The 554,649-nt window shown below is 39.9% G+C and overlaps 2 protein-coding genes across 7 annotated transcripts; one reads left to right on the plus strand and one right to left on the minus strand.

The window, feature by feature from the left end:
* Positions 1 to 61,330: 61,330 nt before the first annotated feature.
* On the minus strand, positions 61,331 to 428,778 carry LOC126297438 (SRSF protein kinase 3-like). 6 transcript variants are annotated; one of them, XM_049988286.1, is made up of 13 exons: positions 428,543 to 428,778; positions 428,367 to 428,460; positions 282,920 to 283,023; positions 248,780 to 248,888; positions 237,781 to 237,868; positions 229,242 to 229,436; positions 212,684 to 212,846; positions 187,572 to 188,051; positions 146,819 to 147,031; positions 117,899 to 118,023; positions 103,445 to 103,552; positions 75,029 to 75,191; positions 61,331 to 62,660 (listed from the first exon to the last, which is right to left on the minus strand). In XM_049988286.1, the coding sequence occupies exons 1-13, from the start codon at positions 428,571 to 428,573 to the stop codon at positions 62,476 to 62,478; spliced, it is 2,058 nt and encodes a 685-aa protein (XP_049844243.1). In that variant the 5' UTR covers positions 428,574 to 428,778; the 3' UTR covers positions 61,331 to 62,475. The 6 variants fall into 6 exon arrangements, with proteins under 6 accessions (XP_049844243.1, XP_049844241.1, XP_049844240.1 ...); XM_049988284.1 differs by lacking the exon at positions 428,543 to 428,778 and adding an exon at positions 297,182 to 297,618 and having other exon boundaries at positions 428,367 to 428,382; XM_049988283.1 differs by lacking the exons at positions 428,367 to 428,460; positions 428,543 to 428,778 and adding exons at positions 297,182 to 297,618; positions 334,794 to 334,965.
* A 71,610-nt stretch (positions 428,779 to 500,388) lies between these two features.
* Positions 500,389 to 502,918, plus strand: LOC126298952 (RNA-binding protein squid-like). The gene has a single exon (XM_049990556.1). It carries the CDS (start codon positions 500,519 to 500,521, stop codon positions 501,371 to 501,373), a length of 855 nt encoding a protein of 284 aa, XP_049846513.1. The 5' UTR covers positions 500,389 to 500,518; the 3' UTR covers positions 501,374 to 502,918.
* The last annotated feature ends 51,731 nt before the right edge of the window (positions 502,919 to 554,649 follow it).

The raw sequence follows: 554,649 nt of genomic DNA on the forward strand, positions 1-554,649 counted from the left end.
TACCGAAGCACGACTCACGACAAGTCCTCACTGCTTCAATTCTGCCAGTAGCTCGTTTCCTATCTTCCAGACTTCACCGAAGCTCTTCTGTGAACCTTGCAAGGTTCGCAGAAGAGCTTCTGTGAAGTTTGGAAGGTAGGAGGCGAGGTACTGGCAGAATGGAATCAGTGGGGACGGGTTGTGAGTAGTGCTTGGGTAGCTCAGATGGTATGTACCGGCACGGTAGCTCAGTGTGTTCGATCAGAGCTGCCTGGCCTCTGTAATAAAAAACTGAGTGAGAGGATGAACAACGAACTTCAAAGGATGTCATGTGACGTCCGCTACCACCATATATAACGAACAGAATGCAAAAAAATGGTATAGCACTTTCCCACGAAAGGGAAAGGTCCTGAGTTCGAGTCTTGGTCGGGCACACAGTTTTAATCTGTCAAGAAGTTTCATATCAGCGCACACTTCGCTGCAGAGTGAAAATCTCATTCAAGTTGTAATAATGATGTTTTTGAGTATGTTCCACAATGTGATACCTGTAAAAGGTGAAATAATTTGGGAAGAGCTACGGCACCATTGCAAAAATTGCCAGACTAGTGACCCATTCAAAAGGGTAGGATTCGATGTTGTAGAAACACACCTACGACTTAGGATGGGATTAAATACACATTGACAGTGTTAGGTCATTTTTCCAGATACACACTAATGAACCCAATACCTGGTTAGAGCATTCAGACCTTAGTTAAATATCAGACCATAGTTAAATATTTTGTAAAAGAGTAGATTCTGAAGTTCGGGTCACCGTCAAGCATAGTCAGTGATAAAGGAATGAATTTTACGAGAGATTTGCTTAAACAGACTTGTAACCTGATGCAAATAACTCATTTAAGAACTGAAACAATACACCATGAAGGAAATGGATGCGTTGAGCGAGTCCACAGAACGATGATTAGCCACTACATGGCCAACAAACGTAACAACTTGGAAGTTTGTCTGTTGTATTTTGTAAGTACCTAAAACACAGAAATTCACGTGTCCCCTGGCCTAAGTCGGTACGAAATCGTGTATGGAAGGAAGATGCATTCACCACTGGACTTTGCCTGACCAAGTAAAGGAGACATGGAGGAGAGTGAAACAGCAACATCATCAGTCCTTTCATCACCAAGCAAAACAACATGATCATCAAGCAGTCATGCTGCATTAATTGATTGGAAATCTTTCTGCTTGAGCAACTAAGTGTTAAAGAAGAGCCAGGTCACAAAGTTTAACAAGTTTTGGAAAGGACCACACCCATTCTTGGAGGTGTTGTTATCAATCCCCCTTAGGCCCCGATTGTGTTGTCGTTCGATTCTACTCCATAAGAATCCCGTAAAGGTATTTCTGAGTAGATTGACTGCAGAGCTGCAAGACGACGGCAAGGATTGATTCAGGGGCAGACCAGCTGTTCCTAAATCCAGGAAGGACGCACACCAGACCTCGGTGCTGAGGCATCGCCGCACACCGAGCGAACCTGCCTCAGGCACCTCTATAATCTCCAACAAACCAACCTGCCCCAGACATACCTACAACCTCCGTACACGCGTGTAGTTTTTTTCAGTCATGTGCCTATGTGAATGCGTTGTGCAGATATATCATTGCAACCATTACGTAGCTTCCTGCAAGAGATGCATTTGTATTATGCTGACTGTTTAACTTTAGTGCTCATAACTAATTTACCATATTCAATGTAATTCTAACTTGTGCTAACATAGTATATTCAGTTAACATTTTTTTCTTCTTTAGACCCAGCAGCATAATATATCTCTGATAACTATATGATTATTACACTAGATGCACCAAATAGATGCTTATAATAAGTAATCTTTATTCACGACAGACTGTTTCGGCTTTCGCCATTTTCAAGTACATCTAGATTGACGTGACGTCCATATTACGTCGTTAGTGGGCTGTATTGGAACTGTCACTGTTTTAGTAAAATGGTAAATGTTGCCAGTATCTTGAAAATAAAATGTTAATTACGATGTGATAGTAGTTTGACAATTCCACTCTTACGATGCTTTATGTTTACTTTGCAGTCTGTCGTGAATAAAGATCAGTTTGTGCATCTACTCTAATAATCATGTTGTTATTCCATCAGCGTTGTAGAAACAGTGTCGTAGAAAAGTGGTGTGTTGTTTGAGCCATAAGCACACATCGTAGTTCCAACAAGTAATGTTTTACTTGTACTTAAGTATAATTTAAGTGAAATTCAACAAAAATTCCATTCCGTTATAGAGAAAATTGATATAATTCGTTAAGTTAAGGAAAACGACACAGTTTTGGAAATGGGGACGTCTTGGTAAAACAAGTGGATCACCACCAAAATGCAGGTAGGGCGTACATTTGCTAATTGTGGAAAACAGATTAACTGTTCCTTAAACCATTTGCCACAAAAAAAAACCTCGATCTACATTCATTGCCGGCCGGTGTGGCCGTGCGGTTCTAGGCGCTTCAGTCTGGAATCGCGTGACCGTTCCGGTAGCAGATTCGAATCCTGCCTCGGGCATGGATCTGTGTGATGTCCTTAGGATAGTTAGGTTTAAGTAGTTCTAAGTCCTAGGGGACTGATGACCACAGCAGTTAAGTCCCATAGTGCTCAGAGCCATTTGAACCATTTTTTTCCTACATCTATTGCTAGATATAAGCGTAATTTGGAAATAGATAAGATTCTATTTACCTGTTTGATGTAGCAACAGGGCGCAGTTCAGGTTATGTACCAACCAACGGATTATTTACTTATCATTAGGTTCAAAATGGTTCAAATGTCTCTGAGCACTATGGGACTTAACTTCTGAGGCCGTCAGTCCCCTAGAACTTAGAACTACTTAAACCTAACAAACATAAGGACATCACACACATCCATGCCCGAGGCAGGATTCGAAACTGCGAGCGTAGCGGTCGCGTGGTTCCAGACTGTAGCGCCTGGAACCGCTCGGCCACTCCGGCCGGATTATCATTAGGGATCGAAGATATTTTGTACCTCTGAATGAGCAAGATCGGCGTATGAATAATCGAGGGAACAAATTAATCTGTCCAGAATCGGAAGCTTTCTTAGACAGTAGAGTATAGAAATGTGAGACAGAATTGTTTATGAATAATCCTCCGAGAGATGATCACCCTAGAACGAAATGCATCTTTAGAAGCCATTTCTTAGACGACGTCCCGGCGGTATAATTTACTACTTCAGTTCAACCCCCGGTGTGACTTTTACGGGTAAAAATTTTGATAGATACGAACTACCTTTCACATTCAATGTTAAGTGGTTGTGGACCACTTTTAAATGCTAACGACTTTGAATTGTAATGTGACGTTTTTGATATACCTTATGTATTGCCAACTACTTTTCGTGCAGCTGAAAAGTTTTCATTAATGATAATATCACCCGATTATTACACTGAGTCATAGATATTAACATATGCAAGACATTCTGTGTCTAGGTTCCCCAGGGATAACGGCTTATTTATGGGTATCCTTAAAAATTTAATGGATACTAGCAATCAGTTAAATTTCATCCAAGCCGCAAAACAGTATTTCAGTTACCTTAATCCATATTTAGTTGTTAGTATTGTGTTATTCAAAATGGTTCAAATGGCTCTGAGCACTATGGGACTTAACTTCTGAGGTCATCAGTCCCCTAGAACTTAGACCTACTTAAACCTAACTAATCTAAGGACATCACACACATCCATGCCCGGGGCAGGATTCGAACCTGCGACGTAGAGGTCGCGCGGTTCCACACTGTAGCGCCTAGAACCGGTCGGGCACTGAGGCCGGCTGTGGTATTAACACTTCTATTTACTTGTTTTGTTTCTGTAGCATATGTCACACACTAAGTTGTTACTGTATTTTAAAAGCTCACTCAATAGTACCAACCCTAATATTGTTTGCAAATGAAATAAAGGTTGCAATGCCTCTTGATGCCGCAACAGACTGACGATGCTCAGGTGGTCGTCGTGAGCCACGTGATTGCGAGGGCTACAGGCAGGCGCTCTACCACGCTGACCAGCCCTGAGAGTTAGTGTCTCCACAGACAAGGATCGCACCGAGTACCAGGCATGCTCGACACATTGGTGACTCTCGATAAATCTGTCAGCATTCGATCTAAGGCGGCAAACATTGCGACGGCGGGTTGGCGTAGCGTGCATGTTATTGTAGCCTGCATTTGAGAATAAATTGTTGAAAATAACTTACTCGGTGTTCGCATATTTCTACTCCCCACGGACTTAGTGCCTACTTTTCCTAATAACTAGCACGCGGTGTCTTCAGTCGTACATATTACGTGTATGTACCACGCGTTGAACACTTACCTCTCTTTCTTGGCGTTATTCCTATTTTCGGGGTTCCCACAGAACTGGCACTCAGCCAGTAATTATTTTTATTTCTGTTGCCGGGCGCTTTTCCTGTTGCTCCATTGTCTCGTTAAATAAGGGTGGATGGAATACGTGTAGGCCAACTGTTCGCAAATTGTGTTACTTTTGTTCCGTAAGTTAACTGACTCTGTGTTCTGTTTCTGAGCCGGACATGAGGACTGTTCCAGCTAGTGCTTACATGGGTGTATTCTAGTCACTTGCAGATGTTCAGCTGACTACTTATTTCTAGTCATGTGTGAAAATAGAAGAACGGCTTTCATCTGCGTTTGTTAGACAGAGTCAAGTGAAGTCCCACACGTTGCATAAGATGCAGTCTCTCATGTAACGAGGTACATTCATGTTCAAGTCCAAGTAATGTGTGCTGTTATTTTGCAGCATACCAACAGATAACAGTGTTGTGTAGGCCATAGCTGATCACTCCATGCGCGTTTCCACTTCAGTAGTTACACTTACGTACTTCAGTGTGTTATCTATGTTGGCTTTTTTCCATTTTCACATATCGACGCCACATCTACTACACTTGCGCCCTTACCTATTACAGTTGTGCAAAACTTACTATAGATACCGTTGCTTGTTGCTTACCCCACTCAGTGTCAGATGTGTGAAATACACTCCTGGAAATGGAAAAGAGAACACATTGACACCGGTGTATCACACCCACCATACTTGCTCCGGACACTGCGAGAGGGCTGTACAAGCAATGATCACACGCACGGCACAGCGGACACACCAGGAACCGCGGTGTTGGCCGTCGAATGGCGCTAGCTGCGCAGCATTTGTGCACCGCCGCCATCTGTGTCAGCCAGTTTGCCATGGCATACGGAGCTCCATCGCAGTCTTAAACACTGGTAGCATGCGGCGGCAGCGTGGACGTGAACCGTATGTGCAGTTGACGAACTTTGAGCGAGGGCGTATAGTGGGCATGCGGGAGGCCGGGTGGACGTACCGCCGAATTGCTCAATACGTGGGGCGTGAGGTCTCCACAGTACATCGATGTTGTCGCCAGTGGTCGGCGAAAGGTGCACGTGCCCGTCGACCTGGGACCGGACCGCAGCGACGCACGGATGCACGCCAAGACCGTAGGATCCTACGCAGTGCCGTAGGGGACCGCACCGCCACTTCCCAGCAAATTAGGGACACTGTTGCTCCTGGGAAGCCGTTCCACAAGACTACATACAGCATCTCTACGATCGTCTCCATGGGAGAATAGCAGCCTGCATTGCTGCGAAAGGTGGATATACACTGTACTAGTGCCGACATTGTGCATGCTCTGTTGCCTGTGTCTATGTGCCTGTGGTTCTGTCAGTGTGATCATATGATGTATCTGACCCCAGGAATGTGTCAATATAGTTTCCCCTTCCTGGGACAATGAATTCACGGTGTTCTTATTTCAATTTCCAGGAGTGTAGATCATGCTATAACTATAAAAGTTTTCACTGTGATGTACCTTGTGTATTGTCTATTAAACCGGGGACCTAGAAACGATGGAGAGGCTTCTCTTAGCCGTAGCCCTCAGTGGTTCACAACCCCACAACAGGCCACAGCAGTCCACCCACCCCACCACTGCACCACACCGAACCCAGGATTATTGTGCAGTTCGGCCCCCAGCTCCTAGTGTAACTCCAAATGTTTGCGTCGTAGAGTAATTGTGGCGTACGCGTACGTGGAGACAGTATTTGCGCAGCAATCGCCGACATAGGCGGAATAAGGTGAACCAGCCCGCATTCGCCGAGGTAGATGGAAAACCGCCTTATAACCATCCACAGGTTCGCCAGCACACCGGACCTCGACACTAATCCGCCGGGCGGATTCATAACGGAGATCGGCACGCCTTCCCGCTCGGGAAGCAGCACGTTAGACCACGCGGCTAGCCGGCGGGCTGTGATGTAGCTTGATAATGCCCAAAGAGGCGACATTAGGTAATTGCTAAATTTCAGAATAAAATTCCATCGTCAGTTACAAATATATTTTTAAATCGTTTTACCGGTTTCGACACATTAATTTGTAACCTTCAGAAGTTTAGTATTGTTTTAGCAGATGAAAATATCTTCTTCACAGAAGCTTAATGCCATGACACATCCAAAAATGTGCATATTGTACATGATTATTGTAAACACAGATCAACAATTTACGGTAACTGAATCGCATCTATGTGTAAGTCAAGCTGTTGTGCTAGCAGCAAGGATCATATATCAGACACATGTTGTAATTCAAGAGGGCAGGGATTCTTCTGCTTGCTTGTCGCACAACTTGAGGCATCTGCGCAAAGGCGGAAGTGCAGTATGCACTGAGAGACTATCGGCAGAAGAGAAGGGAGAGCAGCGCCCAGTCTTCAGTCGAAACATGTCAACATCAGATAAACCAGCACTATCACTCCAAATCTTAAGGACTGCAAAATATATCCACCATCAACATTCTCAGGTATCGACGATGGTGAGTTAGATCTTGTAAACAGCGGTACCAAGTGCATGACATTGTGTGGAATAGTGAACAACATGGACACAGCTGATTTCGGAAACAGGCATATGAAGTAATGTAATTGCTTTTTTCTCAATGTGCCTAGCAGAAAATTCTGTATATGAAAATGACAGTTTCTATTCGTCAGATATCACAAAGTTGAACTCTACGAGACATAAATGTTCACGCTCTGAAAGAAGATTATTGTGTGCCTGCGTTTAATTCGGAACTGTTTTAGTTCTCACAGACAAAGTCATAGGTTTTGGTTATGATCTAAATGCTTTTCACAAGTGAACGGTATATTTGTACCATCCGTTTGCGTGAATGATTTCTTAAATGCGAGATTTAAAACTTCGGCTTTCCTTTTGCTATCTTCTATTGCCACACTAGATTAGTCAACGACTAACTGGATAGCGGCGTTCGATCCTTTTAGCAACTTTACGTTGTGCCAGAAAGAAGGATCACTGCAATATGTATCCATTTTAGCCAACACAGTAGCAAAAATTTTTATGGAAAGGTGGAGATAATCCAAAACTTTCGGATCGGAAAAATGAATGAAACGAGCTTGGATATACAAATCAAACTTTTAAAATGTTTAGCTTCGTGATTTGAGCTAAAATTAATCGTTTTGAAGCCCTAGCGATGATCTACGTTATGAAACATCACCTTACAAAACTCTGTCGAGAAGTATTCAACATAGCGATATTAGATCACTTTAAGTATGGCTTGTTCAGTCCCCACCCAATTCATATGCAGAACTTCGCTTCACCGCCCTCATCGCATCCTCCAGCAACCACATATATGTAGCATAACTTGCCCGCACCATAGAGCGACATCTTCCATCGGTGTTTCCCACCTTGGTACTGGTAATGTGCTACGAAACGGTGCCGTGCCCTGTGCCTACGTGGGAGAAGCTTGACCTCTGTAACCTCGCACACAACCTGCTCTACGACCACCGACACAATCGAACATAGCTTACTGTCTCGAGTTGAAACCGTCGTGTGGAACTGGCCCTCACCACCAGGACAACGCCAGCCACACTGGAAATGTTTCCCACCCGCCAAATCCCACAGCTGGGTTTGGCTGGCTGGGCGTTTATTGCGCCATATAGACGACACACTCCGCCCTTGAAGGCTTCGTTGATCGTCTCTCAAATCGTCATTGTTATCTAATGAAGCAGCTGTGAACCTAATACAAACCTAGTTTACATATTTAATTCTCATTGTAGTGTCCACACCATAATCCCCGAGTAGCATGTTTCCCCCACATACCCCTCCTTTCCCGAATCTCCCCCCCCCCCCCCCCACCACCACCACTTATTCTCACATACTACTGAAAAGGGGTATGCTTTTTATATTTTACGTTAAAAACTATTGGGGTCTATGAGACAGTCCGGTGACCTTAGTAGTAATTAGCGTTCAAAGCATATTTAACTTGCACGAGCTGATGAATTCCTTAAAGATATAGTTCACTAAGTTCATGCCAAGTGTTGTCCCAGTTTAGCAGAAGAGTACAGTAAATTTCCTTGAGACAGAAGAGCTCCTGTCCAGAAATTAGCACGGATTTAGAAACCTTCGCTCGTGCGAAACTCAGCTTGTCCTTTTCTCACATGACACAGTGCGAGCCATGGATGAAGGGCAACAGGCAGATTCCATTTTCTTTGATTTCCGAAAAGCATATGAAATAATGCCCCAGTGAAGAACATTAAGGTACGAGCATATGGACTAGATTCTCAGATATGTGAATGGCTCAAAGACTCCTTAAGTAATAAAACCTGATGATGATGGTGATTATGATGAAGTCCCATACTCCGTGACGGAGCGTAGGGAACGATGCGGGAGACCCGCGCCGCTTTACTAGGCAAGGTCCTAGTGGAGGTGGTTTGCCATTGCCTTCCTCTGACCGTGATGGGGATGAATGATGATGATGAAGACGACACAACAACACCCAGTCATCTCGAGGCAGAAAAAATCCCTGACCCCGCTGGGAATCGAACACGGGACCCCGTGCTTGGGAAGCGAGAACGCTACCGCGAGACCACGAGCAGCGAAAAAAAGTAACTACCCATATGTGGTAACATCTTATGAGACGAAACTGCTTAGGTCATCGGTCCCTAAGCCTACACACTACTTAATCTAACTTAAAGTAACTTACGCTACGGACAACAAACACACCCATACCCGAGGGAGGACTCGAACCTCCGACGGGGGGAGCCGCGCGGACCGTGACAAGACGCCTGAGACCGCGCAGCTACACCGCGCGGCAATAAAACCTAGTAAGTTGTCCTCAAAGGCGAGAGTTCGCAGAGGCAAGGGTATCGTCAGGAGTGCCCCAGGGTTGTGTGACATCATCTCTGTTATTCTCTACATACATAAATGATCTGACGGACAGGGACGGAGGCAATCTACGGGTTTTTGCTGATAATGCTGTGGTGTACGGGAAGCTGTCGTCGTTAAGTGACTGTAAGAGGCTACAAGACAATTTAGACAAAATTTCGAGTTGTTTTCATGAATGGCAGTTTGCTCTAAATCCAAAAAAAGTAAGTTTATACAGATGAGTAGGAATAATAATCCAATAATGTTCGAATACAGTATTAGTAGCATTCTGCTTGACACAGTCACATCGATTAAATTTCTAGACGTCTAGATATAATGTTGCTAAGCGATCTGAACTGGAACGAGCACGTAAGGACGGTAGTAGGGAACGCAAAAGGTCGATTCCGGTTTATTGGAGATTTTACGAAAGTGTGGTTCATCTGTAAAGGAGGCCGCCTATAGGACACTAGTACAAGACCCATTCTTGAGTACTACTCGAGTACTTGGTGCCCCTACTAGGTCGGATAAAGGAGGACATCGAAGCAATTCAGAAGTGAATGAGATTTTCACTCTGTAGCGGAGTGTGTGCCAATATGAAACTTCCTGACAGATTAAAACTGTGTGCCGGACCGAGACTCAAACTCGGGACCTTTGCCTTTCGCGGGAAACTGCTCTACCATCTGAGCTATCCAAGCACGACTCCCACTCCGTCCTCACAGCTTTAATACTGCCAGTAACTCGTCTCCTACCTTCCAAACTTTACAGAAGGTGTCCTGCGAACCGTGCGGTTCTAGGCGCTACAGTCTGGAACCGAGCGACCGCTACGGTCACAGGTTCGAATCCTGCCTCGGGCATGGATGTGTGTGATGTCCTTAGGTTAGTTAGGGTTAATTAGTTCTAAGTTCTAGGCGACTGATGACCTCAGAAGTTAAGTCGCATTGTGCTCAGAGCCATTTGAACCATTTTTTCTCCTGCGAACGTTGCAGAACTAGCTCTCCTGAAAGAATGGATATTGCGGAGACATGGCTTAGCCACAGCCTGAGGGACGTTTCCAGAATGAGGGTTTCACTCTGCAGCGGAGTGTGCGCTGATATGAAACTTCAGGAGTGCTAGTTATGCAAGGTTCGCAGGAGAGCTTCCGTAAAGTTTGGAAGGTAGGAGACGAGGTACCGGCAGAAGTAAAGCTGTGAGGACGGGGCGTGAGTCGAGCTTGGGTAGCTCAGTTGGTAGAACACTTTCCCGCGAAAGGCAAAGGTCCCGAGCTGGAGTCTCGGTCCGGCACACAGTTTTAATCTGCCAAGAAGTTTAAATTCAGAAGTGTTTTGCTAGATTTGTTACTCGTAGGTTTGATGAACACGTGAGAACTACGGAGATGCTCCGTGAACTCAGCTGGGAATCATGGAAGGAATACGAAGTTCTTTTCGCGGAACACTGTTTTGAGTGTTAAGAGAACCGGCACTGGAAGCTGACTGCAAAACGACTCTATTGCCGCCGTCCCGTAACGACCACGAAGATAAGAGAAATTAGAGCTCGTACGGAGACGTACAGGCAGTCGTTTTTTCTTCGCTTTATTTTCGAGTGGAACAAAAAAGGACGTGACGTAGTGGTACAAGGTACCCTCCGCCACGAGCCACACGGTGGCTTGCGTAGTATGTAGATGCGTATGTAATTAAAATTTCTTTTTTTCGTTTCCTGTCCTTCTTTAGTTGCTTCAAAATTCATGGAGGTATCTTCCGTCTTTGCAACTACATAAAAGGCAGTGTGTTTTTTTTCATATGCGTTTCGCTTCTTTTACTTATGAATCATCTTCATTGACCCGTGAGAAATTAATAATAAATGCATTATGTAGTAGTTACAAGTACGTTTTACGTTACTATGTTACGTTTTCTAATGTTATTATCTTGTTTTTCAGGATAGAAAGAATACAGTGTAGGCACACATACGTTCAACACAGTGAAAATTGCAAATGTCGCTGAGAAATGTCGAAAATCGGCCATCTTGAGTATGAAGACCGTATCAACACATCTCCAGGACGACACACATGGACTAGCAACATTGGAAATTTTAACACCAAACGATAATTTAACCTCACGAAACTTGTGCTGGAAAAGTTATTCCTAAGCTGGAAAACAAGAGAATAACATTAGAAAAAGTAAAAGAGTAACGCACTTGTAACTACTACATAATGCATGTATTAAAAACATAAAAAAACATGTATTACAGGCCGCTGATCATGCTTCATAAAAAAAAAGCGAAACATGTGCGGCAAAAGCAAACTGCCTTTCAATTATTTGCAATGACGGAACATACCTCCATGAAAATTTCTTTGGTCTGGCAATAGCGCTTATCCGAAGACATTCCTAGATCTCTAATTATATCAGCCTTAAAGCTTGGATTGGTTGGCTGATTTGGGGGATGAGACCAAACAGCGAGGTCATCGGTCACATCGGATTAGGGAAGGATGGGGAAGGAAGTCGACCGTGCCCTTTCAAAGAAACCATCCCGGCATTTGCCTGAAGCGATTTAGGGAAATCACGGAAAACCTAAATCATGATGGTCGGTCGCGGGTTTGAACCTCGTCCTCCCGAATACGAGTGCAGTGCGCTAACCACTCTGCCACCTCGCTCGGTTTAAAGCTTGCAAATGAACGATGTTGCTCACAGGTCCAGTCGCCACATTCTTTGCACGTCATTGTACGTAAAAATGAAGAAAGATAAGCGTGTCACGAAATGTTCATTGCGATGTTTGTTTCACACCTATTTTGGCCTCGTGTAGGTTCCTCTGAATGAGTTCAGTGTAATGCCTCCACGATTTCCCCAAGAAAACTGCTGGCGTACATTCTCCCATACTTCTACATCTGAGTTTGTAGTCTGCGTCCAAAGATCGCTGCTAGACATTTAACTCCAACCTCTATTCGGAAGTCAGAAGCTAAATGAAATGAAAGAGGTTTCTGTATTACGGGACGTACTGGAAGATATGTGCTCTATGCTCAACGACCTCACCCAATACAAATAGATAACCAATTAAAAAGTCAATTAATTCATACCTACAGCCATATTACACGACAGGCATACGCGACAAGGGTATATATATAATTATGTTGCGCAATAATGTTATCTTATATCGAATAATCTAAGAAAATGCGGTACACTGTTTATTCGCGTTATTTTACTGCTCACTGCACACACACACACACACACACACACACACACACACACACACACACACACACGTCCATGATGATCCTCCTGTTTTTGTGTTACGGTCTTCGTGTTTTCCTGTCTGTTTGCTTGGAAAAGTTAGTCAGCATCCTTCCACATTTGATGTTGACCTTAGGAAAATGGAAGGAGGTTAGTATATTATACGTTAGAGATCTTGAGACTTCATAGTAAGATGCAGTATATTTTGTCTGTGTTCTATTGGATTACAAAGCTAGTTGTCATTACTTTATATTAATTTGTTAACAATCACTACTCTATGTTCTCTAAACAATCCTTAACTTCCTTGTATGTATTTTTTAAGTGGTATGCTTCACCGAACTTTTTAAATATCTTTATTTTATTTATCTCTTTAATTTATTGTACGATTTCATTTTCTCCCACGAAATTGTATTTTGTGGTTTGCTGAACACCGGGAAGATGTTCGTGATGTTACCGAAGATGTACACCCGCTTGAAGCCTTAACTTAGCGCTTCGGAGAACAACTCGTACAAAAATAAAAGAGAATAACAGGTCAGGACGGAACGTCTCATCTCATTATTTGTACTTTCTTGCCACGGACACCCGCGGTACACTTCCAGAAAATCAATTTCCATTCCTCCCTGCAGATGGAATTAGAAGGAAATGTCTTCTGAAGCATTTCCATTAGTCCCGCAAGAGAGGGACAGGTCGAACACCGACGGAGAAGCGTGTATAAATGAATTTACATAGCAAATCTTCTATCAATACTGGTGGCCTCCGTGTAGAGAAAGAGAATTCGCTCGCGAATGCTTATAACAATGGAAAAAAATACGCACATAGTCTTCTGCTGTTATTTAACACAGAGACACGGCTACGCGATGAAAACGAAAATCTGACATTGTAGCAAAGGACCCACATCGTCCACTAATAATCAAGACACAATCATACGGAGTATCTTCGCAGATATGCTACTGACTCGACGAATGGAACATTTGTAAAATTGAAAAGATGCTACAAAAAACTTGAACACAATTTCCGCTTGATTTAATGAATATTAGGTCTCTTTAAATGTGAATAAATATAAAATAATGCGTGTAACACAATTGGTACTATCCGACTACAAGGTTGGTGGTCAACATCTAGACAGCATTGCATTCTTTTAAAATTTTTAGAGGTGATAGTAAGAAGCGATATGAAAACTGACGTACGCGTAAGGACAGTAGTCGAGGACGCTTATATTTGTTGGAGCTGTTCCAGAAAGGTCCACTGCATCTGCAAAGGAACTTGCCAACAAAGCTAATACTAGGGTAGGTCTCTGTTATTTTGTGTTCTTATCAAGTAGACATGGGAGCAGACATCGAACGATTTCAGAGATAAACTGCAGGAATCGTAAAAAGCATATCTGGGACCGTAACAGGTTAGTACAGCGCATATAAAAGCACAGACGAGGTGCTGAACCGGTTTTCAAGGAATACTGCGATTATGAGAGAGTGGGGTGCATACGGAGACACATAGACTCTCGTATTCCCTCGCTCAGTACTCTAACGGAACAGGAGAGACCACGGCTAATATTGATACAATGTACTGTCCACCGTCAACTCTACTGTGGCTTGCACAGGACACATGTAGATGTACAAGTTAATAAGGACATACGAGAAATTGCTGTCTTCTAATTCACAGCAACAGAGCAGCAGGAAACATTTAGATTAATAAATATATATAATTAACGTATTGAGTCTCACTGTTTTTGTAATTGTTCGCCCAAACGCTCAACTTCATTATTACCGAAAACTCCGAACGGGAGCTTACGCTAAGGTAAAAAACACCACTCGACTTTAGGCAATAATATTTTCGTTTGTAGGTAAGGCTGTGAGCCCGGAGCGTTGTGAACAAGCGGCTGACGAGCCGGCAAGCAAGCCCGCTCCTGTTTTAATTTTCCCTTTGATACATCGTTCGCGTTTGCCGGCGCGCAACATTAAACGCCCTGAAGTCGCTGTGACAGCGGCCACGAGAGATGTTCTTTTTAAGGGCATAGGAAGCAAAATAAAGCGGGCCCAGGTCCACTACAAAAGGTGGCAGCATTCGTCTGACGACAGAATCAAGGTAGACATTTATTTTCGCTGCTCTTGTCTGTTGTCAGTTTGTGGGACGGCCAAGAGAGACAGCGGAACCTCTTCTTTCGCAGTTCAGCCTTACTGTCATGTGCAATGTACATGAAATCGAATCGACTTACTAAAATGCTAAGAAGAGCTAGACGTAACAAAATCAGCTCTAAAATAATATTAATCGCGCTCGTATAATTAGAGTAAAGATGTCAAAATTACATAGAAACCGAATCGCACAAAATGATAACAGGGAATCTGGTGTAATATAGCGTGCTGCAAAAACTTTTTGTTTGAAAATCGTAACTGTAATCTTTAATCTCATACCATCACAAAATTTTGTACACCCAAAGATAGAATTTCCGTTTATTTTCAACAGGGAAAGAGTTCTATAACACGAAAATAAATTTTTACCTCCTTGTAACTAGTGAACAAGAATTTAAATACAAGGTTTTCTCGGTTCATTACCCCATAGCATAATTAATTTTGGATTGTCGCTCACAATAAATTCGTTCTCTATTAGCAAAGTACCACGACTAGCTGATTTTATCGGTGTGTAATAGCAGCCACCAAGGAGAGTTGCGCAATTATTTCCCATCATGTCTGACGTTTGTGTGATTCAGAGGCGGGCGTTAAATTGGGTACACGAGTGCTTCCAAAATAACAGTGAATGTATCCCAGTGCAAGCTGTGTAGCCTCGCCTTACTAATGTACTTCGCGTTGCAAGTTGTTCTGTCTTCTCACGTTCATCTACATTTCATAGACTCCTCTTTAGCCGGTCAGTAACTCTTTTTAATTCAGTACCCAACTTTCTGAGAGTTTTACTCCATCTGTAGAAACGTGTCTTCCATTTATGATGTAATCCATTTTTCCTATTTTTTTCCTTCTTTACTTCTTAAACATTTCGTTCTAAAGTTTTCAAAATGATAATCGTATTCCATTCGTCTCTCCTGAATTTTCCAGTTTCTATTGAGTAGTCTATTCTGGTTGGAGACTGAGATCCAGGAAAAGTCAGCGAACACGCTGTACTCAGTAAAAATATCGAAATGACAGCTTGCATTTAAGAGAACAACAGATATGGAAGAAGTATGTTGGCAAATTAAATGAAGCCCAAGAACATTATACACGACGAAAACTGGAGCATGAATTGGAACGTGACAAAACACCGTGGACCAAAGATGGTGAAATGGGAAGCCGAGAAAGCTATTCAGGACTTCAGAGGAAAGAAAGCAATAGACTGTGATAAAATACCAGTTACAACACTAGAATCCTTGGATAAGGGAACAGCTTACTGAATGATCAACGTTGTCTATAGGAAATATGGCGAAGGCTTTTGGTTTGAAGTTTTAGCTAAAACCATTCTAGCCCCTTAATCTAAGAAATAGAACGCCAGAGAATATAATGATTAGTGAACAATAAGTGTCATATTCCTCATTAGAAAGGCCCTTTTTAGGTTCTTACCCAGAAGCTTTGAAAGAAAACTTGATGAAAATATGAGGGAGGATCAATTTGAATTCAGGACAGGAAAAAAATCACAATATGACGTTGGATGTTTGAAGATGATACGCCGTAGACTGTTGGAATTTAACAAGGATATGCACATCTGTTTTGAAATGTGTTTGACACAGTTGATTGGAACATTCTTCTGAAGTCTTGACAGATGTTGGTGTAGACTGGAAGGACAGGAGGCTGATAAAGGAGCCACACACAAGACAAAAAGTTGGAGTTGAGGGAACAGACGAGACGGGTACTAGAAGAGGTGGTAGACAAATGTGTTGTGTCTCACCAGCATGTGGTGGAACAGGCGCTGCATCATTGTGAAAGATACAGCGCCAAGCGAGTGTGCCGCATCATAGCATAGCACACAAAGTACTTGAAAATGAAATAAAAAATTCAGGTAACTTTTCCAGACTTTGTCAGTATATGCTTCAGTAGATTAATGTTAAAGGTGTAAAATCGTAGAATGATCAAATGAATAAGTTTTACTAAATATTTTATTTTTAGGAAAAAAATAAATGGCGCTAAATAATGCAGCTAGAAAGCTAAAAATTCTCCAGAATGTGAAAATTATGTCACAATCAGAAGTTACAAGTCTCATTTTGATCGGTGCTATATTTTGGTCAAAATCGGCGTTTTTACGAAAATTTGAATACTAGACTCAGAAAGACGAAAATTCCTATGTAGCCTGAGTTTAACATAAAAACATTAACAATTGACTCCGTTAAGCTACCTCCCATAGTTTTCAATTAATTTCCTAAAAACTAAATTTTGAACAAAAACGTCCTTTTCGTAATAGATTAGGTATCATTTGTAATTGTTATATGAAGTTCTAATTACAACACTCGGTTACATTAAGGAAATCATACATCTGTACCAAGTTTCAAGACTTTAGTGTGAATAACAATCAAGACAAGGACTCTTAAAGAGACAGTTCAGAGGTCATGTTCAACTGTCAGTTCCGTTCTAAAAATTCTAGCCGGCAAAGCTTAAGTGCAATCGAGCTGAAGCTTTTCAGTTACGAAAACCAACTTAACTTCATTCATATAATAACTATGAAGATTTTAAACTGTTACACAACGGAGTTGTTAAGTAATAAGTGTCCGAGAAAACGGTCATTTACATGCTGCTGACCGTCCCTAGAGAGGTTGACAGCAGATGTTCCGTTCGGCGGTCCGCTGCACACAGATACAGGGTGTTTCAAAAATGACCGGTATATTTGAAACGGCAATAAAAACTAAACGAGCAGCGATAGAAATACACCGTTTGTTGCAATATGCTTGGGACAACAGTACATTTTCAGGCGGACAAACTTTCGAAATTACAGTAGTTACAATTTTCAACAACAGATGGCGCTGCAAGTGATGTGAAAGATATAGAAGACAATGCAGCCTGTGGGTGCGCCATTCTGTACGTCGTCTTTCTGCTGTAAGCGTGTGCTGTTCACAACGTGCAAGTGTGCTGTGGACAACATGGTTTATTCCTTAGAACAGAGGATTTTTCTGGTGTCGGAATTCCACCGCCTAGAACACAGTGTTGTTGCAACAAGACGAAGGTTAATTTAACCAAAGGACCGAAAAGCGATACAATAAAGGATCTGTTTGAGAAATTTCAACGGACTGGGAACGTGACGGATGAACGTGCTGGAAAGGTAGGGCGACCGTGTACGGCAACCACAGAGGGCAACGCGCAGCTAGTGCAGCAGCTGATCCAACAGCGGCCCCGGGTTTCCGTTCGCCGTGTTGCAGCTGCGGTCCAAATGACGCCAACGTCCACGTATCGTCTCATGCGCCAGAGTTTACACCTCTATCCATACAAAATTCAAACGCGGCAACCCCTCAGCGCCGCTACCATTGCTGCACGAGAGACATTCGCTAACGATATAGTGCACAGGATTGATGACGGCGATATGCATGTGGGCAGCATTTGGTTTACTGACGAAGCTTAATATTACCTGGACGGCTTCGTCAATAAACAGAACTGGCGCATATGGGGAACCGAAAAGCCCCATGTTGCAGTCCCATCGTCCCTGCATCCTCAAAAAGTACTGGTCTGGGCCGCCATTTCTTCCAAAGGAATCATTGGCCCATTTTTCAGATCCGAAACGATTACTGCATCACGCTGTCTGGACATTCTTTGTGAATTTGTGGCGGTACAAACTGCCTTAGACGACACTGCGAACCCCTCGTGGTTTATGCAAGATGGTGCCCGGCTACATCACACGGCCGACGTCTTTAATTTCCTGAATGAATATTTCGATGATCGTGTGATTGCTTTGGGCTATCCGAAACATACAGGAGGCGGCGTGGATTGGCCTCCCTATTCGCCAGACATGAACCCCTGTGACTTCTTTCTGTGGGGACACTTGAAAGACCAGGTGTACCGCCAGAATCCAGAAACAATTGAACAGCTGAAGCAGTACATCTCATCTGCATGTGAAGCCATTCCGCCAGACACGTTGTCAAAGGTTTCGGGTAATTTCATTCAGAGACTACGCCATATTATTGTTACGCATGGTGGATATGTGGAAAATATCGTACTATAGAGTTTCCCAGACCGCAGCGCCATCTGTTGTTGACAATTGTAACTACTGTAATTTCGAAAGTTTGTCTGCATGAAAATGTACTGTTGTCCCAAGCATATTGCAACAAACGGTGTATTTCTATCGCTGCTGGTTCAGTTTGTATTGCCGTTTCAAATATACCGGTCATTTTTGAAACACCCTGTATAAACATGACCAGAGAGGACATTGTCAAACTGACCGTGTCAGTCAAATGCCGACATACGCTGTCTCTCGAATGACGTCTTAGCTAGGCAACTACCAAACGTGTTCGGTAAAAGTAGGGCTGTACACCATACTGGATCGCTTAGATTTCACGGAAATAACTATTAGTGTGCCGCCGATAACGTTGAGAAAACCGCGTGGCAAATGGTGAGTTTATTTTCCACTTTTGTGGCGAGCACCTAACTATGATGATTACAAGACAGGGCGACAGGGCGACAGCTCATTTTACTTGGGACTTACAGTATAGGTCGCCTCTCAAATGCTAACAGTACTGTTTCTGATAGTGACATTATTATTATTATTATTATTATCAGGAGTTTTATTATGTTTGTGCATGTTAACTTTTACTGAATACATTAATCAGTTAGGTTGGTTTGGTTCTCTGGGGAAGGAGACCAGACAGCGAGGTCATCGGTCTCATCGGATTAGGGTAGGACGGGGAAGGAAGTCGGCCGTCCCAGCATTTGCCTGGAGCGATTTAGGGAAATCACGGAAAACCTAAATCAGGATGGCCGGACGCGGGATTGAACCGTCGTCCTCCCGAAAGCAAGTCCAGTGTCTAACCACTGCGCCACCTCACTCGGTTTAATCAGTTAGGATTCAAAACTTTTATTTATAATTATAGTTCCTGATCCTACTAAGCAAATAGCGAGCACAAGAAGAACATGGACTTTCAGATTGGAAATTATGGTCAGTATGTTCTCCGTCGCTTTCTGGCTGACCGCAAAAATAGGTTTCAGGCTCTCGTAAAAATGGAGACAAATATTTATTTAAAATTCACCCACAGCCCCACAAACGCTTTTCAACGTTTATGCTGAGGAACTGACAAACAAAACATCAGAAATGTAAGAGGTGTAATAGTAGGATAAGAAAAGATAATTGACAGAATCAGAGAAAAACTACAATTTATGATGCAGAAAATGGTTCAAATGGCTCTAAGCACTATGGGACTTAACATCTGAGGCCATCAGTCCCCTAGAATTAGAAGGCGTTGAACCTAACTAACCTAAGGGCATCACACACATCCATGCCCGAGACAGGATTCGAACCTGCGACCGTAGCAGCAGCGCGGTTGCGAACTGAAGCGCCTAGAACCGCTCGGTCACATAGGCCGGCTTATGAAGCAGAGGATCATTAAACGTAATGAGGGTATGACCAAAGCGATGAAACTCAGCAAACGTGAGCATTCCGTCAATGTATCAATGGGAGGAAAGGTTCTGCAACAAGTAAAATATTTAAGATACTTAGGAAGTTTGTTGCCAAAAAATGGAAGCTGTAGGAAGGAAATAAGAAACAGAATACATATTGGTAAAGGAGCTTCAAAAAGGTAAAAGGTTTGTCAACGGAATTCCGATAGAATTACGAAAGAAAGATGCCAAGTGTTCCGTATAGAGTGTAGTATTCTTTAACAGCGAGTTACGGACAGTCAAAAGGTAAAAAAAAATAAAAAAAAATACTTGGATAGATTTGAAATGTGGCAATGCAGATGTATATGTAAAGTGGAATTAACTGACAAAATGAGGAATGAAGAAGTGCTTCTAAGAATACGAGAGCAAAGAAAACTGGTGAAAATGATAGGAAAGGGGAAAACATCTTGACGGGGATATACGATGCAAAAAAATTGGATGAAACGAAAAGTCACCGAAGGAAAAATGGCAGCAAAGGGAGGGAGAGGGCACTAAGTCTTGGAATGCTGGATAACATTAGAAATGACAAACTACCTGAGCCAGAGGATACGTTAAACTGGAGAACGCTCTGTAGAAAAGAAAATGGCTTCATTCAGATGTCTAGTACCAATCTGTCCACAGGCAGCTATTTAGATCCCTAGCCTGGACAGACAAAGGCCAGTAATTTCATTACCTCATTCTCGTACAGCATTAAGTATTCTACATTTCGGAGGACATTTTGAACATTTCCTGTAACAAAGTGTTTGAAGTCACGCTGGTGCATTCTGTTACTGTGTGTTTCCATTCCATGATTAATGTGATTTGCAGAGAAGTAATAAAATGAGCTCTAACATGGAAATTAAGCGTTTCCAGACACATGTCCACGGAACATCTTTTCTTTATTTGTGTGTGAGGAATGTTTCCTGAAAGTTTGCCCGTACCTTTTTGTAACACCCTGTATATAGGACAGAAGCAACAATGGACGATCGGACGTAGTAAGCGTCGTTCAAGATGTCTATAGGTTTGGTTGGAGAGGATGGGTTCGAGAACCTTGCTGAAGGCAGATGCTTGGCTAAGGGGTCAGTACGAAGAGGTTTTCCAGGAGTGGTGGTGGCGGTAAGTTCCTATGGGACCAAACTACTGGGGTCATAGGTCCCTAGGCGTACACACTTCTTAATCTAACTTAAACTAACTGACGCTGAGAACAACACACATCACTCATGCCAGAGGGAGGACTCGAACCTCCGACGGGAAAGCCACGCGAACCGTGGCAAGGCCCTTAGACCACGCGGCATCCTCTAAAAAGATTGGTGTCAAAGTGGTAATACATGACGAAGTTGTGACAGTAGGCTGTGTTGAATTTCTATGCAAGTACCATTCTAAAGTCTTGGACTGTGATTGGTAAGTTAAAGTCTATTTGTGGTGTGTCCTCTGACAACTGGAAGCTACAGGCAAAAGGTGGGTTGGTTCAAATGGCTTTGAGAACTATGGGACTTAACACCTGAGGTCATCAGTCCCCTAGAACTTAGAACTACTTAAACCTAACTAAGCTAAGGACATCACACATATCCATGCCCGAGGCAGGATTCGAACCTGAGACCGTAGCGGTCGCGTGATTCCGGACTGAAGCGCCTAGAACCGCAAAAGGTGGGTCAATCACGTAGGCACATTAACATGATGTTAGGATGTCTGGAGCGACGATAAGATCAAATTCGGAGTTGTCGGGGATGGTGGAAATATCTGCAAGAAAAGAAGCAAGGAGTTTAGCCTGACAGATTGTCACGAAGCCGTTAATCATTGTGAAATAGAAGGTAACAGGGGAGAGATTTTATGCCTGTGCATTGGCGAAATGCTTTCCGGTACTTTGGTGCTTTTCTCAGTAGACTAGTATTGAGTTTTGTACACATCTATAATTGATCCTGGAGTTTATTTCCGCAAAGTAAAAGTATTTCCACAGTTGTTGGTGCAATGTAAAAATATATTGGGAGGCTGCTATTTTGAGACTACATCAAGTTTCAGAAGGCGTCCCTGTTGGTGTGGAAGTAGTTTTGTATGATTTTGGAGGGACATTTTAGGTCAGAATTTGTCCGGTACGTATGGTGTACAGAATTTTGAGAAGATCTGGGTGGCGATCACTTCCAGTAAGATCGAAGACATTCAATAATGTGGCCAAGGAAGTTTGATAATACAATGATTGCATTTAAGATATAACAACTCCAGGTTGAGGACATTAAGAAAGAGGAATTAGTCCACCTTGTAAGGAGTTTGTAAACTGGAGCAGCCACTTTAATTCGGTCTGGGATCAATTAAAATTACTGGAGGCGGTGGCAGTAACATAGGTAAAGAAGGTATGGTCGATGTTGACACTGAGAATTAGGCTGACCCAGGAGACATGCTTAGATAGACTAATGATAATGCGACAACTCACTAAAATCAGGAAATCCACGTTCGAATCCTGGTCCTGGTATAGATTTTTCAACTGACGCTCCTGACAGATAGCAATGTTACTGCAGCGAATGGCTAGTGTTACATAATACTTTGATTTCGTTTTTCATGAACATGAAATGGATGATGTGCATGGAGAGATGTAGGGGTGGGGAGACAGTTATCGAGATGAAGGGGTTTGCCGACGGGAGAGAAGATGGGGATGAGGATGTCACTTCAGGGTGGTGGCCTTGCTTTACATTTACGGGAATATGTGAGGTGGGCGTAGTTGATGGTGCTGCAGGTGAGTGGTGATCATGAACTCCAACACTGTTTACGGAGTTGTTTGTTTTTCTGTAGAGTGAGAAGAGTTTGGGAAGGTTTCTGCTTTCCTGAGTGGCTAATGGTTGTGCTGTAGGAATTTTTGGCATCTGTAGGATCAGTGTTGGGAATTTGATGGTTCGATATGCTGTTGGCCATAGTAAATTGTAGCTCCGATGCTGATGAGATTATCTATTGTGATGGTGCCCATTCGACTTCCTGCACTGCGATATCAGTGTGTACACCTGTGAGTTTACAAACTTGATTTGGTCTTAGCTGGAATGCGGCAAAATCACACGGCGGCAAGGCAGCCCGAGACGGTGAAGAACTTAGGGCGCCGCACAGAGGGATTAGGCGACAGGAAACGATGGAAAATCCAGAGCAATGGGAGATGCGCACGCCTGTGACCAAGTGACACTACAAACTACTGAATATGACTTGGAAGCATATGACAAATGCAGAAAATGAATCTTATGGAGTCTCGAAGAATATATGGATATCAATCTGTCCGTCGTAATGTCATGAATTCATAGCTACATAATGTGATCAAAAGTATCCGGACACCTGGCTGAAAATGACTTACAAGTTCGTGGCGCCCTCCATCTGTAATGTTGGAATTCAGTATGGTGTTGGCCCACCATTAGCCTCAACTTCCATTCAATCAGTTGCTGGAAGGTTGTTTGGGGAATCGCAGCCCATTCTTCACGGAGTGCTGCGCTGAGGAGAGGTATGGATGTCGGTCGGTGAGACATGGCACGAAGTCGGCGTTCCAAAACATCCCACACGTGTTCATAGTATTCAGGTCAGGACTCTGTGCAGGCCAGTCCATTACAGGGATGTTATTGTCACGTAACCACTCCGCCACAAGCCGTGCATTATGAACAGGTGCTCGATCGTGTTGAAGGATGCAGTCGCCATCCCCGAATTGCTCTTTGACAGTGGGAAGCAAGAAGGTGCTTGAAACATCAATGTAGGCCTGTGCTGTGATAGTGCCACGCAAAACAACAAGGGGTGCAAGCCCCCTCCATGAAAAACACGTCCACACCATAACACCACCGCCTCCGAATTTTACTTTTGGCACTACACACGCTGGCACATGGCGTTCACCGGCCATTCGCCACACCCACACCCTGCCATCGGATCGCCACATTGTGTACCGTGACTCGTCACTCCACACAACGTTTTTCCGCTTTTCAATCGTCCAATGTTTAAGCTCCTTACACAAAGCGAGGCGTCGTTTGGCATTTAGCGGTGTGGTGTGTGGCTTATGAGCACCCGCTCGACTATGAAATCCAAGTTTTTCCGGCTCCCGTCTAACTGTCATAGTACTTGCAGTGGATCCCGACGCAGGTTGTAATTCCTGTGTGACAGTCTTGATAGATGTCTGCCTATTACACTTTACGGCGATCTTCAACTGTCGGCGGCCTTTGTCAGTCAACAGACGAGGTCGCCCTGTACGCTTTTGTGCTGCTTTTGTGCCTTCACGTTTCCACTTCGCTATCACATCGGAAACAGTGGACCTACCGATGTTTATGAGTGTAGACACAGACATATGACACAAGTGACACCCAATAACTTGACCACGTTCGAAGTCCGTGAGTTCCGCAGAGCGCCCCCATTCTGCTCTCTCACGATGTCTGATGCCTACTGAGGTCGCTGATATGGAGTACATGGCAGTAGGTGGCAGCACAATACTTCTAATATGAAAAACGTATGTTTTGGGGGCTTTTAGGATACTTTTGATCATAAAGTATACATTGCACTTCGTTGCATGACATACATTTCAGTAATAACACACCTTTTTGTAAACTGTGATTTAACAAACATTTAAAATTGAACTATAGGCAAACCAATGCAGATGCGATCATCGTCGACACGTCAAATGGTTCAAATGGCTCTGAGCACTATGGGACTTAACATTTGAGGTCATCAGCCCCGTAGGCTTAGAACTACTTAAACCTAACTAACCCAAGGACATCACACACATCCATGCCTGAGGCAGGATTCGAACCTGCGACTGTAAAAGCAGCGTGGTTCCGGACTAAAGCGCCTAGAATCGCTCGGCCACAACGGCCGGCCGATATGTCGAATTGAAGCTTACATATACAGTAAACACATAATAACTTGGTTTACCTGAGACTCATATGATACTAGACTACCGACGACTTTAATTAACATATTTGAATCAAATGCAGCAGAGCACAATGTAATCCACAGAAACTCGTAACATGACAGCAGCTTGTGTCCCCTTGAACGTTTAGCCTTTCAGAAATATGATTAACATTAGTTCTAAATAACGTTTTTGTTCCAAATTATCTATTATGTTGGTAGATTAACTCAGGTCATTATTTAAATCAGTCGCAGTCCCTTAAGTGTGAAGTGAGCCACAAGTAAGAATAGAAATTTGTGTACGTTTCCATATGGTACAGTCATTCACATATGTATGTTATTTAATGTTTTATTCATCTTAATGTACTGCATGACGACACCACTGAATGTTTTAATTGATAATTGCCATTATATTCATGTCAGAATGATTTTGAATATAGGAGAGTAAAAAGCGTGATAAGATGCTTAATGGCTCTAAGCTTAACGTCTGAGGTCATCAGTCGATAAGATGCTTATTTTGATACGTTCTGTGGTAATGAAATCAGTGTGTTTGTAATGATGGCCTTATTGACGAGAATTCTGTAACAAGAAGGAAGTTCTGTACGTGGTCCGATTTCCGAGGTGTGAAACAGGCGGCGCGGTAGCATCTCGCGGTCTTTTGCAGGAGGCGCTTGGTTGAGAGAGGGCCGAGGAAGTCTGGTCGCAGTCGATGGAGGGAGAAGTTGGACTCAGAAAATTCACAGCGACTGCAATCGAGCAGCCGCGTGGATATAAGTCGTTGCAACACTGCTCTTGAGGGTTATGTTTCATCTCTCTACGGGAGGACATAGGCTTGGCACGAGTGCTTGTATATCGTGATGAGTGGTAGTGTAGCATAGTTGAGGAAATTTCACGGCACTATTTCCTTAGGATTTGGACTTTGATTTTACAAGTGGATTAGAAGAATGTGTTGGGAACACGATTAAATAGTTCGCTGCTTTACGCCTCTTAACTGCACTCGCTACAGTTTTTATTATTCTACTTGAGGCGGAACAGGCACGCTTTTAATTACCTTTTGTAAGGCGATCATCAAATCTGAGTGAGTTTTACTGACTATACAATATTACATTTTTAAATCAAATTCGTCATTGTGTTGACTATATTATTTAATCTTCTATTCCATTCACTTACTCTATATTATTTAATGTGTTTTACCAGTCCGCCTGCTAAGGTAGGTGGTTACGTGCTTGCCTCCCATGCAGCGAGCCCGGATTCGATTCCCGACCAGGTTGTGGATTTTCTCCGCTCGTGGACTGGGTGTTGTGTTGTTCACATCATAATTCCTTCCTCATCAGCGGCACGCAAGTCGCCCAGTGTGGCGTCGAGTGAAATAAGACTTGCACTTGGTGGCCGAACTTGCCCGGATGGGGCCTCCCGGCCAACAATGCCATACGCTCATTTCATTTCACTACATTTTATTTATGTGCACTATTTGCTGATTTTATTTATAAATGATCGGTGCTTGTGTAAAATCTTTCGATTAAGCAGCGGGTGCCGTTACTGGATATATAAGGGTAATAGTGTTCACCCACCCCTCAGACACCGAGCCAAACGAATTTACAAGGGGAAGGTCTGCTCGCATTCGGGATCAATGGTACGGGATTAGGTTATCACACAGCGCAGCAACGATTAATAAAAGTCATTTAGGCAATGAGTTGGGGGCTCGCGAACAGTAGCGAATAGCGCAGCTGTTGCGCAGGGAGACGCAGAAAGTTGTGAGCTGGTAGTCTGACGAAAAAGCAGCGTGTCAGTCACAGACACAGCGAGCGCCGCCACTGCCCTCAAGCCGGAGGCGACTGAATAGGTCCTGCCTGCCTCTGCCGTCTCCTACTTCCCGCCATAGTCCTGTAATCGGGCTACTACAAGCTGCGGCCTCGCGCGCATGTGTGACCTCACTGACGTTATCCCCGGAATTCCGGGCGTCCCAGTTCACGGCAATGCGCTACCGTTCATCGGAAAGAATCAGACCGTCAGCCGCCGAAACAGCAACCGTGCTTTAGCCAGCAGCGGCCGGTATCAGTACGAGAGCAGCCGTCGAAGTCTCGGCCAGCCGCGCAAGTACTCGCCTGCTCCGAGAAAGCAACAATGACACTACGCGGAGCAGCCGAGATAAATTACACTACTGGCCATTAAAGTTGCTACACCACGAAGGTGACGTGCTACAGACGCGAAATTTAACCGACAGGAAGAAGAAGCTGTGATAGGCAAATGATTAGCTTTTCAGAGCATTCACACTAGGTGGCGACACCTACAACGTGCTGACGTGAGGGAAGTTTCCAACCGATTTCTCATACACAAACAGCAGTTGACCGGCGTTGCTTGGTGAAACGTTGTGATGTCTCGTGTAAGGAGGAGAAATGCGTACCATCGCGTTTCCGACTTTGATTAAGGTCGGATTGTAGCCTATCGCGATTGCGGTTTATCGTATCGCGACACTGCTGCTCGCGTTGGTCGAGATCCAATTACTGTTAGCAGAATATGGAATCGGTGGGTTCAGGAGGGTAGTACGGAACGCCGCGCTGGATTCCAACGGCCTCGTATCACCAGCAGTCGATATGACAGGCATCTTATCCGCATGGCTGAGTCAACAGATGGGGACGTTTGCAAGACAACCGCCATCTGCACGAACAGTTCGACGACGTTTGCAGCAGCATGGACTATCAGCTGGGAGACCATGGCTGCAGTTACCCTTGGCGCTGCATCACAGACAGAAGCGCCTGCGATGGTGTACTTAACGACGAACCTGGGTGCACGAATGGCAAAACGTCGTTTTTTCGGACGAATCCAGGCTCTGGTTACAGCATCATGATAGTCGCATTCGTGTTTCGCGGCATCGCGGTGAACGCACTTTGGAAGCGTGTATTCGTCATCGCCATACTGGCGTATCACCAGGCGTGATGGCACGAGGTGCGATTGGTTACACGTCACGGTCACCTCTTGTTCGCACTGACGGCACTTTGAACAGTGGACGTTACATTTCAGATGTGTTACGGCCCGTGGCTCTACCCTTCATACTATCCCTGCTAAACCCTACATTTCAGCAGGATAATGCACGACCGCATGTTGCACGTCCTGTACGGGCCTTTCTGGATACAGAAAATGTTCGACTGCTGCCCTGGCCAGCACACTCCAGATCTCTCATCAATTGAAAACGTTTGGTCAATGGTGGCCGAGCAACTGGCTCGTCACAATATGCCAGGTACTACTCTTGATGAACTGTGGTATCGTGTTGAAGCTGCATGGGGAGCTGTAGCTGTACGCACCATCCAAACTCTGTTTGACGCAATGCCCAGGCGTATCAAGGCCGTTATTACAGCCAGAGGTGTTTGTTTTGGGTAATGATTTCTCAGGATCTATGGTCCCTAACTGCGTGAAAATGTAATCACATGTCAGTTATAGTAATATATTTGTCCAATGAATACCTGTTTATCATCTGCATTTGTTCTTGGTGTAACAATTTTAATGGCCAGTAGAGTACAAAGCACACCAAATACGAGATTAACGAACTCCAATATGGCCTGACGGTGTGTGGCGGAGGGTATTGTTCGTGGAAAGAAAGATTGTCGGTATGCCTCTGTGTGGGCTCTAATTTCTCCGATTTTATCCTTATGGTCTATTCGCGAGATATACGTAGGAGGGAGCAATATACTGCTTGACTCCTTGTATTTTTTCAAAACCTTTCTCCGTGTGTTCTTCAGGGAAAGGTTTTGACTGATGCCAAATTTTGTGGATTTGCATCTAGCATGTTAGGGAATGAGCTTTTGGTTTGTCATATTTGCAATGCGAATTAAAATCATTTGTTAATACAGCTTACACAAATGGCATAGGCGTGCTATTGGGCAGTAGTTCTTTGGATGGCCTGCCATCTTTCCCAGGTTTCAATAGTGCAACTCTTTTGTTCTCTTCCACATCTTTGGGATCTTGGACTCTTTAGGAAGTGGCTAAGGAATTGTAAAATCCATTGACACTAAGGCCAAGGTGTTTGATCTGTTCCACACATATACTGTTGGCTTCTGCTGTTTTTCCCATTTTTCGTTGAATTCAGTCCATGATTAAGTTGTTTTACAGTAAATGAACTATCTCCCTAGAGAGAGGTGGAGAATGTCATGCTCTTAAGACAAGTTGCAGCATTTCACTGAAATCTAAGCAAATTAGTCCTCATAATGACTTAAGTCTGTGGCGTGACGTATCCGCTGAAACATTTCAGGATCACGTTTTCTAAACATTATCACAACATGGCTCATCAAAGTGTGAGATCTGCAGTAAAGCTGTCTGACCAAACTTGAAGGAATATGTGCAACAATAAAATAAGGTATGTACAGTCTCCCATAAGTGCAAAATCACACAGCATACCATATTAAATCGCCCATGGTGCTGGAACATTGACTACAGTTGTTGAACGTATTCAGGTAGTACACATTTACCTAGTGGGTTCTCTACTATCATCCAGTGGATTTACTTGCTGTTTAACTTACATAGGTAGATTCACCAGATAGACAGAAGTTGTGTCCCTTCGAAAAACTGAAGCACACTCTGTAGCAACAGCATTTTAATACCTGGAATACCAGACCTGGAAAACCACAGAATATTCTGAGTCTTAGCAAAGATTTGTGGCTGTAAACTGATCAGAACATCTGTGTACCAGTATAACCCACAGACTGAAGGAAGAAACAGGAAGAGTGACCATACACTGAAGAGTGCCACATAAGCCTCTGATAAATGGAGCAGTATATTACCAACCATGTTACTTGTCTCCCATTGCTCCTTCTGCAGTGAAAGCAATATATAACAGAAATGTTGTATTGTACTATGTTGAAGTTATCTGGAGACTTATGTACCTCATATCACAATGGACATTGGCCTTGCAACCTGTATGAAGCTGTTCAACATCTACCCAAGTTCTTTATTGTCAACATTAAAGTTAAACTAATCAATATTTCTGTTGATTAACTGAAGTCGGCATTTTTTCTTCCTGATGATACTGCACATAACCATCCCAAATCATCAAATTAGCTGTCACTTGGCCAGACACCAAGTGTTTCCAAGTGCCTCAGGAAGTGACAAGATCAGGACATGTGGTGAAATTCCCTGCACGGTTCACAGACATCACTAAGTGACACCCACACTCAGGAGGGGGGGGGGGGGGAGGGGAGGGGAGGGGGGGAGGGGAGGGGAGGGGGGGGGCAGTGAACAGTGAAATGGAAACACATAAAAATGTAAACAATGACAAAGAGTAAATTTTTTTTGCAAAACTGTTAAGCTCTCTACCTGTGCCTGTTACTGCTCCTTCATTTTTTTTAAGAGCAAAGTGTTAAGAAATGTGTGTGAAATAAAAAGTGTTGCCATCAAAAACAGTGATTGTTTTAATTAAAAAATTTTACTGAAAGAAAACAGGTAAACAAAAGGAATAAGCTCTCCAATCGTAACAGATTTATAGAAATGCCCACGTAATGCAGTCAGAATCATTAACTATTTGAACAGATGTTTACAGTAAACCAAATAACTGTTTCCAATTATTATTCATATGATACTTTTCAGTAGTTGAATACAGTGTTCATATACTTGTACATTTGATGACCAAAATGATACTATAGCTAAAGATTGTGTGTACATAAGAATAATGTGCAACTGTTGGGTAGTGGAATTTTACATACTGATACCAGCACACAAGAGGCAACATGCTAATGACGGTCTTCTTTTCTAATATCTTCAGGTTTCATAATGTTCATTCCTCTCATCTTCAAACTTATGAAGAAAACCTTGTGCGCAGTTTTTGAATTTCTTTTAATTTTTTTAAAAAATTCATTGAGTTCTGTGAGGTAGTATGAGCCAAAGCTCCACAAGCATGGAATAAGTCCCTACATAATTGACAGAGTGTGTCACAAAATTAAAAAAGAACACTACAAAAATAATAAAAAAGATTTAGAATAAATAATACAGTATGCAACAGTGCAAGCCTCTAAATTACTGCAAGAAAATCATATAACGAATAAAAGGAGTGGGGAACAAGGAAACCTTTAAACTGATATCTGTAAACCTGGGGTTTGTCTCTCAAATGGTTCAGTTCTGATGGAAGCCTGCAATATTGAAAATTAAGTCTGTAGAATAGTGACCAACCTTCAGTGCAATGGTTAGAAAAGTGTGATCCCAGTGCAGAGTATTTCCAATCTCGTGGTCACTGAGTGAATGTAGCAGTTCCTTTTGAATGTATCTTTTTTTTTAATGAGAGCTCTCATATTTCACACATGGCTCAGTTAGAGTTCTAAGATGCTTGAACAACAGTCTGCACGATGTTTGCTGATTGACACCACAGATCATTCTGAATACCTATTTTTGGCTAAGAATACTCTTTTTGAATGCACAAAGGTGAACCAAGTAATGATACCATAAGATGTAGCACATTGAAAGTATTCAAAGTAGACAAGCTTTCATGTTTCAGTGTCAAAATAGCAGAGATTATTCTAATAGCAACAATAGCAGAATTTTAGTGTCTGCGGAAGATGCTGACTGTGATACTTCCAAGAGACCTGCCTTCAAAGAATTTAAAAAAGGTCAACTTCACTGATTAGCCTATTATCCTGTCACAATAAAATATCATTTGTACAAGAGTTCTGGTAGGGAAATAGATGCACTGTGTAGTATCATTTGCTAAAAGCATTTGACACAGTGCCCCACTGCAGACTGTTAACAAAGGTACGAGTGTATGGAATAGGTTACCAGATTTGTGAGTTTCTCCACGACTTCTTAAGTAATAGAACACATTATGTTTTCCTCGATGGTGGGTGTTCATAAGAGACAAGGGTATGGTCAGAAGTGCCCTAGGGAAGTGCAATAGGACTGCTATTATGTTCTACATACATGGATTATCTGGCAAACGGGGTGGGCAACAATCTGTGATTGTTTGCTAATGATGCTGCATTCTGGTGTATGTGAAGGGGTCAAAGTTGAGTGACTGTAGGAGGATACAAGATGACTCAGACAAAAACTCTAGTTGACACGGTGTATGGCAGCTAGCTCTAAATGTAGAAAAATTTAAGTTACTGCAGATGGGTAGGAAAAACAATCATGTAATCTTCAGGTACAGAATTAGTGGTGTGGTATGTGACACAGTCAGGTCAATTAAATATCTAGATATAATGAGGCAAAGTGATTTGAAATGGAACACACGTTCTGGAGGAATGCAGTGATGAAGGCGAATGTTCGATTTTGGTTTATTGGAAGAATTTTAGGAAGGTGTAGATCATCTGTGAAGCAGACCCTGTATTAGTGCAATGCATTCTTAACTACTGCTCAAGAGTCTGGGATCCACATCAGATCGGTTAAAAGGTTCACATCGTAGCAGTTCAGAGGTGGGCTGCTGCGTTTGTTACCAATAGGTTCAATCAACATGCAAGTTTTGTAGAGGTGCTTCAGGAACACAAATGTGAATCCCTGTAAGGAAGGTGACATCCTTTTTGCGGAACATTGTTGAGAAAATTTGGAGAACAAGCATTTGAAACTAACTGTAGAAGAATTCTTCTGCTCCCAACATATGTTTCTGTAAGGATGATGAAGATAAAAGACAAGAAATCGGGGCTCAAATGGAGGCATTTAGATAGTAATTTTTCTGTCGTTCTGAGAGGAAAAGACTATTAGTGGTACAGGCTACCCTCTGCTACACACTCTACTGTGGTCTGTGGTTGGTGTGTGTGTGTGTGTGTGTGTGTGTGTGTGTGTGTGTGTAATCTTATGGGACTTAACTGCTAAGGTCATTATTCCCTAAGCTTACACACTACTTAACCTACATTATCTTAAGGACAAACACACACACACACACACACACACACACACACACACACACACACACACACACACACACACACACACCCATGCCCGAGGGAGGATTCAAACCTCTGCCGGGACGAGCCGCACAGTCCATAACTGCAGTGCCTTAGACCGCTTGGCTAATCCCGCGCGGCTGGTGTATCTAGATGTAGATTCTACCGTCGATAGGCCATGTGTTAATATTATCCACCACAGTATTTACCAAATCACTTACTTTGCATTCCACATCTATCACAATTGCTCCTTTTTAATTTATGTATATATTGGCTGGCATCTGCCATGTTCAGTAAATGATCATTGATACATACAGTAGTGTGCACATTTATTACTATAAGTTTAGCACAGTTAGTAGCTTACTGAATATTAATAACTAAGATTACCTCCTTTCGCTTTAATGGACTTCTGAACACATTGTGGCATACATTAAACCTGGTTAGAGCAAATGTTTCATAGTTTGTCTTCATGAAGCCACACTTTTGTCTCATTTAGTAACAGGCATTCTTTTGTTGAACAGTCCATTTTACCAAGGCACCTAGTGTATGAGATTTATGCCTGGTGAATTACCAGGCTACTGAAGCACATGATCGTTATTTTCTTCCATGAGCATGCTTCAGAATTTTGACACAGAACACATCATGTTGAAATGTTCCTTCACCATCTGCAAAGGTATGTAGGAATGGCACAATCCTGGGCATAAGGATTTCCGTGTATTTGCTTGGATTCATCATGCCATCAACTGTAGAAGGATGTGGCTCAGTCACTCCAGTCCCGGGTGTTACTGGGTGACAAGGGGGGTCGCTTCGTTGTTGGGATGGATGTGAGGATCAGGTGTGTGTGTGTGTGTGTGTGTGTGTGTGTGTGTGTGTGTGTGTGTGTGTGGAGATATGATAGGTGGTCTGGCCTTGGGTCTACATTATAAAGATGTCATCAATAAGCCTGAACCAGACCAGTGGTTTGGGGAAGCTAGGTGGCCTATGAAGAGTTTAGCATAGAAGGGTGTCATGCGGGTTTCCCTGGCAGTGCCACAAATTTATTTGTACGCCTTCCCTTCAGAGGTGAAGTAGTTATGGGTGAAGATGTAGTTGGTTAATTTATGAGGAATGAAGTGGTGGATTTGGAATCTGCAGAGCGTTGGGAGAGGTAGTGTTCAATCACGTCAAGGTCATGAGCATGAGGGATGTTGGTGTATAAGGAGGTTGTATCAACAGTGACGAGTAGGGACCCAGGTGGTAAGAGCATGAGGATGGTGGAGAGCTGGTGCAGGAAGTAGTTGGTACCTTTAATGTGGGAGGCTAGGTTTTGGACAATTTATTGCAGATGTTGGTGAACAGGGGCCAAGATTCTTTCAGTGGGAGCAGTGTAACCAGACACAATGGGGTGCCCTGGAGTGTTAGGTTTGTGGATTTTTGGGATCAGGTACAAGGTGAGTGTGTGGCTGTTGTTGGGGTGAGTAAGGAGATGTATTGAGCAGAGAGGTTCTGGGAAGGGGCTAAGGATTTCAGCAGGGATTGGAGCTTATGTTGGACTTCTGGGATGGAGTATACTAGTTTTTAGGAATAAACGTTAGTAAGATTGACTCTACCTGGCAGTTTAAAACTGTGCACCAGTCCAATACTCGAATCTGAAGTTTCCGATTGGCACACTCTCCACTGCAGAGTACAAATTAATTCTGGTTTGGCAGTATTCTTTATATTCACCTCCATAAATGATTCTTAGAGCCTATTTGAGTTACACTCGTTTCTTGCAGCCCTTATTTCTATTCCATAACTAATGTTTGATGAAAATAATGGAAGGTGTGTAGTCTTCACAATAATAGTGTCTTCGAAGTCTTTCTTTAACATATTTATTACAAAAATGCTCTTCTTCAATTTTTTTCCTCGGGAAATCTATGTAAAGGTCCTATTTCAAGCTGTCTTGGTTGGTTATACCCAGATATTTCACATTTGGTTTCTTTTTTTACAATTTCATTGTGTCTGTATACTTCTACCCAGCATTGTTTTGCTGTTTTATAAATTCCTTGATTGATGTTCTGCTGGTCCTTACATTGAGAGGGCTTTCATTAAATTAGCACACTATTTCATTGAAAATACTCTTTTAGCACATCTTTCATTGAGTGTAGCCTTTCTGTTTGAAAACATTAGTTTATCACCTCCATTCATGACAATTTTACAACTGAGAAGCTGTCTTTAATGTCATTAATACATACAAGTAATAGATGTGGCTCCTGCACAGAGCCTTAATGCACACTACATTTAATGATGGTGGTTTCAGAGCTACACTTGCCACTTGCTGTCTTCTGTTAGATAATATTTGACCAAGTTACCATATTAAAGGTACCTTTAATTCTAATATACCCCAATTTTATAGAATGATATAACAACACTGACACAGTCAAAAGCTTTTGCAAGAGTGAGGAATGTATGTGTGACATGGTCCTTGCTATCCTTATCACCTCTCCAAGAAATTGAGCAGCTGCTGTCACCTACATTGCCAGCTGCTGCAAACAGAGATTCACAGACACTTTTTATGTACAGTTATATGAGGTGTCTTTATCTGACTGTACTCTGCAGAAAAATTAAATGAACTAATGAAGATGCTTATTTCTCTGCTGTCAGTGGAATCAAGAAATTTTCCTTGAAACTGTGCTGAAAAGCTTCACGTTTATCATTGATAGTTTTAACAATTGAGGAGAAAAATCATAATTGAAAATGTTTGCAGTTACATACTGGTGAATTGCACATTTCCTTTTACGATTAATGGTGATGTCATTTATTGCTACATACCTACTAATACATCGCATATGCCAACAGCTAAGATGTTTACATTTTGGAACTTGCTATCTGTATAAACGCTTTCAGTTTCATAATACAAACCTTTATAATACTCATGGTAGTTGCAGAAGGCAGCTTTTAGTGTAAGATTTTTATTATATTTTAGCATCTCCAGCATAAATATTTCTTATGTAAATCCCACTGCATTGTTTTACTTGACACTTGCTCTCTCTCTCTCTCTCTATAGAAACTCAGAAGTCACATTCATGGTAAAGGTCTTCTTGAATGAGGTTAAAATCAATTTCAGTAAACTTCTGCCTCATTTAGTGAGTTTTACTTTCATTGTTGTGATAAGAAACCTACATTCTCTAATGAACTGTGCATGGTGCCATGACGTTATATACAGCAACTTTAGACATGTGGTAAATTTGTGACTTTTCTCACAGATACACCAACTAACTGGGTACTGATAATTTACGTTTGCTGGAAGTTTGTGATGTCCGACATGAAGGCAGCGTAACAACAACCAGACATTCTGTGGTCTATAATGACCACAATTCTGCAGACAGTCATTCTTTACAGCCCACATTCCTAATCCTTTGATTTATCTTATTAATGATGCAATGATGTCAGCCATTGTAGCGGAGTCTCTTGTCCTTCCACTACTTACAAAATCTATCAGTTCAGTTTTCAGAGGAGTAAAAATATAGTAATATCAGTATGTTGATAATCTCCCAAACCAAATTACTCTATCATTATTGATGATTAGCCAGAATCAGCAGTTGATTTCTTCTTATTATAACATGTAAAGGATGAAACTGGATGTACCTAACAGAATTCACTCACAATATTTTTGGATCTGTGTAAAGAATTATAATGACCTAAAATGGATTACTGAAGGAGGTTGTCAAGCATTAGACCATTCTGTGATGCCTGGTAAACTATTTGTAAAACACTGCCTGTAATATTCAATACAGAAAAAATAATAATGTGGATACATCGTGCAGTAAATATACTTGACTCAATACTAACAACGTGCCTACATTTCCCTGCTCATTAGTTAATCCCAAACAATATAACCCATTCAAGGGTATTTGAGGGACACATGGCTTCTGACACAGTACTACTATCTTCAATGAAGTGGAAGATCACCATTAACACTTTGCTGCCTGTACATCTCGTACCAATTTATTCGCTTGGCGCCGGCACTGATAATTCGGATTGTTTGGCTAGTCGCTGGCCGTTCTTGACATTATCAGGAGATTATAAATTGTTAAGTTTTACTAATCTCATTGTTAGTTCTCATAAGTTCTGAACGCTGTTCCCCTATTTTATGAAATTTACAAAATTTATTTGTTTCATATATTTGTTTATTTGCATTGTCTTTGGTACTTAGTATTTCCCTTGCATATGAAATACAGCAGAAGAGTCTCCAAGATGTAACGCAACTCCACAAGACTTGTACACTAAGTTTGATGTTTTTCTTTCTTTGTTTTTGGAACATACATGGCAGTTTCTTTGTTTTCGTTTATTCGTTTTGGAAATAAGTATTAGTTGGTGTTGCTTTATGTGACTGGAAAGCCTCTCAGCTGGATGATGATGAGATGTAGACGATGTAGTGGCAACCTTCAAGTTTTGCTCAGAAGCAGGTACATCCTCTTTTATCCACGGATCGAACACTTTCAGTAAAAAATCATGAAATCAGAGACCTCTTGTGTTCTGTATTGAAATATTGACATGTACGGAATGTATTAAATAATGTGCAATTAAAGACGTACTTGCAAACCTTTTTTGACAACTTCATAGTTTTTCTGTATATAGGGTAATAACTCAAATATTGGGCTGCCTGAGCCACTCCTTTCATGCATTTGTTGTAGTCTAATACACTTTCAGTTTTTTTTATTGTGTAATTAGTTTTTCTACATTTTCTTTGAGTGTCAGTCAAAGTGGCATTACATATTGTAGAGATCATTCATACTGTTTTAGTTTTCAAAGCTCTCCATACCTGTGCGAGTATCGGTACTTCACCTATCCATTGATGACAAGCTTCAAACACATTGACTTTTGTGGACTTTAATTTTTCTGGAAATCTTCTATTTTGCCATATCGTTCCACAAACTAGAATTTTATTTTCCAGTAACTTCTCAGCAACTTCTACATTGTTATAATAATTATCCATCTACAGGTGATGCCACTTTCCATAAGAAGGTGTCAACAGTTCTATCACTGTTTTTGCTACAGGCTGTCCAGTGCCGTAATATATTTTGAATGAGGAAATGTATCTCGTATTCGAATTACACAGCATCCGAGTGAGTGTGCCATATTTCGTAATTTTCGATGGATTGTAATCTTTAAAATTTAAGATTCCATTAACGGTATCATGCCTTCATCACTTGAGATGTTTTGACTTAGATTAAAAGTTTCTTTAAACTTTTTTGGAAAAATAATCAGTTACGAATTGCACTTTGAAACACTGGTCGGCATTATCCGGTTTATTGTTGTTGTCGGAAAAGTTTATTATTGTTGTCGGAAAAATGTATTCACATGACACCACTGTGGTGTCGCTGGCCATTGACCACTATTTCACGCACGACACCACTTTCATGTTGCCAGCCATTGACCACTGTTTTGTGCACGACACCAGTGTGGTGTCACCGGACGGCATAGTGTTAATAAAGTTACATGCCCTCACTCCATCAGACACTGTGGAGAGAACTTTTATTTAACCCAGAACACTTTGATGGTCACTGTACACTGGGGATGGCATTGTTAAGTTGATAAAATAGTCAGGTACACAGTTCCACAATCTGTATGAAATGCTGGTAACATTACCTGATTAATAGCTTTGACATTCTATTTTAGTTGGCTGCAGTGTTGTGTGTGGCAATGGGAAAATTATTTACTTTCACTTTTTGTTCAAATGGTTGTCTCCAAGTGGCTGCACTCATAAATTATTTATTAGAGCTTTGTATTTTCAACAACATTCCTGGCCACAGGTCACTCCATGAAGGCCAACTACATCCTCTCATATATACCTAGGGTTCACTTGTCACCTTTCATTGTTGCATGTGCTTTCAGAAACAGCTGCTCATATTTTACTGACCTTTGTTGCGCCTTCACACTGTCATAGTACCACATATAGGGAAATTTCTTTTAATTTGACTTTCTTACACACTCACCTATGTCAAGAGGTGTCTAAAATGTTGTGGATATGTTCCAAACATTTTAGGTAATCTACGAGTCATATGTCTGAGTTCAGTCTTGCAGGTGTATATACTGGTACTTGCATTACCTGTTTGCACTTACACACAGATCAAGGTCTCTACGGAATGCTTTGGTGATTACAACGACCAATACTGCACTGAATTTTGGTTGCAGCATTGTCTCCAATCTAATTCTTGGTTAAGAAAAAGGTGTATGCCTCCTTATATTAAATCACTGAATAATCTCCCCTCTATCAGATTCTGAGAGCTGCTAACTCAAAGCTAAATTGTTGCCTGAGAAACTGTTACATGCCTGTAGGAATGCAGAAGTCAGTTCCAATTAACAATTGGCCTTAGTATATTTTGTGCATGGCAACCTTTGCGTGTCAGGTGGTCTGACATAACCTCAGGTACCAAATATATACAAAAAGGTCTGGATGAAACCAACAGTAAGGTTCTCCGACATCAACTATGTATTAAGTGTGAATAGGGGGGAGGGGGAGGGAGAGAAGGAGAGAAACAGGAGGGTCAACTGTTGAGAGAGAGAGAGAGAGAGAGAGAGAGAGAGAGAGAGAGAGAGAGAGAGAGAATAAGCGAAAGCAATAGGAATATAGCACCAGCACGAGTAGTGTGTCATACTTTGTGATACATGGCATGGGAGGCAAATGAAAAGAGAGACCACAAAAAGAACAATGTGCAGAAATATTCATAGGCATGCAAATAAAGTGAGATGGCCAGAAAGAAGAAGTGGGTAGTAGTAGGCTGATGGGGAGGAAAGGAGGGAAAAGGGGTAACAGGAGTGGTGATGGGTCTAGTGGAGACTGAGGCCAAAGAGAACATGGGACCATAGGATGTGACATCGAACAATTACCACCTATACAAGTAAGGGAAGTTGTTTGTTTATGGGGTGAGGATGGGAGAAGGATTGAAATGAGGGGGTAGCCAAAAGGTTTGTGTTGGCAGGAAGGATCCGAAGAAACTGAGGCCAACTTGAAGGTGAGCAATTCCTGTAGGGTTACCAGGAGTGGCTGGACGGATGAGGACAATGATGGCTGGAAGGAGCAATAAACTGGGAGAGTTGAGGCCAACAGGAGTATTTCCACTCTACAGGACGTGTGAAAGAGAGCAGATCTTTGACTAGTTCAGCAAGATTGACATATGGCAATAGACTCAAGGTGAGGAGTATTGATAGAGCTGAAATATCTCACAAAATAGGTTAACAACATATTTTGGTTCATTCAAATTCTGTGGGACATCAGGAAGGTGGTTCTTGAGTCATCACAGGGAAGTACAGTGACGAAGCAGGGCAGGGCGCTACAAGAGACAGCAGGGATGGTGTCCTTCTGTGGGGTTGCAGTGGTGTTGATGAGAAATGATATTTAAAGGTGGGAATAGGAACTTAGTAGTACTCCTATCAAAATAAAAAGGTTATAAATAGTTAAGCAGGGAATGGGGTGATATCCATTAATGTGCAGTCGTGTATTTGCTTAGACAGTCAGTTCCTTATCACTTTTCTGCACACATTTGTAATTCACTTTGGAGATCCTGTCACATAAAATTAACGTGAAGCATCATATGTAACTTACTGTGACAATTGGCACTCGAGATAACAGTGCAAAATCTCGACAACTGAAGACTGAGATCTTTCCCTACATAAGTGGAGCTACAGTTACTACTTCATTATTCTGATACAAGTTATAGGATGTACAAATTTTAAGAGGCAGTGAATGAGGACTTCAATCTGAAGACGTGGAGATCATCATTAACAGAAATGTGGTATCAGAAAACAGACATTTTTAATGTCATGCCATTGGCAAGGATCCCATGGGCTAAGCACAATTTCAGGAATAGTATGTGTGACTGGAGTGTAGCCAACTTTCTCAAATTAAAGTAAATAGATGAAGAAAAATACAACAGTCATTGTGAATGTTGTTATTGAATCTACTATTAATTCAGTCCAAACATCTAGAGTAGCATCTTTGGTAGTTGTCCACAATATATATGTATATGCTTTGCTGAAGGATGTGGCACAGAAGCAGAAAGATGTATGGGTTTGTGAGCACCATCTGGAGGCTGCTGCATACAGCTGAGAGGCACTAGGCACGTGGTTGAGCCCGTGTTGTTGTGACCTCTTGTGGTATTTATTGTGTACCTCTTGCTTGGTATGTGACAGTTACAAGAGCAAAGGCATTAAAGTACAGGGAGAGTAACCGAATCTGAATGGGATGGTGATAAACACTATGCAAGAGTACTAGAACTTAACTCACAAGGTAAACATAGGTAGTAAACTTGGGAAATAAAAACAAGAAATAATTGTAGAAAGTAAGCCTAGAAACTAACAGTTTCAAAAAGTGTATTAACTATGCTGCAGATCATTCTGAGTTGAAGCTGATGGTTCTGAATGCTCCCTTCATCCTCAATCCCAAAGTGGATAAATATTGAACAAATTTCATCAAAGAATACTTATGCTGAAAGGCTGTTATCAGTTTACCTCTGTACTTAAATAAATAACTGGAAGATGTGTGCTTCTTAATTCCACAAATATTCTTAATTATTCATGATGAATAAACCTCTTTCAGTTGTCCTTGATTAATCATTTATTTGGATAAAGTTGTACACATATCAGGGTTTCACGATTTAAATTCCATCTTCAGGTGCTGCAAAAAAGAAGGAAAACTAATAGGGATTCTTCATAAAATTGATTTACATTAAAAGGGCCCATAAAAATGTGAACATCAGGAACAACTAGACATGTGGCATGGACTTAAGAAATTAAAATGAAGGTATATTAACCATAGAATACCAATTTGTGAACCTCAAAGGTAGTTTACCATATAACCATGCAGCCTGCCGCATATCATGGAAGCACGACAAGACTGGTCAACAGGCTGCCATGCAAACTGCAATGAGACTCCTGTGTACACATATACTGGAACTAATACTGAGGGATGGAAGGACCACTGATAAAAGTATAGCTAACAACACGGCCACATCCCAATGTTTTTCCCTAATCCCATCCACTTATACATGGCACTACCTAAGATAGGCCTAGTGCAGAGCAAACAATAAAAGCAAGACATGCAATGTATAATGCAACAGTTAAGAAATAAAAATAATAAAAAGGTATAGTGAAATTGTCAAAAAATAAAATTAATGAAACCATAGCATAAAATATAAAAGGGACCAAACTCCCATACCACGAATAAAACATTATACTGGAAGATACGTCTATATATAGATAATGTCATATTATGACTGCAAGGCTGTGGATGCAGATAGTGCAACACCACATATAGGGTAACCCACATAATCACAGCTCATAAAATCTTCGGTAATGGAGAAGCTAGCATGACCCCAAATAATACTAAATATATAGATAGCTGCAGAGTTACACATTAGGTACTAAGGTGAGGAACAATACTTTACATACAACTACCTTAAAATAAACCTTGAAAATACTAAATATATATACATAGCTGCAGCATTACACATTAGGTATTAGCCAAGAAACTATATATTAAAGGAAAACTTGAACCTAGTTTTGGAAACATTATGCAACGCCATACAGTTGAGATTACACGCAACCTCCAAGAGGGTTTTACTAATTTTATTTCTTGATAATTTGATTATACTTTTCTGTTATATTTATTTCTTGAAAATTGCATTGTACATTGCATGTCTTACTTTTATTGTTTGCTCTGCACTAGGCCTATCTTAGCTACTGCCATGCATAAGTAGGTGGCATTAGGGCTCCTTGTAGCAGGTGGCATTTGGAGAAACCTGGGGAGACAGCTTCCTGCTATGTGTATCTGTGTACAGGAGTCTCACTGCTGTTAGCACAGCAGTCTGGTGGGCTAGGCACTTATATTGTAAACTACCTTTGCGGTTCACAAATTGGCATTCTATGGCTTATATACTTTCGTTTTAATTTCTTAAGTCCATGCCACATGTCTAGTCATTCACAGTTGGTTCACAGGTTACCCACTGTGGTACCAGTTGACTCAAGAGAACCTTTTCATGCCTCACACACACAGGATCTCGCATGCTACTTGATAAATTCGCTGGAATTTTTTTTTTTTTTTACATGGCTGGTACGACTTTCTCATACATAATCAAGATATAACCTGATTTTCACATTTTTATGGACCCTTTTAATGTAAGTTAATTTTACGAAGAATCCTTTTTTTGTGCCAGACGATGGGATTTACACCCTGAGACTTGGGACATGTGTAAAATTTTAGCCAAATAAAAGATTAATAAAGTACAACTGGAGCAGATTTATTCATCACAAAAAATTTTAGCAACAGTTGTGGATTTGTGGCAAGGACTACATTATTCCTCATTACTTTATTTACTTTAGAAGCATTGCATCAAGATACAATGGTCAGAATAATAAGTGGATCAGTGTGCCAGACACTTCCATGCTTGAGGACAGCAAACACCTGTTTACTGGTGCAAGAATTGTAACGATCACATAGACATGACCATCCACTTCAAAGGCAACATCTGAGCAGTGCTGAGGCACTGGCACCATGATGACAGGTTGAACTTGTAGGGCCATAAATCACAGGTGCAACATAAATCATGTTCACGTTTTCACTGCATACTTTTCACCAGTGGCCACTGTTCTTGAAGACCTAATGGACGACAGATCAAACGCAGTGACATGCCACATGCTCTTTGCATATGCACAGGTTGCCAGCTGTGGGAACGTACTACCTATACCCCAAAAGATCCTTTTGTGCACAGTAGGTCAGGTGACATATCAGTCACTGCTGGTATTGTGGCAGAGGTGATGGCCTCCTGTAAGTTTCCCAGAAATTAACCACTGGTACTGCATGAAACCTTTTTTTGGTTATCTTCTAAGAAATCCTTCCTTTGTTTGCTGCTCTGCTTCATGTGTCATCACCCAATTTGCACTAGAGTTACCTGTAATGTCATAGATCTGTGTGTTCATTTTTAGGATGTGAACTGAGAACTACTCTGTAACTTCTCCAGGCCTCATACTAAGGCTACTCAACTTCTCCCAATAACACCAATTGACATTCTCAGACTGTTAACATGATAATAAACACTCTTATAATTAAACAAAATCGTGGGTGCGTCAAAGCTGCTTGTGACCTGTGGTAAACATGCAAACTTCGTAAGTCAGATATGTTGGGTCATCATCCCAATGTCCTAACTGAATACTCTCCATAAATACCATGTCTTCCCTAGCTTCCCAGAAAATGGGAAACTAATGTGGACATGAAAACATACATTGTTAAGTTTGATGGGGCACAATTAGGTGTGTATTTTCTAATTCCCTCATGCATCCTCTCTACTTTCCTGCACAATTCCACATTATACACACACAGCTGTGCCACCTACTGCAATAGGTGGTGTATTGCTTCCTGTGTTGTCACCTACATGACTACTCTGCAATTCACATTCAAGTGCTTGGCAGAGGGTTCATCGAACCACAATCATACTATCTCTCAACTATTCCACTCCCGAACAGCGAGCGGAAAAAACGAACACCTGAACCTTTCTGTTCGAGCTCTGATTTCTCTTATTTTATTTTGATGATCATTCCTACCTATGTAGGTTGGGGTCAACAAAATATTTTCGCATTCGGAAGAGAAAGTTGGTGACTGAAATTTCGTAAAAAGGTCTCGCCGCGACGAAAAACGTCTATGCTGTAATGACTTCCATCCCAACTCGTGTATCACCCATTCCCAGCATTCTCACCATATCCACTGGAAAATAGGTATAAAGCAACATGTGGTAGGTTAATTGGAAACACCAGAGGGTTAAAAGAAAGCAGGAGTGCTACAGTCTCATGCATCTGGCAACTGGTGAACAGTGAGCAATAACAGTGGTGGATATATGTTTAATCATTACATTTGGTGGAAGGGGAGGGGGGGGGGGGGGGGGAATAGTAAATTTACTTCTGAACACATATTAACAAGAGTTCGTTACTAGCAGATGGTTATTTGAGTTGAGTAGTATGAGCTGTAAGCTAAGTTTTCATGTCAGAACAAAACCATCTTAAAATGGTATATAAAGAGGCTATATGAAAAATCATTTCACCAACTGGAACATCAAACTGTCACAGGGCACCTACAGCTATGGAAGACCACCTAAAGTGAAAACAAGGGCATTTTGATTAGAGTCATATTATAAGATCTCAAAAGGGTTAGAGAAATTGGGTAAGCAATGGGAAAGAGCTTGCCAACAAACATATTGTTCAAATATCTCTGAGCACTATGCGACTTAACTTCTGCGGTCATCAGTCGCCTAGAACTTAGAACTAATTAAACCTAACTAACCTAAGGACATCACACACATCCATGCCTGAGGCAGGATTCGAACCTGCGACCTTAGCGGTCACTCAGCTCCAGACTGCAGCGCCTCGAACCGCACGGCCACTCCGGCCGGCAAACATATTGTAGCTTCCATTGTGATGGTAGCAGTGAAGACGTAAGGTGCTAACATTTTTACAACTTAAAATAAATACTATTTATTATTCACATAATGTTCTTTTTCAGATCATAATGCAGGACTCAATGCGCAATACATATACAAATATAGAACCTGAACATGAGCAGTTCACCCACACATCAACCCCTATGAAGTCACCCCATCAACTTACAGGTCTAACTAAAAATCATTTTTATTTGGACCTGTCAGTGTGCTTCATAACTGCAAGAGGGCAGGTTTGATGCCCCATGTCCTGGTTCTCTTTGCAGAATTCACTGTAGATACATTCCATCCCAAGAGACTGGAAACAAGATGTAACAACTGACTTCCGCAATATGTATTCATGATTCGCCTTGCCCTCTCTGAATATATTGTCATGAAATTACATCATGCGATACACAAATAGTGCTTGCTTCCTAATACTGTGGCTCACCAGTTTTCACCTTACCACTGTCGTCCGTCACAGATTCCATTACACTGTATTACAAGGATATTTTCCCTGGCCACCTCAGATCAATATGAACATTAACATCAAACATTGATGATTGCTTTAGCAATATATGTAGACTTTTGATAAAACTTAAAAAGTATATCCGTAAATTTAGTTTTGAATTCACAGGTATATGATAAATTTAACAAAAAAATCTGCAAATACTCTTACGTCACACTGTGTATACATACCACAATTTTGCATATTGCCATTACAAATGTATCGTTCTGACAAAGACTGGCCGAAAATTAATATGTAGTGTCTTTTAATTGTGCCTATAGGTAACTTAATGTGTCCTCTTTACTGTAAATAGCAATCATGTCTTTTCCTTACATTGTTGAATAGCGAATATATAAATGACATAACTACAAAAATGAGTGTTTAGTGTCCTAGACAGGCTAACAGAATTCATCTTGTGTGAGCTGGAGCTTTATTCGTCAAGCTCATTATGCAAAAGAATGGTTGTTACAGAAAGTTAACACACAAATGAATGTTCATATAAACTCAAGACTACGCAAGCAGGATTCTGGGAAAGTGCAAGTAGTCTCTTTCTCTCTTAAATAAAAATGTTACAGAACACTCGTGCAACTCATCCTGAAATACTGCTCAAGAGTGTGGGGAGCCGATACTAAATTGGACCAAAAGGGATACTGAACATATAAAAAGAAGAGCATCATCAGTTGTCACAGGTTTGTTTGACCCACTAGTGCACATCATGGGGATGCTGAAAAACCTGAAATTGCACCCTCTCTAAGCTAGATGCCAACCATCCCACAAAATATTGCTTACAAAGTTCCAAGAAAAAGTATTAATCCTCTAAGTATGTGTTTTGTGTATGGCTCAAGAGGTACATGACAATAACACAAGAGGCCACCATCACACAGGCATAAACACTCACCAGGCACCTTCTCAGTTCCGAACAGCCACCTCCAGATGGCACTCATTAGTCAGGATTACACTCCACTTCCATGTCATGTCCATCAGCACATCATATTTGGACATCGATGGTATTGCCAGCAACCAGAGAAAGCGTTGTCAACAGTGCACTATTTTGCTTCCACCAAGCAATGGCACATATGGAGATCCCTCCACAAACAGGAATAAAACACAATGTGCAGCCAACTCACTCTTCTGCGGCACAAGCAGTACCTACAGGTTGCCTAGTTTCGACAGTGCTTAAGTTTCCATGGATGTGTGGACAACATCCCAACACTGGCAACGAGGCAATCTGGAAATTGTTGATTACAATTTTTTTTCCAGTTACCAACACTGGCGACATAGATTTGCTGAAAATTTTGACTAGTATTCAACACTGGTGATGAAACGAAGTCAAGATTAAAGATATTTTTGTCGGTTCCCAACACTGGCAATGAGGCAGTGGGAACTTGCAGAAATATTGAAATATTCATGTCAGTGATGCCAAGAAGCAAAAAGAACCAGTAGTGGAAACAACATCAAGGAACTAAGCAGACATCTTTATTTTCAATTTTTCCTTTGACTGTATGTTTTAGTCACTGCATGGCCTAGAATTATTCTATGCCAAACAGATTCCATGACTGCTAAACAGTTTTCTTTCCAATAAGATTTTTGATAATTCTGTAAGCTGTTCTGAGCACATTTTTCTGACATGCCCAAAATTGTACTGGCTATCCTTCAACCCCTACTCCAGTTACTACATCAACTGTCAGCAGTCCAGGCACTCATGACGTGCCTTGCCAGACTTGAAGATGGTGGTGGTGGTTAGTGTTTAACGTCCCGTCGACAACGAGGTCATTAGAGACGGAGCGCAAGCTCGGTGTAGGGAAGGATTGGGAAGGAAATCGGCCGTGCCCTTTCAAAGGACCCATCCCGGCATTTGCCTGAAACGATTTAGGGAAATCACGGAAAACCTAAATCAGGATGGCCGGAGACGGGATTGAACCGTCGTCCTCCCGAATGCGAGTCCAGTGTGCTAACCACTGCGCCACCTCGCTCGGTCAGACTTGAAGAAATCAAGGATGATGGTCATAAGTAACTACAATCAAGATGCTGTCACCACCCTTTCTAGTGAACAACCAGAAGCTTGAGTCCTCGAGCAACTATATACGAAGTTTGGAGTAGCATTTCCTCATACATCAGATATCACGTGATGTGGAACGAAAATCCTTTTTACTTGCCTATTTGGGTCCCACTGTATTTCAACCCCTCTGGCGATTGTGAACATGTGATTTTGTCTTATTATGCCATTAAAGATATTCTTGAGAAATGTTTTGAGTCAGAAGTCTATGTTGCCACTCATGGAGATTTTTTTCAAGTTTTCAAGAAGTAAAATCAAAGTTATAAAGAGGGGATTACTCAATTACTGCCCCAGAGTAGGGAATGTAAATCTCATTGTAAAATGACCAATGTAAGGAATCTGATGCGAATTGATTAATGTGATACACTTATCATGCACTCCCCTGACAATAAATTAGAGGACATTCTTAGTCAAACAAACCTGTCTTTACATGATCCGTCTGCCACTGATTTGGGTAAATGAACACACACACTTATCTGCTGAAGCATTACTGAGCATGGAGGCTGACGTGTTCACTAGGTATCAACAACTGGCACTGCTAAGTGAGCAGTGTGGCCAAACTCAGAAAACACAGGGTGAGCATGCTACTTGACTGAAACAGTCATGTCAACTTTAGAAACATTAAATTACAATCTTGTCCATGGTGTGGCATTAACCACAAAAAAGGTAACTGTTTCCATCTGAATGCATGTTGTAATTATCACAAAAAGATTGGAAATGGGCCAAGTTGTACAAAATGAAGAACAAACGACAGAGAGAGAGAGAGAGAGAGAGAGAGAGAGAGAGAGAGAGAGAGAGAGAGAGAGAGAAGGAACAGAAGTCAGACACTCATGCATATGGCAAAGGTTTATAAGAAAATTAAGTCTAGTAGTTTTATAATGAAAATGTGCAAATTCAAACATTTTCATGTATGAAAAGTCACATGAACGTCATCTTTTCAGTCAATAACAGGTTGTCATCTGCAACTTTTCCACGAGGGCTGTTCAATAAAGAATGGTCATAGTTTTTTTTGGCAACACACCTTTACTCATCCTCATAATTTTGATGGTCCTCAAAGTAGTCTTCAATTAATGTGATGCACTTGTCCCAGTATTTCTGCCAGTCTTCAAATACATGCTGGAAACCATTTTTTGAGAGGTCCTTCAAAATTGTCTCTGCAGCCTTCACCACTACTTCTGATTATTGATAACGCCACCCACGGAGGCATTTCTTCATGTTAGGGAATAGAAAAAAGTCACATGGGGCTAAATTCAGACTATAGGAAGGGTGAGGGATGTACGTCACATTGATTTCTGCAAGATATTCAGCAACAACATTGTCAATATGTGGCTGCACATTATCGTGGTGGAGCATCCAGCCCGCTTCACGGAAATGTGGTCTTTTACGCTTGATACGGACTTGCAATGTTTTCAGGACATCCCTGTAGTATTGTCTGGTTACTGGTGTGTGTGTGTGTGTGTGTGTGTGTGTGTGTGTGTGTGTGTGTGTGTGTGCAGGTACAACATGCTGATAAACCATTCCATGGATATCAAAGAATGAGAGGACCACAACTTTCCCAGCAGAAGCAACCACTTTTGCTTTTTTGGGGGTTAAATTTGAAAGAAACTTCAGATCTTCCTCTAACATCAACTTTAACTGTATGCAGACCTGCACGCGAATGTCCTCTTGTTCAGGAATCAACAGTCTTGGAACCCATTGCACACAAACATGTGTCATGTGTAATTTTTCTGTCGCCAATGTGTGGGTGGCACCCAATGAAATAATCAGTATTTCAGAAAGTGATCTTAGGGTAATTTGTCGATCCTCTCTCACAATGACAACAGCAGTGTTGAAGTTTTCTTCTGTAAGAACAGTAACTGGAGCACCAGGTCCACCTTCCTTTGAAATTGATTGTTTCCCCTCTTTTACCATTTTAAACCACCTTTGAGCTGTGCTGCAGGGAAGAACTGACTCTCCTAGGCCTCCTGTAATACTGTATAGGCCTCAGTTGAAGATTCGTTGAGACGAAAGCAGAATTTTAAAGCCGCACATTGTTCCTCACGTGTTACCTCCACCGCAGCAGTAGGCGATACTGAACGTGTCTGACCTTGCCTGCCTCTTACAGGCGGGATCCCAGAGTCCCAACAATGAAACAACTAAGGCGAGTTTGTTGCACATTAAGGTAACAGAATATGATTAGATTAAATTTTAGCACTAGAAATTATGACCATAAAAAATTATGATTATTCTTTACTGAACAGCCCTTGTAGTTAACAAAGTGCCAATCATTTTTTAAACTGATGTAGGGTTGTCAATTTCAATCATTAATCTACAGGTGTACTGAAAATTAGGATTGTCAAAATTAACAGGTTGTCTAAAATCACTGTTCAGTCATATCCACCATGAGACTCCAGTAAAAGGACAATTTTCAGTAGATATTATATTACAGAAACGCTACATTCATAGTTGTAAATTGAGATAAAGCAACTAATTTACTAGGACTGTATCTCTTCAATGCTTTGGGTTTAATAATTCACTAAGGAATGAATCAAGTTCAAACTGGCACTCTGAACATAGAGTTAAATCAGCTGTTGCAAAAATCTGATTTTTTTTGTTCGCTGAAGCAAGAAACAGTGTCAAAGGTTACACGGCACAAATTATGCTGAAGCCAAATGCGGCACCAAGATGTTGCAAAGCGCACAACATCCCTTTCACATTAAAAGATGAAGTAAAGGAGGAACTCGATCATATTGAACAGAATGAAGTTACAGAAGCCATATCCAGAAGCAAATGAGCAATGCTGAACATACAGATCGTGCTGTCACCGAATAGCTCTCTATGCATCTGTGGAGATTTCAAAGCGACAATTAGTCGTCACTATATTATTGACTCATATCCTATTCCAAAGCTAGAAGAACTGATGACAAAATTAGCTGGTGTGTGTACTTTGCCAAACTAGATCTTAAAGAAGCACATTTGCAAATCTCATTGGACAAGAACACAGACATGTATGGTGACAAATACTCCAGTTGTTCTCTATCATTACAAACTGTAGCCCTTCAGAATAACCATAAACTGAGAACTATCTTGATGGAATTATTGTCTAAGGAACAACTCCGGAGGAACTGTGTCTGTTTTCCGAATTCTCTAAGTGGCAAGCTTGCAATGCAACAAAGAAATGATCATCTTCCAATGCGAACTACAATACTAAGGACACACAATGCCTGCACACAGCATCAAATTGCTGCTGTAACATATCCACACCATTAAAAGTCTTTTGGCTCCCCAGGACATAGAGCAAATTACTTGCTACATTACGACAAATAAATTATCATCCAAAGTTTTTTCTTCATACAACTTCCATTGAAAACCACTGCACAAATTGTTACATAAAGGCAAAAACTGTAACTTGAACAGTGACAGCAATGCCTGTTTAACAAATGAAAACAGTGTTTGCTTGATGCCAAACGTCTCATGACACACGATCGGATGTTTCGAACAATGGCACAGGTGCCATTTTGTCACATCGACATCGGGGGTTTGAATGGCCAACTGCATTCACTTTCAAAGACTCTGAGTGGAACATGTATTATATGCATTGATCTGCAGTTAAAATCTACTATGCGAGATATATTCACATATGCAGAAATCAGCCCACTAATTATTATTTCTTGCAGATGTCAGAACTGCTAGAATATTTCTAGGTTGCATCTGTTTTATCATACCTGCCACCAGCAATAATCATCTAATTTACAGCAATGACAATTTCACCTCAACTGTGGGAAATAACTGCACTTAGACATATATGAGGAATGTGTTTCATGTGAACAGTGACAAGCATCACAGAGCCAAAAAAATCTCTCTTGGAGGGTGTGAAAAAACCTGGTTTTGAACATGTGACACTTTCCACCAACAACTTCAATTATGTTCTTCCAGGTATAGAGACCATGGTACAAATGTTTTGCTAATCACTAACTAAGAAATGTATCTTTCAATAATTACAATTTTCAGAGGGTCTTTTTGTTTCTAGTGGCACCGATCTAGAATCCTGACAGGACTACTTTTGCATGATTTTTCAAGTACTATCTTCCCTTAAAGGCACCCCAACAGATGTTACTAAAAAGCTGACATGACACATTTCATTTGCAATAGGACCATTCAGGATCTATTCTGCCCACAATTTCTGTTGTTAAGTGTACATACTGGCCAGTCCAACTGTCTTTCTCAATTGGATTTCCCTTTGCACGAAGTTACTTACCATTTAAAAATTAAGACGTCGTAACTAATTTGTCTTTCTACCACTCCCACTTGCTTGTAAAAATACAAAGAGCCCACTGTATTCTCATGTTTTTCCTAATTTCTCCACACAGAGAAATTTTGTTTCAGTATATTGCAAGCACTTAAGTTCAAGTACAAGCATGTTCAAAATTTTAGTTTGTCTACACATTTGTAAAGTGAAATTTTTTGAAACAACTGTCAAGCACAAAATTTTTTTAATGGGGAATTAAGTTGGCAGTGCCAGTGACATTTAAAAACACATCAGTCAAAACAAAAGTGAGATCAGAAATATGACAGGTAATGGGACAGTACAATGAATGGCAGACATCTTCACACTGTGTTGTGTGGGTCCTGTTTCCAACAAATTTTGTTAGTTAATCCATGTTAGGAACTTTTACCTGGATTTTCCTACAAAAAGAAGAGCACTGTTTAGGCAGGAACTGTTTGAGATTCCACTCCTAAGGGGGGTGAAATAGGGGATGAGAGGCTTTTTGAAAATATGTCACTATTGCGACAATTTTGAAGGTAGAAATACAAAAATTGGTATTTGGCTTCCCCCTTTCCTGAAAATTTGATCACTAAAGGGGCAAAATAATGGTGAATGTTTTTTTTTAATAAATCATTTTTATAGACCTAATAAAGCATTTTTAAAGCCACATCTATGAAATTTGTTTTTGACTTCTCAATAAGAAATAAAAAAGTATGTATTTCTGTGTTTTTAATAATTCAAGCCCCCCCAAGGGAGTGGAATAGTGGATGAAAAGTTTTATGACATTATTTCATTATGGAAGCATTTTTAAAGCTGAATATATGAAAATGTGTGTTTGGTTTCTCTTTTTGAAACAAAAAAATATTTGTTTCACTATTTTTGGAAATTCAACACCTCAGGAGGTGCAACAGGATGACAGTTTTTCATATTTCTTTATTTTTAATATTTTGTTACATTTAAATAATTTTAAAGCTTAATTTATGAACACTGATATTTCATTTCTCAGGTAGATATAAGGAACTGTGTGTTAGAGAATGTAAGTTCCTATGGAAATAACACCACAAGAACACGAAAGGCATAATTATCAAAAACCTTGGATTGCAGCTACAAGTATCACTTTTTGGTCGGAAGTACATTTAGAGAAGGCCATATTTCTAAGGCATTAATTAGCCTGAAAAGTTTAGAAGATTTTGCAATTTATGAACAACATAAAAAAATCAATTAAAGAACAAAAAAAAAAACATCTATGTAGACCATGAGGTCTATGCGAGTGAAACAGCGAGCCCTAAGCTAGAAGTTGAGGTGAGGAATTACGGACACACAACACAAAAACGCATATCAATGAATAAACAATATCTCCACATTTCAGAGCACATAGAGACTTCAGAAAATAAGTTACACATGTCATCCCGCACCAAGACCATTGTACAACAACATTGGTGCATTGTCAGAATACAGTGCATGTTCTGGGATTTCAGTGGACACAGTTCTGCTGCAGTACAGATAGCAGCGGCATCATAGTGTGCAACTGAAATAGCATGGCAACTGGAAAAGTACTCCAAAATTGATGAGAGACAGAGTGTGTGGAATGGAGACATACCTCCTCCCCTCCACAGAAGAAATGCAGTGCTGCGCCATCAGCAAGGAAGGTTATGCCAATCGTTTTCTCTAACTGTGTAGGACTTGTAAAAGGAAGGGAGGAACAAAGGAAGATTAAGGTTTAACATCCCACTGACACCAAGGTCATTAGAGACAGAGCACAAGCTCATAATGTTTCAAGGATGGGGAAGGAAACTGGCCGTGCCCTTTCAAAAGAACCATCCTGATATTTGCCTGGAACAATTTACAGAAATCACAAAAAACCTAAATCTGAATGGCCAGATGCAGATTTGAAGCATCATTCTGGCAAATGCAAGTCCAGTGGGCCTACCACTGTGCCACCTCACTCTGTGAAGGAGTTTTGTACATAGTGTTTATGGCAAAGGGCACAACCATTAATGCCAGTTTATACTGTGCAGCACTGACATCATTGTTCAATGCCATAAAGAATAAGAGGTGTGGAAAATTAAGCAAAGGCCTTGTTCTCCTGTACAATACAACACCTTAGGTGGTATGCACAACATGAGATTTGATTCTGTGGTTTCAATGGAAAGTTTGGAAGCATCCACCTTACAATTCAGATCTTGCACCATGCTATTTCCATCTTTTCGGTAAGCTGAAAGAAGATCTGGTGGAAAGAGATTTTCCAACAATGAAGACGTTCACACAGTGGTTCTTGAATGGTTCCATGACCAAGGAGCAGATTCCTATTATCAAGGAACTGAACAATTGGCAGAATGTTCTGAAAATTTTTTCAGAGAATTAGTGACTGCTGAAAATTAGTATCATGTATCTATGTCAGTTTGATGTGTATTGCAGCATTTAATAAAGTCGCCTATCCTGCCATAATTATGTGTAGCTTACTGTTTGAAGTCACTTCATATGTATATACTTTTTCTTTGCATTTCAGCTCCTTAGCCACAAATCGGCAGTAACAGAGAAAGTTTGGGGGGGGGGGAATCAGCCCGATATTGCCATCATATTCAGTTAAACTTTCAGGTATGGCATGAACAGTGGGTTGGCTTTCATTTGGCGAACATTTCCAAATTTTATTTTAGGGTACTCCTAGTTTGGCTCCATTCCATGAAGAAATGAGCTGTGTGAAATTTGTGGTCAGTAGGATAAGTGGAAGTGCCCCTGGGCCTCCAAAACCTGAAAATTCATAAAAATAAAACCAACAACTTTTTCGGCATAACAAGTTTATTCATTACCCAATGAGAGCGGCTTGTGTACCTCAATATCCTTAACTGTAAGCATTTTTCTCTGTCACAGATAGCGTTGATCGGTTGTCATGATGTCTCGGTCACTGCAAGAGACATAGACAGAGGGCAAAGTGAGCTGAGCCCTTTTTCAAACCATCCTGGACCACGCAAGCTAACTTTCACCATTGAGGGAAGATAGGAGGCTTCATTAGTGTGATGCTTCACCTCTACTTTGTTTACACAAGAAAATTTATTTTCATTGATATTACTCTCATGAAATAACTAAGCAAATTTCCATCTATTAAACCACATAAAATGCTCCTTTAATAATTTCTTTGCAAGTATATATATAAACTGTGCATCAAAGTGCATTCTAGATATACACTAAGTGACAATTTATTGGGCTAAGCACAAATTCGGACACAATAGCTAGAAAACTGAATTCTAAAACTGTAAGCTTTGTATAAACAATGGAGGCAGTTTCATAACATTTTTAATAGAGCACAGTCACAACCAAGCGTTTACTCCAAATCTAGTACAAGTTTCTCCACTTTGGGCCTGAAGTTGGCTGCACCAGCAACCTGTCAGTTCACTGATGTTCCCAGATTCACTGTCTGTGACCCATCCAATGGACCCCATCTCTCTGCATTATCTGTAGCAACCACACTACCTCTGACCAGCTAGGAGCTTCCATCTCTCCTCAACTGTCCTTGAGCTCTACCGCTCTCCACCAATACAGCAGCACTATCACCACCCTCGTAAGAACTCTCACAGTGCATCAGTTACTATTGGTGGATTGGAACCCTTTAGTGTTGATCCAAGTACAAATGACTGTTTTGTTGTATTCCATTTATAAGTGTAAATAAAATTCTGTTACACATCAAGAAAGTAAAGGAATGGAAGAAAGAAATTTTGTAAGTTCAAATGGAACAACACTGCTCACGCACACAGAAGTACCAACATGAGCCAGCCACTATGTGTAAAGATTACAACACGATTAGTTGGTCACCACGAGTGTGAGCAAGTTCAATGGAAATGGGCTAGAAAAATGCAGACCAAAATGCCTCTATTACTCTCATAACATTATGCAAGAAGTGCTAAAGAGGATGTAACAACACCCATCAGGGTTTGACGAAGCATTAAGACACTGAAACAAATTGGTTAAGCAAATGTAGCAAGACAGTAGCCTGCTGACAACTCATAAAGAGCAGAACTGATTTGGTCATGATGAATGACATAAAAAAACAGAGCCTCTCTTCGATGCCATAAATACTCGACTTCACTATGCTAAAGTCAGTTGATCAGTAGGATTGATGGTGTTCACATTGTTCACACACAATTCTCAGATTCCAGAATGAGATTTTCACTCTGCAGCGGAATGTGTACTGATATGAAACTTCCTGATAGACTAAACCTGTGTGCCGGACCGAGACTCGAACTCGGGACCTTTGCCCTTGGCGGGCAAGTGCTCTACCAACTGAGCTACCCAAGCACGACTCACGCCCAGTCCTTACAGCTTTACTTCTGCCAGTACCTCGTCTCCTACCTTCCAAACTTTACAGAAGCTCTCCTGTGAACCTTGCAGAACTAGCACTCCTGAAAGAAAGGTTATTGCGGAGACATGGCTTAGCCACAGCCTAGGGGATGTTTCCAGAATGATATTTTCACCCTGCAGCAGAGTGTCGGCTGATATGAAACTTGGTAGAGCACTTGCCCGCGAAAGGCAAAGGTCTCGAGTTCGAGTCTCGGTCTGGTACACAGCTTTAATCTGCCAGGAAGTTTCAATTCTGTGATTCTTGTATTTTAACATCCTGCGAACAAGATTGTTCCAGTACTGGTCATACTCCTGCCACATTAGGAGACGATCACCGATCCATATCCATGGATGACAGAAGCCAGCCTCCAGTACAAGGTGCTACTGATGGGCAGTCCACAAGCCTATAAACACTGTTCCAACTTGAGGCACAAACTGCTCTAAACTACAGCATCACTTGTGTCAGAGGGCCTATCGAACTGGAAGGCCAGGATCAGCATTCAACATTACCTCACAGCATCTTACAGTACTGTCCATCTGATGGAGTAACACACACAGGGACCTGGGAGGGGTAAAGTACTCCCAGAATAGCACGCAACACACAACACACATGCGCCATGGTCACCGCCATCTCCGAGCAAAGCTTCTGAAGGGGCACACCTTTCACACTATGGGTAACAAACCACTTACTAGAATTCACCAGTCTGAGCACAGGGCTGATACAGTGAGATTGGCAGCCTAAGCCAGCCATTGGGTTCAGCAGCTTCCTTGCCAGCTCGCTAAGCCACCAGTTGCTGCCGCCAAAGATACGGTGACGAGATGTGTTCAGAGAACGAAATTAAGTTAAAATTAGTTCTGTTTTATTGCAGCTGGTAACTTCACAGAGGTTGCTTGGCTTACATCTTCATGAACAGTAGGGGTTTCCAACTGAGGAATGGGCAACCTCTACAGTTCACCTATTCTTTCTAACTGGGGTACTTTAATTGGCATGGCTGTCTCGGCCATGACACAAAAAAAGTTCAAGCAATGTTAAACCAGAGTTAACTCTGATTAAAGGAACCTTACTCAACATCAACTGGTTACAGTGTCAAAAAAAGTCCACTGTAACAAAGAGAAGAGGATGTCGAGAAGCAATGGCTGCCCTGAATGCTGCCGCTCTGGATAATTGTGAGATCAGTGACAGCTCGACCAGCACTAATAGATAACAATATGGCAGAAAGACTACCTGTGAATCTTTCAAACTGTGGTACTAAGCAACATCTTTGAGTCTCTTCGTTGGTTTATGACTAAAAGAGAGCAGACTTTAGCTGTGCATGAAAACTCTCATTCAATGGGGCTTTCAGTCCTATGTTAAATCATTAGTTGTTGACACAAAAGCATCACATATGGAAACCCAAAGTATTTGTACTGGAGGAAAGTCAAAGAAAACTTTTATTAAATCACTGTGCCCTGAAGATTTTTTTTTGGCCCCAAATATTTTTTTTTTAATGCTTCGAGAGAACAGCAACCTAAGGAGGATCGCATAGAATTTTTAGAGTCAACTGTGATCTTCCTTGGTGAAGCATCATCTAGTGGAGCTTCTCTCTGTGCTCTAGGGGATATCCATTAAGCACAGAGCATGATGAAAGCCATTTATTAATTGAAAATGTGTGGTTCCATGATGATTTTGAATTATTGCCACACACAGATAATGTAAAACGTATTTTCATTTTCAGTGTGTTTGTCAAAGCATGACCCTCTGCCAAAGCACAATATATGGATTTCAGCATTGTTACATCCCTCATGTTGCTTTACAAAACCTGAAAATTCATGTATGATACCTGTTCTCCTGTATCTGTCACTTTTGAATTCTTTGGTCGTTTTTATGATCAAATCCCAGCAATCACAAGTAATGAGAGCTAACAGTTTGTTTATAATAAAATGACAATTTTTTTACCAGATTTGACTTTTGAGACGAGTGCCTTTTCCCACAAGCATGAATGTTGGGACCTATGGGTACAGCTTCTCCTTTTCCTACGGACTCCATATTACATACTACTTACTTTTTGTGCAAGTATGTGGCAGCACAGGGAAAAAAAAGCGGTACCTGAAAAATAAGAGTTGTTCTAATGAACAGCCACAATGACTGTTGAAATGCAGCTCAATAAATGGAACATAGCATTCAAGCACTTTATGTGTGAGTTGGTAATTTAGCAGTTACTGGTCCATAGCATCCATCAGCCTCAGTTCTCTGTTGGAAAAACAATTTCTTCTCCAACTACACCACACATTTAAATGTACAGCAACTCTATATGTTGGGTAATCAATGGTAAACTTCCCACAGCCCAACTGTGTGCCATGTAGCTTGCCTCCTCCACTCCCTGCTGACATCCCCATAGAAAGGATAGCAAAAAAGAAAAATAACTCGAGTATAAAATAACCACTAGAGCTCCAAGTGACACCCTACTATGTCACCAACACTGCCAATATCATCTTGCAATTGAGTTAAGTGTCTAGGAGATTTTGGCAGAGTCCAGTCCCAGCTAGCTATGATGGTCCCGAGGCTTTCGGCAACACCCTTACCCCTCCATATTGCTGGTTGTAGTCTTTTCATGATGTATTGAGATATATCCAGCCTATTCCTTTCCTTCAGATCCTTCACACCGACTTCAATTTTGTAACATCCAAGTACCAAACTCAACTTAGATGAATGCTGCACTCTCTGTTTAGCACATTATCTGCAATTTAAACTAAAATCGGTGTTTCGATTAGTGTATGTCGTAGCTGGTTATCAGTGTTATAAATATGTATCTTCACATAAAGTCAGTAGTCATTTACTAATGCATTATCTGCCACAGTGTTTTTACCATGGTAACTTCTACAAAAAGTAGTAGGAATTTCTATGCACTACTACAAAAATTTCAAAACGATAATTCTACATTGTTCCTAGGCATCCTCATAAGCTGTAAATCTAACAAAAGGTTCAGTCTCAAAATGTATATGAATACAACTCATGTGGATCTACAGCTGTATGTCCTCAGCTATCACCAAGATCAGAAAAGAGTTGCTGCATGGCTGAGATGCCTATTGAGGTATCATCAAAAGTAACTATGTTACATGAGATGTAAGGTATTATCCCCTGCATCTAGAAGTAACTAAGCACAGGACAAAAAACTGGACAAGTGTAAGTAAGATTTGGGCTCTGATGGTTCCATACAAACTTAATTATGTATACAGACAGTTCATCTATAGGTTTCAGTAAGTGAATTTACCAGTACCAAAATATGTGACATAAGTGGCCATATCTTTTGATTGCACTGACTTTTAAGTTTAATTTTTTTACACCACCAGGGGACCGTAGACCTTAGTATTTGACTTACATTACAACTTGATACCTCTACCTGCTTTTGAGAAAAGGATGGACAAATGGACAGACAGACAGACAACAAAGTTATCCTATAAGGGTTATGTTTTCACCAACTGAGGTATGGAACATTGAAAAGTAAAACTTGATTATGAACCTTTTGTTTTCTTGTTTGTAATACTTATAGTTCAAATGTTAGATAAGGGCACTGAAGAAAACTGGAAAAAGAGCTCTAACTCAAATATGATAAGCTATATGAAGTGTCACAATAAACTAATATTTACCATTTGTGTACCTTTCTATGAAGGGGGGAAAAAGAAGTGCCTATGGAGTACCCTTTTCTTCTCAAGCAACTCTGATAGCATTTATACAGATTTTCCAACAATATTTTTCCTGGTCATTTACTTTCCTTTGGCTCAAGTTGTCAAGAATGGGTATCAGCTGTCTTTACTTCCACAGCAATGCATTCTAAAACAATTGAGGTCTCAGTTGGTGTTCTGCTATTATTACAACAATGCATCCTAAAACAACTGAGGTCTCAGTTGGTGTTCTGCTATTATTACAAAGATGTCAGCTGCAGAAAAATAATTTTAAGTGTTTGTTGTGATTCCTTTGGAAATTCTACAGGAAAACCTCTGGCACTAGCAGGGGAGCTACTCTTCAAAGCCAAGCATCAATCTATTTGTAGAGTATGCATAATGTAATTTGACCTTTAACTGTGCAGACAGTTGGACAGTGGTTAGTGGTGAAGGCTCTATTGCATGTGATTACTGCTCAACAGAGGAAGTGCTATTACTTCCTCACTTGCCTCTTCTGAAAAAGGTTAATGACATTACACACAATTTCATATGCCTGACAAAGAACTACTGTCCCTTTTCTGTCGGATCCTGATACAAAAGCTTAATCAGTAAGCAAAGACAAGTTCAAAATAATTGCAATGTATCATCTATTTTTCAGTCCCCAGTGCACGTTTATACAGAGTGACTAGTTTCCATCTCCCTGGATCATCTTCAGATCCATGTAGTTGCATCAGCAACCCATCATATCTGATCTGAGCTACACATCAGAACACAGATGTTGAGGCTTCTGACCTATAGTTCCGATACACACGTGATGGGTTGCTGACACAAGTACACAGATCTGAAGATAATCCACAGAGATTGAACCTTGTCATACCATACAAATCAGGTGCAACCAGGATTGAAAACTAAATGATACATTAAAATTGTTTTAAAAAATATCAATATAGCTGCTGATTTCTCTCATGACAAATATGTTGGCTATAGTTGAAGCAAAGTATGTTGACAGTGGAACTGAATGAAAGAAAATAATGAGAACAAGTTCAGGTACAATGAAGGGTTGAAATCCAATAAGCAGAATGTTATGATGGATAGTAGCTCACACAGCAGCATGTACAAGACAGAATCACAGCTGCCTGCCTGGCCCTGTTGCTGCGAGAGTCTCGGCTCACGTGACATGCCACGCATGCTCCTGGTGGCAACCTTCAACAACAGTCTGTAGCGTCTCTTAGCTGCTACTTCTGTTGGCCAGTGGCAGGGATATTAAAGTCCCTGTACCTGCCATGCTTGGAGACTGAGCCAGAAGTAAAAATTACAGTTGAATGTCTGGTGTGGCAGCAATGCAACACACTGAACAACAAAGTGGGATGCTTATAATCAAAGCATGTCGAAAAAATAAACAATACTTATATTTAACAATTATTTTCTTCAATTGTCAAAGTTGGAGAATCCAAAACTACACAGATAATCAATAACAAAAGGTGTGGGTGTAACAAAGCAAGTGGTTAAATGATTACTTATTTCCTTTTTTTATTGACACTTGCAATGCATTTACCTGCAACTTTACAGTGAAATAAACAATGTATCTGTTGCAAAATTGGTAGTCATATGTACACTGAATTGCCATTGAACACCACTTGAACTTTACACACACTATTTACCTCATCCACAAATAACTGTGTGTTGGAAAAGTCCACAATCTATGGCTGTCCAAAACATTTATTTTGTGATGGGGGTTATCATTCCCTCTTTTTAAGCATACTTACTCATAATCCGGTTTGTGTGTGTGTGTGTGTGAACACTTTCTGGGAGTAATAACAGCAAAAATTGTTTAGTTCTCCTCAAATTGTGTGTTTTATGTTGAAGTGTGTTAAAACGTCAGAAAATGTAACTGAAACTGAGCATAAACTTATTTTATAAAATGTTGTTTTCTTTCCAATGAGTTGCAGTGGGTAAGAAATGTGACAAAATTAAATACACAGTCAAATTGTGGACTTTCCATTATGTTAATGTAATTTGTAACAAATTTAATTTTGGAGCAGTGATGGGCCTTCAAATGAACAAGTCTTCAGTTGTTGCACTGCAAGTGGCTGCAAGTAACTGAGAACAAACAAAAATTTAAGAAAAATGAAAAGGGCAAAATGACTGACTCATTAATGCTTACTTTCCAGTTAGGTCCCTTTATCTTGATTAAACATTTCCTACAAAAATAATGTACTCCTTAGCAGGTAATCAACCATATCTTTTAAGACAGACAAAGCCTGACACTTAATCTAATAGTGTCAGTACAAGTCATTGGGTTTCTAAATTTCCAGATTTCAGCAGTAAAAATCATGTGCAAAACTATGTTCCAATCTTCACTAAGCAGCTTAGTTTATGGGAATTCCTAAAGCTGCAGACAGTCAACTAACATTTCCAACACAATGTCAGGTGTATATGTTTTCGTTCTAAAAACATCAAATCTCAGAATTTATCGAATGTCATTACAAAAGAACCGTGCACATCATGATTATGCAGATACATAAATATGGTAATACACATTTCTGAAGTAAGATCAAAATATGTAGAAAAATCAAAACATAATTACATGGAGATCTCAGTTTACAATCTGAAAAGTACCAGTTTTCTTTAATGCTATGGACGGAATTCCACGACTTATGAATTCAGCCACGGATGTTGTAAACAATCAGCTGCAGTTGCTCGTTCAAGCGGGTCGTATGCTAACATCGGTGTAAGGAAATCTGCAAATGCTTTTGCCTTCTTGTGATCCCAAGAATATTTTTCAGTCAGTACTTCAACAAGACCCCAAGGCTTCAGTTTTGTAATTCGGCGTAGCTCACCTAAAAAATTTACATTAATAAATATAACATACAGAGCTACTGTCAACGTGTATTACAAACGAGTTTTTTTTTTCAGCAAATTGTAGAATAACTGAACATGCAGAATAATGAAGAAAATTTGCATATAAGTCAGTTTTTATGTTTATGTCCATATAATGTGTAACACTAGCAAAATGCTAAGGCACAGTTTTACTTTTATTAATAAGTTAGTACAGTGAAGACGGCAAAATTTTTTCTCTATCAGCTGAACTGAATTTGACAGCATAACTGCTAAAACGATCACTGCCTCTTATAGAGATCTCATGTCTTCCTTCACCATGTACAGCAAAGTGGGAATTATATCAAATCATTAGTGATAATAACAATCAAGCGTCAATAGTCCATTACAAGCAGTACTGTATGGTGCTTAAAAATGTTATAAGGGAGGCAAAAAGCAAGTGCTATGCAAATAGAATAGCTACTTATCAGGATAAAATTAAAACCATATCATTAGTGGAGAAGGAAGTGTCTGGATTACAGCAAAGGTCGAGACACACACACCTCCAAGATACTGACAAGGGTGAGGTTGAGTCAATATTTAAGGTTGCTGAAGACAAAGAACTGTCATGTATATGATGATGTACATGGCAGAATACTAAAGGACTTTGCTGCATATGATGGCCTGGTAATTAGCCACATTTATAATTTTTTCCTTTAGGAATTGTTAGCTCCCTCAATGAGTAAAGTACTCAATAATGATATCACTTTATAAAAAAGGAGAAAGGGATAATGTAGAAAATTTTAGACCTATTTCTACATCATTGGCGCTTGCAAAAATAAGGTTACACCTAGAAAAAGTGGAGTTTCTTTTCATCTGCTGACTGCAACTGTGACGGTAGCATGGAGGAACTAAGAATACAACACATATTTTTAGGAATGTCCACTGCAAGAGCTTGACAGTGATTTGAGAACTCTACACGAAGCGACTCCAAATGCTCTGGACTGGTTGACACGTTTGGTCATTTCTATTTGATTAATATTTGTGTACTTGTAAAACCATATGATTGATAAATAAATAAATACATAAATAAATGTAAAATTTATTGAAAAGGCTGTATAGATAAGGGTATTTGATTATTTCAGTTCACACAATTTGGTTTCATAAGAGGGTTAATAATCAAAAGCACTACATTCTCTTTTCTCTTTGCACAGGATGGCTTAAAGAATAAGCTGCAAACACTAGGTGTTGTCTCTGATTTAACTAAGGCATTTGTGTTGATCACAAAATATTACTGCAAAAGTTGGTCCAGTATGGAATACGACAAACAGCTCATAACTGGTCCCTCTCATGCAAGAACAGACAGCAAGAGATCATTCTCCACAGTAATGAGAACGGCTGTGAGGTGGCACCTGACTGGAGCAGAATTGAGTGGGGAGGGGGATGGGGCGGGCAGTGTCTCAAGGGTCAGTGCTGGAACCACTACCATTCTAGTATTATAGGTGTTTCTAGAATATTTCTGTTTGCTAATGACACTAGCTTGGTAGTGAAAGGTGCTGAGTGCAACATAAGCAGTGTGTCAAATAGCACAGTTCATGACAATTTTAGGGCTTAAAGAAAATATATTGATGTTAAATAAACTAATTCAACTAAAACTGACATTTTCATTACACAGAACGGGCATATGATTGTTCAGATAGTTCATCCTCCCCTTGGAAGCTTTTGGATAATGGCAATGTACAAAGTGACAACAACTGAGTTAGTTAATTAGTGAGTAAGTTAGCTACATGTTCCACAAATAATTTGAACAGTTCTCTTATGAAAATGATGTGGAACAAGTCAGTTTACACCATATGTATAAAGATTAGTGTTAACATTAATGAACAGATTATCATTATATTCCTACTCATGCAACTACACTTAAAAACAAAGTAATTTTTTTTTTCTGGATACCAGTTTCTAAGCAGAAATCTATCAATAGTATAGAAAGAGCTGCCCAGGAGAAATGATTTTAAATTAGATTTAAAACTTGTTTCACTACCTGTCAAACATTTTATGTTATTGCATAAATGATCAAAAATTTTTATTACTGTATACTGAACTCATCTCTGAGCCAATGACACCTTTAACAATAAGTAATAAAAGTCATTTTTCCCTGTACTGTTATAGGTATGTACATCACTGTTGTTATCAAATTGTAATGGACAATTTTCGACAAATTTCATTAGCGAAAATATGTATTGTGATGACTAGCTTCTTGATGAGATACCTATGTGACATCTGTGGGTGAACACTATATATTATTCTTACTGCTCACTTTTGTGCAACCAATACTTTCTTTCTAAGTAATGAGTTACCCCAGAAAATCATTTTTTACAGCATTAATGAGTGGAAATATGTAAAATACATGAGGAGGTTGATACATTTGGTTTCTAAGAGTAGCAATTATACAAATAAAAAGAGCAACAGTATCTGAACTTAATTGTTTGAGAAGCTCAGTAATACGCTTCTTCCACTTCAAGTTTTCATCAATATGTATGCCGAAAAATCTGGATCATTCTACCCTAGAACTGAATGTAGCTTCCCCGTCCCCTTTCAAAATTCAGGAAAAGTCCATTTTCATAGAACCACTTATTAATTCTTTGGAAAATATCACTGACTAACTTCTGTTGCTTACTTGTTCTAATAGGATTTATTATAACACTAGTATTATCGTCAAAAACTACCAATTTTGCTTGCTAAATGTTAAGTGGAAGGTAATTCACATATATAAGGAACATGAGTGGACCTAAAACTGAACCCTGTGGGACTCGCTTTGTGATTTTATCCCAGTCACTACAATTTTCTACCTTTCTGACATTGTCTTAAATATTCTGCACAACCTTTTGCATTCTGTCTGTCAAGTAAGATTCAACCCAGCAGTGTGGAAAGAAATCGGTTCCATAAAACTTAAGTTTTTCTAAGAGAGTACCTTGATCTACACAATCAAAAGTCTTAGTGAGATCACAGAAAATACCAACAGGTGATATACTATTATTTAAGGCCTGCTCTATCTACGCAATGAGTGACTGTTTAAATTGCATTCTCAGTCAAGCAACATTTTAGAAAAAATGATGACCCCTAATTGACTGGTTCATCACCGTCGCCGAAAACTCTGCATCAATGGACAGTTGCACCTTCTCCAGCTCTTAATTATGGTAGCACTCTCCACTTTTATTCCATGCTTCTGCTGTTTGGAAAACAACATTTAATTTGATTGCTTTCAACACCTTCAACATAACCTCGGTAGAGCCCTTTAACATTCAGTCAGCAAGTAGACAAAAAGTGCATATTAATAATGATGTTTAATTATTTCCAAAATTCCCTGGTCTGCGAGCTAAATTGAGACTGTCACACAAGGGGAAGAATGAGTGTTTGTACACCATTGTTCTTCTGAGAGACATCAGTAGCATGAGTGGGAACACTGTAAGGATAGCTTTCAGTGGAAGCTTTTTCTTCTTCTGCTCTTTTATCACAGCTGTTATATATGTTTCATGGAACCACTGAGAGAATATTTCTCTGCCCATCCACACTTTCTTCTGGGCAGACTATTGCACTGATAATGTATTTCTGATGCTGTGTTGAAAACAGAGTGGATGTTGAGATTTCTCAGTCACCATGAGTGGAATATGACAACTGCGATTTGAAGTACAATACAAAATAAGTTAATGCACAGTTTTTGTTGTTTGTACCCAATAGCTTACTTCCCATTCTTGACAGATAATATTTTTGAAGGAAGCATCTTGTAAAAGAGGCTGCTTCCATTAGCAATGTACAAAGCACCAGCAGTTAAATCTCCTTCTTCTGTTACCTCCTGTACCTTCTTTGCAAACTCTTCTGCATCTTTTTCGTTAGTCGAGTTACTTTCCCCAGTGACTGTTGACTGCCACATCCCATGTCAGATGTTCCAGTTTGGTAGCCAACCAACACTTGCAGCAAACAAGTTACTGCCATTTGTCAAGTGCAACTGTGTTTTTCTTTTATTATAGGGCAACTTACTGGAAGTCCTTTACTGCATAGGCGTATGAATGATCTATAAACAGCTTCGTCCAGTTCTTCATCATCACAGCTTTCCATTTTCCCAGCTCACTCTCCATTTGCATTAAGGAAGAGGAGATTAGTGTTTAACGTCCCGTCGACAACTAGGTCATTAGAGACTGAGCGCAAGCTTGGGTGAGGGAAGGAAATCGGCCGTGCCCTTTCAAAGGAACCATCCCGGCATTTGCCTGAAGCGATTTAGGGAAATCACGGAAAACCTAAATCAGGATGGCTGGAGACGGGATTGAACCGTCGTCCTCCCGAATGAGAGTCCAGTGTCATTTGCATTAAGTACTGTCAAATAACAACTTTCTTTCTGATGTCACAAACAGTTGTTCTTTGAACATTGTACTCAGCAGCAATCACTTTCTGTGAAGAACCTTGGTTCTATTTACCTAAAATAGTGAATTTATGCTTGAGGTCTAGCATAATGTGTTTCCGTTAACGGTATGGTGCTGAATTTTAAAGAAATCCACAATGTCAAAACACGTATACCGCTGTTTAACCCTGTAATTAATTAACAACATTTTTGAGCTTGGTCATTTTCCACTTGAGCAACTGTGGAATGGATTACTGAGACAATGGATTACTGAGGTCCAGATTAGTTAAAGTTTAGTGTATACATGGTTGATATTAGCATTGACGTAACCATATGGTTGAAAATCCTTTAATAAGAGAAATGAATTGTTACCAGAATCAAACAGTAGAAAGTCAAGGATGCAGTAACAAACACAATTATGAAAAGTATAAATTGCTATTTACCATATAGAGGCAATATTGAGGCACAAAGAAAAGCCTGCTATACTTTTAAGGCCTGCTATACTTTTAAGCTTTCAGACAAAAGGCCTTCACTGAGGCACTATGCTTTCAGTTGCCAGTGACAGCAACAGCGACCATGGTCAACTGTGAGAGTAGTGCTCGTGTGAAGGCGTGTGTCTTTTCTACTTCTGAAGAAGGCCTTTTGGCTGAAAGCTTAAAAATATAGCAGTCTTTGCTTTATGTCTGCCTGCGACTCAACATTTCCTCTACATGGTGAATTTCACTGTCTATCCTTTTCATTATATATTTGTAACCTGATGTATTTAACTTCAGATGGAACTGAGTGTAAGTACATCTGCATGCTTGGCACATATTTTCAGACGCTTTTTGCCAACTGTAGATCATTTCACGAGTTTCTTTGCAATCTCGAACTCATTTTAATACATTCAAAATGAGGCACAATTTTTACATTTCTGGAGATTAGCTGCTACTTCTTCCTATAAATACCCCTTGGGCCTTGTCTTTACTTCTATGTCTTGCATGTATGTATCATGTTTATCTGTTCTCTTTCCCAGTTATCAAACTGTATAAATATCTTCAAGATTTTCCTTCCCAGTACTAACACCTAATCCTCCAGCATGTCCACCTATGATGCTTGCTTTCTTCTTATTTATGTGAATATCTCAAGGTACAGGTAGCCCGTGTTCCATTACATTTAGCACAAAATGTAATTCCTGTTCACTTTCAGCTACCACTACTGCATTATCAATTAATCATACTGTGCTAATTTTCTGCCCCTGATAAACAATAACAGTTCTTTACTTCCCTCATTCCCTTTTCAAAGAAATCTGTCAGTACAAATTATTCTAACTCACTCTGAATGGACAGATCTTTGGGAAATCTAAGAAGTGGTACTTCCAGATTGCATTTTTGATCACGGCTACAACTTACAGTGCAACAATAAACTCTGAAATATGACCTCATTTGCGTTTTGAATGTGCTCTTACATTTCATTTACACTATTGTTTTGCAGTGTGTTTACACATGTCTCTCACTTGGCAGCACTGCAGTAGTGAAGTTACATAAGAAATGTAGGAATTTATTTACTCATTATCTTGGACCCCAGTAAAACCTGAAAAATAACCAGTACTTCAGCAGCAATGAGCAATGCTGGCGCATAGCAGTAGCAGTCAATGCAGGCCACGATGCTGCTTTTGTTGCTGGAGTACTAGTTATTCCTCATGGTTTAATGTACCTGTTAATACATACTGATAAAACAGATCTTCCGTGAGAGTAATCTTGGACAGTTCTATTGAATAGGCTTGTAACATTCCTCTTAAAAATCATTTTCTTCATAACAGGAAATGAACTGAAGCTTTCTGTTGACAATGGGCATTACATGAAACATGATGAAAAGTGAAAGATGTGGTCACTCCAGCTACATGCCGAAAAATGAAATTGAAAATATCTGCTGAAACACCAGAGGAAATGCCCCTGACAAATCACTAATGCTCTGGAAATGTTGCTTCATAAAACATGTACATATAAAGGTAACAGAGGAATTAATAATTGTGCCTTACACCCCTCCAATGAAAAAATAGAGTACTGAACTAAATTTGCTAAATATAATCATTAACTCAAAGGTTGATCTGAACACTCCAGTGTTTTGCTTGGAATGGTTATATTGGAGGCAGTATACACTTGCCAAAACTGTCAAGGATACTGGCTCACCCAATCAGCTACAATAAGACCAACAGTTTTATGCAGATTCATATGACGGAGTGAGTACTGGCATTTTTCATATACACTAAGTATTGCCAAGAACACTGTTATCCGCTCATCATTACATAGGCTGTTTCAAAAATAATTTTACAGGCTTTGAGGACAGGTCCCTTATACCAAAACAAGGAAAAAAGTTCACATACATACCGCTGAAAACCCTATGTTCTCAAGTTATTAACTAAATTTTACAATTTAGGTGACTGGAGCTCAACACACACTCATAATACATGCTTGAAATGCTCTCCTCTTGGTTTGAAACATACATGCACTCACTGAATCACAGACTGTTGCACACTCCCAAATACTCCCTGATGGATTCGAACGGTTTTGCTGGCTTCCATGACACACCAATGAAAAGTTTCTGTATTCATGTGGTCTACTGCATAAACTAATTGGTTAAGGTGCCCCAGAGATAAAATTAAAAGGACTGAGGCTGGGGGTTTGTGCAGGCCATGGAACTGGTCTTCCTCTACCCTTCCATCTGTCATGGCAGGTACCAGCCAGTGCATCTCCAATACTGAGACTGAAATGTATTGGAGCTCCATGATGCATAAACCATATTTTTCTTCTTATTTGCAATGGCACCTCTTCTAGTAGGTATCTGAGGGTGTTCTAAATAAAGTAGCTGTAGATAGCACCCTTAAGACATGTTGGGAGAAAGTCACCTACAATTCCAGTCAACACAGTCTTAAACTGATAGTGATGTCTAGCCTGTAGCATAAGGACTATGACCAGATCATACGAGTATGTGTTGGTACTGGAAATTTGTTACACCTTCTCTTCCTAACTTTGTCTTGTCTGTAAACACAACTGAAGTGACAAACCAATAGATTGAGAGTTTGTGCAACAAACCATCAGCAAAGGTTCTCCAATGGTGGGTGATCGGCACTTAAAAGGTCCTGCACATGGCTCTACATAAAAAGCATGTCTGCCTGCTCCAAAAATGTATGTAATGGACAAATTGGAAACAGATGAATAACAAATATAAACAAGTCTCCCTGGCAACATGCCATCCACGACACAATGCATTCAGTGGGTGCGTATGTAAATGAAGTAGTTGGGTTGTACCTGGGAAGTCATTGAATGTCAACTTTCATTAATAACTTGAAAACAAAAGATTTTGGACATATACACTCCTGGAAATGGAAAAAAGAACACATTGACACCGGTGTGTCAGACCCACCATACTTGCTCCGAACACTGCGAGGGGGCTGTACAAGCAATGATAACACGCACGGCACTGCGGACACACCAGGAACTGCGGTGTTGGCCGTCGAATGGCGCTAGCTGCGCAGCATTTGTGCACCGCCGCCGTCAGTGTCAGCCAGTTTGCCGTGGCATACGGAGCTCCATCGCAGTCTTTAACACTGGTAGCATGCCGCGACAGCATGGACGTGAACCGTATGTGCAGTTGACGGACTTTGAGCGAGGGCGTATAGTGGGCATGCGGGAGGCCGGGTGGACGTACCGCCGAATTGCTCAACACGTGGAGCGTGAGGTCTTCACAGTACATCGATGTTGTCGCCAGTGGTCGGCGGAAGGTGCACGTGCCCGTCGACCTGGGACCGGATCGCAGCGACGCACGGATGCACGCCAAGACAGTAGGATCCTACACAGTGCCGTAGGGGACCGCACCGCCACTTCCCAGCAAATTGGGGACACTGTTGCTCCTGGGGTATCGGCGAGGACCATTCGCAACCGTCTCCATGACGCTGGGCTACGGTCCCGCACACCGTTAGGCCGTCTTCCGCTCACGCCCCAACATCGTGCAGCCCGCCTCCAGTGGTGTCGCGACAGGCGTGAATGGAGGGACGAATGGAGACGTGTCGTCTTCAGCGATGAGAGTCGCTTCTGCCTTGGTGCCAATAATGGTCGTATGCGTGTTTGGCGCCGTGCAGGTGAGCGCCACAATCAGGACTGCATACGACCGAGGCACACAGGGCCAACACCCGGCATCATGGTGTGGGGAGCGATCTCCTACGCTGGCCGTACACCTCTGGTGATCGTCGAGGGGACACTGAATAGTGCACGGTACATCCAAACCGTCATCGAACCCATCGTTCTACCATTCCTAGACCGGCAAGGGAACTTGCTGTTCCAACAGGACTATGCACGTCCGCATGTATCCCGTGCCACCCAACGTGCTCTAGAAGGTGTAAGTCAACTACCCTGGCCAGCAAGATCTCCGGATCTGTCCCCCATTGAGCATGTTTGGGACTGGATGAAGCGTCGTCTCACGCGGTTTGGACGTCCAGCACGAATGCTGGTCCAACTGAGGCGCCAGGTGGAAATGGCATGGCAAGCCGTTCCACAGGACTACATCCAGCATCTCTACAATCGTTTCCACGGGAGAATAGCAGCCTGCATTGCTGCGAAAGGTGGATATACACTGTACTAGTGGCGACATTGTGCATGCTCTGTTGCCTGTGTCTGTGTGCCTGTGGTTCTGTCAGTGTGATCATGTGATGTATCTGACCCCAGGAATGTGTCAATAAAGTTTCCCCTTCCTGGAACAATGAATTCACGGTGTTCTTATTTCAATTTCCAGGAGTGTATTTATATGATTATTTTTCTTGTTTTGGTGGAAGAAACCTGTCCCAAATAACAATGTCTTCAAAGTTTCTAAATCACATGTAAATGTTTCACCACTACTGACACGAAAACCTGTGGGCACCCATGGAAGCAAGAGTATTCCACCTTTCTCTCTATTCTCATGCGATGAATTGGAAGTATCTGTCAATTTAATTTCCCTGAATACTGTGTGTCTGAATTCTAAATCTGATGTATAACCAGTGCCTCACCTGACTGCAATAACCAGTGGTGGACTCCTTATGTTTTCTGCTGACAGATTTCGTGACTTGATGAGAAATGTGTCACAATTTCGGTACAGCAGCTACTTGAACAGTACCAATATGAGATTTTGCATTCATATGAAGGAGCCACCATGTCTACTTATTTACTAGCAAAAAGAGATGAAGTATTTCTTCCTCGCATTGTTTTGTCGCACCCTGGATTTCTATGCGTCTGTATGAGCCGCCGCCTCCTCTGTTTCTTGCAGCAAGATAAATCTATTACTTAAGTGAATTTTGAATTTTCTAACAAAATGTTCCCCTATCTGCTCCTTGCTTGTCACGGTTTCCTAGGAAGTCTATCTGTTTTTCCCCCTTCAAACGCCATAATTCAAACTTGGCATTTAGTAAAGCTGCCTGAAGGGCAAAAATCTTTGTCTCTCATTCCTTTATTTTCCTGCCATACTCTACAATTCCATGTAAAAGCTTCATTGAGCACCCTGTTTTCTTCTCACTGAAATTGCCCCAGTGAAAACCACAACCTACATTTTTTGTAAAATGCACCCTCTTTAAGTTATCTGCAGCAACATCTACACTTTTCACATACGCCTCATTGATTTTATAAAACTTAAGCACTAGATACCACGTAAGAAAAACAACAGGTGTAATGAAATAAAAATTTATGTTGCTCTTTTTGTAAGATTCTCCCACATAAAATTAGGTCTAAATTTACTTTCTACATTGATTTACCTTATTTAAGACAATACTAAAATTTACACTAATGTAACTACACTTACATTCTATTTGTAACAACAAGTAAAGTTTGAAAGTACCATCTAATCTTTTATTTATCTATTCATGTCAGTAGAATTCATAGCAATCTAATGCACATAGAGATGCCAACACTCGATTTCAGTGTTTGATAAGTTAATGACGGACAACTCTTCAGGCTGTATTTCTACCATTTTCATAATACAAAGCGGTAACACCAAAGTGAACACGCAAATAGTTAAATGTTATATTCAGTTAAAATTTTTATGAAGATAACTATGAAAGTGTAAGAAATAAAGAAAAATATTCGCCTTTGTTTACAATGGTTAACTAAACAAGCACAATTAGTACGAGGGTCAGTCAAAAAGTAATGCCTCCTATTTTTTTTTCTACGTTTAATTGTCAGGAAATTTAAATGCAATTACATAGGTTGAAAACCACAACATTGAGGATCATTTTGTCATTTTTCAATGTAATCTCCGCCCATCTCTACAGTTTTGGTCCATCTTTGAACAAGGGCATGTATCCCAGCAAGGTAAAAATCACAGCTCTGCTTCCTAAGCCATTGACGCACGGATGTTTTGACGGCCTCCTCATCTTCAAAATGAATCCCACGATGAGCTTCTTTTAGTGGCCCGAAAAAGTGGAAGTCTGATGGTGCCAGGTCAGGGCTGTATGGGGGATGAGGCAAAACTTCCCTTCCAATTTTGACAATCTCGTCAGAGGTGTGACGACTGGTGTGTGGTCTTGCATTGTCATGCAAAAGAAGAACATCTGCCATTGATTTTGTTGGGCGAACTCGCTGAAGACGTGCTTTAAGTTTTTTGAGGGTTGTGACGTATTGAACAGAATTTATTGTGCATCCCTGCTCCAAAAAATCAACCAGAATCACACCCTCTGTATCCCAGAAAACTGTTGCCATAACTTTCCCTGCCGATCGCACAGTTTTGAATTTTTTCTTCCTCGGCGAGCTTGTGTGACGCCACTCCATTGACTGCCTCTTTGATTCGGGTTCAAAAAAATGCACCCATGTTTCGTCCCCAGTCACAATTTTTTTCAGAAACTCATCTCCCTCCAAACGGAAGCGCTGCAAGTGTTGGGAGGCTATTGTTTTCCTTGCCTCTTTATTCTGATCGGTTAACATTCTTGGAACCCACCGTGCACAAACTTTTGAGTACCCCAATTGTTTAATAATCGTGATCACACTGCCTTTACTAAGAGAAATAATGCGACACACTTCATCTGCAGTCACCCGACGGTCACCACGAATGATGTCATCAACTTGCTGAATGTTGTGTGGAGTCACTGCACTCACCGGCCTGCCGCTCCGCTTTTCGTCAGTCAACGGTGTTTGCCCTTCAGCTTCCTTACAACGACGAACCCATCGTCTAACAGTGCTGACATCCACTGTCACAACACCATACACCTTCTTCAGTCTTTCATGAATGCGTATGGGCGTTTCACCTTCTGCATTCAAGAATTCAGTCACACAACGCTGTCTCAAACGAACATCGATGTCGGCCATCTTACAAACTTCTGCTGTGCTGCCACTTGTTGACACAGAAAGTTACTACTGCAGTGGATTGCAGAAGAAGGTTTTAGGAATGGCGCCAAATTCAAATTTTTCACTTAACTTAATTTTTTTAAGTAGAAAAAAATGGGAGGCATTACTTTTTGACCGACCCTCGTATGTTTCTTTTCCTGTGACTGCTCTGCAAATGTTGCTCTCTAAGACATCTACATATTGTGGCAAAGTAGGAATTAATAATTGTCCCTATACATCCATCTAATGAAAAAAATACAGTATTTAACTAAATTTGTCAAATGTAAAGTAATCACCAGCTCTAAGGCTGGTTTGAACACTCCATTGTTTTGCTAGGGATGGTCATGGTGGAGGCAGTATGCATTAACTTTCTCTGTCTAGGAGACCAGCTCACCCAATCAGCTACAATAGGACCCATAGTTTTATGTATATTTGTATAATGGCTTGACTGCTTGCATTTTTCATATACACGAAGCTATACACGAAGCACTGCCACATTTGTAAGCAACATTAAGAACCCAAGAAAATCATACAACCTATGTTGGACTTAAAATTAAAACCTCTACATCAGTAATTTAACACTTACTAAGATACTGAGTCACAGAATAGCTGTGCCAACACTGGAAAAGTTACAGTAATTAGATAATGATTGCTAAAACAATTAAGGTACCTTTCCGGCTGAAGAATTCACGAGAATGTTTGCCAGAGAAGATTATACGCCTTGGAATCGGTCCCAAAAGCTCTATAATATGTGCCAGGTGGTCTTCATCACGGGTATAGTCATCTCCAGAGTGCGGCTCGAACAAATAATCCCCTGTTGCTAACTCAAATGCCTGAAAAATATTAAGCAGTAACTCATTAGTTTCCCAACTATTTGGGACACAAGAGAAAAATTGTCAGTATCTGCCCAACAACAGACTTTAAACAGAATGAGTTTGCTTTGGCAGCAAAGACAAGACCTGTTACAATTCTGCCACACTTGATTAAAATTTTTTCAAGGGTAAGTCAAATAGGTCACAAAACAGGATAGAGGCAACAATAATCAATGTTAACTTCCTGAAATTTCTTTCTTTCTTCTACACATTCGCCCTGTATATTCAGACACTTATTCTGTCTCTTTACAAGTCCTTCATAGCCAGTCCATGTATAACCTCTTCGGCTATGACATCATCATTTTCAAAATGTTGACCAACCAAATGATATTTTAGGCACCAAACAGATGAAAGTCACTGGGGCCTAAGTTGGGACTGTAAGGTGGATGTTACAAGCATTCCCAATAAAATGTATGTAACAGCTCGTGCATTTGTTTTGCTGTGCAAAGGAGGGCATAATCATACAGAGGAATTACTCTAGCCAGGTCATTTGCAGTGAATGGCCTGTCAGAGTTCTCGTGGAATGGTGCAATATGACACAGCAATCACGGTCTTATCATGAAGCTGAAATGTAATCGGTATGAGCCCTTGTATGTCTCCAAACACTTTGAGCATAAACTTGCAGCCTGGTGGAATGGACTTTAACTTTTTTTTTAGTGTTGGAGAGATGGAATGTTTCCATTCCATGGATGATCATAGGGTTTCTAGTTGAAGTGATGAAACCAAGACTCATTTTCTGTAATAATTTGTGCCATGAAGTCCTCTTCCTCCTCAACATACTGAACAAGATGCTCCAAAGACAGACCCATTCTATTCATTTTGTGTTTCTCAGTCAACATGCAGAGCACCATTACAAATTATCTGTTCCACACAGGCACTGTAGTTCAAGTTCGCACAACTGCAGAACAACCAGGATGCTCCCACTCTCTTATACATAATTTAAACACAGTATAAGGTAAACTGACATTTGTGACTTATTTATTGACTTACCTCATACCTACCAATTTGATTTCAATTTAATTCAATTTGTTAGGTTCAGTGGTATCATATGAGTCATATGTATTTGGTCATGGAAAAGTTACTATGTAAATCACAGAAAGCCAATAAGAAAGTTTAAAAACATAAAATATTTACAACAGTGTGTAAAACAAATAGTATGTTACAGAACAAGATTCTAAAGTGCTCTAAGTGTTGTACATAATAAAAGGTGTACGGCACAAAGGAGGCTTTTGACTTAGATTTCAAAATCTAGGTTTTAGCAATCAAATACTTCAGTTCTGCCGCAAGCCTACTGACAACAAAACCTGCTGGATAGTGTACACCTAATGTCTGTGGAATGGTTCAAAAGTGTTATCAAAGAGGGAACCTCTCTTCCAACTAGTGAGTGGTGACTGCGGCAGTTTCCTTTGAATGAGTCCATATTAACCAAGCGAAGGAAACACGTTTACAGTGATGGCAAAGTTGGCATTCCCAATTCCACATAGCCTGAGCCAAGTTCCCTAACTAGTAGGGCAAGATTGTTATACTGTCCTTTAGGCACAAAAACATAGCTTTGAGATGTGCCCCCCCCCCCCACCCCCTCCACACACCCATCAAGTGCTGAATGAGATTTTTCCCAAAAGAGTTCTGTACATTGTAAGAATTTAAAATGTTCAACTTCAATAATTAATTGGTCATTTTATGATGACAAAATATCACTTGTGCATGAGTTGTGTGTTGGAAACAATGTGCACTATATTTTATTCCATTAAAACATCAACCTGTTTCTGTAAGCCATGTCCTGATTATTCCAGTATCTTATTTCCTAAATAATTTACATAACATTACCTGTATTTGCCAGTGATGTGTGTCATTTATATTTAGGAAATTTGTAGTGAGGACTATGGGACCAAACTGCTAAGGTCATCAGTCCCTAGGCTTACGCACTACTTAATCTAACTTAAAGTAACTTATGCTAAGGACAACACACACACCCATGCCCAAGGGAGGACTCGAACCTCCAACAGGGGAAGTCGTGTGAACCGTAACACGACGCCTCAGATCGCACGGCTACCAAGAGCGGCTTTATATATATATAACGCTTTTGAATCACCTGCCTTGTCCGGTAGTAGTTCATAAATACACACATTCTGTCAAAAAAAGTGAAACATTTAATCAGTATACACAGTCTGGCAAAAAAAAAAAAAAAAAAAAAAAAAAAAAAAAAAAAAAAAAAAAGCGAAGCACCAACAAGATATGGGTAGAATAAATGAACTTAGTATGCATGTGCACCATTAGCATGCATGTAAGTGATTAAAGTTGAAATTCTCTGCAACACTTAGAACAACCACCAGAGTGCATTAGTGTTGTTTATGTTCAGCATGGGTCTGGTAGGGTAAATAAGGGGCGTGAACAGTGTCAAATGATGAGCGATCACTATGCACAATACAGAGACGCCGTTGACTAAAGCAAGACAGCGTTATCAGCACCTGACAGTTTGAAAGTGGTCTCATAGTGGGTTTTGCCTGGCTGGGCAAATCGTCCAATACACAGATATGGCAGACATTCATATGTGACAGTAGCCCATTGTTCGGCTGCACAGGATCACAAGGCCAGCCATACTCACTGTTGAGATTCCTGTCGACCGCATCTGAGTGCCACAAGGGAGGATCACCACACTTTGCACCACGGACATTGTAACCGTTTCACATATTTACCTGCCATTTCAGAACTAGCAATTGATATCTGCAACTTTTCGTGTCATCCCACAAATTTGCTCAAAGACTAGCAACAGTGGACCAGGGAATTACAGATTAACACCACAACACAAATGGCTATTTGGAGTGGTGCCATGACTAGGACACATGGACTCCTGACAAATGGTGTTGCACTGTGTTCAGTGATGAATTGCAGTTCTGCATTACCCTGGACAACAGTCATCACTGACTATAGTGACAACCTGCGGAGAGGTCCCATTCTTCCAATGTTTTGGAGAGGCACCGTGGTATTACTTTGGGTGCCAGTGCAGGGAGCCATCAGGTAGGACTTCAGGTCACAGCTGGTAGTGATCTCGGGAACACTGATAGCATATTGTTACATCTTGATGTTTCTGAGTCCTTACGGAATACCTTGTATGATGGCACAGTTTTGTTTTGTTTTAGGGTGCAAAAACAGCTGGGGTCATATGCACCCAAGTCAAAAGAACATGAAGACAGAGATGAGTTAAAAAACGACTATAAATCAATCCCAATTGGTGTAAGAGAAAACAGCTAAAAACAGGGACGTGGAGAAAGGACTTCAAAAGACACCAGACAGAAACGGAGGTCCAAAACCAAAAATTAAATGGCCTTTGGCATATTGCTTTGTCCGATAAAATATAAAACGTGGTCAACAGCCCATGCATCATTTGCTAAAATGGCTGGTAACTCAGATAGCAAATCCAAGCGGGAACATAAACGGTTAAAAAAAAAATGGGAATTCCGTCAGGAAGTGGCAGACAGTTAAAACTTGGGTGCAATGCATACAAAGTGGTAGGAGGAGTGCCACTTATCAAATGACAATGGCTAAAAAGGCACTCCCCAAAATGCAACCAAGTTAAAATGACTTCATCCCAGGGGGAGGGCCGAGAGGAGGTCGTCCGAGCCACTGGGAGAGGCTTAATAGTCCAGAGCTTATTCTCAGAAAGGGAGGACCTATATCAAAAGGCATGGGCATCAATGAAGAAGGTACACACGACACCACAGTCCGAGAGCCATCAGTGTTCACAAAGGTACTATCGCGAAGTTCCATGTGAAGGTCGTGAAACTGAAGGCGATACAGCGAGGCTGGAGTAGTTTCCTTAGGAAGCGAATCAAGGCCAAAGGTAACACGGGTCGCTTCATGCAACCAATGTGGCGAAGGGTTCACATCCACCAGGAAAGTTGCACTAGCATGAAGTTAAGCCACGGCAGCAAGTGCTGAAAGTGGATTCCAGGAGGTAACAGAAAAGAGGGACACACACAGGACTCATCGAAGGAGGAGGCATAGGATGGGTGGCCACACATGGCAGACAAACGGAATGCATACCTGCTGATGAGGAAGTCACGGCGGTAGGACAGTGGGAGTTCAGCAGCTTCAGCATACAGGCTTTCAACGGGGCTAGTGTAAAAGGCTGCAGTGGCCAAACGGGTGGCACGATGGTGGATAGTGTTGAGACGGTGTAAGGACGGATGTGCAGACTCATAAACAAAGCACCTATAGTCTAGTTTCGAACAGACGAGGGACCGGTACAAACGGAGGAGGGTGGTTTGATCTGTACCCCAGGAAGTATCATTGAGGGCACGTAGGACATTGAGGAGCTGCGTACAGCGGGCTGCCAGGTAGGACACTTGGGAGGGCCAAGAGAGTTTCCTATCAGCATGAGCCCCAGGAATTTCATAGTTTCAACAGATGGAAGACCAACAGGCCCAAGACGTAAAGATGGTGGGAGAAACCAATTGTGCCACCAGAAATTCATACAGATGGTTTTGTCAGTGGACAAATGAAAGCCATTGTCGATGCTCCAGGAGTAAAGACGATCAAAGACACTGCTGAAGACGTCTCTAAGTGAGACAGGTCCATGGAGAACTGCAATAGGTGGCAAAATTGTCAACAAAAAGGGAGCTAGAGATGCCTGGCAGGAGACAGGCCATTATAGGGTTAATGGTGATAGCAAAGAGGATGATACTCATGACAGACCCCTGAGGCACACCAGTTTCCTGCATAAAGGTGTCCGACAAGGCAGAACCTACACACATCCTTAAAACTTGGTCATTTAAAAAGTAGTGAAGGAAACGGTAGGCGGCCACGGAAGCCCCATGTGTAAAGAGTTCGGAGGATGCCAGTTCTCCAGCAGGTGTCGTACGCCTTCTCCAAATCGAAAAACACGACCACAGTCTGGAATTTCTGCAGAAAACCATTCATGACATGGGTGGACAAAGTAATTAGATGCTCAACTACAGAATGGCACACTTGAAATCCTCACTGTGCTGTCGTTAGTAAATTGTGAGACTCTAGCCACCATACCATGATGACACTGTGGTCCCAATTTTCAATAGGAAAATGATCATCCACACACAGCATCGGTCTCCTCAAACTGTCTGCACGACAATGAGGTATTTCCACAGTGAGCAAGAGCTTGAGATCTGTCCCCGATAGAATACTGAGAGACCAGCTCAGATGTCGATTCCATCCCAGAGCCGACATTCAGGATACTGAGGACCATTTACAACAGCTGTGGGCCAGCTTCCGCATTCAGGATACTGAGGGCCATTTACAACAGCTGTGATCCAGCTTCCATCAGGAGAGGAACAATGGCTTTACAATGCCATTTCCAACCAAATTTGTGCACACAGGCATGCCAGAAGGGGTGCAATGCCATGCTGATAAGTGTCTCACATACTGTCAAGTGATTTGTAAAGTAACATTACGTACCCTTTCAACTGGTGAAGTTTCATTTCATTTCTTTTACATGCTTCATATTTCTTATCAAGCAATGTATATTAAGAAGAGCAAAGGATCCAGAACTGAATCATGTTAGATTCAAAATTCTTCATCCACAGATTTCTGCAATTCTCCACACTTACCAGCTGAGATGTTACGACTGGCACTCTACTGTCAAAATGAGCACACGTAGATTTTGATAATGGTGTGATGTGATGGACCCTCCCAGGAACCACCTTATCGTAGGCACCTTCAGTGCCAGGTGGGAAGGTTTGCACACTCTGACGAAGACGAGAGCTGTGCCGGTGGTAGCGTAGCTACTGGAAAGGTCACTTAAGTCAAATTGGTCTCGATGCAGGAGTCAGACAAAGTGTCTGTCCCACAACGTAGAGAGAGAGAGAGAGAGAGAGAGAGAGAGAGAGAGAGAGAGAGAGAGAGAGAGAGAGAGAGAGAGAGGGGGGGGGGGGGGGTGTCTCTATACGTGGATGGAAGCCAACCCTCATAGAAGGGATACTGGGAGACTATCAGGCTGGATTTAGGAGGAACAGATCCACAGTGGATCAGATATTTTTATTAAGAAGAGAAGTTTTATGAGTGTGACAAGCAACTACATCAGTTGTACACTGATTTTAAGCAAGCGTATGACAGCCTACACAGGAACAAAATTATACAGATCATGAGAGAATTTAGAATCCCACTAAAACTGGTCAATTTAACAGAAATGACAATGAAAGCAACAGTGTCTAAAGTAAGAATAGAGCAAGAAGTGTCTGGTGAATTCCAAGTACAGAGAGGGCTACGACAGGGAGATGTGATCTCTACAATGCTATTTAATTTAGTTTTAGAAAAGGTGATGCGGCACATGCCAATAAACACAAGAGGAACAATATTTAATAAGTAAATTCTAGTGGTTCCATATGCGGATGACATAGCATTAATGGCAAGGAATGTAAGGGCACTAAAGGGGAACTATGACACATTAGAGAAAGCAGCAAGAGAAGTAGGTTTAGAAAAAAACATAAACAAAACAAAGTGTATGGCGATGGCCAAAAGAATTCAACAGTAATAAATGGGAAAGAATATGAAAGAGTGAAAACATGTAAATATTTAGGTACTGTAATAACGGAGGACAATAAAGTAGCAATAGAAATTCAAGAAAGGATAGCGAGTGGAAATCGTTGCTATTTTGCAGCACTTTTTGGACAGATGGATATTGTTGTTAAAATTAAGCAGGGAAGAATAAGATGGGCAGGACATGTACAGAGAATGACAGAAACTCAGAGCGTCAAGAAAGTTTTCATGGGAAAACCAGACAGGAGAAGGAGAAGAGGTAGACTCAGGAAAAGGTGGCTGGACGATATGGAAGAAGATCTAATGGCGATGGGAATAAGAAATTAGAGGAGAAAGGGGGGGGGGGGGGGCAATGGACAGAGAAGAATGGAGGCATGTGATACAAGACGCCAAGGTTCTTCAAGAACCAACCAAGAAGAAGGAGAAGAAGAAGAAGAAAAAATGATGTGATAGAAATAGTGTGTGTGAGATGCATGGGATAAAGAGAAGCTATTTGTGAACTGAGTGTCCAGAGACTGGTGAAAACTGCTGATTCAAACAAGTGTAACAAAGGGAACTTTTTGACGTCTGTGGCCTAGAAACAATTAACATACAGTTAGCGAGACTTGTTTAATTTTAGTGAGCAGTTGTCATTAGTCTCTCTCAGAAATGGAGAAATTCAGTTAAACGGCTAGTGAACATGTGAGTAATGCACAGCGTGGATGTGGTCATCCTAAGCAATACATTGTGCAACTAACAACTGTAGCAGTGACTACTACTACTACTACTACTACTACTACTACTACTACTACCACCACCACCACCACACCACCACCACCACCACCACCACCGAGTGACGTGGCACAGTTGTTAGCACACTGGACTCTAATTCGGGAGGATGATGGTTCAAATTCATGTCCAGCCATCTTGATTTAGGTTTTCCATGATTTCCCTAAATCTCTTCAGCCAAATGCCACAATGGTTCCTTTGAAAGGACACGGCCAACTTCCTTCCCCATCCTTCCCTAATTTGATGGGACCGATGACCTTGCTGTTTAGTCCCCTTCCCCAAATCCACCAACCAATCCACCCATCTACCCACCATCACCAGTAATAGTAGTAGTATTCAGCTGTGGATCATGTCACGGTTTGACATGGTGAAAAAATGCTTACACACTTACAGCTCAAATTTGACAAAGATGGGACAATTGGAACATTCCCTGGAATTCATCATCATGATCTTCAAATGCTGAGCTCCTTGGGGATGACACCACAGTAACAGAATAAAAATGGTCTGCAGTAACAGTGACACACTCCACAACTTTCATGATGCACTCTATAGGTGTCACAAGTCTTAGGAGGTCATTGCTTTATAGTAGGAGTAACCCTGGCATTTGCCTGAAGTAATTTAGGAGGAACACACAAATCTAAATCAGGATGAGCAGGTGGAGATTACAGTCCCTATCCTGATAAATAAAACAGCCAGTCCTTTTAAAAGAGTACAACCTCATTCGGTTTACCCCTAGTCTACAATACAGTTTTGCAAAGAATAATAAACCTTGCATTACAATGTCCATTCATTTCTCAATACTAATTACCACATAAAATACACACATTATATTCCACAACGTATCTCTACACCCATTATCAGCTGACATCAGGATTATGGCAACAATGTTTGGTTTCCATTTTTTGCACCGCAGTTTCCCACTTGCTTGCCTGTAAAATTGAGTCTGCACCCGATCATGGGGTTCAATGCTGAAGAAGATGCAAGTGTTTCAGAGTATATTGCATAATATATTGTACAATTCTGTAAATCTGGCTCTTCAGCACACAATCCATGTACTTGTCATTTCAGAGCTAATCGTCGTCGTCATCGTCATCATGATACTGTAGTGAGCATAGAATATTTTGACAGGGGCGCACATAACAACAGAAATTAGTTGTGTGATCAAGTCATAACACAGGTTGTTTCATCACCTTCAAAATAGTGTCAAAATAATGTGTCCTCCAAGAGAATATTTACTTGACTGCACTGTGGGACTTATAGGAAGCAGCATTTTGTTCTACGAATTTGCAAGACTTGTGACACCTATAGAGTGCTTCATGAAAGTTGTGGACTGTGTCACTATTACTGCAGACCATCTGTACTCTGTTACTGTGGTGTCATATTCAAGGAACTCAGCATTTGAAGATCGTGATGATGAATTGCAGGGGATGATCCACCTCAGCACATACTAACCCTATCAAAACATCTAGTATGTGTATATCAGTTCCATGTTATCTAACAAACTGTGTGGCATCTGCAAAAGCAACCAGTGCCATCTACTTCAGGTGAAATATTGGTGGCATTTAAAACCTTCGCTAAGCCAAAACCTCAAAGCCTTGCACACAAGTGATGGACCAAAAAGCTTTTAGGAGAACAGCTGATATTCTGGCTGATCTGCACACACACACACACACACACACACACACACACACACACACACACACACACGGGTTAAGAAGGTAGCCACAGTTATTTTACATTCACTCAATCTTTTCATCACTCACAGCCGTAAGTAATTATCATCGCGCAACTCTCTCTCTCTCTCTCTCTCTCTCTCTCTCCCCCCCTCCCTCCTTCCTTCCTCCCCCCCCCCCTCCCTACCCCTTCTCCCTCTCCATCATCAGCTACCCTCTGGCAAGTGAGTATCTTTACTGACCACAACCACAACCACACACACAGGAGCTTTTCATGTACGAAAAGTCAACCAACATTCTTTCAGCAAAGAACATTATGCAGGCAATATTATATGGGACAGGATCACAACAGAACAGAGGATCCTCAAGGACTCTGATGCCCGTTGCAAATGAAGGTCAGTTCTATTAAATTTTTGACAGATGTACTGGAGCACTGTTATGATGGAAGAAGCAACTACTGGGCCTTTATTGTAAATACAGCTGCTACACAAGGCCAGACTTGTCCCATGCATCACCTCTCAGTGACTTTTGCTCTGAGAGAGTCTAGCACCATGTATTCAATACACAGTGAAATAACCCAGGTTACCACCATTCTTTTCATGAAATGCGAGGATTTTCACACTGGAGGAGATGAACCAACCTTTTTAAACACCCTCTTCTTGTTTTACGAACCTGTCTGGAACATCACAACAACAAAGCAAGTTTCATAAACATTAAAAATGTGAGTGATGTACACCACCATGTTTAGCTATTATCAATTTCTTTTTCAATGGCACAAGACACAATGCATTACCAAAATTGCTCTTCAGGAGTGTGATAGCAACAAAGAACATAGGTTCGTCATTTTGATGTCATGTTATGGGACAGAGTCAGCTGCAATTTTCCTAAATGCACCAAAATTCATCTCCAGTTTGACATTACTCCTCTGAAACTGCCTAAGACATCTGAGTATGGTATACTGATGTGGCTAGCATTCTCTGACCACTTTATCATCATTTACTCATTCACTACCATTCCCAAGAAAAGCTTTATTGCAGAACTTCTTACTGCTCTTCTCTGTTCAACTACAATTAACAGCTACAGCATATCTGACATCAGGAGTTCAGGCTCTTTGCTATAGCACATCTATAGGCAAAGCTACGAATATTCAGAAGCTGGCTCTAACAAGGAGAGGACGCCTACTCGTCATCGCAGAAATTCAACCAAATTCATGGTACATTTAGGGCGTGGTGAGACATGAAAGACCCCAAATAGGAACTTCAAATGGCCAAGCATTTACGAAATAAAAGAAACTCTGATACCAATCAATCATCATGTGCACCTCATCAATTGTCCCTGTGACAATGTGTTTAGGAAGCGGTGTTTGGCTCAGAGGTAAGAGAACAGATTCGTACAGAAAGGGTCACAGGTTTGACTCTGTCCAGCAGCAAATATTTTTGTGCTCCTTGGCAATGCATACACTACTGACATCACAATTAACCGTAATATTATATGGGTTATGTTGTCATGGGATGTCAGTCTTTAAAACAAGCACATTTTCTTACAAACTTGGAGTTGTGAACGATCCATAAGGTGCAAACACAAATGATCATATACAGTGAGTTTAATTTGACCTCAGTGATGCTGTCGGCACAAACAACACTAGCCCCAACGATGCCAGCCTGAATGGTGGGCAGCTATATAAAGGCCACTACCAGACAATAGATCATCCGTTACCATGCATTCAGGTTCCGTGTACATACTGTACTACTGATTCTACACTGTTCTACGAGTACTGAACTCCCTCTCATAGATACTCACTCTGGATATGGTTATTTTCACACTTATTTTGACCGTACTTAGAATTGGTATGACTGTCCGTGTTGTGAACTTTGCTGTTGATGTGTGCCTTAATCGTCAGACAATGTCTTGTTGTACTGATTTACAACAGTTAATAGACAGTTCTAGCCAGGTAACTCATTCATCTGCTTACTTTTGACCGGGTAACATGAATATTGAGAGATAAGTGTGCGAATGTTCTGGGAAATATCGCAATCATTGCAGACAAAACAAATCAAATATGTTGGACAAAAGTGAAAATTTTAACATGCCTGGAATGTGTGTAGATAAAGAACAGGAGCCACATGGTAATAGCCTCCACAGCGATGCATCGAAGCGACAATTGAAGAAGGCACTGGATTTATGTTTACAGCATTTGAAAGAAGAGAATCTGATCACATCAGATAGTTCCACAGTAATAACCAAAGAACACATTCAAATAGCAAATAAAATACATCAGAAAATACTAGACATTTTATTCGAATATACATTTGTGTGTGATAAGGAGTTGATTCGGTTTGATGACGTTGCTGAAGAATGTGAATATGCAGGCATGAAGGGTGGCATTTCGACAGGTGATGACAACAAATCCGATGACAAAAAAAATGAAAGAAGATCCAGAATCCGCTCCACTGGATTACAAAATAATGGCAGTTAATCTTACAAAAACACATACAAAGTGGAAGTGAAAGAGTCTACAAATAAAATGTGCATCTCGCTTGAAGCATATGTAGGATTTGAAAATTTGGGAAGAACATATTAAACACAGTGGAGCTCAGAATGACAAATATTACACAACTGATTCTTGGGTGTATGATAGCTTCATAGAAGCATGGAGCTGTAACCAGCAAGTCACAACTAGAAACTTGCAACAATGGGCACTTGCTGCTGTGAGACACTTTCCAGATTTGGAATTCAAAGCTTCAGCAACGAGGGTCAAAGGGCTTAAAGAAAGGCATAAAATCCATCAGAGAAAGTTACAAAATTTGTACTGGAAAGAGCGGCTGCTACTACTGAGGAAACCTTTGGTGTGGCAGAGAATTTTTGTCACGAGTCTCAAGCTATTATCCCCAACTATGACAAGAACTTTGTTATCAACACCGATCAGACAGGTAAGTCAACATTTTATTTGTCTACGGCAATCGCCATACACTTTGCACTGTCACATATACTAGGTTTACATCTGTATCATCTCTTTCCAGGCTGCCATTATCAGCTGACATATGACTGAACCCTAGAACACACAGGGTCAAAAGTGGCATGCATGAAACGAAAGGATATGAATAAAGTAACACCAGGAAAACTATTGCCACATGTTTACATATCGCTACAGGAGATTACTGATTCTTTTGGACCAAAGGTTAAAAAATCAGTAGGTGCGTATGCAAATACACAAATGTTATCATCACTTCTTCAAAATCTGGTAAACTGACAACAGACTTGTAAAAATATATATATATATATAATGACGATGTAAATAAAACAGAAAGAAACTTCCACATGAGAAAAATATATTAAAAATAAAGATTCCAAGACTTACCAAGCGGGAAAGCGCCGGCAGACAGGCACATGAACAAAACACACAAACACACACACAAAATTACGAGCTTTCGCAACTGGCAGTTCCTGACGAAGCAACTGCCAGTTGCGAAAGCTCGTAATTTTGTGTGTGTGTTTGTGTGTTTTGTTCATGTGCCTGTCTGCCGGCGCTTTCCCGCTTGGTAAGTCTTGGAATCTTTATTTTTAATATATATATATATATATATATATATATATATATATATATATATATATATATAACTGGTGTGATGAAGACCTACATGCAAGAGAATAAATGTTTTCTATTGACTGACTTGTGGGAAGGACAAACAAAGCCACAATAATACATCGAACTGTTCCAAGATGAAGACGGATTGCCAACGTGCAGTATCAAACTAATTCCCCCAAATGTATGCCACTAGTGCAACCCTGTGATGTATATTTTTATCATCAGGTGAAAAATCTAATTAAGAAATGTCAAAACTGCACTTACCTCATCTAGACAGAAGAAGAAATAACTTTCTGAGAAGCTTGCATCAAGCTACATTCCATTATACATCACAAGCTATCCTCGCACGTATTCAGCGACATGCTGCTATAGGCGTGGTTCGCTGCTGTACTACGCGATGAAAGAAGCTGTTTTCAGAATGTCAATCAAGTTTGTTTTTCTATGGAGACATTAAAAAACCCATATCAGTGTAAAAAGACGGCACTTATAATGAGCGCAAGATGTGGTCAAAATTACTGCTTCCCCTGTTTCTTTGATGAATATCACCCCAGTACATGTAATTGATCAATTGCAGAAGAATGGAAGTATTGATTTACATAGACAACATTCCAGTGTACATATTAACTACAATCCCTTTTTAAATGCTTACAGTACTGCAATTCATTCTATGCCTATACTTTTTGTACTTATACAAATTAATAAAATAACTTATATGATGTTGCAGTTAATTCTGATGTCAGTAGTGTATGCATTGCCAAGCAGCACAAAAATATTTGCCACTGGGTGGAGTTGAACCTACGATCCTTTCAATGCAAATCCGATATTTTACCATTGAGCCAAACACCGCTTCTGAAACACACTGTCACAGGGATAATTGATACGGTGCACATGGTGATAGATCCGTATCAAAATTCATTTTATTTCCTAAACACTTGGCCATCTACTGTTACCACTTGGGGCACTTTCTTGTCTCACCACGCCCTACACGTACCATAAAGTTGGATAAATTAGGCGATGATGGGTAGACGTCCTCTCCTTGTCAGTTGCCCACACGGAGCCTCGCAATACGAAAGCTCCCTAGCACACCTTGAATATGCCTGATTACAGAAAAACTATAGCTCGGAGAGTGTGTTTCTAAAATAAGAGTTACTGCGCTGAAGCTGTATAGAACTAGGCAGTTTATTCATATATGAAGGTCAACTTGATTTTTGGATATCAAGCAACTGCACAGCAATTCCAAATCTCTTTCTAGCCAGTGTTGAGATGGAATCAGGTGGAAGGAAAATACAAAAGGTGTTAATGACAGGCTCAAATATGATACAATAGTTGGGGATCACGTGAAGGTAATTACACCTACGCAGACTGAAAGAAAAGTGAACTCAGCAAAGGAGTCTTTCACACACATACTCCACATCTATGCACGGACAAGCGTTACACTTGCCACTAAACCTGACACTTCAAATTACCCCCTGAAATTTCGGACCTCTGTTTCACCAAACTCAAGGTGTGGCACGATGTGTCAGCATTTTCACAATCCATTCAACTGTTATCTGCTGCAGAGGCTTACAGCTTATGTGAAAGAATGACTGCAAAGATACAGAATACACAAGCAGGCAGAAAAACAGTCATTAAAAGCAGAAGCCACCAGACAAAAGACATTACAACCAGCCACACAAAGAAAGTCCCCACCAGAGACAAGAAGCAACGCAGCAACAAGGCAAGTCTCATACACAAAGAATACAAAAGGTGGGACTAATATCTAACTGAATATGGTCACAATCCAGAACTCAAATTGTTGGAAATGATGAGAGTGAGCTGTGGTAGAAGAAGAAAATCACACCAGTGACTCAAATTAGGGATCAGGGACAAACATAGAATTGGGGCCAATTAGCTTATGTAATTAATAAGTCCTTATGAAGTTGTCACAGAAATTGCATGTCGAATATGGACCTACTACCTCTAACAACTTCACCTATTACCAACACCATTCAGCAACACACCTTGAGCTAATAATACACGAATCATCTAGAAATACCTGACAAATACATGTGATGCCCTAGTATTCTGGTTTCAGTGCCAAATATCCCACTATCTAACAATATCAGCAATTGGTAAAGCTCTTCTGAACAGCTGGGGCAAACAAAGAAAAAATGTGCTGTGTTCTCACACACACTGAACTGATAATCAGTTTCTATCTTTTAGTGCAAATAAGGAAACAATATTATGGTGAACAACAGGATCATTAGAGATTGAGAACAAGAAATCAGCTGTGTCCTTCTAGAAAAAAAAAGTACAGATGATGTTTCTCAGGAAACTGCAAAATGCGAAGGAGGATGGAATTGTATACATAAAGGAAAATGTTAGAGAAACAAGATGTGCTGCATTGCCTAACTATGGTATCATATCCCACAAAATTAAACATAATTTTCAAAACTGTAACAGTCAAACAGGTTTTTATGACAGTAAATTTACTGGGAAGAAGCATATGGCATGAAGCTCTATAGTATACATACTCTGCAGTTTACAAAATTGATAAATGTGATGTGATACACATTAGAAGAATGCTGACTGCAGTGAAGTACTACATGTATATTTGTGTGTATGTTATTTCGCCCTATTTTCTGTTTATCAAGAATGAAACATGCCATGTACTTTTGAAGTAACAATAAAAAAGCTGCAGCAAGGTGTATAGTGACCTCATAAGAGTGGGGCCGCTACAGTGTAAAGGTGATGGACTGGTTGGTTGTGCAGATAGTGGTGCTAGACAAGGGTGGCTAGGAAAACTCTGCTGCAAGACATCACATTCTTATTTACATTAGTTTTGAGCTATAATGTTGAAGTGCTGTGATGCCCCCGGAGACACCGTCAGTGCCATTAACATTGAAAGATTGTGGTAGTGGGATGGCCGTTTGATATCCGCATCCTGCTCTACTGAAACTATTGAACCCACTCAAAATTGTGTGCACGAGTTAGCACTATGTGGCCTTGAGGGTGCCGTGCCAGTGACATGAGAGCCCCCTGATTTCTCATTGGTGTCCAGCGCTATACGATTAGGAGCTGACCATGGCACAAGTGGTTGGCAGCAGTACCATTCTGGGTGCAAACTGCTGTCCTCCATGGCAGGAGTCTGAGCGCTACCCTGGAGCCTGCAGACAGCATTTCCGCTATGTCATTTAACCCAATGTCATGGAGCGTGCTGCCAGACTGCGCATAACTGTGCTAGAATCAGAGTGTATTTACATTACTTAATAGCATGCTTGTTGTGCCAATACTTTGCTTCCAGGCACATACAGTCAGTCATGTCTCGATGGGTTGGAAATACCGCATAGGTCAATCTGAAGACATATGGCCTTTTTGCAATGTCACCACAATTGCATCCCTCGGCCCAACCACCTTGTGTTGTACGCTTGCCAAATTACTAATCAGTGCCTCCGCACCTACCTGCCTCACATATGACTTCAATGAAGCTTCTTTTCACCCAGTAACTCCAAAAATTAGTGATGGTGTTACATATCTCCCCTCTTTGGAATGACTCAAGACACTGGGTCTGAACCCATGACCAGTCTGCAACAGAAGACTTCACACATATAGTTATTATGTAGGTTATTTACAATATTCTCATATTCTCTTACCTTAAGCAACAAAGCTTAAAAGCCCCACATTCCCTCCATAATTCTTAGCCAATCAGTTTGTCCACCTGTTCTTACATTATTACATAAAACCTCCATTCTCATTTGAGCTACCTATTGAGCATTAATCCTTCCAAATCATTAAACAACTGTTTACATGAATTATCCACTCATTGTTCCCTTGTAGTGTCTTTTATTGTAAGCAACAATGCATATTTTAACAGCACTCAAGGTTCCTTGGCTTCTGAACCACATACAGTTAATACTACAAGACAACTCTCTTATTACTAGATCCAGTTTCTTGCACCACTTGTACCTTCTTATGTACAAATGGTTAACGAGTGCAATAGTATCTGATGTACTGGAGGATTGCATTGATGAGCGGCCCTCTGTCTACCAGGGTAGACGAAGGCTGTGCAAACAGAGACAACACCAACATGGTGCCTGTGGCTGTGACACTTAAGGTCTTGATTGTGTGCTACTACTCTTCCTGATATTGCTGTACATGAAAGCATTTGCTCTAATGAAACCCATCCTCCTTGTGTGTCTGTTAGCCAGTTTAAGTATAGGTTTATGTTAAGACACAATCTTTTAGTCAGGTAGGTCAGATTTCTCACCAAAAGGACAGCTAGTGGCTCCTCTGGCCAGTACAAATGTGGCTGCATTATGTTCAACTTGTTTTCCCCTGTAACAGAGGTTGACAGATGAAAGGTCTGCTCTGAGACCATCACATTAATAATTACTACACACACGCACACACACACACACACACACACACACACACAGTTTCAAATTTTAGCTTCTGTGAGTCTACCTTGCTCATAGTAGTTTGCTACTATAACTTCAGTAATGTTTACAAAATAAACCCACTGAAGACCAGTTTGCTGGAAATCAGGTAGCAGTTCCAGGATGTCACATGGACAGTCCAGATCTCCAGTTTTCCCTAAGTACAATGCATCTGAACATGCCAGTGCACATATTCGCCACCTGGGTCAGGCAGATGGTAACCCTCAGTCTCTGACAGTGAGTTCAGTTAGAGACGTCACCACATCATTGTCCCCATCATCTGCAATTAGCAGTACCTCCTATGTGTTAAGTCCCTCAAGGTTCCTCACTTTAATAGATATGCATGTATGGTGTAACATTTGACCCTGGCTTGCTTGCTGCTAATAGGAAATTGTATTAACACATGTAAGTGTGCTAGATCCGTCCTAGTCTCAGCCATTGCTATGTGGTAATACAATGATAGATTTGACTTTTCTGGTCAGTTCCAGCAGCAATTCCTTCTGGACTTTCCACATACTTACCACACACTGATCTGATATTAACAGAGCTGTACTCAGATGCCCGTGTGCCACATGTAATACTGCTTCCTGTAACTCAGTTGCCATTAACCAAGCACCCCACAAGCTATCAACCAAAGACTGCAGCAATCTCACTACTGCCATTCTCTTATTTAAAGTATCTACCTGGGCCTGTATGACTCCTAGGTCCTTGTTCACAGTATTTACTGTCATCTTCACCAGGTGCATAACCTCCATTGCTAACCTTTGTAATGCTCATTTGTTGTTCAATACCCTTGTTTTAACTGGTTAACCATTTAGTGTGCCATTCTACGGTGGTCTTATTCCTCCCTGCTACATCAGCCACTCCCTCTGTTGTACCATTTAGTTCCTGGATGTCACTGACATGCACAGTCCTGTAAACTGTTTTCAATAGCCTATCTTTTGTGTCTAAGCATCATCACTTGTGTCACCATACTATGTGTGGCACTACTTCCACTACCTGCTGCATTTGCCCTCGCAATTGTTCATACAACTGCTGCACGTTACAGTACTTGCTCTCTACTTCCTTCAGGCCATCTCTCTCTTCCATCTCCTGCCATAACTCCATAAACATACGTTCTTAGTGTCTCACCTCACTGAACATTTCTGAATTGTTCAAGGTCAGCTTCAGTGCCCAAAGATGGCTTGTGAGTACTAAATCCTCTTCATATGTGGTATGTACTACAGTTTCCAATTGTAGTATCTATAGTACCTCAGCGCAACTCCTGATGAATAGGTACAACATTGCCAAGATAAGGGCTCCCCTGATCTTTATTTCAACCTGTGACAACCTGGGGACAGGGAACTCCCATCACTCCCTTACCCCCTTTGGAAGGTCTGCCATCTCAGATACACAGAAGAAAGCCCAACCCTAAAATACACAGCTTACACAAAAATGAATAGAGGAAGTACAGCAATACATATAACATTCCCTCCCATCCTCAACCTCAACTGAAAAGTTGATCACTTATGCATCTAAATAATATGACATCCAACTTAACTTTCAACCACACACATTCAAACACGAAACGTTAACAATTCTCTCCTACTTTTTTGGCCTTAATGCATACAGAATCTCCCGTGAAAGTTGTGCACGGTTTCCACACTCCCCCTTTTTCCTACTGTTGATAGTTTTACCCTCAATTGATTATGACACTTGCATCAGGGATGATAATCCTCTAGCAGAATGAACTTTTGAATTATATGTGCTTACAATGAAAATAAATATATTAATAAATACATTAGTTCACATAACGACTCAATATCCTTTTGACTGTGTGATATACTCTTTCCATCCTACGATTAGCCTGAGGGTGCATTGGACTTGTCCTTAACTTTCTGACCTTTAGTAAATTACACAGCTGTGTTAACAAATTTGACAATGTCTGTCCCTTGTTCAGTAATCATAGTTTCTGACATTTCAAATTTGATCACCCAGCTGTTGACCAATGCTTATGTTACCATTGCTGCCTGTTGGTTAGGGACTGCAACAATTTCCACATATCTAGAAAAATGATCAATAATAGTAAACACAAATCGATTTCTGACTGGAGTGCTGTTGAATGGTCCAAAGGACATCCAACCCCATAATTTTAAATGGTTCCATAACTTTTGGTAACCTCTGCACAGGTATTATCTTATGGCTCATATCTGCCTTCCGTGCACATTGTACACAACTCCTCACATTCTGTACCACATCATCTTTCCTAAATTTCCACCAGCTTGCCTATTCATTGTTCTACAATCCCCATGTCCTGACAATGAGTGGTTGTATGCTTCTTTCACCACATCCTCCTTCAGCCTCACTGACACTAATACCCTTGGCCCCAACCTCATTGTCAAACACAACAACCTGTCACACACATTTAACTGTAGCTGCAATACATACCATCTACATTCTACATCAGCCTGTTGCACTGCTTGCCATTGTGCAAGGTTGGGACACAGCATTTCTAACACCACTACTTTTTGGCTTAATCATAATTTGCAGTTTCTTCCCAGGTTTGTGTATGACATCGTACTCAAACTCACTTAACCTTAATGTCCATCTAGTCAGTTTATTAGAAAGATCCTTAAGCCCTAACAACCACTTACAAGCTGCAGTTATCACCTGAAATTTCTTCTCATACAAAGAACATTGGAAATGCAAAATTACATACTTCACACTAAGCATTTCTTTCTGCTGTGTAGCAGTTCTTCTCCGCCCTGTTCAACTGCTTAGACCCATGGTTCTCTCAATTTACTACTTAACAGAGAATACATCCTACAAATTGATTGGAAACAATGGTTGACAATATAAACCCTTTCTCATAGTCTGGAAAAATTAGTACTGGATTTAATGCTCTCTCTCATTCTTTGAATGCCTCTTGGCATTCCTTCACCCATTCAAACTTTACACACTTTTTAACAGTCACACAAGTGCTCCCACAACATTTGCAAACCCTTTTGTGAGTTTTTTTATAATAAATCCCTAACCCCAAAAAAGATCGCAACTCCTTAGTATTGCTAGAAACTGGAAATTGCCATACTTCTTGTATCAACCCTCAATGCTAATAACATACCCTAAATACATAATTTATTCCAATGAAAGGAACATTTTTCCATGCGTTATGTTAAATTTTTTCTCATAATCTTCTAAAAACTTCTGAAAACTGTTACATATGCTCTGCCATATCCTTTGCAAAAAAAAAAAAAAAAAAAAAAAAAAAAAAAAAAAAAAAAAAAAAAAAAAAAAAAAAAGGTTATACCATTTAAGAACACCATATGCCAACGGGGTTTCAGTCCTCTCCCCACTCCGTCCAGCAAATCATAAAACATTCTCAGATAATTTTTTAACCCAAACTGTATCCGATGATACTGAAAATGGCCCCAGGGGACCGAGGATGCTGTTTTCGTATGCTCCTTCAGGTGCACCTCTTTCTCATGGTACCCACTTCTCAGATGTAAGGTAAAGAAGTACTTGCACTGCCCCAAAGCCACAAACTGTTAACAGTTTCAGTGATGTTCAGAATTAGATATGCATTGGTTACAATTTTGTTGTTATGATGTCCATAGTCACTAAAGAATCTATATATTTTTGTCCCATCTGGTGACTTCTTTGGTACAACCACCACTACTGCACTCCATGGGCTAGTGATTTCCTGTATTACCCCACCCACTAGCTGTTCATCAATGAATTCTTCTAATACTGGTTGCAAATATCTCGGTATATACTGGTGACTCAGTTCCTGTAGAGATACAATGCTGTGTTATAGGTGTTGCTGGTAAATGAACTCAAGAGAAAAAGAAATTCTCTCCAATTCAAACAATAATGTCTTCATCTGCAATCCATCCGTACCTCTATGATCCTTCACTTACTACACAATGCAGTTTTCTCAGTGGTTTGCATACTAATCTGGTGGAAACTGAGTTGCTACTCACATCATTCAGGACTTCCATATTAACTATCAGCATTCCTTTGATCAGCTCTACTCCATTAGCACCAAGATTATCCAAATTCATGGGCATTACTTTCCCATCCAATTCCTCCACCCATGTGTGTACAATGCTGCTCCTTCCAAAGCAATGTGACATGTCTAATACATTACTTTCTGCCAGTTGTTCTATCAAGCACAAAGCATTAACAGGCCATTCCGGTCCAACATTTACTGAGACCAACTTCCCAGTGCCTTATGGCACAATAATGTGTGAGTTAATCCTTTCTGTTTTGACCAAGTTCAGGTGGTTCACCTCTCTAGATTGATGTACGTCACATCAGTATTTCACTGGGGACTGTCTTCTATAGCTGGAACAGTGTCCCTTCAAGTTCACCTACATGTTGTCTAAGGACAATTTTGGCATGCTGTGTTATCAAAACGTCTAACCCTAAGATCATGCAATAACCATCATTTACCCAAGGCACAACTTCTACGTGCTGTTTAAAACACTGTGTCCGAACCACAAAATCTACCACTGCTGATCCCAAAGACACCACATCAATATCTCAAACTCCATGTAAATTACACTGTTGAGGGTTTAATCGCCTCTGACCCGTAAGATCCATGCTTGTTCCTGAAACATGCCCCTGTGTCCAATAAAAACGTGCTTTCTACCTTTCCCTTTTTCCACTATACAACATTCTGCCTCTGCATACATATTAGCTGCATCAAAATTTATCGCGAACTCCATGTAGCAGACCTGAGGTTCGCTTTTGCGTCTAAACTTGCTGATTCATTCCCAATTTCCCCTTACCCAAGCTACAATCTCTGTGGTAGTGCCCAGTCACACCACATATATCTCACTGAGGTTGACAACATTGCCTCTGCACATCTCTAACACCTCACATTAGCAGAGAATTCTCTCCTCTTATGCTGCATTCCTGTTACTACATTAATTTCTTCAAACTCTGATTGTAGAGTATAAATCCTTTTTTGAGGTACCTGTTGTCACACTCTTTGATATATAAGGTGACATGCCCCTTAGGAATGCATCCAACATCCTCTGTTCCACTTCATGGAGTATGACAATTTGCATTAAAACTTGACTATATCTGTGAATAAGACAAAGACAATAGCTTTCAAGGGAAAGAATGCACTCAGATTGAAAATAATAATAAATAAGAAAATTTTTGAACAAGTATTCCACTTCAATTATCTAGCGTGTGGCACTAGTTTTATCTAAGACAAAGACATTGAGAATAAGGTTAATAAATATCAGCTGTCTGTGGAACAACAGGAAGAACTCTGGGAAGAAAAGAAATAAAAATGAAATTCTATGAAGTTATGGCTGTACTCACTCTTGTATACAGCTCTAAATAACAGTAGTTCATGAGATATGTAAGAGGCTGTAACAAAAATGTATAAAATAAGGAATGAAACAACAAGGTCAGATTCAAAAATCTTTTTCCGTTAATAACAGGATAGAAGACAAGAGAATGAAATGAAACAGTCATGTTGACAGAATGACAGGAAACAGACTGCCAAAAAAGATACTTCATTATCGGCCAATAGGAAAGAGAGAACTAGTTAGATCTCATAAGAGATGGTTGATAGAGACCAGAACAGGTGATTAAAACACCTAATCCTTGGAAGATGATGACTCTCCTCTAATCCACATGTCAGCACATTCATCTTCTGTATTATGTCTGCAAAATTGTCTACAGACTCATTATGCTTCTCTGACAGACTATCCAACCACTTGCCAAAAAACACTCATGCTGTTCTGCTTCCTGTACCTTTGTAGCAGGCCTTCTTTCAGTTCATCAAATGTCTGCATGCCTCTTTGTCTGTATATCTGACATACATCTTGGCTTCCCCTACCACGCATAACTTCGTCACCTGTAATTAATGATCCTATGACCATACCCCAATATTAGCAGCTACTGGCAGGCCATCCAACATTACGTTGTCCATTGACTTTCTGATGAAAGGTGTGATCACAGTGATTGTGGCTGGATCTAATAAAGGAGTAGGTTGTTCAGCTAATTCCAACTCTTCATCCCTAGCTGCAAGCCTATTATGCAAGTCCATGTTGTCTGCTCACAACTGCATCTTTTCATTAACCAATACTTGAACTGCCTCCCAACTAGTGACACCCTGCATTTGAAAATCTGCCGTTGCAGAACCTTAATCTCCAATACATACTAAGGATCACAAAATACACTCACAATAAGCCACACTTACATCTTACTTCTTATCATCAGCCATCTGACTAGCCACAAACCCATATCGACAACATTTAATAAAAAGTACTGGTACTGACTCTTTACAATGTGTAGAATGTACTGGCAAATAACAATGACCACACCTCAAAGACCATAATTTGTATGGAATTGCGAAAGATCAATTGGTTCCCATGACTGCATAAATGTAACCATTAAATTACTGTGCTTTACTTGCTTAGACCTTTACACATTAAACATGGAAAACAATAAGAAAAATCAATAGTCTGCTCATTCACCCCACTATCAAAATAGTGTGCCGTGGTTGCAAAGATGTGCTGCGTGGAGGCTGACTGAGCTGGAACCAATGCCAAACGAGGCTCACTGACACCAAAATACTTCTGACACAACTCTATAGCGACCCAGAGTGATTGGGGTCGCTATGGTGTAGAGGTGGTGGAGTGTTAAGTTGTGAAGGTGGGGTGGTGCTGGGCAGGGCTGGCTAGGACAATTCTGCTGCAAGATATAGCATCCTGTATTTAGTTTTGAGCTACAATGTTGAATTGTTGCAATACCCCCCCCAAGCCCCCCCCCCCCCCCCCCCCCCCCCCAGATATGCCCTCTGCAGCCTCGTGGTATATCAGCATTGCCGTGGACATTGGAAGGTTGTGTCAGTGGAATGGCTAGCTGATGTCCACGTCCTGCTTTGACACACTTTACCCCACTCGGAAACGTGTGCCTGAGTTAGCATTATGTGACCCTGAGTGAGAAGTAGCCGTGACATGAACGTCCACTGAATTCTTGCAAGCAGCCATTGCTACTGGATTAGAAGCTTTTCCTGGTGTTGATGGATGACAGCAGGACCGGCCTGACTGTGAAATGCTGTCCTCCAAGGCAGGAGTTTGGTTGCTACTATGGAGCCTGCAAATGGCTCATCCGTCATGTCATTCTAAACCCACAGTTGCAGGTTCGAACTGTGAACTGATCTGGTGGACATGGCTGCCCAGACAGGCATCAGCTGCTGGCTGGACAATAACATGATGGAGACTTCTGTGGACTTGATCTCACGAGGGGCCTGCCAGACTGTTCATAACTGTGCTAGAATCAGGGGGTATTTATAGTCATAGTACCCAAAATTAGCAGCGGCACTAACAGGTGCAAGGATGGAGATGTTCAATAAATATTTTATTTCTATGAGTACATGTCTTCGAATATGCAAGGCAGTTAACATTATCTTCTGTCCAGTTCATTTTAAATCACTACCACCGAGTATACTTCTGTAACACACAGTTTACATTACACTTATAAAATATGAAAAGATGTCATGTGCACTAGCAGTGTCTTTTACTGACTAGTTTTGATTCAACAGTTCGTTGATAGGTGCATTATTTGTACCACATGTATTCTGAAATCATCATTCATTAGACTGATAAAGCTTATATTGTATTATGCTGTTTGATGTATGTATTATGAAATTGTCATACACAATGCATTAACACCTTACAATATGCATGTAAATACCCAATACAATTTACTAACTTCTGGTTATTCCACAGTGGGACTATAGATATTGCATTTCTCTTTGTTATCTATGATTTTATATTCTATGCTGAAGATGATACATTACTAAAAACAGCCAATACCACATTGCAATCAATTTTTTACAGCTAGACATGGTCATTCATTTGTTCTAGGGAAGTTATGACAATTGTCCATCCACATTTCAATAAACCGTTTTTAGGAGGAGGATCCTGGCATACACCTGAATCAATTTAGGGAAACCACAGAGAACCTAAATCATAGCGATGAAATGAGAATTTGAACACAGCTCCTCCCAAATATAAATCTACCTACTGTGCCAACCACATACATTCCAAGTGACAATTCTTTGTAACAAATATGATTCATTTCATACAAGCATGGCCCATTATGACAGGATTACCAAAAGATTCAGCATTATGTCACATTCTGTAAACAGAATGATGTCAGTATCAACATTATTTTGCGTAGAGAACACTTTAATCTACCAAGATTTGCAGAATCTTTTATTCACACGCCAAAAACTTCAGCAGTAGTTGGTTAAAATTACCCAATGATGCAACATTTGGAAGATCAGAGTGAATCAAAGTATATGCCCAACCATCAATTTCATGAAATGCATTTAAGAGTAAAGAATCTGTAAGACAGAGATTGTTGGTGGTTATGAAATACCAGAACATTCTGAAACATTTTAACACTTTTGGTTGTGATATTACATATAAATACGATAAGAATACTGACAACAAAAAAATAAAATTCACCAATATGTAAGCCAATAAATAATAGCAAAAATACAAAACATGGACAAACAAGACTGAAATTTACAATGCTGGCCCTGTACCTACATTACTGAGCAGATGTGAGCCATGAGAGACAAGTAAAAGACATTCAAATGTAAGCAGCAGAGAAGATGAAGTAGACTGTACAGAACCACAAATCAAAATATGAGAAACAAACTGAAAATCTGAATCAACTAGCACACTAATTTAAATAACTAACTGGCAGTGCCTTGCACAAGAACCATTAGTAATTTTCTCTCTTTAAATATGGTCTCCAAAATTTCGATGGCCTCTCTAACAACGCTGTCCCAGTATCTTGACGTCTGTACCAGAATCCTCGTACGTTCATACTCCATTGCGTGATTTTCTGACAGACAATGTTCAGTGACCGCCGACTTGCTTGGGTACATCAGTCGAGTGTGCCTCTGGTGTTCACGGCATCAATCCTCGACGGTAAGCATCGTCTGACCAATATACGACTTAACACATTGATACGGAATCTGGTACACGCCAGCCTTCCTCAAACCGAGGTTGTCTTTGGCGCTCCCCACCAGTGCAAGAGTTTTATTTGGAGGACGAAACACAGTTTCGACCCGGTGTTTCTTCAAAAGGCGGGCGATTTTCTCCGAGAGTGCGCCTGTATATGGAATAAACGCAGTGCCTACCTCCTCCCTCGTGATTTCATCCATCTCCACAGGTTGTACTGTAGTGCTTGGGCAGAGGTATGCCACTCTGAGTACCCATTTTTTCGAAATACAGTTGTCAGATGTTCCATTTCCTGGGGTAGACTCTCTGCGTCAGATAATAGTGCGTGCCCTATGTACCCCAGGAATTGGAACATCTGAGAACTGTGTTTCGAAAAAATGGGTACTCAGAGTGGCAGATTCAATGTGCTCTCCACCCAACCACTCCTAAATTAGTCTAGTTTGATATTTGTTTTATCAATGTGCATTAACAGGGAAAGTAAAACACAAGGAATAAACAGCAATGCAGCAATGACTCAGCAGCGCTGCATGCGTGGCGGTAGCAGTCAGTGCGGGCCATGGCAGTGCTGCCACTGCTGGAGTACTGGTTATTCATAAAGTTTTCCTGTCCTTGTAAATACATGCCAATAAAATGAATACCAGGCTAAACTAATTTGGGAGTGCTCTATAGAATGGGTACATGAAATTCCACTTTGAAATCATTTTGTGTGTAACAAGAAACAAACTAATTCTTTCTGTCAATACCGGGTGACACATGGAAGGTGTGATGAGCATTATTTGTTTGGACTGACTCCACTTACATGATGCAAAAATGAAATTGCAAGTATCTGTTAAACACCAGAGAAAATGAAAATTTGCCTGTCAACTCCTAGGAGAGAGACCACATGTGTCAACAGCAGAATCCATCCAGAGAGATAAGCGACACGTTTTGGTATCTTTAATTTGCAGCTTTACTTAACCTTTACTTCTGATGTTGTCACATGTGACTATTTTCACCAGGTAAAATTTGATCCCAATTTCAGCACAGAAAATTTTATGCAATGGGAATACTGAGAATACCAGGTTTTGTTGCTTATGATACTTTTCATCAAAGTGAAAACACATTTTTCATCTGCCCAAATTTTCTGTAATTCATTTCTTCCTTTCCAGTGCCTTTTATCCAGCCACTGCCAGACTGGAACTGCTATGCAACTTCTCCAGTTTTATGGAGAACCTACCACACCTGTATACAGGCTATCATCATCTTGGGGTCACAGCTGTCAATGACATATTAAAGCTACAGCTACCAATATAAAGGCTGACCCAAAATTCCGTAAACATTTGATAATACATTATTCACAGAATAATGCAGGTAGAGAGGTAAAATTTGACACACATGCCTGAAATAACACAGGTTTTATTGAAACCAAAAACAAGTGCAAAAACTGGCCAACAGGTAGCGCTTTCTTTGAGGGAAAGTGGGGCCCTTGTTATCAGACTGTCGGCATGATGGGCGAGAGGTATGTTGATGTTTCACAGAATCACATCATCACTACTCTGGCTCATGAAAACCTGCTGCAAGGTACAACTTTTATACAGAATGGCATTCCACCCTGTTTTACGGCATGTGTTAAAAGATCTCTTGTGCACATTGTTTCATGAGGATCACATGCTAACTGCCACTGCCATCATGCTTGGCCTCCCAGGTCTCCAGACCTCAATCTGTGCGATTATTGGTTGGGTGGTTACCTGAAGCTGCATGTCTACTGCAATCACCCAACCTCATTAGGGATGCTAAAAAAACATCCGTCAGCAATCTCTCACCATACCTACTGATAGGCTGTTCAGTGCTGTACCTCAACTGTGGGTATTGCTGATGAATGATAGCTGAAATGTTCAACGTTTGTTATAAAGAACATCGTCTATACTAAAATTCAACTGTTGTGTTAATTATTGCTTTTGTATCATATGAAGCATCATCTATTGGTCATTTTATGCACACACTTTTGTTTCAGTGAAGCTCCATGTCATTTCAAGTGTGCATGTCAATTTTCACTCTTCTCCTTACATTATTATGTGAAGTTTTGAATTTTCAAATATCAATTAATTTTTGGGACTTCGGGGGAAGCATAGTTCTCTATTCATATATTCGATGCGCAGGTCACCGAAGTGACGTCAAATCGAAAGACCTGCACCAGGCGAACGGTCTACCTGACGGGAGGCCACACGACATTTCATTTCATTTATTCATGTATGGGAACCCAATTATATAGTCATATGCATTAAAATCCAAACCAACATACCATACATGCGGTGCTCCATATATCAGCAGGAGTTCCATATCCCGCACCCAGGAGAACTTCTAAACAGCGGTACTGTCTAGTTTGAATATCTTCTGTAAAATGATGGTACTGCAAAAATAACAAAACTAACAGTCAAAGCCCCTACTACCAACACCTCAATCATTAAACTAACATGGAAACAAAAATGATTGTAACTCAAGTAGACAAATATGAGAAACTGCAGAAAATGCTTGTTCATAATATTTGTTGAGAATTAATTAATTAAAACAAGTAAAATTAACAGTTCACATATAGATCAGTAACAATCTGAACCAAACTAAGTTCAAAGACATTTGTTAACAGGCCCAACTACTTTAACATTTTCAAACAACTAATTCCTTTAACAGTCCCAAAGAAATCATGCACAACAATATTATTATTATTATTATTATTATTATTATTATCCTTTTCTCAGACGTTATTTCTGGTTAAAAATGGAAAGTGACGGGGACCTTGATCAAGCGTGACTTCCTTTTAACTGTACAGTATATGTTACATTGCATTTAGGAACTTTTGGGTAATTGAACATGTATCAATAATTACTGATTTCTGTAGCTGTATATATAAGTTTGGATGTAGCTGTATTGCGTTGATGTACTGGTGGATATTGCGTGGTATGACTCCTGTAGTTGAAAGTATAATTGGTATAATGTCAACTTTATCCTGATGCCACATGTCCTTGACTTCCTTAGCCAGTTGGATGTATTTTTCAATTTTTTCACCTGTTTTCTTCTGTATATTTTCTGTATTGGGTATGGATATTTCGATTAGTTGTGTTAATTTCTTCTTTTTATTGGTGAGTATGATGTCAGGTTTGTTATGTGATGGTGTTTTATCTGTTATAATGATTCTGTTCCAGTATAATTTGTATTCATCATTCTCCAATACATTTTGTGGTGCATACTTGTATGTGGGAACGTGTTGTTTTATTAGTTTATGTTGTATGGCAAGTTGTTGTTGTATTATTTTTGCTACATTGTCATGTCTTCTGGTGTATTCTGTATGTGCTAGTATTGTACATCCGCTTGCGATGTGATCTACTGTTTCTATTTGTTGTTTGCAAAGTCTGCATTTATCTGTTGTGGTATTGGGATCTTTAATAATATGCTTTCTGTAATATCTGGTGTTTATTGTTTGATCCTGTATTGCAATCATGAATCCTCCTGTCTCACTGTATATATTGCCCTTTCTTAGCCAAGTGTTGGATGCGTCTTGATCGATGCGGGGCTGTGCTATATGATAGGGGTGATTGCCATGTAGTGTTTCCTTTTTCCAATTTACTTTGTTCATATCTGTTGATGTTATGTGATTTAAAGGGTTGTAGAAGTGGTTATGAAATTGCAGTGGTGTAGCAGATGTATTTATATGAGCGATTGCTTTGTGTATTTTGTTAGTTTCTGCTCGTTCTATAAAGAATTTTCTTAAATTGTCTACCTGTCCATAATGTAGGTTTTTTTATGTCGATAAATCCCCTTCTTCCTTCCTTTCTGCTTAATGTGAATCTTTCTGTTACTGAATGAATGTGATGTATTCTATATTTGTGGCATTTTGATCGTGTAAGTGTATTGAGTGCTTCTAGGTCTGTGTTACTCCATTTCACTACTCCAAATGAGTAGGTCAATATTGGTATAGCATTAGTATTTATAGCTTTTGTCTTGTTTCTTGCTGTCAATTCTGTTTTCAGTATTTTTGTTAGTCTTTGTCTATATTTTTCTTTTAGTTCTTCTTTAATATTTGTATTATCTATTCCTATTTTTAGTCTGTATCCTAGATATTTATAGGCAGCTGTTTTTTCCATCGCTTCTATGAAGTCGCTGTGGTTATCCAATATGTAATCATCTTGTTTGGTGTGTTTTCCCTTGACTATGCTTTTTTTCTTACATTTGTCTGTTCCAAAAGCCATTTTTATATCATTGCTGAATACTTCTGTTATCTTTAGTAATTGGTTGAGTTGTTGATGTGTTGCTGCCAGTAGTTTTAGATCATCCATGTATAGTAAATGTATGATTTTATGTGGGTATTTTCCAGTAATATTATGTCCATAATTAGTATTAGTTAGCATGTTGGATAGTGGGTTCAGAGCAAGGCAGAACCAGAAAGGACTTAATGAGTCTCCTTGGTATATTCCACGCTTAATCTGTATTGGCTGTGAGGTGATACTATTTGAATTTGTTTGGATATTAAGTGTGGTTTTTCAATTTTTCATTACTATGTTTAGAAACTGTATTAATTTAGGATCTACTTTGTATATTTCCAATATTTGTAGTAACCGTGAGTGGGGTACACTATCAAAAGCTTTTTGGTAATCAATGTATGCGTAGTGTAGCGACCATTGTTTAGTTTTAGCTTGATATTTCACCTCTGCATCTATTATCATTTGCACTTTGCATCCTCGTGCTCCTTTGCAGCAGCCTTTTTGTTCTTCCTTTATAATTTTGCTCTGTGTTGTATGTGTCATTAATTTATGTGTAATGACTGAAGTTAATATTTTGTATATTGTTGGTAGGCATGTTATTGGGTGATATTTTTCTGGGTTTGCTGTGTCTGCTTGATTTTTAGGTTTCAGATAAGTTATTCCTTGTGTAAGTGTATCAGGGACTGTGTATGGGTCTGCAACGTAATTGTTAAATAATTTAGTTAGATGTGAATGTGTTGAGGTGAACTACTTTAGCCAGAAATTTGCTATTTTATCATTTCCAGGGGCTTTCCAATTGTGTGTAGAATTAATTGCTTGGGTGACTTCATGTTGCAAAATTATCACTTCAGGCATTTGTGGTAGCATCTTGTATGTGTCTGTTTCTGCTTGTACCCATCGCGCGTGTCTGTTATGTTGTACCGGGTTTGACCATATGTTGCTCCAGAAGTGTTCCATGTCTGTTATGTTTGGTGGGTTGTCTACTTTAATGTGTGCGTTATCTATTGTCTGGTAAAATTTCTTTTGGTTTGTGTTGAATGTTTGGTTTTGTTACCTTCTATTTTCACTTTTTTCGTATCTTCTAAGTCGCTTGGCCAATGCTTGTAATTTCTGCTTCTTTTTATCTAATTGCTCTATCGCTTCTTGTTGTGAGATTTTACCTAACCTTTCTCGTTTTTGTCTGATATTTCATTTCTTATAAACTGTGTTAGCTGTCTGATGTCTTTTCTCAGTTTTTCTATTCTGATCTGTAGCCTGTGTTGCCATGCTGGTTTTGTGGGTTTCTTCTGTGTGTTGGTTGGTTCGGATCTCTGCCCAGTGTGTATATTTAGTGCATTGAGTACTCCTACATAAACCAGTAGTTGTAACTCTTCCATAGTTGTATTTTCATTTATTTTGTTGTGTATGATTGTGTTGATAGTTGTTCTTGTTGTTTCGACTTGTGGGTTATTTGGTGGTCTATGCAAGAATGGTCTAATGTCTGTATTTGTGTCTTTCTGTATTATTATTATTATTATTATTATTATTATTATTATTATTATTATTATTATTATTATTACTACTACTACTACTACTAATAAGGAAATGTGTTCTTGGGCTCTGAAATTTGTGTTGGGCATGTACTGCCATGTTGGAACAAGATACTTTTGGATTCATTTCTGATAAAATACATCAGAAACAGTTCTTGAGTTTGTTCAGAGTCTTCACATATGACTCTGAATTAATGATTAACCCTAACAGCAACACATCAAATGTATTCACAGTTGTGAATATGGATAACCACCAATTGTATAATGGAATGACAACAATGAAAATTTGTGCTGGACCAGGTCTCTAACCCAGATTTCCTGCTTATCGCGAGCAGTCATCTTACCATTTGGCTATCCAAGCATAGCTCACAGCCAGACCCTGACTTCCGTTAAGACATCAACCATGTGACTATATAATTTGTATTATTCGAAAATCACTTGCCCAGTGTTGTCAGATAAATACAATTTTTTAATGCCTGTGTTATCCACCAACACCAGGCAAGGGAGTTTCAAGGGAAATGTCTCCCTTTTACAGGAATATACATAATGGGTGTACAGGTACAGGTTGTATACACATGGCTGACGACTTATGGAAGTTTGGGTCTGGCTGTGAGTCATGCTTAAATAGCCATATGGTAGGGCCACTATTTGCAGTAAGTGGAAAATTTAGGTTCAAGTCCTGGTCCAGCACATACATGCATGTACAATGGAACATTGCTTCATTATTCGGAATAACACAGGCATTGCAATATCGTACTAATGGCAACACACCCATGTGACTGACAACAGCAATATTCCAAAGACTGTCATAATGATGTTGCCATCAGAGGAAGGAGTGTCCTACCTTGAATTTCTTATTTTTTTGATGGCTGTGGTCAGTGCCACTCCAGTGATTGCACTTAGTTGTTGTTACTTGTTATGATTCATAACAGAAAGAGCTCTCCATTGGGCTCAAACTGCTCCAATAGTTCAGATGAATTGGCTTTTCTTTGAATCTTGTGAACTGTGGTAAGCATTCAGAGAATCCGCCTTGATCACACCTTTGAATATGAAAGTCTTAATGACTGCACATGCACTTACAATGCTCACTGACAGCTGGAGCCAACTGTTGAGTTGTGATGTGCCAGTTTCCACACATTTCATCGTGTTCGGAGCAGTGGTTGTGACGGGACATTCCAAATGTGGCCAATTCTAGAGATCAGTTTCTGCACTTCCTGAAACTTTAACTCTCTTTTCTCCATCACCAACAGTACTCTTATCAACTGCATCATCGCCATACACTGCACTCAAGGGTTTATGGATATCGCCATAGTTTCTTTTTCCACAAACTAAAATTCAGTTACAACATATAGCTTGTAATGAGTGTCTTGCATAGATACCATTTTGAAGGTTCATTATGGCTCTACCACCTGTCGGCAATGTTCGAAACTTCACACACATGCAGAATAAACATTCAAATTTAAAGTACCCTATATAGTGGCACAGTCAGTATTGACAACTCAGCTGATTTTTGAGTAATTCTGGCAGATTAGTAGTCCATAAAGCCAGACAATATTTTCTCTGCCAGCAGCCAAAAGTCTGGCAGATTTCTTGTATTACTATATTTTTAAAAATTAAAACACAGCTAAATAATTGGATTAATTTTATTAACTTAATTCATGTTGTTACTGAAATGTTACTGTTCAAACAAGAAATTCCAATATGTTAATAATGGGATTAATATTTTGTATGGACTTATAGAAGAGATGGTTTCACAAACTGTTTAACAATCACTATTCTCATTATTACTGCCTACTGCATGGCATCTGATCCAATAACAGACTGCAGCGGGACTACAATATGTTGCTGGGTTGAACAGTCACACTCGCTACAATAGTGTCTGCATCGCTATTACTGGCATTCTTATTAACAATTGTATGCTGGCGGCAGCCTCTGTTTACAGTACATTTATTAAACTCTTTCCATTTTGAATGTTTTGAATAAGAAGACAGTTTTCTTTGATGTGTAAATGTTTTGTTAAAAAATTCCATATTCACAATTTAGAGAAGAATGGTTAAAAGATGAAGAGTTAAAAAATTGGTTTCAAAAGATTCTTACAGATAAAACAAAGGTGCGATGTCATTTTTGATGATGCCTTCTCAGCTGCAAGTATTCGGGACAGAGATTGTTCTAAATCCGACAAGTATGTGAAAGTGGTTAAACCATTTTCTTGTGCTAGACAGTCTAAACTGAATTTTCAGCCTGAAGTTACATCAGTCACAATAATCACAGCCCAGGGTGGAATGGTATTATTTGAGAGTATGCATTATGGTGTCCAGTGTGTTGATCATCTCAATGAGCTGAAAAAACTGTTTTTCCAAATAAGTGATCTGAAAATACATCACATAAAATGCAGCGAAGTGATAAAAAATGTAATACCTGTATATCCACACTTTAAAGGGCTGTTGAAAACTATGTTGTTGTTAGTTTGTATAGCATGCTTGTAGACAAGAGCACTGACATTACTGACAAGAAACAGCTAGGTGTTTGAATTTTATACTTCCCCGAAACAAAGGGGGGATAGCTTCAACATTTTTGAAACTACAATAAACTGACTCAGGTGATACAAAAACAACAGTTGAAGATGTGAAAGCTATATTAACTGTTGAACTGAATCTGCAGATAATGCATGGTATAGGCACAGATAACACATCTGTTGTGGTTGTCGAAGACAATGGAGGTTATGCTCACTTTAGAGTTTAATGTCCCGTCAGCATCGAAGTCATTAGAGACAGAGCACAAGCTTGGATTGTGTTAAAAGGTGGGAAAGGAAATCGGCCCTACCCTTTCAAAGGAACCATACTGGCATGTGCTTGGAGTGATTTAGGGATATCTGGTTGTGCCGGATGTGTATTTGAAATGTCGTCTTCCCAAATGCGAGTCATGTGTGTCAACAACTGTGCCCATGTTGCCAGCTCTGTCACACATACTTTGACTTACCAACTTTCAAAATCTACTACAAATACACCAGGAAAAAAGAAAAACAAAAGTATGAGAAGCATGCTTTATTTTACACACACAATCTTTCTTTCTTCAGATTAAAACCAGACTAAACTAAACACTGTCTGAACAGGCCACGAAAGCCCAATGTTACTGACCACCTGCTGAGTCACCCTCAGCCCACAGGCATCACTGGATGCGGAGGGACATTTGGTCAGCACACCGCTCTCCCTGTCGTATGTCAGTTTACGAAACTGGAGCCACTACTTCTCAATCAAGTAGCTCCTCAGTTTGTTTTGCAAGGGCTGCGTGCAATCCACTTGTCAACAGCGCTCAACAGACCGAATGGTCACCCATCCAGCCCGACAGTACTTAACTTTGGTGATCTGATGGGAACTGGCATTACCACTGTGGCAAGGCCATTGACTTTCTTCAGACTGCTGAACATTAAGATTCTCATATCACAATACACTCCATATGAAAAACAGGTATTTCAGAGTCATTCACTTCTTCCATGAATTGTGTTGATGTTGAGGGTCCTGGGTTGTCACTGCTAATACTACTACTCTCGCCATAGGCTTGGCTAGCACCTATGAAACAAACTGCTGGATCAGTCAGAAGTGGGTGCCAAGATTCCTTGGTGCTTAGGCAGGAAGCAGAAATGATTATAATCACATGCAATCTGAACAGTGCAATAACTTCATTTAACTTGAACAGCAAGTCAGATAGAGAGAGAGAGAGAGAGAGAGAGAGAGAGAGAGAGAGAGAGAGAGAGAGAGAGAGAGACTGACTCTTATCATAAATTTTCACAATACAGAATGCTACTATGAACTAAAAGTCCCACACCTAATCCTCATAACACATTCTTGTCGCTCCATCCAGTTGGCCCTTTCTCATTCTTGTAAAGAAGAATTACTAGCCCACTTTGAATTCACTTTTCAGAAACAAGCAATTGGTTTCACCACTCCTCAACATGGTAAAAGGCCTACTATAGTTTGTATAATACATTTTATGATAAGGATCCCTTGAAGTTATTACAAATCATTGGAAGACAATGGATCTCCATTTGGTGCTATACTGCTCAGACACTTTATAAAATGTATGAAGACAATAGAAAAAAATCTTATTTCTAGGACAAATTCTGCGAGAGTACAACATAGTTAATATGGCACTCCAGTTTAGATCTTCTAATCCTATCAAGCTGTTGCATGATCTCATTATTTTAATCTGGACTTTTGTACAAATAGTAATTGAAAAAGGGGGGTCAAGAGGCCCTGTTTTTTCCCAAATGTTAAAAATTTTCTTCATCCCAAGCTATATTTGGGTTCCACTTTTGAAAAGCAAATAGGAATTTCTGTACAATCAGTGGAATGACTGAATATTGAAATGGGAATTCAGAAAATTAGCACTAACATTATTGTACACGTCATCAGTGAGCTCTAATCCAGTCTCCCAAAAAATGTTGAAGTGCTACATAACGTATCATCTAAAGCATCAGGAAACTGTTTAAGAAGAGTAAAGGACAATACCACATCACTAACTTTGGAAACAGGCACCAGATCACACATCCTGTCTGACGTAGAACTCCAGTGGCAGAAAATCAATTTTGTGATGTGGGAGAATGTGACATATAGGGTTGTATTTTGGTCTGAAGTATCAAAATGTGAGAATGCAAGTAAATACAAGCCTTTCTGTGAAATCTGCAATTTGGCTAAGATACTTCTAGTGCTGCCTTGGTCAAATGCAGAGGGAGAGAGGTGCTTTAGTGAAATGAATATTCCAAAAACTTATATGGGAACAGGATGCTCAGTTCTATACTGACAATTCGTGCTACCCTTCAGCACCTCAAATTCTGCTGTCACAATTTCAATTTGAAGATGCAGTTCTGAAACAAATAGGTAAAATCTGAAATGACTGAATAACTGCATAAATTTATCAATGTTTAGAGTTTTCTACATTACCATCCTTTATAAAATAAATATTTCTTTTTGTGGTGCTGTACAGTATCAATACCACACCACACACAATGCATCCTGAGGTTGGTGGTAAACCATGTTACAGCCTCACCAATCCACGGCCAGCTTGATGACACACTACCTACATGCATGAAGTGCCCCCACTGAGCTGCCATAATAAGACATCGCAACGAGGCCAGCCCAATCTACTCGCAGAGTCAGCTCAAGTCTCAGCAGTTTATAGTAGCATTTTTTACTGTAATCATTTATTACAGGTAGGCTTTGATTAACGTATTCACTCTTGAACTTGCTGTTCAAGTTAAGTTAATTCATTGTGTCATTCAGATTACATGTCTTTGTAATCATTTCTACTTTTGTCCAAGCATGTGCCTATTTGTGACCATCCACCTTTGGCGTGGATCGAATGGTTTATTTTGTACATACCATTCAAGCCCTTGGCAAGAATAGTGGCATTAGCAGTGACAATCAAGGACCCATATTAACACAATTCATGGAAGTAGTAGTGGATGACTCTAAAATACCCATTTTTCATATGGAGTCAATTGTTCCATTCCAAATTCATGTGTTATACTTACAAAAAATAGTATCATGATATGGAAATGTTAATGTTCAGAAGTCTGAAGAAAGAAAGATTATGTGCATAAAAGACAGCATGTTCCTCAAACAAATACTTTTTTCTGGCCGATTTCTAGCAGGTTTCAAAAGCTGGTCAGCTGAAATATGTGCCACAGAGTTGACAACACTGGGCGTAGTGGTTAGCACACTGGATTTGCATTCAGAAGAACAACACTTCAAATATGCGCCTGATCATCCAGATTTACATTTTCAACTACTTCCCTAATTCACTCCAGGTAAATGTTGGTATGGTTCCTTTAAAAGGACACAGCCAATTTCCTTTCCCATTTTTGAAACACTCCAAGCTTGTGCTCTGTCTCTAATGACTTCGATGTTAACAAGACATTAAACCCTAATCTTTCTTCCTTCTTCCCTTCTTGAAGTAACTAAAAGACATTTACCTACATATGGTACAAGCTGTAAAATAATAATAATAATAATAATAATAATAATAATAATAATAATAATAATATGGGACATTATTTATTGAATGGCCCTCACGTATACCAGCTTGTCAGTTACATCACATAACATTTTATAATTATAATAACAAAAACAATCATGTAACTGGATAGATAGATGTTGACAGTTGTCAGCCTTTCCATGTCAAATGTTTCCTCCCACACAGCCTTGGCGTTTGAGGCAAATGTATTTGTTCAGATGCAGGCTCTTTACAGCGGCACACCACCACTCACCCAAGCCTTCACTGGACGTAATTATCCCACCAGCCTAGTTCAAAAGCAGATTTCCCAGGCCATCATATCCAATCCTGGTACTGCTGATCCCTCCAAAAAACAACTTTGGAGCACACCACTAGTCACTCAGTATTATATTGGTCTAGAATGTATTAATCAGTTAATTCGACAAGGCCATGACGTCCTAAAATCATGCCCTGAAATGAATCCATTCTGTCTGAGATTTTGCCCATCACACCTAGAATAGCTTTTCGTCACCTTCTCAATCTCTGCAAAATTCTTGTCAGACCCTATGCTCCTGCACCCATCTCCCTACCCTATGGCTCCTACCCCAGTGACTGTCCCAGCTGAAAGACTTGCCTCATGCCCTCTCCTACCACCAGCCCTGTAACTGGCAAAACGTATACTGTCAATGGGAAAGCCACCTGTGAAACGACACATCATATACCAGCTGTTATGTAAACACTGTTGGGCCTTTTACATCAGCATGACTACCCTCCAATTATCAGTTAGGATGAATGGGCACAGACGGAGGGTGTATACTGGCAACATGCAATATCCTGTTGCAGAGCATGCTCTACAATGCTACAGTAGTGACCTTTGTGCCTGTTTCATCACACAGGCCATCTGGATTCTTCCCAGAGACACCAGTTACTCAGAACTCCATAGGTGGGGACTATCGCTACCAACATGTCCTTGGTTCTCGCCACCCTTCTGGCCTTAATTTATATTAATTTCATCCGTCTAAGAATTTCTTCACAGTAACTACTACTTTCTTCACTCAGTTTCAGTTTTCTACAGCCTTTATTTTATTACCTGTCATTTTTCGCCGCCCTTCTCCCCCCTCTGTTACATACAAAGCACTTAGCTTTTCACTCTTAATAACTCATGCATGATGTTTAAGCAGTAATATCTGTCTTGCATATTAGCCTGTCTTCCACTTTTAAGCTCTCAAGTTTTCAAATCTCATCCAGTGCATTCCCCAACAATCAGTCTTCCTTCTCATCCTGTCTAGGAAGTCCTCCCTGACCCACAGTTCTAGGTGACTTTTTGCAAAATCTACCTGTTTTCTTAGACCTCTCCAGTACTTTTCCTTCACCCATCTTCCTTCCCCTTCAACCCTTCTGTCTGAAGAAGGACCCACTGGCTCTGAAAGCTTTCCTAATTATAACCTCCTTTTATGTGCATGTTCTGCTGCCACTTTATCTGTCCAGTTACGTTAAATTATATAATTAGCTCCATGAACAAGGATTTTTCTAGCATATTAACCCTTCTCGAGACAGTTCATTCAGATGAAGAGTAAAGAATTTTTTGGTTATAGTATTTTAATTAGATCTCTATCACAAGGCTGGCTATACAAAATGATAGTAATACTGTTTATCTATTCAAAGTAATGCCCATTGAGCAGCAAGTGCATCGAAACAGTGAAGAATATTAGGATTTAATGTCTATCTACAATGATATTTTTTGAAATGGAGTAAAAACTCTAACAGGACAAGGATGTGGAGGAACATTTGCCACTTCCATTACAAAGAAACAGTCCTGCCATTTGTTTTCATCAATTTACAGAGAGCACAGGAAACCTAGATATGGATGGTCAGAAACGAATTTCATGATCACCGTCCATTAATCCTTTCATCCTAACTGAAGTACACAGAGGTTAACAAGTATTTTACGAGTATTCATTCCATTCCATTGTTGGCTGACTGATACAGCAACTGGTTTTTATGGTTATATTAAAAATACAACAGTCAGACAGTTGCACAGTTATTTTTATTAAAAATAATCCATTTCACCATGGTTAGGCATCATCAAATCACGCAGAACTGTCAAGTGAAGTACACTGTGCTGACTGCCAAAGTCCTATGTCAGTCACATACACACAAAACCATCTGCATCAAAATCAAGAGGGGCACGATAACTACTTTGCTCTACTTGTTGATATAACAATTTAAATGACTGGATTTTCACACGTATTGCCTTGTGTGTACGTGGCTGACATAGGGCTTTGGTAAAAATAGCATTGCAATTGTGACTCTCTCTCTCTCTCTCTCTCTCTCTCTCTCTCTCTCTCTCTCTCTCCTTTACTGCAAACAGGCCATCTGAGGACCACATTCCAATTTCCCAATTTCAGTTCTTTGTTCTTTACTTTTCTTCCAGTATGCCTTCATCTTTTCTTCTTTCTGTCTTCAGACTATTTTGAACCAGTCTTTTTAGCAACCCTGCCTTGGAATCCTTCCATTTTTAATATTTTTTCCTGAAAGGCTTCTCTGTTGTTTATATCTTCTATTTTTATATTGTTTCTTTCTAAATCCATTTTTTACTTCTTTGAGCCAGCTTCTTGTGGATTTCTTACCCAACAAATATTTGAAAATTTTATTAGTTAATCGACTGTCTTGAATTCCAAATATACATCCAAAAAGCATGAGTATTCTTTTTCTCATTACATTTGAAATATTTTCTACATTTTGGTATATTTCTGCACTACTTCGTAATTTCCAACTTTCTGCTGCATTTCGTGGTCCTAATATTCACCTTATAATTTGCCTTTCTAGTACTTCTAATTTATCTAACTTACCGTTTAGTGCCAGGCATTCGCTTGCATATAAGCATTCTGGCTTCACTACTGTGTTGTAATTTCTTATTTTTGCATTTTTGGACAGACACTTTTACTGTAGAGGTCTTTGGTGATACCATATGCTCTCCCCATTTTATGCAAACTTTCCTCTATTGCACATTTTTCCAAAGCATCTTATTGTAGTATCTCCCCAGCATATTTGAAGCTTCTTATCCTCTCTATTTGGCCAACACCTATTTCAATTCCTTACTTTGAATGTAATACAATTTCTACTGCAGTATGGAAAGTCCATGAAAGTTTTATTTTTAATATATTTTATGAGTTTCCTCATGTCAGCAACTAACTTCTCATCAATAAGTTGCATCTTCTTTGTCATCTACAATATTCCACCGCAGAGCAAGATAATGCATTGGGCAAAATACTGTAACATGCAGTTACCTGCACTGCTCCAAGGCAATTATCTCAGTTCTACTGAGAACACCTGGAAACCTGTCGAGTGATTCATGCACCTTTGACCTTGTTCTAATCAATCTCAACAAACTTTTTTTTATTTATTTTTTAAAATCCACCTTTCTTTTGTGTTCAGTTAGCTGTATTTACAAATGATATATGTTTGAACTATCCCCCTTAGATGTCTTTATTTATGAAGTCCATATTTACATAAAGTTATTGATTTAGGATTATCATCAAGATCAGTTGGTCAAAAAGTATACTGAACAACTGAAACAGTGTACACAAAGAAGAAACAGATGATTCACGAAGGCACCAGCTATAATCGAACTAATGTCGAGAAATATAAACCTGCCTTTATACAAATTCACAACAGGCATTTTGTCTCCATGTCAGTGTAACTGTTACTAGTACTTCTTGAATCATCTGCTTCTGAAATTCACTTGCAAAGTAGGTCTTCTATGTGTTCAGTATCTGATTTGCTCTATGGTGGATTGATTCAGACAGCCATATGAAACTGTGAGGATGGAATTACACCATGTGATCAAAAGTATCCGGACAGATGGCTGAAAATGACTTACAAGTTCATGGCAACCTCCATTGGTAAAGCCAGAACTCAATATGGTGTTGGCCCACCATTAACCTTGATGACAGCTTCCACTCTCACAGGCATACGTTCAATCAGGTGTTGGAAGGTTTCTTGGTGAATGGCAGCCCATTATTCATGGAGCGCTGCACTGAGAAGAGCTATCGATGATGGTTGGCGAGGCCTGGCCTGAAGTCGGCATTCCAAAACACACTAATGGTGTGCTATATGATTCAGGCCAGGACTCTGTGCAGGCCAGTCCATTACAGGAATGTCATTGTTGTGTGACCACTCCGCCACAGGCCGTGCATTATGAACAGGTGCTCAATCATGTTGAAAGATGCAATTACCACCTGCAAATTGTTCTTCAACAGTGGGAAGCAAGAATGTGCTTGAAACATCAATGTAGGCCTGTGCTGTGATAGTGCCACACTAAACAACTATGTCAGTCAACAGACAAGGTCAGCCTGTATGCTTTTGTGCTGTACGTGTCCCTTCACATTTCCACTTCACTAGCACATCAGAAACAGTGGACCTAGGGATGTTTAGAGTTGTGGAAATCTCGCATACACAAGAATGACAGAAGTGACACCCAATCACCTGACCACGTTTGAAGTTCATGAGTTCCGCAGAGCACCCCATTCTGCACTCTCACGACGTCTAATGACTACTGAGGTCACTGATATGGAGTACCTGGTAGTAGGTGGCAGCACAATGTACCTGAAACATATGTTTTTTGGGGTGTCTGGATACTTTTCATCACATAATGTATAAATATCCAAAATCAGTAACAGACTGTAGATGTGATAATCAAAACTGAGAAGAACATTTTGAAAATATATCATCACTCTCCAAAAGTTGTTGCCAACCATCAAGTACATCTCTGTGATGCTTTCAGTGAACTGGGAAAGGACCACGCCATTATTATTATTATTATTATTATTATTATTATTATTATTACTATTACTATTACTACTACTACTAGTAGTAGTAGTATGGTCACTATTAGTCATTGCTTCAAATACTTTAAAAAAAGTGTATATTACTGCTCTACTGTTATATTATATGTCTTTTGAAGACACAAATACTTACACACCAACAGGCATTGCCCAAATCAGCAATCTTCACTTTAATATCACATACTTCATGAACAGGGTCAGGTGTTCTTGCCAGATTTTTTGTATCGGGACAGGATGCAACACGCCGGAATGCTTTGTCTGTGAGAAGAAGAGTCAATGTCATCATAAGTTACAGGAAGATATTTGGAAAATGTACCGTGCTTGACTAAAATGGTGCAAAAATGAAATATACATATTAAGGCAACCCAGTTAACTTACATTCTAACTTATGTAAAGTGCATTATAAAATAATAATCCCCATACTACTACAATGATTTAAAGCTTCCAAATATTTCAAAAAAACTCATAATTCAGCACAAAAGCAGTATGTAACTTTTGGGCCAAATCATGTTTTTAAGTAGTCACGTAGTCACCACCCATCTCAGTCTGTAAAATGTTAGTTATTTAAATAATTATTTTCTGCTTTTTAGTCTTGTGTGTGTGTGTGTGTGTGTGTGTGTGTGTGTGTGTGTGTGTGTGTGTGTGTGTGTTTGAAATTTATCAATCAATTTCAAACATTTTGCCGAGATTACGATGAAAACAAAGGGTAAATTTCAGGTTTATTTCCATTTCCCTTCACTTGATTTAAGCGATATATTTCTTCCTCATATGTATAACTCATAAAAAGACCATGAAAATAAAAATTATGGAGATTTGAGCTCACATCGAGGCATCCCAGCAACTGTTTTCCTATGATTCAGTCATGATTGGAACAGGAAAAGGGAGAAATGGCAGCTGTACACAAAGTACCCTGCACTACACACCAGAAAAGCACGCAAGTTAATAATGCATTGTCATCCAGTTCCAAGCCTTGTTATACACAATCTGGACAGCAACTTTTTTAAAGAACACTCTCTTTCCTTTGAAGTAAGTATAATACAAATAACATTTATTTATAGACATTCACAGAACAAAGTAGATTTTTCCTAATTTGCCTTTCCACAAATGGGGTTTCAGTATCCTGAATTTTATACTTATAAATAAATTGCACACTAAAAGCTTACAATGATCTGCATATCTGAAAACTTGTGCAGACAGGAAATGAAATGAAAAGAAAGCTGTAAGAAGGGGAAATCTTAGGTGTGGAATAAGAATTAATAGCCAAAATAAAGACATACTGCTCAAAAGTGTACAACCTTGTATATTTTTGAAAGCAAAATCTGCTGCTGGTTAACGTTCAACACCATGATGCTCCTCCCACTGCATTATAACAAGCTTGGATACTCCTTGGCATTTTGCCAACAACTTGGTCAAGACATTGCTGTTCAAACCAATCTCATTCTTCGATGTTGTTCATAAGGTAGACACAGTTTTCTCATGCATTATCATCTTGAAAAATAAAACCACAACTGAAATAATGACTGTGGAACTGGGCAATAAATTGGATGAGCCTGCCTTACTGCAAAGTCTTTAAATTACTTGTGACTGTGACGAGAGGCATCTGGCACCCATATACAATGTGACAATGTCACAACCTGCACCTAAATATAATAAGTAGCTACATATGAGGTCAGAGGTATACTTTACATTGTATTGGTGTAGTGAACACACCCTCTCGATGTGATGTCAGACAAGGACTATGGGAAGGGGTGCTGACAGCAAGGAACTGGCACTCTTGCTGGTGGCATTATAGTAACATGTTTATATAGTGTGAGACTGGCCAACTTGTTTAATAAATGTGTTCTGCCTCATCGAAATCACAGGCAAATCAAAAGTTGTGATTTAGATGATGAAAGAAGTCTGAATAGAACATAGAAAATGATAAATCTAGAAGCCTAAATGAGTTAGGAACAAACATCATAGAACATCAGAAGCCATTGAAGGTTTGGTGAGGGTAAACCACCAGCATAACCACATAGTGCCAAGCAGTGGCAGCATTCCACACCCGATACTGGGAAAACTATCAAGTGGCAGCAGTCTGCACCAGGTAGCGGAAAAACTACCAAGTGGGCAGCAGTCCACACAACATGGTGGGAGAGCTATCAAAAGCGTCAGCAGTCTGCACAAGGTCGCGAGAAACCTAGCAAGTGGCAGTAGTACATACCAGGTAGTGGGTAATCTACTGAATGGCAGCAGTATTTGCCAGGTAGCAGGAAATCTGGCAAGCAGCCACAGCAGTGGGGATAGTGATGGGGGTGAGGGAGGTGGTGGCAATAGCAGAGGACTGTAACTCCTCCATACATTTCATGGGAAGCAGCAAGGCTCCGAAAAATAAGTACAAATTGCAAAAAGTGAACTGTCCTGTATAGCCTTCAGTTGAAACTCCTGGGCTGAGAGGCTGTGGTTGATGTATAAAATTTTCACCTAACATTATTTTGTCTCCATCTGTGGGAGACATCTTCTGAGGTGTCATCATTCTCGATGAAGAGTAATTGACTGTCATTCTGCTGGTGCAACGTCGACATCCATATTTTGTCTAACCTTAAAACTCTCTCTCTCTCTCTCTCTCTCTCTCTCTCTCTCTCTCTCTCTCTCTCTCTTAAAAAAAAAAGAGAAACCACACACATTGACCATGGCCTCTCAGCCCAGAAGTTTCAACTGAAGACAACACCGGCCATGAAAGCCTACATTGTATGTCCTGTGTAGCGTTGTGGTTTTAAGATCTGTTGGGTTCATAAAATTGAGTAATTCAGATTGTACCATGTGGCTACAAGCAGCCTGACAGTGTTCCGAGTGCTGCAGTGGGGGCTGTACACATAGCAGGACACTGAAACATCATAGGTGTGTCTTAGATTAGATTAGATTAATACTTGTTTCATAGATCATGAATACGACACTTCGTAATGATGTGGAACGTGTCAGGTTAATGAAAGATGTCTGTACAAGATATTGCATTACACAAAATATTGCACGACACTAATGTTTAAGTTAGTTTTTTTTCCTTCCCTTAATTTATATCTAAAAATTCAGCCAATGAGTAGAAGGAGTTGTCATCTAGAAATTCTTTTAATTTTTTTAAAATGTTGGTTGACTATCTGTCAGGCTTTTGATGCTGTTTGGTAGGTGACCAAAGACTTTTGTGGCAGCATAATTTACCTCTTTCTGTGGCAAAGTCAGATTTAACCCTGCATAGTGAAGATCATCCTTTCTCCTGGTGTTATAGCTATGCACACTGCTATTACTTTTGAACTGGGTTGGATTATTAACAACAAATTTCATAAGTGAATATATATACTGTGAGGTTACTGTGAGGATCCCTAGATCCTTAAATAGATGTCTGCAGGATGACCGTGGGTGGGCTCCAGCAATTATTCTGATTACACATTTTTGAGCAATGAATACTTTTCTACTCAATGATGTATCACCCCAGAATATGATGCCATACGAAAGCAGTGAATGAAAGTAGGCATAGTAAGCTAATTTACTGAGATTCTTATCACCAAAATTAATGCACATGTGGAGTATACTGAAAAATTTGATAGTTCCACTTTCTGCCACCAAGTGAAAAGTTGGTACTGTAAGCTGTCAGTATATGAACTGTTTCCTGTTTTGACTTCAGTACGCAGTTTATCGCTCAGCGACGTGTATCAATTTCTTTTGTGAAGTGGCTGTTGGTGTGCAAGGTTTAGAAGGTTGAAGTTTTCCAAATGAACCACAATGGCTATTGAGAAGAAAGCCTTTGCAGTGCTGGTAAAAGTTGTTTTATCAGAACAGCAGCATTGGTAGGGCTGCATTATAGGAGTATCACTGACAAAAACAGCTGCAAAGAGGCCCAATCTCAATAAATGGGTGAAAGAATATGATCAGGAAATTTGAAGACACAGGGAGGCAGCCCATTTCCATAGCAGTAGTTGTTGAAGTTGCTGCAGCTATAGCTGACCATGCAAAACACTCTGCAGCCAGTGCTTGAGTTGCGTGCCAGAACTCCCCCCCCCCCCCCCCCCCCCAATCAACATTTCAAAAGATTTGACAGCACATTTTACAATGGTATATGTATAAGATTCAGAATGAGCACCAAATGAAGCCCCAAGACATGCTACAATGCAGTGACTTTGCCCTTTGTTTTTTGGTATGCATGGAAATTGATTATATGGCTGGGGAATGTTCTCTGTATGGATGAGGAGTATTTTACTTTACGCAGTGGTGTGAATGCACAGAACTGTCACGTATGGGGTTCTACACTGCCACATGTGCAGGAACATCCACTGAACTCAACCTATGTGACTGTGCGGCGTGATTCCAAAGCTCCTTCATTCTTGGTCCAATTTTCTTAGAGGAGATGACACCTCACAGGCCTGTTAGGCGTACAGTAACATCTGCATGTTATAAGGACCTCCTTGTGCAACATGCGATTCCAGCCTTGCTGGAACACAACTGTGCCCACACATCCATTTTCACGCAAGATAGTGTGACACCACATCACTTGCTGGGTGACAGATTTGCTTCAAGAAACCTTTGATAATGACTGCATCATCTCTAGACAATTTTAAGATATGTGGTCTTCCAGATCCCTCAACCTAAATCTATGGCAATTCCTGGTTACGGGTACATCTGAAAGATCATATCTATCAGGAATGTATCCAGACTCTTCCTGATGAAACCGAATATGCTGCATGCAACTGTATAACATGCCATGTTAAAGATTCAGCATATTCCTGGCTTGTGAACATTCCTGATACATGTGCCAGAACCACCATTACCATGTGTTTGATCACACCTCCCTTTTTCCTGCACTTGCACCACATTCTGACTGCTTACAGTGCCATATTTTCAGTTGGTGGCAGAAATCGGTATTATTATTATTATTTTTTAGCATATTCCGTGAGCACAATAATTAATGAACATACCTATTATATTTAAGTGTCCTGTTATAAAACAGCCCGCACTGCAGCACGGGGAACATAATCGGTTTAATAATAACCATCCTGTGTTTGTAGTAACAGAGTTGCCTGATGACAAATCTTCAGGCAATGAGATAGATTATTTTAGGTCAACCTAGTAGCTGTGACATGAATGTGGATCCTGTAGATTTAATATTGCAAGCTCTAGAGAAAGTGAATAGCCAATTAGGTGAAATTAAACAGTGTATAAAGGATTAAGGAGCTGAAGTTAAGAAAAGTATCTAATCAAAGGGAAATAATTTATGTAAGGGAGAAACTGACATTGAAAACAAGATGAAGTTGTAGATAAAAAGTAACTCAAGTTCATGCATAGAACTGAATGGTGATGTATGGGGTGAGGTCAACAGTGTAGATGGCAAGTTACAAGCTGAATGTTCCAGGTTAGCAGAATGGAGAGTTGAATACTTTCAGCAGTAAAATGATTAGAACAGATGTGAGAGAGTGAAGGTAGCAGTATGTAATGTGCATAATGATGTGGTTTCCCACTTAAGTGTGATGCAAGAATATTTTATTTGTGTTAACAATGAAGTGGATGGTAATGAAGTTGAGTGGACAGTGATTCAGATAAACATGCATTCAATATTTCTGATAATGTAGTAAGTGTCCATGGGGCAGAAGTCTTTCTATTAGTGAAATCAGAACCAACAGTTGTCAAAAAAAAGAAAGTACATTACACTGTGGAACCATAGGATTAATAACAGACACATATCTATCATTAAACTGTTACACAATATCAGACAGGTAAGGTTGCTGCTGCTGTACTGATGGAAATAGGTAATTTTTATGAAGTGATTAAGAGATTGCAGGAATGAGCTGACACCAAACTGGGGGATAATCCATGGCATTGATATGTGAAGTAAATGAAAACAGGCCATGGAAGGAGTAATATAAAAAAAATTATTTGAAGGTAAACTGGCAGCTGAATCATTGGAAGTGTAGAGCCACTATTATTTTACAGTCAATTTGTGGGAAAAAGTGGTAAGGTATTGTGGCAGCTGCTGGACAAAGGCAAGCACAAGGAGCTTGCCAGCACATCTACATCTACATCTACATCTACATGACTACTCTGCAATTCACATTTAAGTGCTTGGCAGAGGGTTCATCGAACCACAATCATACTATCTCTCTACTATTCCACTCCCGAACAGCGCGCGGGAAAAACGAACACCTAAACCTTTCTGTTCGAGCTCTGATTTCTCTTATTTTATTTTGATGATCATTCCTACCTATGTAGGTTGGGCTCAACAAAATATTTTCGCATTCGGAAGAGAAAGTTGGTGACTGAAATTTCGTAAAAAGGTCTCGCCGCGACGAAAAACGTCTATGCTGTAATGACTTCCATCCCAACTCGTGTATCATATCTGCCACACTCTCTCCCCTATAACGCGATAATACAAAACGAGCTGCCCTTCTTTGCACCCTCTCGATGTCCTCCGTCAATCCCACCTGGTAAGGATCCCACACCGCGCAGCAATATTCTAACAGAGGACGAACGAGTGTAGTGTAAGCTGTCTCTTTAGTGGACTTGTTGCATCTTCTAAGTGTCCTGCCAATGAAACGCAACCTTTGGCTCGCCTTCCCGACAATATTATCTATGTGGTCCTTCCAACTGAAGTTGTTTGTAATTTTAACACCCAGGTACTTAGTTGAATTGACAGCCTTGAGAATTGTACTATTTATCGAGTAATCGAATTCCAACGGATTTCTTTTGGAACTCATGTGGATCATCTCACACTTTTCGTTATTTAGCGTCAACTGCCACCTGACACACCATACAGCAATCTTTTCTAAATCGCTTTGCAGCTGATACTGGTCTTCGGATGACCTTACTAGACGGTAAATTACAGCATCATCTGCGAACAACCTAAGAGAACTGCTCAGATTGTCACCCAGGTCATTTATATAGATCAGGAACAGTAGAGGTCCCAGGACGCTTCCCTGGGGAACACCTGATATCACTTCAGTTTTACTCGATGATTTGCCGTCTATTACTACGAACTGCGACCTTCCTGACAGGAAATCACGAATCCAGTCGCACAACTGAGACGATACCCCATAGCTCCGCAGCTTGATTAGAAGTCGCTTGTGAGGAACGGTGTCAAAAGCTTTCCGGAAATCTAGAAATACGGAATCAACTTGAGATCCCCTGTCGATAGCGGCACAGCGGTAAAGCACAGTTCTTTGAAGGTATGGCCCTTGCAGTACAGGCAAGGGAATTTTTCCACTAATGGGTTCAGTAGTGCTGTTGAAAACGTGACTAGAAGTGTCACATTGGTGTAATGGGTGTGCTGCTGGCCTGTATTATTGGGTGTGCTGCTAGTCTGTATCAATAGTTGCCACTTTGGTATCAGATTCATTTGCTACCCACAAGTTTCACTAGGATGTGGTGGCTACACTATGTGACGGTACAATGCGGAGCCACCAGCAGCAGTCACGAGTCTGGGCCTCTGTCGTGATAACTGCCTCCTGCACTGCATACAACTTCCACACTCAATGCCACGGCTCAATAGAGTTGTCCCAGGCCCACTATTAGTGAGCAGTGGATGCTTGTGGCACAACTCATGTAACTAGGTCGCCTGCTGCATACTGAGCACTGTAGTCAACAAACTGGCATGTGTGTGTTACAACCAGCCACCTGGCTGTCATCTTGCTGGGCATATGGCCACACTACATGGGGTGGGGTCATGTGGTTGTTACTCCATGCTGGCATAGATGTTTGAATGAATAAATAGTTATTTTTATAATAGAGTTTCACTGGGCCACCACCTGCCTCAACTCTCCACTGCCAGCCATCTTCCACAATAGCCACTCCACCACCTCCGGGGTCAGTTATGCATGGAATCACTAAGTTATGGCACCTTAAGTAGGCAGTACATGCTTCATTATCTATGCAGCACAATGTCTAGAACACAGCCTGCAGTGTGGTCACAGTGGGGAAGTGAGAAAGCTTTGAGTTATTTTGGCATGTGTGACAGACACTGGATTCAGGCAGGAATGTCTCCATGACTATAAGGTTACTTTAATCAGCCAGAGAAACCAGCTGATCTGTCCGAGATTCGTGGCAACTGGAGGGAGCAGAACTTGGAGACTGTTAGATGTTCACAGTGCAGTGTGCTTGGGCATACTGCACCGGTGTAGAACCAGTGTCGTTAAGTACGTTAGGTGCCATCGTTATGAGTACGCTGTGAGGTAATGCAGAAATGGTTAATGAGAAGGTGCAATTTGTTGGTAATTTTCAGTGAGTGAGGGTTGAGGATGTGTATTATATATAAATGAATGATAAAGATTTTGCAATGACAGACTAGAGGCATGTGGGGTATTTTGGATCCAGAGACAGTACGTTTATTGATGGAAAAGATGGCGTAGCTGTCAGCAGAAAATGCATAGTTTTGAGGACAAATAGCAGTTAAAGATGAGTACATATCTTTGTTCCAGCCACCAGAGAATGAGGTGGATTCAGAGGCCACCAGTCTAAGAACTCTCTTTTCTGGGATGTGATCTGAGGCTGCGATATCATTCGTGGAGGAGCTGACAACATCAGTGGGTATAGCTAGTTGAACTGATGGTCAGTTGTTACAGGTGATGAAATTGCATTTAGTGGGACAGACAAAACTTGTATAAGCTATACAGAGGTGGTGAGGAATGCAGAGACATTCACACGCAGCTGAAGCAGGGGCTTCTGCAAAAGTACAAGAAGCAGACCAGTGCAAGGTTCTTTCAGAAACAATTGAGTATCATTACTAAGAGGCACAGGAGAGCCTTAGAGGATTTTGATGATAGGGTACAGAAGATAAATGTGCAGACATATACACTGGGGGAAAATAATGATATGAATGAATTTTTGCTGTTGGAAGCTCAGCAAAGGGTGCTCGATGCTTCCCTGAGAGACTTATCACCTGATATGTCTGGAAGGGTACTCACACATGCTCCAAAGCATCTATAGCTACTGTCAGGTAAGCAATGGAATGTGAGGAGATGGATGAGTCAATGGGCATAGGCGATAGGCGTGGAGTGTTCTCCACAAATTTAAGATGTCACAGATGTGAATGGAGAGGGCGCACGTAGAGGCAGTGCCTCCAGCCTTGGTGGGGTATAAGTGATAGGTTTCAGCAAAGGAATTTTATTAGCAGTAATAGGGGTAGACTTCTTGTATCAAGATCATGCCAAAATTGACCTCTGGTGATGTGTAGTGGAGGTTAGTGGGAAAACATTCGAGCTAGGGGAAACTTTTGCCAGTGTGGAGCTAGTGGGAGATGCATCTTTCATATTGGGCAACCAGATTAAACTGCATACAAATCATTAAGGCTTGATTCCCATGAAAATGTGTCAGGTGGCACTGTGAAGTCCCTCAGAGAGTGAGGAGTTGGACTTACCTGTCAATATGTTATGTGTAATACAGCCACTGAAATGAATGTTAAATTCAGCAAGGCATTTTGTTAAAAGGAGTACTGTATGTGTAAGGGAGAGAGATGTCAGGAAGGTGGTACACGATAATCTGGATAATTTTAGTGCTGAAGAGGTTAAGTTGACAATGGGGATCTTAGTAGCAAATTTGGACATTTTGGAGAAGTATGACTGATGCACAGTGTGTGAACCGTGGGAAGCCACAGGCCGCTGGCAAGACTGCATTATGTAATAAGGTGAAGCGTCCTAAGGGATTAGAAAAAGAGTACAAATGGAGGAGTTATTGTTGGAGTTTGAAAACTTGATTTTTTGTCAGGGTCTGTTGCCAACAACACACATTACACAGCACAGCATTCCGACAGGAACTGAAACATCAGTGTACCGGAAGCCTTATCGGATGCCTCGATATATACAACAGCACCAGTGTGGGGGATCTGGTGTGGTGGTTGTTCCAAAGAAGTCTACAGATGGTTCTCAGAAGTACAGGTACTATTGTGACTACCATCATCTTAATGATAAGACACTGACAGATACACACCCCATATCCATGTCATGAAGATGATCATCAACTTGCAGCACTGCCAGTATTTCTCTACCACAGATTTGAGGAGTTAGTATCATAATTTTGAAGTGGTTTCAGAGAATTGACTGAAGACAGCATTCATGGTAGCATGGGGGTTATTATCAGTATCAAATGTTGCCCTGTGGATTGAAGAACAGTCCTGCAATGTTTCAGTGATTGTTGGATGGACTATTAAGGGAGTATAAGACTAATTAATCTCTAATCTACCTGGATGATATAACTTCGTTCTCGAAAGAGGAGGAAAAACATAGGCAGCAACTGAGGGAATATTTACAAGATTGTGGGCTGCACATCTGACATTAAGCATGGAAAAGTGTCATTTTGCTTTGGAGGAAGTAGGTTACTCATTTTTGGGACTCTTGAACTAGTACAGGAAATCTGTAAGGGGTTCACTGATACAGCATGACCACTCACATAGCTGATGAAGAAAGAAACAAAATTTATTTAGATGGAGGACTACCAGGACGTGTTTAATGGGTTGACGAAAGCTTTAATGTCAAGTCCAGTTTTAATTTTTCCATATTTTTAGAAGGAGTTTATATTACCATGTGATGGATCTAACTAGGCTTTGGGGTGTGTCCCGAGTCAAGAGGTCAACAGTGAGGAGTATTGTGTGGCTTATGCATCGAGCCAAGTGACTAGAGCAGTGAAAAGCTATTCTGTTATGGAAACAGAGTTTCTTAGCCTCATGTATGGGATCACATGGTTTCAGTGTTACTTGTGTGGGAAGAAATTTAAAGTAGTGACTGAACATCCTGCTCTGAAATGGTTATTAGGGTTAAAGGACTCATCCAGCAGATTAATATGGTGGGCATTACAACTCAGTGAGTTTGATTATCAAGTAGTCCGTAAGTCAAGGAACAAACAACAAAATGCAGACACTATGAAAGGAGCGAAGGGAGATTATGATTTAATGTCCCGCTGACACTGAGGCCACTACAGAGACAGCACAAGCTCAGAAAATTTCAAGGATGAGGAAGGAAACTGACCATGCTCTTTAAAAGGAACCATGCCAGCATTGACCACCCCAGCATTTTGCTGGTTCATCTAAATCTGGATGGCCAGCTACTGATTTGAACCATCATCATCCTGAGTGAGAGTCCAATGCGCTAATCATAGCACCACCTCACTCAGTTCAAATGCTGTAAGCAGGATGGTAGTGTAGTGAGAGACTGTGTTGGGAAGTAATTCTTCCGAGTCATGTATGTGAAAACTCTTGAAGCTTTTTTAAGTAATACAAATGTTATTAACATTCTACATCTTTATTCTTCATGTCTACATATTTGCAACCCTCTGCCACTAGAGGTCTTCATGGAAAAGGAATCACTTAGAAAGCAGTAGAGAAAAAGAAAGTGATGTCAGTCAACTTAGCTCTGGCATTTTTTATCATTTTTCATTCCAAAAAATTTGGGCTGTAGATTAAGGAACCATGAAGTCTTCAAAAAGGATCCTTTCTCCTACCCCAGAGTGTATCATATTGTGTGTGATAAAAGCCACTTGTGTAAGAGCAGATACACTATCCAGACAGGCAGAAATTTTGGTAAGAGATTTAAAGAACAAAGACCTGGACTATACCAGGCCATCAATAACTTAACTGTCTTACGCACTGCAGAGAAAGGTAAGATAATTGATGCTCTGGAAGAAATCGAAATCTTAAGAAGTCATTATTCCCATCCTCTCAATAAAATTAATGAATGAACAGACCTGTATCACAAAAAATTTTAATTAATTATGACATTATCTAGGCAGATTAGCATGTCCATATAACACAACATTTCCCCTTGTTTTTTTAAACGTACATGTCCTCTTCCTTCTTTATGTTGTGATGGTTCCAACACCTTTCTGCTGTTACTCCTGTGCTTGGGTTGTGTGCAGCTTCAGTACTCATGACTAGTATGTGCTATTACACAGTTTTCCTGTTTGTGTTCCTGGACGCACAGCACAGGGAAACAGTTGTTATGGAATTTTTGTAATTTCACACAATCTGTGATTCCATTATTTCGGTAAATTTTGGTATCCAGTCATTATGTCTTTTTTAAGTCCCTTTTACTCTTCTGCCACGAAACCATTGGCTCAACAACAACATTGGGATGAGGGTGACCTCAGATGATTAAGTGATTTTATTTGTAAGTAACATCATGGTCTCTCTTCATCATGGTTTCTCTTTTAATTTAGAAATTTTGGCCACATTGTTCCTTATCTGATATTTCAACCCTGAGGATCCCCTCCCATTCATGTGTAACAGAATATTTTTATTATTAAAGTTTACACTAGACGATGAAACAAAGTGTTCCGAAACTGGTCATGAACACAATATAAGATTGTGCATTAAGTAACTGTCCTGCAGTTTCTTTCAAAACAAACATTCTACAACGATGGTATCATCAAACTGGTCTCTCGCTGGGAGAAATTTGTTCATCACCAGGGTGACTATATTGTTGTTGTGGTCTTCAGTCCAGAGACTGGTTTGATGCAGCTCTTCATGCTACTCTATCCTGTGCAAGCTGCTTCATCTCCCAGTACCCACTGCAACCCACATCCTTCTGAATCTGTTTAGTGTATTCATCTCTTGGTCTCCCACTAAGTATTTTACCCTCCGCACTGCCCTCCAATACTAAATTGGTGATCCCTTGATGCCTCAGAATATGTCCTACCAACTGATCCCTTCTTCTAGTCAAATTGTGCCACAAACTCCTCTTCTCCCCAATTCTAGTCAATACCTCTTCATTAGTTATGTGATCTACCCATCTAATCTTCAGCATCCTTCTGTAGCACCCCATTTTGAAAGCTTCTATTCTCTTTTTCTCTAAACTATTTATTGTCCACGTTTCACTTCCCTACATGGCTACACTCCACGCAAATACCTTCAGAAGAGACTTCCTGATGCCTGAATCTGTACTCGACGTTAACAAATTTCTTTTCTCCAGAAATGCCTTCCTTGCCATTGCCAGTCTACATTTTATATCCTCACTACTTCGACCATCATCAGTTATTTTGCTCCCCAAATAGCAAAACTCATTTACTACTTTAAGCGTCTTATTTCCTCAGCACCATTCAATTTAATTTGACTACATTCCATTATCCTCGTTTTGCTGTTGTTGATGTTCATCTTATATTCTCGTTTCAAGACACTGCCCATTCTGTTCAGCTGCTCTTCTAGGTCCTTTGCTCTCTCTGACAGAATTATAATGTCATCAGTAAAACTCAACTCTTCACACAGTATCATATCTCCCATTTCATCTTCATCTACATCCTCTTCCATTTCCATAATATTGTCCTCAAGAGCATCTCCCTTGTATAGACCCTCTATACACTCCTTCCACCTTTCTGCTTTCCCTTCTTTGCCTAGAACTGGGTTTCCATCCGAGTTCTTGACATTCATACAAGTGCTTCTCTTTTCTCCAAAAAAGTCTCTCTAATTTTCCTGTAGGCAGTATCTATCTTACCCCTAGTGATATACGTCTCTACATCCTTACATTTGTTCTCTAGCCATTTTGCACTTCCTGTCCATCTCATTTTTGAGACATTTGTATTGTCTTTTGCCTGCTTCATTTACTGCATTTTTGTATTTTCTCCTTTCATCAATTAAATGCAGTATCTCTTCTGTTACCCAAGGATTTATATTAGCCCTCGTCGTTTTACCTACTTGATCCTCTGCTGCCTTCTCTATTTCATCTCTCAAAGCTACCCATTCTTCTTCTACTGTATTTCTTTCCTCCATTCTTGTCAATTGTTCCCTAATGCTCTCCCTGAAACTCTCTACCACATCTGGTTCTGTAAGTTTATCCAGGTCCCATCTCCTTAAATTCCCACCTTTTTCCAGTTTCTTTAGTTTTAATCTACAGTTCATAACCAATAGATTGCGGTCAGAGTCCACATCTGCCCCTGTAAATGTCTTACAATTTAAAACCTGGTTCCTAAATCACTGTCTTATCATTATATAATCTATCTAAACCTGCCAGTATCTCCAGGCTTCTTCCATGTATACAACCTTCTTTTATGATTCTTGAACCAAGTGGTGACTATATTGAGAAATAAATATGTACACATGAATAATAAAGATGTAGAATATTAATAATGTTTGTTTTATTTAAAAGCTTCAGGAGTTTTCACATTAAAATTTCAGAGGCACCACTTTTCAGCATTCCCTCATACTAGGTCACACACTTGCTGAATGGAAAGCAGTACAGAACACTGACAGTGATTGCCAGCTGTACAGGACGCAACTGTAACCTAGTTACCTTACACAACAGACCGGCACACACGCTGAACTACAGTTGTGGGTGGTGGTGCTGGCTAAGTTGGAGGAGGATATACTAAGAGAGGCACATTATCACATATTGCCTGGTCATAGAGGGTGAAGAGCAACAAACTGAAGGTTGGTTGGAAGATATGGTGGAACAGAAGAAAGGGAGATATATATCAGTATGTGAGAAATTATGTGTAGTGCACACAGCATGCAGACTTGTGCCGTAAGCAAATACCATTACAGAGGCTGACAGAAGTGTCAAAGTTGTTTGTAATGATTGGCTTGGATGGGTTAGGACCATTTAATTGCACTTGGACAGAGAATCGTTTTGTGTTGACAATGACAGATCACTTTTCATGGTATGTAGAGATCATCACTATGTCTAACCGGCATACAGCTACAGTCAGAGAGCAACAGATGGATGCCTAATTTTGGGGTGCCAGAGATGTCAATTGCAAACCAAGGGACAAATAATGTCCCAAACTTAATGAAGTAATTATGTTGCATGTTATCTACATAGAATCTGAGAACTAGTCTGCTTCAACCTCAGACAAATTGTAGAATGGAACGAGTGCAACATACAATTGTAGGGATGTTGAATTAATAGTTAAACTTGTATTATGATGACTGGGACACAAATCTAATATTTGTTGTGGCTGTGTTCAATTCGAAGGTCCACATTAATATGAATACAAAGTAGTATATAGCAGGAAAATGCTGTCACCACTTGATATGATTAATGCAAGAAGGAGCAAGGACAGAGAGTCAGTCTGTACTTTTGCTATAACAGTAAGAGAAGTATGGAAACAGGTGCAGGAAGCAAACATGAGGGCACTGCAAAGGCAAGAGGCAGAGGTGAAATGCACAGGGTGCTTACCACATTACAGGGTAGGGCAGTGGATAATGTTATCCACCTCTTACATGTCAAAGGGTAAGATTAAGAAATTCGTTGTGAGGTACAAGGGACCTCTTACCAAGTGCTCAAGACTACATCACCATTCAATGTTAAGCTGCAGTTGCCCACAAGGTTGATAACAGTGGTCGTTCAATGCCTGTGACCATTCTGAGGCCCTCTAGAGTCGGTCCCAGGAGTACTATAGTCCGTTTAAAATTACTTGATAGTTGACATCTGTCACCCGGCACTACAGTATTGCCACATTCGGTACTAAATCGTGGTTTGAGCAAAAGAATCCAGCATTCTTTGGCTAGTGGTATGTACAAAATGAGCATATTTCATTACCATCACTGTGTGTGTGTGTGTGTGTGTGTGTGTGTGTGTGTGTGTGTGTGTGTGTGTGTGTGTGTGAGAGAGAGAGAGAGAGAGAGAGAGAGAGAGAGAGAGAGAGAGAGAGAGAGAGAAAAGGGCCGGATCCAAAATTCATGATCCAAACACAACATGAAAAAAAGCCAGACACAGAATTGGAAGTTAACTGACCATTTGCTGTGGACGTTTGGCAACATTGAACAGTCCTGGCATGACTCTGATTGGAGGAAGACACCTCCTTCACATGAAGTGTCAACTATCAAGTTATTTTAATCAACTATAGGTCCAAAGCCAGAGGAGGACACAAAGAGGAAGAAGCACAGGAGTGAACATGAGAATATGGACTGACTAATGCAAAAGGTCTCCACACCGAGGTCAAGGAAGTGACAGGTATTTTGCTGTGTTTATTGGTAATTGTTTAGGGTATTATGTGCTGGATGTTGGGTTGTAACACATTGGAGGGGGGTAAGGAATGAACTTGGTGTTAGAATAAGGGTTCTTTTAATTCTCTTTGTATAAGAGTAATAGCTGGTGGCAGCAGGCCTTTTGAGGAGGGGGATGGTAGTTCCTGCCGCCAGGTTGCTGTACATAGAGGGCAAGGATAGGAGGGATGCTAATCGTCGGGCTAGCCTGGAGCAGAGTGAGGATGCTGCAGAATCAGCACCTGGAGGGAGTAGTTCTTCACACCAAAGAAGAGGATGTAGTGAAAACCAGCCATCAATGTACAATAAATTTAGTTTTTAATGTGTGAGAGTTAAGGAATGATGTGAGGAGGCCAGAGGGGGTGTTTTCTGGGCTTCAACAGAGAGCCTAGAGCAGGATTGTGCTTAGGAAAGTTTTGGGGGAATGTAAGAAGTTGAGTAAGTCTTATGAATGACTACAGGAACAGAGGCAGCAAGCAGTGGAGGTGGTGCACTGTTCGTTTTGTCAACAAAAGAGGGGTTGGATAGATGCTGGAGGGAGAATTTTCAAGCTGGTGTTCAAAACAGTATATGCCACTTACATGAAAGTGTTAAACAAGACTGTGGAGGTGGCAAAGAAGTTATCAGACAGTACGAAGTCGGTGGTGTAGTGGCATACCACACAGACAACAGGGTTGGGGAGTGAATTGTTGAACGATATACATATGCTATGGGAGCTGAAAAGTGAGGTGATGAAATATGCACAAGCATCAGAGGATACTGTGAATCAAGATCTGAGAATTACGCAAGCATGGGTGGAAGAGTTGGCTGCAAGATTCACCATGACAAGGCTGTTACAATCAATAGCACACAAAGTATGGGATACTTGGGTGGCGATGGTGAGCTTACAGGAAGCTATTCATCATGTACTGCATGAGTCCTATCCTGTTATGACCAGAGCAATACTTACAGGCATGTGAGGGGAACTACACCCAGAGTTGAGACTGATTACATAGCCCAGTAGGCAGAGTTCACAGTTCTACTGGTACAGCATTGGTAAACGTAAAAACTGACCAGGCACGTTTATATGAACTGGTTCGGTTCCTGGTAGCAAGTAAACAGGCACAATTTAAATGTTATACCATTCATTCTTATCTGTTGAGGTGAAAATTTGTACGAGTAAGGACAGATGGTGTGTCGTTGATCTCGGAAGAAGGAGACAGACATTTAGTAATGATAGAGAGTAACTCAGCATGATCGAAGGGAGAAGTTTACAGTGTGCCTGATCTTGGAGATTCAAACTAGTGAAAATGCACGTGTGATGCAGCTATTCCTGGGCAGAAAGTATGGGTGGGATCATCCTAGGGACATTGAGGAACCTAAACTGTATTTCCAGCAAGCAGGGTTATACTGGATTTATTCCGTGTATGACAAGATGGTAGTGTTGATGAGCTGCTTCGAGCAGGGAAGGCTCAATGAGATAAGATGAGTGGATGTGAGAAGTGGTGGGTTGTCGATCAACGGGACAGGACGTGACATAACAGGGCCAACATTCCATCTACCAGCTAGAATTGCAGACAATATCATGTTGACCCTAAGACAGTCAAAGTTGTACTGCCCAAATGAACCAATAGAAGTACTTTCAATGCAGAATCTAACCTTCTCGAATAACATAATGAAACCAAACCTAATCCATTCCCTGAACCAACTAATAAGCCACGCAAGAGGGACAGATTTTGGCAGACCACTTGATGCAGCACGTATAGCAGTACTCTGCTGTGCACAACCTTCATCTATTTTAGGTGGCGAGCTGCCCATTAACTTGTTCCCCCAGCACTGGAAATGCCAGTAGACTGGATCCCTAGAGCAAGAAAATGAGTGTGGAATACTGTAGGGTGAATGTGTCTGAGAAATTTATTCTTTAGAGTTTAAGGTGGGATGTAACAGAAAATGTAAACATTTATTTAAAAAGTCATTACAGCCATATTTATTAATGCACGAATCTAAAATTTTGCATGTGTAAAGCAAAAGAGCTGTGTTTTAAAGGAAAATATAATAAAATATGCAGGATCAATATTTTGCCAGAAAGTTGAATTTTTAATTTTTTTATTGTCTTTTTATAAAAAGCCCTAACTCAAATTCTAATCATGCAATTAATCTGAAAATTTTACTGTAGTGTCCTGACAAGGTTATATGACCACTGAACAACAGTTATTAATTTGTGGTAAAAATTGTAGCATTAACATAAGTTTAAATTTTGCATATGCAAAATTAACTTATTTTCTACATAAAATCATCTAAAAATGAGAATGTAATTGCAGGAGCTCATAATTTTCAGTTCCAGGGAGACAGGAACATGTTGCGAACAGTTCCTGAAAATTTCTTAGCTTTAGCACATATAATTTTTGAGAAAAGGCTTCTAATAAAGTAAAAAATGTAAAACAGAGAAAATGAGGTTCAAAGATTTTCTTCTCATACTTCTACATGTAATAAGCTTACCTCAATTTTAAAATCCTCCATACTGATACTCCTCACCCTCCAGGTTTCTCTTCTCTCCTCTGTGAATCTGCCTAGCCTGTATTTGCAGCTAAGACACTGATCTGTTAGCTTTCTTAACCCTGCTCTCATCAATGGTGTAAAATACTTTTGTTGTAAACACACCAGCATCCATACGAACTCTCTTCAGCAGTACAATTCAGCATTCTGGAGCTTTTCATTAAGACACTTCCTCAATAAATAAGGGTTTGAAAGAAACCAGAATGTGGGCTTAATTACATTCATAACAAGTGGGTGTTTATGTGAATATGTCTCATTTCTGTTGATGAACTTACACCAATCGTCTTTCGGACTCAGGTTGTGCTTTGATGTTTGGTCAGTGGATAGTTTGCGAAAAGAAGTCGTCCAGACAGCATGCCTCATTGCCTCTAAGTTTTATATGTTTCTCCTTATAGCTCTCCCATAAAATAACTGAAGAGAATAAATTTCTTTCAGAGTAAGTCTGCCTTTTCCTCCTAGTGGTTTTCCACCCTCAAGCACTTCATCTTTCTTCTCTTTCAGCAAGCGACGAAGCCTAGCACCAAGGCTCTTTTGGATGTGGCCAACACATTCCAACTTTTCTATTGTTGTACTGTACATATTTTTATCTGTTATAGCTTTGAATGAAGAGGGGTCCACATCACCAAGGTACCATACTGGTCCTCAGACCTGGAGAACATCCAGAACATCCTCACAACTGCAGCAGCCTCCATGCCCCCACTTGAGCCACTATAAGTTTTAGAGGATGCTACTGCATGCTTTTCTTGCCACAGTTTCTCACTGTCTTCATTGTTGGACATTTTCCTTGTTGCACACTGGTGGCAGTATTTAGACATAATTTCTACTTCTAGAACTTACCTGAGTCAATACCAATAACAGATGCAACTCCATACACAGATGTGTGACCCCTTTTCATCCAGGTCTACACACACACACACACACACACACACACACACACACACACACACACACACAGGTTAGTAACATTTGTAGAAGATTCACTGTCATGAATATCTACCCCAGGATCTATTTCTTTTTGGTTTTTCCACCAATTCCTCCACTGCTTTCTTCATACTAACTTTGGTAGTATCGCACACAGCATCAGACATTTCTTTATTTATTTTTTCAAACCTTGCACAAGGTGGAGGCATGTTCAGAAACCCACTCAATAAATTACCTCCTTCCCTGCCCTGTCCAAGGAATACCAGAGCATATGCCACCCTAAAATTGCTTTCATAGGTACCAGTGTCAGATTTGTTGGAAGAGGAAAATGAGAATTCATGGCCACATGAATTATAAATTAATTTAAAATCACGAACTATTTCCACTCTTCTTTCTTCAACAACAATCATGCATTCTGTATTTTTACAGCTAAAACTTTATAGCCTGGCAGAAAAGTTCTAAACCAGTAAGTCTGAATCCAGTGGAATCCATATCAACATCATTCATGCACCTGTACAATTCTCCTGTTCCAAGTTTCAATGCTGAAGGTGAGAGCTTATGTCCTTCATTTTGAGCTGCTTCCTCTTTTTTGTTGGTATACCGATTTCCATGAAACCTCCATTTCCTAAACACAGTCTTTCCACCACCCATAATGCATAAATCTTGACTTCCACATAAAGGTTTGCAAATTCAACCTTCCACCTACTAATATTTGTTAGTATTGTCAAAATGTAAATAAAACACATGCACGGAAGTTTTCAGGGAAAGATAATAGATGTCAGCCAGAGATATAGAGGTCAGACAAAGATATTTGAAGAAAACTGCCCTCATACTGACAAAAATTTCGCTGAAGCAAGCAGTTTCCCAAATGTCGGAAAAGGAGGGAGTGACCGCCAGTGCAGAGTTAATCAGTTTAACACTTTACAGGCATTTCTAAAGCTGCTATCATGATAAAATTCACATAAACATAGATTAAACTGAATAGATCAAGAAAATGATATTTTTGAAAAATCGATTTTTTGGACCAAAATCCATTACATCTTCCCTTAAGAGGATATGAGGTCATGGAACAGGCTGTGAAAGTATGAAGAGAGAATTGCCAAGGTTATACAACTACTAGGATAAAGAAGTGCAGAGGCACGATGTGATATGATGTGATGTGACGTGACGTGATATGTTCCAAGGCAATTCATGGACTACTAAATGGATTAATGACAAGCAACTTAGTACCTTAAGTGGATGTCTAATGAATAAGCTTTGTACCGTAAGTGCGGTATCTGAATTTTGGGGGTTAAGCCGCCAGATACTCTTGTGGTTGAAACCTGTTCTGAAAATGTGGCATGACATTCACTTAACTCAGGAATCTGCTCTAGATCAGTCTCAAGTGGGAACATGGAGGGCCAGGTCTTTCCAGGAAAAGTAAAACTGCTATTTTATGGCTGGATTTGTGGGAAAATAACGGTGAAGTATTGTGGCAGCCACTAGCCACCAGTGAGTGTGAGTTGTTCACATTATGATTATAGTAATATAGCTGTTGATTTACTGTGAGACAGGTATGTCTTGGCTTGGTGAAACTTGCTAGCAAAGTCATAAGGCATGGATGTTGCAGTACAGTTATGGGGATTTCTCCACCAATAGGTTTCAGTAGCGCCACTGAAAACGTGACTAAAGGTGACACACTGGCGTAACAGGTGTGCTGCTATCCTGTATAAATAGTTGCCCTTTTGGCAGTGGATTCATTCACAGCCCATCATTCCCAAGATATGGGGGGTCATGCCAGGTGAAGGTACAATATGGAGCCACCAGCAGCAGTCACAAGTTTGGATTTCTCTCGCAGTAACTGCTTCTTGCCGTAAGTCTAGCTTCTGGACTCAATACCGTGGCACAGCAGGGTTGACAAGGCCCACTCCATCAGCAAGCAAGACTTTTGCACAGGGAGCAGTAGGTCGCATCCCTGGTACAGCGGACACCTTTTGCGATTGTGGGAAGGGCATCACTACGCCACTGGCATTTGAGACACGGTCACCCTCCAAAGAGCTGGCTACTGCTGCAGTAATCCTGACTATATAGGGTGATGTCTGGCATGACTCATATAACCGGGTCATCTGCTGCATACTGAGCACTGTCATAATCAAACTAGGGTGTGCATGTTGTAGAGGGCTGGCTGGCTGCAACCTCACTAGCCACAAGGCTCCAGATGCAAGCATAGAGCAAATGTTTGACTGAATAAAGTGATAATTTTTGATAGCTGGGATTCACTGGGCCACCACTAGCCTGAAATCCTGCCTCAGCTCTCTGCCTCCAGCCATCCTGCACCACAGCCACCCCACCACCCCTGGGGTTAGCTACAGAAGACTAATATGTAGAACAGCATACAGCCATTTGCTTGTACTTATACCTTACTAAGAAATTTTCTATTAACTGTCAATGGAAAGAAATGGGCTGTAGGAAGGAACAATAAGGATGTAAAACAGATGAAGTTTGACACTGAGACCAAGTTTAATCAGAAATATAGTAAGTCATGTGTGTCTTAAGGTTTATCAAAGTCATGTGAATTGGATAGGAAAAGAAGAAATTTTTTTAACTACATCATAGACCTTTACAGATAGTGGAGATACCCTATGCCAATGCCCGTAGATTACTATCTCAGTATAAAAAATTGTTAGGTTTAAGAACAATTTTTACTTGAAGATATAAAAAAGCTGAGTCTGTGATGAAGTGCCTGAATATGGATTGAGTGGTGTGAATTATCATTGTCAGCATTTTATATTTTACGTGTGTGTTTACCTAATTTTACATAGGGGAAATGCTGTTACCAAAAATCTTGACAAGCTCTTGACTGATTTACTTCGAAAACTGACATAGGCTACATATTTCTGAAATGACAAAGTACAGTTCTTCTGTTAAAACTGACTGTGCGGGGATGTGCAAAACAGTGTAATCATTGTTGTAATGCGAAAAAGCAGTGATTTTTCTGGCGTCCTAAAGGGCATGATCACTGGCTTTCAGACCAAGGGTGGAAGCAGTTCTGAAACAGCACAGTTTGTTAAGTGTTCTTGTGCTGCTGTGGTTACAGTATATTGTTGATGACAAAATGGCACCACATAAAACTGACACTGAGGCTGTGGCAATCTATGAAGAGAGGGCTGACCAACAGCTGTGGAGATGTGTATAGGTGAATAGACACACAACTGCTGAGTAACTGACCACCCAGATGAACACAGGGGCTACTGACAGTGTCTCCTCAAGGACAGTTCAGTAAATGATGTTGCGTTTGGTACTTCATAACAGGACCTGGTTCATGCATCCATGCTGACTGCTGTTCATCAGCAATGAAGGTAGGAATTGGACATCCACTATGTGACAAAAGATGGCCTTTTCATATGAATAACATTTTATGCTCCATCAGAAAGATCACTTTTGGTGTGTACAGTGTGTAATGTCTGAAAGCGAACACACTGCAGCTATCATCAGAAGGGTCCCGGCGGGAAGTAATTCTCTGGGTGATCTCCTCATTGTGGAAGGTGCAGTGGATGGTTGCAAGTATGTGAGGATTATGTCCACTCCTACATGCAGCTTATTTTTTTCCTGGGAATGATGCCATCTACCAGCACGGCAATGCAATGTATTACACAGCTCACAAAGTGCTCGAGCGTGGTTTGAAGAGCACCAGGATGAGTTTACCGTACTGCTCTGTCCACCAAACTCATTGGATTTAAACGCAATCAAGAATCTGTTTGACCATCTTGATCGGGCCATTCGCACCATGGATCCTCAGCAGAGAAACCTAGCCCAGCTGGCCACGGATCTGAAACTGGCATACTCGACACGCCCACTGGTATCTTGCAGAATCTCATTGACACCCTTCCTGCATGTCTTGTAGTGGTCTACGCTGCAAAAGGTGGTTACTCAGGCTTTAAACAAGTGGTCACACAAACAACAATGTCTTGTTTTGTTTTATTACATGCCGTCAGTTTTAGAGAAAACAGGAAAGTTGTATTTATGGCTTATTGGTTTATGGTTAGACTACTACTATGAACCTGAATCATCTGAAAATTCATAATCCTATCCATCTACAGAATAAAACTATGTGAAATACTGTCATTGGAGCTACTATCCTCACAGATCCAGCAACTGGAGAGGTCTCTCATAACCTGTATACCAACGATCCCAACCATTTTACCCATTCATTTTAAGCAACTTCAATTCCCAATCAAGATTCCATTTGCAATAACAATAAACAAGCCTCAAGATGAGACAGACTGGTATGAGGAAAGATGTTGGGGGAGAGGAATGAACGTAGACACAGGGGGTGAGGAGATAAGACATAGAGAGAGAGAGAGAGGACGCAATGGACAGAAAAAGGGGGAGCAGGAGAAGATGGACAAAGAAAGAGGGAGGGAGGAAGTGATGGGCAGACAGAAAGAGGAGGATTTAAGATGCACACCCATATCCCATACATATGTAGGAACTGCAAAACATTGTCTGGTTCACTAGTTAATTAATATTGCTGCACTCCATTTGGGTAGAATTTTGGGTGTAGCATTTATTGTTTCATAAAATTAAGAGCGCTGATCATTTGTTTGAATATAGATGTACAGAATATTCTGCAGTAACATGAAATTAATGGGAAGTGAGAATAAAATACAAGATATTTGTGTGATGACTGATGATATATGGAGGGGTATGATATGTGTGGGTCACATATCTACAAAATTGTTTGCTGCCATGTAGAAAAGGTAATGTTAAGTTTTATGGCAGGTAGCATTTTATCACCTGAATATTTCTGGCTATATTAATGACTCTATAGTGTTTAACTGCAAGTGCTTGATTAAATTACAATATATTTCTGAATATTGGTCACAATATAAACCGGATAACTTAGATATATCACCACTTGCATCATCATTAATACAAAATTCTGAACTAAGGCATTCAATGGAGCGTTCAGTTTTACAACTTTAGTTTTCTTTTTTTAATAATGCCAATATATTTTTCAAGTTCAATTGAAATTGGCAGCTTCTTTTCAATTTTATGTTAAAGTGAATGTTACAGATTACTCTGATTAATGAGAGAGTATTAGACTGGATTTAATTTGGGCTCATTTGTGTGTCCAGAAAACTGAAGCTGTCTCATGACAGAACACCATAGATCACAGAAGAGGTTCATTCCTGGTGCTGTGTAGCGAGGCAAGAAACAGTTATGACTGTATATCCAAAGACAGGAGAAAAAGTTAAGTGAGTGTAGTGTAAGTGGTAAAAATTTAATAGTGAAGTTGTTTCTTATGAATCTTTGTTCCTGTGATGAATATTTTATGACTTGAATCTGTGCTCCTCTGAAGAATTTCTTTTATCATTCTTTCAACCAGAAGAAACTTTCCTTGTAAAATTTATTCATGTAGGATGAAACATTTATCCCCATTAAAAATGTTTAGAATACTAAACATTAAGTTACACATACATTAATGCAAATGTACATGAAAATGTGATTTATTTGATATTCCATAAAATTCTCAAATAATTTTTATTAAAATTGCTTTTACATGTCATTTTAATTGACATGTGTCTTTAAATACTAGCTTTGTTGGACAGCATACTTAACTAGGTCCATAAGCTAAAACTAATGGTATAAAACTAATGCTAATCAAATGGACACACACATTTCATGAACGTTTGTAAATAGTTGTAAAAATGAATTTTTGCTATGACAGTTTAGTAGTTTAGTGCATTCTGCATATTATTATTTATTATAATGTAGGTTTCAATTTTTTCCATTTAAATACTGTTGAAATTTTATTTGGTCTTTTGTTTCAACATTACTTACACAGTGGGCAGCAACCACTCTTTTTTTTTTTTTTTTTTAAAAAAAAAGAAGGCTTTTCATATTGTTCATACTTTTTGGGGGTGGGGGTGTATTGTGACAATACAAGTCATAGCCTCAACTAAATACCGTAAGTAGTTATGCATACGGTCAGAGATATGTTTTACACTTTATTCATGTAGTGCATGTACCCTCTGCAGCTGGCGGATGTGATGTCAGACAAAGGGTGCAGGAAAGGGTGCTGAGAGCACACAGCAGACACACTGTTGTTGGCAGCTACAAGGGTAACACATCTGAATAGTGTGATACTAGCCAATGTGTTTAATGAATGTGTGCTGCTCAAGTCGAACCTTTATTCAACACACTGCGACTAATACACAAACATTTAAGAGTGATTTTAAAACTTTACAAGAACTTCATAATGATACCAGCCGAAACATGACAGGACTGACTCCTCCTGGAACCTGTGGGAATGCATGCCTGAGACGCACTATGGTACTGGGCTGTGTCTTCATTCTTTTATAATGATCCATCAAATGACTGACAAATAATGTCATCACTGGTGAAGAGAATGTGACACCACTGTTTCAAGTTCCATCCCAAGTGTTCCCTTGTAAACCTGCTTCATATCCCACAGTACTGGAAGGCTAGTAGTGTTGCTAGGGAACAAATTCATCACATGGAGTCAGTTTTAAACTGTTTGGGTCAACACATTCCTCTCACTTGCCTCCAAAAAGGCAGTGCAATGCATTCTCCTCAGGGAAACTACCAGCTAGAATTTGAGGCAGCTGTCAGTGGCAGGTGCTGTTGTCCACGAATGACCATTACACAGCAGATCTCCAATGTCTGGTGTCTCATGATAGCCATTAAATCTTCAAGTCACTTGGCTGCAGTTTATGACAATAATGCTGGCAACTTCATGTGATGATAACTCTTCTTGATAATGCATACACAATCTAAGCTTCAAAGGACTCTTCAAGGGATGTTGACTGAATGAACAGTGTTGATAAACCAGAGCAAAAGCTACAATGGGGCAAGAAATCATCTGAACACTCACTGAACAAACAATCACAACATACCACTAAAGATATTTAGGAGAACCTTTAATTAGGATGACTGGATATGAATTTGAAAACTGCTCCTAAGTGTGTGTCCATTTTCTTAAACATTGTCTCACTTCATCATTAACCAGATTTTAAACTGCTTATGATGAATCTATTTTAAACTGCTAGTGATGGATCTAAAAACTGCACATAAACATCCTCTATTTCTGTTTTTCCTCTATGGATTGTTCTTTCCATGTGGGTGATGCAGTTTACAGGAGAATGAGGGAAAACTAGTTGTAGTTTGAAATTAAAATGCTGATCTGGTATTCATCTAAAGGAAGCCTGGAAAATCACAAGAAAACTAAATTACACTACCCTACAACTTTGTTGTCATAGCAACTGTAGCAAGATCTTGCTGGATGACCATTGTGTATCAATGAATAGCCACATGGTATGAAGTGCAAAGATTACAGTTGCTTGCTATTCAGTCACTATTGTCTTATGCAGGTTCAAAAATATATGGAGTATGTGATATCTGGCAGGTTAATGTTCTAATAAATACTACAGCAATGTTTTATCTAAGTGTACTGAGTGTCTCTCCTAAGAGTCATCAGGTGCATTTTGTCTAATGTTTTGGCAGATATTTGTAGTTCCATTTTTGCAATGTGTAGCTGGAGTCAGCCCAAACAAACACTGCAAATCATTTCTTTTATGTCATGTCCAGCATTGATGGAAAGTGTCGGTTTGTTTCTCATTATGAACAATGTGATTTTTATAGTGGAATTTTCATGTTCATTTGACATAGTGGTTCCAGATTAGCCTAGTGTAATATTCGTTTCGTCTGTATGTATCAATCTGAGAGAGTAAAACATGAATGATAACCAGTATTCCAGCAGCATGACTGTAAATGTAATGCAGTAATGCTACTAAGTCACTGCTTAAGTACTGTTTATTCTCCATTTTTACTGTCCACGTTATAAGATATCAATAAAACGAATATTGCACTGGACTAGTTTGGGACTGCTATATCGAATGGACATGTAAATTTCCATTTTAAGAATCTTATTGTTTGTAACAAGAAACAAGCTGACACTTTCCATCAATTCTGAGCGTAACATGAAAGACGTGATGAGCAGTATTTGTTTGGGCTGACCCTAGCTACATATTGAAAAAATTAAATTGCAAGTATCTGCCAACACATCAGACAAAAAGCACCTGACAACTCTTTGGAGAGACACCATGTTGGGCATCTGAGACTGACAGGTAGTGAAGTGGTAAGGAAAGAAACAATGAATGAGCAAAGATGCATTTGTCACAATGACAAAAAATTGACATGATTACAAAAAATATCATCTATATTATATGATAAATATAACTGCCCACTGCTGCATAACTTTAGAAGCTTAGAATACAAAAAGAAATGAATTCTGGAACTGATGTATGTATTGTTACTTTTCTATGGTTAAGTTTCTCCCAACAGTCAAATGCTACATGACTAGACCTGTACAATACAGGACACTGCAAATCATCATAACGAAAGACAACACATCATTCAAAGCAATCGATTAACAACAGACTAATAATTGTTACAGTACAATGTGCTCACTTTATCTTCTTCACTGAGACGGAGTATGTGCTAATATTAATCTTGAACAACACAGGTAGCAAGGGTAACAGACAAGAAGCTATTTACAACTTGTACAGAAACCAGACTGCAATTGTAAGAGTCTATGGACGTGAAAGGGGAGCAGTCACTGATAAAGGAATGAGACAGAGTTTTACCCTATCCACAATGTTATTTGATCTGTACACAAAGCAAGCAGTAAAGGAAACCAAAGAAAAATTTGGAGACAGAATCAAAGTTTTGGGAGAACAAAATGGACAGCATCTTGGAAGGAGGATATAATATAAGATAAACACTAACAAAAGCAAAACATGGATAATGGAATGTAGTCAAATTAGATCAGGTGGCGATGAGGGAATTGGATAAGGAAATGATACACTGATCGTAGTAGATGAGTTTCACTATTTGGGCAGCAAAATAACTGATGATGGTCGAAGTAGAAAGGATCTAAAATGTATACTGCCAATGGTAAGAAAAGAAATTTGTTAACATGAAATATAGACACAGATTTTACAAAGTCTTTTCTTAAAGTATTTTTCTGGAATGTAGCCTTGCATGAAAGTGAAACGAGGACAATAAACACTTCATAGAAGAATAGAACGGAGGCTTTTGAAATCTGGTGCTACAAAATATTGCTGAAGATTAGATGGGTAGATCATGTAACTAATAAGGAAGTACTAAATAGAACTGAAGAGACAAGTGGCCCAACTTGACGAAAAGAACAGATCGGTTGATAGGACGCATTCTGAGATAATAAGGGATCACCAATTTAGTATTAAAGGGCAGTGTGGGGAAGGTAAAAATCACAGAGTGAGATCAAGAGATGAATACAGTAAGCAGGTTCAAAAGGATGTAGGTTGCAGTAGTTATTCGGAGATGAAGGGCCTTGCACAGCATAGAGTAGCACAGAGAACTGCATCAAACCAGTCTTCAGACTGAAGACAATGACGACGACAACAACAACAACAAAAACAAAATGTTCAAGCAAGTGGTTGGTTTTTATCTTCCAACTAAAAGTGATATAAAATCAACTAGCGTGTTGGCTTGTAATTTCAAATTTGCTAACAACAAAAAATTGTTTCATTGGACATTCCAAAAAAACATAGCCACAATGTGCGTCAATGCATTTTAAGTTTAGCACATCATTAAGAGTAACTCTATATATGTAAAAAAATAAGGTCTTACCCTCTTCTTTCTCTTGTCGAGTATCAGATTCGTCCGAGCTTCCACTGTTTCTATTCCATCTAAGCGTAGGTTTCTTCTTACCATTGTCCGAGTCCTGAGATTCAGTATTGTGGCCATTACACACACTACGTGTTTCAGTTTCAACCTCAGGGGAAACTTCCACATGAGGAACTTCACTTTTCTCATTTGGATCGATTTTATTACTCTCGAAATCTGGAAATTTGTCGAAGTATTAAGTATGAAAATGAGTCACCTTATGAGTTGCTTGCTAGCGCATATTATGGGTTAAATATAATAATAAAAAGCCCTAGTGGAATGCAAATAATTTAATAAGTAAAGGTAACAACTCACTGAATAATAGTGTCACTGAGTTGTCAAAAGGTTCATAAGTAGGACTGAAACCCCCCCCCCCCCCCCCCCATTAAAGATTGAGGTAATAAAAAAAATCAGGATTTAATTTAAAGAAAACCACATTTTGCAGAACATACATTACTAACATACATTATCAATGAATGGTAGGATTATATTACAGGATGTGTCTGACTTCATTGTTTGTAGCAGCTACTTCCAAGGACTGTACACAAATTAATTTAATGATGACCTACACAATAATCTGCCTTATGCAAGAGATTTCATTTATTCTTATTTTCCCCTATATTTCAGCATTTTGTGTACTATCTTCAGTGTTTTTCTTATCATCATCGTTGTTATCATCATCATCATCATCATCATCATCATCATCTCAAATGCAAATCTAACAGTTTTTGGGTTGGTAGTGTCATATGACACAGACAGCTTGCAGTAGTATTTGGCCTTACTGAAGAAATTGGTTCTTTTCCTTTAAAACCTATATAATAGTGACTTCTGATAAAGTGCCCCTAGTTCTGTAAGTTCTGGTTTAGAAACCACAATGTAACAGATTTGCTGCCTCCAAGTACACATCTGTATCATTTATAACCAGATTTATACAATCTCAAAACCCCCCGTTTTTTAGGTTCTGCTTTAGAAACCAGCATGTAATAGATTTGCTGCCTACAAGCACACATCTGTATGCTTTATTGCCAGATTTATACACTCACATGTGTTACTTGTATGACGCACTTTTGTCCTACTGCTGCACTATTAAACAAGTTTACTAAACTGCTGTTGCTCTGCATCCCCACATTCATAATATCTTCCAAGGAAATTTCTTTAGTTGTGAGAAACTTTCTAATTTTTAAAATTTCTGTTGTGGAAATGATTTTAAATATTCTCAAAGCGCACATAGCTAATATAAATTTTAGTTTTAAAATTTTGCTAAAATTGCTAATAATTTTCCCATGGAAAAAGAAATATCATGATTTATAGAGGTATAACTTAATTCTCTCAGGGCTACTCATGTGAGAACAAACTAATGTCATTTTGTGAGAGAAGATATGAACAGTCATGCTATGACAAATAAAGAAATGTATGCATATATATTATAGAACCAAAAGCATTTCAGATCGCACAGTGGAAGAGAGATGTATCTGGTAAGATCATTCACAGACTTTACAGTGACATCAACAGACCAAACATACCTAAATGTTTTACAAGAAGTACGATTATTGTGACAAAGAAAAAGACAAATGAAACCAAACTGTTTGCGAGCATCCTGTATGCTTCAGTAAAAGGAACCAATAATTGTTACAGTTTATTTACATTTACTCATACCTTATATTAACTGGGGGAGGGGTCAACTAATAATCATAACTGGCCATACTCTGAGATTTGATAATGTGCACACAAACACTTCATAAATTCCATTTGCACAATGTACCTACAGCTTTTCTTGAATACAACAGTTTCAGTTCTGCTTATTCTATTTACCACGTCTTTCAACACTGAAGGTATATTTAACTCAAAAACTGTCTGCCTTGTCTGTCCATGACTAAGGAGAAAGTAGGATTAGAATGCAGTGGGGACGGGGTAGGGAGTTTCCTGTTGAGACAGAGATGGAAGGATGGTTACTGTGTTTGAACTATGTTGGTAAAGAAGCTATAACTTTCCTGACAAGAAGCACTTGGATTCTGGTGCAAAGATGTACCACAATCAGAAGGTGTTCCACTTACTCCACTCCCTTCTTTCTGTGCAGCTACATGAAACAAAAATCTTGTCCCATATATTAACCTACTGGGAGATAGTTCTCAACGAGGCTATGGAGATTAGAATGTACGAAGACTATAATGGGGAGGGCAGTGATCATCTTAGTCATGCATGAAATGGACTCGTGACATCGTGACAACAGCTAAATTTGACAAGTTGTTTATTTTCCTGACAGATGTCGCTAGCATTGCAAACACAGAAACAATCTTGAGCAGCATGCTGAGTGTCAATTGCTACTGACGAAGATTCTGGAGCTTATGGTTAAAAGCTGTGTTTTTATTACAATTTGATACAGCACAAATACATAGAATATTTTGTACAAGAGTGCTGCTACCAGAAACTTTGTTCCCATATTTCAGTACACAGTATTTACACCCACACCAACTCATCGAGATGAAAAATTACGAGTATAATGTGGGTTTGGATTATAAAAGAAAAAAAGAACGAACTGGACAATGAAAGGTGCTTTGGCAATGAGAAAACAATGGCTTTGATTTGTTTAATCATCCACTCTCTTTATGTGATTCTGCGCCCTCTGACCACCCACTCCCACATGTAAGAAATTGTTGGGTGGAAACACTATGCGTCCGATGACACTGGCATGTCAGCCACAGGTTGGGCTTTTGCAGGCCTTCTAAAAGTGTATTTCATGGATGAAACATGTTCATTGGGACAATGTTGGAAAAATGCACTACCAGACAGAACAGGACTACATCACTGAAAATAAGATTTTTTTTCCCCCAATTCTCAAATTAAGATACCGTCAGGCAAACGTTATACCGGACCTCCAAGCACAATAAAGGACTTCGCATGGTTAACGTGATACAACTGTGGGTAAAATAAATGAAATCACACGAAAATTCTTTATTTCACAATAGCTGGACTACTGAAATGCATATACCAGTGAGAATATTACCATCAATGAAAACACAAGCAATTTGATGCCTAACGAATGTCCAAGTCAAAATACTTTACAGCATTCAGGCTTCAAAGTCTTTACAGACATTTGAAAGCACATGTAATAGCAAATGATACGCAAATGGTCTCTGTGCTTTTGAGTCACTAGGCAATCAACTTAAAACTGACTCTTTATCTAGCCTTAATAACATTGAAAGCCTGTTACACCGATTCTTAGTATAATATTTTATACGTTATGAATGAGACACAGACAACAGTCCTGTAATACTCTACAATACTTATTATTTGTCACACAAACTGATTTTCGGCTGTTAGGCCATCGTCAGGCAAAAAAGAAAAGGACGTGGTGTAGTGAAATTTTGTTGCTCAAAGATTTTAGTCTAGCGCGTTTACAGATTATCTCCCTTTCCAGAGGCGAAAAATGTTAATGTTAGAATTATGAATAAAACAAGAGGTATTATTTCAGTGTAAATGCTATATCAGATTATTTAAGAAAGATAAAGTGTGTGACTCATTAACGAATGAACTATAGACAAATTACAATGACTGTACATAGAAGAAAATAATTGAACAATAAACTTTGGGACTTATTCCAAAGATGTTGCTGAACAAAATAGTCTTGTCCTCAATAGTTTCTAAATTACACTACTCCCCATTAAAATTGCTACACCAAGAAGAAATGCAGATGATAAACGGGCATTCATTGGACAAATATATTATACTAGAACTGATATGTGATTACATTTTCATACAATTTGGGTGCATAGATCCTGAGAAATCAGTACCCAGAACAACCACCTCTGGCCATAATAACGGCCTCGATACGCCTGGGCATTGAGTCAAACAGAGCTTGGATGGTGTGTACAGGTACAGCTACCCATGCAGATTCAACACGATACCACAGTTCATCAAGAGTAGTGACCGGCATATTGTGACGAGCCAGTTGCTCGGGCACCACTGACCAGACGTTTTCAATTGGTGAGAGATTCGAAGAATGTGCTAGCCAGGGCAGCAGTCGAACATTTTCTGTGTCCAGAAAGGCCCGTACAGGACCTGCAACATGCGGTCATGCATTATCCTGCTGAAATGTAGGGTTTCGCAGGGATAGAATGAAGGGTAGAGCCACGGGTCGTAACACATCTGAAATGTGACGTCCAATGTTCAAAGTGTCGTCAATGCCAACAAGAGGTGACAGAGATGTGTAACCAATAGCACGCCATATCATCACGCCAGGTGATACACCAGTATGGCGATGACGAATACACACTTCCAATGTGCATTCACTGCGATGTCGCTAAACACAGATGCGACCATCATGATGCTGTAAACAGAACCTGGATTCATCCGAAAAAATGATGTTTTGCCATTCGTGCACCCAGGTTCGTCGTTTAGTACACCATCGTAGGCGCTCCTGTCTGTGATGCAGCATCAAGGGTAACCACAGCCATGGTCTCCCAGCTGATAGTCCATGCCGCTGCAAACGTCATCGAACTATTTGTGCAGATGGTTGTTGTCTTGCAAACGTCCCCATCTGTTGAGGTGGCTGCACGATCCATTACAGCCATGCGGATAAGATGCCTCTCATCTGGACCGCTAGTGATACGAGGCCGTTGGGATCCAGCACGGCATTCTGTATTACCCTCCTGAACCCACTGATTCCATATTCTGCTAACAGTCATTGGATCTCGACTAACGCGAGCAGCAATGTTGCGATACAATAAACTGAAATCACGATAGGCTACAATCTGACCTTTATTAAAGTCGGAAATGTGATGGTACACATTTCTCCTCCTTACACGAGGCATCACAACAATGTTTCACCAGGCAATGCCGGTCAACTGTTGTGTGTGTATGAGAAATCGGTTGGAAATGTTCCTCATGTCAGCAAGTTGTAGGTGTTGCCACCAGTGCCATCCATGTGTAAATGCTCTGAAAAGCTAATCACTTGCATATCACAGCATCTTCTTCCTGTCGGTTTAATTTCGGGTCTGTAGCATGTCATCTTCATGGTGTAGCAATTTTAATGGCCATTAGTGTACAAACAAATGAGATATACGAGGGTTGTACCAAGAGTAAAGTTCCCAATGAGATACGGCCTCGAGGGAAGGTGCTAGGCTAAGTCCGACAACAGTGCCGTGCGCAGTGGTTCCCCCACTCTCGAGCCCGCCCATCCGTGATTCGCTTGGCAGCCATCAGAAATAGAAGTGTTGATCGCCACTCCCGCCAAGTGCGAGGTTTGGGCAATAATCCGGTTTCTCCACACAAGGAAGTTATCGCCCATGGAGATTCATCGGCAACTGACTGAGGTTTATGGTGGAGAGTACATGTCCATTCAGCACGTCCAAAAATGGTGCAGGGCTTTTACTGAGGGTTGCATGGACGTTCATAATGAAGAATGGAGTGGAAGACTGCCGGTTTTGGATGTGATTGTTCAGGAGATCAACAGTGAGCTGCTCAAAGACTGGAGGGTCACTGTCCGTGAACTTGTTGAATGCATTCCTGAAGCTTCCCATGGCACAATTGAAACGTTGGGTTATCACAAGGTGTGTGTGATCGCTGAGTCCCCCAGATGCTGACTGATGGACACAAGGAGCGATGCCTTGACTGTGCGCGCAAGTTTCCTCAACAATGTGAGTGGGGAGGCAACATGCAGAAGTAGTTGGACTCTGTTATCATGGGAGATGAAACGTGGGTGTTTCATTACACTCCGGTTCACTGCCACCACATCAATTCAAACAAATGCAGTCAGCAGGAAAGGTTATGGCGACTTTGTTTTCGGAACAGAAGGGGGTACTCCTCATCAATTTCATGCAACCTGGGATGACAATAGACTCAGACAGATATTGTGAAACATTGACCAAACTCCAGCGAGCAATCCAGAATTGCCAGACAGGACAACTGAAGGACAGAATGGTGCTATTTCACGACAACACTTACCCTTTCACGACAACACTTTACCCCACATCGCTAGTTAAACACGGAGCTTTTGAAGAAATTTTGGGTGGATTGTTACGCCCCATCCCTCGTACAGTCTGGACTTAGACCCCAGTGATTATCACCTCTTCCCCAAGCTAAAGGAACACGTAGTTGGCCAACACTTCAAGAGCGATGATGAAGTTCGAGCAGAGGTCACACACTTCCTCAACGGGTTGGTGGGAGACTTCTTTGACTCAGGAATAAAAACGCTGGAGCACCGTATTCAAAAGTGTGTTGAAAAGTGTGGAGACTATACTGGAAAATAGAAAGAAGTGTAAGCTGTTCAATGATGTTTAAATAAATAACAATAAACAACGTTTTCTATTTGTAAAAGATATGGGAACCTTGCTTTTGCTATAAACCTCATAATGGTGATATTATGCAGATGAGTGCAGCAGCTGTGATTACACAAAGCAAATTTTTTTAACACAATGCAAGAAATCATAGTAACTGAAATAAAGGAAAATGGGGAATGTGAGTAAGAGGGGTAGTTTACAACATGGTCTGGATGTGATTATGAGTGTCATCTGCAGTTAGAAGTGGTGAGTAAGGGAACTGTGTGATCATTCAGTATTAAGCTTGGGTTTATTGACATGGTTTATTGATTTTCACAGCTAGACGATTCAACTGTTTGTATATCCTGCCACTGAAATGGAAATAATTTTGTGTAAGACAACTTTCTATAGCTAACCTTATTTCATCTGTGACAACTGGAGTAACTCCCATTTTATGTAGTAACTGTGTCAGAATGTTTAGGCACTTCTGAACAGGTATATTAGTGAATAAGTTGCTAACATCAAAAGAAATCAGATGGCACTAGGGGGATTTGCATCTATTCTAACTTGCTCACTAAGTCAACTGGATTAAGGATACCATGACCATGTCTGAACTTGGTTTTAACCTTGAGCAGGTCATTTAACACACTGGCTAATTTAATTTGTAACATGGAGATGAGAATGAAGACACCCCAGGATGGATTGGGATGTTTTCTTTAACTATAGGATTCATGTTCGTTAGGAAGTAATCATCAGTGTAATATTATACTTTCACATAGTTTGATAACACTTTTAATTTTATTATTATACAATTGTGCGGCATCTTTCTGTATCTGTTGGAAGTTGGGGACAATTAAGAAATTTTCCACTTTGTTAATATCGTCACATTTGCTCATTAAGACAACAGCATTTCCCCCCCCCCCCCCTCCCCCCCTCCCTTCCCTGAACAGATTGCTATGACATCATTGTCTTTCATTTTCTCCTTGAAACTGTTTAATATCTTCTGTTTTTTAGCTGGTGGAGCACCAGAAATGACGTTAGATATTTCCGGTTTGTGGGATACAAGATGTTTGGAAGAGATGTCCTTATCTGATGCACATTCTAGGTCTACTTGTTACTTTGTTACTTGTTACTTTGTTAATATCGTCACATTTGCTCATTAAGACAACAGCATTTCCCCCCCCCCCCCCCCCCCTCCCCCCCTCCCTTCCCTGAACAGATTGCTATGACATCATTGTCTTTCATTTTCTCCTTGAAACTGTTTAATATCTTCTGTTTTTTAGCTGGTGGAGCACCAGAAATGACGTTAGATATTTCCGGTTTGTGGGATACAAGATGTTTGGAAGAGATGTCCTTATCTGATGCACATTCTAGGTCTACTTGTATTATTTCCAGTTTTTTTTTTTTTTTTTTTTTTCCCCTCTCTGGAGAATATTTTAAGCCTTTTCCCAGTACATTCAGTTTCTCGTTGGTCGTTTTTAGGTCCAAAAGGTAAGTTACATGACTTTCACTCTTTAACTTTTGAATTGGGTTTGAAAGTTGTTTAGTCCTGAATAGTTATTACATTTAGATTTCTGTTTTTTGTACATGGTACGCACAACATCATTAACTTCCTCTCTCACCTCACTGTCCAATATATCTAACTCCACTGGGTGTAACAGGGCCAAAATTCATATTATGTTAATTCTAGGTGCGTACTCACTTGATCATGAATTCTGTACCCCCATTTCATTTCTTCTTTGATCAATGTTTTTTGCACAATGACTTCTGCCTGTTTAGAAGCAGCAGTCTTTGATTTTAGTCTTATTAAGACTGCTGCTTCTAAAAAGGCAGGGGATATTGTACAAAAAAACATGGATCAAATAAGAAATAAAATGGTGGTATACTATTCATGGTCATGTGAGTACACACCTAGAATTCACACACACATGAATTTTGGCCACTCTACTTTCAGTGGAAGTCAATATACTGGACAGGGAAAAGAGAGAGAGAGAGAGAGAGAGAGAGAGAGAGAGAGAGAGAGAGAGAGAGAGAGAGAGGAGGTTAATGACATCATCATGTGTACTGTGTATGATAAACAGAAAGCTAAAAGTGCCAAACTATTCAGGACTAAACTACTTTCAAAATCAATTCCAAAATTAAAGGGTGCAGATCATGTAATTTATCATTTGAACTCCTCTCAGTCTAGTCCTTGCTTAAATGTTTATAGACAATTTTGAAACCAACTTTTGGAAAATAATCCACTCTCTTCCAAAGTTGGATACTGGTTTTGGTATGTTGATGACATGTTGTGCTTATGGACAGTTATTACCAGGCTACTAAAAGAATTCCTCGAGCAATTAAATTCTAAACACAACAATATAAAATTCAAAATTGAGTTTGGGGGTAACTGTATAAATTATTTAGATTTAACCATTAACATCAGTGACCATATTCATACTTTCAAGATTTATAGGAAACCTACCACTGTAGATAACCACCATAGATACGGCAATAGTGGCCAGTTCTCAACACCCAGAGACGAATAAACATACTGCCTTTTATTCAATGATACATCACTTAATTCCATCATCCATGGGTGAAGACAACTTCAAAATGGAATTAAATGCAATCATTCAAATAGCATCAAACAATGGCTATCCTTCTACCTCAGTGGAATCCATAACTCTCAAAAGGCTGAAGCAACAGGTGTACTCCCTTCTTCACCCTGTCCTTACTGAGCAAGGGGGTGTAGTGGTTAGCACAGTGGCCTCGCATTTGGGAGGACTATGGTTCAAATAGGTTCATCTGACCATCCTGATTTACGTTTTCTACGTTTTCTCTAAATCGCTTCAGGCAGATACTGATATGGTTTCTTTGAAAGGACCCAGCCTACTTCCTTCCCTAATCAGATAGGACCAATGACCTCACTGTTTGGTCCCTCCACCAAATCAACCAACCAACCAACCAACCCTGTCCTTGATCCACCACCTAAAGAACGCAATAAATGGTGCACAATTTCATTCTTAGGAGAAGTCTCACTTAATGTAGCGAGAAAGCTTAAATCCAGGAATGCATAAACTTAATTTTATGTGCAAAACACCACTGGACACTTTTTGCCCAATGGTAAATACTGCATTCCAGCTTTGGAAAATATTGGAATGTATAAAATTACTTGCAATATTGGAATATTCCATATGGGTGTCTGGCAGAGCAGTATGTACCCACTTCAAGTAACACCACAGAAGTTGGAAACTTAGAAAAGGAGACTAGTTTTGCAGACCATCTGCTTAAAGCAGGCCATAGTTACAAGGTGAAACATGAAGTATTACATCACATCCAAAAAGGGAGGAGGATGAACTACCTTGAAATAATGGAAATTATTAAACCATGTCCATCAACCCAAACTTAATACTGAATGACCACGCACAGTTCCCTTACACGCCACTTCTAGCTACAGATACTACTCATAATCCCATCCAGGCCTTGTAGTAAATTCCCCCTCCCCCCCCCCCCCTCAAAAGCCCCATTTTTATTCATTTCAGTTACTACAATTTCTCTCATTGTGTTAAAAAATTTTGCTTTGTATAGTCACGGCTGCTCCACTCATCTGCTTAAAATTGTGATTATATCTTATTTATGTGTGATTTAGAAATTATTAAATACAAGATTACTTTGTTCAGACACGTCTTTGGAATACATCACCTAAGTTTATTGTTCAGTTATTCTTATTCTTAATTCTAACATTAACATTTTTCATCTCTTGAAAAGGAAATACTCTGTAAATGCACTAGTCTAAAATCTTTGATCAATAAAATTTCACTGCATCACATACTTATCTTTGTACCTAATGATGGACTAACAGCCGAAAACAGATTGTGTAACAAATAATTAATATTGCAGAATATTGTAGGGGTGCTGCCTGTGTTTCATTACTACTAAATAAGTTTTTCCAAAGTGAAATAACATACTATCACTAGAGTCCACCATTATACAAAAGTGTCACAAAATGTCAACCAGATATTTATTTAGATTAACAGCAGTAAGTTGTAACAGGAAGACACTCAAATAAGGAAACTTAATTTCAGACAACCATACAAATAAAACTAAAATAGTTATCTATATATATGCAATAAAATTAAAAATACTACTTTGAGTAAGCAAACAGTATTTCAAAAACATACTGAAAATTTCATCAGCAGGAGTAAACGATAGTTCAAAAATAGCCCCTAAATTTGTGATGTCATATCTGTAAATACCCATAGAAAAGTTGAACTCTAACATTTCATCAATGGTGAGGATGTTAGAGGCTGAGCATGTGACAGGAAATCAGTAATGGCCACTTCAAAGAAACCAATGCAAAATTTTAACTTCTTTAGTAAACCGAGTCATGGTCACATATAACTTGTTAATTTTTATTTTTAGAGGACAGGTTTTGACCTTCTACAGAGATAATCATCAGACCTACATTCCTTTATGAGAGCAGGAATTGCTGGGGGGAGTAGTGCTCATATAGCAGTATTAACCACATCAGTACATACAGGTCTGCTGCATGCCAGCGATTCCTACTGTCATGCAGGAATGTAGATCTGATGATGACCTCTGTAGAAGACCAAAACTGGTCATTTAAAAATAAAAATTAAGAACTTGTATGCAACTGCAACTGTGTTTACTACAGAGTTTATAATATTAATACAGTGCGGATTTCCTTGAAGTATGTTCCACTTACATAATTCACCTGATTCATACATCATCCTGTTACAGTCTGTACACCAAGCATTAAAAGAAAAGCAACAAATATTTCAGGTAGAAGGTCAACTACATAAACATCATTACAAAACACTTTAAAAGGTTTCTAAATCTAATACTTCGAAATTAAGAATTTCTCTCACGGTATCACTATCATTTGCACAGCTACTGCTAACCATTTTTTCACACACACACACACACACACACACACACACACACACACACAGGGATGCAACAGGCATACAATGCAATATATCGTATAGTTTATGGTTTCTGTTGAATGGAATTGTTCCTATATGAAGAAACATATTTTGCCTGCCTCCTGTAGCAGAGCAGAGAGAGGGTTGGAGGAGAGGGGGGGAATTACTAAGTGAAAAGGGTTAATACCTACAACTCCTTCAACTGGGAGTTCAGATGATTGTTGAATAATTCAGTTCCGGCTGTATGAGGATTAAAATGGAGCACATCCTACAACATTTCTTTCAGCGAATCAACATGGCATACAATTCACTTATCAACCTACGGTACCCATTGTTTGAAGTCAAGGATCCTAATCAAACAATATTTGTTATTTCCATGTACGTACAGGAGATAGAACACATTCAAATGCACCGAAGCATCACATGCCAGTCGTTGCACCAAGAATTCACTACTTGCATGACTCCTTGCATTTAATAATTTTTTAGTGAACTAGAACATCAGCTCACTGTTATGTTGACAATACTTGTGGTATGACAAGAGGTTGTTTTCACCAAACACAGTTCAGAATACAGATGAAGTTTCAGATCACTGAAAAAATTAAAAATAGATTAGAGTTCAATGAAGCCATCAGGGATGGAGTTCACAGAGAAGGTGACAACAATATTCGCCTGAAATGAATTTCGATACTACCAACATATTAAAGAACACACTTCCAGTCTCACTACAAACATATAATTTTTTTTCTTTCTCAGAATGCAAACCAACTTCATACCAATTTTTTTTTTTTTTAATAGTGCAATCATGCAAAATATGTGGGTGGTGTTGAAATGGAAAGGTGCTTGATTGTCAGGCCAAAATTAAAGTCCAGACTCTACACATACATCTACCTCTATCTTTTCATGACATTTATTACTGTCCTTATCCACCCGCCAGGTTAGCCGAGAGCACTAATGCGCTGCTTCCTGGACTAGGGTAGGCGCACCGGCCCCGGACTGAATCTGCCCGGCCGATTAACGATGAGGGCCAGTGTGCCGGCCAGCCTGGATGTGGGTTTTAGGCAGTTTTCCACATCCTACCAGGTGAATATCGGGCTGGTCCCCAAGTCCTACCCTATTTACACACCTCAAAGACATTTGAAAAAGTTTGCACTATTTCATAGTTTACACTATGACACAGACAGCTGCAGAGCACTCATTCCTTCCCGGTGGGGGATGGGGTTGGGGGTGGGGGGGTATGGGGTGGTGACAGGAAGGGCATCTGGCCACACCTTAGATTAACCACGCCTAATCTGACTTAACCATGCTGTTCCTGTGCACAAATGTGGAATAAACACACTAGCTAAAGAAGAAGAAGAAGAAGAAAAAAGAAGAAGAAAAAGAATTACTGTCCTTATCCATTTCAATAGATATGTTTGTATTTAGAGGAATAGAAAGTGACATTACAAACCAGGCTGTTTTTAAAACAAAATTGATAAAGCAATAGCAACAAGTCACTTTTATACATGAAATGTTATTAATTAATAACAACTTTCTCTTTCATATGTATTCCAATGAATATTTATTTAGCTTATCTGTTTGGGTAGAGTTGAGTTGTTTGGGGGAAGAGACCAAACTGCGAGGTCATCGGTCTCATCGAAATGGGGAAGGAAGTCGGCCGTGTCCTTTCAAAGGAACCATCCCGGCATTTGCCTGGAGTGATTTAGGGAAATCACGGAAAGCCTAAATCAGGATGGCCGGATGAGGGCTTGAACCGTCGTCCTCCCAAATGCGAGTCCAGTGTGCTAGCCACTCCGCCACCTTGCTCGGTTTATCTGTTTGCATCTATTGAAATATGCACTGCCATCTGAAGTATACGAATCCACAGACAGCCTATGTTTGAACACCCTAATTACGTACCAAGCATTGAAGTGACTGGTAACTGTCCCTCTCTTTATTTCATAGCAGTTAATTTCAAACTGTCATGGAACTTGTGAAGATTCACAAGGGATGAAATACCGTCAGGAACTATTTTCTTCCACTGTAACTTTTATTCTTAATTACAAAAACTGGAAATGAGGCAAGCTTTATTTCATGTGGGTTCATACTTACATAAGATATACTTATATTTGAACACTATTATATGCTCCACACCATTGTTACAATGCATACAATGCAAGTAGAAATAAACTACATGCACATTTGACAAGCCTTTCTGATTCACATTCAGTTTAACTCCTCTAATATTTTGCCTTTTCAGTGGTATGTAAACAGACGCTGAGAGCGGGAGCAATATATGTACAGCAGCTGCAATCCTAGGGCTTGCAGTAAACACACCACTTTCATATGGTCGTAAGTACTCTACCAGCAATAAACAATCAGTGTGGCGGGTGGATCAATCAGTTTGTATTTCACTGTTGAAGCCACAGTTACACTGTCTCTCAAATACAGTTATTACCTCACTCTCTGGACTTGGACTTTGATTTGGAACTCTGATGGACTGTGTGTGGTTGCACAGTATGATTCTGATCAACCTTTGGATCAATAATGTGGCACTTACTGAGCCACCAAGAGACACACGTAATGAGATAAATTTATTTCAAATATACTGGATGTACTTCAAGATAATTATTAAAATGTCCCACTTAAACTTTTATCTGAACCATGCATATGCACTTGAATTCATCACTTGTTAACAATTAAAAATCTCTCAAATAACATTATTTGAAGTACAACAGGAGAAAGAACCCTAACAATTGTTCAACAAGATAATACAGATATATGTGGCTTCTTGGCCAGTCAAAATATACAGCAAAAATGAACCACTCTGAATCGCATTTTAACCTCTGTCTGGTCCTATTGGAGATACGCCTGACACTATATGCATATGATGTGCATTTCTCTCGATACTGAACAAGAAAACTTCCTCCCATAAATATATATTATACACTCATTCACAAACCTGGTTCAGAATGCCATAAGTTCATCTTACGTTCACTATACAACAGCACACAATGTTATCAAACATGTTCCAGAACTCAAGAAAGATATCATTAGCCCACATTTTTTAATCTTTTATGCAGAGTGTCCAGAGTTTCACCTGTCCACTGCTCACAGAAATCATGTTAAGTCTTACGGAGATTATTTTGGGTCTACAAGGTTTATCATAACACAAGGATGTAAAATGTCTGTCAGTCATTCTCCAATTTGGTGGATGCAATGAAACAGTAATCTCATCTCATTCTATATAACTACTTTCAAGTGCAACAGTTTTTTTTTTCTTCAGTTTCCTGCTCCATTAACACAGGAGTAGAGCCAGTATAATTTTTCCAGACGTATTTTTAATGTATTTTCACCCAGTTACTCCACTTAAGCATCTTTGTACCATTTTTTTTTTCTTATGCACACGTATTACCACCTCTCACAAGTGTGGTCATGCTGTACTTTGGACGAAGTAGTCTGTCAGAAATATGTTGAGCACACATGTGCATACGTCAACAACTCGAGACCTCAACTATATGGTAAGTGGCTACCTTCACTCTGTTTATTAGGTGTATTCCATACAAGGATTTCCAGTGTCACAACTGCGTAAATGAAATCTTAAAAGAGAACTGCAAGAAATTAGACATGAAAATACTCCAAGGAAGTGTGTCTGCATACTTTCATGATCTGGCATTGCTATGTTGGTACTGTAAACAATACAGCAATGGGGAAAACTATTGCTGTTGTGTTTCCCTAGGGCATGTAGCTCTACTGTATGGTTTAATGATAACGGCATCCTCCTGGGTAAGACAGTACTCCATTTGGATCTCTGAGTGGGGAATAGTCTGGAGGACGATGTCATCAGAAAAACAAATGTGGCATTCTATGGGTCATAATGTATAGTATTAGCTCCCTCAATGAATTGGTTAAGTTAGATAATTTACAGAAACAGAAATGGATAGGATGAAGTTAGATATCATGGTACATGGTGAGGTGCAGTGATGAACAGAATTTTTGGTCAGTTGAGTATATGACTATCAACAAAAGTTCAGATACAGGTAAGGCAGAAGAGAATCTAATAATGAATATGAAAATAAGAATGTGGGTGAACTACTATGAACAGGCTAGTGAATACATTATCATTGCTGAGGTCCATATAAAGTCAACACCCATCATTGTCATTCAAGTTTATATGCCTACTACTTCCGCAGGTGAAAAGATTGAAAGAATGTACAACAAGTTAAAATAAATTATTTAGATTGTTAAGGGAGACAAAAATTTAATTGTTATGAATGACTGGAATTGAATTTGAGGGAAAGGAAGAGAAGGAAAAAATAGTAGAAGAACATAGATCAAGGGCAAGGAATGAAAGGGGAATCTGTCTGGTAGAATTTTGCACAGAGCACTATTTGATCATTGCTAATAGCACTTGGTATAACAATCACAACTGAAAGTTGGTTACACGGAAGAAACCTGGTGACACTGGAAGATTTCAGATATCTTATTTAACGATCATACAGACCTTTAAAAAACAAAATTTTAAATTACAAAACATTTTTAGGGTCAAATATGGACTCAGAACATTATTTAAATGATGAAACTGTTCCAGTTTTAGCAAATTTTAATAGTGTGTGGTCCTGATCTGGATTTATGAGTTCAAATGCAGTATTGCAGTGAAATTAATTTGAACTGTGACTCTTGCATCTCATAGTCATCACACAAAACACACTCTCTCATGCAGCACATACGCTAATCTGTTCCTCTCATCGTGTGTATTCTTGCTGTTTCTGCTGAGTGCGAACTGTCGTTAATCATTGTGCTACTGTTTGTTGCTGTTGTTGATGTGTGTTGAAATGTAAGTGAATGGCTAGTCAGATATCACAGCACAACTCACCGATTCATGTGTGCTCTCTAGTAAAAAAAAAAAAAAAAAGAGTACATTACTATGCACATCCAATGTTTGAGAGTCAGCAAGAATGTGGAGAAAGCGTAGCACAGTGAGGGTCATGGGTGGATGCAATACAGCATCACTTTAGTGAAACCATCTGAGGTACACTGAGCATGTCAGAGTCAGAAAGTAATCTTGTGCTCATCTGGAAGTTAAGTAGAGTGGTGTTCATCCAAGGGACATCTGACGATAAGATAAATGCTACAGTATGTGCATACGGAGAACATCTAGTCGAAGCGACAGAGGTTGCTTTGATGGAGGAGAGCAGGACTGCCTCGCTGGACAGATGATGAGCAAGTGTAGCACCATAAAATGAAAAGAAAACAATAAAGTGTTGAGTCACAGAACAAGGCCCACTACTGTTGTGCTGATAAAAGAGTAAGAAACGTGGGGCCATTTGTATGGGGAAATGGAGGTGACAATACAAAAGCTTTGACAAGAATAGCAGATATTGATCTCACCATGTTCTACAAAAATTTCACAGAAATGGATACAATACAGGTACTGAGTTGCTCACAGCATAATTTTTCAGTGCACAGAGACCCACGTACACAGTTGAAGCCTGTGACATGTTTTAAATGCAAATGGACTGGTCACTGCATGAGAAACTGCACAGAATGTTTATGCTATGCCATGCCAGAGAAAGAGCGAAATGCAGGGAAACTAAGTAAGGGCATGAGAAAGCAGTCACCATACACCTTACCTGGAAAAATACTGATACTGAATATGTATACGTGAAGTATCAAGACAGCATAGAATGATACATGAGATTTCTTGTGGATAGCGGGGTGCAAATAGCTTGAGGGATGGTGGAAGGTATCATCAAAAAATGGTTCTGAGCACTATGGGACTTAACTTCTGAGGTCATCACTCCCCTAGAACTTAGAAATATTTAAACCTAACCAACCTAAGGACATCACACTCATCCATGCCCAAGGTAGGATTTGAACCTGCGACCGTAGTGGTCGCGCGGTTCCAGACTGTAGCGCCTAGATCCGCTCGACCACATCGGCCGGCAGGTATCATCCAGTCAAAGGAATTAGAATTTGGGGAATTGCTAATGCAGTTGCAAAGACACAGGGAACTTTAACCCTCGGGTTGAGAATGAAAAGCAGAATGCTATTTTGTCGAAAACTGACATTCTGAGCCCATGGCTGTGCCCAAAATATAGGTTGACTCTTACACAGGAGACAACAGCAACCAGCCACTTTTTACAATGCTATTTATTTATTTAAATATTTGCCACGAGAAAATCAGAATACATGTGAGTTATTGCTTCCACGTAATCAGGAATGGTGCATTTTCTCTTTAATGGGCTAGTGGGTAAAGACTTCTTTAAGGAAAATGGAGTCTTAATTATGCCACCAAAAATCTGTGAATCCACAGAGAATGGACGGAAATTAAGATTGAGCAATAGTGTGAGCTCCGTACAGTGCAGATACACATGAAAGACAAGGCTTTGGCACCTCGCAAAACTTGTAGATAAATGCAAGGGTTAATGGGGACAGGAAGTGAACTGTCGACCTACAGCAGAAACAGACAACAGAGGTTGCTGGTGAGAAGTTAAAGAAACACAAACAAGTCAAAAGAAGACTAATTGTAGGGCCTTGAGAGGAATGTGTGTGCAAATTGAGCATAGAGAGGTGTGTGTGTGTGTGTGTGTGTGTGTGTGTGTGTGTGTGTGTGTGTGTGGTTTGAGGTTTTCAGGCGCTAAACAGCGTGGTCATCAGCACCCAAGCATAGAGGCAAACAGAATGATAGAGACCAAGGGCATGTACCTGTGTGTTGCAATGGTAAACGTGCAATCAGGAGAGTGCATAACGAGCATACTAACACTACACAAGAGACTGTGTCAGTAGAATTTCTGCAGCTGATAGCAAATGCAGCACCAATGCAAGACTCATCGTTCAGAGTGAGCCACATCAGTAAAAACAAGCCACAACTGAAACAGTGAATATGAAAGCTGAAACAAAATTCCAATGTCAATCATTTAAAAGAGGAAGAAAAAGCAGCCATTGCCAAGCTATGTACCATATATAGTGATATTTTTCATTTTACGGGAAAGAAGTTATCTTATACAGATAGTACAGCATCACACATGAAATCTAACTGGTGCCGGACATAACAAAATACCAGAAGCATAAAAGGAGGTGCTACAACAAGAAATATGAAAAATGTTAGAGAATGATATCACAGTACCAAGAAAAAAATAGATGGAATTTTCCATTAATAATGATTCTCAAAAAGGTGGATGCCTGTAAGAGTCAACCTATATTTTGTACAGAGCCACTGGATCACAATGTCAGTTTTTGACAAAATCACATTCTGCATATAGTCACTACAGGCTCCTGGATGAAATCCCCTTGAATGAAGTTTATCCACTGTCAAGGATAGATGAAATACTTGACAGCCTCAGAACAGCAAAATACTCATCGACCCTAGATTTAGCAAAAAGCTATTACCAAGCCTTTTAGACGAAGAGGATCACAAAAGTTAGTAGTTAGATGTTCCATAGATCATCTGAATGATTCTTTTATAGAAATGATGTGGAATGGGTCAGTTTATAGGATATGTATACATGAGTAGTGTTAACATTAATGAACACGCAATCATTTCATTCCTACTCAAGCAACAAAACAAACTACTACTTCAGTAGTTAAAACTTCCGGGCTGAGAGGCCGTGGTCGAACAGTAGAACTTCTTCTCCCTGACGTTTCGTTGCCAGCTGCGGACAACATCTTCCGAGGCGAGTCTACGACTGGCTACCAAGCCACGGAGGTCCTGTATATATAGAGCGGGTAGAGGGCACCACCACTCGTCACGTGATGTCAACAGTAAAAACTATCTCTGACTGGCGTCATTACTCTCGATCGAAGGTAAAAAAAGTTTGATAATCTACAGAGGAATAGACAGGAAACGCCGGTAATAGACAACTCCCGAACGGTTGTAAATTTGTCCGGAAAAGAATTATCGAGGGATGAAATTTCTGTTCTCTCAAAAGGAGGAAACTTTGCAATTACTCCAATGAAGGTTCCAACGGAAGATATTGTAGCTAATATAGAGGCGGGGATTCGGTTGTTACCATCACACATTGCGGATGAAGTTAGGATGGAGACAGCAAGGATATTACGTAAAGCTAAGCCACCTAGCAGTAATTTGTCCCAAGGAGAAAAGAAGGCATTATGGGAGATTAATAAGGACAGGAGTATTATTGTACTTTCCGCTGACAAGGGAAACGCTACAGTGTTGATGAAGAATGAGGATTACCACAGGAAGATCGACGATCTTTTGGATCCTACCATTTACAGGAAGCTGAACAAAGATCCTACAACAAAAGTGTTGACAGCTACTAACCAACTAATAAAAAAGTCTTCTATTCCTGCAGCAGATAAAAAAGATCTTTGTAAAACGGAAGCATTCCCTCCTAGATTATATGGGTTACCTAAGGTACATAAACCAAATGTCCCTCTTAGGCCGATTTTGAGTGCTATAGGATCCCCTACTCAAGAGTTGGCTAGATATCTTGCCTCATTGCTACAACCGTTTATCGGAAAGACTGATCATCATATTAAGAACTCCATGCACTTCATCGAAAAACTGAAGGGGATTACTATAAGCCCCAGTGATATCCTTGTTAGCTTTGATGTTGTATCCTTGTTTACTATGGTTCCGGTGAACGAAACTCTGGCTTACATATCTGACATATTTCCTACTGATATAGTAGCCTTGTTCCGGCACTGCCTATCTACGACTTATTTCCAGTATAATAATGAGTTCTATGAACAAATTGATGGAGTGGCTATGGGTAGCCCCCTAAGTCCAGTCGCTGCTAATATTTTTATGGAATTTTTTTGAGCAACAGGCACTTCAGTCAGCCAGAAAAAGTCCTTTGAAGTGGTATCGGTATGTGGACGATACTTTTGTGATATGGAATCACGGAGAAGAGCAACTGAACGAATTTCTGAAGCGTTTGAACAGCATTAATTCAAAAATTCAATTTACCATGGAGACAGAGAGTAATGGACAGATTAATTTTCTGGACGTTTCAGTAATTAAACGAGCAGATGGTACTCTTGGTCACAAAGTATACAGAAAAGATACACATACCGACCGTTATCTTCATAAGAGTTCAAATCATCACCCCAGGCAGAAGAGAGGTGTCATCAAAACACTGGTGGACAGGGCCAATAGAATTTGTGAGCCAGCGTATTTACAAGAGGAACTAAATCATTTGCGGACAGTTTTTCGGAAAAATAGATATACTGATAAGGAGATAGATCGTGCACTCCACCCTAGAAAGAAAATGTCCGAAAACTTGCAAAAACAACAACCTTCAGCAGGGAAAGTTTTTCTTCCTTACATCCATAATATTACGGACCGTATCGGAAAAGTGCTAGCCAAGTTTAGAATTGAAACAATCTACAGACCAACTAAGAAGATTAGTGAATGTTTAAGATCGGCGAAGGATGCACGACACCCTTTAGCTACTCCGGGTGTTTACAAAATTCCGTGTAGTTTGTGGGAAAGTTTACATTGGAACAACTAAAAGAAGTGTCAATACTCGCCTGACTGAACACATGAGGAACTGCCGATTGGGACACACGGATAAGTCAGCTGTAGCAGAACATGTTTTCGAAGACGGAGACCATGAGATAAAATTTAGCGAGACAAGCGTGCTAGCTAAGACATCGCATTATCATGCACGTATGTATAGAGAGGCGATAGAGATTTTTAAACACCACAATAATTTTAACAAGAAAGAAGAAGGTTTGAAGTTAGATAAAATAAGGCGATCAACCTTGCATCAAAGATGTGACAATTGATTACCTTCGATCGAGAGTAATGACGCCAGTCAGAGATAGTTTTACTGTTGACATCACGTGACGAGTGGTGGTGCCCTCTACCCGCTCTATATATACAGGACCTCCGCGGCTTGGTAGCCAGTCGTAGACTCGCCTCGGAAGATGTTGTCCGCAGCTGGCAACGAAACGTCAGGGAGAAGAAGTTCTACTGTTCGACCATGGCCTCTCAGCCCGGAAGTTTTAACTACTGACGATGCCGGCCGTGAAAGCCTACACGCTATGAAACTACTACTTATTTACTGGCTACCAGTTTTTATGCACACATTCATCAGTGGAATAGAAGGAATTGTCCATGAGAAATGGTTTTAAAGTAGATTTAAAACTTGCTTCTTTACCTGTCAGAGTTTTATGTTATTGGACAATTGACCAAAAATTTTTATTGCTGCATATTGAACTACTCTCTGAGCCAGTGACAGCTTTAACAATGGGTAATAAAGGACAATTTTCACTCTAATGTTGTAGGCATGTACATCACTGTTCTTCTCAAATTGTGATGGATTTTTTATGATGAATTTCATTAGTGAAAGTATGTATCGTGGTGGCACAGTTAAAATGCCTAGCTCCTTGAAGAGAAGCCTACAACATGACGTACATGGGTGAACACCACATATTGTTCTTACTGCCCGTTTTTGTGCAATCAATACTTTATTTCTAATTGATGAGTTAACTCAGAAAATTATTCTGTATGATATTACTGACTGAAAATATGCAAAATATGTCAGGAGGTTGATACATTTGTTTCCCAGATCAGCAACTTTATGAAGAGCAAAAGTAGCTGAACTTAATTGTTCGAGACGCTTAGTAATATGCTTCTTCCAGTTCAAGTTTTCGTCAATATGTACACTCAAAAATTTAGAACATTCTACCCTACTTAGAGTGTCCCACTCATGTGCTACATCAATTGTTGGTATGATTCTATTTGTTGCACAGAACTGAATGTTGCATGTGTTTACAAAATTTAGGGAGGGACCATTTTCAGAGAACCACTTAATAATTCTTAAAATTGAACCCTCTGGGACTCCCTTTGTGATTCTACCCCAGTCACTAAAATTTTCTACCTTCCAGACATTGTCTCAACTGTTCAGCATTTTTGCAGTCCGTCTGTGAAGTACGATTCAAACCAGCTTTGAGTAAAGCCATCAGTTTCGTAAAACTTGAATTTTTGTAAGAATGTACCATGAGCTACACAGTCAAAGGCCTGGAGAGGGGGAGAGGAAGGGGGGGAACCAGGCGATATATTATTTAAGGCTTGTACCATTTGATGAGTGAATGTATAAACAGCATTCTCAGTCACACAACGTTTCTGGAAACCAAACTGTGATACGTTAAATAAATTGTTTCTACTTCAGTGTGCATCTACTCGAGTACATTACTTTTTGAATATTTTGGAAAAATATGTCAATAAGGAAACTGGATGATAACTGTTTAAGTCTGTTTGTCATCTTTCTTATGAAGTGGTTTGTCTGGAAAAATTCCCCATGCCAGTGATGCACTGCACATCACTAAGGAAATTACTTATTAAGGTGGAACAACTTTTTAGAGTTTGAAATTACGCTCTACCCTGCAAGAGTTATCGATTTTTAGAATCGTATTAATTTCAGCGAAGGATGTTGGTGTTACTTCTAACTGCCTGAAGTTTTGTAGGATGACATTTTAGTATCTTCTCTTGCCTCTTCAACTGAACCATTTAATCCTGTATTTTCTCCTATGTTTAGAAAGTGTTTGTTCGAAGTACTTGCGACTTGTGAATTATCAGCCACAACATTTCCATTTAGTTTAACTGTTATGGGATCTTGTACACTGACTGGCTGTAATGTCTGACAATGTCCCTTACAGTTTTAATCTTACTATTTGCATTCTTTATTGACCTTCCTTAAAATACTACAGTATTTTTTGTAGTATGCAGGTAATGTTGGATTTGACTTTGGCCTTTACATGGCTTTACCTCTTCCTCTTCCATGAGATTTTAATTCCCTATCCACAGCCCACTTTTTTTAATGTATCTTTTGGATAATTTTACTTTCAAACATTGACCCAGGTTGTAAGGTGCCATAATGTTTATTTCCATTAATTGTGCAACATTCTCAGATAGTCCATTAGCAATTGGGTACACATTCATTGTTTCAGCCTGCGTACGGCCTATACAAATGTTATAAATCAGTGTCCTACTATTTTGTTGGAAAACACCCAAATAATAATTCTAGTTCATTTTTCCTGTCCATATCCTTTAAGGAATATACATTCAAATCTCCACGATCTACTAACTGCCTCTTCTTGTCAGGCAGATAGCTCAACAATGTATCTAGATTTCTCATAAACAGTTGAAAATTTCCTAGAGAAGAGCTGTAGACTGTTGCAATTATCAGAGTAGTATTCGACAGTAACAGCTCACAAGCACATGCTTCTAGATTCTGATCAACACAAAAACTATTTGTTCCAATATTTTTTTTTTTTTTATTACTTTGTGTCCTACTTTCAAATATGTTGCAACTCCTTCATTTTCCATGTTAACTCGACACAGAAAGTCTATAGTTCTCGATACTTAACTTCTTCATCCCTGTGGTAACATGGTGTTGAGAGAGGCACAGAACATCTAACCCTTCAGAATTTACCTAATCTTCTAGACACAGAATAGCTCATCTATCTTGTTTTTCAAACCTCTAATGTTGTGATGAGAGACATTAATTTTATTTTTCTAGAAACTGTTACATGTATTACTGTCTTGCACAGCCCTAATTTCTTACAGTATTGTCTGTAGCCCAATTTGAATATCTTTTTAAGTGCCCCTTGATTCCAGTAATCACTGTGTGCTTGTGGGCCATTTACATTTTCTGCAACATGCTCAGGTAATCTTCCCTTCCCCCTCCTATTTAGGAACTGTTTCAGTACACCTAATAGGCATTACAAATACAAATGAGTGTCAACTAACATTAAAACAGACCCAAGTACATTTCAGAAATTGATGAACTTTGTTTTGTCAGGGCGACAAGGCGTCAAATTGTTCATCTACTTGGATAATGTTATGACATTTGGCTCCTCCTCAGAGGGACACAATGTGTGGCTAAAATAAGTGTTTAAAAGGCTTAGACCCTACAATCTAAAGCAACAGGTTGACAAATGTGAAATGCGAAAAGAAGTGTGCTATTTGGGGCATATCCAACAGGATTTCGAAGCGATAAAGTATCCAAAGCCTAAAACCAAAAAGCAACTGAAGGTTTTCTTAGGTCTAGTCAGATATTGTAAGTGCATCGTAAGTAACTTCAACACAATCGCAAAGTTGGTACATGAATTGTTAAAGAAAGAAGTACCTTATACCTGGAGTGTTGTGCATGAAAATACCTTTCAGCATTTGAAAAGAGAAGCTGGTCAAGTCCACCACTACTGCAGTATCTGGACTTCATAATCACCACCAACACCAGTCAGACTTCTATTGGGACTGCTGTAAGTTGAGGAAAGATCAGAAGCAACCTACATGTCCTATACGCCTTGAAGATGCCAAATAAAGGGGGAAAAGGGTATTACTATTGACAAGGAGATAATAGACATTTGTTTGGCAGTCAAATATTTTACACTATCTTCTTTAGCAGCAAGTTTGTTATGTACCGATCAAAAACTCCTAATCTGGGTAGGTAGCATATGAGGTCCATTGTCCAGATTAATGAAATTTATACTAAAGTTGAGGGAGTATGATTACTAGATAACGTATAAGAGTGACATATGAAATCAAGTGGGTGATGCACTCCTGAGAGTGAAAAGAACCAGGATGGGTGGCGTGTGACCAGAAAGCAATGGTAGCATAGGCCAGGGGGCAGTCGAAGAGGAAACAGATACACATGTCAGGGACCCCACAGACAGGTGATGACAATGTTGCTGATGCATGAGACCGCTGATCAGAGACCAATGGAAGACTTAAGTGAACAATAAAAAGCAGTGGTACTAAAAACGGTATCATGATTCCCAAGTGGAACGTCACCAAGGCATTCGGAGAACATATGAACCCCTAAAAAAGTACTGAGTGTTAAGTGGTATGGAAAGAATACATAAGAATATATGTGGAAATGTGAAAGCTATCAAAAGAAGAAACTCATCAGGCAACACATAAAGATGCCTCTAAGAAATCACTAAGACTCTGAAACATATTGCAGTGGTTGAAATTACCGCTTCAGTTGTAAATTTACAACTGAAGTGGTATTTTCAACCTCTGCTATAATGCTCAGCTGTGGATGTTCTGCCAACAGGATTGATTGTCTGAAACATATATTTGAGAGATGTGATATTGGTTTGGTAGGTCCCTTGAACAAGAGACACTGAAGAAACATGTACAGGATGTTTCAAAAAGAATATTTGTATTTCAAATGGATATATTTATTAAACTGTAAGACATATAACTATGAGACTTGGGACACACATTTACGAATCTCTGAAGTTTAGATTACAGATGTTGAACATGCCCTCCACCAGTGACATGATCAATATCACACCGATGCTCAAATTCTTCCCATTTTTGAAAAACTGTCCCAGTAACAACAGCCACATCAAATGCTCAAGCTCACCAACAGCCAAACTTCGAATTGCAAGCAAGAGATTTCCCGAGTATGCAACCACACAGGGCAACTATGCCCACTCCCACTGCCCACTCTGCGTCTGTGGTACCCCCTCTGACCACGCAGGAGATGAGCCTCCCCCCAGCCCAATCTGCACTTCCCCCCACCCACACTACAGGCTTCACCCGGACCACCAGTTCCAGAACAGGCAACTGTAACAACAAATGATACTGCAGCCCCAGGTGGGGCCAAGCACAGACAGCAATCTCGGAAGTTTTCTGAGGGAACCCGGAGAAGTGGGGAAGCTGTTTGCAAGGCTCAAAATGGGAACAGTAGTACAAAAAGTTAGAGAAACCATAGCGGTGGTCCGAGCCACGAAAGATAGATATGCAAAAATGCTAGTAATCGCTGAAGCAACTAAGACACTCTTCTTTAAAGAACCGTAATGGTACAAAAGAGTTCAAAATGGAATGCCAACAGCATATCCTCAAAGAACCCACAGTTATAATCTTTCCTAGACCGGCACACCATAGATATAGCCTGCATTCAGGAGTCACATCTAACGCCAACCGATCTTTTGAGGGTGCGAAACTATTCTGTGCATGACGTCAACTGGCAAGACCGTGAAGACGGAGGAGTCGCCATCCTTGTGAAGCAGAAGATTTGTCACCAGGCAATCGATACGCTAAACTTGGCCACGGTAGAGGTGGCCGATATAGAGTTAATAGTTGGCAGTCAAATAGTTAAAATATTGTCAGCATATAAACCTGTGCATAGTAATTTCAGCGAGCTGGACCTTCAGAATTTGATAGACATCGGCGAAAGTGTCATAATAGCAGGGGACTTGAACTCTAAAAGTGTGGACTGGGGGTGCAGCACCATAAATGCTGGCAGTTGGAGTTTGAGAAGGTTTGTTGAGAGCAATCCCCAAGTGGGAATAATTGCTCCCGACGAGCGTACTCAAATCCCCCACAACCCTGACCATGCACCAGAAATCCTGGATAACTTCCTGTTCAAGGGCCTGCCTTGGGGGGCTGTGCCAACAGTCCATTACGAGCTGGACTCAGACCACAACGTGGTTATCCTGGGATGTGTCAATGTTGAAGACACAATCCGGAGGATGGCAAACACAATGTATCAAAGTAAATGCAAACAATATACCGCCTTGGTAGGACAACACCTGGTGGATATTCCGCAAATGCGGAACGAAAGGGAGGTGGACACAGCAGTAGAGTATTTCACAAACATCCTCCAGACCTGTGCTCGAGAGACAAGCACCAAGTTAGCCACCGAGCCTGGCGCCAGGGACCTGCCCCCTGATATCTGGGAGCTGATAGTCACTATGTGGCACATAAGTAGGGATTGGCAACACTACTGCAATCCTGTCGATCATCGCTTGCTTAGGCGGGTTGAATCCCAGGTAAAGGAAAGACTGATAGAGCACAGAGGCCTCTACTGGGAAGAGAGACTCAGGAATGCAGAACAGGACATGATCGAAATACGGGAAATCACAAAAGCACAGAAGGCTACACCCAGGGTAGAAAGGCCATTCTGAGGTCCAAATGGGCTAGTATGTGATGACTAGGATAAGGCAGAATTACTGGCAACATCGCTAGAGTCACAATTTCATACTCACGTCATCGAAGAAGACAAGAGTGACAAGCAGGAAGAAGTAATAAATGGACAAGTGGCTCAATTGAGGCAAGAGAGGCCAAATACAGAATTTACTCCTCTTTCCGAGCGACTAGTGTGTGCCTACATCAGACACTTACGGAATAATAAATCCCCCGTGTCCCTACCTGAAACTCCGGCCCCCCAACACAATCACCTACCTCATCAATCTATACAACCAGTGCCTTTCCCTAACCTACTTCCCAAAAGCCTGGAAAACTGCTCAGGTTGTAACTCTACCTAAACCCAATAAGAACCTTATCCTTCCACAAAGCTATCGACCCATCTCCCTCCTGTACTTTCTAGGGAAAGTACTGAAGTGCCTGATCCTCAGTGCCCTATCTGAATTCCTACGAGACAATAACACAATCATACCTGAGGCGTTTGCATTCTGCCCTGGACACAGCACCATCCATCAATCCCTGTGTCTTGTGGAACACACATGCAGGGTGAGAGATTGGAAACACAGCACAGGAGCAGTCTTTCTCGATATCGAGAAAGCATTCAACAAAGTCTGGCATGATGGCTTAGTGTACAAGTTATCCCAGTTAGGCATTCCAGGACATATCATCAGCATGATTGACTCATTTCTGATGGGAAGGCAATATCGTGTCAGATGCGGCAAACATGTAAGCACAATCAGGGACGCTGTGGCAGAAGTTCCGCAGGGCTCAGTTCTTGGCCCCATATTATACTCACTATACACCAATGATGTGCCAAAGTTGGCAGGCAGTGAGATAGCACTGTATGCCGATGATACGGCAGTTACCTCTATTTCATAGCTACAGGAGCACTTGGATGAAATCGTGAAGTGGTGTAATATTTGGAAAATAAAAATCAATTCTGGAAAGTCCATAGCAATTATGTTTATGAGGAACTCCCCCCCCCCCCCCCCCCCCAAAATAGACAGATTTCTGTAGCTGCCAAGGAAACAGAGTGGAGCAACTCAGCTACATATCTCGGCCTTTACCGGACAAATGCTTAACCTTCGCAAGCAGAGAGACAGAACCAGAAGTAAAGGCATGCTGCTTTTATCCAACTATACCCACTCTTAAAAAGGTGGAGGACTTCGCATAGAAATGAAACTAAGACCATACAGGATCGGATCGGAAGTTTGGTCTATGGTAGCAGACTGACATCTACAAAAAATTCAGAAGAATCCTCCTCATAATCGCCAATGCAGACAGCTACACACATACACACACACACACACACACACACACACACATATTAAGGACCTCTTAGAAGAACCATCCATCTACACCTACTTTAAAAGAAAATCAGAAAAACTCTATGAAAGGCACCCACCGCACCCCACCAACTAATTCAACAGTTAGGAACCCATTATCCAGATGCTTCAGAGAAGCGACCAGTCTCAACACTAACCCGAGAATTTAGGGCATAACAGTTACAGACAAAACAGCCATACATGCAAACAAGATTTCGATAAAATACAAAAGCTATTCTTCTAAATATCATTCAGCCATATTAGAAGTCAGATGTGCATAGCCCTGTGGTGCTTTGGTGGAATATAAATATAGATAAGCTATCCTCCTACTACATCACATGTGATGAACTGCTCCTATGATGTTCAACAAAACAACTTCATACAGGGGGAAGAGACTGCCACCCTGAAGTCCAAACACCGTTTCACAAGAAGGCGTGTACAGAATGAAAGAGCACATATTCAAGAAGCTGACCCATCAGGAAAAGCTAGCTAGCACTTCTGAAGGGTGAAGTTGTGTAACATTATAGCTCCAACTAGCTTCCTGCAGGGACTGACTCAACAAGAAAATCAGAATAAATGAAGTCAGCAACACCCAGTGGTGACACCCAGCTGCTACAGCCAGTTATCCCTTCTGGGGTTGCGGTACTGCTGTTGGATGAATACTGGATAGCAGACACTCATCAATTCCCGCATCACTCTTAGATGTTCTAAGATGCTTACTGAAGTTCTCTATATGTAATCGTATCACAGTGTGTACATGGTGCTGAGCACCACCATCTTCAGCAACTGTTAACTTTGAAGTGAAGACCATTGCCATGACAGAAGAAACATCTATTCACCTCCCAAAGACTTCATCTCCAGTAACTGCAGGCATCTGACTGAACTCGGGACTACGTGATGACAACTTGGTGCCTTTGCACAGCTGGGTCACCTGCCAAGCGACTATCTTCTGCTGGTGACCTCCTCCCTCGTGGGTTGCACATTTCAGACTGGACTGGGGCTGCACACTACTTCTGTTGCTGTTCACTGGTTTCTGAGGATCTTCATTGTTGCTGATCTCCATCTAGTGGCCAGCTGCACCTGACACACATACATGGCAGCTTCCTTGATGCTCATGCCCGGTGCTGCTACGGCATGCTGTGTCCTGAGCCAGCCATTTACATCACTCAAGGGCAATAGTCACCCACCTACTGCAATCCAGTCCCTCTATCAAAATGGGTAAAGGACTACTGTGAACATGTATATTTCATTAATGGTTTGCAGAGTGGTTGCCATCACCACCACCTTTACAACCCATATCCAGGCAAGTATGTAGCACTTTTTTCTGATCTTCAACCAGCTGATCACTCTTATCAATGTTGGGGGCAACCTCCAGCCCCAACATTCTAGTGTCCGAAGTGTCTGGCACCACAAAAATAAGAGCTGATACACAGCAAAATATGAAAATGGTACCAACAGATTGTGGAAGAGAAAGGCAATTTTTGTCACTGTTAATGAACAACTTAGACAGCTTACAAGTATTTCCAATGAATTAGATTGGGAATAGGGTATGTCAATACTGGCAGTGGTAAGTGGTCAAAAGTGTAATCTATAACCTCATCTGATGAACCCAGTTCAGATTGTGAAGTTCTTAGAACTGATCAAAAACAGCATTAAGGACAAGACATTCCCTGTAGTCCTTACATTACCAACTGATCAGAAGTACTGACCTGGATGTTTTCACTATGGAGAACCTCTTAAGCTGTGTGTTTAAACATCCTTTTAGTAGAAGATAAGGTATTTAACTTGTACAGAATACCATCACTGCCCTTGAAAGTTGACATAACAAAGCATTTGTTTATGTACATTGCGCCAGAAAAGAGGCTACTACTAATCGATGATGCAAAATGGCAGTATTCAAAACTAGATTAGTGAGTAACTACAGTGCAAAATAGATCTGACTCTCAGGATCTTTTATCAAGTATTTATACTTTTACTCATGTATGACCATGAGATGTGTGAGGCCAAGACACTGTAACCAGTCTGAGAAGTTCCAATGGATTTTGTGCAGAAGGTAATTGTATTAAACAATAGTCTGTAGACACCACCAAGCAATACTGAATGGCTGTTTGTTGCCCTGATGGATGAAGGCATTACTATCATCTGTCATGGAGCTAAGTCCACCGATATCGTGCTTCGAGGCATAGTGCTGCATTAGTAAAGATACATGCATCAACCTAACATCGCATTGGTCTAGGATGTGCTGATTTATCCCAGGAAAATCATGTCATGAATAAAGATTTTCTGTTGATGTTTGCGCTGGTGTTGTTGGTGACTGTTTGTCAGGGCCTTATGTTCTTCCACCCAGGCTGAATGGAGAACTTACCTTGCTTTCTAAGAGAATATTCTATCTATCCTGCTTGAACATGTTCCTTTATGTGCGTGACAAAACATGTACTTCATGCACGATGGAGTGCCTCATTTCACTGCTAATGTTTGTAGGATTCTAAATGAAAGATTCCATAACAGATGGAGAGTTAGAAGTGAACAAATTTCTTGGCCTCTATGCTCTTCAGACCTGAATCAACTAAAACTTTTATTTATGGGGGCATTTGAAAGCTCTTGTGTATGGAATGCCAGTACACAGTATACAGTTTCTACAGGCCCATACTGTGGAAGGCTGTGAAACTGTATGTAATACTCCAAGAATACATCAGAGCATCAGGGATTCTATACAATGGTAGGTTTATGCTTATATCCTTGCTAATGGAGCACAGTTTGAACATTTCATTTAGGAATGTGTTTCACACTGTAAGAAATAGGGTACACTGAACATTTCATATAATGCTGGTACTTCCTGTCTCTGTGTGTTTACCGTGATTAATGCGATTATGAAGAGAAGTAGAAAATAAGCTCTTAACATGGAAACAAAACATTTCTGTACCAATGTTCAGATGACATATTTTCTTCCTCTCTGTGCGATGAACGTTTCCTGAAAGTTTGGGCAGGGTTTCTTGTTACACCCTGTATATCACACAGCAGCCATGTCACCCATTTCATACACCCACATTTAGCCAATTCCCAGTGGCACTGTCTCACATGAGACCACAGTCAAGTATGTGTCTGACCAAAGCCCTTCCTGTGGCATTCTCTTTGTATTCTGTAAGCATAGACTCTGGCTACAGTAATTTTCTTTTAGGTGTTTCATTGTCTTTTAGGTGTTGCATTGTCCACATATGCAACACCTGCCTCCCTCCGCCTCCTGGGGGAAAATTTTTTTACATAAATTTTACACAGGTTCTGTTTCATTTTCTGAAAGGAATACCTAACTGTTTTACAAAGATGAATGCACCCTATCATGATTACTTTACAGTAATTAACACTTCCTACCCTGATTACAGTTCTGGCACCTGAAATGAATAAATGTTAAAAGTAACACTTAGGTGCTGTGCTTAGGAGGCATACAGGATCTATCACAGATTCTCTTCACTGTGTCTCAATTTTCTTTGAGTAGGACGATATCTCACTACATCCCTATCTGGGCACTGATTTATGATAGTTCTCGTAACACATTTCTTCCCCACATCAATTGTCACCCATTGTCTTCAAGACATACACTGATGGAAAAAAAAGTTCACCAAAGTGTAATTAATGTACAATTACAAAACTTCTGAAATACACTTGTCTAGGCAACGTATTTAATTGATTAAAATTGTAAGATCGCACATTGACGTAAGCGCGAAAAAGCCATTGTAAATGTGAAATGCTGGCACATTAAAAACCTGTGAAACCACCAGAATGTTGAACATAAGTATGCAAACGTGCATTCATTGTGTTGCACAGGTGACAGATGTGAGCTTGTGAGATGGAGTTCCATGCCTGTTGCACTCGGTTGGTCTGTACAGGGAAGGTTAATGCCATTTGTGGATGACATTGGAGTCGTCGTCTAATGATATCCCACATGTCAACTGGAGATAGGAGAGCATGCCAAGGCATCATGTAGACACTCTGTGGAGTATATTGGGTTACAAAAGTGGTATGTGAATGTGTGTTATCCCGTTTGAAAACACCCCATAGAATGCTGTTCATGAATCACAGCATGACAGGTAGAATCACTAGATTGACATACAAGTTTGCAGTCAGGGTGCACGAGAGTGCTCCTGCAGTCATATGAAATCACATCCTGGATCAAAACTCCAGGTGTAGATCCAGTGTGTATAGCATGCAGATAGGTTGGTTGCACGCCATCAACTGGCCTACTCCTAACCAACACACAGCAACCACTGGCACCGAGGCAGAACCAGCTTTCATCAGAAAACACAACAGACCTCCACCCTGCCCTCCAACGAGCTCTCACGTGACACCACTGAAGTCACAAATGGTGGTGGTTTGGGGTCAGTGGACTGCACATTACAGGGCATCTGGCACAGAGCAGTCCTTCAAGTAACAGATTTGTAACAGTTCGTTGTGTCACTGTGATGCCACTACTACTGCATATGCAGTATGATGCACAAGTGCCGTACACCACACACGATCACCTTATCTCTCTCTGTGGTGCCACATGACCATCCACAGTCCTATCTTCTTGCAGTATCACAGAAGGAACATCCAGCTTCTCATAGCCCCATTAAATGACCTAGTTAAAACTCAGTGAGGTGTTGATAATGGTTTCTGTTGCATTAAAGACATTCTTGATTAACACCAATTCACCATGTCCATTCTCAAAGGTATAGTTGCGCAACCAGTGTTATTCTTATTCAATTGGTGTGAAATCTTAATAGACATCATCTTTCAGATGTATAAACATACATACCATCTTCTGTTTACGTTGCACAACACCTTCTTGTTGTGATTTTCTTTTTCCGTAAATGTATTTAAAACAGCCTCTATGACACTTACAATATTTACAGAGATAAAATATAATTGTGATTGCTACGGTAGGGCCCATGTAACTGCAGAATGAGAAATGATGTATTCAGAAGTTGCTTAAGGTTCTTCTCTCCTGATACTTAGTTTAGTTTTTCAGTTTACTGAGGTTATATCCTAAGCTGTTAACTCATCAAACTGCCTAACTGCATAATGTTTTGGCAAGTTCAGCTTCAGTTCACCAGTATTCTTTCTTTCATTACTTCCTACACAGCATAGAACATGGCATCTGGCATGACGTCTCCACTTGTCGTTCAGTTCACAATTGTACATCATGTACTATGATCAACATGAATATCTTAACACGCTGCATACACCTGCTTATTTTTGACACGCGGAAATAATGCAGTAATTTAATATGTTTGACAGCGCAAATGGTGGTCAAGCGACAGTCACTGAAACAATGAAATTTTTAAAAGGTTACATAACAAGTTTTGACACACTGAGTTGTCATTTTCAAATGTAATCACAAACATGGAAACTTCATTAATAACTGCAACCACATTTCTTTAAAATATTATGAGAAACACACTAAAACCAGTAAACTGAAGCAAAGGCAGCAGAAACAGGTCACAAGATATCCTGACAATTTTTGGTTGATCAGTCATTTCAGTTTTGGGCTTGCGGCACATTATAAGACTCTGGTGAGGCAATGATAACTAATTATCTCATGGCAGTTTTCACCATGATGTTAGTTAAATGCATGTATTTTTTCATTTTTAAGACATGTGAGCCTTTGTTTGCAAAATGATCGTTGCATCACAGCAGCATGTAATGCAAGAGTATCCAATACCTTTCATACTGATGCAGATTTCATCTACACTGCATTAAGATATGAAATAATGGAGCAACCAAAAATTGTTATGACATCTTGTGACCTGTTTCTGCTGCCTTTGCTTCAGTTTATTGGTTTTGTTGTATTTCTTGTAATATTTGCAACAAGTGTCGTTTCAATTATTAATGCAGTTTTCCAGGTTTGGGATTACATTTGAAAGTGTCAAAAACTAGTTATGTAACCTTTTAAAAATTTCATTGTTTTAGTGACTGTGGCTTGACTAGCACTTATGGTGTCGAATCAACATTTAAAATTTCATTCAGTCACACTCCTTGATGACAGTTATATTGAAATACAAAATGTAGTAATTATAATCTTGCACAGAAGTGCACTAGGTGCCTGAAGCTAGTAAAGAAATAAAATTTCTTTTGTGCAACAGCTTGCTGATTTTTTCAACAAACTTGGCTTTGTGTATAGTCTTTGACAGCAGCTTTGCAAAGTGTACAGACAGAAGTCATGTACTTTCAAGTGTTTCATTCAAACAAGCATTAAAATAATTTGTTGTTCATGGTTTTCTGTCTTCATTTGTTTCTAATTCCTTGACCAAGTTGAATAATTCCTCAAAATATTCGATTATCCATCACCGCAGTTAGCTAACTGAATGGACCCTCCCAAGATGTGTGTGTCTAGACTGCTCCCTGTACGTGACACATTGGCAAGGGATGGGTCAGCGGTCACTCAGCACTGTGTGGTCCTCAGTAGAGTCAGTATACATATCCACTTATTGGTACAGCATAACACTGTTTGTATTTATTCTTTGTTTGTCATAATGATTTTTCATACAATACTGACACAACCATTAAACTGTTCAGAATGAAGCATCTCCAACTAACATTGTGCAGATATTAGATTCAATTTGCACTTCCTGCCTTTATTTATTCGTAAACAAAGACTCCAAGACTTTCCCATTCCTAATACCATACACAGTATGAGACGAGACTCAAGTGTTTATGATGGTCATGAACACTGATGACATGAAATACCAAGTCTTTCCAGAACACATGCATTAATCGTTTGGCCTCTCTCTACATCGAGGTAGGTTTCCCTTCGAGACAGGGACCTGCCACCTCAGGCTACCACCGCAGATGTCAGACAAATGCCACACTTCCAAGCAAGTCACGTACACTCAACTCAACTGCCAAAACAGAATACTTGAGAGAATAACAGACATTTATAAGGCAAGAGGACACAGTGTTAGTGTTTTTAGTAATAGAAGTCTTAGACACGCCATATATATATCTGCAGAGAAGAAAAAGATTGTCTGACAATCCACAAGAAATCAGCTGTCACAGCAGTAACATTCGTGTCAGGAAAGAGAATGTAGGCGACATGCAGGCTGAAGACTGTCCAACAGCCATAACAAAAAAACAAAACACAAATGAAGTGACCAGCTTTAATGGTCTAGTTGGACAGGTGTATCCCTCTCCCCCTTTTTTCTTCCTTGTCTCTCTGAGTTGATTGTGGGTACCACATTTGTATGGGTTTTTCTATCTACTTAATTTATACATTTGTCTTACACTTTTTTTCATGTTCCACTGAACATAAAAATAAATTGTAATACAGTTGTATGGAAATACTGGAATGATTACCGGGACAAATAGAAGTATCTATGGACAACATTTGGCAACATGCTGGAAATCACAAAGAATGGAAAACATGAAGAACCAACTAGAGCCTGTTTTATCCACATGATTGGCAAGGACTACAGTCCTTAGGTGCTTCTGTTATACCAGGATGTATTCATGTCATTTACCAATGGAATTTCTTGCAGGCATTAAAAGCCATTATAGACCATGAAGAAACAAGGGCTCCAGCATCACAAATCAGCTCAACAAGCTCCTGAACAGTGATTGATCTGATCAGTTATTCACCAACAGGGAAACTATATTCCATTTCAATAAATAAGTTTCATTCAATACCACACTTATTTAAAACTGTTCAATAGCCATAAGTATCACAAGTAGCCAAGGTAAAAGTACATGACACATTGACATGGCAGTCATAATTCACTCTTAAGTGTGCAATACTCCAGCACTCCACAGCAAGCAATTATCCATCTATCCGTAAGTACTGGTGTGACAAAGATGAAGTACTGGCTTTTCTGTGTCAGCTTTTGGATGACTACAAATATGGAGTGAAGATAAAGCAAACTACATGAAGCAAAGTGGAACACTGCATTCACAGTACAGATCACACAGAATGTCTCAATTGAGTGACAAGGTCGTGGACACGATGCGAAATGGAATCATTCAACAATCGGATATGCTCTTGTCCTCTCTTCTCCTCCTCCCGTACAAGAAAGGTGAGTATGGAGTTTCTGAATCACCTACCACAGAACATCTTCACTAAAACCAATGTCTGTCTATTGCACTGAAACAATGACAACTTTGATTGTTTGAAAAGAGTAAATATTTTTGGAATACAGATACAGAATACTTACTGGCAAATTTAAGTTGAGAAACCTGACCAGAAAAATACTGATTTCAAGACTTGATAGCATTATTGAATCCGAACTTGTGCAAGTTGGTTTATGCAAGACTCCAGCCCTCTCAAAACATGAAGGACGATCTGCTTTGACACCTCAGACAGCCAATGTATCTTCTATCTAGATAAAAATTCCCATTTTTTCCCTAAAAAATTTGAAGAGCATCTAACAAGAGGAGGGTCTGACTTGTGGGTCACATATTTTGATCAAGTTTTGCAAGGATGGTCTATAATGAAAATAAAAAGGTAAGTGTTTTCGCTTTTTGCTAGACACTGCCTAGTTTAAAAAAAAAATCCAAGTTGATGATAGAAAACCTTATTTTCAATGCTACACACACATCGAAAGATTGTCTAAAAACAAAGATTTTTTATTAATAAACGTAATATACAGTCCAAAATCAATAATCTTAAGAGTTAGTAATGTTTCTGTGTTTTCATTCTACATCTACATCTACATCTACATCTACATCCGTACTCCGCAAGCCACCTGACGGTGTGTGGCGGAGGGTACCCTGAGTACCTCTATCGGTTCTCCCTTCTATTCCAGTCTCGTATTGTACGTGGAAAGAAGGATTGTCGGTATGCTTCTGTGTGGGCTCTAATTTCTCTGATTTTATCCTCATGGTCTCTTCGCGAGATATACGTAGGAGGGAGCAATATACTGCTTGACTCTTCGGTGAAGGTATGTTCTCGAAACTTTAACAAAAGCCCGTACCGAGCTACTGAGCGTCTCTCCTGCAGAGTCTTCCACTGGAGTTTATCTATCATCTCCGTAACGCTTTCGCAATTACTAAATGATCCTGTAACGAAGCGCGCTGCTCTCCGTTGGATCTTCTCTATCTCTTCTATCAACCCTACCTGGTGCGGATCCCACACTGCTGAGCAGTATTCAAGCATTGGGCGAACAAGCGTACTGTAACCTACTTCCTTTGTTGTCGGATTGCATTTCCTTAGGATTCTTCCAATGAATCTCAGTCTGGCATCTGCTTTACCGACGATCAACTTCATATGATCATTCCATTTTAAATCACTCCTAATGCGTACTCCCAGATAATTTATGGAATTAACTGCTTCCAGTTGCTGACCTGCTATTTTGTAGCTAAATGATAAGGGACCTATCTTTCTATGTATTCGCATCACATTACACTTCGCTACATTGAGATTCAATTGCCATTCCGTGCACCATGCGTCAATTCGCTGCAGATCCTCCTGCATTTCAGTACAATTTTCCATTGTTGCAACCTTTCTGTAGCTAGAGTACCTGTCATTCTATGAGTCTAGTAGAGTGAGGTCAGTGGTCGGGTTTCCAAGTTTTAGACTACCAAACCGCTGGTCTGTGTTTGATTCTTGGTCATGACTTCTTTTCCATTTAATTTTTTTTAACATATCTGATAATATCCTGATAACGGGAATACCTTTATTTGCCTCTTTTTTAGGTAAAACATTAGGAGGTGTGATTAATAATTTGATTACTTATTTGATAAGTGTATGCAATGTATCAACAGTTATCTTCATCATGATAAATGATGTGCTACGATAGGAATTTCGTAGAGATGATGATGATGATCTGACCTCTGCTGTGAAATCAATGAAATGTGCCTCTTTTTGTCAATTGAGGGATGTTTACTTTTTCTGACACACAAAAAATTTCATTGCACGACTTCAAAATCATGTGACACAGCAGAGAATTACAAGATAGGTTGGACAATATCAAAATTCTGGTGTTGGTCCATAACCAGTATCCACGCCTGTCTTTCAAGATATGCTTTTCTGCCTTAGCACACACCCAAATTGATATCTGATAGATGTGCTTTTAGTAATGTGAATCAGATTTGTTTCCCACGAACAATGTACCAGAAAACATGTCAATGCAGAGAGATTTTGTTCACGTAATATTTTTGTTTTATCTGTTTGTAACAATTATTTTTGGCTTACTTTGTATCTGCATCAATAATTCTATGTCAGTTTGTAGTGTTCCTTATATAGTGTGTCGTATCTAGCAAGGAAATTCTTCTACTATGCTTACATATTTCAGTTACATGAACTTTTGAATGATGATGTTTAAATTGTGCTTGTGAACTTAAATAAGTACTGAAGTGATTGTTATATAATATACTATAAATGGCTTGGTCCATAATTTAGGAACATACGGTTAACTGTAAAAGATGTGGTGAAGCCCTGCAAGGTACAGAAGTAGCATGGCGGAGTGGAAAATGTGTGGCTGGTGCGCAAGTGGCAACTCGTCCTTCGTGATGAGCAAGGAGTCTGGGCTGAGCAGAGCTGTGGTTAACTTCTCGCTAGCAGTAGCAGATCACTGGGCTCATATTCCTGGAGTTTTTAGGCCAGAAGAGCTTAAGGGCAGTAGTTATGGGCCGAGTCCAACAGCATTGCTATGATTGCATCACTGCTAGGTTAATAGCCACTGCAAAATTATGCCACCAGTCCCACCAGCCTTCCACTAAATTGTTTATATTTGGCACTCTGTAAATGGAGCAGGTATTTGCAAAATTTTGTTTATTTTAATAATCATCATGGTGTTACTAGAAAAACTATCTTACACCCATGATTATACCAAATCACAAACGTGGACAGAAATCCTATCATAATGAATTTAATTCCACATGTCCTAATTTATTATGAGAAAGTGGTTAAACTTCAATTTAATGTTATGTTGTCATTTGCTCAGGCAATTACACTTTTGATTAGGTCAAAAGACTGCTTATGAAAGAACATTGTTATTTAAAGAGTTATAGTTTGTTTGCTCACTTAATTAATAATAAGGATACTTACAATTTCTCATACATACTGGTGTAGTTTTCTTAATGAGCATGGTTCTCCAAACCATGAAAGTTTAAGGGTCCTCATGTACTAGGCTACTTAGTTAATGAAGCAATGCAAAAGCTCCTTCAGAACCAGTGTAGTTAGATTTGCATTCTGTTTAATTGCTTCAAATTGAGTTTAGGAAAGAACCGTTTACTGTGTTATCTATTCCAATGCAAGTTGGTTAATGCACAGTGCATAGGCATAGAGACCCTGTGCTAAGCAATGAAGTAACGGAGTATGATCATTAGTAGACCCCTGATTTAAATTCAGAATCATTTCAAGCTTTTCCCTGTTCAGTACTGCTACTAGTTTCATGTGTGTTGGTATTTGGTTTTATAAACTGTTGCATCTACTTCATTTAATGTATGTGTTGTTGAGAGAAATATATTGCTGTTTAATATCTCATTGGCCATTTGCTTATCTGGCTTACTAGTTAGTAGCACATTTATCTGCAAGGTTAGGTAACTGTGCTGCAGTGTGAACAGATATAAGGAAAGAGTTTAGTGGGTGTGACAAGGAAGATTAGGTTAACCTTAGCACTGCCTTCTGCTTTATCATTTTGCTTCACGCAAGAATGCCTAATTAGGGTGGCAACCTGTTTTAATATGTAATGTTACAGCTTGCTTTTATGCAGGTTGTTGGCGACAGCTTCGCATAAAGAAACATGTTCAATAATCAGAGAGCCTTGAGAGGTAGCCCACCTTTGCATTCAAAGGTGATGACATGAGATCTCTGTAGGTACAATGATGTTCAAGGACATCACTACCTAGGACCTTTGACATGATCCAGAGTTTGCATACCATGGTATCTGCTAGAAAATCCTAGAAAATATTGAGCCTCCATTTTTTATGGGAAGGGAGCAGTGTTCATATACCAGGGTATGTGCTCACCTCCAGATTTTATTTTTATCCATATCTAAGGGTTCAAAGAGATACTGGATCTTAAAAGTTAATATGGCCAGAATTATTTATGATGATGATGATGATAAGGATGATGATGATGATGATGATGATGATGATGATGATGATGATAATAATAATAATAATAATAATAGTAATAATAGTAATAATAATAATAATAATAATAACCATAGCCTTTCTGTTAAATATCAGCCTCACATTACATTTTATAACATTATGTAATTTTTTGTATTAAGAACAGTTTAACTTGATTTTTTGCAGCAATGACCTGTTTCTTTCTGCAATAAGTTGCACATTTTTCCAGAGTAGTTGCACAATCTATCATAATGCTGATATCTAGAAGAGAGAACTTACTTGTCTTCTGATCAGCACACCCTTCCACCGGCTTCTCAGCTGTCAAGTTCGAGGGCTCCTCGGGATACGAAGGCTGTTTCACCTGAGGTTCAGGACATGGTACCTCAGTGACAACAGCTCGCCTGGGATCAAGAATAGCACAGTCTTCCACTATCATAATATTTGACCGAGCTGGTGATATCCTATCTTCGAGAGTCAACTGTGACAAACTCTTAATAACATCGTCCACAGATGTCTCCTGAATTGCAGTTAGTTCTTCTTCACATTCATTAGCACTATGCCCATTGCTATCACCCTCAAGTTCAACATATCCAGCACTCTTGTCAACAGACTTGTTTTCTATTAATTCATACTTTTCTATTTCCCTCTCCAATTCTGCCTGCCTTCGAGCTTTTTTCTTCATTTTCTTCCTCTTATTTTTGGAAATTTTCACAGCCGTGTTAGGGCTCTGAGCTTGAAATTCCTTGGGAGCAGCACTCACTGAAAAAAAGTTAAATTTGTGTTAATATCATAAAAGAAGTTAATGTTGCTCCCTCACATTCAGGTTAATCAACAACAATTTACATATTAGTCAAAGTAAAGATTATACACAGTACATGTATGAGATGGTAAAACAAATGAAGCTATTACTAAAATAATGTCTCCCTGTAGGGAAAACACTGTCAGTTGGAATAATGCAGGTGTGTGTGTGTGTGTGGGAGGGGGGGGGGGGCGGCGGGGGAGGGGGGGCATGCACACTAGTTTTCCAAGACATTGTCCAATAGCAAGAGCTCAGTAACCTTTTCAAAGTTGCTTCTGTGCTTGGGTACACCTCAGCGCCTTGACTATACAGCAACTGGTAATCTTTACTCCTGAAACTTACCCAGTACCACGTTATTTATGCTTCATAATTGAGAAATGAGCCCAAAGAACTGCATTTCATTAACACGCCCAATTCTGCTGTGTGCCTTCTCTTCACTGTTTATATTTCAGCAAATACAGTGTCAGTAAAATAAAAAGGTAAAATAAATAAATTTCATCAGATAAAAATTTCTGAAGATCAACAGTAAAATTTTGAAGTGGTCAGATGAGGACAAAATTAACCCTGGTCTATTGTTACAGAACATAAATGGCTATGTCACAATTTATTCAAACTAATACTGTGAAGAAGATAGATTGTTACTCACCATATAGCAGAGATGTTGAGTCGCAGACAGGTACAACCGACAGACTAGTAACACATGAGCATGCAGTGCAGTTTGGAAAGTGGAATGTAGAACACAGGAAAGAAGAGGAGCATTAGAAGACTACATTACCCAGTCTCCATCCTTTTCTCTCTCTCCTTTCCTGCGTTCTACATGTTGCCTTCCAAACCCAGCCATATGCACGTGCCCAGTAATAAGTTTGTTGTGCCTGTTTGAGACTCAACGTTTCCACTATGTGACGGGTAGCAATCTATCCTTTTCACAATACTGTCATTATTACATCCTCTATTTTCCACTATATTATTCAAACCAACTTAAAAATACTGCAGTAATGCCAGAATAATTCACAGTAAAGTAAATTCATCAACTGCTGTGTCTTTAATGATAGAAACTGTTTCACAATCCTCATTCAACCCAAATCAGATGTCATAGTCACATCACAGTTCTGGCAACTGAATGATTTACAGAATTAAGATTCTTTCACTTCATGCCAATGGCCTCATAAAATAGGATAACTGAGATCCAAAAACATGTGAACCCCTAAGGCTAGAATGAGCATATAAGTGCCTTTACCGCAAAGACCATCCATTGAGTGAATCAGAGTGTCCACATCTGAGGAGGTCTGACATAATATAAACCACTGTCTTAAAATTTATAAAATGTACTCAAACCAAATATGGTTTACTCATTTAATGATAGCCTCCTCCTTCACGAAATACTTTGCATTCTGGAGACAGGTCAGTGCATATCCAAGTGACACCTGCATGTCAGTTGTTCATGGCGTACACATCAAAGCATAAGAAATTAATGCCATTATGAGGAGAGACTTACAAGTACTTGCAAAAACAATGAAAGGGAAATACTTTTCAGTGCAAATCATTTTATGATTTCTCAGAACATTTGCCTTCAAAATTTATACATTTCTACACATATTCAAACCAAATCTGGACAATTTTTTCCACTGCAATGTTGATACTGGTACATCAACAAGGCTAGGAGGATTGTACAGCTTCTCATAGTGATGAAAATCACAATCCCTGCATTTTTTTTTTTTTACCACATCCAACGAGGAGGAGTCTTAAGTTGATAAAACAGATTAATCAGGGCAAAAGAGACAATCATTCTGAATTTTTCTCTGTCAAAGAACCAACTTTTTGACATGCCGAATGACAGCTGGCACTGTCACAATAAATAATTACCTGCCTTTCCCTGTTTTTCACAATTTCACTAATGACTCGTAGCAGACAAATTGTCACATACTGTCCAGCATTAACTGTTCCTGCAAGCAATGGTCACAACACGTCCAGTGCAACCACAGAAACAAACGAAAACTTTCTCGGATGTTCTATGTGCAAGAACTAATTTTGTCAGTTTCATTTTCTCTCAGAACATCTGAACAGTTGACTGATACTCATTTCATGATTTGCACAAATAAATCCAAGCTGTTGCACCTGTTAAGGCCGTTGAGCCTTTCCCCAAACAAACTGGTACAACCCAGTTATTACCAAAAGTTGAATAACTCCAGCCACTGTTGTTGAGTTAGGCCTTTGCAAAAATTGGAAAATACAATAAAAACCTTACTTTGACATTTCCATATTTTCACTTAAAAAAAAAAGAATACCAACAAAACATTTTTAAAATGACAGTGATGTCACAGCTCAAGAGCATCCTCTACTGACCATTTATACGAACTTGTCTTCTACAAGTTGAGCAATAGTATGATTATTTCAGATATTCAAAAGAAAAAAAAACATATACTTATTGTCCGATTTAATAAGGAAATTGACCTACAAAAGTTGGATGAATGCAGACTAATGAGCCATCTGAAGTTCAAACAGTTATGAACAAGCAGTGTGCAGAAAACATATGATCCGCATTACAAGAGGATGGACATTAAAGGCAAGAAATAAATATTAAACATGTCTTACAAATTTACATTTACCCCAATACAACAGAACATAAGAAAAGAGAAAGAAACTTTAATATGTCAACAAATTTTGTCAGGAAAAAATAATAGTAAGGGTAAAAACGGAGTGTCACCCTCAGAGACTACAGCTATAAGAATGAAGTAAAATAAATATTTAGCATTTCCGATCTTATCATTATTAACATTAACAAAACTATTTGCAAAATGACCTACAGACAGAAGAAATAGTGCATCCCTAGTGTAGAGAAACAACTGAAAGAGTTGAAAACAAATAAGTCACCAGGTCTGGAAGGAATCCCTGTTCACTTTCACAAAGAGTACTCTATGGCATTGGCCCCTTACTTAGCTCACATTTATCGTGAATCTCTTGCCCAGTGCAAAAGGCATTGGCCCCTTATTTAGCTCACATTTATCGTGAATCTCTTGCCCAGTGCAATGTCCCTAGTGAGTGGAAAAAAGTGCAGGTGACTCCTATATGTAAGAAGGGTAAAAGAACACATCTGAAAAAATTACAGACCAATATCTTTAACACTGGTTTGCTGCAGAATTCTGGAACACGTTCTGAATTTGGATGTAATAAATTTCCTAGAGACCGATGAACTTCTGTCCCTGAATCAGCATGATTTTCGAAAACATAACTCATGTGAAACTCTGCTTGCTGTTGTCTCACATGATAGACTGCAAACTATGGATGAAGGGCAGCATGAAGATTCCACATGTCTAAATTTCTGAAAAGCATTTGACATGGTACACCACTGCAGACTGTCAATGAAGGGACGAGCATATGGAATAGGTTTACAGACATGTGAGTGACTGCAAGATTTCTGAAGTAATAGAACCCATTATGTAGTCCTCAATGGCTAGTGTTCATCAGAGATAAGGATATTGTCAGGAGTGCCCCCAGTGAAGTGTGATAGTAGTCCTATTGTTTTCTATACACATAAATGGTATGGTGGACAGAGGGGCAGCAATCAGCAGTTGTTTGCAGATGATTATATGGTGTATGGGAAGGTGTTAAAGATGAGTGACTGTAGGAGAATACAAAATTACGTCGAGAAAATTTCTAGTTGCATGATGAATGGCAGTAGCTTTAAATGCAGAAAAAATTTAAGTTAATGTGGATGAGTAGGAAAAACAAACCAATAATGTTTGATAACAACATTAGTAGTGTCCTGCTTGACACAGTCACATCATTTAAATATCTGGGTTTAACACTGCAAAGCAATATGAAATGGAATGAGCATGTGAGGAATGAGGATTGTGGTAGGGAAGCCGAATGATTGACTTCAATTTACTGGGAGAATTTTGGGAAAATGTGGTTCACCTAAAACGGAGACCACATATAGGATGCTAGTGCAGTCTATTCTTGAGTATTGATTGAGTGTTTAGGATCCACATCAGGTCAGATTAAAGAAAGACATTACAGCAATTCAGGGGCGGGCTGCTAGATTTGGTACTGATAGATCTTAACAACATGCAGGTGTTACGGAGGTGCTTCAGAAACTCTAATGGGGATCTGTGATGGGCAGGCAACATTCTTTTTCAGGAACACTATTGAAAAAATTTAGAGAAATGGCATCTGAAGCTGACTGCAGAACGATCCTATAGCCGCCAACATACATTCTGCGTGGACAACAAAGACAACACAAGAGAAATTACAGCTCATATGGAGGTATACACTGGTAAGCCAAAACAGTATGACTACTTGCCCATCGTAATTTTGGATGTCACCTGGTAGCACTGTGGGCATGAGACACATTAACAAAACTACATAAGCAGAGTAGACGTGGACAGGGGGTCATCCTAGCAAAGGTATGGGCTGCAAATGGGGATATCCACTGACATAAGTGACTTTGGCAAAGGGCTTATTATTATGCAGAGCTGGCGAACGAGCATTTCTAAAACAGCGAAGCTAGTTGAATGTTAACATACTACCATTGTGAGCATCAAAAAGAGGTAAAAAGACAGTGAAACTACCCCTAGGTGCTAAATGGTTGGACATCCACGACTCTTCACAGAATGTGGGGTTTGGAGGCTCATCTGCTCTGTAAAGTAGGATAGATGATGATCTGTGGCATCTCTGCTGAAAGAGCACACTGCTGGTGCACACCCAAGTGATTCAGAGCACATTGTTCATCCATCATACATTGTTGAACATGGATCTCTGCAGCAAACCATCCCTACATGGCCACATGTTGACCAAACGACATCATCAATTATGATTACAGTGAGCACGGGACCTTCAGAATTCAACTGTCAGTCAGTGGAAACATGTCAGACCTTCAAGTGAATCACATTTTTGCTGCACTAGGTCAATGGTCTTCTCTACAAATGCCATCACAGAGGTGAACAGTGGCTTGAAACATGCAGTGCACCATGGATGCAGGCTGCTGGGAGCAGCAGTATGCTATGGGAGATATTCTCCTGCACTGGCATGGAAACTATGGTAGTAATTGAAGACACACTGAGTTGAAAACCACATGCGTCCCTTCATGCTTGATGTCATCTTTCAGTAGCGTAACTGGCTGTGTCTCAGAGCCAGAACTGTGCTACAGTGGTTTTAGAGACATTATAGTGAACTAATGTTGATGGCTCAGTGACCAAATTTGCCTGATGTAAATCCTATGGAACCCATCTGGGTCACTATCGAGCACTATCACTATATACATAAATCAGCAGTCCATTATTTACACAAATTACACGGTCTGTGTATAGACAATAATACCACATACCTCCATAAACCTACCAACAACCGTACAAACATTTCACATTTGACCATCGGGCAGACTCCTGTATGGACGACATATAAATAAGCATACTTGGCATAGAGAAGCAGCTGAAAGATTTGAAAACAAATAAATCACCAGGTCCGGATGGAATCCCAGTTCTATTTTAGAAAGGCTGCACTTATCGTGAATCTCTCACCCAGCAAAAAGTCCCGAGTGACTGGAAAAAAGTGCAGGTGAATCCAGTATACAAGAAAAGTAAAAGAACGGACCCGCAAAATTACATAACTTCTATTTGCTGCAGAATCCTTGAACACGTTCTCAGATTGAATATAATAAACTTTCTTGAGGCTAAGCAGCTTATGTCCACAAATCAGCACGGTTTTAGAAAGTATCACTCATGCGAAACTCAGCTTGCCCTTTTCTCACATGATATACTGAGAACTATGGATGAAGGGTGAAGAGCAACAGGCAGATTCCATATTTCTATATTTCTGGAAAGCCTTTGAGACGGTACCCCACTGCAGGCTGTTAATAAAGGTATGAGCATATGGAATAAGTTCACAGATAAGTGAGTGGCTCTAAGATTTCTTAAATAATAGAACCCAGTATGTTGTCCTTGATGGCGAGTGATCTTCAGAGACAAGGGTACTGTCAGGAGTGCCCCAGGGAAGCGTGATGGCACCACTGTTGTTCTCTATATACATAAATGATTTGGCGGACAGGGTGGGCAGCAGTCTGCAGCTGTTTGATAATGATGCCACGGTGTACAGTAAGATGTCAAAGTTGAGTGAGTGAAGGAAATTACAAGATGACTTAGAGAAACTTTCCAGTTGGTGTGATGAGTAGGAAGAACAAACCTGTAATGTTCAGATACAGTATTACTAGTATCCAGTTTGATACAGTCAAGCAGTTTAAATATCTGGGTGTTACGTTGCAAAGCAATATGAGGTGGAACGAGCATTGAGAACTGTGGTAGGGAAGGCAAATGGTTGACTTTGGTTTATTGGGAGAATTTTAGGAAAGAGCGGTTCATCTGTAATGGAGGCTGCATATAGGACACTGGTGCAACCTATTCTTGAGTACTGCTCATGTGCTTGGGATCCTTATCAGGTCGGATTGAAAAAACAAGACTTCGAAGCAATTCAGAGATGGGCTGCTGGGTTGTTAACAGTATGTTTGAACAACATGTGAGTGTTACGGAGATGCTTCGGGAACTCAAATGGGAATCCCTGGAGGCAAGGTGGCATTCTTTACAGAAAACACTATTGAGAAAATTTAGAGAACTGGCATTTGAAGGTGACTTCCAAACAATTCTGCTCCCACCAACATACACCACACATACGGGCCAAGCACATGTGATATGAGAATTTAGGGCTAATACGAAGGCGTACAGACAGTCGTCTTACACTTGCTCTATTTGCGAATGGAACAGGAAAGGAAATGACAAGTAGTGGTACAGGGTACCTCCACCATGCACCTTATGGTGGCTTGTGGAGTCTCTATGTGGATGTAGATCTAGAACAAACTGTCGGATCCCCGATATGCAGAATCAGTGATGTATTTTGTTCCAAAGACAGAGGAACAAGTCATTAAGCAGGTGGTCATAATGTTTTGGTTCATCAGTGTATAGACAGTTGTTTTTTCCTTGCTCTATCTATGAGTGGAGCAAGAAAGGAAACAACTAGTAGTGGTGGTACCCTTCGCCACACACTGTGTGGCAGCTTGTGGAATATGTATGTAGCTGTAGATGTAGATATGAACTAGAAAATGTGAGTGGAGGAAAATCAGTAAACTGAACTCTAAAAATGAATTTTCAGACTTCCACAAAAGATAAGCAACAACAGTGTATTACTTATTATACTGTTTCAAGTGTTAACAGTTTACTAATGTCTGCAGTGGTGGAAGAGATAATAGTGTCATGTCTTGCTCTATATTCAGTCACTGTCAACCACAGATCTGAAATGTGGTCAAATCCACAGCCTACTCTAAAATTCCAAGTCATTCTAGATGTCCATCAACAGCTGCTACACACTCACAGAATGTCTGCTGCATTTACCAGTACATTACAGTTAAGAGATCACACCATTAAGCTTTTCCTTAAGTAAAACCACACTAACCTAGAAAGATAGTGTGTTAGAAGTTCTCAATATATACTATTAATTCTGATAGGTGGCAATTAGTATTCAGTATCATTACGTGACAGAACACACCTATGTCAATTTCATTTATAAACAAAGTGTAACGTATTAAGTGTGAGGAGCCTAAACCAAGCATCGTGCACTTTCTCACACTGTAAATGAGTACAAAATTACAGTCACCCTACAATTGGTAGGACAACAACCGAAAATTGGTATGCTGAAGTGAAACTTCCCTAAGAGAAGCTTACAATAAATATTTTTCTAATACAACACACCTGCTCGAGTGGGCAAAACACAAGCTTTCCTTAAGGCTTCTCACAACCAAACATTTATTTATTCACTCTTGGAAATAGATTTATCTGTCTATAAACTGCACCTGAATAACCTCCACAAAAATATGTACCATATTCCCATTCAGTGATTTAACAGGCTGCTTTGATGCAGACCTCTCTCTTTACGAGAAGATCATCAACACAAGAAGACAAGTTTTCAAAAATTGAGTTCATATTATGTTACTTTCTCAAAACTTATGATGTGATCTTCAAAAAGTATTTAAAAAATCGGATTCAGTTTCAAGATGATTAAAAACAGAATGCACCGAAAACGAAACAACAACACAGAGAAAATGAAAGATTTCTATTATCTGCTCTTTGGAGGTTATGTGACGGGTGCTAATTTGGACTTGTCATGGTCTGAATCCATGTATACTTGATGATATGTGGCATATGAGACAAATGACACACAACATTTTACTCCACAAATTTAATTGGTAATGTTTACTGACAGATTCGGGTTAATTGCCTGCACTGCTACATTACCAAATCAATGGCACTAAGAGTTGCCAGCCTCGCTTTGACCCACAAGACAGGGCTAAATTTCACAGGAAATGCTCCAAAGTCTGACCACTGGACTATAGAATGTTCACCATTAACCGTTCAATACATTGTCTTAAACTGGTTATTGACAACTGTCATTAATAGTTACCATAACAACAAAACAAGAATGCAGTTCACAGTCAACATGGAAAATCACTCAAAAACAGCACAAAGTCCAGCACTTATCTACCACCACCTACAGCTCAATGTTCTGATCTAAGGCCTCGTTTAACCAAACAATTCCCTGCTGACTAATCTGCCAGACTTGCTGAGAATGAATACTTTGCAAATTCTCTGTATAGGAATATTAATACTGTTTATCACGGGGCATAATTAACTCCACAACTTGGAAATGATAGACACTTTACAACAATGGCCAAAGGAACTAAGGGCGCACAGATATGACCAGGAAGTGACTTGTTACAAAAGGATAATAAGGAGTGATGCAAACCTGAAGAAATAACACAAATGATGATGATGATGATGATGATGATGATGATGATGATGTGAGACTGAGGGAATACAGAGAACTTTTTTCAGGAACATGGTATAATTGCCCCCCCCCCCCCCCCCCCACACACACACACAAACAAACAAATTAATCCTGAAGTGACCTCTCCCCCTTTCCATTCATCCCCTCCACCAATACTGTTGCCACTCATTCACATGAGCAGTTTTCTGTAACAGTTCTTATATTAAGTGAATCCAGTGTGAAATGATCACTGTAGTGAATATGACACAATATCTAATTGATAGGTCAGAGCAGTCAAATATTGAAGATAATGAGATTAGAGCACTCACAGCACACTCACCAGTGTCCTTGCTGAATATGAGCAAGTGCATTTAGTGTCTCTCTCTCTCTCTCTCTCTCTCTCTCTCTCTCTCTCTCTCTCTCTCTCTCTCCGCCCCCCCCCCCCCCCCCCACACACACACACAAACAAACAAACAAATTAATCCTGAAGTGACCTCTCCCCCTTTCCATTCATCCCCTCCACCAATACTGTCCACGCAAAGCAAACACTGCCTGTCCTAGTCCCGTCCCAGGTTAGGGACAAAAGTGCTAAGGAACTGGCACCACAAAACAATTTTTTCATTCCATTAATTTCATTATTTAGGAGGGTGAGAAAGGTTGTCCCTCTGACCCATAAAACTCCTGCAAATTCTAACCTAATCCATCCTATAGCTGCTAGTGAATGGCCATTCAACAGCATTCCTCACAGTTGCAAACCTAATCATTGGACAAGGAGTGGTTTGTCAGTGGTGATTAACTATTAATTGTAGTATGTTAACAGGAACAGGAAAAATAACAGAACTATGTGACTGAGATGGTGAACAAAGAAATAATCTTTATATAAAAAAACAACTGTTATAATCCTAAAATTATAACATGCAACATTTATAGCCAGTTTATGAAAAAAATCAGATATGTTAATGAGTAGCTGCTCCACATGCTACTGAAACAGCTAATCATGAATTCTGTACACAGCTGTGGAGATGCAGGGAGCAGCATGGAGAAAGTAACAAAAGTCAGACCAGGCAACTTTTAACAATGGGTTTGAATGGCATACTAAACTGTACAAAACTTAAAATATTCATCTCCTTGTTACTAATGTGAATGGCTTATTATATAATTACTGCACCTAGCAGTTAGGTTACTATAAAAATGTATATCGGACAAAAGAGGCTAAATAACAAAAAGTGTTAGGTTACTTGTTAGAACATTAAAATGTTACTCGTGCAAGATATTACTCTCTAACTAAAATAGTCTTTACAAAAAAATTCTACTTCACTACTAAAACATTCTTATCTTTATATGTGTAGGTCGATGATTCAAAAAGAAAAAGGAAAAGGAAAAGGAAAAGGAAAAGAAAAAGGAAAAAGAAAAGAAAAGAAACAAGAAGTCTATCTAACACTGTAAAGGAAACTCATGACACATGGCTGCATTAGAACACTTTATTAATTTGTTACTTGTTTCAGTCAGTGGCCATCATCTGGCACCAGCATCAATGTTAAAAAACAGAAGTGACGACAAAATGCCAATGTGTAAAACACCACAAATACAAAATGTAACTTCGAAAAATTGGCTCATGCAAGTCAGATGTCAATCATGTTGAACCATAAAATTACATGAGCTGTCACATTCATGAGTATTATTACAGAAGAAGAGTAATAATAATGATGGGAAACCATCACAGCAGAGACAAAAACACCTTAACTGCAATAAACCATCAGCCATCACAAAGCAATCCTATTAAGCAGTTTAAGTGTAACATCTCATATTTTTCCAGAGGGTAATGAAGGAGTGATATACCTTATCAATGTGAACCATATATAATGGTATCAGAATAATACATAACATTAAAATTATCAAGAAAACAAAGAGTTACCACACATGCATGATAACACACAAGCCTGAATAATCACAAAGTAATCCTGTTTAATAGTTTACCAGGTGTACTGGTATGATATTAGCGTTTTTTTGCGAAAATGAAACACTAATTTTGAATTGAAAAGTAAAAACATTTTATTCAGAGTACTGACCTTTGCTTTCTATACATTTTGACCACCTTTTTGGCAATTTGTGGACACCACGCCAATAGATATGTTCATCTTTTGAAGCAAACCAATCAGACACCCAATCCTTGACTTCTTCATAGGAATCGAAGTCATCTTCAGCCAGTGTGTGTCCCATTGATGAAAATAAATGGTAGTCGGAAGGGGCCAAGCCTGGTGAATACTGCGGGTGGGGTAGCAGCTCCCAGCCAAGTGTTTTGATTGTATCCTGTTTTGCTTTGTGTGCAGGTGCATTGTTGTGTAAAAAAATTACTTTGCCACATCTTCTGGCCCATTCTGGTCTTTTTCGAACAATGCATGGTTCAAATTGATTATTTGTTGTCTGTAGCAATTAGTATTCACAGTTTCACCGGGTTTTAGAAGCTCATGATACACCACACCTTTCTGATCCCACCAAACACAGAGCATTGTCTTCTTGCTGAATCAATCTGGTTTTGCAGTCGATGTTGATGGTTGTCCCGGATTAACCCATGATTCTTAAAATAAATTCATTTTTCATCGCCAGTAACAATTCAATGCAACATTGATTTTCTTTCATGTCTTTGAAGCAAAATGTGACAAATGGTTTTTCGGTGTTCCATCTGCCTTGCATTCAATTCATGTGGCACCCATTTTCCACACTTTTGGATCTTTCCCATAGCTTTCAAATGGTCAGAAATTGTTTGTTGTGCAACATTTAGCATTGCTGCCATCTGCTTCTGACTCAAAGAATCATCTTCATCCAATATTGCTTGCAATTCGGCGTCTTCAAACTTTTTTGATGGTCTTCTACGATCTTTCAACAGAATCATTATTTCTGAACCATTGAAACCATCTTTTGCATGTTGCTTCTGACAGAGCATGATCACCATATGCCTCGACAATTATTCGATGCGACTCTGCAAAACTTTTTTTTTTAAATGAAAACAAAAAATTAATGCTTTCTGCAAATCATCACTTTCTGGTACAAAATTCGACATTCTTAACACAATGAAAACATATGATGATGTTTGTTCCATGACTTGATGTATACTAAATATCTTTGACAGATGTCATACAAAACAAAAAAAATTAAGGCTCGTTTACAACAAATGTTCTCTATCGACACATTTTTATCTTAACGCTCATTTCATACCGGTACACCTGGTAATACAAAATATCAAATTTTCCCAGTGGGGACAGAAGAGGTAATATACTTTATGAATATGAACCTTATATAATAGTATTGGAGTCAAATCTATAAGTAAGTTGATAAAAATAAATAAATAAATAAATAAATTAAAAATTTTAATGCGTAAAGGGTAACACACACACATGGTAATGGACCAACCTGAATAACACATATCACAATTGACATGCAGTGATCTGTCATAATGATATAAGGTCACAATGCCTTAACAGAAAGGCCAAAAAGTAAACCAATATAAAAACAAAGATAAAAATGACATGAAGAATTATCTTAAAACTTGCACCACCTGTATTATAAGCCAACTGAAGTAAGGAAACTGAGACATGAACAGACCTTGTTGTCAGGGGTGGGGGGTTAAAATGTTCAAGAATGAGGAGTGGGAGGAGAATGGGGGTTTGGAGATGCTGATGAGTAGGAGACAGCTCTGTAATGGATATGCTAATTGGAAAGTAACTAGATCTTCATGATACAAAAAATAAACAGTCAATATAGCCAATTATTAGTGTGGGGGTAAAAATTTTTTATATAACGTACAACACCTAATTATCCCTTTTTTTGAATCGTCAGTCTTCTGTCTGGTTTGATGCAGCCCACCACAAATTCCTCTCCTGTGCCACCCTTTTCATCTTCATGTAGCACTTGCGACCTATGTCCTCAGTTACTTGCTGGCTGTATTCCAATCTCTGACTTCCTCTACAGTTTTAACCCCCTATAGCTCCCTCTAATTATGATGGAAGTTATTCCCTGATGTCTTAACACATTTTGTATCATCTTGTCCCTTCGTCTTGACAGCGTTTTCTATATATTTCTTTCATCTCCGATTCTGGAGAGAGCCTCCTCATTCCTTACTTACCAGTTCACCTAATTTTCAACATTCTTTTGTAGCACCACATCTCAAATGCTTTGATTTTCTTCTGTTCCAGTTTTCCTGCAGTCCATGTTTTACTACTATACAATGCTGTGGTCCAAATGTATATTCTCAGGAATTTCTTCCTTCAATTCTCTTGGCCAGGACTGCTCTTTTTGTCTGTGCTAGTCTGTTTTTTATATACTCCATGCTCCAACCATATTTTACTGCCTAGGTAGCAGAATTCCTTAACTTCATCTACTTCATGATCACCAATTTTGAGGTTAAGTATTTCACTGTTTCTCATTTCTGCTACTTCACATCACTTTTTCTTTCTTTGATTTCCTCTCAATCCATATTCTGCACTACTTAGACTTTTTCTTCCATTAAATAGATCCTGTAATTCCTCTCACTTTCACTGAGGATAGAAACGTCATCAGTGAATCTTCTCGCTGATATCCTTTCACCTTGAATTTTAATTCCATTCTTGAACCTCTCTTTTATTTCCCTTGTTGCTTCTTCAATATATAGACTGAACAGTAGAGGCCAAAGACTACATCCCTGACTTACACCCTTTTTAACGTGAGCACTTTGTACTTGGCCTTACAATCTTATTGTTCCCTCTTGGTTCTAGTAAATATTGTATATCACTCATCTTCCCCTAAAGTTTACCCCTATACCAGGCGTGGCAGTCAGTCACCACTTATTATGGCATGGGTTGTGTGTGCATCATCCACAAATATGCAGAAACATGCTAGATGGCAATGGTGTATTGAACAGCATCACTGGGGACAGGAATGGCATCTGATGTTTTTGGACGAATTTGGGTTCTGTTCATTTGAAAATGGTGGCCGCATTTTTGTTCGCTGCTTGCAGGGATAGCAGCATCACAATGGCTGCATTCACATAAGATATACAGTGCCAACTCATGGTCTTATGGTGTGGAGCACTATTGGGTACAACCACAAATCACATCTGGTGCCTGTTCAGGGAAATGTGACCAGTGTGACCTATGTGAATGACATCCTGTTACCCGTAGTCATACCCTTCCTGCACAACACCCCAGGTTCCATTTTTCATCAAGTCAATGAGCAGCCACATGTTGCTGCACGAACACATGCCTTCCTGATGTTAAAAGAAGTCAGCCTTTTGCCCTGGCCAGCCAGATCACCAGACTTCTTGCCAATCGAAAATGTGTAAGATACGGTGACAAGATAGATACAGCACTGTGACCCAATGTCTACAACAACAGACGAACTTTCGAACCAGGTGAATGCGGCATCGTTGGTTACACCACAGGACGCTATTTGTGCCTTATACACATCGATGCTATCACGCATGGAAAAGTCATCAGAGACAATAGTGGACTGTGTGCTTACAAGGCTACAGGACATATGCTGAACTGAGGTGACTGAAATGCTAATCATTTGTGCAGAACATACTAATGAATATGAACACCCTATCTATAGTCATTCAAAGTGGTTTTTTTTTTTTTTTTACCATGAGTGTATTTAACAGGATTACTTTGTGATTATTCAAGTTAGTGTGTTATCATGTATGCATGGTAACTCAGTTTTCTTGATAATTTTCTTTTTGTTATATATTATTCTGATACCATTATATATGGTTCACATTGATAAGTTATATTACCCCTTCATACGCCTCTGGGAAAATATGAGATGATACGCTTATACTGCTTAATAAGATTAATTTATGATAGCTGTATTGTTTACTGCAGTAAGGTATTTTTGTCTCGGCTGTGATGGTTCCCCATCATTATCATAGCAGAACACTGTCTATTAGTTATTTAAGAGCATTAACAAGTTGTAATGATTGAAATTTATTTTTTATTTTTTAATTTACAGCCACTTCCCAAAAAAATCCACTACTTCAGTTATCCTTTTCCTTGTCATACACTTTACCCCAGTCAGTACAATGTTCATGTACCTAAACCAAATGACCTTAACTTCCATGTTTTTTTGTAACTTTTATAAGCTCATTTGCTGTTTGTCTGCTGTTCCCATTTAATCTCTTACATTTTGACATTGTGTACTGGTCCCTCTTCAGAAATGTATACCATATAATTCATGTTTGACTGTAAACTAGAGGTCATGTGCTATATTATTTTAGCCTCACATATGACATGAAGTAATGCTTTAATTGGCGGGTCTTGTATACACTTTCTCCAAGGTATACCCTTTTTAAGCTACTGAATTTTAACATTGTGTACCCTGTATTGTTTAACCCTGGTTAGTTTCTTCTTATGGTGAAGGTGATGTAGCTTCTCAGTAATATATTAGGAACATTAATCTTTATCATTTGTTCTCGAGTCACCTTCTTGGGATGTGTACTCGCTGTACTCAGAATTTGGCACTTTTGTTTTAATTGTATTTCAACGACTTTTGTCACAGGTTACTTTTTTTTCCATGTTGTCATCACATAATGCCTGTTAAACAGATAGTACATTGTGCTGTCCATATATAAATTGTAAAAATTTTTATGATTGTGATTTTTGTACAAATGTTACTTATGACTGTACTGTAATCACTATAATTATTGTTGTCTGTCATCATAAAATTATTTGTGCGTGTGTGTCATGATTTATATCATTTGCAGTGTTATATTCGATGCTACATACATGCTGGCTACTCATGGGAGGTCCCAACTACATATGCCTAGTTTGATGTTTTGTGTGTGCCTGAGGAAGGTTTCTGACATGGAAGAATTACTCTCTTGTATTACTATTCATGAATTTGACAGATTGTTCAACACGATTGATGCGCGACTTGCATGAGCCAATTTTTCTAAGTTACATTATGTATGTTAATGTAACCTTGTACATTGAGGTTTTGCCATCATTTCTGTTTTTTAATATTGATTTGGGTGCCAGGTGATGGTCACTCATCAAAACTGGTAGCAAATTAATAAAGTGTTCTGATATAGCCAAGTGTCACATGTTTTCTGACACACAGCCGCTGCTGACAATTACTTGAAGAAAACATTTAACACTATAATGTCATTTGACATAGAGAACAAATCACAACATATGTTGAGGGTCATCATCTTGTTGACGCAAATAAAACTGACCTAATTCCAATATATTTGACTGAAAGTCACACTCGACAACTTGGTTGATGACATTGCCAACGGATCAGAGGAAGAAATTGTCTGTTGATAGTTGATGTACTACACTTACTCTTGCAAATATTATTTATTTATTTACTTACTTACTTACTTACTTACTTACAAGAAGTTCGCCACTGCTGGTTTGCCCATTTGACTCTTGTTCGCTACTTGTGAAAGCTTGTTCTTGCCCTGACATATGATCAATCCTTCTACTTTGGCTGTTTCATCAGTTGGATGATTTCCCAGTAGCCCAATGAGTCCTGGTACTCAGTAGAGTGTTCTCTCTCCACCTTGGTTTCATATCTGCTTAATGGCATTTTAAGTGTTCTAAATCTATAATTCGGTCTAGTCTTTCCCATGCAGCTGGTCAGAGTGAAAGTTTTTACACTAAGATCCTAGCTGTGCTTCAATAGGAAAATAATTATTGCCTCCAGCCAAATGATAGGATATTGCTCATGAGATTATTTTATTGAAATAATCAATAGTGCATCTAAAGCAGTTCCATTTCAGAGTAACTATACAGATTTCAGATTTCAAGTAAGAGTCACTCAAAAATTTTGAATGTAAAGTGATTCTCTATCCTACTTTATAGCAAAAACTACATTCTGCAACATTATTACATATCAGTAAGATTTAGAATAACTTCAGGAAATGAATGAGTTAGAGAACAGTCTCTCTTGAGTATTTATGTATTTGTAACCGCCCCCCCCCCCCCCCCCCCACACACACACACACAAATGAGAACTATTTTTTCAGATTTTTGTGGAAATTTCTGTCACCTTTATGAACTGGACAGCTGAAACAAGATTCTCACTGTGCGTTTATGCTCTGCTTTAGTGCGCAATGGGCAGTCACTGAAGCAGGCGCAGTGCTTGCGGTAATAGTGAACTTGCAGCACTTACTCATGACCTGCTCAGGAGCACTGATTTTACCCAACTCTAAGCTACTGATGGCTGGCTGAACTTCCTAAAACATAAGCCTACTACCACTATCCAAGGGCACGTGCAGCTTGTGAACTCTTTGGTCACTAAAACATTACCCCACATATAAAGACGAACTTCCTACGCACTAACTACTAATGGCCAATATTCATTAGAACAGTTCATTCTAGATAAAGAATTTGTGAGAGTTAGGCCCATAGATTGGAACTATCAGCTCTGGGTATTAAGAAGAACTGGAAAAGGAAGCAAGATCAGTTTTTAAAGACCCATCAAAAGCAAGTCAGGGGTATCTCCAGGGGAAATCTAGTGCAACTATGACAGTAATTGGAGACAAGAGGATGAGGACTTTGAGATCTACCCTAAATATTTAGTCAGATGAGACCAGAGATGAAGGTCTGCCTCATACTTCACCACTTAAGTATCTGGCAAGTGTAGCTACATCTAATTACCCTTCCCAAATTTGTTAGCTGTAGGTAGGTGGAAGGAAGGGCAGAAAGATTGAAATTTAACAACCTGCGGACAACAGTCATTATAAATGGCTGTAGTGGGTAGAAATTAGTCTCTCATGTAGATACATGATTTTTACAATTGAAATTGCCTAAGCTGTCAACCTTGCAGTTTCCCATCTGTGCAAATTTTGGTACATACCCACTGTTGAACAGAGCAGCCCCTACCTTGTATTGTTCACCTAAAGTAACATTACTCTGCACAAGCACCCACATTTTCTCATTCAGACAGAAACTGAGGTAATGAGAATACCGGCATGAAGAATATTTGACCAGGAAAATAGTTCCAGGCCCCCAACCCCCTTTTCCCCCCACTTCTTTATTAGTACTACGCAATGTTTTTATGAATATTTTCCTCAGCTGTAAGGCAAATGCCAGAATCATACATAGTATACACATTTTCCCCAATGATGTTTTCTCTGGCACAATAAAAAAAGAAGGTTCCACAGTTTTACCTGTTCGCACACATCTTACACTACTCACGGTGTTTACGTGGGCAAGGAAAACAAGAGCCCCCGGATTTTTCCGAGATTTCCCGGTTAAAAATACATTTTCTCCCAGATGAAAATAACTTTTACAGACACTTAAACATGGAAAAAGTGTATCAATCTTTTGGATGGCTATCGTTTTATACACCAGCATAGAATTTCTCGGCACTTTAGAAAATGAAACTCCAAGGAAAAAATTAAACACATTTTGGGAAGATCTTTAATGTGCACCAACATGTACTCTGTATATTTTTGTATAACGAAAGTATAAATGCGAATTCCACCAAACACCAATTGTTGCTTTCTGAGGCATTGAAATCGGGATTGGGATGTGTTTTTGAAAGACAGTCACAGCTCGTGTCACGTGATCTCGCCTTATGATGACAGTAGATATTCGGAGTATACAACACGTGATGTAGTCAGCCAATAGCTAGTAAGTAGCACACAAATAGGAAAAGTTAATGGTTTAAATTTATATACATAGTGTTACTAAAAGAAAAGCATAGCTTTCACATATAATTTGGTCTCGAAGATTTGTGGGGGCATAGAACCACTGGCTCACCCCCGAATAACGTCGCTACCCTACCACAGCAAGAACAACTGCATCTTTTCAGATCAGTTTTGTGTTGTAAACGCTATCTGCTACACATATTGTGTATACACTGCGGGAATAAAGGTAGTCATAGTAAGTGACAGGAGTACGAAGGATTATTTATTGCTGTAATTACCACGCTCGCTCCCCAAGCTGCAAGAGAAGCTAAGCTTGCACATATAATGTTGATTTTTTTTTTTTTCACATGTTACACTTTAAGATACATCACACAAATGTGCCAGTAAAATGTTCTGCGCTTGAAATTCTTCTAAATGGCTCATTCTCAAAGAGTTAGTTTTTAAATAAGAGTCAAATGCTCTGAGATTTAAGAAATTCATCGTACATTCTCACACATAGTTCATCTTGCGTAAAAGCAAATTTACTTTGGAAGTAAAGCCTAGTTTACATGACAAGACTAGGTTGCAGGCAACTGCGCTACTGGCCACTGCACATGCACGCCGTGCGTTTGCCCAATTCATTGGTGAAACTAAACACTTTCAGCGTGTTCAAACGATCCACGATATTTCCAACCCCCCCCCCCCCCCCCAAATGTTTGAGATAGGATGCCAAAAATTTAAAAAATTGACTTAAAAAAAATTCATTTTGTAGGGCACATCTTTCTGAACAGTCTGATACATAAAACACACATGTAGTGGCATTCTTCTATCACACGTCACTGTATTTCGTTCTGTGGAAATCAAATGTGTATATTTTGTAATGGATGGCATCAAACAATATTCACAACAGTGGAAATTAAAATGTGCTGTGGTGCCTCTCATGGTCCCAGTTGGCCAACTTGACATTTTGCCACTCTTTTCTAAAAACCTTGCAATTTATACTGGATGGGGTTATTTGTAACCAGAAGAACAAGAACTCTTTAGCAAATTTGCACTCTTTATTGCATATTAGCAAATAACTTGCTGTTTTGTGAGACATAAAAGGAAATATAGGATACATAAAACCATAAAGACAAGAGACAAGCAAGACAGTATACATTTCTTGAATCCTTAGGTCTTAGTATTTTTTTCTCTCTAATCTTGCTACAGCTTTACACGGCGTGCTTTCCTTTCTGCAAAAGAATCTATTACCTCATCAAAGTTCATCAAATGTTATGCTACATGAAAAATCAAAATGTCATTGTCTAATACTGAAAAAGCTGTTAATACAATTAGTACCCACGAATGGTGTGATTTTTCGATCTGATTACGTCTATTTTGTCACTGCCTGCTAGATGAAACGAAACAGGCCTGTCTAATATTGCAGGATTTGTAACACACGTCAAATAAACAAGACTGTTCAGACAGAAATGGTCATTTTTATAGCACAACAGAATATAATTCACGAAGTACCAATATCAAATGCCTATTAGGCCTAGTAAAAGCAAAAAGGTTTATGTCAGAAAATAGTTCCACATTTCATTCATACGCTTCAGCTTCTCAAGTATGAGATCGAAAAGCAGTAGTACAAAGTTTTTGTATACATTTGGAATCGTCATATACTTCCATAATCTGTGTGGTGTCCCCGTTTCTTCTCCTCCTCCTCAGTTCTAACAAACAATCTAATCATCACTAATTCTGTAACTATTACTGCCAGTGTAAAGTCTCATTCTCTGGTTGACTTCACTAAATCTGCCACAATCAGCAGTTTAGTTATCCCACATTTATCCTCTGGGTAGGCGTTATTACATGTTCGTACAACGCGTTCCGTGTGCTACTCCCAGAATTGAACTTAAGCGGCTGCTAGCCGCGGACTGTAAACCTGGCCCTTACTAGTGTAGCAATGTGGCCAAAACTTTTGTCAAAATTTCATTTTCTTGGATACACCCGGAAAGTAATTTTTCATATCTATTATTCCTGTTAGTCGTTTATTTCCACTCTGGTAGTCTGAATCTACGGATTTCGATAGTAGTTACAACAAAGCTGATCATTCGCAAACGTAGTCAACCATATAGCACACAGCAATTGGTATTCACCCTTGCAGCTTTATTCTGCTCAGCTCGTATAGTCCCCTTTTGTCTGCAGGAAAGTTTATTTCTAGATGTGACCGGGATTCCTCTGGCAGAGACATCACATACACTACGCACGCATTGAAAAATCAACTTATGATTCATTCAGAAATCAACTTAGAATGTGTTAGAAATGTTAAAAAATGAACTGGGATGCGTTTCAAAATCATATGAATAATCGATAGACCAAAGTGCGCTGGACGCTAGGTGCTTTATGAAACAAGGCTTTTTTCTCAAAAATATGAATTTGGCACCCTCGGCTCCTGAAACTGCCGCTGGGGGCCAACATCACCGGTTTACCCCCTCTCCCTCCACCCGCTCGCTCCTAGAGCCGGGCCTGTTGTGCATGCATGAAGCTGGCAGCTTGGGCGCCCCAGCAAAATTTTTCCGGGTAGCATCTGGCCGTTTGCTGCTGCTGCTTATACACCTAACTGTCACACTTCTGTAGCCAGATGCAGGAGAAGGTACTACTCATACACGACTCAACTACGCATGAGCCCGCTCGCAACTGCTCAAACGAATCTAATGTTAACAGTTCTGACGTCACGATTATCAGAGGCAATTTGTTGTTATGAAGCATTGCATAATCTTCCTAAAGCCTTTGACAAATTTAGCTGTTGGCAGACGCTTGTATGAGCACTGTGTTTTGTTGTTGTACGTAGTGCATTTCCTTTGCAACTGATGTTTTATTTTTGTGTTTTTCTCTCATTCATGTGTTATTGCTGCAGTATTATTCTGCAGTAGCAAGATACAGTAATATCCTTTGTTAGAGCATTGGTTCTTACCAGCCAACATTACAAAAATTTAACTGAAAACTAAAACAATGAAGAATTCCTGGAATTCTAAAAAATTCCCAAGTTTTTTTCCGGTTTTCTCTCGGATGAAAAAATTCCCGGGTTTTCCCCGGATCTCCCAGTTGTCCCTGGTCGTATACACCTTGCTACTGTAGTGTAATATGAAGAATGACAAAGTATACCAATAAAATGATTTTAGTGTCCAGACGCGACAATTAATCAACATATAGGTTTATTGTGGCAGAGAGTAAAACAGTAAAACCTCATTAAAATGTTTCCATATAACGTGCTTTCCCATGTAAAACTAAAACCAACTCTAGTCCCACAAAACCTTTCACAACAGCCTACATAAAGTGTCTCCAATTTATAGGGCTCCACTCCCATCTAAGATACACTACCCCTTTGCCAGCAGTGTGTTTTCATGAAGCTCCAGGATGTCCCTTGTCTTCCTGTGGGGGGAGGGGGAGAAGATTAGTGTTTATTGTCCCATCAACATCAAGGTCATTAGAGACAGAGCACAAGCTCCGATTAGGGATGGATGGAGAAGGAAAGCAGCCATGCCATTTCAAAGGAACTATCCCGGCATTTTCCTTAAGTGATTTAAGGGGGTTGGGTTGTTTGCAGGAGGAGACCAGACAGCGAGGTCATCAGTCTCATCAGATTAGGGAAGGACGGGGAAGAAAGTCAGCCGTGCCCTTTCAAAGGAACCATCCCAGCATTTGACTGGAGCAATTTAGGGAAATCACAGAAAACCTAAATCAGGATGGCCAGACGTGGGATTGAACCATCGTCCTCCCGAATGCGAGTCCAGTGTGCTAATCACTGCACTACTCCACTTGTTGGTGATGGGGGACTACATCAGGTAACACAAGGGAAAAGGTGGGATGCTATGAACTCGACATGGGAAATCTCCCTCCTAGCCACATTCCAGACTTTCAGCTGTCAACCACATTCCACTTTTCCTTATGTGAGTAGTCCACATACAAAAATAATTCATTATGACCAAATAAATTACTGAATTACATATTCAAATGACACTGACATTAAAATTTTGCCTGTGTACAATTACTTCTCCCCTCTGTTCTCTCAACATACCACACCCACATATAATGAAATGCTCTAAAGTTTCCAGCTGGATGGCAATGCTGAGATACCACAACCATTTTGAGAATTGTTGTAGTCATCACACTGGCTGCAAACCTGAGAGCTTTTCATCAGTAACACACCTGGATAGTCTTTATTCATACATAAAGACATCTCACTTTCACTTCCTCTCTACATTTTCTACATCTTCCTCTTCCTTCCGCAAGAAGGCAACTCTGGTTACCAAAACATAAGATTTGTCATTTACTTAAGTAGCCCAATTATAATTTTTGTTTTTGGTTGAAAGACCTACCGTCCCACAGTAAATGAACATTAAAAAATAAATAAGTAAATATAAGAACCACATGAACTCTATACAAACAGCAATTACATTTAGTTATTTATGTAACACCACAGGATTTTCATACAAGATGGCCAAGGAGGAATGGTCAGTCTTCAGGGATATGACAGGAATGAACATTTGAAGCAAAAAACCTTCATATGGACATATCCCCTGTTCTGAATGGTTTCTGAGATATGGCACATTTCATGTACATTGCCAGTAGTTTTCTGTATTATTCAGTACATTGTCAGATTTACACATGTACAACAGATAGTAAACATTACAAAACGTATTTTTCAAAGCATCACCTGAAAAAAAAAAATGCATTTTTAACACATTCAACTGTAATCACTACTACACATCAGATTACAGCTGTTCTACAGTTCACAATAAACAATAAAACAACCCAATGTCAACTCTATGTGTTTCCTAATGAGGACAGCAGCATCCACGATGCAACCAAGCAGTTCATCTCATGTATTCACTTTTAGTTTGTACACCTCAGACTTCATCCAATCCCATAAACAGATCTAATTGTGTAAGGTCTGGCAATCTTGGTGGTCAATTAATTGTACTACCATAACCAATCCAGCAATAGGATAAATGCAGAGGGGCTATGCTGGATGTACATTGCAGTCCATGTGGCCACAGGAACATCCTCGAAGTGTTCAGCAAACGAATTTTCCAAAATAATTCTCTCTCCACATTTGCTTGTCTAAAATGACTGGACCTGTCAAGGAGTTACTGATCATGCTGAACCAAAACGCTGATCGAAAAACTGTCTTGGAAATTGGTATCCACTGTAGCATGTGGATTTTCCACCAATCACAGATGATTATTACATACATTGTTGATTCCATTCCATGTAAATGTGGCATCATCAGTGAATAGTATTAATGGAAGCAAATGACAGCTGTCATTTAATCAGACAAAAAATATTCCAGCTGTGCAGCATTGTTACCGATGTGAATATAGTGGACACACTGTATTTGAATTGTGTCCAAGTTTTCCGCATGTAATATCACCATCACATGTCTGTGGGACATTTATACATGCACAAAGTCACTGTGTGCTGGTAACAGGACTATGCTGCACCATTCAAACAATATGTTACTGTTCTTGCACTGGCTGTTCAACAACATGTTCAGAACAAAAATGAGAACATGCAAGAATACCTGCTTCATGCGATGTGCCGAAAACTCTGATAAGTACCAGACAATCAGGAATTTGATGTGTCCGAAAGTGCCAACAGCATTCTTTGACAGCAGAATTTGTAAACATACACCATATCTGCATATTCTTCATTAGTGTATACATATGGCATTTTAGCTAGTGTGTGCACAAACACAGTTTACCAATGCTTCTCTCTGATATACTCTCAATCCCCACTACTTCACTCAAAACACCCCATAGACAACTGCACATTCACTGAAATAGTTTACTGGCAAAAACACATCTCGAGCAAAGATGTTGCAAACAACAAGGCAGGTTGGGCTAGAATACAACATCAAGGAGTTTGGGTGGGTAAGACAAACACTTAAGAGTAACCAGCCCACAAACAAATGTACATTAACTATGTTCTCTCACAGAAACCATTCGGAATAGATCATATGTCTTCTTCATATGAACATTCCTGTCATATCCCTCAATACTGACCATTCCTCGTGGGACAACCTCTACAAGAAAATTATATAAACTTTTAAAAATTCTAATGTCTTTCTTTGCTATGTCATGATATGAAATTTTCCATCAACAGTCCATCACAATTGTTAAAAATGAATTTTTATCATACCTAATGACCCAGGGAGCTTCAAACCCATTTTATGCCATTGGGTAGCTTCTGCAGCTAGTTTTCGTATGTAACTTTCATCAACACACAGAAGCACATTTTCTGGCTTAATATCTGTGTGTATTATTTTGCACTTGACATGCAAATAATCTAGGCCTTCTAAAACCTATAAATGAGACAGTAATATCTGAATTACTTACTAGCAAGAAATAGACACAAAATTAGTTGCCATGGTTTTTAAATGAATATGAAGTTTATTAAAAAACATCAGTTTTCAAACACATTTATGGAAAAAATTAGAAAAAAAAAACATTTAATGTTTTAGTTATTACACACGCACACACGAACACACACACACACACACACACACACACACACACACACACACACACAATATTTATCATCACATACACAAAATGCAAAACATTAAACTTGTTACAAGAATTTTTTAATTTTAATAGCTTATGTAATGTTAATATACCACAATTCTGTTAAAAGTGTATTGTGTAAATGAAAATTATCAATTAAAATATAGAAAGCAAATTTGCTAAACATCAGGGGATGTATTACAAATGCCTCTGACCAAGAAGAACCCTTGTGCCCTTTTGCATTAACATTCATAAACCACAGAAAGCCAGAATCATGATGTTTATACATTGTACATAGTATGACAATGCTCTCCCTATTAATTTAGCTTATGATTTTTCAGTATTACAATTGCTGAACAAAACAACATGTGGGGGGAAAAAAAATTAATTATGCGTGCTCCAGTCCTGTATTATTTCAGATTTTACTGCACTGTGAAAGGGGCTTAACCTAATATCTGCACTGTACACAATATCAAGTAAATTACTTAAAAAGCAAACTGTAGTCCTAGTCATTCAGTGAACTATCTCTCTCACAGAATTAGGTATAGCACAGTTCCACTTGGAACATAGCATATGTTGTTACCATACATTGGAAGGGTGGAAAATGGCCAGAGATAAACTGCTAATTTCATTGAATTTAAGGAGATAGGAGTGAGTGTGTCCATGGCAAAGATGTCACTGTACTCACTGAATATTAATTTACACTGTAACTTGAGAGACAGAATGCGAAGGACAGTGGGAATCCAGTATTCTGAATTATCTCATTTACGGGTATAAACATGGTGATGGTATCATATTGCCTGAGCATTCAGTTACCTATGCTCATTAATACTTAAACCCAAAGAATCTAAACCAGCAATTATTTTAGCAAAAAAATTATATAGAATATCACCAAAATAACCAACTAGGAATAACATTTTGACACATACCAAAAGAAATAAATTAGTACCCACATAAGAAAAGAAGTAAGTTAATAGAATGCAAAACATTTCTTATGCAATTGAAATCCGATATGTTTTCATACCATGTTGACTCTTGGAGATAAACAACTAACAAAACTTCACTCTTGCATAGTCTCATAAAAGCCTCTACCTACACGAAGCCTACCACCCATCAACAATACATCTAGTCCAATAGTTAACATTCCTTCCGTACTAAAAGGTCTCTTCCTTACAGTCTGGCCACACACAGATGGTGCATCTGCAGTGATGAGGAATCCCTGGCATAGTATGATGAAGGCCTTACTAAGATCTTCACCAAGAGGCACTCTCTCCCCAACATAGATCAGAAATAAATCTCCCTCGCCATATTCCATCCAGTCCCTCTTTCTCCACCATTTCCATTAACCAGCTGTAGAGGAACACGCCTCCAATTACCCAACATAACCCCACACTAGAAAAATTTAAACAAATCCTCATAAATGGCTTCACCTACCTTTACCACCACCTTAAAATAAGGAATACCCATCCCAAAAGCATTCTCAACTTTCCAAAAAAAATGGTATTCCACTGTCCACACAATCTATGACACACACAACTGTCTGCCCAAGATGCCACCAGGCCCCAAATGTGAGCAACTTTTGTTATTTAAATTTTACAAAGAAGTTGCCTTTTTGTCCATCGCCTGTTCCCTCATATGACTACGATTGACTGGTTTATTCTGAAATAGGCCAAATCATCTTCAGCAAAGCTGCCCTGCCAATCAAATCACAACACAGGACTGACTCATGAAACTGAGGGCTCTCGGAGCCGTAGCCAAAAAAATCTTGCTCTCCTGTTCTGAGCCACCGCTTGGAGCGGATGCTAAGCGGCGTAATTTCTTTACCTCTGCATTTCCCTTTTCATTTGAGATGGCTACTGAATTTGCCTTCTCTTGTCCCCTTGGCAATCCTTACCACATAATCTTCATGAGCAAACATTTTTCCTGAGACACTGAAAAACTGTTGTCAAGCCCCTCCATACAAAAGGTATGACCTGTTCCACTGCTGATAAAATTTTCCAAAACTTTTGAGAAGGTGATGAGTTTATAACAGTATCTCACCTGAGCAACAATAATATTCTCTGTTAATCACAGTTTGGATTTCGGAAGAATTGTTCTACGAAGTATCCATTCACATGCTCACTCAACAAATTTTACAAGCATTAAATGACAAAACAGTGCCACTGCTACTTTCTGTGAGCTATATAAGGCATATGACTAAGTGAGTCACAATATTCTCCTAGATAAACATAGATTTTATGGGACACACAATGTAGCAAATCAATGGATAATATTGTATCTAACAAAAAGAACGCAGAACACGTTATACTTTTTTCAACCATAGTTGTCTGTGGTCATTATTCTGAGTGGGGGAGATATCATCTATGGAGGTTCCCAAGGCTTAATCTTAGGTCTGCTGTTGTTCCTCATACACACAAACTATGCTCCATCTAATAAACAACAAACAGAATTAGTTCTTTTTCCAGAAGACACTAGTACAGCAATTATTCCTGGCACACATACAGAAATGGAAGAAATCATAAACAATGTTGTTTATAATGCTGCAATGTAAGAATAAAATGTGATGCTCACTCATGATCATCTTTTAGAGATCTGTTTAATGAGTTAGGCTTTTGATTACTGCTTCACAATATATTTTTTTCCTCATGAGGTCTGTTGTAAATAATCAACTGCAGTTAAAAAAGAACAATGATGTACACAGTTACAATACTAGTACTGGTAACATAAAGACTGTTGTTATTTACATGTGTACAAAGTGCACCTCATGCCTGCTTGTGTTATGAAAATCGGTGCACCCACTCGACAGTTAAAGTTGCCTTAGCACAAAAAGGGGTATACAATGCCGAAAAAAAATTTTTTTGATAACTTACCCACTAATATAAAAGGTCTGACTGACAGCACATTAAAATTTGAAAACAAACTGACCCCACTCTCTATAAGAATTTCTGTTGTTCTAATGTGTAAAATGTGGTGAGTAGGAATTAATAACTCACACCTAAATATTTAATAACATTAGCAGTAGTAGTAGTAAAATTTATAAATGTTCAAGTTGGCATATTTACAATTTAATGCATGAATTGAATGTAAAATGACTCATTCCACATCATTACAATTTATTGTACAGATGATCCATGGAACAGGAAATTAACTAACTAACAAGCAAAAGAACAGCCTGAAAGAACATTTTACATAAATGCCACTTCGGTTAGGCCACCTATAAAAGCAGAAATTGAAAAGAAACTTTAACACCTGTGTAAGGCAGATCAGGATACATTGTACCCTACATTCTAACTGAATTTGTAATTTTGAAGGATAGAAACAACTTCCAGCAACTTCTGTAATGCACCACAAGATTCCTCTGCTTGTGTCTGTGTATGTGCGGATGGATATATATATGTGTGTGTGTGTGTGTGTGTGTGTGTGTGTGTGTGTGTGTGTGCGCGCGCGCGCGCGAGTGTACACCTGTCCTTTTTTTTTCCCCTAAGGGAAGTCTTTCCGCTCCCGGGATTGGAATGACTCCTTACCCTCTCCCTTAAAACCCACATCCTTTCGTCTTTCCCTCTCCTTCCTGAAGAAGCAACCATCGGTTGCGAAAGCTAGTAATTCTGTGTGTGTGTTTGTGTGTTTTGTTCATTGTGCCTGTCTGCTGGCGCTTTCCCGCTTGGTAAGTCTTGGAATCTTTGTTTTTAATATATTTTTCCCATGTGGAAGTTTCTTTCTATTTTATTTAGAACCTTGGTTTAAGATATTCAACACACAGAAATTTTATCAATAAATTAATTCTACTTTTATAACATTGAACATTGCTATAATGCTATCCTTAAAAATATTCTAATTATCAAATAATCCCAGCAATCAGTCATTTTGCCTTGACAGATATACCTTACAGTAGCAAGATCATGTACTCTTCTTCTGTGCCAACAATAGGTCATGAGCAGCTTTATACTCCTGCAGGATTCAGTAAGAGAGAACGAGTCGACAGAAGCGTCACAGCTCTCAGACTTGTCATACTCGCAGAACTACAGGGGGAATGCGGAAAGCCCAGAAGCATTTATATAACAGCAGATTCTTGATTTGTGAAGTATGCAATCCATAACCCAAAACTCATACTCGCTCAATTTCTAATCCCTACTAAGCAGGAATAAAAATAGAGAGAGCAATTTTAAGAATATAGAAGCATATACAACTAGTGTCAGGATAGTTAGTGCCTACAGGAAAATTAAGGAGGCCTTTGGAGGGAAGAGAAGCAGCTGTATTAATATCGAGAGCTCAGATACAAAATTATTACTAAGCAAAGAAGTCGGCACTGGAAAGTGGAAGGAGAATGTAAATGAGCTATAGAAGGGAAATGAACTTGAAGGCAGTGTTATAGAAAGGGAAGAGGATGATGATGATGATGATGATGATGATGATATAGGAGGTATGATACTGCAAGATTAATTAGATGGAGCACGTACATAGCATTTTGTCAGAACTGCTGATATGCTTGGTGTAACAGAGGTATAGGACAAGTGAAATATCCTCAGACTTCAAGAGGAATGTAATAATTCCAGTTCCAAAGAAAGCAGATACTTACAGTTGTGATTATTACCGAATTATCAGTTTAATGAGTCATGGCTGCAAAATGCTAACACAAATTATCTACACACGAGTAGAGAAATTGGTAGAAGCTGACCTCAGGGAAGATCAGTTTCTGTTCTGGAAAAATTTTGGAATACATGAGATAATATTGAGCCTGTGACCAATCTTTGAAGGTAAGTTAGGAAAAGGCAAACCCTTTAAACTTGAGGATAGCTTTTGACAATACTAACTGGAATGCACTCTCATTCTGAAGGCAGCAGGTTTAAAATACGTGGAATGGAAGGCTATTTACAACTCATACAGAGACCAGACAGCAGTTATAAGAGTCCAGGAGAATGAATGGGATGCAGTCGTTGAGAAGGGAGTGAGACCTGGTTGTAGGGGTCCCCAATGTTGGTCAGTCTATAAACTGAGCAGGCAGTAAAGGAAACCAAAGAAAAATTTAGAAATGGAGTAAAGTTCAGAGAGAAGAAATATAAATTTTAAGTTTGCTGATTACACTGTAATTCTCTCAGAGACAGGAAAGGACTTAGAAGAGCAGTTCAGTGGGATGGACAGCATCTTGAAAGGAGGATATAAGATGAAAATCAAGAAAAGCAAAACAAGGTTAATGGAACATAGTTGAATTAAATCAGGTGATGCTGAGGGAAATGAGAAACTTAAAGCAGAAGATGAAATTTGCTATTTGGACATTAAAATAACCGATGATGGCCAAAGTAGAGATGATATAACATTCAGACTGGCAACAGCGAGAAAATCATTTCTGAAGAAGAGAAATTTGATTTCAGTGTTAGTAAGTCCTTTCTTAAGGTATTTGTCTGGAGTGTAGCCATGTATGGAAATGGAACATGAACAATAAACAGTTCATACAAGAAGAGAAAAGGAACTTCTGAAATGTGGTGCTACAGAAGAATGCTGAAGATTATAGTGCATTTAAGTGATACTTTTGATGTTGGGCTCACCAGAGGGGACATGACACCATTGCCCGCGTAACACCAATCGCAAGCTGGCTTTCCCTGCCACTCTGCCAACTGTTTGATTGGTAATGTACCCCTGTTGCCATGCCAGGGATAAACAGTACCATGTGGTGTCATGCTTTAGATGCTTCTGCGTTCATTAGTTCTCTTTGTCAAGTGTTACTTTTTGTCGTTGAAGTGCTCTACATCTACATCTACATCTACATCTACATCCGTACTCCGCAAGCCACCTGACGGTGTGTGGCGGAGGGTACCCTGAGTACCTCTATCGGTTCTCCCTTCTATTCCAGTCTCGTATTGTACGTGGAAAGAAGGATTGTCGGTATGCTTCTGTGTGGGCTCTAATCTCTCTGATTTTATCCTCATGGTCTCTTCGCGAGATATACGTAGGAGGGAGCAATATACTGCTTGACTCTTCGGTGAAGGTATGTTCTCGAAACTTCAACAAAAGCCCGTACCGAGCTACTGAGCGTCTCTCCTGCAGAGTCTTCCACTGGAGTTTATCTATCATCTCCGTAACGCTTTCGCAATTACTAAATGATCCTGTAACGAAGCGCGCTGCTCTCCGTTGGATCTTCTCTATCTCTTCTATCAACCCTACCTGGTGCGGATCCCACACTGCTGAGCAGTATTCAAGCATTGGGCGAACAAGCGTACTGTAACCTACTTCCTTTGTTGTCGGATTGCATTTCCTTAGGATTCTTCCAATTAATCTCAGTCTGGCATCTGCTTTACCGACGATCAAGTTTATATGATCATTCCATTTTAAATCACTCCTAATGCGTACTCCCAGATAATTTATGGAATTAACTGCTTCCAGTTGCTGACCTGCTATTTTGTAGCTAAATGATAAGGGACCTATCTTTCTATGTATTCGCATCACATTACACTTTGCTACATTGAGATTCAATTGCCATTCCGTGCACCATGCGTCAATTCGCTGCAGATCCTCCTGCATTTCAGTACAATTTTCCATTGTTGCAACCTCTCGATACACCACAGCATCATCTGCAAAAAGCCTCAGTGAACTTCCGATGTCATCCACCAGGTCATTTATGTATATTGTGAATAGCAACGGTCCTATGACACTCTCCTGCGGCACACCTGAAATCACTCTTACTTCGGAAGACTTCTCTCCATTGAGAATGACGTGCTGCGTTCTGTTATCTAGGAACTCCTCAATCCAATCACACAATTGATCTGATAGTCCGTATGCTCTTACTTTGTTCATTAAACGACTATGGGGAACTGTGTCAAACGCCTTGCGGAAGTCAAGAAACACGGCATCTACCTGTGAACCCATGTCTAAGGCCCTCTGAGTCTCGTGGACGAATAGCGCGAGCTGGGTTTCACACGATCGTCTTTTTCGAAACCCATGCTGATTCCTACAGAGTAGATTTCTAGTCTCCAGAAAAGACATTATACTCGAACATAATACGTGTTCCAAAATTCTACAACTGATCGACGTTAGAGATATAGGTCTATAGTTCTGCACATCTGTTCGACGTCCCTTCTTGAGAACTGGGATGACCTGTGCCCTTTTCCAATCCTTTGGAACGCTTCGCTCTTCTAGAGACCTACGGTACACCGCTGCAAGAAGGGGGGCAAGTTCCTTCGCGTACTCTGTGTAAAATCGAACTGGTATCCCATCAGGACCAGCGGCCTTTCCTCTTTTGAGTGATTTTAATTGTTTCTCTATCCCTCTGTCGTCTACTTCGATATCTACCATTTTGTCAACTGTGCGACAATCTAGAGAAGGAAGCACAGTGCAGTCTTCCTCTGTGAAACAGCTTTGGAAGAAGACATTTAGTAATTCGGCCTTTAGTCTGTCATCCTCTGTTTCAGTACCATTTTGGTCACAGAGTGTCTGGACATTTTGTTTTGATCCACCTACCGCTTTGACATAGGACCAAAATTTCTTAGGATTTTCTGCCAAGTCAGTACATAGAACGTTACTTTCGAATTCATTGAAAGCCTCTCGCATAGCCCTCCTCACACTACATTTCGCTTCGCGTAATTTTTGTTTGTCTGCAAGGCTTTGGCTATGTTTATGTTTGCTGTGAAGTTCCCTTTGCTTCCGCAGCAGTTTTCTAACTCGGTTGTTGTACCACAGTGGCTCTTTTCCATCTCTTACGATCTTGCTTGGCACATACTCATCTAATGCATATTGTACCATGGTTTTGAACTTTGTCCACTGATCCTCAACACTATCTGCACTTGAGACAAAACTTTTGTGTTGAGCCGTCAGGTACTCTGTAATCTGCTTTTTGTCACTTTTGCTAAACAGAAAAATCTTCCTACCTTTTTTAATATTTCTATTTACGGCTGAAATCATCGACGCAGTAACCGCTTTATGATCGCTGATTCCCTGTTCTGCATTAACTGATTCAAATAGTTCGGGTCTGTTTGTCACCAGAAGGTCTAATATATTATCGCCACGAGTCGGTTTTCTGTTTAACTGCTCAAGGTAGTTTTCAGATAAAGCACTTAAAAATATTTCACTGGATTCTTTGTCCCTGCCACCCGTTATGAACGTTTGAGTCTCCCAGTCTATATCCGGCAAATTAAAATCTCCACCCAGAACTATAACATGGTGGGGAAATCTACTCGAAATATTTTCCAAATTATTCTTCAGGTGCTGAGCCACAACAGCTGCTGAGCCCGGGGGCCTATAGAGACATCCAATTACCATGTTTGAGCCTGCTTTAACCGTGACCTTCACCCAAATCATTTCACAATTCGAATCTCCGTCAATTTCCTTCGATACTATTGCACTTCTTATCTGCAGTGGTCAGGTGTTGTGAACGAGTGTTTTTGTGTTGGCGGTGTGTTGATGATAACAGTGTAGCATGTCTGAACACAAGATTCGCAGTAAGAGAGGTCATCCAAGAACATGTTCACCGGCTATGAAGATATCAAGCATTGGAGGGGAAATTCCAATCCATGGTCAAGGTCACGAATTTGTGCGCTATGTGTGCCCTTATTCTGAACTTGAGTGCAATAATGGCAGTCCGATGTTAAAAAAGTCATGCTGCAAACAACATTCATTGATTTACAGTGATGAGAATTGGCAAGGAGCATGAAAGAAAGGAAGACCCGAGTGAAGAAGCAACACCAGGTCATTCTTTATTAGAAATGCCAGGCAAGAAAAGATGTTACTACAGTTGGGTAATGAAGACGGATGCATTTCAGCAGGACGCAATTTTCAGATGTGTACGCTTATGATCAGTACAAGGAACACCCTACTTTAAGTAAAATACTTTTCAGTCTCAAAGAAGCAGAGCTGTTCAATAGAGTAGGTCGTCACCTTGAAATTGTTTACACGAGCTTGGTTTCTGGCACGAAAAGTTTTCGTCTCGGATATTTATCATCGAGAGAAGTGATATATTGGCCTGGAGAGGCCGATTTCTGCAATCAGTGAGGAACATTTTGTTCGAAGACATTGTGTGGCAGGACGAGACAAGGGTTAATGCATGGCACATGTTGACAAGGGGTGGATAGATCACACAGCACGAGGAACAGTGAAGGCACCTATAGGCAAGAGTGACAGGATAATTGACCTCCACACTGGCTCTGCTTGTAGCTTCATTCATTTATTCATTCATTTATTTATTGCTATTCCGTTCCAGAAAGCAAGTAATTACCATGAGGAAATGAGTGCCATGGTTTTAATGGAGTGGTTTTCCAATGTTCTGCTGCAGAATATTCCTCCCAATGTAACAACAGTAATGGACAATGCGCCATACCGCTCTGTTGTGGTAAAACTCTGATAATGCAGTGAAGAAAAGCACATATTTTGCTCAGGGTGCAAAGAAATGTTCCATCCGATAAAGTTGAACCTGGCATGAACAAGACAGAGTTAATGGAACTTGTAGCGCTTTACAAGCCAAGAGCTCCACACTGTGAGGTTGATGAACCAGCTACCGATAAAGGGCAAAATGTCATCAGACTTCCTTCATATCACGCTCATTTAAATATGATCCAGAACATATGGATCTAGGTGAAAGGTACTGCAGTAAAAAACAAAAAGCACTTTATGCTCAGTGAGGCTGAAACACTAACGAAAGGAGCCACTGCAAGTGTTACCCCGTGGGACTGGTTTCGAGTTGTCAGCCATATGAAGAAAGTAGTTGAGGAGACCTGGATTTGTAAAGGGCTGCTAGAGGAACAGATTGAACAGATGATAATTTCAGTCAGAGCCAGCACCAGTTGCGAGGAAGAGGACGGCAATGGTTCTTCCACTGGGGTTGCACCATTTACACCATAACTGTGAGTATGTATGAATGATTATTGATTTAACTGTTCTGTTCATTATCGTCATTTCTTTACCACAAAAGAATGTTTGCCTGATGGCCACTAATGTTCACAACCTAAAGTAGGCGCGGCTTTATTGCCACATCCTGATGCAATCGGCGCATGCTGTCAACTACACTTACCCCTGCGGAACTGTCTAAAGTCACAACTTATTTTAAACACACTATAGATGGGTATGTCGTGTACTAATGAGGAGGTACTAAATAAAACTTGTGAAGGAAGAAATTTCTGGGTCAACTTGACTAAAAGGAGGGATCTGTTGATAGGACACATTCCGATACATCAAGGAATTGTCAACTTAGTAAATCACAGAGGAAGACCAAGAGATGATTACAGAAAACAGGAGCAAATGGATGTGGGTTGCAGTAGTTATTCGGAGATGAAGAGGCTTGTCCAGGATCGAGTAGCTTGGAGAAACTGTTAAGGAAACAACATCCTTGGTGCTATCTAGTGTCATGGGCATTCACTTATTACTGGAATACGTGAAAAGGATTTGGAGCACTCGGCTGGCAGTACAGTGCGAGCAGAAGCACATTTGTCGTCAATATACACTATTTGTATTGCCTCCTTTTTACTTAGCCAAAGAAGCCTTGAAGCCACTATTAGACAGTGATTTCGAAATCAGCTGTGAAAGTGAATCTGACAATGATTCATTACCATGACCTAGAGCTTCGGCACAATAATCACCTTCTGCTGGCCAATCAATGACTTCAGACATACCCATGTCTTCAGGCACATCACTGTTTACTGGCCTTTCAACGGTGCCAATACCAGGAATATCTGACCACTCATCTGAAGCCAAAGAGGGCAACAAAGAAGAAACCACACCTCCACATATATAACAGAACTTCAAATTCAACTGTGATGGTTTACACATACACTGACAGCACTGCACCGCATTCACCTTGATGGCGCCCGATTTCAGGTGACGGGTGGTGTCTGGCCAGTGGCCAGTACCACAGCAGCACAAGGAAACGCTCGAGCATAAGCTGTTCTGATTGTGACACAGCCACGAACTGTCCAGCGTAATTGTTTCTGGAGGTACTCATTATTACTGGTGGGTAGAATGTGAAGTGAATTATTTTCGATGTTCAATCAGATTCGTAACTTTAGATGAGCAACGAAATGTGGCCTTTTTAAAAAAAAAAAAAAAAAATTAGTTAGTCGCAAACACACAACTACGAGTTTAGAATGCACAATAATTACCACTACACCTAGGGCTCACACAACTCGACGACATCTCGGAAGTAGACAACACTTCCTCCTGACACTTCCACATCTTACAGTGTTGCCATATTGTGCAGATGGCCCGACTTAGCGTTGTCAGGGGCGGTCGGTTTTATTGGCCACCTTAAGTGAATGACTCGGATGTTCATGGTCCTTACACAAAATATACGTTGGTGGCAGTAGGATTGTTCTGTAGTCAGATTCAAATGAAGATTCTCTATGTTTTCTCTATGTTTTCTCAATAGTGTTCCTCGAACAGAACATCGCCTTCCCTCCAAGGATCCCCATTTGAGTTTCTGAAGCATCTCTGTAATACTTGCGTGTTGATCAGACCTAATGGTAACAAATCTAGCGGCCCGCCTCTGAAGTGCTTCAACGTCATCCTTTAATATGACCCAGTGGGAATCCCAGGCACTTGAGAAGTACTCAATAATGGGTCACACTAATGTTTTATACACAGTTTCCTTTACGGGGTGAACCACACTTCCCTAAAACTCTCCCAATAAACCTAAGTCAGCCATTTGCCTTCCCCACTACAATCCTTACATGCTCGTTCCATTCCATGCCTCCTTTTAATATTACATCTAGATATTTAATTGACTTAACTGTGTGAAGTAGCATACTGCTAACATTTTATTTGAAAATTACAGGATTATTTGTCCTACTCACCTACATTAACTCACATTTTTGTACGTTTAGAGCTAGCTGTAATTCATCACACTAATTAGAAATTTTGTACAAGTTGCCTTGTATCCTCCTATAGTCCACACAATGACAACATTTTCTCGTACACCACAGCATCGTTAGCTATCAGCCACAGAAGGAGCCTTCAAGCAACTCACATACATGTGAACCTGTTCCATATTCTCATACTTTTGGTAACAGTATGCATTGAGGCACCATATCAAATACTTTTTGGGAACCCCGAAGTATGGAATCTGCCTGCTGCCCTTCATCCATAGTTCATATAATATCATGTGAAAAGAGGGGCAATATGAGCTTTGCATGGGCAATGCTTTCTAATACCTTGATGATTTGTGGACAGAAGCTTTTCTGTCTCAAGGAACTTTATTATATTTGAACTGAGGATATGTTCAAGAATTCTGCATTAACCCAGTGTTAAGGTTACTGGTCTGTAATAGTGTGTGTCTGTTCTTTTCCCTTCTTTTATACACGTGAGGCAATACTGACCTTACAACTTATCTTAGAAGAAAGATTAAGAAAAGGCAAACCTACATTTCTAGCATTTGTAGACTTACAGAAAGCTTTTGACAATGTTGACTGGAGTACTCTCTTTTAAATTCTAAAGGTGGCAGGGGTAAAATACAGGGAGCGAAAGGCTATTTACAATTTTTACAGAAACCAGATGGCAGTTATAAGAGTCAAGGGACATGAAAGGGAAGCAGTGGTTGGGAAGGGAGTGAGACAGGGTTGTAGCCTATCCCCGATGTTATTCAATCTGTATATTGAGCAAGCAGTAAAGGAAACAAAAGAAAAATTCAGAGTTGGTGTTAAAATCCATGGAGAAGAAATAAAAACTTTGAGGTCCACCGATGACATTGTAATTCTGTCAGAGACAGCAAAGGACTTGGAAGAGCAGTTGAATGGGATAGACAGTGTCTTGAAAGGAGGATATAAGATCAACATCAACAAAAGCAAAACGAAGATAATGGAATGTAGTTGAATTAAATCGGGTGATGATGCGGGAATTAGATTAGGAAATAAGACACTTAAAGTAGTAAAGGAGTTTTGCTATTTGTGAAGCAAAATAACTGATGATGGTCGAAGTAGAGAGGATATAAAATGTAGACTGGCAATGGCAAGAAAAGCGTTTCTGAAGAAGAGAAATTTGTTAGCATCGAGTATAGATTTAAGTGTCAGGAAGTCGTTTCTGAAAGTATTTGTATGGAGTGTAGCCATGTATGGAAGTGAAACGTGGACAATAAATAGTTTGGACAAGACGATAATAGAAGCTTTCGAAATGTGGTGCTACAGAAGAATGATGAAGATTAGATGGGTAGATTACATAACTAATGAGGATGTACTGAATAGAATTGGGGAGAAGTTTGTGGCCCAACTTGACTAGAAGAAGGGACCGGTTGGTAGGACATGTTCTGAGGCATCAAGGGATCACAAATTTAGCCTTGGAGGGCAGTGTGGAAGGTAAAATTACAGAGGGAGACCAAGAGATGAATACACTAAGCAGATTCAGAAGGATGTAGGTTGCAGTAAGTACTGGGAGATGAAGAAGCTTGCACAGGAAAGAGTAGCATGGAGAGCTGCATCAAACCAGTCTCAGGACTGAAGACCACAACAACAACAAACAATATACATGAGTCACCTGTGTTTTTTCCTGCCACTTGGGACTTTGCACTGGGTGGGAGACACACATTATACGCCAGCTAAGTATCTCATCTAACAATGCTAGAGGTCAATAAATCCCTTCTTTTATCAATATTTAAAAACCAAGCTTTAAACATGTACTAATGAATTTTACATTTGGTTCGAATCCTTGTTGTTTAAGTGTTTCAGCTGCTTGTACTCCTTAGAACCACCTCTACAACAATCTTCTTCTACCTTATAGTGCCATCGCCATGACAGTCCATTTCTGCCAACTGTAGCCACCACATGGAGACATATCAATTGTACTCAAGATTTGGATTGTTAAATGGAATTAAAATATTATCATCCCTAGATATAACGCCCAACTGGGATTGTCAAATTCACCTATGGTGAATTCTTTCATGGAGTCAGGAGGAGATGTGTACACCCTAAATGCAAGAAATTTTTAATACTTAAATTTTATCAAGAAGCCACCTTTCCATCCACTGCCTTGCTGCCGATATGACGGCAATCTATTTGTTACAATGGAACAGCCTGAATCATCATCGGTGAAGACGTCCTGTAAATAAAATCACACCACAGAAACACCTGACTTACGAGACATCCGAAAAATATCTCACTCCTGTGTTCCAAACCATCACTTACAGACGGACACTAAATGGCTTACTGTCTTTACCTTGGCATTTCCTTTCTCCTTCGAGATGGGTCTGATGCAACTGGAGTAACCTCAACCCCCACCCCTAGATACTCTCACCCTGTAATCCCTATGAACAAATAAACCAACACAGTTTCTTTTGCTAAACTTGAGTACCACACTCCCACACCACTACCCAATCCTTACTACACTCCCAAGTGGCATGTATCACGCCTGCTCTCAGCCCCTAACCACATGAGCCACACCCCTATGCAAGACTCAGGTGCTAGACCTGTCCTATGAGCTCAACCACCACAACCTGTTCCACTCCCATCACATGTTTATTCTACCTTATTAGAGGAAGGGGCGCATGTAAAGGCAGTCCTGCCATACAGCAACACCCCTGCATCTTCTGCAGAGCCTGAGGAGCAACTAATTGTCCACCTAAATGTCTACTATTAGCCTAATGCTACAGAGCACAACTAATGCCATCTGCATCTTACTTTATCCCCTAAACCATATCAAATAGATGTGATCATCACTGTATGACGTCTTTTGTTTCCACAGTTTTCTTAGTCTCAATTACTGCTGGCCTGTCCAACATCCACCTCCACCCACCCCCATTCCCTCCACCTAACAACATCTTTCTACATCCACATCACACCACCTTTTATCTCACCAACTCTTCAATTCTGTCACAAATTCTACTCAACAACTCCTCACCCCTGTCAGGTTGCAGTGTCGCAGCAATGTAGCCATTGGCTTTGAGCCCCTACCATTGAGCAAAGACATGTCAAATATGTTTATTTTCTTGTCCAACACTCAGCACTTCAACTACATGGTGACTGGTAATCTTGACTCCTTCCACTATCTGTATTCTAACCAGAACTTTCCAGCATCATATTGACATTCAGTATGACAACTGTGATATAATATCTGATATAATAATGCTAATATGGCAGTAAATCACTGCTTTCTGATCATCAGTTCCTCACATTACCACATTTTCTGGACATCAAAGTTCTGGTCTCAGTAAGTGTGATATTAAATAACTGTTTTTATATTGAAACCAAATGCTCTGTTATCACATGTCTTGGCAGGAATGGAAGCAAAACAACACATGCCTAGGTTTCAGACTGAAATGACAATGGTCTTAATAATACGTAGATATATTTTGATACTTCATTCATAACACTTTTGAAGTGCCCATTTTCCAAAACTACCGGCTGGTACATACAATTTTCCAATTTTGTTGAATCTTGCACTAAACAGTTTCCTTCCTCTGTTGCAAGATATAATCCTGAATAGAATGCTTTTCCTTCCTTTGCTGCAAGATAAAAGTCTTGATAAAAAGGTGCCATTCTAGCAACACCGGAGCTCAAAACAACCAGTTTCGGTGAAAAAAAGATAAGAAAAATAGTATGATCATTATGTAAATACCTAGTCAAGGTAAGTCATTAGAATCAAAGTGTAAGCTGACTGACCAAAATGGGTGAAGATTTGTAGAGACATTGTTGAATTATCTATTCTGGTAATTGATTGAAGTGTTATTTTACTCAACAGAACCAAATGAAAAAGATGAGGCAATTTTGAATGAAGCTTTTCACTCACATGGAGGTCACTGGAGATAAAGCACAAGTTCAACTGGAAAAGGATCAGAGAAAAAAATGAGTCAAGTCTAAGGAACAATTCATCTCAGTATTAACCTGTAATGATTTTGAGAAAGAAAATTTAAATGAGGATAGTCAGGCAGGAATTTGAATCTGGATCCTAATAAATATGAATCTAATACCTTAACCATCACACTACACAGTTGATAGTGCTGAATGTACATGAAACTAACAATTAGTTTATCTCCCTTTACTCAAACATTTTTTTTAAAAAAAATTGATGCATCTTGTATCATCTATCAACCCAAATGATAAAAAGAGGGAAAATAAGATTCAAGGTCAAAGCTTTCCTATCTAAACTCATTTACACACACACACACACACACACAAATAAAAGTCAGTTGAATTACACTGTATCTTTGCAATGTCTAAAGACCTCAGAAATTCAGTCTTAGTAACAATCATATCTCCCACTGTCTCATTACAAGTTGATAATGATAGACTTACCTGCCTGATTATTGTTTTTACATTCTGTAATGGAATACCCTGATAATTACTCCTAATTATTAACTTCAGAAGATTATGGCCCAACACTTCAAACACCATACATATGTGTGTTCCATTCACTCCGTGGATTTTGAAATCATCTAACAGCTGAACAGTTTTATCTCGTTTTGGATCATTAACGTCAGTTTCACGAACCTGGAAATAAAAAAAATGAAGAAAAATGAAGTACACACAAATCTCAATAACGCTTATGTTAAATCCCCCCCCCCTTCCACACACACACACACACACACACACACACACACACACACACAGTGTGGTTTCCTCTGGAAAAATAATGTAATAAGAGTGTCATATATTTTAAAAAATCAATATGGTAAGGTATATATGTTAATGGACTACAACTACAGATGATTGCAATATCATGAACTTTACACCAGACATCAATACAAGTAAAAGAAAAAAGTTTACAAGTTTCATATGGACATACTCACAGCATCATCTCCAACTATGTTTTCAGTAACAACTATAACCTGCAATAAGAGCTGCCTTAGATCACAGCTTCTAATGGTAGATAAGTCACTGTTTCTAGAACACAGTTTTCTAAATTACTTCTGTCGACATCAATACTTCACAAGTATAAACTGTTGGAAGACATGTCTGATGGGGCTGAAGACTGGGGAAGAAGCAGTAGCTGTTGTGTTCCCATAAATCATGGTCATTCTCAGCAAAATTAGTACTACAATGTGTGGAATATATCAGAAGACAAATTCACAGTTTGGAGTATGGTATCTGATACCACAAACTATTGCCACAAGAAGGTCAATTTATCTAAAAATGTTCCATTTTGCCTTTGGTGGTCCTGTGGTGAAGGTGGCAGACAAATGTTGCTATTATTTGCAACAGTGTTTGCTGTAATTCTTTACACAGTTTTATAGTAGTACCCACAAAGACTGTTACAGGAGGAGGACTACAAATTTACATGAAGGCAGTTACATAATGGAATCAGTAATGACCCCTTGTAAAAGGCATTGTCATGTTATTCATCTGAGGTACTGAAGTAAATCACATACAGTTGTAGTCAGAATGACCAGATGGGGATAATCCATATAAATATATATTTCCATGCAATTAGCTGCCACCATGGTTCCCAGACAATGAGTGTTCTCAGAACTTTGGTTGACAGAGTGCACACCATTGCTGATGACAGCAGTTGCACGATTAGCAAACGGGTAGCCTTCACAGCAGATACCTGTGACACTATGATGAAAACCTAAGATGACGTAAGTATGCAGAAGAAGACACAGAATGATTTAAATCCACAGCTTTCCTGCCATACATGGGACACCTGTCATTAAAAATAGAACAGATCCACACCAAGCACAAAGTGAGAGCGATTTTTTGCCCTCCACCAAAGACAGCAGCACTTTTGGGTACTGTTAAAAGATGGCTTGATGCTCCACAAGGCTGAGATCTCCTGCAAGTGTGGCCTGTCATACGTCAGACAGAATACCCGTACAGTTCATGAAAGATGCATAAACACTGGCTTTTACAGCCAAATAAATCAGCTTTGCAGAGCACTGTATGGACACAGGCACTCTATGTTGTACAAAAATGTTGTAATTCTAGCACTGACTTCATCTTTTTTGGCATTGGTGGAGGAAGAAGCACTTGAAATTGGCTTGGGATGAGTTAAGTAATAGAGAGCAGTTTCAGCTTGGATGAATCATGGAATTTGTGCTTTCTTTAATAAACTTGCAAAGACATCACCAAAGTGCAGTTCATAATGATACATCGACTTCTCAGTGTGCATAGACTGCATAGTCACTTATTTAATTCGTGTATACCTTTTTCCTGTCAATCAAAGTCTCTGGCACTTATGTATCTGTGGCCATGTGTGCGGTGACACTGTCTGTAGGTTTAGAAGGACAGAGCGACTGCTGCGGTCTAAATGTTTTGGCTCAGTCTGAATATGGCCAAAAGGTATATGGTCGAAATGTTAGGAGGAAGAAGAAATAGAATTTATGCAGTTGCACACCCAAAATTTAACAGTCATTGTATTGTGAAAATATGAATGTGCACAGGAGTAATTTGGTTGGTTGGTTGGTTGGTTGATGATTAAAGGGACCAAACTACTAGGTCAGCAGTTGTTTTTTCCTTGAACAGACAGGTCTATATGACTGCACGGAGATGGCATACAACTCATAACCCAGGGGAAGAAAACCCCTAGGTCTACCAAAGGCTAATGAAGGTGTGATAAGTGACAAAAAGAAGAAAAGGAGGCATAGGAAGAAAGGCAGGCAAGGTGCACCACCTAGGGAACAGCTGGAAGCCCTCAAAAGCAGAGTGCGGTGAGAGGCATACATCTCCCAACCCCTACCACTTACCAGAGGTACTAACCTCAGAAACTGGCTAGGAAACATTAGCAACACAGACAGGGAAAGAGAAACACAGAGTGACAAAAGATGAACATGTTGAACAGACTAATCAAGAGGGGGGAGGAAGAGTAAATGAACAGGTACAGGTAGGGTGAGAACTGGGCTGAACCACAAAGCCAAGACAGCAGCAACCTGGTCTGGGCAGAGGAGGCAATAGTGTTCTGCCAACCTCTCAATAGGCCAATAAGGTTACATGGCTCTCCCTTAAAGAGAGTTGTACAAGCCCCCTTCACAAATAAAATGTGAGGCATCATGTGTAGCAATTCAGGGAGATTAAGAGTCTGCCACAGGGAGTCTAGGTTGGGACAGTCCAGCAAAATGTGGACCACCATCAAATGGGAACAACAACGATGGTGGGGTTGGTCGTCATGATAGAGGACCATGGGTCAGCCAAGTATGACCAATGTGGAGCCAGCAAAGGATGGTAGAGTCGTTGCAAGAGGCCTGCATCGGTGATCTCCACAGATTCGTAGCCTCCTTTATCACCCGTAGTTAGTTTGGTGGAGTCAAACTAAGCCATTCCGTATTCGAGATCCCTAACACTTGACAGTGTAATACGAATCTGAGGTCTGTTTGCAGAATATCGATCTCAAGAGTTGGCTTACTGGTAGCCAGTTGGCCTGGCTAGCAGTGACTCCATTCCCCAGGATCCCGACATGACCTGGGGTCCACATGAAGTTCACTGAATGTCCACATTGTTCAAAGGAATACAGGGAATCCTGGATAGTACTGACAAAGGGATGGTGATGGTAACACTAGTTGAGAGCTTGAAAACTGCTCAAGAAACAAACTGCTGCAGATGAGGAAGGACTCACCGGTGCAGGAACCGATATGCTACTCAGTATGTCCCATATGAGTATAAGCAAAGCCAATAAGAACAGTAACCACTGAGCCATCAGTGTAAACTGTTTCTGAACCCCAGGATGCACCAAGGATGGAGAAAAACTGGTGGCAGGGAGTCTCGGGATGAACCAAGTCTATCAAACTTTGTAATAAGCAAAATAAAGCTGTGAGTGAGGGATGCACCATGGAGGTATACATGAGTGGACCCAGAGGAGAGGTGGTATAGGACACACCTGGTATACAATAATGAGGAACCAGATGCAGACTGCAATTGCAATCCCTGATCTAGGCTATCACTGAGGGAGATAGATATCCATGTTTGGAAAATAGGATGCTTAGGGGAGCTGCAAAGATGTACAGCATAATTGACAAGCTGTTGTTGGCGTATGATCCGCAATGGAGGGACCCCTGCCTCCACTAGTAAGCTGTTCACAGGGCTAGTTCAAAAGGCTCTTGTCACAAGTTGAATCCCACAGTGTTGTATCAGATCCAGTGACAGTGATGCTGAGGGTGATGCCAAATCGTATTCCACACTCCCATAATCAAGATGGGATTGTATCAAAGCTTTGTAAAACTGCAGAAGGGTAGTGCAATCTGCACCCCAGCTGGTATTACGCAGGCAGCACAGTGTATTGGTGTATTAAGGTGAAACCACCACTTTCACTAAACTATCAAAGATGGGGAATCCATGTCAAGCGAGCGTCGAAGACCAGTCCTACCACAATCAGTTGCTGGTTGTCTTGGTAAAGTTCTGGTTATGGGTGAATGGTACGGCATAAACAGAGGTGCATTAAGTGAATCTTGGTGGCTGGAAACCAGAGGCCATAGGTAAGGGCCCCATGCCTGCTGCACCTATCATATGGCACCTTGTAACTGGCGTCTGGCTACACCCACACTAGAAGAGTATTAGTAGAAATGAAAATGATCAGTGTAGAAGGAGGCTGATATTGAGGGCTCCACAGCTGCTTCTAGACCACTGATGGCTACTAGAAAGAGAGAGACACTCAGAACAGAGCCCTACAGGACCCCATTCTCTTGGATATGAAGAGTACCGTGGGAAGCACCAGTGTGAACCCAGAAAGTATAGTATAACAAGAAGTTCTGGATAAAAGCGGGAGCAGAACCAAGAGACCCCACTTGTGGATGGCAGTGATGATATGGTGTCGCCATGTGGTGTGATAAGCCTTTTGCAGGTCAAAGAAGATGGCTTTAAGGTGTTGACTTTGGGCAAAAGCTGTTCAAATGGCACACTGCAGGTAAACCCAATTATCAGTAGTGGCATGTTCTTGCTGAAAACCACCCTAGGATGGAATCAGAAAACCCCAAGACTTAGGGAGACACCACAGCCACCAGCTCAACATGCATTCAAGCAACTTACAAACAATATTGATGAGACTAACTGTGCAATAACTGTTCATCTCTAGAGGGTGGTTACTCAGTTTCAGTACTGGCACGATGAAGCTTTCTTGCCACTGTGATAGGAATTTGCCCTCACTCCAGACGTGGTTAAAGATGGCAAGAATATGACACTGACAGTTCACTGGTAGGTGCTTGATCATTTTATTGTGAATGCAGTCTGGCCATGGGGCTGTCTCAGGGCAGTGGGCTAGGACACTGAGGAATTCCTGAATGGAGTGTTATATGGCTCTAGGTGGCGTATAGTATTATATAACTGCTTTTGGTCCATCTGCTGCTTCAGGACACAAAAGGCAGGTTGATAGTTTTCAGGCGCAGGGGGCTCGAGTATAATACAGAACAAAATCCAGGTCAGTGTAGACAATGCCATTCAAGGTAATACCAGGTACACCTGCAGGTGTCTCGTCTCCGCATAGGTGTCTGATCTTTGCCCAAACCTGCGATGGAGAGGTACATGGTCTGATGGTTGAAACATGTTGTTTCTGTCATTTCATTTTGTGGAAGAACTGGGCACCGAGCTACTTAAAGCCAATGAGGTGCTTCACAGATGGGTGCCACTTATGGCATTGGTGAGCCCACCTATAATCCCTAATGACTTCTGCAATTTCTCATGACCACCAAGGTACTGTCTTCTGTTGGGGCAGACCTGAGGAATGGGGAATCACTAAATCAGCTGCCAAAAAGCGGCTGTAGTTGTTTCCTGGACAGCCTCATTAATATCTCCATGCAGTGGGGAGTCAATGGAGACAGCAGCACCCCAATCAACACTGTTGAGAGCCCATCTGGATAGCATCCAGGGGAGTGACACTAAAAGGGACAGGATGACCAGGAAATGGTCACTACTGCACAGACCACCATGGACTCTCCAGTGGATGGATGGGAAAAGACAAGGGCTGGAAATGGAAAGGTCAATGGCCTAGATAGTTCCGTGCACAACACTGAAGTTTGTGGGGGCAGTAATATTCAAGAGCGTAAGTAAAATTGAGCCAGTAAGTTTTCAAGGTATTCAAAACAGCTAGTAACCCAGGTTCCACCCCACAAAGGGTTATTGGCCTTGAAATCACCCAAGATCATGTGGGGGTAGCTGAGAAACCAATGCAAACAATTTGTTCCGGGGCAGTTCACCGTCAGGAAGGACGTAAGCACTGCAGATCGTAATATCCTGGATTGCTCTTACCCAAACAGCCACAGCCTCCAAAGGTGTATTAACAGGTATAAGTTTGCTATATATAGTGTCCAGGACATATGTGCAAACTACACCCAACACCCTGTCACAGGTACCACAATTCTTGTAATATCCCCGATATCCATGAAGGGCCAATGTCTGCAGTACTGGAAACGAAATCTCTTTAAGGGCAATGCAGAAGGCAGGGGAACTACTTAAAGATTTAGAGTTCCTTTTAAGTATAAGTCCAGTGTTTTCAAATCAAATGTCTAAGAGATATTCGAATTATTCTCTCTCATTCTGTGACCCTTTTTTTCAAAAAAAAAAAAAGTCACAGAAAGCACTAGGAGGTGCACTAATGCATTCAATTCACACAAAAAAACACCCTCATAAAATACACAAACCACAATATGCAATGTGAAATTTACGTGCAAAATATCCCAGTCATTTGAAATGAAAGCGGTGTAAGACAGGGGAATGGATTATCATCTTTATTGTTTAACCATGTTTTATAAGTAAAAAGTTGCAAGGAATATGGAGGTCAATGGCAAAGCAAAGATGGCTTTCCTGGAAATCTCTATGAAATGAAAGACAGGCCAAAGAAATAAACCTTGCTGTATGTTTGAAGAAATTTGCCAACAATAGCTTGGATCACAGAAATACGAAAGGAGCTGGAATGAATAACATCAAAGAATCAGAAACAACAAATTGAAACATTTTCAGAATGAAGTTCTGATGGCTACCAGCACAAAAACAAAAGGAAACATGGACAGCAGCAAGAAACAATGCAAAATAGGGACAAGCTGAACAAAATAAGTACTGGAAACAACAAGCAAATCCAGGATGGGATAACAACAGTATGAAATAGGATAGACTGCTACTCAGCACATAGGAGGAGACACTGAGTGACAGACAGGAACATTGAATTAAACAACAAGTTTTGTTACTAGTCAGTGTTTGTTTACATCCACCTTCCGGTGGATTTAAGTGTGGTAGTATGAAGTGTGTGTTGTGTTACACAACACAACACAAATTTTATGATAGCACATGTAAATTCAACTGAAGGTGGAGGTTTAAACCTTAACATCCTTTAAAGGGCAGACTTACTGGAACTCACTTGGAAATGCAACCTGTTGCCTACTAACACTTAATCTAATACTCTAATGCTCAATACAGCAGGAAGCATGTGTGTTCCATAGTCACAAAAATGTTTACATACAGCCCTACTGAAGAGTACAAAGCTTATCTAATTCTTTGGCAGCAACAGAGGTAAGTACAGAAAATAAGTGTTAGTATGGTCCTTCAGTAATAATCCATAAACTGACAGCTGTAAAAAGCTTCTTTTTTCATGAGAGAGAAATTAAAAAGCCTTAGAGAATGGTTATAGCACACAAATAGTACACACATTTTACTGTATAGCAAGCACACAAAAAAAAAAATTCAATGCATGCCCAAGTATGATGGTGGCAAACAAAGAATGAGAGCATATATATCATAGCAATTATAGATGGGAACAATCACATTCGGGTGTGAAACAATTACTTTCTCTGTACCAAATATTAATATCAGAATCCATTTTTAAAATAATAATAATAACAACTAGGGACAATCTAAGAGCCACTAAAGCCTCTTTACTACTACTACTACTACTACTACAATTACTAAAAATGACAACAACAACAATAATAATAATGGAGACTATCAACAAAGCATGAACTCGCCAAATATTGTTCAGCTTCTGCTAATGATTTTTGTTGGTTATCAACTGAGTCAATCGGCATCATGCTAAACTCCTACTCTGAACTCCATGTCAGCTGTGCTCTCTGTTTTCAGTATTATATGGAATTTCGTATATTACACTGAGAAACTGTGTGTTATTTTATGGTGTTTATTAATAAACGCACCATAATGGCATCCTGAACTATTATTTGAAGTAGGTATGCTATGTGCACATCCAGATATATCCACACAATCAGGTGGGAAAGCTTCCAGTGTGCTATATATTTGGTGCAAGGGACATCAAAAACTGAACAGGTAGGAGGAAGTACAGTGTGTCGAGCCCCTAAGGTAATCCAAGTAAGGTTTATCTTTTCCTTGCAGTCTCAGATGAAAAGGCAAGGTCTTAACTGTACAGCACTTTCTGTCGACTCATGACTATTCTGGAAGAGGCTTATGGAAGTGCACAAAGGGATCTTGTAGGGTATTTTAGCAATAATTTTGTTTCAATCTAGTATCTTGGAGTCAAATAACAGTGTCACTGGTGCTATTATTTGATTTCAAGTAATTAGTACAGTTGTGAACCCTGCACTATTATGTGAACATGCTGGACAGGAAATTCATCTAAACATTGCCAAGATGTGGTTATCATTTGCTGAAATATACTAGAATGTATGGCAAAATTTCTATATATGTTACAGGGATACAGCAGAATGCAATAAACTACTACAATTTTGCTTCATAGGACTGAACGCATTACTACTTCTCCTCAGTCCCTTTTTTTTTTTTTTTTTTGTAACAGGAACCTTTATAGAATTTATCATATGCCTGGTGCCAATCTTCATTATTTTGTGGGCTTATGTTATGAATTAAATAAAATTATGCATCAACAGTGAAAAATTCCCCCCCCCCTCTCTCTCTCTCTGCCCCCCGCCCTCCCATTGAACATAAGTTTACTTACTGCTTTGAGCAACTTTATTTCGTCCAATGCTGTATCCGTATAATGGGCAGCACTCTTCACAACTTTCAAAGCTACAAATCGTTTGGTCCTGGAAAAATTAATGTTGTTTCAAATATCACATTGTTAAGATTTTCCTTATTCTCAAACTTAACTATTACAATACTGTTAACATCTTTCTATCAATGAAATTACACGGAATCTGTTCAAAAATTTCCAGAACTTCGTTCACAAAATTTTTCTACACTTCCTTTTATTTATTGTACATGGTCTCCTTCGAAATACTCTTCTCCACAACTGATACACCACTCCCAACACGGCTTCCACTTCTGGAAGCAGACTTGGTACGCCTCTTGCTGGATCACACCAAGCACCATGAATTTTCTTTTCTCTCATCTATCATTGCAGATCTTCATCCTTTCAGCTGGGTTTTCAACATCAGAAGTTAAAAAAATAAAAAGTAAAAAAAAAAATAATTAAAAGGCAATGAATTGTCTCTCTATGTTTCCGGCTGCTTCCTTCTCACATTTTCTTGCAAGCGTCACAATACATCCTGATAGTACCATCGATTAACAGTTTGTCCCTGTGGCAAAAATTCATGATGACCAAATCCTTCGAAGCCGAAGAAAACTTTCATATCAGATCTGACCTGACCTGACGAGCTTCTTTTCTGGTCTTTCCCGACCCACTGTGAAGACAAACTTGGTTTCATCATCATAACCAGTTATAATTCTCTTGAAGGACATCTCATTAGCATTTGTATGATCCAAAAGCTCTTCACAGATTGCAAGGTGGAGGTCTTTCTGGCTTTCTGGTCTTGACTCATGAGCTGTGATATGAACGTGGCAGCAACATGATGCATTCCAAGATGCTGTGACAGGATTTCATGACAGGGTGCAACTGAAATGTTACATTCTTCTGAAATCTCTTGGACAGTTAGTCTCCTACTGGCAGGCAAAATTTTATTTACATTGCTGACATGGGTGTCATTGGCACACACTGGAGGCTGTCCTGAACAAGGGTCACCTTTAACTCCTGTCAAGCCATTTTTAAATCCTATGAACCATTCGTAATACCACGTATGACTTAAGCACTCATCACCGTAAGCTTCTTGCATTATTTGGTGTGTCCCTGTATGCATTTTCTAGAGTTTTGTGTAAAATTTTATGCAGGCGCATTGCTCCTTTAACTCTGCCATCTCAAAATTTGCATGCTATTTGACACAATGTTCTACTCAATACAACACTGAACAACAATGGACAGACATACAACAATGAAACTTCTGGTATTTATACACTGAGACAGGCCTGTGTAGGGATGCCAACCGCATTTTGCTCCAACATACCATTGGCGCAAAATTACAAATGTTCCGGAATTTCTTGAACAGATCTCGTATAGGTATTATCTGTGATTAACATATAAATATGACACTGCTTTTAGCCTTATAAGCCTTACATGCAACTAGTAAGCTAACCTTGTATAGTTACAGAATTAATGCATCACAGTCACCTGTCAAACTTCAAAGTGACATACAGATATTAAACACACTTACACATAAATGCGCATGTTAATAATAAAGATTTTCTTACTAGTATCTAAAGGCTTCTCATTATACTGAAGTGCAACAAATGGATTTGTCTAATAACATTCATGGTATTACTGACACAGCTAACAGCAAAACAAGAAAACAAATGAAAAGAATGTGTTTTCGTCTTGTTAAGTCATTTTCACCTTAAATTGTAGGTTATAGGCACACCCAAGAGATTCTCAATACACTGGCACTATCATAGCTCAGTAAGTGTATTATCTTTAGTTTCCGAAGTGCAATATTGTCCCCACTTTAGAAAATAAGTCATTTTTTCCAAATTACAAAGGGTGTTCATTAAGTAATGCAACACATTATATTTCCCAGCTAATTTCGGTTTAAAAAGTTTGGAATTTGTTATGGGACATTGTGAAATATTCCTGCTTCAGTCCCCTTACTTTCATGAAGTTTTGATAGGTTGTGGTGCTTTACATACCCTTCAAAATGGTGTCCGTAACTGAAGTGTGTTCCAAACAGTGAGGTGTCAATGAGTTTACTTTGGCGGGAAACCAGAGCATCACAATTATTCATAGGCGCTTGCAGAATGTTTATGGAGACCTGGCAATGAACATAAAAATGGCGAGTTGTTGGGCAAGACATCTGTCATCATCGCAACAAGGTCACGCAAACCTGTCCTACCTCCTGCATGCCGGGCGACCACACAGCTTGACGCCCGCAATGTTGGAATGTGCGGACTCTTATTCAAAGTGATCGACAAATCACAAACATCTCACTGCACAACTGTACGTCTTTTTCAGTAGTCCTGACACATCTGTCCACTAGTTGGGGCACTCAAAGCTGTGTGCCCACCAGGTTCCTCACCTCCTAACAGAAGATCATAAAGAGCAACAAAGGACTATCTGTGCAGAATTGCTCATACGTTACAAGGCCAAACATGACAATTTTTTGTCGTACATTGTCAAGACAAATTCATCAAACAATGTCACAGATGATGAAACATGGGATCATCACATCAAATTTGAAACAAAATGGCAATCCATGGAGTGGTGCCACACCAACTCGGAAGGGAAAGTTCAAAGCTGCACCCTCAGCCGGTGAAGTCATATCAACAGTCGTCTGGGACATTAACAGGGTTATTCCATTTGATGTCCTCCCTCACTGTGCACTGGTCAACTCTGAAGCATATTGTAGTACCCTCAGGAAATTGGAAAGAGACTTCCATGAGTTCATTAAATGTATTTGCAATTGCGAATATGGGCAGCTATCAGCTGTATAATGGAATGGTGACAATGAAAGTTTGTGCTGGACTGGGACTCAAACCCAGATTTCCCGCTTATTGTGAATGGTCACCTTACCATTTGGTTATCCAACCAAGACTCATGGTCAGAGCCAAACTTCCACATGTCATCAACCATGTGTCTACAACTTATATTTGCACATCTATTATATTTATTCCCATACAGAAGAGATATTTTACTTGAAAGTCACTGCCCGGTGTCAGCTGATAAATACAATATTACACTGCCTGTGTTATTCCAAATTACAATGGAAAGTTCCTTTAGACATGCATTGTAATTCACAACACAGGCACTGCAATGCTGTATTTATCTGCTGACACCAGGCAAGCAACATTCATGTGGGAATATACAGAATGGACTTACAAGGTTGTAGACACATGGTTGACAACATACGGAAGTTTGGGTCTGGCCAAGAGTCGTGCTCTGATAGCCAAATGGTAAGGAGACTACTCGCGGTACATGGGAAATCTGGGTTCGAGTCCTAATCTGGCACGAATTTTTACTGTCATCATTCCAATATATAGCTGATGGTTGTTCATATTCCCAACTGCAAATACATTTAAACTATTTCATAATAGTTGTAGTCACTGTAGTGCCTGTTCCTTTGGGCATTCATGCATGTCTGAGGGAACCTTGCATCATAATTCAGTATAACACACGCACTGCAGTGTCATATTGAGCATGTTCATGTTCATTACCACAAAAATGCAAACTGGCTTCTCCTTCTCCATGACAATGCAAGACCTCATCCGAGTCTGCATGCCCGAGAACAGCTCCACCCTACAGCCTGGATCTCACACCTTCTACTTCCATCTGTTAGGTGCAATGAAAGATGCACTTTGTGGGAAGCAGTACACGCACGATGCGGAGGTTATTGATGCCGCAAGATGCTGGCTTTGACATCGACCAGTAGAGCAGTACAATTTGGGCATACATACCCTCCCAGTATGGCGGCGTAAGGCCATCACATTGAATGGAGATTATGTTCATAAATAAGGTTTTGTACCCACAAGAATGGGGCATATATGTTCTACTGGAATCCTGAATAAAACCAACCAGCTTTCAGAAAAAAGTGTTGCATTGGTTACTGAACGTCTCTCTTACCTTTTCTTCCACAAATGGAATTCTTAGTTGAAATGCCTCCACTTACGATAATCCCAATCGTCTCACCACATTGACCCAAATAACAAGATAAATGTAGATAATAACGTCACCAGAAATGAGATTAACACACTGGAGCCTAATGGGTCAGCAATCCAGTTAATACCCAGGTCCTGAGGAAATTTGCTACAATTTACAATTTTTTAATAAATTTACTAATCCAATTACCTCTTTAGGCACTATGTCAGCTTAACTTTCCATCCTTCCTCCTTATGGACATGTATACATTTAGCACAAATAAATTATACAGAAATCTGTAGATATTGTATTGTATTGTGTTGTAATTTATGTTAACCAGGAACCTACAAATGACGGAGAGGCTCCATCCCTGCCGCAGCTGCAGTGGTCCACAACCCCAAGACGACTACTGCAGTCCTCCGCAGCCCCACACCAAACCACTTTTTCAGAGTTATTGTGTGGTTCGGCCCCGGTGGATCCCCCCCAAGAAACGTTTCACACCAGACGAGTGTAAACCCTATGTTTGCGGGGTAGAGTAATGGTGGTGTACGCGTATGTGGAGAACTTGTTTGCACAGCAATCGCCGGCATAGTGTAGCTGAGGTGCAATACGGGGAACCAGCCTGCATTTGCCAAGGCAGATGGAAAACCATCTAAAAACCATTCACAGACTGGCCAGCTCACCAGACCTTGACACAAGTCCGCCAGGCGGATTCATACCGGGGACCAGGCACTCCTTCCCACTCCAGAAAGCCGAGCGTTAGACCGCTCGGCAATCTGTAGATATTACTCTAAAGATATTGTTTCTCATCATTCTTATTTTTCCCCCAAAGTGCACAAAATGTTCATAAGTTGTAGGGAATGGTAGGCCAAAACACTTGGGAACACAAAGGCCTGTGTTACATGGCCTACAGTAGTATCTTGTCTCTTTCCTCACTACCTTTCCTGCAGCTTTTTCTTGTTCCCAACAGACCTTGCATCTTCTAGATGGGTTTGTTTTCTTTTCCATTGGTGGCAGTTTCTCAGGAAAATGACGTGCTGTTAGAGTGTTTGCACTTGCAACTCCAGATGCTGAATGAATGTGTGTCTTTATTTAGTTCCACTCCTCCTTTTGAACCAATTGCTTTGCTAATTTACAGATAAAATCTGCTAATACACACTTTTATGATATTGTGAATAACGTTGGCATTCACAGCTGCACTCATAAAAATATGGAAGAAAATCTTTTTCCACCATTTTACAGTCTTTCACTGGAAGGGATAGTAACTCAGCAGCTGGTCTCCTCTGTCAACACCTCTTTTAGAGAAGCTGTTCTTTAGCACAGTGTCTGGGTTTACTACCTTAACATTTCCACTCCTGGATTTTATACTGACATGCAAAGCAGTCATCTTATGCTGTGTTGGCAACACGTGTATATCACGTTTGTCTTTCCATTTCAAGCAGAAAGGGGTTCTTGGTGATGAAATGTTTTTTCTCCTTTCTTTAGTTTTTAATTATTAGGTCTCTAGGCAAACCAATCCTGTTCATCAGAGTTCCAACTCCCAATTTATTTATTTCCCATAGTTCTTCAAGGACTGCAGGACTTGTATAAAATCTGTGCATGTATACCACATGTCATTTTCCCAAGTAAAAGCAACATAGCCTCAGCAGTAGGGATTCGACAGAACTGTCAACACTTCCTTTTCCTTCAGCATAAACTTCAGTACTGCACATGTAACCTGTTTGAGCATCACTTACAAAGTACAGTTTTATATCATATTTCTCTGGTTTGTCTTTCATATAAACACGGAATCCCATTCTTGCTCAAAAAGGACATACTGCTTCATTCACAGTCAGATTTCGTGATAGGTAAAAGACTTTTCTGCATCTTTCTGTGAAAAGTCCCATGCAGATCTTATTTTATGCAGAGGGTCATGGTCTGGTTCTTGTTGAGGTATCCATAGCACATTATTGTCCACATGCAGCAACCTGAATATGGCAAAAAATCTGTCTCGTGACATTAGCTGAGAAGCAAATTATGAAGCAAGCACATGGTCTTGAGACCAATAATCCGTAGGTTTAGGTATCTTTGCAACACACACACACACACACACACACACACACACACACACACACACACACACACACACACACACACATGCAAAATGACTGCAAAAAATTGATATCCTTCAAGTATCCTCACTGCCCTCCATTTCCTCCATCAAGATTTTGGTTTGATTCTGTTCTGATGGCGAAGTTCAGAAATAGTATCAGTAGCATGTATATTTATCTCCGACTTTACTTTTAGAAATATGCTCTGATCAAAAGATTGCAACAAACAGTCTAGTTCTGTTGCTAATGAATCGACAGGAACCTGAATTCCACTTGTTTCTTCGAACGAGGTAATTCAGGGAGTGCATCAAAATAACACCATTCATTATCAAGGGCAGGCTGTTGACCTGATGACAAACCTGACCAATAGAAACTTGTGCATTAGCTTCTTCATACTCACTACCATCATATCTATCAGCAGTACAGGTTTTGCTCTCCAGCTCACATGAGTCTTCGTCGTCTTTTCAAAAATCACCGATGACATCCGAAATATAGTCAAGTTCTAAGCCATTGTTCAAGAGTTCTTCAATCTCTAAGTTTGACAAGTAATTTCTGTTAGCCATATTCATATTCACTATTTGTGTGTTTTTACACATGGGAAGGATGCACACAATAGCACAAGACGGCAGCTGACATAGAACAAAACAACCTTCAACAATATTTCAAGCATGTGCACAGTTCATGTAACACTGGAACCATTCATGGCAGACTGGCGCACGCTAGCCATCAACAATGCACTTACACCAAGTAAAACAATTAGTCTTGCCACTCACAAACGTAAAACATGGGTTTAAATCACAAAGAAAGAAGTCAAAAGTGAAGAACATGGACCACACAACCATCTGATTTTGTGGTTAAAACATGGTGAACATATGTAGTAGGTCCATCAGCTTCAATCTGTTAAGTCATCCTTTATTCAGTACCCTGTCATAGTAGAGAAATTGCTGTCAGTGGTCTTATTTTGTATAAGCCAAATTTATACACCATTGCAGTTTATATTTGTTGGATCCAAACATTTTCATTTTGGGACACAAAACAAATGCCAAACATTTCTTGGCCTGGAGACAAAGGTCACAGCAAAATATCTTATTTTAAATGGTTCTACATTCACAGAATTGCAGAAAGGATTGACCTGTTGTTTGTTGATGAAGGTGTGTATATAAGCTAACTGAACTGCTAAAGGGATTCTTGGTTTACTGGTACTAGAGGCCATCATGATTTCCTCAAAGTTCCATGAGATGATCTCAGAACAGTAGTAGAACTTAGCATTCTGCCATGAAGGTATATCCACCTTTCATCAATACCAGACATTGGGTTGAAACACAAAAAGTATTATCTAGCTACTAGCAATCTAATTCTCAGTTCCTTTACCAAAAAGGAGGAATAACGATAGCTATTTGCAGAAATTCAGCTAGTTATGGATGACCTAGTTTGAACCTTCACTAACCCAACACCATGTGTGTGTATCCTTTAGTGACAACATCCATACTTTTCCTCCATGAGAGTGGTGTCAGCTGTGGTGTCCACCCACATGCCTTTTGCTGAATTTTTTTCCACCTAAACAATGATTTCATCTGATAATGAATTTTTAAATGATGATGGCATCCTCTTGGGTAAAATATTCCGGAGGTAAAATAGTCCCCCATTCGGATCTCCGGGCGGGGACTACTCAGGAGGATGTCGTTATCAGGAGAAAGAAAACTGGCATTCTACGGATCGGAGCGTGGAATGTCAGATCCCTTAATCGGGCAGGTAGGTTAGAAAATTTAAAAAGGGAAATGGATAGGTTAAAGTTAGATATAGTGGGAATTAGTGAGGTTCGGTGGCAGGAGGAACAAGACTTCTGGTCAGGTGACTACAGGGTTATAAACACAAAATCAAATAGGGGTAATGCAGGAGTAGGTTTAATAATGAATAGGAAAATAGGAATGCGGGTAAGCTACTACAAACAGCATAGTGAACGCATTATTGTGGCCAAGATAGATACGAAGCCCACACCTACTACAATAGTACAAGTTTATATGCCAACCAGCTCTGCAGATGATGAAGAAATTGAAGAAATGTACGATGAAATAAAAGAAATTATTCAGATAGTGAAGGGAGACGAAAATTTAATAGTAATGGGTGACTGGAATTCGAGTGTAGGAAAACGGAGAGAAGGAAACATAGTAGGTGAATATGGATTGGGGCTAAGAAATGAAAGAGGAAGCCGCCTAGTAGAATTTTGCACAGAGCACAACTTGATCATAGCTAACACTTGGTTTAAGAATCATGAAAGAAGGTTGTATACGTGGAAGAACCCTGGAGATACTAAAAGGTATCAGATAGATTATATAATGGTAAGACAGAGATTTAGGAACCAGGTTTTAAGTTGTAAGACATTTCCAGGGGCAGATGCGGACTCTGACCACAATCTATTGGTTATGACCTGTAGATTAAAACTGAAGAAACTGCAAAAATGTGAGAAATTAAGGAGATGGGACCTGGATAAACTGAAAGAACCAGAGGTTGTACAGAGTTTCAGAGAGAGCATAAGGGAACAATTGACAGGAATAGGGGAAAGAAATACAGTAGAAGAAGAATGGGTAGCTCTGAGGGATGTAGTAGTGAAGGCAGCAGAGGATAAAGTAGGTAAAAAGACGAGGGCTGTTAGAAATCCTTGGGTAACAGAAGAAATATTGAATTTAATTGATGAAAGGAGAAAATATAAAAATGCAGTAAATGAAGCAGGCAAAAAGGAATACAAACGTCTCAAAAATGAGATCGACAGGAAGTGCAAAATGGCTAAACAGGGATGGCTAGAGGACAAATGTAAGGATGTAGAAGCTTATCTCACTAGGGGTAAGATAGATACTGCCTACAGGAAAATTAGAGAGACCTTTGGAGAGAAGAGAACCACGTGTATGAATATCAAGAGCTCAGATGGCAGCCCAGTTCTTAGCAAAGAAGGGAAGGCAGAAAGGTGGAAGGAGTATATAGAAGGCTTATACAAGGGCAATGTACTTGAGGACAATGTTATGGAAATAGAAGAGGATGTAGATGAAGACGAAATGGGAGATACGATACTGCGTGAAGAGTTTGACAGAGCACTGAAAGACCTGAGTCGAAACAAGGCCCCCGGAGTAGACAACATTCCATTAGAACTACTGAAGGCCTTGGGAGAGCCAGTCATGACAAAACTCTACCAGCTGGTGAGCAAGATGTATGAGACAGGCGAAATACCCTCAGACTTCAAGAAGAATATAATAATTCCAATCCCAAAGAAAGCAGGTGCTGACAGATGTGAAAATTACCGAACTATCAGTTTAATAAGCCACGGCTGCAAAATACTAACGCGAATTCTTTACAGACGAATGGAAAAACTGGTAGATGCAGACCTCGGGGAGGATCAGTTTGGATTCCGTCGAAATGTTGGAACACGTGAGGCAATACTGACCTTACGACTTATCTTAGAAGAAAGATTAAGAAAAGGCAAACCTACGTTTCTAGCATTTGTAGACTTAGAGAAAGCTTTTGACAATGTTGACTGGAATACTCTTTTTCAAATTCTAAAGGTGGCAGGGGTAAAATACAGGGAGCGAAAGGCTATTTATAATTTGTACAGAAACCAGATGGCAGTAATAAGAGTCGAGGGGCATGAAAGGGAAGCAGTGGTTGGGAAAGGAGTGAGACAGGGTTGTAGCCTCTCCCCGATGTTATTCAATCTGTATATTGAGCAAGCAGTAAAGGAAACAAAAGAAAAATTTGGAGTAGGTATTAAAATTCATGGAGACGAAGTAAAAACTTTGAGGTTCGCCGATGACATTGTAATTCTGTCAGAGACAGCAAAGGACTTGGAAGAGCAGTTGAACGGAATGGACAGTGTCTTGAAAGGAGGATATAAGATGAACATTAACAAAAGCAAAACGAGGATAATGGAATGTAGTCAAATTAAATCGGGTGATGCTGAGGGAATTAGATTAGGAAATGAGACACTTAAAGTAGTAAAGGAGTTTTGCTATTTAGGAAGTAAAATAACTGATGATGGTCGAAGTAGAGAGGATATAAAATGTAGACTGGCAATGGCAAGGAAAGCGTTTCTGAAGAAGAGAAATTTGTTAACATCGAATATAGATTTATGTATCAGGAAGTCGTTTCTGAAAGTATTTGTTTGGAGTGTAGCCATGTATGGAAGTGAAACATGGACGATAACTAGTTTGGACAATAAGAGAATAGAAGCTTTCGAAATGTGGTGCTACAGAAGAATACTGAAGATAAGGTGGATAGATCACGTAACTAATGAGGAGGTATTGAATAGGATTGGGGAGAAGAGAAGTTTGTGGCACAACTTGACCAGAAGAAGGGATCGGTTGGTAGGACATGTTTTGAGGCATCAAGGGATCACAAATTTAGCATTGGAGGGCAGCGTGGAGGGTAAAAATCGTAGAGGGAGACCGAGAGATGAGTACACTAAGCAGATTCAGAAGGATGTAGGTTGCAGTAGGTACTGGGAGATGAAGCAGCTTGCACAGGATAGAGTAGCATGGAGAGCTGCATCAAACCAGTCTCAGGACTGAAGACAACAACAACAACAACAACAATGAATTTGTTACACTGGTTTATCCTAGAGGTACCAGTTCTTTACATCACACCATTTCATCAACCACTGCACCTATCATAATTCACCTGTAAATGATTATATGCACTTGCATCAAAGAAAGGAATAATTTTAGTCGAAAGGAAACAAGGCTGTAATTTCACAACAGAAGGCTCTCAAGTTAGTGCATCCATATAATCCATATAATGAAAGTATAATATAAAATTGATTGTTTTTGTTGTTATTATATAACGGAAAGTGTACCAACAGAAAAAAACACAATTATAAACAGTTACCAAAAGCTCATGTCCAAATATAACTTAATAATAAAACACAAAAATTTTTAACTGACTCATTTCATTATAATACTTACGCTAGATCCCAGCACAGCCATACAGTTGAAAAATGACCCCAGCCCAGTTTCCGAACAACGTGATACCGTACATGAAACAGGTCACCAATTTTCACAGGATGATAACCTCCTGCAAATTTAAGATCAAATTATTAATAAATGATTTCAGAACAGTTCAGAAATTTTGGGAGAATGGTGGTGGAGGGGGGAGGAGGGGGAGATTTACACTACAGTTTGTTTCACATGACAAATAATGGTGCAACACTCATCTTACAGACAACACTCTGGCAAATGCAACAAAGCTGACTGCGGTAGTTGCAGCAGCTGAGAAGTGGTTATTAAACTTGTCCCAGGAAAGCTGTGTAATGTTTTCAAGTAAACTAATTCCTATTTTCTGATATACTTCTTGTTACAGTTACCAGTAATGTAGGACACATCATTTTTCTGATACCTACATCTACATACATACTCCGCTACCCACCACTCGGTTGGTGGCGGAGGGTACCTCGTACCACAACTAGCATCTTCTCTCCCTGTTCCAATCCCAAACAGAACTAGGGAAAAATGACTGCCTATTTGCCTCTGTACGAGCCCTAATCTCTCTTATCTTATCTTTGTGGTCTTTCCGCGAAATGTAAGTTGGCGGCAGTAAAATTGTACTGCAGTCAGCCTCAAATGCTGGTTCTATAAATTACCTCAGTAATGTTTCACGAAAAAAATGACTCCTTTCCTCCAGAGACTCCCACCCGAGTTCCTGAAGCATTTCCGTAACACTCGCATGATGATCAAACCTACCCGTAACAAATCTAGCAGCCCGCCTCTGAATTGCTTCTATGTCCTCCCTCTATACGACCTGATAGGGATCCCAAGCAGTACTCAAGAATAGGTCGTATTAGTGTTTTATAAGCAGTCTCCTTTACAGAGGAACCACATCTTCCCAAAATTCTACCAATGAACCGAAGACGATTATCCGCCTTCCCCACAACTGCCATTACATGCTTGTCCCACTTCATATCGCTCTGCAATGTTACGCCCAAATATTTAATCGACATGACTGTTGTGGTGGTGGTTAGTGTTTAACGTCCCGTCGACAACGAGGTCATTAGAGACGGAGCGCAAGCTCAGGTTAGGAAAGGAGTGGGAAGGAAATCGGCCGTGCCCTTTCAGAGGAACCATCCCGGCATTTGCCTGAAATGATTTAGGGAAATCCTGGAAAACCTAAATCAGGATGGCTGGAGACGGGATTGAACAGTCGTCCTCCCGAATGCGAGTCCGACATGACTGTGTCAAGTGCTACACTACTAATGGAGTATTCAAACATTACAGGATTCCTATTCATCTGCATTAATTTACATTTATCTGTATTTAGAGTTAGCTCCCATTCTTTACACAAATAACAAATCCTGTCCAAGTCATCTTGTATCCTCCTACAGTCACTCAACGACGAGAACTTCCCGTACACCACAGCATCATTAGCAAACAGCCGCACATTGCTATCCACCCTATCCAAAAGATCATTTATGTAGATAGAAAACAACAGCGGACCTACCACACTTTCCTGGGGCACTCCAGATGATACCCTCACCTCCGATGAACACTCACCATCGAGGACAACGTACTGGGTTCTATTACTTAAGAAGTCTTCGAGCCACTCACATACTTGGGAACCAATCCCATATGCTCGTACCTTAGTTAGGAGTCTGCAGTGGGGCACCGAGTCATACGCTTTCCAGAAGTCAAGGAATATGGCATTCGTCTGATACCCTTCATCCATGGTTCGCAAGATATCATGTGAAAAAAGGGCGAGTTGCGTTTTGCAGGAACGATGCTTTCTAAAGTCGTGCTGATGCATGGACAGCAACTTCTATGTATCAAGGAAATTCATTATATTCGAACTGAGAATATGTTCGAGAATCCTGCAACAAACCGATATTAAGGATATTGGTCTGTAATTTTGAGGATCCGTCCTTCTACCCTTCTTATATACAGGCATCACCTGCGCTTTTTTCCAGTCGCTCAGGACTTTACGTTGGGCAAGAGATTCACGATAAATGCAAGTTAAGTAAAGAGCCAATGCAGTAGAGTACTCTCTGTAAAACCGAATTGGAATCCCATGAGGACCTGGCGATTTATTTATTTTCAACCCATTCAGCTGCTTCACAACCTCAGGGATGTCTATCACTATGTCTTCCATACAGGAATCTGTATGAGACTCAAACGGCGATTTGTTTGTATGATCCTCCTGCGTGAAAGATTTCTCAAATGCTAAATTTAAAATTTCAGCTTTCATCTTGCTGTCTTCTGTTGCCAGGCCAGACTGATCAGTGAGTGACTGGATGGAAGCCTTCGACCCGCTTACCAATTTTATGTAAGACCAGAATTTCCTTGGGTTTTCAGCAAGATCTTTTGCTAAGGTATGATGGTGGTAGTGGTTGAATGCTTCGCGCAGCGCTCTTTTTACAACAGTCAAATCTCTACTAACTTTTGCCCGTCCTCATTTTCCCAATCTTTCTTGTACCGCAAGTGCAACTGCCTTGGCTTCCTGAGAATTCTCCAAATTGCGCTGTTAAACCACGGTGGGTCTTTTCTGTCCGTAACCCACTTTTTCGGCACATACTTGCCCAATGCGTGATTTACAATGTGTTCAAAATTTGCCCATATTTCTTCCACGTCCATCATACCGGAAGTAAATAAAGTCGATTCATTTATTAAGTGGGATGCTAACAACTGCTTATCTGCTCTTTCTAGTAAGAATACTCTCCTAGCCTTCTTGACTGACTTTTTAACTTTCGTAACCATAGTTGTAACGACAACATCATGATCTTTAATCCCTTCCTCAACACTGACACCGTCTATGAGGTCTGGTCTGTTCATGGCTACAAGATGTAAAATATTTCCATTACGCATTGGCTGTCGATTTAGCTGCTCAAGACAGTTTTCGAATAATGTGTTCAAAAGTAATTCACACGACGGCTTGTCTGTCACACGACGGCTTGTCTGTACCACCTGTAATGAATCCATAGACATCCCAGTCTATACTAGGTAGGCTGAAGTCGCTTCCAACTAATATAGCATGATCCAGGTACTTCTGCAATACATAATGTAGACTCCCTTTGAATGATTCTAGAACTGTCACAGTGGAACCTGGTGGCTGGTAATAACACCCCACAATTAACTTTATTTCCCCTAGCCCTGTTAAACGTGTACAGATAACTTCACGATCTCACTCTGCTTGAATCACAGTAGAGACAATATTTTTGTCAACAGCAATGAAGACACCACCTCCCATAGTGTCTAATCTGTCTTTCTGATACACGATCCAACCCTCACTAAATATTTCAGAACTTCCTATCTCAGAGTTCAGCCAGGTCTCAGTCCCGAGAATAATTTGCACGCCACACGCTTCCTGGAGGGCAGTAAATTCAGGAACTTTATTCCAAACACTCTGAAAATTTACTGCTAATATCTTGATAGCTGAAGTGTCTTTACACTGAGAGCGTCCCGATTTCCCTGCCTGCACATCATCAGAACACCTCGCACTACTGCCTAGCCTAAAAAACGCCCATATGCACACCACAAGGACTCTGCTACCCGAGTAGCCGCTTCCTTTGTGTAGTGCACCCCTGACCTATCTGGGGGCATCCTACAATTACCCATACAATAGCGCAAGTCTAGAAGTCTGCAGCCAAGACTGTCACAGAGTCGACGAAGCCTCTGGTTGAGACCCTCCACTCGGCTCCAAACCAAAGGACCCTGATCCCTCTGGGATCCGTGTTTCATTTTTGAACATTACCTCAACCACACCGTTAGTTGCCTCCTTCGTGTTCTGTAACATTAATGCTTACAGCATCTCATGAAAAGAGCAGCTGTCAAAAAACTGTACAGAAAAGAAACTCTCAACAGTACTAGACAAACAACATTTTGTCTTCTATGTAAGAGACTTCAGACGTATCATCCCATGCTAAGATCATTGTCTAATGGCATAGTGTCAGAAGAGTGTACACATTCCAAATGCCCTGCAGAGAGAGCTTTGCTGCAGTACTGGTGACAAGTGCATCACAGAGCACATTTGAAATGTCAAGGCAACTGGAAATTTACTCCAAAGTTGAAGTACATGGGACAGTACAAATTTATGTGATGGATGAAACAAGAAAATGTCAGAAAAGGGGTGAAGGTAGTATTTCCCAAATAAATAAAAAGCGAAGAGCTGAGAGAGACCCATATGAGAACAATAAGGAAGTTGCTGTACCTCAAAAACAACCTCCACCTGATGAGGTATATGTATATGATAACTTAAAAGCCTTAGGACTAAGGTTTTAATGAAGAACTTCGCTTGAATATGATATTTCTGTGGCGTTTTAAGCTAACCTATGTTTAGATTATGCAGACCACATTAGGTTATGTTTGACTTCGTTCCTGGACTATAGTAGACCTACTAACTGTGCAGAGTAGCAAACAAACAGTTTATTCCTGGCAGTCAAAAATTATTTAATGCCTCTAATACCCGGGTTTGTTTGTTGTAGGTTTCATGCCGATGCCGCTATCAATGTAGAGACATTGCGTTGGAACACAAATTAAACATATTCAATCAGTTCTACGAATTAGGTGATAACGTTAAGCAAAACTCTTATTGGTGGAAACTTAAGTGAATGCAATGTTAGAAGAAGGTGTCATAGTTCTTAAAAAGAACCTGAGGAGAGTCGCAGACAGGCTAGTGTTTTTTATACAGTTCCTGATGATTAAGGCAGAGTTTGCAAAAAAACTTTCTGGAAATACACAAAATTACCTGTCGAAGAGTGTAAACCTTGATAAAAGCAAAAAAGAGTTATGATGTTACCTACATTGAACATAGGGGAAATAAAAACAAAGAAAGGAAATATGCAGCTCCTGACGTAAAATGCATTGTTGAACACATCAAAAGTTTCCCCAATAATGAAAGCCATCATACAAGGCTAAAAGCTCCCTTCTATTTTTAAGCCAAGATTTAAATTACAGCAGAATGTATCATGCTTTTGTTATGTGTTATCCAGACACAGACATTAAATATTTGTACTACAAAAATGTATTAAATGAACACTTTCCCAAACTGAGATTTCACCACCCAAGGAAATATACTTGTAACACATGTGATCTGCTTCAAAGTAAAATGTTGAATGACTCAACCAATAGAGCTGTACATCGTACTTGACTAGAAATTCATCATAGACAGGCTGAAAAAGCTAGAGATGAGATGAAGTTTGATCATGTATATTCTACCTCTCCTAGAAGTGATGCATGCACAGTATCCATATATTTACAACAGGTTTTCTCTTTGCCAACATAGTCACACTGCCAAATGTATTATTTATGTCAACTTTCTTGTTACAATTTGGCATTGCATATGGCAGATAATAATAAAGGTTTTATATTTCATTGGCACGAGAGCATGAGTGGCAGGGGAGGCAACAAAATAGCGAGCTGTGTGTCTTCCTGTTTAGACCCGTCTATCAAGACAACTACATAGTTGTGGTGCTCATTTAAAATGTCAGAAAATATCACATTAAAAACAGAAACAGGAGGGCAGTCTCTCCTGTACTGCACTGAATCTAAACTTACTCTTAGCCTCTGCAGTAACCAGGGCGGCAGTCAGTTAAAACTCCAGATCTGAGTGTGAACATACCCCACATAAAGGGACTACAGGGCACATTTCGCAAGGATCCCAAATAGCCTTGCTGCCAATGGACAATTGTTAAAGAGGTGTTTCATAGCTCGATCAGCAATAGTACTGTGTGCTGAGTAAGGGAGAGTAGTGAGGAGCTGACAGGCCTGATGCACCATGAAACATGTGAGGGTTCACCAGCTTCAGCACAAACATTGGGTATGAGGCTGGTCCTGTTGGTGCATGTGGACACTGTGATCCCCTGAAGGTACAGAGCATCAATGATTTCCAGATACAAAGACCTCACTGCTCTGTACACTGTGCAATCATAGTCCATCCACAATTGAACAAAAGTCCTATAAAACTGGAGCAGACATGTCCTGTCTGCTCCCAAAGACCAGTGGCTATGAGACTTCAAAATGTTCAGTGCCTTCTGGGCCTTTGCCTTCAGGTGTGGTAACCATGAAAGCTTGAAGTCTAAAATGTGGCCCAAAAACCACACAGAGTCTTTAAAAGGGAGAATGGTGTCCCATATACGCAATTCAGGTAGAGCAAAAATACAATTAAGATGATTAAAATGAAACACACACACACACACACACACACACACACACACACACACACACACACACACACACACACACACACACACACTCTGTCTTCTCTGCAGAAAATGTAAAACCAGTCTTTGCTGCCCCCTTCTCCAGCTTCTTCAATGCAAGTTGCAACTTATGAGTAGCTATTGCAATACTGGAAGAGGAACAGGAAACAGCAAAATCATCCACAAATAAAGAGCACATCGTACAAGACACCTTACTGCAGACGTGATACTGGTTATAGGCATGCCAAAGATGATAACATTTAAAGCACTGCTCTGGGGAACACCATTCTCTTGCTCAAGACTGGCTGGCAATGGCAGTAGTACACACAAAATTCTCTGGCACTGTCTGTGCAGTAACTCATCAATCCACCGAAGCACAGGTGGCCTCCTAGGATGATGAATGGACTTTGGGATGGAGAGGTCAGTGGTATGGTGGATTACTCATGTGATGTGGTCCACCCACTCCTGCATGCTATTGAATTCAAACACAGCCAGCTGAACAAACAGTGTCCAGTTGGCTCTACTGATCATCCATCATGCCTATATCCTTTCAGGAAGAGCTCCATCCAATAGTTGACTACGGAGTGGGAAGTGGTAACTGGAATGAAGCTGGTCAGTGGCTTCCCACTGAAGAGTGTCTGCAAGGGCTGTAGAGCAGAAACAGAGGTCAATGACCATGAATGATGCAGTAACAGCACATAAATGAGTGGGAGTGCCCATATTCAGGCTGCACAGCTCATGAGATGTCAAGAGGCTCTCCAAAATCTGACCCCGAGTGCAAGTAGTGGCTGCACTTGCCAATGGACAAAGTCGATGCCCGGGATGCGTTACCGCACCAGCTTCAGAGTCCTCGGTGTCCGATGCTTTCCCGTGTCCGCTGTCGTTTCCACCCTTTAATGACACTAAAGAGGACTGTGAAACCTACTTACATTGGGTGAAACAACATTCCATGGCTTTTCAAGTCACGGACGACTCCTTGCAGTGGTGGTTGTTTTTGTCTTGGGCCTCTCCAGACACGTTCTTTCTTCTCCGCAAGTTGGCACCGTTGTCCGATCCTGTGGCTCTCTCTTTCAAGGAGATTTGCCTTTTTTTGACAAACTATTATACCCAACGCTACGATGTAGTCACCTCTTGGCTGGAGTTCCACCAGTACCATAAACAGCCTGGTCAATCGTATCGTTCCTGGGTCATGGACTTGCAGAGTCTCAGCCGTCGATGCGATTTTACGTGCACCAATCAGCAGTGTAAGGCTTCGTATGCGGACTCCCTGATGCACGATGTGGTGGTTCAGCTGGCTCACAACCCTGAGGTCCTTACTGCGGCATTGAAACTCGACAACCCCTCCTTGGAGAAGATTCTCCGCATTGCCCACTCCTTTGAAACTGCTCAAGCGGCTAACGAGCGTCTTATGGTGCGACCGCAGGTGGCAGCAATCACAGTGTCACGGCAGGTTCCGCCCTCGCGATGTCGACATGGCCTGACCGACAGGGGCCAGCGCTGTCGGGACTCCTCGTGTTCCGATGTCACTATGGTGTTGGTGCCTTCGGTCACCCCTCGTTGCCCGTGCGCGGCCCACTACCATCTTGCACACAGCGCTTTACTGCCCATTCGCGGGCTGATTGTCTCCACCGCTGGAAAACGTGCACACTGTGTAACAAGGAAGGCCACTTCTGATTGGTTTGTCATAGTCACTTAACGCGATCCAGTCCTGCTCCTCCTGGGCCTCAAGATACCGTCCAAGATCTGCAATCGGTCATCCCACAGGATGACCCACCGGCGCGGAAGCTTTCCCCTCACGCTCCACATTTTCACAGAGGATGTCAGTTTTCAGGTCGACACTGGGGCTACCGTCTCCCTGATTAATATGGCGACACATACACGGCTGGGCTCTCCTGTGTTGTCGCCTCCCTCTCGCCATTTGTCGCCTATGGAGACGGTTCCATTCCCCTTCGTGGACAGTTCGTCGTCCAGGCGACGTACAAACGTGTTCCACGGCTCCTTACCATCTTTGTCATAGACCACCCATTGGCTTAGAATATTTTTGGCCTGGATGCGTTTCAACTGTTTGGCTTTTCAATTTCTGACAAAGTTAAGGTCGTTTCCATGGCTGTTCCCTTTCTGCTGAAGTCCGCCCCTTGCCTTACTCCATTCTCTCCAGACCGCCCCTTGGTTGTGGCAGCTGATTCGTCGGCATACAACATTGGGGCCATCCTCGTGCACCAGGATGCCAATGGCTCCAAACAGCCCATCGCTTATGCCTCTAAGACGTTGACCCCAGCACAACGGAACTACTCCCAGGTTGAAAAGGAGGCCCTGGTGATCGTGTTCACCATCCAAAAATTTCACACCTATCTCTTTGGGGCAAAGTTCACCCTCCTGATGGACCATAAACCCTTGGTTACACTTTTCGGACCCCACTCTCACCTTCCCGAGCGGATGGCTCAACGTCTCTGGTGATGGACATTGTTTTTACGGAATTACGCTTACACCATCCGGTATAAGCCCACCGTCCACCATGCTAATGCAGACGCTTTGTCACGTCTCCCATCAGGCCGACATCCTGACTTTGACCAACAGGAGGTCCTCTGCTTTCACATTGATTCTGCCCACCAGGATGTGCTGGACAGTCTTCCTCTTATGGCTCTGACATTGCTGCGACTACCCGCCGTGACCCTGTCTTACGGCTGGTTCTCAACTATGTGGTCCACGGGTGGCCGTCCTCTATTTCTTGTCAGATGCAGTCCGATTTCAGCCCCTGGCGCCACCTGTCCCACAGGCTCTCTGTGGTCAATTATGTCCTCCTATTGGCCATGGAGTCGGATGCCCACCAGGTGGTCATCCCTCCAGAATTGCGGCTTCAGGTGCTGAGTTTGTTACACTGTGAGCACTGGGGTATGTCCCGTATGAAAGTTTTGGCTCACCAGCATATGTATTGGCCGGCATCGATGGAGATATTGAGCACCTGGTCCGTGGGTGTACTGTCTGTGCACGTCACCAGGAAAGCCCACCTCGTTTGCACCCTGACCTGTGCCTCGCCGGCCCTGGGATCGCATCCGTACCAATTTTGTAGGCCCGTTTGTGGGGTCCATGAGGTTAATCATTGTTGATGCCTACTCCAAATACCCATATGTTGTCCGAATGGCATCCACCCCCATGGAGGCTACACTCATGGCCCTGGCCCAGGTTCTTGCCATTGAAGGCCTGTCCCACACATTGGTCTCTGATAATGGTCCCAATTCACAGCATCCTCCTCCCACGACTTCTGTCAGGCCAACGGTATCAAACATATCCATAGCCTCCATTTCCACCCTTCGTCCAATGGCACGGCGGAGAGGCTTGTCCACACTTTTAAACACCAGTTGACTAAGGCGGTCGACACATCTCTAACCACGTCGGCCCTCACCCTGTTTTTGAGCACCTATTGCACTATGCCAATTGACGGACGCAGTCCAGCTGAGCTCCTTCATGGGCGACAGCCGCAGACCCTGCTCCATTTGCTGATGAAGTCCTCCTCCTGCCCCCACTCCCAGCCCTCACAGGGGTATGCCCCTGGCACGGCCGTGTGGGCCCACGAGTACGGGTGCAAGGTGGGTTGGACATCTGCACAGTCGTCCCGTCCCAAAGGCGGTGTATGACGTCGGTGCAGACGTTGAAAGGGTTGGAGCACTGCCATCATAATCAGCTCTGCCCTTATGCTGCCAAGGGGCTCACACTGCCGTCTCTTTCCCTACCTCCTCCGGGTACGGATGTGGTCCTCGAGTCACCGTCCCAGCCCCCGGTAGCCGTCTCCTCGCGGGCCTGCCGCCAGCCCTCTCCACCTCTGGGTGGATTGGCAGCTCCCTCCCCCGCCCTGGACTCTGGATCGGCTTTCATGGATACCTCGAGCGTCCCTTCCTCGCTGCAAACTGTGGTTAACATGCCCAGTTCCTCTTCCCACTGCCGCCCACCTCAGCACCGTCCGGGGTGTTTCCACCCTACGTGCGAGTTTCAGGGGGGAGGAATCTGGTACTGTGCGCCGCGGAATTTGAATCCGCTCCAGACGTCGAAGACCCGTAGAGGTCTCTGCACCGTCAATCCGTAAGCTGTGGCGGCACACGCCTCCTGACCCACTTTTAGTGTGAGGGCACCACAGTGGAATACGTGGTCCCAGCAGCCAATAGCGGCGCCCCCGATAGCGTACTCAAGCACCTGCCTCACGCTCAGCCAGCCAGTCTAATCTCGCGTACGTCGGTTTACACATCGCTTCGCACTAGACAGCTTACTTCCTTGTTCTGTGTACGAGTGGACGTGTTTGTTTCCTTCTGACTCCACTGTTCGATCTTGTTGTATTCGTTCTGTGCTTCGTTGGTTATGTCCGTTCTCTCCCGTTGTGTTGTTGTTTGCGGGCCTCTCCGCAGTTCCCGCCGCACTTTCTGTCACTGCTACCCCACGACCATCCTGGTCGCAGTTACGACAGTCAATATCTACAATCATGATACGATCATCACCAGATCCATCAGATAGTAACAAGGTCGCATGGACTGATGGCTTTGGAGCGGATCACTGTGGCCATTTAGCCTTCATCTCTCAAACTTGGATTTTGGGGGATGTTGTCAATGCTAATTTAAAAGAAGCACACTGCTGGATCCCTTCTAATGTGTGCCTTGAGGGTTTGCTAACTACATTGACATTACATTCAGCAACTTTCACTGCTTCAGTGATAGGATGACTGGGCTGCAGTACCAGCAGTGCAAGCTGGCAGCTGCATTTACAGGTGCAGGTAGATGTGCCCTGCTCAACCATCTTAGTCTGGGCGCTAAGATGTGACAAAATTTGGTGGCTGAATGGCATAGAATTCCTTCTTCACGTCAGAGTACGAGACTGTTGGGCAACTTTAATTTACTGAACCTTATTTTTTTCGGCAAAGACAAACTGGATGGGCCTGGAATCAATTAACACACCTGGGTGGGGAAGTGCACTGAAGACCTTGCTTGTGTGCCACACTGTCCCATCATCCATACATAGCCTGACAGTTACAACCCATATGGTGTGACTGAAGCACTGGCACTTGAACCAGCACACTGGATTTGGGACATAAGGAATAACCTTATGGCAGAGAAATTCTGCTGCAATATACTCTGGCAACTTCAGCAGAATAAACTATGCTTACTTTTAGAGCTCACCATAAACCCCTTTTATAACATTTTGGACTTCTGTTACCCTTGCACCTTCCCATTCCTATTGCAGTTCTTTTGTGTGCATATCCGTAATGTCGCACCACGTTACAACACTTTTAAAACTATTTAATCCAGTGTTCAGCTCACTGTTGGTGGGATATTCTCCAAGTAGCTTGGCATTCAACAGCTTCTGTACTTGGGGTGCCTTCATAGTCTCCAGCACGAGGCTGCCATTCTGAAGCCTCTTGATCAATCTGAGAAGGATGTCGAATAACAAAGTCCACCTGAGAAGGCTGGGTTCGCGAAGTGTCCACAAAAAGACAGATTACCAAGTACAGACGATTGGACTAGCCTTCTCATGTGGTTTCTGTTATTTGACATCCTGTCATAAATTTGATTGGTAAGGATCTGGACAAAGCTACGTTGTCTGTCTTAAGTAAAGGGCTAAATTTTGCCCCTACTCCAAAGACTTTGCCAATATAGACTTTCAGCAGTGCCATTGAAGAAGCTGTCTGACCACTATTGGAGGGTTCTGCTGAAGAAATCAGATGAGAAACCTGTCGAGCAATTACGAAGCATCATCCACAAAGAAACAATGTTTCCAAGGAAGAAAGATGTGCGATACGAAAGCTGCACGAGGATACTGACTCAGTCGTCCTGCGTGCTGATAACAGTAATGCTACTGTCCTTTTGCCTCAGGAAGTATACAAGGAAAAGATATGTGGTCTACTTAGTTCTGGTGCATACTGGAAGATTAACAAGGTGACAAAAAGGACTGCTGCCTTGCTGAACGCTTCATCACTACTGAAGGAAGTCATAAGAAGTTTAAAAGTATGAGGTGCAGTACCACCGTGATTTTATAGACTACCTAAAGTTCGCAAGATGTGTAAGGAAGAGCATCTAGAGGAATTATCTATGAGACCTATAACGAGCACTATTGGTTCAGCAACAGATTTTTCTGCCAAATATTTAGCTTCCTTATTAAAACCACTGGTAAGAAAATGTAGTCACCACATTTGTAATTCTATGGATTTTATTCAGAGACTTAGAAATGTCAGGCTTAATAGTACAGATGTGCTTGTTAGTTCTGACGTGGTATCATTATACACCAAGGTACCTTTAAATGACTAGTTTCTCTCTTATTGGCCATAATTTTGATAACAACATTACAGCCTTATTTAAACATGTGCTTTTATCATCTTATTTCCAGTTTAATAGTGAATTTTATGAGCTGATTGATGGTGTTGCTATGGGAAGCCCTCTCTACCCTCTGGTAGCTAATTTATTCATAGAAGACTTCGAGGACAAGGCACTGGGTTCGACAAGTTTTAAACCAACAGTCTTCTGGAGATACGTGGATGACACGTTTGTGGTATGGCCACATGGGATGGATGAATTACATCGATTTCTTGAGCATTTGAATTCCATCCATGTTAGCATCAAATTTACTATGGAAATAGAAAAAGATGGCTGCCTCCCCTTTTTCAATGTTGTTGTTCACCATAAAGTTGATGGCACATCAGGACATGCTGTATATCAGAAACTGACACACACAAATCTATATCTTCATGCCAGTAGCTGCCATCACCCTTCACAGACCACAGATGTCCTTAAGACCTTAGTGCATAGTGCACACTGTATATCCGATAAACTCAATTTGCAAGAAGAGCTCACATACCTCAAGAGCATTTTTAAATTGAATGGATTTTCTCCACAACAAATTCGAAGAGCATTCAATGCAAAACCTAGAATGCAAGTATGTGATGGGGAAGAAGATAGTGATTCATTAAGATCTAGTGCGTTTATGCCCAATGTGGGTGCTCTTTCCTTGAAGATAGGCCGTATTCTTGAGAAACACTGTGTGAGGGTGATCTTCTGGCCCCCACGAAGATTGCAGATTTACTTGGCTCTGTGAAGGACAATTTACAGCTTCCTAGAGTGGGTATGTATCAGACTCCTTGTAGAAATCGCGAGAAGTCGTACATCGGTCAAACAACACGCACCATTCATGAGACGTTTGGAGCTTGCTTATTACAGCCAGAAAAGTCAGCTGTGGCTGAACATTCTATTGATACAGGGCATTCCATGAATTACAGTGATGTGAAGATTTTAACAACTGTGCGGCTGATCCCAACGGAGGTTCGAGTCCTCCCTCGGGTGTGTGTGTGTGTGTGTGTGTGTGTGTGTGTGTGTGTGTGTGGTGTCCTTAGGATAATTTAGGTTAAGTAGTGTGTAAGCTTAGGGACTGATGACTTTAGCAGTAAAGTCCCATAAGATTTCACACACATTGGAACATTTTTTTGAAGATTTTAACATCCATGTCTTCCTTTTGGGAATCTGTCTTCAAGGAAGACATAGACAGTAGATTACCTAATAATTTAATAAATAGAGATAATGTTTTTAATTTGGACAAAGCATGGAATCCAGCTCTTGGGGGTAATTAAACTGTAGAGAAGTTGTCATGGTGTCACCGCTGGCGATCATACATTGATAAGTGAATTGAATGTCTGCACCCCTTCGCCACAGGCGGCGCACGTGTAAGCATATTTCTTTGCAACAGACCAGCATCTGTGACCCGCATGCCCAGTACCGCCGCGATGGAGCATATAAGGCCATGCTTTGCACCTTGTCGTCAGTCTTGAGACTCACTCTGAGGATGGTCGGATGATACACAGCCGAAATATGAGTGGGGGAAATTTTATTTGCGCAGCTGCATGCCTGGAATTTAATGGATTATTCATTATGCCGCAAGAAGTTGAAAATGCACACTGCAAACTATGTTTATTAAACAAAATTAACTGGAATAATGCCAATTAAAAATGTGAGAAACATGAACTGTACTTACTTTAAATCCTGTTTAATACACACTAGATGAGCATTAAAGTACACCCATGAAGTTCTTCCAACAGGTAGGAATGTGTTATATGGTACACCACATCAAATAAAAACTGGACAAATGCCATTTCTACTTGGTAAATTTTATGCTCAGTGCTAGCCCTCTGCAACTGCTGTTCACAATGCACAATAGTTTAAAAGTAGTCTGGAGACACAAATATGTGGTATGCAGCAGAGCCATGAAATGAGATTTCAAGTAGTCAAGAGTTCTAGCACTAGGCACTAGGGAGGGACCAGGGGGAGGAGGGTTCAGGAGTGTTTTAAGCACTATGACCTGGAAGTGATCCAGTACATACATCATTACAGATTATATGGAGAGCTGTACCCTAGCTGCCATTTCTCTAGAGCTAGTCCCTTAACACAAATAAAACCTTTATTTTGAGACAAATACATAAGCAAGCCAATCAATCAGTAAACACTAAAAAGTACAAATAAAATGTATAAAAAGGACCACTTTCGAAAAGGATATACACTCAGTGCTTGTCATCAGTCAGAGCTAGGATTTCAAATGGGTTGCTCTATTGAAACTGCTATATGGACTTGCACTGAGCACAAAAAGAAAGATGTGATACAATTTAAGATGGAATTTTTTTGACTTCTCAAAGGCAGTCACTTTGGCAAAGAACGGAGTAAATATACAGGTTTATAAATCTATGGCAATCAAACAAAACTAAAAGTTTGCCATATCATAGTAGTGCTTTCAAATTAAGTTTAAAATTTCTCAGCATCTCGTCTGCAGATAAAGTTTTGATGAAATAAATAGCCCCTACCTGCAAATTCCCAATATTTTGCCATATAAATTTATTTTCAAGCAACTATTGTACAAATGATACATTTCAAATCATAATATTTATCATGAATATGATCTATGGAACACATGATTATATCTACATACATGATCTGCATATCACTGCTAAGAAGATGGCTGAGAGTACTATGTATCAATTTTAACCATTCCATGTCACAAGCAAAAAAGTCTAGTAAACTCATTAAGTCTAGTAAACAGATCTCTTCTACTAAAGAAGAGCTCACAACTCTTAAAGCACACATTTTAGAGCCCATGTTTAAACAATTTTTTGTGGCTTTGGTCGATACTACCTCTTCCCAAAATATGGAAAGTAAAGAGCTTGCTGTAGAAGAGATTTGTTTCACAGTATCAAAGAGTAACAAGTGTTCATAGTTATACACTTCAGAGCCCATGTTTACTACAAATTTTTGCTTCAAATGATCGTTCCTGTCACATCACTGATTACTGTCCATTCCTCCTGAGACACCCTGTATATGATGAAGCCAGAAGGCTTGTTAAACAGTCCCCCTAAACTATTCATTCTCTAAGTTTATATGACAGATTTTGTGAGAACAATGACTCCTTTCTTCCACCAATTCCTATTTAATTCAAGATTCTTCGCCTCAGCTACACTTTTGTGCAAGCTAATCTACATGAAACAAGTCCAGTAAAATGTGTGTGGATTGCTCTACATATATTATTGAGTCTACTTGATAGGGATCCCAAATACCAGAGCATTACTCTTGAATAGGTCACACTAGAGTCTTGTATATGGTCTCCCTAACAAAAGTGCTGCACTTTCCCAGAATCATATCAACAAATTTAAGTGTCTTAATCACCTTCCCTATTACTGATTGTGGCTGTTCTGCTTTGTGTGATTTCATAATGTTACTCCTATATTTTTAAATGATTTGATGGGCTTTTTGAAGTTCACCATTAATCTCAAAGTATTATCGTTTGGTTCTTTCTCTTGCTTGTAAGCATTGTTTTGGATTTATCCCCATTTGAAGAGAGCTGTCTTCCAGTACATCAACCAGAAATACTGTATATGCCATTCTGAATTTCCTTGTGATCATATAGCAATAGTTTCACATTTTCAGAATCATTGAGAGACAATGGCAAGTTGTGTGAATAATGGTGTTTCTATGAGAAAAGTTTCCTTCCCTTGGCAGATGATGTTATGTTTGGGATTATGGTATGCTCTTAGATACCATAACACACAGATGTTGGTCTTTAATTCTGTGTAGGCATGCAGTTACCATTCTTGTACGCTGGAGTGAGCCAAGCTTTCTGCCAATCATATGGGTCTGTTCATTGTGGAAGACATTCTTGATAAATATGACCCATGTAAGTGAAAATTTTCCTCTATCAATTCAATTCAGTATCTAGTAGGAGTTTCAATTCTATATCTAGTAGGAGTTCCACTGAGACCTAGTGTCTTATCTGCTTCAAGTAGTTTCTATTTGACATGTGCATTTCAATGCCATCAAACTGTAAATTAGTATGGTGTTTTTTCTTTTCTTTTTGTCTGTGATCTTTCACCAAGCTTTAATTGCTGGAATTATTATATGGTTCAAATACAGTCTCTCACCTTCTCTTTTGAAGTGACAATACATCAATTTATGTCTTACATATTACCCTGTAAACAGTATCATTTAACCATGGTGGCTGCGTGTCATTTTTTATTATATTACATTGTAATTATTTCTCTCTTTCTGATCACAACCTTTTTAAATTTCTGAAATTTGAATTAAATGTTAGTAAAGACAAATACTTCCCTAGCATTATCAATAAACTTTTTGACTTTGGGAACCACTGTTGCTGCAACATTGAGGCTGCTAATCCCCGACTCTGAAGAGATTAAAAAATGCTGGATCTCCATACAGTCAGCAGTTATAAATATTTCTTTTGCATCTGTCTGGTAAGCTAGCCGTTTGAATCAGGTGACAAACAACAACTGAGGGTTACTTCATGACTTTTTCCACCAGTACAGTACGTTTAGTTTTTCTACTCACTACTAGATAATTAAAGCTGCTATTGGATTACTGTCACCACTGTAAGATCACGGTATTCTCACAGTACTGAATTGTGATTGTCTTTGCAGGAGCATACAACAGGTCTATCAGAATCTATTAACCAGAAGACACATTCAACAATTAATAACAATTCACCTTTTCTACTTAATCCAATTCATATAATGTGTAAATTGAAGGTGGAGGGGAGGGGAGGGGAGGGGAGGGGAAGGAAAGGAAAGGAAAGGAAAGGAAAGGAAAGGAAAGGAAAGGAAGTACTGGTGTCAGCTTCATCGGGACTTAATGCGGAATCAATGGCAATGAGTGAAAATGTGTGTCAGACCAGGATTTGAGCCCGAGATGGTCTACTGACAAGGCACTTGCATTAATAACTCAGCCATCCACTCACACTGTTTATCGCAACTGCACAGACTATCTCGGCATGCCTCCCAGCCAACCCACTTTCCCAATTAGTGCCACCTACCTGCAAGTCCCCTTCCATGTCCTCCATGCTCACTACTTTGAGATTTCCATAGAAGGTCAAATGTATTTGCGCATCCACAATGAAAGCAATGGTTTATTGCCCATAGAGGCAAATCAATTCGTATAATTTCACAGACTCACTCTGGTTCATACCACGTATAATGTTTCCCCTCCTACTGTATGTATATCTTATCTTTTCACTAAAAGCTTCACATTTTCTTGAAAATTTCTAGTTTCTACTTGGGCTTTGAACAATGATTGGTTCCTGTTATTATGTGAGGATGACTGCTTTCTTGGAGAAGGATGATCTAGAGCTGCCTGCATGCTTCAGCAGTTACTAGTGTAATTTGAATACTTATGTATTCTATTTTTTATCTCCAATTTGTTTCAATAAGTGGTTTCTGAGATGGTGAGTTTTCATCTGGGAAACTGACCTTCTCTAACCTTAATGGGGTTTGTGTTGGGAGGGGGGAATGTGAATGACAAATGCCACACATTCGCTACCCAGAACTTTAGTCAAAGGAAGAGCATTGGCATCTGAGAGATACGATAAAAAATGTCATGACCTGGATATGTTCCTGGTGTAGCCCCCTATGTACAGTTTACATGTGAATCCACAAATCAGTAGCAGTAGTTACCAAAATACCACAACAAAGAAATTACAGACCAACAATATCACAGAAATATGCAATTGGTGACACATCAGATGACATTTCTGGTTAAGGAAACAGCAATGCTAGTTGTCCTACAAAGAGAGGTTGCACATTCTGCACCAAATGAGACTTGGAATTGTCCTGCTAAAACACAGCATGTGTTGTCTGAAGGAGGGGCAATATGTAAGTCTCAAAACCTATCAATGTTTATGTCCAGCTTTTAGGAGTTCACATTTGACATTTTTCTGTCAGATGGATCAACAGTGGATGCTCTAGAACTGCTATCACCTTCATAGCTCCTATTCCAAGCCGGGGCATTTCTGTTTTTCAAAAAAGTTTGTTGACAAAATGGCATGCGTGCTGCCAATCAGTCCACCTTCAGTAGACAGCCTCAAGCCACTGATGCAAGCTGATCTGCACTTATTGCAGTGCAGCAGATTTAACTCAAATCTGAAATACGTACAGTCTGGTATTGCTGTGTTGACCAATGTCATGGTCACAACACATGGACCAGAACCTGGTTGTCTTCACATGTAACCTACCTCTCTCCACTGGCCCCATTCAAACTATCATGCTGATATTGTACACTGGAAAATGATGCGGCATATTGGAACTTTTTTTCACATCACACTTCATTCGCTGGCTTTCGACTGACTGATTTTGGAACAACAGAGGCCTTTTTCAGCACGTATATGCCATCACTTTGTGTTATCAATCCTTACTCCTGCAACACTCTTTTCAAAACCCTAAATAATATTAGCTGTCATCATTTTCATAAGTGTTTCTGTATGTTTTAGAATTTCTGACATGTTACTTTTATTTTACTTGTGATAGCTTGCTGAAGTCAATAGCTTACAGGTGTAATTTTACGAAAAATGGAAAATAGTCTCTTGTTGACAAGAATTAAGTAACAACCAAATTTTGTGTTATTAGAGGAGAAAGAAAAATATGTTCAGTACAGCAACATCTGTCTAGAAGTATCTTATGTTAACCTCTCCAATTTCAATATCATATTATTACTTTGTTTCCATTAACCTCCCACACAACTAGATTTAAAATTCCTCGCCTCTATCGTCAGTTCCCCACTAACCATACTTCTCTTTTATCAAACCTAATTGAGTCCTGACTGACTGGTAATGTTAAGGCCTGAGCAACCGTGGAAAATCCAAATACTCAGATGATCGAAAGTTTAAAAATGCATATGTATTTGAGACAGAAAACCTTTACTATTAAAAAGGAAACACTTTCCTAATGGTGTTCAAAAGTATTTTTTATTTGGTCATGAATCAGCTTTTACAGCTTCTTAGGCCATCATTAGGTGACAACTGAATAAGTAGCCAAAAGAGAGTTTGTGACCAAATAACAATAATTTTATGCAGCAGATTTTGAAGTCAGGGAAAAATAATTTTGTAGAACATTAGGAAAGAACTTTCTTTTTAATACTGCTGACGTGCTCTGCCAAGCACCAGCATAAAATTCAGTTAATGCCACAAACCCTTTAATTGCATGTAGAACTGATCAATATTTGTGCAATAATAATAACAAATAATCATTTTACCTTAAAAACATTTTATATTATAACCAAGAGTTACAGAACTTGGCTACTTTTAAAAAAATTTGTAGATTACAAATTAAGTCATTTTCAGTGCATGGTGCCGAGTAGCCATGTAGACCCTCCAATTTTTTAGTACACCTAATAAAGTTAAAGGCTGCTGCTCTACAAATAAGGCAGTCTCAATTGCTCCAAAACCTTTCATTGATTAAACAACTTCCTCTGCAATGATTCTGTCATCACCAGGCTCTCTGCCAATTTATGTTTCACCATGAAGACCTATGACAGCTGTCATTAAGCTCGAATTCTACTGTGTTGTGTCCTCAATCTGATCATTAACGTCTTTCTGAGTAGCCTCTTCAAGTTCAAAAACTATTTAAGCCAAATTTGAAAGGTTAGGTACTACCCATCATCATCACCATCATCATCACCATCATCATAACCTTCATTGTTCAGAAAGCTATTACAAAATATCTTTAGTGCAGTTTTTGAAACTGTGCCTCAAGATTCGGCTGCCCAGCATGTTTGATGTCGTGTGTCGTGTGTGTGTGTGTGTGTGTGTGTGTGTGTGTGTGTGTGTGTGTGTGTACTGTGATTCAGAAGCACTTATTGAAGAGGCAGTTTCTGATTATGTTGTTTAAAGAATTTTTAACTCCTTGATCCACTGGCCAAAATAAGGTTTCTAATGTTTGGTGTGAGAAATATCACACTTATTTCCCCCCTTTGCAAATGTGTACCTGCCAAGGGAACAAACTGTTGTTCAATATGAGAAAATTTTCTTTGGCAAACCATAAGACATGAACTTTTTATCTGTTAGGAGAAACTCATCGTGAGACCAGTAACAAAAGTAATTTGCTGAGATTCTTCATGATGATTTTCAGCAGTACATGCATAGACTTTAAGCAGCAAAAATCCCATCTCCAATCCTTCCTCTCCCCTTACCTCCCCTGGTTAACATTTTAATATTGTAGCTTATCTCTTCAGCTTGATCAAGTGTGAAACACTCTTTCCACTCTTTCTCCAGCAGATCTAGAATTTTTTTCACAAAACCAAACAGCTGTTACATCACCTGCTAACAACCTTTACATGAGAATTTTAATGTGTTTTTCCCTATTCAGCTAACCTTCAACTGACAATAATTTCTTTAATTATCAAACTGTCCATCCCATAATTATGGGATCTATTTATTGTGCCCGACGAAAACACAATCATCTGTATTATGTAAGGTTCTTTACTTGCACCAAAGGAGAAAAAGTAGAAACTATCAAATGTAAAACATTAGCTCACTTTATTACAAGATAGGTGTAAAGATTTACTTAACTTTGGATAATCCATTTCCACAGAAATTTTCTGAGTACTTGCAGCTGTCTCTGAATATTAACGTATCACACGATACATAGAAATTGACAAGACTCTTCACTTGGAGTACACAGACATAATTTTCACAGTTAAAGTTCAGGATAAGATATGAAATGTGCTGCTGCCCTATCTAAAGCAACTCTGTCATCCTAATCATTTATTGCAAACTGGGGCAAGCATTCCTCTGCTTGGTTGTATATCGGCATCTTGGTGCGGTAGCATTGGGAAGTTGACAGAGGGTATGCCTTTGCCAGCACCTCCCATTCGACATTGCAGTATGCAGTGAGACATTGTTATCTTCTGTGGCATCGATGCAAAGTGCTGACTTTGTTATGGCATCATAATCTTTGGATATTAGTAGGACTCAAAATGCAGACGTAGGGGTACTACAGCAATGGTAAGTGTAACACATGGAACAAATAGGGTGGAAACTTTAAAATTCTTAGGTGTCCATCCTGATGAGAATACACAACTTAGTTGAGTCATATTTGTACCCAGGATTATTGCAAATCTTGGGGAGAGACAAATCAGTAAGTTGACATATTTTGCATATTTGTATTCAATGATGTCATATGGAATAATGTTTTGGGGTGACTCATATTTAAGAAAGAAAGTCTTCATTGCACAAAACATGCTGTAAGAATAATATGTGGAGATCACCCACAATACCAGAAGGAAAAATGAAATTCATAATTCCACATTAAGGTTGTCTTTACCACAATGCTGCAACATAATTTTTGATCACTTACCCAGTGATACAAAATATCTGCCAGACAGCAAAGTAAAATTTGAAAACAGACTGGGGAGGTTTCTCCTTGTTAACTCCTTCTATTACATATAAGAATTTTTATTACTGCAAAGTGTAAAAGGTGATGAGTAGTAATTACTAACTCTCATCTGTGTCTCTTTTTACAAACCTTTAGAATGTACCCATATGTAAAAATTAATTTGCGATGCGAATGTAAAACGACTCATTCCACACCATTATGATGTATTTTGCAAAATGATCCATGGAACATGTAACTAACTAACTAACTAACTAACTAACTAACCGCATTACACCACAGTTAGAACAGACATGAAAAAGCTTAATTTGTTCTTGGGGAAGCCAGCAACTTCATAGCTTTCTTATTGACAAGAACAAGCATGGATTGTTCCACAAATTTAACGTTTTTTTCTGTTTCTTCTATCACCACCAACAGTTTGAGCTACATCATATCCACTATCAACTGAACACATTTTCTTGCTGTTATCATATTATCAATGTATTTTGTTGCTTTTAATTTGCTTTCAAGTGGAATCACATTTTAAAGTTGTGATTTTCCCAGGCATATCATCCGTATGGCACAGTTCGAACACTGTCGTCACACAACTAAAACAGAAACATGACACAACAATGATGCTTGTGTTTTTTAAACAAAAATTCCTACCATTGTAGAAACAGCAGCCAGTAGCTTTAAGAGAGTATTTTCTCTTAATGTATGTCTCCTTAATGCTTGTATGTACAGCTGAACTCAAATTATAATGGTAATGGCTCCTTTCATGTCAATAAACTTGCCACACCAGCTCTCATAAATGCTTAATAGCAGGTTGAAATGTAAACATCAGGTAACAAATACAGTGTCAATAAACACCCCCCTAAAAAAATAAAAAAAATAAATAAAATAAATAAAAAATAAATAAATAAATAAAAAAGGGGGGGGGGGGGGCGTCATGCAAGTGAAACCAAAAAACTGCCCTTTCTAACCATGGATACTTAAAAACTCAAATAATTTACATCCAAATAACCAGAGTTCTATTGTAATTTATATTGCCCAGTAGGGAAAGTTCTTCATTTATGGTACTCTCTCTTCTTCGATTCAAAAGTCTGCAGTACTTTATTGTCACTGCTGTAGCTTTCCACACTCTCGCCTTTTGTCTTTTTATAAGAATTTATTCCTTTTAGATAGAGAACTCACTAACTTACTAACTAAATCTTAGGAATATCACAATATGAGCAATGGTAATTTTTGCAGATATTATTTCTACCATGTCCTACAGCCTTTAGCCTGTCATCATATTACAACACTGATAAGATCAGAAAAACTTTTACTAAACACAAGTTTGGAATTGCTTTATAACAATAATTTCAAATTGATTATGCACGGTGGAAACTTACCTAAATATAACTTTGGAATCTGCTGGGAATCTTAACCCCAATAACAAGTTAAAAGCATAAAGGAAGTATTTTTTGGAACATTAAATGCAAACACATTTTTACAACCAGCAAAATTAAAACAACTCATTGAAGTTCTGGAGAAATGCCAAATAAAATTCTTAGCCTTCCAAGAAACTACATTTACGGATGAGAACACAAAGTCAGAGATATATATAGAATTTTTAAGGTTAAAAATGGCTGGAATTCAATGAGAAAATGGATCCTACAGCCAGGAACAGGAGTCATCGTTCACTGCCAAATGGTGATTTCTATTGAACATTTTTATTCACCAAATGAGATCCTTTCAATTAAGCCCTTCAATGCGTGACCAAAACATGTATATTAATAAACTGTCATGGCTCAATGAAGATGATAAAAGAAATGCCAAAAACGTGGAATGCTTCTTGGAAGCTGTACAGCATGAAATGTCAAATTCCAGGGAACAATATGAAAATACTAATGGGTGACTTCAAAGCACAAACAAGAGGAGACAAAAAAATATACAAAAACAGTTGCAGAATGTCCAACTCACAAAAGAATAAATAAGAACAGAGGAAGGCTAATAGAATTCCACAAAAAATTTAACTTCAAGTTACTGTCCACAAATTAAAAATTAAAAAATTAAAAAACAGTGCTCAGGCATCCATTACACAAGAATGGGACAAACCAGATTACCAAGTTATATCTCTCTGTCAAGTGATGTACAAAATCTCATCAAAAGCTTTACAAAACAGATTAGAAAATCAAATGGAGGAACAATTAGGAGAATACCAGGGTGGGTTCAGGAGAGAAAGATCACGTGTCGGACAGTTATTAAACCTAAAGCTCTTAATTAGGTATAAGAAGCTTTGGGCACAAAATACTCACATATTGTTTGTTGATTTTAAAAAGCCTACAATTCAATTGACAGAGATACACTATTTAGTGTCCAAGAACAAATTGGAGCTGACAATAAAACAATGGCACATTATGCACATAATGAGCAATACAATTTCCAAAGAAAAAGTTTTACATGATATATCAAAACTTTCTGACATTAAAACAGGCATTTGCAGATGGACTGCCTCCATTATTATTTAGTTGCGATCTGGAAACAGTAGCACAGAAAAACAACAGAAGAAGAGGGAATAAATACAGTGAAACTTGGAAGAAAGAGAGAAAACCTTGAAACAGACTGTTAGCTTTTGCTGATGATTCAGCTGCCTTAGCAGAGAACCTGCAAGATCCAATGAAACAGGTAAACATTCTGCAACACATGGGGTGCAGTGGGGGAGGGGGGGGGGGGGGGGGGAGAAAGAAGTGAGAGATAAAGAAAGTAAAGAAAGAAAAGGAATTGGATTACAAATTAGGTCTGAAAAAAGTGTATACATTGCCAACGTTAAAGATGCAACACAATGTATGGAGTCATAATATTGCCAAATAAAGTTTCAGAATTTGTACAGTTGACAACAATTATCGACCCAAGTGCTCTGGACAAGGCAGCTAACATGAACAGAACCAGAAAAATGGAAACTGCATTCAGTTAACAAAGAAAATTGGAATAATAAAATCCTCATATATTAATATGAAACCAAAACATTACAATGTGGTGATTAAAACTGGGCACTTTTATACTTCACAATGCCTCAAAATAAACACAGCTGAACACTAATGCTTCCGAATTTTCTATTTGAAAACTCTCAAAGCTTTTTATATAAAAACAAATATTATTAGCATCCTACATCTTTAGTCTTTTGTGTCTAAATATTTGCAGCTCTCTGTCACTAGAGAGCACTGAACTATAGTGTGTAACAAGGCAGTGAGTAACTTAACTACTACGGTCACTCCACAAGTCATGGCAACTATGGTATATCACTTGAACGTGCGGTATCACCATTATCACAATAAATACATTTGTACGCCTGTGGCAAACATTACCAAAATCAAACAGCAGATCGCGACTGCATGTGAGGATGGCTCGGTACCAACACCTGAAACACACAGTGTGAGACCGGCCCTGTTACAAGATGGATCATACCTGACCCAACATACTCACCAGATGTCAGTGCATGCAACTTTTACCTTATTCCACAACTGACGGGACCACTGCATGGGAGGCACTTTGCAAGCAGGGAGAATGTCCTCATGACAATTTGACGACAGGAGGTACACACTGGCATTCAACTCTTTCTCTGTCATTGGCAACACTGTATGTATGCACTCATGGACTATTTTGAAGCACAGTAGTTGATTTTGATTTATTTTTCTTCCATTTTTACTCATGCACAATAAATTTACACAGAGTTCAAATCTGTGTTGTTTCATTTCAACTTTTGCCTGGCCTCCCGGATTGGAACTCTATTTTATCTTGGCATTCAGATACACACTACCATACCAGTTCAATGCGCATTGTGGAATTCTCAAGTTGTCACATAGTTACCATGACTTAGGAATGACCCTCAAATCACTATCATCCTCCATGAAGTCCAGACTTGGTACCACCTGATTTTCATCAGTTTGCAAAACTTACAGAACACCTTTGAGGACTCCACTTTGATGGTGATCAAGCTAAGGTGAAGTTGTGGCTCTGTCAACAAAGTCAAACTCTCTACGATAATAGTATTGACACACACGTCTCTTGTTGGGACAAATATATTTATTGTCAAGAAATAAATAGTTAGACATGTAGAATAAAGATTTAGAATATTAGTAACATCTGTTTTATTTCAAAAATTTTACAAGATTTCACATAAAAAATTCTGAGAGATTATGTTTCAGCGTAACTATGTGATTCGAAGAAGAAAGAAAATGAATAATAAAAAAAATTTGGATTCAAAGTGCGAAAATGGGATTTGAAAATTGAGAAACAACAAAATGGTGTATGGGGAAAAAATAGAATGTAATAAATACCACAAGGGAGCTGAGGATTACATTTTATAGCCTAGTTAAAAAGAATATATAGTAAGAGGCTGATCAAAAAAATATTCAACTTCTTTGATCAAAAAACAAAAACCCATATTTCATGGTTTAAAGATGTTAACAAAACTCTGCAGGAGTTGGGAATAACATACAAAGACCTAGAAGACAGACATAAATTCAGGAAAAAGGTCATGGGTTTCCAGAAGAAACACAAAAGAAGAGAGGAGTGACATGGACAGAAGAAAGAAGAGGACAACAGAGAGCAAGAATGAAGAAGTATTGGAAAGCAAATAAGTAAATAAATAATTAAAATAAATTTTTTAAAAATCATGTCATAAATTAGCTGTATCATGTGGTCCTGAGCTGGCCATATTTAAATAATAATAATAATAATAATAATAATAATAATAATAATAATAACCACGTGATTTTTTTGTATTTGTTGTTGAAGTTCAACACATTTGTGCAGGATGTAGGGGGAAAAAATCAATTCTGCACAAAAAATTCTGGTTTTCTTCATCATCAAATTCTAGTAGCTTATAATTTAACACATTTTAGAACTTAAGCGAGTTTTTAATCGCAGCCAAACACTTCTCTTCCCTTTACAAAGCTTTCTTCTGATTATTTCATTAACTAATCAGTTTATTTATTTATCTACTGAATCATTTTCATGATACAGGACTTTTTATATTGATGCAAATATGAACCAAACATATATCTTAAAGCAAATGATTACATCAGTTTTCAAAGAGTTCCAACATTATAAAAGAGGGAGTAAACATATCATAAGCCTTTTAACCTATGTAGTTACTTAATCTACACTGACTTCCAACACATTAAAAACAATTTTGTTTTAAATTACACTGCTAACTCAAAATTACCCCCATAATATTTCAAGTACTGTAAGTAGAAGCTTCCTGGAGGAGTAGACTGATCTAGATAGTTTATTATTCAACACGGTGCCTGTACACCTCACACTGCCATGGCATATACAATGAGGTGACATAAGTCATGGGATATCTCCTAATATACTGTCAGATCATCTTTTGCCTGGCACAGTGCAACAACTCAAAGTGGCACAGACTAACAAGTTGTTGTAAGCCCCTGCAGAAATACTGAGCCATGCTGTCTCTATAGATAGCCGTAACAGTGGGAGTGTTGCTGAAAATATTCAATGCGGCTCATGTCTGGCGATCTGGGTGGCCAAATAATTAACTTTCATTGCCCAGAATGTTGTTCACACCCATCGCAAACAATTGCAGCCCAGTGTCATGGTAAATTGTCATCCACAAAAATATATTGTTTTTTGGGAATATGAAGCCCTCGCATGGCTGCAACTGGTCTCCAAGTAGCCGAATATAACCATTTCCTATCAAAGATCAGTTCAGTATAGGGGAGGGAAAGGATCCACCTTGGTACAACAAACATATTAGGAAGTTGGTAAGAAAGCAGAGAATTTTGCACAGTCATTTTAAATGTAGTCACTGCCCTGCTGACAAACAGAAATTATGTAAAATGAAAGCAGCTGTCAGAAGGACAAGGAGAGATTCTTTTAACTAATTTGAAAGCAATATTTTATCTGCAGATTCTAAACATAACCATAAAAAATTTTGGTCGTACGTAAAAATCTATCAACGCTCCATATAATTCAATACCTTCTCTTGCTGACAGTACGGGTAATGTAAGTGATGATGATAAACAGAAGGCTGAAATTCTAAACCTAGCCTTCAAAAACTATTTTACGGTAGAGGGCTGCAGCACCATTCCCCCTTTCAATTATCGAACAAACAAAAGGATGGCTGACATAGTGTTTAGTGTATCTGGGATTGTAAAACAGTTAAGATCCTTAGACGCCAGAAAGGCGTCTGGTCCAGATGGCGTCCGGCCCAGATGGCATCCCCGTAAGATTTTATGTTGACTATGCTACAAATATAGCACCATTCTTATCCATCATCTATCAGAGATCATTGGAACAGCGGAAAGTTCCATGGGACTGGAAGAAGGCCCAGGTCATAGCAATCTATAAAAAGGGTAGAAAATTGGATGCACATAATTACCGGCCAATTTCACTGACATCTATTTGTTGTAGAGTCATGGAACATATTTTGTGTTCAGACATAATGACCTTTCTAGACTCTGAGACACTCAATCTGCAGAAACCAGCACGGTTTTAGGAAACAGCGGTCATGCAAGAACAAGCTGGCCCTCGTTGTGCATGATATACAACAGGCTCTAGATACCGGCTCCCAAGTTGATGCCATATTTATCGACTTTCGAAAGGCATTCGACTCAGTTCCGCACTGTCGCTTTCTCCAAAAAGTGCACGCTTACTATAAAAACTGCTACCATCAACGTATCGAATCTAAACGACACTAATAAACGTAAATACTGAGTATTGTACACTGACAGACGCAGGTACAAAATAAAACCTTTAGCTAACAATAAGAGTTCAGAATGTAAAGCACAAATATGAACTCTACTCTATAGGAACCGATGGGCTTATAGTACACGATCATTAAAGCCCACAACAAGCTAAGGAATTTAAGCAGACGGCGAGGTGAGTTTTAGCTTTCTGCTAACTAAACCGTACGTAAGAAGGGCTCAGACGTTGTATTATAAAACATCGTCTGTCGAAGATGTGGCCACAGCACTGCAGGAGGGGTCGAGTGGTGGTGCACAAACATGCATTGCATAGGGAATTGCCCAAATGCTTAACATACCTGTGAGCACAGTGCATAAAATCCCACAAAACATCCTGCATTGCTATCCATATAAAGTGACCCACATTCAGCTATTGCTTCCTGATGACCTACCAGCGAGATAGACATTCACTCAGGAATTGCTTGGACACATGGAAGTGAACAATAAATAGCCACAGAACATTTTGTGGACAGATGAAGCCCATTTCCATCTCCAAGGACATGTCAACATGCAGAATTGCAGATTATGGGCAATGGAAAATCCTCACACACATCTACCCATACCGCTTCATTCGAAAAAGATGACCGCATGATGCAATTTGATGGCATCGTTTATTGTTGAGCTGTATTTTTGTCAGGTGGCAAGTACTGTAGGTCACTTTACCTGTGTCGTAGCTGGTAAACACTATGAGAGTCATTTGCAAACCAACATCATTAGAACCCTTCAACTGTGTAGATGTGTGGGTAGAATCATTTTTATGAATATGAGGCTCCTACACACATTGTGCAGCCAGTATAGTGGCTGCTGCAGAGGCACTTTGGAAATGCTAGGATTATCAGCCATCACTTCCCTACAGTCCAGCCACTACGATCACTTGATTTTAACCCATGCGATTTCTGGCTGTGGGTCTGTCTGAAAGATGATGTGTTTAGTGCTCCAATTACAAATGCAGCCAAATTGAAGGCACACAGTGTGCAGTGTACTCTGAATGTAACAAACGGGACACTCCGATCTGTTGTGGAACATGCTGTTTCTTGATTTTAATTTGTGGCAAAACACAGTGGACAGCATACTAAACATGTCTTGCCCCCAGTTAATTAGAAACCAATATCACTTTGCTTCTTATGCAATTTTTGGCCCCAGGACAATTAGAAACCAATGTCACTTAGCTTTTTATGGTGTGACAACTAAAAACCAATTTTTCCCATCCGATGTGGTATGACCTCGCCATGGTGGATGGGCTTACCTAATTAACAATGCCACAAGTTTTGACTGCCAAACTTGTGCAGTCATGCACATTGAATCAGTAAGGATGGTGTAATGTCCAACTCAGACCATTGCCATCATACTGCCATTCATCTGTCATCTGTAGCCAAACCCATTTATGGTAAGAAGTTTACAGTGCCAACGTTGATAAAATTTTTGTGTCCTTTTCCCTGAATCAGCAATATGCTGTTCAAATTTGATGTCATTCTCAGCAGTGGTTCTCGAAACAGTGTTTTGAAACTAGAACTTTAGTTATGAACACCCTGTACTTCTTGTATTCATCTGAACACAGGGACATACTCAATCACCAACAGATTGTGTAGTGTTCTGATTAGTACACCATATCGTCTCATCATACCACCACCTTCAACTCTTTCTATCATGAAATGATGATAAATCACAGCAGTTACCTCCAACTAGTGCAACCTCAAGCTGTTTTCTCCCAGTAGCTAACCAAGTGTTCTTACCTATCAGTCTGATGGTGTCCCCCTATGTTATCTTTTGTTTCTCAGAATCTACTGTAGCACCAAGTCTGACCATCACTTTTTCGCACTTCTGGCCATGTTGCCAATTCATTGTCACTTCAATGAAACTGTTGTTTCCTGGATGTTGCTGAAATTTGCAACAGATCATGGCACCAAAACTGAAATGTTTCTTTTGCCTTTCAGGAGTTTCCCCATAATTATAGTTTTCATAAGTGCATAAATCATCTTTTTCATTGACAAGCTCTTTCTGAAAGAACCTGACATTTTCAAGCTCATTCCCCTTTCCTTTGCTGGGCTACCTTCTGATTTCCCTTTTTGTGAAGCATCAAACCTTGATGAACTTTGGTATTAGTTCCAAGTTACAATTTGAACCAGCCTGTATATCAGCAAGAGCACTTATGCCCAGTAACAATAGGCCTGAGTTTGTTGAATAAGGGTGACAGTTTGCCTTTTGGGATGAATGTTTTTAATACAAGGGCATGCCGGAAAGTAATGACTCCAATTTTTTAAAAAGGGAAAACACGTAAGATTTCTTAAATATAACAGGCGTTATTAACATTCTAAACCTTTACTCTTTGTATCAACATATTTACTTCTCAACTTAGTCACCCTGGAGATGAATACATTTCTCCCAACGAGCAACCAGCTTGTTGATACTATTACTGTAGAATGTTTGATGATGTTGACGGAGCCACAACCTCATCTCCATTTGCACAGCTTCATAACTATCAAACTGAAGCCCTCAAAGGTGTTATTTAAGTTTTGGAAACAGATGAAAATCAGGTGGGGCCAAGTTGAGATTGTATGGACAATGATCAATGAAGGTCCCCTCCGCCACACACCGTCAGGTGGCTTGCGGAGTACGGATGTAGATGTAGATGTAGATGTAGAAGGTAAACTCAAAAGCGTCTGACTGTTGCAGATGTTGCAGTGCTCCTGTGTTTCCTGGAATTGTCATGCTGAAGGAGAGGCTGCGCCATATGTGGATGAACTCTTCAAATTCAAAATTTGATTACAGCATACTGTTTCCAATGTCCTGACATATACACTACAATAAGGAGCCTCCTAGTGGCAGAGGGCTACAAATGTGTGGACACAAAGAATAAAGATACAGAATGTTAATAATGCTTGTTTTATCTGAAAAGCTTGGACAGTTTTCATATAAAAAATTACGAGGCATTGCTTTTCAGTATAACCTTGTACATGTTCTTGGACAAGTTATGTACACAACTAGTTTCAGCTTATGTGCCACCTTCAAATGTTTACATATTCCAGGGTCAATAATAGCACCATAAACCATGATTAACATTCACACTGAGCTGCTCACTAAATATTATTAAAAAAAAATTTAACAGCATACCCTACAAGGAAATGCCACAGGCACAAAGATTACAGCAAACTCACACAATGTGCTTCTGTTCATGGCACTTTATAAACTGTCAATGCACTTAAAACTGAAATAGCCATGTCCCCAAACAGCTTCAAAACCATGTCAAATGGTAGCACATCTTGTTGAGTTTGCTGATATCTTGCTGTCTTCAGCATCTTGTTGGTGCGTACACTGTTACATACTGTTTCATAACATGTAATTTAGCGAGTGAGCTAACCAGAACTCATGATTCTTAATGCTCATATTGGTACTAGAATACAGGAACACTTGAAAATAATATAATAAGCACACCACAATATAAAATTAAAGATAAGATACAACAAACAACAACCACCACTTTTGTCTCATCTGTAACAATCAAACTTTCCCCTCATCAAAACAAGACATAATCACAGAGTGAACGAGTTTTAGAGAGAGAGAGAGAGAGAGAGAGAGAGAGAGAGAGAGAGAGAGAGTAGACAGGTGTGTAGCATGGACACTCATAATGGTCACAGGAGTTCACTTTGTCACCAAAGTCTTTATTATTGGCAAGAAATATAGAAATATTTTGTAACATCACATTACTTGGGTGTTGGCATTACCTTTTTAACAGGACACTGCTTTACTACGCATGGTCCTGCCGGAGGTGGTATGCCATTACCTTCCTCCAATCTTTTCAAACAACTTACCTATCTAGTTATACGGCGACCTTTAGTTTAATGTGATTTCTGAATCACAGTGCAAACTCTGACAGAGGTGAAAGAAGTCACAAGTGATGGCTAAAAATCTTAGGACTAACTGAGGATCCAACCCGAGCCCTTTAGATTTGTAGTTCTTTATCCCTGACCCACACCTACAACAACGTACTTTACTAGAAAGGTGGAGGAATTTGGTGAAAGAACAATAATATTGTTATTTATCTACACACACATCACCAGTGTTATTTTGCCTTAATGAATGAAAAACTCTGTACTTTGAGGAAGTATCAAAATTATTAGGGTTTACCCTGGAGCTGGTGTATTTTAAACTCTGACATAATAAATCATGGAATGTTAACAGTAACTTCCCTGTTTACAGATGTTACCATCCCAAACTATGAAATTTCTGAATGGTAATTATTCTGTTCTCATGTATCAAAAATATTTTAAAAAATTATTTTGTTTAACGTTAGTAGAGTAAATATCAGCATTCTGTTATTCCTTAATATTTTTATTGCTTTGCATATTTCATGACAGTATACTCATCTAATAAATCAAATTGATTGCAGAATACTATTTTGGATTTTTGTTTTTGGTAGTTTTACAAACAATATGACTTCACTTTTATTGTAGACAATTACCTTGGAGAAGAAAATAAACAAAAATTATTGTGTATTTAATGTACTCTACTCTACTTTTGACTTCTTTCCACACTTCCAATTTGATGATAATTGTTGAATTGGGTAGATTCAACATCTTTGTGAAAACTCTCCAATCCTGTGACAAGAGAGACACGAATTTCCAGTTCTCTTTTTCAAGTTATCTCACATGCCACAAATCAAAATGAACACAGTACTTAAAGTGGTGGAAGAGACTGAAGATTAGTAATGTTGAACTGAAGTCACAACAGAAAGTGCAATAGCACAGAAACCTAAATTTGGATAGCTGGGCATCTGTTTCATACCCCCATGTTGCTTCCATGATAATCAAGTATCTTAATCACTGTGTCACATCACTATGTGAGAACAAAGGAAACATTATAATTTTTTATTGCAAGAAGTTCTGAATTCCATAACTTCAAACCCACAACACAAACCTTGAGCAAAAGTTTAGTACAATTTTTTGAGAATTTTAATACCTGAAAAATCCACCTTTTTCTTTAATTTTCTTTAAGACACTGTATAATATATTAGATGAAATATTTACAGGATATTCTGAACAGTTTATGTATACCCACATCAAATCTACACAATTCTGATGGAGAATACGTCAACAAATAGCCACAAAAGACTCAACAATTTTCAACTGCTCAAATTTCTAAATGTACTGCAAGCACAGGTCATCACACTATCATTCCTTGTGTTTAGCTTAGAAGATTCCAAAGCATCAGTCACCTCAAAACTGCAGTATAGCAGATCATATTAGCCATTTCAAATATATTTTTTTTCCTTTTCTCCTTTCTTATACTCCAATAATCTTAGCTGCTACACATCTTTTTTTGTTGTTATAATTTTAAGACTGTTCTTACCTTCTTAACCTTCATAATAGCAAAACATTCATTATGAGCTTCACACACACATTTATGCAATATCAGCACACACATAAATTCACAACCACTAGCTCTCCAATGCACATGAGCATGCACACATAGTTGATTATGATTATACTGTAAACACAGCATCAATATTTACCTTTGCAGTAATCTTTTGGATCTTCTTGCTCATCATCATCTGAACCTAAAATTTCATCTGGTCCAACGCTAACATCAGTCGTTAATGGGCTTCTCGGCTCTGACCTACAAAGTAAAGAACAAAACTAAAATTAATAAACTGATTTAAATGCAATATAACACCATACAAAGGTATGTGGGCAATTAAAAGCAGTAAGAAAATTTTCATTACTTTAGTAGCCACAATGAACTGAGCAAAAACTTCATCACATGAAACACTGAGGTGTAAAAAGCAAGTTTTGTGCCAAATACATAACCAAAAAATTGGAGAATTTTAATTCACTTTCTTAAAGTAGTGTACAACAACTGTTTACAATGTCTTTCAGGCAGTGAACGTCATAAATTAAAACAAACTGGGATTATTTTCCACATTAACAATAATAGTAATCCTTTCATCTCCCCCCCCCCCTTTCCATTTCCACCTCAGTGAACTAATAATGTTAATAAAAGGACTACTATAATATTGCAACATTACATGCAACTGCTTTACAAGTTTGCCCCCATGTCATGGAAATTTCATCAGATATGGGCACTTATGCAAACCATTATCTATCAGCACACCTCTTAGGAGTCTGTGAGAGTAATTCAGAAGCACAGTGTATCAGTTTTTCTCTAACAATGACAAATCTGAAATAAAATGTCATTCTTCATAAAAACAAACCAAAACTTTTTATATGAGAAATTCTTATCATACTAATTAGAACATTTGACAAAACCCTACCCAACAAACTGGCATGTGACCAGGAAAAATATGTGAGGTAGCATACAAAAATCATCTGAGAAATGGAACTGATCAACAGTAAACTTTGCTAATTGACCCAGGTAGCAGAATACATTACTGATGGTAATGAACAGCCAGATTTCTGAACGAAGTTACTGCAGCCAGTTTCCCACTTACATTTATTAAAACTCAAAGAACTCTGAGAATCCCCCCCCTTATTTCTAAATAACTCAAAAACAGAAAAGGGTGTAACATGCAGTATTGTAATGAAATCCATGCAAGTCCTCTTGGATGCTGTATTGGTTTGGTACGCCAGTTCTATTCAAGGTCCCTCCTCACACACAGTAGAAAACAAATTTAAATGTTAATTTTGAAAATGTACATTTTTATCTTTAATATACTTTGTTAGGTGCACGTCATCTTTTGTATACTTGCTGATGGCCATACCTGTTCAAAAATTTAAAAACCATTTATATTAGCTGGTAATGACAGAACTCCCCATACATTTCAATAATATTTGTCTTACTGTTGCCAAAATTACATGAGGCAAGAGTATCCCTCACTTTTCTTACATGTTTACACTCTAACCAACAGTACAAACATTACTGTTTGCTGAAAAAAAAGCACAAATTTAAAAATTTATTCCACTGCCTTTCTCCAGCCTTCAAACTGGCTGACCCAGCCAAGTATAGACACACCTGTAGATTAAGGTTGATTCCAAATGTTGATGTGAAAAATGCCATGTTGCACAACAACTCTGCATTTTTCCCATCAAGAAACATTGCCAGGGGTAAAAGAAGTGATGAGTGACAAAAAAATCCTATGATTGACCAGAGATTGAATCGGAAACCTTTGGATCTGTAATCTGGCACTTCACCACTTACCCACCAAGTCAACCTACAAATAAACAGCACTTTGGCATTCATTAGTGAATAGCCCTACACATTTTGATGGCATATCATTATTAGGTCTTTTACCTTTATTTTGTTTCCATGGTGGCAGTTACTGTAGCCAAGTGCCACTTATAAAGCATGCAATGTTCTTCTGTAGGGAGAGAAAATAGTTAGAATCACTGCACTTACAGACTGTGGGCAGCCAATGAGACTCCCTTTCAATCTCTGTTAGTGATGGAGTGGCATTAACTGTGAACGATTCTGAAGATCTTCCCAAATTTCCAGAATAGTGTTAATAATATGTTGTACACTGGTCCCATTTCTTGTGAAAAATACTGGGGAAAGTTTTCCTAGGGCCATCTCTAATAGTCATATGCCTTACAGGAATATACCTGCCCTTAGCAAAGGTGTCCAGCAGCAAACACATAGTTAACCATGAACTGAATGGATTGATGGAGATGAAAATGATGAAGTTGCAATGAAATGCAATGGTATCAGTGCAAACCATTCAGATATGCTGAACCTGAAATAAGGTGAATGTGTTTCCTCAGTGGCACTATTCCACATACCTATGAGAGTAGCTTTGATAGTACTATTCAGAAATCATAGGTGGAAACATCACTGACAATGAGGGTCTGTAGCAAGTAGGAAATCTGAGTTCGAGTCCCAGTCTGGCAAAAACTTTCAATTATTACTAGAAATTCACATAATTATAACACGAAAACAACAACTGAAAATGCAATCCAGGTTCACATGCCATTGCAACTTGCCACTTGCAGCAAAGTACTTGATTGTGATTAGTGAAGGTAAACTGTTATATATTTCCATCAACAAGTCATTGAAGTCATTGTTTAGTTCCTTTCCCAATGGCAAGTAGAAATGAGGCATAGTTAAAAAGACCACAACATTAATTTTGTTTTTAACTTTGCAGTTCATTCAACACTAATTAGTTACAATAATAAGGCATCCTCCCATTCCCAAATCAAACAAATGCTCTTGTAATGTTACACAAAGATGCATCAATGGTAGAGATTATGTTACTGAAATAGCCAACTATATCCTGAGTTCTAACAATGGACTCTGATGTAGCTGTAGGGTATCTTAGTAACCCTCTGAAGCAGCTGTTTCAGAGATTTTATCAATCAATAGCCTGGATGAATCCAGACAATAAAGATCTTTTTTGTATCAGTTTCCAGTGTACTGACCACTAGTCGAATGGGAAATTACAAGCAACCGACATCATCTAACAGTATTAGAATATATTAAAAGACACTATCTTCAACGAATATTAGAGTAGCAACTAAAATTTGTGTCACCAGATAACGGTGTTGAAAGGGAATTTGAGAATGTTAAACAAGTGATTGGAAAAACTGCTCTAGAGGTACTGGGGACTAAGAGTGAACATCTATGCATCGTCCCATTCCCCTGTCAAACAAATGGTCTTGTAATGTTACACAAAGATGCATCAATGATAGGGATTACGTTAGTGAAATAGCCAACTATATCCTGAGTCCTACCAATGGACTCTGATGTAGCTGGACGTCAGATGTATTAATGTCACAGAAAGACTGAGACAAGAATGCAGTTTATTACCCATCTCATTCAATTTATACATAAAAGCAGCTCACCAAAGATGGAAGAGCAGTTGTGGAGAAATGGAAACATTGCCACTGATGTCAGATAGCCTCTCATGTTTATTTGGGAAAAGAAAAATTTACACAAAAATGATTATCAATTAAATACTCTCACGATTGACAAAATTACAAGACAATAAATCAGGAGTTAAAAAGAATTAAACCATAAAAGAACAAGATGTGGGAACATATATGCCTCCAAACTGAGTTTATATGGGTGGATCACAAACAACAAAAGTGTGGAGTACAATTACTAATATGAAGAAAACAACTGTAAACAAAGCAGTAGGCAATTTAATTCCTTTAAGGGATGGAACAAATTATATATAGATCTTCTAATGAGAGAGACACCAGTGTACACAAGAGAGGAACAAGGTATGACTGAAGAAACTGTCCCAGTGTGACTATTACAATAGAGAACATTAGCAAAAATGAAGAATAGATGAGCACCTGGACCTGGAAATATTCCTGTGGAGCTAGTGAAAGCTGGAGGACACCATTTTAAGAAAAGAATAATGCAACTTATGAATAACTATTGTTAACAGATTGAAATTTCACCTGGGTGGAAAGGATTATATATGGTTTCCATTTTAAAGAGGAGAACTGCATAATGAGCTGCTTATGTAGCAAGATTACGTATGAAGAAACAGGACAGAATGTTGGCCACCATATCATAGGATGGGTTTAGAGAAGAGATCCTGTACAGAATGTATTGAGGTCACGGAAGGACTGAGACAAGAATGCATTTTATTACCCATCTCATTCAATTTATACAAGGAAGCAGCTCACCAAGGATGGAAGAACAGTTGTGGAGAAATGGGAAACATTGCCACTGATGTATTGGTGTTTTCATTAAATTTTGCTGATAATCAATCCACTCTACCACAAGATGAATATGATCTGGAATTCATTATATGATGTTTATATCAGGGATATGACAAATGGAAACTACAAATGAGTCTACCAAAAACTGAATATCTGATAGTGAACACTGACACTAGATTTGAAGTACACATCAATGCTGGAACAGTGATGAGTAGAAAATTTTAAATATTTAGGTGTATATATTTACAAAAGCCCCCCCCCCCCCCCCCCCAATGAACCATGGACCTTGCCATTGGTAGGGTGGCTTGCGTGCCTCAGCGATACAGACAGCCATACCGTAGGTGCAACCGCAACGGAGGGGTATCTGTTGTTGAAAGGCCAGACAAACGTGTGGCTCCTGAAGAGGGGCAGCAGCCTTTTCAGTAGTCGCACGGGCAACAGTCTGGATGACTGACTGATCTGGCCTTGTAGCACTAACCAAAACGGCCTTGCTGTGCTGGTACTGCAAACAGCTGAAGGCAAACGGAAACTAAAGCCTAATTTTTCCTGAGGGCATGCAGCTCTACGGTATGGTTAAATGATGATTGTGTCCCGTGTCCTCTTGGGTAAAATATTCCGGAGGTAAAATAGTCCCTCATTCAGATCTCTGGGTGGGGACTACTCAGGAGGACGTCATTATCAGGAGAAAGAAAACTGGTGTTCTACAGATCAGTGCATGGAATGTCAGATACCTTCATTGGGCCGGCAGGTTAGATAATTTAAAAAGGGAAATGTATAAGTTACCATTAGATATAGTGGGAATTAGTGAAGTTCGGTGGCAGGAGAAACAAGATCTCTCATCAGGCGAATACAGGCTTATAAATACAAAATCAAATAGGAATAATGCAGCAGTAGGTTTAATAATGAATTAAAAAATAGGAGTGCAGGTAAACTACTACAAACAGCATAGTGAACACATTATTGTGGCCAAGAAAGACACAAAGCCCACATCTATTACAGTAGTACAAGTTTATTTGCCAACTAGCTCTGCAGATGACGAAGAGATTGATGTAATGTATGATGACATAAAAGAAAGTATTCAGATAGTGAAGGGAGACGAAAATTTAATAGTCATGGGTGACTGGAATGCATTATTAGGAAAAGGAAGAGAAGGAAACGTAGTAGGTGAACATGGAATGGGGGTAAGAAATGAAAGACGAAGCCGCCTGGTAGAATTTTGCACAAAGCATAACTTAATCACAGCTAACACTTGGTTCAAGAATCATAAAAGAAGGCTGTACATGTGAAGAGGCCTAGAGATACTGGAAGGTGTCAGACAGATTATACAATGGTAAGACAGAGATTCAGGAACCAGGTTTTAAATTGTAAGACATTTCCAGGGGCAGACGTTGACTGACTACAATCTATTGGTTATGAATCATAGATTAAAACTGAAGAAACTGCAAAAAGGTGAGAATTTAAGGAGATGGGACCTGGATATTGAAAGAACCAGAGGTTGTAGAGAGTTTCAGGGAGAGCATTAGGGAACGAATGACAGGAATGGGGGACAGAAACACAGTAGAAGAAGAATGGGTATCTTCAAGAAATGAAATAGTGAAGGCAGTAAGAGGGTCAAGTAAGTAAAAAGACGAGGGCTAGTAGAAATCCTTGGGTAACAGAAGAAATATTGAATTTAATTGATGAAAGGAGAAAATAAAAAAATGCAGTAACTGAAGCAGGCAAAAAGGAATACAAATGTCTCAAAAATGGGATCAACAGGAAGTGCAAAATGGCTAAGCAGGGATGGCTAGAGGACAAATGTGAGGATGTAGAGCCTTATCTCACTAGGGGTAAGATAGATGCTGCCTACAGGAAAATTAAAGAGACCTTTGGAGAAAAGAGAGCCACTTGTATGAATATCAAGAGCGTTGATGGAAACCCAGTTCTAAGCAAAGAAAGGAAAGCAGAAAGGTGGAAGGAGTATATAGAGGGTCTATACAAGGGCAATTTACTTGAGGACAATATTCTGGAAATGGAAGAGGATGTAGATAAAGATTAAATGGGAGATAGCATACTGTGTAAATTGTTTGACAGAGCACTGAAAGACCTAAGTCGAAAAAAGGCCCAGGGAGTAGACAACATTCCATTAGAACTACTGACAGCCTTTGAAGAGCCAGCCCAGACAAAACTCTACCATCTGGTGAGCAAGATGTACGAGATAGGCAAGATGCCCTCAGACTTCAAGAAGAATATAATTATTCCAATCCCAAAGAAATCAGGTGTTGACAGATGTGAAAATTACCGAACTATCAGTTTAACAAGTCACGGCTGCAAAATACTAACACAAATTTGTTGCAGAAGAATGGAAAAACTGGCAGAAGCTGACCTCAGAGAAGATCAGTTTGGATTCCGTAGAAATGTTGTAACACGTGAAGCAATACTGACCCTACAACTTATCTTAGAAGATAGAGTAAGGAAAGGCAAACCTGCATTTCTAGCATTTGTAGACTTACAGAAAGCTTTTGCCAATGTTGATTGGAATACTCTCTTTCTAATTTTGAAGGTGGCAGGGGTAAAATACAGGGAGCGAAAGGCTATTTACAATTTGTACAGAAAGCAGATGGCAGTTATGAGAGTCGAGGGACAGGAACGGGAAGCAGTGGTTGGGAAGGGAGTGAGAAAGGGTTGTAGCCTATCCCCGATGTTATTCAATCTGTATACTGAGCAAGCAGTAAAGGAAACAAAAGAAAAATTCAGAGTAGGAATTAAAATCCATGGAGAAGAAATAAAAACTTTGAGGTTCACCAATAGAATTTTAATCCTGTCAGAGACAGCAAAGGACCAGGAAGAGCAGTTGAACAAAATGGTCAGTGTCGACAGGAGGATATAAGATGAACAGCAAACAGCAACAAAAGCTAAACGAGGATAATAGAATGTAGTCAAATTAAGTCGGGTGATGCTGATGGAATTAGATCACGAAATGAGACACTTAAAGTAGTAGATGAGTTTTGTTATTTGGGGAGCAAAATAACTGATGATGGTCGAAGTAGAGAGGATGTAAAATGTAGACTGGCAATAGCAAGAAAAGTGTTTCTGAAACTATTTGTACGGAGTGTAGCCATGTATGGAAGTGAAAAATGGAGGACAATAGTTTGACAAGAAAAGAATAGAAGCTTTCGAAATGTGGTGCTACAGAAGAATGCTCAAGATTAGAGGGGTGAACCACATAACCAATGAGGAGGTAGTGAACAGAACAGGAGAGAGGAGTAATTTGTGGGACAACTTGACTAGAAGAAGGGATTGGTTGGTAGGACATGTTCTGAGGCATCAAGGGATCACCAATTCAGTATTGGAGGGTGGTGTGGAGGGTAAAAATCGTAGAGGGAGGCCAAGAGATGAGGGTGTAGGTTGCAGTAGGTACTGGGAGATGAAGAAGCTTGCACAGGACAGAGTATCAAGGAGAGCTGCATCAAACCAGTCTCTGGACTGAAGACAACAACAACAACAACAACAACAACAACAACAACAACACTGACAAAAGTGGGCTGGTTAATACAAAAGTAAAATACAGAATGCTGCAAGGCAGAAACGTAGTAGGCTGTATGAACAAAAGACAATTTCTGATGTGCAATTCCCAACAAGTCCAATAACATGAGGATATACAAAAATCATGCAACAAATTCACATTCTTCTCTTTCCATGCAGAGAGTCAGTAGTTCACTGTGTCCATGAATCATCAACAGCTTCATACACAACTGAATCAGGGCACACAAGAAACCTACTAGTATCAATACTGCAGTAGTACATTTGTACATTAAAAAATATATTTCAGCTCCTTCCAACATGTGAAAAGTGAATGCTGTCTGAAAAGAGAAGGAGGAGATTAGTGTTAAATGTTCTGTCAACAATGAGGTCATTAGACATTGAGCTCACACTCAGATTAGGGAAGGATGGGGAAGGAGACGGGCAGTGCCCTTTCAAAGGAACCATCTCAGCATTTGCCTGAAATGATTTAGGGAAATCAAGGGAAACAAATATCAGGATAGCTGGACACTGGTTTCAACAGTTATCTTCCTGAAAGCAAGCCCAGAGTCTGCAAAGAGAAGCAATCAATTTTTCTTCCCATGTCACTCATCCTGTGGATGCCATCACTTGTTAAATGAAGGTAATCTGAATGACTTGATAACAAATGCAATTGGGAGGAGCATTCCACACAACTCCTAAAGTGCCTAAAGAAATCCTTTATTGCAGTGTTGCTGGAGTCAGACATAGGTGATACAAAAAAAACTAAAAAGCTAGCTAATTTTGCTTACTTTAATTCCATTATGTCATAATGGGTAATTTTTTGGAATAACTCAGAAGTCAAAGTTAAAATTTTCAGAGTTTAGAAGTGCGTAATATGATTTATTTGTAGTGGGAACTTAAGAAGGTCCTGCAGAGGCCTGTTCAAAGAACTGTGGATGCTAACAACTGCTTCTCAACATATTTATTCCATAATGAAATGTTTCTCAAACAAACAGCTTAACTTGTGGAACCAGTACTGGAATAAGAATAACCTTCACAAACTCACTCACTCACTCACTCACTCACTCTGGTCCTGAAAGGTGTCCATTATCCAGAATGCGTGTTTTCAGTAAATTTTCAGCAGCCATAAAGAGCTCAACTACTAAAAACAGTTCAGTTTATGACGAGCCTAAAGGTTTTATTGATGGCCAACTACTCCAACTCCACTGATGAATTTCTGAGTAGAACGAACTGATGTGTAAGTAACATGAGTGTTATCTTTGACGTACTGTAACCTAAGAATTATCGTATACACCTCAGTGTACTGTAAAGTAACACGTATTCTGACAAGTTTGGTATTACCATTTAAATGAAAATGTGTTTCAGAGTTTTTTTACTTGTTCTGATCCATGAGGGGAATTTCAATTGGGATCTGTGGAAGGAAATTAATCACTGGCATTCTTATCTATCTTTCTATCTATCTATCCATCCACACTATATGTCTATGAAACAAAACAAACATCTAATCTACACCAATAAAGACTGATTAAATAGAATGTACTGGCTAGTGAACTATGTTTTTTTTTAACGCATGTTGTGGATTCTTTCTTTCACAATTTTGTGACTTTTACTAATTGTTCCAACATTTACACTGCTGAGAATGAGACTAATAAAGGAGATATAGAAAAATTCAGAATTTAAAAAATGCTTGTAACAAAACAAGATCTAGATTGCAATAAATTATTTCTTTTTAATTCCAGTAAGTGGTTTCAGTCTATATGACAGTCATCAGCCCGGAGGTTCAGAAAATGCAAGGAGAAAGTACATAAAGCTGCTGAGCCCCAACTAGTACCTGTCAACAATTGCAGGTACCAGTAGGTGCTCATAGCAGCTCCATGAACCCGCTCCTCACGTTATCTGAGCCTCTACTCTAAAGGTGGTCATATACGCTGAAATTGGTTAATGTAATTAAAAAAAATCAAAGTATTGCAATCTAGATTGCTATTTTGTTACAAATGTAATGTACATTTGCTGTAGTTTGTAAACAATGGCAAAATTTTTCTACAGCTATTAACTATTTGCCTGCAGGAAATCGGAAGTGGGTCTGCACTAGTCTCTATGTAGAATGAAGTTTGAATAAAGTTCACCAACACAGAAACTGGAAAATAAAAATAAGTGAACATATAGAATACATACTGCCACATTGTTTTAATATAGTTACAAAAGAGTGGTGCTTTAACAGACTGAAGTGTAAGACAATATAGGAGGTAATATAAAAAGAGAAGAATGCAAATAAACTAATCGATAACACAGCCATGTTGAAGTGTATGTGAAAGATCAGCTGACAAAGTGACACATTGGTTTGTGGAGCAAATATCTTTTGATATTGTGGGGAATGAGGAAAAGTGTAAGGCTGGGGGTAAGGATGACATGCAAACTTTACAAAAGTGAATATGTGCAAACTGAATTCCTGGGAAAACTAAAACATGGCAGTTACAGTACAAAAAACAGTACTATATCCATTGACACTTCAGTTACTCCTTACTTGAACAATTATATATTTATGAATGAAGTACTTAACTGGAAATCTGCAACACACTAAAACAATGACAATTATCTTTGAGTATTAGCTGAATTGACACCCCAATCAGGTACAGATTTTGGTATTGACACAAAATCTCCTTTTGTTGTTCTAAGCTTTTTGATATATGATCACGGCAGTAGCCAAATCGTCATAACCCCCAAATTTTAATACACGATCTAGATGGTTTAAATTTATTTCCTTTATTAATAATTTGAGTATTAGTGTTATCAAATAACAACTGTTGATTTCTGATCTCTGTAAGATTCTGTTGAGAGTTAAAAATATCACCAATTCATGGTTTTAGTACAATAACATCACAAGACTTAACGAACGAAAGTCCTGGGTTCCAACATGTTGACAACAGAGAAAATCAGAGTTTATGTAATCAAACCTGGTGGTGCCAAAGAAATGTGACATATTATTTCCTCATGCTGCAAACTCCATGCTTTCCACACATACCTACATTAGTTTCAGAGTAATTTCTTAGCACCATGTCAGCAAGTTCATTACTCTATTGTGTTCCAGGAAAGGAATCTACGAGTAAGACTGTAACATATTACATCAAGACAGCTTACGACATATTACATCAAGACAGCTTATGCATCCCAATCAGTGATAAGAGATGAATGTGATTTCAGTCTTCCAACTTTCAACATCATTCTTGATAATTTCATCTGTGACCCAACACAACAAAAATTCCCAAACTGCACTGAGATAGTTATTCTAGAATGGAACCATAAATTATTAAGTTTTTAAGTTTTATTTCTTTATGTTCATCCATAATTAGCAGCATGATACTTAATGACAAAGTAGTCCCTGGCTGTGTCATATGACACATTGGAAGACATTATAGATGTTCATCTGTCACACTATTCTTCAGAAATTTTTACCTCAGCTGTTCAATTCCAAAGCCTGGGCAAGTCACCCTGTATGAATGAGACATTCGAAGTACATCAAAATGAAAATATGATTATCACAAAATGGGAGGTACACAACACAATTCACTACTCCTAATGAATGACTAAATTTTCCTGTTCTTCATATTACAGCTGCACATCATTAATACTGATCTAGGGAAAAAAATTGCAACTTTTTAATTGTAATAGATACAGCATGTAAGCATTTGTTAATGGAGTGCAATTTATAATAAATTGCACATTCTCCATTACAGCTGGAGATTACAATTTAGTCAATTCCCCAAAATCCATCTGAACACAGTGCACTGGGCCAAGGATGTATAAGTTTGCTGTTTCAAAGACCAACCTGTCAGACCCCCATCTGATATGAAGAACGTCTATTTGCTGTCCCAGCCAGCAACATCAGTTTTCCAATGAAAAATATTTTTGGTATGAACATTAAAATCTCTTTTCAAATCTTATCACAGATGTTTTTAATATAACTAAGCACCACACACTAATGTCTTCAAAAATGAAAGGATTATTGCAAATCTAAGACCACTTGCCAATTTGTTACTTTATGAGTATTTTTCTCAGGGTTTTTGGTGTCGCTGGTTTGAAGGATGTATTATTTGAAGAAACAGACAAGATTAAAAAATTATAGTGTCATGATCATTCATAAACCTAAAACAGTTTTAATGCATACATTTCACATACCTAACTTTCACTCATTTAACAGGAAGCAAAAATTGAAGAACAATAACATAAAGCCATTTTCATAACTATTGTTGACCTTCATTAGTTTTTGTACACTAGAGAATGTAACATTCAAACTAAAATTTGAGAGCCAGAAGTGGAGCTTTATCATTTACTGAGCTGAATGCCATTTCATTTCTTAATAAATTTTGATTTCACACACACACACACACACACACACACACACACACACACACACACACACACACACTCTACAAAATATTGTCTCAGATTTTAGTCCACCAGGGTTTTCCAGACTAATCAAACTAATAATCAATATAATCAAGAATCATCAAGACTTTTGCAAATGCTGAGATGGGAAAGAAATGGTTCAAAACGGTTCAAATGGCTCTGAGCACTATGGGACTTAACTTCTAAGGTCATCAGTCCCCTAGAACTTAGAACTACTTAAACCTAACTAACCTAAGGACATCTCCAGAATGTAACGCCTAGAACCACTCGGCCACCCCGGATCGTGAAAAGAAATGATTATAAAAATGGGGGTCAATTACTAAATGTGAAGGCATGTCCTTTTTCATCATCATATTCATATTCAGTAATTAGTGCAAACTGCTGTTATAATAGTAAAGACAAAGCAATAGTTAATAACACACTCTCAGTTGAGGTTAAGGATAGATCTTAGTGCTGCAAGAGTCTTCATTTGAACATACTCAATGAACTTGTCAGAATTTGCTACATAGATGAAGTACTTAACATCACAAATCTACAGTATAATGTCTTAATGAACAGTTATCCAAATGTTGGCTGCCTTTGCCCTGAGATACATAATCTACCAAGTTTTTATTACCACTGCCACAAACTTTTCCAAAATGTGGACGCTTTTCAGAAAAAACACTACCAAAATTTATAGAACCTTTCATATAAGTACAGTAAGTGATCAGATGCCCGCAAAGAGAATGGATAACATTTAAATTTACTTAAGACACCCCTATAATCAGTTTGGAAGAAAAAAACATGCTATATTAGTGCAACACAAAAATTAAAATCAAACAGGTAACTGACATACTGTTTCTGGTATGTTTGTATAAAATCACAGCATATTACAAGTCCTCCTACCACATTTTATGTTTGTATGTGAAATCTAATCACAGGAACTACAGTAGGGATTTTAATAAAGTTTTCATTAATACATGGACTGATTCTCAGGAAAGGTTTGTTTACATAATTTACAAATATTTTGTGCAAAACGGCTGAACTATGGCAACATTTGTCAATTAAGTCATTTCCCCTGAGAACTTTGCAGGTGTGTACTGCTAAAATATTTTAAATTATGCTAGAATTTGAAGTTAATATTCAATTACCCAAGGTTGCTTTCTGACTTTTAATCATGACTGCATGTAATTGCCGGTAAAAAAATTACCGTACCCCAGATATGATATCCAGCCACATATAATCTGTGCTCTTTGTGTAAAGCCAGGGCAAGTTGCTAATTGCTATATAGATCACACAAATTTATACTGCTGCTAACAAATTAACCTACACAGTGATGACTATGAAATTTGTTTTCAGTGTGCACTTTTCAGATTGTTTATTACATTTAATCTATCAATTTTTAAATTAGTTTTTAAATGAAAAAGCTATTTCATCCCTCATACATTTCACTTCCTCTTCCACAGGCCCTAGGATTATTTCTTGTATTCTACCTATGGTGCAAGATAATTCTTGGCCAGAAGATATGACAAAGAGCAGCTGATTTAAAAGACAACCCAAAATGTAAGTTACCTTTTACCTAATAATAAAACTGAAAGAGTGTAACAAGAACTCTAACTTATCACTTTCTGTTCACATTTAATACACTGAAAAGCAGCATAGTACCTGAAACAATATTCTCCATGTCAGTGAAGCATAACTCAAACACTGAACTCTCTTCAATCTGATTTTTTGAAGAAGTTTCAAAAACCTGAACACAAGAATATAATAAAATTAAACAACAATTCAGATACACATCTTACATGCTATACAAATGCTTCAGGTACACTAACTTTGGCAGCAGATGTCACTAGACAGAAAAAAAAAAATGCTCAGCATTTTTTGGGGAAGGGATGCTTACTGTTCCTAAATAACTGAAGTTTCAGAGCCCTAAATTTACTTCTGAACAGGGAATAGTATACATGCAATTATATTATTATCAAAAGCCACAAAACATGTGCAACAACCTAGGAAAGCTATACAAAACCTACAAAAGGACAACTTGAAACAGCCACAGTATTACCTAATAAACTTTGCTGTGGCCACTAACAGCACCAAGCAATTTCACTGAACATATAAAGCACAAAACGTGCACTACTTGCAAGCTGTTAAGGTGCCACACAATAAATGAGTTTTCATTAGATGATATGATCTGCAGTTGATAAGTTAGAAAATTCTCAGTGTGTGGGGATGATGGTATGAATGTGCACCAGCACACGCACCACTGCAGTCGTGCCGGAGCAGATGCGAATCGTCGTCGCTTAGTGCTTCTCGAGTGTGAAACCACTGCAAGTTCCGGCTGTGCCGTTTCAAGTGTTGCTGTTGCTCTCGGTGATGCCGCTCGGAATGGAACAGCTCGCAATCTTCGAACCGCCACATGTGATAGCAGAAGGACCAGTGTTATTAACAGGCACAGTCCAGCAAAAGAATTCCATGTCCACTCAGCAGTTGACTGCTTACTTGCAGGTTCTTCTACCTCACAAACTGCACGACTGTCCCCTGTATCTGGCCACCACTCAACTCGTACCGAATTGTTGACACGCACTTCACCATCAGTGGCAAGCCATTCGGCACGGAGCCAGTAGCGCAACTGCGCTGCCCGCTCGGCATCGCACTGCATGTCATGCCTACCACGTGTTGGCGAGAGTCGACGACACCACTGTAAAATATAGTCTTTCACTACCTTTCCCTGCAAACGAAATGTGGACACACAAAAATTGCAATACCTTTCCACAGTTATATGTTTCAGGCAGTTCAGTTATCACACTGTACAATTGCACTCCATCACAATTAAGTGCTCCTTATCATTCACTAATGAAATTTAACTTTTTTACAATCGCTACAATTACCATTTCAAGTCCTTGTGGCACATCGAAATAAAATTTAACTTTACATTCCAGGTACAGCACGAGTAGCTGAATGTAAATCACTTCAGTTTCAATATTACAGAAAATGAAGCTACCCAATCCAATTGTTCAATTTAATATGCTGAAAAATTGCCAATAGGTCTGACTTAGAATGTGGTGAGTATTGCATTTTTCAACTGTTTAATTCATAACTGAATATCAGAAAGAATATTAAAGTAAAAAAACACAAATGCCTAAAAATGTCAATTTTCCTGTAGTTCAGCTGTAATATTTCCCACTTAACAAAATTACAGAGATTATGTCTTTAAGTTGGAAAGTGAAATTACTATGCCTGTTAAATTAACATAGTTGGGTAGCAATTCTGAATAAATTTTGTCACTAAAAGCAAGAACTGAAAAATCGCCAGGAATAAGAACCCAAAGCTTCATTCAACACATTGTAATAGAAACATTTGAGTTTTTAGAATCTGCCAGGAAGTTTCATTTGAACTTTTATTTACAATAAAGGTAAAAATCAAGAACGAGAAATCTAACAACCCAACACAGCAGAGGGAAGGAAGAGCAGAAGCACAGCAATTCAATCTAGTCTCCACAGATACCAAGAACATTCACAATGCCTCAGTATCTCATAGTCGAAGTTTTAGTGATGTCTAGAGACTTTTTTCATTCATATAATCCTATTTATGCTTCAACACAAACACAAACACGAGCATTAAGAAATTATTACCATGAAGTACTCATTACTTTATAACAGGTTCTAACATCAAAATCTCACCTGATGGTTTTAATAAACTTTTCTTTCAAACTTGAAGCCTTGTTATTAGCAACAAGCACAAGTAAACAATTTTTTGAAATGTTAACAAAAGACTTCTGTAGGAAATTGGCACATTGTCAATGTAATGGCTTAATGGATTGAATGAAAAAGGCTAATCATTCTATTTGTATTCTTAGGTGACAGGAACTTCAAATACTTCAACACATGCATATCAGTGTTGCAAGATTTATTGTGCAATACCAAATTCTCAAATTTTGGAAGTAGTAATTATAGAAACTCCCCCTTACAATTATATAAAGGCTAATTAGTCTAATAAGAAACATTCCACATTCATTGTCTTAAGCAAGGAAATAAATTCAGAATTGCACACCATCAATGTGCAGAAGATCTCAGCTGAGATGGTTCGCTGAGTCCATATTGAGTAAAGTGACAGTGGAATAGTAAATCAACTAAAATCAGTTCTACAGTTTTTTTTAAACTGAAGATTAAGCTGTCTAGATGACAATATACACACAAATCCTTGCTGATTAAAGACTCAGTTAAAGAATTTACTGCCTTAATTAATACCTAAAGAAAAGACGATAGGTTGGGGGCTACTTGCTAAGATAGTAGCTGATGGGGGAGGAGGATGGAGGAGACGGCAGCACTGAGATGGTCAATATGTGTGGGTGTTTGGAAGTGGGGGGGGGGGGGGGGGGGGGCTGACCAATAGGGAACAGTTAGATAGGAAAAGGGGGAAAGGAGAGTAGGCAGGGCCATGATGCGATGGAGGGGAGGGAAGCAATATATGGGAGAGGAGGGGAGGGAGAGATTGATAGATACAGGAGGGGGAAAGGGAGGAAGGTAAGATGATGGCGAATTGCTGGGAGGTAAGGGGACGGCCAAAGGAAGGCATGTGACTGGGTAGGGAGGGAGTGTGGTTGAGAGGGGAGGGAGGGGGAGAGGTTTAAAGGGTAAGGAGAGGTTGTGGATAGGAGTGAAGGGGCAGAGAGAAAAGTGTAGAGCAAGGGATGAGAACAGTGTAGGGGAAAGAGGAGAGGTTGGAGAGAAGAAAATGTATGTTTCAATGTGCCACTGATTAATTTAACAGTCAGAGAAGCAGTCTGTTACATAAATATCACACTGTTTTACAACCCCGTTTTCAAGAAAAATAATAAGCTTTTGGATATCTTTAAATCTTTCACCATTCTGTTGGTTTTTTTCCTAAGTACAGTACAGTATGTTCAGCTTATACTGCTCAGAAATATGTCAGAACCTAATATTAGAAACTCATAACAAATTTTGATGACAATGATGATCACAAAATTTGATGTGTCATGCTCGTTTATCCCACAAATTCTGCATTAGCCTTTCTTCCCGAAGTTCATGACGAATGTATTCACAGAGCAGTTGCATGCATGCAGTTTGTAAATATGGTTACATGATGAACATTTATAAGTTTTTTGTATTATTATTATTATTATTATTATTATTATTATTATTATTGTCTGCAGCATGTGGTCTTGTGGTATTGTTCTCCCTTCCCGAGCCCGGGTTCAATTAACGGTGGGGTCAAGGATTTTCACCTAACCCGAGACGACTGGGCATCATCATCATCATCATCATCATCATCATCATCATCATCATCATCATCCATACCCATTAGGGTCAGAAGAAGACAACGGTGAACCACCTCCATTAGGACCTTGCCTAGAATGGTGGTGCGGGTCTCGCGCATCATTCCCCTATGCTCTGTCAAGAAGTATGGGACTTATTTCCATTATTATTATTATTATTATTATTATTATTATTATTATTATTATTATTATTATTAACATGCAGATGTAAGTTAGTAATTTCTGCCCACCACCTTTTACACATTACAAAGGAAACACTTCTACATAACAGAAGTTGTCATGGACAAACTTTATCAGTTTGTTTTCAAATTTTACTTTGTTGTCTGTCAGACCTTTTATATCACTGGGTAAACTACCAAAACCAGGAGGTAGTTGGACCAAAACAATGTAGTTTGAAATTAGGAACTAATAGTAAAAAATGAATATTTAATCTTACTTAGTGGGGAGGATGAGTGGGGAGGGCCAGGGGAGGGGGGAGGGGCAGGGGCAGGGGAGGGCCTGGGGAGGAGGGAAGGATGGACAGACAGAGAGGGGAGGAGAGGGAGAGTGTCTCAATCTCTTGTGCGCATATGTGGATATGAGACAAAGTGAGTGGAAGGACATTTTACAAACAGAGTTGAACCTCAGACTGATAATGATGAAATAGGAAATCAACTATGGTCTTTTTTTTTTTAAAAAAAAAAAAGCCATCCTGGCATCTACTTGAAGTGATTTAATGAATCCATGGAATACCCTAAATATGGATGCCCATGTAAGTAATTGAACATTGCTACTAGTGAATTTCAGTCCACTGTGACGAAGTGGAATGGGCAACAAATGGTACATCAGACAAAGTTAAAGCTGTGAAGATATCAGATGAAATAAACTGTCCCCAGTAACACAAACATGACCAGCACCGCAGAGAACAAATTACATCACTTATAGAATATTTCATCATGCAGGTTGATGGTAACATTTCTCTTTGGCAATTCCCAATTTATCTCCTCCACCCCCACACCTCCCACTCTCTCCAACTTACTTGTTACTCTAATTGTAGCCAAAATAATCCTGTGCTAATACTACACAAGTTAAGCAATAATTTCTCAATAATACCGCTATGGCGTAAGTTTGAGATAGCATACAGAGTGTCGCCATTTCCACCACAAACTGTTTTACTGTAGCACAAGAGTTTAATGTAAATATGGTGGCAGTTAGGTGCCAGATGCAACGCAATGTAGTACAGTGAAATAATCTATAACAATTATCACATTTTATACTTTTGTATCTGAAGAACAAGATAATTTCTAGACAGCATAGTTCCTGAAACGATATACTGGAATTGAACAAAAATATGGAAACACCAAAAACACATTACCATGCATAATGTGGTGTAGGAAAACTGTTGGCATTTGAACAACATCCAGTTGTCTCTGAATGCATAAATACAGGTCCTGTACGGTTTTCAGTGGAATCTTATGCCATTCTTCCAGTAAAATCATGGCAAGTGATAATGATGGAGACGGACAGTAATCACACTCCTCTCTCTCCAGAGTACTGCCCAACCACAATATTATTGCACTTGGCCAGTATCGAAAACATGCAGCAATGTTACACTAAACAAGTACAGTTCTGACTAATGAGAATTCTTGGCACAATCAATGTTTTCAGGTCAAGTGTGCATATAATTTCAAGTTCGATCACGTGATGACTCACGATAAGCTGGACGAAGTGCCCTCCTTCCAGGTGCAAAAATATTGTCATCAACTAACAGTCCACAAATGCTCAATAATGTTGAGATCTGATGACTGTGGTGCCCAGGGAAGATACAATAATTCATCGTCGTGCTCACAAAACCACTCCTGGATGATGAAAACTGTATGAACAGAGGTCCTGTCGTCTTGGAACACAGCATCACCATTTGTGAAGCAGCAATATACCATGGGCTGGACCTCATCAGCTAAAATGGTCATATAACAGTTGGCAGTAATGCAACCTTGCAGAGCAACCATGGGGCCCATGGAATACCATGGTATGGATAACCAAAATCATCAACTGACCCGTGCCACATTTTACTCATTGAAACTTAAACTGGGCCAAAAGTTGGAAACAGACTAATGCGACCACATGATTTTCTTCCATTGCTCCACAGTCCATGTTTTATGCCTTCAGCATTACATTTTCCTGTTACAGGCACCAGTGATGTGTGGTTTTGGAATTCCATCTCGCCCTGCAATTACCAGCTCATGGAGATCCTCTGTGTTGTTTTGGTGATGATATTCAGTTCACAGTGACGTTTTCAGCTGTCATCCTCTAATTTTCCTTCACAATCCCCATCAGTGACTGCATCACCGTAACTCAACACACAATTTCGTCTGTGTTGTGACTTTGTAAATGATTTTTCCACTTCCCTTGTATGTTATATAAATCTTGCCTCATGAAACGCCAAACATATCGCTACCTTGGTTATGGAAGTACCCGCCATACTAGCACCAACAACTTGCCCACATACATGTCCACTTTTCTCCGAAAGACACTGATCGTTCAGAACATTACGACTACCTACCTAACAGCCAGTATGTCCACATTTGGCATGGGTAACAGTGGCGACACATCGTGGCACAGAAGCAATGAGGACTCAGTAGGTCGCTGGAGAATTGGCACCACGTCTGCACACACAAGTCGACTAATTACCGTAAATTATGCAGAGACGGCAATGAGCTCTTATGCCGTGTTCAATCAAATCCCAAATGTGTTCGATCGGGTTCATATTTGACAAGCTGGGGGAGGGGGGCAGCATACCAACTGGAACTCGCCACTATGTTCCTCAGACCACTCCATCACACTCCTCCTTTTGTGACATGGTGCATTATATTGTTGAAAATGGCACATCAATCAGGAAACATGATCGTCATCAAAGAATGTACATGGTGTGCAATCAGTGTACAATACTCCATGGCCGTCATGGTGCCTTGCACGTGCTTTACTGGACCCATGGATGCCCACACTGATTATTCCCCAGACAATAATAAAGCCGCCACCAGCTTGCCTCAGTCCCGCCATACAGATGTCTAGCAGCTTTTCACGTGAAAGATGACAGATTCGCACCCTCCCATCGGCATGATGAAGAAGGTACTGGGATTCATCAGATCATGCAGCACTCTGCCAGTGCGCCAACGTCCAGTACCGATGGTCACATGCCCATTTGCTGATTTTGTGGTGTTAACATTGTCACATGCATGGTTTATCAGCTGTGGAGATCGATCGTTAGGAGTGCTCGGTGCACTGTACGGTCACACACACTTGTACTCTGCCCAGCATTAAAGTCCGATGTAGTTTCGCCATGGTTCCCTGCCTGTCCTGTTTTACTAGTCTGCCCAGCCTATGACGTCTGACATCACATGACGAAGACACTTACGACAGCTCTCCTCTAACACCCATCAAGTCGTGCATTTCCGAAATACTCGTCCCGCACCTCCATGGCGTCACAATTTGCCCTCTGTCTATGTCAGATAGACCGCCTTCCCGACACCGCACATGCACAGCACACTCACTGGTACTATACTGATCACCGCACCCTGTACATCGTCCGCCAACTCCATGCACCCCAATCCCTGGTGTTCCCCTTCAAATGGTTCAAATGGCTCTGCGCACTGTGGGACTTCAACTTCTGAGGTCATCAGTCTCCTAGAAATGAGAACTAGTTAAACCTAAGTAACCTAAGGACATCACACACATCCATGCCCGAGGCAGGATTCAAACCTGCGACCGTAGTGGTAGCGCGGTTCCAGACTGAAGCGCCTAGAATCGGCCACAACGGCCAGCCCCCTTCCTCTCCACTCCCAGCCGGTTACCGCACCTTTACTGTTGTGTCCCACCCTCTCTCCACCCTCTCTCCATCTCCACTCCGACCTACTGTCGATATAAACCCAACCAGGCGATAGCAGTGTCACCTGGCGAGGAATGACTGCTAGTCAGACACACGCATGGTGCATGTAGTATCAGCGAGCATGCCAACAGTGTGTAGAATGGGGAAGACGCGCTATCTATCCAAGTTTGACCAAGGACAGATTGTGATGGCCTGGAGGTTCTGCACGAGCACTTCAGTAACTGCACAACTTGTCGGGTGTTCGAGGAGTGCTGTGATAAGTGCCTTCGACACATGGTGAATCCAATCTGAAACCACGTCCAGACGTTGTGGGATTGGGCAGCCACTGCTCATTACAGATAACGGACGTTGTAGGCTGGGCAGACTAGTAAAACATGACAGATGACGAACTGTGACAAAACTAACATCAGACTTTAATGCTGAGCAGATAACATTTGTGTCTGGACGCACAGTGCACCAAACACTCCTAAAGATGGTCCTCCACAGCAAATGACCTATGCGTGTGCCAATGTTAACACCACAACATTAGCAATTATGACTTAAGTGGGCTCGTGACTATCAGCATTGGACGTTGGCGCACTGGCAGAGCGTTGCACGGTCTGATGAATCCCGATACCTCCTTCATCATGCCGATGGAAGGGCCTGAATCAGTCATCTTCCAGGGAAACAGTTCCCTGACACCTGTACTGCGGGACAGAGACAACATGGCAGCGGCTCCATTTCGCTCTTGGAACATTCATGTGGGCGTCCATGAGACCAGTGAAGCTTGTGCAAGGCACCATGAGAACCAAGGGGTATCTTACACTGGTTGCAGACCATGTACTCCACCTTCATGACTATCACGTTTCCCGATTGCAGTGCCAGTTTTGTCAGAAGGCCATTTTTCAGTGTGCTGACAGGTTTCGAGGAACAGTGGTGAGTTCCAATTGTGGTGGCCCCCCAGCTCACCAGATCTGGACCGAATCGAACATATTTGGGATGTGACTGAACGTGGCGTCAGAGCTCACTGCTCTCCTATCCGGAGTTTACGGGACAATGTGACTTGTGTTCTGACTGATCAGTGTACATTCGCCTTGCGCATGCCTTGACTAGCAGTAAATCCTCGCCAGGTCACGCTGCTATCGCCTTGACGAGTTTATATCGATAGTAGGTCGGTGGTCATAACGTTCTGGCTGATCAGAGTAATGCGCTTACAACTACGCACAACACTATTCTTGTCGCGATTGACAATTGCATCGTACTGAGGACATTGCAAAGGTGCCGTTCGTGGTCAAACAGAACAGCGCGCGGAGTTTCCATATTTTTGTGCAACCACTGTATTTACTTTGTTAAGAGGTGTTCTGTTGACAGGGTAATTTTGGGTTTCGCTACTACTAACGACATTTAGATACTATAAAAACTTCATACTGGAGTCTTTCTGAGCATTGCTATTTAATAATTGTACCATAACGGAAGCTTTGGGACCCAGTACGTGCTCTGATCAAAATTTGTAACGAACTGCACGACGGTAAAATATTTACAGACCGTACGAAAGAAATACTTATCATCTATGTCCTGCCACCGCTACTGAAGAAACTTCACCATTCCATTTTACACACGTCTGGGATAATTATTGTTCAAACTAATAGCATTGCGCTCTTGATTTTTAAGTTGATTAATTACTGTTTCCATACACAGTTCCAATTCACAACGTCTCGGCAATTGCCTCAGTTTCTTTACATATGGTTTAAATACAGGTACCGTTCTTAAGAGAAAGTGACAGTAAATTTCTTCAAAGTTTCAGTAAAGCACTACTAAACCCCAGGCCAGACCGTATTTTCTGTGTTATGCCAAGGTGTACTCACAAAACGTTGACAACTTTATGTCTGGAGGACAAAAGCTGTGAAAACAGTTTTGCAAGAATAAGGCCTTGCACAGTAATTGGTGCCTGTGACCACAACGAAAAAAAATTCCAGTACACAGGCAATATTAATAATACTCGGTTACTTCCCGTAATACAAAGAACACGTGCTTTCGAGTAAGTCCGAATCCGGAGAAGAACTGCAAAGTTTTGATAAACAAACATGGGCAGCCAATTTTATAACTAGATTCCTATTCAGCATAAAAGATGATGTCGTTTCCAGAAGTAAAACAAAATATGCTCTCCTCTCTGGATGTTGCTTTAGCGCGAACACACACTTTCGGACACATTTATTGCGCAGATGTTAATCTGAAAATGGTGACGATTAAGCACTCCTGTCACGTCTTCTCTGGTGAGATATACAGAGGGTTTTGCGGTTTGGCGAGATCAAATCCCACAGACGGTTTTCTCGACGGCATGTAATTATTTTCATATATGAAGCATTACTTAAAACCATCAGTGATTCGAGAAAAAATAAAATATATGTAAATTATAATTTTTCTGTTTTTTGTTTGAGATTCGCCTACAAATTGTGTGTTCGTTGTTTCCATTTAAAGCTCTCCAAACTTCTTCATTGTTTGTTTTACGTGTATTTCGATAATCGGGTACAAGTTATTTTAATTTAAGTCGTCCACGCTGGGGCACTGATAATATTATAAATTGCACATTTGACATTTCCAGCATCACCAATGACAGTGATTAAATGCGCGAAAACTAAATCTCTAAAATAACGCTATGTCTTAACAACTGCACCACTTCTCGACATAATCAAAATAAAACATCAAAGCAGTGACACCACAGACGCTGGCACTTAATCTTGCGGGAAAATGAGACGCTGTACAAGCATGCATTTACGAGCAGAACGATAAGTGAAGTGACCCGTATTTTGTAAAACAATTTTCAAGCATTAATTGAGTGCATCGGAACCGTCATATACTTACGAAGATGAGGCTTCATTATATCTGAGCACTCGTGTGCAAGACCACAGCTGATGCGGACCACCGGCACACTGCCAGCCTGGCGGTACGTCGCTGCTGGCTATTAATAAACGGCCAATGTATGACCTACGATAACATGCTGAAAAATTCCATTTTAACACTACGCCCACGTACTTTTACTTCAAACATGCTACAGCTCAACAGCGAGTTTGCTATGACATCGACTTAACGTTTTAATGAAAATTATTGTCCGGTTAGCTCAATGACGAAATACCGATTGGGCTGATCACATTTAAGAAGGAAAAAAAAAAAAGACGCACACACCGTTTAAATTATTTACCCTCTACCAGTCATTCCTGTACGACTATACTCACAAGGTCGTTTACGCCTCATGCGGAGCTATCTCGCATGTACTTACGTAAAGATACTGACTGGCGCGGTGTTTAAAAAACAGCAAGGGGTCTGCGGACGCCCCAAGCCAACCAGGATGTAAACGAAAAAGCGTGTGCCTATTATTCGAAGTTTGCTCTCCTCCGTGCAACTAAGTGTTTAAAGGCTGTGGCAATCATGGAAATAATTGATCTGCAGACGACCCTTGTTCGCAAATCAACACGACTAGCACTCATCTATGTGTACCTTCTATCCACAAATTTGTAAAAGCTTATTAATTTCGTACGTACCTTTATCGTCTGATGCGTCAGTCTCAAAACACTACTGTATTCCACATCCGTGAGTGGAACAAGACGCAGTGCCAGTAGTTTTTACTAAGTTTTACCCATGTAACGTGATGACACTTTATCAAATATAAATTTATTCTAACATACACCAGAAATGCTATTTGAGTACTTGTGCTATTTTAGATTTGCTTTCCCACACTGTCCCCACAAATGTACATTTCAGGATCAACCTCTTACTACAGACACGTTATGATAGATATGGCTACTGCGCAACAATGTTACAGGCAGTGGGTGTAAAATAGTTATAACGAATACGAGAGACCATAAACAGTAAGCTGCGCTACTTTTAAACAATAATGTGTGGTACGTAAAGCATCCAATCAGTGAATCTAGACGGGGCACGGAATTTCAGCGTGGCTATCGTCCGCTACATTGCAGCTATCAGGATGTTTCGACTGGGCTATCCGTAATTAAGAACTACCTACCTCTTTCTCATTAGAAACTTTTGTCACTGGCTGTAACAGCATCAGAAATAGAGCACAAGATAGAAGTACTTTATTATATGACACAAACATAAGCAGGCTAACGGCTTCTTTCGTATCATTTAAGAATTTTATAACATCTTGTCCCCCCCTCCCCCCAAACTCCTACACAAATGTTAACAGAAAATTGTGATTAAATTAATTCAATATCTATAGGCATCCTTCTCCTCTAAACAGACCATGCACAGTATCCAGTAGTGCAGATTATTTTCCTGAAAACCCGACATTTAATGTTATGCTGAGAAAAATACAATGTCAGATATGTTAAGTATAAATAAATGTATTTCGCTTTAGATTGAAAAACATGTGCCCAAGAACATTTTAATATACATTTCTACACGAGGAGTATTGCTTTGTTTATTCGTATGAGTAGTGACATGTCTAAGCGAACTACTTGTCAAATTTGTTCAAAATATCTTTGTTTTTCACGATTTGCACATACTTAAAGATTTGGCTACTATAGTACTTAACGACTTGGCCAGCTTTTCATGTATAGCAATGAAATGAATGAGAACAGTATAAGTCAAAATAAAGCAGAATCAATTTTATAGCCAACCTTTAAATGTACGAGTTTTGAAATGACAAAGACCTGTCACTGTTTCATCACCCGTTTCAAAACAACAACAACAAATCTTGACCATCCGTTGTAATACACTCATATGGGTGCAGTACCAGATGGTATTTTCTCCCGCGTTTCTTGCCTAATTTCCAACGTGCCTATCAGCAAGTATGAGTACCTGTGGCCGGCACAACAGACAGTTGCAGTTAGATATGCGTATTACAGGTCCCAGTGGACACATATACACCATCTACAAGACTTTAGTTCCAAAATACAGCTGTAACACGTCGTCATTGAGTTCTTACATTCAGATACTGTTAATACATCTAATGTTTTCGTTTGTCATCAGAATAGTGTTTTTGTGCTGCGTCGAGATAACTGTGACCTGGCACATCTGATTACGAAGATTAAATGGGAAGACACGGAGCACGCATTTGACAGAGTTATTAAATCTCATTCACATTTTTAAAAATACGTTGACAGCTCCATTATGCATCCAAAGATTTTTTGAAAAAGATGAACTTCATTCCACATCCTCTATTCCCGAACCAAAAGAAAATAATGGACAACAATTTTTGCTATGACTCCGACAGCGCGCATTCGAGAGGTTGCACGAAAAAGAAAGTACATTAGAGGCCACAAGAGTGCTTTACGTATGAGACAACGTATTTCATACTTTGAAAAGGCCGTTTACACGCCACTTAGAACCTACTAGGCAGGGTTAGAGTTCTACAACGCTTTTACGCAGGTGACATGGCAGGCCACCGACTTAGGGCGTCATTTCAAGGACATTTCCATTTTCATTGTAGGCCATTACAAGGTCAACCAACAGTACATAGTGGCCAAAGGTGGTGTAATTGGATCGGTCTTGTCCTCCATGTGGATAAACCATCTTTCAGATAGGGTTGACAGTAATGTAAGACTATTGTCTATTGATGATTCTGTTGCGCAAGGGAATGTTTCATCATCAAGTGACTGCAGGCGTATTCAGTAAAACTTCGGCAAAATGTCTGTCTGATGGGGCGAAAGGTAGCTTGTTTTAATGTGGAAAATTTGAGTCTAATGCGCCTATGTAGGAGAAAAATTTCCTTAGTGTTCGAAGACAGCATTAATGGTATGCATCCTGACTTGGTCACGTCGATGAAATGTTTAGGTGTAACCTTATGAAACGACATGAAATGATTGAAGGATGTAAGATCAGTTGTTGGAAGGGGGGAAATAATGACTATAGTTACTAGGAGAGTTTTGGGAAGGTCTGGAAATCTATGAAGGAGACAGGTACAGATCGCTTATGCAACCTATTCTTGAGTACTGCTCAGCTGTTTGGAGGCTCCGCCAGCTCAGGTTACAGGAGGACATAGAATTTCGATGGGAATCCACGAAGAGAAGAAGACAATCTTTTCGTGACAGACTACAGAACGATTCTATTAACTGTAATGTTCATGCTGCGTAAGGACCGCAAGGACGAAATAGAGATTAGAGCTCATACAGCGGCATATAAGCGATCGTTTTACCCTTACTCTACTGAGCGTGGAACAGGAAATGGAAAGGCAAGTAACAATACAAAGTGCCCTCCGTTATAAACTGTAGGCAGGATGTGGAGAATGTATGTAGATGCAAACGTTAATTAGCCACTAGTTGATCGAGAGTTGCATTTCCTGGAATCATGTGTATCGGCGGTTCAGACTTGTTGATTTGGCATTGTGTGCCCTGGTATCGGCTTTAGAGGCGCTCCCGTTAGTTGTAGAGATTGTATTATGAAGGAATGGATGGGATGTGCGGAAGAAAATGTTAACCCTCATTTTCACAATGATTAGTTTGATTATATAATCTGTTGTGTTTTTGAACGTACCACAAGCTGATAACAAATAGTTCCATTTGTACCGCCAGATAAAATAGAGACTGTTTAACTAATATGTAACATGCAATAACTCAAAACAACACTAATGTGGATAAGAACTTTCTTCTGCCGACGCCTGGAAGAATGTGCTCTTCACGGATTAATTCTTCCGCCACACATTAGTCTGGAGAGAAAGTGCTAGCCAGTATAATCATTCTAACTTTATGGAAGCAGACCACTCTGGTGGTGAACATCCTCATTGCGGACGACCTAACTGCGCTGACAAATGACTTCCTCGCAGTTAAAAATAATTTGGGGGAGGGTGGAATGCAAGGGGATCTCTACAGAGTATGTCTAGAATCCTGTATGCCGACCAACTGCATCTTCTGACCACCAACAAGAACTACTCGAGAACTCCGCATAGTGGTTTCACGGGAACAGGACTGTCAGCAAGGCTGTTAAAACACATCACAAAGATCATGACGTGTCACTGCGAAGCCTGTGCAGAGGCTATACTTCCATTTAAATACGACTGACATTTCAGCAAGTCGAATGATAGGGACTAGTCGCCAGCCAATCGTGGTCGTTATGTGTTAGCTGTGTTGTCTGTTTTCTTGGTACACGCAGAGCCGTATCAAGCGTAGCTGGTTGCACGTTGGTAGCATCGTCGCCTCTCCACCGCACTGTATCAATGTTATTTCATTCGAGCTATACAGGGGTTGGGTAAAAATATAGAAACACCGCGAGAAAAACGTGCCTGAACATAAAGGCAGATGCTAACCAAACTCGCAGATTGCGCTGTTGCATTTGACCACTAACGGTACATGGCGCAATGTCCTCAATACTTTGCCAGTGTCAGTCGTGACAAGAATAGTGTTCCGTCTAGCTGTCAGTGCATTATGTCGGAGCTAAGCGAACGCGAACGTAGGCAATTGTGGGTGCTTCCGTAACCAAGGTCGCCGAAGAGAGTGGTGTTTCAACAGGTGCCATACCGTATCGAAGATTTATGCAGCATACAGGGAAAGCATCATCATCTGTTCAATCACATCGCCGACGAAAGAATGCGTTTAGTAATCGAAGCAGACGGTCATTTAAAAGGATTCTAACGGAAAATAAGAGAACTGAATGCTGCACTCTCGAAGTCCATCAACACCAAGGAATCGCCGTAAGCAGGGAATCGCAGGGCGAGATCGAAAACCACATATCACTGATGCAAACGCCCGTAAACGTGGCGCCGAAGCCATAAAATCTGGGCTATAGAGCAATGGAAGAAAATTTTTTGGTCGGATGAGTCGTGTTGCACACTGTTTACAACTTCTGGCCCAGTTTTACATCCAAAGAGTGAAACATGGCTGGGTTGGGTAATGATTTGGGCATCCACATCGTGGTACTCCATGGGCCCTATAGTTACTCTGCAATCTCGCATTGTTGCCACGGATTTGGTAAATATTATGGCTGATTAGGACCATCCAATGGTACAATATCTGTTCCACGATGGTAATGCTGGGTTCCAAGATGACAGAGCCCCTGTTCACAGAGTTCGCATCGTCCAGGACTGGTTTTGAGTACGAGGACGAACTCTCGTATCTCCCCTGTCCACACATTCAACCAGATCTCAATATTATTGAGCCTTTGTAGTCTGCTTTGGAAAGTAGGGTGTCTGATCGCTATCCATTTCCCTCATCGTTATCTGAAACTGCCACTATTTTGCAGAAATAATGGCATAAGATTCCACTGAACACCATATAGGACCTGTATTTGCCCATTCCGAGACGACTGGAAGCTGTTTCGGATGCCAGCGGGTTTCTTAAACCGTATTGGGTATGGTAATGTGATTTTGGTAGTCCCATACTTTTATTCACTCTCTCTCTGTAGGGGGAACACTATTGTCACCTACTAATACTTTTGCTGTTCAAGATATTTTCGGTTCTGATACTTTGAAAAAGTTTATTTGCGATTTAGGAGCTTCTCAATTTGGCGTACATCTTTGTAGGCCACATACGAAAGCGATTCAATAAATATCGGTGTATATCGACAAGTGACTTCGCAAACGCAAGTTGGTGTTACGATCGTGTGCCGCTCTATGTCGGACTCCGCTGAAACAATGAGACTAACTCAAAAGTAATTTTGGCTTGCCAGCCGTATCAGTAAGTTTTTACGTGGTTTCGTCAAGATGGAAAAAGGTTAGTATCGCTCAATGATTCGCTTTTTGTTTCTGGTTGTGAAAACACGTGACCAAATAAAATCGAAATTGGCTGCTGTTTATAGTGACAACAGTCATATATTGATTCAATGACTTTAAACATTGTAGGTGTTTTTTTTTAATTTTATTTTTTACAAAGAATCGTCTAGGATGTTCACCAGGTGTGGTTACTCCAGTCTCCACTACATTATTCTCGGAGATCGTCGACCGGAAGTACGTGAAGTAGCAGAGGCCACACGCGTGTCACCGGGAACGACAATTCCTAGTTTCTGTTGTAAATCGCTGATGAAAGAATTGTCGGCCCGACGGGTACCGCGACTGCTGACAGACAATGAGCAGGTGTAATTTTCAATTCCGAAACTGTGTTTGGAGAAATTAAAGCGAGATCCGAAGAACTTTTTGCGTCGAGTTATCATCGATGAGACTTACACTGAAGACTATCATGTAGGGCCCCCGCGAGCACGCAGAAGTGCCACAACACGACGTGGCATGGACTCTACTAATGTCTGAAGTAGTGCGGAGGGAAGTGACACCATAAATCCTTCTGGGCTGTCCATAAATCCGTAAGAGTACGAGGGAGTGGAGATCTCTTCTGAACAGCACGTTGCAAGTTATCCCAGATATGCACAATAACGTTCATGTCTGGACCGTTTGGTGGCCAGCAGAAGAGTTTAAACTTGGAAGAGTCGAAAGAGTTTAAACTCGAAAGAATTTGAACTCAGAAGAGTGTTCCTGCAGCCACTCTGTAGCAATTCTGGACGTGTGGGGTGCCGCACGGTCCTGCTGAAAATGCCGAAGTCCGTCGGAATGCACAATGGACATGAATGGATGCATATGATCACACAAGATGCTTACGTACATGTCACCTGTCATAGTAGTATCTAGACGTATTAGGGGTACCATATCACTCCGACCGATACAATGTGAAACGAGACTCGTCCCACCAGACAACATGTTTCCAGTCATCAACAGTCCAATGAAGGTGTTGACGGGCTCAGGCGAGGTGTAAAGCTTCGTGTCGTGCAGTCATCAAGGGTACACGAGTGGGCCTTCGGCTCCGAACGCCCATATCGATGACGTTTCGTGGAGTGATCCGCACGCGGACGCGTTCTGATGGCCCAACATTGAAATCTGCAGCAATTTGCGGTAGGGTTGCACTTCTGTCACGTTCAGCGATTCTCTTCAGTCGTCGTTGGTCCCGTTCTTCCAGAATATTTTTCCGCCCGCAGCGATGTCGGAGATTTGATGAATTAACGGATTTCTAATGTCCACGGCACACTCGTGAAATGGTCGTACGGGAAAATCCACTCTTCAACGCTAACTCGGAGATGCTGTGTCTCATCGCTCGTACGCCGTCTGTAACACCACGTTCAAACTCACTTAAATCTTGGTAACCTGTCATTGTAGCAGCAGTAACCGATCAAAAACTGCGCCAGACTCTTGTCTTATATAGGCGTTGCCGGCCGCAGAGCCGCGTTCTGCCTGTTTACATCTCTCTGTATTTGAATACGCACGCCATACCAGTTTCTTTGGCAATTCGGTGTAGATTCATCGTCGTATACTCGAAACCAAGCAACAATCAAAACAATAGGTTGCTCCCGATGACTGCTTTAAAGAACGCAAAAACCATTCCATCGGCTGTGAAAGTTTTGGCGACGATTCTTTTTTGGGATGCGAAAGGTGTCATGTAGACTTTTTAGGGTAAAGTGAAACGATCAGTGGACAATACTCCAGAGAAGTAGCCTTCGACAAGAAATAAATGGAAATACTGCCCAGTTTGTCGAAGAAGAAATCTTAGTTTTCTTACAACAACGCGCTACTACATTCATTTGGAGCTATCGCCAAAAATCTGTATCAATTGCTGTCACACTCCAGAATTCAGCTTACATGACTCCCTGTGGTTTCTCTCTGTTCCAAAGCACAAAGAAATGGCTCACACGTGAAAAATCTAGTTCTAATGTGGTCATCGGTGAGACATGGGTGCAAATTTTGAAGAGTTGGACAATTATTTTTTTTTATTCTTATGACTTAAAAAATGGTCAGTACGTTGGGAAAGTGACTATCCCTAAGAGGCGACAATGTTGAAATACAAATAATTTGTTTTTGACAACAAATGAAGTTTTCACTCGTAGCACGGATACTTTATTAACTCTCCTTGTATCTTGTAATAAACCTTTACTCCGTCTCATTTTTGGGAAATATGTAATATTCTCTCCAACATTCCTAACCTATGAGACGATAAATCTGCAAGCCTTTGCTGGACTAAAGCCTACAAAGTCACTGTTACGGATAGCAGTAATCGTAAGGAAGAGTTTTTACACAATTTTTCAACGTTACTTTAACTAATTGTGCAAGAAACAGTTGATCCGTTTAAATGCTTAAAACGCCAAAATACAATTTGTTACAATAATCTTAAGGCAAGAACTACCAGGTACAAAGAGACTTACTGGTTACCTTACTGCGTGAAGTATGTTGCAAATTCATTTTTCATAATGACAAGAATCTGTCAAAGATGGTAGTCATTATCTTCTGTGGTTGATCCCGGGACCTCGGGTTGCACTCACACAGGTATTTGCGAAGTAACTAAATAATATACTTTTATTGCATTCTGTCGTGAAAGTGAAAATAATCTTTCTACTAGATTTTACGGTAAGAATTTCACTAAATTTGAAAATAATCTTATACCCACTTCACACATTCCAAATAACACGAGAATATTGGAAATACCTGTGGAGTAAGCGGTAGTCGAAGATATAGCAGAAATCTCAAGATCAGATAAGCTCCTACTCGAAACTTCCTGGCAGATTAAAACTGTGTGCAGGACCGAGACTCGAACTCAGGACCTTTGCCTTTCGCGGGCAAGTGCTCTACTATCTGAGCTACCCAAGCACGACTCACGCCCCATCCTCACAGCTTTACTTCCGCCAGCACTTCGTCTCCTACTTTCTAAACCTCACAAAAGCTCTCCTGCGAACCTTGCAGAACTAGCACTCCTGGAAGAAAGGATATTGCGGTGACATGGCTTAGCCACAGCTTGAGGGATGTTTCCAGAATGAGATTTTCACTCTGCAACGGGGTGTGCGCTGATAAACTTCCTGGCAGATCAAAACTAGGTGCCGGACTGAGACTCTAACTCGGAACCTTTGTCATTCAGGAAACATCCCCCAGGCTGTAACTAAGCCACGTCTCCCGAATATCCTTTCTTCTGGGAGTGCCAGTTCTCCAAGGTTCGCAGGAAGTTTCTTATCCTCGCACACTACGCTGCAGAGTGAAAATCTCATTCCGGGAGCTCCTATTCATTTACTACATCGTAACAGTCTTTTGAACGCTTTGAAGCAGGAAATAATTATTCAGGCACAATATGACGAGGTCACTAAAGAGCAAGCATAATCCCGGATAGTACAAAGATGGAGAAGGAAATCGGCCAAGTGGTTTCCTAACGAGTCATCCTGGGGTCCGCTTTTAGCGATGCAGGGAAACCGGGGAGAAATATAATCTGGGTGAATGGATGAGCATTTGATACCCGCGCCTCGGAATGAGAGTCCAGTGTCTAAACGTCTGCTATTATTTCGTTCGCTCAATACAACCCATCCCTCAAGTTGGCTGCCGATGAAATAACTACGACATGATTGGTTTTTGCTCAGATATTATAGGGTTACCTTTAGAACGATTATTTTTCATACTTTTATTCAATCTGCTTTCACACCTGCCTTAAATAATTATACGAGGGGCATTTGAAAAGTCCGTGAGATGGCACCACCGGCGCATATCGAGGCCATGTTTAGTTAGGAGCATCTTTGGAAAGAACGCACACCAAGTTTCGGCTATATTGGTCTATTTCTTTGCGTTGGCACTCGTGTGAATCAAGGAATTCGAGTGATTGTGAAAAAGTGGACGAAAAATAATTTCGTGTGCTGATTAAACATTACTTTATGAAAGGCAAAACGCCGCAGGAAACTAATAAGAAGCTTCATAAACATTACAGTGACTCTTGCACTTTCGATCAGAACAGTTTATAAGTGGTTTCAAAATTTTCGGAGCGGCCATATGGGCACAAGTGATGCTGAACGTTCTGGACGCCCTGTGGTGGTTACGACTCCAGAAATCATTGATAAAATCCATGATATGGTGATGGATGACAGAAGAGTTATAGTTCGTAAGATTGCTAATGCTGTGGGCATCTCGAATGAACGGGTACATAATATTTTGCATAAACATTTGGACATGAGAAAGCTACCCGCAAGATGGGTTCCGCGATTGCTCACGCTTGACCAAAAGAGGATTCGTGTGAAGTGTTGCTAGGATGGTTTGCAGCTGTTCAGGAAGAATCCGCAGGACTTGTAAGCGTCGTTCCGTCACTGTGGATGAAAGATGAATACATTACTACACTCCTGAGACCAAACAACAATCTAAACAATGGGTTACCAATGGAGAATCTGCACCAAAAAAGGCGAAGACCAGTCCTTCGGCCGGAAAGGTTATGGCGACTGCCTTTTGGGATTCGCGTGAGACAATCCTCATCGACTATCTGCAAAAGGGTAAAACTAGTACAGATGCATATTATTCATCGTTATTGGACAGTCTGAAAACCGAGCTGAAAGACTGGACCGCAAAAAAGTCATTTTCCATCACGACAATGCACCAGAACACAACTCAGCAGTTGTGGTCGGAAAATTAGAAATAGGATTCCAACTCGTTTCACCCCCCCCCCCCCCCTCTCGTATTCTCCAGCCTTGGCTCCCGCGGACTAATATTTGTTCCCCAATTTGAAGAAATGGCTGGCGGGACAAAGATTTTATTCAAACGAGGAGGTGAGTACAGCAACTAATAGCTATTTTGCAGACTTGGAAAATTCCTATTATTCGGAAGGGATCAACAAATTAGAACAGCGTTGGACAAAGTGTGTAAGTGTAAAAGTAGACTATGTCTAAAAATAAAAAGGTTTATCCCAAACACGTAAGTAGTTTTTATTTTTGCACAGACTTTTCAAATGACCCTCGTATGTATATGTCAAATGAACAAATCACGCCGCAATATGTCCATAAGTTTAACTATATCGGGTAAATGTAGCTATTGCACAACACCAGCGTTGAGAATTCAAAGTCTACACGAAAACAAGTACATGATGATCTTTATGGAGCCATCGGAAAGGGCGCTTCGGTACCCGTCGTACACAACACCAGCGTTGAGAATTCAAAGTATACACGAAAAGAATGAGAATTCAAAGTCAACACAAAAACAAGTACATGGTGATCTTTATGGAACCATCGGAAAGGGCGCTTCGGTACCCCTCGTACAGCCGACGCCTGTGTACGATCAATACCACGTGAACCACACATGGCTCGTTTGTTCAGCTTCTACCTGCGTTTTTGCCCTCATTTATGCAGTACTATTCAGCAGACGAAGGTATATTTCACACCGCGACGTCTATGACAGAACGTGCAATCAGTTGTTTCCATAACATCACACGATCAGACAGTACGAGGTACACAGGCAGAACGAAAACATTCTTCATAAATTAAGAAGTGTGTCATATTTTAAATGCACACGTAGCCAAGTGATTTCAAAGCTGGTGGTGATAGAAATAATAACACAGAAAGAAATCCAACTACAAGCAGTATACATTTAACGTGATTTTGTTCCGAGAACTTAGTTGCGCCTATATTTAAGAGACAGCGTTTCGGGAGTTAACTGACGAATAACCATATAAAATAAGACAATTACGTACTATGAATAGTTCACTTAATTTACTCACTCTGTCTCCCTCCCGCGCACCAAATACAGACACCGCAATGCTAAATGCTTAGAGAATAAAATAATTCTATAGTCTAGATGCCCCCGGGCAAGGAAATAATAAGCAAACAATGTTACCTCGAAACTGCAAGCCCACTCGGCTGTAAGTAATGCACACTGTAAGGGTAATAAACTGTTGCGTTGCTTAATACTGTATGGCATTAGTTCTCTGTTCTTCAAAGCTGATTGACAAGAATATGCACCGTTGCTATAGGCTAGTAAACTGAAAGCTGATACTTTCGGCACATATCTAAGAAGATTACTATCTAAGTGTCTCAGAAGGAAGAAATAATTAATCAGTTTCATTATGGTTTATATTGTAACGAAATCGAACAGACGTCCGGTTTTTATCATTACGTGCAATAATTGTATCTGGTGAATTGGGCTCCGCCTGAAACCAAATAAAACAAACAAAAAAGATCAGGGTAATACACGTGTATGTGGCCCACTGAATATAAACCATAGATCCTATCGAGAAATCTTACTGCTAGTAATTACGAATTCCGTAATACGAGAAACATTTTCTTTCCATCACATCGACAGCACAGATATCGGTGCCTCTGTACGCTATCTAGCCCAAAAGTAAATATAGGAAAGAAGAGCAAAGTGGGTCAGTTTTACACGGATTGTCGTGTGCTAAGTTTTTGTATTAATTATCGACGGAGAAACAAACATAATACTCATCACACAGATTTATTTCACTTTAGCCCGTCTCTCTGATGCACTTGCGGACGGACAGAGTGAATGAGTGAGTGTGATCATGAGTGAGTGAATGAATGTAATGATAATGTTCTTCATTCGGAAACAACACAAATTAAGGCCTAAAGAATATAACACTGTTGGGTATAGCCTGTTTCTTCTTTACTACCCTCACATTTAGTTTATTTACAATTTTGTCGTATCACAGATAACCAGCGTCGAGACAAATGGGTGAATGCGACAAGCTTAGGAGTAATACTCGGTGTGGCTGCGTAGCTGGCAGCGAGTCGGGCTGGGAAATCAATGGCTGGGGTCAGCGTCTCGCGATACAGGACGGCGCAGCCGCGGCACCTGCCTAGCCGCAGCCCGTGTGCTCCATTTGTTATCGCCATCATTCCACCAAAACTTTCACAGCTCTGCAGTTAAAAAGGCTTGCTGCTACGTTCTATTATGTAAAGCTCTTATTTCAAAGGTTTGCTATCGAACTTGGTCTCTCAGCCAGCTTTCAGATGAGCCCAAAAACTGAGTCGAAATGACTCCGAATTACGTTACTTACAAGGAACCCCTTTAGTACGAGGTCGAAAGTTCAATCTTTAGTAAAGCTCATTTGAAAGTGTTGTATTAGCAATTATGACAGGAAAAATATTAGCTGCTAATGACTCACCATGCGCATCAGGAGGGTTACAGAAAATGTGTGTCCTGGAGGTACAGAGATCAACCTATGTCCTGTACGTATTACTCATCACAAAAAGGACACCGTCGACAGTCAAAAAAAGTTCAAAACAAACCAACTTGTGCCATTAACACCGAATGAAAATCAGCGCGCCACAGTGATCGCAAAGGTTCGCACCTTCAGGTTCGAAGGCGATCTCCTTGGGAGTTAAACTGTGCAGGATATTCAGCTAGGTACCCAATCTAACAGAATGCATATAGAATCATATTGGAGTGACGGAGTGATGAGAACTGATGGAATGTGATGGCATGCAACCGCATGCGAAACAGTCTGTAGTGGAGCTTATCGTCAAACTGGTTATCCTTTAAGGAGTAGCTGCAGATAGTGCGATAATATGCTTTATAGGCACGGAAAAACAAATATCCAGAGGCTGAATTTGTCCAGTGGTTCCAGGTGGTATGAACAGCAATGTAACACACTTTTCAGGAGGTACAGTTTGCTCTAAAGGAGTACGATTTTTATACGCACACCAGGAATCACGAAAAAGCACGTTACTTTGACTAGGTATTGGCCAAAAGAAGTGCTCGTACCACAGTTGTAGTTATCTTCCGTTCATTTTCCCACTTTTGTTTCCCATGACGTAAATATTCCCGACTGCCCTTGAAAGATCACGTACACGAGAAAGAATCGTGGAAGGGGCAGAGCACCTCCAACTTCTTGCATCACAATAAGTAACTTTCCAAGCAATTTAGCGTCCAGATTAAGTCTGCATAATAGTATACGAACGTGTTAAGGCACTGATGTTAGTTGATCCCCATACAACTCTCTTGGTACCTCTAATTTTCAGGGTTCCTTTCATATGCATTTCCTCTTCAAATCCCGATTAGGCAGAGTTGAAAAACTCCTTACTGAACGATGGGGTAAGTTTTTTTGTCTAACCTACAAAATTTTCGGACCGATTCCGCAGTTTGCTGTTCATCGTTAAGTTGACGATTTGTTTGAAGTTTCGTTGTCTTACGGGCTCCCTGCCCGGCAAGGAGGATGAACTACATGGTTCGACACCTATTTCCGTATCACTTTCGTTTGTTAAGCACGCATCGTCATCATTGCGCTCCCCGGGATATTGTCCGCACAGTTGGGCGTGTACGATACCACACATTCCATTGACTCATTTGCCGGCCGGACCGAGCGATTCTAGGCGCTTCAGTCTGGAACCACGCGACCGCTACGGTCGCAGCATCGAATCCTGCCACGGGCATGGATCTGTGTGATGTCCTTAGGTCTTAGGTTAGTTAGATTTAAGTAGTTCTAAGTTCTAGGGGACTGATGACCTCAGATGTTAATCCCATAGTGCTCAGAACCATTGACTCATTTTCCAGAAACGCTTATATTTCATTTGTCACTTCTTTCTCATTCTGCGATATTCCTTGGGTTCCTTTCCGGCAAAATATCAACTTCGACAACAGTTGCTGGAAATAATGACTGCTTGCTTTGCTTATAGTTGCCATTGTTCTGCTTTGTATCAACACCACTAGCACTCGTCAGCTAAGCAGTTCAGCTACTTTCCGTAGCGTCATACAGTGCCCACCATCACATACGTCCAGTCCAGCCCCCTGTTGCCATTAGCAGCCGTATTGTGGTTGTACTGTAGACAGTATGTTGGGCGTCGAATACCGTAAACATCACTGGCCTTTTGCAACCTCGCACACCCATGTGCGGACGTCTTAGCTTGCCAAGAGACTTAATATTGACATACATCAGTCCTCCAATATGTACTTTTGACATAAATTTATTACATTTCAGGCCAATTTTTGCTTATTATTTAGGACTACAATTTGTTTTATGATTTACGAGTTCTCAGAAGTTTCGAGATGTCGGGTTTCGTCTAGAATAAATGCGAAATTGCTTTCAAATCTATCTCACGAAATGACGGGTAGTTGAACACTTATGTCCCAGTGGTTGCAAAACACCTGACAACTGACTGTTTACATTTTCCAAATTTCTTTTTGTACACGTTGCTCGCTATGACGATAAAGGTAAATTTTGTGATAAATTTTGAAATTAATTTTTTCATATTATTGGGACACAAATACTTATTTCCTCCACTATCAAATTAACTATTCATTGACGCCTCGCTACGTATCACATCAATTGAACCCTTCTTTTACTAAAGTTACCCATAATTATGTTTCTTTTCTACCCGATTCGTTTGTATATATACATCTTCAAAAAAAAAAAAAAAAAAAATGGTCCAAATGGCTCTGAGCACTATGGGACTTAGCATCTGTGGTCATCAGTCCCCTAGAACTTAGAACTACTTAAACCTAACTAACCTAAGGACATCACACACATCCATGCCCGAGACAGGATTCGAACCTGCGACCGTAGCAGTCGCGCGGTTCCGGACTGAGCGCCTAGAACCGCTAGACCACCGCGGCCGGCTATACATCTTCGTTAGTTATCCAATCTTTAGCAGCATTCTGCAGCACCAAATTTGAAGAGCTACTCCTCTCTTCTTTATTGAACTGCTTACTGCCGACGCTTCACTTCCTTACAATGCTAAATTTCAGGCAAATGGTTTTAGAAAATACTTTCTAACACCTCAATTTATATTAGATGTTAACACATTTCTATTTTTCAGTAACGCTTCTCCTGTTACTCGCAGTCTGCACTTTTTCCGTTGTACTTCAGCAGCCGTCGGTAATTTTGCTGCTCAAATAACGAAAGGAGCCTAATGCTTTCCTGATCGTCACTGTTTTGGAAGTCAGTAGTCACGTAAGTCGTGTAAACGTGAGTGGCAAATAATTATACAGAATTGTACTTTTGATTCGGATAAAGCAAGGGATCTGTTTTGTATCTGTTATTAGTAGAGACTTCGCTTATACACATGGCCAATTAAAGCGCTGTGCCTGTCGTTTCGAGCGGCAGCCCGGCCAACAAGCAATCCTTATTGAGCTGCAGTAAGTATCGTAGTACCACTAGCATTTTCCCAGGTTCGTCGTATGCTCGTACTCTGTGATTTACTGCATTATCAGCTGCTTTAACCAATAAATAAGTACGAAGCCATCTCTAATGCGATTCTGACTCATCTCGATAACAATTTAAGTATTTCACAATACTCGAACTTAATTTCAAATCTTGGCCAAATGTGGTACTTCCTGCAGTACATAGCGTGAAGGCAAGCTTTTACATTTCAATGCAAGGACGACGACCTTGAGCTAAACCGAACGCAAGACGTACGCAGCAGACGCTGCATTTCTTTACTTCCAGAAAGCCTTTGATATAGTGCCGCTCAATCTCTTAGTAAATAAATTACATGGATACGAAAAATCCGATTGGACTAAGGACTTCCTAGCAAACAGAACTTAGTACGTCGTTAATAATCGTGAGGCATTCGCAGAACAAAGGGTAGCGTGTGGCATACATCAATGTAGTGTGATGAACACGCGGCTGTTCACGACCTAGCGAACAACACCTGTAGCTCTTTGCGGCTATTTGCAGGCGACGCAGTTCGCTAGAAACTTGCTAAAAAATGCACACACACTTGCTGGTGATAAGCACCTGGAGCAAAGATTGAGCTAAACATAAATTTAATGTAATGCACTTAAACACATGAAAACGTCCGGTATCTTCAGACAACGCGATAGTCAGTCAGTCACTAATTAATCACTACATTCAACGACGTGTAAGTTTCTGTCCCAAGCGACTTAAGGTGCAACGTCAAGAACAAATCTAGCCTAGGGAAAGGAGGGTAACTGTCGAGATCGTCATGATTCAGAACCCTCTAAAATCTCCGATATTTTCCGATATAGAGGAGAAAACTAAACTGCAGATGGAACCCGTGTCCGGAACCGACATCCACCGAGGCCACAGAGCATCGCAGTCATGGAAGACAAGGCCTTTCTACGCACAGCAGCTACTTCTATCTTCTCTACTGGCGATGGTGGTGATCAGTTGCGATCACTGAATAACAAACAACGGTCCGTCAGCATACGAAGTCAGCAGGCGCCGGCGCCTGTAACTTCGACGCTCTCTACCGTCTTTGAATAACGTTTCCGGACAGAGATTCCTATCCTCAGTTTGTTCCTCAAGACACCCTCAACAAATCCTCGAAGACTGTCGCAACATCTGCCTCTGTACATGCCATCGTCTCTCTTGCCTTGTTCTCGTTATTCCCTACATGAGACGTAAGATGGTTACAGAATAATGGTCACGCAGTCTTCTACGGATACGGGTTCTATTAATTTCCCCAACAGAATTTCGCGAGAACTACGTCATATTTCTTCATAGCATTCCCATTAATGTCCCCGATTATTTCTCTTACACTTTCGTATGGCTATACTGATCTGTTACTACCGTAGCAGCAGGGTATTAATTCTGAATTCATTCTATGTTTGTTGTCATGCCTATTTGCTAAGGACTTCAAACCCATTGAACAAAGCTAGAATTTGTTGCCCTAACCTCTTGCATGTGATTTTTATTACAGATGCAGTGCGTTTTCGCAGATCCTTCCCAACAAATATAAATCTTTTCATACGCCTTCCCTATTAGTGACTTACGTATCGTCCCAGTTCATATCACTTTTTAGAATTGCCCCTTCTTAGTAGTACACCTACACTCGATATAACGTGCTCAAGATGTTCACCTCTAATCTTATTGCAGTTAACATCATTTAAAGAGAGCTGCCATTCATTACACCAAGTAGATATTTTCTTAAAAACCTTTCTACATTTCCTTGCGACCATGCAATGATGGCTACTATCGTGTCAATAGCAACATCGAAACATACAAACAGATAGTGCTGCTGATCTTATTTTTTATATATGCTGAGAGCATTAGCGGTTTTATTATGCTTCTACTCCGTTTTAGTTTTGTTTCTATTCAACATTCTCCTCCAGTCTCAACATACAGAGTTCTATTACCCAAATGTGCACCGAACCAACCACGTACCTGCTAATGTACAGTCTCTAAAGCCTTTCGGAAATCTAAGAAGACGGAATTCTAACTATTCGCCTGTATTAATGTTAGCAAGATATCGTGTATGAATACAGCAAGCTGTGTTTCACTCGAAAATTATTGGGTTCATTACAGTTTTGTAAGCGGTGGGCGGAACAAGACGTCCAGAGAAACATTAGTAATTGCTTTCTCTGAAAACTACCTAAGACACATACTTTGCAGGCCCACTCTTGATGGGAAGACACGGCGGGCAAAATGGAACTGGCCCAGAATATATTTCATGCACCTTAAGTTAGGTAACTCAACTTACATCATCCGCCCCAAGTCTATATTGGTTCTAATGGCAACAAATATCTGATCTCTTCGAGGAAGTCCACAACGGAACTTATCTGTGACCATGATGCAGTTGTAGAGCAACAATAACTTTCAAAATGCAAACGACAATAAAAATTAGTTACATTCAGTAAATAGGATAAGACGCGGTAGTGTCACATCTCAACGATTAACTTTAGCCATTTAGCTTTGGGCAGGAGCATACAGAGAAAATGCGGCACAAATTTAGAAGAATAGTTGACCGAGCCATGGAGACTACGCTCTTTAAATTCTTCATTTGTGTCCCATATTGACCGTACTTGCTTCACAATTTTCGTTCCGTCGTTACAACTACAAGAAAATAATTGTTTTCACTCCAGGTGCTTTACTTCAATAAACCGAAACGCGCTTGGTGAGAAAAGTACACATTTTCCTATAATTGAAACGACAAACAAAATTACCCTCAGTAACTCTGTTCTTTGTACAACAGTCCGTCGTAATGGGAGGGAACCTTCGTGGTACAATATCGCTGTAAAGAATTTTCTAAAGAAACAGGAACCACAGCACACTAGGTGTTAGAAACAGCGTATGGCTGTAGATGGAGAAATGTTGAATGAAAAGTTTGGCTGTACGAAGAGCAACATGTGAAGCCTTCAATGACTAGCATGGCAGATTGTTATCGAACGACTACTCACAAACCTCACGAAAATGCTGGTCATGTGTAAAGACTGTCTAATTTCAAAATTAGAGCATGGACGCTCATGCATGAGACAGGAACTGCAATTCACGGCAGCAGTGCAAAAGCAGAGCTGCTGAACTCAGTTCTTTTACAAAGCAAAACGAGGAGTACTGCCCCAATTTAATTTTTTCCACCACTGCAAAAATTAGTGATATGGATATCCGTCAGTAACATTGAGAAACAGATGAGATCGTTAAAATTGAAGTAGGCCCCAGAGGCGAGGGGCTCCGGTCACATTATATACTTGATCTACGACTGCCTTGTAGCCCCCTTTTAATCATAATATACCAGACATCCCACGAACAAAAAAAAAAAAACTTTGCCAAATAGAAGAAATCACAGGTCAAATCCGGCTGCAAAAAGGGTGGCAGACACGACTCACAAAACTACCGTTCATTACCTTTGCCATCCACCTGTTGCAGAGTCCTACGATGTATTTCGAGCTCAAATGTACTGAGATATCTCGAACAAAATGACTTCCTCCATTCCAATCAGCGTGGATTTCGGAAACATCAGTAACGTGAAACCTAATTCGCGCTCTTCTTATATGACATCCTGAAATCCACAGATCAATGAAGTCTGGTAGATGCAGTATTTCTTGGCTTCCGGTAAGCATTGGATTCAGTATCACACCAACGCTAATTAACAAAACTACGATAATATTGGTTATCAAACAAAAGTTTTCATTGAACTGAGAATTTCATGGTAGGACAATACAGCACATTATCTTGGGTGGTGGGGTCATAGACGTATATAGAACTAACTTCAGGCGAGTCACTGAGAAGCGTATTGTGATCCATGCTATTCATGTTGGGGAAAAAAAGCTGCACAGATACTGAGACACATCTTGACAGCCTTAGAAGTGGTACACGGTCTGACAATTTGTTTTAAATGTTCAGACATGTAAATCTGCGCGCTTCACAAAATGAGAAAGTGGTATTCTGTGACTACAATATCAATGAATAACAATTGGAATCAGTCAACTAATACAAATACTTAGGTGAAACAATTTGAAGGGGTATGAAATGGAATGTTAACATAGACTCAGTGGCAGGTGAAGGAAAGGGCAGACTTCGTTTCATTGTCAGGATACCAGGAAAGCGTAATCAAGGCAACATAGGGCATTCCCCACGAAACAGTTGTACGACTCATCCTGGAATACTGCTCAAGTGTGTAGAAGCTATACCAAATAGGGCTGACGAGAGATAATAATGTATACAACGAAGATCAGTGCGATTATGCAGATGTATGTTTAACTCGTGTGAGAGCGTTACGGGGATTCTGAAAAAGCCGAACAGGCAGATGCGTGAAAATACAGGCAAATTATCCCATGATAGTCGTCTTACAAAGTTCCAAAGAACCAATTGAAAGAAAAGAAGCTAGGAATAGAGTACAACCCCGCACGTATAGAATGCCGTGACACCTTCACATGGCTATACATGTACGTTTCACAAGTTGCATAAAAAAATTCCCACACACTACATTATATTTCTGTTTTCAAGTACCTCACAGTTCCTAATATGGTTTTCTTGTGTTTATGTGTGTGTGGGGGGGGGGGGGGGGAGGGGGGAGGTTTCTAGGAGTTCTGGGACTTTGCTGGAAAAATTCCTGCAATTAACAACTAATATTCTAAGAGTCTCACTGCTTACATACATTTATTATCCTGTCTGATGTAATAACTGATTTATCTGACGCTGGTTTTAAGTTTCGTCCAGCCTAAAAACCCTCATCTACATTCCACATATTCATAGTCATCTGAGTGGCCGTTTCTGGGGTATACGTCACTCGCAACCAACCTACGGAAAAATTACAAGTTTTCTTCGTGCAGTGTAGTTCGAGGAATTCGTCAGTGGATCGACAAAGCATCTTGCAACTGAAATACCCTCTGTTAATTCATTACTGGTATGGGACAAACTTTTCAATAATTATCCATATACAGTCTTCGTTGCGAATCAGCTCCAGATCTGGGCACGGCCAACGAACCACCATTTGGTGATCCCTTGGTGCAAATGCATCAACAAGAATAGCTGGCGAGCTCCGCGGTTCGTTCGCTACAGGAGAATGCTGTGGCACTCCATCACCGGCTAAATTCGCAGCGGCTGTAAGACGAGTACGAAGCTGGTCGACAGTTTCCAACGCAGCTCCTCTTCCACGATCCCTAGCCATATCACCACTTGAACCAAGCTCTTTCAAATACAGGAACAAATAGAGGAATTCGCATCCCTGTGCGCTGCAGGATTTTCGTTTTCGTTAGCAGTGCTAATGTCGTTAGGCACTGGTACGTCGACGGAAGGTGGAAACAAGTGTCAGTGTGCATACAGTTGCAGACAGTCAACACGGGTTTGGACAAGGAAAGTGGGGCGCATTAAAGGGACATGGAGAAGTCGTCTTTCCGTACCAGAGTTGAGGGGTATGACTCGGAAGTTCGAATTAACTGGCGATCTGCGAGTGACCAACGGCCAATTGCACCGCAAATTCTTGAAGAAGCTACTATGGGCAAGGCTGCGAATGCTGAACGCAGTGTTGGATCTTCAAGCAGTGCACGAGCTATGACACGACATCTGAACATCCCGTGGTCCATCGTTTGAACACTGCAGCGAACACTTGTGAAATGGAATCACTAATGCGGTTCCAGGCTGTAGCGCATGCAGATGGTCGTCACACTGACCAAGGTTTGTACCCTGGGGCGTAGACATTTTACGCAATTAACACATGTTACCCCCTTATGTGGAAATTACAATGTTTTATTTTCAATGGTTAATTCGTTACTCCTCTTCCGAATGCCGTTATATATATTTCCACGAAGTTTCATTGTCCTACGATCACTCTTTTTTTCATGGGGCTCTCTCAAGTAGCGAAGGTTTAATTATAACCACACTGTATATCCATTTTTATAAAGACAGAGATTTTTACCACCCATCACGGTCATTTATCTGTAACACTCCGAATTTACGTACAATCGATGTTTCCGTGTTAACGAATCTAAAGACTTCAGAAGAGTAAGTCGCTGATGAAACAATGGCATATAACAGACGATTGTGATGGGCAGGTTTGCAAGAATGATCAGTGAGGTATTATTTGGGAAGAAGTTAGGTTTTGTGCAATAGCGTATATTACTTCAAGCACATTTTTGAGGACGAAAATAAGCTACGAATAATCTGTCACTGTCAAGGAACATAGCTCGATGAAACTTGGGCCATACATAGCAAACTGCTACAGTGTAGCCCAGAAGGTAGCAAAGAAATACGCAATTATACGAACAGAAATGACATTTTTATTTAAAGACAGTAATTACACTGTAGTCACTGCAGTTCATGATGGCCTCAGGAACGTTGTTCTTAATAGGATGTGTGATCACCACGGACGTGTTCACATGCTGGCCACGAGGTTGGTACGCATTCCATTCCTCCACAACGGCATGTGAGACGTGCTGCCATACGTCTCCCCTGAAGTGCTCCAAATATCGCTTCGTCACATAGCTCTTCCACCTGAGCTGTTTGATGCGGTAACACAATGTCATGCATAAAACTGAAGCCAGGGCCGTATGCACCCCTGAAAAGACGCGCATGGAGTAGTCCAGTGTCACAATAACGTTGATTGGTGAGTTCACCGTGTCCGCAGATTTGGAGGTCTGTAGGCTACGCCCAGGCAACATTATGCCTCCCCACACCGTAACACGTGGACCACGAAAACGTTCGATAATGTTCGTGGTGTATTACGTGTTCCCACCTCTCGCCATATGAGGGTACGATTATCAGAGTTTTATAAATAAATCTTCACGTGGTGTACAACTACAACTTCTATGTAATAGCATCCTTTTTTTCTCAATACCTGTTTGATATAAACACGGCTAGTGAGACTCGCGACATTCTCCGAGTCCTGTCTTCCTTACCGTTAATTCAACTATGTAAGGATCTGAGACTGCCGAAACACATATAACCTTTTGGAAGGCTTCAAAAATCTCTACGTAGTGACGAAAAATATAGCTAATTCTCAGACAACAGAAAGTAAATAGTGGGCACTAAAACTTAACGAATCTGGTTGTCTCAAAATCTAGAAGACTTTAAAAAGCGCACCGGAATCGGGCATGACTTACGGAAGAGTCAATTTCCACTTCGCTTTTAGTCTCTCGTTTACTACTTTTATGACAACTGCCTGCATTCAAAAGGAATGAGATTTTTGGATATGTGATAATGAAAAAAAATCTTAACTCCATAGACGAATTAAATGACTTTAAATTATTATACCGATTCGTAACACAAATCTTCCATTTCTCTCTCGCTAATTGCCCATATGCTACTGGTGGAAGAGAACTTTAATTCCATCACTGTCCAAGAAAAATAACCTAAAATCATCGAACGATTAAAAGGCAATCAGTTTGTTACTCGCAGTAGAAAAAGCTCTGACATACACTGTTCATAGTCAGCTAACGATTCTCCTAACACTTTTAACAAACTATAAAAACCTTCTGGCTTTGCAAATCACCACACCCTAAATACAGTGTTTACCTACACGACAAACGATTTCACAGGTGTTATGTAGACTCTAAGCGACCTTTTCATCTATGTTTAGTTTCAGCCAGGTATTGTAACACAGTTAACTTGGATATCATTCTTTTGAAAATGAGAAGTTTCTCAAACCGTGCACTTTTATGACTCGAACGCTACCTAGAAATTGAGAAACAATTCATCTGCGGAACAAGGAATTCAATAAGAAACAAATATACCTCAGAAGCCTCTCAGCGTTCAATCTTTGGTCGTTTCCGTTCTTTCCCCTTATATCAATGATACATCATCTGTGTTACGTTCTGGTAAATATCACTTATATGCCGATGATACCCAACTGTTTTCACATGGCACCCTAACAACAACTCTTTTAACATCTCAGGCATTAATATTGACTTTTGTTCATTATCCAGATGTGCACAAAACATGGGTCTCCACCTGAACACCAACAAATCATAGACTCATCTCGTGAGGCTGTTCGTGCCATATTAATTAATAACAACAGCAGTTAAAGAACTACGCAAAAATCATGTAGCAGTACTTATATTGGACAGAACATTCCAACCACTGGAGAGATAAAATATTGTTTTCTCAAATGAAATAAAATAAAAGACAGTAGTTATAGATCTTGCGGAATTTATACTATTCTTATTTTCAATACGAAATATATAGTGAAAACTCCCGATGACTGGAACTATTACACCTGAGTGTTTACGTAAAATGTGTAAATTTAGTTGTTTCCTCCTGTTTTGGGTGGCTACGAGTGGATGAAGAGATGATTTAAAAACTAGTCTGAATTGATATTTCTCTTATAATCTCCTCACGTATCAAATATTATTCAGAATTTCAATACAACATTCGATATGTCCAGTATCTAGTCTATCTTTCCAGAACTATATACAGTTTTACCTTCTCCTCGTTAACTGACCATTTTAGGCCTAGGACAAGCTTACTATACGGACTACGGTATTTTTGTGTTTGGTGGTAATAAAACAACTTTTCGTACATGTTGCAATTCATTCTTCTTGTGTGAACGTAAAACCTAACTGTGAGTTTGAGCTTTGTGTCCGTAATTTTCCCTGTTTTAGAACATTTCTTGTATCGATTTTTTACGTAGACCTCGCTTATTAGAATTTGGATAAAACACACTGTGCAAGACGTTTCTACTTTCTCATTCTAGTTTAATTAGAATTTTTAAGAGGATGAGATACTCACGCATATGGACGCACCTGTTTGATAGCAGATGTGTAATGATGACTTCTGGTATTTCTGGAGAACCCCATTTATTGTAAATGTTTCGTGTTGTTGGGAAAGATGTTTCTAATCTCCTGGTTATTGCTTTCAATACTTCTTCATTCCATTCGCATATGTGTTTTAAAGCTATCCACTCGTTTTGTTATTCTGTATTTGATGTTTAACTTGGATTGTTGAAGGATATCTACAAGCTGGTTTTTTTCTGTTAGTTTCTTCAACACATTAATTTGTCCCGTTTGTACTTCAAAATCTTGTTTCATAATGACTATGTCGTCTGCAAAAGCAGGACATTCAAGATCCACACTAATCTTCTTAGTACCAAAATCTTCAAAGTTACGTTCTATTTGTTTGGGCCATTCTTGTTTTATTTCTTCCAATTGAAAAAGGACGGTCAGTGCGTATCTTTCAGTCAAACACCTGTTTGAATCCCGAAGAATTTTCATAAATACTCTAGTAATTTTATTTTGGACTTGGTGTTAAACCAGGTTGGCCCTACAAAAGCTAATAACAACATATGTAGCAAATAAAAGCAACTGGTTTCGAAAGTGATCTTGCCCCGTTTCTCTATTTCTAATGACTAACGTAATTTAACAGTGTATAAAATGGAGTTTCCCAAAGATGTGTGAACAAGAAAATCCGCTTCGACCCTACATGTTTCACCTGTTCCTCGTTGGAATCTACTTCTTAAAACATGGTTTTGTTCAGAATGTTCATTATATTTAACATATTAAAATAATATACCGCAGAAAGGGCTGTTTGAAAGGTGGTAGGAGGGCTAGTGTAAAGGTATCATTGATGCGCAGCACTTGCTTTACAGGCTCATGTAGATTACTATAGGCTTTCCGGTAATAGCGCAGCGCGTCCCTAATCGACGAATAAAACGCAAGGAATAGGAAAACGAGATCAAAGCTAATAGCGACACATTTGTTCACGCTCCACTAGAACTGCGTGCTGAGCCAGAAGCGGAACGTTGCGCCGCGGCAAGCACCAAGTGCATGACGTCATAAAGACGATCACGCGGCCTGATGCACCCTGGCAGCCACTGCGCGCCTCACTGCTCCCCAAAAAACTGACGTACCATTATCAGCAAGTGTGACGATGACTCCAGTCACTACCTAGTAAACATACTTTAATTCCATAATGTAAGGGCTTAGAGAGACCACTTTTTTCTGCCGTGGATTGAGAAACGCAGCAGACAAAGTAGGGAAGTGTCTTATACAATACGGCACCGACGGATTTACAACACCATGAGTAAGATCTAAGAAGGTTAACAACTTTTCAATCCAGTTTATTTATCTTTTTTATTTCTCAAATACTATTCACCAAATCTATAAATGGAAAGGTACAACGATAACACACGATTCGGTCAAGCCTTCACTAACTTTCATTTCTATACCAGATTCAAACTATCCAGGGCTTTTACAATGACACTTATGGCAGTGACTCCATCTGCGTATCAAAAATCTCGGAACAGGTGGGGTATGTTCCAAGACTAGAACAAACCTTCTGTATTAGAGCATCTGAAAATTATTTTTCGTAACAGTCAGGCTTCGCACAAATCGCTCTAGTCTTTGGACTGTCGTTGAGTTGTCTCGTGGGACAGATACGTGCCTACACTATGGAACCACTTCACGAACGCATTTGTTGCACGAGGAAACTCATTAACGCGTGTCGTGGAACAATCCTGAAGAAATTCAGCTGCTGCTTCCCTGAAATGAATTGAAACTGTAAAATTATTGGAGTGATACTGAGGCAGACTATTACATACTAGGTTATGAAAGAGTGAGTAAGAGAAAGTGCACTATCATAAATCGTTCGTCTCAGACAACCAAAATTACTGCAGAAAGAGATGACTGGACTTCGAGATAATCAAATGGTTCAAATGACTCTGAGTACTATGGGACTTAACGTCAGAGGTCATCCGTCCCCTAGAACTCAGAACTACTTAAACCTAACTAACCTAAGGACATCACACACACCCATGCCCGAGGCAGGATTCGAACCTGCGACCGTAGCGGTCGCTCGTTTCCAGACTGTAGCGCCTAGAACCGCTCTGCCACTCCGGCCGGCCGAGATAATCCGAAACAGATTCGGTATCATCTTGCCACTTCAGATCGCAGGTAACTGTAGTTTCTATACATTTTGTTCAAGAGTACTCAAATTTTATTACGCCAACACGATTAAGAGGTAAGCCAGTTTACGAATGATCTCGTGAAACTGGCGTGTATATTTAGTTACGCGTAAAACTCACTTCCCATACTCTATTCAAAGAATGCTTTTTTTAAAACAATTGTCTCAGAAAATGCTCTGACAGTCATTCAGTTCGTGTCCGGCGATAATGCCATTAGATGCTTTCGATTAGTCGGGTGTAGGAGAAGTTCTGTACGAACTGACTGAAAGGAATGAAGATTAAGGATTAAAGTCCCGTCGATGACGCCTCGATTGATGACGACTCGATTAGTGACGGACCACAAGCTCGGATCGGGGAAGGATGGGGAAAGAAGTTGGCCGTGCCCTTTCAGAGTGCCCATCCCGACAACAGCCGTCAGCGGTTTAGTGAACTCACGGAACGTCGATCGCGGATTTGGATACGAACCCTCGAAGAGATAAGATTCTGTCAGGCTGGCTGTCAATAAACTATCCCTTTATTTTGTCACCAGCACGTTCGGGTAGTGCAATCCATTAAAATGAACATACCGGGTTAGTGTCCAAACACTCGTCAAATCATACAATACTGAAAACTTAAGATTGGTGAGACTTCACAGTTAAAGACGCGGCAAAAATACAAAATTTCCTTTATTTCTGAATACCGCAGCCGCTTACGTAAAATTCCGCTTCGGTTACATATCTTACATTGAATCGGGCAACTACAAGTCCATTTTCAGTTGATATCTGAAGAAAATGCGCAAGCGAAATTAGGGGTCAGGGAGTGGAGAGTTATTTAAAAATACCATCACCACAGTTGGTTTCAAATCAAATGCAGTGGCGTTACTTATATAATGTCAGATACTAAGATTCCGTGAACAGTAGTGGATACACTTAAAGGAGCTAGCATGCGAAAAGAATGTGGAAGTGGCCGGTGTGGGTGTCGCGGTGCTAGATACTTTGCTTGACCTACTCACAGACTGAGGTAGGCGCCGCGCAGAGCGGGCATGCGGCGGCGTCGCTGCGCGGGCGGCGACAGCGAGAGGGACAGGGAGGAGGCTGGGCCGGAGCCGGGCGCCAGGGCTGCGGCTGGCGGGGCGCGCGTCGCGACACTGGCCGCCGGCGCCGAGCCGCCGCACAGCATCGATTGCCACTGCGCTCGCCGGGCCGCCGCGCCAGCCGCCGCCGCCGCCGCCGCTGCCGCCGCCGCGCACGCTCACTGCACTCCTCTTACCGTCTCTCTAATTTTACCTTCGTCGTCTTTTCGCGAGGATATACGCTATGTGGAAGGGAGCAATATGTCGGTCGGGTCTTCTACCAACGTACGTAATCTCACTCGAAGCGTCCGCCACTGGAATCTCCGCGACGAAACGCGCTGTTCTTCTTTTGATCTCTTCTTCTTCTTCTATCTGTCCTGCCCGGCTGCCCGATAGTGGTCGCAGACTGACGAGCGACGTTCGAGTACCCGGCAACCGAGGCGTTCGCAGCTATCTTCCACACGGGGACTACTGTACCTGAGGATCCTTCCGACTCTAGCATCCACATTTGCTTTACGAGGTGGTTCTACTTTACATCTGTGTGTTTTTTTTTTTTGTTATGGTTAGTTCTAATGATGGTCGAAGTAGAGAGGATATCAAATGTAGACTGGCAATGGCAAGGAAAGCGTTTCTGAAGAAGAGAAATTTATTAACATCGAGTATAGATTCAAGTGTCAGGAAGTCGTTTCTGAAAGTATTTGTATGGAGCGTAGCAATGTATGGTAGTGAAACATGGACGATAAATAGTTTGGACAAGAGAATAGAAGCTTTCGAAATGTGGTGCTACAGAAGAACGCTGAAGATTAGATGGGTAGATCACTTAACTAATGAGGAGGTATTGAATAGGATTGGGAGAAAAGAAGTTTGTGGCACAACTTGACTAGAAGAAGGGATCGGTTGGTAGGACAAGTTCTGAGGCATCAAGGTATCACCAGTTTAGTATTGGAGGGCAGCATGGAGGGTAAGAATCGTAGAGGGAGACCAAGAGATGAATAGACTAAGCAAATTCAGAAGGATGTAGGTTGCAGTAGGTACTGGGAGATGATGAAGCTTGCACAGGAGCATAGAGATCTGCATCAAACCAGTCTCTGGAATGAAGACCACAACAACAACAACACATGGTTTTAGGGCGCAAAACTGCTACGGTCATTAGCACCCGGTCCGTGTCTTAGAAAAAAGTAAAAAAAACTGGAAAGCAGCAGCAATGGGAGCGAAACTCAAAAAAGTGGGGAAACTAAAAACAGAAGGAAAGCTTAAAAAACCACTCGAGAACGCGATCGGCTGAGCGCTTATCATCTGCTAAAATGACGTATCAGGCGACAGCTGTAGACTGGCACGTAACGGAGTAAAATAGGGGCACTCGAGTAAAAGGTGTCTCACCGTCCACAGTTGAGAGCAGTGGGGACAAAGCGAGGGAGGATCGGCACTTAAAAGATGTCGATGGCTAAAAAGACAGTGCCCTATCCGGAGTCTAGTTAAAATTACCTCCTCCCGACGACGAGTTCGGGAGCTAGAGGTCCAAGCACAGGGAAGAGCTTTCAAATCCCGCAATTTATTATTGCGAAGTGTCGACCAATGTGCGTGCCATAAAGAGCAACACGACAACATAAAACACTCCGTAGATCGGCGAAGGGAACAGTGCGAACAGCAGGCTGAGGAAGAGAGAGAGAGCAGCCTTGGCCGCTATACCGGCCGCCTCGTTTCCACAGATACCAACATGTCCTGGGATCCAGAGGAACGCCACAGAGACGCCCCCCAAGTGGAGCAAGTGGAGGCAGTCCTGAATTCGGTGGACCAGAGGGAGGACAGGGTAGAGAGCTTGTAGACTGAGGAGAGAGCTAAGCGAATCTGAGAATATAATATACTGTATCCGCTCCGCTGATGGCGACGGATGTATTGGACAGCCTGGAGAACAGCGTAAAGTCCACAGTAAAAACCGAACACAGGTCGGGAAGCCGAAAGCGATTAGCGGTGTCACTAACAATATAGGCACTGCCAACACCAAATGATGTTTTTGAGCCATCAGTGTAAATAAACTTGGCATCCTTTATTTGTGCGCATAGAGCAACAAATGCCCGACGATAAACAAGAGAAGGGGTACCATCTATCTTTACATCGTTCTGTACACACACCCACAGCTGTGACCTGTGATTGTCTCACATCGTGAAATCAACAGATGCCACATTTTTTCCGCTTATTTACTCGCAATACACTGAGGTGAAAGAAGTCAAGGGACACCGTGTCGGACCTCCTTTTATCCGGCGTAGTGCAGCAACTCGACGTGGCACGGACTAGACAAGTCGTCCGAAGTCCCCTGCGGAAACAATGAGCCGTGCTGTCTCGAATAGCTGTCCATCATTACGAAATTGTTGCCGGTGCACGGTGTTGTACACGAACTCGACCTCTCGATTACGTCGCACAAATGTTCGATGGGATTCGTGTCAGGCGATGTGACTCGCTCCAATTATCCAGAGTGTCCTTAAAAGGAATCGCGAACAGCTGTTGCCCGATGACGCGACATCGTCGTGTGGGGACGTGAAGTCCACGAATGGCTGCAATTGTTCTCCCAGTAGCCGAACATTCTTCCAGGGCCAACCGATACGGTCACACGAGCCCAGGTGAGGCGATGTCCTGACGTTGGCAAAGGCACTCGCGTCGGTCGTCTGCTGCCATAGCCCATTAACGCAAAACTTCGACACACTTTCCTATACGGATACGTTCGTCGTACGCCCCACAATGATTTCTGCTTGTCTGTTCGCACTGATAACTTTACGCAAACGCCACTACTCTCCCTCGTTCAAAAACGGGCCGTTGGCCACTGCACTATTCACGGTGAGAGGGAATACCTGAAATTTGATATTCTCGGCACACTTGACACTGTGGATCTCGGAATATTGAATTCTCTAACAATTTTCGAAATAGAATGTCCCATGCGTCTAGCTCCAACTACCGTTTGCGTCCAAAGTCTTAACCCTAGGACGCCCAAGCCTTTTTTTCTGACTTGGATGCCTAAAGGGGGGGGGGGGGGGGGTCAGCGAGCACACAGTTATTAAATAAGATTACTGCTGACGAAAAATTACAACTTTCAAAATGGTTTATGTATTTTAACTAACACATCGGTTTATAAATGTTGTTAATTGTTATAAATATTGGATTGAGTGAATAAAAAATTGACATATTACAATACAAAATACAGACGTGTTCATATAGAATAGACTACTCTGAATCCTCAACTTCAAGGCAAGAGAGACACTTCAGAATTTTTCTGAATGTGTGTTACACACATGTTTATCACACTGTCCACAATACTGTTTTGGTTTACTTAGATTGTTGTACTTCTGCTTCTTTGTTTTAGCTTTTCTTACTCAAATATGGCACCGACCTTTCCCTGCAGGAGGCTAACGTGCTTCTGTTGTCACTTCTTTGATTTTCTTTTGTAGAATAGTCTCCATTGATTGAACAATTTGGTTAGATAACCCTCTTGTATTGGCACTTCTTCCTTCTACCTGCAATTTCACTAGTTCCACCCCATCTTGCAGAAGATAAAGTTTCCGTTTGTTGTGTTTCTTTTCATTCCATCTTGGATGTTGCTGGATGAACATGGTGGTTGGAATGATAGCACAAATGTCGATGAGAGAGTAAAATACAGATACAGGCCATCTCTTTGTTCCCCTCTTGCAGGTGTACATACGCGCCATTTGATCAATGGTATCAATTCCACCTTTAGTGGAATTATAATACACATTTATCTTTCTTTTTATTCTTCTCTCCTCCAACAGTGCCTCTATCTTGGTGCATTGTTGACAACATCAGTAAGGTTTTACTTGGTTTCGTTTTTGCTGTGTAGGACACCAAAGTTACTGGAGGCCTACATGTTGGGACCTGCACTAACTCACTGCAAGTTTACTAGATAAATAACAGCTGACTGACACCAACAATCACTTCCTCTGAAAGTAAACCGATTGTTGTGAATATCAAGAATACCAACCAAAAAGAAACTAACTTGTATTGTTGTAGAGATGAGAAATATAAAATCCTACTAAGGGATTTTCTATAGCATGGAAGCCTAAGGGGGGAGGGGGGGGGGGGGTTTGTTGGACCCATAATAAGTTTGTTTATTTTTCTTTCAAAGCATGAATTTTCTATAAAATATATTGACACTAACGTTTCATAAAATAGCCAACAACAACAAGTCAAAGGGAATATGTAGTATGAAAGTTACTTGGGCAAAAGCAGGGGGCATAACAAATTTGTGGGTTCAACGACCCCCCCCCCCCCTTAGGCGTCCTAGGGTTAATTCCCGTCGTGCGGCCATAAACACGTCGGAAACCTTTTCACATGAATCATCTGCCCACAAATGACAGCTCCGCCAAGGCACTGCTCTTTTATACGTTGCGTACGTGATACAACCACCATCGGCATATGTGGATATCGCTAGCTCCCGACTTTTGTTACCTCAGTGAATGTAACGATTATGCTATGGGTTAACTGTTACACCCCCACCCCCCCCCCCCCACCCCCCCAACGAACATCGATCCTCTGCAGGCCTTCCTGCACTCCGCTAACATTTTTCTACCGTCATCCCCCTCTAGATATACAACAGCATTATCTGCTAACTGCCACATGGAGGAGCTTCCTACATTATCCAGTAGGTCATATACTATGAAGAGGAATGGTCTTTTAACTCTCTCTTCGGATATGCATAAACCTCCTCTTACATCTGAAGATTTCCCTCCGTTAAGAATAACAACATGTGTTTTGTTGGCTAGTAACTCTTCAATCACGAAGTTGGTTTTGATATTCACTACCACCTTACCGTGTTTATTAGGTGACGATGCGGAACTGGGAACTGAATCGGACGCTCTTCCGAAATCACGGCAGGCTGATTTTATAAGCAAATGTATTTCTCCGATGACGACTTTGGCAGGTGACAGGAACGAATCACACAGTAGTGTAAATCATGCAAAGGCATGAATATCAGAAGGAAAAGCACCAGCACATTTGGCAACGGGAGGGGACGTGATTTAGTCAAAGATATGAAATCCGCTGCTCCTCAATACAAGATTAGTGTCTATACCTGTGTATTATTTTTCGCAGTTCAACACAGCAAGATTCAGCTTGCGACCCCAACGTAGCCTTTTATCCCACGTATGCTTCGCGATTCGCAGGCTTGTAGTGACGGCCGATCGCTTTATCAGCTAATTTGTAGGCCGAGTCGTGACAAAAATACAGCTCGTAAATTCCACTGTGTGCTATTGAAGGTGATCGCCGTACCAGGAATAAAGGAAAACTAGTTTGTACTTACTTACAACGACGAGGTCAATATAGACGGAGTAAAAGCCTGCACTGCACAAGAATGAGGCGCAAATCAGCCGTCGCTGTTTTCGAAAGAACCATCAAGACATTACAAGACGTATTACACCTTGGTGTGATGTTTTACCACTGTAAGGTGATACTTAAAGTATTTTTCATCCTGATTTCCAAATCTGATTTGGTTTCTCTGTATCACGTCACATGCTTGTACAAATCACGTCTAAAATTTAAGCTGGAATCCCAATTTCTTCTAGCATAACATTTTTAATTGCAATAAAAATAAATTATTTATTTTGTAACCTTGTCTGGCACCACTACACACTGCATTAGAGTAGACAAAGGCGACTGCCGTATGCGGGCACAGAAGATGGCTCTGTTCGTCGCTGGCGACCTCGAGGCAGTCCGCGTGTTCAAAACGCTAATAATTATCACAAAAACACAAAGTACGACAATTTACTTTGCCTTCGCTGTTTCCACTGCCTCAAATTCTTTCTGACATACGGCGAAACTTCTCTTCTTTGATTGTCTCCCTTCACCACATGCCATCTCTCTTTAGCCTAAAACAATCGGCAGTGTTTGCACTCCACCTTCCCCGTTCTCTCTTTTCCCTCTCCCCGATTTTCTAATGGAACCCTTCTTGTTTTTCACTGACTCGCCAACGATCGCAGAGGAAAAAATCGATATGTAAATGTAGAAAATGATCCTTCACACTTATGTTACATCCCAATTTCATGAAGCTATGCAACATTGTTTTTAGCATGACTTTATAACTTGGACGTTTTCTGTTGTCCAAATACTTGGCCACTACTACTTTTAACGAAACCCAAACCCATCTTCAAATTGATGAACTGTACTTTCCAAAAAATTGTCTTTCATTAAATTTCTGATCTGCGGGCCCACTAAGTTTCTCGTAAGAACTTTTGAAAATCTTGTTACCAAGAACAGGAAACAGTCAATAACTTGGGCAAATGCTTTCGTGAACTGTTTCATTAATTCAAGCTTGATGTTAAGAGGAAGTAATAGTATTTTGCTTGGTTGACCAACTGGTTGCTAGACCATGGGAACTGCAATATGCGACGATTTCCTCTTCCCATTTTTCCACAGTCTCAGTCCCTCAACGTACTGTGCGTACGGCATACTGTATGTGGCGCTCAGCTTTTTGTCTTTATCACCACGCCCTATACCAAAGTCTGCGTCGCAGACATTTTTTACAAGACTATTAATGTCCTGTCTTTGATTGCCAATTACGTAGTTACCACAAATATAACAGAATACGTCTGCGTTATACAAACATTTGCGGGAACTCATTTACGAGAAACAGCAGAACTACATGTTGCAGTATAAATATATCGCAATACTGTAACATGTCAACAAAGAACATAAGTTTTCCGCCAAAGAGCTAGATGGGTGTAACAGGTGTAGCCAACTGCCCCATCTTACTACAGTAAAATTGCCCTTGTTTGCAATAATATTTCTCTCTGTGGAATTCAAATTGAAATGAAAAATAGAAGACAGAAAAAACTAATAAAAGGTCTGAAATCAACGCAAAAAGGTACTTCAGGAACAGCAAAAATTACGCACTCATCAAAAACTATGCCGCATAGTGTAATTAATCCGGATACCCAAGAGCGAAAACAAAGTCCTCGCTTGCATCGAAATGTTTCTTTTCCCACGGAAATAGAGTGGAAACAGTGCGGAATTAAGGGGGAGGGGGATGTAAAGGAAAATGTAAACATTTATTTAAAAATCATTACATTAATGTACAAATCTAAAATTTAGCATGTATTAAGCACAAGAGCTGTGTTTTAACGGCAAAATATAACAAAAAATGCAGGATTGATATTTTGCCAGAAACTCGAATTTTTAATTTTTTATTCTTTTATAAAAAGTCGTAACTCAAATTCTAATCATGCAATTAATGTGGAAATTTTATTGTAGTGTCCTCAGAAGGTTGTGACCACTGAACTACAGTTATTAATTTATGGTAAAAATTGTAGCATTAACAGAAGTTTTAATTTTGAACATCCAAAATTAACTTGTTTTCTATATAAAATCATCTAAAAATCGGAATGTAATTGCGGGATCTCATTTTTTTTAGTTCCAGGGAGACAGCAACATGTTGCAAACAGTTCCTGAAAATTTCTTAGCTTTAGCGCATATAATTTGAGAAAAGTCTTCTAATAAAGCAAAAATTGTAAAACACAGAAAATGAGGTTCAAAGATTTTCTTCTCATACTTCTACATGTAATAAGCTTACCTCAATTTTAAAATCCTCCACACGGATACTCGTCATCCTCCAGGTTTCTCTTCTCTCATCTCCGCTTCGAATCTGCCTGGCCTGTATTTGCAGCTAAGACACTGATCTGTTAGCTTTCTTGACCCTACTCTCGTCGATGGTGTAAAATGCTTTTGTTGTAAACACACCAGGATCTATACCAACTCTCTTCAGCACTTCAATTCTGCCATTATTTCCGTTATTGTAACATAAAATTGCATCATAAACGCCTATTTTAAGTACTTCAAGTCCACAAAGTGTCCTTTTTGAACATATAATCCAAAGTAAACTATTGAGGCTTTCATTTGCATTATATTTCTTTCTGTGGAGACACTTCCTCAATAAATCAGAGTTTGCAAGAAACCTTAATTTGGGCTTAATTGCATTCATAAAAGGTTCTGGTAATTAGTTTTATGTTACAATAACGGAAATAATGGCAGTGCTGAAGAGAGCTGGTATAGATCTTGGAGTGTTTACACAAAAGCATTTTACACCATCGACGAGAACAGGGTCAAGAAAGGTAACAGATCAGTGTCTTACCTGCAAATACAGACCAGACAGATTCGAAGAGAAGAGGAGAGGAGAAAAGACAAGTGAAACCTGGAGGATGACGAATATCAGTATGGAGGAATTTAAAGTTGGGGTAAGCTTATTACATGAAGTATGAGAAGAAAAGTTTTGGACCTCATTTTCTCAGATTTACATTTATTACGTTATTAGAAGCCAGAGACATAGATGTCAGCCAAAGATATCGAAAGAAAACAGCCTTCACCCTGACAAAAATTCCGCTGAAGCAAGCAGTTCCCCAAATGTCGGACAAGGTGGGAGTGGCCGTCAGTGCCAAGTTAATCAGTTTAACAACGTAATCGAATTCCTAAAGCTGCTATCGCGATAAAATTGACGCACAACATAGATCAAACTGTGTAGCTCACGAAAATAATATTTCTGGAAATCGATTTTTTTAGACCAAAATTAACTACATCCCCCCTTAACGATACGCAGTTTTATTCTTTTACTGGCGCCAATAATTTAGCCTGTAAGTACTTTTGGGACGTTAACTCTAACATTTCTTATAGTGCATAATACGAGTTGTAGGCAGAAACGTAGTATAATGACTTGTATGAGAGACTCGCGGCCATCTATACCCACATCAACGTGACTACTCTGAAGTTTACACTTGCGTGCTTGGCACAGTACTGGTAGAGCCGCTTTTCTATTAACTGGGAGGGACAGCTGTCTGTGGATATAGTATTTCAAACAAAAGTTGTACAAATCGTGTCGTCGTACCAATACTTTTAAAATTGTGTGTTACAACAGAACATAATATTATTCAAAAATTAAGAAGTTCAATTTTGGCAGTAGTCAATGAGGTGACAATTCGAAAGAATGAATGAATAAATGAATGCTCGATCCGTAAGACGTTTTCTTTGTGAATCGTCATGAATTCAAATGTCAGTTGAATGTTATCTACTGTTACCCCAAGTTCAAATCCAGTAAAGCGGAACTCACGGCCATTGATGTCGAGGTCGTGTGACAGGTCTCCTGCCAGCATTGATTCTATCCAGTTTTATGTTCGATAAAAGTAACTGCTGCTCCCAGAACTGAAGGCCATGCTAATCGACAGATGATAGCATGAAACAAAGGATATTATTAGGACTCAGTGCGCCTCACGCACAGCACGTTCTTTACACAAAGTGCGGCGTACGAGAAAATAGTGGTCCCTATATTTTACGCAATGAACGTCAGATATATTCATTCTATGAAACAATATTGTGATAACATGTTTCTATATTACCTGGCACTAACTGTTCGCGAAAGGCATGGCTGGATCAAAGGAAAGTGGTATAATACTGACACAGAACTGAAGACTAAATAACTGCAGGTACACACAATGCATACTTCACGGAAGCAAACAAGAGTAGGGAGAGAAAGAATTATGGAGTATTTCATTACACGATTGCTCACAACGATGACTTTTACAGCGAATCATTTTCTGGCATCAATCAATTTCTGAAATCAGATGTGAGCGTTTCGACAAGGAAGCAACAGGCGGAAGATGCTAGTCATATGCGAAACTAGCACCGACATCTACGTAGATAAAAAAAAGGCACGGCTTTTTTTGAAGCGGTGTAAAGTATTTCCAAGCAGCGCAGTTAACATTACAGAATTCTTCCGCACAATACAAATTTAATCAGCTAAAACTGAGAAAACACTGAAGTTAACATACGTCACGATCTCTGGAAAGAAAAAGCAGTTCCATATATTTTAAAAATTTGAAAATAATAGCTGCTACTAATAGAAAGAAGAAACTCATGGCACCGAAATTACTTGTAACTGCCTTACGATATCCATCATATTAACACAAATTTAACTAGTTCAGGTACCACGAAAAGAACGTACAATTTTTACAAAGGCAATTGTAATGATATTTGCGCCATTAAAATGGCTCGGACAGAAATATCTCACAGTAACTGATTCAATATCAGCCACAAGCCTAAAAATTAAATGTTTCAGCTTAGAAGCGGCGTGCCTACGTTCTACACAAATTGTAACGCTTCTCTCTACACTCGTAACTATACGTGTAACATAAGATCGCAAAACGGTACTAAATGAATAGTCTGATTTTTTTTCAGTAAATCAATACACTCATAAACATAAGATCACGTCATTTAGACTTCACTGACGTCCTGTGAGTCTCTTTATAGATTTCATAATTTCACTGTCTTCAAAAGCCTCCTGAGAGTTAGAAATAATTATTTTTCCTAAAATATAACCCCTGTAAAAAGCGATCAACCAGTAACAGATTCGCCACTGCTCAGGGATACAGGACTATTGTCTTATATGTCACGGGTTACGGAAGGGGGAAGAGGGGGGCCAGTTGCCTGAAAGAATCAGCTTCGTATGTCGAACGCACAACACACAACAGACATCGAAAGGGCGACCCTGCGCAAGTGCGTATCGGCCTTCTATGACCTAGTAAAAGGAACAGGAAAATTTCACAATAGTTTCAATATAAGAAATTAGTTCTGTTTAGACAATATATGAACTAAAGATACAGAAAAAAACAGTTGCTACATAGTGCAACAAAAAAATTTTACCTGTTAAAACCAGTATTCACAGTCACTCATCACTGCGATACGAGCCTCTAAGCGTCATGGCGTACAATAAAATCCGCTTTCAAAGTGTGTGACAAATGGCACCCTAGACAGCTGAAATTCAGTTCTATTGGCTACTGGACAGAATCCAAACGGCGCTGCTAATCCATTCAGTGTACTGTTTTTCAACGGCGCCATGTAAGGGATGAAGTACTACAGGGCATACACATTGTTGCTGATCACACATACTTGCTCCAAACGAACACTAGCATTCAAATCGTAAAAAAGAAAAAAAAGTGACGATATGTGCAATGAGTGTCCGTATGTAATGTAGCATGTCCCAGGAAGAAAGGTCAAAATTTAAGGATATGACGGGAACAAGTAAAACGGTCTAGTAAGCGTCGGCTATAAAAATGCGTACCTTACGAACTACGAGCACTACCTTGCCTTCGATACTGTGGAACTTATACAGCAAGCTCCTTGTTTTTCAAATTTTGAGAGGTGGTAGTATAGGCTAGAAAAAAAGTCCAGTAAACATGGGCTCTAAAATGCATACCTTAAGATGTATGAACACTGTCCAGTAGAAGATAAATATTAACTATTCCTCCTGAGACACCCTGCATATCTACGAGGAAAGTAGGACATTCTCTGCAGCATGCATCTCCAATACGGTTCCGCAACAAATGAAAATGGTAAATGACAAGGCGTCTATTTTCTAGCCCACACTGACGAAGTATTTTTCGGCAAACTCTGGTTCACTACGGCAATACCACGGCTCCACTGAAATGTGATTGCTGTTACTGAAACTATCTAAAATGAATTAATGATATATTGTTCTTCCAATGAGGCCTCCAACCATTCTTATTTGGACTATCTTGCTATTGCCAATCATTCCGAGCGCATGGTAGGGTGATTTTTATAACATGGCCATAACCTTCCCCCCTTACTGGCCGCTGTTGGAAATTTCAAACTAACGTCTTTTACAGTCACAAAACCATTAATTTGATGTTTAGTCCGTATAAAACACACACCAAAAACAGTTTTGCATCACCTCGGTTCCGTGAGTTCCGGAACCTGTAAAGAAAATTGGAACAGAGAGCAACATAAACATCATTTCCATCCTTTTTATTGCTCATGAAAACCACACATTACATGTTGTACCGCCATACAGCTAGACATTCAGAGATGGTGGTCCAGATTGTTGTACACACCGGTACCTCTAATACCCAGTAGCACATCCTCTTGCATTGATGCATGCCTCTATTCGGCGTGGCACACTATCCACAAGTTCATCAAGGTACTGTTGGTCCAAACTGTCCCACATCTCAACTGCGATTCAGCCTAGATCCCTCAGAGTGGGTGGTGGGTCACATTGTCCATAAACAGCCCTTTTCAATCTACCCCAGGCATGTTCGGGGGCATGTTCGATAGGGTTCATGTCTGGAGAACATGCTGGCCACTCTAGTCGAGCGATGTCTTTATCCTGAAGGAAGTCATTCACAAGATCTGCACGATGGGAGCGCGAATTATCATCCATGAAGGGGAATGCGTCGCCAATATGGTTGCACTATCGGTCGGAGGATGGCATTCACGTATCGTACAGCCGTTACAGCGCCTTCCATGACCACCAGCGGCGTACATCGGCCCCATATAAAGCGCCAGCCGGAGTGGCCGAGCCGTTCTAGGCACTACAGTCCGGAACCGCGCGACCACTACGGTCGCAGGTTCAAATCCTGCCGCGGGCATGGATGTGTGTGATGTCCTTAGGTTAGTTAGGTTTAAGTAGATCTAAGTTCTAGGGGACTGATGACCTTAGAAGTTAAGTCCCATAGTGCTCAGAGCCATTTGGAGCCCCACATAATGCCACCCAAATCATCAGGGAACCTCTAGCTTGGTGCACTCGCTGCACAGTGTGTCTAAGACGTTCAACCTGGCCGGGTTGGCTCCAAACACGTCTGCGACGATTGTCTGGTTGAAGGCATAAGCGACACTCATCGGTGAAGAGAACGTGACGCCAATCCTGAGCGGGTCACTCGGGATGTTGTTGGGCCCATCTGTACCGTTCTGCATGGGGTCGTGGTTGCAAAGATGGACATACTTACGGACGTCGGGAGTGAGTTTGCGCATCATGTAGCATATTGCACACAGTTTGTGTCGTCACACCAAGTCCTGTGGCTGCACAGAAAGCATCATTCAAAATGGTGACGTTGCTGTCAGAGCGGTATACCTCTTTCCTAGTGGAATGACTGGAACTGATCGGCTGTCGGACCTCCTCCGTCTAATAGGCGCTGCTCAGGCATGCTTATTTACATCTTTGGGCGGGTTTAGTGACATCTCTGAACAGTCAAAGGGACTGTGTCTGTGATACAATATCCACAGTCAACGTGTATCTTCAGGAGTTCTGGGAACCGGGATGATGCAGAACTTTTTTTGATGTGTGTATTACTCGGTAGTTGACGTCTGTCACTTGCGGCTACGCTGTTGCCACATCTGCTGCCGGCTAACGCTCGATTATAGGCAACATACAGACACGGCGGTCACTTCGCAAAAGCTGTTAATGTGTAACGCAGGGCAGCTTTGGAAGCGGCCGCTGCGAGGTATGATGGAAATGGGAGCTGGTCTGTCGACAGCTGATTTTAACTGACCAACGACTGAAATGCTGCAGGTGACGGGTTTTGTAGCCCTAAATATAAACTCTTGTCCTAACCTAACCACTACGTCGTTATGTGCAATGTATACGAGAAAAGGGCGATCGACAACCTGCGGCACTAAAATCACGATCGCTTTGTTCACAGCATTTAATGCTCACCTCTACGAACAAATTCAAGATAGAAAAATTTGATATGTTCGTTCGTATAGGCATCTTCCGCAGCAAAATATCAGTGTTAGCGGTAAAAGCAAACTGTAATTTGTCGTTGTCATCAGTCGCCTGAAGCTATCCTCTTACTGGCTATACCGGATGCCGCGTTACCAACCGATGAGCAGTCCTCGTTGGCACTTGGTTGCAGATAATAGGCGCACAAGCACATTCCAAACGAAATGAGAATTATATAAAGAAAAATATAAGCAAAGAGAAAAGTGAATACTATGATGAACATGACGCGGCAAAGTATTAGGAAACAACTACATTTGAACCAATTAAATGAAGAAAAATGATGAAGTGTTCTGACTGGATTTAGAAAAATAAAAAAAATTGCTGCATTTGACGTCATTCGAACCTCACACCTTCTACAAGTCAGGTTTCTACGCTTAACACTGCGCTGTGCCATTACACTTCAAAAGACTCTTGTATTTACGACTCTCATGTACCAGTGGTAACGACTGACAGCTTTTAAACATTCAGCTTCACACTATGTCGTGCGAAGCTTACCTAACGTGAGCCGATCTCTGCCACTATAATAACTGACGGTGAATCGCATCTTGTGCTGAAGGATATAGTAGTGTTTGGTTTGTGCTGTGTATAAAACGTGCGTATTTCGTTTGTGTGTGTGTGTGTGTGTGTGTGTGTGTGTGTGTGTGTGTGTGTACAACGGCGAACGGTTCGGGCGTGACGAGCGCTCTGATAGGAGTGAAGGAACAATTTAAAGGTCAAACGATAAATAGTGAGGCGTACTGAAAGTGGCGCGCAAGCTGGTTTGTGAGATATTTATTTCTAAAAGCTAACTACTACAAAAAAAATCAGAGAAGGGGGGACATAACATGTGGTTTCGCTGCAGCAACGTCAGAGAAGGATACCGGTTACAATGCATGAAGTGTCAGCTATCAAGTAATTTTAATCAGACTTTTGTGATGTGATAATATGTTACCGTTGCCCTGAGGGGTAACAGTATAATCAACATTCAGTGCAACATGTAGATTAGCAATTTGGTGTTAGAATACAATTCCCGGCACGTGCAGACAGAAACGAACTTTCGAGATGTACCTTTCTTTGTTGGTAATATTAGCAGTTCGTGGCAGTCAGCGCTGCACATAACACACTCACTAGTAACAAAGACTATCATGTGGGACGTTCATTGGTACGACGCTGGAGGTGACATTCACTTCTTTAACTTACACCAACTTTGCACTACTAGAGCTAATGTCATTTCTTGTTGACAGAAATGTAATGACGAGCACTTTGTAGCACCTCAATCTCCACGTACAAACGAGCAAGTGTACGGTGCCCATTCGAGATGAACTATGGGACAAACACTGAAACACCTATTTCGGTGCTCTCACGTAGCGTCCCCCCCCCCCCCCCCCCACCCCTACCCGAACCATGGAATTTGGGTGGTGAGTGGCTTGCATGTCTAAACATTACAGATAACCGCACTGTAGGTGCAACCACGACGGAGGTGTATCTGTGCAAAAGCAAGACAAAATATGTGGTTCCTGAAGTGGAGCAGCGGCCTTTTCAGTAGTTGCAGAGGAAAAAGTTTGGATGATTCACTGATATGACCTCGCAACGTAGCCAACATGACCTTGCTATGCTTGTACTGTGGATGGCTGAAAGCAAGGGGAAACTACTGCTGTTACTTCTTCCGCGGGAATGCGGCTCTACGGTAAGGTTAAATGATAATGGCGTCCTCTTGAGTAAATACTGTGGAGGTAAAATATTCCCCCATGCGACTCTCCGCTCCGGTCCTACCCTCCCCCACCGTTCTGGGGCAGTTGTGTGACTTAAAAATTGCAGGAAATTCGAAACAATGGCGGGAAATTTTAAAAAAAATGGCTTCCTATTGACAGTGGCATCACTTTGACAATTGTGACTTAAAAATGATGATCTATCACTTTTATTAGTAACTTATCTTACGGCTGTAATTTATGTTGTTGTGATCTTCAGTCCTGAGACTGGTTTGATGCAGCTCTCCATGCTACTCTATCCTGTGCAAGCTGCTTCATCTCCCAGTACCTACTGCAACCTACATCCTTCTGAATCTGCTTAGTGTATTCATCTCTTGGTCTCCCTCTACGATTTTTACCCTCCACGCTGCCCTCCAATACTAAATTTGTGATCCCTTGATGCCTCCGAACATGTCCTACCAACCGGTCCCTTCTTCTTGTCAAGTTGTGCCACAAGCTCCTCTTCTCCCCAATTCTATTCAGTACCTCCTCATTAGTTATGTGATCTACCCATCTAATCTTCAGCATTCTTCTGTAGCACCACATTTCGAAAGCTTCTATTCTCTTCTTGTCCAAACTATTTATCGTCCATGTTTCACTTCCATACATGGCTACGCTCCATACAAATACTTTCAGAAACGACTTCCTGACACTTAAATTTATACTCGATGTTAACAAATTTTTCTTCTTAAGAAACGCTTTCCTTGCCATTGCCAGTCTACCTTTTATATCCTCTCTATTTCGACCATCATCAGTTATTTTGCGCCCCAAATAACAAAACTCCTTTACTACTTTAAGTGTCTCGTCTCCTAATCTAATTCCCTCAGCATCACCCGACTTAAGTCGACTACATTACATTATCCTCGTTTTGCTTTTGTTGATGTTCATCTTATACCGTCCTTTAAAGACACTGTCCATTCCATTCAACTGCTCTTCCAAGTCCTTTGCTGTCTATGACAGAATTACAATGTCATCGGCGAACCTCAAAGTTTTTATTTCTTCTCCATGGATTTTAATACCTATTCCGAACTTTCCTTTTGTTTCTTTTATTGCTTCCTCAATATACAGATTGAATAGCATCGGGGATAGGCTACAACCCTGTCTCACTCCCTTCCCAACCACTGCTTCCCGTTCCTGTCCCTAGACTCTCATAACTGCCATCTGCTTTCTGTACAAATTGTAAATAGGCTTTCGCTCCCTGTATTTTACCCCTGCCACCTTCAGAATTTGAAAGAGAGTATTCCAATCAACATTGTCAAAAGCTTTCTCTAAGTCTACAAATGCTAAAAACGTAGGTTTGCCTTTCCTTAATCTATCTTCTAAGACAAGTCGTAGGGTCAGTATTGCCTCACGTGTTACAACATTTCTGCGGAATCCAAACTGATCTTCCCCGAGGTCGGCTTCTATCAGTTTTTCCATTCGTCTGTAAAGAATTCGCGTATTTGCAGCTGTGACTTATTAAACTGATAGTTCGGTAATTTTCACATCTGTCAACACCTGCTTTCTTTGGGATTGGAATTCTTATATTCTTCTTGAAGTCTGAGGGTATTTCGCCTGTCTCGTACATCTTGCTCACCAGATAGTAGAGTTTTGTCTGGGCTGGCTCTTCTAAGGCCAGCAGTATTCTAATGGAATGTTGTCTACTCCCGGGGCCTTGTTTCGATTTAGGTCTTTCAGTGCCCTGTCAAATTCTTCACGCAGTATCGCATCTCCCATTTCACCTTCATCTACATCCTCTTCCATTTCCATAATACTGTCTTCAAGTACATCGCCCTTGTATAGACCCTCTATATACTCATTCCTCCTTTCTGCTTTCCCTTCTTTGCTTAGAACTGGGTTTCCATCAACGCTCTTGATATTCATACAAGTGGCTCTCTTTTCTCCAAAGGTCTCTTTAATTTTCCTGTAGGCAGTATCTATCTTACCCCTAGTGAGATAAGCCTCTACATCCTCACATTTGTCCTCTAGCCATCCCTGCTTAACCAATTTGCACTTCCTGACGATCTCATTTTTGAGACGTTTGTATTCCTTTTTGCCTGCTTCATTTACTGCATTTTTATATTTTCTCCTTTCATCAATTAAATTCAATATTTCTTCTGTTACCCAAGGGTTTCTACTAGCCCTCGTAATTTATACATATCAAAATTATTAACTGCGAAATTATAATTATTTATTACCCTAAAGTAAGAGTTTTCCCCCATCACTGGTAAAAAAAAAATCCGATGCTCCCATGGTCTTACTAATCACCATATGGACTGTTACTTATGTTCTGTGTCTCATTCTTTCTGCACTCTTATACTACACACAAACGTTACAGTTTTGCCGATTTTCTCTCAGTACCCCAAAATACCCACTTTGTGAGATCATATATAAGAGACTTTAATTATTTTAAGAATTATCATGGTAAATTATTGAAACAAATTACACTGATATCCCACATTTAAACAAGCTGACAGCCTATGGTCTTTTGGGAATTAATACCTGACAACAATTGGGTGTACACAAACCTAAAGCTTAGATATGTTAAGAACAATGGCCTACACGCGGTGATGACACTATCAGCTCACCTAAGTGGAGTCTGAAATCACGACATTACTGCACACATGCAAATAATGGTGGGAATTGCGTACTTTTCTACAGTCAAGTCACACATGGCACGCCACATAGATATACATCACCACATTACACTTCTGTTGCCACTACCAACACCAGGATAGGGATCGAGCAGGTATGCACTTTATTTAAATCAAAGTAAAAAACAAAAATTCTTCCGTGACCTGCACTGCAAGTGCACACGATCTCTTCGAGTGAATTTGCTACACTCCTAGCTATGGGCATCTGCATAACCTATCTAATCAAAAGTACTCAGATACCTACAAGTGGCGATTATTTCAAGATCCATCTACTGATCGAATTGCATGCCGTATTTAAAAGGAAAATCATGAAAGGTAAGGTTTAGACATGCGCACGGGATTTGCAATGGATTTGAAGTGTTTTGCCTTGAGGTATTGCAGTGTAATATCTGATCACAATGCAACATTATCATATCAACACTGCTTAGAGTATCATTTCTACATACAAACACTAATCCATTGCACAATATTCATTTAAGGCAGAACAAACCACTAAAATCAGTACCAAACACCCTCAGCCATGTTCAGCAATCTATGGTATATACAGTTTGTAAAGCGTGTAAGTGCAGATATTAGTACTGGCGATTGAGGACGGTGTACTAAACAACATTACACCAGTATTGGTATCATTTGCAGACTAATCATTACAGATATCACAAGCTGAATGTTTTTTGGGTTGGTTAGTACCGTGAAGTGCATCTGGCAAAAGCGTGCCATTAATGCTTATTTTATCCCAGGCAGTATGTCAGGTGTTGAAGTGTGGACTCATGGATGCAAAACGATTAGTCTATATCGATATGCATAGTACACTTAGTGGTGCAGCTATGACCATGCTGAGAGCATCAGGTCATAAAGTTCGTAACGTGTTTGTGAGAAGACTGTTCGATGCAGCGAAAAAACTACCCAAAATACCGATGTGTCCACATACAAATATCTGCATTTATATCTGTTGCAACCTGTAGGAGGGTCGAAAAGTGGATTTACTACTGCAAGGTCTGCATTGCTTAACAATATTATACATCATTTCTTAACAACGTTACACACAGACCAGTACGATATGTACAGATTTTGTGTGTTGTTCATTTCACCCACTTAGTATCTGAGAGTGTAAATCAGTGATATTGGATATAGGGTAGGGGAGCATGTATCTCTTCCATTTGCTGCACTAACCTGGAAGCCTTTTCTGTATATAAAGATTTATCCCACTTCATTTTTTCCAGGTGCTATTCGAGAGTGGGGTGACTTTGATATCAGATTTTGGCAAGTGTTTCGTATATCTTCTCCTAAATGCATGCTCACTTCTGGGTATTTTTTCCTGTTTACTGTTGTCCTTGACAGTCGACTCCATCAGAGATTTTAACCACCATGATGTTATCACAAAACGGCTCTGTAGTCTATGCTAGCAATATCAGTAAGGAGTGTGTGTGTCCAGGTTCTCCAGTAAAAACCACAAACCAAAGCATTCGTCAGTTGGTCTCGTCTTCTTCCCTAATAGCTGAGGTATGTTAAGCATATTAGAAGAAGCCACATCGACACTATCTGCTACCACAGAACGCTGATCAGCTGCAGCTATCGAGCCCTCTCATATATTCTGAGGAGACATAACAGTGGCACTTCCAGTCACGTGATCATGTCCCCACTTGTGGTCATGCCTTCCAAATTTGATTTTCGTTGCAATCCGTTCATAAATTCTTATCCAGGTTCGCTATTTTTTCACACTTACAGGTAGTGGGAGATAATGGTGTACTATTCCCATAGCCACTGTTACCAGATGGCACTGAACTTCAGTCCCATGAAGCTTTTCTCCAACAACGCTAACGTGGGTTGTGCTGGAAACTTGAAGCCGCCATATGATATGTGGTAGAGAGTACTTCTATCATTTACCGCCATCATAATTGTCTATTAAGATACGCAACGCACCACCACTCTCATGTGGGTAGTAAAACTTTTGCAACATCCATTGAGAGTGATAACCAATGCAGGCTGCGAGCGAACAGAGGAAGTTGCTACTTCTGCACCGCATCACCGCATACCAGGCGAAACACGCGCCGTACCCACACTGCAGTACAGTGACTATCATTCCACAGAAGCTGCAGAACAGGCTACATTAATTCTGTGATGTTAGCATACAAATCACAGTGACACGTGGTTATTAATAGTTCCCAGCAACAATCACAAAGTCTACTGTGCTAGACTGAATCAGAAGGTACTGGCTTTTGAACCTACTTCATTCAGTTGCACAATTCGTATTTGTCACTTTCTTCAACTTTATCAATGTTGCTTGTGTTGAGTCAAACACTGTAGCTGTAAGATGAAAATCAATACTTTTTTTTTCTTTAGTCAGGACACTTCATCAAATTGCTTCCCAGTTTCTAGAGGCATATTACGGTGTTCTGTGCACATTACACAATGCAGCTCAAAATAATGCTTCTTAGTATGAAAAACACACACACAGCAGCAGCACACCACCACCACCACCACTAAATTTTAAATCACAGCTTAATCCATGCTGTTTGTCAGGAAGACATGTCTCAAAGTATTGTAGAAGATTGTTACTTAAGATTAACTCTTCATGGACGCCTCTCATACCTGAAGTATCACGTAAACAAATGCACATTGCTATAGAACTCTTAGAAGATGTTGCAAACCTACTAGAGAGAGACTGTATATACTATGCTTACCTCTGCTGTCCCCTGTCGCACTAGTAGCAATATGCGAACCATGTGTATATATCTACTGCTACAGAACAATTAAGTTACAACAGTAGTACATATGTGCTTTTTACCTGAATTTGTTTAGGAGGAACTGGTGCAAGTCTGTTCGACATAATTCTTTTTTCTGAAGACATGTGGAACAACAAAGAACCAATCCCAATTCTGTAATATCTCTATATTTGACAGTATTGTGTCAAACAGTATTCTGGATTAAGAAAAAAAAAGTGTTTCTCTTGCTTTAATATATAACTTCTGTATCACTAGCATCTAATACATTTACACAGTACTCCAAAAGATCAAAATTGAAAACTCCATTCCATAGTTACAAACTGTGCCTTAAAACCATACTCTTTACCTAAGAAAGATGTACAACTTTCTACTAGCTGCGTATCAGGGCGCATTACGAAGTCGATAAGTTAGTTCAAATGGCTCTGAGCACTATGGGACTTAACTTCTGAGGTCATCAGTGCCCTAGAACTTAGAACTACTTAAACCTAACTAACCTAAAGACACCACACACACCCATGCCCGAAGCAGGATTCGAACCTGCGAACGTAGCGGTCTCGCGGTTCCAGACTGTAGCGCCTAGAACCGCTCGGCCACTCCGGCCGGCGATAAGTTAGTTAGCGATAACTTTGTTCACTCCTGGTCTTGTAATATGACATATAAAATTTGTTATACCTCTTTATTCTACAACTGGAGCTCATGCACAATAAACTGCCTTAACCTTGTTTACACTAACATTACCTACAAACAGTTTGGTTATGAACTTCACACAATGTTCTTACTATACGTTTCTGTAGAATAAATCTTTTTCCCCTTGCTTCAAATGATTATGCCGTACGACAGTGCTGAGTGAAATTATGTTAGAAATCCTTTCTAGAGGTCTAACAAATAAGACATTTTTTGACAGTGTGAAGCAGGCCAGTACCTAACAGCAAACTAGTGGACGACCAAAACAATTTTGCTTTTAAAGATTAGCAATTTCCCGATAGCAACTACTGTAAGGAAGACAAACTACCAATAACGACCACCTGTAACAAGTAAAACTGTGCTGTTGTTTAAAAAAAAAAGTATGAGGCGCCAATGCTTAGCTGACCAATACACCTGTGATATATCAAGATATCTGCACAACTGGCTCATCTGTCCTTGACAGAAAGGATTATTCAAAAATATACGTAGATCAAAATACTGGGTTTCAATTTCCGAGGCACAATATTCAGTGGGTATACTCAAAGGCATACAACGCGTTCTCAGGTATCTGTCAACTACAGAATGCCACGTTGTCTATATCATGCTTTTCTAATCTACCTCTATAATCTGTAACACCGCCATACGTTAAAATGTTCCTTGAATGTCTTTTTACAAATTCATTATTTTGCCCTCTTGTTCCCACAGAACTGCTACAAAGAAGACTAAAGTATATGAGTAGATTCCACATGAAAAAGGGATTTTCAGGTTTTTATTAAGAGGCTTTTTCGAGACAGCCGACTTCCATGTTCTAGTGACCCATATTACAGGAATGAACTCAAGAGAATGATATGTGCCTATAACCGTGTATGCTATATTCGATGTCACTCTCAGAGATCAACCTATATCGATTTCTCTATCACTTGAAACACAAGCCTCAAATAAGCAACCTCTTTTGTTCACAGGCAATTCCTACCAATGAGACGAACCCTGACACTTGTTAAACAACTCCATTCTATGTGACTGTTTCAATTGATTTCGGCAGGCATTGTTACTCCAGGTATTTGTATGACACGAATGATTCCAAGTGTGAATCATTCATCGTGTAGTCGTTCACTCCTACATTTTTACATTTCGTGAACTACCTAACTTCAGTGTTTGTCAGCAGCTGAAAAGTTTGCACTTGATTTATGTCAATAATGACCTGACTCGTGGCTGTCGAGGTTATTCGAGACCAAGCAGAAGATCGTCCGGGAAAGGATGGCGGAGGAAATAGTTCGGAGTCTTTACGAAGGAACAACAACGAAATTAATCTGAAGTGATCTGGTAAGTACAGGAGGGAACGTATCTCGCAGTCACTATGTCATAATGTTCGGTGTTGTCCATTCTGTTTGCTACCCATAAGGCCGCTTTGTTAAAGGTACATTTACGAAACAGATGGAGAGGCTGGAGTGAGGGATCACACAGCGTGAATTTATTAAAGGGTGTGCATCTTCTGGGACATAGGCAGCCTCTCTCAGGCAATTTCCCAAATGAAACAAGAGTATCAATTACGAAGACTTAAGTCATGGTGTGAGCACCTACCCCTGTATACACTATATGATCAAAAGTATCAAGACACCTCCAAAAACATACGTTTTTCATATTAAGTTCATTGTGCTGCCACCTACTGCCAGATACACCATATCAGCGACCTCAGTAGTCATTAGACATTGTGAGAGAGCAGAATGGGGCTCTCCACGGAACTCAAGGACTTCGAACGTGGTCAGGTGATTGTCACTTGTGTCATATGTCTGTACGCGACATTTCCACACTCCTAAACATCCCTAGGTCCACTGTTTCCGATGAGATAGTGAAGTGGAAACGTGAAGGGCCACGTACAGCACAAAAGCGTACAGGCCGACCTAATCTGTTGACCGACATAGACCGCCGACAATTGAAGAGAGTCGTAATGTGTAATAGGCAGGTAGTGTAATAGGCGGTGGTGTTATGGTGTGGTCGCGTTTTTCATGGAAGGGGCTAGCATCGCTTGTTGTTTTGCGTGGCACTATCACATAACAGGCCTACATTGATGTTTTAAGCACCTTCTTGCTTCCCACAGCTAAAAAGCAATTCGGAGATGGTGATTGCATCTTTCAACACGATCGAGCACCTGTTCATAATGCACGGCCTGTGGCAGAGTGGTTACACGACAATAACATCCCTGTAACTGACTGGCCTAACAGAGTCCTTACCTGAATCCTACAGAAGACCTCTAGGATGTTTTGGAACGCCGACTTCGTGCCAGGCCTCACAGACCGCCATCGATACCTCTCCTCAGGGCAGCACTCCGTGAAGAACGGGCTGCCATTCCCCAAGAAACCTTCCAGTATATGATGAACGTATGCCTGTGACAGTGGAAGCTGTCATCAAGGCTAGTGGTGGGCAACACCATATTGAACTCCAGCATTACCGATGGAGGGCGCCAAGAAAAAATGGTTCAAATGGCTCTGAGCATTATTGGACTTAACATCTATGGTTATCAGTCCTCTAGAACTTGGAACTACTTAAACCTAACTAACGTAAGGACATCACACAACACCCAGTCATCACGAGGCAGAGAAAATCCCTGACCCCGCCGGGAATCGAACCCAGGCGTGGGAAGCGAGAATGCTACCGCACGACCACGAGCTGCGTTCGCCAAGAACAGGTGTCCTGATACTTTCGATCACATGGTGTATATACACGGCCTGTCAAAGTGTGTGACACGAGAAACTCTACTGTACCGTCTATTACGGTTTCTTCTTGTTACATTTTCCGATGTTGCAAGCGAAGAATAACTGCTTGTACGTCTATGTGAAAGCTTCCCCTCCCCCCTTCTTAATCCTATCTGCGCGATCTCTACGGAATCGATACCCCCGAGGCGGCTGAAGAATGTTAGTAGTTTCTGCCCTGAAGTTTGTAAGTTATCGCGCGAATTACTAGGGGGTCTCTCTCTCTCTCTCTCTCTCTCTCTCTCTCTCTCTCTCTCTCTCTCTCTCTCTCTCTCTCCGCCCCTTTTTTGTCCTTGCTAGTTACGGTTTCAATAACACACCTTCTTCGTACACGGACCGTGTTTTCAGTTAGTTCGACCCGATATGAATCCAGCACAACTGAGCGGTATTCATTTATGGGCCATACAAATGTTTCTAATGCAATCTCTTTTGTAGACAGCTGCAATTTCCCAGTACCATACCAGTGAATCGTAGTTTGCGACCTGCTTTACCTACAACTGAGCCTAGGTGGCCATATCCCCACATACTGTTAATTCCAGATTTTTGCTATCATATGACTGACTAGTTGTGACTCATTAATCCTGTAGGCAAAGGACGCAAATGTTTTACGTTTCGTGAAGTGTACAATCTTCTGAGTTTAATATTTTGTCGGCATGTAACTCGATATTACTGAAATTTTAGTGAATAAAGTTTCCTTACAAATAACTGTATCATATGCAAAAAGCTTGCCATTGCAACTAATACTAACCGCAAAGTCGTTATCGTGTAACACGTGTAAAACCAGCTCTGTTGCACCTTCCTGACCCCAACAACAGTGTGGAACTCAAGTATAAAACTGCACTAGCCTTACACAGAAGCGTCGAACATAAAAAAGCCCTCGCTAATAAGAGCCAGTAAAATTTTTCTCTACAGCTGAAGGGTAGCCTTTCACTAAACATGTACCAAAGAAGTAACCTACATTACTCCAACGAGCATGTGCAATTCGCGGTTTTGTCTATTTTTCAGAGCATGGACAATATTGTTCACGTTAAAATAATATTTGAAAAGACTATTAATAAGATTGCTACCATATCTACTGCAAAATATGAACTTCCTCCTGGCCTTTTATTTCGGAATTGCTGAACATTTCTAAATGCCTTAGCCTCGTTTCGAGCCTCTAAAGGCCCGACTGGCAGAAACAGGTAAGAGCCTCACGAGGGTTGTAGCGGAAAAGCTCTCTGCACTCACTAGAGATTAAGGGACCAACTCGGTGGAAGCACTTACGGGATTCCTTGCAATCTGTTCTCTTGACAAGCAAAACAGAGCTCATAATACTGGTTACGCAGTGCAAACACACAAGTGAAGATGATGTGGAAGCATTCGCTTGCGAACGAGAAGTTGGGTATGTGGATCGACAGTTAACGGCGAGGATACGGACCAAACACACACTATTGGCGTCGGGAAAAGTTACTGTAAACGTCTTGAGTATGAAAGATACTATACCTACGTAAAAGTTAATTTGTATTTTTCGTGAAAAGTCGCATGTTGCAGAGTTCGGGAAACATGAGTATATAATTTTTCAGTTTTACCAACATACTTTCCAACGCAGAAGAGAATTTACATCAACGTCGGGTGTACATGATGTGAGTAGCGATCGAAAATAGCAGCCACTTTTAAGTATTTATGCAGACCCACCGAATACAACGAGATCATGTGCAAGACAAAGACAAAGTAACAGTTACTGAGGAACTCAGTTTGCACCACGATACCACCGCTGTACATATACACACACTTGCGAACATGGCAATGCTTCACAACTGCTAAATATGTATGGAAACTGGATGTACGTCCTAATCTGCAATATCTCTGGGATCTATCAGGGCGCAAATTTCTGTTCCTCGTTGCGACTTCGCCCACTTTGAAGGTATGGAATGCGAAATTATAATAAATCATCTGCAATATGAACTGTTTTAGCCTGTGTTGTTTTTAAGGTTCTTAATTTTTTGTACACAATTACAAAGCTTCACAAGACAAAACATTTTCGATATTTGAATACGGTGGTGGTAAGAAGGGTAATCTGGTTTTCTGAATTCCCAGTTCGTGGCAAGGGAAGATAGAACTGACCACGCGAAAAAGTTGTCTAATTGTTTAAATGTCCTGCTGTCGTAGACAAAACCGAATGCGAAGATGAAAGCAAAACAGCATATTTTCACACCACATCTATACACGCGTACACAAGGTACAAAAGGGCAGTGCACGGGTGAAGCTGTCATTTGTACTCAGGTGATTCAAATGAAAACGTTGCAGATGTGATTGTGGCCGCACGACGGGAATTAACAAATTTGAACGCGGAATGGTAGATGGAGCTAGACGCATGGTACATTCCATTTCGGAAATCACTGGAGAATTCAATATTCCGAGATCCACAGTGTCAAAGAGTTTTCCGAGAACACCAAATTTCAAGCATTACCTCCCACCACGGACAACGCAGTGGCCGACGGCCTTCACTTGACGACTGAGAGTAGCGAAGTTAGCGCAGCTAACAGATAAGCAACACTGTATGAAATAACCACAGAAATCAATGTGGCAAGTACTACGAACGTATCCGTAAAGGAAGTGCGTCGAAATTTGGCGATAATGAGCTATGGCAGCAGACGACCGACGTGAGTGCCTTTGCTACACAGCACATGACCTGCAGCACCTCTCCTGGACTCTTGGCAATATCGGTTGGACCCTAGACCACTGGAGAACCATGGTCTTGTCAGATGAGTTCCGATTTCGGTCGGCAAGAGCTAACGGTAAGGTTCGAGTGAGGCATAGAGCCAACGAACCCATGGACCCAAGCTGTCAATAAAGCACTGTGCAAGCTGATAGTGGCTCGATAATAGTGTGGGCTGCATTTACATAGAATGGACTTGGTCCTCTGGTCCAACTGAACCTATCGTGGACTAGAAATGGTTGTATTCGGCTACTTGGAGACAATTTGCAGCAATTCGTGGATTTCTTGTTCCCAAACATCGATGTAATTTTTACAATGCGCCAAGTCCCTGGGCCACAACTGTTCGTAGTTGGTTTAAAGAACATTTTGGACAATTCGAGCGAATGATTTGGCCACCCAAATCGCCCACCACGAACCCCATCGAAAATTTATGGGACATAATAAAGAGGTCAGTTCGTAAACAAAATCCTGCAGCGGCAATACTTTCGCAATTATGGATGGGTATATAGAGGCAACATGGCTCAATATTTTTCTAGGGGCTTCCAACTACTTGTTGAGCCCATGCCACATTGAGTTGCTGCACTACGTCCGGCGAAAAAAGGTCCGACACGATATTAGGAAGTATCCCATGACTTTTGTCACCTCTGTGTAATATTATACATGTGTCGCTGTGTATCCAATTACTGCGTAAGAATATAAAGTCTACTTTCTACCAGTAATGAGAATAGTTTTAGTTTTCTAGATACTATCTGGTAAGTGTTGCTGAAAGGAAGCACAGAACTGACCACGATAAAAACACTCTGATTGTAAAGCATTTCCAACTTATCTGAATGCCCGACCTTGAGCCATCTTTACTGTTACTTCAAAAGAAAGCTCGGGGTGAGTAAAACGGTCGGGGAAAATGGAGTTCGGCGTATAAGGGAGACTTTTCCAGCTGCTGGACATGTGAGGATACTGGGATCAATGACATTATTTCGCATAGTTTCAATCTGTGGAAGGGTAGCATTACAAAGTTTCGGACAATTCAGATCGTGTAATAGTATTCTAAAAGCCGATACGTTATAAATACAATTCTTCTAATACACCAAGTTTCTATTGAAACCGACTACGAGAAAGAAAATGAAAACCCACAAGTGCACAGCACAGCAGAACGTTTTCTTTCCTGTTTTGTGTGTTAAAATAAATAAATAAATAAATAAATCTATGTCCGTTCGCAAGTTTATCAGAGTATAGTATCTGAAGTAAATCGATTACAAACTATTCGAATTTTTGGAAACAACGTTTCCCCTTTGTATACTAGTATAGATTAGCAAACTGAACTATAGATACCTGTCGCCATGGGCAATATAATAATCCTGTGTGTCGCGTTCCTGATCACGGCCAGATCGATCTGGGCACCCACATCAATGTGACCGTGTGAGATATATATATATCTATGAAATGTTACGAAAAGAGAAGAGAGAGTAGGTGCAGACGACACGGGAGACATGAATAGATGACATACCTTCAGAATTAATTGAGATCCTTGGAAGAGCCAGCCAAGACCAAATCATTACACCTGTTGTGCAAGATATATGAGACGTATGAAATACCCTCAGACTCCACGAAAGTTGTAATAATACCAATTCGACAGAAGGCAGGTGCCGAAAGATGTAAATATGAGGTAACCATAACTTTAGCAAGCCATGGTTGCAACATATTGACACGAATTATTTACAGACGATTGGAAAAACTGGTAGAAGTGGAGTTTGTGTTCCAAAGAAATGTAACAATACCAGAGACAACACTGACCCTACGATTTATCCTGGTAGAAATTTTGAGGAAAGGCAAACCTATGTTTATGGCATTTGTAGATTTATAGAAAGCTTTTGACAGCGTCATTCAATCCGTACGTTGATCAAGGAGTAAAGGAAACCAAGGAAAATGTAGAAAAGAAACTGAAGTTCAGGAAGAAGAAATAAAGCATTTAAGATCTGCCGAAGACACTGTAATTCTGTCTAAGACGGCACAGGACTTGGGAGAGCGGTTGAAAGGATTGGACCGAGTCCTGACAGGAGGATATACGATGATCATCAATAAAAGCAAAACAGGGGTATTGGTATGTAGTGGAATTAAATCAGGCGACGCTTAGGGAATCAGATTTGAAAAAGGGAAACTAAAAGTAAATTTGGATAGTAAAATAGCGCATGAGAGCCTAGGTAGAGAGAATATAAAATTTGACTGGCAATGATAAGAAAAGCGATTCTGAAGAAAAATTTGTTAATATCGAATATAAATTTTAAGTGTTAACTTGTACGGTGGTGAAACGTGTAATATAGGTAGTTAAGACAAGACCACAAGAGAAGCTTCTGAAGTATGATTACGTAGAATAATTCTGAAGATTAGATGGATAGACAGAATAACAAAAGAAGCGATTCTGAATCGAATTCGTGAAAGAAGTAGTTTATGGCACAACTTGACAAAGGAGAGATCAGCTGACAGGGCACACCCTAAGGCGTCGAGGAATTGTCAGTTTGGTAATGGAAGGAAGTGGGGGGCGGGTGGGGTTAAAATTGTAGAGTGACAACAGAGCTTGAGTGCAGTAGGCAGGTTCAAATGTATGTAGAATGTGGTAGTTACGCAGAGATGAAGAGGCATGCACGGGATAGGCTAACACGGAGAGCTGATGTGTTCTTTGTATATAGACTGAAGAGGCGGATGAAAATTTGCACTAAGGCTGGGATCGAACAAGGGTCTCCTATTTACTAGGCAGGTATGACACCAGTGAAGTCTCCGAGACTGCATCATTTCATTTGCATAGAGAGCTGAATCAAACCAGGCACCTATGATATGGCAATCGATACTACGCACCCAGCTATTTCATAACATCGTGTGATGCGTATCGGATGACGCGTGGGAAATCAATCTTTCAGTACTTATTTAGTTAGAACATATATGCAGTATCTATGCAGTGCAGCAGTAAAAACTACACAACATGAGCGGTCTGTAATGAAGATGCCAGATTTCAGCAACATCTATTAGTAACTGAAGTATATACCTGCCACTTTGGGAAAGTGATACTGGTACTCAAATGCATGTGAACTACACGGACGTAAAGGAAGGCGTTAATAATTTAGAAGAAGTGTAATCTCCCAAATTTTCTCTTTTTTTCTCTGAGTTACTTAAGAACAAGATTTATGGTAACCCTTTTCAATGGGCAGCAGATGTGGAATCCCTTCTTCACTAGGGGTATCATGGCAGCTCAGCTCGATGGGAGTCAGAATTTGAGGTTGACGACACACAACACAGAATGGATTGAGCATATGTAAACTCCTTTTTGTTCGGCCACCTCAGTGAGTCTGAACGAGGTATTGTAATAGGACTAAGAGAAGCTGGATGTTCCTATTGCGATATTGCAGAAAGACCTGGCGGGAATGTAATCTATGTAAATGATTGCTGGCAGCGATGTTCACGGGAATGTACGGTCGCAAGAAGACAGGGCTCCCGACGGCCACGTGGCACTACCGAAAGCGAAGACCATCGTGTTCGGCGTAGGACTCTGGCACGTCGTACTGCATCTGCAATAGCAAGTTGACCAGCAACTGGCACCATAGCGACGCGACTAACTGTTACAAATCTGCCACTTCCAGGATAGCTCCGACCCAGACCAACACCGACTCAAAGGAAGGCCTCGGCGAACGCCAGGTCTGCCTCAGGCATACTCATAATGGTGGTGTCTCCCTCTCTGACACAGGAAAATGTGAAACTATTGGCGGTAGTTGACCAACACACATTGTTCTGAGAGATTTCTGCAATCAATTAATTGTGCAATCCATTACACTTCTTAACAAATAGTGTACTCCTGAACTTAAATTTCCACCTGCTTTAAGGATTTACATAAAAAAACAACTTCATGGTCCAGCAGCAACAGAATTCGCGCTTCTTTACCTTATTTGTAAATCTGAGGAAGTTACTTTTGTACGGGGTTGCTTTTACAAGAAACTGTGCACACACTGGTGCTCTTCTTTAGGTATGGACAGAAGAAGAGGCAAAATTTTGTCTTATAAAGTTTCTCCTTTCAGTTGCAAGAGGGTAATATTTATCTTTTCCAATGTGCATGTTTAAAAAAGTTTAAGCTCAGCAATATTTTCGATGTATGAAGCTATTTTGTTTCCTGTTTAGAATTCCTTTTGTTGAAAAGGACTGTAATCTAATGACTGGTAACAGTTGGACTTTTACGCATGTAAATTAGTTCACATTTCCAGTGACGATGTCAAACGAAAATAAATAAATAAATAAAAGAAACGAGTTAATTGTAAGGGGGTTGGGGTAAGTTTCGATAACAAAATGGATCAAGTAAATATAGTTACTTGAATGTAAAATTTCCGAAGCTTGCAATGGGGCAAAGCATCTTCTCATATTGATCTACGTTTGTTTCGACAGGATTCAGTAATACAGATCTATGAACTTCATATGTAGTTTTACGATAGTAAGAAGATCTTTCATCTAAATAAAACTGCATAATCCAAAACAACACCAAACATTATGTCCAAAAATAAGAGATTTATAGTGATAAGCACGCCCAGGCGTTTCTGCCTGCCACAGACCTGGCGTTCGCCGTGCCTCGCTGACGTGACGTACCAACAAGCGCCGGGGCCTTCCTTTGAGCCGGTGCTGCCCAGACTCCCTGTAGCGTGCATTCCACTGACCCCAAACCACCGTCAATTGCGACTTCAGTGGTGTCAAACGACAGCTCACTGGATGGAAATTTGTTGTGTTTTCTGATGAAAGCTGGTTCTGCATCAGTGCTGAGGAGGATGCCAGTTAAGGGCCTGCAACCAGCCAGTCGGCGTGCTATACACACTGGACCAACAACTGGAGTTATTATCTGGGATGCGATTTCGTATGACAGCAGGAGCACTCTCGTTGCTATCTCACGTGCCATGACTACAAATCTGTACGTCGTTCTGGTGATTTAACCTGTTGTGCTGACATTCATGAACAGCATTTCCAGGCGGTGTTTTCCCACAGAACACCGCTCACCTACATACAGCTCTTGTAACTCCACGTGCTCTACAGGGTGTCGACATGTTGCCTTGGCCTGCTCAGTCACGTGATCTGTCTCCAATCGAGCACATATGGAACATCATCGGACGACAACTCCAGCGTCATCCACAACCAGCATTAACAGTCCATGTATTGACCGATCAAGTGTAACAGGAATGGAAATCCATAGCAAAAACTGTCTCCGGCAGCTGCACAACACAATAAATGCACATTTGCATGCTTGCATTCAACATTCTGGCGGTTACACCGATTTCTAATGTACCAGCGCTTCACATTTGCAATGGCTTATCTTGCACTTACACTAACCTGCGATCTTGCAAATGCTGATCACTTAAATATGTTACCTAGACAAATGTAATCCCAAAATTTCATCACTCTACATTAATTATTTACTGGTGTTGCAAGTTTTTCGCCGGCCGCTGTGACCGAGCGGTTCTAGGCGCTTCAGTCTGGAACCGCGCGACCGCTACGGTCGCAGTTTCGAACCCTGCCTCGGGCATGGATGTGTATGATGTCCTTAGGTTAGATAGGTTTAAGTAGTTCTCTAAGTTCTAGGGGACTGATGACCTCAGATGTGAAGTCCCATAGTGCTCAAAGCCATTTTTGGAATTTTTTTCGTCAGTACATGTTCTTGAAATTGTGGTAGTTTACAAAAATTTTTAAATGTGATTTAGTTTGGAAGATTCTTAAGTTTTCTGGTAAATGATACACTTCTAAGTAGTTACCAGACTAACATACTATTTAGTGTTTATCATACATTTCCTCTTTTTTTTAAACAAAAAAACGAACATCTACACATTACCGAAAATCTCGCAGCTGTCAATCGATAGTGGAATCAGTTTCGGAAGAAGATAACAAAATTGAAACTGTTTAAACGACTTTACATACAGTGGCAATACTACAAATTTATTTGTACACTTCAAAAGAAATCAGACAGTGATTTAACTTTCAAGATGCAGGTAAATTCTTAAGCATCTACAGCTCCTCCTCCTGAACCACAACTACCGACGTCTAGTAGCTTCAACGACTGCTCGGTGTACGAAATGGACCGCAAACTATGTTAAATGTTCTGTCTGGAGTGCGTTAGACGAGTTTAAATCACCTACTAGCGACTCTATGTTGAAGACCTCTGCCTATTTGGAGGACTGCACACATGCAAACATCGAGAACAGCTTGTTTTATTCCATCTGTAAGGACACCTCTTTTGAAGTAATTTAAAAGCAAGGTTTCAAAAGTCTTAAGGAAATGGTACCTACTTTTGAATTCCTTCAGTTATGTTTCCTAGCAACAGCTCTCTCTAAAATATGAAGAGGTTTCAGACGAAATTAAAGAGAATACATGAAGCACTATCTTAATTTATTAATACATATTTAAAATTAAGTGATAGTAGGAATGACATTTTTGGACATCACGGGCTATTTTCTTGGAGATACTAATGCCCACTGACATAGCCACCAAACAGACGCCATCAGATTACACTGCAGGCTTATTGTGAAGAATACTGATGGGTGTTCTGAATTGCTGGCATACTGAAAAACAGAAAATCGTTTAATACCGTGAAGGCCAATACTGAGGACCCCATAGCCAATGAGCTCTGGGAAATTACTGTCGCAGCTGTAAAAAGATCACTTCAAAAAGGTCCCATAACTTGCTATCCCCAGACTATAAACTTGGTTTAACTGCTGCTGCGAGCCATGCTGCTGTTTCTGTAAGCACATCGTCGGTTAAAGAAATCATCAAGTACATAAAAAATAGTGTCCATATGTCAGACAAGTAGAGGAAAGTTCAAATGGACAATTGTAGATCAGAAGGGAACGTGAAGAAAGCAATTCTGGATGTAAAGGTGAAATTAAACCAATTGTATGATCGACAAGACTCAGAGACGCGGAAAATTTTAAGCCTGATTTTTCTAGATGATACTTTACGCCTTAAAATGCCATCTGCTGCTGAGATTGAAGAGTTTCGCCAACTTGCTGCATTACCTAAGCCGTATGAAACTTACTGCACAAATACTTTGCGAAAAGTATGCACCAGTGTTGAAAATCATGTCAATAATTACTGTTTGAATGTGCAACTGAACAATTTCAACTCAAACAGTGCCAACGTTTTAGTAATAAAGAACTCTTAGCCGAAATATCGAAGCGGCTTGGCTTTGTAAACGAAAATTACAATAAGTATAGTTCTTGGTCCACAGTTAAAGTACATTTACAGACACACGTGTTAAGTGTCAAAGCAATTAGGAACTTGAAAAACCTTTCGTTTCTCGTAAGCCCTTCCAGAAAATATGAGGAAGACGATGCTGTAAAGCTGCTGATCTTAGGAAGAAACACATAGAGGTTGCTTATGGTCAGAATTCTCAGGAATTAAGTGCTCCAGAAGTATGGCAGAACATGAAACCCATTCTCCTTATATCGAAACTTCTGTGCCATGTGAACGCCGTGTTCTCAGTAACTGGAGTAACTGTCGCACAGCAGAGAAATCAACATCTAAAATGGTAAATGGTTTTTGGGTGGCACTTTGGAAAATGAATGGTTCGAGTAGATAAGACTTTTCACTACGGAAATAGCTTTGCCTATAACAACAGCATTTATATTCAGCATAAATATTATGTTAAGGCCTTTGTATTTTGGAGTATTTGTCCTTTACTACTCAAGGTTGCATTTGTTTTTATACTCAGGTTAGTTTATGCGAACGTGGTATAATTTCCATATTTCGCCATGTCCTGAGTGTTTCAAAACGACTATCGCGGCTTTGTATCATTTGTTACATTCAACTTACACTTATAAATAATACAGTAAATGAAAGAGCAAATCAAATCGTTTTTCTTACGAGTGCTCCAAATGAGATCCTGCATCACAAGGCACACATTGAGTCCATATACGATTTCTTCCCAAACCTTGATCAGTACGTGTCGAGTAATTGTTGCAACAACGGCCTCAATCCTATTTCTTAAGTCGGGTAGATCAGCTGCTAGCGAAGGTACGAAAGTACGATCCTTTGTAAACCTCAACGGAAAAAATCGCAAGGTGTCAGATCGTGTGAACGTGGAGGCCATGCGAAGCAAGCTCCGTCATCTGGCCTCTTGTGGCCAATCCAGCGGTCGGGTACAACGTCGTTATCCAATCACCGAGTTACGCCTGTGAGGCGGCGCACCACCTTGCTGGCAAATAAAGTTCTACGCTTCGCCTTCTTCAAACTAAGGAAAGAGCCATAGTTCTAGCGGATCGAGATAAGAAATACCAGTTTCAGTTACTTCACCGAGAAGGAAAAGCACATGAACTTTACGCCGGGATGTGGAAAAAAAATAATTAAAAAAATCCACCACGTCTCGTTGCAAATGTGCCATATCGTGGGGATTTGCTGACACCCAAATGAGAGCATTGTGTGTGTTCACATTTCCACTACGGTGGAATGTCGATTCCATCACTGAAGACGAGAGGATAAAAAAAAAAAATCTTCATCGTCATGCAATAACAGTTCATTTGCAAAGTCGGCATAAACCGTAATCTATATGCTTTAGAGCTTGTAACGACTGCTGATGATAAGGGCATAGCTGTGAGCATCTCCTTTAAAGTCTCCACACAAGTCACGGGAATTGGTAATTCACGACTAGCCTTCCGAACTGATTTCTTGGTGCTAGGCGCTTAGGACTCTCACACTCGTTGAACATGTTTTTCGTTCACCCTCGGTCATCCAGCACTCTTCCCTTTGCAAAGACAGACGGTGTCTTCAAACTGATCACATCAGCTACGGGAGTTACCATCACTTGAAGGACTACAACACAACTTCATAAATACAGAACGCCTGTTGTACAGTAACAACAGATTTAGTCCTTGCAAACCGTAAAACACTGAAAGCTTTCTGCACACTAGTGCTTTTAACGGAAGGAACGGGAAACTGCATGCGCATATGTATACAAACAAAACTTTCAGTTGCTCTTTCATTTGATGTATTATTCATAATTTTAAGCTAAACGTAATAAAGCTACAAATCCTTAAAACCCCGATTTTCGTTTTAAAACCCCAGTATTGTAAATTAATTTTGTGTTGAAGAAAAGATTAAAAATTCATTAAATAGCAATCAATCATTGTAGATAATACGGTTGATCTATACTTTTTCCGACATTATCGAGGTACCGATACAATCTTGGGTACTGATACTGACACCGAATATCGTATTGAACCTGACATCAATTTCACTAACTGATGATCAGCCGTACCATCCTCATTAATATTACAACTGCAATTGCCCGTCATGTGGATCTGTCCTTACTACATGCCATAGGGCACTAGATAGTGGCATGGGCGCAGGAACACCCCCAATTACACTATAGGCATGGGAAATGGTCGTCTACATTGACTGTTCGCAATACACGTCGGCACATACCAGCTGCAGGATACAAGCATGAAAACCCCACAAGGCTATTATTTCCGGCAGTGAGGCTTTCCAACATGACGTCGCTCAGTCAGTCTCAAAGATCTTTCCCTGTAGTCACATCTTGTGACACCGAGCGCGTGAGTGCGCGCCTGCGCGCGCGTGTGTGTGTGTGTGTGTGTGTGTGTGTGTGTGCGTGTTTCTTTTTTTTTGGGGGGGGGGGGTGAAGGGGCGACGAGGGGGAGGGAGGAGGAGGAGGTAATACGGGATGAAATGACTCGCTAATTGAATACCCTCGTTCCTTGAGCAAAACATTGTCTCAACTCATGGTTTGAATAAACTTCCACTGGCACAATGATTCTTGTCTACCCGCTGACCTCAGGAAGTACGTCTGAGAAGGCATAGAATAAAACGTGCGCAGCATGAAACAAGTTCTGACCAATCATCCCCACAATTATGGCATCAACCGAAAATTCCCAGATCAGCCAGCACGACTCTCCAACATTTCCGATGTCTCGCGAAATCAGCGGCACGAAGAATCTGCGTCGTCATCGAAACTACACACTACTATGTAGGTTTCTGTCATTTAACTGTTCACGAGTATTCTGCCCCAGTGCCTTTCAAGGAAGAACATTCCACTGCTAGTAGCAGTACCATTCTCCAGGATCGTGTATGATCGAAACTGGGTTTCTTTGGCTCTTAACGTGATGCACTATTCAATAATAAAATAGTTCCACATTAGATATTCATGATACAGAAATTCGTTAGATAAAGGCCGAAATCATGAAGCGTCTGTTTTCTTGGACTTTTGCGTCAACTTCCTTCGTAACATCTTCAGTGATGACAGACGGTAGCCCACTTCGCACTCATGGCCAATTTCAAAGGTTCCAACCCTCTTTCTTACCAAAACAAACACCAACCGAACAGCTATGTCAGTTTATAAGAGATCATGTATAATGATAAACAGCTTATAAATGTAAACATATAGAATAGTTAAAATATTTAGACCCCTGAATAAAATTTAGTACGAAACCTTAGACGTGATGTTACACATATTTCTAATAATAGTATTTTGTAGTAATAACACCCTACTTACAATATTCCCATTCCCCCAAAAGATCATTCTGTTTGCCAAGTAGCTTATGTGAGGAGGCGAGGATAATTTTTTTTCTATAGATATCCCCAGGAATTTGACAGACTCTGCTTCCCTAAGCACCTAACTTTTATGGGTAGTTTGGAAATTATCTGATTTTGATTGTTTAATTTTAAACTGTGTTAGTTGTGTCTTTGTCATGTTTAATATTAATCCATTTACATCACATCAATGTTCTAAACTATTTAAGATGTCAGTGACTTTATGGGGAATTTGTTTTGTGGTCTCACTTTCACTGATTACAGGTATTTCATCTGCAAATAAAACTGATTCGGATGTTATACTTAGAGGTAAAGTATGTATCCATATCCAGATCTTATTCTAAAGCAATGGACCTATTTCAACCAAACTTGGTACACATATCACTTACTGTCTGGAAAGAATTTCTGTGCATGTAAGAACCACCCACCTATCAAAGAGGGGGGAGGAGGGGGAGGGGTGAAAAACCAGTATAGCCCATGACATGCGAATACCCATAATTTAATCATCCAGTATTTGAGAATGGGAGCAGTTAAAAATTTGCAACAAACATCACACAAAATTTCAGAATTTTACGCAACTTTTTCCTCCCTGATGGCCCCCACAAAATGACTAAAGGGAAAGTGGCTCTGAGCACTATGGGACTTAACTTCTAAGGTCATCAGTCCCCTAGAACTTAGAACTACTTAAACCTAACTAACCTAAGGACATCACACACATCCATGCCCAAGGCAGGATTCGAACCTGCGACTGTAGCGGTTGCACGGTTCCAGACTGTAGCACCTAGAACCACTCGGCCACCCTGGCCGGCACTGAAGGGAAAAAGTTTACCACTTAATACATTGCTACTTGAAGCATTAAGTTTACTACTAACTGAATCGGTTACACATTACTTACATACACAACTTAAAGTATCAGAAAAATTATATCATCGCATGACACACAGTTCAGGATATGTGACTGAGATGAATGAGAAACTATCACATCATGCATGACATTTTAATTTATTCCTTCTTTACTAACCCTGTTCACAAGGCATTTTGTGGACTGTAACCACATCCACCACTGGATATACTTGCAAAATTATATCAATGCACAACACACAGTTCAGGAGATACGACTCCATAAACAATCAGCTGCATAAGAATTAAACTGCAGGGCTAAATTCACTAGTTATAGAGGTATAATGTGTATTCAAATACTTGGGAAATATGTTCAGCATATGTGAAATATTTCTGCCATGTGTATGCGGGCAAAGTAACAGGTAAAGAGCTCATCATAAATCCCTGTAACAATTTCAACCAAATTTGGTCTCTGAGAGGAGTGCAAGAACATGGAGTGCGAAGGAGATGTACAGACAGCAAGGGGGGAAGGAGGAGATGAGCAAAGATTGTGGAGATGGACAGAAAAAGAGGATACAAGTAGATGGACAGAGAAAGGAAAGAGGAGGAGATGTACAAAGACAGGGAGAGGGGGAGCAGACGGACAAAGAGAGGAAGATGAGGAGACATACAAAATGTGGGGGTGGAGGAGATGTACAAAGAGCAAGAGGGGGGGGGGGAGGAGGTGGAATTAGAGGTGGGAAGAGGAGATGGGATTAGAGGCAGGAAGAGGAGATGGGATTAGAGGCAGGAAGAGGAGATGGGATTAGAGGCAGGAAGAGGAGATGGGATTAGAGGCAGGAAGAGGAGATGGGATTAGAGGCAGGAAGAGGAGATGGGATTAGAGGCAGGAAGAGGAGATGGGATTAGAGGCAGGAAGAGGAGATGGGATTAGAGGCAGGAAGAGGAGATGGGATTAGAGGCAGGAAGAGGAGATGGGATTAGAGGCAGGAAGAGGAGATGGGATTAGAGGCAGGAAGAGGAGATGGGATTAGAGGCAGGAAGAGGAGATGGGATTAGAGGCAGGAAGAGGAGACGGACAGAGAGGGGTTGGACGAGGAGATGGATGAATAGAAAACTGCAATCAATACACACCCGGGCAATGCTGGGTACTCAGCTAGTCATTTATATAAAATAAAAAAAAGATTGGGCCTAATATGGAACCTTGTGTGACTCCATATGAAATAACTTTCCAGTCCAAGAAACAATTTCCTGTACTTTATGTTACAACTACCCTTTGCTTTCTACATGTTAAATACGATCTAACCATTTCAAGGCACAAATATTTATTCAACATCTTTCTAATTTACGTAGCAGTATAGCATATGTTATACAGTCAAGCACCTTTACAAGATCACAGAAAACTCCGATCACAGAAAATCCTGCAACTTTTTGGGATTTATCCAAAGATAAGCAAATCTTCTCAAACAGTTCATTGATGCACATATTGTACTTTTGCCTTTCTGGAAGCCAAACTGATGTAACGGGATTATATTTTCCTATGAAATATCTGGATATGGACTGCAATAACTTTTTGCAAACACCTTTGAGACTATTAGGAGAAAGCTTACTGGTCTGAAGTTTCCTGCATCTTCCTTTGAACCTTTCTTGAATAAAGGCTTTACTACTGCATACTTCATAGCGTCTGGATAGTACCATACTTCATAGCATCTGGATAGTACCCTTCTCCAAATGGTTAGTTAATTATTTCAAATAGGACTCCTGGATATTATCTTAGAGACTGTTTTAATTACTCTAGTGGGTATTTCATTCTACCCAGTTGAATTTTCATTTTAAGAGACAATGTTACTTTTTCTATATCTTTTGCTATAATTCATTCAAATTTAGTTAGAACTTCCATTTATCCTGGTTAAAACCAAAAGCTGAAGATCCAGAGAGCACACAAACTGGAAGAAAGAAGAGATAAGATCGCCTTAGGTTATCTCTCAGAAAGATGACAAAGGAGCAAAGTAGGCAGGAAACATGATTATCAGTGAGAAAATTCTCAACTTAGGTTCAATGCTCTTGCGCCTCCCATGTTTCAGCCTATTTAACTGCTTTGAACTGCAACACCCAGAATGAATTGCCTACATGGACCCAAACCAAGAGTATGTGTCTAAGAGATTATGACAGCAGAGAGAGGACCAACACATTCCTCCAGAATGAGATTTTCACTCTGCAGCGAAGTTCCTCACAGCTTTACTTCTGCCAGTACCTCGTCTCCTACCTACCAAACTTTACAGAAGCTCTCCTGCGAACCTTGAAGAACTAGCACTCCTGAAAGAAAGGATATTGCGGAGGCATGGCTTAGCCACAGCCTGAGGTATGTTTCCAAAATGAGATCTTCACTTTGCAGCGGAGCAGGAGAGCTTCTGTAAAGTTTGGAAGGTAGGAGACGAGGTACTGGCAGAAGTAAAGCTGTGAAGACGGGGTGAGTCATGCTTGGGTAGCTCAGTTGGTAGAGCACTTGCCTGCGAAAGGCAAAGGTCCCGAGTTCGAGTCTCGGTCCGACACACAGTTTTAATCTGCCAGGAACTTTCAACACATTCCTTCTTTGTGAGACCCAGTCAGTCATGTTACACCACAAGTCACTTGTACATTAAGTTCCCTAATCACACAGCAATTATAACAGAAGGCTTTAATCATCTAACAATCAATTTGGATACTTACAGTTTTGTCAGTGGTGGACGTAACAAGATATCCAATGACTCATTACTAAATGCCTTCTCTGAAAACAACCTGGAATAGATAATTTGTAGTCCTACTCATGATGGAAACAGATCTAACAGCAACAAATACACCTGATCCCCTTGAGGATGTCCATACAGAAAGTGTTACCAGTGATAATGAGGCAGTATTACAGTAACAGTGAACACCAAAGTACAAAGGTCAACTAAATATAAGGCCTGTTCAAAAAGTAAGATGACTTTTCAAACTGTACGAGCAATGTACATTCAACTACCGATTTTCTTTTTTCTTTTTTTACACATTTCACGAACATTTGTTCCTTATTTCAAGTGTACAGCATACTGCATTTGTTTTTGACAGCTAGAAAGGTTGTTTTAGTGTGCTTGGCAATTTTTGATTATTTAAAGAAAAGAGCAAAGAATTTGCATCCAAGATGGCCGAGAAGATGCCAATGATGAACCTCGCTGTGGACGCTCAAGTACATGAACAAAAGGTGATACATCAAAAGCCGTGAAAAAAATTGTTTTGGAAAATCGTCAAATTATCACAAAAGAAGGTGCTCAGGGTGTTGGCATATCGGTAGGCTCGTGTCATGCAATTTTTTCTGATGTTTTGGGCATGAGGCGTGTGTCAGCGAAGTTTGTTCCAAAACTTCTCAATTTTGATCAGCCGAACCGTTGCATGAGCATTGCTCAGGAGCTCTTGAATGATGTCAACGATGATCCTGGTTTTCTCAGAAAAGTAATAACTGGTGACAAAACATGGATTTACAGTTGACGTCAAAACCAAAGCCCCATCTTCCAATGGAAGCATCCCAGACAGCCAAGACCAAAAAAGACATGCCAAGTTCGATCAAGTGTCAAAGTTTTGCTCTATCACCATGGCGTAGTGCATCATAAATTTTTGCTTCAAGGTCTTACGATCAATAAGGAGTATTACCTTGACATTATGCACTGTTTGCGAGAAGCAATACACAAAAACGCCCAGAATTGTGAAAAAACAATTCAACAATGCACTTGCTCATTCATTGTTGCTTCTGAGAGATTTTTTTGGCCAAGAACAACACGACCATCATGCCTCGGTCACCATATTCACCAGATTTGGCCTCATGCAAATTTTTCCTGTTTTAAAAACTGAAGAGACCTATGAAAGTATGAAAATTTTCAACTGAGGAAATAAAAACTGCATCACTGGAAATACTCAAGGGGCTCTGCCAAAAAGTGCTTACGAGAAGTTCTTCAAGGATTGGAAGAAGTGTTGGCACAAGTGTATTGTATCTGAAGGGGGATTACTTTGAAGGAGACAACATGAATATTGATGAATAGATAAGTACATTTCCTAAAAATATGAAGTCACAGTTTGAACTCACCTGATACTAGATAAAGAAGCAGTAGTGTCATATCTCAATGAGAAATTTGAAACTTTTAACTTAGAACAGAATAAGAAGAGTAGTTGGCCATGAAAAATGGATATATTCTGAATAGAACAGTTTATGACGGACCCTCCATGGTATACAGTCACTGTAAAAAAACTCCTAAAAAAAAACAGAGACTACTGTAAAATAAGTGTAAAACAAAACAGAGGGCTACAGATAGAAGTTAAAGGAAACGCATTTGGCTGTCATGAGTGCAATCAATGAAGCCGTGAATGAGTAGTGTAGCAGAATACTGTCAAAGACCTGTCACAAAATCCAAAGCAATTCTTTGTCATATGTAAAGGCTGCTAGTGGCACAAAAGAGTGTCAAGTCACTTATGCATGAGACAGGAACTGAAATTGAAGTCAGCCCAGGATTATTGCACCAATTTAATTTCTGTGTCACTGGAGAGATGAGTGAAACAGGTATTAGTGCCAGTAGCATTGAGAAATAGCCGAAATTGTTAAAACTGAACGAAGTTCCCGGCGTCAATGGAATCCCTTATCAGATTGTATATTGAGTCGGTAGCCGCATTAGCCCTATTTTAACCATAACTTACTGTAGATCCCTCAAACAAAAAACTGTGCACAGTTTATCTTGGATGGACAGTCACTGACAGATGTATATGTACAAGTAACTTAAGAGTAAGCCCCATGGCAGTGTGCTGGGACCCTTGTTAGTCATGTTGCATATTAACGACCTAGCAGACAATATTAACAGCAATCTCAGACTTTTAGTAGATGATGCAGTTCTCTACTGTCTGAAAGAAGCTGTGCAAGCATTCAGTCAGATTTTAACAAGATTTCAAAGTGGTTCAAAGACTGGCGACCGGCTTTAACTGTTCAGAAATATGTAACTGCTCTTCACAAAATAAACAAATGATTATAATATCAATGGGTCAAAAATGGAATCAGTCAATTCATACAAATTACTGGGTTTAACAATCTGCAGGGATATGAAACGGAAGAATGAAATAGTCTTAGTCACAGATAAAGTAGGTGTCAGACTACAGTTCATTGACAGGATATTAGGGAAGTGCAATCAGTCTACAAAGCAGACCGCATACAGAACACTCATCTGACCCTACTAGCGTACTGCTAAAGTGTGTGGGACCCATGCCAAATAGAACTAACAGCGGATACTGAAAGGATACAAAGAAGGGTAGCACAAATGGACACAGGTTTGGTCGACCCACAGGAAAGTTTTATGAAGTAGATGAAAGAAGTGAAATGGCAGACACCTGAAGAGACGACACAAAAATCCTGTAAAAAAACAACTTAGACAATTTCTATGAACAATTTAAATTAATGAATCCACGAATATATGACAACTTCCTATGTATCATTCATGTAGTGATTGTGAATACAGCGTTAGACTAATTACAGCATGCAGAGGTGTATAAGAAATCATTTTTCCCTCAGTTCCCACAGAAATGGAAAGTGAGAAAACCCTAATAACTAGTACAATGGGATGTACATTCTGTCATGCCTTTCACAATGATTTGCAGAGTATAGATATAGAGGTAGATAAAGCAGTTGCATCAGTATCACCCTATCATCTAGCAAAGGTTCCTATAGGGCATTAGTTCCCAACTTTTAAGGAGTCATTTACCCCTCAGTTAACACCCCCCAATACAACTGGACTCCTTACAGGAACACTAGCCTGAAATAAATTAACATAGGTACTTTTTTAATGACAAATGATAAACAATACTCACAAGTTAATATTGAAACAAATAAAACACATATTTTTGTAGTTTTTCTGGGTCAATGAAACAGTCAGTGATCTTTTATAGAAATCCTTTTTATTTTAGATGGCATTTCCAATAACGCAAACAGTAGATCACACTCAAATTCCATTAGATTCTTTGATTTTCTTTCTATTGCTGCCATAGTCTCTGAGTAGTGGTGAATTGAAGAGGTACTCTTATCACATTTGCCAACAGTAATTGATACTAGCCACTGACCATTCACTAAAACAGTTACATTTCTGTTTTGTCAAACTCTGTTTTTAGTGCACTATCTTCACAGAGTCCAAGACATTGCACTTTTGTTGGAATTTCACCATCTGAAAATATTCCTTCCTTCATCCAAAATTTGCTTGGGCTCTGAACATTCACTTGTCTGTTTATAAAAATCAGGGCAGCAATTGCTAATATAATTTACTACTGATGGCAAATGAATCAGAATCAAGTATCAAATGTGTCTGAAACTGAAAATTTACACTCTAAGTGTACTTACAATTTTTACTAATATCAGTGAGATGTAGACTGTAATGGAGAATTGTTTAAAATTGATGTCTTTGTTTTCCCTGCACACTGTTCGAGAGTAGAATGGCAAAGAAACAGTTTGTCGGTAGTTCAATGAACCCACTGCCAGGAGCTTGATCATAAATTGCAGAGTAATCAGTAGATGTAGACATAAGAGTTGTCTAGAATTCAGTGTGGAGCTACATTTCAGGAATAAGTAGAAAAGACACAAACAAACAGACCGATCAGGGAACAAACTGGAGTACACAACATAGTTATGTCTGTAATAAAAATGATGTGGAATTGGATAGGATATATAGACGGATGAATGGTTGGTATGTGAACCGACGAAATTCTTTCCTATATTACAAGAGATAAGAGACACCAGAGACCGAGACATTATGAAAGATGGCCAGATTATTAATAAATGCGCTACCAGCCATTAAAATTGCCCCACAAGGAAAGATAGGAAACAATTAAATTTTATGCCAGAGTTCATCACTCATAGTGGCTGGCAAGAGATGGTGTGCTTGTCACTCAGCAACCCACAATCAGATGTTTTCAATGGCTGATAGATAAGAATAATGTGCTGGCTAGGGCAACAGTCAAACACCCTGTGTATTGGAATAGGCCAGGACACCACTGGCAGCCTGCAGTCTCATGTTATCTTCATGAAAAGTAGTGTCACGGCGATCTCAAAATTAGGGCACAGTCATCGGCCTTAACATGTCAGGAATGAAACAGCCGCTGTCAAAATTATTGGTTATACAAATCAGAGTTGATCACGGTGTACACATAATGCCATTCCATATCATCAAACCCGATGCTGAGCCCTCGTGACAATGACTGATGCTAACTGGCAACATCTTTGTGTGTCTGTCACTGCTTCCTCTCTCACAGCCACAATCTCCTCCAGTCTGTACTACTACTACTACTACTACTACCACTACCACCACCACCACCACCACCACCACCACCACCACCACCACCACCACCACCACCGCCACCAATACTACTGTCTCCTCACACTCTCACTGTCTCCCTCTTGCTCTCTCTTACTGCTACTACTTCATTCATTCCTTCCCACTACTGCTGTCTCTTCTCACTGTCACTATCTCTCTTGCATTGCCACTGTCATACACTCACTCTCTCATTATCACTGTCTTTCACCCACTTCCACTTCCTCCTCCTCTTTATTCCTCTCCCACTGGCACAGTCTCCTTCACTCATTACCTAGCACCGTTCTGTCACTGTCAACTATGTTCCACTTCCAGTGTGTCGTCCTCTTTCTCTCACACTTCCACTGCCTCCTTTAGTCTTTCTAAACCACAACCACTTTCTAATCTCTTCCAGTTTTTATTACTGTTCTGTCTCTTTTCTCAATGCCACTGCCGTCTCTCTCAGCATAAAAGAGCATGAACATGATCACATGCCAAAATTTTTGGGAAATTTTTAAAGACGCTAAGGAAGGTTCACTGAGGCAGTTGGTACGCCACTTTCCAGTGTCTTTTAAACAAGAGCAAATTCACATATTTTTGCTCTGATAGGAACATTTTTCTGCTGGTTCCATTCTTTTCCCTGCTCAAGCAGGACATGTCACTCACATGAAAAGTACTTCATGGATCAGTAAAATTGATAGTTTGCTTATGTGAAACTGAAGTAATGCAAAACTAAGTTTGCACGTCATACCAGATTTTATGTATACAGAAATTTTGGATGTGCTCCTGCACAACATGGGGTTCCCACAAATCTTCTGATAACAGAGACACTTTACAGCATACTTCCCCATGCTATATCACATTATAAACTATGTTTCCATATCAAACCAAATTTTACATGCATATTTTATGTGTACAAGTATAGGGTAACTTTCAATCTCTGTATCTCAGAAAGTGATACAGATATCAAGGAAATTTTCAAGATTGAGATCAGGTTCTTAGGAATACTTTAAACAAATTCCAGACATTTGCTGTGTGTAGCTGTATTGGCACACGCGACTGTTTTGTTTTTGGGCGTTCTAAGGAACAACCCATGAACTATGCGGTGCCTCCATAGCCCCCCCGTCTGGTTCTAGAGAAACAGTATACCAGCAACTAAGCCCATCTATGTTGGTAACTTTCCTATGTAATTAGCTTTAAATTACTTTCACTATGGGACTCTCCTAAAAATTGAAAAATAACTTTTAACTTCCCAGTTGCAAGAAAAGTTGTCCCTTCGTTAGACAATGTTCCATCCCACACAGTGGAAAAGTGAGGAAACATTCCCATCCAATGGTACAAGCCTGATTTGTCACATGTACCTAGAAGTTATTGCAACCTTTAAACAATGTTATCATAAACTGCTCCTCCATGCTATATTTAGCACACTATTTATTGAGCAGCTGAAGCTGTGAGTATAGTTCGAAAGAATACTTTAAAATTGTCATATAACAACTTGTTGAACTCTGAAGAATATAACAAAACAAGTGACCTAGCTGTAAATCATCACAGAACTAACTGTAGTGGATTACCCTCTTTCTAATTTGTCAAACAATATTCCCAAAGTTTATGACGTTATTCAGGAAACATCAATGGTTCGATTGAAGCAAGTGCTGTAGAATTCAGATGGAAATGACAGCTATCAATGTTGTTGACAGCAAAATGCAATTTGACAAAGAGTCTGGTGGTGACAAAAAGTGATGCAGAGGTACTAAATGCCTTTCAAACACTTACAGCTGAGGTTACCTTACTTTTGGAGAAGCAGCATTGAGCTTGGTCAAGTAACATTTGTTTACTCCGAAGGTACCCAGCATCCTTGCAGCAATACCATCTGGATTTTTAGCTGAGAATTTTGTTTTTCAAGTTTTCTAACTCGTGAAAACAATACTGTACAACTGTATGGATGCATGTACGAATGAAGTGTTCATTTAACAGTTGTTTATCACAACTATTACTAAAGACACCTATGCTTTCCCAAAAGTACGGGTTTCCTATTTCTATATACAGGTATGCTCATTTTATCTCTTTCAAACCTTTTTAGTGTCATAGTTTATGGATTATCCAATGCTGTTCAGGCCCCAACCACCTCTTGATAATTACAGTTCCACGACATCTACATTTTACTGGCAATGTAGTTGCAAAAGTACATATGATGAGTATCACCTAGACCAAAACATGAAAGTACTCAGTACTGACAAAGAAAACCTAAGTGTCAGATGCACCCTCAGAATTTAACTGTAACTACAACAACACTGAAAGTAAGATTTGAAATACTTGAGTCACCTCATATTGAAGTTTCAACACTTAAACACTGTGCTTGTAGGCTCCTACATCATTAGCCAGTTGTTGTTGATTGATGCATGCAACTGAAGAGAGAAAACAACAAATTTAAATACTCATACCCATAAACTAAGAATCAATACAGCAAATCACTTAAAGTATATGAATTAAAAGCTCTGTACTAACACACACACACACACACACACACACACACACACACACACACACACACACACACACACACCGTCGGGCGGACGGACGGACGGACACAGTCGCAAATTAATCTACAACACAAAAAGAAAAAGGATCCCTACCAAATCACTGATTAGCTTTTGATAGTTCACCATAAATGCCAAAAGAAATATATTAATTATAAAGACTATTTCCAATATGAAAACTAGTCCAAGACAGAAGAAGTTAGAGAAAAAGCGAAATTACCTTTAAGATTATCCACAAACAAAATTGATAGAAGTTTCTACAGCAACGCTCTGGAATTCAATTAATGATCTCCCTTGAGGTTTTGGATCATTAGTGTTGTGCTACATAATGATCTTGCCAAAAACACAAAAACATACATCTGCCTTCATGGTGCATTAATCACTTACTTTGTACAAGGTAACACTGAATGCTGTGTGATTACTAAAATGCTCAAAATCTGTGAAGATGTAAACTGCTGCTTCATAAAGAAGCATACACAGTAAGGATCATAATCTTTTATTAAGGCAGTATGCCTGGTGGTGGTTGTGGTGGTGGTGAAGGAGGAAGAAACAGGAAACCCTGCCTCATTAACTCTTTAACATTTTCTTAAACTCTACTGAAGAATGATTAGCTGCTAGCATACATCAAGTAAACAACTATATTTATATGATTTGCCACATACCACCAAAACTCTAGAAAAATATACAGCAAGCACGGATATAATTCACACTGACTGTGTTAATAATACAAGCAGATGTTTCCAAGCAACAACATTATGTTGGAAAAGTAGCAAACAATCAGAGGCAGGTGGATTCCTATTTTGAAAACTGTTAACTATCTGACATGATGCACAGTGTGATTTCCTAACAACCTATATCTGGTTCTAGAAAACTAAGTATCACTGAAGCCAGTTAAAAAGCTTTGTAGCAGCAGCAGCTACAGCAGCAGCATCTACCACACAATGCACACCATTAAAGCTGCATTTCTTCTTCTTTTCCCTCCTTCTAAGAAGTCAGTAACATAAAAGAAACTCCAGAAATATGAACAAGAAAATTAACTGTTACCAATATTTTGTCACCTTCCACCAAGTAATGAATAATACGCATGATTGGACACGCATCACTTTCCAGCACTATAGCAAACATCAAGTTTTCTGCAGCCCTTCACATTAAAGAATATTCTCATCATTTCTAGTTACACAGCTACTAACCCATTCTCAAACTAGAGAGAAAGGGAATATAGTTGTACAATCGTTTGGCAATATTTTTTATGTTACAAGTTTCTTTCAAGGGCACCATGAAACAACAAATGGAACAATACAATGTATTAACTTTACAATGCTACACAGAGCACACAAAAGCTGACCTCAGCAGCTCCTCTGAACTATTGTAGAGCATATCCTTCAAATTCTATAGCATTCAGTTTCAATTTATTCATTTTATTTGCTCAGTCTACCCTCACAGCTGAACTAATTACAAAATTAAGACCACGTACAATATTTAAAAAAGATTTTGAAAAGTTATGGTACAAATCACAAGCCAAAATAGTTTTTCTTTTAGGTTTTCTCGAAGTCCATTTGTTTGTGCCAGCTTCATGCAAAACTAATAGAGAGATTTTGATGAGGTTCAATCTATCAGATAGCCTATGGCTCTAATTAAAAACTGGATATGTAACTCATGCTAGAATGCCAGAAGATGTGTGTCAACTATTAAAATATTTCTTTTTTTTACCTTTTATGAACTACTGCACTGACGTAGATGGGACTTCAACTGTTTAACAGCCTAAAATAGTAGAGACAAAACGAATTTGAAATTGTCACACATTATACCAAGAAGCAACAGCCAAATAGGAAAATAATATTCCATATGGATTCAGAGTGCTTTGCTTTTCAAAATTAGCACCACCAACAAAATACATCACATTGGTTTGTTGGAAGGACATTCTATAGAAGTGAACATTTACTGTGTTCATCAGTTTTCTGTATTCTGATGTCTCAGACATTCTAAGTACAATTCTATGTATTATTGGTTCATTGAAACTCAGTTTGTTGTCCAATAGGTGGACTGTTCACTTTCTTATAATTATATATTTCTCCCACATTTAACCACAAATCAAACACATATAATAGGATAATGTGATCAAAAACATGTTTATGTAACATATTTATAAAAACCTTCATAGAGTAACCAGTATTTTATTTAATCCACTATGTTTATGCTCTTTCACATAATGATTTGTGTAGTTCATGGAGAAACAAAGTCTTTCTGTGCAAAGAAATCACCCAAAAAGCTAGCAATTTCATCCAGTAAAAATAAGTTTGATTTTCCTCCAAACACCTTTAACCCTAGAACACTAACGGAGGGAACTGATATACTGCTACTAAACCATTGCAAAGTTTACTACTCCACATTTTATTCAAATGAAGTCACAATTTATAGGTTATGCATTAGCTAATTACCCTTATGAGATCTCCAATGGTATGTTAAATACCAAATTATGTAAAAATTGCTGTGTTTTATACCCTGCTGCAATCATAAATTGTACTAGAGTTTAGTAATCTAGTATTAACTCAAGATTGTGATGCATTTGCAGCGACGTACGAGTTATATTCCACAAACAAATAAAAAGACGTAAAAGAGAAAAGTATCTTAAGTACTCTGTATTCCACAACCAAAACAGATGTCAAAATTAAAAATTTCTTATTGTTGCAACAATAACACTAATGCAGTAATAATAATAATAATAATAATAATAATAATAGAGATATACTGGAAATAGTTTAGACTTTTTTATATGCGGCAAGACCAACTAATAGAGCATGTGCGCACACGTACACACACGTACCTCTTCAAGTATAAGATATACAAGGATGATATATAATTTCTCAATCAGCATTTATCAAGTCTTTTTACTGGTTGCTCATTGCCATTTGTTATGAACAAAACAACATTCACTATAGCCTATGGCTGAATGTGTGTTGCTCAGTAGTTCTCCAACTCATTAATTATCACTCATATTTTTATCAAGCACAACAATAAGAATCTCATGAATGACAGAGTTATAAACTTAAAATCAATCATTATAATTCCTACATTTTTCTGTGGATGTTTAAAGACTGCAATTCTTATTCTGGAATTGGGCAACTCCAAATGACTAGGAGCAGCTGCCAATTAATTTAGTTTTTGTCCCCCCCCCCCCCCCCCAAGTGTTCTGCAAAGAAGTGAACATACATGTGTATTTTACTGCGTAGACTAGAGGTTAGAAAATTAATTGTAGTTTTTGTTTTTGTTTAAGTCTTGTGAATATCCTTGTGTAGGGCGGCTTCCTAGTGTAAATTTTCCCATCCCCAGGAACTCCATCACGCCACTAATTTTTAATTGTGTGCTAGTAGATAGCACACAGTTTAGATATGTGTATTATAGTTTGAATGTTTATCTAGTACAGTAACTTTTTGGTAAACAGGATTTCTAATAACAGGTATCTGTAAATACATCAACTTCAGTAGAGAAATTTATTTGTGTTTAGAAGCTTACAGTCTCAGAGTACAGTCAGAAATTTGGACAGCAACTTATAGTGTTACTTTATTCTTCTCTGGTATATTTTCAAACTCAATTGCACCACTTGAGACCTTATATCTATTTTATACACAGTACGATATGGCTAAGGACTGTGCTTGTTTTGAGTGGACACAAGAATAGTTGGCTGCTGTCCGTAAAAAGCTGGAAGCTGTGTTAGCTACTGTTGACAAACTTCTACCTAATGCTCAAAGTTGCATTGTTGTTGGGGTGTATGTGACGAGACCTGCCACACCTTTGGTGCCACTGGAATCCCCTGGTGTCCCGGATGACACAGCATGTCACTGGGCGGAAAGCAATAGACGAGGCAGGCCGTGCGGCTGGCTCCTTATGTCTTAGCAACAAGTACAAGGTGCTACCCAGTGTTAACTCTGAGCCAGTGTGGGATGCCACTCCTGTTGGGCCAGTGGTCGATTTTCCTGCCCAGTCCGGAAAAGTACAGAGGATGGATATGCTTGTCATTGGAAGCTCCAATGTTAGGTGGATAATGGAGCCCCTCAGGGAGATAGCAGGCAAGGTGAGAAAGAATTCCAGTGTGCAATCTGTATGTTTGTCAGGAGGTCTGATCCACGATAGGGAGGAGGCCCTGCCAGCAGTTATTGAGCACACTGGGTGCAACAGGCAGCATGTAGGGGCACATGTCAGCACAAATGACACCTGCCGCGTGGGTTCTGAGGCCATCCTTGGCTCCTTTCGGCAGCTGACTGATTTGATAAAGGCAAATAGCAATGCACACGGAATGCAGCTGAGCTCTCTATTTGTAGCATTGTACCTATGGGTGAGCAAGGTCCTCTGGTTTGGAACAAAGTGGAAGGTCTAAACCAGAGGCTCAGATGACTCTGCAATGGTATCAGATGCGAATTTCTCAACCTCCGCTATCGGGTGCAGAATTGTAGGGTTCCCCTAAGTAGGTCAGGTGTACACTACACACAGGAAGTGGCTACAAGGGTACAGGAGTGTATAGGGCTTTTTAGGTTAGAGAAACCCTCCCTTGAGATCAAAGGCAGTTTGCCTGTTAAATCAGCCACAGTGACCGCTGAGAGTCTTGGTCCACTCAAATCAGAGATAGAAAAGATTAACATGATTTTAGTAAACTGCAGGAGCATCCAAGGAAAGGTCCCAGAATTAGTATCACTTACTGAAGGTTATAATGCACAGATAGTATTGGAAACAGAAAGGTGGTTGGAACCAGATGTCAATGACAACGAAATCCTAAGTTCAGATTGCAATGTTTATTACAAGGATACGTTAGTCCCCAATGATGGCAGCCTGTTTATTACAGTAAAAAATTTGATAAAATCTAGAGAGGTTATCACGGATTCTGAATGCGAATTAATCTGGGTGAAACTGAGTATCAAAGAATGGTCAAAAATAGTGATCGGATGATTTTATAGACCATCTGGGTCAGGATCTGTAGTTGTACAGCACTTCAGACACAACTTGTAGAATATCATTAGTAATTTTCATGATCATGCCATTTTAAAAGGGGGTGACTTCAACTAGCCAGATGTAGATTGGGAGTGTTATGCCATCAAAACTGGTGACAGAGACAGGGATTCGTGTGGCATTGTTCTGGATGTCTTGTCCGAAAATTACCTTGAGCAGATAGATAGAGATCCAACTCATGAAGATAACGTCTTCGACTACCTGGCAACAAACAGACCTGTACTTATCGAATCAGTTAACACAGAGGATGGCATCAGTGATCATAAGGCTCTGACAGCAACTATGATGACAGGTCCTACAAGAAATGTTATGAAAGGTAAGAAGATATGATTGCTCAGCAAGGGTTACAGGATACCAATTTCAGAATATCTCAGCAGTCATCATCAAATATTCAGTGATGAGGGCAAAGCTGTGGAGAACAAATGGAAAAAAAATGCAAAAGCATTGTTCAATACACCCTAGACAAGTATGCTCTGAGTAAGGTTTTAAGGGATGGGAAAGATCCATCACGGTTTAATAGCTGTATTAGAAAAGTGCTACGAAAACAAAGAGCACTTCATCTCAGATTCAAGTGAAGTAAAAACCTAGCTGACAAACAAAAGCTGAACGAAGCAAAAATGAGCGTAAGGAGAGCAATGAGAGAAGCATTCAATGATATTGGAAGTAAGACATTGTCAACCAACCTGAGTAGAACCCCTAAGAGATTTTGGTCTTATATAATATCTGTAAGTGGGAAAAAATCACCTATTCATTCACTCAGCGACCACACCGGCACTGAAACAGAAGATAACAGATAAGAGGCTGAAATACTGAATTAGATCTTTCGAAGCTGTTTCACTGTAGAGGATCGTAACACTGTCCCTCCTTTCTATCATCATATGAACGTCGAAATGGCAGATATTGAGATAACCAATCACGGAATTGAAAAGCAGCTACAATCACTTAGTAGTGGAAAGGCATCAGGAATAGATGAGATACCTATAAGATTCGATAAATATTACGCAAAAAAAACTTGCTGCCCTTCTAGCAGTAATTTATTGCAGATCACTTGAGCAACGAACAATACCTAACGACTGGAAAAAAGCGCAGGTCATACTAATTTTTAAGAAAGGCCTTGAGACAGATCCACACAATTATAGACCTATATCATTGACGTCAATCTGTTGTAGACATATGGAACATGTTTTATGCTCAAGAATTATGACGTTTTTGAAAAATGAACATCTTCTCTATACAAATCAACATGGATTCCACAAACAGAGATCCTGCAAAATCAGCTCACTCTGTTCCCCCACGAGATCCACAGCACAGTGGACAATGGTGGTCAGGTTGATGCCACGTTCTTTGATTTCAGTAAGACATTTGACACTGTGCAGCATTGCTGTTTAATGAAAAAAATATGAGCTTAAGGAGTATCGGAGCAGACTTGCAATTGGGTTCAAGACTTTCTTGCCCATAGAACTCAACACATTGTTCTTAATGAAACTAAAACAACAGATGTAAAGGTAATATTCAGAGTACCACAGGGAAGTGTGATAGGACTGTTGCTGTTTACAATATGTGTAAATGAGCTAGTAGAAAATTTTGGATGCTCTTTAAGGCTACTTACAGATGACGCAACGCCAAAAGACAGTAAGAATTTGCAAAACGACCTGCAGAGAATTGATGAATGGTGCAGGCTCTGGCAGTTGACCCTAAACGTAAATAAATTTAACATATTGTGCATATATAGGAAAAGAAATCCACTATTGAGCATCTACACTATTGAAGACTAACAGTAGGAGACAGCGACTACCATAAAATATCTAGGTGTAACAAAATTTCTCCTCCGATTGCGAAAACATTCTTTTGGCACCCACTTACATAGGGAGAAATGATCATCACGATAAAATAAGAGAAATCAGGGCTCGCACAGAAAAATTTAAGTGTTTGTTATTCCCGCGCGCCGTTCGAGAGTGGAACTGTAGAGAGACAGCTTGAAGGTGGTTCACTGAGCCCTCTGCCAGGCACTTAATTGTGAATAGCAGAGTAATCATGTATATGTAGATGTAAAACTATATAACAAGGAATTTCAGTCCTCAAATTAAAAAAAAAAGTAATAGAAGGAAGATTAGGATTTAATGTATAGTTAACAATGAGAGTGTTAGAGACTGGAAATTGTTATGTAATGCATATACTGGCGATCTACAAGCCACCTAAATTTACTGAAATCGTTGGCTTAGGCAAGGTCATGCGGATGGGTTAACTCCAGTAGTTGCAAGCCGCTGCCTAGGGATGGAACAGCTACCTTGGCGAGTCAGTTAGGGGGATGGAAGCTGGGTTTTACGCAGGCCAATGGAGTGAGGGGAAGATGGTCACCTTCACTACCAGCATGTGGATAAAGAAGCTGGCTCTAAAGATGGTGGCATTCACCATGAGACAAAATATGGCTACATTACAATACTGTGAAATTTAAGAGTCGTTTGATGTTTCACCGTATCAGCACACTCAAGGCAGTGAGGGGCATCTATTGAGACATTAGTATTATAACTGTCACAAAACAACAGAAGTTAGATTGTCACAGTAAATGAATATGCTTACAGAAACCATTAAACATTAATAACTGCTGAACTCTTAATGTGGTCTTAACAAATGAAGTATTGAGTGATAGGTTATGGCTCTGGCTGGCATCTCTAAAAGCCACACATTTACACACATTTTATTTATTCGGTTATTACGTTGTTTGTATCTTCTCAATTATATAAATGAGTCAGATAATCATGTCCTCCAGAGTTACAAGCAAGGCATCCATTATATCTCTCCTTACTTAACCATGTAACATATGTCCAGCTCCTTATTTGATTTCTAATTTGTTCAATTAAAAGTTAATTCAGCCAGTGCTAACAACACCCGTAGTTCGAAAGTGGTAAATTTTAATAAGATCTGATATCACCAGTAGGTGGAGCACAAAAATCACATCTACTGAGCATGTCAACTTTATTGTTTTACATGTTTTAACAGCTCGTCGTCTGTATTTGAAATAAGCATGCCTGTGCTGTCTGAGGGGGACCACAAGAGAAAAAGCTTTTATTTAAATTACATATCAAGTTTGTAACTTATTTATTTTTCAAACAGTGGTCTCTTTTCTGTATTTTAAGTACATTATGCATTTTAGGTGGGGAAGTGAAGTTTTAAACGTGCAAGCGAGCAGTTGCATCACGTCATTCCGCATCTGGTGGTCAGCCTGCATGGATCGGTCCTACAGTAACATGATGGTGAGCTGATAGTGTGGTTTCAGACTGGTAAAGATGATAGATTATGGCAGCAAGCGATGACACAAGTACTTTAACATTTATTCGTACTTTGAAAAATTTCGAGCCAAGTGGGAGTTAAGCTCTGAGAACTGGTTGAAACTTGAACATTTCATGAGCATTAGAAGATGTGCAGCATTGAACTTAAGATACCAGTTGTAGTCAGAGAAGTAATACTCCACGTGTTTTAACACTTTGGCTACCGGTCATGTAAACTGTGCAATTTCTTAGAATGCCAGCGTTTTTTGCTAATATTGTACATTTGTTTCACAGAAAACTAGTCTACATTTTGTTGTGGTACTAACTTTTTATGAAAGCCAGCAGCATCATCTTCCAAAAAATGTATATACAGCTCCTTTGATCATTTAGTTTTTTTCCTTATATTTTTAATGATTGTAAGGTTTTACAAAATATACAAAAGTTTATGGAAATGAAAAACATGTTTTACTAACATTTTATTCCTCATAATCTGCGGTTTTACATCCTTTAACAGAAAATTGGTATCCTAAGTCCATAATTATTATAAATTGTTACATAAAAGATTCACTAAGTATAATGGTTTTTCGTGTGATATATTCTGTACTGCGTGGGTTCATACAGCGAATGCGATCTATCAGCCGTTTGAGGAACTAAATGTATACGATCTGTCGGCTGTTTTGGACACTACATGTACCAAGTACGGCAATGAAGGCCGATCAAGCCTATCAATAAACGTGATTTCGTATTTAAAAGCAGCAGAAAGCAAATCATGACAAATGACATGATCGGCACTCTACAGAAATTCTCACATCCCGTCAATTGACATGACTGGCACTCAAAGTGTTAATATGCTGATCGCCACAGTGGATTTTGTGTATTTACTATCTGGTGAACATGTTGTGTTTGGCTTGATGGAATAGGACTCTGTTTTTCTTGTACCAGTGATGTTTAGATATCATTTGGGGATTATAGTACCAACATTTATGCAAGTGTAAGTGCACTTGGGAATGATTATTATTATTTTATTTAATGTTTAAATGAATAATTGTAGGATAAGCAGTCTTAAAAAAAATTTTAACCTACCAAATAAATAAATTCATTCAACTTACATCCTTTGCTGTTGTCTACATCGGCTATTTTCCAAAATATATGCCATCATCATCATCATCATCATCATCATCATCATCATCATCATCTATTATTCGACAAACAGTAATAAAATGTGAACCAGGTGAATGACAGTTAAAGCCACCTCTACATGTCGTGTATTTTATCCCAGGAAAGCAAGACATAGCTGTAGATGTCACTAGTATGACCAGTGACACTGATTGCTTGAGACATGGCCAAGTACCCAGACAATGTAAGTGTGCATCAGTACATTTGAGAGGAAGGGTTTTAAAGAAAATTTATGGTCCAGTATACAATACAGAAACTGGAAGAGAGGAAAGAAGGCACGATGAAGATCTGTATCAGCGGTTTAAGAAAGCTAACATAGGGAGAATGATTGCAAAAAGGCTACAATGGGCACGGCATATTCTCTGAGAAGAGGGTACTCTCCCTAACAGATTATTAGTACATCAGCCACCTGGTACACGTCCAAGAAGTCATTCAGAAATGAGGTGAAAAGACAAAAATTTAGTGAAGCTGGAAGAAGCACTGAGGTTCCTCAAGACAGAAGTAAATGGACAGACATATGTAATGAATTGTTGTGATGTTACAATTCTATTTAGTCATGATTCATGGACTGGATGTGTTGATCATTTCTTTACATTTTATATTTATGTATTCGTATATGTTGCCTTCTGCCATAGGTATAAATGGTCTCTTTATGTGCAATAAATTATTATTATTATTATTATTGCATCTTGTTTTTACTCAATAACACATTTCAAGCAAATGCTTGGATAATTAGACCAAATACTTGGATAGTCAGACTGAAGTGTCATCACAGGTTACCATTATTTCTGAAGTCAGTTTAGGTGCTGGGCACAAAAGCCGGCATGTATGGTTCAACCTTATGACTATATCCAGGCAGAATTCTAATTCATTTTTCAGTTATCAGGCAATGTTTTTCAGATTTCTCTGTTGTGGAAATTATCCAAATTATTCTGAGTCTAACTGATCCTAGAAACCTCATTTTCATGTAGAATATTTGATTAGGGCCAGGTTTGAGTTTAGGGCACTTAACTCACTTGACAAATATACTGAAAGACTGAAAACCCTCTTCTTCAATATGTTAAAACACACACACACACACACACACACACACACACACACACACACACACACACACACAAGCTACTAATAAAATTAATATATTTAGAACTGTTTTTCAGAGCAACACTTCATTAACTAAAATGGTTACTAGATACAATAATTCTCAACAGTGAACAGTTAAATGTTTTCCTGTATTAAAAATAAATAAATAAAACTAGCTATTTCAATTCACATTTGTGAGTATTCCATAACAAAGAATGGGTCCTGAGATTACACATTATTTTGAAACTCACTCAACACTCATCCAATTACCACCTAAAATAGATATTAAGTCCACAGCTAATCATAAGGCTGCCCTCTAAGAGGGCAAATAAGATAGTGACCTAAAATATTTATTTATGCATTTATTTCAAATTGCAAGATTAGGCTCTTCAGATAACACTGCAATATGTGTATGTAACAATAATAGCAACTGTGGTAACAACAATTGATTATTTAAGAAATATCAGTCCTATTAACATAATGTTGACCAATTTCCTCATTGCGTTATTACTTAATAGCACCTAACAGAAATACATAGAAGCATCACAGAAGAAATCAAATGTGTTGGTGAAGTCGCCTTTGTCAGAGAGAGAGAGAGAGAGAGAGAGAGAGAGAGAGAGAGAGAGAGAGAGAGAGAGAAATAAGAGTGCCAGATTAACAGGCGAGACAAAGATGAAAACAAAAATAGGCAGTGATGAGGAAAGCATGGATAGAGTTGACAATAGGACAGACGCCATTTCACGGGTGAACAGAAGGAAAACAGCTGGAATATGCCAATACAGAAGCTACACTGATGATAAACAGTTTTAATCTCATCTTGAAAGCAGAATGGTTTTGGATAGACACTGGTCACAGGGTAGCTTGTTACAGAACTGTGCGGTTGAAATTGAGAAGTAAATGGAAAAAGATTGACTGTTATTTAAAGGTATAGCCAAGATGCTGATCATATCCAATCTGGTGTTGCAGTTATTGAATGATGGTAGGTACCGTATATGTGAAAAAAGTCACTGATGACACCAGTGATGAAGAAACCAACGAATACAAGCATTTGAGTTTTCACTATTTGTGCTGCATTGAACCACGTCATAATTGTGAAGATTTGGCAGAACTGAGGACTGGGCTAATCTTTGTTTAATTTGAGACTGAAATATTTTTCCAAATTTTTGGACTACACATATGCAAGAAAGAGATTTCCTGTACACTGTACCAGTTTGTTCTTCCCAATGTAGATGCTCATCCAACATAATGTCTAGATCTTCTAAAATTTTTGATACAGTAATTGTTACCAACAAAGGTACTGGAGGAACTGTTCCACGAAAATACCTGCTGATCAATTTTCAGTGTTATATGAGGATGACCTTTGACTTCCTTGAGCTTAGTGTAAGACCCATGTTTTATGCCCACCATTATACCATAAAAATGCCATCATTCGTACCTGACACAGTAGCAGCAATGTTCTTATGGTTGGTGCTTCATTTTAATAAGTCAGATATAAGAATCAATGAAGAACAATCACTGGACGCAGTTACTTTCCTAAAACACCTAAGAGTATATGTACAATGGAACAACCAGATACTTCATCAACAAAGGAAGTAGCTTACAAACCCCTTGTTTGACAAATATTTTAATATTGCTTGTCAGTATGGAATACCTATCAGATATGACTGATACAAAAAATAGGAAAGATTCAAAGAAGATCAGTGTGTTTTTGTACAAGTTCATTTAGTAAGCACAAAAGGGTCACAGAGATGTTCAATCAATTCCAGTGGCAGAATGGCAAGAGAGGCATTCTGCATCACAGTGTTGAAGTTCCGAGAGTGTACGTTCACAGAAGAGTTAACATATGTATTGTTTCCTCCTACGTGTATCTCACGAAAAGGCCATGAAGATAACAAGATTCGAGCCCAATCATTCTTCCCGCAAACTATTCAAGACGAACAGGAAAATTAGGGGTAGTGGGGAGGAGTGACAGTGGCACACACTGCAGGGCAGCTTGCAGAGTGGAGAGGTAGATGTAAAATCCTTGCTGAAATTAAGCAGTGTTAAAAATGGTTGCTTCACACATGCCTATTGCATGACTGATATCATCGCCTCACATTTGATTAATGTAATTGCTATGGTGTTCCAAAAGCATTACTGATTTCTATCAAGGATATTATAAATTTTAATGTAGTCAATTAGCTGTTTGTGAACAATTTACTCCAATGCTTTACATACTGTACTGCAAGTAATATGCTGATTGGCCTATAGTTGCTCGGTGATTTTGAGTGACAATTTCTGGGTATCAGTCAAATTAATGTTTGCTTCCACTTAGTATGATATGTATCGCTAACAATCAATGATTTTAATCGTACCTATGCTCACTCAATCATTACCTACTGTCTGTGACAATTTTGGTCAAATTCTTCAATCTGCACTGCTTTCAAAGGAACTAATACCAACTGGGCATTTTTTTTTTTCACAATTTCAGACACATCTTAAACTTAGTGCAAAGAATCATAGGAATGTTTTACAAATTTTTAATGAAATTATTGAACTAAAGTGAACAATATGACATTTCAGGTACTGCTTCTATATGATTATCAAATACCATCATTCGAAGTACATCTCTTGCTTTGAAAGGGGGGAGAAAAACAAAATTTTCAGAGGTCAACTGGTCAGACTTAATTAAAAACGAAATGGAAGCACGTAAGGACTAATGCTACTATGTGACATGATTAAACACATTAGTACTTAAATTCTATGCTGAAAGAAGGAACAATAACTAGAAACCCTGCTTGCTATGCTAATTTTTTTCTTTATCCTTTAAGGCTTTTATAAAAATATCAAAGAAACACAACTATTGCTAGTGAGGTTTTAAAATAACTGCATAACACAGGGAACAATGACAACTATCAATGAACGTTGGTTAACATATTTGTCTTTGGTGAGTACAGTAACTGTAGAACTACATTTCAATTATATACAAAACCCGTTTCACACTTTCCTCTGCAGCTCCATTAGAAGACATTACGGCCAGATATATAGTTTCTGAAATATGTAGTGTCAATATGGAACTACAAAGCACCATAAAAATTGTGTTTTGTCAGCTAATCTGATCTGATATTAGATGGAGAAATAGCTAAAATTTAATTTTTTTTTCTACACTACAACAAATGAAATAAAATATGAGTGAATCAATGTTGCAAACAGTAGCTACAGTATCTCTCAAAATCTCCCAGATGAAGTCAGAAGTAGTTAATGTTCACTAAAAGTTGAAGTAACGGGAAACACTTAAACAAAAGAACAGCTACTTCTACACTGAAGAAATATAAGAACATATTTATGAATATGTAGCATATGGTAATAAGACATGTTACACATTCTCATTAATGCAAAAATAAGAGATCAGGGCTTAATGCACTGTCAATAATATTCCTATTACAGACTGAGTGCTAGTTGCACTGGAGATACATAGCGTAGAAATTTGATTGTGACAAATTGAAAATTCAGTGAGATAACTAAACTGACAAATTGTTTTTAAAAATCAGTTGTTGTTATGTATGCCTCATTTTATTTTTGTTTGCATCTACAATAGAATATTCCCTTTTCTTGACATTTGTTGTCCAAGCACACCAATATAAGTCTTCAATCAAACTACCACAGCAGAATATAAAATATGCCACTAAAACAGCGAGCTTCTCCACGTTACAGTTCATGTACATTTTTAACTTTATTTTCGGTATGTTAGGCTTTATTTTATTCAGTGAGCATTTTTAAACATATGTGCGACCCTTGAAATAAGTTCGTATAACACTAGCAAACCTGGCAACTCTTCGCAGTTTCTATATATGTATGGAAATTGGATGTATGTCCTAACCTCCCCTTCACCCCTTCACCCTCTCTATCCATCTCTTCCTACCCCCTCTCTCTTTATCTGTCGCCTCCTCCTACAACCTCTCCCTCTCTCTGTCCACCTCTTCTTCTTCTTCTTCTTCTTCTTCTTCTTCTTCCTCCTCCTCTCTTTTCCTCCCTCTCTCTGTCTACCTTGCCCCCCCCCCCCCCCCACTTTTGTGACTTTTGGCCTAGATCATTGGTGTTGCAAAGGAAACTCAGTGGTAGCTGAAGTCACTTAAAATGAATAGGTAAATCTGATAGTATCATCGGTATACACAGTATGAGAGAAACCTCTCCAGCTGCTGGATCTGTGAGGATAGAAGCATCAACAATAGTATTTTGCATGATTTTAAAACAAAATAACATACTGTTGTGTATAAACATTTGTTTAAAATATTATGTGAAACAATTTGTCTCAGTGATTTAAATGTCTTGATATCATAGATGAACTGATTGTGAGAAAGAAAACTAAACCGCATGTAGAATGAAATTTTCACTCTACAGCAGAGTGTGCACCGATATGAAACTTCCTGGCAGATTAAAACTGTGCGCCAGCTGAGTTTTAAACCCCATGTTTCACAGCACTGCATTTTCTTTCTTATAGTCAATCTTATCAGAAAGCCTGTACAGTCTTGTTAAAATCACAAATATCTATGTATTATATATATCAAAAAATATATAATGTATGTCCATCTGAAAGTTTATTAGAGAATTGGGTAAACATTTGAAATACATCAGTCAGGAACATTTCCAGTTTTTCCTAACTTCATATTCCCTTTAAGTAGCATAGATATTTATGTACTGCATATATTAAAAAATATGTAGCCTACGTCTGTCTGCACATTTATTAGTGTGTTGTGTAAAAATTTGGATTAAATCATTCAAGAGATTTTTGCTAACACTCTTTCCCATTTATATAATATACACTGATCAGGCAGAACATTATGAACACCGACCTACTATCGATATAAACCCGTCCAGGCAATACTAGCGTCACCTGGCAAGGAATGACTGCTAGTCAGACACTCGCAAGGCGCACGTAGTACAAGTAAGTAATCTGTCCGTGTGCAGAATGGGGTGGCATATGATCTATTCAAGTTTGACCGAGGGCAAATTGTGACATCCTGAAGGCTCGGCATAAGCATTTTGGAAACTGCATGACTTTTCATGTGTTCGAGGAGAACTGTGGTGAGGGTCTTCGACACGTGGCTAAACCAAGATGAAACCTCGTCCATAAGTCTAGGTGGTTGCGTGGCCACCCCTCATTATAGATGTCTGATCTCCTATGCTGGGCAGAGTGGTAAAACAGGAGAGGTGGCGAACTGTGAAGAAACCAACATCAGACTTTAATGCTGGGCAGAGAAAAAGTGTGTCTGAACACATAGTGCACCGAACACTCCTAACAATGGGCCTCCATAGCCGACAGCCCATGTATGTGCCAATGTTAACACCACGACATCGACAAGTATGACTGAAATGGGCATGTGACTAATGGCACTGGATGTTGGCGTATTGAAAGAGTGTTGCATGGTCTGATGAATCTCGATACCCCCTTAATCTTGTCAATGGGAGGGCACGAATCCATCGTCTTCAAGGGGAACAGCTCCTTGATGCTTGTGCTGCAGAACAGGTTATTATTATTATTATTATTATTATTATTGTTGTTGTTGTTGTTGTTGTTGTTGTTGTTGCTGCTGCTGCTGAACATCAAGCCTCATGGCAATCAGTGTCCATACGGTGACTGCATGAGACAAACGGGGCAAGGGCACACAAAATGAGGATAGCCTGAAATGCAACATAAGACCACATACGCTTCCTTATACTCTTTCTTACGTGAACACACACAACTCCTCTTAACGGTACAATGGGGCATATGAGTCAAGGGAGACCATTAAAAACAATGACAACAGATCTGGACAACCACTGAGAGGCAGTCCATAAAAGAAGACTGGTGGATCATGAAAATGATAACTGGATGAGCCAATCGATCTCTAACATATTAAAAGCTTCAACCTAAGAGCTTACATAGAGGGGAAGACAAAAAACAAAATAATAAAACATGTGCCACATTCAGCTCATTATCACCTAAAATGGACGACACGTCTGTCGGTGAACTAGCTCATACCCTCTCACCATTATATAAAATGCAACTGGTTACAAAGTGGTGAACTGTAATCAGCACACCACATACATCACAAATAGGCACTTCTCAATGTCTGAGAACAAAACCATTGGTCAGGGGGCTGTGTCCTATTCGAAGTTGCGTTAAACAAGCTTCATCAATTCTAACTGGCCAGAAGGAGATGCAGCATCGACTCTCAAGACTCTTTTATTGATCAAAAGTTATTTTCCACCACACCCAGCCACTCTGCCTTCCAAAGACGCATGACAGACCTTTGCAGCAATGACAGCATGGCACACAGAGAGATAGGGTAGTTGGTTAGAATGGGGAAGGTACATGCCTCCCTGGCTGCTGTATTGGCTAACTCACATGTCCTCGTACCCAGCAGAATGAGACCTCCTTTCTTTGTCTTTGCACTGCACTAAGCGACTAAGAGCAGATGAAGAATTTGGATCCACGTTCACGTTTCACCTGGTCCACAGCTTTAAGAATCGCAGAGTTCGGCGTCAAATATAGTAAACTCACTAAGCAGACTTAACCTGAAGCCACATCAACCAAAAGCATCCCCCAGTTTGGTCCCATTGGTATATACTACACTGGAGTCCATGAACTATGTTATAATGGTAATAAATTTATAATTGAAAATGTAGTCTGAAGCAAACAATTTGTTGCATTCTGTCAAATTTAAAATTATTCTAGGTTTCAATAACAACCAGGATGGGGTTCGCACCAACACTCCCTCTGAATGTTTCGTCGGAGGCACTCCTAGATCCAATAAATGCTGCTTTGCCCATATACCAAACGGTTCTGTCCCTTGTGGATGGGTGCAATAGTCATTCCAAGGCTTCGCAGATATTAATAGTCACAGGGAAAGCCAGCAAAATTGGAAATAACCAGAGCTTGAGTGCCTGTTTAGCCAAAGGGAACTGCTGCCGAGCAGCTAAAGACAGCTCCTCTGCCTCTGCACACAAGATTGGTACAGGGCTCGTCCTCATGCTCCTGCAGCCAATCTGATGCCCTTGTGGTGTATTGAATACAGCATCTTTAACTATGTTGGTGATGCTGAGCCGTATAACATACAACCATAATCAAGACATGATTGCATGAAACCCTTATAGAGCTGCACCCCAGTTGTTCTCATTCAAGCACTTCATGACATGCAGCACTTTAAGGGCTCTTATTCTGAGCTCCTCGAAATGTGGCAGCCAATTAAGTTTGATGTCAAATACGAGACCTGAAAACTACACCCTCTCCTTAAAATGTAACACAGTCGCCCACAGCTGCACTTCCAGAGGTGTAAAAAGAGAATGATCACCATTGAAATCAATACATAATGTTTTCTCTGCACAGAAATTAAAACTTGTCTGAGCAGACCAATATTTTTAGTCTCTTAAGTGTCAACTGTAACTGACGAGAGGAAGATGTGGAACTAGAAGTGTAACAGAAAATAGAAAAATCATTCACAAACAATGAGCACTGTACAGGACTCCTCACTGCAGACAATTGGTCATTGATTGCAACTGCAACCAAAGTCACGCTTAAAAAGGCTCCCCAATGGGATGCCATGAACTTGAGGAAATCTATCAGAAAGAGTATTCCTGACTTTGTAATGAAAATAATGTTCAGCACAGAAGAATCACAGAAAAATGGGGACAGTGCCACAAAACCCCCATTCGTGTAGTTGGCAAAGTATATCGTGCCTCTGTGTAGTGTCATATGCCTTTACAAAGTCAAAAAATATGGATATTAAATACTGCTTTCATAGTTATGCCTCCTGTATAGCCGCCTCTTGTAGGGTGAGGTTATCAAGGGTGGAACAATATCTTTCAAACCCACACTAGAGTCCAGACTAGTCATCTGCTCCAGCATCTTTCCCACACAGCTGCCAAGATCGACACTACGCTAGCTGCCTGGGAGTGTGCAGTCCTTGCCTGGTTCAAGAATGAGATCATTATGGATTCCCTCCATGGGACTGGACATTACCCATCTCATCATATCTTATTACAGAAAGCAAGTAAGATTTCTTTAGATTCAGGATTAAGGTGCTGTAGCCTCATCATTGTTGGAGGTGAAAGCAAGACATCTCCTCTACTAAACTTCGCAATAGGCTTGGAAACCTGTAACTGGACGATGCTACATCATAAAAGTACCACACCATGGTGTGAGCGATATCTGCGGACATTACTTTTAGGATTCCATTTTCCTGTATGGCAGCTAATGAACACAACTTCCTTTCCCCAGATATCTTCCTCACTGATTCCCATACTGCAGTGGTGGAAGTCAACCAATTAATGGACTTCAAAAACTCATACCATGATTGCTTCTTGCTCTCCTTCACCATCTGCCGGTTGTTTGCTCTCACAAACCAAAAGGATCGAAGGTTCTCTGCTGTTGGACGCTTGAACCTGCGCAGCAGTGTCCACCTGTCCTGTACAGCGCAGTGACACTAATCATTCCACCAAGAAACAGATTTCCTTCTGTTATGGCCTGACAATTTAGGTATAGATGCATCAGCAGCAGAGTAGATTACATAAAAAATGTGAGCCACCCAGCACATCCAGCTGGCTATACAGCAGCCAGTTCACTTTGGCTAGCACCCACTTGGGTGGTTTTCCCTCAGGCTCTGTTTTTTGTAAAAGGCAGACAGCAATAGGAAAGTGGTCACTGGAGTGAGGTCTTATGCCGCCTCCCACACGACAGAGTCTACGAGACTAGAAGAGCAAACTGTCAAATCAATAGCAGTGAATGTTCCCGTTGCTGTGCAAAAATTTGTGGTCGTACCCATATTCCGGAGACACATGGTGTCAGATGGCATTTTCAACCAATCAACCCCTTGGGTACGTGGAAAGACTAATCCATAGAGTATTATAGGCATTAAAATCCCCTCAGAGCACAAATGGTGGCAGAAGATAAAGGGAAATAAGGTTACCTGAAAGGACACAAAATGCACAGTGATAGCAACTGCCTGTAGTGTGGTGATTAGAATTACAGGTGAGGAGTTAAGTGTGTTGTGAATGAATACAGCCACTCCTCCCTGAGCTCTGTCGACACACACACACACGCGTGCGCATCTGGTCTGTGTGACAAACTTCAGTTCATCCACATGAACTCTGAAGCCATTTAAATTCCACTGGATGTTATCCATTACCTATTGGTAAAGTTTGTCTTTACACCTTGGCAGCGATCCCAAGGTCATTGGTGGTGGACTAGTGGGGCTTGGCAAGTCACTGATAGGGACCACATCCATCACAAAAGTGTCAATAGCAGCAGTAGCAGCTAATTTCATTGCTGGTGCTTTAGGTACTGTTCCACTGGACTTTGACTTGGTCTTTGTTGCGGCTTTCCTTTGTTGGGCTGAAACACAGGAAGATCCCTGAATGACTGTACCAGTTAGTGCTGGGTGAAAATTTGCTGTCGGGGTCAATGGCTGCATACTGTCAGTCTGAATAGTTTGTGCAACTGAGTCTCTGGCAAGCGCAGGGTTACTACAGCCTTTCTGTTGGCATGGGTATCAACAGGAGAAAGTGTTGGTAGCAGCAGTTGCCACTTCCGTTCATGTTGTCAGACTAACTTTTTAATCATGAGCTGTTTCACAGCTGATGCAAATGAGATAACAAAAAGATGAGGGCTGCATGGTTTGAAACAGCTTCTTCGCTTCTGAATATGACATGTGACATGTAACTTTAAGTTCTTGATTTATTTTATTTTATTATTATTATTATTATTATTATTATTATTTTTTTTATTTTGTCCCTATAGATGGGGCACTCTGGATGACTGGATGTCAGAGAGCAATCAACATACACTGGTGGATATGTACATTCCACACCTGGTTCACGAGGTGCTTGACCACAGTTCCCAGAAGAACCACAACCATTACATGCAACAGTAGTGTGACCAAGTCTTTGACACATAAAACACAGCATTCAATTAAGCGTAAGAAACCTGCCTTAATGTGACTGGGCACATCTTGCATTTTGAAAGTTATAATGCATGTAGGTGTTGTTTCAAGCTTTCCGTTCAGTCTCTCCTTCACATTTTGAACTTCCATGATGACTTTGTCTGCCCATTCCTGTTGTAAGACACTGATGTCCTCATCCATGAGGTCTTCACTTGTTACCACCCTGCAGCTTGAATTTAAGGTTTTATGCAGTTCAACAGTAAAAAGGTATTTGCCCAATGCTGTTGCTTTTATAAGTTTCAGTACATGCCCTGCACTGGCCATTTCAATAAACAATGTGCCATTATGAAGCCTTTTTATTGACTTTAGACCACTCGTAATATCACCGAAACCTTTCTGGATGTAGAATGAGGACATCTTAGTAAAGGTCCTCTAGGCCCTTTTAACTATCACTAAAACATTGACACATCTGTGCCCTGTTACTGTAACTGATTCTGCATAGCTGAGAAGCAGGCTCAGGAGAGGTACCTCACAGCTTCTCTTGTTGGGATGGTAGGAGTGCTCACCAGCAGCCCACTCGATACACTGGGAGCAGTTTGTGGAGAATTAATAGGCTCCATGGTCATCCTAGAAGCACCTAGAGAACAGATGTCCACCCATACAGAGCCCAACTTTCCTGCGTAAGCCTCGTACAACTAGGGTGGGGCAGGTTCCCCTGAGGTCACCTGCTTAAGACTGCCTCAACAGAGACGCATCCCACCAGCATGCACACACCCCTTAGGACTGAGGGTTTTTTGAGAAAAGTTTTTACCATCCTCGCAACTCAGGTGGTTAAGTCAAGATCCCTGGCCCCATTAACACACAACATTCCACCATCATATTGCACAGTGATCGCTGAGGCATGCCCAGAGGTTACAGTCTCAGAGAATTGGTAGCACTCACCATTCCCTAGCTCAGGGAAGCCGGGTTCGCCAAGCCTGTACCCACCAAATGAATGCCGAGACCCCCGCAGGAGCAGGACAGACATAAGTTGGCAGTGGCACCACTACCCTCTGGGAAACATCCATTTGGGCATCCATGAGCCCAGTGGAGCTCATGCAAGGCGCCACGATGGCCAAGGATTATTGTGCACTGGTTGCAGACCACGTACACCCCTTCACGAAGATTATGTTTCTCAACAGACGTGGCATTTTTCAACAAGATAATGTGCCTTGGAATAAGGTAAGGAGTGTGATGGAGTGGTTCGAGGAAAACAATGGCAAATCTCAACTGACGTGCTGGACCCCCCCCCACCCCCCACTTGCCAGACCTGAACCTAATCGAACACATCTGGGACATGCTTGAACATGGCATTAGAGCTCGTCACTGCACTCCCCGAAATTTGTGGGAATCAGGTGACTTGTTTGTGCAGATGTGGTGCCAACTCCTTCCAGTGACTACTTAAGGCCCCATTTCTTGCATGCCACAATATGTTTCCACTGTTATCTGTGCCAAAGGTGGGTATACTGGCTATTAGGTAGGTGGTCATAATGTTCTGAATGATCAGTGTATATATACTTGTATAACATATTATTAAAAATGTGTACCCTATGTCCGTCCATTTTAGCACAGAACTCATTGGAAAGTGGACACTGTACAGTATGCACCCTTTTTCTTGAGGCCTCATTTCGCTAGACTGCTACCAGAAGAAGTATGACTTTTTCATACCAGAAGTTTACCTCTGGTCATTGCCAACCTTTGTAAACAAGCAGTACTGAAGTGAAGCACAACTAAGTCATATAGTGTAGACAAGTAAACCATTACTGCACAAGTTATATATAATGAAACTTCAATTAACATCAAATACGCATTTGTTACCTGTGTGTGTAATTTTTACAACCAGATGCTCTCAATACAAAGCACAAGTCCCATTTTCCTTGCAGCACTGCTTTTAATGTTCCTGCATATGTTGGGACACACCATAATAATGAAAGAGTGCCTAAGATTAACTTGGGATCATTTCTTAAATCACAAAAAGAAATGCCCAGTTGAGAATTAATCATATGGAGGAAAATTCAGAGTGGTCAAAAGAAAATACTGATTCTCTTTTAACTCTGAGGCATTTGTTTTGTCTCTTATTATTTCTAAAAATGTATAACCATAGGAGAAAGCAAGAAACCGTTTTCATTAAGTGACAACATTAGTAAGGAACTCAGTCAATACATTGGTTTTCAAAGAATTAACCCTAATTACAGCAGGTAGTTATATTTCTCACTTTCTTATGTAAAACTACTGAAAATCACAAGAAGAGTAACTAAGAAGAACACACACATTGGAAACAAATATGACTTAAGATTCAGCACTGCCTCGAAGCCAAACAAATAATTTGACAGTTGATAACACAGCAAAATGAGATACGTTGACTGGGTTCCATATATCACTCATTACAGAAACATTTAAACTAAATTACACACTCTTGCGTGGAAAAAATTCTTAAGGTATAGGAGGAAGTTACAAGGGAAGCCTCTCTGCAAACTTAACATCGAAAAAGAATAATGCACATAAATAAGTACAAAATCTGAAGTGTCTGTTCATGTATAGATTCAAATACTTCCACCAATTGTGAGAATAAGGTACAAAATAAAGACATGAGATGCTCATTCAGCTATTTCAGCAACAGCAATTAGTCTATTACTCCCTCTCGTATTGTTAAACAAGTGGAGGACAGGAATGAAAGGGTGAAAGATTAGAACAAGAAGGAAAGATAAAAACTTCTAAATGGAAGAAAATTGATCCACTACTTACAAAGGCCATTTCTGACTAACAAAGACACAACAAAAGTGAAATTTACAAAATATTTGTTAAAAGCTGCAGTAAGTATAAAATGCAGCCCACAATGTTTCTTTTTAATTAACCCATTGTAAGAACATAACAAAGTACTGAGAATGAAAAATAAATGTTTGCTCCCCCCCCCCCCCCCCCTCTCCTTTACACACACACAGACAGAGAGACTACAATCTAAAAAGATTTTGGAATATTATCAAGGAAGCTTACAACCTGTGCCACACTGGCAGATATTCAAAATTAAAACTGTATGAGTAGTTGTGCAGATAAACATAGAAGGTTCCAAGTCACTGTAGTGGAATGATAATAATAATAATGATGATGATGATTAATAATAATAATAATAATAATAATAATAATAATGCCACAGAGCTGAACAAACTTTATCACATAGGTTTTGCTAAGGATAAAACCATCTCATTTCCATGGCATAATAGTTGAGAGTCAAAGACTGGAAGTACAAATAATTGTGTAATCTATGACACTTAAGATCAATGGCACATTTATGAATAAATACAGCATCTGGTATTCACATACTATCCACAGCTTCCAAACTTGTCATTTTACCCAAGCTGTGCTCAAGAGGGAATCAGACTGCCTATTTAGCAGAGGAAAAAAAGAGCTAAAACTGCATGGAAATATCACGTTTTGCAACCTTAATTATAATTAAGTTCTGTTAAATATTAACATAATTTCCTTTTCTTAATTATGCTTGCTTGTTACTGGACATTGCTGGTAACTTGTTGCCCTACATCTCAGTATGTAAATCACACCAATTTCTGAAACTTAACATTTGGGATACAACACCAATTACTGCAACTAATTCTGCAACCAAAGAACATCTCTTCAGCATTCACTCCTGGTATGATTTACTCACAAATTTTGTGAAATAATATAAACAATCTTACATTATACAATGTAGGCATTCACCATCAGCATTTAATTGGCGAATATTCCAAAAAGTGATTTTTCATCACACAATTCTTCACATATTTTTCATTTTTTACCATATTCTGCGTTGCATTACCTATTGTTAATTTTCTTCTTTAATAGTTTACTTGTTTCTCATTTTCCAGTGACACACTGAATTTTGCAGCATATTTTGCAAACTTACTCATCATCTATTTATCACCAAGATTGTATTGGTATAGTATCTAGACATCATTCACGGAAATTACACATGTCTAACCTATGTATGGGGGAAAGGGCACGTACACTGATGAGCCAAAACATTATGACCGTCTGCTTAACAGCTTGTTTGTCCATCTTTGGAACGAAATACATCACTGATTTTGAGTATCTGGAATCCGAAAGACTGTTGGTATGTTGTTGTGATATTTGGCATTAGATGTCTATACACAGGTCTAATAATCCGCATAATTAATGGGCTGCTGATTTGTGTACGCAGTGATGGCATCTGATTGCAACCTCGATGGGTTTCACAGGATTTACATTAGGCATCAACGTGAGTTCACTATAATGCTCCTCAAACCACTGTAGCACAGTTCTGATTCTGAGACACGGGCAGTTATACAGCTGAAAGATGACATCGCTGTCGGGGCAGACATCCAAGTAGGAAGAGATGCAGGTAGTTCGCAACTATCAGTGTGTCTTCCATTACTGCCACAAGACCTAGGAAAGTGTAGGAGAATGTCTCTTAAAGCATAATAATGCTCCCACCAGCCTGTTTACATGGCACTGCAAGTTTCAAGTCAACGTTCACCTACATGGCAACACATGTGGAGACACACATTGACCTAATGTAACAAAAATGTGATTCACTTGAAGAGCTGATACATTTCCATTGAGCGATGGCCGAATCCCAACGGTCCTGTGCCCACTGCAATCATAACTGACAATGTCCTTGGGTCAACATGTGAACGTATGGGGGAAATCTGCAGCGAAGCAACATGTTCAACTATGTACGATGAACGATGTGCTCTGTAACAATTGTGCATGCACCACAATTGTGCCCTTTCAGCAGAGATGCCACAGATCACCCACCATCTGCCCTATTTTACAGAGCAGAAAAGTTGTGGACATCTAATCATTTAACACCTAGTGGTAGTTTCACTGTCCTCCTACCTCTTTCCATAGATGCTCATGACAGTAGCACATGAACATTCAATCAGCTTCACCATTTTCAAGATACTCATCACAGGCTCTGCATAATAATAATTTGCCCTTTGTCAAAGTCTCGTATCTCAATGGATTTCTCCATTTGAAACCCTTGCCTTCACTAGTGATCCCCTGACTCAGTCCGCTCCGCTTGCATTCTTTTGATACCGCGACATGTGCCCGCAACGCCACCAGGCAGCACCAAACGTCATTGTGGGCAGTAGTCATAATGTTTTGGCTTATCAGCGTATACCATTTGTTTGCATTTGGTATACTCTGTTTTATGAGTTTTGTACGATAACCTGGCATTTATTGCTACAGAAAGGGGAAAGAGCACTACACTTTTGTATTAGATGACGCAGAGGACTGTATTAAACTTACACCTGAGATGATATTAATTTCCTCATCTGGGTGTCAAATGTTGTAACTCCCCACCCCCCTTTCTTTCTTTTCATGGGCCATCTGCTAATTTGCCAGTATCTTTCTTAAGTGTCATTTGATATTCCTGCATGTTTTTATTTATTACAGTTACTTCGATGTGTAAAGATTTTATTTGGCTCATCTAACTACATCTCTGCTCTACTTACATCAGCACAATGTCAACATTTTATGATTTTAAGCCACTTTTCAGTTTGTCAATTTTCACTACCGATATACAGCCTTTTTAAATTTGTCATTAAACTTGTGTCAACATTTCCTCTCAATCACTTCCATTTATTAAATCAAATTAATCACATAGCCTTGTTTAAATTTCCCTTATGTTATCTATTAACCACCAGCTTACTATAGTACAGTATGTTTCAATGATACCACTAAACATGTTTACTTCAAAATTGACAAAGGGAGAAAGGCTGGCTACTATTTACCCTCAGCAGACACAGCTCAAGCATTCCAGATAGAAAAACAGTACTTCTATGTTTCTTCTTCAGAGAGTAAAGAGGAATTGGTGGTGAAAGGAGCAACAGTCATTCAAATTCCACGCTAAAAGTCAGCTGTTATGTTGAGGATTGGAGGCAAGTACTGACAAACATTTTTGTCTCTCTAATTTTAATAATTTAATGGCCTGAATTTACCTTTTTCCACAATTAACCCCCTTATGACTCATTTTGTTCTTGTTTTGTAACAGTGTATTAACTGTCATGTTTCAGGCTTTTTCCTTCACCTCTCCCTCCCTCACTTCTGAAAAAGATGGCACATGGTCCCCTTTTTGCCTGGATTATGAGCTACCTTTTGCACCCTACCCCCCTCTTTCCTGATTCAACCTATCTCATTCTTTCCTGATTAATGAACTCACTGTGAATGCGATGAGTGTTGTGATACATTTTTGTATGTTCTTATTGTGCAGTGCTCTGTTGCCCTTCATGGCAGTAGAGAGATTATTAAAATCTTCCTTTTTACACAGTTACATCTAAATTCCTGAGTACACACCATGTTAGTGTAACTTTGAGCTTCTTTTGTTTTTATCATGACCCACTATTCTTGCTACTGCGTTATTTGTGTTGCTTTCAAGTTTTTACATGACTAACATTTTTGTTGTTTCCAACCAATCAGTGAATCTGCTGATAACAGTAGCCTGTAACCACTATTTCCTTTATTAATAGAAAATTCAAATCCATCTGACTAAATAGCCTTCCCTGTGTGACACTGCTTCTGATAATTTCCCCAATATATTATTTTGTATAGTATCTTTTAATAGATTTTAAATTTCAGCCTGTATCACAAACAACACTCTATGCTCTTCATGTGTTTCATGGTACCATATTTGATTATCTGATGGCAGTTTAATTTTTATGCACACAGCTGAGCAAGATTTCCTCGTCACCAAGAACAAATTTCTATAAATTCTCACTGTTAGTACATCACCACCACATACACTGCCTTTCCACACTCCAGCATTTCAGATTATTATTATTATTATTATTATTATTATTATTATTGTTGTTGTTGTTTTGTTCTTGTTGCACTTTTCTCAACATCAAACAAGTAGTTGTAATCAATAGGGATTTCTATTAACTTAATGTAATCAATTTTGATGAATGCAAAAAGCTTTTGCAAAGAGAGAAGTATCATGGATAAAACTCACTGCTAGCTTCAACTTCACTTTGAAAATATAGTTAAACATGCTCTGTTCGACACAAACAGGCAATGAGCTTCTTTCTAGCTTAACTAGTGCAGCATAGAAAGGGGAAAATGCTCTAGTGTTTATTTTTCTCGAGCATACTAAAGTGTAACACTAAGAAGTAAAATAATAATTGTAGTATCTGGAGAATTTATCTTCACAAAGTTAAGAAGTACTTCATAGAACCCATATACATATATCTTTATTATTTATAGTCTGAGGCTTTTCACTTGCCAAGAGCATAGTAAATGTATGTGGAGAATGAAGGATTAACACCACTGGTGAGAGGGATAAATCATCCAATTGAAACAATAGTTCTTTATATAATTTAGCTGTTTGAAGAATACTTCTTTATTTGCTCTTATAATACACTAGAGGCATAAAAACATATGATTATTTGAAAAGAAAATTACACACAAACAATACACTAGCTGTAGTCAGAGTTAATACATCTTCATTACCTACAAATAATTACACTACATTTTTTTTTCATTTTGGCATATATATATATATATATATATATATATATATATATATATATATATATATGACAACAAGATATCACATTGGCACTGAACAGGTACGCAGTATTCTTCAACAACATAGAACCAGTCCAATTATAACAACCTAACACTAGTTGAATCCTGGGTATGTTGAACTTGGGATGTAGAACAAAATAACTTCATCCACTCTATGGACAAGGACTACCTCAAACAAAAACAGAACTAAAGAAAGAAGTAAACACAATGTAAGATAAAATTTCGGCGCAGACAATGAGTACTACTAAAAACCAAACATCTGCTTTATATTTTTCATTCACATTCTCTGGAGCTAGAGTCAAAGTTTAATTTAAGCCCATATAAATGAGTGGGAGTGTAGCAAATGTGAGATAATCCAAAGAAATCCTCAAGTTGTATGGGAAAACATGCAGGGTAGAAATAGAAAAACTGTTACATATGAGACCAAGTTCACAAAACAATGACAATCCAGTCATTTAGCCACCAAAAAAGGAGACGTGACAAAAAAAGAAGGTATGGCTAAATAATTATATAAATATACAAATAAATATGCCAGGAAGGAAATTAAAAATAACTGGATTCATAAACAGGCTACTAAAAATGGGGCACACTGTTCCCTCATTTCCTTGTTTGAGTAAGTGGAAGTAGACACGCATTAACAGTAATTAGTGGAAAAAATACAAAAAATAACAAGATTTAACAGATAAGAGATAAATCAAAAGTTATCATCCAAAGCATAAAAATGAGTCCATCAGCTGTCACACAGAGCAGGTAAAATGGTCTGGGTGAGGTGAAAGAGGATGCATGTCAAGTGAACAATACAGCAAGGTGTATGAAGTTAATTAGAGGAAGGACTGCACACAATGAAACCTAATCTTGCTCCATCTCAGTTGCTTCATTCTTGATTAAATTATGCTATTCTTTGGTCACAACTACCTAGATTTGGGCTTGTGAGTATACTGAAACAATGCCTATAACATAGTATGCATGTGCCAAGTCAGCTAGTATACATCAAATGCTTTGTAGGAACCATCTGTAAACAGCCACAAAGTGGAAACTGTGTATTTCTGATGAAAAAATAGTGACTTACTGAAACATGAAGCATGTTTAGCACCAGTCTTTGACACCTATCATTTTTTGTTAAGTAATAAAGAAATTAAAGCCATTCTCTTTAGTACACACATGGAAATTTTGTGTTTTGAAGGAGAAATTAACTGGAAAGTGTTTGCTGATGTTCAGAGAGCAATTTCACAAACACAAGCACTATGAACTTTCTATGGAAATGGAGTTGTATAGCTTTAATGGCTTAAGAGCTGCAATGATATATTTTATTAGAGACAACTGATTTCGGTCTAGGACCAGACCATCATCTGGTCTAAAAATCGTCTCTCCCAAATTGTGAGACAGTACACCATTACAGCTGTGTACTGGATAATGTAGTTCTTAACAAACATTAATGTAAGGCTCTTGTTTAACTCATGATGTGTTACATTTGCACACTTAATTTAGAAATACTATTATACCAGACTAATCCACAGAATTGTGGGAACTAAAACAAGTTGTTAAAAGTAACATTAATCCCATCTGATAATTTTAAGGATTGATTTATCATTTTCTGTGACGTTCCTATCTTTTGGCACTCCCAGTGAATAACTGATACCTCAGTTTTTATTTTTTACACATCATTCACAACATGTCATAACAAAAATGAATTCATTTGAATTCCTCTCTTGCAATTTTTTTATTTATCTGAATCTTGGTTCCAGTCTTTGACATAGTGTAATTCATTAGAACAACTGGCTGTCAATAACTGAGGCATTTTGTTCCACATATGGGGCCCAAGAGAAATTACACACCTGAACAAATAACAAAAAACTATATAAGCTGCCCAGGTGAGCATCCTAAAGGCTACTGCAACTAAGGAATTTGGTGTACCATGGGTGACACTACTACAAGTACGTCAAGTCCCAAACTGTGGAAATTTAGACCTTCCACTATACTTACAGAAGATAAAAACAATCTAGTCCACTGGCTAGTCCTAGTCCGTTTACAGCAAATAACAAGTGAAATTAAAAGCAAAACCCATTTGCTAATGGAAGAACAAGCGAAGTGGTACACATCCTCTAGGAAGACACTTCATGTCAAGTGGCCTATGGGACTCTACGTGACTCTCTTCAATTTGAATAATTTTTTTTTACAGGATGTACATATCAGTCTTACATGAAGCCATTATATATTACAGCTGAGTAAGTAGTATGATGGGAGCCACTAGTCATGTTTTTGCAATGGCCAGTTTTTTATGTTGCAGCAGACACAAATAAATCATGAACTTTGCTTTACTGTTGCTCATCATCTAAGGGGAATCCCATACTAAAATCATATGAGTCTACTCAACTTTTTAGCTACAACAGCATAGTTGCTGAACATATCCTCATTATAGACCAGATTTATCACAATTTGCTGTCAAAGTAGCTCACAAGCCTTGCTGTGAAAAATGTGGACCATATTTTGGCAGCTTGTATCTCATGATAGAATGACTTTCTGATGCTCATTTTTTGCCCCATTTGCAGCCAGCCAGCATGTCACTTAACTCTGCAATAGTTGTCTTGATTAGTCATTTACTGCATTATCCCATATTAAAATCAATTCAAAACATTCATTCTGCCAATTTTATCTGATTTTCAAAAGGCTATCTCTCATATTTTACTTTTCTTTGAACCATTGTAAAGAGCTCATTTTCATTTTGTTTGATACGGAAAAGTTTGTTTAATTTTTGAGACAAATCAGTTCAAAGATATTTCTTCTTGAACATGCACATTTGAACAATGCAAAATCTGAAACATCCTGGCAGATTAAAACTGTGTGCCGGACCGAGACTCGAACTCGGGACCTTTGCCTTTCGCGGGCAAGTGCTCTACCAACTGAGCTACCCAAGCACGACTAACACCCCATTCTCACAGCTTTACTTCTGCCAGTACCTCACCTCCCACCTTCCAAGTTTTACAGAAGCTCTCCTGCGAACCTTGCAGAACTAGCACTCCTGAAAGAAAGGATATTGCAGAGACATGTACCCGCGAAAGGCAAAGGTCCCGAGTTCGAGTCTCGGTCCAGCACACAGTTTTCATCTGCCAGGAAGTTTCATATCAGCACACACTCCGCTGCAGAGTGAAAATCTCATAATGCGAAATCTGTTTAAGCTGTTATTAGTTCTCTTTTTTTCTTCTTAAAATAAAAATTAATGTGCCTAGCCTTTGACTTTTAGAAATGTTTATCTGTTCATTTAGGTTTTTCCTATGCTGTTTAAGAATTCATAACACTTTCCAACAGCTATAAACCTGCAATATCTTTTAGGTGAAAATATCCAGCAATTTTATGTTTAACAGTTGGAATCATAGTGAAGTGGAAATTAGGATGAAAATGCATCTTGATGGATGTTCAAAGCAATATTTTAATTCAATGTAGCATTGGTTTTGCAGGTGATTCTACATATTACCTGAAAACATTTGCAACTGAACATGGTTTCAAAGAAATAAAAGAATTTTCAGCACAACAACTACTTGCATTGCTTTTTGATAAAAATGCACTTCTACAGAAATTCTGTTGTAATCTTTTTGGTCTAAAGAAGCATTCTACAGAAAAGGGTTCATGGGCTGTTACTTCAGAAACAGCTAATCATTTGAAAGATATGACAAAGTGCAATGTTAAACTTGGTCACAAAATGTCATCAACATGTCAAAAAACATATGCAGCAAAACACACACACACACACACACACACACACACACACACACACACACACACATTAAAAAAAAATCAGTTTCATTATAGACAGAAGATGAAGCAGAAAGCACAGCCATCAGAATCATGTAGCTGACACAAGTCGAACTGCTGCTGGCATCTCTCCTCTGAAATTACAATGGTATCAATGATGTGTGCCAGAAGTTATACAAAAAGTAAGGTAAATGAAACTCGGAAAGCAACTGCACATAACACTGCTGTTGCCTTGATGTAAAAGATTTTCAAACACCAAGGACAAGTAAGGAACATACTGAATGCTTCAATCATAGGCGACCGATTACAAGAATTCAAAGTTGCAACTGTCAAAGCAGCAAGAAAAATTGCAGATTTTGACATTGTCACCTCAAAGTTGGACTATAGAAGAAGTGATGTCTGGGGTTCCAGAAAGAATGGTAAAATGTTGTTAGGTAACATGCAGGTTAATCTGCCAAACCAATGCTACACTACTTTGAATTGTTGCCTTAAGATCCATCAAGCTACACACAGATCCTAAATTCCACTTCACTTTGTCTTCAACTGTTTAACATAAAATAGCTTGATATTTTCACCTAAAAAACTGCAGGTTTTCATAGACAGAGGAAAGTGTTGTGGTGAATTCCAAAAAAGCACAAAAACAATCTACATGAACAGATAAACATTTATAAAAGTCAAAGGTTAAGCAAATTAATTTTTATTTTAAGGAAAAACAAATACAAGTAATAACAGATTTAATGTAATTTTCAAAAGTGCATATTTCAAAAGTCCAAACATTCTTCGCTCGTAATAGCATTCAAAGCCTGTTCTTCAAGTTCTTTATTATTGATAGAAATAGAAGCTGAAAAAATGAATAAAAATCTTTAAACCAGTTTGCCTCAAAAATTAAACTTTTGATGATCAAACGAAATAAGCTCTTTTCAGTGGTACAAAGAAAAATCAAATCTGACAGGACTCTTCTGAGACACACACTTTTGAAAATCAGTCAAAATTGGGGAATAAATGTTTTGAATCAATTTTAATGTTAGATAACTTGGTAAATGAGCAACAAAACTACTGCACAGCTTTACGACATGCTGGCTGGCTGGCTGCACATGGGGGAAAAAATAAGTGTCAGAAAATCGTTCTGTCCTAAGATACAAGTTGCCAGTCATGACAGGATTTATGAGCTACTTTGGCAGCAAACTGTGATAAACATGCTCTACACTGAGGATATGTTCAGCAACAATGCTGCTGTAGCTAAAACATTGAGAAAAATCACAGAGTTTTAGCATGGAAGTCCCCTTAAATCATGAGCAACAGTAACGCAAATTCCATAATTTATTTGTATCTGCCATGATGTGGAAACACTGGCCTTTACAAAGACATGACTACTGGCCCCACACTATTATTTACCCAGCTATAATTTGACATGGTTTCTTATAAGACCTATATGTACATTCTGTAAAAATTTCATAAAAATTTGACACGATAACATGGGGACCTTGTTTAAATTTGGGTCATGTGACACAGGTTGCCACAGAACTATGCAACTTCCTGTGAAAATTTCGCTGAGCAATAAAGTCATAAGTGGTTTGTAGAAACAGAACAGTATTTGAAAGAAACTAAAAATTGGAAATAGCAAGTTCCCTTCAAGTGGAGATTTCAATTCCAATGAAATTACAATTATTTATTTATTTATTTTAGCCTAAAGATCAAAAGTAAGGGCAATAAAATTTTAGACAGCCTGCAATTATAAGAAAAAAGTATGAATGCAGCCCCCCCCCCCCACACACACACACTTGTAAAAGCAATTGTTGTTGGTAAGCTTACTACTCCTATGATGTTTCCCCTCTCCCACAAGATAATTTCTGACGAAATGCTTAGTGGCATATGAAGAACATAGAAGATTGGATGATCTGAGACTGGTTCGGTGTGTGATTCCACAGCTGTGAATACATGGCAAATGTGCCCCAGGATTGGGTAATGGGACAAGAAATCCAGCAGCCAACCATATTTTTCCATTGATGGCATCTCAAATAATTTTAGACTTGTTGGAGTTGTTTTGGAAATGGTATAGTCCATAACACTTATAGTATTGTTCCCTAACACATATTATTTAGCCATGGTATGTGTCTGTAAACACTACAACAAAGAATGGAAAATGGGTGTGGAAGAAAGTTGAGCATCGAACTGTGGAAATCAGCTGAAAAAGGAAATGTTGGACCTACACTAAGGTAAGCATTGTGGTGCATTACTGAACAGACAATACAGAATGGTTTTAGAACCTCAGGATTGTGTCCATTCGCTGTTGAAAATGTAAAATTCAACAAAATTATTACAAATACCTTGAAAATACCAATAGTTTGCCTTCAGAAATATCTAGGCCTATTAATGATCATTTAAACCTTACAGATAGTTTAAAGAGTCTGAAATATAACATTGCAGTTGATAAACTGGTAAACAGTTAAGCAACGGAAAATTCCACTGGGGATGAAGACGACACTCACTTTCCATGATGTGGAAAAAAAAAAAATCAAGAAACTAAAAATCTGGAAAAAACAGTTCAATGACAGCATCAAAAAGCAATGCACAGAAGAAAATGAGTGTTTGGTGCAAAGAATTTGTGATAAAATTAACCAATATGAAATGCCAGTCCAGCCCCATTGAAGTAGCCCTCAAACACAAGACAATATATTGACAAACTTTAATGACTTTGCTTCTTCCTTCTCAAATAATATATTTGATAGTCCATAAAATAATGCTTTGGACTCAGGACAGTCTAACTCAGCTACTTTGGAATCTACACTGGTGACACTGAGAAATACTCTTCATGCAGAGTTACCTTCACCTTTCAAGAGAGCTGTCTTTTGGCCTCAGACAGCAATCAAGCAAGGAAGGTAGACAGAAAAAGATTACATAAGTAATAGTATCCTAGTTATGGATTGCATTAGCGATAGAATCATTAAAATGGATGAATAAGTAGTTTGTGTACTGAAACAAGACTCATCCAGGGAAGTTATCAGGACCTGTTCACTTGTCTACAGGACCATGGCTACAATACCAGTTTCCCAAGTCTGGGCATATATTGGAAAATAATGTGTTCATTTGTGAAACATTTTCACTGGCACTTTAAGTTTACATCCTATTTCCCTATTTTTTACGTAAGTGTGTTCTTTTTTCCTATTCTTGATTAAACCATTCCAACCACTTCACACAACATTAATAATATAGCTGTACTCAGCTCATTCTGAGCTATACACTTTTCCATGACTTAATTATCATAGAATGATTTAAAATGCTTTAAACCTATGTTCAGCTAACAGTCAAAGACTGGTATGTATGCACATCAATGACTGGCGCACATTACAATCTTGCATGTAAGGGACTGGTGCTAGTGACTTGCATTACATTTTTTAATAGTACCAACTATTTTAGGTGAAAAGTTATTTGGGGTATTCAGTAAAACTTTAAGGGAGGTCTGGATCACGACATTATATTTTTAAGCAATGAATTGAGAACTGTACAGGAAATACACAAATCTACAATTTAGGAAAAGACAGACTGCTACTTACTGTAAAGAAGATAAATTAAGTTGCAGATAGGCATAACTAAAAGACACTTACATAAAGATTTCAGCCACATCCTTTATCAGCCCAAGGTGCTAGAGTTGGTGATCACGTGTGCATGAGGTGTGCTTGCTTGTGCGTATGAATGGTGTGGCTGAAAACTTTATGTAAATGTCTTAATTTTGTCTGTCTGCAGCTTAATGTGTCTCCTTCGTGGTAAGTAGCAACCTGTCTTTTCCTACATTGTTGATATTCCTACCTGGAGTTTCTATTGTTTAAATACATAAATCTGTCACTATATTACAAAACATGGTGTGTTTATCTCGGGTGGAAAAAGATATAGTTTCAACCTTTGAGTGTTTTGTGAAGCTGTGGCATCCAACAAAAAAATTTACAGGAAGGAGATTCCAATTTTTCAGGTGTTGTGGGGACGTAAGGAAGCAAGCTCTGGCCAATACAATCTGCTGCGAGGTGAGAACTGCAGACAAAACAATCCCCACCCTCATCACATAGTGCTGGCAATGTGTTTGTTACCTGTGCATTACACGTATGTACCTAAAAAAGTGCAAGTAACACCCAGAGGTAAGCATATGCTCAAATGATACGTAATTGACATTACCTGTAATTAGTGCCCCTATTACATCACTAATTTCAAAACAAAACATTAGCACAATGTGGAATCTCTAACTATTGACTAGTACATTCCTACTGCACACAATACAGTTTGAACATTTAAATCAGCAGTAGTCACACAATCTACACTAGCAGTTCACAGTTTCCTGGTTCAGAACTAAGGAGTTGAACATAGGAGAAAATGTTTAGCACAGTATTTACATGTGCAAGATTCAAATGTGGAGTACATTCCCATTAATGAAATTCTGAGGTACCTATGATACCTAACAGAAGCAAGAAAAAAAGCAGCGTGTAGACAATTTTGAAAAAATAGTGTGTGGATGTTTTATTAGGCATTCCTATTTCAGAAGAAGAATCTGACAATGTAACGAACGCTGCATACCATGGCATTGCTTCTTTCTTTTGAATCACGTAGTTATCCAAATATCTTCTGCAGTGCATTGGTTACATTTCAGGGTTGTGTAAATGTTTACAATAATGAAAATTGGATACTTTAAAAACATTACACTCTAACCAGTCAGAATTTTCATGCTCAGGACCAAATGTTGTCACTGCATGTGATAACCACTGTTACAGTGGTGTGAAACTCACTTAGAACTGATAAAGAAGAGAAGTTTCAAATAGTGTCCAAAACTCTGAAATTTATCTGAAAATGATACAATACTAGGAGATAGAAATGAGTACTTAATTACACTATTAACATAAGTGAACCAATCACTGAAATGGAAATGGTTAAAAGACAGCACGAGTAGCACATACAATGAAGCAGTCAAAGGTAACAAGAAATAACATATATAACCGATTTGAGTCACAAGAAAGATGTTACAAACAGCAGAAACTGTCAGATTAGTAGTGAGATGAATCCACAAATGCAAGGGAAAGAAATCACATTAAGAGCTCATAATTAAGGAAAAAGAATATGTACTGCAAAATATATCCCTCCAATTAGAAATTCCAACTTCATAACAGAAAATATACATGTATCCAACCAGAACTACTATAGGAGAACATTTTATACACTTTGACAAATCTGATATTTTTCAATTCCTCATGAAGTTTCTCTCTGGTGATTTTGTGACTGATTAGTGTCTGTTGCTTCATCCAGCCATGCTGTCAGCTGAGAAAGTGCTGCAATGGCGCTAAATGCACTGTAGTTCTTAGGATATGTAAGAGCAATTACAGCCATTCTGCCACCAGGAATTACAAAAACTAAATATTAAATGGGCTAAACCATATTTATATTTCACTAAACGTATGACTATCAAGTTTCACAGTGAATAGACTATTAAAATTTAGTTTCATCCAAAATAAGTACATCATTTGAAATAGTAACTTCATGAGGAGCAATGAGTAATCTACCTGAAGTAGGAAGTTACTTTGAAATAAAGGACAAGTCAGGTGTGACGGTGAGCCTTCACCAAAGCTCAACACCTGGCAACTTCACGGTAAGTTACGTCACGACTATAATACCCTACACCACATATTGTTCTGAACACCAACTGCCTGACCGACGCACTGCAGTATTTACTTCACTATACTTACTATGGTCGTCTGCCCCACTCCCCCCACCCATGAACCATGGACGTTGCTGTTGGTGAGGAGGATTGCGTGCCTCAGCAATGCAGATAGCCATAGCACAGTTGCAACCACAACAGAGGGGTATCTATTGAGAGGCCAGACAAACGTGTGGTTCCTGAAGAAGGGCAGCAGCCCTTTCAGTAGTTGCAGCGGCAGCAGTCTGGATGATTGACTGATCTGGCCTTGTAACATCAAGCAAAATGGCCTTGCTGTGCTGGTGCAGTGAACTGATGAAAGCAAGCAGGGAAACTACAGCCATAATTTTTCCTGAGGACATGCAGCTTTACTGCATGGTTAAATGATGATGGTGTCTTTGGTAAAATATTCCAAAGGTAAAATCGTCCCCCATTCGGATATCAGGCCGGGGTCAACTCAGGAGGACGTTGGTATCAGGAGAAAGGAAACTGGCATTCTACAGATCGGAGTGTGGAAGGTCAGATCCCTTAACTGGGCAGGTAGGTTAGAAAATTTAAAAAGGGAAATAGATAGGTTAAAGTTAGATAAAGTGGGGATTAGTGAAGTTTGGTTGCAGGAGGAACAGGACTTCTGGTTAGGCGAGTACAGGGTCATAGACACAAAATCAAATAGGGGTAATCCAAGAGTTGGTTTAATAATGAATAAAAAAAATATAAGCACCAGTAAGCTACTACGAACAGCATAGTGAACGGATTATTGTAGCCAAGACAGACATGAAGCCCACGCGTACCACAGTAGTACAAGTTTATATGCCAACTAGCTCTGCAGACGATGAAGAGATAGAAAAACTGTATGATGTGATAAAAGAAATTATTCAGATAGTTAATGGAGATGAAAATTTAATAGTCACGGGGGACTGGAATTCAATTATAGGAAAAGAAAGAGAAGGGAAAGTAGTAGGTGAATATGGACTGGGGATAAGGAATGAAAGAGGAAGCCACCTGATCGAATTTTGTACACAGCATAACTTAATCAAAGCTAACACTTGGTTCGAGAATCATGAAAGAAGATTGTATACATGGAATAGCCTAGAAATACTGGAAGGTTTCAGATGAATTATATAATGGTAGGACAGAGATTTAGGAAAAAGGTTTTAAACTTTAAGACACTCCCAGGGGCAGATGTGGGCTCTGACCACATTTTATTGGTTATGAACTGTAGATTAAAATTGAAGAAACTGCAAAAAGGTAGGAATTTAAGGAGATGGAGCCTGGATGAACTGAAATAACAGAGGTTGTAGAGGGTTTCAGAGAGAGCATTAGGGAACGATTGACAAGAACAGGAGAAAGAAATACAGCAGAAGCAGAATGGGTAGCTTCGAGAAATGAAATAGTGAAGGCAGTAGAGGATGAAGTAGGTAAAAAGACAAGGTCTAGTAGAAATCCTTGGGTGACAGAAGATATATTAAATTTAACTGATCAAAGGAGAAAATATAAAAATGCAGTAACTGAAGCAGGCGAAAAGGAATACAAATGTCTCAAAAATGAGATCGACAGAAACTGCAAAACGGCTAAGCAGGGATGGCTAGAGGACAAATTTAAGGATCCAGAGGCATATATCAATAGAGGTAAGATAGATACTGCCCACAAGAAAATTAAAGAGACCTTTGGCAAAAAGAGATCCATCTGTATGAATATCAAACCAGCTCTAAGAAAAGAAGGGAAAACAGAAAGGTGGCAGGAGTATATAGAGGGTCTATACAAGGCCAATGCACTGGAGGACAATATCATGGCAATGGAAGAGGACAACGAAGATGAAATGGGGAGATATGATACTGCGTGAAGAATTTGACAGAGCACTGAAAGACCTAAGTCGAAACAATGCGCTGGGAGTAGATAACATTCCATTAGAACCACTGACAACTTTGAGAGAGCCAGCCATGACTAAGCTCTACCATCTGGTGACCAAGATGTATGAAACAAGAAATACCCTCTGACTTTAAGAAGAATATAATAATTCCAATCCCAAAGAAAGCAGGTGTTGCAAGTGTGAAAATTACAGAACTATCAGTTTAATAAGTCACGGCTCCAAAATACTAACACAAGAATGTAGGAACACATGATGCAATACTGATCCTACGACTTATCTTAGGAGACAGATTAAGGAAAGGCAAACCTAAGTTCCTAGCATTTGTAGACTTACAGAAAGCTTTTGCCAATGTTGCCTGGAGTACTCTCTTTCAAATTCTAAAGGTGGCAGGGGTAAAATACAGGGAGCGTAAGGCTATTTACAATTTGTACAGAAACCAGATGGAAATTATAAGAGTGGAGGGGCATGAAAGGGAAGCAGTGGTTGGGAAGGGAGTGAGACAGGGTTGTAGCCTCTCCCCGATGTTATTCAATCTGTATATTGAGCAAGCAGTAAAGGAAACAAAAGAAAAATTTGGAGTAGGTATTAAAATTCACGGAGAAGAAGTAAAAACTTTGAGGTTTGGTGATGACATTGTAATTCTGTCAGGGACAGCAAAGGACTTTAAGAGCAGTTGAATGAAATGCATAGCGCCTTGAAAGGGGGATATAAGATGAACATTAACAAAAGCAAAACAAGGATAATGGAATGTAGTCAAGTTAAATCAGATGATGCTAAGGGAATTGGAATATGAAATGACACACTTAAAGTAGTAGTTGAGTTTTGATATTTTGGGAGCAAAATAACTGATGATGGTCAAAGTAGAGAGGATATAAAATGTAGACTGGCTATAACAGGGGAAGCATTTCTGAAGAAGAGAAAGCAGTTAACATCGAGTATAGATTTAAGTGTCAGGAAGTCTTTTCTGAAGTATTTGTCTGGAGTGTAGCCATGTATGGAAGTAAAACATGGAGGATAATAAACAGTTTCACAAGAAGAGAATAGAAGCATTTGAAATGTGGTGTTACAGAAGAATGCTAAAGATTAGAGGGGTTGACCAAATAACCAACGAGGAGGTAGTGAACAGAACTGGAGAGAGGAGGAATTTGTGGGTCAACTTGACTAGAAGAAGGGATCAGTTGGTAGCACACATTCTGAGGCATCAAGGGATTACCTATTTAGTACTGGAGAGAAGCATGGGGGGTAAAAATTGTAGAGGGAAACCAAGAGGCGAATCCACTAAGCAGATTCAGAAGGATGTAGGTTGCAGTAGTTACCCAAAAGATGAAGAAGCTTGCACAGAATAGAATACCACTGAGAGCAGTGTCAAACCAGTCTCTGCCCAGAAGACCACTGCAGCAACATGATACTGTTGAGATGAGTTGGTAGTATGACACTGACCACATTCATACCATTTGTGGAGAATGACGTATTTCCTAAAAACCAATGAATAGCTGGATGAACACACCATATTACTTGATAACATGACGAGAAAGGTGGTTTACAAAAATTAAACCTTTCGTCAGACAGTTGCAGATTAATATGATAACTGTCATTAACAAGAACATTAAAAATGCAGGTCTAATGTGATACACCAATCAGGAAAAATGAGGATGAAATGCTGCACTTTGAGATCTGAGAAAAACTGAGAAAAAGGTAACAACACTTCAGAGCTAGCCTGTCTCGCACCTGTAGTTGGTTACATTTGTCTTCCTACTCAATGTCCAATTTACTGTACACAGCACCACTAGCACAATACCACGATGCCAGCACAGGTGGTACGAAGTTCTCTCTGTCTGAATAGGTACTGTAAGGCTCAACAGTACGGATCGACCACCACGTCATCTTCAGTCTTTTGGCATCACTGGATGTGGATAGGGAAGGGCATATGGTCAGCACACCGCTCTCCTGGGCAGTTTTCATGACCAGAGCCACTACTACTTAGTCAAGTAGCTCCTCAATTGGTCTCACGAGGACTGCCAACAGTGCTATGAAGACCTAGTTGGTGACCCATTAAAGTGCTGGCCAATCCCAACAGCACTTAACTCTGATGATCTGACAGGTACTGGTGTTACCACTACTGCAACACCATTGGTTGGTATCATGTTTCATGTGGTTAAATAGCATACAGTGGTAAAATGGTAATCTCCCTTTCCCTGTATTCTATGCTGCCCCCTCCCCTCCTTCCGTCTGTGTGCAACATGGTGCTGCAAGAAGGGATGCTTCCTCTGCCACCTTCTTTCACTGATTCTTCCTTTGACTTCTCTCTTCCTTGTCCATACTACTTGCTTTACCCAACTGGAGTCTTCACCCGAATACTACCATAACATTGAACAATGTAGCTAAGTGGTCTGAAGAACAATTAAAGTTCATGGGTTGCCTTACCATATCTCGGTCCTTTTTATGTCACTTAACAACCATATGACACCTCCACTTTATTGTAAGCAGTATTTTGGGTAGCAAGTTTGAAGTGGAAATATACAGGAAAATTGAAGGAACACCATCTAAACACCAAAGTGCAACTAAGTATATGCAAACAATTACCAAAACTAATATTTTCTAAGATTTTATATTTGGACAACACACGCAGAAGACTGGAGAAATTTGAAAAGGCACAACACTGCAAACTGAAGGGAAGCGAAATTAGGACTTAATGTCCTTACAATGACCAGGTCGTTACTTAAGGAGCTAAGGTTCATATTGTGAAGGAGATCAGCTGTTGCTTTCAAAGGAATCACACCATTCACCGTAAGCAATGTAGAGGAATTGCTGAAACTTAAATCTTGATGACCAAAGGGGTCTATACCTTCACTACAAATTAACGTAAAATATCTATATGGAGTCCAGAACACCGCATTTTGAATGACATACACAACCACATCACTTGCACCTTCAGCAGTGAACATAGTAACATCCTACTACAAAGAAATTATCAACGGAAGCAACATATTATGGAGCATGAAAGCAGAAAGTCCACCAACTGTCATTGGTCAAGAAATGTCTGCAGATAAGTTTGTGAGCTGCTACCTTCGCAGCTATTTGGTTCACAATAGTTTACCCAAAGTCTCTCCATTCTGTGGGGAAAACACGTTTATAGAAGAAAATATTGGCTGGCTTTGTCAGAGACTAGTGCTACGAACAGAGCCACACCTCACAGAATTTACAACCTAAAACTTCTGCATAGGTAGTGAGCTACAACAATACAAAGTAACTGTGCCTGGTAATAATCTGCTATGAGTGTATAATGTAAGAACAACTGACCAACCAACTTCAGATAAATTAGTAAATCACGATCATGGAAAGTCACAGCACTCAGCCATTCACAGTATAACAGGGCATAACCATGGGTTGAAACACATTCCTGAAACAAAACCTGTCCCTCAAAGAGGGCTCAGCACAGAGTTACATAGCTGACCCCTTTTCATTTTCTGTGCATAATATGCACTACAATATTCGCCTCAGGTTTGCCTATTATATAATGCAGTGTATCTGAATTTACCATTCTTTTTAAATATTTATGAAGCTAATTAAATTAAATGTGGACAAATGTTGGATATGAAAGCTTCATGCCAAAATTATAAATGACTATTTTATCAGAATTACAAATGACTGAATCAATCACAATGCTCTCTAACAATCCATTAACACACTCACCGAAGACTGCTCACATTCATTCACCAGTTTTGCCAGCTCAACCAAACTCCCAATCACCCTGTACCACAATCAAGATTTCAGGGGGCTAAAAACATTAACCCAGTACATTAGCTGGATCAAACCATCAGGTTAACTCTACAGATGCACCTGCCAGAGCACCCACAAAATTGGGATTGAAAGTTAATAGTTTCAAGAGATTAACACGCTTAAGAAAGATGTCCCATCTCGAAATTTCAATGGCTCTAAGCACTGTGGGACTTAACATCTGAGGTCATCAGTCCCCTCTGGAAATTTATCTGATTCTCAATAATAATTCATAATTTAGTTTAAATACAACAAAATGCCTTATTTTTAACAAAGGAGCTCACAATGCAGTTACCATGTGAGAAGCACCAAGTTTGCCAATTATTAGTGAAATTAGTCAGCATCCTATCTGATGTCTGGAAGACATGATTATTTCTACACCATGCAAATATGATCACAGCTGTTATAAAAGCTAAAGGGATAAATAAGTGTGACATTATTTTACAAACTGTAATGAAACTTGGGACAGAAACGGACAAATGTCTGTACAAGAATCCTGTAATTGGTCTTACAAACTTAATTCTTTTCAATACACCACAGTGTTACTCGAAATTTAGACATCATACGGCACACAGTGAAGTGTTGCTGCAGAAAGAATGGTGTCTTCACCAGAAATCCTACCATATTTGTACAAGATTATACAAATTAAAATGATTTACTGACTAGCAACTCCATAGAGTGCTTTTTGCATTACATCTAGAACAGATATTCTCGGTAGAATCTGCAGCTATAAAATTGAGATCTAAGATGAGCTCAAAAGGAATGCCACACAGACACAAAACATGTTGTTTGGTTACAAAATAAAAGTACATTGCGTTAATCTTCAAATGTATTAAGCACAATGATCTACAGGCATGCATTACTTGTATGACCTATAAAGACAATGTTAATGTTTTCACCAGCAACAAAACGAAAGTATACCAAACTACATGCATAAAAAAACCATCAAAACATCACGACAGTTCAGCCAGGGCCATTTATAAACCAATACCTAATTTATAATTTGCCATTTACAGCAAACTAAGCAAATACAGCAAACTACAAAGGGCTTACGAAAACTGATCACTGTATAAGCACATTATATAGCTCAACAACCACTGCACTCTCATCTTAAACATTCCTTAATATCTATTTGAAACTAGTTTTTGGAAGGAATTACAGCAATCTTTCAAACAGTTACACAGTCAAGCAACAAACATCTTTGTTTACACATCTTTCTTACAGGACACTGCATGCAGTATTCTGGAGCTAAAAGAATAAATGATTTTGACAGCAATCATGATTTGTTCAGATTTGAATATCAACTTTTCTATTCCATTTCAGTGATATGAGTACTTACATCTGCTTCAGTTTCAGCATAATAAGCCATTGTATAATTATACTCATCTCTAATCTTTTGTACATGCTTATGCTCTGAATCTAGACCAAGATGGCAAATAAACGACTGCATAAAGTAAGTTTCAAACTGTTTATGGTAAAATGACCTGCCTGCAGATAACTGCATGTAGGTAACTGAATGAAGTTATTTGTTCTAGTGAACACTTGGTCCCAGACTAATATCAAATCATATGAGAATTAAGAAAGAAAAGATGCTATTTCAAACATGATTATGCCATGACTTCAACAGCTGAATATATTGCTACAACTGATCACAAGAACTCTTGTCAAAACAGCATATCAACAATTTCCTACTAAATGTGCATTAATAATACTGTCCAACTGCAAAAGAGAAACAAACAGGAAGACCGTGTCATGTTTCAAACCAAATTCACATAAATGGGGATTAAATATGATAGGTTTTACTATTCTCACTGATTTGTAAACGGCCCACAAAACTATTTTTGACAACATTATTTGCCACCATGTTATTATTGACGCACGGCACAATAAGACAAGAGAAATGGACAATTAATGGACGAACACAATGATGCCTCAACTCTCTAAGCTAGCGTCAATACACATCAAAACATATTATTGAATCATCAACAAGCTTTCATGTTTTCCATTATTCAATCAACCAGCAGCTACACTAGCCCACTGCACACCAAAGTACCTCTCAATAAATGTACTGAACCCTGAGCTTGCATACAGCTATCTTGTCAGTTTCCAAACATTCCGTATAATATTCTGCCAGTTGCACTGATATATGGCCACACATATTATGCATAAATTTGTATGCCGAAACCAATGAATGGATTTATTAAATTTTCAGCTGATACAAAAATGGTATGGAAATAGGGGGTTTCAAAACGGTCTTCCAACCTAAATACTCTTCAATCTCTCAGCAGTAATAAATCATTTACGAACACACATAACGGTGAAAGCACATTTTAATATCATTTCCGCTCCAGTATTAATATTACCGCGAAAATTTCGAACAAACCTCATATCAGGTCTCAGAGCATTCTGTCCTTCTTTGGCTTTCAGCTTTGCTTTCCCATTCCTCTGTCTTTTTTTCTTCGCTTGAATGGACAGAACTGAAACCAAAATCATACGGATTCAAAGCTAAGAAATTTCTAATACTTCTTACAAAACACTGTATTTTACGAGAGGCCTCACCTCGGCGACTAAAGTCTTGTTTACAGTTCATGTTTTTGTTTACTCTTGTTAAAATACGAACGAACTCATCGAAATTTCGGTAACATTAGAAAACACGATTAAATACCTCTGCTCGCTCCTAACCTAGACTATAACACAAACAACAATCACTAACACGAACCCACATCACCACAGTCCAACAACGAATACAATCCCCAGTCGAGTAGTGATAGGTGAGACAGAGATCGACAATCGACAACTGCCAAAGGGTTCTTCTCTGACGCTGGAAGGGTATTCGCGATGGTGGTTCGGGTGTACGAACTTGATATAACGTTATAACTGCAGCCTACTTCAATTGATAGAGCCTTCAAAATGACAACATTGCGTAACTGTCAAATAGCCGATCGGACTTCCAGAATGGACCTCTCGCTTCACGTTAAAAACAAGGCGGTTTTACTCTCTAATACGCGTAATTGTGCGTTTACGTTGTGCTCAAATGTAGCACAGCAAAATACAATTTTTCTACTGTCAACTTGCTATCGTGCATTTAACGTAGAAAGCACCAAGTAGTTTATGATGTTATTATACAGTAAGTTTAAAGGAATTTCATTATCCGTTTCCTCATTGTACGCAGTTGAGACAAAATGAAGTGTATGGTTTGATAAACGATAGTCTCTAACCTATTTTGATACACTCAGTCCTAGCGTCTGTATATCTACAAACTATTGTGAAACGGAAATCTCAATCATTAGGAAATGAAGGAGAAAATGCACAACTTTCCTATCAGAATCAGAATTTTTGCTGTCCCATAACATACATAGTTAAATGAAAGATTTAATGTACAGGGCATTCATCAACTCTGCAATTACAATTAATATGTACAACAGAAACAATAAATAACAATAGCATTAATATAAAAATAATTATTACATTCATTTATTTGACATAAAAGTTCTAAGCTCAATTAACAGAACCTGCCAACCAATTGCTTTCATACCCAGATCTTCACATTATCATTCAGAAACTCTTTTAAGGAATAATAGAATTTCTGTACTAACAACTTTCGTACCTTCTGTTTCAGTTGTCCTACCTCCATACTGTGCATTTGTTTCATTTTTAGAATGTTGTAAATATTCATGCCCATATGTTCTGGGGTTTGTAAAAATATCTTTAATCTATGAGTGGGAAGCATGATATTCCCCTTGTTCCTAGTGCTGTATTGATGTTTAAAATTATTGTCTATTAATAACTGACTGATGACCATAGATGTTAAGTCCCGTAGTGATCAGAGCCATTTATTAATAACTTAGGATTACTGTATACATGATCATTTCATAAATGTGCAAACAGGGGCACTTAACATTTTTAAATTTCTTAACAGTGGACGACTGGATTCTTTTGGTTTTGCATTACACATATTTCTAGCATCTGATTTATGTAATTTCAATATTCTAATCATTTTCTTGTGTTACTGCAAAAAAAAGCCATACCTTAAAACTGATGCAAAGTAGCTGTGGTAAACTAGTAGTTTCATCTCCATACTAGTCGCATATGACAGAATATTGATTGCAAAGACTAGGCTGTTTATTTTATTTCCTAATTAATTTATATATGAAGACCAGGATAAATTTTGGTCCAGATGCATTCCTAAAACTTTAAACACACAACACTTCTTTTAGTTCTTAGATTCCGTAATTAATGTAGGTATCATTCACCTTAGGGCTTTTAGTTTTAAACTGCAGTAAATGCGTTTTCCCACATTGAACTTCAAAGCCATTTAGTTGGAACCAGTTTTCTAAACTGCTTGATGATATAGCTACCCTTTGTTTTCTGTTTGTGAGATATAATGTAAACCACTCTACAGCACAACCGCCAATTCCACAACTTTCCATTTTATACAGGAGTAAGTGATGGTTTGCACAATCAAATGTTTTTGTGAGCTCGCAGAATAATCCTGCAATTTTTCTCGACTTATCTAAGGTGAACTGGTTTTTTTCCCACAAACTCATTAATGGTCTCCACTGTGCTTTTGCCTTTTTGAAAGGTATATTGATTATCTGAAATTGTGTTTGATTTTTCTACATTTTTTATTTGCATTATTACAACTCCTTCAAATATTTTTTAAAAAATTCGAAGAATAAAGATTGGTTGGTAGTTAGCCATATCTCCTCTGGAGCATTTTTTAAACAAAAGTTCTCGAAAGTGGCATTCTACAAATGATTTATTAACAACTGAACAAAGGGGTTAAACTTCTATCCTGGCAGTTGCTTTAACTACTTTGCAAGTAACTGTTTCAAAATTTAGTGGTAAGAAATAAGTTTTGGACTGTTCTGTACATCGTTATTTGAAACTGACATATTCTTCACTTTTGTGCTGTTGTATCACCACTGTTTCTTCATCAGACAAGCCAACAAGTAACTGTACTGTAAATGAGAACAAAATATGACATTAGTTGGATATACCTCTATTTGACTTATTGAAACTAGTCCGAAGTTTTGGAAAACCTTTCCCTGGTAACCTATTGGAACATGATGAATCATGCATTACAGCATGACAGAACTTATCACCTACTACAGTCTCAACTACATTTTCACACACGTCTGTATAGCTTTTAATCACATATTCTGTGAGTCACTCTTTATTTCTCTTACAAAGATCTTCCTCTCGCTTAAGTTTTTTCATTTGGATCTTTCTCAGCTTCAAAGTTAGCCGATAAATTGGTGAATTTGGGAAAACTCTAGGACTCGCACCTTCACATAACTCGGGTCCAGCTTGTTCGTACCTCTCCTCACTCCCTTGCAAATCTTTAAAAGTATCAATTGTTATTGTGTCTTCTCCTTCAAAATGTTTCACATAGATTACCGATCTCTTGAATATTATATCGCCTTTCCCCAGAATTGTTCTCCACACATCCGCGTCGATGGGCAAGCGGTATAACGTGATGCAGCTCTTATCGCGAATGTAACTGGTTGCCTTTCCTGGGACAGTATCAACCAGACAACTCAAAAACATTATATCATTAAGAACAATACACATTTGTTATAAATAACAAATCTCTTTTTATTATGTGGCTTCACATTCTGATGCTATCTTCAGCTGAACGGCTGCTTTTAATATATTTTCCGGCGATCATGTCATTGTAACTAGAAATGCAGTAACTTCGTGTGGTGTGTAATTTGAAACGATGAAACCTACTTTAACTATTCGTAAAATTGGATTATGTGATTCCAAAATTAGCAGGTATTCAAACAGTTTTTCTGAACCATGTTTTTATTCCGAAAGAAACTGTACACACCCATCTTGCACATAATTTGCCCGAGTGTGGTATGTTTTGAAACACTCAGGTATACAAACAGCTACATCGCAATTTGGACACCACCAGGACGTTTCTTTTGGGCGCGTTTTTCCCTTCTGCCTCTTACTGAGAGGCTAAAATAGAATGGACACAACACAGCAATATATAAGGCACTGCATTCGAGTGCAGATAGCTCAGAATTCGGACACTACACGACAGCACAATGCAGAGATACTTCCTTGCGATGTCTACGCAATTATCGATAGAGTGGAGGAAGCACAACGGCAGTTACGAAGTTTTATGCGCTGCAAGAGCGAGACCTGGGCACCGTCCACCTAACTGCCATTGCGCAGTTCCTACCCAGCTTCCGCAGTGAAACTGATCATAAGAAAACTTGTTTCTAAAGAGACATCAGCTTTTTTGTAATAGACGTCTAGCGAAATAATTTACCTGAGTTGAATATGTCACAACAACTGAAGTCAAATGTTCACAATTCATGTTTACCTGTACTCACCACTGCATCGGTAGAAGAGTTGTCTATCCTCACAACTCCGGCCTGTGTATTAAGAAGATAACAGTAACACGCTTTATTAATGTACCTAAGTAATAAATAGGCAGAAGTAAAATTCATAACGGATTTTCTGACAAATGTTGTATAATGCATTTTCCACGCTGCTCATATCTGGAAGTGAAGCCCAGACATTTCCAAAGGTCGATATCTGTTTACTCGAAATGCTATTAGCAGAATGAGAGTCAGTTTGGTTGATAGTGTTTTAGACTCTATTTAAAATGGGTCTCTCAAAAAATATTGGTTACACTGAATTCCCATACATCTACAGCGATACTTTGAAAGCCACCGTTCGGTGCATGCCACCTTGTACCATTACTTGTCATTTCCTTTCCTCTCCTACTCACAAACAGAACGAGGGAAAAACGACTGTCTTTATGCCTCCAGATGAGATATCTACGTGCTCCTTATATTCAGTGTATGTTGGGGCAAATAGTTGAAATGGCTCTGAGCACTATCCGACTTAACTTCTGAGGTCATCAGTCACCTAGAACTTAGAACTAATTAAACCTAACTACCTACATCACACACATACATGCCCGAGGCAGGATTCGAACCTGCTACCGGAGCGGTCACTCGGCTCCAGACTGTACCGCCTAGAAATGCACAGTCACTCCGGCCGGCTGTTGGGAGCAGTTGAATTAATTTGCAGTCTGCTTCAAATGCTGGTTGTCTAAATTTTCTCAATTGTGCTCTTGAAAAGAACTTCACCTACCCCAGGGATTCCCATTTCAATTCTCAAAGCAACTACATTACATTTACATGTTGTTCAAATCTACCGGTAACAAATCTAGCAGCCTCTGAATTGCTTCGATATTTTCCTTCAACCGGACCTTGTACGGATCCCAAACATTCAAACAATAATCAAGAATAGGTCGCACCATCGTCCTACATGTGGTCACGTTTACAGGTGATCCACTCTTCCCTAAAATACTTCCAATAAAACGACGCCGACTATTTATCTTCCCTACCGCGGTTCTCACATGCTCGTTCCCCCTCATATTGCTTTGCAACATTATGGCCAGAAGCTTAAACAACTTGGCTGTGTCAAGCAGGACACTTGTTATGCTGTATCCGAACATCACAGGTTTGATCTTCCTACTTATCCACATTAACTTACATTTTTCCACATTTAGGGCTAGCTGTCATTCATCAACCAAACTGCAAATTTTGTCCAAGTCATTTTGTCTCTTTCTACAGTCACTCAATTTCCTTACCATACACCATGGCATCATCAGCAAACAACCGCTACCCACCCTGTCAGCCAAGTCATTTATATATATAGAGAACAACAGCAGTCCTATCACACTTCCCTGGGGTACTCCTGATGATACCCTTGTCTCTGATGAACACTTGCTGTCTAGGACGACATACTGGGTTTTATTATTTAAGAAGTCTTCGAGCCATCACATATCTGTGAACTTTTTCCCTATGCTTGCACCTTCGTTATCAGCCTGCAATGGGTCACCATGTCAAATGCTTTCTGGAAATGTAGAAATATGTAACCTGCCTCTTACCCTGCAGCCATAGTTCTCAGTATATCATGTGAGAAAAGGACAAACAGAATAGTATACACTTTGTTACAACATTTATGAATATAATTAAAATGAATGTGAGTAACAACGTAGCTAATTACATAAGTAATCCATATGCATAATTATCTTAGTTTTAAATGGAGGTACATGAGTATATAAAACAAAAATTGTTAAAGCATAATCTAGGCAGTCAAATGGTAATACAGTGTACTTGTAGGTATCCCAGTTATAGCAAGTGCAAATAGAACGGAGAGGTGACTGTAACAGGTCACAAAACTGGACATCATTGCACAAAACTATGTAAACACCGCTGAAAAGTGAAAGTTATGTATTCAGCGCAAGAGCATTTTTAGCAGTTTCGGAAGGTGGCCCTTTTGCGCTCCCTTCTTTTTGGGAAACATAGATGCTTCTTCCGCAATTGGAGCTTCAGCAATGGAATAGTTGCAACTCTTACCGTTGATCTGAGAACAGTGTGTAGTGTGATACGTGTAGTGGAGTGCGTGTACCACAGGCATGAGATTCTGAGAGAAGAGAAATCTGTGAGTCTTCTGCTGTCCACCTGGTTAGCTTAAGCGGGGTTCATACACGCAACAAAAGTGTCACCACAGCTACTGGTATACTCAAGTTGCAATAAAGTTGCATGTGTGAACTCCCAGTTCTCAGTGGCGCAGCTTACGAGACGCGACTTTGTCATGCCACAAAAAGTACAACATGCTTGACTTTGTTATGTCCATAACATTCCTTCCATTATTGCTCCCTGGTGGATTATTTTGAAACACAAGCATTCTGTAACAGTTATTGTGGAGTAATTGCTGCTCTACTGTATTTGGTTTCAGTCTGTTTTCATTTTATTACTGAAACATGGATAAACAGAGATCAGCAGTTACACTTTCACAGCTTCTGAAACTACAAGAACAACAACCTATGTATAGTTTTCTGTAGTTGTGTGTGTGTGTGTGTGTGTGTGTGTGTGTGTGTGTGTGTGTGTGTGTGTGTGTGTGTGCACGCGTACGTGAAAGTGCGTGCGCTCGTATGTGCACACAATATTTGCAATTCAATGTTGTAGGTCTGTCCTTCAATCTTGAAAGGTTTTTAGATGAATAAATCGACAAACTTAATTTTAAACCAAAAAGGCGACTTGTGAGACCAACAAATTGTTGATTATATGGGGGAAGTAGCCACTGAGTGTGATGTGACAGCTGTTAAATTAAAATTAGTTATTCGAAATGCCTATATCAACGAATACAATAAGATTCCAAAAGTTTGGAAGAGGGGCGTGTCTGCAGATATTCATACACGCCAGATGTGGCTTAGTTTGACACAGCAGACAGTATTTTCATCTTCGAGTGTTTTTATATTGTAATTGCGTTTCTGGACTCTGATTTATCGCTGCATAAAATCTGTTTTCTGCTCTAACATTTGAGTTCCATCTTCCCTGTATTTAACTCTTGTCACACCTCTACTGTTATAACCTGCACTATAACTTTAATACTCACCCTAATGATTTCAATTGACGCTAAGTTGAAAGCTGTGGGGATTCACAGAATTTGTGGCATCATGTGTATGACAGTGCACTTCAAATGCTTTCTTCCCCAGCATAGTTGATCTGAAAATAAAGCAGCAACACCAGCCCAATTATCAGATCCACCAGGACCAGAAGCATAGCCACATATTCATCGTTTGTGTATGCCATACCTCTGCCACACTGGTTTAGAAATTTACAATCAGAAAATTCGATACATGTACTCATGTACATTGGAGTCTGTCACGGGCATGTTACTCAGCCCGAAACTAGTCCCTGTCTGGTGGACAGCGCATACAGTAAAAACACACTATCAGACCTGCACGCTGATCCTCCTAATATGCATTACCACTGTGATAGATACTATTCTGAATGATTCATCCCAACACCGCTAATTGTGAAATGTTTGCTTTCGAATTACAGTGTTTCCCTAACTGTTATAGAAGTTATGTTTCCACAATCCAATCGATAGAATAATAATAATGCATTGAGATACGTACTAAACAGTATACGGTAACCAGACTCAATGTTGAAAGGCATAATTAGTGGGACCATGGTGATAAAACATAGAAATAGTTACCGAGTTTAAACATTAGTCGCAAAGCACATTGCTAGTCCTGCCGGTAACGCAAGGCCCCAACGAAATGTAATGGACCAAAACGAGGCAAGAATAATAGTTGGTACTAATCTACGGGACCACTGGAGGAGGGTACAAAGAAAACAGGTTTCGCATCTAGTAGATGAAGTTGTGTGAATAAACTCATATCCACGAAGTGGAAAGGGCTTCTTTCAAAGCTGAGCAATCTCCCATTTCTATGACTGCAGTATGTAAGTGCAAATATTTTCTAGAGGACCCACTACAATCGCTGTTGACGTTTAAGATCACAGATACCATACCACCTGGGCTACGTTTACCAAATAAAAAACATTTTCCATATCTGAGGATTGAACCCTCAACCTGTTGCTTGTTAAACCAGAATGCTATCCACTGCACAGCTCATAGAAGACATTCTCATAGAGGTGGTTATAGTGTAGCCAGATTGCCACTCTTTAACGTCCTTCCTCTGCTGGATGTACCCGCCAGACGAAATTTTGTGAGAGGAATCACGCTGCAAAACTCGATTGCGCGAATTTCGCTTCACCATGTATACACAATGTGCGTGTCTGCTCTCGTTCTGTAAATGAATTTTTCGCTTTCAAATATCTGACATGCTTCTGTAAGAACACCCAATGGATTAATTTTATTTATCGTATATCAATATATATATATATATATATATATATATATATATATATATATATATATATATATATATATATATATATATATATATATAAAGATTACAGATTACTACACATCAACATTTAAGCACAGCTCTCCAGCATAAAATAACGCAAATAACAACAGCTATAGGTGGATATCAAGGTCTTTTACATATTTTGTGACATCATTCCTTGCTGCAAGGAAATCTACGAAAGGACACTTGGAGGTACGAGCAGGGCATGTCGATACAACATGAGCAACTGTCTGTCGTTCCACACGACAGTCACATGATGGTGATGAAGAATTGCCCCACTTGTAGAGAGTGTCTGCGCGTCGTCCATAGCCCGTTCAGATGAGGTTCAAGATAGTCCAAATTGCCCAAGCCTGGTCGAATCCAGGTGGTTTCCCCTGGATGCAGGGAAGCTTCAGGCATTGTGGGGAACAGTTTTATTGTCAGCAGAGTTTACATTCAGCGATGGGATTGAAATCAGTTTCCATGAGAGTCCTGGCTATGGTGAGAGTGGGATGTCTTGATCTTAGCCTCTTTCGCTCTGCAGGGAATACGTCGTCCACTATTGGAAGGTTAGTGTTATAGCAATCTTCTGGTATTCACTCAGCAGTCTGCTCTTCCGTCTGATATCAGGAGGTGGAATGCCGCTCAAGATAGGTTGCCAGTATGTGGGAGTAGATCATATTGACCCATCAACTATGCACATGGCCTCGTTAAGTTGTACATTTATCTTTTTTATGTGTGACCCATTAAGACAGACAGGTGCGAAGTAGTCTGCTGCTGAGTATACCAAACTGAGTGCTGATACCTGGAGAGTGCCCGCTGCCGATCCCCAACGTGCGCGGATCTAGGCGCCATAGTCTGGAACCGCGCGACCGTTATGGTTGCAGGTTCGAATCCTGCCTCGGGCATGGACGTGTGTACTGTCCTTAGGTTAGTTACGCTTAAGTAGTTCTAAGTTCTAGTGGACTGATGACCTCAGAAGCCCCATAGTACTGAGAGCCATTTGGGCCCAACATGAGCTGTAGAGTTTATGGAGAATGTTGTTTCTGGTTTTGAGCTTAGCAGATGTTCATGTCAAGTACTACTTAAAGGAAAGTGTCCTATATAATGTGATCCCAAGGTATTTTGGGTGCATATTATGATGAAGCTTGCCTCCTTCAAAACAGACATCGAGGGCTCTGTGTGACAGTCTACTGGACAGATGAAAACATGAAACTTGTGTTTTATTTGTAGCTGGTTGTGACCTCCATTTGTGGAAATAGTAGCTTAAGATATGTAGATCAGAAGTTAGGATTACTTCAGTTCTTTCAAAAGTTTTACGTTGTGCAGGCATTACCCAGTCGTGTGCACTCGCAAACTTTCTGGACTGTGTTGAAAGGATGTCAGATACACATAGATTAAACAAGAGAGGAGCAAGGACGGATCCCTTTGGCAAACCATTATTCAATACTTTTAGGCAGCTAGTGTGTTTTTCTACAGATACAGTAGTTGGATTGATTGCTTATGTCGGGTGCAGGGTCACATATTGGTGTGGTTCCTGCTGATTCTCTCAATAGGTGGGATTATACTAGGTATGGTCTTCACCTCAACAGGAAGGGGAAGGATAAATTGGCTGGGAAAATAGCAGGAAAGATAAAGGAGGGAGGCACTGACATGAGTGATAAAATACCAGTAGTTATAGGGTTCAGAAAAGACCATTTTTTAGGGTAGTTAGGACAGAAAGAAACCAAATTTTAAGAGAAGTTACGACTCAGACAAACCTTCAATTTGAGAAAGAAACAAAAAAACATAATTCTAGCTTATTACTTCAGCATTAACAGCCATTGGTTAAGAATTTTCAACAGCCAGCAGATATTTTAACTCTACCCAATTTTAACTCAGTCAACATGAAATGTCAGCTAACTTTACTGCATCAAAATATTCGAGGACTGAGAAATAAAATTAATGAATTAATTATCTGCATAGATGAATTAGAGTCTTCAAACCCAGCTGACATAATCTGCCTCTCTGAACATCATGTGACCACTGGTATAGAACTTTAAGTGTTACAGGTTTTAGGTTAGCATCTCACTTTTGTAGATCAGAAATGGAGAAAGGAGGAGTTGCCATATTCATCAGGAACTGTCATAAATTTAACAACATAGACATTAATAAATTTTGCCTAGAACAGCTTATGGAAGCGTTTGCAACAGAAGTAGAATTTCACAAAAAAAAACCTTCATAATATTAAGTGTATACTGAGCACCTGCAGGTAACTTTAATCTGTTCGTAAACCACCTTGAAGCTGTTTTCTGGCCCATTTAACCAAAAACAAAGAAACAGTGGTTGCTGGTGATTTCAATGTAAATTTCCTTAAAGACTCTCCCAATAAGAACTTATTTGAGTTAGTAACACTATCATTCAACTTAATTCCCACTGTAAAGTTTCCCACTAGGGTAGCCAATTGCTCACATACAGCCATTGATATCTTTATAGAAAAGTCAAATGAACAAAATTATAATACAAAATGAATAGTCAGTGGCCTCTCAGATCATGACATGCAATTCCTTCCGTTAAATGTTAATACTGAACAGGATATAAAATCTGTTAAATCTGAGTTCAAGAGATTAATCAATAAGCCAAAAATTGATTATTTTAGGGCACTCTTCAGAGACATTCATTGGACTGATGTTTACAGTGCTCATGGCATGAATGAAAAATATAAAACTTTTGCTAATAAAGTGCTTGCTTTATTCGAACACTGTTTTCCCCAAAAATTTACCAAGGTTAGAGAAAAGTCTACAAAGAAGCCGTGGATTGCTCAAGGAATAGGAGTGTCTTGTAAAACAAAAAGAAAACTGTATCTGTCAATCCGAAACAATTCCAGTGTTGATGCTGTAGCACATTACAAGAAATACTGCAAAATATTAAAGACTGTAATATGGGCATCAAGGCAAATGCATTACAAGGAAAAGATAGCCATATCAGATAACAAAATAAAGGCAATATGGGATATAGTGAAGGAGGAGACTGGTAGAACCAGACATGAAAAGGGACAAATAGCATTAAGAGTAAATGATACACTAGTGACAAATGTCAATAGTGTTACAGAACTTTTTAACAAACATTTTATAACTGTTACTGAAAAGATGGAGTTGTCAGGTTCTGTAGATGCTGCTATGGAATACCTCAGACCAGACATTTCAAATAACTTCCATAATATGAATTTGACCCTCACTATCCCAGCAGAAATAATGTCCATCATAAAACCTTTAAAATCAAAAACATCTAGTGGATATGATGAAATATCAACAAAGCTAATTAAAGAATGTGATTCTGAGTTAAGTAACATATTAATCTATCTGTGTAACCATTCGTTTAACAGTGGAATATTTCCTGAAAGGTTAAACTATGCTGAAGTTAAGCCACTGTTTAAGAAGGCACATAAAGAAATAGCATCAAATTTCCGTCCAATTTCACTTTTGCCAGGATTCTCAAAAACTTTAGAAAAAGTAATGTATAATCGGCTTTATAACCATTTTATCTCAAATAACATACTATCAAGTCACAGTTCGGATTTCTAAAGGGTTCTGATATTTAGAAGGCTTAATTGATCAGGTAAAAAATTGCAGGCAACTGGTATATTTTGTGATCTGTCAGTTCGCATTTGACTGTTTAAATCACAATATCCTTTTAAGCAAATTAGAATGTTATAGTGTGACAGGAAATGCTACAAAATGGTTCAAATCTTATATCTCTGGCAGGAAACAAAGGGTGTTATTAGGAAAGAGACATGTATCAAGCTACCAGGCATCATCCAACTAGGAAATAATTACATGTGGGGTCCCACAAGGTTCCATTTTTGGGCCCTTTCTTTTTCTTGCTTTTTCTTGTGTATATCAATGACCTTTCATCAGTCACATTACCAGATGCCAAGTTCGTTTTGTTTGCCGGTGATACAAACATTCCAATAAATAGAAAATCAAGTGTAGTCTTTGAAAGATAGCTAATAAAATATTTGTGAACATTAATCACTGGTTGCTAGCCAATTCTTTGTCATTAAACATTGAAAAAACACACTACATGCAGTTCAGAACTTGTGAGGGGTGTCCCACGAGTATATGCCTAATATACGATAAGCAGATAGAAGAAGTGGACAGTGTTAAATTCTTGGGATTACAGCTTGATAATAAATTCAACTGGGAGGAGCACACCACAGAATTCCTGAAGTAACAAATCTCTATTTGCAATGCAAATTGTGTCAGATATAGGGGTATAAAAATGATAAGCCCGCACACTATGCTTACTTTCATTCCATAATGTCATATGGGATTATTTTTTGGGGTAATTCATCAAGCCAAGCGAAAGTTTTCCAGGAACAAAAATGTGCAGTAAGAGTTATATGTGGTGTGAACTCAAGAACATCCCGCAGAAGCCTGTTTAGGGAACTAGGGATCCTAACTACTGCTTCCCAATATATTTATTCTTTAATGAAATTTGTCATTAAAAATGTATCACTTTTTCAGAATCAATACTAGAAATAAGAATAAACTTAACAAGGATTTAAAGTCACATAGTCATGTACAAAAAGGTGTGCATTGTTCTGGAACACACATTTTCAATAACTTGCCAGCATCCATAAAAAGCTGAACAACCAATGAAGTAATTCAGTTTAACAGTACAATACAACTTCTGCACCATTTCAGTGCAGTAATGTGTTCATTGTAAATAAGTGTTATAGTAGTTGTATTACATGTTTATTACCTTATAAATAAATAAAAAACTTTTTTATTTTAAATTCAGTGCATTAGTATTTGTAAAATGGTCCTTTCATATATTGTTCCTTAAAAAAATTATGATCGTTCCACTTGGGACCTGCAGAATGGTACATTAGCTTATTTGTTTGAGTTGTAAATATTTGTCATGTATTGTTGTTTTTCTAATATGTTCTACATCCTGGAGGACCTCCTCACTATGGATCAATTGGAATGAAAGTAAATCTAATCTAATCTAAATGTCCTTCCAGTTAACATGTTGTCAATTAGGTTTGTTGTCCTTTTACATGGGACAAGTTGCAATAATTTATAAAGCAGTCTATGCTTTCAAACTGGAGCGGTTGGATCGAAGAAATCGACTGATATTTTCTGCTTTATTTGGTATCCTGCTAAAGATAAGACTTTATCAGTGCAGCTCCATTCAGGACAGAATCCAGCTTGCTCAAGAGGAAGGTTCAGATAGATTACTAGACTAATCTGATTGTGTAGAATTCTTTCAAGGAACTTATAAATTTTTCTCAGTAGTGCAGCCGGGCTGGCCGAGTGCGTTGCTGGGCCTGAGTATTTTTATGATTTTTGATTGTTTCATTTTTTGTGGGACTGATCCAGATCTCATAATATCAGTGAAGAATTCTGCCATCCATCTTTTTGTGTATTTTCAACTATGCAGAAGAGATTCTGGGTGGATTTCGTCACTTCCTGGTGCCTTTCCAGGTTTTAGAGTTTTAAGAGCAGCAGAAAGTATAGAGATAGTTCTTCAGAAGTCAGATTGTTCCTTCATGTTCTTTTTGAGCAATGTCAGTTTGCGTCTTATGTATCTTGTATGAGTTTTATCCCTTGGTGCTCTTGATGTGGACAGCAGATGTGAAGCAGTCATGTTATCTGATATTTGAGTGTTGTTCTTTACTTTGTTTTCACCTAACTTCCTTAGCAATAAACAAGCTTTTCTACTTGATGTTTGAAAATTGAGTGACTCAACAGTCTCTGTCCACCTAATTCCTTGGCTTTATTGAGGCTATGAAGTAAGTTATACGCTATTTCAGGGTCCCACTTTTTAGTAATTCATCATATTGTTTCTCAGTAGTTTCATTCCAGCATGAAATATATTGCTTCTTGTAGCCCCTTGAGATTGCCTTCTTTGATACACTTATCACAGCTCCAACAAGCCTCTCATAGATCTTTGCTTTTGGGGGAAACCAAACAAAACATTTGTCAAGATTTTTAGCAAATGCATTCCACTTTGCTTTCCTTAAGTTTAATCTAGGTGATGGAAGGGATGAAATGAGTGGGATATTTGTCCCTATTTCAATTAACATTGAACGGTGTTGGCTGTGTGTGAAGTCTTGTAATACGAACTGTAAACTTTGGAGAGGTAATTTATTTTCATTAGTAGTTACAAAGCATAGATCTGGATAATACTCCTGTCTCTAAGCTGCTGAAACGAGCGTTCCTCTATCTTTTGCATCAAACACCCAATATAACCTATTGTCTTCTGCCCTGCTTACAATAGCTTCTCCATTCCCATCACTTTCTTTGTACTTCTATTGAGTACGATTGCTGTTAACAGTTTGAGTTTCCTGAACAACAGCAACATCGATCTTACATTTTTATAAAATTTTCTGTAAGACTTGGCATTTGGATTTACTTACACCTTCAATGTTGATTCGACATATCCTCATGACCTGTCCAGACTTCATAGCTGGAGGGTCCTGAGAAGAAACCGTGCAAGTCCATGTCTTATGACAGAGTCATTTCAGCCAGGAGATCTTTGAGATTATCTGACTGGCTCTACTTCTTGGGTTTAGATATTTGCCTTGAAGTCACAGCTCTCTATCACCACCCAGAGGACACGTGTTACTTATGGTATGTCACGGACATGAACAGTCATTCTCTCCCCACCCAATGGAAAAAATATTTATCCAAGTCGTTATGGAACATTTATAATTTGCCACAAAATCAAATCACAATAAAAATTCGACAATTTACGTTATACAGTGTTCCTTCAGACATGTACATATGTCTGAAGGAACAGATATTGCCTGACGATCCACACCTGCTCACAAAATATTACGAAATTTGACTCGCAAATCCAAATCGACTTCAGCTACACTGTTTATCGGTGACATATGAAAACTTGTGCTGGACTAACACTCGAATCGAGATTTTCCGCTTAACGCACTCTGTCGCCTTTACCAATTTGGCTACCTAAGCGTGCCTTAAAGACTGACCTAAACCTCCATATGTCACACTTGTCCACATATCCTAATGCTCGCACACATACTATGTGATTTCTGCTGGAGAGAAACATTCCATGTGATCTGTTGAGGCCTGTAATACTTATTATATTATTGTACAATGTCTGTGATGAGAGTTCACGCTATACAGTGTTTCTCCAGACATGGATGCGTGTTTGAAGGAACACTTTATAACGTGAATTGTCAACACAGACGTTGTACAATAATACAGAAACGATCGCAAGCATCGAAGTGTAATACGAGGTGCATAACAAGACAAATATGCAAGGTGCATTCAAGTTCTAAGGCCTCCGATATTTTTTCTCCGGACTGGAAAGAGATAGAAACATGCGCATTGTTTTAAAATGAGGCCGCGTTCATTGTCAATATGTCCCAGAGATGGCAGCACCGTACGGCAGATGGAATTTTACCGACAGCGGCGAGAATGAGAACTGTTTGCAATACTTAAAGTGACGACGTTTTCCTTACTTGAACAGTGTGCAATCATTCGTTTTCTGAATTTGCGTGGTGTGAAACCAATTGAAATTCATCGACAGTTGGAGGAGACTTGTGGTGATGGAGTTATGGATGTGTCGAAAGTGCGTTCGTGGGTGCAACAGTTTAATGAAGGAAGGAAGTGTTATAGGCCCTCTATCGTTCCCTATCTATATTAACAACATAGGAGACAATCTTCTTAGTCTTAGATTGTCTGCAGATGATGCTTTCATTTACCGTCTCGTAAAGTCATCAGATGACCAAAACGAATTGCAAAATGATTTAGATAAGATATCTGTATGATGCGAAAAGTGGAAATTGATCCTGATTAAAGAAAAGTGCGAAGTTATTCACATGTGTACTAAAAGAAATCCGCTAAATGTCGAGTACGCGATAATTCACACAAATCTGAAGGCTGTAAATTCAGCTAAATACTCTGGATTACAATTACAAATACGATAAACTGGAACGATCACTTCGATACTGTTGTGGGTAGAGCCAACCAAAGACTGCGATTCATTGGCAGAACACTTAAAAGGTGCAACATGTCTACTAAAGAGACTGCTTACAACACGCTTGTCCACCCTATTCTGGAGTATTGCTGTGCAGTGTGGAATCTGCATCACATGGGACTGACGGATGACATTGAGAAAGTACAAAGAAGGGCAGCTAGTTTTGTATTATCGCGAAGTAGGGGAGATAGTACTACAGACCTGATAGGTGAATTGGAGTGGCAATCATTAAAACAAAGGATTTTTTTGTTGCCATGGGATCTTCTCATGAAATTTCAATCATCAGTTTTCTCCTCCAGTTCCCAAAACATTCTTTTGGCACCCACCTACATAGCGAGAATTGACCATCGTGATAAAATAGGAGAAATCAGGGCTCACACAGAAATACTTAAGTGCTTGTTTTTCCCACGCGCCGTTCGAGAATGGAATGGTAGAGACACATCTTGAAGGTGGTTCATTGAACCCTCTGCCAGGCACTGATGTGATCAGCAGTGTAATCAGGTAGATGTAGACGTAGACTGCTAGCAAGTGGGATATCCGAGTTCAAGTCCTGGTCCTGGTCCATCACAAATTTTCATGTGTCATCTGATAAACAGTACAGCTAAAATCAAATTCCGTAATACTAGTAAAAACTTTCTTCCTGAGAAACTTGGATGTTAAGTGAGAAGACGGTCTGTAACTGCCACTATTTGAAATGCATTGTGGAATGTTTTGACATGACATGACATGATGGTAAGTGGGAATTGGCCTTTAGACATTTTGTTCAGTTTACAATTTACAGGAGTGAAAAGACAGAGTATAAATTCCTTCACCTAACAGAATCTGTACATATTGTGTGTGTGTGTGTGTGTGTGTGTGTGTGTGTGTGTGTGTGTGTTTGTGTGTGATCAGCATCTCCTCCTAACCCACTGGACAGATTTCAACCAAACTTGGTGAGATTTAGAATCACTACCTAACACAGTACAGGAGATGCAACATAAAGAATGAGAAGAGTTAAAAACTGCCACATAATGCATGACGTTTAAATTTATTACTTTTGTGCAAGTAAATCTATGTGCATTAATTTCTCAGACAGTATCCATATATGCCGTTACAAAATTGTATCATGGTACCACACACAGATCAGGACATGTGATGCCCTGAACACTGAGATGTGTGAAAAACATTGAGCATGACGCTTAAATTGATTAATTCTTTGCTATTATCTTTATTCGTGACACATTTTTTCAGTCAGTATCTACATATGCAGCTGAACATGCCTTATAACACATAGCTCACTAGAGAAAGGACGTCATAAAAAATGAGATACGTGGAAAAGTTTCACATTATGCAGTAAGATTTAATCCATTTATTCCTTACTTCTAAGACAGGTCTACATTCAGGATAACTTAAGGAAATCACTGACATCTGTCAGCACTTTTGATAGCTTTGAACTTCAAAACCAATTGCTGTCTATAGAATTATGAAGAGGTGTTGCCACGGATATTTTTACGAAATCGTGTTGTAGATGAGCTAAGCATTTGTATTTAAACATCTGATCTCTATGCATATTTGTTTGTGTGACAGCATCATAATTTCAAAGGTTTCCACAAATACATGGAAATGATTTTTTTTCTCGATATTACACTGCAAACACAGTTCATGTTTTGCTTTTGTTTCTAATAGAAAGTTGGGGAATGCCAATGTCAGGTTTGTGAGCAAGCCTAGTTATGAATTCTGATTAGATTTATTCTTCTAGATTATTGTGTCAACATCTCACATATTTCGGACGAACATTTCTGCAAAATTTCGTCATCACTGTAAGATTCTATAGTTTTTCCAACATAACTTCACCCCGATTTTGTTACCTACCACGCCAGCAGCGCCCCAAGCGGCCAGTAAGTTAAACTGTGAGTTCAGCGTGATCGTGAAAGTGAATAGTGGTTGTTTATTTTGATTTCTACAATGATTTTTACAAGCGGGAGCGTTTGTAGTGCAATAAGTTGCAGCATCAATAGGAAGAAGACACCACAGTTGTCCTTTTTAGGTTTCCTAAGGATCCTGAGAGGTATATACCATCATGTTACTAATCTCTATCATCAGGATTCACTTACAGACTAAATGTGTATTGATGATTAATGTTTCGTTTTAGGAGCAGAAAATGGCTAGTTAATAGCAGACGAGAAGCCCTTAAGAAAAAAGACTGAGTTTACCTGTATAGTAATATTAGGTTTTGTTCGCTACATTTCGAACAAAACCACTTCATGAACGCAGACGATAATAAACTCATGTCGAATGCAGTACACAGACTGTTTGACATCCCAAATAAGCCACCTCAACTGACGATGAAGAGGAAACTGCCACAAAGTTTCGACAATTCATCTAAAGCTGTAAAACAGTGCTATGACACAGAAACAGGTAGTTCATCTCTCCATGTATCAGTGCCAGATTCGTGTGAAGCGTCAACACAGACCTGCTTTGAAAATGAAGTGGTTAGATTAAGTGCAGTTATTCGTCTCTTACAAAAGCGTGTGAAGTGTCAGAATGTGCAGATCGCTAGACTTTGAGTAACACTATTGCGGGACAAGGAAAGTGCCTACAGACAGCGACAGAAACTGTATCAGATGGATCACGTGAACAAGGATAAAAGAATGTTGGAGGCTGTAGGATCTCGATATTTACAAAAAGATACCCTTGACATGTTGTTAAGCCAGATTAACTTGCCATTGAAAGACAACATGCTGCAAGATGGAAAGACGAAAATAAGGTGTTTGCTCTAAATTTATTATGTTACAGCACTCAGGCATACAGGTTTTTGTCAGAATGTTTTATGCTGCCATTAGTACATACATTACAAAGGTATGTGGAAGACATACAAATAAAATGTGGGATAAGTGACAACATACTCCATCTTTTAAAGCAAAAGGTGCAGCATTTCTCTGATAATGATTAACTAGTGAATATGTCATTGGATGTAATGTCTCTAAATGTTTCTAAAATTTAACACTTCTGACAGTGTTATTGGTTTTCGCTTGGGGCTTAAACGCACAGCTAAAATTGCCAACAGTGTGTTGTTGATAATCATTAATGGCATTTTTTCATGTTTCAAACAACCATTGCTGTATTGTTTTTGTAAAGAAACAGTGGGAGCTATGCATTTGACTGCTATATTTTATGAAGTACTAAAAAGACTTAAGGAATTTGGCTTGGTTGTGAAGACTTGTGTGACCGACCAGGGTTCAAATTTTGTGGACTGGAGAAAGAGACTGGGAATTACATGAGACAATCCAAGTTTGGTATATGAGGAACAGAAGATCTACTTCTTCTATGACACTCCACATTTATTTAAGAGTATCACAAACATACTGTTTAGGTATGACATAATTCATACATCAAATGATGGCTTGGTTGGTACTGCTTCTTTGAAGGACATTTCTCAGCTCTATTCAAATGACTGTATATGAGGAGCAGAAGATCTACTTCTTCTATCACACTCCACATTTATTTAAGAGAATCACAAACATACTGTTTAGGTATGGCATAATTCATGCATCAAATGATGGTTTGGTTGGTACTGCTTCTTCGAAGGACATTTCTGAGCTCTATTCAAATGACTTGGAAAGAAAATACAAGTTATCTCCAAAGCTGACTAAAAAGCTGTCGAAATGCCACCATTTTCAAAAATGAAAGTGGGTACTGCAGTTCGTGTGTTAAGCCAAACAGTGGCAGCAGGTATTGACACACTTGTTTTTTGTGGCAGTATGCCATTATCTGCAATTGACACTTCAGACTTCTGTCAGAAAGTTAATGACTTTTTGATATTTTTAATACATACAGTGTGAAAGAGCCTGTGCATCTAAGGAACTGTATTAGGAGTGATTCAGAGCATCTGGATGTTCTACATGTGATGAAGCTATGGATTAACTCTTGGAAATTTGTAGACTGTGATGGGAAAGATTACTCTCTGAGGATAAAATGTGTAAAGGGGCTTCCAAGCAATATATGTGCTTTGGAAATGCTCGCTGCTGAAGCACTGACTGGAGCAAAATTGTACTTATTCTCATGTACAATTAACCAATATACATTAGACAACTTTTTTAAAAATATAAGGCAGTTTTTGCAGCAACCCATCTCCAAGGCAGTTTTTTGCTACATTTAACATCTGTATACTAAGTAAATTGATAAACTCTTCTAATGTGACAAGCAGTAATTGTGAAAGAATTGACTGGGTCAGGCAACACTGGACATGAAACCTGCTCAAACATTAGAGTTCTCACCGTTGTTGTGCAGCAGTGATACAAGTTCTGCAACAAGGCTACCAAATGTGGAAGTTCCAGCAGACGTCACAGAACAAAACAGTATGAGATATGTTTGGCTGCATCTTGAAGCAACATTTTTCTTTACATAATTGTGTCAAATGCAGGAATCTACTTGTAGACAACTTGCAGGACTTAGACATAAATAACAAATTTTATTGCCATTTCAGAAGTTATGAAGACAATTTTGGAAGCTTGGTTATTTGCAATGAAAATGTTGGTTTATTTTTGAGGGATTGTGAAGATCAGATGGCTTCAGTTTCTGATGAACATTCTCAGAAGAATAACTGTGGTGCATTGTATGTGGACTTGTTGATGGCTATCCCAAGTTTTCCGCCTGGATGTTGTGAAGAAACTAAGCTGTTGTTGATCAAGATATTTGCTCAAGTTTACCAGCTCAAATATTGGAATCAAGGTATAGTTTCTAACAACAAGAAAACAAATAAGAAACTGTTGAAGTTGGCTCATTTGGGCTGCTGATTTCTTTGGTATGTATTTCATTCATTTCTGTTGGTATTCACTTAATTTTCCTTGCTTCCTTCTTGTGATGACCTTATTTTGTTAGCACTATGTTCACTGACAGATTGTTTGAAAATTATTCAAACATTTGATTTTTCGTGAAATGTAATGTAATCAGCTCATTATAATGTTTTCAACATATTTTTCCCACTATTTGGCAGTTGCTTGTCCCACTTAGAATAATATAAAGATGAAGGTCGTACATGTGGCAACAGGCGACAATGACAAACACAGTAGGCCTACAGAACGGTAAATGAGCTGTCGATCTCTTTTGTATGTAGAGGTACATGTCTGTGCTTCTTACGTGTAAATCTGTGTCTTTATATTCGTTTGATATCAACGTGATAAGCTGCAACTCTATCCAACGTCACAAGTGTTTCTTCACGAATGTATTGTAGCTTGCCACTCGATTCATGGCTGTAACAACTTTTACAGCAGTGAATATCGCGACTGTTATGTTAGACAGTGGTTGTTTCTGAGTACTTGTCAAACTTATTCCTAGGTTAACCTCGCTAACCCCACCCAAAATCGCCCAATAACTTATCCCAAGTTTATACTCTGGGTAGGTGTTGTTTTGCAGTGGTACAATGCATTTCCAACGATATAACGAGAATAGAAATAAACCATCAGCTATCCCGAATTTGTACAAACGTCCCCTGAGAGTTCTTCCACAAGAGGACAGGTACTGATGAGCAAAACCGATTTAGATGTCACAATATCTGGAAATCTAAAATGCCTGCAATTTGTGCAAATAAGAACATAAATGAATGAACCGAGTTTTATTAAATAATATTTTTTCAATAGTGAAAAAAATCATATCTATAGAATAAGAAAAGTACAGTTATTTTTGAGATTATTTCGTGTATAGAAAAAATAAAATACTGTGAATACAGGCTCTATGTATTGCCACATAAATATTGTCTGATGTTTGCATGTACATTGGTGTCCTTTCGCTAGCAACTATATGTTGATGTTTAAAAGGTTTGCCAGCCGGTGTGACCGAGCGGCTCTAGGTGCTTCAGTCTGGAAGTGCGCAACCGCTACGTTTGGAGGTTCGAATCCTGCCTCGGGCATGGATGTGTGTGATGTCCTTAGGTTAGTTAGGTTTAAGTAGTTGTACGTTCTAGGGGGCTGATGACCTCAGATGCTAAGTCCCATAGTCCTCAGAGCCATTTGAACCACTTTATAAATGTTTCGACAACACTTTTTCGTCCTGTTCCACATCTTAGCACTGACACAAACTTTTTCAAGAACACTCGTCATGAAAATTCTTTTGGCCAGTATTAAACTTTATCATTCCTACTTCCTTAGAGATGGAAAATCACCAAATCAGTAATGTCGTGGAAAGCAGCGTATAGATATTCAGGCAGAGGAAAACCTCGTAACACCTGGAAACAAACTTTTGCAAAGATTTTTGGTACAGATTTTATTATACACAAAAGGTATAATCTATGGACACTATTTGGGAGGAAGTTGAAAACCTGGCAACTCATCGGGTTTGGAGAAAATATCGTGCCTGATTTGCTACCTGGTATTGGAGGAACTAAATCTAAGTACAGTAAGACCCTTAATTGTGATACCATATTCCGAATTTTTATATCACACATGGTATCTCACACCCTCACTTTCACCACTTGGTACTGAGCTAAATGAAGTGATGCGAAGGTGATGTTCTGTCTAGCGTGAATACACTACCATTTGATGGTGACATCACTTGCCATTCTGTTTTGTTGGCATCTAGTGTGCACCGGCCTTAAACTGGCATCTGGAGGGGAGGCTGGAGGATGCATTTGCAACTCTTCAATTTCAAATTATCCAGTGGTAGCCTGTATTTGATTTCCTTTCTTTTTCAAACACAAGTCAAGTGTTTTAATGTTTCCACATCTCATTATAAGTTGGAGCAATTGCTCATTTAGAATATTTACCTGGATTGTGGATTCTTTCTTTTCACTGGAAAGAGTAATTAACTAAATGCTCATAAAAACTCAGGTTTTTTTCCTTTTTGTCGTTCTGTATGTAACATACTTGAAGCTAGGGTGAACATGTATGAGAAGTTCTATGAAATTATGACTATGCCAAACCTTTACTTCAAGCTCAAACCTTGTAATCAACTTTTGTGGTTTTCATAGGACATTCTAAAATAGTTTTGGTGGGCATGTTTTCCTTTGTCAGTATAAGTATAAGAGAAGTACACGTGTTCTGTAGTTGACTATGATGAGTACTTGTACTTTCTAGTGGCATTATCAAAGTTTATGAAATGGAACTAAAGGGACACTGGACAAAAATTACAAGAGGCGTTCAATATGCAATGCAACACATTTTTTCTCAGACACTTTCGATTGAAAAAATTGGGAATTTGTTGTTGGGACTTTGTGGAATATTACCACTTCAGGCTGTACAGTTTCACGTAATTTCGATAGGTGACATAAGGCCTCACACAAGTCTGTGCACCTGAGAGAAGCTCACAAAACTTCACTGGATTGGTCTTCCTCATTCACCCTACAGACTGGATCTCACACCTTCGATTTCGATCTGTTTGGCCCAATGACGGATGCACTTCATGGGAACCAGTACATGGATGATGGGGAGGTTACTGATGAAGCAAGACGTTAGCTCTGACTTCGACCAGTAGAGCGGTACCATATGGACATTCAGGCCCTACCAGTAAGATAGCATAAGGCCGTCGCTCTGAATGGAGATTATGTTGAAAAATATGGTTTTGTAGACAAAAGAGTGAGGAATAATATTGTGTACTGAAATCGTGAATGAAATCATCCTGATTTCATAAAAAAGTGTGGTCACATTTCCACTGGTAGGTTATCATCTACATTATTGACTAACATTCTTTGTTTGGAAACATGATGATCCATTAGTTTCAACTTCATATGGAAAGAACAGTTAAAATATTTATTTCTGTTCCTCAGGAATTCAGACTTGAATGAAAATCTTTTATGTACAACATACTGAACCTTTCTGTAGTCCTGTGGTTAGCAGTAATTCCCTTTTAGGATGATCATGGCCTCATTCGAACGGAGGACACCAAGTAGTTTGCGCCTACAGGTCGATTCAGTCTTGACACAAAGGAATAGAACGTCGAAACGTTTCACAATGCGTTTCAAATGGTGGCATTCAGACAGGCCTTCAATGGAAAGGAATGTAATGTGATGGAATGGGATGCCAGCATCAAGAAAGATTTGACATTAAAGTGGGGGGGGGGGGGGTAGGGGTGTTGTACCACTTCATTGTCTGCTAGCATCGGAAATTAAATTGTTTCTGTCATCGCTCATGCCCCCCCCCCCCCCCCCCCCGTCCCGCTCCCTCATATTATTTTAGTCGATTTCGCACATTTGCATTTTCTGTGTTTTTTTATTACCACTGTAAATATACACCGTAGACATTCAGAAATTACGTCAAGGCTATGGACTCATACATGAATAGATTAATGTCATAAGATAGGCCAAGCATAAATAAGAACATAAATTAATCAAGCACTTTCTAGAGGGTAAATTACCCTTTTGTAACAGCGGAGAAGTCAGCTCTATTGAGAAGAAAAATTATTTGGTACATAGAAAGAAATAACACAATATAACAGGTTATAAGTTAATGTCAGTGGTAGGTCTATACGTCCTGCAGTGAGGAGACAGGGACCAAGGAGAACTAAGGATGTTATACCTATTTCGCTAACCAAGAAGGTTGGGGTTGCTGTCACTCACTGAAACCGAAACTGAGCCAGTGAGACCCACAACACCTGTAGGGAAAGGCGCTGTGTCCCACGTCAGTGGGAAACAAACACAAAAGGGTAGGGGGTATATCAATCTTTGGCAGTTGAAATGAAAGGTGGGTAATGGTATCCCTTATGGAAAATGACAGACAGGTTTGGGAAGGGAAATCAGGTGCACTCAGTGTGTGTGTCTGGGGTCCTCACTCAACATGTTGAAGAGGTTACTCCGGCAGCCATTGAGAAAACAGGGTGCAACCAACCGCAAACGATGCCTGTCATCTCAAGTCCGAAGTCATACATGGATAATTACAGCGAATGGCACAAAAGGTTGAGAGTACCAGCCTTGTTCATGGAATTTCAATGAAGCTCGCCATCTACAGCACTGTCACCACAACAGATTGTGGCCACCTGGTTCTGAGTTGGGGGGAAGGCTTGAACAACAGAATTCGAGGGTTCTGTGACAAGATAGACTGTGACTCCATAGGCTTGCACCATAGGGTTGGGAACTGTAGGGTCCCCCTAAATGAATCATGTGTGTACTGCACATCGCAATCAGCTATCCAGGCAGCTGGCAGTACTGGACCAAGGAGAGAGCTGGGCCACTTTGATTTACAGGTATCAATGTTAGGTCAAGGTCAAGGTCACTTCCAACCCCTCTATTCACCAGGGTCTCTGTATGCTGTCACGCACACTAAGCACTACTCATGTTCTGTACACTATAGAGAGAGGATCATCTACTCTAATTGAAACTAAAGTACGCTGTGACCTCACATAACATACCACGCTACATATGTACTAAAACAATCACCTGGAAACGTACACGACATTAATAACAGGGCCAAAGTTCAGAATAGTTATTACCTACAGTCAGACATGCTAACTAGACAGAATAATAAGAAAAAACGCGAGCTGATACGTTATTGGTGATGCAATAAAACTAGGACGCTTAGTTCAGCACAGTTCAAAAAAATGAAAGATGTTTGTGGTGGTAAGGCACAGTAGAATTATAAGATGTTACTACCTCTCAATCACTGTGGCTATTAATTATAGCTGATCTCCATGTTCAATAATCACAAAATGTGATACATTTAAAAACCACATACGAACACAGTTAACTGAAAAGAAATGTCTGCCATGGAACACAAATGACAAAATGAAACATCGCTGTACCACTAGGAGTTGTAGAAAACACATCTTTATTTAAAATATGAGGGAAATAATCTTCTGCCGTGAGCCACACAGTACGAGCCCAGAGTCATGACAGCCGGAACTGGCAGGCGGTGGGAGCTGCCAGGGCCTGTGCACACACTTCCGCAATGAGACGTTAAATGGAAGCTAGCTGTCTGCAGGATGTATTTCAGCCCCTCATCGTTGACCTTTGACCCCCACTCTCCCAGACACTGTGGCTGGGCTGACCTGTGTTGCCCAAGTGAGCGTCTACTGTGATAAAATCCAAGATGGTGGTAGTAAAAAGATGGTGGTGGGCTGTGACACCACACAAAATGGACAAGATGGGAGACAGTGGCGTATAAATCACTGAACCATGCCTCTCAGAATTCTAAAATACGTTCTGAAGCAGATGTTCTCAGCCTGGAGCTGCGATGAGGAGCTTTGCACACAAACTTCCCCCAAGTCAGCAAAACGACGATGGGCGAAAGAGGATACTACATCACGCAGACCTTATGAATCAATTTGGTATGGAGAGCTAATTCTAAGAAGTCGAGTTCCACAATACGCTGAAAAAGAAGCAGACCATTATAAAAACATTAATATTAAGAGCGTTGGGAGCCTCTGTAGAGCTACAAGTTATTGTTGATGGACACTGTTACTGCAAACCCTATCAGGACATATATATTTTGTATGTACAAAACGAACACATGGCAGTGACAGGAGTTGATAATAATAATAATCAGGAGATTAGCATGTATTATAGAAGCTCATGTGCACTGATGCTTACCTGGATTCTGTCAGAATAATTTTATAAAAAATCACAGTTGCCAAATGCCTTCCCCACAGTCTTTTCAGGCAACCGGGCAAAGCTTTGCCAGTCTATGAGGTCAAAAGATGATGTCACATGACGGCTGCCTACATGGCTGAATATGACATCACAAGATGGTAGCAGACTATGATGTCACATAATTGGTGGCTATTTAGTCACCAGCAACTGAGTCACCTGTATTGTTTTCATTAGTGGGAAGACCATAAAGCTCCAGCATTAGTGATCAGTTGGGCGGAATAATAATAGGAGGATGAATAGGACTGAGTGTAGTTATTACTATTAACCTCCTCTCATTGTTGGCTGTGTGTGTGTGTGTGTGTGTGTGTGTGTGTGTGTGTGTGGGTGGGTGGGTGGGTGGGTGGGTGGGTGTATGTGTATGTGTTGTCTCAAATACTAATTATTATATTTTTTCAACAGCAAAGCACTCCACTGAGGCATCGGAGCAGGGCAAGCAACTGTTCAGGCTTCCAACATATGCACCATCACTTGTAGACCTATTGCAATGCACAGATGGGTTACTGTATTTATCCAGTCCATGTCTCCCTGGTTCTGAGTTTCTGGCATCTAAAACCCAAGACAGAATAAGAAGAAAAAATGTGCAAGTAAGTCGTGACCCACATTTAATAATAGTTGTTAATATCACAATTTATATGTCTTTAGATTTGCCCTCTCATACTCTCTCTCTCCCTCCCCCCCCCCTCTCTCTCTCTATCTCTCTCTCTCTCCCCTCTCTCTCTCTCTCTCTCTCCCCTCTCTCTCTCTCTCTCTCCCCTCTCTCTCTCTCTCTCTCTGTATGTGTGTGTTTTTTGTTTTCATTTCAACAGCCCAACACCCCACTGATATAACAGAGCAGGACATATAAATGATCAGGCTCCCATCATATGCCCTGTCACTTATAGAGCCATGGGCTATCAGATATATCTGAGCAGGACATACAACCATTCATTGAGTCACAGTTAATTGATCTTTTGGCCATATCACCACTTGTCGAAGCACAGCAGTGCACATACAGGATAGCAGATATATCTGAGCAACAGTTCATCAAGTCACAGTTAAATGTGGTGCTGTTTGCTACAACATTTGATTGCAAGTGGATCAAAATGTGTAAATGTGTGTGTAGCTTCAGATATAGAATGTGAACCCAACCATAAAAGTCTTAATGTGTGGTTTATGCATACTTAGTGGGATGTGCTGTGCCGTGCAATGCCATACATCGATGATTACATGACTACAGAATATGTTACATCCCATCCTCTGATTTTAGATGTAGTTCTACTTGGTATTAAGGTAAACATCATAAGGATGTATGGTAAAACAACACTCAAGGTAAGATGTGGAGGCTCATCCATTTAACTACGCCATTCAAGTGTTATGAATTTACGTGACAAAGGGGATATATTATCAGGTTTCCTAGACACACTGAATGGGTGCAGCCATATGTTAATTGTGTAGTCTACAATGTTGTTTGTTACCTACAAGAGCACAGTGTACATGTGAATAACGTAGAGCAGTGTATAAGATCATGTGCCTGTGCAGTACCTAAGCCTGCGACCATATGTATTAACTTAATACATGCTGAATAAATGACATATAGAAAACAGTTATTTGGAAAATATTATAGGCAACTTACTGTAATCGATGTATAGTAAAATAATATTTAACCATAAATGGACTCTTCACTGTCAATCATGAAGGAGGTGTTAGTGTTAGTGTTGATTTATGTAAAAGTATACTGAAAATTCTGTATACTGAAGCATTAGTCTGTACTTTGAACACATCCATTAAATCACTGCAAAAGGAGGATGATGATAGCATGGCTCTTGCGTGTTTTCAAGAAATCTGCTAAGACCATACATCCTGAGGATTCTGGAACTAATTTTCCCTGAATATGTATCAATGGTCACCTGGAGGTCTATGGATTTGAAGTGAAAGAGGCGGCTGATGCTTATTCCCTTGCTTCAATCTAGAAACGTGTATAAAGGGCTTCTTGACATTTATAGGAAGGAAAGTTTGAACATAATTGACTGTTATTCGTTTCCTAAGCCTTTGATGTGATATTTCTCAATGGCTGTCTCTAGTGTTTCAGAATGATGGGCTTATTTCTAAGTAGGAACCTTGTCTGAATGTCAAACTGATTGTGAAGGCTGTAAAAAAAGAAAATAATGTGTTGATATGCATTTCTTGCTTTAAATTTACTGGGCTGCCAAGAAAATAGTTGCATAGTTGTTCAAACATCAATTAAAGAGTTATCGGCGACCGTCAAGCTTCATGGTATTAGCATTTCCGTACTTATGTATTTTTGCTGATCAAGGTTCAAATACAGTTGTTTTCATAACGTTATTTGAAGGAACCATTTTTAGACTGGATAATAAAAATCTTTGATATGTAATGAATATTGTTTTTTGCCTGGTTATAACTTGGCCACACAGATATAAGACAGAATGCTGCAGACTGTCAACTAGCGCTGTAAAGTATGGAACACTTGCATTGTGGTGGAAACTCTAATTTGGCAGACAGTTTGGAGATATTTTGTTAGAAATTATGACAAATTTACTGGGCATTTTGATATGATGTTCTTTGCTGTAACATGTATGTACTCTCCACTGATCAGTTTCCTGTCTCATCTGAAATATTTTTGAGTCAAACATATTTTAATATCCTGCAGTAATCTCTCGCCATGGACTGATGCAGTAGCCAATCACAAGCAACCTTTTACTGTGAAAGCTTATCTAAATGAGAACAAAAATTAATTTTTTATTAGAATTATGCCCGCTGTACTCTGTACCGCGGGTGTCACTGTGAATTATAGTGCAGACTCCAACAAGGGTACAGCCTGCAGTGGATTCTCTTGCAGAGTTGCCAACACCGGCAGCAACAGCGACCGTGTCACCACCTCAATAGTAGAATGACTGAAACTCCAATATTGTGAGACTTCACATAGTGTATACTGCTTCATGAAGTGTATAATACAATCATGTGCATTTCGCCATAAAGAGTAAACAATAATGAGATGGGCTGCATGTAGGTGTTGCAGAATTAAACATTAAACATGATGATAGTGGAATAGTTACTGTTTTTATCAATCTTTGCCTAAGGGACAGTGGTTATCTATAATGTTACATGACTATTCATTTTTCCTTGTTTCCTTCATTTTTTTCTCTTCATGGTTCACCTTCATTCTTTGGCTGTGTTCCTGTTTCCTTTACTCTGTACATATTTTCCTGTTTTCTTCCTTTCTTTTGTTTTGAATCTCATGTTCATAATTTTGTTTCTGAAGTTGTCTCTTAATTTTAGAACTAACTCCTGCTTATTTTAGGTCCTCTTCTATTTCTTGAAGCCAATTGGATTTCTGACTGAACTGTTCCCCATCAAACATCCTATTTGTGAGTCTGTTGTTGTTCATTCTATGTATATGTCAAGTCAGCGTTTTCTGATCATGTCTGTGAGTCTGTCTGAGAGTTCATGTAATTCTGTGGTTGGTCTCTTCGTCCATCACTGTAAATGCTCCAAAAATTTTTCTTTCTCTGTGATGCCTGATGCTCCAATTGTGGTCGTTTCTGATGCATAGAGTGCTTCTGGTAGTACAGCTGTCTTGTAGTGTCTGAGTTTGGCCTGATTTGAGAAATTTCTTTTGCTGTAGTGCGTCCATGACACTTTATGGGCTTTCTGAAATTTTCAGTTTTTTCTATGTTGGATGCCTTGTCTGATCCTATTGTTTATATATGTTCCCCAAGAGAAATGAATTTTTCCACTCTATTAACCTTTCCATAATTTGGTTGCTGTTGTTCATTCTTTCATGTACTGCATTTTCTCGTATGATACCTGTAGACCTGCTTTGGCAGAGATGGCATGTAAGCCTGTGCTTCTTGCCTATTGTTGCTGATTATTGCCAGGTCATCTGCAAATGCCACACATTTTATGATCATCTTGTTTGCACATGTTCTTGCTAACTGAATTTCTATTACTTTTTCTTCCCACCATTTGATAATTTTGTCAAAGACTATATTGCATAAAAGTGGTGAGAGACCATCTTCTTGTCTGATCCTTACACATATCTTGAATGCGTCTGAGATTTCTCCCATAAATTTTATTTTGCATGTGGTGTTTGTAAGTGTTTGTTGTATGAGCGTCCTCGTTTTGTGTCTATTCCATATTCTTCTAGTGTGCAAAGATATTTTGCCTGTCTATGGAGTCATAGGCCTTCTTAAACTTCACAAATGTGACTGCATTGTTGTTTGGCTGATCTTTAGGAGTGTTCACGAGTTCCAAATCTGATCAACATAGGACCTTCCTTTTCTGAAGCCTACTTGGTATTCATCTACCTTCGTATCAGCTTGTAGTTCTTGTCTGTTGAGTAATGCTTTGGAGAGAATTCTGTACGGGACCAGTAGTAATGAGATACCTCTGTAGTTATTAGGGTCTGTCTTGTTGGCCTTTTTGTGGTGCGAGTAATTCAACACACATTTCCAGTCTTGTGGAATTTTCTTTGTATTCCATATTTCTGTGAGAATTTTATGGATTTTCTTTGTGATGTTTTGGTTTTTGAGTTCGCAGATCTCGGAAATAATGCCGTCTTCTCCTGGGGCTCTGTTGTTTTTTAGTTCTTTCATATTCTCCTATACCTCTATTATTGCAGGCAGTTTTGAATATGGGTTTCGTATCGTTCTCGTGAAGTGCTTTTTTTTTTTCTCTAGGCTTCTCGCAATTGAGGAGTTTATCAAAATTGTTTTTCAGAGTTCTGCAGTTTTTTTCAGTATTTGTTTCCAGGATTCTGTCTGTTCTTTTGAAGCAGATATTAAAAGGCTCATAACCCTTCATAGTTTCCGTGAATCTTCTTTAGAAATTTCCATGTTATTTCTCTTGAAGTTTCCCTCTATTTCATTTAATCTATTTTTGCTGTATATCCTTTCAACTCGTCTAATATCTTTAGATAATTGTTTCTGAAGTTCGTGGAAATCCTGCTATGTCTCTCTTCTTCTGTTACTGCTAATCTTCTTCCAGGCCTGAATTCTACGTTCAGTGGCCGGATCGGAAGTTGCGTTCCGCCATCTGTGTTTCCGTTTTCCAAGAGGTTGGTCCCAACGCAATTCATTTTCCTTTGTCTTTACAAGGTCTGTCCAATTTTGTGTTGAACTTTGAGTAATTTCTTAGTTAATTTTATCTTTGTTTATCTCCTAATATTCTGGATCTGGTCTTATAATTTTTCTCTGCATTGTTTCTGTTTCTTGAGACATGAGTAACTTTTACTTGTAGCAAGTGATGGTCAGACACGTACAATTCTTTAGGTGTTCTCACAAAAAAGTCCTTTGTGTGTTCTCACATTCAGAATATTTCTGGTGATCTGTTTGGAATTCCCTCGTAAGTTTTTGGGCATCTTCTATGTTGTGAGTTTTCGTCTTGGCTTTTGAAACTCCGTTCACGTAATTTTTAAGTTCAAATTTTGACAGTAAAGTATGAGATGTTCCCCTTCTCTTTGGCACGTTTGTGTGCTGTGTATCTGAGATCTGTTTGTATTTCCTCTCTTTGGCTAGTTCTGGTTTGAAGTCTCCTAATACAATTTTAACATGTCTTGTGTGTGTGTGAAATCTTATGGGACTTAACTTCTAAGGTCAACAGTCCCTCAGCTTACAAACTATTAACCTAAATTATCCTAAGGACAAACACACACACATGCCCGATGGAGGACTCGAACCTCGGCCGGGATCAGCCGCACAGCCCACGACTGCAGCGCCTCAGACCGCTCGGCTAATACTGCGCACCTAACATGTCTTTCTGGTATGTTCTTTGTTATTTCTTCCATGTCTTCCCAAAAGTCTTCCACTTCTTGTTGTTTGTTTCTGTTCTGATCGTTTATCGTTACATGTGCATTGATGACTGTGTATCTATTGTTTCTTGATTTGTTTATTGTGGAGATTCTTTCTGATACTGAACTGAAATATAGGATGTTGCCTACGACAGAATTCTCTCCAAGGCATTACTCAACAGACAAGAACTACAAGCTGATACAAAGGTAGATGAATACCAAGTAGGCTTCAGAAAAGGAAGGTCCTATGTTGATCAGATCTAGAACTCGTGAACACTCCTAAAGACCTGACAAACAACACTGTAGTCACAATTGTGTTCTTTAAGAAGGCCTATGACTCCATAGCCAGGCAAACTATCTTTGCACACTAGAAGAATATGGAGTAGACAGAAAACGAGGAAACTCATACAACAAACACTTACAAACACCACATCCAAAATAAAATTTATGGGAGAAATCTCAGACCCTTTCAAGATTCGTATAAGGATCAGACAAGGAGATGGTCCCTCACCACTTTTATTCAGTATGGTCTTTGACAAAATTATCAAATATACCTAGCCTGTGTGTGCACAGATAAAGCCACGAGTAGAAAGCTCCTCTTAAACATATTGATCGATTTCAACCAAATGTGATACATGTATTACTTACTATCTGGAAAGAAGTATTGTAGGGATAAGACCCAGCAACCTCTTCTTGGGTAGATGTGATAACTTGGAGAGAAGAGGGTGGAGGAGGAGATGACAAACATAGAGAGGGAAGGAGAAGGTGGACAACTGCTAGTTTGGAATAAATACATACTCGAATAATGTCGGGTACTCAACTGGTTTAAGGGTTCATGTTGCGACTGAATGCATACGAACAATTGCTCTTGCTGTACAATAAATTAGAAGTTGTCACAGTGAGTGAATTCATAGTCTGGGAAAATTCCTGCTGCTGTCCTTAAGATGTTTCGTAACAAAGAATTTGCGTGCATTCAACCAATATATTTTCCCGTTCCATCATGAACTTGTGCGGGCTTTGATTCGTAAAGGGCTGTCCGCTACACTGCGTCCGCTCGCTTGCGAGTGGCCACAACTCCTTGTCAGCGCCATGAAAGTGTTTTATTGTACTTTGTCCGGTGCGAAATAGTGCTGTAATTTCGGTTTCGTGGATATTACTGTCACCTGTCAGAACTGCTAATTTCACTCTTTCTCGTGATTTGTGTCAATTTCCTAAACACGTTTGCGAATTACAATGCGTGATTCGTTTTAACAAAAAATTGGTGACATCCCTGTTCTTTAAAATAATGCTGTCTTTACTGCTTTTATAAGCAACTGAATATCCACTGTTTCGCTGTAATACGGTGACAACAAGAGGCGTATCTGTCATGATGGGTAATTTATAAAATAGCAAGTGGCTTAGACTGAATCAGTCCTCCTGAGCTGATTTCTATTTTAAAATATAGACTGCCGGATGGCGTTAAATTATCATCTCAAGATCGAGCGGGGTGGAGCAGTGGTTAGCACACTGGACTGGCATTCGGGAGGACGACGGTTCAAACCCGCGTCCGGCCATCTTGACTTAGGTTTTCCGTGGTCGCTAAATCGCTTCACGCAAATGCCGAGATGGTTCCTGTGAAAGGGCACGGCCGATTTCTACATCTACATCTGCATCTACACACAGGCGTCACCTGCGCTTTTTTCCAGTCACTCGGGACTTTACGTTGGACAAGAGATTCGCGATAAATGCAAGCTAAGTAAGTAGCCAATGCAGTAGAGTACTCTCTGTGAAACCGAATTGGAATCCCGTAAGGACCTGGCGATTTATTTATTTTCAACCCATTCAGCTGTTTCACAATCCCAGGGATGTCTATCACTATGTCCTCCGTACGGAAATCTGTACGAGACTCAAACGGTGGTATGTTTGTACGATCCTCCTGCGTGAAAGGTTTCTCAAATGATAAATTTAAAATTTCAGCTTTCGTTTTGCTGTCTTCCGTTGACGGGTCAGACTGATCAGTGAGTGACTGGATGGATGCTTCCGACCCGCTTACCGACTTTACGTAAGACCAGAATTTCCTTGCGTTTTAAGCAAGATCTTTTGCTAAGGCATGACGGTGGTAGTGGTTGAATGCTTCGCGCATCGCTCTTTTTACAGCAGCACGAATCTCTACTAACTTTTGCCTGTTCTCATTCTCCCAATCTTTCTTGTACCGCGAGTGCAATACGACTTTGCTTCCTGAGCATACTCCGAATTGCGTTGTTAAACCACGGTGGGTCTTTTCCGTTCGTAACCCACTTTTTCGGCACATACTTGTGCAATGAGTGATTTACAATGTGTTTAAAATTTGCCCATAATTCTTCCACGTCCATCGTTGTTGTTGTTGTCTTCAGTCCTGAGACTGGTTTGATGCAGCTCTCCATGATACTCTATCCTGTGCAAGCTTCTTCATCTCCCAGTACCTACTGCAACCTACATCCTTCTGAATCTGCTTAGTGTATTCATCTCTTGGTCTCCCTCTACGATTTTTACCTTCCACGCTGCCCTCCAATGCTAAATTTGTGATCCCTTGATGCCTCAAAACATGTCCTACCAACCGATCTCTTCTTCTAGTCAAGTTGTGCCACAAACTTCTCTTCTCCCCAATCCTATTCAATACCTCATCATTAGTTACGTGATCTATCCACCTTATCTTCAGTATTCTTCTGTACCACCACATTTCGAAAGCTTCTATTCTCTTCTTGTCCAAACTAGTTATCGTCCATGTTTCACTTCCATACATGGCTACACTCCAAACAAATACTTTCAGAAACGACTTCCTGATACATAAATCTATATTCGATGTTAACAAATTTCTCTTCTTCAGAAACGCTTTCCTTGCCATTGCCAGTCTACATTTTATATCCTCTCTACTTAGACCATCATCAGTTATTTTACTTCCTAAATAGCAAAACTCCTTTACTACTTTAAGTGTCTCATTTCCTAATCTAATTCTCTCAGCATCACCCGATTTAATTTGACTGCATTCCATTATCCTCGTTTTGCTTTTGTTGATGTTCATCTTATATCCTCCTTTCAAGACGCTGTCCATTCCGTTCAACTGCTCTTCCAGGTCCTTTGCTGTCTCTGACAGAATTACAATGTCATCGGCGAACCTCAAAGTTTTTAGTTCTTCTGCATGAATTTTAATACCTACTCAGAATTTTTCTTTTGTTTCCTTTACTGCTTGCTCAATATACAGATTGAGTAACATCGGGGAGAGGCTACAACCCTGTCTCACTCCTTTCCCAACCATTGCTTCCCTTTCATGCCCCTCGACTCTTATTACTGCCATCTGGTTTCTGTACAAATTGTAAATAGCCTTTCGCTCCCTATATTTTACCCCTACCACCTTTAGAATTTGAAAGAGAATATTCCAGTCAACATTGTCAAAAGCTTTCTCTAAGTCTACAAATGCTAGAAACGTAGGTTTGCCTTTTCTTAATCTTTCTTCTAAGATAAGTCGTAAAGTGAGTATTGCCTAACGTGTTCCAACATTTCTACGGAATCCAAACTGATCCTCCCCGAGGTCCGCATCTACCAGTTTTCCATTCGTCTGTAAAGAATTCGCGTTAGTATTTTGCAGCTGTGACTTATTAAACTGATAGTTCGGTAATTTTCACATCTATCAACGCCTGCTTTCTTTGGGATTGGAATTATTATATTCTTCTTGAAGCCTGAGGGTATTTCGCCTGTCTCATACATTTTGCTCACCAGATGGTAGAGTTTTGTCAGGACTGGCTGTGCCAAGGCCGTCAGTAGTTCTAATGGAACGTTGTCTACTCCCGGGGCCTTGTTTCGACTCAGGTCATTCAGTGCTCTGTCAAACTCTTCACGCAGTATCATATCTCCCATTTCATCTTCATCTACATCCTCTTCCATTTCCATAATACTGTCCTCAAGTACATCGCCCTTGTATAGACCCTCTTTATACTCTTACCATCTTTCTGCTTTCCCTTCTTTGCTTAGAACTTGGTTTCCATCTGAGCTCTTGATAGTCATACAAGTCATTCTCTTTTCTCCAAAGGTCTCTTTAATTTTCCTGTAGGCAGTATCTATCTTACCTCTAGTGAGATGGTTTCCATCTGAGCTCTTGATAGTCATACAAGTCATTCTCTTTTCTCCAAAGGTCTCTTTAATTTTCCTGTAGGCAGTATCTATCTTACCTCTAGTGAGATAAGCCTCTATATTCTTAAATTTGTCCTCTAGCCATGCCTGCTTAGCCATTTTGCACTTCCTGTCGATCTCATTTTTGAGACGTTTGTATTCCTTTTTGCCTGCTTCATTTTCTGCATTTTTATATTTTCTCCTTTCATCAATTAAATTCAATATTTCTTCTGTTACCCAAGGATTTCGTCTTTTTACCTATTTTATCCTCTGCTGCCTTCACTACTTCATCCCTCAGAGCTACCCATTCTTCTTATACTGTATTTCTTTCCCCTATTCCTGTCAATTGTTCCCTTATGCTCTCCCTGAAACTCTGTACAACCTCTGGTTCTTTCAGTTTATCCAGGTCCCATCTCCTTAAATTCCCACCTTTTTGCAGTTTCTTCAGTTTTAATCTACAGGTCATAACCAATAGATTGTGGTCAGAGTCCACATCTGCCCCTGGAAATGTCCTACAGTTTAAAACCTGATTCCTAAATCTCTGTCTTAACATTATATCATCTATCTGATACCTTTTAGTATCTCCAGGGTTTTTCCATGTATACAACCATCTTTCATGATTCTTAAACCAAGTGTTAGCTATGATTAAGTTGTGCAAAATTCTACTAGGCGGCTTCCTCTTTCATTTCTTAGCCCCAATCCATATTCACCTACTATGTTTCCTTCTCTCCCTTTTCCTACACTCGAATTCCAGTCACCCATGACTACTAAATTTTCGTCTCCCTTCACTATCTGAATAATTTCTTTTATTTCATCATACATTTCTTCAATTTCTTCGTCATCTGCAGAGCTAGTTGGCATATAAACTTGTACTACAGTAGTAGGCGTGGGCTTCGTATCTATCTTGGCCACAATAATGCGTTCACTATGCTGTTTGTAGTAGCTTACCCGCATTCCTATTTTCCTATTCATTATTAAACCTACTCCTGCATTACCCCTATTTAGTAGTAGTAGTAGTAGTTTTATTCATCCGTAGATCTCTTTTTACAAGGATATAGGACATGTCAAAGTATTTACAAGCTTAGATCAATTTACAATAAGCTAATTCGTATAGACATATATTTACAGACTTCTAGTTAGAGACAATCATTAGATTTTACTTCTGGTATACAATAATTTATTTACAAATAACTCATTAAATAATGTAATGCCACACTATTCACTCATATTTCACTATCAGTCACTGCACACACTATACACACATTGTTTCATAACACTTCACTCACTACACACACACACACACACACACACACACACACACACACACACACAGGTGATCCTTGGGCCATTTTCTGTACTGCAAGTTCCCATTTGCTATCCTGAAAAACTGAGTCAGCATCCCTTCATAATGAGTGAGATGTTGAGCTCAGAAAGAGGAAGAGGTGTTAGTATTGTGCTATGCATAGCTTGAGGAGAGAGTGTCTCTAGAAAGGAAAAAAGAAGAAAAATAATAAAGTGAAGGTGTTATGTGGAATATTGGATGTTTTATAATCATCATTATTATTATTATTTGTTTGTATAACATTTTTTTTATCAAACCCCTACTCTGCTTTATCTAAGTAATCCTTCAATGTATAAAATGTATTGCATAACAGGTACTTTTTAGCTGCCTTCTTAAATAAGTGTATTTTTGAAATTTCTTTAATCTCTTTTGGTAATTTATTGTACAGTTTTATTCCTTGGTAGAAAATGCTGTTTTGAGTTTTATGTTTATTTTTTCTTGGTAAATGTAAGTTGAGTCTATCTCTTGTTGCATGGTCATGGACAGAGCTGTTTGTGCAGTAATTGCCAATGTTACTTTTGATGTGTACAACTGACTGGTAAATGTGTTCACATGGAGCAGTTAAAATTCCCAGTGTTTTAAACAGATCTTTACAATGAGCTCGACTACTATTTCTGGTTATTATTCTTATGGCTCTTTTCTGGAGTTTGAAAATTGTGTTCATATTTTGTGGATTTGTTCCCCAAAAAAGAATGCCATAGCTAAGAATTGAGTGTACATATGAATAATATGTAACTAAAAGACACTGCATGTTACACACAGATGATAGAATTCTAAGGGCATAACATGCTGATGACATTCTGTTTGCAAGTACCTTTGTGTGTTCGCACCACTTCAGCTGAGAGTCAATATTCATTCCTAGAAATTTTGCATTTGTTACACAGTCTATAGAGGTGCCATCTACATTTAATTTAACATTGTCATTTTTCCTCTTCAAACTGAAGTTCATGGCATTAGTTTTCTTTATGTTTAATGTCAATTTGTTGCTTATTGACCAATCGTAAACTTCCTTGAGAGTTTCATTTGCTTTCTCGGTAAGGAGTTCTCTTGTTCTCTCAGTGACTATAATATTGCTGTCATCAGCGAAGAGAATTTTCTCACCATGAGTAACACTACTGGGAAAGTCATTGATGTATATCAGGAATAGTATTGGTCCTAATATGCTACCTTGTGGAACCCCTATATTAATATGTTTTGGTTCTGATAAGTATTTTACTAAATGTTTAGATCTATTTGAGGTATGTGTTATCTCTACTCTTTGTACCCTATCTGTTAGGTATGATCAAAACCAGTCATTAGCCACCCCTCTTATTCCTAATGCTTCTAATTTATTTAATAGAATCTTGTGGTCGACTGTATCAAAAGCCTTAGAAAGATCCAAAAATATGCCTGTGACACACTCATCTTTATCAAGAGCATTAAGTACAACTTTTGTGAATTCTACTATGGCTGACTCGGTATTTTTGCCACTTCGAAAACCAAACTGTGATTTGCTTAAAAGATTGTATTTATTCAGATAATTCATTAATCTGTCTTTCATAATTGCTTCTATTATTTTTGAGAATGCTGACAGCAGGGAAATGGGCTGGTAATTTTCTATGTCTTCTGCATTACCTTTCTTAAGCAAAGGTACAACTCTTGCCTGTTTTAGCTGCTCTGGAAATGTCCCTGATGTGAAGGATTCATTTATTATATTTGTTAATGGGCCTTGTATAATCCCTATGCATTGTTTCAGTACACACACTGGTACATCATCTAAGCCTTCTGACTTTTTATTTTTTAGCTTTTGAACAGTTTTATTGACTTCATTCTCTGTGGTTGGAAGTAACATCATTGTATCTAATGCAACAATTTTTGCAGGTGTTATATTTGTTTTGGGGAATTTTTGCTGTAACTTCTCTGCAATACTTGAAAAATGCTCGTTTACATAGTTTGCTAAGTGTTGTGGATCATTTATTACCTTATCCCCCTCCCTTAGCAGTATGTGATTCTGCGTTTGTTTGCCTCTCCCCGTTTCCTTTTTTATAACATCCCAGACTGCTTTGCTTTTATTCTCTGCATTATATATTATTTTGTCATTAAATGACTTTTTTGCAGCAATCAGCACCTTCCTATAAATCTTTTTGTATCTATGATAGAAATTTAAGAATTCTGGATCATTGTGAATCTTTTTCATGGAACTGAGGTGTTTAAGTGTTTGGGAGGACTTCTTAATACCTGCTGTTATCCATCTGTTTTTGTGAGATGTTGATACAGTCATGCATACTTTTGGAAATGCTGTTTCAAAGTTCAATTTAAACAATGTGGAGAATTTGGAGAATTTCATATTCACATTGGTTTCCTTATACACTTCATCTCAGCTTTGTTTCTCTAGTTCTTTTGAAAAATCTTTTATTTTGATTTCTGATAGATGTCGTTTATAGGCTTGTAGTTTAGAGAATGATTCGATGCCTGATTTTACTGTTGTTATTTGACAGAGATGGTCTGATAGTCCGAGATCTTTTACAGCTACATCACATTTTTCCCTGTCTATATTTGCGGCCACATGGTCAATTACTGATGCAGTCATTGTAGTAACCCTTGTTGCACTATTGACCAATAGGGACATGCCAAAACTTTGAAGGATATTTATGAAGGTGCTGCTGGATTCATTTATGATATTAGTGTTGATGTTTATGTCCCCACACAGAATTATGTTGACCTTTGTACTTGAGACTTTATCTAGAACTTCTGTTAATTTATTGAAAAAAGTGTCCACACTACCACTGGGAGATCTATACACACACAAAATGATTAATTTCTTGGTGATATCGAGCCCTGATAATTCAATAGCTGATATTTCAATGTGTTTGTCTTCACTTACTGTACTGAGGTCATGTCTAGATTTGAACTTTGTTCCTTTTCTGATATAAATGCATGATCCTCCACCCCTTGAAGTAGTTCTGCAGTAAGAGTTTGCCCTTTCATACAATGATAATACTACATGTTGGATTTCTGTGTCTCTACACCAGTGCTCAGTAATACAAACTACTGTGCAGTTCAAAGATTGGAGCTCAACTTCTAATGCTTGTATTTTATTTTTTATTGATTGCATGTTTTGATGGAGGATTGTTAAGTCTGTGAAATGCCCCATGTTACTCTTTCCGATGGTTTGTTTTTCTTTGTGACATCTGGTATGTGTGATTTTTGAAGTGTTATAATCTGTCTTGTGAGTGATTGTTTCAGTATTTTTTGAACTGCTAGAGATACTCTTTAGGCAGGGGAACCTGTTGTCTGGATTTATCCTAAAAAAGACCTACTTTTCCTACCTATGACAACAGGTATTTGACCATGTGTGGCTCGAGATCCACCCCCTATACTTTCATGAATCAGCTGTACCAATCTTCCCTTCCCAGTCCTGTTTAGGTGTAGGCCATGCCTAGTGAAACCCCATCTGTTGATAGTCCCGACGGGCACCAGAGAAACATGAGCAAAGTTGGCCGTCCTCAGAGCCATCCCCAGCCCCACATTGATTCGCCTCACAGCTCCATCAAGGCGTGGCTGATCATGACGCCGGAACAGCTCAACAATTGATTTTGTGTTTATAACCCTGTAGTCACCTGACCAGAAGTCTTGTTCCTCCTGCCACCGAACTTCACTAATTCCCACTATATCTAACTTTAACCTATCCATTTCCCTTTTTAAATTTTCTAACATACCTGCCCGGTTAAGGGATCTGACATTCCACGCTCCGATCCGTAGAACGCCAGTTTTCTTTCTCCGGATAACGACATCCTCTTGAGTAGTCCCCGCCCGGAGATCCGAATGGGGGACTACTTTACCTCCGGAATATTTTACCCAAGAGGATGCCATCATCATTTAATCATACAGTAAAGCTGCATGTCCTCGGGAAAAATTACGGCTGTAGTTTCCCCTTGCTTTCAGCCGTTCGCAGTACCAGCACAGCAAGGCCGTTTTGGTTAATGTTGCAAGGCCAGATCAGTCAATCATCCAGACTGTTGCCCCTGCAACAACTGAAAAGGCTGCTGCCCCTCTTCAGGAACCACACGTTTGTCTGGCCTCTCAACAGATACCCCTCCGTTGTGGTTGCACCTACGGTACGGCCATCTGTATCGCTGAGGCACGCAAGCCTCCCCACCAACGGCAAGGTCCATGGTTCATGGGGGCGGGGGGGGGGGGGAGTCCATCGTACCGGAAGTAAATGAAGTCGATTCATTTACTAAGCGGGATGCTAACAACTGCTTATCTGCTCTTTCTAGTAAGAATACTCTCCGACTTTTTAACTTTCGTAACCATAGTCGTAATGACAACATCGTGATCTTTAATCCCTGTCTCAACACTGACGCCGTCGATGAGGTCTGGTCTGTTCGTGGCTACCAGATCAAAAATATTTCCATTACGCGTTAGCTGTCGATTTAGCTGCCCAAGACAGTTTTCGGATAATGTGTTCAAAAGTAATTCACACGACGGCTTGTCTGTACCACCTGTAATGAATCCATAGACATTTAAGTCTATACTAGGTAGGTTGAAGTCGCCTCCGGCTAATATAGCATGATCCGGGTACTTCTGCGATACAGAATGTAGTCTCCCTTTGAATGATTCTCGAACTGTGACGGTGGAACATGGTGGCCGGTAATAACACCTCACAACTAACTTTATTTCCCCTAGCCCTGTTAAACGTGTCCAGATAACTTCACAATCTCACTCTACTTCGACCTCCGTAGACACAATATTTTTTGTCAACTGCAATGAAGACACCACCTCCTATGGTGTCTAATCTGTCTTTCCGATACACGTTCCAACACTCAACACTCAATAAATATTTCAGAACTTCCTATCTCAGGGTTCAGCCAGGTCTCAGTCCCGAGAATAATTTGCGCTCCACACGCTTCCTGGAGGGCAGTAAATTCAGGAACTTTATTCCAAACACTCCGAAAATTTACTGCTAATATCTTGATAGCTGAAGTCTCTTTACACTGAGCGCGTCCTGATTTCCCTGCCTACACGTCGACTGGTGAGTGTTCATTAGGACACCTCGCTCTACTGCCTAGCCTAAAAAAAACCCCATGTGCACACCACAAGTGCTCTGCTACCCGAGTAGCCGCTTCTTTTGTGTAGTGCACCCCTGACCTATCTAGGGGCGTCCTGCAATTCCCCACCCAATAGCGCAAGTCTAGAAATCTTGCAGCTAAGACCGTCACAGAGTCGACGAAGCCTCTGGTTGAGACCCTCCACTCGGCTCCAAACCAAAGGACTCCGATTCACTCTGGGAAAGATGCTGCAAATAGAGTGCTCTGCTTGCACCTCGCGTGCGAGGCCAGCGGTCTTCACCAAATGCGACAGCCGCCTGTATGAAACTGAGGATCGGCTCAGAACCCAAGCGACAGGCCGACGTGAGCAACTACTTGAAGAGACTGAACCCCGTACGCTCGATAGCCGCAGGCAAGGCCGCCTCCACATCTCGGGTAAGGCCCCCCGGCAGACAAACCGAGTGCACGTTGGATTTTGTTCCAGCCCTTTTATGCTATTTCCCTAAGGGGCTCCATCACCCGCCTAACGTTGGAGCTCCCAATAACCAGCAAGCCTTTGCTCCCGTGTGCCTGCTCTGGCCCTGCTGAAGGAGCGGCCACCTGCCCCCTGACAGCATGAACGGGTGAGGCCAACCGGCCAGCCTCCACATTGGCCCTCCGCCTCGAGGGTCGCCAACGCGTTGCAGCCCGCCACTCACCCTGATGTGAGGGCGGCCCACGCGCCGGGTACACCAGAAGGTGCCTCGGCGCCGAGTCAGCGGTCGCAGCAAGCAACACCTGGGGTGTCTCAAGCGACGAGCCCGACCCTACGCCGTCGCTGCACCTCGAGGCAGCAGCCTGAAGTCGGCTGACCGTGGCCAACAGCACGCTCAGCTGCTCGCGAACCGCGGCTAGTTCCTCCTGCTCCCGCACACAGAACGCACACACCCTGTCCATCCTACTGGTAATATCTAACGACTCCGCGAATGTATACTCTACGGGTATCAATAAGAAATATTACCCCTTTCAATTACGAGAATACGCAAGGATTTTATGTATTTAGATATGCAAGCGCAAAAACACTCGGAAAGAAATTAAGAATCAAACTACACTCCTGGAAATGGAAAAAAGAACACATTGACACCGGTGTGTCAGTCCCACCATACTCGCTCCGGACACTGCGAGAGGGCTGTACAAGCAATGATCACACGCAAGGCACAGCGGACACACCAGGAACCGCGGTGTTGGCCGTCGAATGGCGCTAGCTGCGCAGCATTTGTGCACCGCCGCCGTCAGTGTCAGCCAGTTTGCCGTGGCGTACGGAGCTCCATCGCAGTCTTTAACACTGGTAGCATGCCGCGACAGCGTGGATGTGAACCGTATGTGCAGTTGACGGACTTTGAGCGAGGGCGTGTAGTGGGCATGCGGGAGGCAGGGTGGACGTACCGCCGAATTGCTCAACACGTGGGGCGTGAGGTCTCCACAGTACATCGATGTTGTCGCCAGTGGTCGGCGGAAGGTGCACGTGCCCTTCGACCTGGGACCGGACCGCAGCGACGCATAGATGCACGCCAAGACCGTAAGATCCTACGCAGTGCCGTAGGGGACCGCACCGCCACTTCCCAGCAAATTAGGGACACTGTTGCTCTTGGGGTATCGGCAAGGACCATTCGCAACCGTCTTCTTGAAGCTGGGCTACGGTCCCACACACCGTTAGGCCGTCTTCCGCTCACGCCCCAACATCGTGCAGCCCGCGTCCAGTGGTGTCGCGACAGTCGTGAATGGAGGGACGAATGGAGACGTGTCGTCTTCAGCGATGAGAGCCGCTTCTGCCTTGGTGCCAATGATGGTCGTATGCGTGTTTGGCGCCGTGCAGGTGAGCGCCACAATCAGGACTCCATACGACCGAGGCACACAGGGCCAACACCCGGCATCATGATGTGGGGAGCGATCTCCTACATTGGCCATACACCTCTGGTGATCGTCGAGGGGACACTGAGTAGTGCACGGTACACCCAAACCGTCATCGAACCCATCGTTCTACCATTCCTAGACCGGCAAGGCAACTTGCTGTTCCAACAGGACAATGCACGTCCGCATGTATCCCGTGCCACCCAACGTACTCTAGAAGGTGTAAGTCAACTACCCTGGCCAGCAAGATCTCCGGATCTGTCCCCCATTGAGCATGTTTGGGACTGGATGAAGCGTCGTCTCACGCGGTCTGCACGTCCAGCACGAACGCTGGTCCAACTGAGGCGCCAGGTGGAAATGGCATGGCAAGCCGTTCCACAGGACTACATCCAGCATCTCTACGATCATCTCCATGGGAGAATAGCAGCCTGCATTGCTGCGAAAGGTGGATACACACTGTACTAGTGCCGACATTGTGCATGCTCTGTTGCCTGTGTTTATGTGCCTGTGGTTCTGTCAGTGTGATCATGTGATGTATCTGACCCCAGGAATGTGTCAATAAAGTTTCCCCTTCCTGGGATAATGAATTCACGGTGTTGTTATTTCAATTTCCAGGAGTGTACAAAACAAATGTGAAAGCTAAATATGCGACTTGCTGCTGCACTGATACTTCACCAGCGGTTACTCAATGCTCACTGAGCTATGTCGAAAGCGCAGTGGTTGTCCAAATCAAACAACTGACTAATCCCCATCGTTTTTCTAATCCGATCTTGTGCTCCGTCTCTAATGACCTCGTTGACGACGGGACGTTAAACACCAGTCTTCTTCTCCTTATCTTCTCAAGCGCATTTTGAGTGGGGGAGTATAAATTCTGATTGACAGGAATATCATGTAACACAACTCTGCAGGATATAATAGGCAGGCATGTTGTAGACAGTGTCTGTTTAGTCTGTTGGCCGTACATTCTGAGTGTTCTGCCAATAAAACGTCATTCACTGATCCACCACGTGAGATTTAAGATTGCGTCTCGCAAAATTACTACGATGGGAGAATCAGAAATGCAGTCGTGATCGGGAAAAATGATCGCCGTGGTCTCGCATGTGCGTATCGATGGACGTTATGCTCTGCTGACCTCCCCAGCAGTTGTTTAAATGAATACGAGTAATAAAACGTTCATACAATACTACACTCAAAACAAAAGTTTCAGCTGTGATGCAGGACTTTGCGGCAGTTGGCATGGATGGTGTAGCCATCTCGATAAGGGGCTCGGTACCCGACGTTCGTTTACATGAATAAACCAGCAAACTAGAACTCTCCACAGAAATAGTTACTGATAAAATTTTATTCTCTCCAAAGAAGGCATACCAAAATATCGATGATCCATGTTACTTAAAGAACAATACTATCATACATAAAGTGTGTGTGGTCGTTGCAGCCCCTATACGGTGACTGTACGGAAGTTTTATCTTCTTAAGAACTTACTTCCCTAGAGCATAGAGTCGTACGTAGGCGAACCTTGTTAGGTGAAAGAAAGTATGTCACGCGCTGTAGATGGATTTCATTCGTAGGATAGAGTCGCAGTCCGGACGACTAAGAGACCAGAAACAGTATAGTTCCAGAACAGGAGGGTGTTTAAGTACAAAATTGTGTTGCCTTAGCAATACGTCTGAAAGCACGCACACTGCTCGTGCAGGCGGCTGCGATGGCAGGGATGACTTGGAAGAGAGACATTCCAGTGCAGTATTTGTTGTAATAAATAAAAGCTCCTGTCGTATCCTATGCGGCACAGAGACAACGCAGTATTTGTACACGCATTTAAATTCTCGTATTTATGATGATCTACGTGTGCCTTTGGCTGGTTATCTTGAGAAGTGGTTGAAATTGTGTAGTTGGGCGACATTGAAAAGTTTTTTCTTACCTATATGATAGACTTGATTAGATTAGATTAGATTAGTTTTTCGTTCCATAGATCCATGCTGAGGAGATCCTCCTGGATGTGTAACATGTCTTTTTTTTAAGCTGAAATAACAATACCAATAGTATGAATATATAAATCATTTGTTTCTATTAAAAAATTCGTCAATGGAGTAGAAGGAGTTGGCCACTAGTAAGTCTTTCAGACTCCTTTTAAACTGATCTTTATTTGTAACTAAATTTTTTATGTTTGCTAGCAAACTATTGAAGATGAGTGTTCCTGAGTAGTGGACCCCTTTTTGAACTAAAGTAAGTGCTTTAAGTCCTTGTGCAGATCATTTTTGCTCCTGGTATTGTATGTATGAACTGAGCTGTTTGTTGGAAAAAGAGATATATTATTTAGGACAAATTTCATTAAGGAGTAAATATACTGAGAGGCAGTAGTTACTATACCCAGTTCTTTGAAGAGGTTTCTACATGACGTCCGTGAATTTACTCCACAAATAATACGTATTACACGCTTTTAGACTCTGAAAACTTTTGTTTGATTTGAAGAGTTGCCCCAAAATATTATACCATATGACATTATGGAATGAAAGTAGGCAAAGTATGCAAGCTTTTTGATTTTTATGTTGCCTATATCAGCTAACACTCGAATTGCAAATACCGATTTGTTAAGGCGTTTCTACAGTTCTGTGGTGTGTTCCTCCCAACAGAATTTATTATCAAGTTGTAATCCCAGGAATTTAAGACTGTCAACCTCTTCTATCTGCTCTTCTTCATATTTTATGCACATGCTGGGTGGAAACCTCTTACAGGTTCTCATCTGTAGTTAAGTTCGAGGCCTATGTTAGGTTCGGATTTGACAGTTTGGCTCGCAAAAATTAAATTAATACTATAACTCTTACCATATCACGAATTACAATGCTGTGCTACCATTGGGAGATAGTGATACAGTAAATATTGCTTGCTGCAAGTGAAGGAGAAGAAATACACTCCTGGAAATGGAAAAAAGAACACATTGACACCGGTGTGTCAGACCCACCATACTTGCTCCGGACACTGCGAGAGGGCTGTACAAGCAATGATCACACGCACGGCATAGCGGACACACCAGGAACCGCGGTGTTAGCCGTCGACTGGCACTAGCTGCGCAGCATTTGTGCACCGCCGCCGTCAGTGTCAGCCAGTTTGCCGTGGCATACGGAGCTCCATCGCAGTCTTCAACACTGGTAGCATGCCGCGACAGCGTGGACGTGAACCGTATGTGCAGTTGACGGACTTTGAGCGAGGGCGTATAGTGGGCATGCGGGAGGCCGGGTGGACGTACCGCCGAATTGCTCAACACGTGGGGCGTGAGGTCTCCACAGTACATCGATGTTGTCGCCAGTGGTCAGCGGAAGGTGCACGTGCCCGTCGACCTGGGACCGGACCGCAGCGACGCACGGATGCTCGCCAAAACCGTAGCATCCTACGCAGTGCCGTAGGGGACCGCACCGCCACTTCCCAGCAAATTAGGGACACTGTTGCTCCTGGGGTATCGGCGAGGACCATTCGCAACCGTCTCCATGAAGCTGGGCTACGGTCCCACACACCGTTAGGCCGTCTTCCGCTCACGCCCCAACATCGTGCAGCCCGCCTCCAGTGGTGTCGCGACAGGCGTGAATGGAGGGACGAATGGAGACGTGTCGTATTCAGCGATTAGAGTCGCTTCTGCCTTGGTGCCAATGATGGTCGTATGCGTGTTTGGCGCCGTGCAGGTGAGCGCCACAATCAGGACTCCATACGACCGAGGCACACAGGGCCAACACCCGGCATCATGGTGTGGGGAGCGATCTCCTACACTGGCCGTACACCTCTGGTGATCGTCGAGGGGACACTGAATAGTGCACGGTACATCCAATCCGTCATCGAACCCGTCGTTCTACCATTCCTAGACCGGCAAGGCAACTTGCTGTTCCAACAGGACAATGCACGTCCGCATGTATGCCGTGCCACCCAACGTGCTCTAGAAGGTGTAAGTCAACTACCCTGGCCAGCAATATCTCCGGATCTGTCCCCCATTGAGCATGTTTGGGACTGGATGAAGCGTCGTCTCACGCGGTCTGCACGTCCAGCACGAACGCTGGTCCAACTGAGGCGCCAGGTGGAAATGGCATGGCAAGCCGTTCCACAGGACTACATCCAGCATCTCTACGATCGTCTCCATGGGAGAATAGCAGCCTGCATTGCTGCGAAAGGTGGATACACACTGTACTAGTGCCGACATTGTGCATGCTCTGTTGCCTGTGTTTATGTGCCTGTGGTTCTGTCAGTGTGATCATGTGATGTATCTGACCCCAGGAATGTGTCAATAAAGTTTCCCCTTCCTGGGATAATGAATTCACGGTGTTCTTATTTCAATTTCCAGGTGTGTACAATAATGATGTTGGTTGTCACAAATATTTCTTTGCTTTTTCCGAACATGTTACAAATTAGTAAGCTGTGCTTAGGTAGGGGGCTAAGAGGACATCTTAATTTTATGGCAATGGAATGCTCAGGAATTACAATAATTACCTTCGTTCTGACAAATATTTGACTACCTTCCGAAACTTGTCACGAATTGCGATGTTGTGGTTCACACACTATTAATTGCTGCTTGTAAAACGAGCAGGAATTACATTAATAATCTTCGTTGTCACATTATTTCATTGCTTTTCCCCAAATGTGTAATGTATTACAAGGTTGTGCTTATATTTGGAGCGAAAAGCACTGTTTATGTTGCTGCCAATCAAACAAGGCGCAATTAAATCTGCACTACTGGCTGTTAAAATTGCTACACCAAGAAGAAATGCAGATGATAAACAGGTATTCATTGGACAAATATATTATACTGGAACTGACATTTGATTACATATTCACGCAATTTTGGTGCATAGATCCTGAGAAATCAGTACCAAGAACAACCACCTCTGGCCGTAATAACGGCCTTGATATGCCTGGGCATTGAGTTCACCAAGAGTAGTGACTGGCGTATTGTGACGAGCCAGTTGCTCTGCCACCATTGACCAGACGTTTTCAGTTGGTGAGAGATCTGGAGAATGTGCTGGCCAGAGCAGCAGTCGAACATTTTCTGTATCCAGAAAGGCCTGTACAGGACCTGCAACGCGCGGTCGTGCATTATCCTGCTGTAATGTAGGGTTTAGCAGGGATCGAATGAAGGGTAGAGCTACGGGTCGTAACACATCTGAAGTGTAACGTCCACTGTTCAAACTGCCGTCAATGCGAACAAGAGGTGACCGAGACGTGTAACCAATGGCACCCCATACCATCACGCCGGGTGATACGAAAGTATGGCGATGACGAATACACGCTTCCAATGTGCGTTCACCGCGATGTCGCCAAACACCGATGCGACCATCATGATGCTGTAAACAGAACCTGGATTCATTCGAAAAAATGACGTTTTGCCATTCGTGCAGCCAGGTTCGTCGTTGAGTACAGCATCGCAGGCGCTCCTGTCTGTGATGCAGCGTCAAGGGTAACAGCAGCCATGGTCTCCCAGCTGATATTCCATACTACTGCAAACGTCGTCGAACTGTTCGTACAGATTGTTGTTGCCTTGCAAACGTCCCCATCTGTTGACTCAGGGATCGAGACGTGGCTGCATGATCCGTTACCGCCATACGGATAAGATGCCTGTCATCTCGACTGCTAGTGATACGAGGCCGTTGGGATCCAGCACGGCGTTCCGTATTACCCTCCTGAACCCACCGATTCCATATTATGCTAACATTCATTGGATCTCGATCAATGCGAGCAGCAATGTCGCGATACGATAAACCGCAATCGCGATAGGCTACAATCCGACCTTTATCAAAGTCGGAAACGTGATGGTACGTATTTCTCCTGCTTACACGAGACATCACAACAACGTTTCACCAGGCAACGCCGGTCAACTGCTGTTTGTGTATGAGAAATCGGTTGGAAACTTTCCTCATGTTGTAGGTGTCGCCACCGGCGCCAACCTTGTGTGAATGCTCTGAAAAGATAATCATTTGTGTATCACAGCATCTTCTTCCTGTCGGTTAAATTTCGCGTCTGTAGACGTCATATTCGTGGTGTAGCAATTTTAATGGCCAGTAGTGTAGAATTTAACTGCCTAATTAATTTCCTTGTATTAATATCGGTCGTGTGAGTTCGCTGCAGCGGTAACCCAGTCACGCATCGCGGATGTAATTTAGCGGCCTCGTGCTGGACAGGGAAAATTCCGACAGGGCTGTACAGAATGGAACTGTAGGATGTTTATAGAAAATTTACTGGTACATCTAGAAAAAGCTGTTTCCTTATAAACTTGGGCTGCATTATTTGTGCAGTAATCTGTGACTCATGTTTCTCCTGACTTTTAAGAGAATATAAGATGAGCTCTATGAGCAACTGCAAGCTCATGACCTCTTCATTGTAAGTGTCACAGGTTCAGAGCCCAGAACAAGAATGGTTTCCATCTGCCAAGGATGCGGTACTTATATACAATACTGACCAATCAGATGAGATGAAGGTTATGCGTATTAGCCAATTAGGTGATATGAATATTCCGACAGGATCTGACATTCAGGTGCTGGGTACTGGCATATCTGACATTCATGGGAAAATTCGGTAGCCTGGAATGGTACCCCTACAAAATTAGAAAAAAAAGTTCAAATGTATGTGAAATTTTATGGGAGTTAACTGCTAAGGTCATCAGTCCGTAAGCTTACACACTACGTAAACTAAAGTACCCTCAGCGCAAACACACACACCCATGCCCGAGGGAGGACTCGAACCTCCGCCGGGACCAGCCGCACAGTCCATGACTGCAGCGCTTCAGACCGCTCGGCTAATTCCACGCGGCTACAAAATTAGAAACTGTCAAAATAGTTCAAATGGCTCTGAGCACAATGGGACTTAACATCTCAGGTCATCAGTCCCCTAGAACTTAGAACTACTTAAAGCTAACTAACCTGAGGACATCACACACATCCATGCCCGAGGGAGGATTCGAACCTGCGACCGTAGCAGTCCCGCTGTACCGGACTGAAGCGCCTAGAACCGCTCGGTCACTCCGGCCGACTTGAAACTGTCACTGTGAGAGTGAATTCATAGCCTGGAAAAATTCTTGCACATAGGAAAAGGGATGCAGTCCTTATAAACTTACTAGCAAACCTCGGAGAAATATCGTAGGGATTCATATGCTGCACTTACAAAATTAGAACCTTAAACAATGCTTCTGACCTCGGGGATGTGAATTACGGTGGCATTAATGTAAAGGTCAGCCTGCCGTGGGAGCGACATCGGATGGGGGCTGAATGGGTGGCGGCTGCTTTAATCTCTGGGGCGTCTTTCAGTGTGGCATGAGGGGGACTCGGCTACCTGGCACCTTCTCGTCCATGGGAACGCTGGTGTGATGGCGGCGGGGCGGTCGCTAAGGCCCCAAGTCAGGCTGGAGATGCGATGTGTCGGCGTGGGGGGCGAAGGGCTGGCGGAATGCGCCACTCCCCAGCCCTTGCGACACAGCGCGCAGACGTCATGGGCGTACCTCGCTCACGGAGCATAAAGTACAACGGGCTTCCCCGTGGTGAAGGAACCTACCCCTCGAGCAACTACCGCACCACCAGTCACGCTGCTGTTTTCCCTGTGTCTGCGTGTTTACTCACTAACTCACCTCACCTTTGTATTGCGTTTGCTTTAAATTGTTAGTTTTGCAAGTTACTGCCGACAGCAGTACATAGAACTGAACTTAATTTACGAACACACGAGACCAAAGGCGTCCGACAGTACACGACTGAAACATGTGCTTCAGCTTTGTACAGTCACTTTATACAGGGTGGTCCATTGATAGTTACCGGGCCAAATATCTCACGAAATAAGCATCAAACGAAAAAACTACGAAGAACGAAACTCGTCTAGCTTGAAGGGGGAAACCAGATGGCGCTATGGTTGGCCCGCTAGATGGCGCTGCCATAGGTCAAACGGATATCAACTGCGTTTTTTTTTTATAAATAGGAACCCTCATTTTTATTACATATTCGTGTAGTACGTAAAGAAATATGAGTGTTTTAGTTGGACCACTTTTTTCGCTTTGTGATAGATGGCGCTGTAATAGTCACAAACGTATAAGTACGTAGTATCACGTAACATTCGGCCAATGCGGACGGTATTTGCTACGTCATACATTACCCGTGTTAAAATAAATCGTTTGCCTAGGGTGGAAACCGTCGATATCGTGTTGATGTATGGCTATTGTGATCAAAATGCCCAACGTGCGTGTGCTATGTATGCTGCTCGGTATCCTGGACGACATGACCCAAGTGTCCGTACCGTTCGCCGGATAGTTACGTTATTTAAGGAAACAGGAAGTGTTCAGCCACATGTGAAATGTCAACCACGACCTACAACAAATGAGAATGCCCAAGTAGGTGTTTTAACTGCTGTCGCGGCTAATCCGCACATCAGTAGCAGACAGACTGCCCGGGAATCGGGAATCCCAAAAACGTCGGTGTTGAGAATGCTACATTAACCTTGATTGCATCCGTAACATATTTTTATGTAACAGGAATTGCATGGCGACGACTTTGAACGTCGTGCACAGTTCTGCCACTGGGCACAAGAGAAATTACAGGGCGATGACAAATTTTTTGCACGCGTTCTATTTAGCGACGAAGCGTTATTCACCAACAGCGGTAACGTAAACCGGCATAATATGCACTATTGGGCAACGGAAAATCCACGATGGCTGCGACAACTGGAACATCAGCGACCTTGGGGGGTTAATGTATGGTTCGGCATTATGGGAGGAAGGATAATTGGCTCCCATTTTATCGACGGCAATCTAAATGGTGCAATGTATGCTGATTTCCTACGTTATGTTCTACCGATGTTACTACAAGATGTTTCACTGCATGACAGAATATCGCTGTGCTTCCAACATGATAGATGTCCGGCACATAGCTCGCGTGCGGTTGAAGCGGTATTGAATAGCATATTTAATAACAGGTGGTTCAAATGGGTCAAATGGCTCTGAGCACTATGGGCCCTAACTTCTGAGGTCATCAGTCCCCTAGAACTTAGAACTACTTAAACCTACCTAACCTAAGGACATCACACACATCCATGCCAGAGGCAGGATTCGAACTTGCGACCGTAACGGTCTCGCGGTTCCAGACTGTAGCGCCTAGAACCGCTCGGCCACTCCAAATGACAGGTGGATTGGTCGTCGAAGCACCACACCGTGGCCCGCACGTCCACCGGAGCTGATGTTCCCGGATTTCTTTCTGTGGGGAAAGCTGAAGGATATTTGCTATCGTGATCCACCGACAACGCGTGACAACAAGCGTCAGCGCATTGTCAACGCATGTGCGAACATTACGGAAGGCGAACTACTTGCTGTTGAGAGGAATGTCGTTACTCGTATTGCAAAATGCATGGAGGTTGACGGACGAATTTATTGCATTAATGTGGTATTTACAGGTAATCACGCTGTAACAGCATGCGTTCTCAGAAGTTATAAGTTCACAAAGGTACATGTATCACATTGGAACAACCGAAATAAAATGTTCAAACGTTCCTACGTTCTGCATTTTAATTTAAAAAGCCTACCTGTTACCAACTGTTTGTCTAAAATGGGGGTTCCTGTTTAAAAAAAAAAACGCAGTTGATATCCGTTTGACCTACGGCAGCGCCACCTAGCAGGCCAACCATAGCGACATCTGGTTTCGCCCTCAAGTTTCGTTCTTTGTAGTTTTTTCGTTTGAGATATTTGGCCCGGTCACGATCAATGTACCACCCTGTAGTTGTAGTGCAGTATTACTTCTGCGTATTCTCAGCATCTGCTGAAATGGGTAGTCATCACACAAATATACATTATCGCAGAGTATGCTCATATGGAAAAGTATTGAAAATAACATAGTTCAGTTCTGTCCAGAAGAAAAACGCAAAGCTTTGCTTCATTTAAAAAATGTAAAAATAGGACATCCCTGGCTGAGAAGGACATCGTAGCATGGCATGCATGCTTTCTTAGAACAATGAAAAGAGAACAATGCGAAGAAACGTACAACTTTGATGTGATCGCAGCTCCAGTTATTAGTTCTTAATTTTGTTTACTTCTCTTTAGAAGAACGTATTAATATTATAATACAGGTTCGCTTCAGTTATTAGACACTAACACAAGTTTCATTTTATTTTTTTCATTCCCTACATTTTCCTCTAGAAAATATTAAAACAGTGGTTCATGGTGTGGGTTCCTGTAGTCATGTCCTAGTTCATGAACCACGGGCAACGTATGAGTGGCCAAATAAGTGGTCCTGACAGTCGGGATACCAGTTACTTTGGAATAAGGCTGGGACATATTCTGAGTCGTGGTCACCTTTGTGCTCATACGGCAAAGACTACCAATTCCACCGGTTAGTCCCTCAACCGTTAGGGGTAAAACCCAATGGGACTCGGGGCAAGTAAGGCTAGCAACCTGCTTCCCTGGTACTTTAAATATGATGCTGGCAACAATCAGAGCAAAATGCCTCAGACCTTTGGAGGTGACGGAGTCTCACCTCTAACTGACAAACCAGGGACTCCTAAGATACGACTTGGCAAACAAATGGTAATGAGATGGGGAGCTATTAATATCAATGGGGGCTACTCAGGGAAGAAGGTAGAGCTGGCAGAGGCTGCAAGTAAGACGGGGCTGGACGTTTTAGCTGTTAGTGACATTCGGGTAAGGGGTGAGAAAGAAGAGGAAGTGGGAGAATACAAGGTCTACCTGTCACGAGTCAAAGCAGGAATAGCACAATGGGGTGTAGGGCTTCACATCAGGAAAGAAACGGAACCCAGCGTAATTGCAATAAGGCATGTAAACGAACGACTGATGTGGATAGATTTGACAGTGTCTAGCAAGAAAATTAGGATTGTGTCAGTATATTCGCATTGTGAAGGGACAGATCAAGATAAGATGGATAGTTTTTATGAGGCACTCAGTGATGTAGTTGTTAGAATAAAGGACACGGACAGTGTTCTGCTCATGGGTGATTTTAATGCCAGGATCGGAAATCGAACAGAAGGGTATGAAAAGGTTATGGGTAAATTTGGAGAGGATATGGAAACCAACAGGAACGGGAAACAACTTTTGGATTTATGTGCCAGTATGGGCTTAGTAATCACAAACTCCTTTTTTAAACATAAGAACATTCACTGGTATACTTGGGAAGGCAGGGAACCAGATCTGTCATTGACTATATAATAACAGGTCAGGAATTCAGGAAGGCTGTGAGGGACACACGTGTATTCAGGGGCTTCTTTGATGACACTGATCATTATTTAATCTGCAGTGAAATTGGGATTGTGAGACCGAAAGTGCAGGAGGTCAGGTCCATATGTAGGAGGATAAGAGAGGAGAAACTTCAGAATAAGGAAATCAGGCACAAGTACATGGCAGCGATCTCAGAAAGGTACCAGTTAGTTGAATGTAGTCAATTACAGTCATTCTAAAAGAAATGGACAAGGTACAGGGACACAGTACTAGAAGTGGCTAAAGAATGTCTTGGAACAGTAGTGTGTAAAAGTAGGATGAAGCAAACAGCTTGGTGGAATGACACAGTCAAGGAAGCCTGTAAAAGGAAAAAGAAGGCGTATCAAAAATGGCTACATACTAGAAGTCAGGTAGACAGAGAAAGTTATGTTGAAGAAAGAAACAAAGCCAAACAGATAATTGCAGCATCCAAGAAGAAATCTTGGGAAGACTTTGGAAACAGGTTGGAGACTATGGGTCAAACCGCTGGAAAACCATTCTGGAGTGTAATTAGCAGTCTTCGAAAGGGAGGTAAGAAGGAAATGACAAGTATTTTGGACAGGTCAGGAAAACTGCTGGTGAATCCTGTGGATGCCTTGGGCAGATGGAGGAAATATTTTGAAGAGTTGCTCAGAGTAGGTGAAAATACGATCAGTAATGTTTCAGATTTCGCGGTAGAATGGGATAGGAATGATGATGGAAATAGGATCACATTTGAGGAAGTGGAGAAAATGGTCAATAGATTGCAGTGCAATAAAGCAGCTGGGGTGGATGAAATTAAGTCAGAACTCATCAAATACAGTGGAATGTCAGGTCTTAAATGGCTACACAGGATAACTGAAATGGCCTGGGAGTCGGGACAGGTTCAATCAGACTGGACAAAAGCAGTAATCACACCAATCTTTAAACATGGAAACAGAAAAGATTCTAACAACTACAGAGGTATCTCTTTAATCAGCGTTGTGGGTAAAATCTTCTCAGGTATTGTTGAAAGGAAAGTGCTAGTATTAGTTGAGGACCAATTGGATGAAAATCAGTGTGGGTTTAGGTCTCTTAGAGATTGTCAGAACTAGATCTTTAGCTTACAGCAAATAATGGAGAAGTGTTATGAGTGGAACAGGGAATTGTATCTATGCTTTATAGACCTAGAAAAGGCATATGACCGGGTTCCTAGGAGGAAGTTATTGTCTGTTGTACGAGATTATAGAATAGGAGGCAAACTTTTGCAAGCAATTAAAGGTCTTTACATGGATAGTCAGGCAGCAGTTACAGTTGACGGTAAATTGACTTCATGGTTCAGAGTAGTTTCAGGGGTAAGACAAGGCTGCAACCTGTCTCCACTATTGTTCATATTATTTATGGATAATACGTTGAAAACAATAGACTGGCTGGGTGAGATTACGATATGTGAACACAAAATAAGCAGTCTTGCATTTGCGGATGACTTAGTTGTGATGGCAGATTCGATTGAAAGTTTGCAAAGTGATATTTCAGAGCTAGATCAGAAATGTAAGGACTATGGTATGAAGATTAGCATCTCCAAACCGAAAGTAATGTCAGTGGGAAAGAAATATAAACGGATTGAGTGCCAAATAGGAGGAACAAAGTTAGAACAGGTGGACGGTTTCAAGTACTTACGATGCATATTCTCACAGGATGGCAAGATAGTGAAAGAACTGGAAGCAAGGTGTAGCAAAGCCAATGCAGTGAGCGCTCAGCTACGATCTACTCTCTTCTGCAAGAAGGAAGTCAGTACCAAGACTAAGTTATCTGTGCACCGTTCAATCTTTCGACCAACCTTGTTGTATGGGAGCGAAAGCTGGGTGGATTCAGGTTACCTTATCAACAAGGTTGAGGTTACGGATATTAAAGTAGCTAGGATGATTGCACGTACTAGTAGATGGGAACAATGGCAGGAGGGTGTCCACAATGAGAAAATCAAAGAAAAACTGGGAATGAACTCTATAGATGTAGCAGTCAGGGCGAACAGGTTTAAATGGTGGGGTCATGTTACACGCATGGGAGAAACAAGGTTACCCAAGAGACTCATGGGTTCAGCAGTAGAGGGTAGGAGGAGTCGGGGCAGACCAAGGAGAAGGTACCTGGATTCGGTTAAGAATGATTTTGAAGTAATATGTTTAACATCAGAAGAGGCACCAATGTTAGCACTGAATAGGGGAACATGGAGGAATTTTATAAGGGGGCTATGCTCCAGACTGAACGCTGAAAGGCATAATCAGTCTTAAATGGTGATGATGATGAATATTAAAACGTAAAATAAGTTTTATTTTTCTGTTGTTCACTTCGATTGTTTTTCTGTAGACGTGAGTTTGTTTTATTTGCTGCACTTATAAAATTACAGTTCAAAACGTAATTCGAAACAACCAATAGCAGAACATGTCAACAGTTCACAAAATGGTTCAAATTGCTCTGAGCACTATGGGATTTAACTTCTGAGGTCATCAGTGCCCTAGAACTTAGAACTGCTTAAACCTAACTAACCTAAGGACATCCATGCCCGAGGCAGGATTCGAACCTGCGACCGCAGCGGTCGCGCGGTTCCAGCTGAAGCGCCTAGAACCGCTCGGCCACCATGGCCGGCCTCAACAGTTTACAGCGGGCTCAGCTAAATGGGCAGTTGTAAAGCAAACAGATTACAATAAATGAGCGAATAAATTCAATAATATACGCCATATTGTTTCCCAAAACCAGGCAGCCTAGACTTACAGAAGCCGGCACGTGCGGCCGAGCGGTTCTAGGCGCTTCAGTCTGGAACCGCTTGACCGCTACGGTGGCAGGTTCGAATCCTGCCTCGGGCACGGATGTGTGTGATGTCCTTAGGTTTAAGTAGTTCTAAGTTCTAAGGGACTGATGACCTCAAATGTTAAGTTCCATGGTGCTCAGAGCCATTTGAACCATTTTGAACAATTTTTGAACATACAGTTAGCATCATTAGCTGATGACTTCTTATGTCGTTTCATGCCAGTAAGTTTTTCTTCGGTTTGTATTGGCAGCATACGAAGAAGAGAAACATGAGGCAGCTTCGCACTCTGCCTAACAGGTCATAGAAGGCGCAGTAGCCGCCCATGTGGCGTGTAGCTGCCAGTCTCGTCGCGGAGCAGCAACGTATGTTCTAAAACCCACCAAACGTAAACTGGCCAGCGATTGTATTCTTCACTGCAAACTTCTCGAAATATGTGCAGTGATGTACCGGGTGATCAAAAAGTCAGTATAAATTTGAAAACTGAATAAATCACGGAATAATGTAGATAGAGAGGTACAAATTGACACACATGCTTGGAATGACGTGGGGTTTTATTAGAACCAAAAAAATACAAAAGTTCAAAAAAGTATATTGCTAGACGCGGGAAAGATCTCTTGCGCGCGTCGTTTGGTAATGATCGTGTACTCAGCCGTCATTTTCGTCATGCTTGGCCTCCCAGGTCCCCAGACCTCAGTCCGTGAGATTATTGGCTTTGGGGTTACCTGAAGTTGCAAGTGTATCGTGATCGACTTACATCTCTAGTGATGCTGAAAGACAACATCCGACGCCAATGCCTCACCATAACTCCGAACATGCTTTACAGTGCTGTTCACAACATTTTTCCTCGACTACAGCCTTTGTTGAGGAATGATAGTGGACATATTGAGCATTTCCTGTAAAGAACATCAGCTTTGCTTTGCCTTACTTTGTTATGCTAATTATTGCTGTTCTGATCAGATGAAGCGCCGCCTGTTGGACTTTCCTGAACTTTTGTATTTTTTTGTTTCTAATAAAACCCCATGTCAATTTGTCAATTTGTACCTCTCTATCTACATTATTCCGTGACTTATTCAGTTTTCAAATTTTTACTGACTTTTTGATCACCCGGTACTTTACATCCAACTATCTCACCGGCCGAGGTGGCCGAGCGGTTATAGGCGCTTCAGTCCGGAACCGCGCGATTGATACGGTCGCAGGTTCGAATCCTGCCTCGGGCATGGATGTGTGTGATGTCCTTAGGTTAGTTAGGTTTAAGTAGTTCTAAGTTCTAGAGGACTGATGACCTCAGATGTTCAGAGCCATTTGAACCATTTTTTGAACCAACTATCACAATAACTACAGGCCGCAACGGAAAGAAAACAAGTTCATTATCAAGGTGCAATGTGTGGCTATAAGATGTTTCTTTGTACTGAACAGTTTCCTCAAAATCGAATGAGAAAGACTGCATAGCAGAGAACATGTGTGAATCCCAATACAGTGGTTTTTATTTGTTTATGCGAAAAATGAAAGTTTTGCTGACAAACTAACTACAGAAACGAACGTAGCTTTGCTTCATCTACGCAAAAAAAATTTAAAGGCAAATCAAATGACATGAAATTTCACTCCTTGTGTACCGTCGAATACGTTTTGCATGAGTGAGCAGCACTTGTGGGTACCCAGTTGGAAGGGGAAGCTTGACACACCTCACGCGGTCCGAAGACAACTCTATTGCCTTCTATGATGAGTGGCTTCGCTCGGCAGGGCAGAATTCAACCACAGATGTCATGCGCTGCGCCAGATGGCTGCCGGCGCATCGAGACTCAGCGCAACAACTGATGCGTTTCCAGGGCTTACCCCCTGACAAAATAAATACGATTGCGCACTATAGCTCCTGTTACAGTGTGACATCGTTTTGCGTGAACTTTCTGCTGTTTGACATGTTTTGTAGCTATAATTACTCTGTTGTACTGTCTGCACTTTCGTCTTTTTGGACTGAGTGTCACTACTTCTAGCCTTTTTTTTCCTAGGATTGAAACTTACTGTTACAATGTGGCATCGTTACACAAGAGTCATATTTCGTAATTATTGATTGGGAGGCGCCTCTTGGTTTGTCTGCGCCTTTGTTTTTGTGTGATACTATTTCTAGCTCCATTTTTTTTTCTGTGTGTCAAACTTTACTGTTAAGTGTGGCATCATTACATATGCTTTACATTTGTAATTATTTGGCTGGCCTACCTTGTCCTGTTGCAGCTACTTTTTTTTTTTTTCAACTTTCATAGGTGTCAGATTGTGTGTCCAGTAGTGATACGTTTTTTTTTTAATTTCAGGTATTGTTTTTCGCCTGAAATGTTCGCATCATAATGTTTAAAATAGCATGATGCGCACTAGGCAATTATTGCTCTTAATTTTGAACATATGTAGTTCATACTGCAGTAATTATTAATAATGCATCATATTTTGTAATTGTAATTATTCTAAGTAATTATTCACTTCTAAATAATTATTCACTTCAGTAACTGCATGCAAGAGTTTCAATGGGTTAGAAGTAACAGCCAACCAGTAGCAACTGGTTGGGTGTTTTTCTAGTCAATTGAAGCTCTATAATTATTTACTTGCAGCTTCGTGTGATATCAGCAGCATTTGCAGTCATTGTTTCTCGTTAATGTCCACAGCATCGTAATTTTTTCATAATTTGCTCTTTTTTCCAGTAGTCGAGCTAACATGTATCACCTTTTTTCTTATTATTTTGTCTGATTAGCATGTCTGATGATAGAGAATAATTATTCTGAACTCATCGCAATGTTTTTAATGTAATACATGCTTGCTGGTTCAAATGTTCAAAAATGTTCAAATATGTGTGAAATCTTATGGGACTTAACTGCTAAGGCTATCAGTCCCTAAGCTTACACACTACTTCACCTAAATTATCCTAAGGGCAAACACACACACACCCCTGCCCGATGGAGGACTCGAACCTCCGCCGGGACCAGCCGTGCAGTCCATGACTGCAGCGCCTTAGACTGCTCGGCTAATCCCACGCAGCGTGCTTGCTGCTGATTGGTTTGTATGTACATAGCGTGATATGTTCTGCGGGGTCACAAGTCATGTATAGGGCCCAGATTTTTCAGCGTTAATCATAGAATCAGCGTAATTTAGGGTCAGTTACAGTAGACGGTCCTCTCACTGCAGCGTACAGAACACAAGTGATGCTTAGTGTGCTTAACAAGCAGAGTGTGGGAGGCCTGGAGCAAGTGGGCGTCGAGACTTGCCAACCAACAAGGCTGTGTCTGCCAATTTTAAGTCACGTAATTGGACTACAGATATGGGGGTGGGTGGGGATGAGTATGAGGGGGGGGGGGGTGGTAGGTGCGGGTGAGGGGAAGGAGATATATGAGGGGCCGACCTGAACATTGACCTTGGGGAACAGTAGGGTGGGAGGTGATATTGACCTCAACCTTGAGAGGGTGAGGGAGGTGGACTTGTCAGCCAACATTGTCCAGCACTCTCTTTGGTCCAGTACTGCTGGCTGTCACTGTAGGTGATTTAGGCCTATCCATATAACGATAACTGCAGGCAACCCAGATGTATCAGTCACATAGGTCTCGATTTAATCAAGAGTTTACTGAAGATGGCCAATTAAATTTACAACAGACTAGTGCTGTTGAGTCATCTGTGTAAAGAATTGTGTCTGAATTTATGTTAGTCGACATGTAATTTAGACAATACAAGAACAGTATTGGGCTTAGGGTAGATCCTCATGGCACACCTTGCTCTGTCTTTTTCCAACTTGATAAGAATCTCTTACAATTCTCTTCTATTACTACTCTTTGTTTTTTGTTTAATGATATCCAACGCAGTGAATTTTCACTAAAACCTTATGTTTGTAGCTTACGAAGTGGTAGTTTCTGGCTTACTAAGTCAAAGGCTTTAATTAGTTCGCAGGAGATGCTTGATACGTTCATTTTATTATGTAAATTAGTAGTAATTTTTGTAATAAGTTTATTGATGGCTTTCACAGTATAGTGCCCTGTTTGGAAACCATGCTGATTGTCCTAGATAATATTGTGCAGATTATTATAGTTAACTATCTGGTTACATGATACTCCCTCAAATGTTTTGGAAAACATTGATAACAACGAGATTGGTCGATAATTACCCATTTCATCATGTCTGTCTTTTTTACAAATGGGTTATATTTCAGCATACTTCATTCTGTTGGCAAAACATCCTTCCTTGAAACATTGACTCTTTATAGGGGACAAAGTGTATGCAATACTATAGTGACTTCCTTCATAATTTTTGAAGACATTTCATCCTAGCCTTCAAATTCTTCAATGACTTTATTAATGAACTACTTCAGAGTAGGATATGTGGGTTAATTTGAATTCAGTGGAGTTATAAAGTGGAAACAGGATAAGTATTTGGAAATTAAAGTTCATCAGTTTTATATGGATTTGTGAAGTGGCTGTTAAAAGCTCCACAGATCTGTGTGGGGTCCAAAACTGCAACAACTAGTTCAAGTTCTGGTTGTCTACCTTTTTTGATACCTATTTCATTCTTTGCAATGGACTATATTGCCTTAGACTTATTTTTAGCATTTGTTGAAATGTAATTATTATTCACCAATTTTTCGGCTTTTTTTACTACTTTATCAAAGATTTTTTTTTACTTTGCCTTACATAATCTAAGAATTCTGTGCCTGGATTGACTTTTGCCTCCATATTAAGTTCTCTTTTACTCATGTTTGAAATCTGAATACACATTGTTATCCCTGATCCCTTCTTAGGTGTGTCAGTTTTTACCTTGAGAACAGGAAAGCATACATTGAACACCATCAGGAAGGACTCCAGAAATTTACTGAAATTTTCATATACTGAGGACTGAGCAGTAAATGTCCATGAGATGAGGCTGATTTTATTGACAAACGTGTCTTTATTTTCTTTTCTAAAATTACCGACTTTCCGATTTTTGTCCTTTGGGGCAACACAAGGCAATGGTGCTGATAGAACTCTGTGACATGAGGCCCCTAAGTTTCCTATACTTTTTTCTGTTACTCTGTAATTTAAATTACTGGCAATTATCTATGCAGGATGCAGATGAAGCAGTTACCCACGTGATTCCTGCAAAATTTAGAATAAGACCGTGTGTGGACATCAGCTCCTCCATCTTAAAGACAAATTTGTAATTTTTTCTGTCATATATACTAAAATCAGCACAAACAAAAAATTTTTGCATAACTTTTCACTTTTGAGTTGGTGGAGTACATTTTCAAGTTCGGCCAGAAAACTGCAGGAGACTGAGTAACCAGGGGTACGATATATGCTGAATATCAGCATGTTATAGTCCTTAAGTTCTATGCATCAACTCTGAAATGTTCTCTCTTCATTTAAATTGTAGAAATTTTGCCTAATTTAGTATTTTACTGTTTTACTGAGCCAACATACCCATTGTCGCTACATAAGCTGCCTGCTACTCCATAATTTGCAAGTTTGTTCAATAAATTTATATTTTCAATCCTACACCAATGTACACTTAAGCAAATAATCTTTACAGACCGTTTTGGTCTCTCTAGAAATATTTCCAAGCCGCGAAGCTTACTGACCAGGTTACTTGATAAACCTCCAACATTTAAATGCATGGTAAGATTATTATTTGCTATTGTACCTGTGATGTCATCTATTCTAAAGTGAGCAGACACAAATTTTAGAATGTTACTTATCTTACTGTTTCTTTCATCCCATTTTTTACGAAGAAATACTTAATACTGTGGTGAAATTTTTCTCTTGTTACAGAGATGAGTGGTTCCTATTGCTTCTTCTGCTGTTCTTTCTTTTTTTATATTGTTGTTGTTTCTCCTGTTCTTGTTGCTTCTTCCCTTGTTGCTTATTCTTGTGATGATAATGGCGCTGATTCTGGCAATGCTGATGCTGCCGCCACAGGTGACAGTAGGTCTGTTTTTGACACTGATGGTGGTGGTTCTGATGTTGATTGAGATGATGTTGCTGCTTCTGTAGTTCCTGCCACTTCTGGAGATGATTGTTTTGGTTCAGTTGACCGAAGAAGCACAGAAAGAAGGTGCATACAAACATTATTATGAGTTATTTAGGAAATCATATCAACTTTTGAACAGTTCTCAAATTCTTTCAGCAGTTTTCAGCCATTTTTAGGTATTATTTTTAAAGATATTAAGAGAGGCAACATGTGCCTATGCAGTTAATGTACTGAAAAGCTATATTCCAACATATTCCTAACTGCTCTATATTTCATAAATCTAGTTGTAGGTATGTGTATTTTCAACATCTAATGAGTATTATGGGTATGAATGGACGGTCTAAGGTTGTAACTATAATAGTTTTCTTTTATGTGCAAAATGCAGCTATATATAAAAAGAGATGGACTGCCATTACCTGTAAATCTTTGAAATAAAGCCTATATCATATGTTGCTTTCATTAATCCCAGAGACAGTCCTGATGGCATTCTTCTACCAAATAAAAATTTTCTTGGCCGATGGAGAAGTACCCCATAGCAGATTGCCATAAAGAATGGCAATGAAAGGAGGCATAATAGGATTTAATCAGTAGTTTTCCAGAGATAGATATTGTAATTTTTCAGTAGTGGATGACTTGTGAAACCTTTTGAGATAATAGTCTATGCAACTATCCCAAGTTCTACTTGTATCTAAGTATTTGCCAAGGAGCTAGGTAGAAGTGGACTCACCATTAACAGTGGACAAGTTGAAAGAAATATTTAGAGTCTTTTCGTAGTTAACATATAACCCATTGGCTTCAAACCATGTACTGGATAACATGACGTAATCTTTACTTTGCTCTTTAAGTTTATTTGCGCACTTTCCTGAATTTATTAAAGTTATGCCACCTGCATAAAGCACAGAATTGCGTGGAATCTGTGACTTCTGATCACTGTAGCTCACGGTTTGTTTCCTGTTACTGAGAAGGGATTTAATGAGGGAGACTTCCAGGTCCATAATGCTGTAACGACATAGTTTCTTCAGTAATATTCTGTGGTTTATAGAATTAAATGCTTTGCTCAAATCCACTAGTGTGGATTCAGTAGATTATCTGAATTCAAAACACAGTTACATAATAGGAACAACATTTTCAACGCCGTTAAATATTGATAATGTGGACCTAAAACCATACTGGAACTTAGTCAGTATTTTTTTAATGAGAAATGCATGCAAATTTGCTTTTATATACAATATTCAATTATTTTTTAGAAAACAGGTACCAGAGAAATTCGACAATAAGTGTTAGTACATATTTTATATGCTTTTAGAGCTCCACAACTCAATCGGTAAAAACGTAACCCTTATAGGATCACTTTGTTGTCTGTCTGACCATTGAAACTCGTTTTTTTTCAGGAATGCTTGGGTGTATCAAATTGAAATTTATGCAACAAGCTAAGGTCTATGGTCCGTTGGCAGTGTTGAAAGATGAAGCTTCTAATTCAGTGACATCAAAGAGGTGGCCATTTATGTGACATATTTTTATACTCAAAACTCACTATTCAAAACCTTTAGGGTATTTCTCATTCATCTGAAATCACGAATTTTGCCAAGAAGCGAAGTTTCATGGTACAACTGAAGGAAAAAATACGAAAATTGTTATATAGTTACACTAGACGAAAAAAAGTCTTTTGTTATTCTGCTGTCTGTTTGTTTGTCCATCTGAGTAGACAAATCACCTTGAAATTTATGTCACCACTATAGTGCCTTAGCGGTGTAGTAAATGAAAGCTTCTAGGTCAATGCAATCGAAAGATACGGCCATTTGTGTCACATATTTTGATACTCACAAATTCACTCACAAAAACCTTTAGGGTACTTCCTCTTGACCTAGAATGGTGAAGTTTGGCAATCAGCAAACTTTCATGGTGAAAGCAAAGAAACAGTCCGAAAGTTGTTAACTTGTAACTAAATCACACAAAATTTTTTATGGAGTGTGTTATCTGACAAGACCGCTTTTTCTCATGAACTGGTAGACATATCAAGTTGAAATTTATATCATGTATTGAGGACTACAGTCCCTTGGCGGTGTAAAAAAGTTAAGCTTGTAATGAATGCAGTCAGAAGATATGATCACTTGCAAACTCGCTCATTAGAACCAATGTGGGATTTTCCATTGACCTAGAATCAAGAAATTTGGCAAGAAGTAAGGCTTCTAAGTACAAGTAAAGGAAGCATCCGAAAATTGTTTATTTGTAACTATATGCCAAAAATTTATCCTCTGTCATTTGTTTCCAACTTCAAACCTGAAATATTCTCGAAAATCTTGGAATTTCCAGGACCAATATCTTGCTAGTATCAATGTCGGTAACAGTAAAAATCGTCGAGATTCTGGATTCCCAGGACCGATTAAATGTCTGTATAGATAATAAAGTTTGTATAGTACCATCAGAGTGCAAGTCATACTCGTGCCTGGCGAATTTTTATGTAAATGCTTGACTGATGTCTTTTCACACATTCAGGAAAACCACCACTAGCAAAGATCCAGTTTGAAGAGAGGGGAGTTTTAACCACAAAACTGGAGAGGCCATCTCTTCTGCACTGGAGCCACTTAACTTTGCTACTGTTTTAATTACATTACGTACTTCCCTATCCTCCACATGCAAGTTGGCACTGTATATGCAAACTGCTTGATATAAGCAGAATGTGAATCAGGGTTCAGTGCAGGTTTCAAACTCTTCTTATGGGGAGACGACGAATTACGGTTTGTAGCACTGGCAGAAGGGAGGTTAAATTCATCTGGAGTGACATTAACCTCGTTTGTAACCTCTACACAATGTCTACCTGTACCTAATTCTGCTTTAACGACCCATCATACAGCCTTATATTTATTATTGCAGCTTCAAATTGGTTTGTGGAGTATGGATGGAGATACAGATGAATCACATTATTTTTGCTGTTCTTAAATTGAAACACCATGACATGATGACATGTCCAATATGCTTGTAAAAGCGATTCTGCAGGCACATACAACATTACTACAATGTTTAATCCACAAGTGAAAAGAGAGAGAAACATAAAAATACAAAAAATCACTCTCTGATAAACATTTCTTGTTGGTTTACAGAAGATGAAAGTGTACCTAAAGAATGAGTGTTTAGAAGACTCAGTAATATAGTACATAGGTGTCTGAGAAACATAACAGTTTGATACACCACAATACGGTTCACTCAAGTTGTTAGCAGCAAACACACTATAATAGCAGTTACCGATATTCATTACACCAATCATTGGGCCGTAACAATAAAGTGAAGCAAATGCTTTTCCTTCGAATTTCGAAGCTAAAGTTTCGGAATTTGTGAATAAAATGTGAAGTAAGAGCTTCTGCTTGTGGGAACAAAAAGAACAATGAAAGCTTTTGCTTTCCCCTTGAGCTCTTGCTTCAGTATTAGATGAACTGTAAGAATAAAGAGAAGCTCTGACTTCATTCTGGAAGCAATTGCTTGTAAAAATTGAAGGCTGGTCAGTAGCAGGCTCACGTTTGCAGAGTGCAGAAGATATGGCTCAAATAGAAGTACGTTTACGCCACGAAAAATGCTACAAACCACGTCGATGTCCACCTGGAGAACATTATAAAACTGTGTATCGTTTCAACGAAGAAAATGTTAAGTGGATTGCAAAGCATTTGCTGACAGTGACAGGGGAAAGAAGAGGTGGAGCACTATCGTCGGAACAGAAGATGAAGATTTTCCCTTGGTATGTAACTGATCCAGGATTCCAGTCTGGAATATCAGAAGAAATGGGAATTCATCAAAGTACAGTGAGTAGTGTTTCTAAAAAGATAATGGAAAAAGATGATTTGTGGATCACGTTTCCGTCATCAACACATGATATTACTGTGGCTAAAAATAAGTGGCTCCAAAAATGTAAATTTCCATGTGCTATTGGTGTAATTGACTGTACACATGTGCGAATTCCAAAAACTGTGAAAGTTGGCGACGATTATATCAACAGAAAGGCTTTTGCTAGTATAATGTGCAGGCTACATGCAGTGTGAAGGAACAGTTCACTAGTGTTGAGGCTAGCTGGCCCGGGTCATTACATGAGAATCGAATATGAAGAAATTCATGTGTCTGGGAAGTGCTGAGTGAATGTAAGAACACTGTTTTTTTGGGTGATGAAGTGTATGGCCTAGAGCCTTGGCTGATGACCCCTGTTCGTAATCCAACTGAGGACAACCACAAGTCAGTCAATAACCTTTTAAGAAAAGAAAGAGTTGTGATAGAGCGTTGCTTTTGTCATCTGCAGAGGCGGATTCCTGTTTTGCCTTATATGCATAGAGTTGCCTTACCAAATGTTCCAACAATAATAGCTTGCTACTTTACATTGCATAATATTGCGAAATATCTACTAGATGCAGATTTTGAACACATGGCACAGGATTTACATGGATATGGTGATAACGGGAAGGAGGATCCTTTAACTGAAGCGGATATTTTTCGGAGAGGATGTCAAAGAAGACAAGAAGTTGCAGCTCTAATACAAAATGCAGGATTTTAAATTTTTTATTTATGAAAAGATAAAAAACTACTGATCGTCTACAACAAAAGGAATAACACAGTCGCCGGCCGGGTCGGCCGTGCGGTTCTAGGCGCAGCAGTCCGGTACCGAGGGACTGCTACGGTCGCAGGTTCGTATCCTGCCTCGGGCATGGATGTGTGTGAAGTCCGTAGGTTAGTTAGGTTTAAGTAGTTCTAAGTTCTAGGGGACTGATGACCTAAGATGTTAAGTCCCATAGTGCTCAGGGCCATTTGAACACAGTCTACAGAACGGTATATACATAAAAACTATTTTCATTTTCCTCCTGTTGCAAATTGTGTACATTACTCATCCTTATATTAAGAAAGTTCATTAACATAGCTTCTTTTTTCATTCGCAGTCGAGTGAGCTTCAGTTGCTCCAGCAGCACCAGCCTGTGTAATTCTGTGGTACTGAGCATGTTGCATGTTCGTCTCGTGTGTTTCTGGCAATGTTCCTTCCTTCAAGGGTGGTGGCCTGGCATATGGACTAGCTCTAGACGAAGAGGATGGTGGGCCAGCATGAGGTGTAACATCTGTTCGTAGAAACACCTATGTATGCCAGAGATGTATACAACGGTAGAACTTAACGCGCGTTTGCATTTTTATGAAGAATTACTTTACAAAGACAACAGCGGAAACTTTCCTCCGCAAAGGGTTACAAAATGTTGGCAGCCCAAGTTAACTCTAGCCATGGCACTTAATGACACTGAATAGCAAACATGGCTCTTACATATTATATTACTACTAGCACCACTAATAATAGTAGTAGTAGTAGTAGTAGTAGTAGTAGTACTTACGATACAGTAATAAGAACATTTCGCGACTCTCATGAAAAACAAATTTCCGCTAGTATCTTTATAAGTAGCAGTAATTAATTTTGTTTGACTAACAAAAAATAGAACTGAATCTTACCAGATGACTTCGGATGCTCTACTGGCGATAGTGTAGAGATGGACGGTGCAACCCCTAGTGTCACTGCTCCTGAAAATTAACGACTTGAAAAAAAATCCTCATTTTAACGTTTACAGACTGTGTGTAATATTTTTAACAGAAGGAAAATAAATGTATATTAACATCACACGAGTTTATAGTTTATCTTACCTGGTATCTGGTTCATTGTAGGATTCCAATCTCCTTGTAGCAAGCTGTAAAACTTTTTCTCCCGAGCATTTAAAACAATTGATTATTTCCCGTTCTGTTCTTATCCGTTTTCCTTTTTAGTCTCGTTTTCATGTTACTAACTTTCTTTAGCAATTGTTTCCTGTCAGTTATAATACCGATATTAGTTTCAACTGAATGTATAACATTTAGGATTGCTTCCTCTTTCTTTCTTTTTGCTTCTGGAAGTTGTGACTTCTCTAATAACTAAGGATGGTTTTCTAAAGCCGTGACTAATAACATTATTGTCCTTTCTGCACATACCGAGCTTTCATCTGAATCAGACGAGATCATCTTCAGTCAACAAGTGACAGTACTCACTGAAAATAAATTAAGCGAAACTCAGTCGCACAGCAAAGGAAACAGTGATGAAGCCTGCTCTTGCTCAACAATTGTTCGCTGACAATGCGTACCAAGCAGGTAGCTAGGATCTTTTGCTACTGTGTTAGAAGTAAAAGGTAGAGAGGAAAAGCAAAAGGTTATTCTTACAATCAGAAACTAATGCTTCTGCTTTTACCTTTTGATCCCAAGTGAATGCTCTTACTTCTACCTTTTGCTCCAAGCTGGTGCTTCAATTTTATTCAGATGGCCCATTGAATGCTGTGTATGGTTTCCATAGAAAAATAACGAGTATTCGGAGAAGTTTCAGGCAACAAATGGATCCTTTGTTGTTACCACAATCACTTGATGTCATTGTGTAGTTTTCGTCACACGTTGATATGAAATAATGAACGTAATGAGACAAGTTATAATTCATTTGCCGTTTCTATGTGTTACATATTTTTATATTTTCTCCAGTCAACTTCAGGGTTGTCAGCAACTGTTAAAGTTTCAAAGATAGTTCCAGTTATACTTGTATTTCTTTCCTTTTTATTGGCTCCTAGAATACAAACTTTTTAGCCATTACAAGTAAATGTACTGACACACATAACAAAGTAACATTTTTTTCTTCGTCATACACACTATTTCGGGCATTTATTCATATTTTTTTCAGATCAGAATTATTGTAATCAGATTACAAAACACAGTTGACTGCTAAAAATTTATTTGCTAGTTAAGTTCTTTAGTTAAGTTCAATTCATTTTAGATTTTTATGTCTTATTTCGTTAGAAAACAGGATATGGCATCGTACCGGTATGTACTGTTATACTTGTAATTCTGTTCGTTCAAGATTCTGCTGTAGTTTACGATAGGCACTTTACGCTCCAGTGAATTTAACGTCATGTGGCAATTAGGGAATTAACTGTGTTCAACGCACATCCAATGCATAGAAAATACTATTGGTTTTCTTATAACACTTGAGATCTTTTTCAATGTTGGCTGCACGCCATCGTAATTTGTATCGTTGGAACCGGTATAGTAGGATTGTTTGTAAACCGTAAGGAAGTTGTGTAGAACTAAGTTCGTAATTGTGAGGTGCGTTGGAATGAATTATTACACAGATTATCAGGGCTTTATGCCGCCCGCTGCTAATGGTATACAGTCGACAGGTACGGCTGGAATACCGGGCCGGGATGATGACAGAAAGTTGTTTATCGGCGGGCTTCCGAGACAGATTACAGAGAACGAGATTAAAAATTATTTCAGTTTGTTTGGAGACGTTGACAGCGTTACGATTAAAATTGACCCTTTCACGGGACAATCAAGAGGCTTTGCCTTCATAGTATTTGTAGATCCGAAAACTATTGACCAATTGCTGTCGTCTGAACACTATATAAACAGCAAGAAAGTAGATCTCAAGCGAATCATAAAAAAGTCGCAGCATGGCAAAATATTCGTTGGTGGCTTGACTGCTGACATAACAGACAACGACATTAAGTCTTATTTCTCGCAATATGGTACTGTAGTCGATGTGCAAACTCCGTATGACAAAGCTAGAAATCAGCGAAAAGGCTTTTGCTTCGTAACTTTCGACTCGAAAAATGTAGTTCGTGAGCTGTTGAAGACACCCAAACAATTCATCAAAGGAAAGGAAGTAGACGTCAAAAAGGTCAAGGTGAATCAAGAAGGTACTGTCACTGCAGCTGGTGGTAGAGTTTTTCCTGGAAATTGGGTGAACCAAGGCTATGGAACTTACGTTGGCTCATATCCGCAAGATTTTGGAACTAATTATAGTAGTACAACCTATGAAGGCTACGACTACTCTACGGATTACACAACAGCTTATGAATACCCAGCAGGATATGTGTATGATGGTTTCAGTGGAGTCCAAGGCACGTACTCAACAGCTGGGAAACCAAGAGTAGGTGCTCGTCAGCTACAGAGACCTCAGCCGTACTAGTACCTGTAAACATGTATGTTTCCTCCACTGTTTGATTATCAAACTACTATAACTCTTAAAATCACTGTGTGTTGGGTATTTGTGTATCACAGTTTTTTCCCTTTTGTTATGCTGTAAAAAGTAAATCATTGTTAATTGGGAAACCTGAATTGAGACTTAAGTTTTGCGTCATGTTAACTGCAAGTTTTGCCATGTGCCCATAAATTATGCCCCAATCCTGTATCTTCAGCATCAGTGAAGCCACATTTCACTATTTCCATACTTTTATAGTCATTGGATTTGAAACGAGTGATCAGAAACATATCACATTTAATAAGTTATGGTGGTAGAACATCATTGGTGCTGCCTTCAGGCTGTGATGTTTCTGTGACTTAAAATTTAATTTATGTTAGTCTGTTAAATAAGCTTCATGTATTGAGTTGGTGACTTATCTGTGGTGAAAGCTAATCTTAAAGTCCATGGTATTTTCATTACCCTTGTGCTGTGGCACATAGTTTCTTCTGGAAGAATATACTAATTCATATCCTTACAGTGTGTGTGTGTGTGTGTGTGTGTGTGTGTGTGTGTGTGTGTGTGTGTGTGTGTGTGTGTGTGTGTGTGTGATACAAACAGCATATTTGTACAATAGAAGTAAGATTGCTATATAAAATGCAGACATCAGGACAAATTTCACAGAAACTAAATGCTGTTTATAATATAATTTGTGCTTTTGCTAATTCACACAAATTTAAGATGTGGTTTTCATACTGTTTCTTACATTTTTAAGGCAAAAGAGACCCTGTGTGTGTGTGTGTGTGTGTGTGTGTGTGTGTGTGTGTGTGTGTGTGTGTGTGTGTGTGTGAGAGAGAGAGAGAGAGAGAGAGAGAGAGAGAGAGAGAGAGAGATATGTATATACACATACATACATAATGTAGAATAAATTTCCATGTCATTACTGTGTGATCTACATGTAATTTCAATTAGTGTGTGCCCTATATATTTTGTTTTGCAAGAATTGTCTCATTGCTAGTTTCTTTCTGTTAGCATGCTGTACACTGTGTTACAAGGTCAGCATATGCAATGTGTGACACTTTTTATATTGCAGCTTTCATATTGATGTACAGTTTTTCTATTGATCATGTTTTTTTAGTGGCTAGAAATATATCTATGCATTATTGTGCATGGTTGATCAATGCAAACTTCAATTTGATACTAAGTTTACATATACTAAATTAAGAGAATCTGATTTTTTAGGTATTTGTATGAGATATGTTAAAAATAGGAATGAGGGTCGTGTACTGGTTTTAATTATTCATATTAATAGACCCTAGGATTGAAGCAAGGAGGAAAAAACACAGGAATCACTCCCAGATGGCATAACATGCAGTTGCAGAACATTAATGTTCGTGTACTGAAAGTCCATGAGCTATGTCTTCAGTTAATGTATTTATAAAGATTATTTTCCCTTTCTGTTACTTTGTTATTTTGGAAATACATGAACCTTACTCAAGAACTAGCGCCAAATCTGTATTTTTGTTAATTGTCATTAAACAGCTTCTAAATATGCATCATACTTTTATTTGAAGATAAAGCCTTTAAAGTGAGAATGATATCAACTTTTTCAAATCACTGCATAAAATTTGTGGCACTAATTGTATTTCACTGTCACTAAGTAAACTGGTAATATTTGTGTAAGTGGTTCTCATTGTTTTTATGCTTTGTTTATGATTTGTAATCTGGATGTGGGCTATACACTCTGTGGCTGCTTCTGGAGGTATTGTGGAGTAGAATTTACTGAGTTTTCAATAATAGGTATTAAAATCATTATTATTTGAGTGAGATGGATGGGACCAGCAAAGACATTATATAATGACATATTTGCTCCTATGCTAAAAATGTATCTTGCAACAAATAAGGACAATATGTTAAACACTATGTACACCAACTTCCTAGTAACATGTCTAAGATTTAAGTTCACAAGTTCCTTGGTCTAGTTGAGGAAGAAATGAAAAGGAACTTGTGAACTTAAATCTTAGTCATGTTACTAGGAAGTTGGTGTACATAGTGTCCTTATTTGTTGCAAGATACATTTTTAGCATGTGACAGGAATCTTGGAAATATACACTGTTTTGACTTCAACAGCAGAAAAAAATTCCATAATACTATAAAAAGGATAGATAGCTACTCATCATAAAAATTACAATTTGAGTGTGTGTGGTGTGTGTGTGTGTGTGTGTGGTGTGTGTGTGTGTGTGTGTGTGTGTGTGTGTGTGTGTGTAAGAAGGCTTTGGTCGAAAAGCTCATGCATAAGTCTTTTGCCTGAGCTTGTCTGCAACTCAGTATGTCGTCTTTACAGTGAGTAGCAACCTATCCTTTTCATAATGCCATTGATATTCCAATCTGGAATTTCCATTGTTAGAAAAAAAATCACAGAGAATTGTCATCCTGAAAGCAGTGGTGTCAATGATCAGAAATTTATCGTATTCTTAGTGTGGCTACTTTCTATCAAGGTCTCTTGGTATATAATGGAGACAGTAATGATAGTTTCTTTAATGCTAGTGTTATCTTATGAACTCCATAACAATATAGAACTGCAGTTCAAGTGTTTCAGAAAGTGCATCCAACGGGTTCTTCTGGATGGACATACTATATGTTGATAAGCATACAACAACTTCATGGCTGGTGGTCTGAAAAAGTTTCATAGCAAGTATTTGCAAATGTCACATTTTTCTGTGTCCATTTTCATAGCATCCCAATCCTTTCCTAGCCTCCCCCCACCCCTTTTGTGTAGAATAGATTGAAAACTAACAACAATTCTTTTTATTGAAACCACCCTTCATAATTCTTATTTTCTTTTGCTATGTATAAATTTTCAACTGAAGCAACATACGTAAGAAATGGCTAAAGTAATTCTGAAGTTTGACTAAGGGGTATGTTGAATTTCATACACACAGTAAAATATGTTGGGACATAGTTTTTTTAATATCAGTTTTTCAGTTAAATGAGAATTCTTTTTGTATTAATGAAATGAATTATTCCTGAACTAGCTTTTTGGATGGTGTAAGTATCTAACATCAGCACTTATAAATATCTGACATCAACATTTAAATTCTAGTACTTTTTCTCATTTCATAAAAGGGCATATAAAATATTTGTATTTTTGGAACATGACTGCCCGTGCTGATTAATAAAGATACTGATTAGTTACATAAGTGCGGCCTGTTGCACAAAGTGATCAGAATACTGTCTGATGGCTGACACAAGGTTTTATAGCCAAAGAGGTCTACTTAAAAAACTCTGCTGATAAACTCTATGAAAACTAGGAAAACTAATAAAAAATGTTCATAGTTTTAGATACCACTTTCCTTTTTCAGTTACTTTCATGTCCACATCAGGTTTGCTGGCAGTTGGCTGTGCATGTTATTGTAGATGTTTTCAAATTTGTGTGCAGCATTGTATCGCTGCTGTTTGAAAGCATTTTGGCAGCTTGGAGATTTTAATAATTTATGAACTGGGAAAAATCTCCAACTATATGAAATTATTTGTATTACTACAGTAAATATTGTTATGTTTTGAACTGTATAGAGCCAGCAAATTAGAGTTGCTTTTTTTCCAATCAGAAATTTGTCAGCAATGTATATGTGTTGCAAACTTGCTTACTAAAACACACACAAAATATTTTTGTCACTAATTCCTCAGAATACTGTCTGTGTTGCAGATGGTTTTAACTGTGATTGTACCTACACTAAATGTTCCTTTCGAAATGGGCAGAAAAAGAAAACAAACTAGATTTTGTCATAATTTTGAAATAATTATTATGAGTTGACTGTACTTGCATTAATTTGTTGATTATAATGAAATTACCTCTGTGTTCTCTTACATATGACTGTCTACCAAAATCTCTGTGTTTGTTATGAAATTTCTCGTGTTACTCTAAAGTACTGCATGGAATTTCAAGGTTACTAAAAATTGTTAGCTTCTTCATATTTGCATGCCTTCTATCACTATGACTTTTCATCCAACAACACTTGTTGCATCTTAATCTTCCAAAATCTTGTCTCCAATTAATCAGGACACAGTCTCTTCTCCTTTGTCTTACAAAATCAATCAGCTCATTTAAAAGTAGGAAAACAGTGTTGTTTTGATAACTTCTTCCTAAGGGATTTTATTATTTATTTGATTAGAACTGTAAATGTTCTATAACCTCAGTGTGTAGGAAAATATTGCTCACCTCTTTAGCAGAAAATACACTGTCCACTCACATTAATGTGAGCATCTATCAAAGCAGCATGGCCTGCTGCAAGATGTGCAGAAAGAGTGTCATTGAGGTTCTGGAAGATACCGACAGGGATGTGGAGCCATGCTTACTCCTGTGCCATGACCAGCTACACACTATTTTTCCATTGAGGAAGCATTGCACAAACAACTTGGTTGAGACAGTCCAACATATTCTCGATTGGGTTTAAATCCAGGGAGTTCAGTGACCAGGGTAGAACGGTAAACTCATCCTGGTGCTCTTTGAACGTGACATTCACACTGTGAGCAGTGTGAAATATTACATTGTCCTGCTGGTAGGTGCCATCGTGCTGAGGAGGGAAAAAAAAAAACTGCATGTAAGTGTGGACATGGTGCCCATGTATAGATGCATACTTATGTTGACCCAGGGAATGCTACAAAAATATTTCCCAGGCCCCAATTCTTCCTCTTCCTGTATAGACCGCTCTGACAGTAGTTGTAAAGTGTTTGTTTTCAGTCTCATGGAGCATAAAACATGATTCATCTGAAAAGGCCACCTATCACCACTCGTATGGAAATTCCAGCCTTCATCACCAATGAAGTGCTGTCAACATGGGCGCATGTACCAGGCACGTGCTGTGGAGGTCCATATGGAGCAACTTTTGCCGAACGATCATTGAGGAGATACTGTTGGTAGCCCCTTGGTTCGTCTGAGCAGTCAGTTACTCAACATTTGCACACCTGTTTGACTGTACACATCTCCACAGTCATCATTCACATGTCATTTATAGTCTTCAGTGCATCACAGTTGCCTCTGCATTGGTTTTGGATAGTGCCATTTTGCCATGCCAGGTAAGTCACTAAATTCCTACAATATAACAAACACTGCCCTGTTTTCCACATCCTCCCTGACACACTTCATATAATCTCCACTGCGAGTGCTCCCACCAGCCATCTGAGAGTGCTTATTGCATGTTGACGTCAAACGCAGCTGATGGTCACATTAACATGATTGGACCATGTGTAAGCAAAATAACATGTACAATTGACATTTGTTTTTGTTTGTGAATTGACTTCATGTAACTGCAAAACCATATAGCAGAAATGGTTAACATTCATTTGGAACAGTGTAAATACATTTGTGTATTTTTCGGATCGCTGTTTAGTGTGTGGGAGGACTAAGTAATATGACAATCATTTCTTTTTTGTGAGAAGTCACTCATATTTGAGATCCGTAACCATTGAAACTTTCCACTATTCTCATTCTGAGAGGCAGCACGAGGTCTCCCAGAGCTTGTCAGAATTTACCTCACAAGTGATTCAACAACCTTGTACGAAGTCTTAGATACAACCAACAATTTAGTGAAAAAGGAACTGTCACTTCAGAAATTAAATTTCTTTTTGTTGTATGATCCCTGCGAAACGTTGCACAATGAGTTCCATAAAGAGCTTTGAAACAGTGCACTAATTTTTTATAGACAGTGTCTTTCAGGGCTGTTTTTTAACTGTCATCACAAATTTGCTCTTATCTTTATCTATCATTTAGACATGAAATAAGTGCTTCGTGTAATCTTAAAACAACAGCTGATTCCTCAAACTGGGGTGCTATCAAGCACGGGGTCCCACAGGGTTCGGTCTTAGGTCCTTTACTGTTCTTGATATACATTAATGACTTACCATTCCACATTGATGAAGATGCAAAGTTAGTTCTTTTTGCTGATGATACAAGTATAGTAATAACATCCAAAAACCAAGACCTAAGTGATGTAATTGTAAATGATGTTTTTCACAAAATTATTAAGTGGTTCTCAGCAAACGGACTCTCTTTAAATTTTGATAAAACACAGTATATACAGTTCCATACAGTAAATGGCACAACTCCAGTAATAAATATAGAATTTGAAGAGAAGTCTGTAGCTAAGGTAGAATTTTAAAAAATTTTAGGTGTGTCCATTGATGAGAGGTTAAACTGGAAGCAACACATTGATGGTCTGCTGAAACGTCTGAGTTCAGCTACGTATGCTATTAGGGTTATTGCAAATTTTGGTGATAAGAATCTCAGTAAATTAGCTTACTATGCCTACTTTCATTCACTGCTTTCGTATGGCATCATATTCTGGGGTAATTCATCGTTGAGTAGAAAAGTATTCATTGCACAAAAACGTGTAATCAGAATAATTGCTGGAGCCCACCCACGGTCATCCTGCAGACATCTATTTAAGGATCTAGGGATCCTCACAGTATATATATTCCCTTATGAAATTTGTTGATAATAATCCAACCCAATTCAAAAGTAATAGCAGTGTGCATAGCTATAACACAAGGAGAAAGGATGATCTTCACTTTGCAGGGTTAAATCTGACTTTGGCACAGAAAGGGGTAAATTATGCTGCCACAAAAGTCTTTGGGCACCTACCAAACAGCATCAAAAGCCTGACAGATGGCCAACTAACATTTAAAAATAAATTAAAAGAATTTCTAGATGACAACTTCTTCTACTCATTGGCTGAATTTTTAGATATAAACTAAGTAAAAAAAAAAAAAAAAAAAAAAAAAAAACTTAATCATTAGTGTCATGCAATATTTTGTGTAATGTAATTTCTTGTACAGACATCTTTTATTAACTTGACACGTTCCACATCATTACGAAGTGTCGTATTCATGATCTATGGAACAAGTATTAATCTAATCTAATCTACAGTTGATTTATTTTATGGATTTATTGTCACTTAATCATAGTGATATTTCATAGAGAAAATTATCTTGTTGAAAATTATTCCAGTTCTTTCTGTGTAAGTGTTAGTACTTGGGCCAATTATACATGCTTTACAATGCTACATTTAAGAGCCAGGTTCCAGAAGCACAGGAATTGTATGCTGGTGGCTTCTACTTCCTTGGTCCCTGATAGTCTTCACCTCAGCTGCAGTGAGATGTTATATCTATCTATCTATCTATGTTTTAGATAGTTCAGTAGATTTTTACCTTCTTCCCTTGCACCTTTATCTCTGTTTTGGCATTTTCATTTTTAACTTCTGTTTTTCCTTGAATTCACTTCATACTTGCAAAGGACTATTTTTAAAAAAAATAACTCTCCTGTGCTAACCTATTTAATACGTTCGTTATTCATTCCTGAAGCAATCATCTGATTGTTGACAGTGTATATTTGTTGCTTAACTATTCCTCTTTTAACCTCACTAGTTGGTTAGGCCGGTATTACACTATCATATTTCTTTGTCAAAGTTGAAATGTTAAATATTTTGTCAAATAAATTTGATGGTGTACTACGGAACTTTGTCAAATCTTGCCTGTCATCAAATAAATATGATCAGACTAGGGCATCGCCATAGATTTGATCAGAACAGTCATTAGTCTTCTGTTCTCTGCAGTCTGAAATGTAACGAATGTAACGGCTTTGAGTGTTGCCGTCGCTACAGCTATTTGGCCTCTCTGTGGTGTGTTTGTAAACATGGCTTCAAAGTTGGTGAGTTGCTTCGACTTTTTTTGTAATAAACTTGGTTCAACGAGGGTGGAGGGTGAGCAAGGGACGCAGTGCATGCTATTAATTGTGTGGAATGTGCAGCAAGTGACTTCATGTCCACCATCACACCTGCAGCCATCCACCTCTACACCTGGAAACATCCAGGCAGAGGATGTGATCACACTCTTAAAATAATAAATTCTTTCTTAGTTTTCCATTCTACTTTGTTTATTTTGGAACTCTGGATGTCCCAAGTTTAAAGGCACTTCATCTGTTTTGCACTTTTTATTAGTTTTATAGTTGTTGGAACTCTTAATTCCATTAATTAAATTATTCAAAAATAAAAAAAATTCTTATTGCCAATATAGTGTACTAAACATTTATTTATTTACCTTCACGTATTCCCCCTTCAGTGCTTTTTGTCATAGCTTCCCTGTCTTCTGCACTTGCAGCATTTCTCAAGAGAGTATTCTGTTTTGTAATATGAGAAGCCACTTGATTAAGGAAATACTGAAATACACTTTCATCCATTCAGTAATTTGTATATCAGACTTGATGTCCTCCACTAGCAACTCTCGTAACAAATTTTACTCAATGCTTTTACTGTCTACACCTATGGCTTCATCCAAGTACATTTCCTTTTTTCCGGCCACTTTTCTTCCAAATACACACGCAGAGCAACTGCAGTGCAAAATAACTAGTTGTCAGCAGTCTTGAAATTTGATGAAAAATATGACAACAGTGTAATACTCCTTTTTAGCACCACATCAAAGATCTTTGTCAAAGAAATTTGATGAATATTTGATCATATTCTGTTGGCAAAGAAATGTGATAGTATATACTGGCCTTGAAAGTAAGTCAGAATATGAAATGTCCTGTGTATGCCTGCTTTCTTCCTCCTCTGTCTCCCTCTCCCTCTCCCTCCTGCTGCTGCTGCTGCTGCTACTACTACTACTACTACTACTACTACTACTACTACTACTACTACTTGGGATGTGTAACTTAAATAATACAACACTAGTTTGTGTAACTACATTAACAGCATGAAGTGTGTCGAAACTTAGGAATTTATTCTAGCACTCAGTGATTTAGAGAAGTTGTCAGGAAAGTGCCAAATTGTCTTTTTATAAGAGAAAATATGTTTTATGGCAAAGGTGTTGTCACAGGAGGAGTCATACTGTAGGAATGGGTGGGGGGAGGGGGAGAAAATAAATGAGAAGAGTAGTGTGGATGAGGAAAGGTTTTGTACTTAAATTTGTTGAGGAGGTGGTGAGGAAATTCATGCAGTTACTTGCGTTGGAGAAGACCCTCTTGTTAGGTTAAATTCAAGATCTGTAGAATTAAAGAGCATTAATGAAAGTGACTCCTATCATGTAACAGTAAAGTTGGAAGTATAATCACTTTGATTAGTTGGATAAAGTAACCAACCATTTAATGTTTAATTGCCCAATATTTCTTTTCCGTCCAGGAATATAAGGTAAATATGTGTTGTTTGCCTATAAGTTTGGAGGAGACTGACTGATTGATTGATTATATATTTTGCTTGTCAAATAGCACTTTGCCGTGGAGTTAGACGAAGGGAATGTAAGTTGTTATAAACTAGCTGCATTTTCATGCAGACACAGTGTTGATCATGCAGACACAGTGTTGATAATAAAGTAGTTGCCACATGCATAAAATTAGTATCAGTAATAGTAGAATGTGTGTACTAAGTGACTCCAAACTCCGCTGACAAAATTTAGGGAATTATTAACTGTTAATAAAATTTTCTCAGGCTTCCAGTCGGCTCAGGTGGTTAAAATCCCACATTTTAACCACCTGATGTGGCTGGAAGCTAGAGGAAAATTTTATTAATTCATATTGCCATGAAACCGTGCATTCATACAATTGTTAACTATATTTTCTGAGTATTTTGGTATAAGGAATCTGTGATATTGGGTGGTGTGTTACAGAGTACTAGCTTTCATTTGATTTATTGTATTATACTGGAAATATATTAATAATAACGCAAATGTCGATGGCATATAGTGTGTGTATTGTTTGGAAATGACCTTTTCCATTTACTCACAGTACTTGCTTGCAACAGTAATGCCCACTTTACTCTTTGTCCTCAAGCTCGCATTCAGTACTACTTGGTTCTGTTTCTGGTTTGTTTTTCCAGTGGAGTTAGTTGCACGTTAACAGTGATACACAGCAGTGCAGGTAGGTATATGAAGAGTTGATCATTATGGACCTCGAGAGCAGTTTCACTTAATGCAATGGACGAGTGGCACACTGACACTATGCTGAGGTGTTCATGCAGCAACAGGAACACCACCACATCACAGCACTCTGCTGTGGTGGGTTGTTGCAATACTTTGCTTTTTGTGTTGTATGTTGTGGTGATTGCACATTATAGGATGTTTCGCAGTAATGAAGTTATTTTCACAGAAACAAAGTTAACTGGGGTAACAAACAGAATAAATTGTAACTACGTTCAATAATTTTTTTTTGGGTTTGTGACTGCACTGTCAACATGTAAAACTGACTGTGTCAATGACTGTGGAAGCCTATGTTTATACATGACTATTGTAATGAACCAACAAAGGCCTTGGGTCCATTATACCAAAATACGCAGAAAATATGCTTGAAGAACCTCTGAAATGTGTTCAGTGGAGTTCAGGTTCACCCTGAATATCAGAATAGCTGGAGTTCGTCACTTAATACTGCATAAGGTGATATTGATAACTTGATTACTAAATATGCCCCCCAAGGCAGAGAGTGAAAGCTTTGTGAAAAAAAATCTTGGCTGTGTGTTGTGATCTCCCTCTTAGACAAAGAGAGAACATTATTAATTTGTGAGCCTTTCCAGTTATATGGATCCACTGGTCTTTTCTGTGCATTATGGTATTGCTGCAAGTTTTGAAATGCCATCTGTTTACATTGCCACCTCAGTGATTCTCTCGGAAATCAATAAAGAACTAAATCTGTCAGTCTGCTTGGCTACATATTCTGTCCACTTACATTCATTTCCAAAGCAGTGAGAATTGTCTTCCAATGCAGTCTCTTCCCTGATCTCTCTGTTTTCCAGTCTACTTCGTCACAACATACCTCTCCAGACTCAGTTTTTTTGAATGGTCTACAGAAAACAAATCCATGTCACAAACGTTTAACTTGTTTGTATGACTCCATTATTAATTTGTACTATTTTTGTTTTAATTTCTTGATTATACATTATTCCAATATTACTGTAATTTACTTTCAAATGTATTTTCAGTCTTACTCTACTAAGTTCTTCAATTTTTTTGTTATAGTTCATCTATCCAAGAGGCAAATAGTACAATGTTTTAATTAAATGTAAGTGGTTGAGGTATTACTTTTTCTTTTGTACATTTTAATGATATGTGAACTTCTCCATGTGCTGTTAAGAATAGTATTGGTGGTGTGCAATCTTGTTACCTTACTCCTGTTCCAGAATTGAATTTCACACAATTCTGATGAAATCTAATGGAAGACATAGCAGTGATGTATATACTTCTCAATGTGCTTACATAGGTTGAATCCATGTCCTATTCCTAAAGGGCTGTTGAAGTTTTTGTTGAAACTGATTCAAAAGCTTTCTCAAAGTATATGAATATCAGACAGAGTGACAATTCATACTTATTACTTTATTCTATACATTAGTTTGTGACATGCAAATGATCTGTTGTGCCGCATTCACTTCTAAAGCCAACTTTTTCACTTGTCTAATTAAAGTCTTCTGCTTCTGCTATTCTGTTGGTGATAATTTTATATAAAAAGTTGTATATTATGGAGATGAGGCAGATAGGCCTATACAGTTTTTTTGTTCATCTCTTTTCTCATTAAGAAAACCATTTAAAGCATCATTCCATTTTAAGAGAAATAGTTTCCCATGCAACCATTCTGCAAATGATTTTGCAGGTTTCTTTTGCATTACTTTGCCTACAATCTTAACTATTTCTATTGAAACACCATAGGCTCCAGCCACCTTTCTTATTTTCATGGGTCAAGTGGCTTCTGTTTAATAATTGCCTTGTTCCACTTCATAATTTCTTTTCTTTTGATTTCTTTGCACCTATAATGTACTTTGCTGTATACAATAGTATGTTTGTTAAATAATTCCCCCTTCCATCTTCATCTGTACAACCTTTGTCATGATGAACTTACAGCTTAATTTAATGTGATATACTTCCCTGTTTTTTTAAAGGTTGTAATTTACATTTCTAATTTCCTGTCAAATGAACCTCTCTAGCTTCATACGTATTTTTAATTCTGGTTCTTATGAGTCTATGATCAGTTGAAATTCTAGTGGTTTATGACTATCTCATGTTGTTCAATTTCTTTGTCGTTTGATTACAGAAATTTGACTTCACCGTCTGTGTCATTAACAGTCGTCTTGGCTACTACATATTTATGTTTCGTTGTGCACAACTTTGTTTCTCTACATTAAGAGTTTGTCGGCATGAAGTTGATATTTTGTTCAAATATTATTAGTCATAAGTATATTAGGCAAGTAACATTTCTTTAGTTACGTACATCATGGAAAGGTGACGACTGCAACTAAAATTATACTCTGTTATTGATATACAGGGTGTTACAAAAAGGTACGGCCAAACTTTCAGGAAAAATTCCTTACACACAAAGAAAGAAAATATGTTATGTGGACATGTGTCCGGAAGCGCTTACTTTCCATGTTAGAGATCATTTTATTACTTCTCTTCAAATCACATTAATCATGGAATGGAAACACACAGCAACAGAACGTACCAGCATGACTTCAAACGCTTTGTTACAGGAAATGTTCAAAATGTCCTCCATTAGCGAGGCTACATGCATCCACCCTCCATCGCATGGAATCCCTGATGCGCTGATGCGGCCCTGGAGAATGGCGTATTGTATCACAGCCGTCCACAACACGAGCACGAAAAGTCTCTATATTTGGTACCGGGGTTGCGTAGACAAGAGCTTTCAAATGCCCCCATAAATGAAAGTCAAGAGGGTTGAGGTCAGGAGAGCACGGAGGCCATGGAATTGGTCCGCCTCTACCAATCCATGGGTCACCGAATCTGTTGTTGAGAAGTGTACGAACACTTAGACTAAAATGTGCAGAAGCTCCATCGTGCATGAACCACACGTTGTGTCGTACTTGTAAAGGCACATGTTCTAGCAGCACAGGTAGAGTATCCCGTATGAAATCATGATAACGTGCTCCATTGAGCATAGGTGGAAGAACATGGGGCCCAATCGAGACATTACCAACAATGCCTGCCCAAACGTTCACAGAAAATCTGTGTTGATGATGTGATTGCACAATTGCGTGCGGATTCTTGTCAGCCCACACATGTTCATTGTGAAAATTTACAATTTGATCACGTTGGAATGAAGCCTCATCCATAAAGAGAACATTTGCACTGAAATGAGGATTGACACATTGTTGGATGAACCATTCGCAGAAGTGTACCCATGGAGGCCAATCGGCTGCTGATAGTGCCTGCACACGCTGTACATGGTACGGAAACAACTGGTGCTCCCGTAGCACTCTCCATACAGTGACGTGGTCAACGTTACCTCGTACAGCAGCAACTTCTCTGATGCTGACAATAGGATTATCGTCAACTGCACGAAGAATTGCCTCGTCCATTGCAGGTGTCCTCGTTGTTCTAGGTCTTCCCCAGTCGCAAGTCATAGGCTGGAATGTTCCGTGCTCCCTAAGATGCCGATCAATTGCTTCAAACGTCTTCCTGTCGGGACATCTCCGTTCTGGAAATCTGTCTCGATACAAACGTACTGTGCCACGGCTATTGCCCCGTGCTAATCCATACATCAAATGGGCATCTGCCAACTCCGCATTTGTAAACTTTTTACTGACTGCAGAACCACGTTCATGATGAACACTAACCTGTTGATGCTACTTACTGATGTTCTTGATGCTAGTACTGTTGAGCAATGAGTCGCATGTCAACACAAGCACTGAAGTCAACATCACCTTCCTTCAATTGGGACAACTGGCGGTGAAGTGAGGAAGTACAGTACATACTGACAAAACTAAAATGAGCACTAACATGGAAATTAAGCGTTTTCTGACACATGTCCACATAACATCTTTTCTTTATTTGTGTGTGAGGAATGTTTCCTGAAACTTTGGCCGTACTTTTTTTGTAATACCCTGTATAGCGTGTACAGTGAAGACTCTATTGTACTTTTCTAAGGCAATCTCAAAATCACTTTATGGTTTTCCGGAAATTATCCTCACCTCATTGTTAGTGTTTACTGAATTACATTTTCCTCCTGGATTGTGCCATGTCTACTATGATTAAAATTACTCTGTGATTGACAGACTGCCATGGCAGGGGCAGTGTTGCCAGTGTGCAGCCAGTTGCATTACACAAGGTGCTTTGCGCACCTGTAAAACAGCCAATAAAGCAAGCACATGGCTCTTGTAGAGAGAGCTATGATTGGATGCCAGCTGGTCCCTGCCACTCAACTCGGTGCAAGATCAGTAACAAAAATTTTAATTGAAGTATAGTGGGCACATCTGGGGCAGCCTGGTCAGCCATGTCCAGGTATGGATTTGATGACCTTATTTTTATCATTCTGAGGACAGGTCAGCACTGACATTTACTTATCATTGTAATCTCCATGTTTGCCATAGTGACTGCTGTTAGGCCTGTCAATATATTGCAATTATGAAGATCAAACAACTCTCCCTAAAAAAAATATACAAATAAACTCAGCATCAAGGTGAGCTTGGAGCCAATGAGGTGGATGGCAGTAGACACATGACATTTATTAGTGGACAAGTTCTGGGGCCACCCACCTCACTTCATCTACATACATACTCTGCAAACTACTGCACGGTGCATAGTAGTGGGGTACCTTGTACCAAAACTAGTCGTTTCCTTTTATGCTTCCCTTGCAGATAGAGCTAGAGAAAAACTACTATCTGTATGCTTCCATATGAGGCCTAATTTCTCATATCTTATCTTCACGGTCTCACTGCGAAATGTGTGCCAGCAGCAGTATGATCCTTATGCAGTCAGCTTCAAATGCCAGTTCTCTAAACTTTCTCTATAGTGTTCTTCAATATGATTGTCTTCTTCCTTCTAGGGATTACCACTTGAGCTCCTGAAGCATATCCGTAACATTTGCATGCTGAACGAACCTACCGGTAACAAATCGTGCAGCTTGCTTCTGAATTACTTTTCTGTCTTTTTTTTTTTTAATCCTACCTGGTCGAGAACCCAAACACTCGAGCAGTACTCAGGGCAGATCGCACTAGCTTCCTATATGCGATCTTCTTTACAGAGGTACTACACTTTCCTAAAATTCTCCTGATAAACTGAAGTTGACCATTCACCAATCCTCACATGCTTGTTCCATTTAATACTGCTTTGCACTGTTATACCCAGATATTTAAATGATGTGACTGTGTCAAGCAGAACACTACTAATGCTGTGTCCAACATTATGGGCTTGTTTTTCCTACTCATCCACATTAACTTATTCTTATTTTTTCTTTTCTTACATTAAGAGCCAGCTGCTATTTATCCCACCAACTAGAAATTTTATCTAGGTAATCATGTATCAACCTAGTCACTTATCTTCGACACCGTCCTGTACACCACAGCATCATCAGCGAACAACTGCAGATTGCTGCCCACCCTGTCTGCCAGAAAATTTATGTATATAGAAAATAACAATGGTTCTATCACACTTATCTGGGGCACTCCAGACCTTACTCAATTTTGTACTTCAGTTGTCAGTCTTGCTTAGTTACTCCATTCTCTGCCATAGTGACTTCAATTTCCCTATTTTAGTACAGGAAGAAATGGTTTTCAATTCTTAACAAAAGGAAAACAGCTGGATGGTTGTACCATTTGGACGTTATTACACTTGATTCAACAAAGAAGAATTTAGTTACTCTACTGGGGAATGGCAGCTTCAAAAATGATACCGTTTGATGACAGGACAGTGATCTAGAAACTGTATGCAGACTTTTGCCATGGTTAGAGAGGAAAATGTGTGGTGTGAACTGCTTCATGCTTTGAAAGTGTGTGTTCTATCACCAGCTTTTTTTCTACATACATGGTTGAGTCTCAAAGGCTGGAAAGAGGATAAAAGAGTTGAATATTCTGGATTCACAGTTTCAGATTTGCCTATGACAACACATGGTGTAATTTCTAAAATAGAAAGAAAGAACTGTTGGAAAAAGAGTAGCAGAAAAGCAAATAAAATGGCTCAACACCAAGTAAAAGTAAGAGCAAAATTACAATATACCGATTTTGATGAATGTGCACTAAAAACAGGTTTGCAGGATATGAAATGGTTGACCATTTCAATGACCTTGGGTCTATGACCTGTACGAATGGTAATTTCACTAAGGAAATAAAGAAATAATTATTTTAAAAACATCATTTGAGTGAGGAGGGGTGCTGAAGCCAGAAGATTCTGGAAAAGAATGTACTATTAGTCAATAAGACTGTGAACTATCTAGCTCATGCATTGATTCTATATGGTATAGAAAGAGACCCTTAAGAAGTCGAACAAAAAAAAAATGATGTTTTTCAAACGTGGGCACGGGGGGGGGGGGGGGGGGGCTGCTAACAAGAAGCTCATTTTGTATTATCACAAAATAGGGGAGAGAGTGGTATGGATACAATATGCAAATTGGGATGCAAACAAGCATTTTATGTTGCAGCAAGATATTCTATTGAAATTTCAATTGGCATCTTTTTCCTCTGAATGTAGAAATATTTGATGGTGCCCACCTACACAGGGGAAATGGTTATCATAATGAAATATGAGAAATCAGAGCTTGCATGGAAAGATTTAAGTGCTAGTTTATCCCACACACTGTTCAAGAGTGGAACGGTAAAGAAATAACTTGAAGGTGGTTCGATGAGTCCTCTGCTAGGATCTTAAATGTGAATTCCTTACTTTTCAAGTATATTTGGAAGGAAATCCTCCTTAATCTTTAAAGTAATATTGAAGGAAGGGCAGTTTCCTGACTCATAGAAGATTGTTATCCTCCTCCACCACCTTAAACAAACATTGGAAGGGCTGTACTTTCCTGTGTAGCTATTATATTGTCTTTCTCATTAGCTGTGTAGCATTTCTTCACCTTGTCACAAGTATATCTCAATTGCAAGTACCAGTTAGGAGACTGGAGGAGTGAGCTTTAAAAACTAAGTTTTTAACATGTACATTTATGTGCATTTTTAACCTTTCATTCCAAATATGTAATCTTTCAGAACTGAGACTGAGTGGTGATATTTAAAATTTTAAAGATCCAGCAATGTTCCTAAGTCTCATTTTCAATCAGTAATGTATATGCTTTTCCTATCAAAGGGATCTAATAACTCAGTTCCCCAAAGTGCTTAATATTTTAAAATAAATTGTGCGTAGGACATGGCTGGCAGATAAATATTGTCTGCTTCAGTTTTATTGAGCCTTATTCACATCTTGATTATAAATTTTAGGTGTATGGCTCTGCCAAATATCACACCTGGAAATATCACACCTGGAGGTTTCAGATACCGTCCAGTCCAGGGAATTAATACTAGTCACAGGGGCATTTAAAACAACCTTGTCAGTGAATGACAAGTCCCAGATACTTGTTTGCCCTTAATGGGAGCGTACTATATAATGCAATTTGTTAATTCACCACCAAAGATCTAAGGACAATGTGTGATCTAGATTCAGCTTGTTTAAACAGAGACTAAAAAGTTGGGGTACGTCCCAGATGCAACAAATAACTTAGTCGACTAACATCCAGATGAAATTTAAATTGTCTTATATTTATGTCACAAGTGAAGTGCCAAAAATTCATAAACACAGAAACGACTGACTTGTAGGAATTGACTACAAATTAGTCACATTGAAATCTCATTGCATTCATTCAAGTCGGGTGTTATTTACACAGTAATCTGAGTGTTGGGCATTCTGTGGGCCAAAGTAGCCCAATGAACCTCAGTACTCTTCAGGACTGTCCAGCCAACCAGACATGTTTTCAGTCATCAGGATGGTTCTTTTGAAAGGACATAACCAAAATACTTCCCAGGCCTTTCTTGATTTGAGCTTGGGCGTCATTCCTAATGACCTCATATTGATGACATTAAAACTCTCATCTTTCTTCACCTTCCGTAATGACTAGTTGTCAGTGGTCATTCCAAGTATCCAGCACAACTATGAAACATGAAATACCACACATTCTGAATCTACTACATACATTGGCATGTCCTTGGACAGAACAATGGGCAACTTCAAATGAAGTTGATTATGTAACTTAGAAAGAAAAAGAAACAACTTTCTGCAAGAATTCTGTAATACTACCTAAGGGTCCTCAGCCGTTAAACTGAATTTCAGCTCTTGAGTGTGATGTACTCTATTGCAAAATGTAGTGCACCAGTGTGGCTCAGCAGTGTCCATGTGAGGTAGAAAGAAACCACTCCAAATGGATAACACTGTATGTCCAACATAAAAGTGGCCACACTTCATAAGCAACACATTGTGATTTAACTGTCTTGTCTTTTCATTGTTCTCTGAGCTTTCGAGAGTAGGATACTGTTTTTTAATGAATGGAAGTGCCTGTGTGTGTGTGTGTGTGTGTGTGTGTGTGTGTGTGTGTGTGTGTGTGTGTGTGAGAGAGAGAGAGAGAGAGAGAGAGAGAGAGAGAGAGAGAGAGAGAGAGAGAGATAGAGCGCCTGCGTGTCATCGTGAAAAACTACTGTGTTTCATGTATTCAGCCATTACTTCCAGCTGATAAAGGACAGAGGGTAAGTATCCAGAGTGGTTGCATAAAAATATAGTGAGTGACAAACTTGAACTGACAACGTATTTTCGACCGATATTTAGAAGTAAGAGTGTACAAAACTGGTAGACCAGCTGCAGGAAAACACGCCACAATGTTATAATTGTGTGTAAAATGAGTTTGAATTGAATTTCATGAGCATAAGAATGTGTAGAGATGCAGACAGGGGCAAATTTCGCTATTTGCCGCCCCTGGGAAGAGAAAAATACTTCCGTCCCTCGTATCGACAAATGCAACACATACTAACGTACATTTGTACGTAACTGAATATCAGCTGCTCCTGATAATAATAATATGCTTATTGAACTGATATATAAACAGTTCATTGTTGTCTGGCTCAGAAAAAATACTTACAAATTCAAAAGTGCTGTAAAACTCTTCCAGTTACTCCTTTTTTCCTCCACTTCAGATGGCAATCTGCCTATAATATCGAGAAATGAATTCAACCGTCAATCTTCTTTTCCTTCAAAAGTAGTATCAAGCTCGGCTATTTCGTTATCTGACTCTTTGATGCCAGCGTTATGTTTGTCGTACTTACATAGAACGATTCTGTCGAAAGTATTCAAGTAAAGAATCGTACAACTTCATTACAGTCCCAGTATCCGTATGGACACTTAGCAAAAATTTGTGTGTAGCATTAAATTTCTTCAATATCGCTGACCAAAAAGTGGTCATTACCGCAGTTTCTAAACTCTGCAGACCGCTTTGCATCACAGTCGTCACGCATCTGACTGAAGCGAAACCTTTCGAGTTTGGTCATCCTGAAGAACTTCCAAAGCTGATATTATTTCTAAGCAGTTGACATTGAGACTACAGCGGGTACGGTGACGCCCTGACCAGCGTATTTCCGGAGCTCGCCTTTCTTTTCAAACGTGTGAACAGTGCATCAATTCTGGCAAAAAGGGTCCTCAGGTATAACTAAAGGAAACTTAATATTTTTCCACCGTATTAAAATTCACCCCAATATCATACTGAATCATTTAATTTTAATACGGTGGAAAAATATTAAGTTTCCTTTAGTTATACCTCAGGACCCTTTTCGCCAGAATTGATGCACTCTTCACACGTTTGAAAAGAAAGATAAAATGTACTCTCTTTTTCCTGTTACCCTCAAGTTCCATATGTTTAGCAAGAAAAGGGTTGAATTCTGGTATTAGCGATAGTGCTATCTCAAAATTCCTTGAATGTGTTGACCCAAAACCATAGTTTCCGTTTTCATTTGTTATCCAGTTCGCAGGATCGTTAAAAACTGAATCACTACCATCATTCGCTTTATATGCGTCGTTTGGGTCAACTGAAGTTGTTTGCGCGCCAGTATTATTGCTTTTAATATTCGGTACTGCTCACTACATTTTATTAGAGACTGGATTATATACATCACAAAAACCTTAAAATATATATGCAAATATGGATGAAAAATGCATGAAAAGTGTCGAAATATGCAAGATCAAATGATAAAAAAATGTTAGTTACTGCGTGCATTATAACTCAAAAGTCGAACCTGTGCCTATCAATTATGAGGAAGGGCGACAGCCAAGCGAAAAATAGGTACATTTAGAACGCTGCCATTTTCTGAATACTTCCTGGTAGAGGTTAGGAAGGGGGCCTTTCTAAGATTACTTTCTAAAAACTTGCAAAATGGGGACACGTACCTTGTTTCAAGAGCTGTTCCTTCTTTGCTATTGTTGTCGGTAACAAGCGGATGCGATGCAATGCGAGTGAGTCGCAGAGAGACAGTCGATATGTACAGGACCAACTTCGAGATACACCGTACGTAGACGGGCACGCTCAAAAACTCCGTAACATTTTATTTAAAAAACTTACAATCATGAATATTTTTTGAACAGCATTAACTTTTAATTAATGCTATTGGAGCAAATGATCATTTACAATTTATTTTACATTTTTCTACTATTGTCAACAGAAACTGTTCCAAATGTTCGGTAGTAAGATTGTGTCTTCGATAACTCAATACATTTTTATAAGCTGAAAAGAACCATTCTACATCAACTGAGGTAACTGGGCAGTATTTGAATTTGGGTGCTATGTTGGCACTTATTGTTCCTGGTAAAAGTTCACCTGTCCTATTAATAAAACTATCAATTTGGCTCAAACGTTCACAGCCTGGGTTCTGTAAGTTTTCTTGGGAATACCTCTGGCAATGAGGAGCTCACTAGAACAATTTTATTCATTAACTGAATAGATTCATTCTACGCAAAATGTTCAGCTTCAAGCTTAAAAAGCAGGTACACGAGAAAAATGAGTGCTAATCACAGCAATGTCTGTTTTAATACCGGAATCAGTAAAAGCTTCCTTGCACTGGCAAACTGCCAAAGCCTGTGCACTATCGAAGTGGCCTCGGGACATTCATTGTAAACCAACACAGCTTCGACTCACATACCCAAATGAGTTACCACTGGTTCAGGAGGTAAAGGCACATGTAGAAGTTTTTCTTTGTAGCTCCTGATGCGAGCAGGAGCCTTTAGAAACACTTTCCTTGTGGATGAAATCAGTTTATTGGTAAGGGGCGTTCAAAAAGAAACAAGCCAGAGGCATAATTACACAAACCAGTACCTGTATGTTAAAAGTATTGACCCTGGCTGTTGAGACACTTGTCCCACTGTGACACAAGGTGGCGAATGGCTGTCTCATAAAATTCCCGGGGCTGCGGTGTTAACTAGTTCCGCACGTACAGCTGGACGTCGCCGTCCACACAAGTACAGGAAGGGTTATGTTGACATTCTTCTTTGACCAAGATGACCCCCTTCTGGTTCACTTCCTGCAGCACGGGACAACAGTGAATGCCCAGTGTTACTCGCAAACCGTAAACACCCTTCGCCAAACGATCAAATCAAAATGCCAGGCAATCTCACCTGTGGGATCATTCTGCTCCACGACAATGCAAAGCCTCATACGGCCAGCACAGTCGCGACACTCTAGCAGAAATTCAAATTGGAGGTTCTCGGCCACCTCTATATAGTCCGGACCTCTCTCCCTGTGATTACGCCATTTATGGTCCCCTTAAAACTGCTCTGAGGGACAAACGTTTCACCTCGGACGACGACATCCAGCTGTACATGCAGAACCGGTTAGCATCGCAGCCCCGGGAATTTTATGAGACAGCCATTCACCGCCTTGTGTCACAGTGGGACATGTGTCTCAGCAGCCAGGGTCAACACTTCTAACATACAGGTTTCTTTTAGAACGCTCCTTATACATTCACAAACGTGGAACGTACTTCTTCAGCAAGGTGATGTACTCCATGAGCAAAGCACGTCACGTGATTCAAGTTGGGATAAAATTCTCGGGGGACCATTCCTGGTTTGATCATATAGGGAGCATCTGAAATAAACACAAACACCCTTTTATGTGCTGAAGATTCTAGAAATATTTTTATAATACCCTCACTCACAAATTTGACGATCGTAGAATGATTTACTTTTTCAAGTTCTTTGCTGGCCGCTAAATAGGAAGAAGGCTCTTCTTTCAAAGCACCAAAACTGAAATTTGCAATGTAATGGCCAGAAATGTGTGTCTAGTTTTGTCAACTGGAATCCAGTTAATGTTGTCCTTGAGTTCATTGCGTATTTCTACCAGAACATTTACGTAAATTGTCGGTATGTAATTTTTACGCAATGTTGATTCGTCTGGTATATTTAGATTTAAGCAATATTTGCGCAGAAAACCTTTGTGGATAGGGTTTGTAAGTTTGTGAAGAAGAATACTGCTTGCAATGAATGCTTCGCATAGATCTATGTTAAACCGACTTTTTTTTTATTACCTATGGACAAAACCCTACTACTGCAACTTGCTGCTGTCAGAAATTGGTGTCGTGGTCCTTTCTTCTGCATTCCTGCGATATGAAGACTTGTCTTGACATTCTGTTCTGTTTGAAACTTTTATTGCACGAAACGTTTTTCTCTCAAACTCGACAACATAACACAATTCCGTCATATGTAAATGTTCCAGGATGGTTAGCAATCCACGAAACGTTTCTTTTTTCGGGCGACATGCCGCACCACACGTCCAACCGTGTACAAGTAAATAGAAAGCTAAACCGAAACAATGGAAGTGCGGCTAAAAGCTTTCGTAGTTTAAGTTAATTGTTGCCGACGCGTACGGTATATCAACGGAGGGGATTAACGGAGCGCGTGAGCGCAGAAGCATTGACTGTCTGCCATATCCTCTTCCTCTTCTGTAATGATTTCGCTAGGTAGCACGCAGTTCTAAGTCGTAGCCACTCTGTGAGACATCAAAACTACACTCCTGGAAATTGAAATAAGAACACCGTGAATTCATTGTCCCAGGAAGGGGAAACTTTATTGACACATTCCTGGGGTCAGATACATCACATGATCACACTGACAGAACCACATGCACATAGACACAGGCAACAGAGCATGCACAATGTCGGCACTAGTACGGTGTATATCCACCTTTCGCAGCAATGCAGGCTGCTATTCTCCCATGGAGACGATCGTAGAGATGCTGGATGTAGTCATGTGGAACGGCTTGCCATGCCATTTCCACCTGGCGCCTCAGTTGGACCAGCGTTCGTGCTGGACGTGCAGACCGCGTGAGACGACGCTTCATCCAGTCCCAAACATGCTCAATGGGGGACAGATCCGGAGATCTTGCTGGCCAGGGTAGTTGACTTACACCTTCTAGAGCACGTTGGGTGGCACGGGATACATGCGGACGTGCATTGTCCTGTTGAAACAGCAAGTTCCCTTGCCGGTCTAGGAATGGTAGAACGATGGTTTCGACGACGGTTTGGATGTACCGTGCACTATTCAGTGTCCCCTCGACGATCACCAGAGGTGTACGGCCAGTGTAGGAGATCGCTCCCCACACCATGATGCCGGGTGTTGGCCCTGTGTGCCTCGGTCGTATGCAGTCCTGATTGTGGCGCTCACCTGCACGGCGCCAAACGCGCATACGACCATCATTGGCACCAAGGCAGAAGCGACTCTCATCGCTGAAGACGACACGTCTCCATTCGTCCCTCCATTCACGCCTGTCGCGACACCACTGGAGGCGGGCTGCACGATGTTGGGGCGTGAGCGGAAGACGGCCTAACGGTGTGCGGGACCGTAGCCCAGCTTCAAGAAGACGGTTGCGAATGGTCCTCGCCGATACCCCAGGAGCAACAGTGTCCCTAATTTGCTGGGAAGTGGCGGTGCGGTCCCCTACGGCACTGCGTAGGATCCTACGGTCTTGGCGTGCGTCCGTGCGTCGCTGCGGTCCGGTCCCAGGTCGACGGGCACGTGCACCTTCCGCCGACCACTGGCGACAACATCGATGTACTGTAGAGACCTCACGTCCCACGGGTTGAGCAATTCGGCGGTACGTCCACCCGGCCTCCCGCATGCCCACTATACGCCCTCGCTCAAAGTCCGTCAACTGCACATACGGTTCACGTCCACGCTGTCGCGGCATGCTACCAGTGTTAAAGACTGCGATGGAGCTCCGTATGCCACGGCAAACTGGCTGACACTGACGGCAGCGGTGCACAAATGCTGCGCAGCTAGCGTCGTTCGACGGCCAACACCGCGGTTCCTGGTGTGTCCGCTGTGCCGTGTGTGTGATCATTGCTTGTACAGCCCTCTCGCAGTGTCCGGAGCAAGTATGGTGGGTCTGACACACCGGTGTCAATGTGTTCTTTTTTCCATTTCCAGGAGTGTAAAAATGGTTCAAATGGCTCTGAGCACTATGGGACTCAACTGCTGTGGTCATTAGTCCCCTAGAACTTAGAACTACTTAAACCTAACTAACCTAAGGACATCACACACATCCATGCCCGAGGCAGGATTCGAACCTGCGACCGTAGCAGTCGCACGGTTCCGGACTGCGCGCCTAGAACCGCGAGACCACCGCGGCCGGCTCCCGGGAGTGTAGATTGGGCTAGAGACCGCCCGTCTACATATTTAAAATATTGTAAACATATAGCGAAAATATGCATAGTTACTAGTTTTTAGTTAAAATATGCAATAAGCAGTGAAAAGGAGCCAAATATGCAAATGCATATGCAACATGGAAACGCATGTAACCAGGTATCTAATTATACTCCGGTGTTTCTCGGCTGGACGTCGAGCTTTAACTTTGTTCGTCGTAAGAATAAACGTGATGTAAACAAACGCGATGATTGAAATTACGACGAAATCCACTCCATTAGCTGCTTAGAGGCGTTGATAAAAATCAACAGGGACAGTTGAAAGTGTGTGCCTCGACCGGGACTCGAACCTGGGATCTCTTGCTTACATGGCAGACGCTCTATTTTTTTATTTTTTGGAATTGGTTCTGGGCGGACGTCCGATGACACCCGTTCAGGTTCTTCGTTGACCAGTTCACTCGGTTTTTTTATTACAGAGGGTAGGTAACCCTCTGACCGAACACGCTGAGCTACCGTGCCGGCAATCTGACTCAGATGTCGAGAACACAGGGAATAGTGTGACTGCAGGGGCTTATCTCTGGTACGCTCCCCGTGAGACCCACATTTTTCCAGCTTACTGTCCTCACACTACATTTGTAGTGCCACTGCCCACTATACTCATTACTCGCAGCAGTCGATCTACCCCAAACTCTTACGGGAATCGGTAGATTGACTGCCGCGAGTAATGAATATAGTGGGCAGGGGACTTTGAATGTAGTGTGGGGACAGTAAGCTGGAAAAATGTGGGTCTCACGGGGAGCGTGCCAGAGATAAGCCCCTGCAGTCACACTATTCCCTGTGTTCTCGATGGCTCAGTCGGATAGAGCGTCTGCCATGTAAGCAATTCATTCTTCCAGAGCTGCAAGATCATCGATGGTATCTATCCTTTCGGACAGAACGCGAAATTGCTGCTTTCATTTCAAATATAAATTCTTAATTATGGATATTTTATGAAAGCGTCTTAATAACGGTTGCTTAAATTAAGAAAACATAACAATTATTTTTAAGTCAAAAACGAAAACCCAATGGTCTTTATTTGGACTGTGTCAATTGTTTTATACCGTAGATGTAGGTAAGTGTCGTAGAAACATGAAAAACAATCATACGAATGCTGCATTTTTATATTTGCCATTGTACCATTACAGTCTGAACCCAACAGAACTGATCTGGAGCCAAGTTGAGGAATCTGGCCCGAGAAATAACGAAACTGGTAAGCTGCGAGACGCACTGGAACTAAGGCACGCAGCTGCTTCACATGTCACTGCCGAACGCTGGCGGCACATAGAACTTCACGTCATAAAAGAAGAGGAGAAAATGAGGCGCCTGTTGGGCTTAGTGGATTCTGTTGTTGACAGACTCGTTATCAGCGCAGCAGATGATAGTTCCAGAACTAAAATGTATTTTTATGATTCGGATAATGAAGGAGCTAAGAGATTACCAGACGACTGACTGTCATTAATACTTCCCTGCAGTATGCTTTTGCATCACACATGGTTCGCCCAGAAAAATTACCCTTTAAGTTAGAAGCTTTCCTCACTCTTGTTCGTAGTTAGAATACTATGTCAGCTGAGAACGAGATAGCATTTTATGCTTTCGTCAGGTCACCTAAGAAGCGCGTGGTAGTGCTGGTGTTTTGCCAAATATTATTGCATTCTCTTTAAAAATGAAATGAAATTCGAACCAATATTTCTTTGCTTGTCTCTTTTTTGCGTCTGAACTGCAACTGCGCACATCATTGCAGATTATTTGGCCCACTGGCTGGCCACTGCTGTCCACGTTTAATGCGCCGGTAAAGTTTCCGCATTATCACTCAGTCCATGCGCGCGTAACACAGCATAAGACGTATTCTTATGATCGTACTTAACTATACTGGTCACAGCTTGGCTTACTCACCACGTGAAGCGAAATCCAATTAGATTCAAGCAAACGAAGACGAATACGTGGCATAATGTGCATATCAGGTTTAATCTTATGGTGAGCGGAGTATAGTTGGCTGTGTTTGATTTTTGAATAGCACATAAATTTTTGTAGTCATTCTCAAAATTTTCTCATTCTTTGTCTTATCTGTCATGAGTTTTCGGTACGGAGAACCTCTTACTCTTCTCCGACTGTCACTCATTTTAATTAATACTACAATATAAATCACAAACTAAACGCTATACAGCTTCAAATTAAACAGAATTGCCGGTTGTTAGAAGGACTGACGGTATTTTCTTTGAATGTCATTACCGAGTGTCGACACTGGCTGTCCCAAGGACCATTATTCTGTTTATTCTGTGTTGTACCTTCTTATGTGGTATTCGTCAGTAACGGGCCCCTGGCTGTCGCCCGCCACAAAGCTTAACTGCGAGCAACATTTTCCTTTCTGACGAATACCACATAATAAGGCACAACACTGAATAAACAGAATAGTGGTCACATTTTCACTATTTAACGCCATAAAACAAAACCTGTCCTTTTTCCGTTGCCCAAGGAGACCGTTTATGAAATTTCAGATGACTGTTGCCAGTGTTATTCACTCCTATTTCTGTGCGAGTTAAGTTAGTAGTCTCCTTTCAAGAGTTGTGAAAAAACTGTTTTAAAAAAGGTAACAGCTTACAAGCTACACCTAAAAATCCACCGCCCCCTAAAATCCAACACCATAGGCACCTGCCTAGTCTGCCTAGGCATAAATATGCCCCTGGGTGCATATAATCGTTTTCAACATACAATATTGCATTGCAAGCATGTCCGAGGAAGAGGCACTGTGGCAACTACAGCTGCTATGAAACAGATGAAATGTAATCGCTGTTGCCAAAATGGACAACCTTCAACCTTCAGCTTTATAATGGATTGACGGCACTGAAAATTTGTGCCGGACTAGAACTCAAACCTGGATTATCGTCCGCGACAAGCAAGCAATTTAGGTTCGAGTCCCGGTCTGGCACAAATTTTCGGTGTCGTCATTACATTATACAGCTGAAGGTTGTCCGTATTCACACCTGTGAATACATTTAATATATTTTCAACATACGTTGTATTTTTTAAGCTGTCTTAAGTATTGAAAGAATTTTCTGATTTTAAATAAACTCAGGTTTTCCTGTGGCTGAATGTGCGTATTGTTGACTGAGAGCGACTTTTATAGTGGTCAAACGGTATCTGGAATGATGTATACTGACTTCTTACACACACACACACACACACACACACACACACACATACACACACACAAGCGCTCGCTCGCGTCATAAATATTGTGGGACTATGCTCTTGACAGAGAATTCACTAAAATATGAAGTATTTCTTCGCTTACAGTTCACCAACTGTCTGGAGGCATTGAAAGAATTGAACTACTCTCCAGAGCCCCTCTGTACTTGACATACATGAAACTACAGGCAGATACTTTTAATTTCATTGAAACTTGACCAAAACAGTGGCACACATCCTCACCAATTTTTAAATGTACCTGTATGATTACTGTGCAGTTCATATTTAAGTGCTCAGCAGAGGGTTCATCAAACCACTTCCAGACTGTTTTGCCCTCAAAAACCATGTTGGAAAAATGAACATTTAAATCTTTAAAGGCAAGCTCTGATTCCCTGAAAAGATGTCACTGCAATGAAGAACGCTTTTGTTTTAATGACTGCCACCCCAAATTGTGTATCATGTCTATGGCACTTTGTCTCCTATTTCAAGGCAATACACACTAAGCTGCCTTTCTTTCAACTTTTTTGATGTCCTCCGTCCTATCTGGTAAGGATCCCAGACTATACAGCAGTAATTCAGATAAAGATGGACAAGCATAGTGTAGGCAGTCTCTTTAGTAGATATGTTACATACTCTTTTAAGTGTTCTGCCAATCACACAGTCTTCGGTTTGCCTTCCGCACAATATTATCTATGCGATGGTTCCAACTTCAGCTGGACGTAATTATAATGCTTACGACTTTAGTTGAATTTACAGTCTTTAGATTTGTGCAATATATCTTGTAACCACAATTTAATGAATTCCTTTTTGTACTCGTGTGGAGTCACTTTTCGTTCCATACAGATATTTTGTTAAGTCATTTTGCAATTGGTGCAATACATACCTGCAACCTTCTCTGTACCACAGAAAAATCCTAGGGCTTTGATTTACATGGAATAATATGAACCATCCCCAGTAGAATAAAAAATAAACACAGCACATGTGATGCCTTGTTATACCAACAACGAAAGGCAGCTTCAGCAGAAAAGTCAACATGGTGCCGATAGACATACCATCTACCACATTACAGCAGAATGTTCTTTACGGTCTTACTCTTGACAGTGATCCAAGTTCTTCACAGTGGCCCAAGATAAATCAAATAAATAATCTTTCAATTTGTTTTTGACACGTGATTTAGATCCTTTTGTTTTTGGATGAACTTTTATACATTGTTTTCAGCTATTGTTTATGACTTGTGTATGGTCACGTGTAATTTTCCGTGTGTTATTCTAAATAAAAAACTCTGAATATGTAGTTAGATACACTCTTACATGCTGTTTGAAGTGATATCTCACTGGTGATCATAGCACTAGTAGTGGTCTACACAAATTAATTGTTTTATACTTTTGGCAATAATCACCATACACAGGATGTGATAAAATTTGGTAATTGCAAGACTTGTGACACATCGCACTGATAGACTTCATTCTATGGGGATATTTCAAGTCTACCAAATGCCTGTCAACCACATCAATGATTCAAATAATTGAACCTATGCTGCCATTTCTACAATTGATGCAGATATGTTGTGCCTAGGGTGGACAGGGCTTGAATACAGAATGGGTGTTGTGTGTGACACCAAAGGTACATGTGATGAAGTTGATTGAATTGCATAAGACTTTTGTGAGATAGTGAGTCAAATGAGCCAAATGTGTGAATATCATAATTAGTTTGGGCGCTATAACACATTAAAGTTGTATCATACCTTTTGAGAGACCCTGTATTTTGTGGTCAACAATGTCAGAAGCCCAGGACATAACTAATAATATACTTGAAACACAGCCATCCTTGTTAAAAGCTTCCAATACCATTTTTGTGAATTCAGCAATGGTCAGTTTTGCACTTCCCCCACTTTGGAAACCAAATTTGCTTTCTTAAACAGGTTGTATTTATTAATGTAACTTACTACTCTATCCTTCATAATACATTCAATTATTTTTGAGAAAGAAGACAATAGTGAAACTGGCTTGCAGTTTTCAATACTTTCTGCATTATCTTTCTTTAGTAAGGGCACAATTCATTTATGTTTTAGGAACCTTGGTAAAATTTATTATGTTTGTTAATGGGGCTTATATGCTCTCTGTGCACTCCTTCAGAACAGACTGGAAACTCATCTATAACCGCAGACTTCTTATTTTTTAATTTCTGTTTTCCTTTCCTTACTCTATTGTGGGAAACATCATTGTGCTTGCTGTGTAGGTTACTGTGGGTGCTATGTGTATTTTAGGAAGATTTTGCAATATCAGAGAAATAGTCATTAACAAAATTTGCCAATTCCTGAGAATTTTCTATTACCCTACCCTCATCTCTGATTTGTATTATTAAACTTGTGCCTGTCTTTTGCAGTTTCTTGTCTTATGACATCCTACACCACTTTGCAATGACAATATTTAAAGCAGCAAATAAAAGCTTAGTCTGTTTGGAGGCAAGAAGTACTCCCCTGTATATTTTTATATACCTGTGATAGTAATCCACAGCCAAAGGCCTTGCCTTATTGGTAACACAAGTTCCTGTCAGATCACCGAAGTTAAGTGCTGTGGCACTTGGATGAGCCACCGTTCGGGTCTGCTGAGTGCTGTTGGCAAGTGGGGTGCGCTCAGCCCTTATGAGACCAATTGAAGAGCTACCTGGCTGAGAAGAAGTGGGTGTGGTCATGAAAACTGACAGCAGCTGGGAGAGCAGTGTGCTGACCACATTCCCCTCCATATCTGCATCCGATGACACCTAAGGGCTGAGGATGACACAGCAGCCAGTTGCTACCATTGGGCCTTCAAGGTCTGTCCAGAATGTTTGTGTTTATGTGTGATAGTAATCTGGGAATTGTGGTTTGGTTGTTTTCCATTTTAAAGAAGTGAGAAATTTAAGTGTCTGCGATGAGTTTCTAATACCCACAGTTATCTATTTATTTTTCCTAGCTGCTGCTGCTGCAGAAGTGGCTACTTTTGGAAATACCTCCTCAAAACATAATTTAAATGATGTGCAGAATCTACAGAACCTAACATCTACATTGTTTTCCATAGACACTTCAGCTTCAGTTTGATTTGCCAATGTGGTGGAAAAAGTATGTATTTTATACTCCAAGAAGATCCTTTAGTAGGTCTGCAGTTTTGTGAGCTTTACCAAGCCTGTCTTTAGCTTTACTGTCTGACAGTAATGATCAGAAATGCCAAGATCTCTTATAAATACTTTACAATTCTCCTGTGCACATCTGTAAGTACATGGTTTAAGATTGATGCTAAACTTTTAGATACCCTAGTGGCAGTGTTTACCATATTTTATGGATGATAAAATGCATTTTTTTTCTCTGAAAAACTGCCTTCAAAATTCAGGTGCTTTCTACTCGAAATTAATATAAAAAGTCCAGTGTTCGATTTAAAATTCCTGCCAGTCTTAAAAATGGCCATATATTCAATGTGACGGGAAACCTACCTCTATCTTGCAACATTGGATTCAACTGGCCAAAAGCAGTGCACCGATGTGACAGACATGAGTTGTGAGCATTCACAAGCTTGCTGACACAGTCTCCCTCCCACTCTGCCATCACAAACTCACACAAACTCAGAACACTGCCTAGCCTATGATGTGTCATTGCAGTCTAAGATACCAGTGAACTTGAGTTGAAAGTGATTTGTGTTGTCGGTAACAGTACAATATTTTTGTTAGTAGCTAATTTCATAATGGAAAAAAAATAGAAGGTATTCATATGACGAGGGCTGTAAATTGAAAGTAATTGCATATGTAGAACAATATGGAAACAGAGCAGTTGACCTACATTTCAGTTCTCTACCAACAGAACAAAAACCATGACAACAAAATGTGCATGCAGAGGACAGAATGCAAAATGGCCAAAACTAGAAGAGGACGCTTTTCAGGGATTTCAGAGGTCAATTTGGTTTTATAAACTAAGATTTTTTTTAGTCTGCCTTTGCAATCTAATAATAAAATGGTACAAGAGATACTTTTTTTTTTAACTGCTTAAAAATTAAGGTGCATCTTACAGTCTATAAAGTACGGTTCCATTTGTGCTGTGCCAAAAGTGCTCAAAATGTCTAGGAAATTATTATTAATTCCATCATCAATGCCAGTATTAATATTCACGACTCCACACATTTTTGTGTCAGTTTTGGGGGCTGAGACTCATTCCAGGACTTCATTAATTTGTTACAGAAAATTATCACAAGAAGAGTGACACACACTTACAATAATTAACTTCTTAGAAGTGTCTAGCTTTGTTAGTTCAACAGCTGCCAAATCGAAATGTTTATTCACACTTAACTGTAATCACATCATCTCTAGGTTTAGAATATGTGCCACCTCTGATATAAATGCATGATCCTCCTCTTTTTAACAGAGCTCTACAGTAGCAACTAGCACATTCATATAATGATAATACTACATGCTGCAATTCATTATCTCTGTACCAGTGCTCTGTAATGCATACCACCACTGTTCAAAGACTGTGATTCAGCTTCAGGTTTGTGTAATTTATTTTTAATGGACTGCATATTTTGATGAATAATAGGTAATTCCAACCAAATTTCTGAGGTGTTTTGTACTCTGCTATCGATCAATGTATCTTCTTGGCATACAATGAAGAACTCTGTAAACTTGTTGAGATACTTATGAGAACACCCCTTTGTCATGGTTTCCTAAAATAGCCTGTCCTATCCATGACAACAGGTCTTTGACAATGTGTGACACCACTCCCATATGCTAGACTATAACTAACTCCACAAACCTCCCTTTCCCAGTCTTGTTGAGGTCTAGATCATGCCTACTGTAGCCGCAACTCTTGATAGTTCCCACTGGTACCGATGCAAATGTGTACCCAGTCACCAGTAATCAGCACCATCTCCAGCTCTGTACTCACTCGCTGCACAACACTGCGAAGATGAGGCCGATCATGCCACTGGAACAGCCCAACCATGCTCACATTGGTGCCACCAGTTAAGGAAGTTATCTTCCTCAGTCGCCACCTACTTTGTACGTACCATCAGTAACCAAGCTGTTCCTTGCCTACCACCTATTACTACCTGATGCTCCTTTGTAAAATCACTACACAAAGACCCTAAACCTTCAACCATCTGATCTAGCCCACCACTCAGCTTGAAAATACTGATGACCTTTCAGGCTTTCATAAATGAAAATGAAAATGAAATGGTGATGGTGAGGTGGTGGCCCTCAACTATGAACCCTCTGACTCAGAGCTGAAAAGTTTTGGCTGGTTTCATTGTCTAGGGGCTGGGATATGTAGCTGCCACACTACAGGCCAAATACTGCTGAGTCGACAGTATACAATATGAATACACACAAGAATCGAATGGTCGAAGGTTCCCATCACTTGGCAATTGTGAATTAATATAGAAATTTATAAATGAAAGATGGCAATTAAATCAAATCTGCAGATACTGTCTTAAAGACTTTAAATGATGAGTACGACAGTATAAGTACATTTGAGAATGCGGTATATTTCTGCAAAACACTTATTGGTGTCAACGGTCTAGCAATTAAATAAAATATAAGTTGAATAACAGGAAAACAATAGATTCCTACTGCACGTAATTAGTTATGAACGACAACATAGCTCACAAGATATTTACTTCTAAACGCATACTACGTCTTCACTGTAGAAACTACGGAAATCTCACAAGTTCACTAGTCACCACTCGGAAGTATTTCTATCTCTCACAACCACGCACAAACTGCTGCACTCCAAGTCTTTACCGCAACTGTGCGTCCATCGCACCGTCACGTCCAGCACCCTCCGTGTCCTGTGCCATACTCTCGCACCGCACTGTCCACATCTACCTCGTGTTCTCTTCAGAAATGATGCTCCTCCCCAACCTCCATACGTCTCTCTTAGTAACGAGCGCTGTGATTGGCTAGAGTGCTCCCTCAATGTCTCCAACCCAACATGCACTCACAAACATATTGAAACACATACAAAATACTGGATTCACTGTTGAATAACTTGAAATTAAATAAATATTCCTACTACTGGACCATAAACACGCTCTAACACACATTATTAAATACATAAACAACATATATCAAAGGAATAGCAAACAAAACGTAGGCCAGTAGCCTAATGTGTCTGTGCTTTCTAAAACACAGTAAATATTTAACCAATTTCTTCATGAATAGTATATATTGGATATAAACAAAGGCATAGATGAATAAATATATTTATAAGCATGCTGCTACCGTTTTTTTGTGTAACTGTGGAGTACTTATCGCCTGACACGATCGATAGTAATCGGTCACTTTGACCTCCAATAACTCATGTACTATTTAAGTTACATGCCTGTCATTTATACCAATTTAGGTTTACACTAGTAGCTTTCTAAAGACATGTAGATCAATGAAATCGGATGAACCGTATGGATTTGGAAATTTGTTGCTGAGTGTTACTTGTATAATTTATCATCAGATACTAAACTTTAAACTAATAAATATATTGAAAATCTGATTACACCATCAGAATCATCGTGCAAATAATGGTAACGTACATGTTTCTTTTTGAGGTATCACGATTCATCTGGCTACTATTAATTTCTATACGAACTGTGAAATGTCTGCCATTAAGGTTTCACAAAGTCTGCCATCTTTGGCACTCTCAGCATGTCTCCTTCATCGACACTGTGTCCTAATGGGATTCTCAGCCACGCGGTTGGACCATGCGCTGGGGATACCCCTCTCGTCTGGCTAACGTTCGGCACCACGTGTTTGCTGCCGGGCCCCCTCTGGCCGAATATTTTAGAATATTTTCAGGGCATCACAATTTGCCCATTACCTCACGACCTGATACACCTCCCTCCCACCCCCTCCCCAACTTCTCCTGCAATTGAGGGTGTACACCTCTGCCACGACCGCTACCTGGCAGCAGTGCTCTCTACATCCTAACATTTGTGCTCTTATTATTCTTCCTACACATGGACAAAGTCTGCTGCATATTCCCTACTCCTACAGCATTTTGAGGCTCTCTCCCCTCAAATCTGGCTGCTGGAACCAATTCCTGGTAGACACAACAAAACCGTTAGATTGTGTCCTCCTCGTGCTAGCCTTCCTACCAACTTCCAGTTCCCAACCAACCCCCTCAACACGAACTTCCTTCATCCTCACTAGCTCTCTCCTTGAACTATTTATGCTTGAAGGACACTGATCCTCCTTTCCTTTCCTGCTCCTCTATCAATCTATTCCTTCTGCATATTTTGCAGTTCCATGAGAGAGTATCAGTGACATCTCCAGAGTTCTCCTCTCCCCATCCATCCAGTGAAACCACTTACTACAGCTCCTGCAATGCATCCCCCTACTTACTTTCCTATAACAGGTTCCACTCATGGTCAAATGAATATCTAAAGCAAAGAAAAAATTCAAATATTTGAATGAGAAGGAATATTATGAGAAGTATTATGTTTATCCTAAAAAAAGAATGTAACCTTCGACAATGTGTTGGGATTGCTACTAGCATGAGCTCACTTACGTCACACATTTGTAAACAAAATGATGGACAGAAGTCACATCTAACAGAAATTCAAAACACAAGATATTTCCTAAACCTAATGCAGAGATGCCATTTCTTCATTTAAGTGACAAGGGGGAAAATTACATGCAAATGTGCACAATTTGCTACAAACATTTAGTTCAGTATACAAACAAAAGTCAGACCTAAATGAAGGTGTCAGAAGATCACTGCACAAGCAAGCCTTCAACATAATAACCATAAAATATACTGCAAAAGATATTAAAAACGTGAAGCAGACAAGAAAAGGATGACAAGCATTATAATCATGCTTGTCACTTGGCAACTACCTTAGCTTATATACGTGTAAACAAACTTGTGAATCACATGGATTTTGCACTTAGCTTGTTTTGTGCCTCCTTTTACACTGGCATGCCAAAGATGAACACTGTAGTGTCAGTGTATCCCACAAAACCAACATAAAATGTGGAGCACAACAACACACATCTTGTGCGTGGAGCAGCAAACAATGCATCTGATTGCTCCTATCAACCAGTTACAGTCAAATATATGGGGCATCATATCAAAAACACTGTCATTAAATATGATAGCTGGAATAATTAACTAATGTTGCATGAGAAATCACACTCATTAATATCTCCAACTTCCTACCAAATTATCACCTTTCAGCCTTACCTAGACAGCAGGAAGGGATACAGCTAATCTGTCATCCCAAATTGCAGTCTAATAATTTTAGAAATAATACTGAATAAATTTAGAAATATATATTCTTAGTGTTCTGTTGTAATATCAGTGTGTGTGTGTGTGTGTGTGTGTGTGTGTGTGTGTGTGTGTGTGTGTGTGTGTGTGTGTGTGTCCTGTGACTCTTTTTTTTTTTTTTATCTGGAAAAGTGCATTTGCTGATAAAATTGTTGCCTATATTTTAAGTTAAAGGATTTTGAGTACGATATTATTATTGTGAAAAGAGGGATTTTTGTGGAGAAGGCCAAAAAGTTTTTGTAAATCTTGAAGTGACAAATACTTTAAGCAGAGGTGATGGAAACAATGGAATGCATTGGGTTGCACCTTCAAATTAAAATGACAGCTCTTATGCACAGGCCCATACAAGTCTGTGCTTAGAGTCCTAGGTTCATGTTTCAACCGTAGCACCATAATTACGAACTCCACTAATGCTGACGCGACAAAGATACTTCCGTTTATCCAGAATGGCAGGCCGTAACAGTGTAGATATTCTGAAAGGATACAAATCCCTTCAGCTCTGGGGGAAAAGCAACTTTCCTTGCCAGTAGGACACATAGACATTGCCAAGTGTCTGCTGTTGTGCTGGGAGGCAGTTCGTTTTTGTGTTCAAATGTAGACTCTTGGGAGCTGTTTTCATACTATATTGTTATGAGTGCTCTGAAACTTCCTGGCAGATTAAAGCTGTGTGCTGGACTGAGACTCGAACTTGGGACCTTTGCCTTTCACGGGCAAGTGCTCTACCAAAGCACGACTCACGCCCCGTCCTCACAGCTTTAATTCCGCCAGTACCTCGTCTTTTACCTTCCAAACTTCAGTTGGTAGAGCACATGCCCACGAAAGGCAAAGGTCCCGAGTTCGAGTCTCGGTCTGCCACACAGTTTTAATCTGCCAGGAAGTTTCATATCAGCGCACACTCCACTGTAGAGTGAAAAATTTCATTCTATGAGTGCTCTATTTTGCACAATTTTCAAGTGTATCAATGTGAAGCTTTTTTTTATTGATCATGTTTAATAGATGGTTCCATTTTCCTATACCAGTAATGTAAATGAATGTAAGGAGAGATGTCAATAAATATAATGTAATTGATAGGTATGTTTTGGTTTCCTACATAATACTGTAAAACAACGTACTGGAACTGGAAAATTAAGCTATCATAAAATAACACCGTAACTTACCATAAAACAACTTCTACCTCAAATAAAACAAAAGTTAGTCCAGTATTTAGTCCTGCCAAATCTTTACTACTTTAATGTACTTCAACATGGCACAAACACTGATCACTCCTGGTGACTCGAGCTAGCCACAAATTCCCATGTACGATATGTGTGTAACATTCAATTGTTTGATTTCACTGAGTGGATGAAATGGACCAGTAACTTGTTTTCCGCACATACAGATTTAGTCATTAGTTTAATAGTCATTGGTGTCCTAAATTATCAGACACCTATCATCATTCCATAGCTGCAATACCAATTCTGATACTTCCAGCAGCATGGTTATACCCATGCATAACGCTAAATCTTTCTCCATCCCTTAAATATCAGTCATGACGTTAGAACAAACAACCTACTAACCTGCATCTTATCCAAAACTAGTCTGCGTTCAAAATGAAATGAAAGCTTTATGTATTATCACTGGCACAGCTTCCCTCTCGGCGTATCCCAGCTGTTTTCCTTCTGTACAACAGCGAAACAATGTCTCTGTCCTAGTCAACACTACCCACACTTTTCTCATTCCTGTATCTTTCAGTTTTCATTGTTTTATTTCATGTGCAAACCTTACTCAATTATTTGTTGCTTTTCCTCTGACCAGTCAACTTCCCCACATCTGATTTCATCTGAACTGCTGCTATAAATTCCTGTTAGATGTCATTACTCACATTCAACAAGAATGTAATGTGATTAAGACAATGTTAGTGAGACAGATGTTTCAAAAATTTTATAAATTATTATATCAATTATTATTAACATCATATACTGATTTATCACTAAGGATGTCTGGTTTTATCTAAGAGAGGGTCTGAAGGCCCTTATCTTGCCAAGTGAAACTAACTCATAAATAAATAAAATTGTCAACTTGCCCCACTTGGTCTAATACTCCATGAGTCTGTCCTGATATGATGTACTTCATGTGAGAGGTACAACTTGCCTGTTTTAAGGATGCAATGCACTCTGCACATACATTCAGCCATGAGCATTTTCTTGATCCTGCTACAGCTTGTCCTTCACCCATTTCCTCAAGTGTGCCTTCCACCTTTACACAGCAGATGGCAACATTTAGCTGTCCAAGCTGACCTGCCTTTAATATCTGTTCCTTAAAATGAATGGCCTATTGTGTGTCACCTCCCCAAAATCCATTGGCCATTCTCACATTATACCAATATTTCCTGAAACTTTGGTTACACCAATTGTGGTAGTCTTACACCATCATCTGTCCTCTAAGGCAGTAATACTAGAGCTGAGTAACATTCCAGGCCTACAAAACTGTTCCAGGATACTACCATGGCCATTATAAATGTGATGTTACTCCTTTCAATACCTCCCTCTTGTCTTAAGAAAACTGTGACTTTGCTACTGAAAATATTTGTTGAACTCAGTTTGTTCAAACATGCTGAAGTGTGTGCAATAGCAGGACAGACATGAAAATGGGGTTCAGGTATCACACATGATGTATCAAAGTACATGACTCATATCTGTAGCTTTTATCACCATCTGTCTTAGCAAAGTATCAAATGGCAATTACTATGTTGTCTGAAGCTAAATGATTAAATTTTGCAATACACAAGTTGTCAGATTGTAGTTAACCTCTCAGTATGTGTACCAACAGGAAAGAAATATGAAGTTTTTGTAGCATCACTCTTAACAATTAAATTATATTCTCACTTGAGAGATTTTCCACTGACTTTGAAAAACATGCAACACTTCTTACAATAGTCTACTACATTTGAATCTCTTTACTGGTCTTACAAATCTTGATTTGGTACACAGTTTGCATATATGAGATAGCACCCATCAGATTTGAGATAGTAAATACAACTCATACACATTACGAATTTGAAATACTACTTGCACACATGTTGCATAGTGGTAACATAATCATAGAGATAAATACGATGATTGAAAACAATAAATGGTTATGAATTGTGACCAATTACACTAATTTTTACGATTTTCCACAGCTTCAGAAACAGCTTAGGAGCAGTGGTCCAGCAAATATTGTTTCATTTTCACTTTGAACATATAAATTTGGTATCTGTTTCAAATTGGCTGATATGTGGTGATACAGCATAATGCCAGTGTAATATACTCCTTTTGGCCTACAAATGTGAGTATTTACTGTATTAAGAAGTAGGATATGCCTTTGCCTAGAATCGTAAGAGTGAAAATCATAGTTATGCTTGGAGATATTTTCTTCTTTTAACAATCTGACTGCATAATGATGGATGTTTCACTGTCAGATCAGGCCACAGTATTGGGTGTGAGGCTGTGCTGTTAGTGCTGCCTGGCACACGGCATCACACATAAGGCTCCGCTGTGGCTGGCGGTGGTCTTACAGCAGTCAGTGTATTAAGTGTTTCCTTTTGTGAAGGTTAGTGCTTTTTAAACATATAAGGTAGGGGCAGTATATTGAGATTTTTAAATATTGTTCTACAGGAGCCTATACGAGGTGCATTCAAGTTCTAAGGCCTCCGATTTTTTTCTAATTAACTACTCACCCGAAATCGATGAAACTAGCGTTGCTTCTCGACGTAATCACCCTGCAGACGTACACATTTTTCACAACGCTGACACCATGATTCCATGGCAGCGGCGAAGGCTTCTTTAGGAGTCTGTTTTGATGACTGGAAAATCGCTGAGGCAATAGCAGCACGGCTGGTGAATGTGCCCTTTGGAACGCAATGGGTAAGGATTATGCCCTCGCTGTCCCAGAACATGGACACCATCATTTTTTCAGCACTGGCGGTTACCCAAAATTTTTTGGGTGGCGGTGAATCTGTGCGCTTCCATTGAGCTGACTATGGCATCCACATCTCATCCATTGTCACAACCAACGAAAAGAAAGTCCCATTCATGCTGTCGTTGTGCGTCAACATTGCTTGGCAACATGCCACACGGGCAGCCATTTGGTCATCCGTCAGCATTCGTAGCACCCACCTGGATGACACTTTTCGCATTTTCAGGTCGTCATGCAGGTTTGTGCGCACAGAACCCACAAAAATGCCAACTCTGGAGGCGATCAGTTCAACAGTCATTCGGCAATCCCCCAAAACAATTCTCTCCACTTTCTCGATCATGTCGTCAGACCGGCTTGTGCAAGCCCGAGGTTGTTTCGGTTTGTTGTCACACAATGTTCTGCCTTCATTAAACTGTCGCACCCACGAACGCACTTTCGACACATCCATAACTCCATCACCACATGTCTCCTTCAACTGTCGATGAATTGTAATTGGTTTCACACCACGCAAATTCAGAAAACGAATGATTGCATGCTGTTCAAGTAAGGAAAACGTCACCATTTTAAGTATTTAAAACAGTTCTCATTCTCGCCGCTGTCGGTAAAATTCCATCTGCCATACGGTGCTGCCATCTCTGGGACGTATCGACAATGAACGCGGCCTCATTTTAAAACAATGCGCATGTTTCTATATCTTTCCAGTCAGTAGAAGAAAAAAAAAAAAAAAATCGGAGGCCTTAGAACTTGAATGCACCTCGTATATTTGTCTTGTTATTCTGATTCTCTTTTTCTATAGTTTTTTTGCTAATTATGGAGTACTGCCAAAAAATAATACCATGTATCAATAATGATTGGGTACTACCAGGGTACATAGTGACCACTGGTGCATGGCTTGTATTTTCATGAGTGTTTTTACAGCATATGTGAATGCGTTTAACTTTCAAGTTTTCCTGGCTATGTATGTCTAAAAATTTTCTCTCATTTCCTGATGAGTTTCTGTGCTGTGTGGAAACTGATTGTCACTGCCTTTTTCAGAATTTATTGTAAGCATATTAGTTCTGGCGTGTCAAATTTTGTATTATGACAACAGCTGTTTCCTGTACACTGTGTTAATTGGACAATCTCATTAGGATACTTGTGTCATCTGCAAAAATTACTGTGGCACCTTTAGTTATCTTTTTTGCTATGTCATTAATGTAAATAATGAAGACCCTATAGGGGCTACATATCTGATGTTTTTGTTCATTACTCTAAAAATTAGAAGTTTTGTGTGTATCTGCATCTTTGGATTTTATCTGAGTAATTTGTTGAAGATTATGGAGATAAGAATGGATGCCCCTGTTTGGTAGGCTTCAAATTCCATATTTATTTATTGTCTGCAACAAAATATCACGGTCATTTCCATCAATAGCTTTGAAAGGTTGGGGAATACACCAGAAACACCATGTTTATTAACTAATACACTTTGTATTTCATTTAGGAAGGCAAAAACAAATGGCTGGGTTGACCTGACAGCTCTGAATCCGTGTTACAAATCACTTATTAATATTTCTTTATTTAGTAAGGCTGTTGGTCTCCTAAAAACAGTTTCTCAAGAATTTTGTCAAAGCCTGACAAAAGTGATTCAGTCCTATTTGTAGTCTGCAGCACCACATTATGTAAGTTTTTGTGCAGTTTTCAGATCTTCTGGGACTATAGCTCTCAGGAGTGATGCATTCTGAATATCTGTTAGCAATTCAGTTGCGCTTGTACTGATGATATCATGTGGTATTTAAAAAGCATGCAGTGCACATGTATTGAAACATCTTTCCATCACTGAACTTCCTGACATTAACTGTGTTTTTGGAGGTTTCATGTCTCCCTTAGGAGCTGTTGTTAGGATTTGGGCATAGGGATCACTAAAACTGGGTTTTACAACTTAGGTTGTGTACATATATTTGTCTGTATTTATAAAAAAAAAGCCAATGGTTGTTGCAAAAGTACTAGTTATACGAGTTGGGTTAGTTACGGTTGGTTTAATGTTAAAGGACTTCAGTAAATCTTTGATTTAATCTTTAAATTTATTGGGTTTGGAGAAATTAACATTTAACTCTCCACATATGATAATATTTTTTAACAGTTGTTCCATGTGGTTAAAGAAAGGCCACTTATCACCATCTGTTGATCTGTATACAAAGTTGATCACTGTATTTTAATTTGACAGTTCTGCTATTGAGTTCTATGCCTCTTTCTCTAGGTAAGGTGTCAAATTCAGTTATATTACTGAATTATATATTTTATGGGACATACACGGTCCAATCACATTAATGTGATCACCTGTCAAAAGCCTGAATAATCGCCTTTTGAAGTGCAGACATGCAGGAAGAGAGTCAGTGTGGTTCTGGAAGGTATCAACAGGGATGTGGAGCCATGCCAACTCCAATTCCATAGCCTGATGAACTAAGTTTCTCAACTGAGGATCTACGGTATGAGTAACCTGACAGGTGTTCTCAACTGGGTTTAAATCTGAAGAGTTTGATGGCCAGTGGAGTACAGTTAACTCATCCTGGTGATCTTTGAACCGCAAATATACACTGCGAGCTGTGTGACAAACTGCATTGTCCTGTTAGTAGGTGCCACAGGCCAAGAAAAGTACAAGTTGTATGTAGGGTTGGACATGGTCCCCCAAGGATAAATGCATACATGTGTTGATCCATTGTGCCCTACCAGAATAATGAGATCACCCAGGGAATGCCACAAGAACATTTCCCAGGCCATAACACTCCCTTCTCTGGCCTGTACCCTTCCTACGACTGTTGCAGGGCCTCACATGCCAACAACCATCTTTCAGAGGAAGCATAAAATGTGATTCATTGAAAAGGGCTCCTGTTGCCACTCAGATGACATCCAGTTGAGGTATTTGCATGCAAATTGCAGAAGTCGGCACGGGTGCATGAACTAGACAGTTGCTGCAGAGCCCCATATGCAGCAATGTTCTCTGAACGGTCGCTGAGCAGACAATATTGGTAGTACCTTGGTTCACCTGGGCAGTCAGCTGCTCAGAAGTTACACATCTATTTGCCTGTAGACCTTTCATCTATCATCTATGGCCTGTGTTGCACCTCAGTTGCCTTGGTGCCAGTTTCGGATAGCGCCATTTTGCCATACACGGTATAGTTTAACCATGACAGCACGCGACCAGCCACTTCCAAAATATTTCCACCCTTGGCCTGAAATCCAGTGACCATGCTCCATTTCCACATAACAAGAAAGACTGCACTATTTTCCACATCCTACCCCAGTAACAGGTTTTATATGCCCTCTACCACTAGTTCTGTCATCTGTGAGTGGTTATTGGACATTGATGTCAAACATACATGGTGGTCACAATGTGACTGGACCGTGTATATACAGCTACCACTACCCATAAGCATTTCTCTGCACAACATAGGTCCCAATTTGAAGAGAGGTACATTGTCAGTTCTAACATGCCTTTTAGTCAACCAGTGCTCAGTAAAACATAAAACAGAAATATAACTCAATTGTTTAACAATATTTCTATTTCATACAGTTTGTTAGAGGGAGACTGAACATTATGGTGAAGCAATCTAAAGGTTAATGTAGGGATATATTGTTTCTTGCTTGACCACTTTTTTAGAACCAGCATTATTCATAGCAAAAAAGCCTCATTGTTTCCAAGAATGGGAGATGTCTTCTTATCAGGATGTTCCCTGGATTTTGAATCCTGCCTTTCTTGTGCTTAATTGTTTCTAATGATAACCCACTTCTTGGGTAGCATGTGTTTCATTTTATGCATTTGTACTTCACCAGTTTTCACACACTATTTTGGTGAAATATTGATGTACCCAGGCAGGCTTGTAGGTCTAAAAATAGGTGTACCTGCTTTGCAAAGTACTAATTTTAATTCATGAAGAAAGTCTATTGCAAATTTGCTTCTCCCCTTTTGTATTCAAATGCATACTGTGACTTTTGAATTTACAACAATTCTGCAACCTTTCCATTTCAAAGTTCATGGATTTTCTACTTTTGTTGTACAATCTGTAACTGTTCACGGTTTGCACTAAATAAAGATTTACCATGCTGATTCTTTTATTCATACATTCTTTGTCAAATCTTTTAGGAACTGAGCATAAAATTACATTCGTCTTATTACTGAGTTGGATGACACTTAGTAATACATTATCAATGTTTTCGAAAATGTTGTGCTTTGAATCTTCACTACTGATTGATTAATATTAAAATAACAGCAGCACTCCCAATCAAGCCTTCTGCTAATTTATCAGTTCTATTAAAAACTTCAGGAAGTGGCTCATGTGGCTTAATAACATTGAATGTCATAATCTGATTCGAGTTTTTTTCTCCAGTATCTTTTTATATTATGTTCCTAGAGTGTCACTCACTATTAAAACTTTCAGTTTCCATGCTGTATACTTTGATTTGTAACTTTGTTTCACGCAATTAGATGATTTATCTATTGGAATACTGCTGGTATCTTCAGTGCAGTTTCTTGAACTCTTTCGTTTTCACTAGTTGGCATTTAAATTACATTTTTAATTAAACTTATGGACTGCACTGCCTTCTTCCTGGCTGGCATCAGAAGCTTTTCTTTGTCATTAAGTACATTTACCTATTCTATCGTCTTTTTCTGTATGTCACTGGCTCTGAGTATATATCATTAGAACGTAAGTTTGACTTCAATGGTGATCTTAACTTACCAGTGTTTAATGTACTTTTCACTGGTTACATATTTACTTAGTTTTTGCTCTAGCTCACTAATTTTCATTAGTAGAGTGTCTCTGTCCTGTTTGAAAAACTTAAATTAATTTGTCTTTCGATGGCAAGTCTGTTACGAGATATTGTTCTCCTTGTGGCACTGAAACACAGCTCATGTAGACATACCATTACAATTATTTACTTTAACACATGAGTAGCACAGACTGTCTTTATCACAACCATTTTGCACACACTTTGTACATGATACACTGGAATTTATATCAATTTGCGAGAGCTGTAAATGTGTTACAATTTTACTTTGTAATGTGTTGCCATGACGTTCAATATCTTTACCTACAGTTCGTTGCCAGTTATCATAACAACTCAAAGTTGTATATAGTAGGAGTTTATCACCAAAAATGGTATCTTAACCAAGACACAAAGTAAGCATCTTGGAGGCCCATAAACTTCCAAAATACACTGACAAATGTTCCAATTGACTTTGGTACACCATTTAAGCACAAGAACCAGCAGTTTACATGTGTGGGACACAGTTGGCTTAATTCTGGTATTTTTGGAAAGAGCTGAAACATAATGGGCAGAGTACAATATGGCAGTGACATCATTCTCCTAGGCAATGACAGACAGTCCACTGTAGCCAGTTCCTGAAAAAAAATTTTAGTTAATTGAATAAAAGTCATATTAACCTGTGCAAACATCTCATATTTGCACAAGAAACTCACAGCCTTAAGAATCCATTTACATTGAAACACCCTGTCCACAACTAGTACATGGTCATTGGGCTGTTTTTGACACTCATAATAATCCCGTCAAAGTGGCATTCTCCAACTGTTATGCAATGATGTGGTGACAAAACACATCACCTTTGTCTGAATAGTGTGACTCCCTCTTTGCTTTGCATTTAAAAACAACGTAACTCTTCTAACTAGTCTTGACTCTTACATAAATTTTATAATTTAAAACTATTTACTTCAATCACAATATTATTATTTAGCTCTTTCCATTTTCACAACATCTAAAATTTCTTTTCATTCAAAGCTGTGTCGGCAAACTTTCAGCTACTCAAAAGTCAGCATTGCTTTCCCTTAAACCGCTGCTTGAGGAAGTCTCAACCACTCCCATTAATTCCTTATACGGTAACAACTTTTGAGCTACTTCACAAGGCTAGTTAAAAATAGAATTTGAGGCAATTCCGCCAAAATGCAGGAGTTTACTACCACCATCACAGGTCCACAAAACAACTCTTGGGCTCTGTGGAGTGGACGAATTATGTATGATTTAATACTGGGCTGTAGTTATTTGTACCTGGGGTGTCACCCTTCTTATATAGAGAGGGTATATTTCAATCTGTCTGGGAAACACCCTGAAATAATGAACCATTACATAAGCGATTAAGAACATTACCTATTATATGGCCGCAACATTTTAATGTCTTATTGGACATATATCTACCCCCATATGAACTACTAATTTTAGAGCCATGATGATCTTCCTATTTGAAATTAATTTTTATTTCACTAAACATCCTGTATCACTTCTTCGGTTAATGTTTTGCTCTCTCTTCTGAACTATTCCACCAAAATTCTAATTGAAACTTCCTGGCAGATTAAAACTGTAGTGTGAAAATTTCATTCTAGAAACATCCCCCAGGCTGTGGCTAAGCCATGTCTCCACAATATCCTTTCTTTCAGGAGTGCTAGTTCTGCAAGGTTTGCAGGAGAGCTTCTGTAAAGTTTGGAAGGTGGGAGGCGAGGTACTGGCAGAAGTAAAGCTGTGATAACGGGGCGTGAGTTGTGCTTGGGTAGCTCAGTCGGTAGAGCACTTGCCCGCGAAAGGCATAGGTCCTGAGTTCGAGTCTCAGTCTGGCACACAGTTTTAATTTGCCAGGAAGTTTCATATCAGCGCACACTCTACTGTAGAGTGAAAATTTCATTCTAGGAACATTCTAATTTTTTTTTAAAGTAATTATTAAACATTTCCTCTGCAAATGAATCATCTTTCAGAATGCTCCCGTTCTCTTTAAGAGAAATGTCATCATCATCTGTGTCTTTATTTCCTTGTTTCTCTTTTAACAATATTCCATACTGATTTTACATTATTCTCATGTCTGTCAAATTACAGTTGAGATCTCCATGCACCTGGTTTTTTTTACAACTTTTCTTACATCACTGTTTATAATATGAAAGTATTTCTACATCATTACTTGTTCTGGCTATTTTGCTCATGCCTCTTCTTCACTGTGAAGATACTCTGCAACCTGTAGTGGTCCAAGATTTCTTTAAGGACTTCTCAGTATTGCAATTAATTGTCTGTGTAGGTAAATTTCTTTCACAAACGGATACAAACTCATTAAGAAATATGTTGAATTTAATTAGCATTAATCTCTTGCAAACTTTACCCCAATCAACATTTTTAAAAGCTTTCCGTAAAATCTTTAGTAGTTTTGTCATTCATCAGCATCCCTTTTCTTTGCTTGTTTCTGGACCGTACGTAGACCTAAGTTATGTAATGTGACTGACAATGCTTCGTGATCTGACAATCTGTTTACCACAAGATAGCCTCGAGTTTCTTTAACTTCTGCTTGTCGTATGAACAAATTATTTATAGGGGTACTACTACCTTGAGGAATTTGGGTAGGGAAATTTATGACTGATACTAAATTGAAAGAGGCTAACGGCACCTCCAGATCACTTTTCCTGTCACATTCCTTCAATAAATTTGCATTAAAACCACCACAAAATAATGCTTCTTCCTTTCTGTCTGACCTTCAGCACAACAAATCATCAAAAAGATAATTTCCCATTTACCTATTGGGGACCTGTATACTGTTACAATAACAAGTATTTGCAAACATTAACTTACAATCACATGCTTCTATATTCTGATTTACACAGAATTTACGTAGTTCTACAGCTTTGTATTTATATTCCCTTTTTTATGTGTGTGCTCTGATTCCCTCTCTCCCCCCCCCCCCCCCCCACCTCGTCAATATTTTATATACATGAACAAGCAGCTAATTTCTATCATTTTCATTAAAATGTTGTATACTTGTAGTTATGCTGTATTCTGCTACTAGTGCCCGAGTATGAGTGTGCTCATGCGTGTGTACTTAAATCAACCACCAACTGCTTCAGTTCGGGCCAGCCACTCGAGGCCACCTGTTGGAAGGGTGCACATGGCATGACCTCCGCCGCGCTGTCTACCGACAACTCACACCTCTATTGTTCTTTTAGTTTGTACTGCTCACATCATTGATAAAACCTTCTTGGCTTGACAGCTGAGTCAATGCATTGTTCTCTGGCAATGTTTCAGCAAGTTTCTTACTTGCCAACTTCAGGTGAAGTGACGATGGCAAGAAAGATGGCAAGTAAGAAACTTGCTGAAATGTTGGTGGAGAATGATGCATTGACTCGGTTGTCAACCTGAGAAGACTATCGTTGAGATTCACCAAGAAAGCTTGCATTCTCATATGCTCACATAATTTATTCTGTGTATTGCTTATTCTGCATCTTCTGTATGACTTTTGTCTTGTTATGTGTAGAGTCATGAGAGGCTTTGTTCAGAGGGTTATGAACAAAGCTGTATTTGTGTTACTTGGATTGGTTTGATGTAATACTTGGTTACTACAGGAAGATCTTCCAAACAAACTAACAGTTCATCTATTTCATTTTATGTTCTACCCCCACCTCCCGTCCTCCCACAATATTTCAGTACAACAAATTCATTTCACCTTCCCCTTTATTCTTATAAGATGAACTGGTAGTCTGTATCAATTTAATTTCCTTTAATAGTGTGTCTGAATTTTCTGAATTTGAGCTAAGTTTGTCTTGCATGTTTGAGCCTCCTATGTCTTCTGTTAATATATTTGCTAACTTGTCTGAATCTCTTCTACTTAGATGTAAAATATGAGAAGTATATCTCCTCTTTGTATCACAACTACTGAAACAGAACCAATATGAGATTTTGCACCCATCCGAAGGAGCCCTCTCAGCTCACTTTACAGTACATTTAACCCAGGGCTGGTCACGGCACCACAGAATCTCCCCAACACCCACAGTAACTGCAGAGTATAGCAGAATTATATACAAATCATAAGCGTTACTAACATGTGAGTAGATACGCAGCAAAGCAATGAGGGCTGAAAAATATTATTCTCTAACACTGGAGGAGAGGTTAAGAATGGAACATGGGAAACATATCGGGGCACTTCTTCAGGAGTCATAACCCGGAGCATATGAGAGACAGTCGAAGAGGAATATACCAGTCTGAAAAAGAGGGGACATTCAACACATAGTGCTGAATTGTAGGGTATACAACTGGGACCAACAAATTGGAGTTTAATGTAATGACCTGGCCAATTTTCTAAACAATCCCGTAACTTTGGCATTAATTAATAATGCTGTAAAAAGGATCTCTAACAGGTTCCTTAGGGAATAATGATAAATTTATTGAAGAAGACATATAAATGATGTTTTTGATGACACACACACACACACACACACACACACACACACACACACACACACACACAGACACACAGACACACACACACACACACACACACACACACACACACAGACACACACACACAGAGAGAGAGAGAGAGAGAGAGAGAGAGAGAGAGAGAGAGAGAGAGAGAGAGAGAGAGAGAGAGAGAGAGGGGGGGTTTATGTGTTAAGTGACATTGAGGACAGTGATCCATCAAGATGCAAACAGTTAACCGTTTTATGACAAATGATGAAGAACAATATCTGATCAGACAGTGTTAATAAATACACTACAATAATTTGAAACAATTTGACTGAAATTCAATGTTATTAGCCTATGTGTCAGTTATACTGTACATAAAGTAAATATACATAAAACTACTACTAGGGTAAGTGGTGGTAGTAATGGGCTTGCAAGGTTGATCCTGGCAACTACAGCCAGGGTCACCACTGAACCTGGCAGTCAAAACATGGGTTAGAAGTAAAGGAAAATCACTTGGGGGTGCATGACTATGTCTGTTCCAAGGCTGAAACCTACCGGCAGATGGGGAGAGAACTGAGCAGAATTTCTTACAGAGTTATAATTTTTCCCCGCAGTTTCATTAACAGTCAATAGAATTTCTTCTACTCTACAATAGTATGTATTGATTACGTTCTGAAATACCTTTTTAATATACAATACATTTACTTATAAGTTATCTACAGCAACTAGAAAAGATGTTAAATCATCGTCATTTAAATCTTTTCAATTGAATGTTATATAACTCATGATTCATTTTAGGCAACGACAGCAGATCGAAAACTGAACAGCAGAAATAAATATATAGTGTAGAATAGTAGTTGTGTAAACCAAAGAATTGTTTTTATAGTGATCACCCGACACCTTAAGTCACTAACAATGCTGTTGTAAGCAGGGTACAGATTAGTGGAATGTGTAACAAATGTGATCATCTCATACATGAGGCTGATTTCTTGATTTGTATTAAGAAAGTAGATCTTCCATGAGCTAGTGGGACATTCATAATGTTTCACTATGCAGTATGATGGGCAATCATCAAACTGAGATTGAAGCTTCATAAAAATTTCTCAAGCATAACTATATATGCAGGTTTATAGGTGAATGTAAGTTCGAGAAAAGCCACTGCAAATATGAAAAGCTAGTACATTAATAACAGGTGTAATTGTCAGAATACTGAATGCAAGCATGCAAACATTTATTATTTCATATACGTGTCGGATGTCAGTCTATGGGATGGAGTTCCATGCCTGTTGCACTTGGCTGGTCAATACTGGGTCAGTTAACACTGGTTGTGGATGATGATGGAATTGTCATCTGTTGATGTCTCATATGTGCTCGATTGGCGACAGATCTAGTGATTGAGCAGACCAAAGAAGCATGTCAACACACTGTAGAACATGCTGGGTTAAACAGCAGTATATGGGCGAGCGTTATCCTGCTGGAAAACACCCTCTGGAATGCTGCTCATGAATGGCAGGCCAACAGAAAGAATCAGCAAGCTGCTGTACAAATTTGGTGTCAGGGTGCATGGGATAATGACGGAGTGCTGCCACTGTCGTATGAAATTGCATCCCACCATAACTCTAGGTGTAGGTCCATTGTGTCTAGCCCACAGACAGATTGGTTGCAGAGTCACATCTGGCTCTTCCTAACCAACACAGGCTACCCATGGCACTAAGACAGAACTGGCTTTCATCAGAAAACATAACCGACCTCCACTCCACCCTCCAATGAGCTCTTTCATGTACCAAAGAAGTCGCAAATGGTGGTTTGGGAGTCAGTGGAATGCACGTTACAGGGTGTCTGTCTCAGAGTGGTCCTTTAAGTAACCAATTTGTAACAGTTCATTGTGTCACTGTGGTGCTAACTACTTCTTGAATTGTTACTGCAGATGCAGTACGATATGCCAGAGCCATATGGGAAAGCAAAGGTCTTCCCCCCTTGGTAGTGCTTCTGGAGCCCAGTCTTCTTGCGACCATACCTTCTCATGACCACTGCTGCAAGTAATTGAGTACAGTGGCTACATTCCTGCCATGTCTTTCTGCAATACCATGGAAGGAATATCCAGCTTCTCATAGCCCTGTTACACGACCTAGTTCAAACTACGTGAACTGCTGATAATGGTGTCTTCCTCATCTTCAAGGCATACTTGACTAACATCAACTCACTATGTCCAATCTGAAAGGTAAGTAATGCTTGCAACCATTACAGCACATATTTAAAGAAAACCTGATTTGCATCTTCATAGTGGCACTACTAACGCCTCTCTTATGTGAATGGCACAAAATTTGAATGCATGTCATCTTCCAGATGTAGAAACATGCCTAACAACTTTTGTTTCTCTCGCACAACTACTTCTTGGCATTGAGATTATTTTTCCTTTTCAGTGTATATATGCAGGGTTTTGTTTCTCCTAAGGATCATGAGGCCCATTTTGTCTGGTGTTTTGCAGATATTTGCAATTTCGTTTCAGCATTGTATAGTTGGGGTCAGCCCAAACAAATAATGCTCATTATGTCTATGCAATGGCCAGTGTCAACAAAATGTCTGCCTATTACAAATGATTTCTGCAGCAGAATTTTACATGACCAGTTGACAGAGCAGTCCTAGATTAGTCTAGCCTGATATTCATTTTATCAGTTAAACTCGAAGCATACCCAGTGCTCCAGCAGTGACAGCACTGCCCTGGTCCATGCTGACTACTGCCACCAAACATGCTGCACTAGTGAGTTTCTGCTGAATTGCTGTTAATTCTTTGTGTTTTACTCTCCCTGTTAATGCGTATTGATAAAGTGAATATTGGACTAGACTAATTTGGGAGTGTTCTATTGAATGGGCAAGAAAATTCTGATTTAAAAATATATGTGTTTATATTGGAAAACAAACTGAAGCTTTCTATTGGCACTGGGTGGCGTGAAAGATGTCATGAGCAGTAATTGTTTGGGCTGACTCTAGCTACAAAACGCAAAATTGCAAATATCTGCCGAAAACAGCAGACCATATGCACTTGATGATTCAGTATCTTTAAAGAAATGAGGACAGAGCTCCCTCTTATCATTCCTGTTGTTCAAAATGATCTTAGTAATAACCACAAGAATAGGCTTTACTGCAAGAAAAGTGCATATGAAAGGGAGAAGAAAACTATGTGCGAAGCTGAAGCTAGGACAGACTATCATGATAGTAAGAAGTAAATCTGAAATCACTGTGTACTGCACATAATTGGGTATACATTATTTTTTCTCAGTGAAAAGAAATGATACAGGTTTCTACACACAGAAGTTCTGTTTCTCTACATTTAGTATAATCTTACAGCATGACTAAGTGAACTGTTATCCTGAGAAGGCAGAGCAATATTTTGGAACTCAAGATGCTTTTGCTACTTGTTTTGTTTTCCTTATTCAGAGAGGAGAATGATACAGATTGTAAAAAGTTCTATTAGTATACCAGTTGCTATTTGTGTCAGGTAAAGGGACAATCTGAAATGTAGCAAGGTCGAATAGCTGCACTTGCTACATATAATCACACTTGTTACATTTATACAATTTTTTATTCCCCTCTCTGCTTTCTATTCCATACATAATACATATATGAAATCTCTAAAATATTATACAAGCTGCAATGTTCAAAACCTTATTATTCAATGTATAGTTTACAGGTTGCTAATAACAGTGAAAATACTTGTAGTTTATTAGAAACACTTTATGCAAAGAAACAATCAAAATTTATGATTCACTACAACTATACACACACTTAAAAATTTGATCCCACTAAAAATTCTCTGTTTTAGGATTGACATACTGTATTGGAAAGCATTCAGTCTCATCTTTCTGAAGAACATCTTTTCTTTTCTGAAAATGTGTGATTTAAATTACCTTCATTCAAAACTATCAGTTTCTACGATTTTTGGATCTTATAATTTAATCCTTTCAAAATCCTGATAGTCGTGTAATTATACACATAAAAGTCATGTAACATTTCAGTCAGAAAACCTGAGTTTTGAGAAATCCTTGGTGAGCTTTTTAAATCCCAACATCTGCTCAAACTTTCATCTCATAAAACAGAATTATTATAGGCACCAGTTCTAGAACATTCAGTCAACTGGTAACCAAAATAATGTCTGTCTGTTGTGGCTTTATACGCTTTACTTTTCCTGTCCTTTATGTTAATATCTGAAATTTAATAGCTTAGTATGTTAACAT

Source organism: Schistocerca gregaria, chromosome X, assembly GCF_023897955.1.
Source record: "Schistocerca gregaria isolate iqSchGreg1 chromosome X, iqSchGreg1.2, whole genome shotgun sequence".
Lineage (NCBI taxonomy): Eukaryota > Metazoa > Arthropoda > Insecta > Orthoptera > Acrididae > Schistocerca > Schistocerca gregaria.

Excerpts from the sequence above, each read along its gene's own strand:
- LOC126297438 (XM_049988284.1), bottom strand. The coding sequence starts at position 297,579 with ATGCAGTGCGATGCCGAGCGGGCAGCGCAGTTGCGCTACTGGCTCCGT. Across the intron at positions 147,032-187,571 it reads GTGTGCTGATCAGAAGACAA|ATTTCGAGAGTAATAAAATC; the intron begins GTAAGTTCTCTC and ends ACAAATTTCCAG. Across the intron at positions 62,661-75,028 it reads TGAATTCTTCAGCCGGAAAG|GTGAGCTACGCCGAATTACA; the intron begins GTACCTTAATTG and ends TAAATTTTTTAG.
- LOC126298952 (XM_049990556.1), top strand. The coding sequence starts at position 500,519 with ATGAATTATTACACAGATTATCAGGGCTTTATGCCGCCCGCTGCTAAT.